This window comes from Balaenoptera physalus, assembly GCF_965194825.1.
Source record: "Balaenoptera physalus genome assembly, chromosome: 10".
In the NCBI taxonomy this organism is placed as follows: domain Eukaryota; kingdom Metazoa; phylum Chordata; class Mammalia; order Artiodactyla; family Balaenopteridae; genus Balaenoptera; species Balaenoptera physalus.
Window position 1 is genome coordinate 82649832 of NC_138889.1, and position 576716 is coordinate 83226547.

The 576716-nt window shown below is 40.6% G+C and overlaps 4 protein-coding genes, 3 long non-coding RNA genes and 2 pseudogenes across 21 annotated transcripts; 4 read left to right on the forward strand and 5 right to left on the reverse strand.

Moving 5' to 3' along the window:
* Positions 1-5168: 5168 nt before the first annotated feature.
* On the forward strand, positions 5169-182742 carry LOC309667798. Of its 4 annotated transcripts, none has more exons than XR_014267952.1 (6): positions 5169-13460; positions 27891-28149; positions 100947-101045; positions 166256-166422; positions 168265-168401; positions 170049-182742. It is a non-coding gene; the product is annotated as an uncharacterized lncRNA (long non-coding RNA). The 4 variants fall into 4 exon arrangements; XR_014267954.1 differs by having other exon boundaries at positions 5169-9301; XR_014267953.1 differs by lacking the exon at positions 27891-28149.
* LOC309667790 (xaa-Pro aminopeptidase 3 pseudogene) lies at positions 76450-81671 on the forward strand (annotated as a pseudogene). The gene is made up of 2 exons: positions 76450-77207; positions 77564-81671. The product of its transcript is annotated as a xaa-Pro aminopeptidase 3 pseudogene (transcript).
* CCDC34 (coiled-coil domain containing 34) lies at positions 150764-188046 on the reverse strand. 3 transcript variants are annotated; one of them, XM_082476686.1, is made up of 6 exons: positions 187639-188040; positions 182752-182887; positions 169186-169293; positions 153440-153598; positions 152739-152880; positions 150764-151301 (listed from the first exon to the last, which is right to left on the reverse strand). In XM_082476686.1, the coding sequence occupies exons 1-6, from the start codon at positions 187968-187970 to the stop codon at positions 151087-151089; spliced, it is 1092 nt and encodes a 363-aa protein (XP_082332812.1). In that variant the 5' UTR covers positions 187971-188040; the 3' UTR covers positions 150764-151086. The 3 variants fall into 3 exon arrangements, with proteins under 3 accessions (XP_082332812.1, XP_082332813.1, XP_082332814.1); XM_082476688.1 differs by lacking the exon at positions 150764-151301 and adding an exon at positions 151979-152164 and having other exon boundaries at positions 187639-188046; XM_082476687.1 differs by lacking the exon at positions 169186-169293 and having other exon boundaries at positions 187639-188042.
* Positions 188047-190865: 2819 nt separating this feature from the next.
* LGR4 (leucine rich repeat containing G protein-coupled receptor 4) lies at positions 190866-287790 on the reverse strand. 3 transcript variants are annotated; one of them, XM_082476599.1, is made up of 18 exons: positions 287099-287789; positions 236316-236387; positions 219293-219364; positions 217968-218039; positions 209779-209994; positions 208864-208935; positions 206904-206972; positions 205937-206008; positions 205683-205754; positions 205276-205344; positions 203227-203298; positions 202055-202120; positions 201274-201345; positions 199535-199606; positions 199155-199280; positions 198187-198302; positions 197848-197931; positions 190866-194467 (listed from the first exon to the last, which is right to left on the reverse strand). In XM_082476599.1, exons 1-18 carry the CDS (start codon positions 287281-287283, stop codon positions 193191-193193), a joined length of 2856 nt encoding a protein of 951 aa, XP_082332725.1. In that variant the 5' UTR covers positions 287284-287789; the 3' UTR covers positions 190866-193190. The 3 variants fall into 3 exon arrangements, with proteins under 3 accessions (XP_082332725.1, XP_082332727.1, XP_082332726.1); XM_082476601.1 differs by lacking the exon at positions 199535-199606 and having other exon boundaries at positions 287099-287790; XM_082476600.1 differs by lacking the exon at positions 205683-205754.
* LOC309667803 lies at positions 219372-228980 on the forward strand. Its single transcript, XR_014267966.1, has 2 exons — positions 219372-223099; positions 223211-228980. It is a non-coding gene; the product is annotated as an uncharacterized lncRNA (long non-coding RNA).
* An 11665-nt stretch (positions 287791-299455) lies between the features above and the next one.
* Positions 299456-300254, reverse strand: LOC309667779 (coiled-coil-helix-coiled-coil-helix domain-containing protein 2 pseudogene; annotated as a pseudogene). The gene has a single exon. The product of its transcript is annotated as a coiled-coil-helix-coiled-coil-helix domain-containing protein 2 pseudogene (transcript).
* A 2439-nt stretch (positions 300255-302693) lies between these two features.
* Positions 302694-312534, reverse strand: LIN7C (lin-7 homolog C, crumbs cell polarity complex component). The gene is made up of 5 exons (XM_082476750.1): positions 312444-312534; positions 308799-308917; positions 308471-308542; positions 306725-306934; positions 302694-306128 (listed from the first exon to the last, which is right to left on the reverse strand). The coding sequence occupies exons 1-5, from the start codon at positions 312478-312480 to the stop codon at positions 305973-305975; spliced, it is 594 nt and encodes a 197-aa protein (XP_082332876.1). The 5' UTR covers positions 312481-312534; the 3' UTR covers positions 302694-305972.
* Positions 312535-443642: 131108 nt separating this feature from the next.
* BDNF (brain derived neurotrophic factor) lies at positions 443643-509934 on the reverse strand. 6 transcript variants are annotated; one of them, XM_082476721.1, is made up of 3 exons: positions 487460-487590; positions 474187-474333; positions 443643-454488 (listed from the first exon to the last, which is right to left on the reverse strand). In XM_082476721.1, the coding sequence occupies exon 3, from the start codon at positions 454465-454467 to the stop codon at positions 453721-453723; it is 747 nt and encodes a 248-aa protein (XP_082332847.1). In that variant the 5' UTR covers positions 454468-454488; positions 474187-474333; positions 487460-487590; the 3' UTR covers positions 443643-453720. The 6 variants fall into 6 exon arrangements, with proteins under 6 accessions (XP_082332847.1, XP_082332846.1, XP_082332845.1 ...); XM_082476720.1 differs by lacking the exons at positions 474187-474333; positions 487460-487590 and adding an exon at positions 508118-509934; XM_082476719.1 differs by lacking the exons at positions 474187-474333; positions 487460-487590 and adding an exon at positions 488607-493410.
* A 32527-nt stretch (positions 509935-542461) lies between these two features.
* On the forward strand, positions 542462-563973 carry LOC309636491. The gene is made up of 2 exons (XR_014250025.1): positions 542462-560976; positions 561332-563973. It is a non-coding gene; the product is annotated as an uncharacterized lncRNA (long non-coding RNA).
* The last annotated feature ends 12743 nt before the right edge of the window (positions 563974-576716 follow it).

Here is a 576716-nt window from a genome sequence, read left to right on the forward strand (position 1 = left end):
AGGTTCTTATTAGTTATCCATTTTATACATATTAGTGTATATACGTCAATCCCAATCTCCCAATTCATCACACCACCATCCACACCCCCCCACTGCTTTCCCCCCTTGGTGTCCATACGTTGGTTCTCTACATCTGTGTTTCAGTTTCTGCCCTGCAAACCGGTTCATCTGTACCATTTTTCTAGGTTCCACCTATATGCGTTAATATACGATATTTGTTTTTCTTTTTCTGACTTGCTTCACTCTGTATGACAGTCTCTAGATCCATCCACATCTCTACAAATGACCCAATTTCATTCCTTTTTATGGCTGAGTAATATTCCATTGTATATACATACCACATCTTCTTTATCCATTCGTCTGTCGATGGGCATTTAGGTTGCTTCCATGACCTGGCTATTGTAAATAGTTCTGCAATGAACATTAGGGTGCATGTGTCCTTTTGAATTATGGTTTTCTCTGGGTATATGCCCAGTAGTGGGATTGCTGGGTCATATGGTAATTCTATTTTTAGTTTTTTAAGGAACCTTCATACTGTTCTCCATAGTGGCTGTATCAATTTACATTCCTGCCAACAGTGCAAGAGGGTTCCCTCTTCTCCACACCCTCTCCAGCATTTATTGTTTGTAGATTTTCTGATGATGCCCATTCTAACTGGTGTGAGGTGATACCTCATTGTAGTTTTGATTTGCATTTCTCTAATAATTAGTGATGTTGAGCAGCTTTTCGTGTGCTTCTTGGCCATCTGTATGTCTTCTTTGGAGAAATGTCTATGTAGGTATTCTGCCCATTTTTGGATTGGGTTGTTTGTATTTTTAATATTGAGCTGCATGAGCTGTTTATATATTCTGGAGATTAATCCTTTGTCCATTGATTCGTTTGCAAATGTTTTCCCCCATTCTGAGGGTTGTCTCTTCGTCTTGTTTGTAGTTTCCTTTGCTTTGCAAAACCTTTTAAGTTTCATTAGGTGCCATTTGTTTATTTTTGTTTTTATTTCCATTACTCTAGGAGGTGGATCAAAAAAAATCTTGCTATGATTTATGTCAAAGAGTGTTCTTCCTATATTTTCCTCTAAGAGTTTTATAGTGTCCATTCTTACATTTAGGTCTCGAATCCATTTTGAGTTTATTTTTGTGTTTGGTGTTAGGGAGTGTTCTAATTTCATTCTTTTACATGTAGCTGTCCAGTTTTCCCAGCACCACTTATTGAAGAGACTGTCTATTCTCCATTGTATATCCTTGCCCCCTTTGTCATAGGTTAGTTGACCATAGGTGTGTGGGTTTATCTCTGGGCTTTCTGTCCTGTTCCATTGATCTATATTTCTGTTTTTGTGCCAGTACCATATTGTCTTGATTACTGTAGCTTTGTAGTATAGTCTGAAGTCAGGGAGTCTGATTCCTCCAGCTCTGTTTTTTTCCCTCAAGACAGCTTTGGCTATTCGGGATCTTTTGTGTCTCCATACACATTTTAAGATTTTTGGTTCTAGTTCTGTAAAAAATGTCATTGGTAGTTTCATAGGGATTGCATTGAATCTGTAGATTGTTTTGGGGAGTATAGTCATTTTCACAATATTGATTCTTCCAGTCCAAGAACATGGTATATCTCTCCATCTGTTTGTGAAAACAGACATTATTAAACGCTAATAATAACAATAATAAAAGCCTACATTTGTTAAGCCCCTACTATGCAACAAGCATAATGGTGGGGAAAAGAGGCAAGGTGCCCAGAGCTAAAGGCCTTCCACAGATATCAAATAAATAGCTGCAAACAGAAATATATCATTACAAGCTCTAAGAAGTGCTGTGAAGGAGAGGTTCAGAAAGCTGTAAGTGTTTAACTAGAAACCTGACTTCATCTGGGTAAGACCTTGGTTTGTCCAGGGAACTAAATGAAGGTTGTGTCCTCAGAGCAAGTGGAGCAAAAGTCTAGAGAGGTGGGCTTGTGCTGGACAATGCTGGTCTCATTAAGCTTAGAAAGGCTTTTGGTCTTTACCCTGAGCAGTGGCAAGACGCTGAAGGATATCCATGGAATTAATCTTAAAAGAAGGCAGACAGCATGGAATTTATTTATATCCACTTCATCAGAGCTTGGGCCCCTAGAGTCCAGGGCTGTAGACTCAGACCCCCTTAAAGCTAAACAGCGTCACAGAGAGATAACAATCTATATGCCTCCGCCACCCCAGCCACCCTTTCTCAGAAGCTGTCTATGGCCTATAACAATTTGAATCCAATACATTTATTGAGTTGCCCCCACTTCTACCCCATGCCTGACCCTGTGTTGGCAGCTGGGGAGAGGCAAGTAGTCAAAATAAGACAGATATATAACCCAAATGCAAGGCAAAGTATCACAGGGGCTATAAAAGAGGTACTGAAAAAGCAGCCAAGAAGGACAGCAGAGTTCAACCGAAAGATACAGGATCTAGACACTGAGTTGAAGTTGTGACTGTGCCACTTACTAGCCATGTGACCTTAGACAGGTCACCTCTGTGAATCTAGGTTATTCAGATGCCCTGAGAGTGAGTTCTATGTACTGAAAAGACTACTAATTCTATCTTGGATTTTTAAGTTAATGGTCAGTTTATTAAAGTTACACATTTAAAAATATATTTTCTCCTTGGGTTGTTTTTTCTTTTTAGTTTGTTTATTTTATTTATTTATTTTTGGCTGCATTGGGTCTTCGTTGCTGTGCAAGGGCTTTCTCCATTTGCGTCGAGCGGGGCTGCTCTTTGTTGAGGTGCGCGGGCGTCTCATTGCGGTGACTTCTCTTGCTGCGGAGCACGGGCTCTCAGCACGTGGGCTTCAGTACTTGCAGCACACAGGCTCAGTAGTTGTGGCGCACGTGCCCAGTTGCTCTGCAGCATGTGGGATCCTCCCAGACCAGGGCTCGAACCTGCATCCCCTGCACTGGCAGGCGGATTCCCAACCACTGCGCCACCAAGGAAGCCCTCTCCTTGGGTTTTATGTTCTACTTACAAATCTTGTTTTTCTATTTATAAGTGGAGCAAATTTTAAGCATCACTTTTCTTAGTCACTTTTAATGAGTCTTTCACCAATGCTTGGTTACATTTGCAAACTTAGGTAGTGGAATTCCTTCAAACAGTTGAAACTGCATTTATAAATTCAATTTTTCATTTTAAGAATATCAGTTGTCTGACCAACAAATATTCCCAAATAGTCAATCTAATAAATTATGCTTATAAATGTGATTGACATGAATTTCCACTTAAAGATGTCTCAGTAATTTGTCAATTATACTTTTTAAATTAGAATTACAAGAATATCATTTTAATATGCCAAATTTTCTTAAACATTATAAGTATATAGGAATACCAAATGTGGCCTGACTCTTTCTTAATACAAAACTATTTATACTCTATTTTTGATTATTTTAAACATGTATATGTGTAATCTAAAACTTCCAAGGAATGAAAGACGTTTGCCCAGTAAGAAAGGCAATTGTACCCCTGTTAACTGAAATTGCCTTGCACAGAGCTATTTGGCTGGACAGGAGATTGGGCTCCCTGGGTGGTGCTTTTCACAAAAACTAAGACAACTATTAAAACTATTAAATCATCCCAAGAAATATGGGAGTTGCCATCTCAGCATTCTTGGGATTGCTTGTGATCAGAGATTTTGGTAACCTTGATATGACATCCTGAACTCTATTTTTAGAGGTTATGTCAATGAATCTATAACTTCAAAAGGGGCATGGTCACATCTTGGGACTCAAGTTATACACAACCCTGATCCTGCCTCACAAATGTCTGAAACTCCAACTCAGCCTGATCTCTTGATTAGATTACAAACTTCCTTTGGCTCCTAAGATCTCTGCAGGTCTCTTCCATCTAATGTTATAGACGTTTTAATGTCATAGAATCTAAAGCTATGTGAATGTCTTTTTTTGTCTAACTCTTAAACGAATCCTGCATTCTTGGGCTACTGAATTTTAGATATCTCAGATGATTTTGTCTGGCTTGTAATCCTAATCTATGAAGCCAATCTACTAACAACTTCAAGTGTTTGGGCCTCTGTATCCCTATACTTAGTATCACAGAGTTGCTGAGAATTAAATGAGAAAATGCACAGGAAATTACTTTGTGTACAAAGTGCGGTACAAATACTAGTGCCCACCAGAGTGGGGAGAGAGAGAGAGAGATTGAAAGAATGAATTAAGGGCACCATGAGAGCATGGAGAAAGGAGTGATTACTTCCATCTGGGCATTCAAACAGAGCTTCAAAGAAAATGGAGCATTTAGATGGACCTTGACAAATGGGTAGGATTTTAACTGACTGGCAGTAATGATGGGGAAGCCAGCAAAAGTCCATTTGGAAGTCTTTACAGAAGGTATTCAGCATAAAGCTGGCATTGAGTTTCAGGAAAAGGTCAGGGCTTCTATGGGCATGCAATAGTCTTCCACCCTTCACCCTTCTGACCCTCCTAGACTTCTCATTTCCTACATTTTAATATGGTTTTAATTCCACATCTTTATTACCTAGGACTACTCTTACCACATAGAAAGTGCTCCAAGAGAATACTGAGGACACCCAATGCTCTTTCCAGTCGGCTGGTAATATTGTCCAAATTATTAGCTCTATCCAACAATGAGGATTTTCCATGACCACAGATATAAGGACTTCTTCTGAGTGGTAAACTAGTAAAATTCAACGCAAGTGGAACTAGCCATAAGCGAGAGAGAATCACCCAAGAAACTGCAACAAATATATAATGATGCTTTGGGGTACCTTCAAACTCTGATCCAGATGATTCACGTGTCCAAGCCATTTCCATTTCTTGAGGCTCATAGCAAATTAAAAAATAATGTTAAAATAGTTTTTTAAATTACGTTATGTCTATATTAAGAATGTTACACTTTTAACACTCAAAAATACAATGCACTATAATTATGCTAGTCAAAGGTTAATTGCAGGATTTATGTCATATATTAATTCATACTCTATTTCAGGCATTGTGGTTCAGTAACGGGACATAAGTTTAAAGAGGTATACTAAACGTCTTCCTCTTGCAATCCTATCTGTGCATTTCTAGGTAATGGAAAAACAAACAAACAAAAAACAACTGTGAAGGCTTTCAGACTTTGTAAGGCCAAATGACCTCTCTGTCTCCCAAGGATGCCCCCCAACTCTGACAGGCTCTAAGCAAGGCTTTTACAGCCCAGGAATTTAATAAGTGGCAATATTATTCATTCATTTATGTGGCAAGTGTTGTCCACAAGTCGAGTAAAGATTTAAATTATTCATATTTACAACGAAGGCAATCAATAGCTGCTTTGAGTACCTTGGTGAGTGTGGAACCAACCAGCAGGCTTCCCCTTAGGGTGATCAGGCAGGAAGCTACCATCACACTGGGGGATCCCCTAAATTCCTCAGCAGGGCAGTCATTTCTCTAGGGCTATCCAATGTCTTCAGAGAACCACACTTCAATTTGCTTGCCTTGGAGACAGAGCTTAGCTGCCAAGAGTCCTTAGGCGAGCGTGGCGAGCCACCTATTCTGGACACAGATAAACTTCCCACTAAACGCCTTGTTTTCAACACCACCTCTTACTCCTGCTCCTTATACTTTTTTTTTGCTTCCTCATCTTTGCCCAGGCTCTAGAAGAAAGATGAGCCCCCTCCTCAGCTGAGATGTCTGGACTATAGTTTCCTCACTCTCCTGTGGTCAGTCTGCCTTCCACCTTCTAGTAGTGTGTTCCATCTCACCAGGAATACACATTCCCAGATATCTCATGACAAGTGCCTTCTCACCTTTCAGGTCTTAGTTCAAATATCATCTCCTTAGGAAGGAAGGACCCCCCCCCCCGCCCCCGTCTAAAGTAGCCTTCCAGGGACTTCTCTGGTGGTCCAGTGCTTAAGACTTCGCCTTCCAATGCAGGGGTGTGGGTTCAACCCCTGGTCAGGGAGCTAAGATCCCACATGCCACATGGCCAAAAAACCAAAACATGAAACAGAAGCAATATTGTAAAAAATTCGATAAGGACTTTAAAAATGGTTCACATCGGGCTTCCCTGGTGGTGCAGTGGTTAAGAATCTGCCTGCCAATGCAGGGGACATGGGTTCGAGCCCTGGTCTGGGAAGATCCCACATGCCGCGGAGCAACTAAGCCCGTACGCCACAACTACTGAAGCCCTCTCGCCTAGAGCCCACGAACGACAACTACTGAGCCCACGTGCCACAACTACTGAAGCCTGCGTGCCCTAGAGCCCGTGCTCCACAACAGGAGAAGCCACCGCAATGAGAAGCCTGCACACCACAACGAAGAGTAGCCGCCGCTCGCCACAACTAGAGAGAGCCCGCACGCAGCAACGAAGACCCAACACAGCCAAAAATAAATAAGTCAAATAAATAAATCAAAAAAATAAAAGTAATATAGAAAAGTAATAAAAATTCACCATTCAAAAAAAATGGTTCACATCAAAAAAAATCTTTATAAATAAATAAATAAAATAACCCTCCATCCTCGACCTCCTCTCCCTCGTTCTCCTGCCTTCTGGTCTTCATAGGGCATTTATCACTCTCTCTAATTATCTTGCTCACTTATTTGTCATGGCTATTGTCCCCTCACCATAATTCAAGTTCCAGGAGAGTTCACATCCTGTCAAGTTTTGCACTGTGTCATCAGATTTTAGGCCCCTGGCAAATAATAGGCATTCAATAAATATTAAATAACTAAAATCACTCATTTCTTCAACAAATAGCCATTCAACAAATATTCATTAAAAGTGTGTCAGGGTTCAGCCATAAAAAAAGAATGAAATAATGCCATTTGCAACAACATGGAGGGACCTAGAGATTGTCATACTAAGACAGAGAGAGACAAACATCATATGATATTACTTATATGTGAAATCTAAAAAAATGGTACAAATGAACTTACTTACAAAACAAAAATAGAGTCACAGATGTAGAAAACAAACTTATGGTTACCAGGGGGAAAGGGGTAGGGGGATAACTTGGGAGATTGGGATTGGCACATACACACCACTATATATAAAGTAGATAACTAATAAGAGCCTACTGTATAGCACAGGGAACTCTACTCAGTACTCTGTAATAGCCTATATGGGAAAAGAATCTAAAAAAGACTGGATATATATATACGTATAACTGATTCATTTTGCTGTACAGCAGAAACTAACACAACACCATACTCCAATAAACATTAATTTGAAAAAATAAAAATAAATAAATAAAGTAAGCATGACCTTAAATTTAAAAAAAAAATAAATGTACCAGGGGCCAGGAATTGTGCCTATAAAGGAGAATTTCGTCCATTCATGAAAAATATCGTTCTGCCTTCCTACCACTTCCTGCCTCCACCTCGTGGCCCAAAGAAAAGAAGCCCAAAGAGAGGGTGACCCTGTCACCATAGCCAACTGCAATCGGAGGCCGCCCTGGCAGCTGGCCAGACAGTGAAGGCTGAGTGTTTCCTGGGCCCAGCCTAGTAAATACTCAGCTGCAGGAAAAGCCACGGTCCAGTGAGCAATTAGAGAAAGAGGCCCAGGTGTCCCTGAAGGCGCTGGTTCCTATTGACAAGAACACACGGAGGCTGCCTAGGACACAGCCCTCCCGCTCGGCCTTGACTTTATCACAGCAAACACGTCTGACCACGAGCTTTCCTCCAGACACTTGCAGCTGGCTGGAAAACGAGCGTGATGGTAAACACGTGTTGCCACGCCTGTGACCAGACAAATCAGATCACCTGCCTCAGACCCACACAGGGGCTTGACTGTGAAATCAAGTTCTCTGAAGGTACATACGACTGGTTTGTTTTTGTAGTTTGTCAGGGATCTAAGGTTACTCAGGACGCCTCGGGGTCATGGGCAACAGAATATCTTTTATTTATTTGATTGTCCCCTGGTCATCAGCCTTAGTTCTTGTCAAGGGGCCCAAACATTCTCATTCAAAGGCTGTATTTACAAAAGAAGCGGGATGGCCATAAAACTGATGACCTTGCTGCTTCTGGAATCTCATAAAAAGTTTCCAAGCTGCTCCTCCCCAGAGCAAATAAGGGCGTTGCAGTTGCTGGTCCCCTGGCAGGGCTCCAGCTGCAGCTATTACATTCCTCCCTCATCAGCTTTCCTCTGAGGCTCCGAAGGCAGACACGCCTGGCCTGCATGTCAGGGTGCTTAACTCTGAAGGTGCTGCTGTGCTTGGAGCGCTCAGACCCAGAAGTGGGGGCAACAGAGAAAACAAAGGGGAGAAGGGAGGAAAGAGGCAACGTTGTCTGAGATGCTGTTATGTGCCAGGCACTGGGCAAAGACTTTTTCATGAATTCTCTTATCCAAGCTTTATCACTTATTCATAGGCTAGCCCTCCCTGGACGCTTTAACCCATGTGGCCACATATTGAAAATGTCTGTGGCAGATACTGCTCATTTTGTTGGGGTCCCATGGATACGGCTCATTAAAATGTATCTATTTTCCGATGGCCTGTGCAGTAGACACAACCAGGTGATACTGATGAGGTCAATGAGCGTCAATGCACACACATGTGGGTGGGGCTTCTGGGCATCTATTGTTTTACTGATAGACTCGTACTTAGTGGGGCATGTGTGTGTTGTCTTTTTTCACGCCTCCTGAGGATGTGAAGCTTAGAGGAGCGGCACCCATCTTATGCTCAAAAGGATAAACGATGGTAAAACAGAAAGAAGGAAAGAGCCTGGATGTGAATGGCGAAATGGAGATGCTTCCTCAACCCCCATCTTCCTGTGTAAGACTTCTTGTTACCGTGAGAAAATAGTCCCCTTCCTTGTGGTGGTGACAGACTTGCGAGTGGCCCTGGGGTTCCCGTCTACTCCACTTGAACGTGGGTGGGACCTGTGACTTGCTTCTAACCAATAGAATAGGGCAAAGGTGATGGGATGTCCCTCTGTGATTACATTAGGTTATATAAGGCTTCACCCTGTTAGTGGACTTGCTATAGATACTCTCCTTGCTAACTTAGTAAAGTCAACAGCCATGTTGGAAAAGCTCACATGGCCAGGAACTATGGGTGGCTTCTAGGAACTACAGAAAACCTCTATGAACTGTGGGAGACTTCTAGGAACTGTGAGTGAACTTTAGGAGCTAAGTAAGGCCTCCAGACAGCAAGAAGTCAGGGCCCTCAGTCCTACAGCTGTAAGAAAATATATTCTGTCAACAACCTGAGTGAGCTTGGAAGTGGATTCTTCCCCAGACAAGCCCCCAGATGAGAATGCAGTCCAGCTGACACCTTCATTGCAGCTTGCTGAGACCCTGAACAGAGGATTCAGCCAAGCCATGCCAGACTCTTCATCCACAGAAACCGTGAGTTAATAAATGCGTGTTGTTTAGACCACTAAGTTTGTGACACATTCTTATGCAGCGCTAAGTCACTAATACACTCCTTTACACTTCTCCTATCAGCTTTCTCTTATGTGCAGCCAAATTGATACAGTTGGGAGATACACAGATGAGCACCTAGGGAGACCTCCCAGAAGTATTGAGGGACAGGAGTTGACTCTTAGAGAAAGTAGAAGAGCAGGGGTTGTTGACAGATGAAGAAAAAGCCAGGGTCTTAGATTTTTCTCCAAAGAGAAGAGCTGAGTATTCTCATTCAAAAGGCTTTCAGCTGCTGACTATTTAGCTGCTTCCCAAAATATCATAGGTAATTAAGGACCAGAAAAAAGAATGTTTGTTAAATAACCCTTTGGGGTAAGTCTTTGACTGAACTAAAGGCAGGAAAGCAAACTATATAGTCCTCTTTTTACAGTTTTGAGTTTTGTTGGAGATACTTTTGTAATCTGAAAATAGAAACACCAGCTGGCATCCCTTGAGCACTGACTATGTACAAAGTGCTGTGTCAAAGCCCTTCAAAAGGGTACAAAGCCCTTCACCTGGATTATCTCTTTAATGCTCAGAGCCATCCTACAAACTAGGGATGATTATTATTCCCACATGACAGAAATAAAAACTGAGATTCAGAGAGGTTAAGAGGCAGGTCAGTAGGCAGTCTGCCTTCATACCCAATGTATTTAAACACTATGCTATTCATTCGGCTGTAAAAGATGGAAAATAGAGAAAAACAGTAATAAGAAGGAGGAATCCCTTTTCCATACTTTGGACACCTGGGAACAAGCACAAAGAAAATTTTTGATATATTTCCTAAAAACACAGAGATTAGATCACATATACAAATATGTATCCTGCTTCTTTGTTTTTTCGGTTAACATGCTCTAAACAGTTCCTCAGGTTATGCAAAGCTTCTTGTGAGCGCTGGCTGCCTTATATTCCATTATCTGGATGTGCTGTAATTTTCTAAGTCCTTCTCCTAATACAGCCAATTTGAGATGCTTTCCATTTAGGACTGTTGTATATACAGAAATTAGCATCTTTGTGCATAAAATTTTTCCGCATTTTAGTTTAGGGTAGACTCCTCCAAGTGATATGACCGAATCAGAGAAGATGAGTCCACTTAAGGTCACTGCCACTGGACGCCCAGCGGTTCTAGCTCAAGATGCCACTGTGAGGCTTTGGAGACAAGAGAAGGGAGATGTATCTTTTGAGAAGGAATGATCCCTCCCTTGAACATTCCTGTGGGTTCATTTCTTCAAACCGAGGGGCTGTGTACCTTTAGAAGACCAGATTTTTATTGTCATCTGGAATGTAGTGCTTCTTCCAGAAGCTATAAAATTCGAGCCTGCTATTTGGTAAACTTCCCTGGTGTTTGTGTTTCATAAGCTGTCTCACGGCCATAGCCTCAGCCCTTTTTATATGTTCCTAAATAGACACCAGGGCCTGCACACTGCCTCCTGGTGTGAGCAGACCCCTGCTATCTCCCAGCCTTCCCATTCTCCTTGGTACCCACCATAGTTCCCATTTTCCCCAGATGCTCAAAAGAAGAAATATCTCTAACCCCAGAGACACAAAAATATACTTTGTTTTTGAGGTCAAATAACTGAAACATTTTAAAATGTTCAGTGTGGTGGCTAAATGACCCAGGAAAACCAGTTTTTCATCCCATCTGCTGCAGGTACGTTTTGAATAGGGGTGATGGAGCCAGATATTGGAATGGAAAGGGACCTTTAGGCACCTAATAAGGAAACTAGCTAACGTTTGCTGAACATGGACTGTGTGCCAGCACTGGGCTAAGCGCTTTGCATAGATTGTTTCCTTTAACTTCAGCACAACCCTGTTGGGTAGACAGACTTATTGTCCACATTTTGCATTTGGGAAAATGGAGGGACAGAGAGGTAATAACTTTCCAAGGTCATAGAGCTATTCAGCCCAGTAGTTCAAGCCAGAAGAGATCTTAGAGACCACTGAGATCTTTTGTTTTATTTTTTGTTGGAGTATAGTTGATTTACAATGTTGTGTTAGTTTCTTGTGTACAGCAAAGTGATTCAGATAGATATATATTTCCATTATGGCTTATCACAGGATATTGAATATAGTTCCCTGTGCTATATGGTAGGACCTTGTTGTTTATCTATTTTATTTATAGTAGTTTGTACCTGCTACTCCGAAACTCCTAATTTATCCCTCCCCCACTCCTTTCCCCTTTGGTAACCATAAGTTTGTTTTCTGTGTCTGTGAGTCTGTTTTTTTTGTAAATAAGTTCATTTGTATCATTTTTTAGATTCCACATTTAAGTGATATCATATGGTATTTGTCTTTCTCTGTCTGGCTTACTTAGTATGAGAATCTCTAGGTCCATCCATGTTGCTTCAAATGGCATTATTTCATTCTTTTTTATTGCTGAGTTATATTCCATTGTGTATATATATGTACCACATCTTCTTTATCCATTCATCTGTCGATAAACATTTAGGTTGCTTCCATACTTGGCTATTGTAAATAGTGCTGCTATGAACATAGGGTGCATGTATCTTTTTGAGTTATAGTTTTTTCTGGTTATATGCCCAGAGGTGGGATTGCTGGATCATATGGTAGCTCTATTTTTAGTTTTTTAAGGAACTTCCATACCATTCTCCATAGTGGCTGTACCAATATACATTCCCACCAACATTGTAGGAAGGTTCCCTTTTCTCCACACCCTCTCCGGCATTTAGCATTTGTAGACTTTTTAATGATGGCCGTTCTCACTGGTATGAGGTGATACCTCATTATAGTTTTGATTGGCATTTCTCTAATAGTTAGCACTGTTGAGCATCTTTTCATGTGCCTATTGGCTATCTGTATGTCTTCTTTGGAGAAATAAGAGACCATTGGTATCCTTAACTCTGCTCTAGGGCTCCAGGGGACACTGTGTGGGCAAGGGCTGCTCAAGAAGGGAAAGCCAGAGAGAAAGGCTCCTACTCCCCCCTCCACTTTTCTCCCCCTGACTTGTGGTCGGCAGAATAATGGCACCCCCAACGATGTCGATGTTCTAAGCCCCAGAACCTGTGAATATGTTGATTTACATGGCAAAAGGGAGTTTATGGGTATGATTAAGTTAAGGACCTTGAGATGGAGAGATTACCCAAGATTATTCACATGGGCCCAGTCTAATCACATAGGGCCTTGAAAGTGAAGAATCTTTCCCAGCTGTGGTCAGAGGGAGCTGTGGTTATGGAAGGATGGTCAGAGAGGGGCCACGTTGCTAGCTTTGAAGATGCAGGAAGGGCCATGAGACAAGAACTATCACCTCTCAAAGCTGGAAAAGACCAGGAGATGGATGTTCCCCTGGAGCTTCCAGAAAGGAATGTAGCCCTGCCAACACCTTGATTTTCGCCCAGTGAGACCCCTCTGACTGCTAACCCACAGAACTGTAAGATACTCAGTTCACGTTGTCTTAAGCCACTAACTTTGTGGTGATTTGTTATGACAGCAACAAAAACTTGGTGTGCATCTGCTTCAGCCAGAGCCCCTCCGCTATTATGTTTTCGAAATCAGACTTCAGTGTGATATTTCTTTTGGGAAATAAAACAAAGGGGACATTTCCTGCTTTAAAAAAAACAAATTCCTGCCCACCACCACCACCTCTCTCTCGTTCTCTGTCTCTCACTCTGAGAAGAAAAATGCTGGTGCCCAGAGAGAGGACATGCTTTGTCCAGGGTCACACAATGACAGGGCAACTGACCCAGGGTTTATTCCACTACAGCTCTAGTGCTCAGCAATCTCCTCCTGACCAGGGCTGCAGCTGTGGGTTCTGCCAACTGATCTGGCACAAAATGTTTGATAAAATAACGTTTGTCACTCAGCCATTCAGCCAGGATGGATCGGGCACTGTACTCGGCATTGGCAATGAAGGGGTGAAAGAAACCCAGTCCCACCACTGGGAAACCCAGAGTAATGCTAATGAGATACGCAGAGTGTGAAAGAGCACAGAGCAAAGCTGGGCTGGGAAAGGCTTTCCAGAGGAAGTGACACCTAAGCTGAGGCCGGAAGGGTGAGTGGAGGTTGGTGAGGCACAGAACGGAAAGAAGAGTGTTCTGTGTGGAAGGACTGCAGTGCAAAGGTGTCGAGAGAAGAGGGGGCAGCTTCTGTGAGTTGAGCCTGTATGAATGCGGGGTTCAAAGACAAGGGGGTGGGGTGACATGAGACTGGAGAAGTTAAGTACATACCCTGGAGTGAGCACAAAGGGCCACGTGAGCTAAGTTACAAGTTCACCTGCATTACCTTCCATGAATGCCCACTATCTGATGACAATAGAAAGCCATGGGAAGTCTCCCAGAACTGATACAGGAAGATACCAAGCATAGGACCAGGACAGAGTAAGGACACAATAAATTCCTGTTGATGGGTATGATCAAGGTGCGTGTAAAGTGCCACAGGAGCAGGGAGGAAGGACTGGGGCTCTGCCTGGAGGGGAAGGGAAGGTTCACAGAGGATGAGTATAGCAAAGGGCACGTTAGGTGACTTGTTGTTTTTCTCTGCAATCTACTGTGAGCACCTGCTAACGGTCTTTGGGATCCATCACATTCCTGTAGACCTTCCTGTCTTGAAAATTCTGCTTATTCACACCTCTATCCCTGTTCTTTTAAATTTTATACTAATGATGTGCCTTCCTAGCATAATGTCTAAGTAGCTTTCTAAGGGTATGTGGTAGAAACCATTCCCTGTCTCCAATAAATTTCTTCCTTGCCAACAGAACATCAGTTTTATTCAAGAGAGCAAAGTGTCCAGACCTGAGGGGTTGAATCATAATAAGTCTAAGTCATTCATGGCTATTCCATTAACATTTTCACTTTGCCAGTCTCCCTTGCAGCTAAGGATGGACATGTGACCCAGTTCTGATTAATAATGTTCTGATCAATTAGATATAAGTGTAAGTCAGCTGGGAGGGCTTCTGAGATAACTTTGTTCCTTCATTGATAAAATGGCATAGTCATTCCAGGAAAAGGATCTTTTGCCTCTCCACAGCCCTACCCCCTACCACCTTTCTATCTTTGAATATTGTTGTGATGTCTGGGGATATGGTAGCCATCTTGCAGCCATGGGGCAACCAGAAGAATCAGTGACCTATGTATGTACAGAGGATGGAAAGGCTCCTGGCATCTTGATGACACAATTGTGCTGCAGTTCTCACTTTAGACTACTTACCTCCAGTCTTCCTGCTACATGAGATAGTCAAACATCTTAGGCTTAGGCCACTATCAGTCAGATTTTTTTGTTACTTGTAGCCAAATATATCCTAAACTATATAGTCGTTTCCCCAAAAAGGACCACTTTTCTTCTCACTGGAATCATGAGGCTCTAAGACTGTTAACAAAGTGGTAGTCTATGGCCAACTAGCCTCATGAAGAAACAAGATAACCATCCCCCAGTCCTGGAGGGAGAAAACTTTCTTCCTCCAATCCTCCCTTCCCAGTGATGACTCTTCTTTGGCTGGGAGGAGATGTCTGCTTTTCTGATTTCATGCCTTTAAAGATCACCCGTTGCTTCATTGTCATTTGCATTTGGCCAGGTCTTTGTTCAAGGTGGTCCCTCTGAAGGGTCTGGCTGGTTAGGAAAGTTGAACTTGTCAAAAATCAGAGTCAGAGTTTTTTTTTTTGGCAACTGCAAAGGTAAGCTGTCACCAGCCCTGTCAACAGTCACAGCAGAAAGAGAGCTATTTATTCATCTACGACCTTCATGAGTCACAGTCTAAACATTCTATGAACCCTCCTCTGGCAAGTCATACCCTGCCCAGTCTCTGGAGAGAGTGCTTCCCACCCAGCACCACTTCAGAACAACAGACTCTTGGATTTTGGCTGTCTAATCTTGGAGCTGCACAAGTGGTCATGTTATTAATGACTCTGAGTCATCATATAGGGCATTCCATCTGGAGTGTATGTGTGTGTAAAGCATAGGAGGAGGATGGAGGTCTACTCTGTCCCAGGCAAAATGTGAGATTTCTCGTGGCTATGCCTCTGCCTTACTGTATCACCTTTGAAATACAATCCTATCCTTGTATGACCAGGGTTCAAGTCTCTCCACCTCTTGGGGACCCCCTCTTTTAAACATCCTCTTGTTTGTCAGTGTCAATCAGGATTCAAAAAATCTAACCATACCCAGGTGGGTCTTCCCAGCCCTAAGGGTGAGGGAGATGGAAGAGAGAAATTTTGACCTTTTTAAAAATTTTACATGAGTCTTTAATTAGAATTTTTCATCTTTGTTTCAAACTTCTGCTCAATCTCAGCTTATACAGTTATTATGACTATCCCCTTTGGAGTAAGAAAATGTTCAAGCCTTGATGACACAATTCATGGAAATTTCACTCCTTACCAACTCCTCACAAGTGTGGGCATAGTTTAGTTGTTACTTCTTTCAGGAAGTCTTCCCTGATTTCATTAAGTGGTGCTCCATTTATGAGTCCCTATAACACCTTCTACTCCCCGATGAGAGTGCTTATCATACTGGCAATTGCCTATTCTCATATCAGTCACCCCCATGGAACTGCAAGGTCTGTGAAAGCAGGGTCTATCTCATATCACTACCATCTAGAACATTCCCTGACACATATTAGGCACCTCAAGTAATACGTATTGAGTGAATGAGGTAGAGGGAAGGAACCACCTTCAACAATCAGGCAGATACCAAAACTAGCCTTCAGGCCCTACACTTAGAAGAGAGGATGGGGGACAAGACTGACCACATGGCTGTTTCTGATGTTCTATCCACCTGTGTCTATGACAGTATCAACACCTTGAGGACATGGACCAAGTCTTACACTTTTCTGCCCAATAATAAGGGAGTCTAATCTTCCTTCCCATCTCTAAGTGGCCATTAGAATATTGCCTGAGGTGTTCTGTTTGCATAACCCAGAAGACCTTGAGTAAACTGTTGCAAGGACACTGGGACAGACAGGCTTCCTCCAGAGCCCTGGGATGAATGCTGCAGAACATAGGTAAACAGGCATCAATGGGGATGACTTCCCAGTGGGCAAGGACATCATTCATTGGAAGAAGAACATGTCTCAAGGTTTTGTCCTGAAATGACATTAATTGTCAGCTGACTGGTCATGCTCATGAGGAACCCTATATGGTGCTACTCAAGGGTCCTCTAGCCCAGCAGTCCCAAACCTTTTTGGCACCAGGGACCGGTTTCATGGAAGACAATTTTTCCATGGACTGTGAGGAGGGGGAAGATGATTTCAGGATGATTCAGGTGTATTATATTTATTGTGCACTTTATTTCTATTATTATTACATTGTAATATATAATGAAATAATTATACAACTCACCATAATGCGGAATAAATGGGAGCCCTGAGCTTGTTTTCACTTGCCACTCACTGATAGGGTTTTGATATGAGTCTGCAAGCAATTGATTTATTGTGGTCTCTGTGCAGTCAAACCTCTCTGCTAATGATAATCTGTATTTGCAGCCGCTCCCCAGCGCTGGCATCACCGCCTCAGCTCCACCTCAGATCATCAGGCATTAGATTCTCATAAGGAGCACGCAACCTAGATCCCTTGCATGCGAAGTTCACAGTAGGGTTTGCGCTCCTATGAGAATCTAATGCTACCGCTGATCTGACAGGAAGCGGAGCTCAGGCAGTAACGCGAGCAATGGGGAGCGGCTGTAAATACAGATGAAGCTTTGCTCGCTCACCTGCGGCTCACTTCCTGCTGTGCAGCCCTGTTCCTAACAGGCCAGGGACCAGTACTGATCCACGGCCCTGGGGTTGGGGACCCCTGCTCTATCCTAAGCACAGGAAATTTGCACCCCCTTAAAATCCTAACACTAGTAGAGGAAGCTGTCCTCAGATCAGGTAGCCAAGTTGGTAGAGGGAGAAAAGGCACACCAGCTCTTTGTTAAGAACCTCCAAGTGGGAGAAATGGCAAGAGCCAGCAAATTTTCTGGTTACTAATTAAACCACAAGGGACTTCTAGGACCTGGCCAGGGGAAAAGAAGGGATATGGATAGAGGAAACACAGGAGCCCAGAAAACATACCAAGAGAGGAAGCCAAGGAGTCAGAAATCACTGGTCCAGCCCTCCTGTTTTCTAAATATTTGACCAACACTTAGTCATCTTACATTCCTGAACTCCAGAAGTTCTTTGTCTATATGATGTAGAAAATAGGTCTTAATGTTGCAGGCTTGCTGTGGATATTAAAGGAGATTGCATGTTCACAGCCCCTGGCCCACAGTAAATGTTCAATACATGCAAATATTACTATCATCACCTAGGTAGGGACAGAACCAAAGTCAGTTTTCCTTCCTGTTCCAATGTGATCCCCCCACCTGAATGTTTTCCCCCCCACCCCAGCTGCTGTGGCCAGGGAATTTCAGGTTTTAATCTGGCTATCTTCCAATGCTGAATACACCACCTGAGCCCCATCCCCACCCTCTGTCTTTAAACTAGCACCTGGCACTCACAGGCCATGCACCTCTTTTCCATAAATTCAGGTTACATATATCTACTTGGGCTTATCTAGAACCTTCCCCGCTTGGACCTTGACCTTCTCCAGATCCAATCCAGCTTTTAAATTTTTATGTATAATCCCTATTCCTCCTGACCTCACTGGACCCTGCATCTGGACCCTCTGGCAAATGATTCCAAGCCGCCATGATGGACGCTGGCTTGGGTTTATCTGCCAGTGATCCTGGCTTCCTGCTTCCTTAATAAGAAGCTTTACCCTGGTCCTCAAGTCTCACACCCAAGGCCACAGCCAATCAGCCACTTGGCTTCCTAGTTGAACAACAGAATTCCCGGGTTCAGACACCTAGCCCGGAAATGGTGCCCAGTAAAAGTATATGGAATCCAATGGTTTCATGTCCATTTCCGCTTCATCACTGGAATGGGCTCAGACCCTACCCCTAATAAGGCGAAAACATCACAGGACATGGTCACCTGTCTTATACCAAAGGACAAGGAAGTTGCTCTTTGATAGACAAATGCAACTTCTCTGAAGAACCCAGGGAATAAACATATCCCAAACCAGTTTCAAGGTGTGACTGACACTAAATAAATTCATCTTCTTGGGGCTATGAGAAAAAGGTGAGGGAAGAAACTCATTGAACACCCACTATGTGCCAGCCATTTTCTTATGTAATCCATACAACACCCTATAACCTTGACAGTCCCATTTTGTAAATTGAAATGTAGTTGATTTACAATGTTTCAGGTATACAGCAAAGTGATTCAGTTATATATGTATGTATTATTTTTCAAATTCTTTTCCATTATAGGTTATTACAAGATACTGAATGTAGTTCCCTGTGCTGTACAGTAGGTCCTTGTTATTTACCTATTTTATATATAGTAGTGTGTATCTATTAATTCCAACTTCCCAATTTATCCCTCCCCCCACTTCTCCCCTTTGGTAACCATAAGTTTGTTTTCTATGTCTGTGAGTCTGTTTCTGTTTTATAAGTTCATGTGTGTCATTTTTTTCATATTCCACATATAAGTGGTATCACATGACATTTATCTTTATCTGACTTACTTCACTTAGTATGACAATCTCTAGGTCCATTTGACAGTCCCGTTTTTCAGGTGAGCTTTGAAACTCAGATCAGTAATTCACCCTAACAGTCACACATCAAGTGGCCAAGCCTGGACTCAAGTCCATATCGGTCTCCCAGCCCAGAGTCTCAGCACTCTTATTCCCCAATACTAGCCATAAAAATGGAAAGCTCACCTTCCAGAGGGCGCAGTTACCATAGAGAAATAATATCTCTCCTTGGCCGCCACTCCCCGCTTCTTCTTCCCACTGAGGACTCTGTTGAGATCCTGGCCAGCCAAGAAGCAACTGGTCTTCTTCTTAAAGCCCTTCCCAAGCCACACACCCCCTACCTAGAAAGACAGTATACAGTATAGCACAGTCCTTAAAAGTGATTCCAGAGCCAGGCAGCCTGGGTTCAAATCCTGGCTCCACCACTTACCAGCTGTGTGACCTTGGGCAAGGTAGGGTGTTCAGCTTTTCTGTATCTCAGTGTCCTCATCTGTAAAATGGGGGCAATAATAGTAAAATCTGTCTTGTAGGCCGCTGTAAAGATCAACGGAGTTTATACAAGTGCTGACACATAGTAAGGACTCAGTAAGTTCTAGAGACTCTTACTACAAGTTAATTTTACACTTTGATGAGGATTTTTTTTTAATTTTTTTTCAATTTCATTGAGCAAATGAAGGAATGGAGGCAGAGAACTGTTACTAAGTGGCCCACGGCCACACAGCTCATCAGAGGCAAGGCTAGGATGAGAAAGAAAGGACTCCCGATTCCTCATTCAGGGCTCTCTCTTCTCCTGCTCACTGAACCAAGAGGTAGAAGAAGCAATTAAGCTGTTGATGCAAGGTGTCATCTCCTCTCCCCGCAGTTTACCCTGTCACATGAACCACAGGGAAGTCACCACAAACATCCACTTATTTATAAACCTACGACATTAACCTCTTCACTTAAAAGCCTCTTGGAAGCTTGCTGGTTAAAAGCATTTCAGATTCTGTCAGAGGAACAAGCTCACACTGACGTCTTAGCTCCATATGCCTTTGAAAACCTGTCCAGAACCCCCCTAATCCCTCACCAAGGGACGTTTCCCTGCACTCCATTCTTCTAAGCTTTCCACCGTTGGGTGTGGGTATTCTCTGAAAGCTCTCTCTTCTGACAAATTCCCATGCTTTGAGTCATGGCAAAAACGGAGGGAAATGAAGGCTGCCAAGGGTTTCGACATTTACATAAGCTCTTTTTTTTTTTTTTTTAAATAAATTTATTTATTTATTTTTGGCTGCATTGGTTCTTCATTGCTGCGCACTGGCTTTCTCTGGTTGCAGCAAGCGGGGGCTACTCTTCGTTGTGGTGCGCGAGCTTCTCATGGCGGTGGCTTCTCTTGTTGCGGAGCACGGGCTCTAGGCGCACAGGCTTCAGTAGTTGTGGCACGTAGGCTCAGTAGTTGTGGTTCGTGGTCTCTAGAGCGCAGGCTCAGTAGTTGTGGCACATGGGCTTAGTTGCTCTGGGGCACGTGGGATCTTCCCGGACCAGGGCTCAAACCCGTGTCCCCTGCATTGGCAGGCAGATTCTTAACCGCTTCGCCACCAGGGAAGCCCTCCATAAGCTCTTAATCAGCCCTCCAGTTCATTACAGCAGGATGGATGGATTACACCAATGGTCCCCAACCTTTATGGTACCAGGGACCGGTTTCATGGAAGACAGTTTTTCCACGGGGCGGGGGGAATGGTTCAGGCTGTAATGTGAGCGATGGGGAGCTGCAGATGAGGCATCGCTCGCTCGCCCGCCGCTCACCTCCTGCTGTGCAGCCGGTTCCTAACAGGCCGCGGACCAGTACCGGTCTGCAGCCCGGGGGTTGGGGGACCCCTGGATTACACTGTTGTCCAAGCAAAGGAACGGGGTCTCGGGTCTGCTGTTTTGACTTAGAGAACACGGAGGGGTAGCTTCTCCCTGTCTAAGAGTTTTAATCTTGTGCTGCGTTTTTGTTTATTCATTCATTTGGTAAATATTTATTGGCTTCTTAACCTGGGTACTATACTTAGTGCCAGAGGTATAATAATAAGGAAAATAGATATGACCTCTGGCTTCATGGAGCTTATAGTCTAAATGGGATGACCGACACTAATCAAAATAAAGGGTACCAGAGAGTGTGTAGCAGCGGGACATGAACTTGACCACATCTGGGGTCAGGGAATACTTCCCCTGGTAAATGATGTTTCACCTGTGAGCCGAAGGTTTGGAAGTGGAACCTTCCAGGCAGTGTAGATGTAAACAGGATAGATGAAGTAGAGAGCTAGCAGGAAGTTGAAGACAGGAGATGAAGCCCGTGAAAAAGCACATCTTTATGGGAGAGCAATGGGAGGCCGCTAAGAGGTTGTAGCCACAGTATACTTCCCCTCCCAGAACTCGCCACATAAACCAGGTATTTCAACTGCTGTTTCACTTGTCTGCCTTCCGCACTGGGCAGCGCCCAAGCCACCCAGGCATTGCCACATCCACAACACCTGGCACTGGGCAGGGCTATGTCATTTGTATGAAATGAGTAGATAAGTACAAAAGTGAGCAAATACTGAGTAATCCAGTATTACTGGATGGTTCCCCATTGTGTTTTGCATGTAGCAGGCTTCATTCAATGTTGGTGAATGAATAACTGAGTGTATCGTCCGATTCCAGAATTTATTTCTTCCTTTTGGCTTTTTTTTAAATATACTTTTTATTTTTTTAATTTTTTGGCTGCATTGGGTCTTCGTTGCTGCACGTGGGCTTTTTCTAGTTGCAGTGAGCGGGGGCTACTCTTCGTTGCGGTGCGCGGGCTTCTCATTGCGGTGGCTTCTCTTATTGCGGAGCACCGGCTCTAGGCACTGGCTTCAGTAGTTGCGGCACGTGGGCTCAGTAGCTGTGACATTCAGGCTTAGTTGCTCCGCAGCATGTGGGATCTTCCCGGACCAGGGATCGAACCCATGTCCCCTGCATTGGCAGGCGGATTCTTAACCACTGCACCAGCAGGGGAGTCCCTTAGCTACTTTTTTTTTTTTTTTTTTTTTTCCTTTTCCCCCTCCTTGTTTACAAAGCCCAAAGAAAGATGACAGCAGTACAAAGATCAAGGATGAGGCAGTTGGTTTACAGGAGGGTATAGAAAACTGAGAATCCAGGATTTTCCCTCCAGCTTCATTGGGAAAGGAAAACAAACAAACAAACAGAAACAAAACAAAAGAAAACCTGAGGTCTGTCCTAGACTGTCCAGGCTTCTGAGCAGTCTGAGCCCTGTTCTCCTGGTCTGCCTGTCCCTCCCAGAGCTCAGAGCCCGAAACAGGCCAGGGGCTCCTGAGAGCACGGAAGCTGCTGTGAGCTGTGATGGTTCCCAAGCCCCAGGACGGCGGCTGTTCTGGGCACTTCAGGAAGTACTTGCTCCAAAAGGCCCTTCCAGCTATTGTTGCAAGGGCCAAGCCCGCTGGGCTGGCACTGGGACAGGCTGCCCCCTCCAGGCCAAGGGTCTCTCCAGGTCCTTGGGGGCCGGAAGGTGAAAGATGGGGTCAGCCAGCGAAGGATACTCAAACCAGGAAGGAGTCTTGGGCTTAAGTTTCTCCTTTCTTCAGGCCGTTAGTGCCAGGAGCTGGCCGCCTCTAGGTGAATTTCTGTCCATACTGGCCAAGCACATGTTGATTAAAGATAGGCCAGATGCTGCCGGTGATGTCACAGCTGGGCCAGTGAGATCTATCCAGTGCCATGAAAGGAAGGTGGGCTTTGGAGTCGAGGCTCCAGGCTTGTATGCTGGCTCTGCCGCTCCCTGTGCCCTTGGACCCTTCTCCTCTCCTCTTTCTCTTCTATAAACAAAGAACCTCTCAACCAGCTTGAGAGGTTAAGAGAATGAGCTGAGCTAAGATTGATGAACCTGTCAGGTACACAATGGCAGTGGGAAAATGCTAGTTTCCTTCCTCCTCCCAAGCAGCTGGACAAGGGCAGGTGGGTGGGGTCATGGCTGGGCAGTGTTCCTCCCTATCACAGGCTGCCGGCCCGGGCACTGAGCCCACTCCAGCCTGAATTCTCCTGACAGCTGCCCTGCTTCTCTGCTTGGCCTTGCCCATGACTCCTGTTTGAACCAAGAAAAGCTTCTGCTCTGCTCCAGCCGCAAAAAATAACAAGAATGATGCAACATGTGTCTCTCACAGCCACCAGCCACGGAGAAGGTCTAGGCTTCCAGATCTCAGCCCCAAATCCATGCCAGGGTCGTAAATCGATGCCCTCGTGTCCCCATGAATCCCGGGTAACTCTTGTGCCATTGCTCCACCTGGCAGCAGCTTGGCCACCCCCTTGTCTCGTGACCAAGGCCACCAACCGAACCGCCAAGGCACGACATTGGCCTGGGGCAGGGAAAGTTTCCAAGTACATAGTCCCTGCAACCTGACCTTTACTAATAATAATAACATCAAAGTTGATCGAGTACTATGTGCCCAGCACTGTTCTGAGATCTTTCTATTAACTCATTAATCTTCATCAACACATTTTGAAGTGGGTACTGTTTATACCCCCATGTTACCATAGGAGAAACTGAGTCTCGGGGGAGCGACATCAGCATCATGGCAACTTAAGCCGTTCTTCCTCTCCCTCCCCCTTTTTTAACAACTAATTATACATCCATCCATAAACAAAAGTGCCTTGTGGAGTTGTGAGGCTCAGTACCACACACCAAGGGACTCAGGAGTATTCTAGCCCACCTGTACATCCAAAAGTAGTCAGAAAGACCTTGAGAAGGGCTGTGGAAACTGAATCTCAGAGAGTTTACTTGCTGTCCCAAAACCACAGAATGAATGATTTGCAGGTAAAATTTGGACCCATGTCTGCAGCTGCCAAGTCTAGTGTTTTTTCCCGTCGTGACACTGACTCCCAAACCAAATACAACTGGCAACCAGGACCCTTTCAGAGCGACACTGCAAAATAGAATTTCCCCTAGCAAACCCGGCTTTTAAAACCCCAATCTAAGTTTGGTGAGCAAAGCAGAGTGTTCTTCGAAGGGAGAGAAGGCAGGAAGCGTGATGCGGTCAGCCCTCTCTGCCACGAGCTAGGAGTGTGGCCCTGGACCAGCCAGTGGCCCTCTCTGGTCTTCAGAATCCTCACCTGTAAGAGGAGATAAAATTAACCTGGCTACAGAGGAGATCCCTCCCAATGCTGGCATTCCAAGATTCCATGAAACAGCTGCCATTTATGAAGCATTTCCTCAGTGCCGGGTACTGGGCTGAGTATTTTTACATAATCACAAACTAATTACAGCTCTTTGCCAGGCTCTGCTATAAGTACTTTCCCCAGTATTGTCTCATATAATCCTCAGAACAACCCTAAGAGACAGGTATTACTGTCCCCTTCCCCTTTCAGGAAAGCGAGACTCAGAACGGTGATACAAATTCACCCAAAATCACCCTGCCAGTGAGTGATGGGATCTGAACTCACTTGTCTGACTTTAAAACCCATGCTTCTCATCATCCGACTACTTACAGCACCTCCTCCACCTCAAGCAGGGATGGATGCCAGGAAAAGGCACTGTTGTTTTTCACTTATCCAGATGGCTGTCCATCTGCAGTGGCCTTTTTTCCATTCCAGTCATCCATCACAGTGGGACTTACACGGGTCGGGGAGCCCATGCCCGCTGCCCAGAGGGGCCTTCCTGCCAGCACCTCAACCACATCTGCAGAAAGCCCTGTCCTTGAAGATAAACTAATCCGGCAGGGGGAGGGGTCCCCGTTATTTATTTAGTCCCAGCCCTAAGGCTAAACTGGTGGCCTGGCAGCTCTGAGTGTTTTTTCTGAGCTGAAAAGCCAACTCCAAGCACTGGGGTGAACAAGTTGGGAAACTTGAGAACCACACAGACATCAGGGAAAATTCCAAGGACGGTTGCCTGTGGTGAAAGGGCTATATGGCCCAGAGTTCCTTCTCCCCGGGAGAACTTGAAAGTGGCCCCTCTTTCCTCTCCTCCCTCTCCCTGCAAAACTAAGTAAACCAAGAAACTGTAGGAAACAGCTGAGGGAGCTGGTGGCCGTTTGTGTCAGGGTGGTGGGTCATTCAGAAGTTGCTGACCCTCACTCCAGGGCAGAGCTCGCTGGCCAGGCACAAATCCCACTAATCCCCTGGCCTGTGCTGCCCCAGCTGAGTGCAGAGAGGAGCAGAGACGCGATTCCTCCCAGGCAGAGCAAAGGTATCCCGCAAGACTGTCGGGGAGCTGCGGATGGAACCATCCAGAAGCCGGCAGAGTTTGAACCAAGAAGCTTCCAGTAGGAATGCCTTTCTGGGAGGTCACTCACTACCCCCACGTTTACCTCACTGCACCAACTGTTTCCCTCCCCAAAAACAATTTCTAATTCATTTAGAGCCTTCTTCACTCTGACAACTGAAATGTCAAACAAACAAACAAACAAGCAGTAATTTCTGGGACAAGACCACTTCCGCAACCAGTGTGGACATGGACAGAATTCCATTTCTTACCCATGGGAGGACTAGCCTTGACTCCCTACTGTGTGTTTTGGGCTGCACTGGTCACCGAGTATTAGCTCATTGGACTGCGACACACCTAGACCTCACCTGGTACATGTGGCCTCCAGTCACACTCGTGTCTTTCATTTCTGGGCCCCAGAGAGACAGTGGGCTTTGGAGTCACAGGATCTGATTTCAAGTCCCAACTCAGCCATTTTATTTCTTAGAGATCCTGAACAAGTCACTTACTCTTCCTGAGCCTTAGTTTTCCCATCTACAAAATGGGGCTAGTATGATCTACCTTGAAAAGGTGTTACAAGGCTCAAAAGAAATAATGTCAGTAGAAAGCATCTGACACATAGTAAGAAGTCTATAAATTTAATTCTTTCCCCCTTACTTCTCATAGCAGGCGAAGGAGATCTTAATGAAAGATGAAAGAAGGAAGGAAGGAGGGAGAAATGGAGGGAGGGAGGGAAAATGAAGAAAAGAAAAGGAGAAAACAACCTTGCAACCCATACCCCACTCCCCTCAAGAATTACTGTGATTCCACCTTCATTTCCTAATCTCATTGCCTAAGCCCTAAATCCCTACACTCTGGTCCCTGGGCTAAAAAAAATGTCGGAAGTCCTCTCCTCCCCCATATCTATCAGGGTAGCTCTTAAGTGTATGCAAGGAGAAGGCAGACAGGGGGGGACAGTTCTGACCCAGGATGTCAAGTCCTGTAAATGCTTTCAGCCCACATGCCCTTGCTTTTGCTCCAGATCTGATGTCTCTGTGACTCAAGGCTCTGCAGTGATGTCCCCCACCCACCGATGCCAGAGCAACTTTTACCAATGTCCCTCTTTGGATGACCATTTCACATTCTTTCAAAGAAATTCTTTCTTTGAAAGAAATTCATCTCCCATCTATTTCCTCCCAAACCTACCTCCCACCCCTAAAAAGGCATTAATACCACAAAGAATGACCTCTTTTAGCAAAAGTGAGGAAGAGTTCAGGCTCTGAAGTAAAGCAGTGTGAGTTTGAATCTTGACTTTGTCACTTATGTGTGAGACCTTGGCCAGGTTACCTAACCACACCAAGCAGAATCTTGTCATCCACATTATGAGGACCCTACATTGTACCTCTCACTGGGCTACCATGAGGACTCATTAAGATCATTCATTTAAAATATTTAGCATAGTATTTAGAACATAGTAAATGCACAGTATACAATTGTGTTTTTATGACCTGGCCATTAAAAATTTATAGACCATATGCATTCCTAAAATTCCAATTTTTGCAACTCCTATCCCCTGCCAAAAAAAAAAAGGACAAGGATAATAAAATTTAGAAAGGAAAATTTTCTAAGAATGTTTTTAAAGAAAAGCATGCAGATTGGTCAGGCTCAGCTCTAGACACTATACATAAATTCCCATTCAACCCTCATGTTGCCCTTTGGAGTAAACACTTCCCCCACTGGAGGGGTAAGTAGAGGAATGGTTGGGAACAGACTATCTGAATCTGAACTTTGACTTGGCCACTTAGCTGTGTGACCTGGGACAAGTGGCTTAACCACTCTGGGCCAATTTCTTTGTCCAGTAAAATGAAAATAATAATACCCATAAGGTGTTCATGAGGATTGAATGAGTTAATATATGCAAAGCAGTAAGAAAAGTGTTATGCATGTAGTAAACACTCAATACATCATGGCTACTATCACCTTTTACAGAGACTGACACAGAGATTCAAGGAGGTTAATTAGTGTATCCATGCTCACACGCTGGTAAGTGGCAGGAGCAGAATGTAAATCCAAGTCAACCTGACTCCAGAGCAAATAGAATGTTTATCCCACCACTCTTTATCACATACCTGGTAAGAAAATATTTGGGACTTTTTCTAAGGAGAAAAGACAAGGTCAACAAAAGTGGAGCCTGGGCGTTAGGGAGAGTGATGGTATTTCTGGCAGAAGTAAGAAAGACAAAAAAGGGGAACCGGTTTGGGGAGAAAGATGGTCAATTACATTATGGCATTAGAAGCTAACTTGCACATAAAACAACACTGTTTTCGACTATATTGCCACCTGGGAGCACAGCAGGCATCCCAACTAGTTTGCAAACCCCCTTGTGGGAGCGGTCCAGACACACTGCATCAATTCTGCTGGGGAGTCACGGGGGCTGGGTGTTTCTGCGGAGCTGGTTTTCCCATGCACAGCCCCTCCCTGGGGTCCAGCCCTCAGGGAAGCATTGTTCCAAAACACTAAAGCAAATATGATGTGCCTTTCTGCCAGGCCTGCTGGCTTCGGTGCACAGAACGTGAAATCCTGGTGCGTGGGGACAGCACAACGGTTAGGAAAGGCAGCAAGCAGGCCGGGGCCGGCGGGGTGGGCATTCAAAGCCTTCCGCTGACTCTCCTCAGCTGTGGGATTAGCAGTGCTTAATTTCTATTTTTTGTGTGTTTGCTTGAGCATTGAGCATCTATCGCTTCGGTGATTAGAAAAGAAGTGGTTGAGACAAAACAGAACACGGCATGTGGTCATCCCTGGGTTGGAGGATTACTGGTGATGCGTTGCTGCTTCTTTCCTTTGTGTGTTTTCTGGTTTACAGCATTTTCTGCTTTGAACACGTAATGCACGGGGATTTAAAGAGAAAGAAGAACAAACGTTATGAAAAGTCAAGCAAGAATGATTTCACGTGAGTGTGCGCTAACCACCTGGGCCTCCCTGGCTCCTGCCACACCTGCTGAAGACAGGATTAGGTCATGTCCTCCCTCAGTGAAGAGGAGAACCTGCCAAGTTGGAGTGGCTGCTCTCCCAGGGGTATCGGGCACAGGTAACTCATTCCACCCACACCGCCAAGCTGAAAGGTGAGCGCGGTTTTTTTTAATCATTGTCTCTGTTCAACTGACTAGCCTGATTATCTTTTACCAAATGGAAAAAAAAAAATGTTTCCACCTGATCAAAATTCATGTTGTGTCAATTAGCTCCATTCTTCAAACCCGGAAGGAAATGTTCACGTTCCCTAGAGAAACCTTTAAGGGCTGTTGCTTCAAATGCAGAGACATGTGAGCCCCACGGGGATATAATTTCTGCCAGGAAGAATAGACTGGGCCAAAGTCAAAGCGTTCATGTTTTGGGTTTCTTCTTTGGAAAGAAAGAAAAAGAGGAGAGAGGAAGGGGAGAAAGAAAGAAGGAAAGAAGGAAGGGAGGGAGGGAGGGAGAGAGGGAAGGAGAAGAATGGGGAGGGAAAGAAGTGAGTTAAGAAAATCAGGGTGAGTGGTGTTAACACTTAGAACGCAATGGTAATATCTAGAACAAAAAGGGCCTACAAAATGGCTCTTTCTACCTCTGATTTTTCGGATGAGAACACTAGACCCAGAAAGTTAAGTAATTCACCCATTTCAAGCAGTTATATGATGATAGAAACAAGATTAGAAGCCAAATTTCCCAATTCCGGACCTGGCCCACTTTCAGCTCCACACACCCTGCCTTCAGGTGCAGGGAGGTATGTGTGACCTACCCAGCGTATTACAAAGGCCTTGACATTTAAAGGATTAAACATTTGGATGATGCCTTGGGAGTATTCCTTCAAAGACAGTTCTCTCAAAAGAGGTGGATCAAAGAAGGCTGGTGGAAAGAGGGGTCTGTATCAGTTAGGGTGCTTTCAACTGCCAGCAGCAGAGCATCTGACTCAAACTGGCTTAAGTCATAAAGGGGATTTTGTGGAAAGTGCAACGGTCTGGCCACCTTCAGAGGAGGTCTGTTCCCGGCGGCTAAATTAAGTCACCAAAGATCCAGTTTCTCTCCATCTCCTTTGCTCTGCCTTTGGCAGCGTCCTCTTCCTGCCACAGCTCACTTCCCCTGTGGCCCTAACTCAGATACTCTCAGGATGGATCCCTTTCCTCCCCTGGACTTCAATTCCCCGATTAGTCCAACGATGGGGCTGGTCACTGAATGAGCTCTCAGAGCCCTTCCACCTCCAACAGTGTTTCTCAAAAGGTGATCCACAGATCATCTGCATTTAAAAAAAAGTCACTTAGAATGTTTTGTTAAAACGCCCAGTTCCTGGGCTTCCCTGGTGGCGCAGTGGTTGAGAATCTGCCTGCTAATGCAGGGGACACGGTTCGAGCCCTGGTCGGGGAAGATCCCACATGCCGTGGAGCAACTGGGCCCATGAGCCACAATTACTGAGCCTGCGCGTCTGGAGCCTGTGCTCCGCAACAAGAGAGGCCACGATAGTGAGAGGCCCGCGCACCGCGATGAAGAGTGGCCCCCGCTTGCCGCAACTAAAGCCCTCGCACAGAAACGAAGACTCAACACAGCCAAAAATAAAAATAATTAATTAACTTTTTTAAAAAAACGTGCAGTTCCTATGCCCTAGCCCAACCCCACTAAATCTTCATCTCCAAGAAACACAGGAATCTCTGGTTTCAACAAGCTCACCCAGAACATCCTTGTACCCATCGAAGTTGGTTAAGCTTTTATTCCCAAGGCAAGGGAGCCTAGAACAGAGAGCAAACTGGCTGGAGAGCCACATCCTGCCTGAGAGCTCAGAATGGTTGTTACATTTTTAAAGCATTGTCTAAAAAAAAAATACTCATACAAAGAAGAATATGAAACAGAGACCTTCCATGGCTCACAAAGGCGAAACTATTTACTACCTGGCTCGTTTTGGAAAAAAGTTTGCCAACCCCTGGCCTAGAATAATGAGGTCATTGGATGGTGGAAAGAAAGGCAGGGGGTGAAATTGAGCAGTTTATAGGGCTGATGAGGCCAAGAATTCCTGGGAGCAGGAGTTTTCAATGTTCCATCAGTTCCACGGAGAATTGAGCAACGAGAAAAATAAAATGTGCTCAAGCTCTGGAACTTGGTTTAAAAAATGTCTTTTCCAGGAAACCTCCTGGAGTCTCTGGTCAGGTCACTGTCGACGTCAGGGCCAGCAAGGGCTCAGTAAGGGCTCAGAAAGGATGGGGTCAGCGTGCAATCTCTTTGCTCTGAAAGCTCTCCACCAAACCATTGCAAACATTTGGGGACTAGCTGATTGTGGCGCCTTCCTGTGCCTTCCTCCAGCCACTGAGCAAACACCAAGCAGCTAAGGACACGATGCTGAGAGTGACGTCCTGGGTCGGAGAGGTAATTCCTCAGGGACTTGACCAGAAGTGATCCTAGTTCTTCTCAGACACAGGGCAAGAGCACCAGTGAGCAAGCCCATAGCTACGGGAGTCAGATGGACTAAGGTCAAGTTCTGCCTCTGAACCTACTTGCTGTAATGACTTTAGTTTTGCACTAAGATAGCCACTAGCCCCATGTAGCTATTTATATTGAAATTCATTAAAATTAAATAAAGTTTTAAATTCAGGTCCTCTGTCATACTCATCACACTAACAGTCACTAGTCAACTCACTAGCTACCTGTGACTAATGGCTATCATATCAGACCATACCAATGCAGAGCACTGCTACCACCATAGAAAGTTCTACTGGACAGCGGTGCTGTAGACAGTCTTCTGACAGTCGGTTCAAATCCATCCTCTGGCTTTCTTTCCACCACCCAATGGCCCCATTATTCTAAGCTCTATTGCCTTGGGAACATATGTTTATCAACCCAAGCCTCAATTTGCTCATTTGTAAAATGGGCATAATATCCATAGTATATCTACCTGTTGTGAGGATTACAGGTGATAGAACGAGTAGACTGATTAGCACAATACGTGGCACATAGAAAGTGCTCAATAAATGGCTCTTACTATTATCGTGTGCAAAAATCTTGCCCTCGGTTATTGCTAATACTCTCCCACCTGAGACCACTGGCCCTCTAGGCCAGTGGTCTCAAATTCTAGCATGCACAAGACTCACCTGGCGGGCTGGTTAAACCCCAGATTGCTGGGAGGGACCTACCTCCAGAGTTCCTGATTTAGTAGGTCTGGGAGCCTGTAATTTGCATTTCTAACAAGTTCCTAAATCTTGTTGATGCCACAGTTCTGGGAACCACACTTTGAGAACTGCTTCTATAGACAGCTCTTCATAAACCATTGCTGCCTCTTTTTTTCAGGGCAGGGGGCGGGGGTGGAGATGGTGGTCAGGGAGTTGTTATTTATTTGTGAATATTGTCCTTTCCTGAACATACCACACACTAAGTTATCCACCTGCCTTTGAACGGGCTAGTTGCTCTACCCCCAAGAGCTCCTTTATCTGCCAGTTTTCCAGCCCCAATTCAGACTCTGATAAATAAACCTGGCCAGCAGCTTCCCTCTGACTCTCCACCCCTGAGTCATTCATTTCCCTGTGCTACGTCTTACATTTTGCTGGTTTGTTTGCTCTGCGTAACAGTTATATGTTTCCCTGTGTGTATTTTCTAAGGTGTAGAAGGTGTTCCACTGGTGCTACCTGGGGCCAATTTCTGTGGTACATCAATCATTTTAGGTGGTACACAGAAACAAACAACACTGAACCAAATTCAATGAATTTGAATTGTTTTCAGTTCTTTCCAAACTCTGATCACATCAAGGAGAAAGTCTGGAGCTGATCTATTTCACCTCCTTGCTATTAACTCTCCAGCTCAGAGGCTGAGTCAGGTAATTCCATCATCCTCCTCATCCTCACCATCAAAACAATGGCAGCTGAAACTCATAGTGCTTTCTGTGTGCCCGGCAGTGTTCTAAGGGCTTTACATATATTTACATTAATTAATTCAGTTAATCCTCACAACCCTATGAAGTAGATAGAATCATGATTCCCAGTTTATAGGTGAAGAAACGGGCACAGAGAGGTTATGTGACTCACTCTTGGTCACACAGCTGGAAAGTGGGCAAACCAGGATTCCAACCTAGGCAGTGTATCCAGAGTGTGTGCTCTTAACCACAACACTACTAACGTAGAGTTTAACAATACTGTTTTGTTTTTACCCTTGTCTTCTATTTTGGCAAGTATAGTCTTTTTCTATTTAGCTGGTGATAAAAAGTCTGTTTTTGAACCTGAATTAATATATGATTAAAAAAAAAAAGTGGGGCAAGTGAAGCACAGATATTTGGTGCATACTAGAACTGGTTCTTAGATAGAGCAGCTGTGAGGTAGCGTGCACCTGACTGATTTTGGAGTAACCAGTCCAATCAGACCATGAGCTTCTCAGAGGCAGGATCCTATTCGGGTCAGTCAGGGTCCAGCCAAGGAACAGATGGCACACTGAAAGCCTTACAAAAAGAGCGTAAGGAAGGTGGTATTTAAAGAGATGTGGGCAGGCAGGACTAGGGAATGGCAGGAGGTAGTGACATGCCAGGGAGTAGCCACAGAGGGAGGGTGCTACCACCCTGGAAGGAACAAGGGGCAAAGATGGTATTACTAGATTATGATGAGGAGTCACCCCACAGAAGATGTAGCCAAAGGAGAACCAGCTATGAGTGAAGAGGGCCAACCTGTTTCTCCTCTAGCCTTCCAAACTCTGTCCTGCCAGCTCCTGCCATAGATGAATCCAGCTGGAGGACAGAGGGCAAAAGAGCCTGGGGATGCCATCGATAAAGGTCAACCATACAGGCACAGAGCAGAGCAGAGGAAAGCAGGAATGAGAGTTCAGCAGCTCACAGGGGGGAACCAGTGCAACGGCAAGCACAGCGTGGTACACAGAGGGCATAAGTCTAGGAAATGTACAAGACACATTTGCTGCTTTGAATTGAACTGAACCAAATGTAGAAATTGGTTTTGAGTAAAGGGTGCTGTGTGCTAAAGACAACTGGACCCTGGACCCCTAGGGTTTCACTTCCAGCGTATCTGGCCATCAGGTTTTACTGGCCTCTTGGGGCTTGAGTCACACACATGCGGGAGGAGCAGAGTTGCTGGTGCATGTAAAGGGTTTCAAGCTGTAATTGTATCCTCCACCTCCTCAGAGTGTCTAGACAAGACTGTGAGAGCTGAGAAAAAGAAAAATGACTGCAGCTTTCTGTGGCCCTCGAACAAGTGGGAATTCCTGGCGGAGGCGCCCTTCCCAGAGTACATAAGAGCAAATCCCCAGAAGCAGCAGGAGCCTAGGCCTGAGGGATGAAGATAAAAAGGGAAAAGACTCATTTAAGAGATCAATAGGAAGGGGAGTCCAGTCCTGCACTGACAGTAGGAATAGGGAGGGATCCTGCTGATGCTTTCCAGGAAGCTTTTATATGACTTATTATTAGCGATGTTAATAAGATCTCATATTTATCACACGTGCATTATGTGTTGGACACTGTGCTGAGCATCTTACATATTTTGCTGCATTTAATCTCCACAACCACCCTATAAAATGAGTAGTATTAACCCTATTTTTTTGTTAACATCTTTACTGGAGTATAATTGCTTTACAATGGTGTGTTAGTTTCTGCTGTATAACAAAGTGAGTCAGCTATACATATACAGATATCACAATATCTACTCCCTCTTGCGTCTCCCTCCCACCCTCCCTATCCCACTCCTCTAGGTGGTCACAGAGCACCGAGCTGATCTCCCTGTGCTATGTGGCTGCTTCCCACTAGCTATCTATTTTACATTTGGTAGTGTATATATTTCCATGCCACTCTCTCACTTCGTCCCAGCATACCCTTCACCCTCCCCGTGTCCTTAAGTCCATTCTCTATGTCTTTATTCCTGTCCTGCCCCTAGGTTCTTCAGAACCAACCAATTTTTTTTAAGATTCCACATATATGTGTTAGCACACGGTACTTGTTTTTCTCTTTCTGATTTACTTCACTCTGTAGGACAGACTCTAGGTCCATCCACCTCACTACAAATAACTCGATTTTGTTTCTTTTTATGGCTGAGTAATATTCCATTGTATATATATGCCACATCTTCTTTATCTATTCATCTGTCCATGGACACTTAGGTTGCTTCCATGTCCTGGCTATTGTGAATAGTGCTGCAATGAACATTGTGATACATGTCTATTTTTGAATTATGGTTTTCTCTGGGTATATGCCCAGTAGTGGGATTGCAGGGTTGTATGGTAGTTCTATTTTCAGTTTTTTAAGGAACCTCCATACTGTTCTCCATAATGGCTGTATCAATTTGCATTCTCACCGACAGTGCAAGAGGGTTCCCTTTTCTCCACACCCTCTCCAGCATTTATTATTTGTAGATTTTTTGATGGTGGCCATTCTGACTGGTGTAAGGTGATACCTCATTGTGGTTTTGATTTGCATTTCTCTAATAATTAATGATGTTGAGCATCTTTTCATGTGTTTGTTGGCAATCTGTATATCTTCTTTGGAGAAATGTCTATTTAGGTCTTCTGCCCATTTTTGGATTGGGTTGTTTGTTTTTTTGGTGTTGAGCTGCCTGAGCTGCTTGTATATTTTGGAGATTAATCCTTTGTCAGTTGCTTTGTTTGCAAATATTTTCTCCCATTCTGAGGGTTGTCATTTCGTCTTCTTTATGGTTTCCTTTGCTGTGCAAAAGCTTTGAAGTTTCATTAGGTCCCATTTGTTTATTTTTGTTTTTATTTCCATTACTCTAGGAGGTGGGTCAAAAAGGATCTTGCTGTGATTTATGTCATAGAGCGTTCTGCCTATGTATTCCACTAAGAGTTTTATAGTGTCTGGCCTTATATTTAGGTCTTTAATCCATTTTGAGTTTATTTTTGTGTATGGTGTTAGAAAGTGTTCTAATTTCCTTCTTTTACATGTAGCTGTCCAGTTTTCCCAGCACCACTTATTGAAGAGGCTGTCTTTTCTCCACTGTATATGCTTGCCTCCTTTATCAAAGATAAGGTGACCATATGTGTGTGGGTTTATCTCTGGGCTTTCTATCCTGTTCCATTGATCTATATTTCTGTTTTTGTGCCAGTACCATACTGTCTTGATTACTGTAGCTTTGTAGTATAGTCTGAAGTCAGGGAGTCTGATTCCTCCAGCTCCGTTTTTCTTTCTCAAGATTGCTTTGGCTATTCAGGGTCTTTTGTGTTTCCATACAAATTGTGAAATTTTTTGTTCTAGTTCTGTGAAAAATGCCATTGGTAGTTTGATAGAGATTGAGTTGAATCTGTAGATTGCTTTGAGTAGTATAGCCATTTTCACAATGTTTATTCTTCTAATCCAAGAACATGGTATATCTCTCCATCTGTTGGTATCATCTTTAATTTCTTTCATCAGTGTCTTATAGTTTTGTGCATACAGGTCTTTTGTCTCCTTAGGTAGGTTTATTCCTAGGTATTTTATTCTTTTTGTTGCAGTAGTAAATGGGAGTGTTTCCTTAATTTCTCTTTCAGATTTTTCATTGTTAATGTATAGGAATGCAAGAGATTTCTGTACATTAATTTTGTATCCTACTACTTTACCAAATTCACTGATTAGCTCTAGTAATTTTCTGGTAGCATCTTTAGGATTCTCTATGTATAGTATCATGTCATCTGAAAACAGTGACAGCTTTACTTCTCCTTTTCCAATTTGGATACCTTTTATTTCTTTTTCTTCTCTGATTTCCATGGCTAAAACTTCCAAAACTATGTTGAATAATAGTGGTGAGAGTGGGCAACCTTGTCTTGTTCCTGATGTTAGAGGAAATGCTTTCAGTTTTTCACCACTGAGAACGATGTTGGCTGTGGGTTTGTAATATATGGGCTTTATTATGTTGAGGTAGGTTCCCTCAATGCCTACTTTCTGGAGAGTTTTTATCATAAATGGGTGTTGAATTCTGTCAAAAGTTTTTCTGCATCAATTGAGATGATCATATGGTTTTTATCCTTCAGTTTGTTTCATTGATTAATTTGCATATACTGAAGAATTCTGGCATTCCTGGGATAAACCCCACTTGATCATGGTGTATGATCCTTTTAATGTGCTGTTGGATTCTGTTTGCTAATATTTTGTTGAGGATATTTGCATCTATGTTCATCAGTGATATTGGCCTGTAGTTTTCTTTTTTTGTGACATCTTTGTCTGGTTTTGGTATCAGAGTGATGGTGGCCTCATAGAATGAGTTTGGGAGTGTTCCTCCTTCTGCTATATTTTGGAAGAGTTTGAGAAGGATAGGTGTTAGCTCTTCTCTAATGTTTGATAGAATTCACCTGTGAAGCCATCTGGTCCTGCATTTTGTTTGTTGGAGGATTTTTAATCACAGTCTCAATTTCAATGCTTGTGATTGGTCTGTTCCTGTTTTCTGTTTCTTCCTGGTTCAGTCTCGGGAGGTTGTGCTTTTCTAAGAATTTGTCCATTTCTCCGAGGTTGTCCATTTTATTGGCACATATTTGCTTGGAGTAATCTCTCATGATCTTCTCTATTTCTGCAATGTCTGTTGTTACTTCTCCTTTTTCATTTCTAATTCTGTTGATTTGAGTCTTCTCCCTTTTTTTGTTGATGAGTCAGTCTAGCTAATGGTTTATCCATTTTGCTTATCTTCTCAAAGAACAAGCTTTTACTTTTATTGATCTTTGCTATTGTTTTCTTCATTTCTTTTTCATTTATTTCTGATCTGATCTTTATGATCTCTTTCCTTCTGCTAACTTTGGGGTTTTTTTGTTCTTCTTTCTCTATGCCTTAGGTGTAAGGTTAGGTTGTTTATTTGAGATGTTTCTTGTTTCTTGAGGTAGGATTATATTGCTATAAACTTCCCTCTTAGAACTGCTTTTGCTGCATCCCATAGGTTTTGGGTCGTCGTATTTTCATTGTCATTTGTTTCTAGGTATTTTTTTGATTTCTTCAGTGATCTCTTGGTTATTTAGTAGGGTATTATTTAGCCTCCATATGTTTACATTTTTTACAGTTTTTTTTTCCCTGTAATTGATATGTAGCCTCATAGCATTGTGGTCAGAAAAGATACTTGATACAATTTCAATTTTCTTAAATTTACTGAGGCTTGATTTGTGATCCAAGATATGATCTATCTTGGAGAATGTTCCATAAGCACTTGAGAAGATAGTGTATTCTGTTGTTTTTCTATGGAATGTCCTATAAATATCAACTAAGTCCATCTTGTCTAATGTGTCATTTAAAACTTGTGTTTCCTTATTTTTTTCATTTTGGATGATCTGTCCATTGGTGAAAGTGGGCAGTTAAAGTCCCCTACTATTATTGTGTTACTGTTGATTTCCCCTTTTATGGCTGTTAACATTTGCCTTGTGTATTGAGGTGGTCCTATGTTGGGTGCATAAATATTTACAGTTGTTATATCTTCTTCTTGGATTGATCCCTTGATCATTAGGTAGTGTCCTTCTTTGTCTCTTGTAATAGTCCTTATTTTAAAGTCTATTTTTTTCTGATATGAGAATTGCTACTCCAGCTTTCATTTGCTTTCCATTTGCATGCAATACCTTTTTCCATCCCCTCACTTTCAGTCTGTATGTGTCCCTAGGTCTGAAGTTGGTCTCTTGTAGACAGCATATGTACGGGTCTTGTTTTTGTATCCATTCAGCCAGTCTGTGTCTTTTGGTTGGAGCATTTTATCCATTTACATTTAAGGTAATTATCGATATGTATGTTCCTATGACCATTTTCTTAATTGTTTTGGGTTTGTTTTTGTAGGGTTTTTCCTTCTCTTGTGTTTCCTGCCTAGAGAAGTTCTTTTAGCATTTGTTGTAAAGCTGGGTGGTGGTGCTGAATTCCTTAGCTTTTGCTTGCCTGTAAAAGTTTAAATTTCTCCGTCAAATCTGAATGAGAGGGCTTCCGTGGTGGCACAGTGGTTGAGAATCTGCCTGCCAATGCAGGGGACATGGGTTCGAGCCCTGGTCTGGGAAGATTCCACATGCTGCGGAGCAACTAGGCCTGTGAGCCACAACTACTGAGCCTGCGCGTCTGGAGCCTGTGCTCCACAACAAGAGAGGCCGTGATAGTGAGAGGACTGCACACTGCGATGAAGAGTGGCACCCGCTTGCCGCAACTAGAGAAAGCCCTCGCACAGAAACGAAGACCCAACACAGCCAAAAATAAATAAATAAATAAATAAATAAATAAATAAATAAATAAATAATAAAAATAAAGGAATTCCTTAAAAAAAAAAAATCTGAATGAGATTCTTTTGGGTAGAGTAATCTTGGTTATAGGTTTTTCCCTTTCATCACTTTAAATATGTCCTGCCACTGCCTCTGGCTTGCAGAGTTTCTGCTGAAAGATCAGCTGTTAACCTTATGGGGGTTCCCTTGTATGTTATTTGTTGTTTTTCCCTTGCTGCTTTTCATATTTTTCTTTGTATTTAATTTTTGATAGTTTGATTATTATGTGTCTTGGTGTGTTTCTCCTTGGATTTATCCTCTGCGTGACTCTCTGCGCTTCCTGGCCTTGACTGACTATTTCTTTTCCCATGTTAGGGAAGTTTTCAACTACAATCTCTTCAAATATTTTCTCAGACCCTTTCTTTTTTTCTTCTTCTGGGACGCCTATTATTCAAATGTTGGTGCATTTAATATTGTCCCAGAGGTCTCTGAGACTGTCCTCAATTATTTTCATTCTTGTTTCTTTATTCTGCTCTGTGGTAGTTATTTCCACTGTTTTATCTTCCAGGTCACTTATCCTTTCTTCTGCCCCAGTTATTCTGCTATTGATTCCTTCTAGAGAGTTTTTAATTTCATTTATTGTGCTGTTCATCATTGTTTGTTTGCTCTTTGTTCTTCTAGGTCCTTGTTAAACGTTTCTTGTATTTTCTACATTCTATTTCCAAGATTTTGGATCATCTTTACTATCATTACTCTGAATTCTTTTTAAGGTAGACTGCCTATTTCCTCTTCATTTGTTTGGTCTGTTGGGTTTTTACCTTGCTCCTTCATCTGATGCATATTTCTCTGTCTTCTCATTTTGTTTAACTTACTGTGTTTGGGGTCTCCTTTTTGCAGCCTGCATGTTCATAGTTCCCATTGTTTTTGGTGTCTGCCCCCAGTGGGTGAGGCTGGTTCAGTGGCTTGTGTAGGCTTCCTGGTGGAGGGGACTGTTGCCTGTGTTCTGATGGATGAGGCTGGATCTTGTCTTTCTGGTGGGCAGGGCCACGTCCATTGGTGTGTTTTGGGGTGTCTGTGAACTTAGTATGTTTTTAGTTAGCCTCTCTCCTAATGGGTGGGTTTGTGTTCCTGTCTTGCTAGTTGTTTTGCATGGGGCGTCCAGCACTGGAGCTTGCTGGCCATTGGGTGGAGCTGGGTCTTAGCGTTGAGATGGAGATCTGTGGGAGAGTTCTCACACATTGATATTATATGGGGCTGGAAGGTCTCTGGTGGTCCAATGTCCTGGACTCAGCTCTCCCACCTCAGAGGCTCAAGCCTGACCCCCAGCTGGAGCACCAAGACCCTATCAGCCACATGGTTCAGAAGAAAAGGAAGAATAAAAAATAAATTTAAAAAAATTGTTTTAATAATTAAAAAAAATAAAATTATTAAAAAATAATAAAATAAAAAATGAAAACAAAAGAAGGGAGCAACCAAACCAATAATCAAATCCACCAATGATAACAAGCACTAAAAACTAAACTAAGATAAACATAAAAATCAGAAATAAATCAGTCTCAGACAGCCAACCCCATGTCTACAGTTGCTCCCAAAGTCCACTACCTCAATTTTGGGAACATTTGTTGTCTATTCAGGTATTCCATAGATGCAGGGTTCATCAAGTTGATTGTGGAGATTTAATCCACTGCTCCTGAGGCTGCACGGAGAGATTTCCCTTTCTCTTCTTTGTTCACACAGCTCCTGGGGTTCAGCTTTGATTTGGGCCCCACCTGTGCTGTGTAGGTTGCTCTCAGGCATCTGTTGCCCCCACAGACAGGAGGGGGTTAAAGCAGCAGCTGATTAGGGCTCTCTTGCTCTCTCAGGCTGGGGAGAGGGAGGGGTAAGGTAGTCCTAATTGGAATGCGGGGTGAGCCTGCTGTGGCAGAGGCCAGCATGACATTGAAACAGCCTGAGGCATGCCCTGTGTTCTCGCAAGGAAGTTGTCCCTTGGTCACGGGACACTGACAGTGGCAGGCTGCACAGGCTCCTGGGGTGGGGGTGGGGGGTAGTGACCTGTGCTTGCTCACAGGCTTCTTGGTGGTAGTGGCAGCAGCATTAGCATTTCATGCCTGTCTCTGGGGTCCAAGCTGATAACCACGGCTCACGCGCATCTCTGGAGCTTGCTTAGGTGGTGCTCTACCTTCTGTAGGCACACAGGGAAGGAATCCCCTCTCCTCGTGCACCCTGAAACAATGGTCTCTTGCCTCTTAGGCAGGTCCAGACTTTTTCCCGGACTCCCTCCCAGCTAGCTGTGGCGCACTAGCCCCCTTCAGGCTGTGTTCACGCAGCCAACCCCAGTCCTCTCCCTGGGGTCCGACCGAAGCCCGAGCCTCAGCTCCCAGCCCCCGCCCGCCCCGGCAGGTGAGCAGACAAGCCTCTCGGGCTGGTGAGTGCTGGTCGGCACCGATCCTCCGTGCGGGAATCTCTCCGCTTTGCCCTCCGCACCCCTGTTGCTGCGCTCTCCTCCGTGGCTCCAAAGCTTCCCCCTTCCACCCCTGTCTCCACCAGTGAAGGGGCTTCCTAGTGTGTGGAAACTTTTCCTCCTTCACAACTCCCTCCCAGAGGTGCAGGTCCCATTTCTATTCTTTTGTCTCTGTTTTTTCTTTTTTCTTTTGCCCTACCCAGGAACGTGGGGAATTTCTTGCCTTTTGGGAAGTCTGAGGTCTTCTGCCAGCGTTCAGTAGGTGTTCTGTAGGAGTTGTTCCACATGTAGATGTATTTTTGATGTATTTGTGGGGAGGAAGGTGATCTCCACCATCTTGAAGGTCCCCTCCAACCCTAATTTTTAAAAGAGAAAAATGATGCTTAGAAAGCCAAAGAAAACACGGTTTTAGCTACAATTGACTGAACATTTATTACGTGCCTGGCACCATCTTAGGTGCTTATATTGGGCTATGTATCAAAATGAGGCTGTGTATCCCTTGACAGGGGATCTACAAGGTCAAAACAATATTCATAATAACACTAAAATATTTATTTTCCTTTGCCAGTGTATTGATGTTTGCACTTATGGTGCAAAAGAAAAAGTGGAAAAACCTGCTGGTGCCATAGCACAAATCAAGGCAGTGCACCAAACATCACTCGTGGTCTCTGCATTCTTCCAGTGGAAAAAAAATGCCATTTCACTTCATCATGTCTTTGATGAAGCAGAATAATCATTATCTTTGTTAAAGCTCAAGGCTTGAGCACGTATCTTTTTAGATTCTGCATGAGGACATGGGACGATTACATCATTCACTTCTACACATGTCCAAGTTCCTTGTTTGTCTCAAGGAAAGACACTGGCACAAACAACTGAGTTGCAATCTGATATAAACTCTTCATGGATTACCATTTGTACTTGGAAGAACAACTGAAAAGCTATAAGCATTCAGACGTGGATAACTGGCAGACATGGTCTCAAAAATTAATTAAGTGAACCTGTTACGTAAAGGCAAACAACTGACAGTGTTTGTTGCCAATGGTAACAGTCAAGCTTTTGAGTGAAAACTGGGACTTTGGAAAACACATGTTATTTTTAACTTGCCAGCTTCCCAATCCTTACAGACTTTTCTGATGAGATCTATGGTGACATTAATGAATGTGGTATTTTGATGTTATCTAAAAAATTTGTCAGTATCTGACAAATAATTCAGATTCAATAATTCCCTGATCTGCATAATTCAGGGAACCAATATTTCTTAAATGTCCAAAGCATCATGTTACAAAATCATGCACAGGTAAAACATTGACTCAAAGTGTAAAATAGCCAATGGATTTTAAGGTAACATAGTATGAAAATTTCACTGATATGGTTTCAGATTTCAGATTACAACTTTTAAAGAACCTGACAGTAAAGTCTTGACAGTATCAAAAAACCTATTGTGTACATCTCCCTTTTCCAACTACATATCAGCATGAGGCTAAATTTTTTTCTTATATTGCAGGCAAAACCATATACGGCAACACAGTGAATACAGAATTTTGGGATTATGAGAATCTGTCTATTAAGTCACATATTAAAAAGATTTGCAAAAATGCCGCTCTTCTCAGTAACTTGTTTTGGAAAATGTGGTTATTTATCATAAAAAATGTTAATTATATAACACTGTAATTAGTTCATGATTGTTACATTTAAATAAATTAGTAGGTAAATGATTTTTAAATTTCTCAGTTGTAATTTCTAGTACAGTAAATATTAGTAGATATAACCTACATTTTATTGTTATAAATTTTATTTATATAAGCACATATATTTTTTTTTAAAGGGACGTGGTTATTTTAATTTATTTATTTATTTATTTTTGGCTGTGTTGGGTCTTCGTTTCTGTGCAAGGGCTTTCTCTAGTTGCGACAAGCTGGGGCCACTCTTCATCGCGGTGCGCGGGCCTCTCACTATCATGGCCTCTCTTGTTGTGGAGCACAGACTCCAGACACGCAGGCTCAGTAGTTGTGGCTCACGGGCCTAGTTGCTCCGCGGCATGTGGGATCTTCCCAGACCAGGGCTCGAACCCGTGTCCCCTGCATTGGCAGGCAGATTCTCAACCACTGCGCCACCAGGGAAGCCCTAACCCACATTTTAAAATAAAAAATATAAAAGCTCTCTGGGGCCCTCAATCATTTTTAAGAGTGCAAAAGTGTTCTGAAGCCAAAATGTTTGAGAACCACTATTATATCAGAACCTTCCCCATTGCAATGAGATCCTGGAGGTAAGAGCGTTTCAGAGACCTAGAAAAATGTATGAGACCCAGATAGAAAAACAGTCGTTGGCTCCAAATCTACAAAATGAAAACAATAAATGTAAAAATTAATAAACGTTTAATTAAATGTCTACAAAATGTGCCAACATGCCAGCTTCATTCACTGTTAAATTTAGTATTCATAATGATTTCATTCCATCAAATACAACTTACAAGTTCAATTTTCTCACTTCACAAATCCCCCTAAGCATGCCCAGTAATTATCAGGAGCTCATTTACTCATAAATGAGTAATGAAGTGCCAAATAATTTCTAAAACGCAAGTATAAAAATCTTGACAAAAATTCCTTAAAAAGTATGCTTTATGTGGGATATGGATGCAGCTGGTGTGTTTGATATATTGTGTGGTGTGGCCTCCAAAAGTCGGAAAATGTAGGGCTCACAGAGGTCCTGCTTTAAACAGTGTCTTGTTGCCTTTAAACTATACCTCTCCTGGAAACACTTCAGTAAAAGAAGATGTCTTCACCAGGAGAAATATTTTCCCTGACTTTGGTAGGACTGGGAAAGAGAATCACATAATGAAAATACAATAAACTGTCAGCAGAGGAACAAAATCAGAGGGGAAGGAGAGACAAGCTCTGTGGTTTGGGTCTGAGCAAAGGCACAGCTGGCCCTGCCTCTGCCTCCTGGGCAGGAGCGGTTTGCAGGCTCTCACGTCCAGGTCCTCATCATTAGGTGTGAGCAAGGCGGGGCCGACGGATTAGAAGAGCCCGGGGCATCTCACCAGGAAAAGTGCACATTTGAAAGGAAAGACTGGGGGCACTTTCTAAAGAGCAGCCAGCTTGAGACAAAAGTCACCCTGCCGTCCTCCCCACTTCTGGGAGGCCCTTGCCCTCGCTGGTACCTCAGAATTACACTCCCTTGGCAGTGATCAGTGCCCAGTATTGCAGACGCCTCTCTCAACTTCATCCCCTTAAACAACATCTTCCTCTTCTTTCTCCCATGCCCTCCGCCCCACGGACCAGAGCAAAGCTCTGTGGGTGCCTCATCCAATGTTGTGGTATCATGATTCTGAGATCATACGGTTGCCTTCCAACGGGGGTCTCCAGTGATGGGATTTCCTGCAGTGTTACAGTAACTTTATTTTCTTCCTCATCTGATTTCTCTGTAGTTTCTGCTATAAGTGCATTTTCTTTACTTTTTTTTTTTTAATTTTAAAGAATATGGGTAAAGTAACTGGTTCATAATAGGTCTTCAATAAAGAGTAATTACTATTATTTGGTCATTAATCAGCCCTAACATTTCCTGCATTGCAATCTGGAGCTCTCCACTGTCAAGACAGGACAGATTCACGTCCACTAGCTGAAGCTGCCTAGTTTAGTACAAAAATTAAGTTGAAATTTAAAAATGGAAAAACAGTGTACGGTTAGGCCGTTCAAGATGGCTGTTCTCTTGGTCTCTGTACATCCCCTGCTCGACCAGTCCCAGCATCACTCACATGACTATCTAATCCTCTTAATTATAGGGCTTAATTAGTCCCTGGTAACTGACGAGCCCACCTGACATCAATTCCCCCTATAAATGGTAGCCTCCTTCTCCCCTGAGTAGTGAAGGTTTCTGCTCTGTCCTGCTCGCCCGTCTGCTGCGTACAGTGGGGTGTCACTCCAGGACGTTTTGCTTCAGACTGGTAAGATTCCCTGTCGAGGAAGCCACTGATGCCTTTGTCGCTGCCTCCAGGCTCTTTCTTTGTTCTCAAGGCTGGGCAACTACAAGGTTTGTAGGCCTGCAGGATGCAGCCCGACAAACAGGATTATAAAACATGTCACCAACTTGAAATGTTTTGTTTAACAGATGTTCATACACATGCAAAGCCACAATACAATAAAAATGTGGCATTGACGATATAATTTCAATATTTATACAAAACAAATAATGCGTTGATCATACATTGTGTAGGCAATGTGGCCTGGTAAGGAAACCAAAGTGTAAACCTCTATGATGTACAAAGTCTTCTTCCAGTCATGTCAGTGAAGCTCTGTGATTCAATGGTATCATTTGGAGATAAGAACAAGTCTAAAATTGGCTTTCACTGCCAAACTGTCTTCCTTAAACACCTGCTCCCTTCACCAACACCAATAGATTCTGTTTGCTATTAGCGTTTATTCCTTGCATTAATGTCAGCATGTTTCCATGCAAATGTCTGGGCTTCCCCACCAGAGTCATTTACTCTGCTGCGACTTCTTATGCTTATAAAAAACGCGCAGCATACTAAGTGAATTACTGATACTTGTTGAATATCAAGTTTAAGTCCTAGCTAACAAAAACGCACTTCTCAGGCTTCCCTGGTGGCGCAGTGGTTAAGAATCCGTGTGCCAAAGCAGGTGACACGGGTTCGAGCCCTGGTCCAGGAAGATCCCACATGCCGCGGAGCAACTAAGCCCGTGTGCTCTAGAGCCCATGCTCCACAACAAGAGAAGCCACTGCAATGAGAATACTGCGCACCGCAACAAAGAGTAGCCCCTGCTCACCACAACTAGAGAAAGCCTGCACCCAACAATGAAGACCCAACACAGCCTAAAGTAAATAAATTTATTTTTTTTTAAATGCTCTTCTCTCTACTATAAATTCATAGTTTTTTCTTTAGCCTCCCAATTCATGCAAATCCTAGAGATCTCCATCTATTCTCCAAGCCTACTGTATGATACTAAATAAGGAAACTTCAACTCAGTCTTTTTTCTTTGCTTTCTGTCCAAACCCTTTTGAGCAAGGACCGCATCCCTTCCTCGGGGCCTCCCCTCCGTGGAAGGCTGGCATGGAGCTCTTGGAAGCTGCTCCTTTCACCCCTCACAAGGCAGACACTCCTTGAATTGTCATTTCAGTTGATTGAGTTGTGACTAAGGCATTAGATATACTTTCTCTGAACAGTCAACCTCTCTCTGATCACTGAAGTTCGGATGATGGTCTCTGGCAAGAATCCTCTCCCATCTGGTTCTAGTTCAAGGCTGGCCTTTGACGGCCCTCTGTCTCAGACCATGACTCTAAGTGGGCGTGGAAACTGCTTAGCTCTCTGGCAAGTTGAGTGGGTCCAAGGAGAGCTGTTTATTTTTCCAAACAAGAGTAAGGAGGGTTTGTGTGTGTGTGTGTGTGTGTCAGAATCATGTAGACTTTAGCTTAACACCAGTTTCTCCAGAAAAGGTGTCTTATTTGACATAAAGGAAGATCTGTTACCAGAAACAAAGGCCTTTTAAATCATGGCTCTGCTCTAAGGGACAATAGTGTTAAAGATAGAAGCAAGTGGTGTCTTCCTATATCCTTTGACAGTATTATAAAAAGATCCATCCCATCCTCACCATTTCCTCATCCCACTCCCTTTAGTTGAAGCCATTACTTCTTATCTAGGAAACATCAATAGCTTCCTACTTGATCTCCTTGCCTCCTTTCTTGCTCCTTGCTATCTTCCTTCTACTTCCTGCCAGAACAACTTTTTTGAGACACAAGTCTGAACACAACTGCCCCCTTGCTCAAATACCTGCAATAGCTCCCCGTTGCTTGTAGGAGGAAATACACGTTCCTTAGCAAGCACACAACGCTTTCTTTAACAGAGGGAAATAAAACAATAAACTGGTGGAATCTTTTTTTTTTAAATAAGGATTTCTTTTTTTTTTTTTTTAAGAAGTTGTGCCACACCAGGCATAAGCATGATATGAATTTGGCCCATGGTGACAGTTGAAAACTCTCACTCTAGGTTTTCAATCATGCCACTCCAAGTGCCCAGAAGGACCTCAGTGCTGCTTGCCACTCCTGCTTCTTTACCTGGCTCATTATTTAAGCTCACAGAGCTCAGTTCCAGTGCTGTCTCCTCCAAGAATCTTTTCTTGGAATGAGTCTGAGTTAGATGTCCTTCCACTGGGCTCTCAAAGTCAACTCTGGCCCTTCCAACAGCAGTGACCACACTGTCCCTTGCCTGACACTTGCTGGCTAGACTCCATCAGACCAAGACTTCCTTGCTGAAAATGAAGATCTTATTCCTCTTGTCTACTCAGGACTTCCTCATCCCTTTTCTTGAAAATAACAGTGGCTACCTCTCCCTCCTTTAACTGCTGTCTTGTTGCTCCCTAAACTGAACTGGAAACCTGACTGTTTCTATTAGGTGACTATCCTCAGGTGTGAATTAATATAGCCACATATTATACTCCAGATTGGCTTAAATACGGAACATACTTTTTTTTTTAAGGAAAGAATATCTCAAGGGCAAAGTCTTAAGGCTGAAGAGATCCTTAGATATGGTCCAGTGTCCCCACTTAAAGTTCTTCCCACCCTGACTCCCACTCATTCCAATAAAACTCATTTCCTTAGGGGCTGATCCAAAGGATGTTAGGGGGAAAAAAAGTTGTATAATTAAACAACACCAAAGTGTGAATGATTGCTATCTCATATAGAGGATAATTTATAATGTTAGAGTGAAGATTTCTTAACTCAGAAATATCTTTTGTAAGTAAAATCCCAGGAAATATGGAGACATTTTTAGGCAGCTGTAGGTTTTGTTTTGTTGTTTTTTGTGGTGGTGGTAGTGTAAATAATGAAAAAAATGTATCTGGGCATATATGTGACTAGATTTTTGTGATGTTTAGAATTTTCTCCTATGAAAGGCATGGTTACCTTGGCCTTCAGAATGTTCCAGGAACTAATTGTTACAGTAATTTATCATATAGAATTACCGATGAAAATGGAAAATTCCTCTGAGTTTTTGCAGCCTTAAACCCAACATTTGGGGTTTAAACAGCACCCTCAGCTAAAACAATTGCTCTTTCGATTCCATGAGTACTTCTCACCACCTGTAAACCACAAAACTGTTACCCAAAGTGCTGAGCTTTGCATCTCTGTGGGTGAGAAGAGGAGAAGCAGTATCTGCTCTCACCGTGTCTCAGGCTCGGGACACGTGCCAGGACAGTCAGATAGCATCTCCAGGGCTGAGCGGGATGGTGTGATGTTCCCCTGTGGGAGGTCTCCCTGGGAGACAGAGTGGTGACCTCACTGGGAAGACGAAAGCAGTTCAATAAAAAATACTTATCTTGGAAATGATCTGCCTGAATTCGAGACCAGTGAAGGGATTGTATTTCCAACACCCTTTCAAAGAGAAAAACCATATTCTGTTAATCCTGTACAGGGAAGAAATCCCACAGCGCTTCTAGACTGAGAGATGACGATTCAGGCAAAAAGGATCGCAACTCCAGCTCTACATGAGGACACAGTAAGGGAATCACCCTTAAAAGAACCAGTTATAAAGTTTTCCTTCTAAAACCAGAGCGGAGATGTGCTCCTGGGAAGGTGCAGCTCTGGGGAAGGTGCAGCCACACAAGTAACCTGCACGTTTGGCCTCTGATAGTTTTTTTCTTCCCTCTAGGATTTCTCTCATAATTTGGATGCCACCTTTAGAGACTCAGTATGTCCCATCTGTACATCCTAAATGCAGACAAAGGAACAAAGGCTGGACGTTTCAAAAGGAACTATAGCTAAAATGTAGAAACAATAGGGAGATTAGACAAGAAAATGTCAAAACAATCTAGAAGCAACACCAGGCAAAGAACAGGCTTCTGATTCCTCCAAGGTTGAGCTTTTATTCTGTTCTGTTCTGAGCCCTGTTCCTTGCCTAAAGAGCTTTCTTGGCAATTCTTAGTCTCCCACCCCTTAGATAGGACTCTTTCAGGAGATTGGGAACACCAGCTATAGTAATAGGCAGTTTGGTGGGGATTTAATATTTTATCACCATTAACACAACCTTATCACGTCTTCAAGTGATATCTGTAGAAAGTTAACCTAGCCAGACACATTGTAGTGGGCAACATCACAGAGTTATCTCTGCTCTGTCTGGCTTACAGCAGATTTGGGCCCATGGCCTTGGTCTAATTAATAAAGGGCTCTGGCTAGAAGCACCCAAGAGAGAGTGGAGTTTGACAGAAAAGCCTAAGAACCCTTAGGTTCTGAGGTCTTCTTTAGTTCCATAAGTTTCTGCTTCTGAAGCTACAGACATTTCTGCCAACAATTTAAACAACAGTTTCTCTTTTTCTGTCCTAATGAAAAATCAGACCCAAAGTCTGTATTTCAGAACCATCTATAAACATAAAAATCTTAGGAGTTCCCTAGCTCCCTCTTTGCTTTGAGAGCCAGAAACCTTGTAGTAGAATTTGCCATCCTTCCTTAGGAGTTATATACATTTTTCAGGTATAAATTTCTAAGTATAGCTTTACCCCTGGATTCACTCTATCCTGACTTTTCTCTCTTAAATTTATCTCATTCCTAATTTTTGTCCCATTTCCATTTAGATTGTTTTGTTAGACACCTCAGATTCATTTTTTCACCAACTCAGTATCTGAAAAACTATCTAAAACTTGTAAAAACAGTTACTGGATGTTCTCCCAGTGCAGTGCTCTTCTTGACAATCTATTGCCTGAGGTGTTTTACAGCTCTGTTGGGGCAGAAGTTAGCTTGTATATTTTTGTATGGTTGAGATGAAAATAATTTCTTCCCATGGAACAGATAATCTCAGAATTTAGGACTTATGGACCTACTGGATATATAGATAACCAGTTTTATATATAGTTTAGCACACTTAATCTAATATGGGATACTTAGATTCTTTGGAGTAGTTTAAACATCTTACATTTTCCTTTAGTAATTAATGAGTTAAATGCAATCTCTGATACATCTTCTTTTTTTAAGTGAAGTATAGTTGATTTACAATGTTGCATTAGTTTCAGCAAAGTGATTCAGTTATACATATATATATCTCTATTCTTTTTCAGAGTCTTTTCTTTTTCCATTATAGGTTATTAAAAGATATTGAATATAGTTCCCTGTGCCATACAGTATGTCCTTGTTTATCTATTTTATATATAGTAGTGTGTGTCTGTTAATCCCAAACTGCTAACTTTTCTCTCCTGCCCCCTTTCACCTTTGGTAATCATAAGTTTGTCTTCTATGTTTGTGAGTCTGCTTCTGTTTTGTAAATAAGTTTATTTGTATCATTTTTTTAGCTTCCACATATAAGTGATATCATATGATATTTGTCTTTCTGACTTACTTCACTTAGTATGATAATCTCTAGGTTCACCCATGTTGCTACAAATGGCAATATTTCATTCTGTTCTATGGCTGAGTGATATTCCATTGTATATATGTACCACATCTTCTTTATCTGCTGATGGATATTTAGGTTGTTGCCATATCTCGGCCATTGTAAATAGTCCTGCAATGAACATTGGGGTGCATGTATCTTTTCAAATTAGAGTTTTTGTCTTTTCCAGATATATGCTAAGGAGTAGAATTGCTGAATCATATGGTAACTCAATTTTTAGTTTTTTAGGGAACCTCCATACTATTCTCCATAGTGGCTGCACCAATTTACATCCCACCAACAGTGTAGGAGGGCTGTGTCTAGGAGAGTGTCCAGAGGTAGCTGTGGGTTCAGGAGGTCTTTAGGCAGCCTGTCTGCTGATGGGTGGGGCTGGGTCTCCACCAAGTTAGTTTTTGGCCTGAAGCATCCCAGCACTGGTGCCTACAGTTTGTTAGGTGGCAACAGGTCTTGGCACTAATGAGCCAGTATGGCAGCCACCAACAGCAGTGTTCACATGGCTGTATGTTCCCAATATGTCTACCACCATTGTCTATGTCTCTGGAGTGTACTGGAGCTGCCCCCCACCTCTCCAGGAGACCCTCCAAGACCAGCATGTAGGTCTGGCTCAGGCTCCTATCAAATTATTGCCTTTGCCCTGAGTCTCAGTGTGTGAGATTTGTGTGTGTGCCCTTTAGGAGTTAAGTTTCTATTTCCCCCAGTCCTGTGGGGCTCCTGCAGTTAAGCCTCCCGGCCTTCAAAGCTAATGCTCTGGGGGCTTATTCTCCTGGTGCTGGACCCCCAGGCCAGGTAGCCTGACATGGGGCTCAGAACTCTCATTCTTGTAGGAAAACCTCTGCGATATAATTATTTTCCAGTTTTGGGGTCACCCATCTTGGGAGTATGGGATTTGATTATATCATGAGTCCACCCCTCTTACCCATCTCATTGTGGTTCCCTCTTTATGTCTTTATTTGTAGAAGATCTTTTCTGGTAGGTTCCAGTCTCTTTCATCAATGGTTGTTCTGAAGATAGTTGTGATTTTGGTGTGCTTGTGAGGGAAGGTGAGCTCAGGGTCTCACTACTCTGCCATCTTGGCCCAGACTCTCTGATACACCCTATATTTGTATGAAAGTAATTTTTTTAATTCCTTAACATTTTACCATAATGGCAAGTAGAAAAAATAAATGGGAAACACATTGTATTAAAGTTCATAGAATTTTTCAGCATAAAAAGTAAACTTTTTAATATGTGCAAATTAGAAATAAATTATTTACAAGGAATTATCAGGGAAATCCCAGGTGGAATGCAGAATGTGACAAAAGAAATCCCACTGAACTGCAAATGCATGAAAGAAAATCAACGAAGGGGATGGGGGAAAGGTGCTGACCTAAATAACTTTGGAAATGAGAGGAGAGTGTAAGACTAAGGGAAAAGAAACTGCATATAGTACTGTACTCTAGCTGATAAAGTTGTTTCCCACTGGGATATAGGTTAACAAATCTCTAACCACTGTACATATATACTGGAATTTACAATCAAATAAATAAATAACAAATGGTAGGATCCAGGTTTCTTACTGTTGGAGAGCTTATAAGCAAAGAGACAAGGCTGGATTAGAATTGGAGACATAAATATGAATTCATATTTGGCTTCATAATAGATATAGTTACATGTGGAAATATTAAGAGTAATATAGTTACTATACACATAGATTTCCTTGCTCAGGCAGACAAGAGGGCCTCAAAGCAACAACACCCCAGTAGCAATGAGCTTACCTAGCACCCAGATCTTGGTTTCTAGTACCATTTTCCAATAAAAGGAACCAGGGCTTCTTGGAGAAATGACTCATTTTAGAACTGGGACAGGAATTATATAAGATGAGCCTGAAGCATCTAGTAGTGCTGGAAAGTAAAGAGTACTCCAAAAACTAAATAAAAGAAAATGATGGAACTATATAGGAGCCAAGTGATAGAGCTTCCAATGACCAAAGTTGGAAGAATTCGAGCAAAATAAGTAACATAATATTGGATCATAACCAAAGGTATAAAATAAATATCAGTGAGTCCATACTGTTTAAATAAACAAAAAACTGGAGAGATAAGACAAATCCTACATGTAGTAGAATTCCAAATAATGTATATATTACTCGACCCTCAAGGAAGTTGAGCATAACTCCTCATTCTTTTTTTTTTTAATTTTAATTAATTAATTTATTTATTTTTTATTTCTGGCTGTGTTGGGTCTTCATTTCTGTGCGAGGGCTTTCTCTAGTTGCGGCGAGTGGGGGCCACTCTTCATCGCGGTGCGCGGGCCTCTCACTATCGTGGCCTCTCTTGTTGCGGAGCACAGTCTCCAGGCACGCAGGCTCAGTAGTTGTGGCTCATGGGCCCAGTTGCTCCACGGCATGTGGGGTCTGCCCGGACCAGGGCTCGAACCCGTGTCCCCTGCATTGGCAGGCAGATTCTCAACCACTGCGCCACCAGGGAAGCCCCCTCCCCATTCTTTTAATGTGGACTGTGCACAGTGACCTTCTTATAAAAAGTATGGAAAGGTGGGGTGGGAGAGGGAGGAGAGGAGTAACTTTACAGTGAAGAAACCTGACAAATACCACCTCAGCCAAGGTCAACACCAACAGTGATCAATTATGTTGACAGTATGTACCTTTTATAGATGAGATAAGAATGGCACTTTACCTCTATAGTTTTCCTTTGGGGGGTGGGGGTGGGGGACAGTCTAATTATGAAAAAAATGTCAGACAAATCCCAGCTAAGGGACATTCTACAAAATACCTAACCAGTACTCTTCAAAACTATCAAGATCAGCAAGAACAAGGAAAGTCAAAGAAACTGCCACAGACCAGAGGAGCCTAAGGAGACATAACAACTAAATGTAATGTAGTTTCCTAGATGGGATCCTGGAACAGAAAAAGTACAATAAGTAAAAACTAAGGAAATCTGAATAAACTACAGAGTTAATAACACTGTATTAATATTGGTTCATTAATTGTGACAAACCATAATAATGTAAGATGTTAATAATAAGAAAAACTGGGTGTGGTATATAAAAACTCTCTGTCCTATCTTTGCAATTTTTGTAAATCTAAAATAAGATACAGTAAAATTTTAAAGTTTACTTAAATAGGTGCATCAGACAAACTAAAATAGAAATATGGTCTGCAAAAAACTGTTAATGTCATTGAAAAACAAAGGAAAACCCAAACTGTCATAGATCAGAGGAGACTAAGGAAACATGATAATTTAAAACAATGTGGGCTTCCCTGGTGGCGCAGTGGTTGAGAATCTGCCTGCCAATGCAGGGGACACGGGTTCGAGCCCTGGTCTGGGAAGATCCCACATGCCGCGGAGCAACTACGCCCGTGAGCCACAACTACTGAACCTGCGCGTCTGGAGCCTGTGCTCCGCAACAAGAGAGGCCGCGATAGTGAGAGGCCCACGCACCGCGATGAAGAATGACCCCCGCTCGCCGCAACTGGAGAAAGCCCTCGCACAGAAACGAAGACCCAACACAGCCATAAATAAATAAATAAATTTATAAAACAATGTGAAATCCTGAATTGGATCATGCGGCAAAAGAGCACAATTGTGGAAAAACCAGTAAAAACAAACAAAAAAAATTTTTTAAGTCTGTAGCTTAGTTAATAGCACGGTACAAATGCTAATTTCTTAGTTTTGACAAATGTACCATGATTAAGTAAGATGTTAGGGAAAGTTGGATGAAGGTATATGGAAACTCTGTACTATCTTTGCAAGTTTTCTGTAAATCTGCCATTACTTGGGAATTAAAAACTTAACTTCTTAAAAAAAAAAAAAATAGGTGAACCGTGAAGAATAACAGATATGTGCAGACCGGAAGCAAGGTATACTGCTTTCATTGGGCCAATAGAGATATAAAGTTGCCATCACTGGAGCTAAAATGTTTTTAAGAAGGAAATGAACACAAGAGCTTAAGGAAAACTACCCAAATCATAGTGATTTCCCTCCCACGGATGGGGAAGTATAATCATCTGGATAATAAATCTTCTTAACGTTTGTCTGAGTACTGTTCAGACCAAAGCTCGGGGTATTCTACTTTTCTTGGAACTCTCAGTGACAAAACACACCTCTCCTAACAATCTCAACAAAAGAGTTCTTTTCCAGGCATTGGGTGTTAATAGTAGAGACACAATAGTTAATGAGATCTTTCCTACAGGATTCAATCATCTGCCTTTTTCATACACAGGAGGCCTAGGAGCTATTCCCTCATGTACGTAAGAAGAACAGGTCTTATCTCACTGACCCTTTAGAAGGCCAGCCCCTACAGGATAGCTACAAATGGCCGAGACCCTGCAGGGATGAGGAAAAGCTTCTGATCCTTGCTTGGCTGAGCTACTTCTCCAAGTTTTTCCCAAGGTAGCTAGAAAGAGGTTTCCTGGAATTGTTTATGAGGTTGTCAGAAGGTCAGCCAGAGTTCTCGGTCCCAACAGTCCTCTGACCCTCCACCCTTACTAGAGTAACGATACCATATGTTGCCCCAACAGAGCTATGCACACATACGGAACACCTGGGATGTACCAACTACAGTGCTAGATGCTGGGGAGGAGGAGAAGATTCAGAAAAAACGTGACATTATTGATAACAAATATGTGATAACACAAGCCTTGATCTGCTATGATAGGTGCTACAAGCACTGGCTCATTTAATCCTTACAATAACACACGAGATAAATTATATCATGTCCATTTTATAAGTGAGGAAACTACTTCTCCCTCCAGGAAACTGAAGAGCAGCATAGCTGTTCTAAGGTAAACTAGGAAGCATCAAAGCCCAGTTCTGTTCCTTACTCGTTGTGTGACCTTGGATAACTAATGTCACCTTTTCTGTCAACTGGACAACATGTAGAGGCTAAAATCAGCACAAATTTATTGAGTACCTTGGTCTGTTAATAACATCTGCCACATGTTGGGATGTGACTCACATGTGTGCCCAGAATTTGCCAAACTATGCCAAGTACCTTACAGGCGTGAACTCATTTTATCCTCACAATGCAACAGAAGATAAGGACTTATTATTTTACTGCAGAGAAAGTGGATGTTCAAGAGGTTCAAATAACTTCTCAAAGGTCACCCAGCAAGTGGTCCAGCTGCAATTTGAGTCCTGCTCTATCTGCCCCAGCACCCTGAGTCTTAACCACTCTGCTGTCACCCACTCAACATTCCAGAAACTCTAAACAGCTCAGTTTCTTCTAGATAACATGTTTTTCATTTTAACTGCGGGCCTAACCCAGAAGATTCCCTGTAAGTGGTATAAATTTCTGGCTGAGGGAGTCTCAGTTGGATGAGATGGGTCTTTTCCTCACTGACAGCTGGTACCTTGGAAATCAGAGAACCTCCCCTGGGAAGCTAGGGGGTATTTCGAAGGAGAGGAGGTGTGGAGGTAAATGGGGGAGAGAAAAAGGAATGTAGGAGAAGCCCTGAAGGCCTAGGGTAGATTGAGAAGCAAACCTATAATTTATCCAATTAACCTTGCCTTTGGCCAAGCCCCTACCAAGAAGGCAGTGCCTTCTGGGCCTCAGAGCAATTTAGGGTTAGGACAACTATGCTGACCTCGATTACTAATAGTAGCTGCTGCGACAGCTGTGTTAAGAGGTCTCATGAAATTCTGCCCAGGCTTAGCTGGGGAAAAAAAAATGCCATGGTCCATTAGTAATTTCTGTCACAAGTTTGGGAGTTGGAAGAGCCTCACATGTGCCCAGACTTTGCCATTCCTGCTTTAGGGATGTCACCACCTAGAATTACTCTGTAGGAGGACTTAACTGGGCTCCAGGTCCAGGTAGGGAACCAAAATGTCCCAATGGCACCCTGCTCCTGCCTACCTCACAAACTAGGGAAAAACAGCATTGACAGCAAGAAAAGACCTAATTTGAATTCCTTTGGTTTTAATTATTTTGAAAAGAGAGGCAGGCTACCAAAGCCAAGACCCTTTAGGAAGAACTAAAAACCAAGGAGATTCAGGCCAGCTGGATTGGGCGGAGGGGGAGTTCCAACCAATTAGCCTTCCTTTTTGACATGGTCACCCTTCACCCAACCCTCAGGAAGCCTTAACAACACTCATGTGTCAACAGGACCCCAGGAGAGGGGAAAAAGCGTTGAGCCAAACCTCAAGAGAGGAAAATAAAAAAAGCAAAATCTGGAATTTCAACTCAAAGCTGGACCTCTGAAAGGCTTAACTGCTGTCATTATTTTTTACAGAGCCCTCACTGGGCTTTCCTGAGCACTGGGAACTTGTCCTCAGAGCTTGAGGAGCTACATCTTCCCTCTGGCCTTGTTACTGCCTTGCCAACCAGGCTGGACCCACCATCTCAAAGTCTACAGGCTTCCGCATCCAAACTCCCCAGGTGGATCAAACTTTCCATGGCTAAACTCTTAAAGGGGAAGCTGTCCTACTGTTTCCTTCAATAAGCAGTTTTCATAAGGTGATAAATGCCCTTTAAGGAGCCCAGAAACCCAAAGCAGTCCCCTGGGTTCCAGAAACCTCAGCCCAGCCCAGAAGTAGCAGGAGGCAGAGATCCAGACCCAGTCAAATTAGTCTCCAGGGGATCTGCTTGACTCAGGTTGTCAGGAGATGGGTGGGATGCCAGGGTTACTGCTAGCCTTGATCCAAGCCTCTGCCAGGTCCTGGCAGGAATGAGCCCAGTCTCCCCAGGGTGGTGGCTCTAGAGAGGGTAGGACAGGAAATTTTACCATCTGTCTTCGAGGCAAGGTAGAATTTGTTATATAGAAAGCACTTTTGCTCTATTGAGTACCTTGATGATTTGGATTCACAAAGGTGAACGTGAAGGTGAATTTGAAGCTGGAGAAAACAGAATGGCTCTACCTAACAGAATAAGAAAAATGTGGAGTTTGGGGAGCAATCCAGGACAGAAGGTGAAAGGGGCCAGGAGAGAAGTTGGCCTGAAGCTAGGGTGAAGCACCCAGTGCAAAGTCCCGGGGCCTGGGGGAGGGGTGTCCGGGAACAGGGATACCTGATGTTCAGTTTGAAGTTCTTTGCTTTTTGACAACATAAACTGTTCTTCTATGCCTCAACCATGTCTCAGAATTTCAGTAAAATCTAGTAAATACATACATGGCTTTGTGTGAGTGAGGCTTCCATGCAAATCCAGGAAAGGCTTGAGTTTCACTGCTGGGTAGGTGAGGAAAAGAGATAGCTTGTGTGCTAGCAAACTCAGATTGCAGGAGTTAGGGACCAGGGTGACAATGAATTCATTTCCTAAGAATTAACTGAATCTTCCAGTGCTTTCTCCACTTCTAAGGGCAAAGTGAATTGGATTGACAGTCTCCTTTTACCTTTTTCAATTTTCTTCTCTATATTTAAGACATAGCATGACACCACATGCTATGGTAAAGCATACGTAAGAAGTGGTAAAGAATATAAAACTTAGGACTTAAATAGATATGGGTCTAAATTCCAGCTCCACTTTACTATGTGATTCTAAGCCTCGGTTTCCTAACCTATTAAATGGGAGTAAATAATACATTCCTTCTAATGATCACTCCTTCATTCCTTGTAAAGGATCAATGAGATAAACTATGTGCGACGTTTGCCGTGGTAACTGATATACAGTAACACTCAGTGAACGGTAGTTGCTCTTGTTCCCCTGTTGGTGGCGGTGTGTTGGTGATGAGGGCGACAACAACCATGCTGGCAATGACTCTTCCTGGTTATACAGCTCCTATAGTTTACGCGAGGGGAAAAAGGACTGGTTAAACAGTTTTTAAGACAAAAGGCAGTAGATCTTGCAAATCTGTTCTACTGATCTTCCTTGGACCATGAAGCGAGCATGAAATAAACTTTAGCGTACTTGTCACTGAGATGTGAAAATTGTTTCTTATTAAAATGCCCCTGGCATGTGCTAATGCAGATACCACCCCATACCAGCCAAGTTTAGTGGGGATATTGAAAGGAAGGAGGTTGGTGAATTAGGTATGAATTTATACAAAGAGACAAGTGAATAATGACCTGTGTCCAAAGCCTTGTCAAGTCAAATGTACTATGCTTGGCTTTTCTCTCATGCTATCTAGTCTTTCCCCTGTTAGGATTCAAGTGGATAATTTTTCTCCTTGGGAGATTTTATATATATATATATATATATATATGTGTGTGTGTGTGTGTGTGTGTGTATACCTTTTCTCAATTCGCATTTAATTAATTTCTAATTTTCTACCCTCAATACCCTTTTAGGACAGAATCGGTTTTTTTAACCTTTATTGAGATATAATTGATGTTTAACATTGTGTAAGTTTGTGGTGTACAACATCATTTTGACATGCACATATTGCAAAATTATTACCACAGTAGGATTAACTAACACCTCCAACACCTCACATAATTACTATTTCTTATTTGTGGTGAGAACGTTTAAGATCTACTTTCTTAGCAACTTTCAAATATGTAATATAGCACTGTTCACTACAGACACCATGATGCACTTTAGATCCCCAGAACTTATTCATCTTCTAAATCCAAGTTTGTTAGAACTTTGACCAATGTCTCCCCATTTTCCCAACCCTTCAGCCCCTGGCAACCACCATTCCACTGTTTCTATGAGTTTGGCTTTTTTAGATTCCATATATAAGTGATATCATACAGTGTGTCTTTCTCTATCAGATTTATTTCACCACAAAATGCCCTCAAGTCATTAGCATTAGCATAATGCCCTCAAGGTCCATCCATATTGTTCAAATGGCAAGATTTCCTTCTTTCTCATATGTGTACACACACATACATACAATGGAATATTATTATATAACCTCATCTTTATCTATTCATCCATTAATGGACACTTAGGTTGTTCCCATATCTTGGCTACTGTAAATAATGCTGCAACAAGCATGGGAGTATAGATATATGTGCAAGATCCTGGTTTCATTTTCTTGAATATATACCCAAAAGTGGGATTGCTAGATCATATGGTACTTCTATTTTAATTTTTTGAGAAACCTCCATCTTGTTTCCATAGTGGTTGTACCAATTTACATTCCCACCAACAGTGTACAAGCATTCCCTTGTCTCTTCATCCTCTCTAGCACTTATTATCTCTATTTAAATTAGAGGCATTCTAGCAGATGTGAGGTGATATCTCATTGTGGTTTTGATTTGCATTTCCCTGATTATTAGTGATGTTGAGCATCTCTTTACGTACTGTTGGCAATTTGGATGTCTTCTTTGGAAAAAATGTCTATTTAGTTCCTCTTTCCATTTCTTAATCAGATTGTTTGGGTTTTTTGCTATTGAGTTGTATGAGTTTCTTATGTATTTTGAATATTAACCTCTTATCAGATCGATGTTTTGCAAATATTTTCTCCCATTCAATTGATTGCATTTTCATTTTGTTTATCATTTCTCTTGCTGTGTAGAAGCTTTTTATTTTGATATAGTCTCATTTATTTTTGCTTTTGTTGCTTGTGCTTTTGGTGTCATATCTAAAACATTGTTGCCAAGACCAATGTCAAGGAGCTTTCTCCCTATGTTTCCTTCTAGGAGTTTTATAGTTTCAGGTCTTACATTTAGATCTTTAGTCCATTTCAAGTTAATTTTTTTGAGTGGTGTAAAATAGAGATCCAAGTTCATTCCTCTACTTTCCCAACACCATTTATTAAAGAGACTATTCCTTCCCCATTGAGTATTCTTTGCTCCCTTGTCAAATATTAGTTCACTGTATCTTCAGGGGTTTATTACTAGGCTCTCAATTCTGTTCCATTGATCTATGTGTCTGTTTTTATGTCAGTTCCATACTGTTTTGATTACTATAGCTTTGCAATATAGTTTGAAATCAGTAAGTGTGATGCCTCCAGCTTTGTTCTTCTTTCTCAAGATTGCTTTGGCCATTCGAGGTCTGTTGTGGTCCCATATGAATTTTAAGATTGTTTTTTCTGATTCTATGATGAATACCATAGACAGTGATTGCACTGAATCTATAGTTGATTTGGGGTAGTATGGACATTTTAACAATACTAATTCTTCTGGGTGGGATGAGAAAGAAGTGGGCCTCTTTGGCAGAGTCTTGCACAATTGGGGAGCTGGGTGCTCACTCAAATTCTTTCCCCCTCACATACCCCAGGAGAAATCACAGCTGAGACGGGCTCTCTTGGCACTGAGCTGTGCTGCCTTGGGGGAGGGTTGACAAGTAAAGTCAAACTGGCCCTCTTACCCTCTCCAAAGCTACCAGACTCATTTGTTTGTTTGCTTGCTTGCTTGCTCGTTTTTGCTCCAGTGGTGTGCTGGAACTTTTGTGCTGGACTCCTGAGCATCCACAAAGACTCTCTCATCCATGAGGGATTGTCTAAGACAGCTCTGATTCTCCAGGGCTCCCAGACAATGGCCAGGAGGGCCTGGAGCTGGTTCACAGGCCACTATAGGGTCTACAATTGAGACTGAGGTCTGTATGACTATTACCTAATGCACAGGTGGGTGATACTTTTCCTGAGTCCCTTGGCATATGGTGCTGGATCCCACAGCCCCCATAAAGGCACTTTTGTTTGTGGATGGATGCCAAATGGTTGTTGTTGAGGGTGGAATATGAACGAAGGACATCTTGCTTGGCTATCTTGCTGATATCTAGAACCATCATTCTTGATACCTCTGGCCAATCTCCTTTCTGACACAGCCACCCTGCACTTCCTCTTTCTGGTTCAGTGGCTGCAGAGGATACTGTTGACTAGAACTTGGCACACACATTTTACCAGGTTATCTTTGTCTGGGGCCCATCATTTTGTTTTCAGTCTGCAAGATAATACCTCCCCCAAGCTGTAGAAGCCAAAAGGAATTTATTTCCTTCAAAAGAAGTTTCAGGAGATGCTATATCACTGGCTTAGACAAATCCAGTTTGATTACATTCATTGTCTCTTTGTCTCCCCTCACACAACAGTCAGGTTTTTCAGTGAAGGTTTAATGTGAAACTGAGCCCTTCCAGTTTCACTTTTCCATTGGTACAAAAGCCCTACCTTGGAAAATTAGAGTGAGATCAGATCTTTTCAGTGGGCAATAAGGAAGATGAAAATAGTCCTTTACCAGAATCAAGGCTCAAAGACATAAAAGCATACTAAAAAGGAAAGGTCCATAAACCAAAGGAAAGAAAAAAACAATTGGCTTAAAGAAATAAAACTATAAGTGACAAGCTCTTTGAGGGGGGGTTGGAAAGCCATATTTTAAGACATGATTGACATGACATTGATAAATGTTCTTTCTACTATCCAAAGTCACTTCTAGGAGATTGGTTTCTTTAAAAACAAATCTGCTGAATAGTCCATCATCACCAGGGTATTTCAGTATGTTTTTTCCAAGCTATTAATCTTACCATTTATTCTCTCTTCTTTAACTAGGGAGGAAACTCATTTTATGCAATGAGGTGAAATCTAGCTTCTGAATCTGACCTGGTTTTTGAGACACAGCTATGTTCTCTAAACTTCACTAGGTCTTAGTTTCTCCACATGTAAAATAAGGAAAATGATACCTACGTTATAGAGTTATTTTAAGGATTAAATGAGAAACATTATTTACTTATTGTTACTGTAATAAAGAATACAATTACTATATTATTACATGCAAAGTACTTTGTTAGGGACTTAGACAAATTAACATATACAATCAATCCCATGTGATACACACTAATACCAACCCCATTTTGCAAATGTGAAAACAGAGGCACCGAATAGTTACGTAACTTGCACAGGGTCACTCTCAGTAATCAAAGAGGTACAGATGTTCAAAGGGGAAATAGAATGTTTACAAAAGGTGTGGGCAGAATTAAGGGAACAAGTATAAGTGATGGATCCAGGGACTACCCAACAGAAGGTCATTATGACCTCTAGGCATGAAGGGATACGAGGAGAGAAAAGTAGCTGAAACCAGGTGAGAGCTGTACACAGAGGAGAGATGGCCACAGAGACAATGATGAAAATGCAGAAGAGCCAAGTTCTAGGCAAGGGAGACAAGGTTTCCCTGAGAGTATCCTGAAACCCTTCCCAGAGGACACACAGCAACCTCTGATGCCATAATGTGTTTCAACTCCACCCCTTTAATACGGGGACTGCTCTTCTCCAGAATCACTCTCCTAGGCACCTTCATCCAAAAGGAGATTTTTTTTTAACAAGTTACAGATGTTTTTCTTTTCCTGAGAAATGCCCTAATGCATATTATTTTTCCAAATGTTGAGTTTCATGCCATGAAATTTGTATTCCTGGCCTTGGGTTAGTATGATATAAGAAACTTGAACAACCATGACCAATGGAGGGATAATCTTTTGTTTTTTAACTTTTAACAGACATTTTTGAAATTGTTTGTAAGTCTTCTACCCTTTCAGACATTTGTCTAAACCAAAGTGCACTTTCCTGTCCAAATATATGGCGAGTTTGAGTGTATTCCCATGACATTGCCTTCATTCGCCTCTACAATCTATCAAATATTTTAAACACAGAAGACATATAAGGTGAAAGAGACTTGTTTGCAGATTATTAAATCTTCATCCATTTCCTTGCTTTAAATAGTAAACTTTGACACCTACAAAATGGGTAGCTGTGTGAGTGGGAATGAGAGCAGGCCTAGAACGTGGAGATAACATCACAGACGCAAGATGGTCTGTTTCACTGCGAAAATACAGATACTTCTATTCCAATGCAAGTTTTCACTAAGTAATTTGGATAAAACCCATGGCTCTGACCATACCTCATGACCTCATCACTGCCATCCTGAGGCCCCATCACGTCTCACTGCACTAACTTCTGTATCAAATGCCTCTTGAATACAGCCTGCCCTCACTGTACCAACTGTTGCACAGACTCTTGCTCTGTTCCTGCTGCTTGGAATGTCGGATGCTCTTGGGAATCACTCGGTCATCCTGCCTTATGCCCAAACCTGCCACTGCAAGGGAGTTAACACCCCCAAGAATGACCCTGGACCAATGGAGGCAGGAGCTGAATAGTTCAGAAGTGTATCCCCACCTGGCCTTAGAGGTCCCCAGTGGGATATAGGCCCAGGTGTCTACAGAGTTTATCAGCATCTTCCACAGCACTGGATTGACTTTGCCTTCTTTCTTGTCTAATACTCCCTAGTCCTCCACTTCTGTTCCTTGGATCACTTCCCAAAACAAACTATCTACACACAAGCCTTTGCTTTGGGCTCAGCTTTGTGGAGGAACCCAGGCTGTAACAGCCTCCTACCTCTCGCCAGCTATCTCTTTGAACCTTCTGTCATCTGTTCTCAAGCAGCTAGGGATGTCTTCTAAAATATCAATCATACCAGGTCATTCCCTTGCTCAAATACTTCTAATGGCTTCCATCACACTCAAAAGAAAATCCAAAGTCCATTCAATGATTCCCAAGATTCAGCCTGATCCCGTCTCTGGTCCCTCTCTGCTTTATTTTATTTTTCTCCCTACCACTTATACCATATGACATTATATTGTGTATTTTCTGTTTATGGACCATCTCCTCTATTGGAATGCAAGCTCCATGACAACAGGGACTTGTCTAGCTTGCTTACCACTATATCCCCAGTGCCTGGCCCAGTGCCTGACTACATAGGCATCAAAAAATATTTGTCAAATAAATAATGGGACACATGATTTCCATTATGCACATGGTTGTAATGCTAGAACTAACATTATAACAGACAAAGAGGAAAAAAAACTTGCTGTCAGCTGCTTTGTTTGAGTGACTTTGGGATATGTTTATCCAACAATGGGTGGAAAATGTGATAAAAATGGCTAAGAAGCTTTGTGCCAATGATGGTCTTGATGAGGATTGAAAAACAAAGGCCATTCCTCTTGATCAAAAGCTAGATGTAATGAAGGCTGGATTTACCTAGGGATATTTAGCTTTATAACTATAGACTTAAAGCTATAAAAACACCAGTATTATTGAAATGCCTGTGGGCAAAATTACCCTATTGTTGTGAGTCTGAATGCTCCAGCCCCAAATCCCACACTTTCTCTTTGAAAAAATGATTTTTAAGATTATTTTTTGTACTAAAAAGGCTTCTTAGGAATGAAACTGTAACACTATAGCACAGATCATACCCCTGCCCTAATGAATGAGAGAGAGAAGAGCTGAGTCTAATCTACAAGAAAGCTTTTCTTGACACATAAAAGGAAGTCTTAGAGTAAACTATGACATAGCCCTCAGAAATCACTACCATAATCTGAAAAGAAGATAGAGGCCTGAGGAGAATGTCCCCTGTTAAGGCCATACTTACTAAAATTAAGCATAAGTGACAACTCCAGAGAGACATCTCCGGAGAGCCATCATGTGTTTGGTTGGCAGGCACTATGGTACCCAGCCCTCAGGTATAGCCCCAGGTCTAACACTAACTAGCTCTGTGAGCTCGCAAAAGTCACTTTCGTCTCAAATGCTCTCAAGGTCTAAGACTATCTCATTCACTGTATATCCAGCATCCACCATAGTGCCTGGCACAAGGGAAATGCCCAATAGAGAGGTGCTGAATGAGTGTGTTTGCAGAAGTAGGTAAGGCATAACGTGTACTCTCAAAGGCCTAGTGCAACTTTAACAAGAATCGGTGTGAATTATTAACATTTCTCTTTCTTCTTGAGATACGCATTTGTATTTTTGCCAGCACTTTATTCCCTGTGTTAAATTAGCTATTTGTTTCCACAGACAACATGATTCTCATGAGGTAATTAGATTATTCTTTTTCAAATTAGAAAAGAATCATGTCCAGCCAACAGAGATTGTTGTGTGAGTAGCTAAAAACTGTTGTATACAAACTGGACATTATGACATGATTTTGGCTTGAGATTCCCATTGAAACCAAAGATATTCTGAAGGCTCTTCATGGAAGGAACATTGGCTGCTAGATCAGGAGACCTAGGCTAGTGATTTTGGACAAGTTACTTCTTCTCTCTGAGCCTCAGGATTTGCATTTGTAAAATGAAGGTATCTGAGGAAATGAATAATCTCTTCCCAGGCTAGACATGGGCTGACTACTGTGAACACCAAGGTATTTTTGGGACATATATGAGGGATGCTTCCATTTGGTCTGCCCATGGGTTCTGGAGGAAGGGAGGGAAGAGACTGCATAGCCATTATCTGTCGTTACAAAGAAAGCTACCCCAAATTTGATGGCTTAAAATAACAATGTATGATTATATTCCACAAGTCTGTGGGGTGACTGGGCTCAGCTGGGAGGTTTATCTGCTCCTTAGAGGGTAGAGTGTAGCAGTCATTCAAGTGCTGCCTTCAGCTGTGAGCTCAGCTGAGGCAGGAATGTCTAACTTGGCTCTCATACTTTAGCGTCTTTCCATTGGCCTCTCATCACTCAGTGTGGTCGATCCGGAGCTTGTTTGCAGCCTGGAGCCTGGATGCTAAGAGGAAGTGTTTCTAGAGGACATGTTCCCATGTGCAAGTGTTTACAAGCCTCTGCTTGCATCGCATTTATTGTCCCATTGGCCAAAGCAAGTCACTTGGCCAAGCCCAGAATCAAGGCGGGGGGGTGGGGACAACAGAAGAGCATGAATACCAGGAGGAATAGCCCATTGTAAGAGCAATAAGTACAAAACGGATACAGGATACAGGATACAGTTTGCCACCATTAATCACATTCCCTGCGATAATCCAGTGACTAATGAGGGAGGCTGTATGGTTTGAAGGGCTAGACAAAGAATGAAAGGAAGAGATTTTAATTTTGTCTTTGGAAGGGTCCAGCAACAAACATTGATTGAGACCCTTCAGTGTACTCAGACATGTACTGGGCAACTAGATTGTGACAATAGAGGAGAAATATAATAAAAATTTCAATATACCAAAATATAACTAGAAGGCATCTTATCTTATTGGTATTACATACCAAAAACAGTAATAACAATTATTACAAGGATTACTGCTACTATTGCTACAATTTTACTTTATAAAAATCACCGTTTTCTGTGATTTTTACATGCATTTGTTCATTTAATCCTCACAGCAATCCTATAAGAATGGTACTAACATTCCCATTTTACAGATCAGAAAACTTGGGCTTAGAGAGGTTAAGTAGCTTTCCAAGGTCGCTCAAGACATTAGAGGGTTCAAATGTGTGTACTAATTTACCCAGCCACCATTTACTGAATGCTTTCTATATGCCAAACTGAATCTCTATTCTATATTATCACCCATTCCATGTTCAACAGTAGCTTCTCAATCATATGCCCAGAGGAGTTCAAAAGAGAATGAATGAATAGATGTTGGGGAAAAAACTACAGTGAAATGAGTTTCTGCCCTTAGTCAAGAGATGAATCTCTGGGACGCAGCACCACAATGCACCACCCCACCTGTGCTGCATGAAAGGTTGCATGTGACTTACACTCTTCCTTGGAAGCTCATTGCATCTACCTCCCTGATCTGGGGCTGCTGCCCTCCTATCCCTCCTGGACAGGAGTAGGTCCTGCATGACTTTGAGAAGCTCGTGCTCCACTGACATCATCTTTCATCGTCATTTTCATCATCGACTTGGACATGTTAAGTGCTGTTGATGACTAAAGGTCAAGTCTTGGGGATAAAGAATAAGAGAAATGATGCAAACTTGGATCCTATATTCTTGCTTCAACTGTCAAATTTAGGCAATAAGAACCTTTTCCAGAATGCTGAAACTGCAAGTACTTTAAAAATATGGAAAATTTCATGATGTTCTTTAGTCTTTATTATGAAGGTATGAAAGAAGAATGTTATCTTGGTACATTCTGGGGGTGGGAGGGAGGAATTTCAATTTGTTTTGAGTGTACATTTACAGTAAAATGCACCAGCCTTATGGCCTCAAGAATTTGGATTAAATGAGATTTTCCTGGGTAAGGCACAGATTTGGCCCTTGGAGTCATGTCTGGATGAAAAGCAGGTCTTCTTTATAAGAAACAACTCAAAGAAAATGTAAGGCTGGCAAAAGGCAATCAAAAGAGACAATAAAGTATAGTAGGAATCCAGAGAAGACTTAGACTAGCTGGGTGGCCTGTCCCTAATAAACATCATTGGGAGTTGGAGAGCTGCCTCGGAGTGGGAAGTGAAGACTGAGATGCGTAATTGAATGAACAAATAGGGGAAGAGTATTAGGTTGCATCTTCCCCACATGGGGTCTTGAGGAGAAGGGATGTACTTCCAAGAAGATGGAGTAAGTGGCTGACTTTCTGGTTTCATCTGAAGAAGGCAAACAGCCCTTCTTCCTAAGAAAATGCTCTGGTCGCCCTATTACAGTGAGTAGAGTGGCCACCAGTATCAGGAATTTAAAGACCACTATTGATTTGGAATGAGAAAGAGTTACCACAGGGGAAAGAGAGACTAAGGCATTACCATCCATAAACTCCTTAAACCAAATGATTTCTGATGTGTGTTTATGTGTGTGTGTGTGTGTGTGTGTGTGTGTGTGTGTGTGTGTGTGTGTGTTTAATAGAGGGACCCTTTCTGGGTGATTGAGCAATGAGTGATGTTTTCCTTCTTTATATTTTTCTGAACTTTATAGATTTTTATAATGATCAATAATCTTTTGGCGTTGAGGAAATATGCATAATGAGACAGAGATAGATGCTGTGAGGAAAGGGCACTCAGGACAGGTAAGCTTTGGTACAGGTCAGGAGAAGGAAGAGGAGGTCTGGAAATGAAATCAGTGGCTCTGGTAGGGACAGTGTGATGTCATTACCTGAGGCCAGAGAAAAGGTCAAAGGAAAAGGGGAATTTAAAAAAAAAAAACTTTACCTGTTTCACATCTTTTTCCTAAAAATAAGCTGCATAGAAAAACAGTGTCAGAACCATTCAAAAGAAAGAAACCACAGACTTAGAAAACGAGACACAAACATATTTTTAAGCCCTCTGAGTGATAAGATAGAAGGGGTTTGATTCTGCCAGTTGTATGTACAGAACATCTCCTAATCCCTATTTCTGTGAGAAAGCCAGGTTCTTTAATATAAAGCACTGAATTTTATGAGGGGAATGTAAGTAAAGCCTTTGTCTAAATGTATGTTTTTCATTATAAATGAGAAAGCCACATATTTCAAGATAGAGAAGAAAATTTGCTCATAACATAATTTTGCATTGTGCTCTTGCCATTTACCATATATCACATAGCAGAATCATTATTCTATGTTGCGACATAGTCTGCAAAACCACCATTTAAATGACCACCTACTATTGTGTATCATAATTTATAACTTTCCTTTCAAATATGTTCAGTGTGTGAAGTAGGCAATGCGTCCAACTGGAAATGTTACCTAGACAGCTATAGACAGATTTTGTTTCTTAGTTGAAGCATTTAACTCTTGGCTTTCTATTTAATGGAAATGTCTCTAATTTTTTCCATGGGCTCATTATGTTATTAATGCCTGAAGAAAGGGCTCTCCCTAAGGACAGTCAACATACTTTCTTAGCTAGCATATTTATCAAATGTGTGAATGGCCCAGGAGGTGGCAAGCATAGCCACTATGGTAGATGACAGGTTCTGAATCCAAAAAGAATTTGATAGGCTGAAAGAACAATAAGATGCATCAAAGAAGATAGCACATTATAGGGTAAGAGTTGAAAGAACTAGGGATTTTTTTTTTTATGGTAGAGTGCATCTGTTAATCCCTTATCCTCAATTTATCCCTAGCCCCCTTCCCCTTTGGTAACCATAAGTTTGTTTTCTATGTCTGTGAGTCTATTTCTGTTTTGTAAATAAGTTCATTTGTACTATTTTTTAGATTCCACATATAAGTGATATCATATAATTGTCTTTGTCTGACTTACTTCACTTAGTATGATAACCTCTAAGTCCATCCATGTTGCTGCAAATGGCATTATTTCATTCTTTTTTATGGCTGAGTAATATTACACTGTATATATGTACCACATCTTCTTTATCCATTCATCTTTTGATGAACACTTAGGTTACTTCCATGTCTTGGCTATTGTGAATAGTGGTGCTGTGAACATTGCGGTGCCTGTATCTTTTTGAATTAGACCTTTTGTCTTTTTCCAGATATATGCCCAGGAGTGGGATTGCTGGATCGTATGGTAACTTCAGATCTAGGGATTTTTCTGAAGAGAGAAAAGAAACTTTAGAAAGGACAAGATAATGGTCTTCAAATATGGGGGCAGGAAGGGGCTTCATTAGGAAAAGGGAATTCTAAAGAGAACAGTAATCAGAGATAACCATGAATATAAGGTTCTAATAAGAAATTACTTCATTTTTAAAAAAGAAAGAAATTACTTCATAGTAAATGGAGCTGTTAAACAAGTAATCCACTGTCATTTGTTCATTTATTCCACAAATATTTACTGAGCACACCTACTACATGCTAGCACCGTGCTGGGTACTGAGGATACAGCCGTGAGCAAGGCAGTCGTGGTCCCTGCCCTCAGAGACAGGCTGAAGCAAAACAAACAATGAAACTAACAAAAAATGACAAGTTGTATGCCATAAACAATAAAAGGACAAAGATGAGTAAGAGGGACCCGCTATAAGCAAACAGCCAGGAAAAACCTTTCCATGTACGTGCCGTTTCGTGGAGGCCTAAGGAATAAGGAGCCAGTTTCATAGTCATGGAAAGAGTGTTCCAGGCAACAGCTCTGGGGCAAAAAAACGAGTTTGTGTGTCTGAAAAAACGAAAGAAGGCATTGGGGCTGGAACACAGTGAGTGAGGGGGATAACAATGAGAGAGAAGTTTGGAGAAATAGGTAGAAAGCAGAGCTTTGTGGGGAGAATAAGAAGAGTGGATTTTAATCAGAAGACAATGAGAAGCTGTTAAGAGGCTTAAACGGGGACCAACCTGACTGATTTTTGTTTTTAAAAGAGCCCTCTGGCCACGGTGTGGAGAATAGATAGGAGAGAGGCTGCAGCAGAAGCAGGGAGACCGGTGGAGGCCACTGCAGCGGTCCAGGTGAGAGAAGATGGCAGCTCAGGCTGGAAGGGTGGAAATGGAGAGAGAGGGGAGTGAGCAAAGCCAGGCCAGCATCCTAGGAGGAGACACGCTCCAGGTCCCCAGAAGAGCTCAGTCAGAGCTGGGACAACCACTCCCCAGTGAGCCTAAGAATGAATTCAGATCTCTTAAATCCTCCTTTAATTCTGCCACTCTACAAAAGACAGAGAAGAAATTCAAGAAGAGACGTCCTTATGTGAATAAAGCCCCTTGTGGGTTCAAGACATTGTTCCCATTGATTTACATGCACAGGCCCCATTTTTCTGAAAATTTTAGCCATGAAAGACACTAGGTTGGACCAAATTCCTCCAAAGAGTTAATTACTGGCCTGACCCCAGGAGGGTCAGAATAAAACAGGAGCATGTGGAAGGCATCAAGCTTACAACGTGAACATGAGCAGCCCTAATGGGAGCACTCCATCGCCAGGCACCGTCCCCATCATTCTACAAATTAGGCGGAGCCTCTGGAATCCCAGCTTTGCAGCTGCTGCACAGATGTGTGCTGAGCACGGGGATGAGAGCAGAGAAGGGAGGTTGGAGCATCAAGATTTATCCAAATCAAACCAGGACTCTTGGTAATTAAGGAAATGACCGCCATTCCTGTCCTGACCATGTAACCTGGAAGATCTTTTCGAAATGCGATCCTGCCCTCATTCTCATCCCCAAACTTAAACCCTGTTGAACACTGCTTTTGGGATGACGACCAAAATCCCTAGCATGGTCTTTAAGTAAGAGGAGCATATGTCCTGGTTTGCCCAGAATAGCTGGAGTTTATGCCTATTTGGGTCATTATCAATAGCCCTTCATGTTACGTTCACGAGTGTTTTGGTCTAGACAATAAATCACGGGGTCCCCATGCCTATAAGGTCCCATATGGTCTCTCCATTGCTGGTGTCTCCATCCTCATTTCCTGCCGTGCTCTGAGCAGCAACCACGCTGTACTTCTTTCTGTTCTTCCAATGCTCCATCATCTCTCCTGCTGTAGGAGGTTGACATAAGCTGTGCTCTACCTGGAAAGCTCCTACGCTCCACTCCCCTTCACCAAATCACTGCCCCTCCTCCTTCAGATCCTTCCTGTCTAGGCACGTTCTCCTTTAGACTATCTTTAGCTCCATGTATGTCCCTCTCCTCCACAGCACTTATCACAGTGGGTCTTATTTTATTTACATTTATTTGGGTGATTCTTTAATTAATGTTCAACTATCTCTCCTATTGGAATCAGGTCAGTGACCATGTCTTTCTGTGCTATTGAAAGTCGAATGCCAAGCAGATTTTGACTGACTGACTGAATCAATGAATAAATAATGAATGAGTTAATGAACAAGTTACTGATTACTTTCTGGCTACTCTTGCCCAAACAAAACAAAACAAGACAAATAACAAATAATTGTATGTTAATACACTAGGGAAATGGTAAGAGGTGACATGATTAAGATCTTTGTAATATATTTATTGGTCTGTGAGTGTGTGTGTGTGTGTGTGTGTGTGTTCCAAATAAGTATTGACTTCCACACTGGTCATCTCTTAAAGCTGGACCCTTGTCCCAAAGACATAGCTTAAAATTCAGTGAATTTCTGAAACTCCCCTTTGGAACTTGCCTGAAAAGTCTTAGTAATACTCTATTAAATCTCCTCAATAATGGCAAGACTCCAACCTATGGAGGGAAGTTTTGATTTCTGCAAAAGCCAACTGACATCTTGTACCAAGTCTGATGAATGAGCGTGGAGACCAAGCCAGACAGGGGTGTTTAGGTCAAAAATGAGGTAAAACTTAACGGGAACCAAATCTCTCATGTGTCTCCAAAACTGGCTCTAAAGGTAATTCCAAATGCTCTCTGAGCCCTTGCATTTGCAGCAAATGTTGAGAAAGGAGACAAGCCTCCAATGGGACTGTTTTGAAAGATAAGTTTAGTTTGGTTATTCAAAAACATTTGTGGAAAATCAACCTCCACAAACAAATTCCTCATAATGACAATCCCACCTCCCAACAAGGTGGTGCTTTTGAGTTTGTAAAGGGCTTCCCTCTAATTGATCAAGACACATCCCTTTCAACAAGTACCCACTCTAAGAGATTTTGCTATTTTCATTTTGAAGAGCAAGGCAAATGGGGTTGAGAAGGTGAGGAAATGAAATCCAAGCTCTCCTGGGGTCATGAGTCATGAAGGCTTTAATGAAATCTAACACCTCCCAGCACTAAGCATGACTGGAAAAATAAATACCAACTCCCCGAGACAGCATCACAATGTGTTCCAGCCAAGAGTAGACGTCCCTCAGAGCCCACCTGTTTGTGCTTCCTCATCTCGGATCTGCCGGGGCCTGCCCCAGGATTGAGAAACAAAACTCAGCTCTGAAATTCCATTGGCACCACCAGAATGTTCGCCTAGTGGCTTCTGGGTGGGACGGGAAGAGAAAAAGTATTTTCTGAGCCCCACCTTAAATATGCAGGAGCCAAGTGCAAGGAGCTTCAGAGCCTAGAGCACTGGATCATGTGATCTGCTTTATGGCCCTTCAAATGCATCAGGAAGAATTGAAAATGAATACGCTGGGGAGTCCTGGGAAGCTTGTGTCTTGAGGGCTCTCCATCTTACCACTCATAACCATCTGGTGTCGAATCTAGTTTCCGTTTCAGAATTTCAGTGCCATAAATTCGTCTAAACATGTTTTGCCTCCTTGCTAGCACTTATAAATTAGCTTTTGACTCCCAATCTAGAGTGTAAAGCATTTCAGCTCTTTGGAGCACTCTCTCCTCTATTGTAAGTGTGAAGGAGACACAAAGACCAAAGAAGCCATCTGAGATTCACAGAAATGCGTTCTTCGCTGTGGTGGCAACAGAAGTTCAAGGGAGTCAAAAACATGGTCTGGTCCTAGGTGGAGGCAGCCTCGCCAGAAAGACAACCAAATCTGGAGAAGTCAGAAGTTAGACCAAGATGATAAAGCAAAATCTTAGAAGTAGCATTAATCTGGGAATTGCTCAAAACACTCCAGCTAACCAAAACGCCCACAAATATCCAGTATCAGGGCCATTGACTGAAGGGAAATCTTTTTTCTGGCCTTGGGCCTTGGCAACCAATAGAATCAGGGGTGTTTCTCTCTCCCATTTGTTGGATTCATTTTTACCCTGTCCCTTAGAGAGGTCTGCTTCCTTCTGGAATCTATTATAACTGGTGTGACCACAATTTATTGGAGACACATTGGAACATAAAAGTGGTCACTATTAATAATTTCTTTCTGGGAAGTGGGTGTCAACCTGGGACCGTCCCAAGAAATCTAGGACTTGCCACCCTCCTTGTAACAGATGCATCCTCAGTGGATGCATCTGCTGTTCCATGTTTCCCAGGGAAGGAAAACAAGTAGAATGATACCCCTTTCTGAGCCAAATGAAACCAACTACCATGTGCTCAAGCTGGTGTCTAACGTACAACAGGTCGTGAAATCACAAACCACGTCACCCACCATGCTTGACAAACAAGAAAAGACTTGATATTTATCGAGACAGCCAGACGTTTGCCTCCATAAGTAAACATCCTTTTGTCCAGAGGCCCAGGGAAAGCCACCACCTTCCCTATGTAGACATCCAAACCCCCATGTCTCCACACCTGCCCCACCCCTAAACCCATCTATTTTCCAAGGGAGTGGAGCACCTTCTGTGACCATGATGATGGGAAGCATCTGTGGATAATTGGGTTTAAGGTTGTGATGACAGATTTTCTGATGTTCGTTTAGTTTAACAAGATGGTCAATGCTATAGCAGTGTTTCTCATACTTGAATGTTCATAAGACTCACAGTGTTTTGTGAAAATGCAGATTCTATTGCAGGGAGTCTGGGGCAGGACCTGAAGTACTGCCTTCTAACAGGCTCCCAGGAGATGCCGAGGCAGCTGGCCAATGGCCCACACTGAGTAGAAAGGGTCTGCAGTATTTATTGTAAAGCCTTAACTATATCTTAGATGTCTTTAGTGTTGACGTGAGGGAAAGCATGTCAATGAAATCTGTACCCACAAGGCAACATGGTGGAAGGAAAGGGGGAGAATAGAGGAGAAATAGAGGGGGAAAGAAAGAAGGAAGAGAGGGAAGAGGGAAACAGAAGAGAGAAAAAAGAAGAGAATAAAAATATACAAAATTAAGTTAGGCTAGAGAAGAAGAAATAACTGAGGGTTAAGTGGGTTCCTTTGGCATAAGTGGGAAGAAGCAGCTCGATCCTCATAGCCTATAGCACCAGCGGGCCACAGCTATAAAAATCTCAAAAATCTTTCATTTTCACAATTGTTGGCCAATTACTTACACACCTATAGGATAGTGTCCTCTAGTCCAGTGACCTCCAAACTTTCTGATCACGGCTCCCCTGAGAAATACACTTTACGCTGTGACTCACCACACACATACACACACACACACACACACACACTCATTCTACAAATACCTTACAGAATAATACTTAACCATTAATATTAGCAAAAGGATATTTCCTATTCAATTCAATGTCATACTCTAACCTATTCATCTTTCAATTGATCAAATTGCAGTCTGATAGAGGGAGACACTTGCCTAAGGTCATAGGGCTGGTTGTGAGCAAGGCGGAGACTGGGACCCAGGCTCCAACCTCACTTTCCATCTGTTTCACAGGCACTGTGCCTTGACTGGGTGCACTTGACAACACAAACTCCAGAAATGGATTTCAAGGCAAGTTAGCAAGCTGAGGTTTAGGCTATGTGTTAGGATAAGACTTTTTTATATTAACAGTTTCTCTTTTTTATTTTATGCCTCATTATCCCCAGGCCTCACCACCTAAGTAATAGTAATCTCCATAATCATTGTCTTCTAGAAGGGATGAGATAGTGCAGAAAAGTAGAAATCATCTTTAGGTCTCTTCTTGGCTTTAGTGTCTAAAAACTTAAGCCAATAAGAGAAGATTTAGAGTTTAGCCAGAAAGGATAACTATATTTGAAGAGAGATCTCCCAGCTCCCAGCCACAAGTCATGAAAAAGATATCCCAGGTTAGGGTGAGGTAGAGGGATAAGATACAAGAAAGGGTTAATGATCTAGGAAGTGTCCAGTGGAAGGGTCTGTCTCATCTTTCCAGTATAGGGTCTCAAGGAGGCATCCAAACGCTAGACACTTTGGAAGGAGACAGGAATATCCCACAACAGAATGACAGCAAGGTGTGTGCAGGCAGGAGGACCCCTTCCAGCCTTGCCCTGGGGCCCAGAGAAGCGTGCAAAAGGTGGAAAATAGCAGTGACCCAAAAGGGCAAGGCAGATAGGAAAAAGAATGTCTCAACGATAGTCAAGGTGCATGGAAAACCAGCCAAATGGCACCAGATGATGTAGGTCCCAGTGCCTTGGTACTTTGTAAGCTCACTCAGAACTTAAGTACAATGTTGAAGAAAGTGGCAGGTCCCCACATTGGCTGAGATTTTGTTTCTATTCCCTATGCAAAGTGATGGCCCAGAAAAAGTTCAATTGGTGAGCAGAAACTAAGAAAGTCTTATTTCTTGAATGCATGAGTTGATGAACCAAGTCTTTTCTTTTTTTCTATTTCTATGATGGCATGTGGATTCAGTTTTTTCAAGAAAGAAACAATAAACAACAACAGTTACTTCTGAGAAGAGGCTTTGACTTTCACTGAATAAATTTTTATATCATTTGCATTTTCTAAATATGCATAAATCTTAGCTTTGTAGTTTTTAAGTTCTTCTGGAGTTAAATAAGCAATAGAAATTATGTACTAAAATTGGAATTTAAAACAAGGATAATATTTATGGAATATATATAGTCTCAAGAATGTATGAAAAATTTCTAGAAGAATGCACGAGAAACTGTTAACACCTGTTGAGCCAATAGGTTGGTGGTAGGAAAGAGACTTATTATTAATGTACGATTTGAATGTGTTTTACCATGTTATATATTTATTTTTTTTATTTTTTAATTTTTTTAACATCTTTATTGGAGTATAATTGCTTTACAATGGTGTGTTAGTTTCTGCTGTATAACAAAGTGAATCAGCTATACATATACATATATCCCTATTATTTATTACTTTTTCAAATTAAAAACGATGTGCTCCAACATTGGCTTCTTCTTTTGCTGACCTCCCATCATACCACATCTGCACTACACAGATGGGCACTTGTGGTCCTTCATCACTTCAGAGAGCACAAGTTGGATGGTAATGATGTTACCAGTTGTTCTCCAGTTGGATGGTAATGATGTTGAGGATGAATGTCATCTAAGCCCTCTTGGTAGTTCCCACAGCACTAAGTACAAGGATGAGTATATAGTAAGCATTTAATAGCTACTCGTTGATGGACTTTTTGTCATGGCATTTATATATGTATTTGTGAAACTATTTGTTTAATGATTTGCCCCCCTCACTGAACAAATTGGGGAATTAATGACCATTTTGCTTACCATTGGATCCCTGGCACTTACCTCGGGACCTGGTATATGGTAGGTGCTCAATAAATATTTCCTGAGTTTTCCGCGTTTCCTTCCTGAAGCGCAAGTATGGCGGTAATGCCTTGATTGCTCTCAGCAACTAAGCTTGTTCCCGCAGTAGCAAGCGCCCGCAGCCTCTCTGAATGCATGTCATGTTCACAGCGAAGGTACTCCCTGTAGCCCATCCGAGAGAGGAGGATTCCAAACCGATACTTAGGCCAGCCCAGGCCCTTTACACACCCACACCTCCTCAGACCAGGGGAGGTGATGCCAGGACTATCCCAGGTGGAATATGCACTTCGTAGACACAAACTAATATCTCTGATCCACAAGGAAGCACAAGGGCAGAGTGGTACAGACCACACAGTGGTACTGCTGTCCAACCCTACATACTATATGAGCAATGATATCCCCTATACTTTCCACCAAGAAAACAATTTCCTGTACCTGTGTGGATTCCAAGAGCCTGATAGCATTCTGGTCCTTCAAAGCCTCCCCGGCAAGCAGTTACCAGCACACAAGGCCATGCTTTTTGTGCCTCAGAGAGATCCCAGTCAAGAACTTTGGGATGGCCCCCTATCTGGTACTGATGGAGCAACAGCTCTAACTGGAGGGGACGAAGCCTATACGCTGGAAGAATTTCAACATCTTGGACCGAAACTGAAAGCTGAGACACTGTGGTATGACTGGATGAGGCCCGCTCACACACAGCTCCACTGTGACTACATGCAGCGGTTGGCAGAGGTCAAAGCCAGGAGCAAGAACAAGGTTCGGGCTGTGCAGCAGCTGGTACAGCGTCTCAGGCTGATCAAATCTCCTGCAGAGACACAGAGAATGGACTTGAGGTCACGGTGATGGGGAGGGGTAAGCAGGGATGAAGTGAGAGAGTGGCATGGACGTATATACACTACCAAATGTAAAATAGCTAGCTAGTGGGAAGCAGCTGCATAGCACAGGGAGATCAGCTCGGTGCTTTGTGACCACCTAGAGGGGTGATATAGGGAGGATGGGAGGGAGATGCAAGAGGGAGGAGATATGGGGATATATGTATATGTATAGCTGATTCACTTTGTTATACAGCAGAAACTAACACACCATTGTAAAGCAATTATACTCCAATAAAGATGTTAAATATATATATATATATATATATGAATGCCCCCCAAAAAAAATCTCCTGCAGAAATTTAACGAATGCAGATTGCTAGGAAGCTGACATCACAGGCTTTCATAGAGACCATGTTTGCCAGTAAAGCCCCTGTAGAGGAAGGCTTTCTTTATGCTAAGTATGAATTTGAATGCCGGGCCCGTGGTGCAGACGTCTTAGCCTACCCACCTGTGGTTGCTGGAGGTAATGGGTCAAACACTCTGCACCACGTGAAGAACAATCAACGCATCGAGGATGGGGAAATGGTGCTGCTGGATGGAGGTTGTGAGTCTTCTTGCTATGTGAGTGACATCACTCGTACCTGGCCTGTCAATGGCAGGTTCACGGCACCTCAGGCAGAACGCTATGCAGCTGTTCTAGAAGTCCAGAGAGATTGTCTGACCCTCCACTCCCCTGGAACAAGCTTGGATAACGTCTACAGCATGATGCTAACACTGATAGGACAGAAGCTTAAAGAGTTGGGGATCATGAAGAACATTAAGAAAAATAATGCCTTCAAGGCTGCTCGAAAATACTGCCCGCATCACGTTGGCCATTACCTCGGGATGGATGTCCACGACACCCCAGACGTGCCCCGCTCCCTCCCTCTGCAGCCTGGTATGGTAATCACAGTGGAGCCAGGTATTTATATTCCGGAGGATGACAAAGATGCCCCTGAGAAGTTCCGTGGTCTTGGTGTACGAATTGAGGATGATGTAGTGGTAACTGAGGACTCGCCTCTCATCCTTTCTGCAGATTGTCCCAAAGAGATGAATGACATCGAACAGATATGCAGTAGGGCGACCTACTTCATGGCGACCCACATGCATACCAGGTTCAGGAGGGGTGGACGTTGGCCTCTGTGCACGTGTGCTTTCTGGGGGTCTCTGTGTGGACATTTATATACGTGTTCCACTGGGGAGTGCAGCAGCTATATGAGTGTATGTAATTGTGTATATGGTCTTTTCTGTTTTATGTAGCTAGAAATCTGGGAAAATGAATTTTTGGATTGTATATTACTGCAACTTTAGTAACATTAATTCTGTAGAATTAATGACTCAGACAAGTTTAGTTTTAAGATGTAAAGAAAGATCTTGGTTACATATGTCCATGCATTCCAGTTAACACATGGATAAATTCTCTCCTTCTCTCCAGGTCCTTCCCCTTCTGCACTTTTCCTGAGATCCACCTAATATCATAAGATTTTGGGGTAATGCTTATATATTTTGAGCCAATCACCAAGGTCTTTGCCTACACTGAAAACCACCCATCAGTGATTGTGGGTGGCCAGTACGTACCTTCTGTAACACCTGCCTACGTATCCAGGAGCCCACGTATCTACTGGAGCCACGTGAGCCCTCAGGGCATTGGTGTCCTACAGTCGCACCATTCAGCCACAGTCCAGATTCCAGCAACACTAGCTATTGAACAAAACATCTTTGAGCCTTTCTTACTATTTGGTTGCCTGGGACCTGGAAGGTGTTTAGATTCTTGACAAGGAAGGAAATGAAGGAAAGAAAAGTATAGCTGTGTCTGCTATAGATCCAGACCGCCATCCATCTGTTCTCAATCTGAAGATGATTCCTTTCCCAGACATCCATGCTTTCTTTATAGATTCTTAATGCATTGACCCTCAGAGCACACCCTTGAAGCTGCTTCCCTGGCCAAGGGCAGATCCTCTACTTACCCTATTAAAGTCAGAGGAATGGCATCCAGTATTCAGACAGACACCCTGGTTATCATTCTGTGATTTCCTCTAGTGCCGATAAAAACAAAATATGCAACCTACCCAGTACCTGTAAACACCCTGTGATCCTTTTCTTCCTTGGATGTTAGCACTAGAAAGACAATGGTAAAGACTCATGTTTCCCTCAACACAGCACTGGATGCAATTATATAAAACTCACTTTGCAAAGTGAACAGGGCTAGACTACTGCAGATAGGTTAGTTGGGAGCTTCTGTCATAAGGGGAAGCTTTAAGAACTACTGTGTTCACCTCCTTTAAACCTGAATATGAGCCCAAGATGTATAAAACATGCTGATTGTTAGAACATAAATTCGAAAATTTTTAAGAGAATATTTGCTTTAGGGAAGAACAGGCTAGGAGATTAATACTCCTTGCAGAAAGAGCAAAACAAATACAATATGCTAACACATATATATGGAATCTAAGGAAGAAAAAAAAAAGAGGTTATGAAGAACCTAGGGGCAAGACAGGAATAAAGACACAGACCTACTAGAGAATGGACTTGAGGATATGGGGAGGGGGAAGGGTAAGCTGGGACAAAGTGAGAGAGTGGCATGGACATATATACACTACCAAACGTAAAATAGATAGCTAGTGGGAAGCAGCCGCATAGCACAGGGAGATCAGCTCAGTGCTTTGTGACCGACCACCTAGAGGGGTGGGATAGGGAGGGCGGGAGGGAGGGAGATGCAAGAGGGAAGAGATATGGGAACATATGTATATGTATAACTGATTCACTTTGTTATAAAGCAGAAACTAACACACCATTGTAAAGCAATTATACTCCAATAAAGATGTTAAAAAATAACAACAAAACACTCCTTGCAGTGCTAGAGGTTTGCCCGTCTTGTCAGAGAAACCCAAGGTACAGAGCCCAAAGCAGACAGGCAGTGACTTCATCAGGAGACAAAGATAATGTTAGCAACCAAAGTGATACAGATTGTGTCCTGACAGCGCTCACCCGCAAATGCTCGGCTTTGCTCAGCAGCTGTGGGGATGGCTGGCTGCACAGCTGGAGTCATCATCCCTGCGCCCGCCCCCCTCACCCCCCTCCAACTTCTCAGTCCTGGGCTTGTGACTTTCTAAGAGGGGACTGAAAAGAAACCCACAACTCTGGCCTCTCACTCCCTCGGCCTCTATGGCCTCAACAACCTTTCTCTGGAATTGGGTTTCCTTTGTTCACTTACAATCCTGGAATGAGGAATTTCCTCTTCTTCCTATAAAATCATTTTCTGTAGTCTTCAACTTTCTAGCTAAAAGCTTAGGTGGCTCTTATGAACAGCAGCCTACTTGGACATGAAACAGACTTCTTCCGGCTGGATTCCTGGCAAGTTCTATAGGTGTTGCAAGTCACACGTAGGACGACCGTTGTAGAATTCTTCTGGTGATTTATAGTCCCTGATCCAGGCATATTGTCCTTTGAGTCCCCGATTAACCGCAGCAGCAGCTAATATTTGCATCAGACGATCAGGACCTTCAAGAAATGACACAGAGAACGTCTCAGAGCAGCGGTTTAGGGACTGTCTGATCTATTCAGGATTGGTTGAGCAGATAATTGTGCACAGTGCCGGAATCTTGTTCATTCTTAGCCTTACCACAGACATGCCACACATTTCCCTCCATGTTTCAGTATAATAAATACTTCATATATACACCAAGCTCTTCTAATGAAAACCTTAAATTTTAAAAACATGCTTCAAATGTTACATTGGAATTTTTCTCCCTGAATTGAAGAGATACAGCTGAAATATTAACAATAATATTAACAATAATCTAAAGGAAAGAAGTATATCTAGATGGCCTCTGCCACATACTTTTATGGTTTTACTTCAGGAATTGTTGTTTTTCTCTATAATTAAACTAGGACTGGGTTTTTTTATTTGAAACACAGCAGTAGAGATAGAATAATAGCTCTCCTCTTCCCATAGTCATACCCAAGTTAGGAAGGTGCTTCTCATGGTGACTTAAAGTTCTCTTTGTGTGTCTTCTTTCAAAATATTGTTATCTTTTTTATTAATTTTTGTAAGGTCAGAAAAGGAAAACTCCTACTATAGACATTATATCTTTAAGATCCATAAAATAAGTTAAATCCCCAGATAAAGACATTGCAACTCATTAAAATAGAAAAATTGGGCTTTGTTATGTTTTTCAAAACAGACATAACCAACATCCTCCTTAGCTTTCTTAATAATAGAAAGACTGCAAATATGATGCATGAGGGCCGCCTTTCCCTGTCCTGTGTCCATGTCACATAAGTACAGCACAGTGGCTGTCCCACCAGTTTCAGCTGTGACCTCAGAGTCCTTTGTATCACAGTGTTTCCAGTAACTGCTATCCATAAAACAAGAGCTGGGATTTGAGTGAGACTCTGTCTACCATCCCTCAACTGGCATATGATCAATGATAAGGTAACTTATTTGTGTGTGTAAAGAGGTTTCCAAGCAACCTCTTGCTTGGAAGAGGTTTTTACGGTGTGTTTTTTTTGTTTTGTTTTGTTTTGTTTTGTTTTTTAATTTTTATTTATTTATTTATTTTTGGATGTGTTGGGTCTTAGTTTCTGTGCAAGGGCTTTCTCCAGTTGCGGCGAGCGGGGGCCACTCTTCATCGCGGTGCACGGGCCTCTCACTGTCGCGGCCTCTCTTGTTGCGGAGCACAGGCTCCAGACGCGCAGGCTCAGTAGCTGTGGCTCACGGGCCTAGCCGCTCCGCGGCATGTGGGATCTTCCCGGACCGGGGCACGAACCCGTGTCCCCTGCATTGGCAGGCAGATTTCTAACCACTGCGCCACCAGGGAAGCCCCTGTTTTGTTTTTTTTAACTTTAGTTTCCTGAAGTGGGATCTGTATCCCAAAACTTAAGCTGATAGGGTTAAGTTTTAAGCCTGGACAAATATACTTCCAGCTGAAGTGTTTACTAATCCTAATATGAGAAGGTGAATACATCATTAAACCCTAATTGTAGAGCAGAATTCCACTGTCACAAAGCACATGTGTCTTCCTGGCTCCTCTCACCTCTGCCTATGTGTCACTGGGGAGCTTGGGGTAAGCAACAGTATTATGTAGATCAGGGGTCCCCGCTGAAACCAAGGCCTCTTGGGGTGTGCTTCATGAGAAGCTGAGAGAACTGCAGTCTTTGTGAGCATTTCTTAATGCTTTGTATGACTTTTGTGCAGTTATGTAAGTTCAATTTGGACAAAATGCTGTTACTTTTTAAGGCCCTATTGAGTGAAAGTAGATATGTCATTCCCCAACAAGGGAAGACCATTTGTTACTGTCATTTTAAAAATAAACTATAAAACAATGTAAAAAATTAAATAAATACTTCCTGAAGAATAAAATAATAAATGAAGGAATAAATAGACCATAGCACACCAGAGATTCATACCACTTCCCTGAGTGTCTCCAAGTGCATTTTACTCTTTCCATTTGGACTGTGTAGACAAATCATTACCCAGTGAATTTAGTTTCTTGTAAGCACTGAAAGCATAACCTCATCTGCCCCTTGAGTCACAGGCCAGGAATTCTGTCACAGGGATGAATGTCCAGGATTTCCCTGAAGACTTAGCCCTGGTGGAAACAGTAAGTTGTTTTTCCAAAACAAATAATTCCCAACAGCAACATTTATTTCATTTATTTTTATTTGAAATTTTACAGAAGGAAGCCAGAGTTACCGTTAGAGGTTCATGTTAGATTTTTTCGGTCCAAGATCTTGAGTTAAATAAATCCTCTCCAGAAAGGTTGCCAGATTGGTATGTTTTAGGATAGTTGGGGGAAAATTGCTCCGGCAATTCTATAAGAAACAAAGAACAAACAACGCTAAAGGGAACTACAATAAATAAAGGGAGTGGTTATGTCTATGTGGTAGTATTCAAGTGATATTTTATTATCTATTAATTCTAAAATTGATATATATTATTAGGATAATCATGAAAAACATTTATTTCTTCCTGCTCTCCCATTCCCAAACTGCTCCTCCTCCTAGTCTTCCCAGTTTGTTGAGTAGGACCCTGGGCCACACACTCTCTTTTTTTTTTTTTTAATTTTTTTTTTTAACATTTTTATTGGAGTATAATTGCTTTACAATGGTGTGTTAGTTTCTGCTTTATAACAAAGTGAATCAGTTATTCATATACATATATTCCCATACCTCTTCCCTCTTGCATCTCCCTCCCTTCTAGCTGGTCACAAAGCACCAAGTTGATCTCCCTGTGCTATGCAACTGCTTCCCACTAGCTATCTATTTTACATTTCGTAGTGTATGTATGTCCATATATACACTACCACTCTCTGACTTTGTCCCAGCTTACCCTTCCCCCTCCCCGTGTCCTCAAGTCCATTCTCTAGTAGGTCTGTGTCTTTATTGTCATCTTGCCCTTAGGTTCTTCATGGTCACTTTTTTTTTTTTTTTTTTTTAGATTCCATATATATGTGTTAACATACGATATTTGTTTTTCTCTTTCAGACTTACTTCACTCTGTATGACAGACTCTAAGTCCATCCACCTCACTACAAATAACTCAATTTCGTTTCTTTTTATGGCTGAGTAATATTCCATCATATACATGTGCCACATCTCCTTTATCCATTCATCTGTCGATGGACACTTAGGTTGCTTCCATGTCCTGGCTATTGTAAATAGAGCTGCAATGAACATTGTGGTACATGACTCTTTTTGAATTATGGTTTTCTCAGTGTATATGCCCAGTAATGGGATTGCTGGGTCATATGGTAGTTCTATTTTTAGTTTCTTAAGGAACCTCCATACTGTTCTCCATAGTGGCTGTATCAATTTACATTCCCACTAACAGTGTATGAGGGTTCCCTTTTCTCCACACCCTCTCCAGCATTTATTGTTTGTAGATTTTTTGATGATGGCCATTCTGACTGGTGTGAGGTGACACCTCATTGTAGTTTTGATTTGCATTTCTCTAATGATTAATGATGTTGAGCATTCTTTCATGTGTTTGTTGGCAATCTGTTTATCTTCTTTGGAGAAATGTCTATTTAGGTCTTCTGCCTATTTTTGGATTGGGTTATTTGTTTTTTTAATATTGAGCTGCTTGAGCTGATTGTAAATTTTGGAGATTAATCCTTTGTCAGTTGCTTCATTTACAAATATTTTCTCCCATTCTGAGGGTTGTCTTTTCATCTTGTTTATGGTTTCCTTTGCTGTGCAAAAGTTTTTAAATTTCATTAGCTCCCATTTGTTTATTTTTGTTTTTACATCCATTTCTCTAGGAGGTGGGTCAAAAAGGATCTTTCTGTGATGTATGTCATAGAGTGTTCTGCCTATGTTTTCCTCTAAGAGTTTGATAGTGTCTGGCCTTACATTTAGGTCTTTAATCCACTTTGAGTTTATTTTTGTGTATGGTGTTAGGAGTGTTCTAATTTCATTCTTTTACATGTAGCTGTCCAGTTTTCCCAGCACCATTTATTGAAGGGGCTGTCTTTTCTCCATTGTATATTCTTGCCTCCTTTATCAAAGATAAGGTGACTGTATGTGCGTGGGTTTATCTCTGGGCTTTCTATCCTGTTCCATTGATCTATATTTCTGTTTTTGTGCCAGTACCGTACTGTCTTAATTACTATAGCTTAGTAGTATAGTCTGAATTCCGTGAGCCTGATTCCTCCAGCTCTGTTTTTCTTTCTCAAGATTGCTTTGGCTACTCAGGGTCTTTTGTGTTTCCATACAAATTGTGAAATTTTTTTGCAAGGATTCTTCAATATACTCAAATCAATCAATATGATACACCATATTAACAAATTGAAGGAGAAAAACCATATGATCATCTCAATAGATGCAGAGAAAGCTTTCAACAAAATTCAACACCCATTTATGATAAAAACCCTCCAGAGAGTAGGCATACAGGGAACTTACCTCAACATAATAAAGGCCATATATGACAAACCCACAGCCAACATCATCCTCAGTGGTGAAAAACTGAAACCATTTTCACTAAGATGAGGAACAAGACAAGGTTGCTCACTCTCACCATTATTATTCAACATAGTTTTGGAAGTTTTAGCCACAGCAATCAGAGAAGAAAAAGAAATAAAAAGAATCCAAATCAGAAAAGAAGAAGTAAAGCTGTCACTGTTTGCAGATGCCATGATACTATACATAAAGAATCCTGAAGATGCTCCCAGAAAACTACTAGAGCTAATCAATGAATTTGGTAACATAGCAGGATACAAAATTAATGCACAGAAATCTCTTGCATTCCTATACACTAATGATGAAAAATCTGAAAGTGAAATTAAGAAAACACTCCTATTTATCATTGCAACAAAAAGAATAAAATACCTAGGAATAAACCTACCTAAGGAGATGAAAGACCTGTATGCAGAAAATTATAAGACACTGATGAAAGAAATTAAAGATGATACAAATAGATGGAGAGATATACCATGTTCTTGGATTGGAAGAATCAACATTGTGAAAATGACTATACTACCCAAAGCAATCTACAGATTCAATGCAATCCCTATCACACTACCACTGGCATTTTTCACAGAGCTAGCACACACTCTCTTAAGACCAAAACCTGGGATGATCTTAGTTTCTTCACTTTGCCTCATCTTCCACAGCCAATGGAGCACTGCTTACTGATCTTATTGTTGGTATTTGCCTTCATCAGCTCGGGCTGCTATAACAAAGTACCGTATGCTAGATGTTAAAGCAGACATTTATTTCTCAAAATTCTGGAGACTGGGAAGGCCAAGATCAAGGTATCAGCAAATTCGGTTCCTGGTGAGAACCTACTTTCTGGCTTGTGCAGCCACCGTCTTGCTGTGTCTTCACATGGCAGAGAGAGAGAAGGAGCTCTACTCTCTCTTCCTCTTCTTTTTTTTATTAATTGAAACATAGTTGATTTACAATGTTGTGTTAATTTCTGCTGTACAGCAAAGTGATTCAGATTATATATATATACATATTTTTTAGTATTTTTTTCCATTATGGCTTATCACAGGATATTGAATATAGTTCCCTGTGCTATACAGTAAGACCTTGTTGTTTCTCTTCTCCTTCTTATGAGAACACCAGTTCCCTCATGGGGACCACACCCTCATAACCTCATCTCAACCTAATTATAGCTCAAAGGCCCCACCTCCTAATACCATCACATTGGAGGTTAGGGCTTCAACATGTGAATTTGGGCAGAGGGGACATTCAGGCCCTAACACTACTTAGCAAATCATTCCAAAACTTAGTGCCTCAAAGCAGTTATTATGAATTCTCTTGGTTCTGTGGTTTAACAGGGATCAGTTGAGTAGTCCACATTGGGGGTCTCTCATGCAGTTGTAGTCATGTGTCAGCTGGATGTCCAAGATGTCTGGACGTTCACATGGTGACAGCTAATGACAGCTACCAGCTGGGAGCTCAGCTGGGGCTGTCAACCAAAGTGACTATGAGTAGATTTTCCATGTGACTGGAGCTTCTCCACGCATGGCAGCTGGATTCCAAGACAGACTGACCCAAGAGTAAGCATTCCAAACAGCCCAGGTGACAGTTACGTGACCTCTGTATTACCTGTACCTTGGTAATTAGATACAGAATCTTGATGAGATTCAGCTCCTGTCTTTTGGTAAGAATATTTCTTGGGTGGTGCTGTGTACTTCCAGTGGAAAGGATATAATTCCTGGTTGTTTGTTTTTTTTGTCTTTTTATAATAACAGTCATTGATGATCAAATGTCTAGATAAAGTAATTCATCAGGAGTTCAAATCTGCACTTTTCAAAGATCATTCTGGCTATAGCATAAGTTATCTTAAAAAAGGAATAAATGTCACATTTATGTACAGCTTCATGAGGATGGCAATCAAAGTCAAGTCATAATTATATGAAGATTTATTGGGTACTTCATGCTGGTTTGATCATTTTAATAGTCTAAAAATAAGTTCAAAGGGGAGTGGAAAAGAAAGGAATAAATTGTTTTGGCATACTCTTTCACTGATACTGATCAGTTATTTCAAAAAAGATCCTCATTTTTTTAAAAAAAATTTTTCTAATTAAAACATCAGCCCTTAAAGGTTAACAAACAATTTATTCACCCCCACAGCCAGGATGGATAACTGTAGCCTGAAACATTGGGTTTCCTCAAATGCTTACTTTTTCTTTCCTTTCTCCTCTTTTTTTCTTTTCTCTTTTCTTTCTCTACTTCCCACCTCCCTCCTCCACCCCACCTTGATTTCTCACTTTTTTTTCCTCAGGCAAGGAAATATCTTGAGCTTTTTTTTTTTTTTTTAAAAAAAAGGCAGCCAATCACAAATGTAACAAAATTATAAACACTGTGGTAAAAGCTGCTTTCCTCCAGGAGTTTCCCGAACTGAGGAGTAGGTACCCCACTGTAGTAGCCACGGTCAGATGTTTTCCCGGAAGGTCCGAAGGCATTTCAGCAAGAAATCAAACCCTATCTGCATCCCTTGAGAGGAAGCAGAGCAGAGGAGAGGATAGAACACAGGCTTTGGAGCCCGATAAACCTTGACTGCGTGGATTCCCAGCTCCACCACAAAGCGCGTCATGGCTGTTACAGTTCCAAGAGGAGATATGCTTCTCAAGCTTTAATGAGCCTTCCAAACACCTGTGGATTTTGTTAGAATGCAGAATCCGAGGCAGTAGTCTTGGAGTCAGGCCTGAGATTCTGCGTTTCTGACAAGCTCCCAAGTGATACCTATGCTCCTAGACTGTGCACCACAGGGGCCAGTGTTTCTGCCCTGAAAGAAAGGCAATCGTGCGTGTTTGCTCTGTGGAACAGGATTCCCCCCACTGGGTCCCGAGCACATCAAGTGACATTGTCACAGCCTTCGTGACCCACACTAGTGGGAAATGTCTCCCACATAACTTTGTAATAAGCAGTAACACTTACCCCTTGACCACAGGGTATGGATGGCAACTTACTCCAAGTAACGCTGTGTGTGAAGAAGACCGGGCACTGCCCTTTCGCAAAGAGAAGACAGCAAGAGGGTTTGGAAGCCCACCAAGAAGCAATACTCTTGTCTCTGTCCAAGAGAAGCCAAGATTTTACCACAGGGCTGAAGCCTGGGTGGCCCTTTGGGTTTCCAGTCTGCACACAAAAAACGACATTATGATCATTAGTCTCCACAACATGCTTTCAAGGGAGGCATTATTAGACCCATGTTATAGGTGGAGAAACTACAGACATGGGGAAGTTATTTTTCCCATCCAAGGCCACCCAAAGTGTCAGGGATGAAAATGAGGTCAAGAACCAAAAACCATGGGCAATCTGTCCTCAGCATAAGCCATGAGACATTTTCTGCAAGGAATATTTAGGCCCTCGTTAAAAAGTCTATATTAAAAGTGAGGGGTAGAAAAGCACAAAAGAGCTCTAGATAAAATATTTTGTTGTTATAATCTGTTATGATTTTGAATGTATTCGTCGCCACAAATGTTTTTCACAATCACCATTTCTCGAATGTCTTTTATTATTATGTCTGTGTGACTTTGGACATGTTATTTAATCTCTCTGTGCCTCCATTTCCTCACCTGTGGAAAACTGGGATAATAATTTCCTCCCCCGTGAAAAATTGGGATCTCGCCAAGAATGAAATGAGAGCAAGCGTGTAAGGAACTTTAGCAGAGTCTGTTTTGTGGGAGGTATCATGTAAGTGTTAGTTATTCCTACACAGATAGCGTGACACATCTCCTCAACAATAACACAAGTTTGCCTGTGGTGGGAGCCATGAGATTCACTGTTCTCTGTTCTCCATGATGCTGGAGTGGTAGTGAACTTGGAGTAGGCTTTAAAAAGTAATTTTCTGTCTGAATCCCAAAGGACAAGGGTTTCTCTATGTGACTCAATTCCCTTCCCAAGTTTCATATTGTGCAGATATACCCCTCTAACCTTCCCAGAATAAATATTTGTCATTATATACATGAGATGCCCAGTTTCTAAGAATGTTTTTGTTATCATGATTTCCTCATATTTTATAACCTTCAAAGTGATTTCACAAACGTCATCTCACTGAAAACTTATAGCAATTCTATGAAGAAGGCAAAATCTTAATGTGTCCATTTTATGGATGGGGAAACTGAGACACTCTGAAGTAAAGTAATTCCCTCCAGGTCATATTGATTAATAGTAATAATACTAGTTACTAATACTAACATTTCTGAAAACTCAATATTAGGTTAAACACATGAAAATGCTGATATTCTACCTCTTTAAAGCTACAAAATAGTAATTTCATATTGTCCTACATAAATGCTAAGTGTATCTGTCATTAATCCTCATATCAACTCTATAAGGTAAGAACAAATCCCCATTTTATTGACAAGGGGAGTGAAGATTTAGAGATAAAAACATTTGCCCAGGAATTCCCTGGCAGTCCAGTGGTTAAGACTCCACACTGCCAACACACAGGGCACGGGTTCAATCCCTGGTCTGGGAAGTAAGATCCCACATACCCTGCGGTGCAGCCAAAAGATAAATTTAAAAAAAAAAAAGACATTTGCCCAAGGTCAAACAGTGGAGCCAGGACTCAAACCCAGGCCGGTATGACTCGAAGCCCAAACTATTTTTTTTTTTTTTTTTTTTAATTTATGGCTGTGTTGGGTCTTCGTTTCTGTGCGAGGGCTTTCTCTAGTTGTGGCAAGTGGGGGCCACTCTTCATCGCGGTGCGCGGGCCTCTCACTGTCGCGGCCTCTCTTGTTGCGGGGCACAGGCTCCGGACGCGCAGGCTCAGTAGTTGTGGCTCACGGGCCTAGTTGCTCCGCGGCATGTGGGATCTTCCCAGACCAGGGCTCGAACCCGTGTCCCCTGCATTGGCAGGCAGATTCTCAACCACTGCGCCACCAGGGAGGCCCCGTCGAAGCCCAAACTATTAACAACTCCACCATATGGCCTAGGAAATGGCAGAGCTTGATGACTCTATTGATGCAATATTTTTAGTATTAAAAACATAACATGTTTATACTCACTCTCCATAACAACCACATAAGGGAGAAAAGATCACCCCCATATTGAAAATGAGAAAGCTGAGATTCAGAAAGATTTATGGCTTGGTCAAAGTCACATAGCCCTTAAGGCCCTTTTAAAATTGCCAGAGCCCAGATGCCTCTGCAGACCAATTGAATCACAGCCTCTTGAGGTGGAACACAGGTATGGATAGTTTTTGAAACTCCCCAGGTGACCCCCATGTGCAGACAAGCTTGGGAACCACTGTACTACGCTCCAACCCTTCCCACCCCGCCTACTTCCTTTTCTACTCTACGGCACCTACAGGCAGATAAAATCTGGCCTTGAGGGTTCTGCTGTTAGTTTAACCCCACGGCGGTGATCTTAACTGTGTTTTATACAGCGTGATTGCCTATTTCCCAGACACACATTCTGCAGAGAGCTCCCAGCAGCAACTAAACCAAGCCACAGCAATGGGCCAATCTGAGTATCTTCCCACTGACAACAGTCAGCTGTCACTGAGGCTAAAATGGACAACGGTTCATCGAGGGAGGCCCTCCACCCTCCTGAGTGTTTAGCTTTGGTCTCAATAGGTACCCTGAATGGGGACAGCTGAGCATCAGTGGAGTCTGGCTGGGGAGCAAGGATGAGGCTCTGGCCAGCCCTGCAGAGTGGGGCAGCCCTCCACCTTCTCCATCACTCGCATTCACCATATGCAGGGTCAGGGCTACGCTACTGGATGTAAGTGGGGGAGGCACGTATTGCCTCCCACTGGGTCCAGTCACCACCAGTTCAGAATACTTCATCTGTCCGGACTTCGCTTATTGTCAAAAATATGCTTCTTTGATTCCTGCAAGCCAAACCCATGGAAAAATAACAGAAACCAAATGCCAGGGACATGGTGCCAAGGCAAACACATGTGAGCCCTGAAATAACAGGAGATACTGTGGTCACGTCTGACCTTCTGAACTGTGCTATGGGTTGAAGCAAAAACAGCTCTTGCTGCTGCTTACGGGGTGCGTGGTAATACCAGTTTATTTGTAGTGCGAAAGAACCTGGATTTAGAGAGATTGCCTTTTGAAACTTGGACTCGGCCAAGGGGCCAGAAATAATACCATTTTGAGGAATGACTTTTTTTAAAAGAAGACCACTTCACCTCTGTAATCAACATAAGCCCAGAATCTCCTGATTTTTATCTGTCAAATGATTAATATCTAAGACTCCTAGAGCTTCTACAAATGTTTCTCTTCTCATTATAGCAATATTTTGGTGCAGGCTAACGTAGAAGCAGGAATGCAAGTTCACTTGTTGATTTCAGCAGCCTGCAAGAGATAAATGTGGAAGGGCCCAGATGGAAAAGTAAAATGATGACTCAGGGTCAAAAGTGAATACACAGAAGGCTCCTGGATTCCACACTAACCAGTTCGGGCCCCAGTAGTAAGGCCTGCTAGGGGGCTGCCAATACTTGCATTCCCAGTAGCTATATTCTGGGCACACAAAACAAGTTACTGGGAGGAATTTGCTGGACATTAACATTACCAAGAAAAGACCACAAGTTACAGAGTTCACGCAAATGAAGACTGGTTCCCATGGAAGAGATTAAAACAATCGCCAAGCTTGCCTAAAAATGAAATACACATTCTCATATAGTTTTTCGGGTAATATTCTCTTCCTTTAGTTACATCATTTGCTGCATATCCAGAAGATGTGTGTCTTAAAGAGAAAGAAAAATACATGGTAAAACTAGCTTTATTCTAATTATTGTGAGGGGAAATACCCTATAAAAGAAGTAATACTACAAATAATTTGCAGTGCTTACTATGTGTTCAGGTACACGGTAAAACTTAACTACTTTTCTTGTTAATATATTTAATCCTCACAAACAGTGATTGCCAGAAGTTCTATTTTTATTTTAATGGAGTTATATTTATCAATCTTATCATCTATTCCTTCTCTTGTTTTAGGGATCAAAAAGTCAAAACATTGTTTAAGAATTAAAAAATCCCCCAAATCATAAAAATATTTATCCTGTATTTTCTTCTACAAAGTTCCAATACTCAATTGTCATATTTAGGTTTATAATTTATTGGGATTTTTTTTTTTTTTTTTTGGCTGCATTGGGTCTTCGTTGCTGCGCACAGGTTTTCTCTAGTTGCAGTGAGCGGGGGCTACTCTTGGTTGCGGTGTGTGGGCTCCTCATTGTAATGGCTTCTCTTGTTGCAGAGCATGGCCTCTAGGTGCGTGGGCTTCAGTAGTTGTGACACACTGGCTCAGTATTTGTGGCTCACGGGCTTAGTTGCTCCGTGGCATGTGGGATCTTCCCGGACCAGGGCTCGAACCCATGTCCCCTGCATTGGCAGGCAGACTCTTAACCACCATGCCACCAGGGAAGTCCCCTATCAGGAATTTATTTTGGATGAAGATGTGAGGTAGGAATCAAATATATTTTCTTCCAAATGGATAACCAATTTTCCTAGTATCACTCATCCCCAGTACCACCATCCTTTCCACATCAGTAATGTCACATTCCTCATATGTCAAGTTTACATATCTTGTGTGGGTTGGCTTCTGGGCTTTGTTCTGTCTATTCCTGTCATGACACCACACAATCTCAATTACTACAGCTTTATAGTAAGTTTATATCTGGCAGAAGAATTCCAACACCCTCCCCACCCATCTTGTCTATTCTTTTTTGATACTGAACTTTGCCCTTTTCTTTCAATTTTAGGAACACTTGGTTAAGTTTCAGGAAAAACTCTGTTGAGGTTTTTGCTGTAATCTGCAAGTTAATTTGGGAGAATTGGTATCTTCTTGATACTGTCCTTCCATCAATGAACATGGTATGTTTCTCCATTCTGTTGCCTTTTTTTTTCTATTGACAGAAAGAGTCTTTGTCTTATCCCTGATTTTAAAGAAAAAGATTTTAACATGTCATCCTTAAAAATGTTTGCTGTAGGTTTTTAGTAGATGCCCTTATTAATTGAGCAAGTTTCCTTCTATTCCCATTTGCCTAATAGTTGGCTGACCGTTTTTAATCATGAATAGGTATTGAATTTTATCACACAGTGTTGAGACAATCACATGTTTTTCTCCTTTCATCTTCTTAATGTCAACTCATCTTTGCATTCCTATGATAAATCCAACTTTATTTTAATATGTCCATTAATATTCTAGTATTTTGCTTACTTAGGCACATGTATTTATAAATATGGCTGGTTTATAATCTTCCTTTCTTATACTCTCTTTGTCTGAGTTGGAAAATATTCCCTTCCCTTCTATTCTTTGATAAAATTGTCATCAGCATGCAGTTATCTGTTCCTTGAGTGATTAGCCAAACTCTTCTGGTCCTATGGAGGGTTAGGGGGTTAACTTTTAATAACTGATTCCGTTTCTCTAGTGGTGAAGTTCGTACTCTTGTTTCCATTTCTTCTTGAGATAGTGTTGATGTCATATTTTTTTAAGACGGTGATCATTTCTATCTTTTCAAATTTATGGGCCTATATCTTCTTTTTATCTTTATGATGTCTGTAGTTATGACTTCTTTTTCATTTCTAATATTGTTTGTGAATGCTGTCTTTCTTTTTTTAAAGTTTTGATAAATTAGTTTTATTTCAAAGCATCAATCGGAGTGGACACTGTGCTCCACCCAGATTCGCTAGCGTCCTGTCACCTCTCTTCCAGATTCAGAGTGGTTTTACTTCCGATGGCTAGCTTAAAACTCTTCTTCAGAGGACTGTCCTCAGGCTACTGGACCCACTTTGCCCACCTATGCAGAACGACAAAAATGTCTGGGAATTCACATCCACTCCAATTAACCCTTAGCCAATAACTGACAGCTATGGGGATATGGAACCCCTCCTCATACAACCAAGAGGAACAGCTCTGAAGTATAATACATACTTCAGAAGCCCACTGTGGGATCAGGCTGAAGCTCTTTTCTGTGGGACCTGGCCTGAGATTGTACCTTGCTTAGCTTCTTTTCCCCAACTGGGCTTCACTACCCCCTCACATGCTTCTCTAGTTGCATTTCTGTAGTTGATCAAGGACACACTCATCTTCATCTCTAAGTTTGTTTTGGAGGCACACAATAAGACAGCAGTTTTATTTTTTCAATTCTCTATATTGTGTTTTCTTTTCTGTGACTTTCATTAATGCATTTCATCTTTATTATTTTCTTTTTTCTGTTATTTTTGGTATAACTTATTTTCTTGAATGGATGGTTAACTCCTTCATTATTAGTCTCCTTTTTCTAATATTATCATTTAAGGCTATAAATTTTACTCTAAGTACTCCTTTAGCTACCTCCCACAAGTTTTCATACATTGCATTTTCATTATTTTTTAGGTGTAAATGTTTCCTCATTTTCATGCTTATTTCCTCTTTGTGATAATCATTAGTGCTGGTCACTGACACATCCAGTTCTCCTCTTTTGGTCAGGTCCCCATCCCAAAGTCAGCCATGGCAATAGATGTGCTTTGGCCAACATAAGATGAGTGGAAGTGATGTGTGTAATTTGGGGGCAGAAAACTTTAAAAGCCACATACTCTTCCCTCCACCACTGCAACTAGTTGCCAAGTTGCAGAAGTTCCATCAGCTTGGGTCTCAGAGGGAGGAAAACTGGGAATGGAGCTCCCAACTGACTTACACTAGAAATACACCATATATGGGAAATAAACTTCCATTGCTTTAAGATCTTGAGATATTTTAGGTCTGTGCACTATTGCAGCATAATTTACACTAATCTGACTGTTGCATCTACCATAGTCTGTAGAAATGCTTTTCCTTCTCTATTTCTAATCTTCAACTGTATAGAGTAGTTCCAGGTATTCTTTTCAAGTTTATATTTTATTGGAGGGTGGTCAGAGAATATATCCTATATATTACTAAGTCTTTAGTATTTGATGAGATTTCCTTTGTGGGCTAGCAAGCAGTTATTGAGTCATATATGTGTAGACTAGATTAAGCTAATTAATTGGGTTATTCAAACCTTCAATCTCTTTACTAATTTTTGACTTTTTCATCTATCAATTACTAAAAGATGTTTTTAAAAACCTACTACATACAGGTTTTCAAATGTTTCTTTATAAGGCAATTGATTTGTGCATTAAATATATTTGAGGCCATATTATTAAGTACATACAAGGGGTGAACTGTTTTTGTTTGATTATGAAATGAACTTCTTTATCTCTAATAATGCATTTTGTCTTAAAATCTACTTGTCAGAATGGTTGCTTCTGCCAAGGGCTCTGAAGTTATCCCTGCCTGAGATATCACTGGGTTGAGGGCACTTTTTATAATGATTTCTAAGCTGGGCAGGTGTGGCAGGCCATTCTAGGATCACACACATTGATAAATTCAAGTTCTAACCCCATGTGAGATAGGCCTCTCTTCCTTGTCATCTTGCTGTACTGAGGGTAGATTTTTTTCTAGTCTCCAGTTAGTGATGGTATAACTCTCCAACAGTTCCATCTTTAGGAAGGGGGATAAGTTCTACCTCTTCAGCTCAGGCAGGCCCACCACAGCCCCGTCTCCCATCCCTATATGTAGCCAAAACATCAGCCCATAATCTTTCTCCTTTGGTTTTCATAGCCCCCACCCTTTTTTTTTTTTTTTTTGCCCCTGGGGACTTTACTTACTGCAACTAGCACTTTTAAAAGGAGTTTTCCGTTAGGAGGATTTTAGGTTATCTAGTACCAGCAGCACCAGATGTTGTCTCAATTATATTTTATAACTGTGTGTCACTAACACTTTTGCCTATCTAAGGTCAGTGGGCTGAAAGCAAGATTTGTGATAGGATGGAGAAAAGAGCATAATGTTCCTGTTCTTTGGAGGATTTTTTATTTTACCAACTCTGAACAAGAGGATGGTAATCACTCTCACACCCTAATTTTTTTCTCTTTGTTTTATGTTTCCCTGTCCCTCTGTTTTTCCCTGGAGGCAATATCAGGAATAGGAGATTCAGGGAGCTTAGAAGGGTAATCAGTGAAAGAACACGGCTGATGGTAATAACAGAATTAATAATGAATTGACATTTATTAACATTTAAATAAGCCAGACCTGAGCAAATGCTTTACACGTGTTCTCTCATTGAAACCTGGAAACCCTATGAGCAACTGGACCTTAGGATGCTAAGCAACTTGCTCAGGTCCCCACACCTAGGAAGTGGTTGAGATCCCAACCTTAGTCATCCGAAGCTAGAGCCTGCAAAGGCCTGCACTCTCCCTCCAACATTCCAGTTTGAATGTTGAAATTGCTATTCTTTACTTAACACCCCTTCATCTCCTTCCCCCAGCACAACATCTCCTTAGCCTTTTCATCCCTTCTCATGTTAGAATGGCAAAGGAATATTACTCAAATATAGATTTCTGGAGGATAACTCCTGACTGTGCAGCAAGACCCAGCTCAGGTGACACCTCCCCCAGGAGGTGTCCGTGGTTGCCTGCAGGGTAGTTCAGTGACCCTCCCAGGGTTCCTGTAAGCACGCTGAACCACAATTATTTCATTCTATGAGTCTCTCCTACTGGTCTATGAGCTTCCTGATTGTCAAGACAGTCTCCTGTTCCTTTCTGTATCTCAAGCACGTAGCACAGGTCCTGGCACGTAGGAGACACTTGGTAAACATTTGATGAGTGAATGAATGAATGAATGAATGATTGGAAATTGTTTTTCATGGAGATCAGGACCTCAGCTAAATATATTTCCAAGGATGTAGATGTTTCTTTCTTATTCTTAAAAAAATTTATTCTCCTCATGTCTTGAAAACATGCAACAATCTCTCTAGAGATGCATATTTTTCTGATTTATATGTTAAGTCTGTTTCAGAATCGCTAAGGTGTCACAGAACAAGTATGGATGCACCTAGGGTCTATGACCTTACTCAGCGCAGTGTTGTGCTGGGCCTGGGGAGGTCTGCTGCCTCCTGGCTTCAGTCTAACTGTGAGTCTTCCGTCCAGTTCTGAGGAACATTCTGTTTTGCCCTGTGCCCAAGCATTGCTCTCCCCTGTTGTGACAGCATGACGACCAGATGGTGCTTCCTCTGTGGGTGGCCACTCTGGGAAACCCTGGGAGTTTTTGCAAACTGATGCACTTATCCTGAAAGCAGCATTTTGGCATCTTTTTATTCTCTTTGTTCCAAAATACGACTTTCACGTGGATGCCCTTCTTTAACAAATGTAACAAACCCAGGCACAGGTATAAATTCAACTGCCCATGGCTGACCCTGTAGGCAACTTCATTTCCCACTCATTAAAGGTGATGAACCATCTTGCTTTCTCAGAAATAGCATTAGATGTCTCAGTCACCCGACTCTTATTAAACCATGCCAAGCTTCATGTGCCAAAGCTTGACTGGAACTGTTCCTCGTCTGAAAAAAAGAAAAACCACATATACTCAGGAACACAGTTCTTTTTAATTGGCCCCAGATGGGATGTGTTAGTATCCCTCCTCTCGTTCCATAATAAATCCTTGTAATTAAATATCAAATACTTATTACTCTTGTGCACGCAGGAGCCAGAAGAAGCTTTTCTCAGCATAAGAAAGTGAGGGGTGAGAGCCGAGAAGATAGAGATGAGCAAAGTGGTAGATTTTTCGCACTTAGGTGAAGTAGGAAGGCTACAGTCGAGGTGAGCACAGCAGGGCTTGTCTGAGGAAACTCACTGATCTTAGGCTTCCTCTCCGTTGGTTGATGAGAAAAAAGGAAGCTGCATGGTTAAGAGCATGGGCCTCAGTCAGACAGACCTTGGCTTGAACCCTATCTCTGCCATGCAGTAGCTGTGTGATGCTAGGCAAATTGCCTAACCTCTCTGAACTTCAGTTTGCTCATGAATAAAATGAAAATAATTCTTCCTACATCACAAGGTTGTTATGAACATTAAATGAGAAATCTGTTAAGCCATAGGCACAGTACCTGCAACATAGTAAGTAACTATAATTAGTCATCCCATGCAATAAGAGCTATTGCTATTATTGTTTATGGAAAACAGAACTAGTCCCATATAGTGAGGCGATGGACGATGTGAAGTTGTGCTAGGGAGTCCACAGACCAAAACAGTTTCTCATCCATGATCTTATCATGATGCCTGTCCCTCCCCATTAAAAAACCACCACCTGAGGGCCTTTTGGAGACATGTCTTTGACTGCATTAAGAAATTACGATACCAAGGCAGGCAGACAAAGCAAGAGCTATCTTACACATTATCAAGGATTTGTTAAGGGGACCAAAACCCGTTAAACAGCCAGAGTCGCATTGGAGAAAACCAGCTGCTGAGAGACCCAGACAGAGGACAGGTAAGGTTCCATGAGGGAAAAGGACCAGAAAAAAGTAATCAATGGCCCAAGGCACAGAACAATACTGCAAAGGGGAAACCCTGGGGATCAGGTCACCCATGGAGCATAAAATTAAAAGGGTAGAATGGTGCTGAAAGGGGGGAATGGGAGAGAAGACTGGAGTCCATCTTTGCCAGTTTAAAAAATTTGCTTTAGGTGAGAACTACAGAAAAGATAAATATTTGGGAAATCAGAGCCATTTCGAAGATTCCTGTTGGATGATCTGATTGTGTAAAAATTCATGAGGAATCATGAATCCTCATCCTGCGTTTCATTTCAGGCTTAAGTCAGGCTGTATTTAAGAAAGAAATGCGGGAAATCGTAAGCCCCTGTAATGAAGTGGGCTAAAGTCCTTATAAGCAGTGACTGCCCTGCTTTACCACAGCCCATCCAATCTCTGGCGGCACAGCTCTGGACCTCGCCCCAAGTTTACTCAAGTCAGGAGTTGGAGGCTACTCTTTTGCAGGAAGAACTACTGAAGGCACAGAGAACCCCCAAGTCCCAGGCCTTAACAAGTCAGTTGCCCAACAATATGTATTGTGTTCATATTCTATTCAAGACAAAGGAATTATCCACAATGAGTAAAACTGGGCTAGTGGGCAAAAGCCACTGGGAGATGACTTGACCCAATATCAGGAAAGGCATCCTAACGGTCAGAAATGTTCTAAGGATAGACTATAAAGTAGTAAGATCCCCATCATCAAATGTGTTTCAAGCAGAGGCTGGCTTGTAGAAATTCAGATTTTTAAAGAGGAAACTGAACTCAATGAATTTAAAGTTCCCTTCCAATTTCCCAGCCCTATAAAATAGAAGGTATGGCCTCCAATTATAACAAACTTAAAGTTTAACCAAGAAGACAGAAACTGTGGAAATGATAAGAGATCCAAAGCAATATGCAATAAGCCAAACTGAAGGTCTAAAAACTCAGGACAGCAATTCCTAAAAGCAGGTCTCCTGAGAATATTCAAGACAAACCTGAAATTCCTTCACACCTGAAGAAGAGTCATCCTTTTGCATAAGCAATAATTAGACTGGGCTCCTGGTAGTGAGGATAAAGGTGAAGTACACATATGATTTAGAGCCAGGGAAATTAGTTCACAAACTCTTAGGCAGTGCCCACCAGATTCCTATGTAAATGAAGTACAGAGCACAATGCTTGCCAATAAAAAAACAATAACCTCAAATATACAGTTGCTTTGCCATCTCATGAGAAAAATCAGATCTGCTTGGATTCTGTTTTCTGTGTTTGTGCACACTACGAGTCTATTCTCAATATTTTGCTTTGCAAGAAATTAGAATTCAAAGTCATGGCTTTCCAAACAATTATTAATTCAGAAGATGGAATCTGTGACCTCACGAGTTCCCTTGGGCTTTGAAATCATTACTTATTCATTCTTTATTTCTGACAGTGTCTGAGGAGTAGAAAAAGCATCCTTCAACAGCGTGAAACAGGAGCTAGAGATAAAAATTAACTAGGGCCTTGTTACTCAGCATGGTCCGCAGACCAGCAGCCTTGGTATCATGAGCTCCTCCTCCCCTCGTCCTGACCTCCAGATCTGCTGAATCAGAATCTGCATTGTAACACGGTCCAGGTGATTTGTATGGACCTGAAAATTTGAGAAGCCCTCAACTAGGGAACAGTGATTCTGTTGCCCACCTTCTGACCTTCACCATCTGAAAGCTTGAAGAAGAAAAGGCAGCCTCTGGAAAACAAAAAGGGGAGAAAATTACTACGATTCTAATCATTAATGGAATCACTGATCAAGCCGTTTGCATTGTTTTAGCAAATTTCCTATCACTAACGTGATACAGTCATGCTTAAAGTGGGCTGGCAGAGACACTGGCTTGTTCTGACCCAAATCAGCTAATTAGTCTCAGTTAGTGATTAGACTTCAGTGGAAAAGAGAGAAAAGCCTTCAACGAGGGCCTTGACAAGGAAATGCAGCTGTTTCTCATAAACTGCAATGAATGAGCCTATAATAAGGCTTCATCCTTTATAACCTGCAACCTCTTGCCTCTCTGTCACCAGAGAGGCAACCCCTTCCCACGAGGGTTACTCCTGAGGTGCCAAGAGTTGCAAGGAGGGCACAGATGTGCCAGCGAAGGGCAGCTTTTTGAGCTTCCAGGTAAGAGAAATATACAAAACCAAATAAAGTATTTCCTAGACTCCTTCCTCAATTCTAAAACGCCACTGATTGCAGAAACGCCTTAGGCCTAACAGAAGCTTTTCAGGAGGGATTATCAAGACTTGCCTGTATAAGTCACAGACATGTCCGCATTTTTAAAATGTGAAATTGAGGAAGGCAGGATTATGGGGACACATCTTAGAGTCCAGAGAACTTGGCAGACCAGTGCTTGACAGCTTCATTGGCCGGGTTTGCTGATGGAGATTAGCAGTTCAGTCTCTACATGGGTCCCTGAAAATGTATATGAAAATACTATGTTCACTGTTTTCTGCAGGCATCTATTTTGCTGTGGACCTGAAATACAACCCAAAGAGCTGCAAGGAAGAGAAATATCAAGACTACTTTCTCCAAAGAAATCTGGATTGAAAATCAGGTAAGTCTCAGTTTTGTGCTCCTGCAAAACTTTGCCTTTCCTGACCTGGGGCCTGAGTCTGGTCACCTAAGGATCCACTCTTGATGAAGAAAGACCATCCGACCATGGGTGTGTATGTGTGGCGCTGGGGGGATGGTCAGAAGCAGAGAGAGAAGCAGAGAGAGGTCCTAAAAGGGGACAAAAATTGTCCCCCAAATACATAGTGAGTCCATGACATTCTGATTCCCTAACACGCAAAGTCAGTGTCTTTCACTCTATCGTACCTCCTCCTTCAAATTATCCTAGGTTTTCTGGCGTAACCGTCAAGCCTCTTTAAATGAGTAAGAGTCCTCTCTCTCTAGCCCTAGCCTGAGAACAGCACACCAATTAAAAACTGCAGGGAGTGCCACCAGAAAATCCAAAGTCAGAGTTCTTAACGCACGCCAAAGTTAGACAATTCACTTCCCCATCCTGCTCGCCATTGCCACATGTCATGGAATGGCAATGAATCACCTTTGGCTAAGGGAAGAGCGCTTTCTTCCTATGGCCCTCTCGAAAGTTGTTTTCTACCTTTTTTTTTTTTTTTTTTCACTTTTGAATTGATTGTGGAAAACTCTTGTGTTTATGTAGAAACTAAATTTACCAGAGAAAAAGTCAGAAGGAAGAATCCTAAATGTTAAGAGTAGAAAAATCTGTGTCACCAGAAAACGAGGTCATGTTTGCTTTTATAGGCATTTATCTGAATTTTAAAAAAGGAAAAGAAAGAAGGAAAAATCTAAGTGGCTATTTATAAAAGGCAAAAAGCTTTTTGAAGAATTCCTCATAGAGGCCTCAAGGCTTTCCAGGAGCTACATCACTGGCTGTTCCTTCCCCTGAATCCTAAAGCTCCCTCTAGTGACCAACAACATAACACTGCCTACAGGTGCAGAGAGTTAAACATTTTCTAAAGCCTCTCACTCTTAGATATCGTACCTGGAGGTTTCTATAGCGTTATTCACATACGTCTGATCATTTGCCATGAAAACTGTAGGAAGTAAGAAGTAAACGTGCTCTTTTCCCCCATTTAACAGATAAGTAAACTGAGGCTCAAATGGGGCCGAGACTTGTGCAAGGTCACATGGCTGATAATAAGGGGACCTGGCCTCCATTTCCAGTTCCCTGGGGTTCTGCTGCACGCCTCACATTCTGGGACAATTGTGTAAACTTAAAATCCATGAATGTCCTCATAGAAAGCACTCATGGAAGTATTTTCGAAGGATTTATAGAAGTATTCTTGACTTTCCGGGCTCCCTCTGAGAATCTGAGGAGAGCTATGGGCCCAAACCTACATTTTTCCATGCAACATCAGGAGATCTTTGGACCACCCAGAAGGGTGTCACCTGACCCTCTAGGACTCCAAGGATCCCGTTAAAAAGCCATCAACATCTCTTGGATATAATCTTGAGATATCAAGAACTCAAGGCATACGAACTTTGAAGTTCTTGGCTCTTTCCCTCCATTATGATGTTTTCCATGCTCATCCAGTTATCTCTTCAGCATTGTTCAGAGTATTTAAAAGTATCGAAAAAAATTAGTATATATTTGCTAACATTTAAGGAACAGCCTGTGGATGTTGCCATCAACGCATTCTAGCATTCCCACAGGTATGCCTGGGATTAGTGGCAAACTGAGATGTTTCTAGGAAAGTAGCAATTTGAAAGCATTTTTTTCAAATGTAAGAGCATACCACAGTCTCACCGGCTGGCTCTGTGGAGAGCCTAAAGCAGCAACACAGTAAATATACAAAGAGTTTCTTCTGTGAACAAAAACCAGTAGTGCCTCTAAATTTTTAGCTCTTTTCATCCTGGCATTTCCAATGGCTTTGCTAGTTCACCTAAGTCTCTTCCAGTTAAGCTCCGTAAGGGTGGGGACCATTCTCTTCTCTGAGAATCAATCATATTCTCAGCATCCAACATGGTCCCCGGTTCTAGTATACACTCAACAGATAGTTAATGAATGAATATGTGAATGGTCCTCATTGAGTCAGCCCCTCTGGGAAAGTGCTCATTTCCCTCCCTAATGAATCAGTTTCCTGATTTCCAGGCCTCTGGTTTCCTGGGACATTCACTAGAACACTCCACACAGGCCACCTCAGATTCCAGATACCTGGCTGCTCTTATGAAAAGTTCTGTTCTCTATTCTGGGATCCACACCCACAGGCTAGATTGGGCTACAAACAAACCTAAGCAATGATAACAGCTTCCTGCCTTAGCCCTCCTAGAAAGGGTATCACAGTTTTGAAGGGATGTATTAAAATTTGAGTAAAAATGCAGTGACCTAGTGGCCAGAAGAAAATTCAGCCATCAAGGCTAGTAAGAGTTCATCTGAGTTAGGAAGGCCTTTTGGATCATCTCACACATACTCCACTCCTCTGAGCTTTTATCATGTAACTTCCCTCAGCTTCTCGTCGACCCTGCCCACCTGGTGAAATGTCACCTCAAAAGTGTCTTCTCCAATGAACTTATGGTTACTGGGGGTGGAGGGAGAAGGGTGGAGGGAAGGGATAGTTAGGGAGTTTGGGATTGACATGTACACACTGCTATATTTTAAAAAGATAACAAACAAGACCTACTGTATAGCACAGGGAACTCTGTGTTATGCGGCAGCTTGGATGGGAGGGGAATCTGGGGGAGAATGGATACGTGTATATGCATGGCTGAGTCTCTTCACTGTGCACCTGAAACTATCACAGCATTGTTAATCGGCTATACTCCAATATAAAATAAAAAGTTTTAAAAAAATGTAATAAAAAAAAAGTGTCTTCCCCAGCTCTCCTGGTTAGCAACTCTCACCTGTTTCCATAGCAAAGTTCCTCCCTTTACGACTGTGCTGTGATCATAATTATATATATCCCCTCCTCTCCCATATGCATTAAGCCCAACAAGAGGGGCAGGAGTTGCTGAATTCAAGAATGGACTAGGGGTGGGAATTCCCTGGCAGTCCAGTGATTAGGACTCTGTGCTTCCACTGCTGGGGGCCCAGGTTTCATCCCTGGTCAGGGAACTAAGATCCCGCAAGCCATGCGGTGCAGCAAAAAAAAAAAAAAAGAAAGAAAGAGAAAAGAAATGGAGTAGGGGAATAAGGAGGCAAGAGAGAAGCAGAGAAATGGCAACAGAAGAAGGACTCAGCTGGCGTTGCTGGCTTTGAAGATGGAAGGGGCCACGGGCCAAGAAATGCAGGTGACCTCTAGAAGCTGAAAAGGCGAAGAAATAGATCCTCCCCTAGAGTTTTCAGAAAAGGTTTGCCCTGCCAGCACCTTGATTTTAGCCCAGTGAGATCCATGTCAGACTTCTGATGACCTCCAGAATTGTAAAATAATAAGTCTGTGTTGTTTTAAACCAAAAAAAAACCCCAAAAGAATGGACTGTTTTACTCTTCAGTTTGTTTCTTACCTTGATTCTGGCAAATCCTATTTTTTATTTATTTATTTATTTATTTATTTATTTATTTATTTATTTATTTATTTATGGCTGTGTTGGGTCTTCGTTTCTGTGCGAGGGCTTTCTCTAGTTGTGGCAAGTGGGGGCCACTCTTCATCACGGTCCGCGGGCCTCTCACTATCGCGACCTCTCTTGCTGCGGAGCGCAGGCTCCAGACGCGCAGGCTCAGTAGTTGTGGCTCACGGGCCCAGTTGCTCCGCGGCATGTGGGATCTTCCCAGACCAGGGCTCGAACCCGTGTTCCCTGCATAGGCAGGCAGATTCTCAACCACTGCACCACCAGGGAAGCCCCTAATCCTATTTTTTCAGTGGTTACTGGTAACAACCCCATGAAAGCATGGGGGCTTCTCAGTGAAGAATTATGGTCTGAGCCACAGCTAAAAGCTGGGATTTCAGGTGGCTGGGGTCTTAGTACCACTCACCAGTCTTTTTACCCACAGTGCTCCTCTTTTCCCAGGTGCCCTATTAGCTATCTTATTTAAATCAAAGTTTCCCAAATTTTTGAGCACCACCTTCAGGAATTTTGCCATATCAAAGTTAACACCTAAGCTTATATTTACTGAATCTCTTCCTTCACATTAACTGAATTTTTAAGCAGCACTTTTGCTTTATAAGTAATATCCATAAAACATTAGGTTTGTTTTTTATTAATATGCATTAAAACAAAAGCAAAACTATTAAAATTTTTAAAAACCTTTGCATTAAAATAAACTCATAACTCTTACAATCTTAAAAATGACTTTGCCTACGTACCCACAGGCGTACCCAAAATCGCCTTCGAGTATCATCAGCGGCATAGCTGCTCCACTTTGTGAAACACTTTCCGAAGCCTTCACTACCCTCCCCAGGCCTTCTACCCAGACCTACCCCTTCACCCCCAGGAGGCTCCCCCACCTCCTACGTTCTTAGAAAGAGTCCATCAGATCTGAATTCCATCAAGCATCTCCCCATACCTTCCCACTCCATACACACCCCTGAAATCACACCTGGGTGCGCTCTCATCCATCCTTCTTCCCGCTTTGCTCCCAGGTAAGGAGCTGCCCTTCTTTCTATTTAAGAAATGTCTGCTCACTTGTGTGCTGAAGCCCATCCCGATGCATTGCCTCAAGGATCTTACCCCAACAATTAACTTCTCTTTTGCTTATATCTAAATTATTTTAATTTGGAAATATATCATGCATACGAAAGCACATAAGCACATCTGTTCAGATTAAATAGTAATAAACATACAAGCATGTTTGTGCCCATCACTCAGGTTAATAGAGCACTGCTGTTAGTACCTTCAAACATGCTCTGTATCTCTATCGTATCTCCTACTCAGGAATAAGCTCTGGCCTTTCTTTATGGTTTTAATGCCTATGTATGCAGACTTAAACAACGTATTTAGTTTTGCTTAGTTTTAAGTCTTATGTAATACAATCATACTGACATATTCTGTGACTCACTTCTTGTATTCAATATTATGTTTTGAGATTTACCCATTTTGGTGTGCATAGCGCTAGCTCTTTATTTTCATTTGTTGTGTATTTCATTTCATGACTAACCTGCAAGCTTCCTTCATTTTGTTTTATTTCTGTAGAATATTCCATTACATGACTAATCCACAATTTATTTATCGTGTTACTGTTGTTGGATATCTGAGCTGTTTTCAGCTTTTTGTTATTATAAGCGATACTATTTAGACATTCTTGCAATTGTGTCCTATTGCATATTAAGGATATTTTTTTAGGGCAGTGGCTTTCAAACAATTTACTACAACTCATAATAAATACATTTTACATGTAAAATAGATAGCTAGTGGGAAGCAGCCACATAGCACAGGGAGATCAGCTCAGTGCTTTGTGACCACCTAGGGGGGTAGGATAGGGAGGGTGGGAGGGAGACGCAAGAGGGAAGAGATATGGGGATATATGTATACGTATAGCTGATTCACTTTGTTATAAAGCAGAAACTAACACACCATGGTAAAGCAATTCTATTCCAATAAAGATGCTAAAAAAAAAAAAAAAGAAATACCTTTTACAACACAACCCAAAATGATTAACAGAATGCAAAACCTTACTATTAGCAATCCAAACAAATTAACTAAACAATCCATAATCTTACTATCAGCAATGCATTCTGATTATTTCTATTCTGTCTGTTTAAGTCTATCATATTCTGCTCTAGTTTGTTTGCTTGTTTTTAAAAAGACTGGTTCACATCAAATCCTCTGGGATTGAGACATATAGTTTTTCGAGGCAGAAGCCTGGTGCGTCCCCCTTTGCCTGGCAAAGCAATAAAGCTATGCTTTTCTACTTCACCCAAAAAATAAAAGACTCATTCACCCACCAATGTGGTCTGACCTCGATCAAGAAAAATTAAACTGCCTTATGACACATACCTAGGAGTAACATTGCTGGGTTGCAAAGCATATACACGTTTTAACTTTCCTACATAATGATAAACCACACTCTCTCAATTTATAGACCAATAGGACATGTAAGTTACATTGCTCCCTGGCCTTGCTAACTTGGTGACACATGAACTTTTAAAATGCTTTCTAATTTGTTGACATTCCATGGTAGCTCACTGTGGTTTTAATTTGCATTTCCAAGGTTACTAATGAGCATATTCCCTATACTAATGGACAATTTGTGTTTCCTCTTCCATGAAATGCCTGTTTATATATTTTGGCCATTTTTCTATTAGGATACCTACACCTTATATATTTATAAAAGTCCTTTTTATTTTTGAGGTGCTGATCATTTGTTGGAAATGAGTTACAAATATCATCTCCCACTCCATAGCTTGTCTTTTGACTTTCTTTAATGTGTTTTTCGATGAACCGAAGTTATGTAATATAGTTGAATTTATCAATCTTTTCCTCTCTGATTTGCATTTTATTGTTTAATGCCTGAAGATCTCCTGTATCAGGAAATTGTATTAAACTACACAGTCTTCTAAAAGTTCTATGCTTATGCTTTCACAATTTGTCTTTCATCCACTAAAAGCTGACTTTCAGTATGGTACAAGGTGGGGAACACACTGTATTTTTTTAATCTACATGGATCCCGCCAGCAGCAGGTACTGAATGGTTGATCTTTTCTTCAGTGGTCTGCAGTGACTTCATCATGAATCAAGCTTGCGTGCATGATTGGTTTGTTTCTACACTCTCTGTTCTGATCCACAGATCTATTTATACAATGTCTTGAGCATCATAGCTTCAGTCCTAAGTCTGAGTAAAGCAAGCCCCTCCACATCTTGTTCTTCCTAAGTTTCTGGTCTATTTTGGGACTTGTTTCTCTTCCACATCATTTTGGAGTCACCTTTTCAAGTTTCTCATAAAACCTCTTTGGATTTTGATTGGAATTACATTGAACCTATCAATAAATCTGGAGATAACCTGGCATCTTTACTGCACTGAGTTTTTCTATTCAAGATTATGGTGTATCTCTCCCTTCATTTAGGCTGTCTTTAATGGTGTTCAGTAATGTTTTATCATTTCCTCCACGAAAGGGTTTACATTCCTTAGAAATTTATACTTTATGTTGACGTTATAAAAAGGCAACTAACTGATCACTGCTAGTAAGTAGAAATGCATCTGACTCTCCTACATTGATACCATATTCAGCCACTTTGCCTAACTCTCTCATTAAGTAAAATGATTTATCTGTAGAAACTTTTAGAATTATTTAAAATCAATAATGATCTTTTTTCTTTCTAGTCTTTATCATTTTTATTTCTTCTTATTTTACTCTACTGGCCTAAATATGCAGTGGATTCAGGTGCTAGCCAACCTCTCTGTTTTCTTCCTAATCTTAAAGGAAATACTTTTAACATTTCATCATAAGATGTGCTTGCTTTATGTTTTTGTAGTTGCCTTCATCAAATTAAGTTTATTTCTATAGTAAGAGTTATTATTTCAGCTGTCATTTCTCATAATTCTTACTTGTAGTTCATTTTTTCCTTGTGTGTTTTTTTTTAATGTAAGACACTATTGAAGTATAGTTGAGATCCTATAAACTGCACATATTTAAGATGTACAATGTGATAAATTTTGACATATGTACAGTTGACCCTTGAACAACACAGGGGTTCGGGTGCTGACCTTCCACTCAGTTTTCCACTCGGAAAAACACCTATAACTTGCAGTCAACTCTCCGTGTCCACTGTTCCACATCTGCAGATTTAACAAGTTGTGCATCCATGTAGGACTGTAGTATTAACAGTACTTATTGGAAAAAATCCCCCTATAAGTGGACCCATGCAGGTTCAAACCCAGTGTTGTTCAAGGGTCCACTGTATACATCTGTGAAACATCACCACAGTCAAGAGAGTGGACACATCCATTACCCCCTCAAATTTTCTCTTGGATCTTTGTGAATCCTCCCTCAAAACTTCCCTGCCAATCCTGACACCCCTGTCTCCAAGCAACCACTGCTTTTTGTCGGTAATGATTAGCTTGCATTTCCTAGAAGTGTACATAAACAAAATCGTACAGCGTGTATCCTTTTTGGTCTGGCTCCTTTAACTCAGTATAATTATGTTGTGATTCATCCATGGTGTACGTCTATAGTACGTTCTTTTTTTTATTACTGAGTAATGTTCCATCGTATGATATACCACATTTATTTATTACGCAGTGACGGACATTGAGTCATTTCCAGGTTTTGGCTATTAAATCACCTTTAGCCGCCTTCTGGGGTGCAAGTAAGTTACTAGAGAACTATTTGATTCTGTTGGTCTTGCTCTTAAGCTTTGCTACGTGAGACTAAGAAGCATTCATTCTTGGACTAATTGTGTCCCACTACTGAGGCAAAACTCTTCTGAGTACTCTCCCGGATGACTAGGCTTATGAGGCTTGAACTCTGTCTGGTGGAAGCAGGAAATACTACCGGCACTACGTGAGCCTTGGGGATTGTATCCTCTAATCATTGTAGGCAGCTCTTTCCCCAGCATCAGGTAGTTTCCTCACAGGTATGCACTGATCAGTACTTAGCTGACAACTTTAGGAGGACTCTCGGCACACCTCCAGAGTCCTCTTTCTGTGCAGCTCTCCCCTCTAGTACGCTGTCCTGCGTTGTCCATAATGATGGCTCCAGCATCCATCTTGGAACAAGAGGTGACTTTGAGGTTGGAAGCTATGCAGTAAGAGAACAGAGCAGAAAGATAGGTGCATAGGTCCCTACTGACCCATGGAGCCCTATCAGCCTAAACCATCCATCTCTCGACTCCTTTTATGAGAGAGAAGTAAATCTCTGTGTTCAATCCTCCACTATCCTGTAGGACAGGGGGAGTGTTACAAACAGCATATCTAGACCTAAGTAATACATCTGCCAACTCCGAAACCTCAGTTATTCGAAATTCTTTTCTTGCCTTTCACATTGAACAAATTCTGCTGATTTTGACCCGTAAGTATCTCCCAAGTCTTCCTTTACCTCTCATTTTATACTACCCAAGTCTAAGTTCAAGCCCTCAATGTTTTTTGCTTAGACAAACACAGTGACTATTGAAGTAAGTTTTCCAAAAGGTAAGCCCATCTTGTCTCTGAACCATTTTAAAACCTACACAAGTTCATTATCTATGGAATAAACTCTAAACCCCTTACTTAGCATTTCTTCCTTGGCCCTTCACAGTCAGATACCTACCTTCTTTTCCTTCTCTTCTACTTCAAACTTTACTGCTGACATATATGATGGATTCGTATATATTAAACATACCGAGTGGTTCCATGCCTTTATGCCTTTGTTCACATTATACATGTGGGATGCCTTTCCCCTTTTCCTCATCTATTTCTTTTTGTCCTTTAATTCCCATTTGGTATATAAGCTCATTCAGCCCCTCTTGTTTGATGCCCTGCATCCCTCTCCCACGTTTCCTCCTCTCTGCCATCTCTGTATCTTGCACATATCTCTGTCACTGTATTTATTACGCAATAATTTTTGTTTGTTTTTACCTTCCCTCCTATGCGATGAGTTCTGAAGATGGGGAAAATACCTTACTGACCTCTGTATGCCCAGCAAACAGTATAGTGAAATTCCTAGCTCGTAACATTGGTCAAAAACTAGGTACTGAAGTAATGAAAGTGTTTTATGAAAATTAGCAGAAATTAATAAGCAAAACATAATAATTATGATAACTCTCAAGAAAAGATGTTTTCTCTAAAAACTAAAGAGGTGGGTCATGGTGTTTCAATGAATTTGATACAAACAAAAATCTCCAGTAAGATGAGTATAATAAAAGCATCTACCTAGAAGTGGTGTTGAATGAATTCTGTCAGCTGTGCTCATAAAGGACTTAGCATGGTGCTTGGAACACAGTAAGCTCCCACTAGCTTGAGCTATCACGATTGTGATTATTATTAATGTGTAATTCTGTCATAGAGCACCAAAAAATATTATGAATGTTAGAGAAATCTTCATAGGGTAGGAAGACATCTAAGACACCTTTATGACTCTGTTGGGAAATGAGTTTCACAAATGTCAAAAATAGGGGCTTTCCTTCCTCCAGAGAGTTTACTGCATAGCTTCTTGAAGTAGTAGTTATTGCTTGGGAATAGAAAGTAACCATCTATTTGCATGAGACCGTTTGGTTGTTGAAATCGAAGCCCTAAAACTAGTTATGCGATCGCCTTTGTTTTTCAATCTTCATGAGGAGCCAAAACTCTGAATCGACTTTAAGAACTCAAACCATACTTCCAAGAAGATGAGCTTGGGTGTTTGCTTGTGTTTCATATAAATGTATGTATAAACAAAGCAATGTTTTAGCAGGATACGGGAGGAGTGTGAGACGGAATTTAAACAACGGACACATTTTCTAGGTTTTCTCTGGTATGAGAGATTAAAGAAATGATCATAGCTTCACACATACTACATGTTTGTGCAGTAATTATGCTTTACAGTTGGTTCTGGTTTCTCCATTAATGCCAAAGGTTCTTTTTTTGAACGTGATAAACCTTTTTGGCTCCAGCATACCAGTTCCAAACATTCCTTGGCCTTTTTATGCTTAATGATGGAGTTTTAAAAGCTATACTTTGTGTAACTCTGGTGTGTGTGTGTGTGTGTGTGTGTGTGTGTATGTTAGAGCCACAGATAGGGCTGAGGAGACAGAAGAGGAAAAGAGAAAATGGGGCTTGGAGGACTGACTATATTTTAAAAGTCAACTCATACGGCAATCATTCATAGTCAAAAAAAAGATAGATTAAAAAACGTACGAAAGAGAGGGACTTCCCTGGTGGTCCAGTGGTTAAGACTCCGTGCTCCCAATGCAGGGGGCTCGGGTTCAATCCCTGGTCAGGGAAGAAAGATCCCACATGCTGCATGGTGCAGCCAAAAAAAAAAAACGTGCAAAAGAAAAACAGTCGCAAAACATAATTTTAAGGTTCGTACTTACTAAATTTATTTAGGTGACAACAAAACCTGGTTACACACAAACATGTGGATACATGTCTAGGTCTGATTGTCTGTTATTCTCCATACTTTGCCTAGGTATGTCCATTTGATTGGCCCCGATAAGGAAAAAGTAGCAGCAATTGTTTTCATGTACTGTATGCAACAGAGTTAAAATAGAATTTGCTCAAAATTAGTTTACTCCTATTTTATTTCACTTTGATGCTTAGGTTTAGGTTACCCTAAATAGGCCCCATGAACCTGGCATTTTTTAACTCTTGTCCTTCTCCAACATTTATTAGTAAAGGCATCACGATAAATGGGAAACATTACTGATATTCTGATTTTTTGCCAGTATTTCCCTTTCTCTAGGTACCAATATCTTAATATCATCAACGCCTATTTTATATCAGGTGTTATGCTAGGTATTTTGAAACCCAGTTCACCTATTAACTAGCAAATTAGCTTCTCTACACTAATGTTTTCTTGAGCATAAAATTGGAGATAATAAAAGTACCTACATAATGGAGTTGTAAAAATTAACATGAAGTGCTTAGAATAATGCCTGGTACATGGTAAATACTCAATACATGTTCATCACTATTATTATTTACTATTATTTAAATTAATCCTCAAAACCACCTTTTGAAGCAGAAATTATAATCCCATTTTACAGATGAGGACATTGTGACTCAGAAGCTAACAAATGTGCTCAAAGTTTCTCAGCTAATAAGCCTCAGAGCTGGAATGTGAACCCATTTCTGCATGCTTTTGAAGCCCATGCTCCACATTATGCTACCTTGCCTCCTCAATCTGCTAACTTTTTATTCTTCCATTGGGCATATGGTCTTAACCCCTCTGTGCCTCAGTTTCCTCATCTGTAAAATGGGGGATAAAATAGTACCTACTTCCCACGGTTGTTAAAGTAAGCCCTCAATAAACATTGTGATACCAATGTTTGTCCTAGTGATGACATTCCTTTCTAAAACCTAAGGCTACCTTGAGACTTTCTATGCAAGTTAAGGAAAAAAACATGACTGGTTACATAGTAAAGCGGTGGCCAATTTTAACCTCATCTTTCACTCAGTGACATGATCATTACTAAACGTCCCTTTAATCCGCTTAACATTTTATTCCTAAATTTCTCTTTGAACCTCTCTTGGAAGAACCCTAACATCTTTATGTAAGAATAACAGACTCAAACCACCTGAAATAACAAAAGGAGGGATTTTTTTAAAGGGGATCTGTTTGTTCTGGAATACCATGAAAGAAGTCTGCTAATTCAGCAGATTACTAGCTTCAAAGCAGTTCATCTTGACCAACTTGGAAGCCCAAATACTCCTCATGGTCCGCATACAAATGTGAATTTAACGACTGGCCTGACAAGCGCATTATAAAAGTTGTACGAAAGAGAAAAGAGTGAAGTGAGGGGCCCAGGAAAGAGTGAGGGTTTCGTTCTGACGGGAGTCTAGTTTATGATTGCTAACTTGTTATTTCAACAGCCATAGTTAACACTTTCTGCTGTCTAGTCTGGCTTAAGTTGTTACTCCTGGTTGGATTTTATTTTATTTTTTTTCCCTGAAGCATGACGTCGTCTTCCTTTTTCTTAAATGGCTAAAAGTATTTCAAATGACATTCTAAAACCCAGGGGACCGAACAGGGCATTTTTCAAAAATAGGCTAGTCAGAACTAAAACTTCCAAAAACAAAAACTAAACTCCTATGAGAAATTAAGTATCAAATTTTTCGTCAAAGAATTGCTTATCATATGTGGCATCATCAGCTCTTGATTATACATGTTAGTGGAGGGGACAAGTGACCCAGATAATCCAAAAATCATTTATCTGGTTTTGGAATGTGGTGGTGCTTTTTGTTTTTTGTGGGGTTTTTTTGGTATTTACATTTGATCTTGGGTATCTCTGGAGTTCTTGGGATTAGAAATGGAAACAAAATAAGGAGGTCACACTGTTTGACTCAGAGAACCAGGAAAAGCCATCCAGATTCTTGACCTTGAACTTGTTCCCAGCTCTGCTTTCAGTTCTACCAGGAGTTAAGACTTCTTTGCCAGACTACCAACTTTCTCTTTTTCAGCCTGCAATATTTGTGGCTTATATCTTTCATTAAGTGAAAGAGAAAATAGTGTTTGGAAGTAGAAAAGCCTACTTTCTAGGGCCAAGAGGAGGACCGCATGATGCATGAAATAAGAAAAAAACAGGTACTGGATGATCTTAAATGGGTCACTGCACTCTGTACCCTCATTTTCCTTCCTGCACAAGCTGATTCTAATGAGGGTTAAATGCAGTGCTGGGACAAAGCCCTCAGCCTTGTCCTTGGTACATATTTAGTTCTGTATAAATGACAGCTCCATTTTATTAGCTTCAGGTTGAGGAAGCTTTACTGCTGCCAAATCACATGGTGAATTATCAATCTGTAAGAGAAGAATTAAATACAATCCTACAGGAAAAATATATTGTAAACATCTTTGCAGAATAAATGAAAAACAGCATTGCTCCACTACCCAAGTGAAACATTTAAAAGTGATACATTTAAAAAGTGCAAATGTCAAAAGGTCAAGAGGGAGGAAAACATTGTAATGCAGATAAAAACCACAGCCAGAAAACTCCTGATTTTTCTAACAAAAAGCCCTCTCTCAGTTGCTTGCAATTATTCCCTTTTATTACCCAAAATATAACAAACTTGTTTCATTTTAATTACTTGCTACGGGCAAAGCAAGCAATGTTCTGTGTCACTTTTGTTTGGTGATCCTTTCATTATACTGCTGGATTACTTATTAATGGTTTGTTTATTTAACTCCCAGGACACAAATGTCTGCATTATCTGAATGCAATACCTCTGCTCAACCCATGCTAGAACTTCTTCACAATAGCAATAAATGATGCAAGGTTTTTAAAATATCCATAAACACTAACTATAAATTGGAGGGTGTCATGCAGTAATTGTTCAACTGCATTTTCTGCTTTTGGAAGAGAAAGTAGCATTTCATTATCTAATTGTCCTAGGAGTAATGTAAGTGTTAATCATAGACAGTGGTGTTTTTCGATGATTTTATTCTGTTTCACCTCAGTAATTCTCAGGTTAGTCGGGATTTGTTAAACTTCAAGGATTTTAATTCCATACTATTAAAACTATACAACATCTGTAATACTCATTTGTAGACTCATACCAAAAAAATTAACTTCCCAAATATTAAAATTGAAATGATCACTCATTAATGATGTGATTTCACTGTGTATTGACCCTGTGTCCAACTTAGGTTGAACTTCCAAATCAACTTGAATTATTCCAAATGAAGATATTAGCTTCTTCTCAAACAATCCCAGTAGTTCTCAAAATTTAGAGTACATAACACTCCAGGAGAGTTTTTTAAAATGCGGATTCCTGGGCTCATCCATCAGACCATATTAGTATATAAATTCAGGGGTGGGGATCAAGGGTCTCTGTTTTTAACCAACACAATAGTCAATTCTCATTCAGACGGTTTGCAACACACATTTTTAGAATCACCAACTTATACTAATACATTGATTAAATGTGAAAAGGAATTTAGTTGCCATAACTATAACACAAAACTTTTTTGACTTGCTGTCTATTAATCCTAAGGATAAGTATTATACTGAAAAATGAATTTAAACACATTTAAACTTGTTCAACTTAATAATAGTGAGAAGTTAGCTGTACTTAAAGGGGCTTTTTTTTTTTTTTTTTTTACTTTGTGAGTCACAACTTCAAATATTTACTGCACGCTTATTACATACGCTCTGCACTGAAGCATATAAAAAATAAACAAAACTAGATTCCATTCAGCAGGGCTTTAAAATCTAGTTACGGAGGCAAGATACAACCATAAAGTAGTTAAGTTACTTAAAGTGAATGATTAAACGGCAAATAAGGGGAAATCAGAGGGGCACTGATAGGGACTGAAGTGAAAAAAAGGCCTTCCCATGAGTGCAGGGGCAGAGAGAGGGAGGTAACACAGACCCTGAGGTTAAAGAAAGTCAGAGGGGAACTCCCCTAGCAGTCCAGTGGTTGAGATTCCCCCTTCCACTGCAGGGGGTGCAGGTTCGATCCCTGGTTGGGGAGCTAAGATCCCACATGCCTCGCAACCAAAAAAATCAAAACATAAAACAGAAGCAATATTGTAACAAATTCAATAAAGACTTTAAAAATGGTCTACATCAAAAAAAAATCTTAAAAAAAAGTCAGAGGACTGACTATACATTGGAGTAATTATACTCTTGCACTGCCAGAAACACATGACATCTCAGCAATACGTATTTTGCTTCAGAGTTCAGAGATGCCAAACATAATTAAACCCAGATGCGTATATCAAGTCACTGCTTACTGTAAAAGGGGCAAAGCTCTAGCCCCAATTTTAAATTTTCTCCAACTGTCCAATTTTTTAATGTCAAAAATGGAAGAAAATAAAAACAACCCTCATCCATCATCAATATTTATCAGAGAATGAACAAAATTGAGGAAGAAAAGGCCAGGAAGTCTAGTGTAGAGGCACATTTTTAAGAAAAATGAAGAGAGGTTTTTATTAGTTCAAGTTTCATGCTGGAACAAAGTGCAAAAGTGGAAGGGAGACAGATATGCCCACCCCCAAGACATAGACCAGAAAAGATAAATGCAGAAGTCAGTGGGGGCAGCGTGAGAAAGCAAATGCGTGAAGCAGGCCAGTGTGGGAGGCAACAGGCAGTGTTAAGACCTGTGACTGAAACAACGCTAATGTCCATAGAAAATATCAAAAATATAATATTCATTCAAACAAAACCCTGTACACAAAGGGTCATGACAGCACTATTCATAATAGCCAAAAGATTAGAAATAGGCAAATGTCCACAACCTATGAATGGATAAACAAAATGTGGTATGCCCATACAATGGAATATTATTCAGCCAGAAAAAGGAAAGAAGCACTGATGCATGCTACAACATTGAGGAACCTTGAAAAATTATGCAACATGAAAGAAGCCAGACATAAAAGGCCATATATCATATGATTCCATTTATACGAAATATCCAGAATAGGTAAATCCGAGGAGACAGAAGGCAGATTGGCAGATGCTGGGGGCTGAGGGAAGGGGAGAATGGAGAGTGACTGCTTAACTGGAACAGTTTTACTTTGGGGTGATGATGCTTTTTGGAAACAGAGGTGGTGGTTGCACACCATTATGAATTTGGCACACTGCGAACGTATTAAATGCCACTGACTTGTTCACTTTGAAATGGTTAATTCTGTCATGTGAATTTCATCTGAATTTTTAAAGGTCTGTATACAACCACGACAACCAGCTAGGAACTGTGGCCTACCTCACAATAGGCTTCTACCTTCCAGTCCTTGCCAAGAGCTGCCATGCCGCCACAAGGTCTGCTTGGTGCTGTCAGACCTTACTGTTTGAAAGAGAATGAAAACTCAGATTTTTATATAAAAACTCACTATTTTAAATATTGGCAGCTAATTCAAAAAACTTAACCTGTGTCGGCCAATGAAAACATACCCCAGGGCTAAATGCAGTCCGTGGACCATCAATTTGTAAATTCTGGCATTGCCCACCCCAAATTAAATGAGGATATTTTTAATAGTCTATAAACTCACTATATTGTTTCATGATTTAAATTATTAGAGATGGATTAATTTAAAAAACAATTTGGTTTCCTGAATACACATATAAATATACATGGACTTTTTTGATAGAAGACACTATGACATAAAAAAGGCTGTTTTTTCTCCCCATGACGCCATGAAATGACAGTTCCCTTTCATGTATTTAATCTGAAATTACGCATTTTTTTCCTCTGTGGATGATATTTTGTTGGAATTATTTCAAACACAAGTTCTTCTCTGCTCAGCAAAAGCATTATGTTGAATGAAATGCAACCATCCATGTGCACTCTTAAACTAACTTCCTTAGCCTTGATCATTATTCAATTTGATCTTAGTTCTGTTTAAGACCTACAAATAAAGTGGAGTAAAGCCCTTATATTAAATAAATTCCAGGTACTTATAACTATGTTTAAATGCTCTCCTACCAAATGACAAGTTATCATGTTAAAATAGAAGAATAGCAAATCATACAATATTTATAAGAATAAACCAAAAAACTCAAAAGCTCTGAATTTATAAGTATGAATTTTGGGGCAGCATATATTTTAACTTTTTATGTTAAAACAATTTCAGGTTGACAAAAGAGTTGAAAACATAGCATTGAGCGTTTCCATATACCCTTCACCCATCTTTTCCTTAGATATAATCAGGGTATATTTATCCAACCATTTTAAACATTTATATAGCCATGGTACATTTACCAAAACTAAAATATTAACATTGGTACAATACCATGAACTCAACTATAGATTTTATTCAGATTTCTGTTCCAGGATCCAATCCACGATATTGCATTGCATTTAGTTTTTTCCTTAGTCTCCTCAGTCTGTGATGGTTTCTCTGTCTTTCCTTGTCTTTTATAACTTTGACTGTTTTGAGAAGTGGTCAGGTTTTTGTACCATATCCCTCCATGAAGGTTTGTCTGATGTTTTATCATGAATAGACTGCAGTTATGGGTTTGGGGGGAGAATCCCACAGAGGTGAAGTGCCCTCCCAGTTGCATCATACCAGGGAGTCCATGTTGTCAAACCGTATTATTACTGGTGATGTTAACCTTGATCACTTGGTTAAGGTGCTATCTGTCAGATGTCTTTATATTCTCTTCCTCAAAAGTAAGACACTAAGTCCAGCTCACACTCAGTGGGAGAGGAATTAAGCTCCACTTCCTGGAGGGAAGAGCATCAAAACATTTATAACTATGTGAAACCACTACAGTAATGAATAACGGTTTGGGAGGAGATAGTGTGAAACTATGCAAATATCCTGTTCCTCCTTAAAGTTTCATCTGCTGACATTAGAACTCAGCAGTAGATCTTGCCTGCAGCAATGACTACTGTGGTGTTCTAAGGGGGATTTTCTGTTTCCTTCATTCCTTCTACATTTATTAACTGGCATTCTTTTTTCTTTTTCTAGCACTTTTTTTAAACTGAAGTGTATTTGACACATAAATATTATATGTTATAGGTGTGCAATATAGTGATCACAATTTTTAAAGGTTATACTCAGTTTATAGTTATTATAAAAGATTTGCTATATTCCCTGTGTTGTCCCCATGTTTTATCCTTGTAGCTTATTTTATACCTAACAGTTTGTACCTCTTAATCCTCTACCCTTATATTGCCCTCCCAGCTTCCCTCTCCCCACTAGGAACCACTAGTTTGTTCTCTATATCTGTGAGTCTGCTTCTTTTTTGTTATATTCACTGATCTGTTGTATTTTTTAGATTCCACATATAAGTGATATCATACAGTATTTGTCTTTGTCTGACTTATTTCACTTAGCATAATGCCCTCCAAATCTATCCATGGACACTTAGGTTGCTTCCATATCTTGGCAATTATAAATAATGCTGCTGTGAACATTGGGGTGCATGTATATTTTCAAATTAGTGTTTTTGTTTTTTTCTGATATATACACAGGAGTGGAATTGCTGGGTCATATGGTAGTCCTATTTTTAATTTTTTGAGAAACCTCCATACTGTTTTCCACAGTGGCTGCACTAATTTACATTCCCACAAACAGTGTATGAGGGTTCCCTTTTCTCCACATCCTCACCAACGTTTGTTAGTTGTGTTCTTTTGAGGATGGCTATTCAGACAGGTGTGAGGTGATATCTCATTGTGGTTTTGATTTGCATTTCCCTGATGATGAGTGATGTTGAGCATCTTTTCATGTACATAAATGTTTATTCAGTTCTTCTGCCCATTTTTAAATCAGGTTGTTTGTTTTTTGATGTTGAGTTGTATGAGCTGTTTACATATGTTGGATATTAACCCCTTATTGGTCATATCTTTGCAAATATTTTCTCCCATTTGGTAGGTTGTCTTTTCATTTTGTCAATGGTTTCCTTTGCCATGCAAAAGCGTTGAAGTTTAGTTAGGTCCCATTTGTTTACTTTTGCTTTTGTTTCATTTGTTTTAGGAGATGGACCCAAAAAAATATTGTTACAGCTTATGTCAAAGTGTGTTCTGCCTATGTTTTCCTCTAAGAGTTTTATGGTTTCCAGTCTTACACTTAGGTCTTTAATCCATTTGAGCTTATTTTTGTATATAGTGTTAGAGAATGTTCTAATTTCATTCTTCTACATGTAGCTGTCCAGTTTTCCCAGCACCACTTATTGAAGAGACTGTGTTTTCTCCATTGTATATTCTTGCCTCCTTTGTCATAGATTAATTTACCGTGTGTGGGTTTATTTCTGGGCTCTCTATTCTGTTCCATTGATCTATGTGTCTGTTTTTGTGCCAGTACCATACTGTTTTGATTACTGTAACTTTGTAGTATAGTCTGAAGTCGGGGAACTTTTTCCTCCAGCTCTGTTCTTCTTTCTCAAGATTGATTTGACTATTTGGGGCCTTTGTGTTTCCATACAAATTTTAAAATTGTTTGTTCTAGTTCTGCGAAAAATGCCATTGTTATTTTGATAGGGATTGCGAAAAATGCCATTGTTATTTTGATAGGGATTGCATTGAATCTGTAGATTGCCATGGGTAGTATGGTTATTTTAACAATATTAATTCTTCTAATCCAAGAACATGGTATAGCTTTCCATATGTCTGTGTCATCTTCAATTTCTTCCATCAGTATCTTATAGTTTTCCGAGCACAGGACTTTTACCTCCTTGGGTAGGCTTGTTCCTAGGTATTTTATTCTTTTTGATGTGATGGTAAATGGGATTGTTTCCTTACTTTCTCTTTCTGATAGTTTGTTGTTAGTGTATAGAAATGCGACAGATTTCTGTATATTAATTTTTTATCCTGCAAACTTTACTGAATTCATTGATGAGCTCTAGTAGTTTTTCTGGTGGCCTCTTTAAGATTTTCTAGGTATAGTATCATGCCATCTACAAAGAGTGACAATTTTGCTTCTTCCTTTCCAGTTTGGATTCCTCATTTCTTTCTCTTGTCTGATTGCTGTGACTAGGACTTCCAAAACTATGTTGAATTAAAGTGGTGAGAGTGGGCATCTTTGTCCTGTTCCTGATCTTAGAAGGAATGCTTTCAGCTTTTCAATGTTGAGTATGATGTCAGTTGTGGGTTTCTCATATATGGCCTTTATTATGTTGAGGTATGTTCCCTCCATGCCCACTTTCTGGAGTTTTTGTCATAAAATGGATGTTGAATTTTGCAAAAGCTTTTTCTGCATCTATTGAGATGATCATATCGTTTTTATTCTTCAATTTGTTAATGTGGTGTGTCACATTGATTGATTTGCAGACATTGAAAAATCCTTGGATCCCTGGGATAAATCCCACTTGATCATGGTGTATGATCCTAACGTATTGTTGGATTTGGTTTGCTAATATTTTGTTGAGGATTTCAGCATTTGTGTTAGTCAGTTATATTGGCCTGTAATTTTCTCTCTTTTTTTTTTTTTTTTTTGATATCTTTGACTGGTTTTGCTATCAGTGTGATACAGGCTTCATAGAATATGCTCAGAAGTGTTTCTTTCTCTGCAGTTTTTGGAATAGTTTGAGAAGGATAGGTTTTAACTCTTCTCTAAATGTTTTGTAGAATTCATCTGTGAAACCATCTGGTCCTGGACTTTTGTTTGTTGGGAATTTTTAAAGTACTGATTCAATTTCATTACTGGTAATTTGTCTGTTCATATTTTCTATTTCTTCCTGATACAGTCTTGGAATATTTTACCTTTCTAAGAGTTTGTCCATTTCTTCTGGGTTATCCAGTTTATTGGCTTATAGTTATTCATAGTAGTCTCTTGCGATCCTTTGTATTTCTGAGGTGTTGGTTGTAACTTCTCCTTTTTCATTTCTGATTTTATTGGTTTGGGTCCTCTCCCATTTTTTCGTGATAATTATGGCTAAAGGTTTATCAATTTTCTTTATCTTTTCAAAGAACTGGCTTTTAGTTTCATTGATCTTTTCTGGGTTTTTTTTAAACCTCTTTCATTTATTTCTGCTCTGATCTTTATGGTTTCTTTCCTTTACTAACTTTGGGTTTTGTTTGTTCTTCTTTCTCTAGTTCCTTCAACTGTAAGTTTAGGTTGTTTGTTTGAGATTTTCTTGTTTCCTGAGCTAAGCTTGTATTGCTGTAATCTTCCCTCTTAGAACTGCTTTTGCTGCATCCCATAGGTTTTGGATCATTGTGTTTTTGTTTTCATTTGTCCTTAGGTATTTTTTTACTTCCTCTTCGATTTCTTCAGTGATCCATTTGCTGTTTAGTAACATATTGTTTAGCCTCCATGTGTTGGTGTTTTCTTGAAGTTATTTTCTTGTAGTTTATATCTCGTCTCATAGCACTGTGGTTGGAAATGATGCTTGATATAGTTTCAGTTTTCTTAAATTTACAGAGGCTTGTTTTATGGCCTAGCATGTGACCTCTCCTGGATAATGTTCCATGTGTACTGGAAAAGAATGTGTATTCTGCTGCTCTTGGATAGAATGCTCTATTATATATCAATTAAGTCTATCTGATCTAATGTGTCATTTAAGGCCAGTGTTTCCTTATTGATTTTCTGACTGGATGATCAGTCCATTGGTGTAAGTGGGGTGTTAAAGTCCCCTACTATTATTGTGTTACTTTCAATTTCTCCTTTATGTCTGTTAATACTTATTTGTAACTGAAATTCTTTTATAAGGAAGATTTGTCCCTCCCCACCCTACACATTTATTTATTTACTTAGTAATTTAATCTGTTATGTATATGAATCCATGGATATTTATTTTATTCTTTAGATCATAATCCAATGTTATTTTTATTTATTTTGTCATTCACATTGTTCCAGTCTTGGCTATCAGCAGCTCTTTTAGGTTGGCACCTGTGTCCTTTTGACATGCTCTCATCTCCTCCTCACTGCCTTACTTCCTGATAGTATATGGTGTTCCAGGCTTATCTTATATTTTTCCTGCCCCAACCCTTGAATTAAACAGCCATTTCTCCAAGGAATTCTGGCTCTTTTTATTGTAGAATGGCATTTAGAAACCAAGATCTTGGGTGTGTTCATCACTACTTGGTGCCAGTGCTTCTCAGTCCTCTCAAGGAACAGGGCTGGAAATTACATGTTTTATACTAACCATTGTAAACACACCTATCTACATTTATATCTGTACCTACCTGTTTGTATAGTAAACCCTAATTCCCACCTTCATTCCACTTATTTGTCACTTCTTTCTCTGATGGTGAAAAACCTGGCACCTGGCTCCCATTATCTACAATATATTTACTTATTGGTCCAACCCTGGCAAATATATAAAGTGTCAGAATTGCTAAACTGTACCCCTTGAGAGAAAAAAATTTTACTAGTGTTTTTGTACAGTTCTTTTTGTCTTTATCCTTACAGGATCTAGGCAAAACACTGTTTTCCATAATTATTTAGGTCAACTCCTTTCTTTCCCCTCCCCTTCAGAGAGACTCTGCCTTGTATTTGTAATATAGTTAGATTCATTTGTCACAGTCTGCATTCCATCCTGGATTCCCCTGGCATCCTGAGTTTTTTGTTTTGGGGGTTTTTTTGTTTGTTGGTTTTTTGGTTTTTCGCATGCAGTAAAAGTTATTCTTGTGGTGTATGAGTTTTGAGTTCAAAACTATGAGTTTTGAAAAATTCATAGAATTATATAACCCAACACCATAGTACCATACAGACCAGGCCCATCATCCTAAAAATACTGTTGTGCTGTGGGGACAGCATTTTGAAATCTTTATTCAGACTCATACATGTTTAACAATCAAATATGCAATTGACTAAAATAGTCATTTTTAGACTAATATTCTTTCACACTATTTTTACTTTTTTTAACTTTTTTTCAAAGTTCATGTCATACTTTAAGAAATCTCCATTATTTATCAAACTCTAAAATTCTCTCTTTAAGAGATATCAAGTCTCAATTACTAATGACATGTATGGATCAACCAAAGCACATTCTGTAGCCCAAGTCCATTTCCCAATATGCCTGGTCCATTCTCCATACAGTCATAGCAAAAACATTTCCACAGTAAGTCAAAGAAAATCAGAAAAATAAGTACAAAAATAACTTTATAAATTACAAATACAGTATTTTTTTTAATTCTCCAATGCTTTGAATTTGAAGTTTCCATGTTGCTGCTCTTCTTTTGGGCTGAGATTGGCAAAAGTTGACTATAACTCTGCTCCCTTTTCCCATAAACATTTAACAACCATTTTTCTATTTCTGAAAGTCAGAATATTTTCATTGCTTTCCTAAATTCTTTAATTTGAAAAAGGAATAAATAAGGGTGAGTCATGTAACAGAAGTAGAAGTCAGAAGCCAGACAGGTGGAAATGAGGTTAAGTCATGGTTCCTGGTTAAAATTCTGAAGGAGGCCTTTTCAGAAGCCAAGGCACAGAGAAACAGAGTGGCAAGCAGGCCTAAATTCGTGACTTGGTTAGTCAACAGACAGGGATCCAGAAAATATTCAATTTTTTAGACTGGGCAAATTGAAAGCACCAAGGAATACCTCTACTCAGCCTATTGTTCCTTTTTTTTTTTTTTTGGCCTCACCACGCAGCATGCGGGATCTTAGTTCCCCAACCAGGGATCAAACCTGTGCCCCCTGCAGTGGAAGCTAGGAGTCTTAAACACTGGACCATCAGGGAAGTCCCAGCCTATTGCTCCTTAGAAGGGTAAAGTAAAGTAGAAGATTTCTACTAGAAACCTTAAACCAGCTAAGATTTGAGCAGGGGGGAAGAGCTCTTAATCCTCAAGTATTTCACCTGTCCTCGTCACCCAAGCCAGCTTTGGTACCTGACAGTGGAACTATGCATGCTAATCTGGAGGTTCATGTAGAGGCTTGAGTGGGGATGGGTGTGGGAGTTGGTAGAGTGAACTAGGAGAAATTGTATGTAAAATTGTATGTGCCTGTGTGCCTGTGCACATTTTTCTGAGGACAGAATCAATAGATTTCAACAGATTATCAAAAGTTTCTGAGTTGTATAAAAAAGATCAAGAACTACATGGATTTAGGTTCTGGCTGGAGGGGTCGGCGTCTCCATAAATGTGTCCAATCTGATTCCTCCTGGGTTGCTGCTTCCCAGGAGCAGGTGTCCCACCTGGGAGGAACATCACAGGACCATTGCTGTTTGAGCCTCCCTGGAGTACTGGCCCCACGGTCACTCCCTGCTTCTTAAAACACTTCTGGCTCTGATTTTTATAACATTCCTTCTACAAGTGTTCTGTCTCCTGAACTGGCACCTCTTAATCACCTCATGTTTCCTGAAGGCTGATGTTGTCTAGTGATGGGTTGTCTGTCCTTTGTTTTCTTTCTACACTCTTTCCCTTGGAGGCTTTATCTATCCTTTTCTGTCAATTTCTCCAGCATGTTCTATAATTTTGTATTTCCAAAACATGCTGGGATGTTTCCATTTAGATACATCACACCTTCCTCAAATTCACTAAATGTAAAACTACAAAAAAACCTTTTGTGATTGAATAAAATTACCTTTAAAAGTCTCTCCCAATATTGATATTATATAATCCTAGCTTCTGTTAATCATAATGCCCTACTCCAAATGACTTGGGTTCAAAATCTTAGTGAATGACATCAAAGTATTATAAGAATTTTAAATCTAGAAAACGTAGAGAACAGTGAATCGAGACCCCTTAAAACACCTAATGACAGCACAGCATTGCGAGATTAATGAGACAAGTACACAGGGTCCTTGACGATGAAAGAAGGGTCCCAACCCAGCCAGAATAGAGGGTCAGAGGAGGCTTTGCTGATGTAGAGTTGAGACTTAATGGCTGCTTTCAAAACTTCAAGTTAGTTTAAAGGACAGCATTGCAGGAGAAACTAAAAGGTGAGGCATTCTAGAAAAAGGGGACAGATATAAGCAAAGGCATAAAAGATGGGAATAATATGGTTTACACTGGAAACTTTCAGAAGTTGGGAGTATAAGGAGTAAAAGTAAGGTGAAAGATGAGATTAGGGATATGGGGCCAGATGAAAAGGCGGTCCCGTATTCTGTATTAAGGGTTAAGCCCCTTGGTTGGAGAGCACACATCAGAATGGGGGAAGTGGGCAGAGAGAAAAAGCAGTGGTGGGGAGAAAGTATTTTTCACATTGCACAGGCTGAGTCCTTTTCCAATATCCTGACACTCTTCTCACAGGAGGAACATGTCCGAATAGGTTGACGATCACCACGTATAATGCTCACTGAAGGACATGTGTCATGCTGGTGAACACTGTGGAGGTGGTGGGGGGAAGGGGTGAGAAGCAATGCTGGAGGTGTGGGGACCATGGGAGGGCTGGAAGCAGAGTGGTGACATGGTCAGATTTGCATTTCCGGGAGGTCAACCGTCACTGTGGACAGGATAAACAGGAGGGGATAAGATTAGAAGCACCATGACCAGGTAGGGAGCTGGTGGGTGCAGTCATCCAAGTGAGAAGTGACTGGGACCATGGCAATAGGGATGGAGAGAAGTCAGATTTGAAAAATATTTAAGACAGTGGTTTCCAAACTTGTCTGCACGTTGGAATCACTGGGGGAGCTTCAAAAAGAGCTTGTGATTCCATTGATCTGGGATGTGGCCTGGCCTTTGGAATTTTTAAAAGATCCCCAGATGATTCTAATGTGCAGACACGTGGAGAGAATCACTGATTTAGGGAATAAAATCAGCAGCAATCGGTGACTGATTAGATGGAGTTGAGAATGTGGGAGAGGCATGTGAAGGATGGCTAAGCCCAGGTTGCTAGCACTGGACACTTGGCAGAGCTGATAGAACAGGACAGAGGCCTGATCTCTACCCTAGCCTTTTAGAATATTGTCAAGTGTGTCTCAATGCAGCAATCTATGCTCCTTTTCAAATATATTGTGACACTGATACTTGAGGAAAACCACCGCCGAGGCCACTCTTCCCACATGCTGGCCGCTCCTGCCTGAGCACGGCGGGGGCTCTACAGCAGATCAGTAACTGCAGATGTGGACTCCTCTGGTGGGCAGCTTGGAGTGAGGGACTCACTAGCCTCACTGAACTTTTCTTAGAACTGCACTGCAACTTAAGTTTTTTCCTCCCCAACTTCCTTCCTTCCCTCTCTCCTCCACAGGGGTCAGACCTACATCATGGTCTGATGGTCCTCCTGGCCTCCTCTGGTTCCCTCCCTGTTTTCCCTCATATGCTATTACTCAAATAATCTCTTGCATGACTAATTATGTCTTGGTGTCTGTTTCTCAGAGAATCCAAACTAACGTAAGGTTTTAACTTTCTTAAATTTTAATTTTTCTCTTTGATTCTTATGAATTATGGGAAACAACTCTCCATCATTTCAGCCAAAGACAACTTAAATGAGTTTCTAAGGTGCACATTGGCAAAGCTTCAAATTTAATTAGGCAAACCACCCTAGGCAGAGAAAAGCCAAAATATGCCAGGATTTTCCCTCATCAAATTCACATGGACAATTTCTGCAAAGTCTTAACAAAGAAACCAATTACATTAAAGGCTCCACATCTTGAAAAGACTGACATCGCATGAAGCATTCACGTATCCGAAAGTGCCTCTGTAACTTTCAAAGACCAAATGTTTCATAAAACAATTACCAAAAAATGGCACCACAATGCAGAAAACATCACAGTGGCAACCATGAGGAATTCCCCTTAATTATACAACTTGTTGGAAAATTTGTAGCCTCATACAATCTACTGCCAGGAAGTATAATGTTACTTGCATCAATAAATAAATATACAAAATAATATATGAAGCATCTTCCATGGGTCAAACATTGTATGAGGTACTTTACATGGTATGCTAATCTTTGCAACCATCTTATGGAGAAAAGATTATTAAGTCCATTTTTTAGAAGAATAAACTGAGGCTTAGAGAGGTGGTGACGTGTCTAGTTCCCACAGCCTAGGTAACAGAGTACATATGCAAACTCAGGTGAATTTCTGCTGCTCCCCTGAGGCAGGCTGCCTTCTGGCAGAAACTGGGCATAGCCCATCGGAAGGCTTCCTGAAGTCAGATGTTTTTATGTCACACTCTAAGAGGAAAGGGACATTGCCCTCACTACCCTTACTAGGGAATAAGCAGTGACCTAAGTCCACATTCTAAAAATACAAAAATGAACCACACAGAATAATAGAAGCTTAGAGCAGAAAGGAGCCTTCAAGATCATCTAGTCTAACATTGCACAGCTAAAGAATTTGGTGATAATTTCTTCTAGTTTATTGAGAGACAGACACCTTCTAGATTTACCTATGTGGGCACTTTGCATCTCGGCCTACACCCAGAGAGGAAAGCCCTTGGCCGAGGGAGTGGGAGTTATAAAGAGGTAGGTGCTGGGTGGTTGTTTTGGTAAATTTATTCAAACTAAGAAAACATTCCACTCCCACGCTACCCTGTGCAGTGGCCACCAAAGAGAAACAAAGATCGCTCCCATCTCCCTCTGGCCCTCAGGTGGTTCCCAGGACCCTGAAGTTGGTGGCAAGGAACCAGTTCCTCCTTTTTGCCGGGTTCCTATGCTAGTTCTATCAGCTTAGAGCATAGGAGTGAGAAAGGCAAGGGAAGTGGCGCTGTGGTTTCTGGGAAAGAAAAGGACTGTGTTCCTTCCCAACTTTTTTGTCCTGTAAGGTACAGCTTTCTCCCTACTGACAGATAATTGAATGTTTTCTCTTCTCCAGTGTTCCTACCCCCTTCCAGTTTTAAGAGGAAATTCAAGATACCACTTCCCTTTCTGAAAAATTTTCTCTCTCAGGCAGGCTGCCATTATCAACCGTAGTATGTAAATATTCACTATAAATCTACTTTGTACATTTTATTTTTTCTCAAGCCAACATATGAATTTAATTTACAATATTAATGGACACAGTAAATACTTGAATATTATTTGCTGTGTTTTCTTTTTTGGATAAAGAAAAAATTTTTAGTTTAAGTCATAAAGTATAATTTGTGAGCATAAACTACTCGAAGTTTTGTTATCCACCTGGGCCATGGGTAGCATAAGAAGAAAGTCTGAAAGTCCAACCTTTGAATTGCTAATAAGATCACCAGCAATTTATTTTTTAAATAAATAGCCCCATCTGTATTACTTCAGATGCTGAGGCCACAGATGGTCTATTTTTATCATCAAACTTCAAGGTGTACTTTCCCATGGAAGCCTAAATATTTTCTTTAGCAATGACTAAGATTTTAGAAATTTCCCTTGTAACTTTGTAGCAGTGTGTCCATGTATACGAGCGGTCTGAAAGTCACATTGATGTTCAAGAACTGTCATATCACCTATCCTTGGTCTTGGGAAGAAAGGTTGCACATGAATCACCATTGTTCTAAGCCCTTTCTTTACTCTTCAGCCACCAAAATGATTAAATGCTAAGATTTGTTTATTCGGGTCATTTATTTGAGGCTGCAGGTCAAAACTGAGTCTCAGCTTAATCACTCCCTCCTGGAAGCTTTTTCTGACCCCAACAAAGGTTAGCTTCCTCCTAAGTTGGCCTCATAACTTGTGCTTCGGTATAAGGACTGGTTTAATGGTCATCTCCACCAGAATGTAAGCTCTAACAGGTTCAAGATTAGGTCAGTGTTGTTGACCACTGCACCCCCACAATACAGCACAGTGCTAGAAATGCAATAAGTACCAGTGGAATAAGCAAATAGCAGGCTTCCCTCGTTCTATCTGAAACTTTATACAACATTTGATATTATAGAACCATCAACTCCCCCTTCAAACTTCCCTGTCTCACAGCGAGAGCATTTCCTTGCACCCTCTTCCCACCTTCCACATTGCTTTTCCAGTGGCTTCTCTCCCTCTTTATATCCTTATCTCCCTACATTTTTAAATTGAAGTATAGTTGATGCATAATGTTATTTAAATTACAGGTGTACAGTACAGTGATTCATAATTTTTAAAGGTTATATTCCATTTACAGTTATTATAAAATATATGCTATATTCCCCATGCTGTACAATTTATCCTTGTAGCTTATTTTATACCTAATAGTTTGTACCTCTTGCTCCCCTCCCCCTAAGTTGTCCTTCCCCCCTTCCCTCTTCCTACTGGTAACCACTAATTTGTTCTCTATATCTCTGAGTCACTTCTTTTTTGTTATAGTCACTAGTTTGTTGTATATTTTAGATTCCACATATAAGTGATATCATACAGTATGTGTCTTTCTTTGACTTATTTCACTTAGCATAATGCCCCCCAATTCCATCCATGTTGCTACAAATGGCAAAATTTCATTCATTTTTTATGGTTAAGTACTATTCCATTGTACATATATACCACAACTTTACCCATTCATTGCTTGATGGACACTTAGGTTGCTTCCATATCTTGGCAACTGTAAATAATGCTGCTATAAACATTGAGGTGCATGTATCTTTTCTAATTAATTTTTTTTTATATACATATATACACAGGAGTGTAATGGCTGGTCTCATTGTAGTTCTATTTTAGTTTTTTGAGAAACCTCCATACTGTTTTCCACAGTGGCTGCACCAGTTTACATTCCCACAAACAGTGTACTAGGGTTCCCTTTTCTCCACATCCTTGCCAATGTTTGTTATTTGTGTTCTTTTTGATAATAGCCATTCTGATTGATGAGAGGTGATATTTCATTGTGGTTTTGATCTGCATTTCCCTGATGATGAATGATGTTGAGCATCTTTTCATGTACATGTTAGCCATCTACATTTCCTCTTGGGAAAAATGTCTATTCCATTCTTTTGTCCTTTTTTTTTTTTTAACATTGAGTGCATATTTTGTTTTTTAATTTAATTTTTATTTTATATTGGAGTATAGTTGATTTACAATACTGTGTTAGTTTCAGGTGTACAACAAAGAGATTCAGTTATACGTATGCATATATTCATTCTTTTTCAGGTTCTTTTCCCATATAGGTTATTACAGAATACTGAGCAGAGTTCCCTGTGCTATACAGTAGGTCCTTGTTGATTATCTATATTATATATAGTAGTGTGTATATATTAATCACAAACTCCTGACTTATCCCTCCCCCTCCCCCAGGTTTCACCTTTGGTAACCATAAGTTTGTTTTTGTTATCTGTAAGTCTGTTTCTGTTTTGTAAATAAGTTCGTTTGTATTATTTTTTAAAAATTTGATTCCACATAGGAGTGATATCATATGATATATGTCTTTCTCTGTCTGACTTACTTCACTTAGTATGACAATCTCTAGGTCCATCCATGTTGCTGCAAATGACATTATTTTGTTCTTTTTTATGGCTCAGTAATATTCCATTATATATAGGTACCACATCTTCTTTATCTATTCCTCTGTTGATGGACATTTACATTGCTTCCATGTCTTTAGTATTGTAAATAGTGCTGCAATGAACATTGTGGTGCATATATCTTCTTGAATTATGTTTTTCTCCAGGTATATGCCTAGGAGTAGGATTGCTGGGTCATGTGGTATTTCTATTTTTAGTTTTTTAAGGAACCTCCATAATGTTCTCCATAGTGGTTTCACCAATTTACATTCCCACCAAAAGTGTAGGAGGGTTCCCTTTTCTCCACACTCTCTCTGGCATTTGTTATTTGTAGACTTTTTCATGAAGACCATTTGCATTTCTCTGATAATTTGTGATGTTGAACATCTTTTCATGTGCTTTTTGGACAACTTTATGTCTTCTTTGAAGAAATGTATATTTAGTTCTTCTGCCCAATTTTTTTTTAATTTTTGAATTTAATTTATTTCTTTATACAACAGCTTGTTATTAGTCATCAATTTTATATACATCAGTATATACATGTCAATCCCAATTGCCCAATTCATCACACCCCCACCCCCCGCCCACGGCTTTCCCCCCTTGGTGTCCATATGTTTGTTCTCTACATCTGTGTCTCAACTTCTGCCCTGCAAACTGGTTCATCTGTACCATTTTTCTAGGTTGCACATACATGCGTTACTATATGATATTTGTTTTTCTCTTTCTGACTTACTTCACTCTGTATGACAGTCTCTAGATCCATCCACGTCTCAACAAATGACCCAATTTCGTTCCTTTTTATGGCTAAGTAATATTCCATTGTATATATGTACCACTTCTTCTTTATCCATTCATCTGTCGATGGGCATTTTGGTTGCTTCCATGACCTGGCTATTGTAAATAGTGCTGCAATGAACATTGGGGTGCATGTGTCTCTTTGAATTATGGTTTTCTCAGGGTATATGCCCAGTAGTGCGATTGCTGGATCACATGGTAATTCTATTTTTATTTTTTTAAGAACCCTCCATACTGTTCTCCATAGTGGCTGTATCAATTTACATTCCCACCAACAATGCAAGAGGGTTCCCTTTTCTCCACACCCTCTCCAGCATTTGTTGTTTGTAGATTTTCTGATGATGCCCATTCTAACCGGTGTGAGGTGATACCTCATTGTAGTTTTGATTTGTATTTCTCTAATAATTAGTGATGCTGAGCAGCTTTTCATGTGCTTCTTGGCCATCTGTATGTGTTCTTTGGAGAAATGTCTATTTAGGTTTTCTTCCCATTTTTGGATTGGCATGTTTGTTTTTTTAATATTGAGCTGCATGAGCTGTTTATATATTTTGGAGATGAATCCTTTGTCCATTGATTCGTTTGCAAATATTTTCTCCCACTCTGAGGGTTGTATTTTCGTCTTGTTTATGGTTTCCTTTGCTGTGCAAAACCTTTTAAGTTTCATTAGGTCCCCTTTGTTTATTTTTGTTTTTATTTCCATTACTCTAGGAGGTGGATCGAAGATCTTGCTGTGATTTATGTCAAAGAGTGTTCTTCCTATGTTTTCCTCTAAGAATTTTATAGTGTCCGGTCTTACATTTAGGTCTCTAATCCATTTTGAGTTTATTTTTGTGTATGCTGCTGAGGAGTGTTCTAATTTCATTCTTTTACATGTAGCTGTCCAGTTTTCCCAGCATCACTTATTGAAGAGACTGTCTTTTCTTCATTGTATATCCTTGCCTCCTTTGTCATAGATTAATTGACCATAGGTGCGTGGGTTTACCTCTGGGCTTTCTATCTTCTTCCACTGATCTATGTTTCTGTTTTTGTTCCAGTACCATATTGTCTTGATTACTGTAGCTTTGTAGTATAGTCTGAAGTCAGGGAGTCTGATTCCTCCAGCTCTGTTTTTTTCCCTCAAGACTGCTATGGCTATTCGGGGTCTTTTGTGTCTCCATACAAATTTTAAGATTTTTTGTTCTAGTTCCTTAAAAAATGCCATCGCTAATTTGATAGGGATTGCATTGAATCTGTAGATTGCTTTGGGTAGTATAGTCATTTTCACAATATTGATTCTTCCAATCCAAGAACATGGTATATCTCTCCGTCTGTTGGAATCATCTTTAATTTCTTTCATAAGTGTCTTATAGTTTTCTGCATACAGGTCTTTGGTCTCCCTAGGTAGGTTTATTCCTAGGTATTTTATTCTTTTTGTCACAATGGTAAGTGGGAGTGTTTCCTTAATTTCTCTTTCAGATTTTTCATCATTAGTGTATAGGCATGCAAGAGATTTCTGTGCATTAATTTTGTATCCTGCAACTTTACCAAATTCATTGATTACCTCTAGTAGTTTTCTGGTGGCATTTTTAGGATTCTCTATGTATAGTATCATGTCATCTGCAAACAGTGACAGTTTTACTTCTTCTTTTCCAATTTGTATTCCTTTTGTTTCTTTTTCTTCTCTGATTGGCGTGGCTAGGACTTCCAAAACTATGTTGAATAATAGTGGTGAGAGTGGACATCCTTGTCTCGTTCCTGATCTTAGAGGAAATGCTTCCAGTTTTTCACCATTGAGAATGATGTTTGCTGTGGGTTTGTCGTATATGGCCTTTATTATGTTGAGGTAGGTTCCCTCTATGCCCACTTTCTGGAGAGTTTTTATCATAAATGGGTGTTGAATTTTGTCAAAAGCTGTTTCTGCATCTATTGAGATGATCATATGGTGTTTATTCTTCAATTTGTTATATGGTGTATCACATTGATTGATTTGCGTATATTGAAGAATCCTTGCATCTCTGGGGTAAATCCCACTTGATCATGGTGTATGATCCTTTTAATGTGTTCTTGGATTCTGTTTGCTAGTATTGTGTGTTGAGGATTTTTGCATCTGTATTCATCAGTGATATTGGTCTGTAATTTTCTTTTTTTGTAGTATCTTTGTCTGGTTTTGGTATCAGGGTGATGGTGCCCTCATAAAATGAGTTTGGGAGTGTTCCTTCCTCTGCAATTTTTTGGAAGAGTTTGAGAAGGATGGGTGTTATCTCTTCTCTATGTGTTTGATAGAATTCACCTGTGAAGCCATCTGGTCCTAGCCTTTTTTTTGTTGGAGGAATTTTAATCACAATTTCAATTTCCTTACTTGTGATTGGTCTGTTCATATTTTCTATTTCTTCCTGGTTCAGCCTTGGAAGGATATACTTTTCAAGAATTTGTCCATTTCTTCCACATTGTCCATTTTATTGGCATAGAGTTGCTTGTAGTAGTCTCTTAGGATGCTTTGTATCTCTGTGGTGTCTGTTGTAACTTTTTTCATTTCATTTCTTCATTTTATTGATTTGAGTCCTCTCCCTCTTTTTCTTCATGGGTCTGGCTAATGGTTTATCAACTTTGTTTATCTTCTCAAAGAACCAGCTTTTAGTTTTATTGATCTTTGCTCTTGTTTTCTTTGTTTCTATTTCATTTATTTCTGCTCTGATCTTTATGATTTCTTTCCTTCTGCTAACTTTGGGTTTTGTTTGTTCTTCTTTCTCTAGTTCCTTTAGGTGTAAGTTTAGATTGTTTATTTGAGATTTTTCTTGTTTCTTGAGGTAAGCTTGTATAGCTATAAACTTCCCTCTTAGAACTGCTTTTGGTGCATCCCATAGATCGTCGTGTTTTCATTGTCATTTGTCTCTAGGTATTTTTTGATTTCCTCTTTGATTTCTTCAGTGATCTCTTGGTTATTTAGTAACGTATTGTTTAGCCTACATGTGTTTGTGTTTTTTACGTTTTTTTCCCTGTAATTCATTTCTAATCTCATAGCATTGTGGTCAGAAAAGATGCTTGATATGATTTCAATTTTCTTAAATTTACTGAGGTTTGATTTGTTACCCAAGATGTCATCTATCGTGGAGAATGTTCCGTGCACACTTGAGAAGAAAGTGTAATCTGCTGTTTTTGGATGGAATGTCCTATAAATATCAATTAAATCTACCTGGTCTATTGTGTCAGTTAAAGCTTCTGTTTCCTTATTTATTTTCATTTTGGATGATCTGTCCATTGGTGTAAGTGAGGTGTTAAAGTCCCCCACTATTATTGTGTTACTGTTGATTTCCTTTTTCATAGCAGTTAACAGTTGCCTTATGTATTGAGGTGCTCCTATGTTGGGTGCATATATATTTATAATTGTTATATCTTCTTCTTGGATTGATCCCTTGATCATTATGTAGTGTCCTTCCTTGTCTCTTGTAACATTCTTTATTTTTAAATCTATTTTATCTGATATGAGTATAGCTACTCCAGGTTTCTTTTGATTTCCATTTGCATGGAATATCTTTTTCCATCCCCTCACTTTCAGTCTGTATGTGTCCCTAGGTCTGAAGTAGGTCTCTTGTAGACAGCATCTATATGGGTCTTGTTTTTGTATCCATTCGTCAAGCCTGTGTCTTTTGGTTGGAGCATTTAATCCATTCACGTTTAAGGTAATTATCGATATGTATGTTCCTATGACCATTTTCTTAATTGTTTTGGGTTTGTTTTTGTAGGTCTTTTTCTTCTCTTGTGTTTCCCACTTAGAGAAGTTCCTTTAGCATTTGTTGTAGAGCTGGTTTGGTGGTGCTGAATTCTCTTAGCTTTTGTTTGTCTGTAAAGCTTTTGATTTCTCCATCGAATCTGAATGAGATCCTTGCCGGGTAGAGTAATCTTGGTTGTAGGTTCTTCCCTTTCATCACTTTAAGTATATCATGCCACTCCCTTCTGGCTTGTAGAGTTTCTGCTGAGAAATCAGCTGTTAACCTCATGGGAGTTCCCTTGTATGTTATTTGTCATTTTTCCCTTGCTGCTTTGAATAATTTTTCTTTGTCTTTAATTTTTGCCAATTTGATTACTATGTGTCTCAGCGTGTTTCTCCTTGGGTTTATCCTGTATGGGACTCGCTGCACTTCCTGGACTTGGGTGGCTATTTCCTTTCACATGTTAGGGAAATTTTCGACTATAATCTCTTCAAATATTTTCTCTGGTCCTTTCTCTCTCTCTTGTCCTTCTGGGACCCCTATAATGTGAATGTTGTTTCATTTAATGTTGTCCCAGAGGTCTCTTTGGCTGTCTTCATTTCTTTCCATTCTTTTTTCTTTATTCTGTTCTGCAGTAGTGAACTCCACCATTCTGTCTTCCAGGTCACTTATCCATTCTTCTGCCTCAGTTATTCTGCTATTGATTCCTTCTAGTGTAGTTTTCATTTCAGTTATTGTATTGTTCATCTCTGTTTGTTTGTTCTTTAATTCTTCTAGGTCTTTGTTAAATATTTCTTGCATCTTCTCGATCTTTGCCTCCATCCTTTTTCCAAGGTCCTGGATCATCTTCACTATCATTATTCTGAATTCTTTTTCCAGAAGATTGCCTATCTCCACTTCATTTAGTTGTTTTTCTGGGGTTTTATCTTGTTCCTTCATCTGATACTTAGTCCTCTGCCTTTTCACTTTGTCTATCTTTCTGTGAATGTGGTTTTTGTTCCACAGGATGCAGGATTGTAGTTCTTCTTGCTTCTGCTGTCTGCCTTCTGGTGGATGAGACTATCTAAGAGGCCTGTGCAAGTGTCCTGATGGTAGGGCTGTAGTGTCCTTGTCTCTTGTAACAGTCTTTATTTTAAAGTCTATTTTGTCTGATATGTGTATTACTACTCCATCTTTCTTTTGATTTCCATTCTCATGGAATACATTTTCCATCCCCTCACTTTCAGTCTGTTTGTGGCTCTAGATCTGAAGTGGGTCTCTTTTAGACAGCATATATACGGGTCTTGTTTTTGTACGCATTCAGCCAGTCTGTGTCTTTTGGTTGGAGCATTTAATCCATTTACATTTAAGGTAATTATTGATATGTCTATTCTTATTGCCACTTTGTTAATTGTTTTGGCTTTGTTTCTGTTGGTCTTTTCATTCCCTTCTTTTGTTCTGTTCTCTTGTGATTTGATGACTATCTTCAGTGTTGTGTTTGGATTGTTTTTTATTTTGTGTGTTTGCAGCTATTGTAGATTTTTGTTTGCAGTTACCATGAGGTATATATATTCCATTGAATATATATACCACATCTTTATCTATTCATCGCTTGATATACACTTAGGTTTCTTCCATATCTTGGCACTTGTAAATAACGCTGCTATGAACATTGGGGTGCATGTATCTTTTCCAATTAATTTTTTTTTATATACATATATACACAGGCGTGTAATTGCTGGTCTCATTGTAGTTCTATTTTAGTTTTTTGAGAAACCTCCATACTGTTTTCCACAGTGGCTGCACCAGTTTACATTCCCACAAACAGTGTATAAGGGTTCTTTTTTCTCCAATGTTTGTTATTTGCGATTCTTTTTGATAATAGCCATTCTGCCAGATGTGAGGTGATATTTCATTGTGGTTTTGATCTACATTTCTCTGATGATGAATGAGGTTGAGCATCTTTTCATGTGCTTTCTGGCCATCTGTATGTCTTCTTTGGAGAAATGTCTATTTAGTGCTTCTGCCCATTTTTTAATCGGGTTGCTTGTTTTTTTGATGTGAAGTTGTTGAGCTGTTTCTTTATGTTGGATATTAACCCCTTATTGTTCATATCATTTGCAAATATTTTCTCCCATTCAGTAGATTTTCTTTTCGTCTTGTTGATTGTTTCCCTAGCTGTGTGAAAGCTTTTAGCTTTAATTAGATCCCATTTGTCTATTTTTGTTTTTATTTCCTTCCTTTTAGGTGATGGAATAAAAAAATATTGCTGTGATTTATGTCAAAGAGTGTTCTGCCTATTTTTTAATGGGATTGTTTCATTTCTATTTCTGATAGTTCATTGTTAGTATAGAGAAATGGAACAGATTTCTGTTTATTAATTTTGTATCCTGAAACTTCACTGAATTCATTGATGAGCTCTAGTAATTTTCTGGTGGCCTCTTTAGGATTTTCTATATATCATGCCATCTACAAACAGTGACAGTTTTACTTCTTCTTTTCCAATTTGGATTCCTTTTATTTCTTTTTCTTCTCTGATTGCTGTGGCTAGGACTTCCAAAACTATGTTGAATGAAAGTGGTGAGAGTGGGCATCTTTGTCTTGTTCCTGATCTCAGAGGAAATGCTTTCAGCTTTTCTCCATTGAGTATGATGTTAGCAGTGGGTTTGTCATATATGGCCTTTATTATGCTGAGGTATTTTCCCTCTATGCCCACTTTCTGGGGACTTTTTAGTGTAAATGGATGTTGAATTTTATCAAAAGCTTTTTTCTGTATCTATTGAGATGATCATATGGTTTTTCTTCTTCAATTTGTTAACGTGGTGTATCACTTTGATTTGTGGACACTGCAAAATCCTTGGATCCCTGGAATAAATCCCACGTGATCATGGTGTATGATCCTTTTAATATATTGTTGGATTTGGTTTGGTAATATTTTGTTGAGGATTTTAGCATTTATGTTCATCAGTTATATTGGGCTCTAATTTCTCTCTCTCTCTCTCTCTTTTTTTTTTTTTTTTTGATGTCTTTGTCTGGCTTTGGTATCAGGTTGATGCTGACCTCAGAGAATGAGTCCAGCAGTGTTCCTTCCTCTGCAGTTAATTGCAAAAATTTGAGAAGGATAGGTATTAACTCGTCTCTAAATGTTTGGTAGAATTCACCTGTGAAGCCATCTGGTCCTGGGCTTTTCTTTGTTGGGAGTTTTTAAAGTACTGATTAATTTCATTACTGGAAATTGGTCTGTTCATATTTTCTATTTCTTCCTAGTATGGTCTTGTGATATTGTACCTCTCTAAGAATGTGTCCATTTCTTCTAGGTTGTCCATTTTATTGGTGTATAGTTTTTCATTGTAGTCTCTTATGATCCTTTGTATTTCTGTGATGTTGGTTGTGACTTCTCCTTTTTCATTTCTAATTTTATTGATTTGGTTCCTCTCCAATTTTTCCTTGGCAAATCTGGCTAAGGGTTTATCAGTTTTGTTTATCTTTCCAAAGAACCAGCTTTTAGTTACATTGCCCTTTTCTGTTTTTGTTTTTGTGTCTATTTCATTTATTTCTGCTCTGATCTTTAAGATATCTTTCTATCAACTAACTTTGGCTTTTGTTTGTTCTTTCTCTAATTTCTTTAGGTGTAAGATTAGGTTGTTTATTTGAGATTTTTATTATTCCCTGAAGTAAGCTTGTATTGCTATAAAGTTCTCTCTTAGAACTTCTTTTGCTGCATCCCATGGGTTTTGGATCATCATCTTTTTGTTTTCATTTCCTCTAGGCATGTTTTAATTTCCTCTTTGATTTCCTCAGTGATCCATCTGTTGATTAGTAGCATATGGTTTAGCCTCCACGTGTTTGTGATTTTTGCACTTTTTTTCTTGTGGTTGATATCTAGTCTCATGACATTCTGGTTGATATCTAGTCTCATCTTTTTCTGGTAGGAAAAGATGCTTGATATGATTTCAGTTTTCTTAAATTTACCAAGGCTGGTTTGGCGGCCTAGCATGTGATCTATCCTGGAGAATGTTCCATGTGCACTTGAAATGAATGTGAATTTGCTGCTTTGGGATGGAATGCTCTCTATCAATTAAGTGCATCTGGTCTAATGTGTTATTTATGGTCCGTGTTTATTGATTTTCTGTCTGAATGATTGGTCCCTTGGTGTAAGTAAGGTTTTAAAGTCCCCTACTATTATTGTGTTACTGTCAATTTCTCCTTTTATTTCTGTTAATATTTGCCTTATACGTTGAGGTGCTCCTATGTTGGGTGCATATATATGTACATATACACAATTGTTATATATATGTATCTTATTTCTTGGATTGAGTCCTTAATCATGATGTAGTATCATTCTTTGTCTCTTGTAACAGCCATATTTTAAAGTCTATTTTTTCAGATATAAGTATTGCTACTCTGGATTTTTTTTTAAATTTCAGTTTGCATGGAATAGCTTTTTCCATCCCCTCACTTTCAGTCTCTGTGTGGCAGTAGATCTGATGTGAGTCTCTTGTAGGCAGCATATATACAGGTCTTGTTTTTTTATCCATTCAGCCACTCTGTCTTTTGGTTGGAGCATTTAGTCCATTTATATTTAAGGTAATATTCGATATGTCTCTTCTTATTGCCACTTTGTTAATTGTTTTGGTTTTGCTTTTGTAGGTCTTTTTTTCTCTTCTGTTCTCTTCTTTTGTGATTTGATGACTATCTTTAGTGTTTTGTTTGGGTTCCTTTTTCTTTCTTGTGTGTATATCTATTATGGATTTCTGGTTTGCAGTTACCATGAGGTTTTTGTATAACAGTATATATATACATACACATATAAATACATATATAATATATATTATTTAATATATATTAATTATATATTATAATGTTTATTATAAATTATATTGTAATTATATATTATTTAATATATATTAATTATATATAGGATTGTTTTATGTTGCTGATCTCTTAATTTCAAAGGCATTTAAAAAACCCTGCATTTGTAGTTTCCTCCCCTCACTATTACTGTTTTTGATATTATATTTCACATCTGTTTTGTTATCCCTTAACTGCTTATTGTGGATACAGATGATTTTAGTAGTTTTGTCTTAACCACCCTACTACTTTTGTGTGTGGATGATTTACTACCTTTACTGTATGTTTGTCTTTACCAGTGAGCTTTTTCATTTCATAATTTTCTTGTTTCTAGTTGTGGCCTTTTCTTTTGCACCTAGAGAAATTCCTTTAACATTTGTTGTGAAGCTGGTTTGGTGGTGCTTAACTCTTTTAGCTTTTGCTTGTCTGAAAAACTTTTGATTTCTCCCTCAAATCTGAATGAGAGCCTCACTGGGTATAACATTATTGGTTGTAGGTTTTTCCCTTCCATCACTTTAATGATACTGTGTCACTCCCTTCTGGTCTGCAGAGTTTCTGCTGAAAACTCAGCTGATAGCCTTATGGGAGTTCCCTTGTATGTTATTTGTTGCTTTTCCCTTGCTGCTTTTAATATTCTCTCTTTATCTTTAATGTTTGCCATTTTGATTACAATGTGTCTTGATGTGTTCATCTTTGGGTTCATCCTGTATGGGACTCTCTGTACATACTGGCCTTAGGTAACTTTTTCCTTTCCCAGGTTAGGGAAGTTTTCAGCTCTTATGTCTTTAAATATTTTCTCAGGCCCTTTCTCTCTCTTCTCCTTCTGGGACCCCTATAATGTGAATATTAGTGTACTTGATGTTGTCCCAGATGTCTCTTGAACTGTCCTCATTTCTTCTCATTCTTTTTTCTGTTCAGTGGCAATGATTTCCACTACTTTGTCTTCCAGCTCACTGATCCATTCTTCTGCCTCATTTAGTCTACTACTATTTTTCATTTCAGTTACTGTATTGTTCATATCTCTTTGCTTGTTCTTTGTATTTTCTAACTCTTTGTTAAAAACTTCTAACTTCTCACTCTTCATCCATTCTCCTCCCAAGTTCTTTCATCATCTTTATGATCATTACTCTGAACTTTCTCTGGTAGAGTGCCTATCTCCACTTCACTTAGTTCTTCTTGGGTTTTATCTTGTTCATTTTTTTGTTGTTGTTGTTTTTGCCTAGGCTGCACGGTTTGTGGGATCTTAGTTCCCCGACCAGGGATTGAACCCACACCCTCGGCAGTAAAAGCACAGAGTCCAAACCACTGGATCACCAGGGAATTCCCACTGTTCCTTCTTCTTGAACATGCTCCTCTGCTGCTTAATTTTGTCCAAGTTGGTATTTGTACTTTTATGTATGTGGTAGATTAATTACGTTTCTCAACCTTGGAGGTGTGGCCTTCTGTAGGAGACGTCCTATGCATCCCAGCAAGCTCCCGTTTTGTCACCCAAGCTATATGCTCTAGGTGTTTCCCCTAAGAGGGCTGCATGTTTCCTTCTATTGTGTCAGGCTATGTGGGCAATCTGGTAGGCTTGGTTGGTCCCTAGCCTGGTTAGTTTCCAGGCCCTGCCTTGTGCACATGCTGCTGGCTGCTGGTTAGTGGGGCCTGGCCACAAGGCAGCTACCTGCAGAACCCCAGTGGGCCCCAGGTCTAGTGCTGGCTCTCTGTTGGGCAGAGTCAGGGTCTAGAAGACTCCGAGGGTGTTGCCCCTTAACTGGTGGGTGAAGCCAGGTGCTGGAGTTAGTACCAGACTTTTATCAGGCACAGCCAGGTCCTGGAGTGTGGCTGCAGGGCCCAGGGTTCCCAGAGCTGGTGTCAGATAACGGGTGGAGGGAGGACTGGTTCCTGACACAGTTGGATATGAGGCCTAGAGTGTCCTGAAACTTGTGTTGACCTGCTGATCAGCAAGACAAGGGCCCAACCGTTCCCAGGGTAGGGTCTGGTTTGCTGTGGGTGGGCTGGGTCTGCAGGCTAAGGATTGTGGTTTTCTTAAGTCTTGTGTCTGCCCCATGGTGGGTGAGGCTGGTCTAGAGGTTTGTGCAGGCTTCCTGGGGGCCATGGCCGGTGCCTGCCCACTGGTGGGTGGAGCTGGGTCTTGGCCCTCTGGTGGGCAGAGCTGTGTCTAGGACTGTGTCTAGAGGTGACTGTTGGCTTGGGAGGTCTTTAGGCAGCCTGTCTGCTGATGGGTGAGGCTGTGTCCCTGCCCAGTTAGTTGTTTGGCCTGAGGTGTCCCAGCACTGGTGCTCACAGGCTGTTGGGTGGGGCCAGATCTTGGTGCTAATGAGCTAGAGGGAGGGTCCCACAATAGCAGTCACCAGCAGATGTACCCATGTGGTAGAAAGCTCCCAAATATGGCTGGCACCAGTGTTTATGTCCCAAGGGTGAGTTGCAGGGGCCCCCTGCCCCCATCTCTCGAAAAGACTCTCCAAGACCAGTAGGTAGGTCTGGTCCAGGCTCCTATCAAATTACTGCTTTTGCCCTGGGTCCCAGTGCACATGAGATTTTGTGTGCACCCTTTAAGAGTGAAGTCTCTATTTCCCACAGTCCTGTGGGGCTCCCAAAATAAGCCCTGCTGGGCTTCAAAGCCAAATGCTCTAGGGGCTCGTCTTCCTGGTACAGGACCCCCAGGCTGGGGAGCCTGATGTGGTGCTCAGAACTCTCAGTCCTGTGGGAAAACCTCTGCAGTATAATTATTCTCCAGTTTGTGGGTCACCCACCCAAAGGTATAGGACTTGATATCACAAGTCCATCATTCCTGCCCATCTTGTTGTGGTTCCTTCTTTATGTCTTCAGTTGTAGAAAATCTTTTCTGTTAGATTCTGGTCTGTTTCATAGATAGTTGTTCTGCAGACAGTTGTGATTTTGGTGTGCTCAAGGTCTTTCTACTCCACTGTCTTGGCCCCTCTCTCCCTATCCCTACGTTCTTTATGTCCTTTCTCTGTATTCCAGCCTAGTCCATTTTCTCCCTGTCAGCATACGGTAGGCATTTGATAAATGTGTTGAATGAATGAATGAATATCATGCTTCAAACTTCTCCTGGGAAATGTGATCCATCCCCATAGCTTCAATAATTAGGTCAAACTGATGAGGTCTAAATATCTATCCCTAAACTGTATTTCTCACCTGGGCAATAAACTTGCATCTCCACAAGTACCCCATGTCAATATGTTTACAACTAAAGATTTCCAATTAAATACAACAGAATGATCATACACAATTATCTCCTTTCCCTCCCCAATCTCTGCTAAAATGATGGCAAAGGAATTTCTTTAAGAAAGAAAGGGGGGAAAAAAGGTACAAATCCACAAGGGTAAAGAGGACAGAAGAGAACAGCTAACTAAAGATTTCAACAAATTTCTGGAAGGTGGAAAATGGACAGAGGTGAAAATAACTGAGTTAGGAGAGTAGGGGGGTTAGGACAGTAGGGATGTGGTGTTTTATCTCAGCACTAAGAATATTAATAAGAGTTACAATTTTTTTCTGCTTTCTAAATTGGCTCTGTTTCTCCCAGGTGCCTTTTTTCCCCTTCCGTTTCTCTTTTCCTTTTAAAGGTTTCTAAATGATAAAATAGATACTGGGTGGGGGCAGGGTGTGAAGGGGGTAAAGAAAGCTGATTCAGCCTGCAGAACCCTGGAAGGGCTCAGCATATGGAGAGCCCAGGTACCACGGAGAACAGAGCTTATGCGCTATCTGAACTGAAACACAGGTAAAGTGACAGTGTTTCATAATGAAATGTGATATACAGAGCCACCTTCTCAGATGCTACACAGGAAAACTGCAGCTGGTTTGTATTCACCAGGAAGATTAGAAGAATCTTCTCTGAGAAACTAAATAGCCTAAGGGGAAGCCTTCCAGGTATTTGGAGGTTCCCTCAACAACAAAATCCACCATCAACAAGCCCTGCTTATGCCGACATAGCTTCCATTCAGCTTTTTTAATGCCCCATTCTTAAGTATGAACAGACAGAAATTCACATTGTGAACATAAATGTTGGACGGGGACTAACAAACATTTGAGAACTGAAAAAGAGAAAATGAAGGGGGAAAAAAGGCACCCGGAAGAAACAGAGCCTATTAAGTACGAAGAAAAAAATGGCAATTGATGTACTTAGAGATGAGAAAAGATATTACAACAATAAAGTAAGTACAGGATGTTATGAAAAAGGGAATAAACAGAAAAAACAAAGAGTGCTTGGGATTTAAAATAAGATAGCCATAAAAAATTATTCAAAAATTAGAAGATAACATCAAAGAAATCTCACAAAAAGTAGTCCCTCTCACCAGGGAAAAGAAAAAAAAAAAAAGTAAGATTAGAGGGGAAAAAACACTTTATAAAAATAACTAGAGAATTGATTCAGGAAGACAATAACTGCCTAAACAAATCGCAGAAAAAGACAACAGAGAATTCTGTGGGGAGGAAATTACCAAAGAAGTGATACAAGTAAATATCCCCCTGGAAGCAGGACTGTGAGATAGCGAGAAGTGAGGCAAAGCTTTTATTACTTTTTTATTTTTACACCGTGTGCATTTACTACCATGACAAACAATTTAAAAGACAACAAACAAAAAACCCCCTCAGTTTCTTACCCCCAAATCTGTCCTTCTTTTCTGTATTCCCTTTCTCTGCTAATATTATCATCACCAGTCAGCTCTAAAACAAGTTCTACTTTGGACAGATTTTTCACACATCTCTTCTCTATCTCTACAGTCCTCATCTGATCCTGTCACCTCTCCCTGGAATAGTTCCACAATATCATTACTGCTAGTTCTGTTTTTGGCCTCTACCTCCCTGTACTGCCCCCATCCTGCTCTTGAAACTTTTTTTTTTTTTTTTTTTGGCTACACGGCATGTGGGATCTTAGTTCCCTGACCAGGGATTGAACCCGCACCCCCTACATTGGAAGTGTGGAGACTTAACCACTGGACCACCAGGGAAGTCCCCCCTTTTTTTTTTTTTGAAATACTTTTAAAAGTTTTTCATGCCTGCAATGGACCCCTGACAATGCTCTTCTTTTGCAGTCCCCTACCTCTGGGATATATAAACCTTGAGGCTTAGAGTTGGTAGGTAGGTACTATCCCTACCTACCTTATTCACCACGGCTACTTCTAAACCTCTCTACCTTCTTCAAAACTCCAAGTTCTTCTGCAGAATATTTCATCTGACCATACTAGCCAATATTGCTCTTTTTGACTATTACCTGGCTAATAAGTTACGTTGGTTCACTGAAATTCTAGCACCCGGCTCACCAACTTTCTTTCTACCACTACTTCTATCATAATCCTTGACAATTTCAACATCCATATTCAAAAAAAAAAATCCTTCCAATACTCTGGCCTCTTACTTTTTAAATTTCCTCAACTTCATTGATATACTCCATCCGGGTCACCACTGCTGTGGTCATACTCTGGATCTTGTTGTCACCACCTTCTAACTACAAGCTCCTTCCTCTCCAGTTTCCCTCAAGCACCCCCGGACCCAACATTCTCCAACAGCACTGGAAACGCTCATCAACTGAAAACTCTTCCTCACCACCCATCACTCAGCCCTTGTTAAATACCGTGTTTCAGTGCTATGATCACCCCCTTGAAATCATTTTGCTCCTTTGTCTCTCCATCCTACTTGCCCTGCTTGTCCGACCCGAATTAAGCCTTACTCTGCTCCTAAACCCAAGTAGCTAAACTTTCCTCCAGAAATGGAGAAAACCATGACAGAATCCTGCTAATTGGTCCCTTTTTGGACCAAAAGTATCAAACGGCAAATAACATTGCCCATCGGTCAGTCCCACTAATTTCCCTGGTAAATATGTCTTCCGCTCTCCAAAATGCTCACTTCTCTGCAACCTTTTCCCCTTCCTACTTGCAACAACATATGCCATCCCTTGGCTGACGGCCTTGCCTCCCTTTCAGGCCTCATTGAAAAACCAGAAGCTATCAGACAAGAACTGCCCATATCTTCCTCCTACCACCAATGCTATTAACTCAAGGTACATCTGAACCTACATACTATGCATTCTCTCCTGAAAAAATGGAAGAAATTTCCTTGCTCCCACATAAGCCATCATTTTTTTTTTTTTTTTTGCTATTTAAGAATTGCACTGCTAAAACTGTCCTTGATTTCTCCTAAATCTTCAAGTACCCTCTTTCACCTAGATCATCAACATCAGCAGGGACACCTGTTTATTATCACCTATTGTAAGCAAAACAAACAGAAAATGTCCTTGACCTATGCCCTCTTCCAGCTCCCACCTCACTTATCTTCTTGTCACTCTAAAACTTCTCCCAAGAGTTGTCTTCAGATATGGTCTCCACTTTGTTACCTCCCATTCTCTCTTCAACTTACTTTGCACTTTCATACTAGTTTTTCATATCATATATGTATTACATAGGAGGGAAATAGAACATGGTTGTTAAGCTTGGACTTTGAACTTAGTTCTTATCCCTATTCTGTGACTCACTTTTTTGTATATAAGCAGCATAGCTTCCCAGTGCCTCAGTTTCCTCAACTATAAGATGGGGATGATAAAAGTATCTCATAGGGTTGTTGTGAGGATTAATGAGTTAGCACATATAAAAGCACACAGAATACTGCCAGGCATATAGAAAGTATTCAATACATGTTTGCTACTGAGGTCAACAATGACCTTCCTTCATCTTACCATATGCCGATGACCTTCCTTCATATCTTACCGTACCTTCATCTTCCACAAGGAAGGCTCTTCCCTGGTCCTCCTCATCCCTCAGGTAGCACTGGACAGACTGCACAATCCCCCGCTTCTAGCACTTCTACTCGTGGCTTCTGTGCCATCACACTCTACTGGGTCTCCTTCTACTTCATGGCTGCTCCTTCTCAGCATCCTTGCTAGCTGCTCCATTTCTAAATATCTGAATACTCAGCCCTCTTGTTACTATCTGAACTCTTCCTAGGTAACCTGATCCAGTCCCATGCTTTTAAATACCACCTACATACTGATGTTGCTTAAATTTGTATCTCCAATCCTGGCTCTCCCCTGAGCATCAGACAAATATCTAACTGCCATTTCTACCGGGATATTAAGTTGTACCACGAATCTAACAGACCTAGGACAGAATTCTGAAGGACTCCCCTCTTTCCAGTCTCAGCCTATACATCTGCTCCTATCACACTTTCTAATTCTGTGATAGTTATCACCATTCACCCAGTGGATCAGACCTAAAAACTAGAAGTCATATCTGATTTTTCCTCCTTCCCTCAACCAGACACCCAACTGTTAGCAGTCCTGTTTGCCTCACCTCCAAAATACATCCCAAATCCACCTCTACTTCTTATCACGTCGCTGCTGCCACGTTAATACAAACTGTCACAATTTCTTTCCTGGATACTGCAAATCCTCCCAATGAGTCTCCCTGCTTTGATTCTTTGTCCCCAGCAAGCCAGTTTCCTCACACAGCCAGAGTAATCTCAAAGTATAAAACAGATCACATCAATTCCCTGCTTAAAAACTTTGAAGGGCTTCCCAATACAATCATGATACAATCTGAACTACTGAACTCAGGATTATATATGATCTGGCCCTGCCTGACTCTCCAACCTTCACTCCTACTATTTTCCCCTTTGCTTTCTCCGCTCCAGCCACACCAACCTTTCTTCAAACACATCAGATTCATTTCTGCATTGGGGCCTTTGTACTGGCTGTTTCCTCTGACCGGATATGTCTTTCTCCAGATTTTAGCAAGGCAAGGCTAGTTCAGCAGCACGCTACCACTTCAGAGATGCCCATCCACCTGAAAGAGAGGACCCACTTCTCCACCCAGTCACTATTTATCCCAATAGTACCCTGTTTTATTTTCTTTATAGCACCTAGAGCCACATAAATTATTTGTTTACACGTTTAATATCTGTTTCCTATCACTGTCATGTAAGATCCCATGTGGGCAGCAGGGACCCTCTCTTATTCACAGATGAATATCCAGCATCTAGAATACTCACTCGCACATAGTAGGTATTCAGTAAACATTGATTCAATTTGAAGAAAATGAAAACAACAGTATTCACTTTTTGCCCTTAGCACAGGGGTAAATGAAGATCCACTCCAAGTACTGACAAGTTAACTTATTTTTGATATATCACCAGTCAAGATTGGTATGTTAAACAAAGTTAGTTTTTATGTAAATCAATTATCACTAAAGAAAGAATATTGGTACATCTTATCAGAATTATCACCATACAAAAAAGAAACAAACTTGCATTTTTTGGTACTTCCATGTATTATTTTACATCCCCACAATAAGTTTCTAAATTAGATAAGGTATTGAACATTGAAAAAAATGAGGCACCTTCCAGATAAGTAGACATAAAGCTAGGTCTATAATACCTGTGTTCTTTCTTTCAGATCATGAATTTGTTGACATTATAGGTTGCCTAGATATTTTAGAGCAGTTCCAATCAAGTAGCAGTAGAGTCAAAGAGATATTTTTAAAACCTCAATAGAAATTTCAAACAGTTAATATAGTTTACAATGCCTATATTACCAAGTATCTTGACTTTAAGAAAAATTGATTCAGGTTAAAAACACTAATCTCCTAGTAACAGGTGTATTGATTGGTTTGAAGAAGTCTTTGATGAATAAAAATGGAATTTTAGTAATAAATGTTTGGTAGTCAAAATCTTTTAAGAATGCACCATTGGGGTAGTAAAACAGGGTATCACAAGCCCACAGGATCAAGCCCAAATTCTGCAGTATACAGAACCTTTTTACTCCGACCCCTGCTTCTCTCCCAGCTACTTCTCACCACATGTTCATGATGGTTATGGTCAGCCTCATAACCATCTAGAAAATTCCTGCTTATCTTTCACCAACTCAAATGTCACCTCCTCTTTGTAACCTTTCTTAACCCCTTCTCAGGCTGAGCTATCTCTTATCTATGTTCCCAGATGAACTCTGGGCGTGATTTTAAGTATAATGTATTACAGCATTTATTCTATGTTTTCCTGGCTAGGCTGTAAATGTTTACTGAATTAAAGAAATATATCATTCAAATTCCTAAATTAATATGCAAAACATGTCTCACAGAGTAAATGTTCAACTAACATTGGTCAAACTAATTAATTACTGATTGAATGAAAAGTCTTATTAGGATTACGGTTATAGCTAAAAGTTGCCTAGATGACTTAATCTGTGTGAAATTGAAGATTTTTTAGATATAACAACTATATCTAAAACGCCCAGGAACATAAGCCTATACATGCTGTTTTTTACATACAAGTTTATTGCTACCCTGGCAAATTCTACATTCTCTCTACATAGGAGAATTTGCTCGTGTAGAATGATCACCTGTAAATTTCACCACATCTAAGAGGTTCCAAGAAGGATGGTCAGGCCACAAAAATCTCACCAATATTTTGACCCAACAAACTCTGACTCCTCCCAAACTGTTCTCTGCTTAGAAGTGAAAAAAATAAAATAAAACCAAATGAAGATGCCTGAATTGAGTGCTCAGTCCTTATGGGGCTCACAGACCCCCATGAGCAGGAAAAAAAAATGAATTTTTCTAGATTTCTGACAATATGAATATTCTTCAAAGATCCCATTGCTGTTTCCTGCAGTTGATCAACACCATTGCAGGTTAATCACTAGAAACTTGACAGCTGACTAACCTAGCAGAAACATGAAATACAGTCCAAATAGGAGTCACTTTTAAATGAATTTACTGAACTTTATATTGCCCCAACAAATTTTCATTTCTTGATAGCCCATTAAAAACAGATACAGACTTTTAAAACTTAATACAAAGCGTTCAGTGCTACTTTAGTAATCCGTTGATACACTATCCTTAACATGTATTTATTAAGATTTTTGATTTCAACTTCAGTAAAATATCACTCAACATTTAACATTAAAAAATAATGCATTGATATTTCTAATTTCAAAATTAACAACGTAACTAATTATAATGTATAACTATTTGTACAAAGTATAGCAAAGTATAGCAAAATATTAGTGTCTCAAGATTATTACATACCAATCTAAGATTGAGCCCAAAACAGGGTTTTTAAATTTTCCTTTCAAAACCCAAACTTCATTTCTCTGTTACCAAACATGACTTCAGTTAGCGATTTACAAATATTTACACAGGGAAAGATATACCAAAAGCCATCAACAAAGACTGTTCTTGATTACTCTGGGATTCTAACCCATTTAGATTCTTCTAAGAATTATCTTGAGCATGCAGTTTAGAAATGCTTGTTTGAACGACTTAATCTTACTATGTTCATAAACATAAATACACAACATATAGTATGAAAGAACACATGAAAAATTGTTGCTTTTATTAATATTAGAGGGTAGTTTTAATACAAGCTAAATACAAACACAATTGTTAGATTCAGTCACTTATCCTGCAAAACAATATGCCAAGATCAACCTTGAAGCATTTATAAAAATGAAAATGTATAAAATATCTTCCTCAATTAACTCTAAGGACTCTGTATACAAATGCAAAAATTTGAACATATCAATAATACATCAAATGTTGAGCTACTAATTGAGCAGTAAAAAACAATTTCTGATTTTAAAATTAAATAGCTCCAGGTAAAAGCATGTAATTTCCCACGTCTACTATCTTTGTATTCTGCACAGAGTTCCAAGGCAAAGATTGCTTCTGGCTTTATGCATTACCAGAGAGGATGACCTGTTTGGCTGGCTTATCACAGGCCTTTTAGTCTTCTTTCCTGATAGATCCTTCACTTCTTTGGGAGGAGGCACAGGAACTGGTTTCCATGGAATTGGGTTATAAAAGGCTGGTTCTGGATAAGAATTTCCACTGTAAAAACCTAAAATTATTAAAAATTCAGAACAAAACAAGAAGAAAACTTTTTGAGATCAAAGAAACTACATATTTTAAAATTCATAGAAAAATGTTAAAATATTAAAAGGGCAAAAATATCATTGATAAACCAATCTGACTCATTTAAAACTTGAACTCTCAAATATTTTCAAACACAGTAAGTATTGAAGTAAAAATTAAAATATAAATAATTCTAAGCATTCAAAGAACATTAATGTTCAAATCTATATAAATAAAAACTCATAAAAGTTCTCCTAAGAATTAATTTTAGAACCCTTAAATTGAACAAAATCTTCATTTTAACTCAGTCTGGGAAACCGCTGATTGTGTACATGTTTCCCCTAGTCGGACACTAAAGTTTGCAGAAAAACATGTATGTTGTATATATAGCTAAAGTGATCAAGATTCTTGTTTAGAACCACTGAAATTCTAAATCACTGTCACTTAATCACATTTCACAATATCACTGTAATTTTGATAATTAAGAGCAGTAGAGCATTTGCAAAGATGTTTATTAGAATAAAACTTATTTAAATGCAAAAAAGTAAAATAATACATTATTTCACCAATTAACTTCTAGTCAATATGTATATTCCACCTAAGTTTTAACTTTACTATCCAATCATTTGGTTAAAACCACTGCTTATTACTCTTATTTCAAACAAGAGAACAAAAAACCAGAGCAGACCCTGCTCGGTAGCTGTAATGGTTGACCTCTGTGACATGCAGGAGAGGCCTAAATCCTGACAGCAGGAATGTGTCATTCAGACATTGGCAACCCACTTTGACTGCATAGATATGTCAACACACACTTCACCACGATGGTCAAAACAAAGTCTGGAATATGTCCTATTGTGTGAACAAAACAGAATGGGAGTATTTTTAATAATAAATCACTTAAACAAGTGAAGGCAGCTGTCAGCAAGGCATGAGCTTCCAACATGAAGTACAAAGAAAAACATGCATTGCCATTTATAATCAGACCAAGCCTAAAGGCCAACCAGGTCTGTGTCTGGTTCATGTGCTGTCTAGTATTCCACCCTGCAAAAAGAATGTGCCAAAGACACTGGAAGCTCTGCCTCAGAGAGGGTTAGAAAAGGGGAAGAAAATGACCCCTTCAGTATATCCTGATTAAGGCTTTAAAATCCAAGGAATGTACGAAAATTTTACTTGTTTCTTAACGTTAGAAATCATTACTTTGCAGTTTTGCCACTATTGCCTTTAAAATGTATCTGGTTTTAGAGAATGACAACAAATTTGTAGTATCTCCACAGGAACACAGTATGTTATAATCTTCCAGAAAATAGTAATTTGAAAGAAAAATGATTTTTACACATTTCTATTTCTGTCAAAAGGAAACATAATATATAATATTCACTCCTGCAAGCCATATTTATGTAACCCACATAACATAAAAACCAACCTGTGAGTTTTCCATTGGCATAACCATAGCTCTTTGCAGCTGGACGAGGTTTATTTTTTGCATTTTCCAACCATTCCTTAAACTTTTTTTCTGCTATTTCCTTTTTTTCCTGTAATTCAGCCTGCCGTTGTTTTTCTTTTTCCTTAAAATGACAAGACCAAAGAATCTCCAGGGATATTCTGTAACTAAAAATTCTATTCAAATTCTACTGACTCTTTTCCCCAGTAGCTCCCCATCCCAATGGCTTTCTGATCAGAAATACTGAATCATAACTCTATAGAGAGCAAAATTTAACGTGATCAGGGATGTGATATGAAGGTGGCTGCCTCTAAACAATAAGACATTAAACCCAAGAAGAAAAAAGCAATTTGCTGTTTTAAAATAGAATAGCAATTTATAATAATGTAATAAAACTTTCCATAAAAGTGCACTGAATAATATTTAAAAGCATAAACAACAATAAAAAGTTTGAACTTGACTGCAGAAATATCAATAGGCTTATTAATACTTCTCAACCTAAGAAAACCACAAATGCATAATCATTTCTGAAGCTTAATCACAGTATAACAAGTAGGGGTAGCTACATGTATTTATATTATGATAAGATAGTGCCAATTTTCTATTAGAAACTCTATACAATATAGTTGGCACATGTCAACACGAAAGTCATGTATTCTAACTGATCACTTTAGTGAAAATACCTTTTCTTTCTTCTTCTTCTCACATTCTTCAGCATTTTTTTTCTTTAACCATTCTTCATATTTTTCTTTTGCTTTTTCTTGTAAATGTTCTTTCTCCAGTTCCTTTGCTGCTTTTTCCTCCCTTTCTTTATTAATTTTTTGTTCCCTTTCTTTTCTTTTCTTAAATAAAAATGAAGGAATTTTAGTTGGAATATCTGTAATCATCCTCATACAAGGAAGAAGTGTTATACGCAGTAATTTTCTAAACTTCAGTTATTTCTTAAGATAGGTGGTAAAACAGTGGTTGACACAGTGTGGCTTATGAAAATATGTAACATACCTGCACTTACCTGATCAATTTTAGTCTACCAGCTTGAGTATACATTTCATGATGGCCATAACAAAGGTCTTGCTTGACACAGTACACTCAGAGCCTGGGACAGTGTTAAGTAAATAGTAGGTGTTCTATAAAGATTTGCTGAGTAAATTACTGGACAGAAATTATGACCTATTAGACTGTCCTGAATCTTAATGTTTTTTGATGGATGTTTACTCCCACTCTAAAATAGGAGCCACATATGTACACATTCCCCAGACAATTTGCCAATACAAATACTTGGATAAATTTTCACCATCAAAGAGTTACAGAGCACAAATTTTGGCCCATTAAGTACTGCTATAAGGGCATATACAGACAAATCTCTGGCTATGTAATTCTTATAAGCCTTACACAGACCAAAGATTGGTAAACTATGGCCTGCAGGCCAAATATGGTCCATCAACCACCTGTATTTGTAAATAAAGTTTTACTGAAATGTGGCCACACATTTATTTGCATATTTATTGTCTATGCTGCTTTTGCACCACAACAGCAAAGTTAAATAGTTGCAACAGAGATTGTATGGTCCACAAAGCCTAAAATTTTATCTAGCCCCTTGAAGAAAAAACTTGACACAGACTATAAGTCAATGTTTCTTCCTTTTCTCACTCAAAAGATAATCTACCAACACAGCTAAATTCTAAATAACCAATGACATGGCTAGCTCTCTTTATCAAAGGTTTAGAAAATAATCTGCAAACATGAAGTATATGCAATACAAATGCCATATACATCACCCTTCATCGAGCAAAGAAATATGAGCCAAGAAATTCTTCCCTTAAAAGCATCCTGTAGAATACTTTAATACAAGCAATTCAAATAAGACCCAAGTAACGAACATCAGTTACATACAACATATGTCCAGTGCTGTGCAGGAAAGGCGGGTCCTAAAAATCAAAGCACGGGAATTCCCTGGTGGTCCAATGGTTAGGACTCTGTGCTTTAACTGCCGAGGGCACAGGTTCAATCCCTCGTCAGGGAACTAAGATCCCACAAGCCTCGAGGCGAGGCCAAAAAAATAAAAAAATTAAAGCCCCTGTCATTCCCCAAGTTGCTATATTTCCTTATTGTTGGTCTGCCAATAGCTGCAAAAGGAAATCCTTTCTTGCTGAGAACTCAATATCCATTGAAATAATGCTGGAATTTAACTATTGGGTTAAATCCCACAAAGAAGTTAAGTAATCTGCCCAAGGTCACACAGATGGTAAATGACAGATCACTACGTATCTCTTATATACATATGAGAGAATGCTGAAAACAATTTTTTGCCAATAAATTCAATTTAAATAAAATGTCAAAATTCCTTAAAAATATACCACTTTCCAAAACCGATTCAAGAAGAAATAGAGTAACTGAATGAGCCTCTACTTGTAAAAACAATTCAGAATTTAAAACTTTCCCACAAAGAAAACTCTCGCCTCCAATTGCTTCACTTGTAGAGTCTATCACATTTCTAAGGAAGCAACAGTACCAATTACTACACGAATTGTTTTAAAAAACAGAGAAAAAGAACACTTCCAAGCTCATTTTAGGAGCCCACTATTTCTCTAAAGTCCAAACCAAATATGAAAATTATATGATAATATTAGGAATAAGTCAAGATAACTGCTCTCACCAGAAACATGAAATACTTAGGGATACATTTTAAAAAGACGTATAATACCCCTGTACACTGAAAACAAAAAAAAAGAAGAAAAAAACTGAGATAAATATGGCCTAAATAAATAGAAAAAAACATCATGTTTATAGATTTATAATTTGATATTATTAAGATAGCAATTTTCTCCAGAATGATCTATGTATTTAATGCAATCCCAATAGTATCAGGCACTATTCAAGCAAGCATGATTAGGGAAATTGATAAGCTAATTCTAAATAGAAAGGGTGCAGAGCGGCTAAAACAATTCTGAAATAGAAGAAAAAAGCTGGAAGACTTACACTATTTGATTAGAAGACTTTTAAATTCAAGAATTACTATATAAAGCTATAGTAAGCAGATAGTGTAGTACTGGCATAGGATATAGATCAATTGAACAGAATACAGTCCAGAAATAGACCCAGACATATTTGGTCAATGGATTTGAAATAAAAATGTGAGGGTAACTGAGTAGGGAAAATATTATCTTTCAACACAGTGTTGGAACAACTGTATATCCATACTCCAAAAAAATGAACCTTGACCCTTAACACATAACCAACATTAAAATTAACTCAAAATGCAAATAGGTAAAAGCTGAAATTATAAAACTTCTAGAAAAAAACAATGGAGAATATTTTTACAACCTTGGCATAGGCAAACGTTTCTTTAATAGAACACAAAACCCACAAACTATAAAAGAAAAAACAGAAATATGGAACTTAACCAAAATTTTAAATTTCTGCTCTTTAAATATATCATAAACAAATTAAAAGGAGGAAATATTTATAATACATGTTACAGGACTTAAAGGAATATAAAAAGAATTCTTACAACTTACTATTAAGACACACAAAATGGGAAAAATTTAAACACTAAACTAAACAAACAAACAAACAAAAAAACAAGAGATGTAGAAATGGTCAATAGTGCTAAGGATTGAATTCTGTCCCACCAAAATTCATATATTGAAGCCCTGATCCTCAATGTAACTTTTTTTTCTTTTTTTTAAATTGGAGTATAGGTGGTTTACAATGTTGTGTTTAGTTTCAGGTGTACAGCAAAGTGATTCAGTTATACACAGACATATTCATTACTTTTCAGATTCTTTTCTCATATAGGTTATCACAGAACATTGAGTAGAGTTCCCTGTGCTATACAGTAGGTCCTTGTTGTATATAGTAGTGTGCGTATGTTAATCACAAGGTTCCTGATTTATCACCCCACCCCCCATGTTTCACCTTTGGTAACCATAACTTTGTTTTCAATATGTGTAAGTCTGTTTCTGCTTTGTAAATAAGTTCATTTGTATCATTTTTAAAAAATTTGATACCACATATGAATGACATCGTATGATATTTCTCTTTCTCTGACTTACTTCCCTAAGTACGATAATCTCTTGGTCCATCCATGTTGCTGCAAATGGCATTTTGTTCTTTTTTATGGCTGAGTAATATTCCATTGTAAGTATGTACCAACTCTTCTTTATCCATTCCTCTGTCAATGGACACTAGGTTGCTTCCATGTCTTGTCTACTGTAAACAGTGCTGCAATGAACATTGGGATACACCTATCTTTTTGAATTATGGTTTTCTCCAGATATATGCCCAGGAGTGGGATTGCTGGATCATATGGTAGTTCTAGTTTTAGTTTTTTAAGGAACCTCTATAATGTTCTCCATACTGGTTCTACCAATTTACATTCCCACCAACAGTGTAGGAGAGTTCCCTTTTCTCCACACCCTATCCAGCATTTATTCTTTGTAGACTTTTTGATGATGGCCATTCTGACCGGTGTGAGGTGATACCTCATTGTAGTTTTGATTTGCATTTCAATGATAATTGGTTATGTTGAGCATCTTTCCATGTGCTTTTTGGCCATCTGTATGTCTTCTTTGGAGAAATGTCTATTTAGATCTTCTGCGTACCTTTTTTTCTTTTTTCAATTTTATTTTATTTACTTTTTTATACAGTAGGTTCTTATTAGTCATCAATTTTATACACATCAGTGTATACATGTCAACCCCAATCGCCCAATTCATCACACCACCATCCCCACACCCCCACGGCTTTCCCCCCTTGGTGTCCGTACGTTTGTTCTCTACATCTGTGTCTCAACTTCTGCCCTGCAAACCAGTTCATCTGTACCATTTTTCTAGGTTCCACATACATGCGTTAATATACGATATTTGTTTTTCTTTCTGACTTACTTCACTCTGTATGACAGTCTCTAGATCCATCCATGTCTCAACAATGACCCAATTTCGTTCCTTTTTATGGCTGAGTAATATTCCATTGTATTTATGTACCACATCTTCTTTATCCATTCGTCTGTCAATGCTCATTTAGGTTGCTTCCATGACCTGGCTATTGTAAATAGTGCTGCAAAGAACATTGGGGTGTATGTGTCTTTTTGAATTATGGTTTTCTCTGGGTATATGCCCAGTAGCGGGATTGCTGGATCATATGGTAATTCTATCTTTAGTTTTTTAAGGAAACTCCATACTGTTCTCCATAGTGGCTGTATCAATTTACATTCCCACCAACAGTGCAAGAGGGTTCCCTTTTCTCCACACCCTCTCCAGCATTTGTTGTTTGTAGAGTTTCTGATGATGCCCATTCTAACTGGTGTGAGGTGATACCTCATTGTAGTTTTGATTTGCATTTCTCTAATAATTAGTGATGTTGAGCAGCTTTTCATATGCTTCCTGGCCATCTGTATGTGTTCTTTGGAGAAATGTCTATTTAGGTCTTCTGACCATTTTTGGATTGGGTTGTTTGTTTCTTTAATATTGAGCTGCATGAGCTGTTTATATATTTTGGAGATTGATCCTTTGTCCGTTGATTCGTTTGCAAATATTTTCTCCCATTCTGACAGTTGTCTTGTTTATGGTTTCCTTTGCTGTGCAAAAGCTTTGAAGTTTCATTACGTCCCATTTGTTTATTTTTGTTTTTATTTCCATTACTCTAGGAGGTGGATCAAAAAAGATCTTGCTGCGATTTATGTCAAAGAGTGTTCTTCCTACATTTTCCTCTAAGAGTGTTATAGTGTCCGGTCTTACATTTACGTCACTAATCCATTTTGAGTTTATTGTTGTGTTTGGTGTTAGGGAGTGTTCTAATTTCATTCTTTCTCATGTAGCTGTCCAGTTTTCACAGCACCACTTATTGAAGAGACTGTCTTTTCTCCATTGTATATCCTTGCTTCCTTTGTCATAGATTAGTTGACCATAGGTGCGTGGGTTTATCTCTGGGCTTTCTATCTTGTTCCATTGATCTATGTTTCTGTTTTTGTGCCAGTACCATATTGTCTTGAGTACTGTAGCTTTGTAGTATAGTCTGAAGTCAGGGAGTCTGATTCCTCCAGTTCCGTTTTTTTCCCCTCAAGACTGCATTGGCTTTTCGGGGTCTTTTGTGCCTCCATACAAATTTTAAGATTTTTTGTTCTAGTTCCTTAAAAAATGTCATCGCTAATTTGATAGGGATTGCACTGAATCTGTAGATTGCTTTGGGTAGTATAGTCATTTTCACAATATTGATTCTTCCAATCCAAGAACATGGTATATCTCTCCACCTGTTGGTATCATCTTTAATTTCTTTCATCAGTGTCTTATAGTTTTCTACATACAGGTCTTTGGTCTCCCTAGGTAGGTTTATTCCTAGGTATTTTATTCTTTTTGTTGCAGTGGTAAAAGGGAGTGTTTCCTTAATTTCTCTTTCAGATTTTTCATCATTAGTGTATAGGAATGCAAGAGATTTCTGTGCATGAATTTTGTATCCTGCAACTTTACCAAATTCATTGATTAGCTCTGGCAGTTTTCTGGTGGCATTTTTAGGATTCTCCATGTACAGTATCATGGCATCTGCAAACAGTGACAGTTTTACTTCTACACTTCCAATTTGTATTCTTTTTATTTCTTTTTCTTCTCTGATTGCCGTGGCTAGGACTTCCAAAATTATGTTGAATAACAGTGGTGAGAGTGGGCATCCTTGTCTTGTTCCTGATCTTAGAGGAAATGCTTTCAGTTTTTCACCATTGAGAATGATGTTTGCTGTGGGTTTGTCGTATACGGCCTTTATTATGTTGAGGTAGGTTCCCTCTATGCCCACCTTCTGAAGTTTTTATCATAAATGGGTGTTGAATTTTGTCAAAAGCTTTTTCTGCATCTATTGAGATGATCATATGGGTTTTATTCTTCAACTTGTTAATATGGTGTATCACATTGATTGATTTTCATACACCGAAGAATCCTTGCATCCCTGGGATAAATCCCACTTGATCATGGTGTATGATCCTTTTAATGTGTTGTTGGATTCTGTTTGCTAGTATGTTGCTGAAGATTTCTGCATCTATATTCATCTGTGATATTGGTCTGTAACTTTCTTTCTTTGTAGTATCTTTGTCTGGTTTTGGTATCAGGGTGATGGTGGCCTCATAGAATGAGTTTGGGAGTGTTCCTTCCTCTGCAATTTTTTGGAAGAGTTTGAGAAGGATGGGTGTTAGCTCTTCTCTAAATGTTTGATAGAATTCACCTGTGAAGCCATCTGGTCCTGGACTTTTGCTTGTTGGAAGATTTTTAATCACAGTTTCAATTTCATTCCTTGTGATTGGTCTGTTCATATTTTCAATTTCTTCCTGATTAGTCTTGGAAGGTTATACCTTTCTAAGAATTTGTCCATTTCTTCCAGGTTGTCCATTTTATTGGCATAGAGTTGCTTGTAGTAGTCTCTTAGGATGCTTTGTATTTCTGCGGTGTCTGCTGTAACTTCTCCTTTTTCATTTCTAATTTTATTGATTTGAGTCCTCTCCCTCTTTTTCTTGATGAGTCTGGCTAATTGTTTATCAATTTTGTTTATCTTCTCAAAGAACCAGCTTTTAGTTTTATTGATCTTTGCTCTTGTTTTCTTTGTTTCTATTTCATTTATTTCTGCTCTGATCTTTATGATTTCTTTCCTTCCGCTAACTTTGGGTTTTGTTTGTTCTTCTTTCTCTAGTTCCTTTAGGTGTAAGGTTAGATTGTTTATTTGAGATTCTTCTTGTTTCTTGAGGTAGGCTTGCATAGCTATAAAGTTCCCTCTTAGAACTGCTTTTGCTGCATCCCATAGGTTTTGGATCGTCGTGTTTTCATTGTCATTTGTCTCTAGGTATTTTTTGATTTCCTCTTTGATTTCTTCAGTGATCTCTTGGTTATTTAGTAACGTATTGTTTAGCCTCCATGTGTTTGTGTTTTTTAAGTTTTTTCCCCTGTGATTCATTTCTAATCTCATAGCGTTGTGGTCAGAAAAGATGCTTGATATAATTTCAATTTTCTTAAATTTACTGAGGCTTGATTTGTGACCCAGGATGTGAACTATCCTGGAGAATGTTCCATGCGCACTTGAGAAGAACGTGTAAACTGCTGTTTTTGGATGGAATGTCCTATAAATATCAATTAAATCTACCTGGTCTATTATGTCATTTAAAGCTTCTGTTTCCTGATGTATTTTCATTTTGGATGATCTGTCCATTGGTGTAAGTGAGGTGTTAAAGTCCCCCACTATTATTGTGTTACTGTCGATTTCCTTTTTCATAGCAGTTAGCAGTTGCCTTATGTATTGAGGTGCTCCTATGTTGGGTGCATATATATTTATAATTGTTATATCTTCTTCTTGGATTGATCCATTGATCATTATGTAGTGGCCTTCCTTGTCTGTTCTAACATTCTTGATTTTAAAGTCTATTTTATCTCATATGAGTATAGCTACTCCAGCTTTCTTTTGATTTCCATTTGCATGGGATACCATTTTCCATCCCCTCACATTCACTGTGTGTCCCTAGGGCTAAAGTGGGTCTCTTGTAGACAGCATATATATGGGTCTTGTTTTTGTATACATTCAGCCTGTCTGTGTCTTTTGGTTGGAGCATTTAATCCATTTACATTTAAGGTAATTATCGATATGTCTGTTCTTACTGACATTTTGTTAACTGTTTAGGATTTGTTTTTGTAGGTCTTTTTTCTTCCCTTCCTCTTCTCTTGTGATTTGATGTTTATCTTTTAGCATTGTGACTGGGTTGCTTTTTCTTTTTCATGTGTGTATCTATTGTAGATATTTGGTTTGTGGTTCCCAAAAGGTTTTGACATAGCAGTCTATATATGTACAAGACTGTGTTAATTTGCTGGTCTCTTAATTTCCAATGCATTATCAATATCCTGCATTTGTACTCTCTTCTCATGACTGCTGGTTTTAATATCATATTTGTGTGTGGATGATTTCCTACCTTTGCTTTATGTTTGTCTTAACAGGTGAGCTTTCCCATTCATAATTATCTTGATTCTAGTTGTGGTCTTTTCTGCCTACAGAAATTCTTTTAGCATTTGTTTCAAAGCTGGTTTGGTGGTGCTGAATTCTCTTAGGTTTTGTTTGTCTGTAAAGCTTTTGATTTCTCCGTCAAATTTGAATGAGAGTCTGCTGGGTAGAGTATTCTTGGTAGTAGGTTTGTCCCTTTCGTCACTTTAAATATATCAGCCACTCCCTTCTGGCCTGCAGATTTTCTGCTGAAAAATCAGCAGATACCTTATGGGGATTCCCTTGTATGTTATTTGTTTCTCTTCCCTGTTGTTTTTAATAGTTTTTCTTTGTCTTTAATTTTTGTCAGTTTGATTAGTATGTGTCTCATCATGTTCCTCCTTAGGTTTATCTTGTATGGGACTCTCTGTGCTTCCCAGACTTGAGTGTTTCCTTTCTAATGTTAAGGTTGTTTTCAGCTATAATCTCTTCAAATATTTTCTCAGGCTCTTTCTCTCTTCTCCTTCTGGGACCCTATAGTGCTAATGTTGGTGCATTTAATGTTGTCCCAGAGGTCTCCAAGACTGTCCTCATTTCTTTTCATTCTTTTTTTTTATTTTGTTCTGCAGCAGTGATTTCCAACATTCTGTCTTCCAGCTCACTTATTCATTCTTCTGCCTCAATTCTTGTGCTATTGATTCCTTCTAGTGTATTTTTCATTCCAGTTATTGTATTGTTCATCTGTTTGTTTATTCTTTAGATCTTCTCTTTGTTAAACATCTTTTATATCTCTCAATCTGTGCCTCCATTCTTTTTAGAAATTTTGGATCATCTTTACTATCATTACTCTAAATTCTTTTTCAGGTAGTTTGCCTATCTCCACTTGTTTCAGTTGTTCTTGTGGGTTTTTATCTTGTTCCTTCGTCTGGAACATATTTCTCTGCCATCTCATTTTGTCTAACTTTCTGTGTTTGTGGTCTTCTTTCCACTGGCTGCAGGATCATAGCTCCTCTTGCTTCTGGTGTCTGCCCTCTGGTAGGTGAGGTTGGTCCTGGGGCTTGTGCAGGCTTCCTGGTGGGACTGGTCCCTACCCACTGGTGTGTGGAGCTGGGTCTTCTCCTTCTGGTGGGCAGACCATGTCAAAGGGTGTGTTTAGAGGTGGCTGTAAGCTCAGTACGGCTTTAGGCAGCCTGTCTGCTGATGGGTGGGGCTGTGTTTCTATCCTGCTGGTTGTTTGGCCTAAGGCATTCCCGCACTGGAGCCTGTAGGCTGCTGGGTAGCACCAGGTCTTGGTGCCAAAATGGCAACCTCTGGGAGAGCTCAAGCCAATCAATATTCTCTGGGTCCTCTGCCACCAGTGTCCTTGCCCCCCCCCATAGTGATCCAGAGCCAATCCCAACCTCCCCAGGAGACCCTCCAAGACTCATAGGTAGGTCCAGCCCAAGCTCCTATGGAATTACTGCTTTGTGCTGGGTCCCAGTGTACATGAAACCTTGTGTGTGCCCTCCAAGAGTGGAATCTCTGTTTCCCTCAGTCCTGTGGAGCTCCTGCACTCAAGCCCCACTGGTCTTCAAAGCCAAGTGCTCTGGGATTCCTCCTCCTGATGCCAGACCCTCAGCCTGGGGAGCCTGAAGTGGGGCTCAGGACTTTCACTCTTGTGGGAGAACCTCTTCGATATAATTATTTTCCAGTCTCTGGGTCGCCCACCTGGCGGGTATGGGATTTGATTATGTTATGAAAGCGCCTCTCCTACCATCTCATTGCGGCTTCTTCTTTGTCTTTGAATGTAAACTATCTTTTTAGGTAGGTTCCAGTCTTCTTTGTCGATGGCTGTTCAGCAGTTTGTTGTGATTATGGTGTTTTCATGAGAGGAGGTGAGCTCAAGGCCTTCTACTCCACCATCTTTTCCAGAATCAAGGGGCTGCTTTTAGTTTGGATGCTTACTGTCTCTTTCCTCAGCATGGGCTGGCTGTTATCCCCTTGATATGGGGTGTGCAGGTGCAGCAGCCCTTGTGCACTCCCAAGACAGTGTGGGCAGCGCTTGGCAACTTCTTGCAGATCTCGTAGTGGTGGCCCGTGCCTGCCTATGAAGCCCATGATTGCAGTGGTGACTTGAGCCCACCCCCAGAGCTTCTGTAGGCAGTGTCCCGTTGCCTGGGAGCACTTACAGGGAAAGAAGCACTTATGGTGGTCCTGCCCCTCTCCTCATGTGCCCCTAATAGTGGCACCTTGCTTTTCTGGCAGGCGCCAGCTTCTTCTGAGTACACCCTCAGTTGCCACAAGCTAGCCTCTGCAGACTGTCTCTGCACAACCAACCCCAGTCCTTTCCCTGGGTCTGACCTCTGAGCATCCAGTCCCCACCTGCATCAACAGAGGAGCATCTCAGTCTGGAGAACGCAAGGTGGTGGTGCCGACCTTCTGTGCATGTTACTCTCCATTTTGCCTTCTGCAAACCGGTTGCTGTGCTCTCCTCCTAGGCTCTGAAGCTCCCCCTCCATCCAGGCTGACCCCCCACCGGTGAAGGGACTCCCAGGGTGCGGGAACCTTTTCTCCTTCACAGCTCCCTCCCTGTGGTGCAGGCCCGTCCCGATTCCTTTCTATTTCCTTTTGTCCTACCCAGTACTTGGAGGTTTTCTTGTCTTTTCAGAAGTTTGAGGTCTTCTGCTGGCGTTCAGTAGATGTTCTATGTGAATCGTTCCACTTGCAGATGTGTTCTGAATGTTTTTGTGGGAGTAGGTGAGCTCCCTGTCCTACTCCTCCACCATCTTGATCCCCCAGCCTGTAACTGTATTTTGAGATAGGACTTTTAAAGAGGTAATCAAGTTCATAAAGGTGGGGCCCTAATCCAAAAGGACTGGTGTCCTTACAAAAGGAAGAAGAGACATCATGGATGGGCATGCACACAGAAAAGGCCATGTGAGGGTATGGAGAGAAGGCAGTCATCTGCAATCCAAAGAGAGAGGCTGCAAGAGAAACCAAACCTTGCAGACACCTTCATTTTGGACTGTCAGCCTACAGATCTGTAAGAAAATAAATTTCTGTTGTTTAAGCCACTCAATCTGTGGTATTCAGTATTTTGTCACGACAGCCCTAGTAGACAAAGAGAATAAGCTTATGAAAAGATGGCAAATATCATTAGATCTCAGGAAAATGGAAATTAAAACAACAATGATATACTACTACACACTTAATAGAATGACGTTAAAAAGACTGAGAATCTGGCAAGGATGTGGTGCACTAGGAACTTTCAGACAATAGTGGCAGGAATGTAGAAATGGCACAAGCACTTTATAAGAAATTGCCGAACTGTTTTTTAAAGTTAAACACACACTTACCATACAACCCAGCAATTCAGTCCCTAGGCATTTAACCAAGAGCAATGAAAACAAGTATCCACAAAAAGACTTGTACATAAGTGGTCACAGAATTTTATTCATAATATCCCAAAACTGGAAGCAACCCAATTATCCATCAGCTAGTGAATGGATAGACAATTTGTGGTATTCCACAGAATAGACTATCACTCAGCAATAAAAAGGAACAATCTTAATACATGAAATATCGGCAATTTTTAAAAACAAAAGAAGCCCGACACAAAGGAATATATATTGAATGATTCTACCTATAGGAAATTCTAGAAAAGGCAAATCTAGTCTACAGGAACAGAAAGCAGACTTATCCTTCCTTGGAGCTGGGGTTAGTTGGTGGGAAGCAGGGGCTGAATGCAAGGGAGCACAAGGTAACTATTTGGAGTGAAGGAAATGTTCTCTACCTTGACTGTAATGCCGGTTTCACAGGTACATAAGCTTGTCAAACCTCATCAAACTTAAAATAGGTGTGTTTTATTGTATGTAAATTATTGCTCAATGAAGTTGATTTTAAAACATCAGACAGGCCCTCTGCAGCATTTAAACTACAGAAGAGAGGATAAAATGCCTTTAGTTAGCAAAAGGAGACCAGAGCAGACATTCAGAGAGAAGTACTGAGAGAGAGTAGCCAGCCACTAAGTGGCTTCAGATTTTCTGGCACTGCAGTTCTGTACCACACAGAGAATAACAATAAATCTTCTTTTTTTTTTTTTTTAAGATGATGGTGCCCTGAGAGAACCTTTGTTTCTTCAAACTAAAGGAAACTAACAAACCAACTGACTACTCAAAGTTTCTGAATTTCTATTTTGGTTCCTTCAATAGTATCTGGCACATAATAAACGTGCTGAATGCATGAATGATGCACTGATGACAGTGTTATCAATCATACACTTTGCTGATTGGAATTAATGTTTTACATTAAAAAAGCAGTTCCATGGTTTAAAAAAACTTTAAAAATAAACTTATTTTTAATTCTCAAACAATGAAGGCAAATGTCCTTTTGCAAAATATGTGGTAACACACTGTAAAAAACAAATCTAAAAAATGAATTAGCATGGCAACACAAACGTCAGAGTACCAGCTGAGATAAGCCATTTATTTGAAAAGGATTTAACAATTTATAGCACAATATAAGAAATTAGCTTTGCTAATGGATACATAAATTCTTTTTGTCTGATTTTTTGATAGAACACAGTGAAAATGACTTAGAGAAAATAATGCCACAGATATATCTAAAATGTGAATGAAGCTGGAAGCAGCAGAGGACCACACACCATGAAATGTAAACAGAGGAGAAAAAAGCTAGATGCCAGACAGGAAGAGAAGAACCAGAAGAGCAGTCTTTACAAATAGAGGTAAGTATAACCAAGACTGAAATAAGAAATCTGATAGTTCTTAAGGCAAAAAAAAAAAAAAAAAATTAGAGTGATCAATTATTCCTTAGTATGCACAGGAATTCTGCAGAATAAGTAAATTTCTCAAGGTTCAGTTTTCAACTCTTCTCAACCTTATGGAATCTTGCTTTCGATAATTAGTGATTTATGTCAGGGCAAGCCACTTCCCTCCAAAAGAAAGAAATAATTTTTCTCAAATAATTGGATTAGATCTACTGCCACTAATTAAAACAGAGAATATATCATCTCTACATTCTTAGACAAACAACAACTATGTTTGATTAGCATGGTAAAATGAGCTTAATGGAGTCAGAAGATAAGAGAAGCTTTTAGAGGAGAGAGCATACTATTCAATACATGCAAAACTTTTATTTTCTAGCTATAAACTTCAAAAAAGTATCACTCAAAGCTTGGTTGTAGTCACACAGGCTTATTTTGATTTTGGCATTTATTCACAAAGAACTCTTTCTTGTATTATGGGATGTAGCAAACTTAAAAAAAATAATTTACTTCTGAAGTAAAGAACAAATATATTTATGGTTACAACATACACATGCCTAGCCAATTTCCTTCTTATAATACTTGGATGAAGAAAGCTATGTCATCTTCAAGTTACTGGAATTATTTACTAGGTACTATTATTAATACCACTAGGCATTACATTCAATAATAGTTAGGACCCAAAAGTTAGAAGTAAAACTTTTGTCTTACAACTTAAACAAACATTTGACTGAATTCATAAAATTGGATATTAATAATAAAAGTACCATTCTAAATGTGTAAAAAAATCACAACAGAAAACAAAGTGACAAGATAAATATTTTTAAAATTTCTAATTTGAGGTTTAATACAAGACTGTATTAAAACTGAAAGGAAAATGATACGTTTATTCATTCACTCATTTATTCCAAAAACAAATGCTTACTATATTACAAAGCATTATGTTAGTTAGATCTTGTAATCGATAAAAAGTAATATAAAAAATAACTCTTAAAAAAAACACAAATATCAAAAAAATCCTATCCTTAAGAGTCTTAAAATTACAAGGGGGGCTTCCCTGGTGGTGCAGTGGTTGAGAATCCACCTGCCAATGCAGGGGACATGGGTTCGAGCCCTGGTCCGGGAAGATCCCACATGCCGCGGAGCAACTAAGCCCGTGCGCCACAACTACTGAGCCTGCGCTCTAGAGTCCGCGAGCCACAACTACTGAAGCCCGCATGCCTAGAGCCCATGCTCCACAACAAGAGAAGCCACCACAATGAGAAGCCCACGCACCACAACAAAGAGTAGCCCCTGTGAGCCACAACTAGAAAAAAGCCTGAGTGCAGCAACGAAGACCCAACGCAGCCAAAAATAAATAAATTTATTAAAAAAACAAAAAATTTACAAGGGAAGTAAAGACATGTGCATAATACAACTAGCAACAAAATATATCATATACTGCACTGTATTTTGTATAAAGTGATATAAATTAAACAAAGACTCAGAGAAGAAAAGAATTTCCAGCATGTGATCAGCTTCATGTAGGAAATACTTTGAGTTGGATAATAAAAGGAAAGGTAGGGTGGAAAATGTGATGACATCCCATACTGAGGAGATACCATATAAAAAAAAAAAGGAAGTGTTCTCAAAACTTCTCATGAACATATATTCCTAGGGGCTGGGGAGCACAGTCCAAAGCCCAAGATTTCTTTGAAATCTACTGTGTATTTTAAAAATAATATAAAATTTATGTTCTACTCTATTAAATATCTGTGCTTGCTTTAACATAAAACTAACATTTTTCCTCTCAAAATTTTCCAGCAACACTAATACTCCAAGAAGATGGGCCATGCTTATCCTGAGTGTGCTCCCCAAAGATGCCAGTCAGAAGCCGACAGTATGGAATGACGGGCAGCACAGGTGGAAGGAGATGTGGCTCGGAGAGCAGAGAGTAGAAGGTATTTAACCAGCCAGGCTAGAACAGTTCAAATGTTATTCAGAGGACAGTGGGGAATCATGAAAGATATATTTTGAACTGAGGATGACACTTGACTTTTTGGCAAGATTAGTCTGGCAAGGACAAAGAAGATGAAATCATATTTTGGGGCATTTTTAAGCATCAGGTACTGATCTAGCTGCTGGGTAACTGAACAAAAAGGCAGAAATCCCTGCCCTTATGGGGCTTACATTTCAGTATGGGGAAATAAACAATAAATAAGTTGAAAAATGTAATGAGACCTGACAGGAAGAGATCACAAACAGGAGAGTGGTGACTGTAAAGGAAAGGTGAGGATGATTAGAAACAAAAGAATTCTGATTATGCCTAGGTGATTGAGATGATAGTAGTACTAACTAATATCAGAAATCAAGGAGTCAGAATGATGGTTCTATCAGAGGAGAATGGATAAAAATGGGTTGTTTTAGATTTGCAGGTCAAGAGGTGCCTACCGACCTAACAGATGAAAATCCAAGGTTCTGGGAGGTCAGGTCTGGAGACACAAACTTCATGACTACTTGCAGTCAGATACGAGTGGAAGCCACATGAGGGAAAAGGGAGAGAAGCAGAGAGCAAAGGGCAAAAGATCTGATAAATGTCCCTGAGGGGAGAAAAAAAAAAATCAGGTCAGAGAAGAAAGAAAGAATCTAAGAGAAAATGAGAAAACATAGGTAATGACAAGGAGTAACAGGACGAAGACTTTGCAAAGGAGACGTCAGTATGTGTGCACACTTTTTTCTCCTTACCTGTTCATTCTTTTTCTGAACCCATTCCTTGTGCTTTTCTTCAGCAATTATCTTTCTCTTTTCACGTTTTTCCACTTCTTTCTTTTTCTCTAGCTGTTGATTTAATTCCTGTGAATTTTATTCAAGCAAAAGGCAACATTTAATAGAAGTACTCAACCTCACATATTTTTTTTAAAAAGTCTGAGGTTAACCAAATGAAACAAGAATATAGTTTCCTTTATAGAAAATATACCATTAGTGACAATAACTAACTTACTTAAGCAACTAGTCTATGGTGAAAGGAAGGCATTGGTAAAAAGTGTAAGTCATTTTTTAGAAATGCAAATAATTGCTTGGCAGCAAAACACTAGTTTCTTAGACTAAACTTCAGCTAAATTACCCTCATTGAAATCAACTTTCCCACACATAAATTTTGGCATCACTGTACACTACTGGCAGAAACTCAAGAAAATTGCAACTTTTTTACAGTTATAAAAAGCTTCTAGGTTCTTGATGAAGATAAAGGGTAGGAATTAAATAATCCCTAAATTAAACTTTTAATTCAGAGTTACACCAAAGAAGAAATGTACGGAAAAAAAGGATCCAGATTTTTCTTTGCTGATTTTATAGCTGCTGGAGTGTAAAACAAAACCACATTCATATCCTAGATTATTTAACTGCCTTGCTGTCACTCGAATCTACACGTTTGGGCATTTCCTCAGGAGAAAGAATGTGGAAAGTATGGCCAAATAAAACTACAAGCTGAATGCCACCACTCTGTCACTCATCAGTTAAATTACTGCATTAGTTGAGAATGCTGTTCAAACTAGACTCCTAGGACTCTACTACCATAATTACTGGTTATTTTTTTTCTCTCTCCTTAGATACCAGAAATCGGATACTTTTATATGTCTTCCACTGGACCTCACTCCTCATCCCCATGCCTCCCTTTCCCAAGGACCTACCTACCTCAGCATGGGTGGCAGTGAGAAAGACAATTTTTCAACTCTCAGAGAATTCCACTGTGTTAAATGAAATGAAGATAAAACTTGACACCAAGAACATATCTTGTGTACTTGAGAACAACTGGTCTAAGAATACCTGTCTTCTGTGATCTCTCATCCTAAAATTCTGCTGCATCAGAAATAGCTTCCCTCACTCATTCAGAGTCTTCCAACTTTTAAACACTATATTCCCCCATCCCCCCAAAGTAAAATATCCATCTTGGTTTTAAAAGGACTCTTCATTACCTCTGCAGCTGCTCTCCCTTGATTATTCACTTAATACTTTTTTTTTTTTTAAATGGAGCACTTACTATAAAGATAGCAAGAACTGAGATGCAGGGATGAAATTCTAGAAGTCTCTGATGTAATCTAATTCCGTATACACAAAATAATGAAGTGCTGCATTGCGAGATACTGTGTAGAATAAGAGCTCAGAAAAGATAACGGAAAGGAAGGTAAGATGAAAGGAGAAAGAGTATGGTCCAGGGTAGTAAAAATGAGCACCATGAGAGGAACAGTGAGGAGATAGCTTGACTAGAACGGGGAGGGGAGGTGACTAGAAAGTCAGACTGTGGTACCAACTAGATGGAAGAAGGTCTTTTGAGACAGGCAGAGTAAATTAAACACTATGAAGCAGGAATACATGGCAAAAGGGATGATTTAAAACTCTTAATGATAAAGGTTGAAAACTGCATTTGAAGGGATCAGAACTATTACGAGGGAGACGGACTAGGAGGTTGCCACAGCACATGAGTTGGAAGGGGACAAAAGTCTGGACTTGTGTCACAAAACAAGGGGGACTATGTGCATGTGCATGACAGACTAGATATAGATTTGACAACCACATTTTCCAAAATAGTCCTAAATTTGATCATCAAGAAAAGTAATTATTTAAATATACAACTAAAGATAGGACTGGTTACATTTATGTACCCTTTAAGATTCTTCATATAATTAAACTCAAAAGTCAGAAAAAAAATCAGACATTGTATTCCTATTTTATGGTTCACGAATTTTAGTTAATGCTGACATAAGAGTTAAAGATGAAGGAAGGGTCAAAAGCAGCTAGAAAATGCTACCACTGACCCAAACAGTGCTCTAATCTCAGGATGTCTGTTCAAGTAATTTGCAACCTCAGAATATACATCACATTCTGAGAAACAACCCTCCCTTCCAAGGCTGGCCCCTCTCAGAATTTCCCACCCTAAATGCCTCCATCTTTTTGCCACCAAGGCCAGCCTCTTCCAGACAGCTGGAGTCTTCTCTCACAAGGCCCCTGTGTCATCTTCTGGTACACCACTGAATTTCAACAGAATTATATATCTTCCCACAGAGTAAACACTTGATTATAGAAAACCAAAATCCAAAGAGGATCCTAAACATGCATTTTTAATTTCAATAGCTTTTGCTGACTTCCAAAGAAAGTTTTACCACTAAAGGTAACAATCAGAAAAACTCAATATCTGAGTTCCACCAACTTTATATCCTGCCCTATTCCTTCTTTAAGGGCTGATGAATGAAAAGGCCAAAGCATGATGGTGAAAAAAAAAAAGCACCTGGATTATTCACAAATTAGATAATTTTTTTTGATAATTTTTATAATTTAGAATAGACGATACTAAAATGTTAAAGCAAATGTTAAAAATTAAAATTAGCTAAAGGCCATAGAGAATTTAAGGCAGTCTGCTAAAGAATTTTTTTAAATAATAAAAATTTAAGTAAAATTTACATGCCCTACAAAACCAATATGCTAGCTTTTCACAATACTAATGTTCAATATTTACCACATTTTATCACCTCAACATAGTTACAAATGTAAAAAAAAATTGTAAGCATAATTTTGATGAGTTAAAATAATTTTTAACTCAATCTTACAGGGATATCTGAAACAAATCTAAATGTTGCTGAAATCAAATTTATGACGGGGGATGATCTTTTTAATGACCCAATTACCTTTAAATTTTCCTTCAAGATTTCAAGGAAGAATATAAGAAAGCCAGGGTAAATTTAAAATTAAATACTAAGTCTGACCCCTTTATTTCTAAACTGCATCTTGGTATTGTAGAAAAAAACACTTATTAAATTGGAAGTCAAAAAAACTAGGATCCAGTCCCAGCTTTGCCACTAACTGAAAAAACCTTGGCAAAGCTACTCTCTGGCCCTCATGTTTTAATAGGGATCGGAGATGAATTGTTCCTTGTGGTTAAAAATCTGTGCTTTTAATGATATGATTTATAAATAAATTAGAGAATACAGTAAATAAGGACAGAAAATAAGGAAAACATGACTTAGAAAATAAAACAAAGGGAAAGGCATGAAAAAAATGTGAATACCGCAATAGCTCAAAATAAGTTTATACCAAAGTGAGTAGTTTACCCATATGTTATGATATCCCTGGCATAACTGATATGGTTAAGACTCATGCTAAACTATTTTAACTGCTTCAGAGTTAAGTAATAAAAGATATAAGAAATGTCCAATTACTAAATATATGAAAAGGTTTAAATCATTCAATTATACTCTGCTAACTGTTTAATCATTGAGGTGGGGACTTTATATTCATTATTTTAATCTGTTCTCAAAATAAATCTTCAGTAGTTATTATCATCTCCTTTAACACGTAACTACAACTAACTTTTACTAAGTGCTTCCTATATAATAGGCCACATCCTGCTGTTCACTTAGTCCCCAGAACACTATGAGGTGAATGTTATTCTCCCCTTTCACTGATAATCCAGGCAGAGAGAGGTTAAAGATCCAAGGTCTCAGTTTTGAATCCAGGATGTATGACTCAAGAATTTATGCTTTTAACCTCTCTACTACTGCCTCTCTAACATCTGGCTTATAGATGAAGAGACTGAGGCTCAGAGAAGTTAAGTAACTTTTCCAAGATCACAGATTTAGAACAGCAAGACTAGAATTTGAGCCTAGTTCCATGTTACTCCAAAGCCCAGGGTTCCTTATAATTTAGTGTAATTTAACTAACTTTATGGTAATGCTGACTCTAAAAATGACTTGAAGTGACCCTCCTTTTCTTAGTGTAACAAGTGACTTCTAGTGAGGCTGGAGATAAAGCTAAATACCATAAACTGAGCTCCACAATACCACTGATTCACTAGATCAGTGTTTTCCAAACTGTGAGTCTAAAACCAATGTCTGGGTTATGACTAGCCTTTAAAAAAAAAAAAGAAAAGAAAAGAAAAATTAGAATAGAATAGAATATTGCCAGGTTCTGCACAAAATTAAGATATTTCAGATACATATGTAAGCAGGCATTACATATATATGTATGCATTTGTGTGTGACATGAAGCAAAGTAGATTTCTCACTGTGAACAAATATTTTGAAAGTTACTAAACTAAATAATGGAATTAGTAATGTTAAAACTTGAGGTTGAAGTAAGAGAAGTAAGAGTCTGGGGTCTCAACAACACACTAATTCTGAAAATAAATGTAAAAGTATTTAGAAGGCTATGACCAAAGAGAGTGGCCAAGACGATGGAGGAGAGAGACCCTGAGCTCACCTCCTCTCAAAAGCACAACCAAAAAATCACAACTATCTACAGAACAACAATCAATCAATGAAAAAGACTGGAACCTACCAGAAAAGATCTTCTACCACTAGAGACATAAAGAAGGAACCACAATGACGGGTAGGAGGGACAGACTCACATTACCCGCAAGGGTGGGCAACCCACAAAGTAGAGAATAAATACACTGCAGAGGCTCTCCCACAGGAATGAGAGTTCTGAGCCCCAGGTGAGGCTCCCCAGCCCTGGGGTCCAGCACTGGGAATACGAGTCCCCAGAGCATTTGGCTTTGAAGGTCAGCGGGGCTTAACTGCAGGAAACCCACAGAATTGGGGGAAAAGAGATTTCAAACTTAAAGGGTGCATACAAAATATTATGCATACTGGGACCCAGGGCAAAAGCAGTAATTTGATAGGAGCCTGGGCCAGACCTACCTACTAGTTTTGGAGAGTCTCCTAGGGAGGCATGAGGTGGCTGCGACACACCCTGGGGATGTGGACACTGGTGACGTGCACATTTGAGGGCATTCAGCTGTGTGAGCTGATGGAGGCTGCCATCTTGGCTCACTATCACCGAGACCTGGACCCACCCAAAACCCTGTAGGTGCCAGTGCTGGGATGCCTCTGGCCAAACAACTAACTGAACAGAGACACAGCCTCACCTACCAACAGACAGGCTGCCTAAAGACTTCCTGAACAAACAGCCACCTCCAGACAAGGCCCTAAACACAGCTTTCCCTATCAGAGGGCCAAGACCCAGCTTTACCCACGAGTGGGCAGGCACTGGCCCTTCCCACCAGGAAGCCTGCACAAGCCTCCGGACCACCTCATCCACCAGGGGGCAGACCAGAAGCAAGAAAACTACAATACCACAGCTCGCACACCGAGTCCAGCAACAGCAGGCCAGGCCCTACTCTGGGACCGCCTGGGCCCTGGCCCTGCCCACTAGAAGGCTAACACAACCTTTGGGACACCCTGGGATACCCAGGGATATCACAGTTGGGATCACAGTTGGGATACCCAACTGTGTCAGGAACCAGCCCCCCAACACCAGATTTAAAACAAGCTCTGGGATCCCTAGGCCCCGAAGCCAGGCTCCAGGACCCAGCTCTGCCAGTAGTCCTGCACTAACCCCAGGATTTGGCTTCACCTGCCAGTAGGTGGGCAACACTCCAGAGTCTTCAGGATCCTGACTCCAGCCACCAGTGAGCCAGCACTACCCCCAGGACCCCTTAAGGTTCTGCAACAGCTGCCTCACGACCAGGCCCCACTAAACAACAGCCAGCAGAGTTCACATAAGGCAGTGCCTGGCAACCAAATAGACTAGTGGCCAACCAAGCCTACTAGACCACCCACACAGTCAGCCTGCCAGAACAGAAGGACCCATGAAGGCATATAGCTTGGGTGACGAGACAGAAGTGCACTGCCGGAACACATAGGACGTCTCCTATAGAAGACTACTTCTGCAAGGTCGAGAAAGGTAACTACCCTGCCACATACGTAAAAATACAAATACCAACACAGACAGCAAATGAATATGTTCCAGATGAAGGAACAAGATAAAACCCCAAAAGAACTAAGTGAAGTGGAGATAGGCAATCTACCTGAGAAAGAGTTCAGAGTAATGATCATAAAGATGAGGAAAGAACTTGAGAGGAGAATGGATGCCAGAGCGAGAAGTTAGAAGTTTTTAACAAAGAGTTAGAAAATATAAAGAACAGCCCAAAAGAGATGAATACAATAACTGAAATGAAAAATACCCTAGAAGGAATCAATAGTAGACTAAATGAGGCAGAAGAACGGATCAGTGAGCTGGAAGATAGAGTAGTAGAAATCACTGCCACTGAAGAGAAAACAGAATGGAAACAAATGAGGACAGTATATGAGACATCTGGGACAACATCAAGCATACAAATACTTGCATTATAGGGGTGACAGAAGGATAAGAGAGAGAGAAAGGGCCAGAGAAAATATTGAAAGACGTAATAGCTGAAAACTCCCCTGACCTGGGAAAGGAGAATGTTACCCAAGGCCAGGAAGCACAGAGTGTCCCACACAGGATGAACCTAAAGACGAACACACCAAGACACACTGTAACCAAAATGACAAAAATTAAAGATAAAGAGAGAATATTAAAAGCAGCTAGGGAAAAGCAACAAATAACATACAAGGGAACTCCCTTAAGGCTATCCACTGAGTTTTCAGCAGAAATTCTGCAGGCCAGAAGGGAGTGGCATGATATATTTAAAGTGATGAAAGGGAAAAACCTACAACCAAGAATGCTCTACCCAGCGAGGCTCTCATTCAGATTAGATGGAGAAATCAAAAACTTTTCAGACAAGCAAAAGCTAAAAGAATTCAGCACCACCAAACCAGTGTTACAACAAATGTAAAAGAAACTTCTCTAGGCGAAAAAAAAAGGCCACAACTAGAAACAAGAAAATTACAAAATGAAAAAGCTCCCTGGTAAAGGCAAACATACAGTAAAGGTAGGAAAATATCCACACACAAACATGATATCAAAACCAGCAATCGTGAGAAGAAATTACAAATGCAAGATATTGGAAATGCATTTGAAATTAAGAGACCAGCAACTTAAACCTTGTGTATACATACAGAATGCTATATCAAAGCCTCATGGGAACCACTAACAAAAAATCTACAACAGATACACACACAAAATAGAAAAAGTAACCAAACACACCTCTAAAGATAGTCATCAAATCAGGAGAAGAGAACAAAAGAGAAAGGGAAGAAAAAAACCTACAAAAACAAATCCTAAACAATTAACAAGATGGCAAGAAGAACATACGTATTGATAATTACATTAAATGCAGATGAACTAAATGCTCCAACCAAAAGACACAGACTGGCTGAATGCATACAAAAACAAGACCCATATATGTGCTGTCTACAAGAGACCCACTTCAGATCTAGGGACACACACAGACTAAAAGTGAGGGGATGGAAAAAGGTATTCCATGCAAACGGAAATCAAAAGAAAGCTGTAGTAGCAAAACTCCTATCAGACAAAATAGACTTTAAGATAAAGACTGTTACAAGAGACAAGGACACTACATAATGATCAAGGGATCAATCCACGAAGAAGATATAACAATGGTAAATATATATGCACCCAACACAGGAGCACCACAATATATAAGGCAACTGGTAACAGCCATAAAAGGAGAAATCGACAGGAACACAATAATAGTGGGGGACTTTAAAATCCCACTTACATCACTGGACAGATCATCCAGACAGAAAATCAGTAAGGAAACACGGGCCTTAAATGACACTTTAGACCGGATAGACTTAATTGATATTTATAGAACATTCCATCGAGAGCAGCAGACTACATATTCTTCTCAAGTGCACATGGAACATTCTCCAGGACAGATCACATGCTGGGCCACAAAGCAAACCTTGGTAAATTTAAGAAAGCTGAAATCATATCAATCATCTTTTCTGACCACAACACTATGAGATGAGAAATCAATTGCAAGAACAAAAAGTGTAGAAAACACAAACATGTGGAGGCTAAGCAATATGTTACTCAATATAAATCACTGAAGAAATTAAAGAGGAAATAAAAAAAAAAAACCTAGAGACAAACAAAAATGAAAACACAATGATCCAAAAGCTTTGAGATGTAACAAAAGCAGTTCTAAGAGGAAAGTTTATGTCAATACAATCTTATCTCAGGAAACAAGAAAATCTCAAATAAACAACCTAACCTTACACCTAAAGCAACTAGAGAAAGAAGAACAAACAAAACCCAAAGTTAGTAGAAGGAAAGAAATCATAAAGATCAGAGCATAAATAAATGAAATAGACACAAAGAAAACAATAGAAAAGATCAATGAAAGTAAAAACTGGTTCTCTGAAAAGATAAACAAAATTGATAAACCTTTAGCCAGACTCATCAAGAAAAAAAGGGAGAGGGCTGAAATTAATAAAATTAGAAATGAAAATGAGAAGCTACAACTGACACCACAGAAATACAAAGGATCATAAGAGACTACTACAAGCAACTATATGTCAATAAATGGACAACCTAGAAGAAATGGACAAACTCTTAGAAAGGTACAATCTTCCAAGACTGAACCAGAAGAAATAGAAAATATGAACAGACCAATCACAAGTACTGAAACTGAAACTGTGATTAAAAAATTCCCAACAAACAGAAGTCCGGACCAGATGACTTCACAGGTGAATTTTATAAAACATTTAGAGAAGAGTTAACACCTATCCTTCTGAAGCTATTCCAAAAAAAACTGGAGAGAAAGGAACACTCCCAAACTCATTCTATGAGGCCACCATCACCCTGATACCAAAACCAGACAATGATACCACAAAAAAAGAAAATTACAGGCCAGTATCACTGATGAACATAGATGCAAAAATCCTCAACAAAATACTAGCAAACAGAATCCAACAACACATTAAAAGGATCACACACCATGATCAAGTGGAATTTATCCCAGGGATGCAAGGATTCTTCAATATCCACAAATCAATCAGTGTGATACACCACATTAACAAATTGAAGACTAACAACCGTATCACCATCTCAATAGATGCAGAAAAAACATTTGACAAAATTCTACACCCATTTATGATAAAAACTCTTCAGAAAGTGGGCTTAGAGGGAACCTACCTCAACAAACTAAAGGCCATATATGATAAACCCACAGCTAACATCATACTCAATGGTGAAAAGCTGAAAGCATTTCTTCTAGGATTTAGGAACAAGACAAGGATGTCCACGTCACCACTTTTATTCAGCATAGTTCTGGAAGTCCCAGCCACAGCAATCAGAGAAGAAAAAGAAATAAGAGGAATCCAAATTGGAAAAGAAGAAGTGAAACGGTCACTGTTTGCAGATGACATGATACTACGCATAGAAAATCCTAATGATGCTATCAGAAAACTACTAGAGCTCATCAATGAATTCAGTAAATTGCAGGATACAAAATTAATACACAGAAATCTGCTGCATGTCTATACACTAACAATGAAAGAGCAGAAAGAGAAATTAAGGAAACAATTTCATTTACCATCACATCAAAAAGAGTAAAATACCCAGGAATAAACCTACCTAAGGAGCCAAAAGACCTGTACTCAGAAAACTATAAGACCTTGATGAAAGAAACCGAAGACGACACACACAGATGGAAAGATATACCATGTTCCTGGATTGGAAGAATCAATATTGTCTAAATGACTACACTACCCAAGGCAATCTACAGATTCAGTGTAATCCCTATCAAATTACCAATGGCATTTTTCATAGAACTAGAACAAAAGAATCTTAAAATTTGTAAGGAAATACAAAAGACCCCAAATAGCCAAAAGACCCCAATAGCAGTCCTGAGAAAGAAAAATAGTGCAAGAGGAAATCTGGTTCCCTGACTTAAGGCTATACTACAAAGCTACAGTAATCAAAACAGTATGGTATTGGTGCAAAAACCAGAAATATAGTTCAATGGAACAGGATAGAAAGCCCAGAAATAAACCCATGCACCTATGGTCAATCAATCTTTGACAAAACAGGCAAGAATATACAATGGAGAAAAGACAGTCTCTTCAATAAGTGGTGCTGGGAAAACTGGACAGCTACATGTAAATGAATAATATTAGACTATTCTCTAACACCATATACAAAAATGAACTCAAAATGGATTAAAGCCCAAAATGTAAAGCCAGATACTATAAAACTCTTAGAGGAAAACATAGGCAGAACACTCGTTGACATAAACTGCAGCAATATTTTTTTGGATCTGTCTTTTATAGTAATGGAAATAAAAGCAAAAACAAATAAATGGGACCTAATTAAACTTAAAAGCTTATATAAACAGCAAAGGAAACCACAAACAAAATGAAAAGACAACCTATGGAATGGGAGAAAACATTTGCAAATGATACAACGAACAAGGGATTAATTTCCAAAATATACAAAAAGCTCATACAGCTTAATATCAAAAAAAAACAAACAACAGAATCAAAAAATAGGCAGAAAATGTAAATAGACATTTCTCCAAAGACATACAGATGGCCCACAGGCACATGAAAAGATGCTCAACATCGCTAATTACAGAGAAATGCAAATCAAAACTACAATAAAGTATCATCTCACGCTGGTCAGAATGGCCATCATCAAATAATCTACAAATAATAAATGGTGGAGAGGGTGAGGAGGAAAGGGAACCCTCCTACACTGTTGGTGGGAATATAAATTGGTGTACCCACTATGGAGAACAGTATGGAGGTTCCTTAAAAAATTAAAAATTGAGTTACCCTATGATCCAACAATTCCACTCCTGGGTATATATCCAGAACAGATGAAAACTCTAATTTGAAAAGATACATGCATCCCAATGTTCACAGCACCACTATTTCAAACAGCCAAGACATAGAAGCAACCTAAATGTTCATCAACAGATGAATGGATAAAAAAGATGTGGGATATACACACACACACACACACACACACACACACACACAATGGACTATTGCTCAGCCATAAAAATGAATGAAATAATGCCATTTGTAGCAACATGGATGGACCTAGAAATTATCAGACTGAAGTAAGTCAGACTGAGAAAGACAAATATCATATGGTATCACTTATACGTGGAATCTACAAAAATGATACAAATGAATGTATTTACAAAGCAGAAATAGACTCACAGACATAGAAAACAAACTTACGGTTACCAAAGGGGAAAGATGGGGGAGGGAAAAATTAGGAGCTTGGGATTAACAGATACACACTACTGTATATAAAATACATAAGCAACAAGGATTTACTGTATAGCACAGGTAACTATATTCAGTATCTTGTAATAACCTATAATGGAAAAGAATCTGAAAATGTGTATATATATGTGTGCATATGTATATATAAAACTGAATCAGCTTGCTATACATCTGAAACTAATACAACATTGTAAATCAACCATAATTCAATAAAAAAGAGAAAGAAAAAGACTGTGACTAGCAATGATATCAACAACAATACCAATAAAAACACCAGCCATCTTTATAATTTGTCTCATTTAATCCTCTAAACCAGGGGTCCCCCAACCCCTGGGCTGTGGACTAGTACTGGTCCGCGGCCTGTTAGGAACCGGGCGCAACAGCAGGAGGTGAGTGGTGGGCGAGTGAGCAAAGCTTCATCTGCCGCTCTCTATCGCTCGCATTACCGCCTGCACCATCCCCCCCTCCCCAAATCCGTGGAAAAACTGTCTTCCATGAAACTGGCCCCTGGTGCCAAAAAGGCTGGGGACCGCTGCTCTAAAAAACCCTGTGACCAGATAGCATTATTTTATCCTTACTGTAGAGATGAGGAAATGGAAGTGTATAAGTTTAAATAAGCCTGCCTGACATCAAACCATAAGGTCTTTCTCAAGTCCTGTGCCCTTCTAAGTAGAAACAAGTACTACTGTGTACTTTTCCAGGAATAAATTTGTATTCAGAATACAAAGTACACTGCAATAGGGAAATTGCAGAATGTACTGGTTTCTACAATCATTTGAATCATGCCAAGACTGCCTACCTGGCTAGAAAGCCATCACAGAAAGAACAACTAGTTTCAAAACTGAAATGGAAAATTTACTCCAAGAAGATCATGGAGGGCAAAGTTTCAATTCCAAGGATTTTACAGTAACAGGGATAGTAATAGATTAGAGTAAACTTAAATATGCAACAATAGTGAACTGGTTAACTATATTCTATTATATATTCAATACATTCTAAATATATTTTAATAATCTTAGCCATTTTTAAGTGATGCTATAAAAATATTTAACAATACAGAAACATATTAATAATGCAATAAGCAGAAAAAAGCAGGTTACAAAAGAGTGATCCTATTTATTAAAAACAAGACATATCCCTCACCACTCAAATCTACCTGGTTTCTGTGTCTGGAGAGAGAGAATTCAGTTGGTCTAGATACTGGAGGATGTCAAACTATCCAAATCTATTTGGTTGCTAGGTTCTAAACAGCAAATGATAAGAGTTCAAAGAATGACGGATTCATGTGAAAATGTATCTCAAACTATTTTTTGAGTTTGGACAGAGTTCAGAGAGAATCACAAATACAAAAATGTCCACAAGTGAGGCAGGGAGGCAAAGAGAAACTGAAAAAACCTGAAAGCCCAGAAGATTCCCATCTCCCAGCACAAACTCACTCTGGGGCACATGCTCTGAGTGATATGGGGGTAGATTTCCAGCCTCTACTTCAATTTTTATTTCTCTTAAAAATTTTACCAAGTATATGCAGCTGACTTTAGTTAAATGTACATATGGTGACACTATATGAATATACATTTGCACATATGTTTTTAAAAATTTACATAGAAGAAAATGTGGAAGGCTATATGCCATAATATTAAGAATAGTTATGGGGACTTCCCTGGTGGCGCAGTGGCTGGGAGTCTGCCTGCCAATGCAGGGGACACGGGTTTGAGCCCTGGTCCGGGAAGATCCCACATGCCGCGGAGCAACTAAGCCCGTGCGCCACAACTACTGAGCCTGCGCTCTAGAGCCCGCGTGTCACAACTACTGAAGCCCGCGCGCCTAGAACCCATGCTCCATCCGCAACAAGAGAAGCCACTGCAATAAGAAGCCTGCGCACCACAACAAAGAGTAGCCCCCGCTTACCACAACTAGAAAAAGCCCAAGTGCAGCAATGAAGATTCATTGCAGCCAAAAATAAATAAATAAATTTATTTAAAGAAAAAAAACAAAAACAAACCATAGTTATCTTCAGGGGACAATTTTCATTTTCCCCTGAAAATATTATAAATAAAATAAAATATCATAGAGATTTTCATTTTCCTAATTATGCTTAGCTGTATTTTCCAAATGTTCTTATAATGAACATGTATTATTTCTCCAGTAAGTTATTAATATCAATACAGCAAACTGATACAAGAAAATGCAAAAAGTCTGTTGTGAGGGATAATAACACTAACATTTTAATTTCGACAGCAGCTCTACTTTGTGAGCTCATGGATTAAATAGAAAGAATACTGTCTAGTTTTACCTCTAGAGCCTTCTGTTGCAGACGGTCACGTTCTACTTTTTCTTTGCCAACAAACCACACTTCCCACGGTGTCAGGCTGCTTTCTGGTAACTGCACCTGTTTCTGTTCTTCTTGGTTATCTTCGGATCCAACCACACTATTGCAAAAGAGAGGATACTACAGCACTTGTACTCAAAAACTCTTTGGCTTCACAGTCAAAATCACTTAGCTGTACAATGAAAGCAGAACTCCACGACATATTTACAATACTGTGATTTTTATATATAAATATGCTGAATTAATCATATATAAATATACACTTGAAAAACCATGAACAGAAAGTCCAATGTTTGAATTAGTTTATCCTTCAGACTGCCTTTGAATTCTCTCATCTTCTAAAATCACACCCAGTCCATTTGCCTCAATTACAACAATTTTTTTTATTCTTAAAAATCTTATATCTGGACTACTAATTACAACACATGATTCTAACCAGATCCTGAAGCAGACTTTTCCCTTTTCCTCCTTTAAATATTTCACGAAGGGAAGAATACATACCTACACAGCGAGGATGGTAAAGCTAATGTGGTAACAATTAAGGTTTTGGTGTGAAGGGTAGACAGAGTTCTTTACACTCTCAACTTTTCTGTAAGTTTGAAATTGTTTTGAAATAAAAAGGTATCACAAATATATGGTCCTTGTATTCTTTCATGTTTTGGGGGACTCCCTTTTGCCAGTTCTCGGGTAGGGTGTCCACAGCTCCCCAGAGTTGGGTTACCTCCTACCATAGTCTCCACCACGAACCTCTGTCTGTCTGTCTCTTCTGGGTATGTGGAAAAGTAAGCACTCACTCAAGCTCAAAAGAAGAGGGGAGGAGAAGTACTGCGAGTACATATGTACATAAAGAACACAGTGCCTTGGCCAGATACACAAGCCCCATAAAACAGGAAAAGCTGAACCATGAGCGCCCATGGAAAGAAAGCTTGTTCAGGACCCGAGGCAGCTCCAAACACTATGTTATTATAGACTCAGCCCCTCTTTGTCTCTAACATTCCTGCTTCAGGCAACCAATTGCCTCACCCACTGCCATGCTCAGCTTTTTCTGCCTTGTAGCTTCCATTTACTGGTTTTTTTCTGCTATTTCTTCATTCATCCATGTCATTATGGAATTTGTATTCTAGTGGGAAAGGGACACTGTTGATGTGTCGTTTATTTCCCGTATATCGTTCCTTCTCAGTCTTGCAGACCACCTCATCCTCCCATAGCTTCAACTGTCACTAAGTGTTGATGAGGCCTGGATCAGGCATTCCTCAGCTCCAATCTTTCATTTTCAACCATTTGAGAGACAGCTCCACTTAAATACCAAACTCAGTCAGTCTAAAGCAAGTCTAATCATCTACCACCCACTCACCACCCTCCCCGGCAAGAAGAATCTCACTCCTTCTCTTATAATCCTACCTCGGTGAAGAGTGCCAACATCCACCCAGTCAGCCAAGCCAGAAGCCAGATCTCTGACTCCTGCTCCCCGTCCACATCTGGTACCTCTAGGTCCCACACCCATATAATCACCTCATCCCGTCTATTTTACTTCTTTCAGTTTTCTCAAGCCATTCTTCTCTTCTACAACCTCACAACTGCTGTCTGGTCATAACCGGCCTTCCTCTCTCCATTTCAAACTATTCTCCACTGTTGCCAGATTCATCCTTCAAATGCATCCTTCCGACACGTCACTCCCCGTCTCAAAATTCTTCAGTGCTCCTCTGCCCACAGGATGAAATCCACACTCCATAGCCTGACACCCATGAATCGGCCCTGCCTATCTTCCAGCCTCTTCTTCCACCAATAGCTGACCTGGACTCTACATTTCAGTCTTATTGAACTTAGGCACGTTGATGAATATGCCACGCCCTTGTGCTCTGCAGCTTTGCTTAAAATTCTGAAATTCTTTTCCTCCACCTCCACACACGGCCAAAGTAAGAGTTTAGATTTGGGAGTAAAACATTTCGGTGAATCTCTACCTGCTGCTTCCTAGCTATGTACATGTTTTAACCTCTTTAAGCCTCTGTTCCTCATCTGTTAAGTGGAGAAAATAGTAGTGGCTACCTCACAGGTACTGTGGCATGAACAATCCACACTAAAGCACGTAGCTCAGTTCTGGGCACTCAGGAAGCATTTGGAACGTGTCAGTTAGTAGTACTAGGAGGAGTACAGCTAATGCCTACTCTCCCTTTAAGATTTAACTCAGGTTTTAATCTTTATTGCCTCATTCTGCAAAAAATCTGGACTTGGTGCCTTAGGCTTTCTGTCACTTGTCCATCTCTGCCAGAAACCATGAATTCCTAACAGACGGAAAACATGTCTTAACTCATTTTTTATTTCAAGAGTCTAGCTTAGGGCCTAGAATATAGTAGCCTCCTAAGAAATGTTTGTTGAAAGAAGAAATCAGTGAGATCAGTGTTTTCTTTTTAAAATGACACTTTAAATATTACATTTCTTGCCTCATCAGTTTAAACAAATATATTCAAAATGTGTGGCATATATACTACAGCTCTACTCATAATCAAGAGAGGCTTGATAAGCAGCTGTTTATGACCAAGACGTTTATTAAGGCACGGGTTTCCTAATGGGTTTCCAGGATAAAGCTGAACAAACAGCAGGCCCAATGCATATTATAAAAGACTCCAGGAAAATATTTCTCATGATCTTGTCTGAAGTCACCTGTGAGCTTTACCTCAGTGCTATCCAACACACTTGAAGGTCAGTGCATCCTCTAAGCACAGCTCTATACACCTAAAATACCTGCAGCTCAACCCCATCATGTGCAGCTGATGCCTGAGTCTATCCCAAAAAAGCCTCACCCTATTAGTTTTGCCACACTCAGATCCCTGCGGCAGGTGAAGGATGGAAAAAAAAAAAAAAAGGCATAAAATTCCACGCTCTGGTCCACAAGAGGATGCTCACCGCCCAGAACTGTGGCTGGACTACGGCTCAGGCACCTGCTCTCCTCATCCCATCACCCCCAAACTGCCAGGGCACCAACTAAAGGTGAGAGGTAGGGAGGAGGAATAAGGAAATGTTCTAAACACTTCTCTTTCCTGAAAAGAAGTGCTGGGTTTTCTGAAGCATTTGAAAACAATCACCACAACTATCTGTTCTCTAGGAGGTGGGAAATAGGCATTCCTTCAGCATATGTTTATTGAACACCTAATAAGCATCTGACACTTGCCACACACAGGCCTGACAATTCCTGCATTCTCTCCAGACCACACCTTACCTACCGCCTTGATTCAGAGGGGATGAACTGTGATAAGGAAGACAGCTATGGCCCTGGGGTGTTACCAGCTCATTCGGGCTTTGGCTGAGGTTTGACATAAATATGACTGGCTCCTCTTGTAGTGAGCTCCATTTGGTCAGGGCTTTGGCTCTTGGAAGCTAATGCAAGGTCTCAGTAGCTGAGCTGTAGTTTTGATGGCCATCATTCCTTGGGTTGCTAAATTGTCTACATTGCTTAATCCTGCTGATTAGGCTTAGAAGGTATTTTCCAAAGCCTTAACATTTATTTTGAAAATCACTGAGACCAACTCAATCCTGAAGAATCTGTACAAAGGCCCGCATGAAAATGGACTCCTGAAACTGTTTCTTATTGTTACAACCAGTCTGGACAAGTGAATTGCTTGGTTACTCTTACTGATCTCCATTCCTACCAAAGTACTAATGTTTACTTTTCATTCTTAAGAGACTCACTGTTGTAACTGTGTATGTGAGTCACTTCATATGGTTCCATATTCCATTTACTCATTCTTTGTATGCATGTCTTAGAGCAAAGGGGTTTAACTGGTTGCTTACACATAAAGCATGGGTTCTTTGGTCTGTATTTCTTAGATCTCCTGTATTGTGCCTTGTGCAGCTTGACAATCAGAAACTTGTAAATGCTTCCTTTAGATGACATAATGAGACTACCTCAGAATGGACCTGCATCACTAAGTCTGTCCCAGAAAAAGATATTCCCGCAGGGATAGGCCCATTGCTCCTATTTCTTTATACCCAACAATAGGCACGTAGCATAGGGAAGAGAAAACATGATCAATATACCTTGGGACTAGGCCCAGCTTTGCTAATAACTAGGTGTATGCTTTTGAATTAGACTTTTTATTTGTATTCTGAGCCAGTTTTGTTACCTGTAAAATGAGTGGCTGGATGTAGGCTTTAATTCCATGAGAGTAGAGACAATGCCTATCTTGTTTATGGGCCCCATATGGCACAGACTAAATGTTTGCCTAATGAACTTTAGAAATAAATAAATTAAGATGGCTTTAATAATCCCTTTGATTCTAACATTCTCTGATTCAATGACTTCTTTTCTACTGTTAAGTGCTCAGAGCAGACCCAACATTGTCTCTGGATGCTGAAGTGGACATTGCTAGCCTCCAAGCTTCAGCTCTTAATCTATGACATAAAAAGTATACTGCTTACTACAACATACTTCACTGACAATCAGATTTTTTTCAAAATAGCTCCAGGTATCACTAAGGTGCAGTAAACCACATTTTGGCGTTAAGGGTTTGGACAAGAGTTCTAGTGTCCGCAGTCTGTTTTCTGAGTTTTCATAAATCTCCTGAAATTGTAGCTAAATTTTATGTTTACGACTAGGTGCGTTTCTCTGGGGAGCGAGACTGCAGGAATCATCACATTCTCAGGAAAAAGGATTAAGAACGATGATAAATCTGTGGTCACGTGTAAGAACCGGCCCAGACTCTATGCGCCAAAAGGAGCAGCACCTGTAGATGCAGGTGCCCGTGCAGCCTTTGAGCGGGAAGACAAGAGGGTGTTTGGCCGCCAGAGGAAAGTACTTAGAAGGGTCTAAGGAATCTTGAGAGGGGCTGAATCGGCCGGCGGCCTCGCGTTTACCTGGAGCATCCCTGTAACTCCATTCCTCTCAGGCTCTCCACCTTGGCCTCTGAGTCACGAGCATCTTCGTCCACATCTACCTCCTCCTCCCCGTCACCGTCGTCGTCGTCAAACGGGAAGCTCTGGTGGCCGAGGGGAGACAACAGCGACATGGTGGAACAGCCGCAGCTCAGCGGCGGCGACAGCGAGCGCACCTCCACCGCCTCTAGCCCCTGCCCCCGGGCGCCCGCCATGAGGACGGAGAAGGAGCCCGAGGAGGGCCGAGGCCTGGACCTGCAGTCGGCCAAGAACCGGGAGTCGGGAAGGGGCCCCCACCGCCCTACAGCCCACATGGAGCCCGCCAAGTTCAAACCGGCAGGGCGGCGGCGGCGGCGGGGACGTGCTCTCCCAGCAAGACCCGCGCGCGGCGGCGCGGCCAATCCGGGCGGGCGCTGACTTCGCGTTGCCATGGCGACGCGTAGAGGCCGCCTGGGCTTTGTCCAGCCCTGTGGACGGTGGCTTCCTGCGTTCTGCAGTCTCTTGGCCGCCTGGACCTGCGCTGCTTCTTCTGACTTAACCCCGCGCTCCGCTCACGGATAAGGTCCCGCTCCCGGCTGACAGCTTGGAGGGCCCGTCCCTTGTTTGCTGTGGTTCATTTGGTACAGGAAATGTGCTATCACTGAGTAAGGCAGATTCTTTTGGGGGGAAAAAGCAGAAGCCAAAACTAACCCCGTATCATTGCAAGGTCAGGGTTACAAGGATCAGCCGTAATTTCTCTCAGCACACGGCCACACACGGCTGTATTTTAGGGGGTGGGGGGCGAACTTTATCCAAGTTTACAGGTGTATCTAAGAATGCACTTTTGGTACAATCTTTCATTGTTTTTGGTAGCCCTTCGTCTGCCTAGCATCTTACAGGAACTCGTTTGTTTAGTGCATGTGAATATCGGGGCCTTTCTGAAGGCTCTAGTGTACTACGGTCTGTGCTAAGCACTGGAGATATATAAAATACAAGCCTTGCCGTTACAAGCTCCTCATTCTTTTGTGGTGAAGAGTCATACCGTTAAAATATTCTGTTATATGCATTTTGTGAGGAATGAAAAAATTTTGTGGGACTTCGGAAGGAGCACTCTTCTCAGGGATTGGGGATGGGGATGAAGGTAGTAAGGAAGAGGTGATAGGTACTAAAAAGCTGGTTCCTTCCTGCATGCTGACAAAACTGTACACTTCTAAATAAATGGGCTTTATCCAGCTCATAATGCATATTGCTGTAGAAATATCACACAATGAAAACTGACAATGGCTAAAACAGCACACAGGATTTGTCATTGACCAAAGAGTGATATGAAATCTTAGATGAAATTTAGATCTGCAAAATTTGACACCAAAGAATTAGATACAATAGAAATAATAGTAACCAAGGGCAATCCAGAAGACAGAAGCTATGGTTAATAAAATATGACATGGTTAAAACTATTTAAATGGAATGTAAATTTTGTTAAAATTTTCAGTAAAAACAATGAAAATGGAGGAAAACTAGAGCAATTTAAATGAGTGATAGAATTGATGGAGGAATAAAATGGCTTGAGTTTTCATTCTCTATCCCAATTACTCAATATTGGTGTATCTGGTTAAAAGCTTTTAGGAGAGCATCTCTCGAATCAATAAAAACAGCATCACCCTGGGCCACTTTAGGGCTTCATAAGGGGGTACACTTGAGAAGCTATTCCCAACAAACATCACCCCACATTACTGAAGCATAGTAGGAGAAAAAAAAAAACCCCAAGTTTTAGTATGTAAGGGACCTGTATTTGAATCCATGGTTTTCCTCTTAATTTGCTAGTTTTCCCTAAACAAGCTGTTTGGCCTTTCCAAGTTCTGACTTACTCCTTTGTAAAATAGGGAAATAATCTATCTCCCAGTCATATTTTATTAATTCTCAAAGCTTCTAGCACAGGACCAGACAAGAGAAAATGGTAAATGGTAACTTGTATCATTCAAACTCCAAAACTTTCCCACTGTAACCTCTTGCTATGGGATCTAAAATGTTTTAAACAAATTATGCCCTTGACGCCTCAGAATCATCATCATGACCAACTACTGCATTATGCTGTAACAATCCTGGAGCTAAGAGGCTAAGAGCCGCTGGTGCTGGTGCTGGTGCTTGAACATAATCAAGTCCTGTGGTCTCCTTTCTTACAGCGCCTTTTCATTACTGGGACAGAAACCATCATCAAGTTTGGGTGCATTATAGAAAATGTATAAATAAGCTCAAAAGAGGGCCTCTCCCCTTAAGTTTCAGGGTATTAACTTAGTAACTTCTTACTACTCATTTATTTTCACTTTCATGCTATATTTGAGATAATTCCTATTTTTTGCTGGCTTTGTAAACTTGTGTAAGTGAAGAGTGACCCTTGCTTGAAAATCTCTTTGTTTCAAAAATAACATCATTATCAGTGAGTCCTATGGCAATATATTACCCAATTTAAAAAAATGTATCCCTGGACATATTGAAATATTTTCAGATGAAACAATTTGTTTTAGGTTTGCTTCAAAATAATCCAGGGAGCAGAGGGATTAGAGAAGGTGAGTGAATGGGATGAAGGGGAAACAAGATTTACCATGTGCTGTTGACAGCTGCCAAAGCTGGATGTTGGGTATGGGCAGTGAGGGCCTAGGGCATGGGAGGAGGGGCAATCATAGTATTCTACTTTTGGTTATGGAAATTCCAAACATATACTGAAGTTTAAAACAAACAAAAACAAAAAACATCTCAAATTAAGGGGAACTGGGTGCTGGTTTGGGTTCTAATTTGCTGTATGTGTCAGGTATTCACTTAAATTTCATTAGGCCCTCTATTTTCTCATCTGTAAAATGAGGGCTTGATGACTGTGAATACTGAATTATTTCTAAGCACAACAGACCCTTCTTATCTACAGGGGATGTGTCCCAAGACCCCCAGTGGACGCCTGAAACTGTAGATAGTACCAAACCCTATGTATACTATGTTTTTTTTCCCATACATACAGTTTAATTTATAAATTAGGCACAGTAGGCGAATATCTGAATTGCCAGCATCACTATTCTCATGCTTTGGGGCCATTATTAAGTAAAATAAGGGTTACTTGAACACAAGCACTGAGATAGAGACAGCTCCTAAGTGACTAACAGGCAGGATACACTGCACAAAGGGATGATTCGTTTCAGAGTAGAACAGCGCAAGATTTCATCACACTACTCAGAAGGGTGTGCAATTTAAAACTTATGAATTTTTTATTTCTAGAATTTTTCATTTAATATTCTTGGACTGCGGCTGACTACAGGCAACTAAAACTATGGAAAGTGAAACCTCAGATAAGGGAAGAAAGGGAGGACTACTGCATTTGAGCAATTGACTATATCTGGAATCATGCAGTTTTTTAAATAATTTGCTTTTAAATAAGATCCAATTGATGGTATCCTCTTAAATTTCACAGTTTGTTTTCCATGAGTATGGTTCAGACTTAAGATAGAATAAAACCTCACTTCTAAATTTCAGCAAAGTGTCCTCTCAACATTTCTTCTAATACTCTTAAAAATATTTTACTTCAATTTGCTTAGTTTAACACTAAGCAAATTCATTAATATACCTAGTATAAATTAAGGCAAAATAGATTGCTTTCCAGAAACTTTAATAATTCAACACACTGCATACAATATTCTATTTCCTACCATATGTATAGCACAGTTTACCACATATTTTAGATATCTGCTATTCTATTTTTTAAAGGAATGCAATGAAAGTATTCAGGAACATGACTTTTGAAAAAAAAAAAAAACTTTTAGACTTTTTTACCAAGTTATGATTTAATATTTATCAGATGTGTAAATATACAAACATGATAGCAATTTTAAAAACTTGTGAATAGTTGGCCTTACAAAATTACAACACACTGTAAATAAATCCCTCCCACATTTTATACAAACTACATGATTTTGATATACAAAGATTCTGTTTTTATTACACTGACAATATACAACCAAGACTATTTACAATGCAAAAAGTATATAAACCACAATTTAACATTCTGCTACTGGCAGCCACTATAGTGTAGGAGGTAGCTTTAATTAAACGAAATGAACAGAAGCCACATTTCCCAACTTGTGTTCTAAAAATAATTTACATAAGATAAAAATTCATTATATGCACATTATATACAGTTTAATTTTTAAACTGCAATCTAGCTTAATGTTTTTTAGTATCTCCTGAACAACTAATATGGCAGTGGGTTTGCTACTGATTTAGCATATTGTTCAAAGAACATATTGAACATTTATAACTTTAAGACTCCACATAGTGAACATGTCAAAAGTCCATAGGTGAGAATCAAGTAAAATTTTTGATTTTTAAAGACATAGGCCTAAGCTTTATGCCTTTTTTTTTTTTCCTTAGTGACATATTTGGCTTGTCTCACAAGAACACAGTTTCTGAGCTGTTGCACAGGCTCTTGTAAATCAAAGTAAGGGGGAAAATGTATGGCAGCTTCCATGTAATAGTATAGGTTCAGGAGAATCCAGCTCACTAAGAAATCAATGTAAGTGCTTTGTGTCATAATTACTCCCAATTTCTTCCAACTAAATGAAATCACTTGCCACAATTTACTTTCTGTATAATTTAAACTATAGGTAGATCACATACCAACAAAACTGGAAAATACTGATAGCTCCAAGGATATTAGGATGTGTTTTATCAGTGAGAACATTACACGGAGCCATCGAATCCCTCAGATACTATTAAAGTTCCACGTAAATAGTTTAGCCAAATCTCCTAATTCACACAGCAATGAGCCCTTTACTTTTTCCTAATAGTGTGATCACAAAACACTGAAGAAAAAATTACTGTGATCAAAACAAAGCAGTGTATAATGACTGAAAACAAATGTGTTTGGTTATTCTTTTAAAATCTAACAGTTGTTAATATTGTTTTAAAAACATCTTCAGGTTTTAGATTTAAATCTCTTAAACAAAATCGATGATTCTATTATGTCAGAGATGGATTAGAAAATGCAAGACGATGAGGCCTACATGCACCCTCATAGTCCTATCTGGGAAACAGTCCCTTTTTTTGGCCCTGCAGTAAGTTGTCCTGAGATTAATGATGAAACATTAGGTAAAATTAGCAAGACTTTTTCTTCGGTTATACAAAATCACCATTTAAAATATTCTTAAAAAAATATTAACAGCTGTTCTTTATCTTGTGCTTAATTCAGAAATAGGTATAAATTTGCTTCTTATGGATCAGAAAAACCTAACGCTATATTGCTATGACATACATGGAATCTTTTTCAAGTTATACATTTGTTTCAAATAGACTACACATTGCTTGGACACTGCATTTTTTCATCCATTGATAGTTTAGGCACTTGTTCCTTGCAAAGGTCTGGTTTAAGAAATAAACTGCCGCCTTTCTCCTTCTTCTAAGTGACACCAGGCAGTGATCACAGAAGTGCTTCCCAGATGAGAGATCAGACTAGGGTTCATTCTATAAACACTGTAATTTGGGTTGATGGGGGAAACAGTCACAAACACACCGATTCAGTCTTTAACTCTTGGGAGATTGTAAGCATAGCGCACCAAAGGGAATCCTCGACTCTGATAGAAGCAGGCTCGTCCACAGGCCTGCACCTGGTCAGAACTGTCCGAGACAAAGGAATCTTCTTCATCTGCGTAATCAGAGTGGGCAGACTGCGTGCCACAGTCGGACCAATAGCCGTCCGGTCTTTGGCAAGAACCCACTGCCAAGGCAGGACAGCTGTGTGATTTTATTAAGTGTTTGCAGGACACTGGCTTTGTCAACAGAAAGGATTCACAGCAGTCACACACAGTCAGGTTACCCTGCAAGTGTGAGTACATGCCGCAGTCGTAGTAGAAATCCTGTTCCACACAACCAGCTTGGCTGCTGATGGAAACCGACACGGATCCGCTTTTCTTGGTAATATGTCGCTTCAGTAACTTCCAGTCTTCTTTAAACTTTGGGTTGAAGAAGACATACAGGACTGGATTCAGGCAAGCAGGCAATGGGAAAAATATCAGAGTAACAGACTTCATTATTTCGGGGCTGATAGAGATGGCAGTGATCAATGGCGCAAACGAGAAAAACGCTACAGGGCAGAAAAAGATGCAGTTGGTGAAAATGAGCCAAGCAACATGCTTAATCATGCTAGAATGGGAGTTCTCTGAAAGGTCTTCTTTTTCCAAGTTGCAGTAGAGTTTAGTGTAGATGATGGCCATTAATAAAAATGCTAGTGAGTTTAACAGCACTAAGGTTACGGTAAATCCCAATGATGGGGTCTCTCCTGTGGGAAATGGCAAGCACAGGGGTGATGCAGAATATTCCCCTCTGTGGAAAAGGGGAAAAGAGCCTGCTACTGCAGCACCCAGAAGAGCAAAAAGGGCAGCAATCCGGAACTGTCTGAGATGATTGCTTTTCCCATTTTTCATTATATCTTTTGCAGATAAGCTTCTTTCGATGGCTGCTAACATTAATAAAAATATGGCACTTTCTGAGGAGAAAACGGCAAGAAACCCAGCTATTTTGCAGCCACTGCCAATCTCCCACCAAATGCCAAACTCGGCAAATCGGCCCCAGGACACAGCATCCAGAAAAGTTAAGATGCCGGTATAGGCTCCCATGAATAAGTTAGATACAGAAATCAAGCCTATGAACAATTTGGAGGAAGGCAGTGATGTACAAGATGCAAATGTTGTTAAAATGACAAGCAGGTTGAAAAACAATGCAACCAAGAAAATGAACCACACAGTAAGACGGATCATCCAACTTCCCAGTAAATGTTCACAGGGCTTAAAAGCACCTAAAATGAAAGAGAGAAAAGACAATTTATAAAAGACCATATTCCATATGATATGGCTTGAGAGAGAAACTAGAATAATCTACTACCAAATTGAACTGATCCAAACTGAAAAGATTACCATTTCTTAGATATTTTAGTCATTGGACTGGGCTATTTAAAAATTTATTTTAATATGTTGTTTTAATATATATTTATTTCATTTCTTTTATTAACTATTTGGCAAACCATACAATGATATTTAAAAGAAAATTTTCACTTTTTCTTATACCTAAGTTAATATACATAGCACAGTGTCTAGTACCTGAAAGGTACTTCATAAACTGAGGGCTCGCAATCAGATATACTAGAGTTTGAGTTTAGGGTTCATAACTTGCTGCTCTTACTTGAGAGGGCAACTTAAACCTCTAAGAATTTCATTTTCTCACTTGTGGATAATAACACCTATTTCACAGCGTTGTGTAGCTTAAGTAAAATTGCATACACAAGGTACTTAAGCGGGCTACTGGGTACATAGTTGGACTTCAGTAAATGTCAGGTCCTTTTCTTCTTCCTTCCTAGTTCCTAATATACTTTATACTAATTATATATTATATGTATGTATAATACATATATTTTTTACACATTTCTTATAGCTTTCAAAAGCAATCTGATGAAGCAGGTTAAGATAGGTATAATTATCCCCATTTTTCATCCAGAGAAACTGAGATTTCAAAGTGTTTGGTTGACTTGACAGAGGTCATTCAGACAGTATAAGAGCCAAATCACACCAATGTTAACTAGTAATGTAAAACTATGTCCAATAAAACCCTGCATAACAAACTAGGATTGCAAGAACTAATTTAGTAGCTGAGTTGTATGTTCTAGCAACTGACTGGCATGCTAGTTATGTCCCAAATGACAACTGTTTTATTTAAAAGTTAGTGAAAACAGGGAGATCAGCTCGGTGCTTTGTGTCCACCTAGAGGGGTGGGATAGGGAGGGTGGGAGGGAGACGCAAGAGGGAGGAGATATGGGGATATATGTTTATGTATAGCTGATTCACTTTGTTATACAGCAGAAACTAACACACCATTTGTAAAGCAATTATACTCCAATACAGATGGTAAAAAAATAATAATAATATTAAAAAAATAAAAGTTAGTGAAGAAAAACAAAATTTTGTCTACAGAGCATAAGAAAACTATGTACTGCAATTGCCCAAAAGACACGTTCTAATTTATGTTTCTGGATTGTCCTGAAGTTTGACACATCCCGTAAAGCAACTTAATCATTGAGATAATCACAGACCTAACAAGCCAGCTCTGCACCATTTGTATCGATCTGACTCAAGAAACTTAAAAAAAAATTTTTTTCTAATTAATTTTTTTATTCCCCCCTCAGGGAAGTGTTAAGAGGAACCTTTCACCTTTATCTCTGTATCTGAACTCCACCTTCTGCAAGGAACTAGGAGTAGCTAATCCGACCTGGGAGAACAGGACACCCTTTGGAAAGTGTCTGATTAGTGGGTGGAATTACTTTCCCTCAAAAGCCTGGGAAGCCGGCTCCACCCAGTCTGTCTTTGGAAACGTGCTGCTTCCTCCAGTTTTAAAAGAAGGTTCCTGCTCTCCTCCACTTCCTGCTTCTGTGTCAGCACATGGCTGTCTCTGTGCTACTACATACTACAAGTGAGCGGAGTGGAGGAAGCAGACCTGCACTTCACTCCTATTGCCACCTGGGGAGATGAGCTCAGACCAACTCTCCTCCTGGTTGACCCCCAAGGTGTAAAATCAGTGTGGAAGAAATGGAATCTCTGCATATTCAAGTTTAGACTCCCCTTTAATAAAGACGTTCCAGGCTTCCCTGGTGGCGCAGTGGTTGAGAGTCTGCCTGCCAATGCAGGGGACACGGGTTCGAGCCCTGGTCCGGGAGGATCCCACATGATGCGGAGCAAATGGGCCCGTGAGCCACAATTTCTGAGCCTGCGCATCTGGAGCCTGTGCTCCGCAACAAGAGAGGCCGCGATAGTGAGAGGCCCGCGCACTGCGATGAAGAGTGGCCCGCGCTTGCCACAACTGGAGAAAGCCCTCACACAGAAACGAAGATCCAACACAGCAATCAATCAATCAATCAATCAATCAATAAAAATTAAAAAAAAAAAAAAGACGTTCCCTTCCTTATGTACATTCTCCAACACAAGAACCCCAGCAGGGCAAGTGACCCCTTAACTCCTACCAATCAATACAGAAACTAAAGAACTGCATAGACATAAATGATTCTTGTTAATCCCATTCACTCAGCTGATCACTTTAAGATTATTCTCTGCACCAGGCACTGTGCTAAGTATTAAAAGAACACATACACAGCCTCTGAAGAAGCTCACAATTCAGTAGTAATCATTAAAGAATCCATAATATTTATGATTCTGAGTTATAAAATTAATGTCCAGATCATCCTGTGTGACCATATTAAAGAGGAATCTACTTCATAGTACACAATTTAGCCATTATGTAAATTTTTCTTTAACAGTAAAATTCTAAATCCATCTTCTTTGATAGATTAGGCAGAATACAGGCCTGACCAAATATGTGGTGTCAATTTAATAACTTTCCCAAGTCCACTGAAGTTCAACGAAATAAAACAGAAAGAAAAATAATGGCAACCCGCTCGCCACAACTAGAGCAAGCCCGCGCGCAGCAACGAAGACCCAACGCAGCCAAAAATAAATAAATAAATAAATTTATTTATTTATTTTTGGCTGCGTTGGGTCTTCGTTGCTGCGCGCGGGCTTGCTCTAGTTGTGGCGAGCGGGGGCCACTCTTCATCACGGTACGCAGGCCTCTCACTATCGCGGCCTCTCTTGTTGCGGAGCACAGGCTCCAGACGCGCAGGCTCAGTAGTTGTGTCTCACGGGCCTAGTTGCTCCGCGGCATGTGGGATCTTCCCAGACCAGGGCTCGAACCCGTGTCCCCTGCATTGGCAGGCAGATTCTCAACCACTGCGCCACCAGGGAAGCCCAATAAATAAATAATTTTTAAAAAAGTAATGGCAAGGTTTCATTACCAAAAAAAAGGGTAACACTAAAAATCCTTACAGAACAGTAACCTCTAGAACTAGACCTAGGGTAAAAGTTGCATGAAGAAAGAGCCTCCCCATCCTTAACGTGCCTAACTCTCGTCTGGGGAGCTCGTTAACACAAAGATTCTGAGTCAGTGGGTCTGGGCCTGAGATTCTGCAAGAGATGCCTAAGCTCCTTGCATACAGACCACACGTTGAGTCAGGCCTTATGAAACCATCGAGTTGCACTCCTGTTACAGAAACCACATCTCTCCCTGGAAGTTTTAGGTATATTTGCCTAATGTTTGTTTAAAGCGAGAAACTGCAGTCCAATGTGTTGGGCTTACCTGTCGAGGGTGTACAGTGGATAATGATTTGACTGTGCTCCTCATTTTCAGCACTGCTGGTGACAACTGCTAGGTCAGTGGGACCTGAATATATAACACAAACTGTTTAATTCAAGGTTCAGGCAGTTCAAAAGACCCATCTTTTCCTGCAGTCTTCTCTCTTGTACATGATGTAAGTTCAGCTTGCACCAGGCTTAATAACATATTAAAGATGTCAGGAACACAGTACACAGAAGCCATTTTTCTCCACAGATTTCACATTGATCCTTTGCAAACTGATTACAATAACAGAGACTTTGATTAATGCTGTGTTCTATTTTCAAAAGTTCATGCACTTGCCTTTATCCTTTGCCACACTGTGATCTTGGAGGCTGTTATCTTCTGTGTTTGAATGTGCATAAGAGTCACAACCCCAAAATGCACAGCACTGATAAGCATATGGTACAGATAAAGACCTGGAAAAAAATGGCAAAATCTATACTGAAATACCAACTTCACAGACATGCTTTTGTTCTGTAAAAAGTAAATACTTTAAGCTGGTCATTATCCTCTCTGGACTTAGTTTCCTCATCTGTTAAAAAGCTCTGGTATCAGATGACACCATGAGTTTCTCCATTTATATAAGGTATGCTTTTAAAAACAATCTGAATCAAGCCATCTTTAAAATTTAATAGCAATACTGCAATTTAAAGTGAAATCTTATCAGACTCCTTTTATAAATGAATTAACCACACCCAATTTATCATATGAAACTGGTAGTTTCATTTAAAATTAATGTCCCAGGTCATTTGTGACTTTACAACATTAAATGAATTCACTTTGTTCATATAAGTATAATGAAAATATTTATTCGCTTCTCCCATAATAATATTCCCAAACCCTCTCTCTGCTATATCTAGTGAGGTCCCCTCTCTACTATATCTAGTGAGGTCCCCTCTCTAACTCTAATGTCTCTGTGAAGTATTATCACATTGTATCAATTTTCTGTAGGTTCACATGTGCTTTCTGCCATCTTGTTGCAAATGACAAATCCCACTATATACAAAACCATTCTGATGAAGGGCTAGATTCTCTCTTTGACAGCAACATGGTCTGCAATTCTTGTTCTCAACAACTATGGACTAATGCTCATGTTCTATTTTTTTCCAAGTTTGTGAGGACTGAGGTTGAAAATACTCTTAAATGACAGGTTCCCAGAAAATCTGGGAACCACAGCAAAAAAAAAAAAAAAAAAAAACCCCAGGACACTCTATAATCTGGAGCCTTACCAAAACTTCCACAAAAAAGAAAAATAAGCAAAAACACACCTGAGATTAACAAAGTCTTTTGCTGCTAAGGCTTCTTTCAGCTTGAAGTTGCCCACAAGTTTCAGTTGATTTAGTCCATTTAGGCCTTCCGTTGGAAATGAAGTTAATTCATTGAAACTTATATCTCTAAAATGTGAATAAGACTTCAAATTAACTCCTAAGACACAAATCTGTACATGCGTTAACATCACAAGTATCAGAGCTCTAAGAGGAAGTTTAGGTGTGCGAAAACCATTTCAGAAGCTGCCACTACATCATAGCAGGTTAGCATTTGTACAAGGGAACACTAAAAAGAGAAAATGATTTGGGTAGGACAATGCTGAAACACAAGTTTCTGCAGACTGGTCACTACTTTCACGATATTGCTGCATGGAACTTACAGGTTGGTTATTGACCCAAGCTTGGCAAAAGCTCTGTCGTGAATTTCATGGATCAGGTTTCTACTCAGATCTCTGCAATTATAAAAATCAATTGTTACTCTTTTGAAATACATTCCAAATGCAGACTACACTTTAGAATCTGCTGTAGTCACAATATCCCTGATAAGATAACAAAGATCTTCAATCTTGTTCAACAACATTTTTAATGTTTATGTTAAAGTCCTTCCCTTCACAGCCAAATATTTCTTGGAACGTGTTCCAGGGAGCAGTAATTCTAGCTGGCATCTGTTTCAAACAGTTGTGAATTTTCTCCACCTTATCATTCTGATACTAGTTCAAAAATATAAATGATATGATATAACTTCTGGTACTATTAACTAGGTGAGGAAAAGCACAGCTCCTGACAAAGCTGAAAATAAAAACAGGCTTCAGGTTATTTGCCTTCTCAAAGGTTAGTGATAAGGTCGTGAGGGAAGACAAATAATCAATATGCAAACAAGAGCATTCCAGAAGGGCTTCAGATATCATTCTTTCGCCAAGCAGGAAATAAAAACCGTATCAACACCAGAGCCATATACTATATTCAGGAACACACCCTGAGGAATTCTGATATTACAGAATTAATAAAACAGAGAAATAATCTGCAACCACACTTACACGGAGCCTTAATGGAAATTTAAAGATAGGTTAAATTCATTCCATGACACATCTCCTGGATAACAGGAAAATTCGACAGACTTGGTTCCAAATCATGAAAAGGCCAGCTAGCTTTTCATTGTTGTCACTTATCAGCGCTCTAGAAGTGATGGCAGCTGGGAGCCAGTCCCCTTCCCCACTACTGCCCAGACCCACAGGAAGCCTGTTAGCAACAAGGAGAGGTCCAGCAACCCAACTACCAATAAAGTATTTTTCTAGTAGACGCATGTTTAATTTCTTAATGGGGATCTACTGGAAAACATGATTTTAGTATATGTAATTTCACTTCACTGCCAATGTTTCAAATTCTTTTCTGTATTAAAAAAAAATTGTTCCCTATTTAGTGTATTGCGTCTTGTGCACTGCAGGAAGGCCGAGACATGGTTTGTCTTAGTCATCTCTGTATTCCCAAGTGCTTAATAGAGTACCGGGCACAAATATGCACTCAAATACAAATCACTTTTTAAATGAGTGCTTCTACTGCATATTAGCTGTGTTTGCCATGATAGGTACCCCAGTGCAGGGGTCAGCAAACTTTTTCTGTAGAGGGCCAGATAGTAAATATCCTTCACCTCTGGGGGTCACACGGTCTCTACTGCAACTATTTGACTATGCCGTAGTATGGTGAAAGCAGCTTTAGGCAATTCTTAAACAAATAGGCAGGGCTGTGTTCTAATAAAACTTAATTTACAGAAACAGGAGGCACGCTGGATCTGACCCACAGGCTATAGTTTGCCCACCCAGCCCCTAACGAACTGGCAAACTTCATTATTATGACTTGAAAACACACAAGATGCGTTTCTCAAGCTATACACATTATACTTTTTCACTCACAAATGGGCAATCTCATAAATTAGCTAAGGTGAAAAAATGCTGAAAGGAAATTATTTATGAAGTACCATGTGGTAAAGTTTGAAAAACAATATTCATGCATAATAAATCCTATATTTAAGTATATCTACTAACATGGGAATTATAAGGATACATTAATTTACAGTTTAACAAAAATTTTATTTGTCTTTAATAATCACAGAGGAACTTACAGAATCCTTAGGGATGTCAGGCCTTGAAAAGTATCTTCCTTTATTTGGTGGATCTGATTACGTTGCAAAGAACTAAAAAAAGAATAAGAATTAAAGATGAAAGAAAGAGAGAAAAAAAGAGAGAAAATATTTTCTATTTTGAAAAATAACATTTCTTAATTAAACTTTTTCTAAGTTTAAACATTCATTCATGAGTAACATTAATTGATCTTGTTGAAAGTAAAACAAACTGTTGTTTCCTCGTCTAGAAGATGAAAGGGCTAGACTAATTGGTATTTCATCCAAAATTACACTGAGAGTTAAGGTACACTATCTAAATTCTTCACCAATTCCACACAGGCGTGAGAGCAGGAAGACAACATAGTGAGAAAGGACCCAAGACAATGCAACCATACCAAGTACCACAGAAGGAAGGTCAGAGGAAGGAGGAGATAAAACGTGGGAGTATAAGTTCCTCCCTTTCCTGACCTCTCAGTCAACTCCCACCAGAGCTGTCCTTTATAGCTACACTGTAGATATCCACATCTGGACCAGTTTTTTGTTTGGTTGGTTTTTCATATACACCGCCCTCCTCCCATACCATCTCATAGAATGCCTGACAGGTGCCAAATAAATGCTGGTCGCATGAACACACTTGGTACCATTGGATATTTATTCATAGGAACATCTGATTATGTGAATTTCTAAGATCTTAATATGAAAGCCATTTATTTACAATAGGAAAGGCTCAATGAATTAACCATAGACCATAGCAAAAAGAGTAAGTCAAAGACCAACTTACATTTCTTCCAGAGCATGGCAACCATTAAAGCTGGGAAGGTCTTTTATATCGTTATAAGATAAGTCCCTTAAAATAATGGAAATTAACAAATTAATTTTATCTTATCAGAATACTACATTATGAAAGCTGTACTCAGAAGCATTGAAAGCAGTGCTAAGATCTGTAATAAAGAGATACGGCTGAACAAGAAAAGCAACTTTTTTTTTTTTTACCTAAGACTCATAAGCTTTCTAGAGCACCTACCTCAGTGACAGAACAGGCTTAAGACTGGCAAACTTCAAGTACATAATGTTGGGTATAGACAATATAAAATATATTTTAAAACATTAAGAATATACAATAAATATGGAAAATACAGTGCAGAAAATATATAAAAATTATGTCCAAATGGTAGAGTTATGAGTTTTTTAATTTATATTTTTATAATATCATTTATACCATAAATAATTTCTATGTTGTTATTGAATTTAAAAGCTGTAAGAGGAGTGTTATATGTAATCACATTTTAAAAAATATTTATAGTAAATAAAAAATTGGGACTAGTTAACTCTGTTAATCCCATGCAGTGTTTCCTCAATGTTATCATTGTGTTTGATACTCCATGACACCATTTAATTACTTGCTTGATCAGTCAGTCATTTATTTTGTTACTATCTCTTGCCACGGAATACTGTTAACAACTTAGTAACTTAATTGTTTGTTCTTGTGACAATTTTACATCCTTTATTTACTTTTAATTTCCAGGGCAGCTTGGAGATTTTGGAAAGCTCCATGCTTAATTGGTTCCTGATCCAAGAAAAGATTGGGGCTCTCACTTGGGTTATGGATGAAAGAGCAGCATACAGAGAGCTAACTCCCCTGGGGCAACTAGAATAAGGGTGAGGAGTCAGGATGAAAAAAGAAATCAAGGAAGAGCCTAGTTTGGTTTTACTTTGTTCAAAGTAAAGTCACAAGATGTGCGATATACACATAGCTGTAAAATCAAATTCAGATAAACATTACCTACCCAGGGGGATACTAAAATTCCTGCTCATTTCCATGAAGGGAACCAATAAGAAATAATTATACCTTAATGTCACCTAATGAAAAGAGTTCATTAAAAATAAAACTCAACATGTGTGAAGTACATAAAACAAAGAAAGGCAGGAGAAGGGAAGAAGAATCCAACTTACAAAGTCCTAAGCATCTTTTGTTCTTGGCACAAATTACTGGATATGCTGCTTATCTTTGTACCGGTCAAGGTCCTATGGAAAAACATGGTCTAAGAAATGATTCAAGTTGAGATGGTAAACAAAATGCTGTTCTCATATAGAAAAATACATGTTCACATACTTGCATATGGACTGGAGTCTATGTATCCCACTGCCTAACTACTCCCTAAAGTAAGGCACGTGGGAAGAAGAATGAACCCTCGATACCCATATTATTTTCATAGTAACGCAGAAGAGCTTGTGACACGAGAAGTTAATATTGTCCAGGTGATAAGCCTGAGTTCTCATGTGGACCAACAGAAAAAAATGAATCCATAGTCACAACCTGACCACAGTCACCTGCAAGTTCTGTCACCCCCTCACACCCAAAACATCTGAAACCAGGATAGCATCCTGCCCCCCCAAACCATGTTTCTATCTTTTCTTTCAATCAACCTGACTCAATGTTCTGAAATTTTCTTTTAATCCCTGTATGATCAGGCCACTCAAGATGGCTGTTCTCTTGCTCTCTGTATAGCCCCTGCCTGACCAGGACCTGCTTTACCTACACCCTACTCACATGACTGGCATTCCTTGCCCCAGACCCCAGCTAGTGATAGTTCTTATCAAAGGGTGGTTAGGGGCATGCCCCTCTGCTGGTTTCCCTGGTAACTAATGAGCCAACCTGATGTCAATTCCTATAACTGGCAATCTCCCCTTCCCCACCCCCCGCCCCAGGAGCGAAGACTGCCGCCATGTCCTGCCTGCTGTGTGCCAGCGGAGTGTTGCTTCAGGACCTTGCCTCATACATGTAAGTTCCCCCATCCATTAAACCACTGCTGTCTCTGTTACTGACTCTGGGCTCTTTCTTCGGTCTTGAAGCTGGACAAGTGCAGGTCTTGTAGACCTGAGGGGTGCAGCCCAGCAATCCCCTCCCTTTCTACCTCCCCATCTGCAGTCAATCACCAGTTCCTGTTCTTTCTTCTTCTGTAGGTCTCAGCATCTGACCCTCTCCATTTTTACTGCTACTATGCAGATCAAGGATGAAATGATGCAGAGAGGGGTAGAGGAATCTCAGGCCACACGGAGGAGCTCCAGTGATGGATTGAAGACACAGAACTCGCATGGTTAAATGTGTTCATTTAGCCAAGTGGAGTATTCCCATGGCCTCCTCACCATTCTACCTCTAGTCTCTCTCTTCTTACCCTCCTCACGCCTCCTCCTCCAACATTTTCAACACCTCCAAACTGCCGTAAGAGTCGAGTTTAAACTCCTTAGCTCAATGCTTCCCAACTTTTCTTACATCTTGGCATACATGAACGTTGTAACTTCTGCAGTACCCTGTGGTAAGGCTCCTTGTGGCAGAGACCCTAACCACGTCAGGCCCCACGTGGCTTCTGGAGGGCTGAGGTCATCAAGATCTTAGATGCACCTGCAACCCATTCACAGACCACCCACTGAGAAGCTTTACCATAACCAAATGTTCAATACTCAAGGTTTGTCATTTTAAAATTACAAGCCCAACAATTTTCCAGATTTCTCCACATCATTCCCCATTTGATTATAAACATTCAATTTTAGCTATATTTGATCATCTGTATGCCATACCTGAGTATATTTTCAGTGTTCCCGGTTTTACTAAATCCTGCCTTTCTAAATAAAAGACCAGGTCTGGGAAACCTGACAGTATCCAATTTTGAAACATTTCACCTCTTCCATAAAGCCTTTTCTGATAGTCTACATCGATTGCTCCACTTCTGAACTCCTAAAGCACTGCTTCTCATTTGATACTTACTTACTGCCTTATATTTTCAGTGACCTTTTCAGAACTTACCTCTCACATACTAGGCTATATACTCTGAGTTGACTGACTCCAAACCCAATATACCCATCTCTACGCATGATATTCACAAACCAAGATTGTAGAAATCAACATTAACTCATCATCATCACCAAAAAGCCCTGGCAACCTATTAGCAGGCCAGTGTGGTGTTATCTTTACACAGCCCTTCTTCAAAGGGCCACACTTACAGACTCTCCAGATGGACAGTTCCAGTCAGATTGGGGAACCGCTGTACCATGCTTGCACCACGAATGACTCTTTAAGAAATTGGGAGATAAAAAGTAATTTAAAATAAAAAATTTTCATAGATAATATTTTCATTTTATTTGTTAAACAGCTTACAATTACAGTACCATTATACCTAAAAAGAAGATTAGTTTCATCTCTTGATTGGACCTGAAAGTGTGATAATTTTGACCAAGCGTTCACATAAATAAGAGCCATCATAAATTTTCAAAATTGTCTTTTGGATTTCCACCCAAGAAAAATAAAATAAAAGATTCTGTTTTCTGGAGCTACAATGATAAATTCTAGTTTTCCATTAAAGCAACTGTGTAAATATTCAGGTTTGTTTTTAAATTTCTATAATACTTACAAGGAATGCAGATCAGATAAATTGTGAAATGCTGAGTTCCCCACAAAAGACAGAGGATTATCATACAAATGTCTGTAAAAATAGCCAAAAAAGCAAAGTTTTCATATGTTCACAAGCACTCCAACACTAAATCTATGTTCACAAAGCTCATATATCTAACAGCCTGAATTTTCATTCTTTATCCAGATGTTTGGCATTGTACAGACATTGCTTTACATGATTACATATTAAAAAAAAATTTCAAAACTACTTACATAGTTCTTAAGAGTGGATTACCATCAAATGCTCCATCAGGAATAACAGAAATAGAATTACTGTGAAATAACCTACAAAGATAGAAGAAAAATATTTTGAAATGCTTATCCCCTTGTGAAATAAGTTAAAACCTGAATATCTACTACTGTTCAGTAGGATGTAAAATATAACTGATAACAACTACATGAAAATTTCAAAAATGTGGGGAAACTGAATTTTTAATTCCATCTCATCTTTTTCAGGACCATACCTAATTCTTTTTAAACCCACTGCTTAACCTACTACCACTGCCAGGTCCCTTATATACATTTAGCTTGCTTCATCCTCAAAGAACTTTAGACTGCAAAAATCATAGGTATTCTAACCCCAAAATCTCTCTCACTTTCACCTGCATTTAGTTTTTAAGCAATGCATCTCAGAATATTAGCTATCAATTCATGACACACGATCTCTGTTATGCCATGTGCATTCTTATCTCTGACCTTGACAAATCCAACATCTAAAATGCTCCCTCATCTCTTTCATTTATCTAAATATTTCCATCCTTTCAAGTCCAGTCAAATTCCTTCTCTTTGGTGATGTCTTTTCCAATGACCCCAAGCCTCAATGAGGTCTTTTTCTGGAATGATTTATTTATCCTATCCATTCAGCACTTATTTCCACCTAGAAATTGCTCTCTGTCTGTCTTACATGGTCAGCCTCCCCGGTGGGACTAAGACCACAGCTCCTACAAAGCAGAGACCATACCTTATGGCTTGTTTCACTGGAATCCAGCCCTATACAGTAATCTATGCTCAAAATTGTCAGTGCTAGCCAACATAATCCAATCTGTATGATCGTGTGTGTGTGTGTGTGTGTATTATGATACATGTAATGGAACAAAGATGTTCTAAAATCTCACTGTTGGAACATTGAATGGTGAGTTCTAGGGATATTAAGGCACAGATAGAGCAAAGCAATACTCACAGCTCTTTTAGGCTGGGAAGGGCTTTAATAGCCTGAGGAAATTCCCCCAAATTATTATAGTTCAAGTCCCTAGAAAAAAATTGGAAAAATACGTAAGAATATTGAAGGATGGTCACAATTTATAGATATTTTGGTACAAATTTTTTTTTTTTAATTTTTAAATCACATCCTCTGGATGGTAATCTTTCTTTGACAACCAATTGCCAGTCCATTTAATTAAATTTACACCTTTTCTTAGATTACTGAATAGAAAAAAGAATCTTAATTCTTCTATGATGTTTTAAGTCAACAACTTTAAAAGTGCAAAGAATTCTCAGAATCACATATTACTGGTGCTTTAAATAAACAAATCACCTGAATGGCAGTTGTCCATAAAATAGAATTTACTGACTATCATTTGTAAATGACAATAGCCTGAAACTGAGGTTTCTATTTTAGGTTTAGAGTGGCTTCCTGAAATTCTGGTATGAGGGCAGCTGACCTCAGCCCTAACATCAGCAGGATGACCTAAGTATGAATAAGGAGAAGGACCAGGACGGTTTCATACAACTATGGTCCTCAAGTAGGTTACAAATTGTTGAAAAAGTTCCATTAATTAGGAGAGAGAAAAGCCATAGTGATCTGTACTTTTAAAAGTCTTAATTCTGAGTGTATTTTATTTTATTTATTTATTTTTTGGCCATGCCACAAGGCATGTGGGATCTTAGTTCCCCAACCAGGTATCGAACCCTCATCCCTTGCACTGGAAGCACGGAGTCTTAACCACTGGACAGTCAGGGAAGTCCCTCTGAGTGTATTTAAACTTTAATTTCTTTTAACCTAAAGAGAATGTTAGCATATGATCAGCGATTGATTTCAGAATGAGAGTAAATAAAATCAAAAGGCCAGCACCTTAGAGACCAATGTTGTTTTCCTTTTCTACATAGAAAAAAATGGTAAATAAAAATTTAACTGGGAAGGAAAGGTTTAATTTTAATATAATTAGAATAATACATTGGAATAATACAAGGTTTAGGATCAGAAGACCCGCCCAGTCTTTTGTTCCACTGGTATTTACATACTTAGAATAGAAGAACTGGGTTTGGCAGTATCTTCTTCAAGAGCTTCAACTTTCAAATAGCCACTGATGCTTACTATCTTTTAGTGGTTTAAACAGGAAAGTGAATTAATAGAGTACTAAAAGATTTTAAGTCTTCTCATTGACTGACAGTTAACAGAAAAATTCAATTAAACAAACTATTATAAACCCTAAGCATTCCAATCAGATGTTACTCACCCATCTAACTGGGACATTGTCTGAATCATTTACTATACCACAATGGCAAATATTATAAGTCTCTGAATAAAGGCAACCAGTACAAACCAAAACAACAAAAATAAAGATCCTACTTTTGATTACACACAGCTGCACTATGTCTTTTGCTCATATCATGGTACAACGGACAGTTTTGAAACAGCCAGAATTCTCAAACACTTTAACAATAGAAACAACAACAAAAGTATCCTAAGCAAAATGGAAACCTTCATCGCATTTAGCATATAAAAGCAGAGATGGTATTCAAACCCACTGTTAACAATTAGCAAGGCAACTGAGATGAGGGAGAAAACAAAGAAACAAAACAACTTTTCCAGTATTAATTTTATAAGGTCCAAAGTTCCAAAACTGCCTATCATACTAACAAAAACCAAAGTTTTTGAAAAGGTGTACAGCTTGGCAGACTGAGCTGGTTTTACCATGTCCTTTTGTAAGAAATATCAATCTTGTGCGCCATTTTTAACCAGAAACCTAGATTAGTTTTCATGACTGTGTTATCTGAAGGCAAGACTTTAGTCATGTATTAAAGCAAATTAATAATGAGCTGAACTTAAGACCGTTGCTTTTTTCCTTTTTCTGCAATGAAATGCAAAATTGCACTGTCAACTTCCCAAATGTGATCATCCAAAATACGAATAAACTTACAAGGTCTCCAGGTTATCGAGTCCATCGAAACAGCGTTGACCCAGGCTTTTAATTTTATTGTTATGAAGATGCCTATGGAAAAAAGCATCAAAATGACTTTTGCCTCACCCAGAAGCAACTATTATAATGTTTTACATGTCTAAATTGGTAGAGCTTAAAGGAATGGTGCAGCTAAACATTGCAACACTTGACTAATGGAAAACAAATAGCGTTGGGTAGATATCTCTTGATAAACACTGCACAGACTCGGATTCACTGAACATAGGAGGCCAGTGGAAAAGGAACATATCTCTAGTGGAAAAGGGGTGCACACATGGAAGATTCTTGAGTATTTACCCATATCCAAACAAAAGTTTTGATGAGCTTTTAATTATATGAAGCGAAACTTTGATGAGTTCTCCTAGGGGGAGGTGGGGGAAATGTCAGCTTACATCAGTGAGAATCGGTAACAGATTTTACAAGAAATGCCACTTTATAATGTCCAAGTTTTTGAAACAACGGTAAATCACATACTCTTTGAATAGACAGTAAAAACATGAAAGATCACTGAAACTCATTTTCTATGGGCGTCTCCAAAAGGATTCTGCCTCTTTTAACACTGAATGCGTTGCTGGAATACAAGTAAAAGCTGTACCAGTGTTTGCTGAATGACCCACTTTCTTCTCCTGACTACAAATGGCCATTTATTTTTGAGAGATTCAACTGTTATCATCGAACGTTAATTTTTAAAAAATTATCCTGTTTTGTATTTTTAAAAGTCAGCACATGTAATTTTGTAAAAAAGGCAGATCCCCCAAACACCAGCTCTCCAAGAACATACTCAGTGAGGTACTTTCATAACAATTTGTCACAAGAACTGTGCTGTTGCCCCCAAATTAACACAAATATATAGTATTAAAAGGGGTGGATACTTACAGAACCACCAGGCTGGACAGGTTAGTAAATGCAAAATCCGGGATGCTGGAGATTTTGTTGAGAGCCAAGGTCAGCGCCTGCAGGGTCGGCAGATTGCTGAGGGGATGCACTGGCACCTCTGTCAAACTGTTGTCATCCAGCCACAGATGCCGTAACTGAGTGAGCCCCTCAAAACTGTCCTCAGGCACTGCGGTGATATGGTTGGCATCTAGACGCCTGACAGAAAAAAACAACCACCTTCAATAACGGATTCTAGCGGAATGAGTCAAGGCAAGTCACACAACTCTCAGGGTTCCAAAAAAAAAAAGGAGTTATAAAAATGATCAAAGACACAGCATCCCTTATTTCTTTAATTTCACTAGAAGTTTTCCTAAAATCTAACAATGTTTCCAAGACCAGCATATGGAACTCAGTTGTCTCCCTTCCTTCATAACAAAGGGATGCGTACAAATCTGAATCCTTCAAGAATCCTTGGCTAAGCACAACTGTACGGCAGAATGATATATTAAAGAAAGAAAGAAACCCTCAAAGCTCAAGCTCGAATTTCATGTTTCAGAATGTACTTATCAAAAATATAGAAAAACAGGGACTTCCTTGGTGGCGCAGTGGTTAAGAATCCGCCTGCCAATGCAGGGGACACGGGTTCAATCCCTGGCCCGGGAAGATCCCACATACCGCGGAGCAACTAAGCCCGTGCACCACGACTACTGAAGCCTGCGCTCTAGAGCCCGTGCTCTGCAACAAGAGAAGCCATGACAATAAGAAGCCCGCACATCGCAACGAAGAGTAGCTCCCCCTGGCTGCAACTAGAGAAAGCCTGCCCGCAGCAGCGAAGACCCAACACAGCCAAAAATAAATAGATAAATAAATAAATTTATTTAAAATATATATATATGTATATAGAAAAACAACAAGAAGAAACTAAGCTGACCAAATAATCTATTTTACTTACAGTTTTACAACTAATACTTGATATTAAATTTAATTGCTATTCTGACTTGGTACCAAAGGGGAAAGAGTAAGAACATATTTACAATTTTTTTCTACAGCAACAAACCATTTCAATAGATTCTCAACAATCCTTATTACCACCAGGCAAGTTAAAAATATAAGTGTCACGTACTGGCAAAGCAACCCTCTCTTCTTCTCTTAGGCCTAAGTACATTTGAAAAATTAGTTTGTCAAAATTAACAGATATTAAGAAAAAGGCAAACTGTCCCGAGGAAAAACTTAAACAGCTCCTTCGATCAACGTTACTGTGGCTTTAGAGTTTCTTTGATTTTCCCCAAAATTTTGGAATTAAGGACACCTTACTAATAGGATTACCCATACTTAAAAATTAAATCCCCATCTGAAAATCTGAGAAACCAAGTCCTAAATGTTAGTGTTGACAAAACCAGGCGTAATTGTTGGAAGAACTGCCTTTCGCCAAAATGACAAGTTAGTATTAATATGATGAGGAACTGTATGCACCAGGCAAATCACAACTTTCTTCGCAAATACCTTGTTGATATAACCTCACTATTTAAATCCGTATCTCACAGGCTTGGATCTCTTGGTGAAAATTAGGGAACACTAGAAAACAGCTGCAAGGTCAAAACGGCAGCCCATTTTTTTAAAGAAATCAACTTTGGCAGCCTTCAAGTTCAGGAAATTCTGACTTCAGAGTGGTTTTTGTGCCTCCTGTTTCCCTGTGCTGCTCCAGCTTCAGATCCTGCCATAAGTGTCCCTTTCCCCTCCATGCAAGTGCTGAGCCCCCGCTCCCAACTGACTGCCCCAGCCCCAAATGCAGTCTCCTTTCCAGAGGCAGATTGGCCGAGGTCAAAGACCCTTGGTCCCGTTAAGGATCTGATGGAAGTCTTCTGTTTGATAGGATAACTTGAAGAGCACTAAAAAGTGGGGAGATTCAGAAACTGAGCAGCTGCCTTAAGAATCCACTTAGAAACAAACAGTTTTAGGTTTGTTTATTCCTTGTACTTTCTAGAACCTACCTACCCCTGAGAAGAGACAGGCATCCTTTATATAACAGACTGGCAAAGTACTGGCTACAGAGCTGCTTAGCAGATTTTCTTTAACGAGTAGATGGCAGTGTGTTCAAGCACACACACATACACACATACACACGCACACGCTTCACAGTCTCAAGGAACTTCTACTTAGGGAGAGACAGACATTTTGTTGGGCAGAGGGAGTTAAGGACATTTATTTCACATTCACACACCTGGACATTTTCTATAAATAATGTGGAGCTGAAATATAATCATACAATTAACCATATAATGTAACTAAATCATGCAATTAAATTCTACACGTAGCTAATCTATCTGCAATTCATTCAACACATGTAAACTGAGCATCTTGTTAGGCACAAAAGGTAAAAATGGTGAACACAACAGGAATGAGGAGACGGACCCACAATATAATTAACAGACTGAAAAACGATTGCAGAGCGCTTAAAAAGTGCTATGAAGTAAATAAGCAGGGTACTGAGATCTGGATTAGCAGGGGCTGAGGGGGAGGGTAGCTTCTTACAATGTATTGGTCAGGAAAAGCATCTCTAAGAAGGTGCCATTAAACTGAGATCCAGAGCAAGTGGCAAACGAAGCTGGGCAAGGACTGTTTGAGGCAACGGAAACCGTGAGGGCAGAGACTCAGTAGCAGAAACCAACTGGGTGTGGTCCCAGCAACTCCCAGAAGGTCCGAGTGACTAGAACACAGGAGGAAGAGAGTGGACGGTCCAGGGAGACACAGATGCGGATGCAAATGGGGACCAGATGATGCAGAGCCCCATTAGGCCAGGTGAGGATTTAGATTGTATTTTAAGCACAAATTGAAATCCCTCCCCAGTTTCTCAGTGTCACAACAGTTTAAAAGTTTAAATTGCTCATGTTATAAGAATGAGGATAATGCTCATTCACACTCAACAAAATAATGAGCAGCGCTTCCCACACACACACACACACACACACAACACTCCACTGACATTAAGTCCTCTCTATATGTGTTTCATTAAGATGTACATCCAGGATAAGGTGAATATGTACTCGGGATGTAATGCACAACATGATAGATATAATTAACACCGCTGAATGTTACATATAAATGCTGTTAAGAGAATAAATCCTGAGCTCTCATCAAAAGGAAAAAACATTTTTTTTTCTATTTCTTTAAGTATCTGTATGAGATGACGTATTTTCACTAAATTTATTGTGGTAATTATTTCGTGATGTACATAAGTCAAATCATTATGCTGTACACCTTAAACTTATACAGTACTATATGTCAATCATATTTCAATAAAATGGGAAGAAAAAAAAGATGTGGCAAAAAAGTATAATAAGAAAAGTTGTCTAGACTTATTTATTTATTTATTTATCTATCTATCTATCTGTCTTGGTTGTGTTGGGTCTTCGTTGCTGCGCACAGGCTTTCTCTAGTTGCAGCGAGCGGGGGCTACTCTGCGTTGTGGTGCACAGGCTTCTCATTGCGGTGGTTTCTCTTGCTGCAGAGCCCGGGCTCTAGGCACGCGGCCTTCAGTAGTTGTGGCACGTGGGCTCAGTAGTCGTGGCTCACGGGCTCTAGAGTGCAGGCTCAGTAGTTGCGGCGCACGGGCTCAGTTGCTCTGCGGCATGTGGGATCCTCCCGGACCAGGGATCGAACCCGTGTCCCCTGCATTGGCAGGCGGACTTTTAACCACTGTGCCACCAGAGAAGTCCCTTCTAGACCTTTTTAACATAAGTCCAGTATTATATACACCATTTAGGCTCCTGCAGAATTCTGTGCTACACCCCACCAAAGAAAAGGGGTGGTCTTAACTTAGCAAGATAACCACGTGAGTTCTGAGCTAAGATAGTAATGAAACCACCTTCTATGCAACATAATAATACAACAATAAATGCACAGACACAATTTCCTCTGTTAAAAATTTCCCCAAATTGTAAAGTCAGCCATACGTAAGAGATCAAAAGGAAGAAATCTGGGAAAATGGAACCCTTAAATAAAAAGTTAATGAGAAAAAGGATTTGTGGTGACTCAAATGGTTAATCCTTATGCCTCAATCCACATGTGGGTGTTGGTGGCACACCCATAAATGTAATGAGTTTGCACTTACACTGAGATCAATGTTTCACAGAGAAATGGTCTTAGAAAGCGTGGGTTTGTACCAAGGACCTACACTATTAAGATGCATCCTAACTAACAGACCAAAAACCAAAATACTGTAACTGATTCTTTCAATAGGGGCAGTAAATGGCATTAGATATCTCACAACGTGAAGAGATTATGTGGCTTAAGTTATTTTACCATTTCAACTTCGTTTGGCAAGAGATAACTATTACTTTAAGTGCACTTGAGTTGTTAAACAGTTAACAATGTATTAACTAAATTCCCTTACTATTTTCGTCTTTAAAATGTGCTTCTTTTCCCTATTCTCAAAAGCCTGTTTTATATCTTACTGAGACTCACATACTTTTTTCTCTTGCCGTAAGCGAAATTACAATAACAATTTTAAATGCAGCTATTTACTGATGAATGTCTATGTTATCATAAACACTTGTTCTGTGTAATCAAAAGCTCTCCCTTTTTCTCTCTACTCCTCACTTACCAATAATGTAGATGTCATAGTATTATATTCTGTTACCAGTTTCAAGTTCAAACTACTTAATTCTGTTACGGTAGAAAACCTAGGAAATTTAGTCTTTGAAATCCTTTAATAGTCAATATAAGTGTGAACAACTATAAAGAAAAAAATTCTACTGGAGCAAATTCTGACATGTCATTTTAATATCCTGCTCAGGCAACGCTTTAGCCATTTTCATGGCTTCGTGGAAGGTTGTTAGGTTAGCTTTTTATTAATATCTACAATTCACTTTCAGATTTTATAGCCATCGTCACCCACTTGCAGCAAACCACTTCTGGTCAATTTCAAGCCCTAATGAACTTTGCTCCTTCTGAGCACTATTTCAAAACCACAAGGAAATCTTTCATGTAATTCAGGTCTGAAGATCAGATTTGCAAACTGACTCAAGTGTTGATAACACTGTTTTACACCAGGACAGAATTTCAATTGTATCTAACTTGACCACTGCACCCACTATGCTAACAAACCCATGAACATTTCCTTCTTAAATAAAACAGGCCTGGCACATAGCTCCTTATATTTCTGATACATATAAAAAAATCCCAATGCCTTTATTAAAAAAGTAGTTTGACTCCTCTCCTTAACCCTACCTCCCTCCCATCCCAATTTGGGAGATAATTTAAACAATGCACTGCACTCAGTGAGTGATGAGCACAGTATGCTTGTTTAAAACATTATTTTAGAGGAAGAAACCTATGATTTTTGTGAAAATACTTTATTTTTTTAAACTTTTTATTTTATATTGGAGTACAGTTGATTAACACTGTTGTGTTAGTTTCAGGTGTACAGCAAAGTGATTCAGTTATACATATACATGTATCTATCATTTCTCAAATTTTTTTCCCATCTAAATGATCAAAAATACCATGTGCACTTTAGAGTACTTATGGACCACAAATTAGAAAAAAATCTATTTGTATATTTTCTTGGTAATTTTTCTAATGTTCAAAGATTTTAGCTTTCTCTTTTTCAGCCTTCCAACTAGACAAAATGATTATATTCATCATTAAGTCTTGGGAAATAAGAACAATCCTGTATGAAGGTTTTGAAAGAAAACAAATTCTGAAGAAGCAAAAGAAAAAGAGAACTATTTAAAATGTCTAATGAATTCAGATCCAAGGGAGGTAAGATGGCTCCTTCTGTGTACATCCGTCCAAGGTTAGAAATGGTGCAGAGGCAGCAAAATCACGGAACTCATTCCAACCTATTCCCTGAAATAGTCTATTTGGAATCCTATTCAATTAGTGATGGCAAATAATGAATCCTTATGTTCCATAACTCGGCATTTGGTGAAATGAGCTACTTAACAAATATCTACCTTAAATTAAACTTATATTGAAACCAGAACTTAAATGGCCAATATCCCAGATACTCCTTTTTATGATAGTAGATACACTTTAAAGTTTAACCTTTACAGCACATGCTATGCTTTACTAGTACATATTTTCATTTTCATATTACTGCCCATTAACTACCAGACTATCTAATCTAAAATCAAAGGTAATCTATAATTTACAATTTCCAGTGATGTGCTTTTGGAGCAGTTATAAATGGTTTTATATCAGCGAGTGGAAGGGACAAGCCCATCAGTCACTTTCACCTATGTCTTCTCTAGCTCATGTGCATCTCTACAAATGCTCACCTTTACAGTTATTTCAAAGGGCAATAAAAAAAAATTTATGGGACAGATTAGTACACAAATATGTGATGTGGTTATACCCTAATTTTATAATTAAAATTATAAACACCTAAGTGTGATAACTATTACAGTTTTTCATTCAGTGATTCTCAGAACTTCTGTATCCATGAGGATGATCTGGGGAAATTTTTTAAAATACAGCTTCTTGGACCCTACCTTTAAAGAGACAGTATCATGACTCCTAGGGTATGGCCTAAGAATCTGTATTCTAGCAATATCCCCCTAGTGATTTTGTTGAGGGTGGGCCAAGTGCCACACTTTGAGAAACTAGGCCCTAGTCCCACTGTATTTAGTGTTAGGACATGAATGCAATGCAAATTTGTGTTCATCACTGTAGTAGAATAAGAAACTAATGAAATTGCTTGTTTTAAAGAATACTTTTTCATTACTTTCAGATGATTCCTTCACCTAGTTAGGCAAATTGAGTAATCTAGTAATCAAAAGAAAGAACAGATAAAACAGTCATCATTATTAATATTAATAGATTCTACAAATGTTTATTGAGCACTTACTACGTCAGATATTGTTAAAAGTGCTTTTCATGCATTAAAGTACATGGTAGGTAATAAGCAAACTACTGCACAGAGAATTTTAAATAACGTGCCCCAAACCAGCTATCAGCTAACAAGGGGCAGAGTGGGGATGCAAAACCAGACAGGCCTGTTTCAGAATTCTAATTAATCTGAATTTATCTGAACTTCCTTTGAGAGCAACGTAAACATTCTGACAGATAAATATGCAAAGGGCTTCTCCTAATCTTGGTGAAAGATTACAATAACCACATGCTTCAGTTCAGTGCTTCTCAACCTTTTCTAAAACCGAGCCCCTGAAGACAGAGAAGCTGGATCTTCTAACCCAGGGATGGGGAGACCTGACAACACTAGTCCACAACACGCAGTCTAGTCATGAACAAATACCTGTTTATGTAACATAAAAATGGTTGTTTCTTTAGAATCTTCTGTGGGTTTGCATGGTTCCTGTGATACTACTGCTGCTTACCTGATCCCCCCACTCTAGGGGAAAGTGAGGTGTGCATAGCTAAACCATGGAGGCAATGACCCCCGTTCTCCAGGTTCATATACATATTAACACATACATACGTTTATATGGGAAAGAATTCAAACAAGAATAAAGTGAAGTGCTATGCAAAAAAGCTTTTGAAAATAGTGGCTAAACATGATAAAAACCAAGAGCTGAAATCTCTTTTGTAATTTAAGTATAGTTGATTTACAATGTTGTGTTAGTTTCTGGTGTACAACAAAGTGATTCAGTTTTACACACACACACACATATATATATATATTTCATTTTCTTTTCCATTATGGTTTATTATAGGATACTGAACATAGTTCCCTGTGCTATACAGTAGGACCTTGCTGTTTAAGAGCTGAAATTTTGAACATTCCACATCAAACCAAACTTTCCTCAAAAAAAAACCTGAGAAAAAGACAGCACAGGCGATTAAGTCAGCACTCCTGGTGAGTGTTCAACATCCACAGATGAGGACCCATGATTAATTTGCTCTGATGATCATTACCACCCGAAACAGAAACCTCTCTGTGGCTGTTTCTTGAGCGTCATGGCACAAGACTCTAGAACTTCTGTACACGCATAACTCTGAATCCAAAGAGGGTGTAATCACCTGCTACATGCAAGCTTGTAGCTTTCTCCCAGCCTTGGAGACAGGATATTTCAATGGACATTTCAGTAACAGCAACTAGCCATCCCCATTTTTATCCCAGATGAGAGGATACATCTCTTCTTTCCCTAGGATTCCAGTTCTTTACCTACTTAGTAGCCAGAGTGGTCTCCTAATGATTCAAGAATGCAGAAAACCAAAAAGTTACTTACAAAGACTGCAAAGCACTCAGTCCTCGAATGGCTTCACTGGGTACTGTTTTCAACTGGTTGTTCTGGAGAGTTCTGGAAGGAAATTTTTGGTTAGTGAATAAGAAGCAATTATGACCATTTTTTCTTAGAAGAATTTAGAACCATTTCTTTCCAAAAAAATCTTTCCAATAGCAAAAAAAGGAGGAGGAGTCGAGGTGGAAAGCACCCAAGATAAGAGAGTTGCCACAGAGCAAGAGGCATTTGTTGTAAAGGCAGAAATGAAACCTAGGCCACTGTCCCAAGCCATCTCCTAACACAGACCTGATGGGTCAGCCAGGATTGTTTCATTCTCAGGAATTAAGGCACCCTAATTAATATTCATCACCCAAGGTACCATTAGTGTTAACTGGGAGGTATAACAAGTTAACTGGGAGGTATAGCAAGCAAACCCACTAGAATCCCTAATGCCTTTTCAAATTGAAATAAAGCACAGCCCAGAAACACGTACATTAGAGAAAGACAATTTTGTCAAGAGAACAGCAGACCCTGACTTCTTAGGGGGCAGTGGCCACGTCCCCAGTGAATGCAGGGCCAGGGCAGAAATAAAGCTTTAATTATCTAATACTCTCCGACCTGGAGAATGGAGGTACAGATCAGTAATGAACATGAAGTCTTTACTAGTTTTGCCTAATGTCCTTCCTGGTCATATTAATGAAATGACTGCCTGACAAGAATCATCACCACCGAATGGAATGGAAAAGGGCCCGTCTAACTCACTGAACCAGAGAGGTCTAGTGACTTACAGATGGTCACCCAGCGAGGCAGTGGCGAGGTGGGGCCGGCAGTCAGTTCACCGGCTCCCCAGTGTGCCAGTTCCTCACCACTACCAGGAATTTATTTCCTGATCTCTCGCAGGCCCTGTAAATCATAGGCATCTCAATTCCCTTTAGCTCTAAAATGATTTTACATTTGGAGATCTTGGAAGCCTTTTTCCCTTTAGGGTCAGCTCATGCAAAGTTCTTAGAGCTATAAACGAGGTAGAAACAAAACCTTACCAGTGAAGTTTAAATACGATTTTGACTCAATGCATTAGCCACACAAAAAGCCTAACATTCAATTGTAATGCACCAGAGGTCAGAGCGCCTGTTATTTAGACGTTAACTTTTGTTATCTAGACCCAAGGTTGCCTAAATCAGCCTCTAGCCTCCCACACTACCCATTGGCCACTCCTTAAATCTTTTAATCCTGAACTAAAAGAAACTGTGCTTAACCTAGCTCTGAGCATGTTGACTACGCAGAAAGAAAATACACAGCCAGCTGTGAAACTCTAAAATTGCATTACTTACAGAACTTTGAGTTCTTTCAACCCCGACAAGGCCTTTGGGTGGATAAAAGAAAGGTCGTTGCCAGCCAGTCGTCTAGGAGAAAAAAAAAGTAGCAAGAGAAAAATAGTAATTCAGACTCTTAAAATTCATAACTCACAATAACCCAATCTGCTATTGAAGCTCTACATTAAACATCTCTCTAGTCTATCCGACATTAAACATGGACTTAAACCTCTGCTAAAGCGATCCCAAGGTTCTTCCAATGAGATAAATGCCTCTAGAATTTTTTTTTTAACTTCAATACAATAATTTAAACAGGCACATTTTTATTCTGGTGAGGTCAAGCAAGCCAAAACATATTAGACCAAATTAAGTTTGCTATTCATGGTCACTCTCAGTCGCTTGCGGTGTTTTCCAGGTGCCTCATAAATACAGAGCACTGGGCAGCAGGCAGGAGTTTTATACAGATCAGAGCACACCAGTCTGTCAAGGAGGAATGAATGCCTTCGGGAGACAAGGAGAGCCTGTTATCTCTCCATAACCAAGGGCAGCATATTCCGTGCAAAAGAGAGGCAAAAAGTGAAAGTCACTATAAGCATGACTTTCCAAACAAAGGCATGATTTTTTTAAAAGATAAATGTTTTCCTAAAGACATTTCAAAGTGGCAAATTTAAGTGTGAGTAAGAGTGGAGTAAGAAAAGGATAAGAAGTCCTTGGGTCCTTTTGTAAGAGAGGAGCACGCAATTCATCCTGAGCCCCACGTTTTCTCCCATTTTCCCAAACACTGAGACATGGGAGGAAAAGTTGGACAGAGAACTTTAGGGAGAAGAAGCAGGAAGCAGGGCAGCAACTCGTATGAGTGACTTGTAAACAGGTGAACGGGAGGCAGGTTTTCAAGTACAGTTGACCCTTGAATAACAGCGGGTTTGGGCGGCATGGGTTCACATCCACGCAGATCTTTTCCAATAGTAAATACTGTACCACACAGTCCGAGGTTGGCGGAATCCGTGGGTGTGGAAGAACCTTGGATAAGGGGTGGGAGTGGGGGTGATGATACATTATCAGTGGATTAACCCCCATGTTATTCAAGGGTCAATTGTATTGACTTAAAAATGATAGTTGCGTGCCCCGATGATTAAACATAGGACTGTTCCAGCTTCGTGGTTCCATCAGGGGAACTCTCCCAAGCAATGAGATTCTGTATGCGTGATTTTTTTTTTTAAATGCTTTCTCCCGATCAGGTCTTAGGATCATAGTCATCAAGTCATATTAAATCCTCCTCGAATGGGTCTAATTTCCATTGTCCTTTCTCTTCTTTCTGTAAGCACCCTGCCCTCCTGAGCCTTATTTGGCAATTCATTCATTCACTAAAAAGTTTCATTCACTGATTAACAAATATGAGCACCTATTCAGCTCCAGGCAGAGGACATCCTTTCCTTAGACTTCAAGTCCCCCCACTTCAATCTGTTCTTCTTAGACACCCTGATTTTAGGGACATAAGGAGGGCTCCTTTACCCTTCCTAAAACTTGAAGTCACAGAGATCTGAAACTCTATTTTTTAGATGCATTATTTTCTCTTGAAGTTTTTGTCCCAGTTAAAATGCAAATAGCCCTGGAAAGGATAATACTTGATCTTTACTAAGCATTAACACAGAAATGTGTACTGAAGGTGTGTGTGTGTGTGTATGTGTGTGTGTGTGTGTGCTGCAGGGAATGGGAAAGTGAAAGAGGACTCAGAAACCAAGAGTGAGTGTGTAGAATTATTTCTTCAATTGCAAGGACAACCATGCTGGATTCTCAGGCAACACTACAGGTTTAATTTAACACAGGGTTCATGCCCCTAAACTAAATTCTCCCTAGAAAGCCCTCTCACCGTGCACGACTTTGTTTCTCACAAGGCACCTTAGCACCTAAGCTCTAAACTGCATGCCCTTCAAGGGCATCCCTCAACCCAGGCTCACAACAGCTTACTCTGCACCATCAGCCTCATGGCCTTTCACCTCATGGGGTCCACCATACGTAAAACGAGGGACCGCAGAAGATGGTGTTAAGACTTTTCAACACTTCTATTTAAAACTATTCCTCCTCAGCAAATCCTCTGGGCTCTAGACTAGCCAGCTTGACCACTATGTCCTTAAATGCTTCACCTCACAACCTCATCTTCACCCCTTAAATCCCCGACTCCAGTGTGACTTCCCTAAAAAATGTCAGTTCTTACCAACATGCCTTATGTGTGAATTCTTGGAAGGCATAACTAAACAGGCTACCTTCTACTGGCTGTTTCTAGCACATTAGTTTTATAGGCCAAGTACAAAAGCTTCCAAGAACAGAGCATGCATCCCACAATTCTGTCACCACCTACCAGTGTGTCAACCCATTAGTCAGAAATTGCATTCTCAGCATTTCCTCCTTGAAGACAGATAGCATCCTATAGTCTACCTTAGTGCAGGCTTAGTACAAGCCCTCTCGAGGGGCTATCTACACCCCAGACTGACTAATTACATTCAACTGATAATGCTCATAGCTGTTATGCAGTGTTTAAAAGGTCACATTTTATAAGATCAAATTGGACCATTAGGACTAGAAGGGACAATAGCCTCCTTCCCCCCAGGGCAGCAAGTAGTCACGTGACTCTGTTATCTGCAAGACCAGCCTTAAGAAGCTCAAGCCCACCAAAAAATGAACACTGTCAACAGACCAAGGCTGTCACAGGATTCTTGTGCTTTCGTCTCTTACTTTTGAATGTCTCCCTATCTATGGGCTGTCCTTGAGGAGTTCAGTCTATTGTACTAGGGCTCATGAAAAGAGGATTTTACAAGGTGACAAAGGAAGTGGCAAAGCACAGAACACCTGATTACCTTTACTTGTCAACAGAAAACAGTGCTGAGCCACATTAGCCAAAACATTTACTTCCTTTTCCTAATGAGCTGCCTCTTTATAAGCCTGGGAAAGCTAAAGGAGCCTAACTTCCAAAAGCATCCTTTCTTTCTACACTACTTCCAGTTCAGAGAAATGACCAAATGAGCTGTGCACGTGACTTATCCTGAAACCCAGGCTTGCTCTCTGGAGAAGCCAACACTGCTAGGATGCGGGCAGGGGGCGGTGATAATGCTGAGCGAGGGGGGGGCTCACACCACTCTGATTACTTCGTTCCTTAGGAGAGTAAACAGATCAGGTGGAGCCTTCAGGAATGTATCTACCCATGTTTACCTAGCTCCTGGGTTAATGAATAATAAACACGGCAGCCTCTGCAGCTTCAGCAATTGCACCCTCCCAAGCCTCTTTATATTTTGCTGATTTTATGACCCAGTACTTCTTATAGTAGACCCCGGGGATGCTTCATGTCTAAAAACTCAGATCCAGGAGAGAGCAAAGTGAATAAAGAACAGGGTTAGGGACAAAGTCCCAAAATCTCTGGGAGAAAAAACCCTACCATGTCATGTGCCCAGAGCAGTTGCAGGCACTGAGCTAGGTGGTTTACATTCTTTCCTTTTAATCATCTCCTGACAGTGGCCTCACTCCTGAGTCCCTGAGAGGTTAGGTGACTTGGCAGAAGTCACACAGCAGGTAGGCAGAGGAGCCAGCTTTCCAGTTCTCGCCTGACTGGCTCCAGCGCTTATCCGCGTCCTTCGGCAACTCCATGCCTCTGGTGTGTCACCAAGAGGCTGGGAAATAATTCCCAGAAGGTGAAACAAAGGGGACCTGGGCAAGTTAATAGCCTGGTTTGAGGAGCAACAGCTCTCACCCAGCAGATCAGTGCTCACAGCAGGGACTACGGCATTAAGAGCTCAGAACTGCAATTATGGAGGAATTTCCCCACAGCCAAAGGTGACCAGCGGGAAACGGGGGAAGATGGGATCCCTGGGTGGCGGGTGGCATGCCCTAAATTCACTCTGACTCTATTTAGGGTACAGAGCAGTCTCCACTGTGCTTTTTTAGCAACTCCCAAAGAAAAAGAGATGGCTGATCCCGAGGAAGAATTTGTCACCCATGGCCCTCTACTAGCAAAGGGGAGCTCCTTCCCCTTCTAGGCCTGCATTTGTCTGCGCTACACCCAACAGTTTTCTCAGCGTCTCACTTCATGAGGACCTACTGGCTGGCTCCAGAAAACGTTTTTAATGTGGTAAATAATGATATTTATATCTTTTACTATTCTTCCAATGACTGTGAAGCCCTAAAGAAAAAACTCATTAGGGTGAGAACAGAAGAGTGAAAAGTGGTACCATCTTCTGCCTGCTAAAGGTGGGCGGTCCCAGGCATCACTGCCCACCCCTCTGCGTCCCGTAGCTCTTCAGTCTCCAAAGCCCATAGGGAGCCTCGTGCGAAGTCTCCATCCATCCACTCTTTTACTCTTCCTCCTGCCACCTGAGTCTAGACCCTCATTTTCTTCTTCCTGGATTATTGCCATGAACCTCCACAAGACTCCTGCCTCAAACCACTTCATTATAACACTGTGAGATCTCAATCTTAAAAAGCACAACTCTGAGCATTTTCCCAAAGGCATTTTTTCCCCCACTGAATTAGCTAGACCTTCAGTATGATCCTCTCTTCCCTTTTCACCTTATTCCCGAAAGTTCCTTGTGCCCTACGTTTTAGGACACCCTGCTTTCCCACCTCGGACTCTTTGCTCACTCATGGCACTGCCTTTGTCTGAAATACCTCCAACTCCAGTCTCTGCCAGCTGAAACCTTATTCATCATCATTGCAAACTGCATGCTACCAACAATGTGGAACTATTATGATATACCCTTTCTTGGATTCCACAGGTTATCTCAGACGCAGCTCTCTCGTCGGGTGCATCTTATTTTGCCTCTGGTTACTATGAACTTGTTGCAACTCCTTCAACTGTATTATAGGTGCCTTATGGGCAGTGACTAGGTCGTATTCATTTTGGATCCTCTTGCGTGGGACCTTAGATGAAACAGACACTCAGTATTTGCTGTAATGCCTCAACTAAACCCCAGTATAAGACTCTGGATTCAAAAAAGGTAACACTGCTATTTAAGGTGTGGGGAAAGCTGACTTTGCTTTTCTGCATGTTTTCTCCTCTTGTTTCATTGCTACTCCCCCACTCCCCTATGCTCTCCTAACGGGACAGAACTACTTGGGCTTGATTTGAAAGTGCTATGGCAACAGTTTTCTTTCTTAACCTGTTCTGGTAGTATATTTTCTTAAGGAAGTGGGATGGACCTTGAACATGAGAACACCATCTCCCGGTCAACAGTGTTATCTCAACACACGCTTGGTCGTGCACACAATCACACAGAATTAAAACAAGTCGAGCAGGACTTCAAATGGGGACACAGTCTATCTCAAGGCAACTCCTATTTATTCTGCTTGTTAAAACAGTCCCAGAAGCAGAGATGGAGAGGGTAGAGACAGAGAAAGGGTGGAGGAGAGGGAAACTGATCCATTAGGCTTCCACACTCCCTTCGGATTTGGAACCGTTTCAGGAAACAGGATACAAGTGTCTCAGCGTATAATGTCTTTATGAGTCTGTTTTGTGTGCATTTTTATTCATAAGGACCATGGATTCACATTAGGGGCTCCTTCTAGGGGAGGCTAGAGTTTTCAATTATATCCTCGATTCTTAATGCATATGCTACATGATATTTTCTATCTGCCATCCCTCCCAGAAGAAGGAAAGCAGGAACAGCGCTGGTTAAATGGACACTGGTCCGTGGTCACCTGTGCCAGAGGGTTCCTACCTTCGTGAGATGCGCTGAATAGACTGGGATTTCTTCACTTGGGAAGCAATTTAAAGCAACAAGAGAGGCGAGTGTGAAATAGACAGTATGCCAATTGGTGTCATGTCTCTGAGAAGTGCCTGGATCTAGGTTTCTTCTGGTCTATGACAGAAATGTCCCCGTAGCCATTTGGCTGGAATTCCAGCCAAGAATCAGTGGGGTAAGGACTATACTATCCACACTGACTAGACACATGGGCTGGCTAGGGGGAGGGCGGAGGAGGGGTCAGAAGCTTCCAGCAGCTGTTGTGAGGAGCCATGGGGAGGAGCGAGCAGAGGAAGGCAAAGCAACTGCAGCAGGAAGGCCCAGGCCCCAGCACGCGCTGCACGCAAACAATAGAGAGATTTGCTTGTGGCAATTTCTCCGTCCCCTGGTGGAGAGGACCTGGACCATAGGTGACAGAGCCACAGCCTCCCAGCCGCTCACATGCCCACCGCCACTCTGCAGAGGTGGTTACCGGATGGCCTGGCCTTGTGGCAAGTCCTGCCAGAAGAACGACAGTGAGCACCACCCTTCCCTTCTGGGCCCCGTTTATCTACCCCTTGGCCACGGCTTCTCGCCTCCCTCACCATTTCTTTCCACACCTACACCCTACACCCAAGAGATCCTCATTCAACGCCATGCATACGACCTCTCCCAGATGGGACCCACACACATCCGGGCTGCCCCTCCTGCGGTGCCATTAAATTCTCTCGAGTGGGTGCACCAGCACGGTGCCACGCTCTGGGCCAAGTTCCACAGATGCAACCACGAGCCCTGACTCTGCCTTCAGAGATGGCGCGTCCAGTTCAAAACTGAACTGGGCCAGGAAGGCCACGCACGGGAAAGCGTCCAACAGGAGGTGAGTGACGCTCTCCTATGAAATATAATTTGACATCAGCAGGACCCAAAATGTTTGCAACAGTTTTAAAAGTAAAATTTAAAAAAACTGATAATGTGTACCTCTAATAAGTCCTTCATCATCTATTTATTTATATCTTAAGGCCCTACTATGGGCTCAGAACTCTGCTGGCTCCTGTGAAAAATTGAGAACTCAGGAAGTGTACTCTTCCCATTTAGGGATATTTGGTATCAGTACATCTTAACAAAAACTAACATTTGTGTAACAGTTTTCATTGTCATTACCCCACCATGTTGCAGTGGGCCTGCTCCTGTTATTTTTTTTTTAAACAGATGAGGAAAGTGAGCCTCTGTTTCCTCTGTGCCTTGTCTAAGATCCTACAGCATAGCTAAAGAATGTAAATCTTAGAAATAAAATAAGGTGATCAAAACAAAATAATGGAAACTCTAGAAACAAAACCATGTTGTGACTGACTTCCAAAGGACCAAAGGATGTGGCTCTTTTCTTGGTAATGCCGAGGGCCAACCACTGACTAGCATCCTTGACAGGTCTCCTTGGACATTCTTCCCACCAAGGTTAAATAAACTTCATCCGCCACAGTAGAGCAGAGAGTCCTGAATCAACTAACAATGTTTTACCCTATTTCTTCACATACCAGGGAAGAGTTTTATACTTTCATATAACTTTCATGGAAGAATATGTAAAAATTAAATATATTTTTTGAACATGCATGTATTAAGAACCCTTATTATTCCCAAGGTTTTTTAATGTAGTCTTCCTTTGCAGAGAGGGGAAAATTATTTCATATATATATCATATTACATAGTTCTGTCTAAATGCACAAAAATGAAAGTAGTAATGCTTAACAAAAAATAAGCTTGTCCTTGCTAAAACTCAGTCTACAGGCCATCTAGAACTCTTCCACATACTAAAAGAGCTTTATTCAATTCAAGAAACTTAAGTTCCACCGGCACCCGACTGCCCTTTTGTGTCTCTCACTTCCTCTTAGAGTAAGTAACCCATAGAAGACTTTATTTTATAGGTAAATCAATAAAAACCCCGGCAATAGTTACATTTCCTGAGCAAAGTTTATCCTGACAACCTAGTCATTTATCTTCTGGCACTAAACACATGTAATATCTAGCCATATGAGGAAACATGTTACAGCTTAAAAAAAAAAAAAAAATTACAGCTAACATCAACCAACAAATATTGACCTTCTACTACAAGCCAAACACCATAGGTATGGCAAAGTTAAGTACTGAGTTTTCCCAAGACATTTCTCATTTCTTTTCTTTTAAATAAGGATAATTCATTAAACATAAGACATCAATGGAATTTAGTTTTTATATAGGCTGATAATAAACTCAAAATAAGAAGAGATCCTTTGTCTTAACCCTTCCCTCAATTTCAAATTCAAAAATGTGGTCACTGTCACCAAAGGTCATGCAGGAGGTGTGTGACAATAAGTGCTGCTCTTAGAGGAAAGTCCATGGAGTTGAATAGACAGGTGCATACTGACACGCTTAGAGCACAAAATAACAAGGCACTCAGTCCAGCATTAAATGGTGAGGGGCAGAGAAAGTACAAGAGGAATTTGGATAAGGACCAGGGAAGGCTTCTTATGGCAGAAAGGGCTCAAAATAGACTGAATAAAATGGGTAAGCTGTGAATTGTATAGAGAGGAACTATGGTACATTACTGTTGGTTGCCTACCACATACCCACTCAAGACTTCCTGGCAGAGCCTGGGTTTATTCAAATATGACTTAGCTCCATGAGTAAATTCTGATTGGTCTTAACCAATCATGCTGAGAAAAGAAATTACATACATATACTAAGAGAAAAGTCGGGAAGTATAAACAACAAAATATTAACCGTGGGTATTGCTCAGTGCAAGATAATAGGTGATTACTTTTCCTCCCTTCTCCTTATCTTTCTATGCATCCAGACTTTAAAAATTGAGTATCCATTAATTTTAGGATCATTTCCTTACAAAGGCAAGTGCATCAATGATACAAATATTTCTAGCAGCTCTAACGTAATCTTTGACGTATACATAAAGTCCAGCAGGGGAAAATGATGAACAAATTCTGAGTTAAAATTCTACTAAAGCATAAAACAATTGTGTTAAATAAGCATGACTTGACTAAGAGTGGACAATACATGAAAGAAATGACTTAGCCTATTTCCTTACTGGAAAATTCAATCATGCCAGTAGAATATTAAAGACATTTTCACTTACTTGTAGTCAGTACTACTTTTAGTCAAAGAACAAATAATTAGCTTTGATTAAAATAGGTAAATGAGCCAGCAAACTGTGGTTTCATTAGCCTCTCTACACTTTCTGAATCCCACCTGAAACACTTGAACAACGAACTGTTGATTCTCCTGCTTGATTTCCCCTAGTTGCTTATGAAACACTAACTTATCAAACCCCAATTCTGAGTATATCACATGTTTCACTGCCTCTACTTCTAAGCTGCTAAGCACTATAGGACAAAGTTACAGAGCCTGTTGGTTCCACTGTAAATTTATATTATCTAGGCTTTAACCTTCCTATTCTTCAGTGATCCTTTGTTCATTTCAGGTTGACCCAAGTAAACAAACATTTCCTACAGTTGTCTACTCACTAGGTTCCAGTGAGCCATGATAACTACGGTTTCTTTCTCTCAGGCGTGTCTTCCTTCCCCCTTCTGCTTCCTTTGGGGGACTTCTTCTCTATTCCAGGTGGTCCTAGTGAGGATGAGCCCAGGACCCAGGATGGACCATACCAACCCAAACAGAAGAGAGTGACTGGTTCAAGGATAGGCACATGAAGCCAGCCTGGCCAACGAAAGTTCTCCTAGGACTTTTCTGCTGAAAGCAGCATGGAAGACTTTAGATATTCATCTTGGATCTCAAGATGCAAAGATGTACGTGGGGGCTGCTGAAGGTTATTTCTCCCACTATAGAACAAAGAACAAAGCCAAAACACAAAAGTAGAGACAACTGAAGCTGAGAAATGGAAAGCATGAGAAAACTCTCTCAACTGTGAAACCTCGAGATCCAGGACAATCTGAAGCCAATTCCACCTCTAGACTTCCTAGATCTACATGAAACAATAAATCTTCTATGCCTCAGCTGGGTTTTTGTCTCTTACACCCTGTGGACTCCTGTCAGATACTGGACATATTCCAAACTTTATCTTCTCTCCCCAAACCAGAAACTACCTACTAGCAGACCCCAAATGCCTGCTTCATGATGAACTTCTTTATCCCAAAGTTACTCTCACAACCCTCAGTAGAAATGACTCTTAAAAAAAACACAACTTAAATTCAAGGCCTTTTCTCATAATCTGGCTGTGGGCACCTTTCTCTAGCATGTCAATGTTGAGCCTTCATTTCTTGTGAAAAACCTCCCCTCCTGCAGCTCCCCGGGCACAGTTCTGCCCTAGTTCTCCTGCTCCTCTGGCACTCGGTCTTCTTCCCACACCCTGATTCAAGTGTTTCCCAACAAGTTGTCTTTGGCCTCCTTCCTTTTCCTTCTACCCTCTCTCCCTTGGCAAGCTCTTTCAACCTAATGTTTCCAGTAATCCCCTCAAAATAAAAGACTCTAAAATCTATACCCATGAAACTCCATTCTATAATCCACACCCATAAATCTCTAGTCTCAATTCCACACCTGTATTTCCAGACACCCCTACCCACCTCTCACCTAAATTCAAGATGTATGTTCAAAAACTGCATATGCTGTCTTCTCTTCTGAAACAGTTTCTCTTTCTGCATGGTCTTTCATTTTGTCAAAGCACCACCAGACTCCTGGTAATCTAAAAATGAAGTGTTATCAATGACACCCCCTGTCATCCCAGCTGAGATGTCCTCTTGCTTCTATTCCCATAACATCTTTGGCTGAGTTCCCTCCTCCCTCTCACTGCCTCTCATCTACCCTAGTTCAGAGTCTCACAAGTCTCACCTGGACTATTGCCATTATCATCTTCATCTGTCTCCTACCCTTTCTCAATCCCAAGCATCCTAACCTCTGCTATGAGATTATAACTGATGGAAGGTCACATCTGATCAAGTCATTTCCTAGCTCAAAAAACTTCCATAGCCACTCAAAACTTGACACCCCTCCATGAGTCTGCCAAGAAAGGTCCTCAGCCTGGCCCTGAACTCCTTTCAAGGTTTCTTTCCCATAATTTCCTTTCAGGAATTCAGCCCTAAACTCAGACCAAATACCACAGCTTTCTTCCTCCCTATCCCAGTCTGTCGCCATATCTTTGCTCATCCTCCTTTTTCCACATCTCCTCATGAATAGCTCCTACTATCCCTCGAGGCTCTCCAGAAATGCCAGCTCTTTGATGAAGCCTTCCTTAATCTTTTTTGCTTGAAGTTATTTCCCTTCTGCTTTGAACTCCTGTAACTCTACAACACCATTCACTCATCTCTCTCGAAGGCAAGAATCCCAGTTTAATTCAACACTGCACATAGTGCTTTACCTAACACAAGTTTGGTGAATCAATGGATTGTCTAATAAGTCTTTCCTCATCCTTTCCACATCTACCAGGCCCATTACTAAAATGCTGTGTGACCTTGGGAAAGTTACTCAACCTCTCTGAGGAAAAACTCAGCTTCCTCATCAGCAAAATGGGAATAAATATAGCTTACAGAATTTTATGAGTTAAAACAAAACAATGGTTGTTCTAGGAGGGCCTATCTGGTACATAGTAGGGCCAATTAGTACAAGGTCCCTCCATTTCTCTTTTCATCCTTATAACCTAATCTGAGAGCTCTCCACATGACACACAGGGAATGGTATGAATCAGAGCATTGATACTCCTCTGTGAGATGATTATGTACTTCCCAACAGCAAGTGTAGGGATCATCGCTACCAAGTCATCCTATCAGAGCACTAAAAAGTGGGACCAGAGAATGCTTCAAAGAATGTAATATTTTTAACTGTCAGATATCACTGGAGCAACTGAGGAACTCTTTTGCCTTTTGGGGGAAATTACTGCACTTGATAAAACTTATCTGAGAAGCTTTCATCAAGGGAGTAAATGTTAAGCAAGTCAAACGTTAGTTTGGAAGCAAAGGGAATTCCTTGTAAGTACTGGAAGAGAACAATCGTCAGCTATTTTCTAGAACTCTAAACAACCCAGTAAGGCTATTTGAGACTACTTATGCATCTCAGAGATATGAAAGGTGACAGGATATAGTGGACATGGCACTGAACTAGGTAGGTCTAATTCTGGCTCAGATACATACTACTGCGGCACTTGGAACAAGTCACTCATCTACTGCTGAGCCTTGATATTCTCATCTATAAGATGGTGTGGCTAGACCAGAAAACCTCATTCTAGGAAGACCTCCTTGTTAACAAGTGTTTTGTTCAATGAACTTATTACTAAGGGAAATGTTGGGCAGCCAACCACCTTTGATGGTTAGCTGTGAGCATACTTAGAATTGTAGATGACAGTAAATAGATGTCCTCTTAAGCTTCCTTCCAATCCTGTGCCTCTTGAGGCAGTATCACAGCTTAGAAATTAAGAGGAAAGACTTGAATCAGATCGACATGTATTCAGATCCTGGCTCTGCTATTTACTATATGACCCAGGGAGTTTTTCACCTCTCTAAAACTTCCATGTCCTCATCTATAAATCAGGGTGATGATAAATTCTATCTACCTCATTGGGACAGGGGTCTTGTGAGCATTAAACCAGATAGTATGCACTAAGTTTTTGGTACATAATAAACTCTCAATAAATGTTGGCTGCCATTATTATTTCTATTGAACCCTAAAATAATTTCCCTTTGCCAGGCTTGACCAATTTTAATTATATGCAGTAACTCAAATAGAGACCACAAAACATAGTTTTAGAAATTCAAAATGGATTAGCAAGACAGCAAACAGGTGCAACTTGTGGTTCTAAATTGTATCCTGAACCAGAATTTTTTTTTTTTTTGCTATAAAGAATATTAGTGGAACAGCTATCAAATCTGAATAAGAATTACAGACCAGATAATACATATCAATGCTAGTTTTCTGAGTTTGACAATAGTACTGCAATTATTTAAGCAAACGTCCTTGTGTTTTTGGAATAAACAATGCACTGTTTAGCGGTAAAGGAAAATTATGATTACACCTTACTTTCAAATGGTTCAGAAAAAAATCTACACACATTGAATACTGTGTGCATGTATGTGTGTGTATACAGTCTTATATGTAAGTATTGGCTAAATTAAAGTATTTAAAATTTTTAGTTTTGACCCACTCTGTGTCTCCCTGTTCAAATTACTTACTAGTCCTCTTTTGTAAAGTAATGCCTCTACTTAGAATTAATTGTCCTACGTACCAAAAAAACGAGTACTCAGAGACCTAATTTTCACTTTAGCATTGCAAAGAGTTCTAAAGTCAAAGTACATTTTGACATGGATAGAACTAGCCCAGTCTTATAGTATGTATTAAACAATAACTGTGCAAGTGCCAAAGCTGGCAACGGTTTCCACTGCTGTTGCAACATCTAAGCTCAAAGTAACATCCATGGATTTCTCAGTGGGAGCCTACAGAAAAGTAGTTGGATATTCCTTCTGCTGTTTCTAATTAAATCAATTTCACAACTCCACATTTCAGCCATTCCCTAAATGGCTACCAATGCCCTGACAGGTCCCAAGGAGAGCCAAAAATAGTTGCAGCGGCATCACATCAGACAACCAATCCTGTGGATGCTAAATTAATATTTTCCAAAAATTCTGCCTTTCCTTTCACGTCGCTAACAGAAACCTATATCGGCCCACTCCAATTCCCATCTCCAGGCAAAACAACCTCTCCCCCAAATACTTCAAGAAAGACTGCAGTGTTTAAGGGGATTAGTGAAATTTACATTACTCATGTCAGTGTAGCACTTCATGGTCACAAAGCACTTTTACGTAAATAATCCCCTCTTCCCTTTACAATACTACTGTGAAGAGTCCCATTTTAAAGAGTAGGAAACTGAGGTGAGAAAATCAAGAGACTGTCCCAAGATTTTAGACATTTTATGGATTGAATTCAGGGCCAGAGCCTATGTTTTTAGATACCCAGAGAAAGAAGGGGGAAAAAACATCAGTGAATGGCATCTAGTCATTCAGGACAAAGAATCCTAGTCGCCTCCCTCTAGCTCACCCTTATACCCAATTCAACTCCTTCAGGATAAAGCCTAGACTCCTTAGCTTAAAAAAGTCCCCTGATGATCTGGCGACATCTCCTAACATTTCTCTACCTTTCAGTATTTCACATTTCTCTGTATTTCAACTGGAATAACTAACAACTTCCTAACACTTCCTAAGTGTCCTAACACTTCGGAAATGTCTACCTCCATGCCTTTGCACATGCTATAAGGGTCTTCCTGGAGCGCCCTTACTACCCATCTTCACCTGGCTAATTCCCATGTGTCCTTCAAGACTCAGCTGAAGCTATTCTGCAAAGCTTTTCCCAAATCCTCCAGTCTCAAGTAAACAGGTTATTTCAGGCTTCTGCTGACCCAGCATTCACTTGTTGGACAGTCTTTACCACGTCACACCAAGTGTTGGTTCCACCTATCCCTCTGGACCCATGTTATCCAACTGAACTTTCTGCAATGATGGAAACTTTCTATATCCACACTGTCCATCACAATAGCCACTAGCCACAGGTGGTTACTGAGCACGTGAAAGATGGCTAATTCAACTAAAGAACTGGGTTTTTAATTTAATTTTAATTTTTGTAAATCTAGATTTAAATAACCAACTGTGGCTACAGCACAGCTCTAGACTAACTGTCAGCTCCAAGGACAAACACCATACTTACTTGTCTCGGTATCCCTGGCACCCACCACAGGACCTGGCACAGAGCAGGATTCAGTGTTTGTCGAAAGAATAAGTGAATGTGTAAGTATCTATAAACACTTATTAAGTTGGGAAGTGATTCCACCTAATATTCCCAGCATTCTGGATTATCATATAAAATTCGGCCAAACCAGTCACATCTTGTAAAGCGCACCTTATTAACTATCATGGGGAAAAAAAAAAATCCTCAGTAAATCACTCATTTCTGCTCAGGGCACTTTAGCTTCACAATCACGCTTAAATGACTTCCAGATGACTTCTGGACAAAGGGTGACGCTGTTTATGAAATATTACAATACTCATGCAGCATCATTTTGGAATGTCGAACTCAACTGCAGTGTTTTATAAAGAAAAAACATGGGCTTCTTACCCTGATTCTATTAACATAGAAAAGAAATTCCCTTGAATGCCTTAAGTATTCCCAGCATATTAAAGACTATTCTGAAGAATTCTGTAAAATTAACCATCAACTCTCCGACTGAATTCATTTTTGAAATCCCATACAGTATTTGGAGAAGCTGTACAGACTTGATTTGATGGGCTTCCTCACTGCCATAAGCAGAATGCAGAGAGAACATGACCTCCTACAAAGAACTAGCAGTCAAATCCAATTTGGTTCCAATTAAAACTCTCGGTTGACAGAATTCATGAGCTTGACATATGCTCGGTCATTTGAGATTTTAAGAAATCCAAGATGCGAACTTCACAAAGCAGAGATTAACCAGGGCGGATCTGCATCCAGGCACCCACTACCAAATCCCTCCGAGTGCCCTGGCTGGCAACCAAAGGCATCGACAAACTGGTCGGCACACACCGCCCACCCAGAGCAAGGAGGGCTTCTCCATTTCCCACCACCGCCCACCCAGAGCATCGAGGGCTTCTCCATTTCCCACCTGGTGCGTCTCACTTTCCTGGTGGTGATACAACGGCTGAACAACTGCTCATTAATGGCCTTTCGCTGAATAATTACTTCTGTAAAGGGAGACTAATCCTAAAGTCTAAAACTGTATGTGAAATAAAAAGAAATAGGTGAAGCATCCTAGAGCTTGATTGGGAGGGTGGGAAGTGAGGGATTCAAATACATAGTTCACTGCTTTTTCATTGAATTTAAATGTTTAATTAAAACTGAAGAGCCATGTCTTACAAAAGAATTAATGTTCACTCAAGGAAAAAAAAAGGCAAAAATAAAGTAAAACATAACATTTAAACCTTGTACCAATGGCAACAGTTGGTATATAGGCTGCAGCTTTGTTTCCCCTTTAGGCACTTTTAAAATAGTGAAATAAATACCAGCCAGCATTTACATAACACTCACTCTGCTTCATGCACTGTCCTAAGTATTTAACATCTATTTAATTCATTCTGTCTTATCTGCACCTTAAAGACAAAGAAACTGAACAGAGGGAGGTTAAGTAACTTGACCCAGTTCACAAGCTTGGAAGTGGCAAATAATCTCTGTCCAATTTTTTCTGTGGGAACATTATGTTCAACTAAGCAGTGTGGGAAGGAAAACTTCTCCTTAACTTCACTAAATCCTTAACTGCTGTTTCAATACTCTGTCAGAAGAGGCGAGCACAACCTGCTTGGCTTATATTTGATTCCTGTTCCCCATGTGCGGGGAGGGGCCGAGTTAAGATAGGAGACAGTCACTGACTTGGATCTAATACTCAACAGCTGGCTGTAGGGCACAATCCGTAATATGAATTTAGATTCCTTCAGGGCCATAGCCCTTTGATGTTCTTACCATCAAACTGTCACCTTCTTGCCTCTACATATTACATAACCCACTGGCTTAGCCATTTTTAAAAGCCTCCATTTAACTTGAGTCAACTCTGCTTTTATTTTTTTAACCTGGATTCTTAAAATCTATCGTTCCCAATTCCTATAAAATCTAAAAGTGCTTATTTTGATGATGAACTTCAAATAAGTGTGGAGAGCAAAACAAAATGGAGGTTGTAACAGGTGGAAAGAAATTTTCCCCCATGTAAACTGTTAAATTGGAAATTTTAAACTGTTAAATTTCCGATTTTGGAAACTGTTAAATTGGCAGTGAGATGCCACAGCCAAGTTCGGAAACAGCCTTAATGTTAAAGGTGTTCTCAGAGACCCGTAAGATGCTCCACGCCCTCATCCCAACCCCCAAGACCACCTGCCAATGTCCAAGGAGACAGTTTTCTGCTCATTCACGTAGAGGCTGTCTGCCGCATCATGACCCTGAAATACTTTGGATTATTCTTCATGGTTCTGTTATCCACACAGCAAGTCCTGTGGCAACCACGGTAATTACACTGCAGCCTTGTTATCTTGGGATAACACTGTAATTAACCTGTGTCACTGCAGCATTCATGGTCATAATAATTGTGGCAAAAAAGTCCTATGGAAGTAGCATTTTTCATTCTGGCTTTCAAAAATAACTTCAGCAATCATACTTCTTAAAAACTCAAATTTGTTTTGCCCCAAAACATATGATTTCCTCTGTACAAAGGCCACTGAACCAAGCTCTCTGAGTGCCCCCTGAGAAACGGTAGACTATCTCTGTCATAAGAGCTCCCAAAGAGAACAGGAGAAACAAACAAATAACCAAAAAACATTTCTCGAAAGAATACTTACAGCTCCTCTAGAAAAGGGAAGTTCTTAAATGCATCTTCTGGTAAGTGAGTAATGTTGTTCATGCTGATATCCCTGGAAAACAAAGTTAAGAAGATTGTTAACTAAGTGATATTAGACTTAAAGCACTTAAGTCAACAGAAAAATAATTAGGTGCTGAAATTGTGTAAAGAAGCAAGAAAAATGAGCATAGAAGACAGACATAGGAATAGTCATAATTTAGCTTCAGAATGCAATGCTCAGAAAACAGAAAAGTTAAATCTTTTATTATAAATTACGTCCCATCATTTATAACATACCCAGATCCTGGGTTTTCACCCTTTAAGTATTCTTGGAAAAAAATGTCTCCAAAGACCTACAATAAGTGAGCCGATGTGGCTTTTCATTGCTCTGGTATTCAAAGTGCTGTACCTGATAAAAATAAACAAATGAATACCCAGAACTTGATAAAAGAGATCTGCAGGTACGGATGGCTTCTTAAGCCACTGTCTGGGATAATAAAACAGGTCCTAACTGTACCCCAGTCGTATTTTCTGCAAAACCTATAAAAGTCCTCCAGGTAATAGCTGTAAGTAGATTTCATTTTTAGCCTATGAACAGATGCAGGCTGCAAACAAGTGCATACATGACAGGTATGCGGTCCATTTCCAGTTTTTCCTTAAAGAGGCAGCAGCAAGGAGGGTACTCACTCGACGATATCACTTGACAATTAACTAGTTCAAGCAGCTGAAAAAAATTCTTTATTAACCATTTCCTTCTTCCCTGGCAGCTGCCTTTTGAACTGGCTTTCCCCTTCCACACTCTACTTAATCTGGACACTGTGAAAGGCAGCTGAAGGCAGCCTCACCAGGGACAGCCCCCGCAGGCTCTGGGTTGCCTGACTTACCCAGATGCCTCTGCCTCTTATTTGCTGTTAAATTATCTGGCTCAGCCCAGAGGTCTCTCCTTTCTAGAAACCACCATGAAAATTCACACGTGTGACTTTCCCACAACTGGATTAGACATAATAGTCTAAGGAGGTGGCAGAGACATCAAGCACACAAAAACCAGCCGACAACAATACCACTGTTCTTTTCACTACTTTGGTCAGGTAAAAATTTCCTTTAAAGGACACCTTGAGTATCAAGGTAGGTGAGTCCCTTCTCCCCATCTTTCCTCTCACGGACATTTAGAAATGGTACTTGCATCTCTTCTTACTAGCCTTTCCCAAGGCAGGTTTGGAAAACTTCTTGGTTTGGGAATAATAAGAATGGCAGTTGCAAAAACAGCAGGAGCAGCTAACATGTTGAGAGTACTGATCATGGGATAAGACTGCGTATCAAATCTCACTTTACGATTGGGGAAACCAAGGCTTACTGGGGCAAAGTAACCTCCCTGAGGCCACCAACAAGTGGTGTAACAGGAAATGTGAGCTCCACAGTCCAAGATCTTAACTCCAAACTCTGAGTCTTCTAAAATATCATTTGAATCCTACTACTTTGCTCCAGTAAGTAGTTAAGACATAAAGCAAACCCTGAGTCCTACCAAGGTTAAAAAGAGGGACGGATACTGCCTCCAAGACCTTGGCACAATCATCAGTGAATCTCAGGGAGAGCGCTTCTGCTTGATGATTAAAAACAAGAGCTATAAATAGCTTTAGCCATTGAAGAAACAAAGTTCTGAAAATTCTCTGGAGACGAATCCCAAGACCATACGGATTCACATGCATTCCAAAATTGTCTATCATTAAAAACAACTCAAATTCTACTAAAGATAACTTACAAGAAAAACAAAATTAATATACTTCTCAAGGAATTATTATTTTTAAATGCAGGCCCTGATACTAATTTAATCAGCTATCATTATCCCTGGAGAAGGCGGAGGGGGAACCCTTCATTTTTCATAAACACTGGAGCAAGGTGAGAGAGAAATAGCACCCAAATAGGGGTCAGATGGAATATTGTTTCATCCTGGGCCTCAGTTTGCTCATCTGTAAAATGGGGGAGTTGAACTGATTGACTGGGGGGCTTCCTGGCCTGACATTATATACTTCTGTGATTCACTTTTTTCTTCTTTTTTTTGGTAGTTTTCATGGAGGGGCTCATCCTCTCTGATGAAGATATATGAGGTTCATTTGATGGAAAAGGCATGTTTCTGAAAAATTTACCATAACACAAAATTTAAAGACTACTAGTTTGCCATTATAAAACTACTGAGTCTCTCCCACTGGAGCACATTTGCCCTTAACCAATAAATTCACTCTTAAGAATGCAACAAAACTTTTACTCACGTTGAAAAGTAAAATAATAATGAGTAAGCAGTGATTCTGTAAAACATCACACAATTTTGGTGTTCTTTTGTCATTCCAATAAAAGGAGAAAGGACAACCATAATTTATTACTTTACAAAAGGAGGCACTCCATACTGTTTCCTCTTAAGTTTGGCACACCTGAATTCAGGTGAGTATCACAGCAACAGAAAAACTGACTGACTGCCTCATCAGAAAAAGACACATAATTATGAGAGAATTTATACCACACTCTTCCCTGCATTCCAGTTTTTAAAAATGCATACATCTATATAACTCTCTCATTTTTTTCCCCTTCAGAGTAACAAGACATAACAGGTAGCTTTGCTGTGAGCTATAAATGCGATTAGTGGGACTCCATATTTACAAACTAATATGTGTTAAACACGTGGTGAGGTTTTGTTTCAAAGCTTCAGGTTCAGAAACAACACTTGTTTCCAAATTGATCTGAATTTCACAGCCTCAGAGTTCTATCTTTCTAGGTGTGTTCCATCATATTTTCTAGGCCTCAGTTACAAAGCATTTGTGAATAAGGAAGAGAAAAAAGTAAATAAATAAAAGAAAGGGAGGGGGGACCTGGAAGATGTTATCTCCAGAGAAGCTCTGGAAACATGTAGTTAGAGTATAAGGTGGGTGGGTACTCATTTAAAATAATGAGGACTAATGGTGATAAACAACCTACAGACAGCCTTAAGAGTATATTCCAGACCTGACATCACCAATACCGACAAGAGAGCTTGAGGCTGGAAAGGATGCTGGGGGTGACGAGTTAACTGTAACCATTTACAAATGGAAGTCCTAAGCCAATAATTACAAATATATTGGGCTCATATGCCTATAAATTACTAAAATACATAAGTAAAAGAAAGTGGTCTAGAAAATTTTCAGCTAGAAGGTAACACCTCTGGGTCAGTGCCTTGACATTCCTTATGAGCACCACAATCTTGCCAGGAATATCTGTAATTAAACCGAGAGATCTACCATCCTGCGTTCCTACAAAGAAAATAAGTGTACCATAGAAAACAAAATAATCTTACAAGGTCAGAGCACCACCAACTCATAAACACCTCTGAAGAGTAATTTCAAGAGAACTGACGGCCTTACTTGAAGCCAGCCCAGCATGGATGGAAGGGCGCAGGCTTGGGAGACCAAGGCTTACCTATCAATTCACCAGCACTAGCTCTGTGATCTTGGGCAAGTTGTTCATCTTTTCTGAGTCCTAGCTTCTTCATTTGGATAAATGGAGGAAGTAGTAACTAAACCTTGCAGAATGCTGTGAAGATCAGAAAAAGTCGTCACATATAAGAAGCTAAATAAGTAACAGGTGTTATCTCATCATCCTCCGTGTTTTGGCTGCTCCTGGAAGCTGTGTGAATCTAGTGGACAGAGAGCCAGCAGGCCAAGAATCTCACCGCCTTTGGTGGCCTTCCTTCCCAGAAAAGAAACCACTTTTACACAAGGGAAACACTCAATGGTGCAGAAGGTCTAGAACCTGGAGTTGTTCCTAACTACAAAACTGGATTCTAAACTCCAGAACTCCAGGAGTCGAAGCTGTTAAGATAGAAGAGCTCTTTGAGATCAAGTACTTTGTTTTAAAAGAAAAAAGTTGAAGCCCAGTTGTTGACAGAGAAGGGAGGGAGGGAGGAAATTACATTCTTACTGGAAACTGTTAGAAGGACCGGAAAGACAAGAGCCATTTTCAAAAAGATCAGGAGGACCTCCAGCGGGGTAAGTGATGAAGCAGGGGACAGAACCTAGAGCTTTTGCTTAGTAGGGGGAAAATGCCTGAATGTATCTTTTCTATACATACTGGTTCCCTAACAGATTTCTTTATAGTTGGGCCTTTCAAGGTACACCAACTGGTACAGGGCACACGCCTGCATATCACACCCAATGCAATATTCCCCAATTTTTACAACAGAGATCAAAAATGCAAACGCACATCACCCCACGAGGAAAATAAAGGTGAATGCTCCAACACCAGCAGTCACTGATTTCAAAATTAACAGTGAAATGGTGCAATTGTTTAATTGAAACTGCTAAATCTCCCCAGTGCTTAAACTCTCATCTTTTTTTTCCCTCATAAAATTCATTAATATTAAAGTATCTACAGAGTAGAGAGGAACATCATGTTTCAACAAGGTACCTTTTAAAATCCCTGTAAAATGCTCCCAAAGCGAGCCTAACCTGTTTGCTGATGGCCCAGCGTGTACCACCGTGGACTCTGCCACCACATGCTTGCTGGTCTGGGCCTTTTGCCATGGAATTATTTAATTTTAATATACTGTGATTGACCCATGTTATCTAACTTTGAATAAACCTTCCTATTTGTGTTAGATAAAACTGCACTGCTGCTGCCATAATGTTAATAGTAAGTCAAATATTACCCGGCAGTCTGAGAATTTGATAAATTATGTTTAATAAATTACAAACAGGTTCTAGAGAAAACATCATTCTCTAATATATTCTCCAGAAAGTGGTGGTGATGTCCTTAAACTCAACAGACACATGCTGATAATGATTAAGAACTAATACTATTCCAATGACTTTCCTAGGGTCTTGTCATCCACCAAAAATTTTCAGGCCGCTCTCCAGTTAACAGATGTCTACTGTCTGAACAAAAACAAAAAACTAAACCTAAATTTGAAAAATGGCCTGGGTAGAACACATTGGAAGGGAATGTCTCTCTCACGCACAAGTAGTGTAGATAACACATACACCACCAAAGTTCTAGACAAAGCTTACATAGAGTTTAATTTCTTTTCTGACAGGGTTCCATACCTTTGGGCAAGTGATCTCTTTTGCTCCCTACTTTTATAATAACAAAGCAACCTATGTTCACTGTTTTTAAAGAACTGAAATACAGGGAAACGCATCCACAATATCAATACCCAGAAATAACCACTGTCCTATTTCATGGGTGTCATTCCAGGTTCTTTTTCTCTGGATGGTATGTATTTTTGCCAACATGAAATGCTATCGTTCTGAACATATGTATCTCCTGACACCTAAGATTCTTCATTTGCAAAATGGAAAAAAAATTCTCTGAAAATATATTTTAATGAAAGCATAAGTACTTAATATATCTCAATGCTATTTTTGGCAGGTCATACATCATGGGAGGGGAGCTTCACACCTGGAAGTCACCGTGCCAAAAGGAAAAGAGGTTAGTTAAGTCTCTTTTCCAGAGACAAGGAGATATACTGTCACCCATTTAACAAATATGTACAAAGCACCCAATTATCCACATAGGTGCAAAGCACTGTGCTAGGATGGCGAAGTTTTATATCAAAAGATATATTCACAGTTCTCTTTTTTACTTTCTTTCAATTAAAATCCATCACTCTACTCTATTCTTAACTTATTACCGCTTGAGACACTGTTGCAATGTGTAATTAAGTTTAACCTTTCTAAAATGCATTCTTGCATTCTGGAAGCAATAAGAACAGCTACATATGTGTAAAGACACTGCTCTTTAGTTACACTGCAGAAATGGGGCCAAAATGGTATGGATGCCATTTTAGTCAGATTTTGCTCTAGAGATATTTTTCTGACCTTACGTGTTTTTGCACTGCTAGAATCCAACTAGATGGCATGATGGACACCCTTCTGATGCCATGTGAAATATCTCTACTCCCATTTTAGGCAGCAGGATAAATTGGCTCCATACTATCTGGCATCTTCCCTGGTGTTTCAAGCACAAAGGCTCAGCGCTTCCCTGCGGACAGATCCAAAACTTGATTCTCCAAGCCCTGCAATCCTTAAGAGGAGAACTGCTACAACAACCATACTGTCACTTAAAAGATAAATGTTAATCACTGCCAAGAAGAGTTACCACCGTGTAAAGTCATTATCTGTTTAAGGTATTTGAATATCCTAGTATATAGTCTTCAAATCTTAAAAAATAATAAAAATACAGTAAAAAGTTTTGGCTACAGGAGATATAGAGAAGAATGTTTAATTCATTTTATGATCTTCTATTTTCATGGATTAAAACCCCTGTTTTAGAACCTTTTAGCATTTTTCCATTAAAGACTTCCAAAGCTCTATTGCCACTGTTATGAAAATGAAAAAATACAAAACAAACTGGAAGAAAACATTTGCAAAACGCTATGGGATAAAGGATTTGTATCTATAACACAGAAAGAACTCTCAAAACTCAATAATAAACCTGATTTTTAAATGGACAAAAATATTTGAATAGGTGCTTCACCAAAGATGATCACACAAATGGCGAAAAGCACATAAAAAGATGTTCAACGTTAGTCATTAGGGAAATGCAAATCAAATCACAATGAGATAGCACTCAGCTATTAGAATGGCTAAAATGAAAAAAAAAATCTGACAATAACAAGTGCTAGTGAGGATATAGAAGAACTGGAACTTTCATACACTGCTAGTGGTACAACCACTCTGGAAAACAGTTTGGCAGTTTCTTATAAAATTAAACATATAATTATGACTATGACCCAGCAATGCTAAGTATAAATGGATGGGTTAGGAGAAAGGTTGGCTACAAAGGGAAAGTTTGGCCCACTGGAAATGCTCTATATATCTTGATTTTGACTGGTGGTTACATGATTGTATACCTTTATCAAAACTCTTAGAACTGTATACTAAAAATATGTATTTTACTGTATGTATCAATAAGTTAAACGTCAATTCTTGTGTTGGCCTTTTATAAATAAGTATATATATGATACTACCTCTTCACGTTTCTCCCACAGGAAAAAATAATTCATCCTGTGGCTAGAAATCCTCTTTTCCAGGACTTGCCCAAAACCAAATAACGTGATGCACAGCACTGGCTTGGCTTCAGAGTCAGGAAACCTGCAGGGTTTTTGCGTTTTGTTTTGTTTTGTTTTGTTGCCTTTTTTGCTGTTTTTTGGTTGTTTTTCCAGCCTCTGCTATCCACTTGCAGGACACTGGGCCAAGTCTCTTCATTCTCTCTTTACTGAGCACCTATTAGGTTTGCAACTGACTGTATGCTGGGTCCCAGATAGATAAAGACAAATAAGACAGAGTGTTTATCCTAAGGGCGTTCTGCAATAACAAAGCAGTAAGTAAGTACTGTGATCCGCGTGGCAGAGCAAGGGAAGATGGTCAACCTAACGTGGGACAAGAGAGAGACTTCCAAAGGCAGGGCAGTGGTGCCAAGTTGGAAAGGGCAGATATTACTTTATAGAGAGCTGCTATTTCAATCTCTGGTCTCACTCGTTGTGTCGGCACTATTTCCCAGCAGAGATGCAATTGGCTTTTGTGTGGGCCAGTTCTTCGTTATGCAAGACAGTCTTGCTCACTATTGGGTGCCTGGCATCCCTGGTGCCCCGGTGCACTAATTAGTGCAACCGAAAACATTCCCCAAACGCTTCCAACCTTCCCACAGGAAGCTGGCAGCACAGAGAGGGATATGAAATCTATTCAGCAGGTGACAAACGGCATCTTTTAAAAAGAAATATAAGGAATGGTTAATATCAAAGTTAAGCACATCACACAGAAAAAGAATAAATACTGTTTCATGACAGTTATTTAGATTTCATATATATATATATTGGGTCATGATGTAAAACGTAGTCATTACTGGATTCATAGGAAAAAAAAAAATTGAAAGCCTCTGAATCAGATAACTTGTTTGTTTGGGTAGAGGGTGCCTTCCAGGCAGTGGGAATATCATGTTAAATGAGATAAAACCAGAGTGGTCAAAGAGATAAAACTACACAGGAATTGGGGTATTACAAGCACAATGGATATAACTGGCAAGAGAAGCTACCAAGGCAAGCAGAATGTATGTCCCCAAAGGCCTTTGTGTGTGACCTCTAGAAATCACAACTTTATTCTAAAAGCATGGAAAGCTGCCAGAGGAAGTTTAAGCATGTCACGTTTGCTGCAGAAAGATCATTTTAGCAGCCATCTACTGCCATGGGATGAAAGGAAAGGACGTTATTAGGAAGAAGAAATCCCAGCTCCTCTGGAACTCAACCTCCTCTACTGAAAAGTATTCTGTACTTGCTAACTTCGAAGGTCCTTTCCAAATCTATCATTATGACTCCTCCTTTGGCATTCCTGCTCTTGCACATTCCATGCATAATTAGTAGAAAATAAGAAACCCTGCGATTCACTTTTTTCCTATACGTGCAGGCACGTTTGCTTGTGTTAGCCAGTGTGTGAGTGAGGACAGACTTAAACATACCCACTTCAGAATTACAAGGGTTCAGCAATTAAGAAAGATGCATGACTTCATTTCCAAAGGTAATATTTTATGCTGTAATTGTTTATGGTCTCGGTGAAGCAATACAGCCTAGGAGACACTGAAGGGTGTGTTCTCCAAGGAGATGCTAAACCAACAAGGTAGAAAAGAGAGAGAGCGAAACACCAATGTGTAAACCTCACACCACCACGAAAGGCACGTGTCACTTAAATTACACATCCTCAGAAGGGTAACTTAAAAAATAAAGCTAGTTAGGCTAATGCAATAGTATTTTCTAATATTGAAAGAAGTTCCAATGTTTTCGGGGCTTTTTTTGTTTTTTGTCTTTTTCAACAGAGCCTGTTTTCAAGTGTGAGACGTGTTCTGAAGGGGAAAATATAAAATACTCTAAATCCGGAGCACTGTTTACTAAATGGCAAAGAACAATGAATACCAAAGACAAAAAAGAACATTCCTTTCTATAGTTTGATCTAGGACCCCTAGCATCTGGCATCCCATGGAACAGACAGGGGTTAAACTATAATATTCCTTGTTTTCTTGCTACTGAACGGGTGTTCTCAGGCATTCTTTGGGTGTCAACAGCTGTTCTGGTAACCCTAACGATGACAAAACAGTGCTCATTACCAGCCAAGACACACAGACAAAATGCAATTTCAATAGTCCATTTAACATCAACAAGAAGGATTGTAAGGATTGTCGTCTGGGCTGATTGGAAACACTCAGTTACTTCATCCCAGCAGACAAAATGCACTATTCACAAAGAAATCAATCCCACAGCATTTATTATGGTAAATATTCTAACTAACTAAACGGTTGATGTTTTATTATAGCTACACTTATTAACACCACTGATAGGAAAACATTACCTCATGGTCCTTGCCTTCAGACATGCACACCCACCCACGAAAACTGCTGTTTAGACGCTCATTTTTTTAAACTTCAGCTCACAACCAATTAATGGGCAGTGAAATCATTTTAATGGTTAATAGCCAACTTTTTTTTTCAATTGAAATAAAAAGGAATAGAGAATAAAATAGAAAAATATCAGAATGCATCAAATGTAATAAAGGTAAGTATTGTCTCACGAAATTTTGTTTCTGCACTTGTGGGCTTCTGTCTTCCTGATGGCAAAGTCTCAAGTTCATATATATCGTGTAGTTTTAAGTTCATATGTATGGTCTGTGTAATATAGCAAGAACCATGAGTTCAAGGACTTGGCTATTCAAGCCAAATCTTTTTATTCCTCCTGCCAAATGGATTCAAAGCTACAGCTGCTTCCCCAGCACCACCAGGTTGGCAGAATGGATTTAGTAACCTTTAAAGTACTTCCTTCAAGTACACCCCAGTACTTTCATATTTTAGTGACATCGGTTTTCTAAAACTGACAGTAGCAGTATGAGAGAATGTCACAATGAGCTACCCTGAACTTTCTTTATTAAAAAGAGAGAGAGAGAGGGAGGGAGGGAGAGGAAGAGACATACAGGCACACATTTAAAAGACTTTTTTACAGTATTACTTTTCAACTGTTTAGACAGAACTGTGGATAAATCAGCTGAGTTAGCTAAATTTCTACTTGGCTACCCTGGGCTCTATCGAGATTTCTAGAAATATATGATAACAGCGTGACAAATTTCCACTTACATAAAATGCATAAAATGTTTATAAATAACCTGACAAAACCATCCTTCAATAATGTAGTGATTTGAAGGTTAAAAACAAAAAAGACCCCCTCACCAAAATATCTACACTCCAGTAAATCCTTTCTAATGCCCCAAATCCAAAAGCGGCCTCCCAATAAACACTGTTTGCACATCCAATAATCATCCCAGGCAAGAGGAGCTTCAATTTCCAAGACACTGAGGCACTGACCTCATTATGTTGAGGCAAGAGGAAAATTCCAAATGATGAGGCAGTCTATACCCTGAAGGCCAGCTGCCAACCGTCAAGGCCTGAACCCAGGGGCAGACTCTGGGGTTTCACCATCCCTGTAATGCATGCTTTGTGGGGCAATTGCTTCCCTTCAAGCCAGGAGGCATGCAATACACGCACACCACACACACCCTCCCCCTTCTCTGCTCTGATGGCCATTTTTTAAAAGGCTTATAAAGTGTATTCTATCCATAGAGGAATGACTCAAAATTGTAACTGGGATGACTCAATCATTTCTGTTGACTATTAGACAACACACATTGATAATGCCAGTTGATAAAAAGTCATTCAAGATATTCCCTTGGGAATGACTTACAACTCATTAAAGTCAATATAGAAGAAGCTAGGCAATCAAATCTGAGATGATCCTGGATCTTTGGGAGCAAAGATTCTCAAATCTGGTTTTCTAATACTTCTGGGCAGCTCTGTTTGTGATAAGTCCTCACGTTCTAAGAAGTTCAGGTCACAAAAAACTTCACTTTCCTTTTAATTTTTGCAATCATTATGGGTCATATGGTCCTTTGTTTTTTACCCTGGACAGAAAACAATAGGCTACCCTGAAATCTGTTTAATAAAAAGAAAGAGAGAGACACACATACACACTAGGAACTCCAAAACACAATACTCTGTAATGACCTATATGGGAAAATGACTATATGGGCAAAGAATCTAAAAAAGAGTAGATACATGTATATGTATAGCTGATTCACTTTGTTGTACACCTGAAACTCACACAACATTGTAAATCAACTATACTCCAACAAAAAATTAAAAAATAAAGGCACAATGGATAGTTAAAAAAAAAAAGTTATTGCTTTAGAATGTCCATCCAGGAAAAACTCTCAATTCCTCAGTTGACTTGATGTTTTGTTGAAGCAGTTTTGTTATTAAATTGGAAAGCCAAGAAGAAATAATGTCTTAGAAAATAAATTCCTATAAGGAGGAGGATCTTTAATCCCCCCAACCTCCAGTGAAACCAGGTACACATTTCTGATCCATTTGTGCATGGGTGCATGCACGCGCGCACACACACACACACACACACACATACGTACACTCTCCCTCCCACCCCACCCCCCGCCCCCATAAAGAGCTTAACTACAATTAAAGAATGTTTCAGATTAGGAGGCCAATTCAGATACCAATAAGGAGGACGACAACTCACTCCAGTCTGCCTTGGACAATCCCAGTTTACATCTATTGTCTCAGCATAATTATTAATAGTCCTCCTTTTCACTTTCAAAGGGGTGGTCATTTGGATGATAAATTAAATCATCATCCCACTAACAGCTACAGGTATGACTGAATAGTGTTGAATGAGTTGCGATGGGAAGAAGTGGAAATCTTGGTTTGGATTACCTTGGGGAGGGCTTAAATAAAAGGCTAATTCCTCATGCGTATAATATTATGATGATAATAATAATATGGAAAATATCTTATGAGCATCTGTAGTGTTTGTAAATATCACTTTGATCAATTTCCTGCTCCTCCACCTAGACCTTATGTCCCATTAGGGCAGGGTCTGTGTTTTGCTCAGGAATGTATCCCAAGCCTCTCTAGCTCAATGTGTGGCCACAGTTTAATGAATGACATGCCAGACACTACATTAAATGCTTTAACAGTCATGTAACAAGTACTTACTTAGCATTTCCCAAAAAAGAGAAAATGTTTAAAAAGGCTTAATTTCCCAACCATCTAAAGATCGTCAACGGCCTGGCTGCAGGAGAAAAGAAAGGAGAGGCATACAAAATACCTTCATCTTGACAACTGACACCTGATCTGCGTCTGGGACAGACATCAAGAACACATTGCTTATGAAGAGCAAAGAGCATTAATGACAGATTTCCTCCCAGAGTCTACTGCTATAACCAAGTAATAACCTTACATGCAAACACATTTGGGGAAAAGCAAGAAAGAGAGCAAAGCTTTCATTTCAATACAGGTTCCTGGATTTAAAAATAGCTTGGGAGGAATGATGTAAAATTGGATTTCAGTAAAACTAATTTTTCTTCCTCAAAAATTCAAAATACAGGCTTTGTCCTATAAATAGCATCTCAAAGAACCACTGAACTAGAAAGCAGAGTGATTAAAAGTTTCTCCCAGAAGCCTGACCAAGAGCCCTGGGTTTGAACACAGCTCTGCTCGCTCACTGGCTGTATAACCCTGTATAACCCTGTTATAACCCTGTATAACCCTTAATTTCTCTGTGCCTCAGTTTCTTCAAGTGCAAATGGGGATAACACTTCTGACTTCAGAACATCTCCGTGAGCATTAGAGGATGTAACCTCCAGCCAGTGCCCAGCACAGTTACCTAGCCCACAGCAAACACTCAAAGTCAACTATTATTATTTTTACTATTATCATCATCCCCCATCACCACCTAATCTAATCATCTCATTTTAATAATGAGGCAAGAGACCCAGAGGGGTTAAATATTTAATTAATCAAAGAACCAAGATCAGAGTCAAAAAGATAAATCCCAGTTCAGGGTTCTTTCTACTACCTTAAACTAGAGCATGTGGCAGTAATATTTTAGCAGTATGCTTTGGGACTGGGGAAAATAACTTCCCCAGAAACAACGTGTTCAATGGTGCTTAGATTCTGAAGTTAATGGGTAAGAGCTGGTTGAGCCCCTCAACTGTAGCTCAACTAATGAGCCAGTACTACAATCAAAACACGGAAAGAAACAAACCAATGCTACCTGTACTTAACCCAGTAAATGCATGAAAAGTCTCTTTTTACTCATTAAGGATGTTGGTCCTTGAAGAAGTCTTATGTTTAAAATGAGGCCAAACTGTAAAATGGAATTCTGGACACCTTTAAAAGGTGTTGATGTATTGATGGATTGATATGCTCAGTTTTATGTAAAGAACTCACAGCTTTTTTTTGTTGTTCAACATATCTTTAGGGGCTTCCCTGGTGGCGCAGTGGTTGAGAGTCTGCCTGCCGGTGCAGGGGACATGGGTTCGAGCCCTGGTCTGGGAGGATCCCACATGCCGCGAAGCAACTGGGCCCGTGAGCCACAATTACTGAGCCTGTGCGTCTGGAGCCTGTGCTCCGCAACCAGAGAGGCCGCGATAATGAGAGGCCCGCGCACAGCTATGAAGAGTGGCCCCCACTTGCCACAACTGGAGAAAGCCCTCGCACAGAAACGAAGACCCAACACAGCCATAAATAAATAAATTAATTAATTAATTAATTTTAAAAAATAGCTAAACTTAAAAAAAAAATCTGGTAACTTTAAAAAAAACAAAACAAAAAACATATCTTTATTGGCTTGATGATTAAAACATTCCCTCTGATCTTAGGGGGCGGGAAAAAAGGAGCGGTATGCAAACCAGGTAAAAAGGTAGAGGGCAGGGCCTCTGATGCTAAAGGAACAGCATGTGTGAAGGACAGAGAGGTTCAGGAAACAGCAAATAGGCTGGTCTGGCTGGGATGTGGAGTTCACAGGTCAGGGGCAAACCCAGAAGGATCACATAGGCTCAGATTACAGACCACACTGCATGTCCGTATAATAAAGAATTTGAGGACAGAAACAAGAAGCTATGGAAAAATTTTTAAGGAACATAAAGAAGGCTGCTTTACAAAGAAATTCTGGTGTATGGGCACGACGTTTACCTTCTCTACACCTTTACAACTACCTTGATTGAAATGACACACTGGCACCCTGCTCCTGGCCCACGCTGAATGAGGTCAGAAGCAGCAGCGCCATGAAACGATTGCTATGGATACTGTAAGAATGAGATGAGGTTATGATTCATGAAGCCACACAGTGTTCCCTTCAGCAGAGCCCTTGGGAGAAACTTCTCTCTGACCTCAGTTCCAAGAACAGCTGTGTTTCTCCTGCACAGTGTGCCTTTTTATCTTATAGACAACGTGGAATCACAGCAGTGGATTCTCTCTCCCTCTTCCCATCAGCTACTAAGATTTTCTGAGCCAAAATTGTAACCCCCTCTTTCACAAATGTATATACATTAGATGGGCAGCTTCAGGAATTCCTGTCTTCAGTTGATCTTCTCTGGTCCTAATCTGGGGGGAGGGGATAGTCCCAGTCTTCTAGCCAGTTATTTTGTATTTAAGCATTTTGGTAAAAGCTATCTTGAATTCTTTTTGGAATAAGCCCATTTGGGTGGTTTTATAAAAAGGGTGATCATGAAAGCGAGAAGGTTGAGAGGGAGAGAGACAACAGCACAACGGCCAGAGAGGAAAAGGAAGAAAAGAGCCCCCTCAGAGGCAGAACCAGAAGAACGTAGCGATTAGAGGTTGGGGAAGAGGTAAAGTCGAACCTCGAAGATGACACCGTGGTTTTTCGCCCACAGATCTGGGAGGGGGACGCTGCCATCAGTGAGGGACATGACAGGAGGGCAGAGTGTGTTGGCTCTGTCAGGTCATGAGTTGTTATGTGTTGGATGGTAACAAATGCCAGCCCAGAATTGAGGCACACTGTCAGGGAGGGGTGAAGTCACGGGAGAATGAAAACTCCAAAGTGGGTGGCATCGCCCAGAGAGGACATGCAGAGATAGAAAGAAAATGGCTGAGAAACAAAGGTTTAGAAATAACTCAATTGGAGGAACAGAAAGAGGAAGGGAATGATCAGGAAGGGGAGGGAAGAATCTGAAGGGAAAGCTTCTGAGAGATCAAGTAAATACGCTGTCCAATGCCACCACGGTAATCAGGAAATAGATTAGCCACAGGATTTGGTAATTAGATCACTTGTCCATAGGCTTATCAGAGCATGAATCTCATAAATACTAACCATGACTAGAATTTTTTCTTTCTTATTTTGGCTCTGGGAATAGAACAAAGAAAGGGAGAGAATTTCCTGAGGTAACTGGGCAAGATTTAAAAGAGAAAAGGAAAAGAAACACAAGGTTTAAAGAGGATGTGTGTAAACATGTGAGAAAGAGACCGCCTGAGGTGGAACTGACTGGGCTAGGATGCTGATAGATGAGGAAAGGGGACCTACAATGTGACGATTCCCCCTGCTGGGACGGAAGGGGAGGGAGGGCGGGCTCCCTAAGCAGAGAGCGGGTGGGGCTCCTGGCTGACCACACCTCCTAAGGGTGCGGCGGTGTAGACAGAACCCCAGATGTCTGTGAATACTTGGCATCTATTCCTTCATTCTCGAAGTCCAGGAGCACTGATTCCAGCCTCACTCTCACACTGAATGTATTCCTTTCACTCCTACAGCACATCACAACTACATTTTTTTCCCTAATGTGTTTTCCCAGCTCTTTCTCAGCTACAGTAATTAATTCAAATACACCACCACTTAAGTGCCAATCAAAGCTCCATCCAGATCTAAGAAGAACAATGGTGTGCTTATATGCAGTCTATTAATTTAAATTACCAGTTGAGTCACTACATGCCAACAATTAAGCAATGACACACACACAGATTATACTCTACATGAATATAGCTGAACCAGAGATTTCAGACAATGAGTTGTCCCGGATGGCCAAGTTTTCCAGATAACTGAGTGAGGGTTTGCCCCTGGGGGTGGCAGGGCGGGCGGGGGAGGAGGGGTGGTGGCACCAGCATCCAAATAACTTTTTTTTTTTTTTACTTATTTATTTATTTATTTATTATCTCCTTAGAACTCTATTCACTCTCCAACAAGGCCCTACCTGACCTGCCCCTGGGCTCCTCCCCAACCTCATCCCAAACCATTCATTCCCCTGCCCCCAGCTCACCCAAGCTCCTTTCTGTTTACCACTCTGAGGCGCTTCCCCAGCTCCCCTCAGGGCAGGTTCATGCTCACCTTCTGGGTTCATCTCAAACGTCAACCCTTAGCCCCATGACAGTGGCTTCCAGTATACTCTCTCTCCATCCACTTTATTTCCTCTTTCTAGCTCTCATCATTCCAATTATCTTATTTGTTACCTTTTCATTTTTCTAAATTAATTAATTAATTAATTTTTGGTTTTTAATTTTTGGCTGCGTTGGGTCTTCGTTCTAGCATCATCTGGGAATCTCATAGATAGGTACAGTCTTGGGTTCTACTCCAGACCTACTAATCAGACACTCTAGGGGTGTTAACAAGCTCTCTGGATGATTCTGATGCACTTGCAAATGTGAGAGCCACTGCAGTACATTATATTATGCTGCTTCCTTAAGTATTAATGGTCTTCCCCAGCAGAAAAGAACATTTACAAGGGCAAAGATCTAGTCTGTCTTTCTTGTTCACCACCAATCTTCTAACTCCTAGTCCACGACCTAACGCACTAGTTACTTTAGGAAAGGAGGCATCTCATGCCATAATGAAACTGCGGGCTACTGAACTAAAACTACTCAAACGTTTTGAATGTTTAAATGCCTATCGTTATTCAATACCCCGAAGACACCGCTAAACTCAGGTACCTTTTTCTTCTGCTTTTCTTACTTCTTGACGCTTAGGTCACTATATTTCCCCCCATATTTCTTAGTACTCAGGATAGAATGATTATCTCTTTGTAGAGCTGACAAAACCAAGGCAAGGTGACCAATCCTTAGAGCACTCTGGCCACACTGTAGAATCACATCTGTCTCAGGCGGTCAAACACAATTGGTAAACACTGGCTTTGCAGCAAGGCTGCCTGGGTTCAAATCCAGGCTCCACCACGTATTAGCTGTATGAACTTCAACAAATTGGTCAACTTCTGTTCTTCAGCTTCCTCATCTAAAAAATAATGAATAATGGCACCTACCTCAGAAGGTTGCTGGGAGAAGTAAATAAGGTAACACACGTAAATTGCTGAGATCGCTCCCGTCATACAGAAAGTACTCCATACACACTGGCTATTATACATCACAGCCTGCCGGTTACTAGCCCTCAGACTTTGGGTAAATTCTTGGCCATGGTAGTTCAGGACCAAAATAGGGGTCTCTATAGCAGAGCACTGCCACTCTCTAGTAGGCAAAAAATTAAAAAACATTCCACATACCAGGAGCACCGATCCTACTTAAGATGGGCTACCTTTACAGTTCCCTGAATACCTCTCCCACATAGACTCTTCCACCTCCATACTCGCTCTCCCCAACCCCCATCTTTGACCTTGTGTTCAAAGTGCTCAGAAACAAAACAAGTACAGCCATCCCTTGGTATCCTCCGGGATTGGTTCCAGGAACTGTGGTGGATACCTAAATCCTCGGATGCTCAAGTCCCAGAGTCAGGCCCCTCTGCATCCGCGGATTCAACCAACTGCAATTGTAAACATGGTACATGGTCTGTGGTTGGCTGAATCTATGGATGCGGGACCCGCGGATACAGAGGGCCAACTGTATTTGCTTTAAAAATCAGAAATTTTCTGGAAGACAACTGCAATTGACTGCAACTGCACAGAGGTGGTAAAGCGACAGGTGAGGGAGTGCGGGAAACTGGCTGATCTACTCTAGACAACAGTGTCCCCCCGGTGAAGGTCCAAAGGCAAAATTCAAGAAGAAGGATCCTGCAAAAGCAGCCCATGTCTGCTCTTCGGATGGTATAAACAGAGAAAAATGAAAAAAACCAGAAATCATGGAAGAGTAGCTGGCATGCATCAAAGTAGTTTCAGATACCCACAGAGCTTACCAAGGCAGCAAGTATCTTAGTCACTGGGAATATCCAAGAGCATCATTCAGTGCAGCACTGACAAGCCAGCATTCTTGCTTAAGAACTTGCAGAGGCTCCCTGTTGCTCATGGTGCCAAATTTAAACTTCCCTCTCCCCGCTCAAGGTTGGGATTCTCTATCAGCTAACACCACCTTCACCTCCTTTTTCTTTCCATGCTTCACCTACACGCACCTGCTCTATGTCCTCCTCCCTCAGAGCCCCGTACCCCATCCCCTCCCCGCCACCGAGGACTAAGCCTTCTCACTTTTGTTCACGTGAGACAGTGCTCCTCAAAACGTGGGGACAGAGTGTAGTCTGTCAGCAAGACACATTGAGACCACAGAGATATTCAAAGTTCACCTTGGAGCAACCTGACAAAGTAATTTTATGCCTTAAATCAAATAATAAAAACTTTACAGGTTTGTATCTTTCCATTTTACTTTTTTTCATTTTAGTTTTCTAAAAATTAATCATTATTATATTTTACAAAAGTATCGAGCCACACTGGATTGGAAATTTAAAAGAACAAAGCTGGCCCATCACCACAGATACGTTAAGAAACACTGCACTAGACCCCTCACCATGGGACACGCTTCTATTCTCTCCTCCCACAGCCTAATCTAATTTTTTTCAAGGTTGCCTATAAAATACCCTCCCTGAACAATACCACTCAATGTGAACCTTCTTTTCAAAGTTTGTACCCATCATCATTTCAGCTGCTGGAAATTGTGTAAGGAACTGAACAGAAAGGTAAAACTAACCATTTGCAAATTCCTTGCTCTAAGGAGCCCTGTTTTATTTGCTTTACGCTTCTCTGCACCCACTGCAGAGCACAGAGGCAGCACGGTGTAGTGGTTCAACTTCTGGACCAAAACCACAGACTCCAAAATGGAACCCAATGCCCAAGGGCCATCACCAAACGCTGGCCATGTGGCCTAAGACAAGTCCCTTAACTCTTCTCTATTTCCGGTTTCTCTTCTGGGATGTGAGGCTGGCATGGTATGCAAAGCCTTCCCAACTCTAAAATTAAATGATGTCTGTTTGTTCTTAGAAAGGCTCTCAGGTTCCTCATGGGCAAATGGGAAAGCATCTGCCTGCCACAGGGCTGGGGAGGTAGGAAAGCATTTCGAAAACTACAGCGGCCTCTGTGAACTTGAGGATTACTATTATTACGCTGCATATACTAGGTGCCCAAGCAGAATGCATGAACTAAATAAGGAAACTTCATGTAGCCTGCCTGCAAAACTGAAGGCTGGGATGGTGACGGGCCTCGAAACTCTGACTAGGGGGGCCACAGAAAATACAGGCTACCTAGTCTAGAGAAGATGAGCTGGAAAGGAGGAACGGAAGAGCTCTCGTGGAGATCAGAGAAAATGTAGATGAGCAAAGTAGGTACAATGAACAGATGTTATAGATGGGAGAGGAAGAAGGAAAGAAACGATTTCCAACTGTCTTATATAGGCTTAGTGTTTACACTTGTGTCCCCTTGTAATATTCATAACAACTCTGGCCTTACATACCCAAAGTAAGATAAAATTTGGAGTAGAAGCCTTCGGTCTTTCCATTATACTGAAACGGCAAGGCAGAATATATCGCAAAATATAACATAAAAGGACATTCTTAATGCTTTAGAGATGTTCAGTAAGAGAAGCCGCTGCCTTGTCGCCGGAGATCTTGGGCACTGGCTAGAAGACCATTTGTCAAAGACACAAGAGAGGATGCCTACTATGAATTCAACTCCCAGAATTCTGGTACCTAAAATCAGTAGAGCTTCCAACCCTACCCCCTAAATCACACACGACTGGGGAGACCAAAGCAGGGTTGCCAATTTTTTTTTTTTGACGTGAGAACATCTATAAAACATCTATTTTAAGGGTGTGGGGGGCATTTAATATCAAAATAAGCCATAAGGACATAATCTTAGAATAAAAGATGGTCCTTTAAGATGACTAAAAGACTTATTTAAAAATCACAACATTACCCCTAGTCTTCATTTTTCACCCTGCAATTCGTCACACAGGCAGTTGGGAACCAACACCGTTACATCAGACGACCTTTCTGACTACTTACAATTTTTAAGTAGTTTTTAAAGGATCAATTTTTAAAGGATCAAATTCTAATAACAGTATTATCTTTTCTAGATAACATTTTTTGACCAAATACCACTTCCACTAAACAACACTACTTTCAGTGATAAAAAGAGCTGGCACTTAGTGCCAGGCACTGTAACAAATGATTAGCATGCTTTATTCTCACAACAATCCATTACTATTCCCATTTTCCAGAACTGGCAATGGAACTGCCCAAAAGTATCAAGCCAGGATTCGAGCTCCCAGACAGCTTGTCTCCAAAACCCTGTCTCCATAATCACTATACCATAAGCCTTAAAACACATGCACACCAGGAAACTAACACAATATTGTAAATCAACTATACTTCAATTAAAAAAATTTTTTTAAAACACACACACACAACTGTCAGGCACTAACAAATTATTTTAAGAAATGTTCTGAAACCATTTACTTTTCCAGGAAATTTATCCTATAAGAATGGGAGTGTCCTTTGGTTTGGTGGAAAGTGAAGCCACTTACATAATTAAAACATTTATTGTGTAGTTTTTCCACCATAGTTTTCCATCATATATGTGGAGAGAGAAAAAAAAAAAAAAAGAAGGAAAATAAATCATGAGAGCAGTAAAGATGTTTCCTAAGAGCCCTACAATTTTCGTAATTATAGTTCACAACATGGTAGTGAAAATCGCTAGTGGAGTGTTTGCCCTTGTCACAGGTGTTAACTTAATATTGCTTGTTCATAATGTTATCATGCAAATCATATTCCTATACGTAACTCCAGGCCTACATATCATGTGTTTGCAAATCCTGTATCTGCATGATGGGCCTCCTGCTTGGCTGGGCACTGCAACCAGAAAAATGGGTGGGGTGGGGTGTTGAAAGGAGGTTGAGGGGGTGAAAGATGGGTGACACTAAAAAACCTGGCGCACATCATGTCTGTTCGGTTTGGTTACTAACTAGTTTTAATTTCAAATAATCCCCCCCAACACTTTATTTTGGTTCTTCTGTTGTTTCCACCCAATATTTAGACAGCAACACGAGCCATAGAAAGTTGGGATGGGTCTAAAATTTGGGGAATGGCAAGGCTGAAACGCTTGGCCCAGAGTGCAAACTACCACTTATGTGGCTGCGCCAGGACAACCAATGTAAACATGTAAGTTAGTCCAAATATACACACTCTCATTTTTATTTTAAAACTGATTCTGCATCTTAGTAATTTCTTTCTTAAAAATAACCAAAGAACCTTATTGTCTTGGCCAATTTTTTTTTAATAAGTTGCTATTTTGAAAAGAAATCATAATTAGCCAAGCACAGTGGATAGATAGACCCACGACACGCTGCTATTTTCTAGTGTTGAAGAAAGTTTCAAAGTGGTACCTCGTAGCACTCACTCAAACCAATGTATCTCCATAATGTGCACTTTTTACAAAGTGCTTTACAAATAGTGAGTTAAAATTCGAAAAGAGTGGCTATTTTTACTGAATACCACCTGGTCAGGTATTTCCTATAAGAATAGGGACTAAATCTGTCCTTCTAATCCTTGTCATGCCAGGCATGGAAAGAAGATGGTTCTAATTCTAAAGTCTTTATAGTTTTACCTGAATCTCATTTAAAGGACTAGAGTCGTGTGTGTGTGTGTGTGTGTGTGTGTGTGTGTTTATGCTAAAACAAGCCACAGAGATGATCTAGTCGAAGCTGCCTCCAACCCCAATCCCATCCCTAGAACTTGTATTGATGAACAAATCTAAGCCCCAACATGGGACATTTTCTTTTTTCAAAGCTACACAACCAAAATCAAGACCAGAATCTTTTCCTATATTCCTCCCAAATTAGTAATTAATGTGTATTACATACAAATATCAAAATCTAAAAACACACAAGAAGATAGCAAAACAAATGCCAAGTCTAGAAAGAATATCTATTTTCCTTACCTAAGATCTGAAGAATGTACAACGATGGTTCTCAACCAGGCTTGATTTTTGTCGCCAGGAGACATTTAGCAATGAGTGGAGATAGTTTTAGTTGTCACAACTGGAGAAACGGGGGTTCATCTAGGGAATAGAGGCTAAGGATGCTGTTAAACCTCCAACAATGCATAGGATAGGCTCTGAGATGGTTAATTTTATGTGTCTGCTTGACTGGGCCACAGGGTGACCAGATATTTGGATAAACATTATCCTGGATGTGTCTGTCAGGGTATTTCTGGATGAGATTAACATCTGAATCAGGAGAGTGAGTAAAGCAGATTGTCCTCCCCAAGGTGGGTGGGCCTCACTGTATCTGCTGAAGGGCTGAATAGAATAAAAAGGTAGAATGAGGGGGAATTCACTCTCCCTGCCTGTCTTCAACCTGAGACATCAGTCTTCTCCTGCCTCAGACTCAGACTTGGACTGAGACTACACTACTGCTCTCTTTTTTATTTATTTATTTATTTATTTATTTATTTATTTATTTATGGCTGTGTTGGGTCTTCGTTTCTGTGCGAGGGCTTTCTCTAGTTGTGGCAAGCGGGGGCCACTCTTCATCGCGGTGCACGGGCCTCTCACTATCGCGGCCTCTCTTGTTGCGGAGCACAGGCTCCAGACGCGCAGGCTCAGTAATTGTGGCTCACGGGCCTAGTTGCTCCGCGGCATGTGGGATCTTCCCAGACCAGGGCTCAAACCCGTGTCCCCTGCATTGGCAGGCGGATTCTCAACCACTGCGCCACCAGGGAAGCCCACTACTGCTCTCTTGGGTCTCAGGCCTTCAAACCGTCAGCTCTCCTGATTGTCAGGCCTTTGGATTCACATGGAAACTATGCCATTGTCTCCCCTGGGTCTCAAGCTCACCAACTGCAGACTTGGGACCTCTCAACTTCCATAAATGCATAAGCCAATTCCTTATCATAAATCTCATATATATATCCTACAGAGTTCCATTTCTCAGAAGAACCCAGCCCCACAGCAAAGAATTACCCAGCGTAAAATGTCAATGCTGAGATTAAAAAACCATGATGGACAAGAATACTGACATTGTCTAATGGAGATATTATTTATATATAACATAAAATTTACCATTTTAACCATTTTTAAGTGTACAGTTCAGTGGCACTAAGTATATTCATACTGTCATGCAACGTCCATCAACCACCATCCAACCACAGAACTTTTTTCATCTTGCAAAACTGAAACTCTGTACCCATTAAATCATAATTCCCCATTCCTCACTCCCGCCAGACCCTGGCAGCCATCATTCTACATTCTGTCTCTATGAATCTTACTACTCTAAGTACCTCAAATAGAATGGAATCATACAGTATTTATCTTTTTGCAACTGGTTTCTTTCAGTTAGTATAATGCCTTTAAAAGTTTATTCATGATGTAGCATGTGTCAGGATTCCCTTCTTTTTCAAGGCTTAATGATATTCCATTGTACCCATATACCACATTTTGCTTATCCATTCATTGACCAGAAGACACTTGGGTGATTTCTACTTTTTGACTATTGTGAATAATGTAAGTGTATGTGTTCAAATATCTCTTCAAGAGCCTGCTTCAAGTCTTTTGGGTATATAACTAGGAGTGGAATTGCTGGATCATATGGTAATTGAAATTTTGAGGAACTGTCATACTGTTTTCCACATGGCTGAACCATTTTTCATTCCTTCAGGTGCATTTTGAATTGACAAGGTTCTCAACATCTGCAGTTTTCGTCTGTCCACCTCTCTCTGCTCTACTTCCCTCCCCATATCCTGGCCCTTTCATGAAGCAGGTAATGAGCCAATACTTTAAAAACTGGAGCACCCTGAAAGAAATCCTAGGGAATGATGTTTTAATATGAATAATCATTCTCTAATGTTCCTTGAGGTACAATTTCTATCATGCATCTTAACCAGGGTGAGGGGGCGTGCAGAGGCATGGAGAACGTGGGAAGGAATACACTTGCATGCCTAGGAGATCCTTCTCCAAACCCATTCTGAAAGCCACCTCTGTCTCCAGTCTGTGAAACCTGATAGAAATAATTCCCACATCATCTTGAGTTTTCTATGTGGCACCTTCTTTGAGAAAAAGGGTCTTCCTGTTTTTGAGACCTCTTATTTACAGACACCTTATGGAAGAAGATTCTGGTGTTACACAGTACAGTACTATTGAGCAGTCTTTTGATCCAAGATCAGTCATTTCCATGAGTTAATTCCTGGAGAAATATAGTTTTACATACTTAGGCACAAGACAAGAGTAGGTCCAAGATGCTCAGTTAGTCTGAATTCCAATTATTTTGTAACTTTGTTCCCACAGAGACCCTTAGGCTTGTCCTGATTTCTGACTAAAATGTATGGTCAACAGGCCTACATGGAACAGTTCGGAAGGATAAGAAAGTGATATCTCACATGTCTAGAGTGCCTGAAAGCAGTGGTTCTCCAAGTGTGCTCTCACGACCAGCAGCAGCAGCTAACCAGGGGATGTATTAGAAATGCAAATTATTGGGCTCCACCCCAGGTCTGCTGAATCAAAAACTTTAGGGGTGGAGCCCAGCTATCTGAGTTTTACTTACCCTCTTGGCGATTCAAATACACATTTAAGTGGCACATTTGAGAACCACTGCCTAGATCTTACTTTTACATTCCTGATATTATTTGAACTTCACAACAACCTTGTGAGGCAGACAAAGCTGGGATACTGGTCCCTTTTTAAAAAAGGGGAAACTGAGGCCCAGAGCAGTCACCTGACTTACCTCAAGTGATATAGCTAAGGAAATGGAGGGTTAGAACAAATTAGTTTTTTATCAAGTCATGAATTACATTACAGGTAATGTAATTATTGATAGTATCATACATGTGAAGGGCTAGAAAAAAACTGGGGGTCACATAGCCAAGTAGTCTCATTATACAGATGAGGCAACTAGAACCCAGAGCAGGTTTTACATCTGAATAAGACCACACAGCATCACAAGGGAAAGCTCCTTCTCCATCAAGCCATTCCATCTGAGCAGTGAGCCTCTAATAGTTAACTAGCTCCTCAAATCATGAGTCACTTTTTACTTCCCTGAGGTTCATGTGATAAGTATTTAGTTTGGGACCAACTAGGTATTTCACAAAAATAAGCAGCACTGATGACTAAATAGACTGTTCTCATCATTAAACAAAAAGTCACCTTTGATAAGACAACAGGATAAGAAGGTTAAGAATATAGGACGAGAGACATTGAAGGAACGGTCAGTGGACCTTTATCCGACCAGGGAAAGAAACGAATAAACGATGGAGAGAAAGTAAAAGGATCCAGGGACTTGAGGACATGATGAGGTTGAAAAATCTGAGTAGTGACAGTCATGGAGAAACTGAGCTAAATATTTTCATAATAATAGGTTATGGTCAACAGGTATTTAGCAGCTTGGGGTGTTGGCAAGGTCCAGGCTGCAGCCATGGCAGGAAATGGCTGCAGTGGAGGTGATCAGGGCTCACTCACCAGCGTGATAAAAAGAAATGAAATGAGAGGCAAGGGTGTTGGAAGGCATACCCATGTGGGATAAATAAATGACAGGGCTTACAGTAGCACAGAGTTGGCAGAAATGAGAAGACCATGAGCTTAGCACCTAACTCTTTAGAGGGAGCCAAGAGAGAAGCCAGCCGATGACAGTACTAGGGAGGGATCAGAACTGAAGGTCATGCACCACAGAAGAAGCAGAGGTCGTAATGACCTCCGGGCAGAATTGGGGCCAGGCAAGAACGTCAATGCTACTCTCTAAATGGTGTGGGAAGATGAACAGCATCTAACCAAAAGGCTGTAGGGAAGCAGTGTCCTCAGGAGAGAACCAGCAAAGAGGCTGAGAATGTAGGAAAGTGTTTCAACCTGAGAAGGAGAGTTAGAAAGAACATGGGGCAAAGGTTTAAGATGGAAAAGAGGAATGGGGAACCAAGTGAGGGGAGAAGAGATACACAACCCACCTCCAACACCACGTCTTCTGGGAAGTCTACCATCACAGCAAAATTACTCTCCCGTGGGGATGAAAATGCTATCCCAAGACCCCAGTGAGCCCCAAACCGAACTTCAATATTAAAAAGCTTGTCCAAATGAAACAATCCCATGTAGCTACACAACTAGGTTACCTACCTTGCCATAAAATTGTATTTTATTTTGTGGTACAATTTGGGGGACCTCGCCCTTCCATTTTAATGTATTGAAATGATATCTACAGAGTTCTTTAAAACCACCTATGAGGTAATCATCTTCAAAACAGACCTGCAAAAGTGGGAAGTGAGCTAAGTGTTATTAGCACTATGTTGCCAATAAAGCCCAGAAGTTAAGTGACTTTCCCAGGGTTACAGAGCAAGACAGAGCCAGGCCTGAGAAGACTCTTAAATGAATTATGACAACAGTTCTTAAAGAACAAGTCCATATTCCAGGATGTTCCCAGATGGTCTACAAAGCAGGGAAGAGTCACACTGGTTCTGTCCTAGGACAAGGATTAAGAAAGCATAGCAGAGGGAAGCCATTTATTCTCATTAAATTATCCCTTACAACTCAACCCTCTGCTACTAGAAAACCTTTTAAGAAAAAACCAAATTGGGTAAGAAGTTACTGAACTCTTGCCCCCTGGCTTCAGATTTAGGTATGAGGTGACTCCTCAAGCCTAAAAAGGGAAAGGGAATTAGCACAGATCAAACATATATTACTGAACCGAACTTGGGTCTACTGGCCTGCCATGCAGCAAAGCCAATCTACTGACACCAGGTTGTGATGAAGGAAAATACAGCGTTTATTGTAGGGTGCCACGCCAGGAGAACAGGCAGCTTGGGGCTCAAAAGACTTGAACTCCCCATTGGCTTTTGGAGGAGGGTGTTTAAAGGCAACATTTGGGGTGAGGGTTGCAGCTTCTGAACTTTCTTCTGATTGGCTGGTGGTGAGGTAACAGGGTGATGTTTTGGGAATCTTAACCATCAACCTTCTGGTTCCAACCACTCTGGGGTCTAAGTGCTGGCGGTCAGCATGTAGTCACCATCGTCCACCTGAGTGGGGGTCTAGTTTCTGCAGAACAGCTCAAAGCTATGTGTCAGATTGTTATGTGTATCCCCTGAGGAGGAACTAGGCCTCTGTTTTATTGCTGAACTATTGTTCAAGCTGTCATTACTTTTCTTGTTTAATCTCTTTTCCTTTGCTTCTGCACTCCCTCACTTCCCTGATTAGTAACTGCTTGAGTTTGCTCTTTGGAACTCAGGGAAGACCTAGGAGACTAAAGCCTTTTTCTACAAACAAGAAACAGGGGACAAGGAGGGGCTTTTGTATCTAGGAAGGCCCCGCAGGGTCCTGCTCAGTTTCAATCCTCCCTTTTCTTTGATACTCCTCAATTCTTAGGGGAACAAGGCCGGGACAAGAAAGGGCACAAAGTTTTGGACAGAGAAGTTAATCTTAAACTCAGCAGGGGGACTCAGTTTTAGGGGGGCTCAGTTTCACATTTCCTATGGGCCAGGCACTGGGCTAGACACATAAGAGGCTCAGTTCATTTAACTCTCACAACTACTCTGAGAGACAGGTATTATTAACTCCAACAGGAGGAATAAACTGAGGCTCAGCAAGGTTAAGAAACTTGCCCAAGTAGACTGGACACGGTGCCTTGTCCACTGCACCAGGATCCTCAACAGATAAAAATGAAGACCTGAAGTCTCACTGAAGGAAAGCACAGCTGACCCTGGTGCCCCAAGCCCCACCTCTTGCCCCATCATCTAAGAGTGTATGTATGGGAGGAGGGTGGATCCTGAGAGCTGATCTCTGTGCCCCTCCCCCAGCTCTACCCCATTATTACATGTCAGTTTAATACCAAGGCTCATGGGAGATTCCTCCCAAGTTACATTCCTATTACAGCAAGCCTGAGAGGCCGGAAGTCTGCACTAATGAGTAGGTGGTCTCTGAGACTCATTTGCCCCACCTAAGTAGCCTATGTATCAAAATAGCTTGAGATCCAGGCGACACCACTCCATCTTCCACTAATTACTCTGCAACTTTAACAAGCGGGGGGTGGGGGTGGGGGCTGAGGTGGGGGTGGGGCAGGAGTGAGGAGTTATTAAAATTAAAATAGGGAAAAGTTGAAAGCAGCTTACAAATATACATATTAACAAATATCTTAAATGTTGGAATCTCATACCTACAAAGCTGTTTAAAAATGAGTACATATATGTATTACACACACACACACACACACACACACACACACAAACACACATAGATGTGATTTTTAAAAAGAGAACTGTGGAACAGCTAGAACATGAAGATCACCCTTTCATGATAAATTCCAGGGCATATTCATAACAGGAGTCAGACAGATTTTGTTTTCCACCACATAGTTCTATAAAAATAAACTGTCATCACAACATCCTTGTGGTAGTAAAAGGCCATATTTGCCTGCAGTTAAATCTAACAGCAGCTGCTCTATGGAAAAAGACGGCCCAATAATTGGCTTCTTTCACCTCTGTTAATCACGAACAAAAGTGTCATTCAGTTTCAAAATGGACAAAATGCTCCAATGGATGGTCAGCTAGCTGAGCCAATGGGGTGGAATAACAATAACCCTGTAGCATTTTCCTTTTTCCTTTTGTTTGGTCTTTCAAAGCCCTTAATTAAGACCTGCACAAAGCACCCCTACAGGCCTTTTTCAATGAGGCATTACACGCCTGTTTTCTTGTATTTAAAGAAAAAAAATAGCAGGGATTTTCTGAGACACATTAAACAGAATACACAATTTCCATTTATTTGCAACTGAAATACTGTTAAAATTTTAGAGCTTAAATATTATCATCAGTAACAAAGCAAGTTCTTTGCATGGCAGGCTTGGGGAGTGGGGCTGAAGGAGGGGTTGTTTAGAAGGGGGTGGGTAGAAAGCAGAAGCAGAAGTCCTGTGCAACCATTTCTCCAGAAATACAACTGTTAGCAGACCTCATTTAGAAAGATCTCGATTGGGCTCCTAAACCTTTCCTTAGCGTCACATATACACACTGAAAGAAACAGCAAAACTCAAGAGGTATTCTTAAAGCGAACAGCTAGACAAGAGACAAAAAATTGGAATTGAAACTGCTTCTTACAAACTCCTTAAAAATCACAGAGAAAAAGATAAAACATTTTTACAGTTAAGCAATCTCTATAAGAACTTTGTGCAGTTCTATAATTCATCTCTGCCTCTTTTTTTTTTTTCCCTATCTTAGCTTTAAACAAAGCTTCACATATTATAGTGGATAAGAATCAGAATGTCTAGCTTTTTAAAATCTCCATAGCCTAATTAACTTTTCATTATTCAATTTTCTTTTTGCACAACCTAAAAAAGGCCGTTGTGTTCATTTTTAAACGCTCTGAAATATAATCTTTCCAGGTTGGAGACTGTTCTGAAAATACCTTGTCCTGCCCATAATTTGTTCCTCCCTCCCCCTCTCACAAATATCCTGAGTGACAGCTTAATGTGACAGCTTTCTTGCCACAATTCACTGAAGGGGAGTGGCAGGTAGGGTTCTTGGAGAACAAATACCTAACAAAGCCATCATTCTGGGGAGTTACTTCCAAACTGTCAATCCAATCCATCAAGTAGAATGTGCTCCACTATTCTCTTGTAAATGTGCTTATTTCAAACAGGGCAGAACTCGGGCAGCTGCCCCGCAGAAGACTAAATGACCCAGCTCAAATGTCACCTCTGCTGCGAAGCCTCCCAGCTCCCCAAGGCAGAGCAAGTTCCCTTCCTCTCTGCTCCCACAGCCCTTTGTTCATCCCTCCTGATGGCACTCCCACGCTGTATTTTATTTGTGTTTATGTCTGTCTTCTTCACCCAACCAGATCACCCGTGGACACTTGTGAGCCAGCGTGGGAGAGAGGAGGAGGGCACAAGCTCTGGAGTAAGACTGCTGGGTTCAAATCCTGGTTAGAGATTATTAACATATGACCTTGAACATGTTACTTAAGCATTCTGTGCCTCAGTGTTCTGAGCTTAAAATGGGGATAAAGAATACCTTTCTTATACATTTCCTGTGATGATCAAGTGAACTTGCAGATGTGAAGCTCTCCACACAATGCCTGGCACACGTAGGAGCTTGATCAATGTTAAAACAGGAAACATCATCCTTATCATCCCTCCTCCCCCCATGAAGACAGGAGCATGGCTGGAAGAAGAGGCACACACTCGATGTTCATGGAATAAACTTTTGCTAAGCATATTAATTTACTAATAAAATGTCAATTTCCAAAGGCAATCTTTCCAGGTCTTTCAATGTATTCAACATTTAAGAGTGTGTTACGTGCAAGGCACAAATATAGGCAAGGGAAGAGCTAAAGCGATGCTAAGTGAGACTTGATTCCTGCCCTCATGGAGCTTATAAGTAATTCTGAGCATGAGTCATCTGGAAATATATGTCTGTGGTATTAATGGCTGAAGTTATGCTTTCACAATATATTTGCCTGTTACGAGTTTTCTCAACAGTGCATATATTACATCATAAAGTATTTCAGAGACTTATGTACAACAATGTGTCTCATTTTGCTAAGGAAACAGCAAGTAAGAGAGTTTAAGGATGTTATATTTCAGATACTTCAATGAAGTCTAATTCTTACGAATCCTCATGCTAATACTAATATAGCACGTGCACTGGATCCAGGGCCACAGCTTGTCCTATGACAAGAGTCATTGCTGGAGCCCTGGAAGAGTCAAAACTACTTAGGAATGAAATTTAAAGATTTGGGTCATGAACAAATATGTACCAAATTATTGTTTCCATTACACTCTTTTCAAAGACTTTACTGTTAAGTATAGAATCACTTGTTTAAATGTTGCAATTCTAGGAAGAGCTACTTTAACGAAATCATTGCTAATTAAAAAACATTGTTAAATTAAAATAAATCATGCAGTGTTTTAGTTGTTCTCTAGTTGAAAAGAAGGTTATGGAAACAAAATGATTTTGCTACACATTTGCCCACGACAGTTTCTTTTGTCATAAAACACTAACTTCATGAGAGTGAATAAATTCATGAAAGCTACCAATAAATATTTGCCTTTGACAACGTCAGGCAGATTTACTGCATCCCATTCTCTTTAGAGGAGAGTAATAACTAAGGAATAGAATTAACTCCATAAACCAGATATTGGAGCAGGCCCCCTGCAGGCAGGCAGGGGCACTGCCTCTTCCCTCTTCTGTCACCAGGTTAGAGCACCAGTGAACATCTCTCACTCTCTCATGGATATTGCAAATTCAAACAAAACAAAACACCATGATAAATTTTGGTGCTTTTCTTATTTTTCCATGGAGGTATGCAAATGGAGGGGGGAAACTCACCTAGTTGACAATATCTGACGATCAGTTACCTAAACTCTAATAATAAATCAAACTGTGTCGAGTCTTATTTTCTTCATCTAAGAGCAAGCGGTGTCCAGCATCTTAACACTGTCCAGATATTTACTGTCTGTCTGTACAATAATCAATGCCTACTTAAATATAATGAATCCTTAAAGCATCCCTGAGAGTTTAAAATGAATAGTATTGAATTTATTATATTCTCAGGATAATGAAAGTTTAGTAGAAATCTATCTCGATCATTGTATGAAATTTTGAAAATATTTATGAGCAAAATTCTGTTACTTGAGATGCTACTTACAGAAATCAAACGGCAAATGTCTATACTATTTTAAACTCTCAAAGTATTCTAGAACACATATTGCGAGAGGGCTTCAATTTTCTGCCATGCTTCCTGACCAATTCTTTAACAACTGTAACGGCTTTATTAGCTATTCAGTAAGTATTCCTTTGATTTACTCCTTATGTTAGCAAAATGAGTTGGTTCTCCTAACAACAGATCATTTAAGGCAAAAATGTCTCGTAAGCATGAAAATTGAAATTGTTTATGGATACAAAAAACACCTCCGTTAAAAACATCTTTAACTAATGAGATAAAAGTGATATTCTATTTTCTAAGAGTGTACCCTGACCCAAAACAGACTGGCCTACAAGTATTTTTATTGTAGAATAGCCAATGACCCTATGAAGCCACTGTTATTCTAGACATTTTCTGAGAGAAATGGAGCAGTTAATATTGTTTAAGGAAATGGGAAGGGATAGAATTTTGAAGCTGGGTGACAGGGGCCTGGGGAGGAAAGTTCTGAAACTATGCTGCCCCCACCAAAATGACACTGAACAGTTTAGGTCTTATAAAGCGTCTATAGGAGGCATGGGCATATTACTCTACTTGAAACAAAGCCCTGGGTAGAATTAATACTTTCAGTTTCTCCTGGTGGAATATTTTCAATTCCTCGGAGCAAAGAGACACTTTCAATTCCACAAACTTCCACGTGCGAGATGAAACAGAACTTCCTGCAATGCTGTGGCTGTGAAATTAAAAAAAAAAAACAATACTCTCATGGAAACTTTTTCTCGCATCTCCATGCCATGCTTTAGGGCTCTAGATGCAACCAAACTTCTCTTAAAAACTAAACAAACTGAAACAAAGACATCTCTTTGCCAGCCCCTCATAAGCCTCTCAGTTTCATCCCGCAGGTCTGAGCCTCATCTTGACAGTTACATAATGATCTCTATACTTTGACTATGACAACATGCGACTGCCTTACAAAAACACTTCTTAAAAGTACTCAAGTAAAAGTACTTGCTTTTAAGAGTCTAAGCTTATTTTCGAAGTTGGCATAATTGTTCACTTAAAATTAGGAGATAGTAACTTGAAAAAGAGAGACTGTACGAGAATTATTTAGTACCATCTAGTCGTGAACTTCTCTGCCTGCAACTTCAGACAAATGCATCGCACCACTGCTCTGATGAAGAGCATCCACTGGGCACATCACGCAAGAACTGAGGCCTAAGTCACTATGTCAAAGGTATAAATTATGGTCCAAAGACAGCTCCAGGCACTGCTGAGCTTGGAATTGCTTGCTGAGCAACCGTGTTGTTCCAAACAAACTCAATGCTTAAGAGGCTAAAGGGCAGTGGAGGCAATTATTGGAAGGAAATTTCTCACTAGGCCAGAAAGGAATAATTAAGCCTTTGCATGCTAAATCACATCACTGGGGTTAACAATGAAGTAATCAAGTGTAAATGGTGACAAAGCCCATCTATAGGACTCATGAAAGGAAATTAAGGTTGTGGGTAATCTAAACTATTGTTGCTTAAATACCACAAAAATTAGTCCTGAAAACTTCATTCATTTATCCTCTCTTTATACAAATGTGTGTGCTTATGGTGGGAGGCAAGAAATTGGTTAATCCAGCAATTAAGGCAAATATACTGAATCATCCGAAGTAAAACACCACTCAGCTACTAATTCACAGGCAGAGATCCAACACAATGCCCCATACTACTTAGACTGGACCAAGTGCTCAGTAATGAAGAAGACGCATGTGGGATTTATTCAAATATATGGCTAAAACCATTTAAGTGATAAACCTAACGCACACTTTATATATTACACTTTCTATGCCGCAGGGCATAGAAGAGAATTCACACACACACACACACACACACACACAGAGCTAGGTGGGATGTGGGGAGACAAATTTGGGGAGAAACATGGAGGATACACACATCATCTCCAACAACTGCTCAGTAGCAGTTAAAACTGGTTTAGGGGGGACTTCCCTGGCAGTGCAGCGGTTAAGAATCTGCCTGCCAATGCAGGGGACACGGGTTCGAGCCCTGGTCCGGGAAGATCCCACATGCCGCGGAGCAACTAAGCCCATGCGCCACAACTACTGAGCCTGCGCTCTAGAGCCCGTGAGCCACAACTACTGAAGCCCGCGCGCCTAGAGCCCGTGCTCTGCAACAAGAGAAGCTACCGCAATGAGAAGCCCATGCACCACAAAAAAGAGTATAGCCCCTGCTCACCGCAACTAGAGAAAGCCTGCGCAGCAACGAAGATCCAACACAGGCAAAAATAAATAAATAAATAAATTAAATTAAATTAAAAAAAACTGGTTTAGCAATTCCCTGGCGGTCCAGTGGTTAGGACTGTGCTTCCACTGCAGGGGGCACAGGCTCAATCCCTGGTTAGGGAACTAAGATCCGGCATGCTGCGCAGCGTGGCCAAAAAAATTAAAAAATAAAAATAAAACTGGTTAAGCTCTAAAGGGAGCAAAATAATGTGGGCCTGACAGTTAAAAGGTCTAGATTTGACTTGGGCTTTGCAACCTCAGGTTATTATCTTACCTCAGAAATAGAGTTTCCTCGTCATATTTCAGGAGTGAGGCCAAGAGTAAGATTTCTACTAAGATTTCTCAAGACTCTAAACTGATCTGGTGTAGTAGTTGCTGTTGTTGGAAATAATTTAAGACTCAGCAAAAGTTGCAAAAACGGTGCAGAGTTCCTATGCATCCTTCACCCAGCTTTCCCAATGGCAACATCCGACATGACCAGAATACATTAGCTAAACCAGGAAATTTACTTTGGTACAACATTATTATCTTAAACTACAGACCCTACTCAGATTCCACAACTTTTTATATGCACTCCTTTTTTTTTAAACCACACGTACGAATTCATATGATCACCACTGCAGTCAGGATAAGGAACTGCTCCCTCACCACAAAAAAAAACAAAAACATGGGCATATTACTCTACTTGAAACAAAGCCCTGGATAGAATGAATACTTTCAATTCCTCCTGGCAGAGTATTTTCAATTCCTTGCAGAAAATAGACACTTTCAATTCCACAAACTTGGAAAATGAAATAGAACCTCCCGTAATGTTGTGGTTGTGAAATAAACAAATACTCTCAAGGAAAACTCTGCTCTCACCTCTATTCCTCGCTTTAGGGCGCTAGGTGCAACTACCACTTTGTCAAAAACTAAACGAAATAAAACAGACTTTTCTTTGCCATCACTGCCCCATCACTCCCTCCTGCTACCTCTTTAGAGTCTCACTGTCCTCCTATCTCTAACCCTAGCAACCACTAACCTGTTCTCCATCACTATAATTCTGTCATGTCTAGAGTGTTTTAAATGGAATCACCAGCACATGTAACCTCTTGAGATTGGCTTTTTCACCCAGCGTAATACCCTTGAGAGTTACCCATGCTGCTGCATGTATCAATAGTTGGTTATCTTACTGCCGTGTAGCAGGCCACTGTACTGATATACCAGTTTATTATGGCATGTGGATTTTCAACTTCTTATGTTTTAACTAAATTATAATTATGAGGTGGGGAGGAACTTTTAAAACCTTGCTTTGCCATTGCTTAAGATGGGTTCATACTTCAAGAGATACTGATTCTCTTAATTGGTAATATCCTTAATCACTCCAAGATTCAAGGCTTCCCTGACAACCCTACTTAAATAGTGAGCCCCCTTCATCCTGCTTTATTTTTCTCCACAGTACTTAGTATTACCTGATCTTATATGTTTATTGTATTTATTTTTTTACTGTCTACCACCACCCCTACTGCACCCCATGCCAGGTAAGTTACATGAGGGCAGGGACGCTGTCAGATATCATCAGATGGGACTTCCCTGGTGGCGCAGTCATTAAAGAATCTGCCTGTCAAAGTAGGGAACAGGGGGTTGATCCGTGGTCCGGGAAGATCCCACATTCCTTGGAGCAACTAAGCCCGTGCGCCACAACTACTGAGCCTGCGCTCTAGAGCCCGCGAGCCACAACTACTGAGCCTGCGCACCACAACAACTGAAAGCCCATGCGCCTAGAGCCCATGCTCCACAACAAGAGAAGCCACTGCAATGAGAAGGCTGGGCACCACAATGAAGAGTAGTCCCCACTTGCCACAACTAGAGAGAAAAGCCCGCACACAACAACAAAAACCCAACACAGCCCAAAAAATTAATTAATTAATTAATTAAATTATTTTTTAAAAAGATATCATCAGTTATCTGTGTCCCCAGCACCAAGAACAGTTCTTAATACTTAATAAATGTGTTGAACAAATTAACGTTTAAAATAATGACCTATTATCTCAATAAGTATTACTTTAGAGTTGAAAGACTACTGATTCCATGAACCATTATACCAATATTAGTAGCTCTCAGAAAATAGCTTGAACTGATAAAATTATTTGCACAAAACCTTTTTATTCACCTCTACAAATTAACTACCTCCTATTATACAATTTCAATAAAGTACTGGGTCCTGAAAGACTGAACAATAGACAAGGAAGAAGCATAGGAAATCTTACCATCTGACAAGCATAAGCCATAAGCAACACAAGTCAAAAGTCTCATCAAATATTAAAGGTTTACATAATCAAAGAAAGGACCATCTACTCTGATAATGTGCTTCCTCCTGCTTTGTTTTGTCAACATACTCTGGAGGGCTACCAATGGTGCTGGGCAACTCATACAACTAAATGTAACTGGATTTCTTCCATGTTAAATGGAGAATGTGAGCCAGATCAACTGTCTTCCACCAGTTCTTAAAAGAAGTGAACTTTTGGGGCTTCCCTGGTGGCACAGTGGTTGAGAATCCGCCTGCCAATGCAGGGGACACGGGTTCGAGTCCTGGTCTGGGAGGATCCCACATGCCGCGGAGCAACTAAGCCCGTGAGCCACAGCTACTGAGCCTGCGCGTCTGGAGCCTGTGCTCCGCAACAAGAGAGGCCACGATAGTGAGAGGCCCGCGCACTGCGATGAAGAGTGGCCCCCACTTGCCGCAACTAGAGAAAGCCCTCGCACAGAAACGAAGACCCAACACAGCCAAAAATATAAATAAATAAATAAATAAAAGAAGTGAACTTTTAAGAAAGGAGAGAAAGTCGGAAAAATATTAGCAAAAATTTGGTTATGATTTATGTAGTTGAAATGCTGAACAAATAATAAATAGATATCAGGTCTCTTAACATGTACCTGTAAATATATGTATGTATATTTAAATATACATATATGTGTGTATTTATATATAAATATATGTATTTATATACTTATTGGGGACATATGTTTGTAAGTATAGCCTCTTTGATGCGTGGTCCATACCACACACAAAACTTTTAGTACCACTGCACCAGAGACCTTTAAGATTTAGAAGGGTCCAAATCTACATTCTAAGGAGCTGAGAACACTTCAAGCAGAGGACAAACAGATTTAACCTCTCCAAAACTAATTCCTCATCTATAAAACAAGCAGTTCATGATATCCACCATACACAAGATAGATAAATGCCTGAATCTAGGAAGAGCACTAAAGGACACTGTCATACAACCCACTCAACCAAGGAACCCTGGTCTGAAAAAACAAGATCCAACACCCCATCCACAAAACCTCATTTATTACCTGTGTGCCCTCACCCCCTGGGGTTTCTCCATCTCTAAAATGGAGAATAAAAGCATGTGCTTTAGAGGGCTGATGGGAGTATTAAATAGATAATGCATGCAAAGGCGCTTCACCTAGTACCTGGTACTCAATGACATTTATGATTTTTAGCATCTATGTTCATAACAAGATGATGATGATGGTTTATCTGAATGGCAAGACAGACCATGAAGAAGCTCTTCATGATAAAGAATGCAACTTAAGTGAAATAAAACAGCAAAATGCTTCCAGAAGAAGACAACCTGTAGAGTTACCAGGTAAATGACTCTCCATGATGGGGCTGGTACATTCAAAATCAAAACTGTGGTCACAGATTCAGTCATGAACAGCCCTGCTGCTAAAGGAAAGAGCACATAGATTGAAACAGGAACCCATCCAGTCTGTAAAATATTAACAGCTTAATAAACATCAGCTCACCATCCAAAAACACAGTATTCAAGTCAACTGAAGAGTACCAGCTAAATTAATACCAAGTTGACTCCATGAAATGCCTTGGGGGGAAAAAAAGGCTCATGGGTGATTCACTTTTATGCTGACTTCCCTATAAAAACATCTTCAACAAGAGAGGCAGGAAATTCCAGTGAGTGAAAGGGGGCAACTATATGGAAACCATCATACTGCACACTTTGCTTTTTAATTTACTTCAGTGTTTTGGTTTAAAGAAGCACATTCAGAAATTTGCTCCTTAAGAAACAAAAAAGTGAGTATGCTAACGGATTTGATCCTCATATACCATCCAATGGAATTCCAGAAAAGAAAAAGCAAGCTAAAAGGCACACAACTGATATTTACTTTCCTGACACGGAAAAACACTATTAACGTAGAAAATGATGTGAAAGCTTTCAAGGAGATCAAGTCATAGAGACCTTTTTAAAAAATTCTGCTAGAAATAAAAGATAACTTAATTTTACCCAGTAAATTGATTTTTGAACATAAGTTACTCCTAAATCAAGTCACAGTACCCCACTGTATGTACACATGTACTGATACATGTGTATGCTTTTTCGGGATGCTTTATTTTCAATTCTGATTTTTTTTCCCTGTAGTAACCTGTAGCTTCTCACCATTTCATTTGTCACTTTTTTTTTTTTTTTTTGTCACTTTAACCTTATCCTCTTCTGACACTGTCAACTCTCCATGCTAACTACAGAATGGACAAACAAATACAGAACACCAACTACCACCCACTAACTGGGATGTCATCACAAGTTACCTAAACCTTTCCAATCTTTGTTTGCTTAGCTATAAAATGGAAACCATGCCATGTGTAACATGCCAAACACACAAGTAGGCCTAGCAATTCCTCACCAAATTTCCATTTTTTTGAATCAGACTTTCCAAACACAAATACACTAACAATTCAAAGTTTTTTCACTGTCAGCAAAATGCCCCACATTGGTATCACTTCTACACGAGTCCTTCAGGCATCATGGTTAACTGCCAGGTATCAAAAAGAAGGCTGGACTTCCCTGGTGGCACCGTGGTTAAGAATCCACCTGTCAATGCAGGGGACACGGGTTTGAGCCCTGGTCCAGGAAGATCCCACATGCCGCGTAACAACTAAGCCCATGCGCCACAACTACTGAGCCTGTGCACCGCAACTCCTGAAGCCTGCGCGCCTAGAGCCCGTGCTCCACAACCAGAGAAGCCACCACAATGAGAAGCCCGTGCACTGCAAGGAAGACCCAAAGCAGCCAAAAATAAATTATAAATAAACAAATTTTTTTAAAAAGGCTAAGAATTCTACTCCTGTAAAAGCACAGACATTTAAACAATCAATTTTTAACAGCTTCTGCGAATACCACATATATACTATGTTAACAATATATTGAGGCTATAAGTAATTAGTGATATCAAGCCTCTAAGACACTAAAATCTAGACCAATGTTTTCTTATTAATATATACTTACCATATAGCCCAGGATCTCACTTCTAGGTATTTACACAAGTGAAATGAAAAGCTATGTCCATACAAAAACTTCTACATGAATATTTATAATGGTCTTATTTGTTAACTGCCAAGAACTGGACACAAGGCAGATGTCCCTCAACTGGGGAATAGATAAACAAATTGTGGTACCTCCATATAATGCTATACTCCTCAGCAATAAAAAGGAATATTACATACTGACCTACACAACAACATGGTAGAATCTCAAAAGCATTATGATAAGTAAAAGAAGCTAGGCGGGCTTCCTTGGTGGCGCAGTGGTTGAGAGTCTGCCTGCCAGTGCAGGGGACACGGGCTCGAGCCCTGGTCTGGGAGGATCCCACGTGCCGCGGAGCAACTGGGCCCGTGAGCCACAACTACTGAGCCTGCGCGTCTGGAGCCTGTGCTCCGCAGCAAGAGAGGCCACGATGGTGAGAGGCCCGCGCACCGCGATGAGGAGTGGCCCCCGCTTGCCGCAAATGGAGAAAGCCCTCGCACAGAAACGAAGACCCAACGCAGCCATAAATAAATAAAAATAAATAAATAAAATTAAAAAAAAAAAAAAAAAAGAAGCTAGGCACAAGACTACAGTCTGTTACTTCCCATTTATGTGATAATCTGGTAAATGCAAAACAATATAAGAGACCCAAGGTAGAACATAGATCATCAGTTGCCAGGGACCAAGGGTGGGGAGAGAGGCTGACTACAAAGGGCACAGGGGGCAGTGATGGAAATGTTCTAGATCTTGACAATGGTGGTGGTTACACTCCTACACACACTTCAAAACTGTACGCTTAAAAGGGTGAATTTTTAAGATTGAGAGGTTTAGGGGAGTTCTCCCTATGAATCAGTAGTTATAAAGGTCAGTTAAGTAGTCAAAGAAGGAAGATGGAGCATTGGAGATTATACGACTTATTTTAGAATACACATATGGAGTCACTAACAGAAAGTGAGGGGCTCAAATAGGCTCATTCGTGAACAACTGTATAACCAAAACTTTTAAAAATGTAACTGTCCAAATTTAAAGGAAATCTACTATAATCAAGAACTACAAAAGGAGTTACTCTTATAAGAAGATGTGAGAGGCAGTAATGTCTATTAGCATGTTGTTTTACAGCGAATGTTCAGTAATGATACCAAGAACCATCAGAAATACCTTCTAGATGAGATGTATATATACATTTAAATATTTGGCTATATCTGGGACAAAACAGGAGCTCACTTCCTTTTTAAACAATCATCTACTCCTGTCAAAACCAGCCCACATGTCTGAGAAACAACAGAACTAGAAATTCAGGCTAGGGTAACTTAAGGGTTGGAAAGGACCCTGATGAAATGTCTGTCATTATTTCCTCCACCAAAGTCATGAATCTTCTTATCTTTGGTGTCATAGGGTTGTTTTTTTTTCCTTCTCCTTCTGGAATGCCACCTCAGCCAGGGTGGTGCCAAGGGCAAATTCCTTTAACGCAGAAAAAGACCTGAAGAAAAACAGCAGTTGATTTACCCCTCTATTCCACGTCCTTGGCCCTCTCCTGCCACACCTGCTGACAAGCCTCCACACTGTGAATTCAGATGCCACAAAGCAAAGCCGTTAATGCTAGCTGAACTGAAACCAAGTACCCAGTAGAAGCTGGTGCTACGCAACAGAAGCCTTAAAGGTCAATGTGGCAGGGCTTGGCTAGCATGAGAATGATCAACTGACTTCCTTCTGCAGACTGACAGGAAGATAAACATAAAGGCAGACAGTCCTCAAGGTAGGTTCTATCGGGAATCAAGCATCCTTGTTCCCAACTTGTGTATCCATCAAACACATGCCACATATCAGACCTGGGAGAACAGCCTCGAAACGTCCTGCAAACACACACACACACACACACACACACACACACACACACACACACACACACAAATTCCCTTTGGTGAAATAACTGATCAAGCAGGAAACCCCACCATGGAAGCAGGTCATACAAACTTAATTCAAATTGATATTAGAAACTGGCTTATCCAAAACACGAGATTTCCTTTCCACAGTATGTAATAGGGCTTTGGAAAACACAGTCTGATTGCTAACAGCAGAGACTGTGGTTAGCACACAAACTTGCCAACCTACCATGAAGGATGAAGCCCTCTGCTGCATGCCCTCACAGCCCCAGACTGTTTGCAAAGGGCAGGAATGAAATATTCCATATGTTTTCTTTGTCAGTGACATGGCTATTGAAAGCAAGGCCATGGTAGTCTCCCTGCTGAGGGACTGGGTCAAGCTATTCATGTGTAACCGGGCAGATGTCAAGATGGTAATGGGAAAAACATCTCAAACATTTTTTTTTTTTTTTTAAAGAAAGAGACCCAGGGTAGAAAATGCACAACTGTATCTGAAACACTCAACCAATCTAAATAGGTCGTGAGCACTCTTGCATATGTTAGCTGCTACTCTGAATTTACAATTCATTTTCAAATCAGAGCTGAATCAAAACCCAGAAGAGTTTTTAAGGGTTCTGAGAAAGGTTTAACTGTGCTTACCAAGAATGTCATATAACTTTTGAGAAATATGAAAGATTTTAAAGAAAGGATTTTAGTTCTAAAGTTACTTCAAGGATAATAAGCTTTTCTTTATCCACAAAACACAAGCATTGGTCTCAAATGTGAAGAAAATACACAGGTATCCAATAACCAGTAAAATATCATTTTAAAGTACTTGAAACAAAAAGTTCTCCCATAATCTGAATATTGCTAGAAACAAGGTGATATGAAGAAATAAGAACTCAGCTAAATTGTCAAACCTGAGCTAATCTTATCCATCCCCAACATGGAAAGTGACGAGAAACCGCTGGGCACTCACTGGCATGAGGCTTCTTAAAGAGTTAAGCGTTGTTTCATGAAAATCCTCAGGGTTCCAAAGTCTGGAAGTAGAAAATTATTATCTAAAGCTCACACTGACACTGTCTAAGGTCACGTGCCCGTTTGCTGTGAGGAGAAACAATGCGTTCCCCTATTAGGAGAGCGTCCTTCAACTTGACCAGCCGTCTCAGGTAAGTAATGCCCAGTCAGAGACCAAGGCAAGAAAGCATGATTTCCTCCAAGCTCTCTCCTCTAGAGAAACTGTAACTCCCCACCACTAGGCTTTTCCTGTTAGAAAGCACCACCCGTAAGAAGGAATCTTGATAAAAACATATGCACTACTCTTTCTCCACCAGGATCTTTATGGTTTTCTGAATGAAAAGTCTACCAGATGAAGAGCCTTTTTTCCATTAGCACAAGGGCTCACTGTGAAGTCTCCAACAGCCTATAAACCTGATATACATTCAAAGAACCAGAGAAATAGGGTATAGAATTTTAAATCTAAGTCACTTAAAGGGATAATACACATAGACAATTGCTTAGTCACTCCCCAAAGAAATGACAACATAATGTAATGGGTCCTTGCTGTCACTCAAACAGGTCATGCTGAAGTTTCCTACATGTGACCCTTGAAGATAAAGTCAAGTGACCTCTTCTTGCAGATGGAAAAGACAATGTCCAAAGGGATTAAGTGATACCTTCAAGCACACAGATTTAGGACCTCAGGGGTCTTGATTCCTTGTGCCGCACTCTCAAAAATAAAACAACTTCTGAAGTCCTGTTCATAAAAATAGGCACATGAAAAGAAGACTGGAGAGTAGAGAGTGACATAAAAAGCTGGATTATGCGACCACCACGGACTCAAAATGACCTTGGAGAGAACAGAAGGCCAACTAGAAAACATTTTCTTTCTTACAAAGATTAGAAAACATTAAGATTTTAAAACAAACCCCACTAATCAAATGAGATGAAGTAGCAGTAGCACAGAATGGATGAAAACTGGGATTATGATAAACTGCTAAGTATCAGTTAGCAAATCCACGTGTAATCTTTTAAAACATGATACTAAAATGTTAAATGCATTGAACACTCCTTTCTTAACTCTGATCAAATTGTATGAGAATTCTGTACATGCTTGATGTGAGATAAGGAGAGCCTGAAGAGGACCCAAGGGGCAATTATCAGGTTCGGAAAATGCAAAAGCTGGATTTAGCACCTAAAACAGAGAAGCATGTGAACAGTCTTCAAGAACATTAAGAAACCTAAAGGTTAATCGACAGTGTTTGCCTTCTCTCCCCTCACCTCCAGAAGAGTAGCTAGACTTCGGGATAGAGTTCTTAAGGTGTAAGGTATTCAAGAGAGAGAATAGTGCTGATTGTCTGGAGATTCTCAGGCAGAAAAAGAAGCTCCCTGAGATGGCTTCCACACACACGGGAAGGGTGACAATATAGATCACAGTGGTGGCAACCACAGGTCTCCTCTCTCCTGAGAAAATCTAGTCTGCCAAGCCCTTCTTGTATTATCCATATTAGTCGTATGTTTTCTCTAAGAGCCTCTTAGCATGAAGCTTACCCTGTAGGGAAATGGGAAAAACCAGAAGTTAAACAGCATCATAGCCCAGTCCCCAGAGTTTTAGAGAGATGACTGCCAACTTGGAAGCATACCTCCTACCCTGCACTTCCCAACAAGAAACGTGAATAAGAGTGAGGCTTCTAATGGCCATCTATCTACCTCCCTAGGCAAACAGCTCTAATCAAGCTCTTCAGGGGAGTCTGGATGTCACCACTTGCACTCAGTTATGCTGCGGCTTATACTGAGAGCTCCACATGGGCAGTCAGAGCCCGGGCGGAGTGGGCAAGTGGGATCCCAAGCAATCCTAGGTGCATTCCTCAGCCATGCTTCCCACAGAGCCAAGGGAAAGGCGCCATCTCCCTGCCAAAGTTAGGTCACTCTACTCGGGAGGGGAAATTCCCCCAGAGAAAACTTTAAAAATGTATAGGGAACAGGGAAAATCTAACTCATGATTTTTCTGGATACCACGCTCTGAAATCTGATTTGAAGAGTAAAAATAGTCTGTTGCCAGTGTGCACTGAGATTTTCATTCTTGTAATGGTCAATTTTATATTTAAAACTTCGTTAAAAAAAAAAGGGGGGGGCTGCATTCTCCTAGTGTAAAAATAGAGGGGAAAAAAAAAAACTAGCTCAAGGGGCTTACATAACTTTTTACTTATCTTGACTCAGAATACTTAAATACAAATCAAATATGAAGGATAAAGGGTCATTAAATATCCTGTAATATATTAAATATGCTTTCCCCACACATGTTTTCTCACTAGCACAAACAACAGACCAGCCCGGGATCTAAACGTATACCCAGTCTTGGCCCAGCTGCCTCCCAAAATATCTATGGTTTACATTTCCTTACAAGGATATTCTTATATTCTTAATGGGCCAACATGTTGCCACAGAGGGTTGGTTCAGTGCTTTTCCCATAAGATCTTTCATTACAGAAAAGCTAAGAGAACTACCAAAATATGTATTTTTTAAATGTTCATTTCTGAAGCCTACACTCTTAGATGGGCATTCCTGAACCCCAGTCACTTGCATCTAAAATAAGAGATGCAAAATGCAAAATGACAATTCTTGCTGTAGACTTACTGCAGGGGCAGAGGGGGACCTGGCTAGTGTGCTTTTTTGACTATTAAAATATGTAACAGTATCAAAACACGCTTTAGAGACTAAAAACAACCACCCATTCAGAGTTTTAACTGCCTGTACATGACACAGAATACTTCTGTACACTATAAGAAACTTACTAAAAATAGTCCCAGCCATATACAAAGTTTAATAACAAATATCTGTCTATGGGTGGGTGAATCCAGAGTATACTACTACATAATTACATCTTGCCATTTAAAGGGGGTATTTGAGTAGTAACTTGCTCAAGTCTTTAGAAAGTTGAGATGTTACTAAATGTATATGAACTATAAAATCATTTCTAAACTCAATTTTGAACTCACCCAATTTCAGACGGTAGAGCCGATACCCGGCCTACAGTTTGTTCATCAAGTGTTTGAGACACAAAAGAAATGTCTAGAAAGGCAGACAAATTAGTCATTGTGTAAGAGTACTGATTTGCTAAATGCCCTAGTTTTTTTTCTTCACTGATAGAATTTAAAACTAAAGCATTTTATTATCCTCAACGAATCTTTCAAAAAACTACACTTCACTGAACAAAATTAGGGACAAAGTTATCCATGTTCTTGTATATACAGGAAAACAAGCTTTGGGCGTTGCCAAACACTTGAAGGCTTCAGGAGGCAGTTAAAGAGCAAGCTAGATAATACATTTCTAAAGACAAAACCATGAACTCTCTTAAAAAAACTGAAAAGCAGAGCTGTCTGATCAAGTTACATCAGTTACGTTTGTCAGAGTTTAAGGCACATCGGGCAGGGTTTAACTTGTAACCCAGGTATACTGATAAATATTGTGCTTTTATGGAAACTTCTATCTTTTTTATAGAGAAAAAGTGGGAAACGGTCTTAGAAAAATTTCAATGAGTCACTAAAGGATTCTTACAACTTCACTTGCTTGATAGTCTACACAGATTCAGAGAGATTCAAAGCAATGAGAGCCATTAGTCACCAATATCCATTATTTCTTGACAAGAAAAATGGAAATAAAAGGATAAGCACAACCAAGGAGACCAAAGACCAAAATCCAAACTTGCAGGCTGTCAGTGCTTTCCGCCATTATAAAGATGACTAAAATAAGAATTTGAGAGATAACCTGACAGAGGCCAAGAAAACGCCCAAACTTGCCTGGATCCACCTACTAGTACAGAACTTTGATCTTCCCTAAGAGATTAAGTTGTCAAATGTTACCTTAAGATTCTAACGTAAGAGCCAAGTGCCTGGACATTAAATGCTTGTGATACCATAACTGCTATTAGCATTTAGCTGGACTGAAAATCATAAAATATTAGTGGTTACCACAAGCCTTCAGGAGCCTCGAATGAGAATCCCTAGTTTAAATCCTGGGTAGAGCTCAGACCACACCCAGCACATTGCTGCCTTCTGAGGCAGGTTCCCCAGTCCATGGATACATTCCAGTAGAGGTGGACAATTGGGGAAGTTTCCTGGGTCGGGGAGGGATTTCAGGATTGAGACACCTATACTATACTTAACACAACAGAGAGGATCGGACAAACGTATGGAAAAAAAATCAAATTAAATAGAAAGAAAACTTTTGGCAGTAAGAGTTGTTTACTTCCTTGTTCTCAGGTGAAGAAGCCAAGGCCCTGAAGGGTTAAGTGTGTCACCACCTCAAGGTCACTCGTGTGATTTATTGACAGATCTGGAAACCAGCTCTCCATATTCCCAGCAGAATGCTCTTTCCTCTCGTGTTTAAAGAGAACCCAGCAGTTCACTAGTCTGTAAAATAAACGACCTGTACTTAAAGATGTTCATATATTGGACTTGTTTAGAACAAAGTTCCCTGGTAACACAAATACTCCTCTAGAAAGACACACCACAGAAAATAAGCTAACAGTGAAATTTACAGACAGTAACTTAGACATCAAAATATCAAAACTCGACCATCAAAAAAGGTATAAACATTTAGCCACTGATTACTGACCTGCCAGGGAATACAACTGACATTGGAGGAAACATAAGAAAATACTTTCAAATAATACTATTAAAAGAAAGGTGCTTGGAGTCGTGAAAAAAAGTACACCTTAGGGAAGAATCTGAGATGATGCTTCCCAAAGAAGAAAAAGCAACAGATTATTTTTTAAAACCCTTCAAAGCCCCTCAGGTAACCATCAGTTCTATATAGAAAGCTTGCTAACCTGCCCATGTACAAGAAACACACACTGTGAAGGCTGCAGAGATTATGACTAATTATATGGAAGTGAGGACGTTGAGTAACTTTTTGTACAGTATCCAAATTACTGAAACAGAGTGATTTTATTTTCCAAGTGTGAAGCCATACCAACAGGAAACAAGCGGGGCTATTCTACCCCAGCAAAGAGCCTTAGCTAGTCATGCATTCTGTAACAAGTCTCCATGGCAAATTTCCTAACACACACTTCTAAACACAAAGAACTCCTCCTCCAAGTGAGTGGCAATAAATAGGCTTGTGCAACTTCAACTAGACGGATATTCAGATACTTCTGGGATCTTTTCACGAGAGCAGCCAGCCGATCGCTATCGTCACCTTGCCATCCTAAAACTGTGTAAGAATTATAAAATCTTATATAGAATGTCTGGAAGCTACAAGCAGCCTTAAATAGAATCTAGTGAATCCAATGACTTCATTTTTCAAATGAAGAAACTGTCACCAAAAAAAAAAAAGGTAGAATGACTCGCCCAAGGCCACACAATTACTCAGGGGCATGGTGAAGACTACGACCAAGGGCTCAGACCTACCACCCTCTCCACAAAGCCACAGAAACAGCCTTTATAATCCTAAAACTATGCACCAGACATAACCTAGGATGTGGAAATTTGTGACCCCCGTCTACAAGTCTCAAATTTTGTGACAGTAACACACAAACCAGAGGACACACGTTCTCTATCCCCTCCCCACCACCACGACTTCATCCCTTTCTCTCTCAATCAAGAATCTTGGAACGCAGGTGATTAAGAGGGACCTTATTAGCTCTAATAGAGGAATAAACTTGAACCCTTCTGATGAAAAATACACTTCAGAATTTTAATACTAGTCAGAGTACTTCCTTTAAAACACCTCAGGGTGAAATGTGACAAGCCAGTGCACTGTGACACAGGATCGGGAACTGCCGCTGCAAAATATAAATAAGCACTACAGGTGCAGCAAACGCTGTGAACAGGGGAATCCCATCAACAACACTGAGGATTACATCTGACTCTGCCCCCAGACTCAGATAAAGCAGCTTTCAGCAGGAAATAGACATTGTTAGGCTGAACAAGTTTAAACGAGCCTAAAGGAGAAAAAGCAGGTATCCTCTCTCTGGGGCCTTCTCAGATCTGGACAAAAAGCTAAATGCTGAGAATGCAGAGTTTGGCAATCCTGCGTGGGAATGAGGGCTGAATTCCAAGCCCCAATCCTGCCCCTCAGTGTGGCCTTAAGTCCTTATTTATTCACTGAAACATTAAGTGCTTCCTTTGTACCGGACTCTGGACTCAAGTTGAGTAAAATAAAATCCCTGCTCTGTCAACGAGGAGTCCCATTGTGGGATGGTACACACCTGAGTGAGGTGAAGGTAAGACACCATTGGGGAATGACAAGAAAATAACTTCGATTAATAGTCTCATCTTTTTGACTTCTATTTTTGTGATGATCATTTTATGTATAACTAAATAGGCCTTGGTGTCCATGCTCCAGAAATTAGAAATCAGTGAATCAAAGTTTGGGAACCATGGATCCAGTTCCTTGTTGTGTACCTGTGTTTCACCAAAACTGTGATGGGACAGCAAATCAGAAGTACTTGCAAAGAGACCTTGGGTGATTCCAAGGTGTCTTATAAGATCAACTGGAGTGGGCAGATCACAGCACCCGCCCCTCTTCAACGTGGCTTTTGAGATCACTGGTTTCCCAAAATGCAAATATATTGCCCTTGAAATGCCCTTTACAAGGGCTCATCATATAACATATACTTTTAAGGGTGAAATGAAGAGTGTTCAAGTGAAATAAGAAGTTATCAGGAGGTACAACTACTCTACAGGTCACGAAGGGAAAAAGAAAATATAACACATTTGTCCACCACCACAGCTCAGAAAGTGCTATGATGATGCTAGTTTAGGCAATCTGATCTGGACTGGTGCCAATTATTTATCTGTTTCCCAAGCCATGAACAGTCACTTATGTAGGGCTCAAGGTTGAGAATATAGCATTTCACTACCTTTGGTGAATTCTAAAGAAAGATGCCTGATGCTCTATAGCAAGGAGCGTGCTCTCATAAAAATAAAAATTTCTTTGTGGTTTTTAGGTACTAATGGAAAACAGCCCTCTTCCTTATAGGGCAAGTCTACACATTAAAACTCAAGGAATCTGCTAAACAAGGTCTTTTCAACTGGTCAAAATAGTGAAAGTATGCTTTTCTCTCTGGGACCTGAAAGAGGTTTCAGGGAAAGCCACCTCTCCTGAATGAATTCCCTAAAAGTATGAAGAGGTCTTGGGGAAAAAATACAGCCCCTTCCCCTCTACCCAGTCTTCTTTCCCTTACTTCTCCCCACTCCCACCCAAACTTTCCCACGTAAGGTACCTTTGTGGGCAAATTGCTCCTCACTGCAAAGTTAACTTTTTTTTTTTTACTGAAAAGTTAAATTTCACCATACTGAAGGAAAATGACTTCAAATGTGTAACTAAAACCTGAGACAAGGGGAAAAAAAAAAAAGGGAAGGGGGCTGGTGTCAAAGAATGAGACAGGTCCAAGGCAACTGGCCACAAGACTCAAAACAATCCCACTGGCAGAGGGCAAGCAGAACACCTCCCACCAGCCACCTGGAAACAGCACCGCTCTGGCCTGCACAGAAAGGATCTCTTCACGGGGTCTGTTATTCCTTTCACACTGTCTATTTCTAAGAGGTCCCTCTCAGCAGCTGTAAGGTAAAAGGAAATTCCTTTTACCCAAGGCCTCTCAGAATCCCTTCCTCTCTCAAACAGTTCTTTCACTGCCCTTGATTTAATCTGGCCACACAGCACAGCAAGGCAGGACAGAAGCATACAGCAAACCCTGCACGCAATTACCCCATTCTTTCTCTACTGGTGCCATCTGCCAACACCACAGCCAACACCTATTTCAGAGTCTTCGTTTCTAAAGCGAATGTCTAAAGCTCTCCGTCCCGGTTGGTGGAGTGGGGTTTTGGAAGTCAGAACCATCTGAGTGACTTTCCCAACCTCAGGCAGCTCAAAAGAAAAGTTCTACAGGTTAAGGAACAGCAGAAAACTGCTACCTTTTGGGACAGGCAGAGCTTATGCTCTGGAACTTTCATTTTCTTCCAATATCCTGTACTTCAGGTCAGCATTCCTTCTTTAAAAGGCCTTGTTGGTTAAAAGTATTTCACCCAGAGAAACCTGCAATTTCCCCCCCTCCCTTCTCCGTTGTTTTCGCCCAGTTTCCCTGCGAGCTCCAGAACCCCAGGCGTTTGCTGCTGAGTCCGGAGTGGAACTGGACTGAGGTGCCAGGTCGCTCCACCCCCCTCCCCCCACCCCGGACAGGGCCAAATGGGAAGGCCATTCGCCCCGACTGCGGTACAGGTGTTTTCTTCTCCCCACATGCTGGAACCCAAGGAGGCTCCAGGTGCTTCCCCACGAAAATTGCCTCGGTCTCAGACTCAGGCCAAGTTCTAGCTGCCCTCAACCCTGCCGCCTGCAAAACTCTTGCCAGCTGAGCAGGGGCCCGCGGGAGAAGAGAAAGTCGCGTGAAAAGGCTGCCAGGGGCAAGCGTTTCCAGATTCCTCCTTCCTCCTCGGCCCCACATGCACTTGGGAGTTGGGGGAGGGGGGTGGTGATCGTGCCCGAAAAGTCTGGGAAAAAGAGCTACACGGGTCTCGGACCCGGACTGGCAAAGCATGTAAAGCTCGCGGCGCTGGAGCGGGTGCCAAGGAGGTGACGGCGCCCCCCTCCTCGGGACACTGGGGATGGAGTGGGATCTGCCACTGGCTCCGCCCCCCGGAACCCCCTCCGGCGCCCCCTCCGACCGCACTCACAGCGCTTGGGTGAAGGCGCTGAGCCCCTCGGGCACGGCCGTCAGCCCCTTCCCGGAGCAGTCCACCCGACGGTCGCCGTCGCAGCTGCAGGGCGCCGCGCAGAGAGGCGGCGCCGCGCCGCTGGGCTCGGCCGAGCCGCGCAGCCCCAGGGCGAGGAAGCAGAGCAGCCCCAGCGGGCCCGGCATTGCTGCGGCCGCCTCCAGCGCCGGCCTCTCCCGCGGCGCCGCTCCTTCGGCGCGCCTCTGGCGCCCTCCGACGCCCCCCGCCGCCCCGGGCGGCAGGCCTGCGGGCTGGGCCGGGGGCTCTCCTCTCTGCAGTCGCGGGGGCTCGGCCCCTTCAACAGCCCGCGGCAGCAGCAGCGCAGGGACGCGGCGCTCCGGAGTTTCGCCCTACCCGCTGCTCCATGGAAGCGCAGAAGCAGCCCCGTTCCTCCGGCGGCTCAGGCCAGCCTGGCGGGCCGGGCGCAGCTGCAGGGGCCGGACTCTGCCATCGCACCCGCCTCCCGGTCCCCGGCCTCCCGCCGCAGCCGCTCTTCAAGGTTGCGAAGCGCAGCCTTCAGCCATGCCGGCCCCTCGCCACAGTCCCCCGCCCGGCTCTCGCACAAACACCCGGGCTCTTTCTCGCTCTCTCGCGGCCGCGGCTCAATCTCCTCCCGTCCTTTTCCCTTCTAGGGTTGCACGCTCGGGTTCCCAAGCCCCCAGCCGCTGGGTTATGCAAATCACTTAGGTACATGCAAAACTAACCCGTCTCCTGGAGCGCCATTGGCCGGGGGAGGTCTCGAGCTCATTACTATGCAAAGAGAGGAGCCGCCATTGGCCGAGAGTGGGACCAGAGGGGCGTGTTAATCGGGCGTGAGTGACAAGGTGGTGGTGATGGTGGTGGTTCGCGGCAAAAATCCCTGCCTTGGCTCGATTTGCGTGGCAGGTTGTGGATCGAAGGTGGAAGCATCCGAAGACTTAGAATCTGGGTTTTCCCTCCCCCACTCGTCGTCTTCTCTCTGCAGAAATTGGATCTCCTAAATTGGATGACCTGAAAAGTAGAACTTGCCTCCAGCATTCAGTTAAGTTTCAAATGACTCTCCACTGTTCCAAATGGCGAGGACTTTGGGAGCTGTGCAAATGGAAGATTTTGAAGAGGAGAGTAAAAGTTTCTCTTAATCTGACATAAATATTTGAGCTTTAGCTATATACTAAATTAAAACAGTGTACCCCCCCCACCCCCCAAGCGCCTCTCACTTCAACTGACATCTTTATACGTACCTTGATATGCACTTGATAGCTAAGTCTTAGCAATTAGCTATCCTCCATACGGAGTTTTGGTGACCGCAACTCAGATCGCTTTCTCATCTACTTTAAAATCCTAGAACACAGGAATCTTGTTAGGGTCAAAGGAGGTGATGTTTCTGAACACTGGACAATTTCTCCAGACAGCTTTTGCTGTCATTTGAGTTCTAGGTAACTACCCTTGAGAAGCCCGCAGCAACTTTAGTGTTAGGTAATTATCAGCATTCCTTCCTCTTCTGGACTTTTGTGGCTTAATAGACCCCACGTTATTGTTATTGTTTGTACCAAATACTGCTTTATGGGCACCTCCTTTCTTGCTTTCCACTGTGCCTTTGGGTTATTTTACTCTATTTTGAAGACATTGCCATGAATACTTTAGATTAAGGCAGGCAGGGTTAAAAATGTCACTGTCATCAAGTTGATTACTCATGTCATGTAAGTAAAATTAAAGAAAATGGAAATAAGTTGATGCAGACCCAAGGAGTTTAAAATGAAAAATTTCCATCATCTTTACATTCAGGAGTTTATTTTAAAAATAATGCCCAGTTGGGCACATGACTAACATACAATAAATTTATCCACACGCTTGAGAGTCAAATAAATACAGATATGCCTTGACTTTAAGTTTTAGGAATGACCTATTTCCTCTAATTGTAGGTTGGAAAGAGAAATTTAAGGTAGGTGGACAACCCTACCTTTTATAGACAAGAAATCTGAAGCTTGCAGATACTGTGCTCTGCCCAAAATCATCACAGAACAACTCCTGGGCTCCTGGTTCCTTGTATGTTGCTCTTGGAGCCTTCCTTAAATTGGTTTCCATTGTCTAAATCACTTCCATTATTTTCTAGCAACTCTCATGAGCAAGTGAAGAGAAAATTGTTTTCATCTCTTTATTTGATTCCTTTAACATCTCTCTTTTGTAACAACACTGGAAGATGACAGAATTTCTCTTGCCAAGGTATCAGTATCTTCTGCTGTTTTTTTTTTTCATAACAATTATATATTATACTGATTGATTTTAATTTGGCCAAATAATTCCTTTCCTTTCTTTTAAAGTAGTGGTTTTTAAACTTTAGTTAGCATAAGAATCACATGCAAAGCTTGATTAAAACTGCAAAGTGTCTTAAAAGCCTTAGAGCCTCGAAATCAGCATTTTGATACATGTCAAGTGAAAGTGAGACAGGTGATCCTTGAACCACACTCCGGGAACTTTATTCTTTGCTTCCAAGGAATAAGATCTTAGGGCTGGCAACTTAGATGAAAGAAGAGATTTGGATTGTGGAAAAAGGAGAGATGTAGATTTTATTGCAGAATAAATTCCTATTATCTAGGAGATGAAGAAGGTAAGGAGGATTCAAATTTGCAGCTTGTCCAAGATGACAAAATATCAGGAACAAAGGACTCGGGTAGAGAAAAAAAGAGGTAAGATATGCTAAAGTTTTAGTATTTCTGATAGTTGCTACATTGTATATGTTTTGCTTTAAAGATAAACTGGCCAATTAGTCTTCACTTCTTGGATAAGATGCCCCAAGAAAGAAAAAAAAAAAAAAACACACTGATTTTTAAGATACTATCCCAGACAATTAGAGAAAAATGATCAGCTCTTACATAACCCTTAAGGACCCAGAAAGATATCTGGATGAACCAAAATTTGATGGCAAACAAGTAATAAACTTAACAGAGACTCTGCCTCCAGACTGGTTCCTCCTTCTAGTTTTTCATGGCCATGGATGAGTAAATGGATAGCATCCACAGGCCAGATAAGAGGAAGCAGAGCCTAGCTACAGTGCCTCTGCATTGCAGGGTACTTTTGGGCAACAAAGGAGGCACACCCTTCCAGTGATGCTCACCTTGGGGCTTTTGTGCAAAGGGCACAGGGCATGTTGACTCGTGGACAAGCTGGATTTTGTCCAACTCACCCCCTCACTCAGACATTCTTATAAATATAGAGCCTACACAAGTGTATGCAGAAGCCGTACCTGCAAGCTGCTCCATTAAGGAAACAAAAACTGGGAGATTGTGGGGGGATCTTCGGTAGTGCTGTAATAACTGGATTATAAGTCCTCGAATGTACAGAATTTCACCTTTTATAAAGTAACTCCAACTTAACAATAGAACAAAAATCTGAGTTCACAGCAATCAGCTTAAGAAATAGAATGTTACAAATGTAGTTGAAGTTCCGTTTATACCCCTCCCCAGTCATATTCCTTTCCTTCTTTCTCTCTCTGGGAAGTAAGACCTTTCCTAAACTTCATAATTAATGCCCGTGCATATTTTCATGCTTTTTGTACGGGTGCATCCCTAAACAATATATATTATTGTTTTGCATATATAAAGAATATCAATCTGTATTCTTTTGCAACTTGGTTTCTTCATTCAGCCTGTGAGCTTTATCCATGTTCATAAAATATGTGCTATTGTTAATTCATTTCCCTTACTACCTAGTATTCCATTTAAAGAATATACTCAGTATTTATTTATCCATTCTATTAATATGAGACTTATTTGTATTTTTTTCTAATAATGCTATCATGAATATTCTTGTACATGTCTCCCTTATATATGCCAAGAGATTCTCTAAAAGGTATTTCCTTTATACATGTGTGTGTGTGTCTAGGAGTGGAATCGCCAGGTCATAGACTATGTGCACTCACTGCTATTGGATGTCAAATTGCTTTCAAAAGCGACTGTACTTATTTGTGCTTCCTTCAGCAGAAAATAAGAAACCCCATTACCCTACATCCTACCAATACCAATATTGTGAGACTTAAATATTTGTGAATCTGATGCACGTGGAATGAAATCAAAGTGTAGTTGAAATTTGAATTTCCCTGATTACAATTGCATCTTCTCATGTATTTACTGGGCATTTAGTGTGCTCTTCTATGCATTGCCTATTCATTTCCTCTGCCTGTTTGTTTTCTGTTGGGTTGTTTGTATTTGTTTTTGTTTAGGGCCAGATAGTAAAATTTGGAGCTTTGTGGACCACATGGTCTCTGTCGTAACTATTCAACTCTGCCATTGTAGCAAGAAATAAATGATACATAAACAAATAGATGTGGCTGTGTTCCAATAAAACTTATTTGGCAAAAACACATGTTGGACTAGTTCTGGCCCGTGGGCCATATAGTTTCCCACCCCTGTTTTATAGGTGCTAATCCTTTATTGAAATCTAATTATTTTTGAAAACCATTTGTAGGATTATGTAAAATTCAGAAGGACATGCCTCAAAGGTAACCATCTTTCCTTACATGTTGACATCAAGCGCTTTTAAACTTCTGGTCTCCATGGTAAGCTCATACTGAAGATTATATTGCAGAATGAGCCCCAAAGAATCTGTTGCAAGCTTAAACATGCCCCTCTTTCTAGAATGAATGGTGTAGAAGTTATCCTGGGCACTTAGGGTTTATCATACCTCCCATCCAAAAGACACCCCAAATATTTGACCTGATGCAATCGCATGACCGGTGAATAATAGCTGTTGACTTTCTGAAAGCATCCATGCCAAACCTGCCACCTCAAGTTAGAAGCCAGATACATATACTAAAAATACATATGTATCTATACATATACATACATATATATGGGTATTTGTATGTACATATACATACATAAACATTTCAAAACATAATAGGTTCAGGAAATAAAGAAAGAATATCAAGTCTAATCCCTACCCATCAGACATCTGATAGGTATCTACTCTAACAACTGAGTCCTCAAGATAAACGCTCTTGTTTCTGTGGTCTGATGCCTCCACATTTGCATCTGGGGCTTTGGGCTGGAGGAGCTCCCACACTGGGCCCAGAGGCTTGCAGTCTTAGTGTTTCACTCACTTGTCCTTTTCTTCTGAGTCTCAGTGTCTCTACAGTGGTCCTATTTTGCACAGGAGATAGCATCTATTTATTAGGGATAATTTAACATAACAATGATTATTTTGAAGCACACAAAAAACTAACAATATGAAGTTGTTGAAAAATTAAAAATATCTTTTTAAGCTACACAAGTGGTCAAATTTGGGCTTCTGGGCCCTCTTTCCTCTGCCATCTGTGTAGAACTGATGGACCTTTGGGATGTGAGGACTGGCAGTGAGGCTTCTGGTGTGACTGACTGAAGGCCATTCTTGAAGCCAGCCCTTTTCAAAACATGACCCAAAATTTCTTAGTTTCCTGACCTGGTCAAATATCCTGTGGTCAGATGTCCTTTTCAGTACTTCTGAAGACCCATACTGACCCCAAACTTCAAAACATTAGGACAAATACCAGAAATATTTTCCTATACATAATATTCCTAATACATATTCCTAATCCTTTCTAAATCTGATTTTATTTTCCCAGTCTTTCCATTTCAAATCTAACCCAAGAAGAGAATGAGACTCAAGGGAACAATTTCTGAATTACAGAACCGCACATGGATCCCAAGGTCTGAATGCATAAACTACTGGTGAGAAACAGAATGAGGCAAAAAATTAAATGAGCGTTAAAGCAACCAGGTGTTGTAATAGAAAAGTAAAGGGAGAAAAATCAGAATAGAAAACTGGGAAGATTATCACCTAGTCATGCTGAGAATTTGTTAGGGCCAAAGTATTAACACAGAGTTCAGTCATAGAATTTGGTTCCTTTTCACTCCCTCAGAATTCTAAATAGAACTTTAAACATTTTGGAAAGAACTTAGCATGAGACAATTATTCCAAAGAACTACATGCAAAGTCTGTGCATCCCATAAAAGATGTGTACAGAAAACCAGCACTTGGGGTGGGGGTCTGCAGTAGGGTTGAGGGTAGTTCTGCTGCTGAAGTGTCCTGGAAAGCTCTCTTTGTCTACAAGAACATATGTGGAAAGAAATCTAGAAAAGCAGGCAATAAGAGATTTTAGACTCAAGGAGAAACTGTGGGAGGATGTGGAGAGAATACTTTACATTCTGTAGGTTGTCTTTCTTTTCCTGACCTGGACACCTAATGCTGTCTCAAAAAAGACCTCTTGGGTAAACACCTCTTAGGTGATTCTCTTTCTTTTTGTCTAATGACAGCTGCCACGACTCTTCGAAATAAGAGGAGTGGCAATCAGAATGAAAATTTTAACAATCCCAAGGTTTTTAAAAATGTCTTTAAAATCATTTCAAACATAAAAAATTCTGAGGCAATGCTCTAAAAATTCAGGCAAACTACCAACCATCTGTAATTTTCAAGATTACCTTGGAGAAGGGCAAAGCAAGGAAAGGTCTGGAGACTGGATCAATGGTGCTGGATGTTAAGGTGATGCCAAAAGTGCTTTCTTGGGGTCTGGTTGACAAAATCCGGTACTATTTATTAAACTCTTTTTTTTTTTTTTGCCTCAGGTTAGTGTTAAAATATATGAATTCAATTCATAGAACATTATGAGGAAAGTTTAAAAAAAATTCAATATGAAAGAGAAAATGGAGGACCTTGAGATATCAGGGAAACACATTATAGTAACTTTGCCAGTTTGCTCCTTTTATTCCAAAATAACACAAACTTGTCAAGCTTTTTAACATTTTTTTTTTTTGGATTTTTTTTTTCAAGGAATAGTTACCATGCACCTAGGCCTCAGAACTTACTCTGTTGGGGACTGAACAATTTAGATTTATGTAGGTCAGTCCACAGGTAAATCACCTGGAGAAGATTTTTTTTTTTTTAATATTTATTTATTTATTTGGCTGTGCCAGGTCTTAGCTGCGCCGTGCGGGATCTTCTTTTTAGTTGTGGCACACAGGCTCTTAGTTGCGGCATGTGGGATCTAGTTCCCTGACCAGGGAGCGAACCCTGGACCCCTGCATTGGGAGCAAGGAGTCTCAACTGCTGGACCACCAGGGAAGTCCCTGGAGAAGATTTTAAACATAGAAATTCCACCTCCATTGATTCTGATATAGTAGGTCTGAGATGGGGCCTGGGATTCTCCATATTTAAAAAGTTCCTGATTCTGATGTAATCAGCAGGATTGTTGGTCAGTTAGTCTCCCTACAGGCAGAGATCTGAGAGGTGCCTTTTGTTGTCAGCCTCAGAATATAAGGCATGATTTGGAGTCTCCTGTCAGGCAGCTTACAATTCAATTTAACTTACAGAATTAAGAAATTTAGGCTTAAAAAGGACCTTAAGTCTTGTTCAATCATCTGCCTAAGGCTTAAGAATGTTCAACAGCATCTCTGCTTCTTTTGGATACAGCTACCATCAGCACATTCACACTCCCATTGGTAGTGGCGGTTCTGGCTGTTAGAGAGTTCTGTCTTATGCTGTGCCAAACTTTCTTCTTGATACTTCTGAAATCCTCAGAAACAGAAGGAACTTTGGAGATCATAGGTTAAATCTCATTTACCAGAGAGAAATCAGACCCACAGAGGATAACTAAATTACCAAAGGCAACATACCGAGCCACTGGCAGAACTAGAGCGAATATCTAGGTCAGTTGCTCTTTCCACTGTATACTTGGTTTAATATGTATTTTTAATTTTCATGGAAAAGAGAACATTTTTTTAAAAACAACAAATTTAGTGTCATAGAAAGCAAGTTAATCTCAGTGCCTCGGTTTTTGATTTATTTAAAGGAACTTACCGTGTCCCCTCTGAAACGACTTTTCTCTTCATCAAACATCCTGTTTGAATTTGGGTGAAGATAACTGAAAGACGTAAAGCCAAAAATAATTTCCAGTCAACTGAAGTTGTTCATACTTAGTAGAAGGGCCAAAACAATACTAAATCAGTCATCCTCCCCTCCCTCCCCAAAACCTATATGCTGAATGGTAGATATTCATGTAATTCGGTAATTTATATAGGTTTGTTTTGTTTTCTTTTAGAATGTGTTTGGAAAGTTTTCTTTCCACTTTTACAAAGCTTTGAACTTCATAAAATACACTGAAGTATTAATTTGGGGCTTTAAAGAAAAGATTGGTTACATTTTAAAACTTAGGCCTGATCTTTAATTATCAAGAACTACTAGAAAATTCTAAAGTAGAATCAACAGCGCTTTGGTGCCACCTGGTGGTAAAATATAAAAAGGTAGGAGAAAAAGGTTATACACAGTTTAAGAAATCTGTGAGGTTCTAGTTACAGAAGAAGGTGGGGATAAAAGGTGTGTGTGCATGTTATTGACTCCTTCCTTAATCAGCTTTAAAAGAAAAATATTCATATTATAAAATGACACATTTAGATTAAAAAATTCCAATTCTGCCAACATTTGCAAATTTTAAGAATTGTTTAAGTGGTGGTTTAAAAATTTGTGTTTTAATTCTGTTTCCAGCCACTCTGTTTACAAAATTATTTACAAGTTTATATTTTTATCTGGCTACAAGGACACCACAATTTCTAGGTTTTAACTTCCATCTCAGTTGCTACTCCTAACTGCTTCCCCCCTTGGAAGCAGTCACACCATGGGAGATTGGTAAATCTGGGAAGAAGGAAGAGGCATTTGTGTCTCACCTCTGCCCTTCTAGGGATGGGGTCTAGGGAGTGAGCAAGCTCTGCCCCTGAGGAACGGGGACGATGGGAACTCAGTCATGGTCCAGTTGAAGAGGATCAATATGGCTAATTTAAGGAAGCACATTTTCTTCTTAAGCCTAAGGTATGTATGCCTGCCCCATCTTTAACAGAAAAGTGAGCTCCAGGGGGCAAGGGCTTCGTTTTTGTTCTCTACTGCACCCCTACCCTCTAAAACGTGACTGGCACAGAGTAGATAATCAATAAATACTCGGAGTATGAATGAATAAATAATAAAGGTGGTATTTTGGTCCCCATCTGCCAACTCATTTATTTCCTGCCATATTCAGAAACATAGTGGGGAAGAGAAACTATTTACTGGGCCCTGTCCAAAACCCAACTCCCCAGATAGTCACATAGATGACTTCTTCAATTCACACCATTCAGGTTTCTGTTCAAATGTCATGTCCTCGGAGAGGCCTTTCCTGTCCTCACGCTCTAAAATAGCATCCTTGTGTTCTTTCATATCGTCCTCTCAACAAGTGTGGATTGTCTGCCATGTGCCAGGCACTGTTCTCAGCTCTGGACATATGGCAGGAAACAAAACAGAGGCCTGCCTGTCCTCAAGAAGTTTATGATCTTGGAGGGGGGAGTGGGCTGACAAAATAGACAAATACCTATCAGCAGAGGGTGAAGGAGATTTCAGGCTGAGGGAACAGCAAGTGTAAAGGCCTGTCATGTTGGAGAAAGGGGAAGCGTGGGGCTAGAGAGGGGAAAGAGTGTGAGGAGGGCTGCAGAGGCAGGCAGAAGCTGGCCATACAGGGCTGGGGGGGGTCATGGTGAGGTGCTTAGATTAGTATTCCAGCTGGGGTGGGGAGCCAGTGGAAATGGTAAGGACAACTAATAGAAAGGGATCATCAGCACAGAGTAAACCCTTAAAAGACAGTGCTAGTACTCAGTCACTGCAAGCATTATGGGACGTGCAGTTGGTGCTGTATGGAGGCTCCAAAGAAAATCACAAGGGTAGCTGCTCAGATATGGTAGGCCCGTGTCCCTGAGTCCATCTCAGACAGCCCAGAATGTGAAGGGACCGTGGCGTCACTGGTTGTGAACCTTGATGAGTGACTTAATGTCCCTGAGTCTTATTTTCCCTTTGGCTCTCAGCCTTCTTACCCTGCTGGACTTCCTAACACTCATTACCACCTAAAAGTACATTGTTTTCTTGTTCCTCTGACTCTCCTGCTTTTGTGCATGTGTGACACAGGACTCTAGCTCAAAAAAGAAAACATCTAAACCAAAAACACCGGGACTTCCCTGGTGGTCCAGTGGTTAAGACTCTGCGCTTCCAATGCAGGGGGTCGGGGTTCGATCCCTGGTCAGGGAACTAGATCCCACATGCCGCAACTAAAAAAAAGATGCTTTGTGCCGTAACTAAAGATCCCGCATGCCACAAATAAAGATCCCACATGCCACAACTAAAGATCCCACATGCCGCAACGAAGATCACACATGCTGCAACTAAAACCCAGAGCAGCCAAATAAACAAAAGAAACCCCACCAAAAACACTGAGAAAGCTAAGAAATGAGGAAAAAAAGATACATATGTATGTATGTATAACTGAATCACTTTGCTGTACACCTGAAACTAACACAACATTGTACTTCAACTATACTTCAATTAAAAAAAGAAAAAAAACTATTGGGAATTCCCTGGCGGTCCAGCGGTTGGGACTCAGCATTTTCACTGCCGTGGCCCCGGGTTCAATCCCTGGTTGGGGAACTAAGATCTTGCAAGCTGCATGGTGCGGCCAGAAAAACCAAACCAAACCAAACCAAAATAAAAAACTATTATATATAGGATGGATAAACAACAAGGTCTACTGTATAGCACAGGGATCTCTATATATCCTGTGAGAAACCATAATGGAAAAGAATATGGAGAACAATGTGTAGAACTGAATCACTTTCCTGTACAGCAGAAATGAACATTGTACAATAAATCAACTATACTTCAATAAATTTTTTAAAAAATGAATGAGAGGAGGGGACTTCCTGGTGGTGCAGTGGTTAAGACTCCATGCTTCCACTGCAGGGGGCACAGGTTCAATCCCCGGTTGGGGAACTAAGATTCCGCATGCCACGTGGCACAGCCAGAAAAAAAAAAAAAAAAGAGGAAAATACTAGTTAAAAGTGCAGTGTGGCACTGGCGGAAAAGTATGGGTTTTGAAAACAAATTTGAGATTTAATCTTGGCTGTGTTAATCACTAACAGTGTGATTCTGGAAAAACTATTTGGTTTCTCTGATTCTGTGAAAGTTATGTGCCCCTATCTTGATGTACACCATCATTGTTATTGTTTTTATATGGTTCCAATGTAAGTTCTTGATCTACCTGTGGAATTATGAAAAGGAAGCCAATTCAACAGGGTATATGACAAGTCACCATACTGTGCTAGGCGACGGGGGAACAAATGTGAACAGAACAGTTGGGATCCTTCTTGCTGTGATCAGAACTTAAAAATTCTAATGGGAAGGCACAATCACGCACGTAATATAAACAAGGAAACAGGGTGTGGCCATATTAATAGAGGATGAGGAACCTACCTGTAGATGGAACAGATGGAGGCGTCACAGAGGTGGCGACTCCAGCTCACACCTGAATGAGGAGCAGCCACCCAGGGGAAGAACCAGCGGGCAAGCCTTCCAGTGAGGGGGATTTGGAGTGGAGTAGAGCAAATGGGGCACTAGGATGAGATGAGGCTTGAGAGGAAGTAGGGAATGGATTACGCAGAACCTTTTAAGTCATGGCAAGGGATCTGGACTTTATCCTAAGCACAAGGGGAAGTTTTAAGGAGGGAACAGCACAATCAGTTGTGGCTGAATTAATGCTTTGCATCAGGCACGCACAAGGAGCCAGCACAAACCTTTACAGGGTGAAATAACCCTGACCAGAGACAAATGCTCATCGCGTTCCCAGCAGAGCAAGGGCCGCTGCAGAAACGCCTCTCCTCAGTGCTGAATATTCTGCCACTGCCAACTCCTGGGAAGTCCTTGAGTTGAGAACGATACAGCTCATTTAGTAACTGGCAGCCTAAAAAGAAAAAGCCGAGTTCTGAGGGGCTGACGAGCCCAGGGAGCCGCTGGAGGCATGGCTCAATTACACAGATGCACAGGTGTTACGAGAAAGCATTTCAACCACAGCAAACAAAGAACCCCTCCCTTCATCCCCCGAGGCCAGGACTCCATCGTTTCTTAACCAAAATCATTTCTACTGAGACCCTTTTATTGCACAGAGGAGGAGCCACATTTAATTTTGTTTCAGCACCCATTTTCAATAGTGATGCCACCGGAACGCGGATTCTTATGCATTTGTTTTCTAGGGCTGCCATAATGAAGTACCACAAACTGGGTGGCTTAAAGAAATTTATCATTCCAGTTTTGGAGGCTCGAAGTCCCAGATCAAGGTGTCCGTAGGCTTGGTTCCTTCTGAGGGCTGAGGGAGAGAATCTGTTCATGCCTCTCCCTGTTTCTGGTGGTTTGCTGTTAATCTTTGACATTTCTTGGCTTGTAGAACTATCACCCCAATCTCTGCCTTCATCTTCCCATGGTGTTCTCCCTGTGTGTGTGTGTGCGTGTGTGTCCAAATTTACCTTTTTTTTTTTTTTTGGAAATAAAATCACTTTATTCTAATTAATTCACAAACAAAAGCATGTTTAAGAGGCCACACAAACATCCGCCTAGCCCCAAACTCAATATCATCTCAGTGAGCTTCCATATGGTGAGAATACCCTCTTCCACTGCAATCCTGAAGCACAAAAGCTATTAATGATTGAGGAGCAGTTTAACTGGTGGCTTCACACTTTATATCCTCACTATCAATTATATTTTTAATGCTAAATCAACGTGGTCATGAGAGATGATTTTCCATGCCTTCAACTGGAACTTCTTGATTAAGCTAACCCGTTCGCCAATCTGCACTGTTTCAGCACCTCACTGAAACCTTCACAAAACTTAAGGTCACCCTGGTTCTGGGCACACTCCAAAAACTGTTTCACCTCAAAAGAGCACGGGCCATTCTGCTGCTGCTGTGCCAGCTGGGTTCCCTGAGGCTCCTGGTAAGTGATGTCAGGCCTTGAGGGCTCAGCATTACTTCCTCCACCGAAGCCACCAGTGATGGCATGACCCAGAGTGTGGCCGACGGCAGAACCCACAGCCACGCCGGCTGCAGTGGTTGCCATCTGGGCCATCAGACCTGGCTGCCGGGGAGCAGCAGCAGGGGAGCCAACAGCAGATGGTGGAGCCACTGCTGGTGGCTGAGCTGCGGGCGCTGGCCTGGGCGCAGTTCTCATCTGAGGTGCCCGGCTGGCCGGAGGGGCTACGCGGGAAGTGCGGCTTCGGCTTCCACGAGGCATCTTAAATGCGTGGCGCAGCGGAGTCCTCAAGCGCGAGACTCATACCTTTTTTTTTTATAAGGACAGCAGCCGTACTAGAGTAGGCCCACCCTAATCATCTCACTTTAACTTAATCATCTCTAAAGACCCTATCTCCAAATAAAGTCACATTCTGAGGGGTTAAGACTCCAACATATCTTTTGGGGGTGGGGGAGACAGACACACAATTCAACCCACAATACCTTAAAACACAAAGTCAAAAGTTAGCACCTAAACTCTGGGTTCAATGTACATCAAATAAGAGATACCAAAAATAAAAATTTTCCCTTGGCTATTTCATGCTTTCAGATTGCACTTCTTTGCCAAATAAAAAACAAAACTAAAATTAAACGTTTGGGTTTTTGTTACTCTCTGATGAAATGCAATAACTGCCGTGTAAAGGGACCTTATCTGCAGCCAATGGCTAAATTTTTTAATCCAATTGTTTAGAACAACTCTGGAGAGACAAACAAATTAGAATTCTTCCAAGCCTTCTCTCCTAAAGAAAACCTTTTAAAAGGACCAAATCTTGACTGTGTCCAAAATATGCTTCTGTAGCTGATGAGAATTAGGAGAGCTCTTACACATAACTTGCTGTTGGTGTGAAGTGCTTGTCCTTTTTTTTAAAAAGAAGTTTAAATCAAAATAAAGTTGACAAATGGGCTCTGTATGAATTTACTTTTGCTCTATATATAAAGTCCTAAAGATTTCATGCAGGTTTTCTGCCACCAAAGAAATAAATGTACAAAAAACTGCCACCAAAGAAATACATGTACAAAAATTTTCATATTAAAACCAGAATAATCAATGATAATGAATATAACAAAACCAGAATTTAAAGATTTAGAGAATGGGTATTCTGGTTTACTGAAATTTTGAAGAAACTGAGGGCTAACGATAAATGTATTTCGTTGTACCCCTGGTTGCTTGTATAATTTTATGCCTTTAAAAAATTCACTATGGTGAATTATGCCTTGTATTGTCTGAAGCCCATTCCAGCAATCCATTCTCTCTAGGACATATCCTCCCTACAAATTGCTTTTCTGATTGAACAAGTCCCTTATTGGGACTTATTTTCTTACGATTTTCACTCTGAATGTGACCTCAAACCTACATCCCTCAAACTCCACTATTTTTAGAATTCCAGGAGTTTCTCTGATCAGAGTGAAATCTGAAAATTCCTAAGAATCTTATTTCTTATTTTCAAGCATAATTTAAAGGTTGGTTATCTGTTTTCTAGGTATCAAAAATAAGAACTTGCTAATTTTAATTATTTGGCCACAATGTCTTCCTTTAGCTAATAAGGTCCTGAAGCTATTATACTTGAAAATAACAGCAAACACAAACAAACAGCACTTACTATGCAGGCACCTTTCTAAGGGATTTACAGATCATGATATGACACGTATAGGCGTCCTTACTACACACGACAGATGAAGGAACTAAGGCACAGAGAGGTAACTTGTGTAAGATTACACAGTCATGGGAGCTTCCCTGGTGGCGCAGTGGTTGAGAATCTGCCTGCTAATGCAGGGGACACAGGTTCGAGCCCTGGACTGGGAAGATCCCACATGCCGCGGAGCAACTAGGCCCGTGAGCCACAATTACTGAGCCTGCGCGTCTGGAGCCTGTGCTCCGCAACGGGAGAGGCCGCGATAATGAGAGGCCCGCACACCACGATGAAGAGTGGCCCCCACGTGCCACAACTAGAGAAAGCCCTTGCACAGAAATGAAGACCCAACACAGCCACAAATAAATAAATAAATGTTAAAAAAAAAAGAGTATCCCAATAATCACTATTAAAAAAAATAATAATAATAATACAAGAGAATCTTTTCTGTAGTTACATTTTACGAAAGGCAAAGCAAAATATGGGAATTTGAAGTTTCATTCCAGTAACAACTAGAGTATGCTTTTACCTCATTTAAAAGTTATTTTATACATTTCTTTCAGAAGAACATTGATTGTGTAGTTGCATCAAAATTTTTCAAATCCAAAGAACAAGAATATAACTAATATAAATTTATTTTAAATAAGCCTTTGAATCAGAATTAAATTGATAAATAAAGCCATCCACTGAAAAAGCGTTAAATCCATTTTGGCTATTATATTCCTTTACTTCAAACTTAAAGTAGAAGTATACTGTTTACTAATGTTTTTATTTATTTTTTTTGTTTTTGTTTTTTAAATTTATTTTTATAATGGGTTTAGCTGATTTTCTTTTTTTTTTTAATGTTTTTAAACTATGTTTTAAAACAATGTTTTTAAACATAGTTTTAAAAACTATGTCTAGATACAAATTAGTTTGGAAGTTCTTGAAAGTTAACGTGGAAGCAATTTGGGCTTTTCCACTATTTCATCATTATAGAACTACAACAACCTTCGAAGAAACACTGTTAGTAACATTTTGGACAATAAAAACTATAAACCAGATTGTTAGTAGAGGAACAACAAAAATATAAGTTAGAAAATTCATAAACATACATTTATTCAGGAAATACAATTACTAGAGTCCTTAATATTTCAATGATCATTCCACATAATAAAATACTCACAACACATATTCTTTTAAGTCTACACCAAGTCATGCTGACATTCTTTTCAGATAATCCATAGCCATTTCTTCTATTAAATGCTATAATATCCATTTGTATTGTAAACAAAGTATTGAGCCAAACTATTTAAGTACTTGAGCAAAGTAACTTTCAAAAATTTAGAAGAGGAAGACAATGTTTTGTTTCGTTTTTTTTAAAAAACACATCTGAATTATCAAACCCCAAAGAACTAGGCCACTATAACCTAGTGTTATACTAATGGATAAAGCGGCCATATGAAGACAGCACATAATTATCAATGAAAATATTTCTCATCTGCAACTTTTAAACATGCTTCTCAAATAATAAACATTTAGTTTTGGAAGTTTTAAAGGCAAAGGGGGCAGAAAGATGACAGACATTAAAAGTTTACATTTAAACTACTGATAGATTTTATTTAAAAAAAGAAAGAAAAAGGGAGGCTGTAGTTACCACCCAAACAAGGAATGCCAAGTACCTTTATTTCCTAAAGAAATTACTAAGAAATATAACCAATCATTACATTTGCAGCTATTTAGTAGTAGCTGTAAACTGAATTATTCTGATACTTCCAAAAGTGTACTTAGAGCATTTTATAAAGGGGAAAACAAGTGGTTCTCAACCCTCGGTGTCCTTTAGAACCAGCTGGAAAGCTCTGAAAAACTAAGCATCTGGCCCCACCTCAGAGATTCTGATGGAGTTGGTATCAGATGGGACTCAAGTGTCATTATTTTTTAAAGGCCTGCAGGGTGTTCTAATATGCAGCTAAGGCTGAGAATCACTGAGTCAACTCATTTTGAAATACCAAGAAAATAAATGGAAATTGGGAAGGGAAGATAATTTATATTTATAATTTACAAATCAAACACCTACTATATACTATGTACCTAGTTATGTTCATGAATCATACATTTATAAGATGAAAATTCCCTTCATTTCCTCACTATACTAGACCACTACCGTACATCTTTGCCACTGAATGACTGCATTTTTCTATGGTCAGGATTTAAAATTCTGGGATACACTATGAAAACTGCATTAAAGAAAATAAACTACTGCTACTCATGCTCAACGGGAGCAAGCAAAACTACTGTATTTGGCTCTTTTAAGCTATCCATATTTTAAGAATTACAAATAAGTGCCAACCCACACAAAGAACAGATTGTGGATTACTGCAGAAGAAACAAAAAATAGCTTACTCAACTTACTAAGTTTCAACACCAAAAAAGGTTTAACTTGGCTGAAAGTTCTGAAACAGCTGAGATACTAAACCAGGAAGCTATAATTTATAATGAAATGTTGACACACCCTTAAAAGCTACTGCAGCTGTAGTAATACTAAGATTTCTTCAGGGTTTAGTTACCCTGTAATGCAAGAATACAAGCATAACAATAATATTACTGTTTTTATATGCACCGATACCTCTCTTTAATATATAAAGCTCTACAGCAAATACCTCTAATAATTTTACAATTAAATTAAGTCCGTAACTCTTCTACACTACTTTGGTCTCAACATTTTTAAAACATCAATTAATTTTGGAAATATACAATTTAATAACATGATCCTATCAATAACAAGCACATTTTGTAGTGGACTAAAGACACATTCAACCATGCAATCCAGTGTTCAATACCTAAAAGATAAATAACAATGCTGACTTTTATTCTGAAAATCATCGGAAACTGGAATAATCTTTTAAGACTCACAGTGCTCACAAACATGCAGAAAAACATACACATTTCTATTCTTCCTGAAGGAATGTCACAAAATGCCCACTCTTTACACAGGGTTGATAATTATTCTAAATTCCCTATGTATTTCAATCCATTATTTTCTTTCTAGCACCTGTCACTTAAAATTTTTAAAAGCCTGACAAATGTTCCTGTAAGTTGTGTCTGAAAATGAACCTTACCTCTTTAATTTCTGCCTTTAAAAAGACCTCGGTCACAGTCATCCACTAATAGCTGCCTTTCAGTAAAACAGTGACATCCAGTGGACAAATCAAAGTATCTCAGAATTCCCATCATTATAGCTGAATCATAAAGATCACATCTCTAAATCCAACTAGTGAATGAGTTCTTACTCATTTTGACAAAGCGTCTGCAGATTCTTATGAATGTATCACCTCATGATTTCTATATATCTTAAATATATCCTTCTATCTTTTTCCTATTTAATATCAAGTCTTTAAATTGAGCTACTTAGGAGTGTGTAACTCTTGAGCCTAGTGAGGTTAAAGGTATTACTTTTTCTTCTTTGCTATTTCCCACCACAAACTAACTGGCTCATCTCTACAAATGGACGGATGAAAATATAAGAAATATATTTAAATAAAAATGAATAGCATTAAAAAATTTGCAAAAGATGAAACCTAAACCTCTTTTTGCATTTGTAATTTATGATATATTGTTGACTATAAATAGAAAGATGTAATCAGTAATGCTAACAATCAAATTACATTCTCTTGCCTCACTGCTCAAATATTATGAAAGAATACATATTTTAGCAATGATTGTATCAGTGTTAAAAACTTTTATAAATCAGTATAAATGAATATTCATTATATATTATGTTTAAATAAAAGTAAAAAACTTCCACTGTGCTGAGTTATAATTTACCATTGATAATATATATTATGTGTGTGTTCCAAATACAAAACGCAGCAGTGATGTTAACATTGACAGTGTAATAAACTGCTGTAGCTGAGACTGTTATGTTTAATTTCTTGGAAAACCATAAAGAAATGTTACAGGTGGAAAAAAAAAGCAAAGAAAAGAATGGAGAACTGTTATTTTTAAATAAGCAGCCAAATAAAGAAAACTTTTTTTCCCTAAAAAAAGGTTAAGAATGTAAAAGTACATTTTAATATTAAAAAAGCATTTTTAAAAATCTATAACAACTTTATGACAAAATCTGCATTTGTTGAAAAAGGCCTGTAAAAACAGCAGGACAGAATTGCCCTCATCACCTTTTTACTTTTTCTTGTCAGAAAAAAGTGTATGCATCTCTGGAACCGTAAATGATGTTAAAATAGGCATTTATAAAATGGCAAGGAGGATTTCACGGGAAGTTTTTTTTTTTTTTTACAATCATTGGCATTGCGGCCATCAGTAGGTCACAAGTAAAACTTCTCTACCTAAAAGCAAAATGGAGTGTAAAGTTTTAGGTCTGTTGCCTGCGTTTTGCTGATCTCATTTTTTCAAAGCGTGACTCCATTTCTTCCAAGACCTTGGGTGTGTACCGTACTACTAATTTAACCTTTCCTTGAGCTGCTTTCAGCAGTTCTACAGCTTTTTCATGATGTTCTCCTTCAACGCTCTAGGAAAAGAAAAACCACACAGACACAAACACAGTTAATATCTAGGTTTTGTAAGTAACTCAAAATGAAAAATGTTTAAAATATACACAAGTAAAAAAATTTTAATGTTATATTTCAAACTATAAACCTATGAAATAATCCTGCTTTATCATTTTAATAAGTGTAAAATCCTCTGCTAAATCATATTCTGTTTGTAGTTTAGGAACTGGTTTTTTAGGTTCCAGATAATTAGCATATCAATCTACATGCTCTATTATTTCACTAGGTCAGAAGTAAATCAGGCAATTGCCATTCTATAAGACTAAACTGAGGGTAGACTTTCAATTTAATGTATTGCCTTAACTACTAAGGAGCTTAGTTACTTCATAAAAATCACACTAAGCATTGCTAATTTACATTGGAAAGAAGCAAAACACACACAAAGTGCTTCAAAAAGTATCACTCTACTAAACAGTAGTGCCTAAGATTCCCCCAAGGGATTTCTAAACTACAAAGCTTCTTTGGTTTTTCCCTACATCTTCTGTTTCTATAACTCAAGTACACCCCCAAGTGGTCACAACACATTGCTACAAGTAGAAATAAAATGCATCCCTACCACTCCATTAACAGAAAGGAGTTGATCTCCTCGCTTGAGGCCCCCATGTCTATCAGCAATTCCACCTGGAATTATTCGAGATATATAGATTGGAGAGTTTTGCTCTTTGCCTCCCATAATATTGAATCCAAGGCCTTCTTCTGTTTTTGGTAGCTCAACAACTCGAGGATGAGAATGTCCTTCGCTGGCAGCAAATGCAGCAACAGTAGCCTGAAAGAAAATTTTACGTATTTAAAAAAACAGGACATTTGTTCACTTCATTCTTTTGTCCCTTTTTAAAAACCACTTTTGAAGTAAATATTTTTGATGTCTGAATGCCCACAAATGCACTGACAGTGAAGGTAAGCTAAGCAGATGGTGTTTTAAGGAGGATGAGTGAAAAGCCTACCCTGGGATTATGCAGGAAGTGTTAAGGTCGTTGAGGCCACTCCTAGGCCTTCCAGTGCCCAGAACTTCTGTGCAGCGCTTGGCCAGCAGGCTTGCTAGGAAGATGAACAACGTGCGCACTAAAGAGGAGAGCCCCTCCCCTCGCATGCCAGCAGCCCTGCGCTCCAGGGCTGGGAAGCCTGGCTCCTCCAGGGGCTTCTGGGCAGGGCGCAGCCCACCTACGCAACCTGTACAGAGGCAGCTGTCCTTGTATGCAGTCATTCTGGCGGCTGTACTATTTGCACTGTATACTAACTCATCAAGAAATAACTCAATATTGAAAAAAAGAGGGGTATACAGAGTCAATGTGAATTGTGAAACAGAGCCACATCTTTAAAACTTTCAAATTTAGACTAATCTAGACTAATTTTAACACAGAGTTGAGATTCTGGGTTTCATTTTGCTTTTAAAGATAATGAAGTAATCTGGTACTATTTTTTTGTGTGTTGGATCAGGGTACGTGAGCAAACATGGGAAGGAAGAGGGAAAGAAAATCAAGATTTGTTGAATACCACGATATTCTAAGCTCTGAAAGAGGCCTCATTTTACAGATAATGGAACTAAGGCTCAGATATTCAGGAAGCTGTGAAAGTCAGGAATTAAACCCAAGTTTTAATCGTTTTTTCCTACTCTGTCAAATAATACCCACATGTTTAAGTGTTTGTACTCAACAGAGAATCCAATACTGCCTTTTGTGAACCAGTAACTATCAATGAAAAGTTACCTGTTAATGACTAGTTCTAGTGTAAGTCACCTACTGACGATATTAACTTATTCTAACCACATATCATGGACACTGAGGTCAATGCTTGAATTATTTGAGGAAAATACTGGCACAGAAAAGCACATAAAACCTACCACCTGCAGCTCTGAAGAGGTAACCTCCTATTTGCAGAGTTAAGGTTAAGGAGAAAGTGAAGGGCAACTTGGGGGGCATACCCCAGATCTACCATTTACTATTTGTGTGGTTTGAGGTAAGTAACCTAATCTGATGCTTCCCCACCAATAAAGTGAGGCTAATAATTCACACCTCAGAATTTTGATGAATATTTACATAATGATATATACATAACATATAGCAACTATGTATATATGTATTATTTGTGTGCAAGTATATTTTTAATGCATCATCTAAACTGCATAAAATATCTTTTGTAAAACCAATTTAAAAAGTCCTATTTCTCAGGAATGAGAAGTTTAGTGTACCTTGAAAGACACTATTAGTTTTCAAAATAAGCCTATTATGAATCTAATAATTGCACATTTTAAACCTTTAATTTATGAAGAATCTTCTCCCTTCTAGTAAATGAAAAAATGCACCTTTGCAGTCGCATTAGCTCTCACTTCAGGACTGCTACTGATGTCCACAGTCTCGTAGACATGTTCATATACCTGCAAAACCCAAAGTTATTATTACGATTTTAAATCTCAGAATATATGTTTGAGTTCTTTGTGAAGTTACTGAATGTGTTAAAATTTTAGACAAAGTTATGCATCTTTGTAAAATGTTTTTCCATTAGAAATTCCAAAAACAAGAGAGGCAGGTTCTAAAGTTCACTTTTTTAAGAAACTCTGAACCCAAATTTCAGAATATTACCATACCCTAATTAACTCAAATTTTTAGTAAATTTTAATCCCATTTACTCACCTCTCTTACAGCATTGCAGAATTCACTTTGAAGGACTCTTTGTAAAGCTTGCAGTTTCTGCGGTGGTACCTCTCCACTCCTTTGCAGTTTTTCCAACAATTCAATTGCTCTACAAATATCTATAGTTAAACAAACACACACTAATAGATAATTTTCTCAGAATATTCTCTATTATTTCTTTCTTTCTTTCTTTTTTGGCCATGCCATGCAGCATGCAGGCTCTCAGTTCCCCGACCAGGAACCGAACCCGTGCCCCCTGCAGTGGAAGTATGGAGTCTTAACCACTGGACTGCCAGGGAAGTCCCAGAATACTCTCTAAATGCTTGTGTAACACCACAGCATTTAGGATTCATTCCTTAACAACTAACAAGAAACATGTATAACACAGAGAAAAAAGGCATGAGTATGAACTTGTGTGTGGTGTGTTTGTGTGTGTGTTCATGTATGGAGGATGGGAATGTAAAGTCTGAGAAGAATGTTAAATTTTACTGTAGATTAGGAAGAAATACTGATGTTGCACAAGCATAAAATCTGGAAAACAGCATCTTTGAGAGACACAGGAAAATCAAATATAAAGTACTAAATGTCATAGGAAAGGACTGGAGCTCAAATGTCATAGACACATGAACACTGTACTGCTTCAGAAAAGCTGACAGTATTATCAGAAGCTATTTAGTCAATAAAAATTTACCTACCATCATTAGTAACCAAAGCACTGAACAGTACAAAACACTGTGTGCTAGTGAAATCACTGTTTATTTCCCAAAAGGAAACGTAATATATATGTAGATAGGAAAACTCTTCAATAATAGGTGCAGTTACTGGCAGGAACACATTTAAAACAATGATGAAGTGAGTAAAATTAACTGGTCTGTTTTCAACTTAGGATCATTAACACAGTGTATTTGGGATACACAGTGTATGGGATTCTACACATCTATACAAATACATTATGCATGTTAGGCAATTCTCATTGAGAAGTGTGAGGGTAAGTATTTTATGAATTAAGAAATTTTACAAGATTCAGTCATGTTCCAACACTGTCTATCTCTCGTTGGATTTTTGTTTTTAACTTCTTTTGTACCACAGGGGGCTAGAGTACCTATTACTCTAAACTGTTTTGTATTTTGTAAACATGTATTTGACTGAGCTTGTCTTAATTAAAACACTGTGAATCTGCTCTCAGTAACAGCTGTGTGATCTTGGGCAAGTTACTTAACCTCCCCGTGTCTGTTTTCCACTGTAAAATGGAAATAGCAGTATCTCCTTTATAAGAATGACTTGAAGACTAAAACAAAAAACACACGGTAAGGGTCTGGCATATAGTGAGCATAAATGTTATGTTACATCAGCACCAATTAATCATAAGAAACAAGGGATTCTACACATCTATACAAAGACATTAAGCATGTTAGGCAGTTCTCGTTGGGAAGTGTGAGGGTAAGTATTTTATGAATTAAGAACTTTTACAAGATTCAGTCATGTTCCAACACTGTCTATCTCTCATTGGATTTTTGTTTTTAACTTTTTTTGTACCCAGGGGGCTAGAGTACCTATTATTCTAAATTCCTTGCCTCCTTTTGTCTTAAGTGGAAGAAGTTCTGAATTTTATATTATACTAAAGGACTGGAACTTTTTTCTTTATAGAATTAGTATGGCCTTCTTTGTGTTTGCATCTGGAAACCTAGGAATAAATTGTAGTGAAGAAAGAAGTAGATTCTTCAATTTCAGGTAATAAAAGCTTAAACTGATGTTAATCCAATGGAATGGAAAAAGACTTTCCCCATTCTGATCTCCCACCACCAGAATGGCTGGTGAATGAGGAGTGCTGGTTCATCAAATACTCTGACTTAAAAAATTACAATACGTAAGCTCTATAAAAATTTCCAACTAACAAAAAACTGAAGAAGTAAAATACTCTTTACTGAAGCAACACTGTACCCAATATGTGCTCAAATGGGTTCCACTGAATCTTGTTTTGACGACTTTGAAGGCATTCAGGATCTTGATCATATGCACTATTTTTGTACTATAGGATTCCTGGAAGAGTTTCTTAATAGAGTCTGTTAAACAGAATGCTAAATATTAAGAATCACAGTTGATGTAATCTAACTTTCTTATTCTGCTGAATGGCATCAACTAGCAGTTCATCCTACTAAGGTTCTGAGCATTCTACTGTGGAACTAAAATGAACTCTGAAAGAGGAGAAAACAAAGCCATGACTACCAAAGCTAAATGCCAGGGGTGAAGTTTCATATTTTGTACTGCACTTAAAAATACAAAAGACCGCCAACATGATAGAATCCTACAACTGGCTTTCAAAGAAAAACACCTACTCCTGTTAACACCAAACAAATTTGTTCCCATCTACAAAGCACACTCTCATTGTGCTCAGGGAGAAGATGTCACAGTCTTAGGCCTAACTTAGCAAGTCTTCCCAGAGTAGCTACTCCTCTGTCAAAAATGATACTTTAATTAATGGTCTGGTGGGCTGGAGAAAAACAACATCACTTGTAAAGAGACTTACAAATAGTGAACACCATAAGGAATAAACAATGTTAAGCGTGCACTGGTTTGTGTGAAGGCACGAGGAAAGACTCCACATACAATTCTAAAAATGTATTCCTTAGAGCAGAAGTTAATATTCAGACTGTAAATGCAAATGCTAATATTTGCAAGATGTTTTCAGTCTCCATGCTATACTTTGTTTACTTCTAGTACTCCAAATGTTTAGTTTGTACTTTTTGACTCTTACCGATGACTTCTAATACTGGTGTGTCAAAAGTATGCTTGAAATTATTTGAAATAAAGCATTTGGGGAAGAGTGGAATGCTGAAAATCTGCAACAGGACCCTTTAAGGCTCATAGCCTTGTACCTCCACTGGCTTTTCCGTTTCTAATTACTCAGCAGAACGGGGTTTTATTTTCCTTGACAGCCTGCTCTAAAAAGCAAGCCACCAGCCAGTTAGCAATCGTAGTATTTGTAAACAAGAAATAAGGCTGCACTTTCGAGTATTTTACAATCTATCACTATTCCGCCGAGTTATGTAACCTTCTTCCCAAGACCGCATCAGTAGGATTGTTTTTAAAGCACCTTCTCCGTACCCGGGAGGGGCACCACAGCCAGGAAATACCCCCAATACGAATACAAGTGAGGTTGTGGTGGAAGTAATGATGCGTTTTGTGCACAAATAAGGGGGGTTCTGTGGGAACGCGCTGTGTGTCCGGGCTGTGTGGGTGAAGGCGGGGACACTGGGTTGTGCACGCACCAACACCGGCAGTGCGTGTAGCCTGTCCGAACTGGGCGTGTGATGTCTGCTCAGCTTGACACGTCTCTGAACGCTGCGTCTGCCGTGCCCACCCAGGGAGCGCGTGTGCAGCGTGTGTCCGCGAATGCAGACAGGTGGTGGTGAACTGTGCTGTGCTCCCCAACGGTCCGTGTGAACACAGGACGGGTCTGAGGATCAGTCAAGAGCAGCAAGCGCCCTCCCCGGCGCCGGGCGCAGCAACGTCGGCGGCCACCGGCGCCAGCGCGAGGGACAACCTGGTTCCGGGTCTCGGAGCTTGGCTGCCCCACGCCCCCCGGGGATAAGGCACTCCCCCACCCCCTCCGCCCACGTCGGTCCCTGCCTCGGCCCCACTCACCCCTCTCCAGTCGCACAGGCTCCCCCAGCGCCGCCATCTTCTCCCTTTGCTTGCAGACCCACAGGAAATGACGACACAGGGGCTGAGGTGGAGGGGCGGGGCCTAGCGGGAGCCGGGAGCCCGGAACAGGGGTCGGCCAGTATCGCGAGAGCGGGCGCGGTGGATCGGAGGGTCGTGGCCGTCTCTAGAGTAGAGGGTGTCTGTGTGCCGGGCTTTCGAGTTCGGCGTTTTGCTGCACCTGCAGCGGTCGTAAAGTTCTCAAATCCCCCGGCCAACTACGATTGAAAAGAGTCCCTTTCCCGACTCTTGCCCCCTGCCTGGGGATTCAAGCCTTATCCCACTCGCTTGGGAACTCGGCTCCACGTGCTAGAGTCTGGATTCTTGTTCTACCTTGACCGTTCGTGGCTCTGTGAGCCTGCACTGCTCACTTATCCTCTTTCGGCCTCAGTTTCCCCCTCTGTCCGACAAAGAGTCCTGTCTCGGAGTTCTTTACATTCTTAAACAATGAGATTCGATGACAGGTGTGTAAATGAACTATAAAGTCTCCATTTGTGGCTGCATTGCATTAATTAATTTAACAATCCAAGGCGCGAATCTTCCCTAGAAATCTGTTTGAGAATAAGGATGGAAAGTGCAAAAAGCATGAAACATACCTGGGTGAGCGAGAGAACAAGGCACTTTGGTGCACCCCAAAGCAACAATTTAAAAAAGCTGATCCAAAATCTTACGTAAATGAAATATTGGGAAGCAAATAATATTCTTAATACATTATAGATTCTTAGGGCCACTTTTGAAATTTTCATGAACCAAGAAAAATTTTAGACCTTAGTTTAAGTGAAATATTAATTTGCCCAGTATTCAGATTCCACTAACATTTATTCGAGCGCTAGTCTATGCTGACAAACAACTTTTCAACACTTCATGACAGGATTGTTTTAACAACCTCCTGGTTGCCCCCGATCCACCCTTTCCATTCAACTATAATGTTTTCTTCCAATCCATCCGAATGCCACCATTATACTCCTTTTTCCCCCTTGAACCCTGATCCCATCATCAAAGGTTTCTGTACAAAAACTTTCAATGGCTTCTCCTCTTGTTTCCTGTTTCTAAAGCCTTGCATACTCTGAGCCTAACTCATCCATCTAACCTCATTTCTCATTATCCCTCCAATGCAATAACCACTCCAATAGAGGCAGAATATTCAAAACCATGTTTCTTCTTGCTTCCAAGTCTTCACTTATGTCATTATTACGTGGAATGCCCTTCCGCATTTCCTCTGGTTCTGCAAGCTATATACATCCTCAAACTGAACCCATCTTCCAGGGCTGCAGAAGACATGCCACTTCTACTAAGCTTCCCTTTCTCCATCCTCTTCCCCTTCTTTGGTCCCTAATGGCCCTTATATCCTGCAAAAGCATTCATGTACTTATCTCTTATTCATTGTTGTCATTTGTTGCCACAGATATTCAAGAAATATTTATTAAACGCTTAATGTCTTCCAGGCACCTTGCTAGGCACTGAGAATAATACCACGTGGAGAAAGACAAACGCAGACGTTCCAGCTGTTTCTTCAAGTATTTTCTTTTCCTCCATCCTCCAGCTCCTCTCCTTTGATAACTCCACTTACACGTATATTCCTCTGCCTGACATCGTCTACAGCTCACTGATGCTCTGTTCGTTTTGGTTTTTCAAGCTTCTCTCTGTTTCCTTTTTTCAACCTCTAATATTCTCTTAATCCCATCTAGTTCATTTTTCATGTCAGATATTGTTTTTATCTCTAGCAGTTTGATTTAGGGGTGTGTGGGGGTGTTCCTACATTTTCTGTGTTCTCACTTAACATGCTCAATCTTTCCTCTAGCTTCCTGGACATATAGAATAAGATTATAATGACAATTTTAGTGTCTTTGTCTACTAGGTCTATCATCTGTGCTATTTCTGGCACTGCTTCTATTGATTGATTTTTCTCTTCATTATGGCTCATAGTTTCCTGCTTCTTGCATGATTGGTAACTAACTAACTAACTAAATAAAGCTAAGCATTGTGAAATTGACTTTTTTGGGTGCTGGATATTTTTGTATTCCTATAAATATCTTTTGAGATTTGTTTTGAAATGCAGACAGAACACTTGAAAATAATTTTGTTTTTTGAGGCTTGATTTTAAGCTCTGTTAAGTGGAACCAGTTCAGTCTTTTGTGAAGGGCTAATTGTGTCCCACCACTGAGGAAATACCCTTCTAAGTTCTTTACCTCGTGCCCCATGAATTATGTGGTTCTACTCTGATTGGCAGGGATAGGAGCTATTCTTATGAACTGGGATGGTGGATTGTTTGCTTTGTTCCTTTTGAGTGATTCTTTCCCTATCCTTGGTAATTTTTTAATACACATAATAATCATGAGATTTCACAATTCCAGGGATAATTAGAAGATCCTCAAAGTTTGCAGAGGGAATAAAAAGAATGAAAAGTCATATTCTAAGGAGTGGGACTCAGAACATTTACAAATCATTAATGATTTGAAGCGTAGGTAAGGAAGAAAAAGTATTAGGAGCTACTTCTGAGCAGGGAAAATATGATTCAATTAATTAAGAACCCATTTATATTCAACGTACAAAGTAAATGAAAGAATCAGTTAATTTGTAAGGAGAGATCTCCTAAAATGTCCCTTCCTAATTCATGTATCTTGGAGAATTAGAGTTAGGAGAGATCTAGAGAGTTCCAGCTCCTTCACTTTACGGGAAGAGAAGACTGATATTGCTGTCCCGCATCTCAAAGGAGGCAATTGTGAGCACAAATGAGGCAGACCTGCTTTTGCTTTTATGCCTCTGCCAGGTTATTAAATCACTCAGCTTCTTAATCGAGAATTGCTCTTCCTGTGGAAGAACTCCTCTTCACCTGTTGCTTCCTCGCATTACTTCCTGCTTCGGAGATGGAGAGGAACACTCAAATTAGAATAGGAAGCCTGAGTCTAGACAAATCCCAGAGAAAGCTAAATTATGCAAATGTCATCTTTGTATAAGAAATGAAAGTCCTAAGTAGGATGCAGGTATGAAAACTTTCTTAACTCAAGGCATTGCAAATAGAATGTACTAAGACAGCATCAATTAAGAGAAAACTGGAGTGGGTGGGGAAAATTGGGGGTAGAAGGCTGTCTAGTGAAGCTAGGAAAGTGGAAAGTAATATGAGGAAGTCAGACACTCCAGGTGGAATGTTTTACTATTTCATTGCCTGTTGAACCACATACAAATAGGCACTACTATATAGAATAGATATTTAAAAGAGTTATATCTTATTACAGAGTAAAACATTACTCTTACGCAAAGGGACCTATTCAGGCTTCTATTAGTACAATTAAAGTCTCAGTTTTCTTTCTTTTTCCAACCGAGTTTCTATAATATACTCCTCAGAAAAGTAAAAGTTTTGATAAATGGCTTTCTTTATTTGAAGTGAATGATCTTGTCAAATCTGAAGTAGCCTGCATTTTAAATAAATTAAACAATATGTGAAAACACTTGGTCTAATCAACTAAACACCACAATATGGGGAAATCTCTACAAGAACACCTTTTGAGGGGAATTTTTCTTGGTCACAGATCTCAGCTCAGAACACAAAACCCCATCTCAGAATACCAGAAATCTAAGGTAAACCCTACTTGTTAGAATGAGTTGCAGGTTATGTTAAAGTGTAAGGGTTTACTTTTTTAATGTCAGTTGTTTCATCATCACTCTACACTACATGTAAAGGCACAGATTGATGTATTTTTCTGGCATCTTCCTGACGCACCCTTCCCCTAAATAAATCTGTTTGCCAGGATCTTGTCGCTTAAATTAGCCATCTCAAACTCTTGGTCCTGCCAACACAGGCAATTGTGCCAATGTTCTCAGCATTTACTGGCACACGAGCTGTTGCCTTTTCTTTGGCTTTCTATGTGTACCTAAGGCCATCATCCCTCCTTCACAAGACAGCAGTCTGGCTTATGTGTCACTGAGACAGACTTCAGAATTGTTTGGACTCACTCTGGTTCTCTCCAGGGTGTTCATCCTGCGCGATGTATTTTCAGCTATACAATATATTGTTCAGAATTTGTCGTGCACATATTTGCAGATTGGCAGAGCCACCTGCCAAAGATGAGAACCTTTTAAGTTGTTGTCAAACGTCATAAAATGTGTTCCGTGATTAATTCTGTGGGCACAGATTGGTTTTTGCACAGAGTCCAAAATTTGGGATATGTCACAGTGACTAAATGGCACTGGCATGCTGAATGAATTTGGAATTTGTTTTGTCAAGTGTGGGAGCAAGCACACAGATGGGCTTTGATCCAGTGGTGCTGCTTGGAATTCTCATTATAGCAATGATGTCACTTGTCACGTGGAGTGGGAGATAATGCTGCCAAATCATGGACAAAGCAAGGCAAATAACAAAGTACAGAGGCCAGGAGAGAGGGTTTATGTAGCACAGGAAGCTTTCACTATTAGCTGACCTCTGCTTAAATGACATAAACATTGTGTCAGGGCTGCCAAAAACACACTTAGTTGAAATACAAGCAGACAAGTAAAATTCCAACTGAAAGGGCTTTTTAAAAAGGGCCCATATAACCTAAGTCTTCACTTCCCAGAAAAGACCAAGTAAAACAAACATGCCCTTGCTTTTTAGATAAGGCTGTGAAAAAAATCTTTGAGCTGCAAGCAAATTCAACCAAACCAAACCCAAGGCACTTTGCTTTATAAGAAAAGCTTTGTGGATTCAAAAGGTCAGCAACCATGCTGGGAAATGGAAAACAAACAAACAAAAATCTATGGTGGCAAAGAAATACAGCATATTCTCACTAAGTATGCACATCAGAATTCTCTTCAGGGCTTTAAAAGAATACATTTATTGTGCAGCTAAAGCAGTACTCAGAGGGAAATTTATAGCTATAAAAGCCTATGTTAAAAAAGAGGAAAGACTTGAAATCAATAACCTAAACTTTTATCTTAAGAAACTCAAGAAACAAGAGCAAACTAAAGCCAAAATAAGTAGAAGGAAAGAAAAAGTAAAGATTAGACAAGAAGTAGAATATATATAGTAGTATACATAAGTAGTATATATATACATAAGTAGGATATATATATTTCTGATATATACATACATGAAAAAAATCAATGAAATCAAAATTTGGTTCCTTGTGAAGATCAACAAAGTTGACAGACCTTTAGCTAGACTGATCAGGAAAAAATGACAGAAGATTCAAATTACTAAAATCAGGAATAAAAGAGGGGACATTACTGCCAACCTTACAGAAATAAAAAGGAGTATAAGGGAATACTATGAAAAACTATACAAATACATATAAACTCACTATATATTATATATAACTAATATATATATTCATGCCATCTAATTTATCTAATTTGTTGATACATATAACAGTGTGTATGAGTATGTATGTGTGTATATGTATATATATATATACATATTTTTTTCATGCCAGAGGCCCATCATATAAATTTTGATTCAGAAAGTCTCAAGTATGACAGGAACATTTGTATTTTCGGAAAACTATGATGGTTTTTGTAATGTGCTCTCTTTGCTGAGACCTACTGACCTAGTGCATAGCACTTATTCAAAAATATTGTTGAATTACAATTAAATATTTATGTATTAGTTAATATTAGGTGCAGATGCATATAAACACAAAACTTCGAAATATCCATGCATCTAAAGTAAGTAAAAGAAATTCAGAGATAGGTAATTTGGGGCAAGTATTTTATTTTGAATGACAAAGGGCCCAGTTACAAAATCTCAACTCTATCCCTTGGGGAAAAGAGGAAAAAGAATGCTGGGATAAGCCTCTAGAATATTTGCCATACCATACCACAACTTCTAAAACTTAACTCTAAACTTCGTTCCTGGAGCATTCTAGGTCAATAGATTTATTTTCTCCCATTAGAAAGTTTCAATCAATTAATTCAAAAGAATTTACTTAGCAAGTGCTATGGGAAAGAGGAGAAATGCCAGATGTGTTCCTCCCCTCAAGGAACTTTCAAGCAATTTGGACAATGAAATCTGTACAAATGAACCAATCCAGAATGCTTTCTACCAGCACTTACCAAAGTGCTATGTTTTACAGTTTGGCCCACTACTGTATATTTACATTTAAACTTTGAAAAAGCATTCAGTCTGCAAATGGACTCAAACTAAAATATTCATTGAAATGAACCACATTACTATGTTAAGGTAAATTGAGTCTGAAAAATTAACATTTATTCAACCACAAACCATTCCAAAATATGAAGATTAAAAAAAAAAAAAAAACCACCCCAAACTCTCCAGAATCCATTGTTCTTAATGCTTCTTATAACTCAGCAGGCATGGACAGAACTTTGCAAAACAGCATTAGAATAATTAGCTTCTTAATCTTTCAACTAATGTGGTCATCAAATGGCTAGTCAGAAGACAGAGACTATAGCCTTATCACATCAATTATGCAAATATGTCCCGATTACCCACTCTAGTAAATCACCATGCTGGGTCCTAGAGATACCCGGAAGATATCTTGCTCTCAAAGAGCTCACAAATCCAGTGGAAGGGGATAAGGAGACAGACATCTAAGCAACCCCAGAAACAAAAGAGGGATGTGCTAAATGTTATTATTTCTGTTCTTACTGCTTTTGTTGCAGGGGTTTTAATTGAGTAGTGTTGTGTAGTAAAGAGTGGGGTGAAGTGCTTTCTCACGGGGGGTAACTAGAGAAAATTTTAAAGAGCAGGGGTTCTCAGTCAGGGGCGATTTTGGAGCCCAGAGAACGTTTGACAGTGTCTGGAGATATTTTTAATTGTCACGACTGCAGATGGTGGGATGGGGTGAGGATTGCTACTGGCATCTAGTGGGTAGAGGCTGGGATGCTGCTTTAGCATCTTACAATGTGCAGGACAGCCCCCTCAATAAAGAATTATCCAGCACAAAATGTGAATGGTGTGAGATTGAGAAACTCAGCTTTAGCAAGAAGGAAACATTTGTTCAGGAATGATGAGGATGTTGACAAGTGGGTAAGTGGAGAATGGGAATGCCAGAGAGAGGGCTTTATGAGCAAAGCCATGCAGGAAAAAAAATGTATGCCCTGTTTAGGAAATGAGGAGGGCTTCAGCGGGGTGTAGGTGCCTACCTGGGCTTGGGGAGTGTGTGGAAGAAAATGAGGGTTAACATTTAGGCTGAGGTGGGGACTTCCCTGGTGGTCCAGTGGTTAGGACTTCATGCTTCCACTGCATGGGGCACAGGTTTGATCCCTGGTCGGGGAACTTAGACCCCACAAGCCACGCGGCCAAAAAAAAAAAGAAAAGAAAATTTAGGCTGAGGTGGATTGTGGAGGCTCCTGAATGCTTGGGTTTCTTCTTTGGGCTAGAGCGAGCCATTAGAGGATTTTAAAAGCTGAAGAACTACAATTAGAACTGTTATTTTAGAAGTATAATCAGAGGGATAAGCTTAGACTCTCATAGCAGATAGTAAGAAAATTCCTTTGAGAGAGTAACCTTTGTTTGAGTGTTGTCTGTTGTTAAGCTCTGATTCTTTGAAAGTACCAAAACTTCAAGAAGAAAGGAGAGATTCTGCATAATTAGACCAGGGTGAGATGGTGTGAGGTGATATGGGATGAGTCGTGAGATGGGGAGGGGCAAAAGGATAAGGGAGAGGTGCACTGCTGAATTTTATGCTGTGAGATCCTTCCTCATGGCCTCTAAAGCTGAGTAATATTTACAAAAATCACAACATGCTTGTTGTATTTGGATTTCCCATGGAAGGTGACTATATTTGGATTGAATGGGGGTTGGAAGAGCAGGATGGTGAGAATGGGGCAATGATGGCTAGAAATGGGGCAAAGGATTTGGATGCTTCTGTAATAAGCAGTTTTGTCTCCCATTCCTTCCTTTTGGGTTCTACAGTCCTGCTGTTCATGCTCCCCAAATAGTCCATGCTTACCTGCCCTTCTTTCTGCCTGGCTTGCTTTTCTTCTCCGTCTAATAAATTTCTGCTCACCCTTTAAGCTTACTTCTAATGGTCCATTCTCTATACTGCACTTTATACAAGTTACCAATATTGTATTGTGTTTACTAAATTGTTTGTTTTCTCCAATCAGATAGTGAACGCTTAGGTTCACTAGGCGGGTAAGAATGGTATTTCATTCTTCTCTGACTCTCCAGCAGGTAGCAAAGTATCTGGCATGTTACCCATGCTCAGCGATGATTCAATGAGTGAAGCGTGGGTGAGGCCAGTGAGTGGCAGAAAGATCGTAGCGCTGGGCCTACCTTGCCTTTGCATGGCTGTTGTTAAAGCTATACTTTTCCTTCTCATTAATTTTCTGTTTTAAACCTCATCTTCCAACTTAAATATTTCCTTCCCATGGATGATATTCTATTAGGAAGAAAAAAACCCCCAGAGTATGGCGTTAAGCCTGAGTGAATGGGCTAAAATCATGTTTCAATATGCTTTTTCGAATGCTTCCATGTTATTAATTTAACATCGACCTGCTTATTAAGATCCCATTTTTAAGGAAACAACTGTAAAAATCATTAAGAGCATTTCAACAGATCTTAGCCACTGAGTCATCTTGCTGGTTCTCAATGAGCTTGAGCTGAACATCCCTCATTCAGAGTAGCAGGTAAAATTTTATTTTTCTAATCATTAGTAAACATTTATCCGTGTGCTGATTTTTATGTATTTTTGTTGTTGTTGATGTGAAGAAGGTTCTATATAGGAACAGCTGCACATATGGGACAGTGCCCAGGTATGGTTTAAAGATGCCTTTTCCAAAACATCTTTCCCACACTGGTGGTATGCAAGGTCTCTGGTCTCAACAACTAATAAGTATTTCCTTTGAGTTAAAGTATGAAGCCTCTAGTCACATGCCGTCCTTTTGGATTAGAGCATAATGCTTCTGGCATCAAAAACCTATATTTGGAATGTGAATTTGGAATAGAATTCTGGACCTAGAGGCGGGGGAGATGTCTCTTTGGTTTTCATTGCTTCTACCAGATCAAGTTCTCTTCTCTCTTAAAGAACTTTGGTGTGAAGCTTGTGGCATCATTACCAGCTATCCCTCATTATTGCGGTCATCTGCTGACCTGGGGACACTCCCCACATTCCTTGAAGATTTAAGCTTGGAACACACCCTCACTCATTCCAATAACATGCCTGTGATAGTTCTTAGCAATTTCAATCTCCATGTAGATGATCATTTCAATACTCTGGTCTCTGACTTCCATGACCTCTTCTCCTCTAATGATCTCCTTCTCTCTCAATCTCAACCACTCATCCCCCCCAGAATGGGCCATTCATCCCCTACCCTCGACCTTTTCCTTATCAGTAACTGCTACCTCCCATATCTTAATCTTAATCTCAAGCATTCCACTCTAGGACCCCCACCTCATATCCTTCCAGTTCTCTGTCCCTTCCACCCTGACTTGAAAATACTTTGACCAGATAATTCATATGTCCTACCATCTTTTCACTGTCCCCATTTCCCACATGTCCTAACTTACCTCTTCATCCAATCTATCTATAGATAGATTTTATATTCTATCCTAATAATCACTCACATTACACACCTAAGTCCCTGGCACCTCTCTTATTTCTTTGTCCTTCTTTGGCAAAACTCCAATCCTCGTCATTTGCAACTCTCTTCCTAGTCTGCACCTGTTTTCTGGTTGCTGAACTTGGATGGAGGAAAACGCCCAATTTTACCCATGGTCTCACTTTAAACTCATGAACCACTAAACTCAAGTTGGCCCAGCAATTCTAATTCATTTCCCTAGTCTATTCACTCTTACTTCATAAACAAGATTTCAAACCTCTCTTCAAACTTTCAACACTTTCTCTTTCTTCATCATTCTCAGCTAACAACCATAATTTCTTTTTCACTGAGAAAATGGAAACAATCAGAAGCGACCTTCCATATGCTGCTTCCAGCACTTCTACCAACCTAGTTGCATCTATGCCCATGTTCCATCTTCCATTCGGTTACCCTGAGCAACTGTCCATGTTCCGATTTAAGGCACGCCCCTCCCTTTGTACACCAGGTCCCAGGACCCCACATCTACTCAAGGAGAATACTCTGGTAATTTTTCTCTAGAAATGTTGGAGAGGCTCCCTCTTCTTCATTATCAATTTATTTCCATCAGTATATAAACATGCTGTATTTCTCATATGAAAATAGTCTCCCTTGATCCCATGTTTCCCTCCAGCCACCTGCCCATTTCTCTTATCCCCTCTATAGCAAAACTCCTTCAAAGAATTGCCCATACTTGCAGTCTCCATTTCTATTTCCCTCACTTTCTCTCTCTTTTTTTTAAAATAAATTTATTTATTTATTTTTAATTTTGGCTGAGTCTTGAGTCTTCTCTGACCTCATTGGACACCTTTCAGTCGTCTTTAATGGTTCATCTTTATCTCCCTGGACTCTTAATTTTGCAGGGTCCCCAGAATTCCATCCTTAGACTTTTTCTGTTCTTTGTCTACTCTCACTGCCTAGATGGTCTCATCCAGGCTTATAACTACATACTAACCATACCAGCACTGTCCAGTAGAAATAGAATGTGAGCTACAAATGAGTTTTAGATGTAATTTTGAATTTTCTATAGCCTAATTTAAAAAAGAAACAGGTTAGATTATTTTTAATAATATACTTTATTTAGCTAAATATAGACAATATTTTAACATATCAATATGTAATCAATCTTAAATTATTAATGAGATGTTTTCCATTCTTATTTTCATACTAAGCCTTTGAAATCCAGTGTGCATTCTACACTTAGAGCATATCTCAATTTGGACGAGCCACATTTTTTTATGGACTTAGTTTTTTTTTTTTTTGATTGAAATACAGTTAATTTACAATGTTGTGTTAGTTTCAAGTATACAGCAAAGTGATTCAGTTATATATATGTGTGTGAGTGTGTGTGCGCACGCGTGTGTGTTCTTTTTCAGATTCTTTTCCATTATAGGCTGTTACAAGGTATTGAGTTACAAGGTCATTACAAGGTATTGACCTTGTTGTTTACCTGTTTTATATATAGTAGTGTGTATATGTTGATCCCAAACTCCTAATTTCTCTCTCCCCGCACTGCTATCCCCTGGACGAGCCACATTTTAAGGGCCCAGTAGCCACCATGGCTACTGTATTGGACAACATGGCTCTCAATGCTGAATATTGGCTTTTACTGAGGAAGATGAGGAGTTACTGGAAAGTTTGGAGGAGGGAAATAACTTCTTTTTAGAAGATCACTCCGGCTGCTGTGTTAAAAATAGACTAAGCGGGAGCCAGGAGGAAGCAGAGAGACCAGGTAAGAGGCTAATGCAGGTGAAAAAGAGAGAGACACTAGGGAAGTTATATTATAGGAAATATAAAAAGTGGTTATATTGAAGGTAGAACAAATAGGACTTCTGGATGGATGGTACAGAAAGAAAGGAGTTTAGGGTGACTCCGGGGTTTTTGATCTGAGCCACTGGAAGAATTGGAAGAACAGAGATGCCTTTTTAATTAATTTATTTATTTGTTTATTTATGGCTGCGTTGGGTCTTCACTGCTGTGCATGGGCTTGGAAGAACAGAGGTGGCTTTATTTATTTATTTGTTTGTTTGTTTATGGCTGCATTGGGTCTTTGCTGCTGTGCACGGGCTTTCTCTAGTTGCAGCAAGTGGAGGCTACTCTTTGTTGCGGTGCACGGGCTTCTCATTGTGGTGGCTTCTCTTGTTGCAGAGCACGGGCTCTAGGCACGCAGGCTCAGTAGTTGTGGCACACGGGCTTAGTTGCTCTGCGGCATGTGGGATCCTCCCGGACCAGGGCTCGAACCCGTATCCCCTGCATTGGAAGGTGGATTCTTAACCACTGCGCCACCAGGGAAGCCCCAGAGATGCCTTTAAGCAAGGTGGGGAAAACTGAAGATGAGCAGGTTTGGAGAAGGCTCAATGTTGGTTTTGCTAAGTGTGAGTTTTCTATCAGACAAATAAAAAAAAGAAGAAGATAGTTTCAGATAGTGATGTATGTCATGAAGAAAAGAGAATAGCTGTTGAGTGACTCTGGGGGTCCTCTTTAGATGGGCTTATCAGTGAGAGCATCTCTGAATAAGGGGCATTTGAACTGAGTCTGGAACGATGAAGTGAGGCCAGCCAAGCAAAAATCTGGAGGAAAAGCATTTCAGGCAGAGGGCACTACAAAAACAGAAGTCCTGAGGCAGGAATGTCTGAGAAAGAGAAAAATAGCCAATGTGTCTGAAGTGAGTACAATGGAAAGATGGGGGGTGGGCAGCCATCCAGCACCTTTTCAGTTGTGGTGAAGGAGCTGGGATTCTGTTTTATGTGCACTGGGAAGCTTCTGGGAGGTTTTAAGCTAGAAGTGGCATGATCTGATTGACATTTTACCATGAAAACTCTGGCTCCTAAGTGGTGAATGGATTTATATTATATTACATTAGTTATTATTGTTATTCTTATTATAGGGGACAAAGGTAGAAGCAGGGAGAGCGGTTAGAAGCTTTTCCAGTAACTGACCAAGACTTTATGGCTCTTCCCATGGCATTGCTCTACGTGTCTGGTGCTAGGTCTTTTCTTTTTTGGGGTGCTAAGTCTTTTCATGCGTTCAAGGGATTTCTCGCGGTAGAAAACACATATTCCTCACCTCTCTATCCTTGGTTATGCCCAGCGCTATGTCCTACCCACAGTAGGGGACTCAATGCATGTTGCTGAGTGAATTATAAGGCTCTACTCATCAAGGATCAAGAGTAAGTTTTTCACATCTTTATCTTTCTTATATATGGCATTTTGTCTGTCCCTTAATGGAAGCTCAGTAAATGTTGTCACGGTGGGGCAATGCCTCCTTTCAGATAACCGATTTACTGAGAGGGATCCTTGGAGAGCGAGAGGGAGTAGGGAGGGTTTGGGCCTTGCTGGGGTGCGGGGCAGGGAGAAGTCAGGGAAGGGGGAGCATGTCGAAAGAAGGGAGGTGGGTAGAGACACTGAGCATGCCAAGGACAGATCTGGCCTCGTCTTTAATTTGGCCTAGGGCTGGCTTGCTTCCCTGGATGGTGATGTGATCCCTCTGTATGGGAATGGCTGAAATGGTTTGATCACCACGGTACCATAATCCATCATCCAAATCCTTCATTAAGGAGGGCTTTCTGTTTGGCCTTGTTCAAAATCAAGCCTAGAGGAATCTGCCATCCAGCATCAACATTTTCTCTGTTGACACTGATGCTGCAAGTCCCAGCAAACGCAGGACGACAGGCTGAATGCAAGCTTTCTGGCACTCCTCATTTCCTGGCTGGGACAGATGTCCTCTGACCTAATATCAGCCTGGCAGAGGGTTGAATGCTGGACTGAGTCTGCTTTGCTGAATGTACTGGGCTTGAGTTTGATTCTGTCCCATAGATGTCTGCAGACAGGAGGGATGACATTTGGCACCAAGATAGAAACCCAGGTGTCTGGCTGGCTTTCACTCTCAAAAGCCTTGTTCTTTTCCTTTAAGTCTCTGCAGCTATTTGGAATCCATCTCTCATCACCCAGAAGTTTCAGTGCCTTTAGATTAGGGATCTACACCCACAACTGATGATCCACTGGACTCCCATCCTTGGTATCTGAACAGAGCCAACAGGGCTGGTTACAAATTCATTGTTAATTACCGTGTGTAATCACATTAGATCCAGGTTTGGAGACACCCTACTTTGTTATTGTTTTGGATCTGAAATGTGTATAAAATTCTTTTTAAAAGCGTGTCATTTTTGTTTTCTAATTAGGATATTGGGGTTTGGAATGGCACCATTGTGCTGTTATTTAATCACGCTTTTTCTGGGGAGGGAGGAAGGAAAAGATTTTCCTTTTTCTCTCAACAATTACTCTCATTTCTGCATTAAGAGGGTGGAAACTTGGTTCCTCCCTCATGCCCTTTAGGCAAAGAGTCGATGGCTCAGATTCACAAAGGTTGTTGATTTTGACTTTGGGTTGCCCTACTCTGTTTTTCCCCTTCTCTCATGCTACCTAACACAATAGGTAAGTTCTTCTAGCCAACACTCCGTAAGGGTGGGGTAAGAAAGGCAGTCCATTTAAGGTTTTTTTAAGCTTTGGGTAATCTGCCTTTACATTTACTAAAACCAGCTGGGTTGGTGGCATATTCTCCTTTGTCTTTACATCTGAGCTGAACTTAAAGTTTAAATGGTGCCGGAATGAATCACATTGCTTGCATTCTTGTAAGTAACTGCAAAACATCCCAGGCTCACAGGAACCCATGGAGGATGGCATACACGGGGATGTCACTGCTGCCATATTAGTCACTCCCTGCTTTGCTAAAAACTTGCATTTCTTATATACTGCCCCATTCCCATAGAGAACTGAGGTCATTCTAATATCATTCTTGCCCATCACCTCCCTCCTTTGAGAGGGAGTCAACATTTCCCCTTTCCCACTGCACCCCATTCACACTTTCTTGCTTTACAACCTGAGCCTCAGTTTCCTCATAAGTATAATGGGGATAATAAGAAATAACTGCCTTGCCACATGCCACAGAGTTATTGAGGATCAAATGAGATAATGGCTATGAAAGTGCTTCATTTCTACAAATGTATTATCGTTTGCTTGCTGTTTTTTGTTAGCTAGTGTTGGGGAGGAAGACATTTTCCCCTACCCTTCTAGGTTCTTCTGGCTGGTCTAAGAATTAAATTGACATGAAACAGATTAACAGGAGAAAATCAGATAAAAGTTTAATAACATGTATACACGGGGAGAGACCCAGGAGAACGAGTAACTCACCAAAATGGCTGAAGCTCTCACCTTAAATACCATATTCAGCTAAAGACAAAGGAGCATGTTGAGGTTAGTGGTTTGGGACTTCAAAGGGGAGGAAGGCAATTGACATGGAGATGGAAAAGCAGATGTTTGGTAAACAAATGTTTGCTGGGATAGGCAGAGATGATGGGACACGGAGAGGGATTTTAACAAGCAGACTTTGCTGGGTTGCTTTCTGTCTATATATCTAGTACATACTATACTGATCTATGGTGATAGCTCCCTGCCTGGGACAGGTCCTCTATGTACATTCTTTAGGCAGTTAGGGGAAAAGTCAAAGTTTCTTCCTGAGCCTTTTGGGTCTTGATTGTTTTCAGTTTGAAATAATCCACATGCCAAAGAGACATCTTTTTTTAAAGTTTTTTCTTTTTATAAATTTATTTATTTATTTATGGCTGCATTGGGTCTTCGTTGCTGCGCGTGGGCTTTCTCTAGTTGAGGCGAGCGGGGGCTACTCTTCCTTGCGGCGCGCGGGCTTCTCATTGCAGTGGCTTCTCTTGTTGGGGAGCACAGGCTCTAGGTGCACGGGCTTCAGTATTTGTGGCACGCGGCCTCAGTAGCTGTGGCTCGTGGGCTCTAGAGCGCAGGCTCAGTAGCTGTGGCGCATGGGCTTAGTTGTTCCACGGCATGTGGGATCATTCCGGACCAGGGATCATACCCATGTCCCCTGCACCGGCAGGCAGATCCCTAATCACTGTGCCACCAGGGAAGTCCCCAAAGAGACATTTTGAGGTAGCAAATGTTGCTTGCGTGCACTAGCTACATGGTGTAGCCTGCCTTATGTTTCAAAGGTGGAAGTTCTGTTGGTCCTGGTAAGTTGAGGACCATTTCAAAGCCCCAAGAAAAGGACTGGAAAAGAAAGCATATAAGAAAAATTTCTTCTTGGGTAGTTCATTCATTTCCTACGCATGTTATTTATATTCTTTTCACTGGGGCATAGGTTGAATGTGGCTGCCAGGGCTGTGAAATAAAAGGCGGCATCACAAGTCCTTTGGGAATCAATCAACCACTCAGAATTGGATTTCCTCTTGATTTTCAATAAATGGAGAACAACAGAATGTGATTTGTTCTAATTATATAACAACAGGATTCTAAGCAATGCTTTACAAATAGCTGCTTTTATGTCATAATAATGAGCTTTGAGGGGAAGCATTCTGAGACCTTGTAGCATATTCTTTGTTTTCTCTATTTTATCCCCTTGAGGAAGACGGATAAACTGAGGCGCGAAGATGAGTGTAAACTCTCCAAAGCCGTGGAATTGTCATCTCAGCTGTGACAGCTGCTCACCTCCTTTGTTTTCGGTTTACACATTTTAAATGTTTTCTACAAGCTTTATAAAAAATAACTGAATAAGTCTATGTTTACAATTTTCACACTGCCTTTTAATTTATTTTTGGTTAGCGTTCACTCTAGGTTTCTGAGGGCTTAAAGCTAGCTGCTAAAAGCTGCTTTCTCTGTCCCCAAAGAATATTTAAACCACTCTGCCAAATAAGATCTGCTAGGTGAAGCCCATTTTGACACAGGAAAAAGCAAAAGGAAGTAATATTTATCAGTGTCTACTCCATGTGGGGTCTCACGCTAGGCTCTTTACACAGGTCATTTTATTTAATCCTCACATCAACTCCACAAATTATATAAAATTATTTTCATTTTATTGACAAGTACACCGAGGCTAGTAAGTTGCATCATCAGGATTTATCTACCTATGAAATATTTTAGTCCCTAGATGTTCTGGTCTACAGCATTTACATTTTTGAAACATTTATCATCTTTCCAAAATTATAGTCACATCTCCCCACCTTGACAGACCCCACTGTCTTTGATTTTAAAAGAAAGTATCCCCTCCATCTACAAAGTAGTAGTTATAGTCTAAAAGTTAAATATAAATCTGCAAAAATGCCCATACAAATAATTTATTAATAATTTTTCATCAAATATAAAGATGAAATATTCGTGGTCCTGCATGTATCATTTTATGAAGATTTAGGCATTCTAATTATGACTTACATCAAATACCTCAGATTGCATTATATACTTTTCACAGAGTACGCAAATGTACTTATCATTGTTCTTTGAATTAAAAGATTCTCTGGGTACAAAGTTTTCCTGGTGGCTGGGAAACTGCCAGAATGCACACTGATGAAAGTGCACTGAGGAAGTACAGAGACCATCCTGCAGTCTGCAGCTTTCATCACTGAAGCTCCATCAGTGCATGTATCTGCCTCTTCACAGGTGGGAAGGTTATATCATCTTTGCCCAAGGTAAGCCCTTAGAGTTAGTGTTACCTTTTTCAGCCAAATCTGAGCTACTTAAAATAACCACTTGGAGCACAGTATGCTCACCCCCTAGTGGAAACTTGCGAATGATATCAGCACCAAGAAGCTAAAGGGCAGAAGAGCAGACGGCCTGCCACCTTTTCAACTGTTGTTGTTTTTCCTATTGTTTTCCTTGTTTTTCCTGAAGAAAACTATAATTTGTTGCACAAATACTATGTGCGTGGCTTTCCAAATGACATCATGTGATTTATATCTCATAATAACTCTGCAAGGAAGATATAATTATCCCCAGTTTTTCCACAAGAAGTGGTTAAGTATCTCACTCAAAGTCATGTGGAGGCCCAGATTCAAACCTAGGTCAGTAGTATTTTCCTGCTATATCAATAGTTCCTCCCTGGGGAACAATTCCCAGGATTTTCTTCATAGAAGAGCTGTCAAATACAATAGAACAAGTACCTCAAAAAAATAATAGAAAACAACAAGGACCTACTGTATAGCACAGGGAACTGTATTCAAAATCTTGTAATAATCTATAATGCAAAAGAATCTGAAAAAGAATATATGTGTGTGTGTGTGTATATAGACATACACATGTATGAATCACTTTGCTGTACACATGAAACATTGTAAATCAACTATACTTCAATTTAAAAAATAGTAATAGGAAAATGAAAAATGTTTATAGAAACCATTTCTAGTACATTGTTGGGCTTTTTAAAGTTCTGGGTTAGTATTAGATAGGCCTTTTACTAATTCATTTTATTTCCTTCTGTCTGCCACCAGCTGTAGCTACCGTATAAAAGCCAGTCACTTAGAGTTAGAGGTATAACTCTGGAATATGGTGCTAGACTGCCTTTGTCCTCAAACAGCTTGGGATAATCTCTGGAAAGCCACAGATTGAGAAATGCAGTGTCATAGAGGGTTAAGTAGTTGGACTTAGATACTTAGTAGTTATGTGATTTTGGGTAGGTTATGTTGACTTTCACCCTCAGGTTTTTTAAAATTAATTTTTATTGGAGTATAGTTGATTTACAATGTTGCGTTAGTTTCTGCTGTACAGCAAAGTGAGTCAGTTATACATATACATATATCTACTCTTTTTTAGATTCTATTCCCATATAGGTCATTACAGAGTATTGAGTAGAGTTCCCTGTGCTATACAGTAGGCTCTTATCAGTTATCTATTTTATATATATGGTAATGTGTATATGTCAATCCCAATCTCCCAGTTTATCCCTCTACCCCCTTTTTCCCCTTGGTAATCATAAGTTTGTTTTCTACATCTGTGACTCTATTTCTGTTTTGTAAATAGGTTCATTTGTACCATTTATTTTTTAGATTCCACATATAAGCATTATCATATGATATTTGTCTTTCTCTGTCTGACTTACTTCACTCAGTATGATTATCTCTAGGTCTGTCCATGTCGCTGCAAATGGCATTATTTCGTTCTTTTTTATGGCTGAGTAATATTCTATTGTATATATGTACCACATCTTCTTTATCCATTCCTCTGTTGATGGACATTTAGGTTGCTACCATGTCCTGGCTATTGTAAATAGTGCTGAAATGAATATTGGAGTACATGTATCTTTTCGAATTATGGTTTTCTCTGGATATATGCCCAGGAGTGGGATTGCTGGATCATATGGTGTTCTATTTTTAGTTTTTTAAGGCACCTCTATACTACTCTCCATAGTGGCTGTACCAATTTACATTCCCACCAGCAGTGTAGGAGGGTTCCCTTTTCTCCGCACCCTCTTCATCATTTATTGTGTGTAGATTTTTTGATGATGGCCATTCTGACTGGTGTGAGATGATACCTCGTTGTAGTTTTGATTTTCATTTCTCTGATAACTAGTGATGTTGAGCACCTTTTCATGTGCCTCTTGGTCATCTGTATATCTTTTTTGGAGAAATGTCTATTTATTTTATTATTATGATTTTTTAAAATTAATAGCTACTCTATTTATTTATTTATTTATTTATTTTTAGCTGTGTTGGGTCTTCGTTTTCGTGCGAGGGCTTTCTCTAGTTGCGGCAAGCGGGGGCCACACTTCATCGTGGTGCGGGGGCCACTCTTCATCGCGGTGCGCGGGCCTCTCACTATCACGGCCCCTCCCGTTGCAGGGCACAGGCTCCAGACGTGCAGGCTCAGCAGTTGTGGCTCACGGGTCCAGTTGCTCCACGGCATGCGGGATCTTCCCAGACCAGGGCTCGAACCCGTGTCCCCTGCATTAGCAGGCAGATTCTCAACCACTGCGCCACCAGGGAAGCCCGAGAAATGTCTATTTAGATCTTCGGCCCATTTTTTGATTGGGTTGTTTGTTTTTTTGATATTGAGCTGCATGAGCTTTTTGTATTTTGGATATTAACCCCTTGTCAGTCGCACACCCACTTTTGCTAGTTGTAAAATGGAGATAACAGTACCAATCTTGTGGGGATCATTATAGTGAAAATTAAATTTTGAGTCCTTAGTACAGAGGCCACCACATAATAAATACTCCAAATATGATCATTAATATCACTCATAGTTATTATTAATTTTTTAATCAGTACCATAGCCCAAGGAATGCTCAATTCATTGTAATTACAATTCATATTATTACCCATCATTGTATACTCACACATCACTTAGCAGATAAGAAGTGCTACTTGACTCTCCATTACTTGGTGTATGATTTTGTGGTGGTTTGGATGTTGTATAGTTAAGGAATTATTATACTGATGAGCTTGAAAACGGCCAGAGCATTCTCTGTCATAGGGATTAGGATCACATCTGAACGGTGAGCTCATTTGTTATGTCAATCACTCAGTAAGGATGGTATTCCAGTAAGTGACAGAAAGGAACAAAATGAAAAGTTTCTCCTGGATGAAATGTACTAGCTCAACAGGAGATAGCTTCATTGTGATGAGCAGTAAGATGGCACGCACACATGGAGGCATTGTGCTTAGAGATCAAAGGAAGCTGCTAAAGGTATATTTGAGGTGGGTTGGATTCTTTTGGGCAAGAGCAGAGTTTCCCAGTATGCATTCTGCAGACTTCCTGTCTTATGTGGCTTAAGTTTCCATGGTCAAGTAAGAATGGGAAATATACCACGTTATATTCCTTTCCCACATTAGGAAGTCACAATGCATATGAGACATTTAAAGCTCTAAAAATACTGTAGGAATCAACCCTTCTTCTATCTACGCCTGATCATGAGTGATTTCCTCATTTTCCCCATGAAAATGTTTTTAAAAAGATTTGGGGGAGCATACATATGTAAAATTGGGAGATGAGTAAAATAATAACATGTCTACTTACAGTATTTAATTTATAAATTTAGATGACATAGGTATTCATAACAACATATTACAGAAAAGTATTTACTCAGAAATATTGCTTTTGCGAACTCAAATTTTATGAGTTTTTTTTTTCTGCCCACACAGAAGAACCCCCAAGGGAAAGTAAGGGACTGGGGATACAGACTTGGCCCCTCTTACTCTGTCAACTCTCTCTCCTTGGGGTCTCAGCACTGACTACCCACTGCAATCTTCCTGGAGGCTTAAAAACTACATGATGCCACCTGAAAACACTTAAGTCAGAATCTCTGGGACTGGATCCCAGGCATTAGTGATTTGCAGTCTTCTTTAGGGTTGAAAGGGTTAAAACCTCTTAAAGGTCATCCCCTTATGTCATCCTTCTGAAAATTTGAAGAGTAGTGACCTATTGGAAGGAGTTGCGTCTGAACTGAGAAAGCATCTGTATAATGTGCAATGTTTAAGTATCTCCTCCCCACTGCCAGGTCACTCCTAATATCCCCATTATAGAGTTAGATGCACAAAGCCCTGGCATAGCCCCAGTAAAGAAGCTGCATGCTTCCGATCGGATAGGATATTATTGGTAATGGGCAGTCTCATTTCTGAATTGAATTTGAGTGCTGGGAAATCATATTGGCTAACATTTCAGTCCTTTGTTTGTATTTGTATATTTAACAACAAACGCTTGCTCTTGGGGCTACACAGTTCTCATCTCTTTCCATTTCCCCTCACCGGGGCAAGGTTCCTCTATGTATTATTTCCTCTGATGGGAAAGAGAATCTGCAGTGACCCTTCTTCTTAGTCATAGGCTGCCTCCTCATGGATTGTAAAGAGGGCAAAAGAGAGAGTAGGAAGTAAAGCCTAGAATCCTTCTCCTATGGAGGTGGCCTGTTCAGAAGGCAGTCAATTTTAGAGATAAAAACCAAGAATACCAGTGGGGAGCAATAATAATAATACCTTACAAATGTAGGATGTGTCATAACTTTTAAAACACTTGGGCATTCATCACTTTTTCCTTTGAACATTTCAAAGAGATTGATGGAACAAATATCAGTAGCCTTATTTTAGGACGAAGAAACAACAGAGACATTGTGAAGATGAATCAGTTCCCCATGAGAACAAGAACAAGAACAGAGGTAGGACTAGTACCTGGATCTTCAGGTAGTACTCACCTTGAGCAGCTTTAAAGATCATATGGTAAACCAGTGGTCCTCAGATCTGGCTACTCACTAGAACAGCCTGGGAAGATTATAAAATAATACAATTACCCCAACTCACCTATGGGAATCTAACTCAAAAGACCTGGAGCTCAGAGTATCTGTAATTTAAAATAATTTCCCTGTAGTTATTCTCAATTCTGAATAAACTTTAGAATCACCTGGAGGTCTTAAAAAAAAAATCCCCTTGTCCAGATTGTACCCCAGATCAATTAAATCAGAATTTCTAGTGTTGGCACCCAGGCATCAGGGTTTGTAAATATTCCCAAGTGATTTCAATGGGCAACCAAGCCTGGGAAACAGTACTCTAGACCAGAATTCTCCAAGCTCTTTTTTCCTGAATTTCATCACAGCAAGTAGGGAAAGACGAGTGTAGAATTGAGAGTGAAAAGACCAGCCTTCAAGTCCTGTGTCTGCCTTTTGGGAAAGTCACTTCATCTCTCTTTTCTCAGTTTTCTATTTTATCAAATGAGGAAAATGATAGTACTTACCCCGCAGAGATACTATGAGAGTAGATGAGACAATGCATATGAAATCACAAAGTACCATCCACTTATTGGCTATTCCTACCATTTCCCAAAGAGCTCTCTTAAAGAAGATGTGGTTTTTTCCCCCCAGATGTTCCCTTTGTGTCTGAAGGTCCCACCCTCGACCTCACACAGAGTTAGACCTCTAGGGCATGGAGCAGCACTCCAAAAGTTTCCACTAATAAAAGAAGGTTTGGAAACTGGAGGGATGTCCTCAAGGCTTCTTTTCACTGTTGCCATTGGCATGTTCAGCCCTCTGCCCACTGGAGTCATGAATTTGCCAGTTTGCTAAATGTTTACTCAGAAGGACAATTTTGTTTTCATAATACAGGAACACTGTAGCTATTACTAGTCACCTTCCGCATTCCTCCATCTAGCTCTTTGAGTTCCCCTGAATGTGCCCCCAAACACCTCTTGTTTAGTCCCATTCAGCAAATTAGGGAAGGTTCTAGTATGTGTTTATTATCCAGTAAATGCTGAGTTCACTGTAACCCTGGCCCACTGGAGAACAAATAAACCCATACCATAAACACCCACTCCCTGGCCTAACAATTTGTACTGGTTAGAACAGAATCTTCTAATATTAGGAATGATAGCGTGAGGATCATTTCATAATCGCAAACAGGCAAAAGCAATCATGAAATTATGGATGACTCATTGTCAAAGGAACTCTTGAATCATCTTGGTCAACCCCCTAGGTTCATCAGATGGGGAAACTTCTGCACCAAATTCACACTGTGCTATTAGTCTTCTCTCTAATTGATTGTTATTACCAGCTTTATCTTGACCACGTCAAATGTATTTTTAAACCTCCCACAATTCCCTCCTCAGTAGGTAAAATATTTTGTGTGTGTGAGTACCTTTCTCTTATTTCTTACCTATTTACTCGCTTTTTTCTCAAACTAGACAGTGAGTTGAAGACACAGGTTATTTCTTATTTCTCTTAAATAAAGTAGTACCTGACACATTGTAGGGTGCTAGTACACATATGTTAAATGTAGGATTAATTCTATATTCTTTCCCATTGAAGGGGGGTTGTTTTCTAACAAGCCAAGGAAACTTAAGATTTGCTTTGTATATCACTTTCTCTAACATTCCATGAGTACAGAAATTTTGCCATGATATGTCTACATATATATTTCAGAGAGAAAGGGGAAGAGAGGAGGGGGACAGGAGGTAAAGGGAGGGAAGAGGAGAGAAGAGTAGACGAGAAGAGGAGAAATCACAAGAGGAGAGCAGCAAGAGGGGGAGAGAGAATACTATATGCTAGATACTATTCTAGGTTTGGGGATACAACGATGAACAAAACAGCCAAAAATACTTGCTTTTGTGAAGCTCCCATTTGTGTGTGTGTGTGTGTTTTGGGGGAAGAGACATTAATAACAAAAGAGTAAATAAGCACAATATAACACTGTTAGATGGTGATAAATGTTATAGAGAAAAACAAGGTAGGCTAAGGGAATAGAGAGCACTGGATGGAGAGTCTACTGAAATTTTAAATGAGTGAACAAGGAAGGCTTTGGCAAGAAGATGATGTTTGAGCAGACTTAAAGGAGCTGAGGTAGGGAGGTTTCAGGCTATGTGGTGAAGAACATTCCAAGTGGAAGGAATAGAAATTATAAGGTCCCTCAGGTGGGAGAGAACCTGGAATGTTCCCAGAATGGCATGGAGGCTAGCGGACTGGGTGTGGTACAGGTGCAGGTGAGAACATAGGAGGAGAGAACATACGGGTGGCTGAGTGGGGTAAGATGGGTGGTAAGGGTGGGCGAGCTTTGGAGGGACCTTTAATGCCATTGGAAAGACCATCATTTCCTCTGACTGACATGGGAAGCCACTGGGGAATTGGATCTGACTGATGTTTAAAAGTGTCATTCTGGCTGCCGTGATGAGAATAGTGGATGGGAAGGTACGAGTGGAAGTGAGAAAACCAGTTAGGAAGTTATGACAATGGGACAGGTGGCTCAGAGCAGGGTGATGGAGGAGGGGGTAGTAGAGGAGGACAAAGTCTAGATACATTTTGAAGGTTGAGCTAATGGGATTTGCTCTCAGATTGATTGTGTCATGAGGAGAATTAAAAATTACTCCAAGTTGTTTGATCTGAACAGCTGAGAGGATGGATTGGTGGAGTTGCCAGTAATTGAGAGGAAGACACCTAAAGGAGAGGATTTATGGTGAAGAGGAAGATGATATGTCTGTCTGTCTGTCTGTATCTATCTGTCTGTCTATCTATCTATCTATCTATCTATCTATCTATCTAATAAGCTCAATATTATATATGAGATCAAAACAGAGAGGATAAGTAATATGCTGAAGGTCTCATAGCTAATATGCAGTACTTTGGGGTTTAAAGTATTTTCGACTTCAAAACCCCTATTCTCCCTACCCAACTAGGACATTTTCATATAAGTGTTATCACTTTTAATCCTCACAACAACTTTATCTCCATTTGTCAGTTAGAAAAACTGAAGTTCAGAGAGTTCATATAACTGGCTTAAGTCATGTTAAGCGAGAGAGCAGAGATTCAAACTTGGTTTCTTTCTTTCTTTCTTTTTTTATTTACTTATGTTTGGTATTTTTTTAAATTGAAGTCTAGTTGATTTACAATGCTGTGCCAATCTCTGCTGTACAACAGTGACTCAGTTATACACATAGAGACATTCTTTTTCATATTCTTTTCCATGATGTTTTATCCCAGGAGATTGGATACAGTTCCCTGTGCTATACAGTAGGACCTTGTTGTTTATCCATTCTAAATGTAATAGTTTGCATCTACCAACCCCAAACTCCCAGTCCATCCCTCTCCCTCCTCCCCTCCCCCTTGGCAACCACAAGTCTGTCAAACTTGGTTTCTAACTCTCACACCTATATTTTTTCTATGACACTACCCTCCTGATTATGTATACCTTACAGGATGGTGGTAGAAATTAAATGTATGTACCCAGCACATACAATGTCTGGCACATAGTATGTTTTAAATAAATGATAACTATTACTGCTTAATGTAGATTTCATTTGTATATATTGTGTTTCCCGCCTAAGGGAACTGCTTTAAGTTTATTAAAATATGAGGCTTAAAGTAAATCCTTTGTAGCCTCAAACACACCAGAAATATTTATTAATAGTTACTGAGTGAATCACAAAAGGAGCAACTGAGTATATTACAAACAACATACCATGGACACTTCCACAATGCATATTGGTGTTTCCTAGTAGAAGAGACATAAAGGTAGGAGCATGTATGCCTGAAGAAAATACATGGGGTTATCAGAGTTTCTTTTAGTAAAAAATATCAAGAGCCTTGCAGAAGAGGCCACCACTCTGCTGCAGAGATAGCTTTGTCTGTTCGTTGCTCAACAACTCTTGCCTATTATAACTCTGTGATTAACTCTGCACTGGACCATCTAGAGTTTTCACATTTGAATCACTTTGTTTCTCTCTCAAATGAGGTGATGGATTCATTAATTTACCAATATCTTGTCTGCGTTCAAATTAAATCTGATGTACCCTAAGACCAGGTCTGAGTATTTTTCTACCACACAGAATTTTCCACAGAAGTTTAAAAAATAAATATCATTAAATGCTTGTCTAAGAAAAGTCTCAAATCAATAACCTAGGTTTCCATTAAAAAAAACAAAACTAGAAAAACAGGAATAAACTAAACCCAAAGAAAGCAGAAAGAAGGAAATAATAAAGGTAAGAACAGAGATCAGTGAAATTGACAACAGAAAACAATAGAGAAAAACAATAAAAAAAAAAGGCTGATTCTTTGAGATTAATGACATTGATAAGCCTTTAGCGAGACTAACAAAGAAAAAAAGAGATACGACACAAATTGCCAATATCAGGAATGAAAGAGGGGTTATCACTACAGATCCCACAGACATTAAAAAGATATTAAGGGGATACTAAAAACAACTCTATTGACACAAATTTGAAAACTTAGATGAAATAGAACAATTCCTTGATAACAATACACTACCAAAACTCACTCAAGATGTAATAGATAAGTCAAATAATTCTATAACAGTTAAAGAAATTGACTTTGTAGTTAAAAGTTTTAAAAAAAAAAAGCAATCTTCAGGCACAGATGGTTGCACTGGCAAATTCTACCAAATATTTAAAGAAGAATTACAGCCAATGCTATACAATCTCTTCCAGAAATTAGAAGAGGAGAGAACACTCCCAACGCAATTTATAGGCCAGCATTACCCAGATACCAAACCTAGACAAAGACAGCACTACAACAAAACAAAAAGAACACTAACAGGCCAAATATGCCTCATGACTATAAATGCAATAATACTCAGTAAAATACAATATTAAGAAATTAAATCTTTCAATATATAAAAATAATAATCCACTATTACCAAGTGGAGATTAAAACTGGGAATGTGAGACTGGTTCAATATTAAACAATTAGTCAGTGTAATCCACCATTCAGATTGTAAACAATCTAAAAAAGAAAAATCACATGATCATATCATATGCAGAAACAGTATTTGACAAAATTCAACATCCATTCATAAGAAAGACTCTGAGCAGACTAGGAATAGAAGGAAAGTTTCTTAACCTGATAAAAGGCATCTACAAAAACACCTAGCTAACATCATACTTAACGGTGAAAGACTGAATGCTTTTCCCCTAATCATATGAACAATGGAAGGATATCCACGTTCAACACTCAACATTGTATTGGATGTCCTAGCCAGTATAAGGTAAGAAAAAGAAATAAAGGCAAGCATATTTTTAGATGATATGATTGTCCATTTAGGAAATTCCAAGGAATCCACAAAAGAACTCCTAAACTAGTAAGTGAATTTAATTAGATTGCAGGATACAAAGTCAACACACAAGAATCAAATGTATTTCTTTATAGTAGCAATTAACAAAATTTAAAAAATTACATTAGCTCGAGGGGCTTCCCTGGCAGTCCAGTGGTTGACTCCACACTTCCACTGCAGGGGGCATGGGTTCAATCCCTGGTTGGGGAACTAAGATCCCGCATGCTGCATGGTGCAGAAAAAAAAAAAATTACATTAGCTCCAAAAATTTAAATACTTAGATATAAATCTAACAAAACATGAACAGGGTTTGTATGAGCAATACTACAAAACCCTGACAAAATAAATTAAAGAAGATCTAAATTAATGGTGAGATATACTACTTTATGGATTGAAAGAATAGGCATAGCAAAGATGTAACTCTCCCCAAATTGACGTATAGATTTAAGGGCAATTCCAGCCAAATCTCAGCATTATTTTTATAGATGCAGATAAGCTGATCCTGAAAGGTATATGGAAAGGCAAAGGAACTATAATAACTAAAATGATTTTGAAAAATTGTAATTAAGTTGGAGAAATCACACTGTCAGATTTTAAGATTTACTATAAAGCCACAGAAATCAATTCAGTGTGACACTGGCAAAATGACAGACACATAGATCAATGAAACAAAATAGAGAACACAAATATGCCCATGTGATTTTCCACAAAGTTGTGAAAGTAGTTCAATGGAGGAAGGATGGCCTTTCAACAAATGGTGTTGAAACAAATGGATAGCCATATGCAAAAAATCAACTTTGATCTTAACTTCAAACTCTGTACAAAAATTAACTCACATGGGTCATAGATCTACATGTAAAACATAGAAATATGAAATTTTAAAGAAAAAAAAGGAGAAAAACTTTGTGACTTGGGGTTAGACAAAGAATTCTTAGATGTGATACCAAGAGCACAATCTGTAAAAGACAAATGAATTAGATTTGAGCAAAACGAAAAACTTTTGCTTCAAAGGCACTATTTTGAGAATGAAAAGACACGCTATAGACTGGGAGAAAATATTTGCAATCACATATCCAACAAAAGACTTGTATCTAGAATCTAAAAAGAACTCTCATAACTCAACCATAAGAAAACAAACCACTCAATTAAAAAAAAAATACTGTGTTCATGAATTAGAATACTCAACAGAGTAAAGATTTAACTATTCTCAAACTTATCTGTAGATTTAACTCAATTCAAATAAAAATTCCAACAGGAGTTTTTGAAAGTATATAAAAACTCATTCTAAAATTTGTATGGAAAAACAAAGGAACTAAAATATCCCAAGCAATTTGGGCAAAAAGATGGCAAACAAGCACATAAAAATATTTATTTGCCATTTGAGAAATGAAGATTAAAACCACAGTGAGATACTATGGCACATCTATTAGAATAGCTAACATAAAAAATACTGATAAGTGCTGGTGAGGATGTGGAGAAACTGGAACTCACAGACGTTCCCAGTATCAAAATGATATAGCTACTCTGGATAGCAGTTTGGAAATTTCTTATAAAGTTAAACATATATTTACCATATGACCCAGCAATCCCATTCATAGGTATTTGCCCTAGGGAAATGAAAACTTATCTTCATATCAAAACCTGAACATGAACATTTATAGCAGCTCTATTCATAATTGCTAAGAATTGAAAACACCCAAAAGTCCTTCAGTAGGTGAATGTATAAATAAACTGCGCTATATCCATATAATGGAATACTATTCATCAACAAAAGGAATATTGTGCAAATACAAATACAAATTGTATTTGTACACAAAACAATTTGGATGAATCTAAAAAAGCATTATACCTATTGAAAGAAGCCAGTTTCAAGAAGTTGTATAACGTATAATTCCATTCCTATGCTATTCTCTAAAAGACAGGACTGCAGTGACAGGAAAAAGATCAGTTACCTGTAGGAATCAGGAGTAAAGAGAAGGTATGACTACAAAGGGATAATATAGGGAATTTTGGGTGGGGGGCAGCCAGGATAGGGAACTGTTCTGTCTGTTCTTTTACTGTGGAGATAGTTACATGGATCTATCCATGTGTTAAAATTCATAGAACTGTATTTTTAAAAGTCAGTTACATTGTATATTAATTTTAAAATAAAATAAAATAAAATAGTTACTTAAGAAATTTTTGGTGCTGAAGGACTAAAGGATTTGGACTTTAAAATTTGGTTGCATTTATTCCCTGAATTGTTTATATTCATTTATCCCCTACAGAGAGAGTGTCGATCAGTTTATATTCATATACGTATTAATGAAGCTGGAATAGCTTTGGGATGGAATATAGTGATTTAGTTCTATATATGTTGGCCTTAAGGAATTTGTGGGATGTTTCTGGTGGAGATATTTGTCATGTACATATCTGAAACTCAGCAGAGAGGTGAGGATGGGAAATTCCATTTAGGAAGAAACATTTAGGAAGTTTGCCATGTGGATGAGACCACCCAGGGAGAATTCATGAAGTGAGATAAGGACTAAGCATGGAACCCAGGGACATTGATATCTGAGGGAAAATGAGAGAAAAAACTCATAAAGGAGATTGAAATGGGAGTAGGAGGAGAAATAAGGCATCAGAGTACAGAAAGGCTCATGCAGGTCAAGAGAGTTGAGTAAGAAAAGAAGAGTCAGCAATCTTCAAAGGAAACCGTCCTACATTGTTGGTGGGAATGTAAAATTGGTACAGCCACCATGGAAAAAATTATGGAGGTTCCTTAAAAAACTAAAAATAGAGTTACTATATGATCCAGCAATCTCACTCCTGGGCATATATCCAGAAAAGACAAAAACCCTTATTCAAAAGGATACAGGCACTCCAGTGTTCATAGCAGCACTATTTACAATAGCCAAGACATGGAAACAACCTAAATGTCCATTGACAGACGAGTGGATAAAGAAGATGTGGTGTGTGTGTGGGGGGGTGTGTATGTGTGTATACACACAATGGAATATTACTCAGCCATAGGAAAGAATGAAATAATGCCATTTGCAGCAACATGGATGGATCTAGAGATTATCATATTAAGTGAAGTAAATCAGAGAAAGATAAATATCATATGATATCACTTATATGTGGAATCGAAAAAAATGATACAAATGAACTTATTTACAAAACAGAAATAGACTCACAGACTTTGAAAACAAATTTACAGTTACCAAAGGGGAAAGGGGGGAGGAGGGATAAATTAGGAATTTGGGATTAACATATACACATTACTATATATAAAATAAACAAGGACCTACTATATAGCACAGGGAACTATATTCAATATCTTGTAGTAACTTATAATGGAAAAGAATCTGAAAAAGAATATGTATACAACTGAATCACTTTGCTGTACACCTGAAACATTGTAAATCAACTATACTTCAATTTTTAAAAAACCACATAAAATCTTTATATTTATACATGAAAAAAAAAAAAGAGTCAGCACTCTCCAATGGCATGGAGAAGTTGAGTTGGATGAGGTTTGAAAAGTCACCATTGTGTTTGACAACTAGGAGATCACTGTAATGTTGTAAAAGCACTTTTAGGGTAGGAGCCAGAGAGACATAGCTTTAGGAGTGAATGAAAGGTAAGAAAGCATCTTCGTAAAGTTTTGGCTTGGCTGAATTTGAATTCTTGAATAAGGTTTTGTTGTGAAGATTACTCTCATCTCAAATCGCCAAGCCAAGCTAAATGAGAATTTCAGTGAAGCTTTGCATTTCTGGCAAAACTTGAAGCCAAGTAATAATTATATGTGTTTAGGGTTTAGACATAATCTTTTTTTTTTCTAAGACTCAAAATTAGTAAGTCAATTCAACACTGCTAATTGAGCACTGACAGTGTTGCAGACAATGAAAGACATATAAAGATGTACCAGAAATTAGAACTGAGTTTATTTAACTTAACCTCTTCATTTGGAAGATGAAGAAACTGAGACTCAGAAATGAAGTAACTTGGCCAAGATTGTGCTTAATCTGCTTCCCTCCTCTCCCACTATATCATATTTTGCTAGTTCCTATATCTTTCCCCTTACATAAAGCTCTTCTCTACAACAAGCACAGTACACATAGAGTAGATACTCATAGCCTATGTTTGGTCCCTTTCTGAATGGATTTGTATAGTTGGGTGAACCAGAAATTTATGGGAAAAGGGGAATTACTGTTCCTGGAGTAAATAGGCAACAAATTCAACCTGTACAGGGTATGGGTGTGGTCTTGATGGATTTGTAGACTTGGTATAAACAGAAAGAAGAGGTCCAGGCACACCTCAGAGATATTGCAGGTTCTGTTTCCAGATCACTGCAATAAAGTGACTATCACAGTAAAGCAAGTACATGAATTTTTTGGTTTCCTGGTGCATATAAAAGTTATGTTTATACTATACTGTAGTCTACTAAGTGTGCAACAGCATTATGTCTAAAAAATTTACATACCTTAATTAAAAAATACTTTTTTGCTAAAAAAATGCTCACCATCATCTGAAAAATGCAAGGTTACCATAAACCTTCCATTTGTAAAAAATGCAATATCTGTTAAGTGCAATAAAGCAAAATGCAGTAGGAGGAGGTATGCCTATACAAGGATACAGACTGCTTTTTGAAAGCAAAACAAGACATTTGGCAGAAAAATATTGTGATTGATAGGTACACATGAACAGATATTTGATTCCCTAACTGGACACTATCCTTCTAGAATTCTTTGCTAAATCAATGAAAGTTTCTGTGGTTTACTCTAACGAGAGAGACTGTTCCCTTAACATAATTCCAAATAGTGTTTTGGAGGAACAATTTGGCTAGAGTTTGGCTAGACAATACCTAGAAGATACCTTGATAACCATCAATGAGAGACTATGTTCAGAAGTGTAGTGAATAAGCATGCTGGTGTTCAAGTTAAATGGCGGATCTCAGCTTGAGTTCATTTGTTACCTACCTGTTTTGTAACCTTAAATAAGTGTCTTGACCTCTCTAAGCCTCAGTTTCCTCCACTGTAAAATAGGTAATGTGGGAATACTGAAAAGACACATAGGATGGCCTTCCTATAGCACCAGGTTTCTTAAATGATCTACTTAATAAATGTTAGGTTTCACTTTTATTATTAATCAGGAGTGTAGCTCTATTCAGTAGGAAATGGCCAAAGACAATACAAGCCAACATTTTTGGACACAAATAGTTCCTGTCTTTTGTAAATTGATTTTTATGTGGCTTAAACTGGCCTGGCTAGGCCTCTCACCGGGAATTGTAGAGATATTTAGAGTTGAATACAAAGGCCTGAGCTCAAATTGGATAAATGATGAGAGAATACTAAAGATATAAATGGAAAGGCACACTCTACTCGGGGGCTGGGGGTTGGGTATAGGCATTATTTGTCAGGTGACATCAATGTCCCCAGCAGACTGGGTCAGTGGGAAGGGGGAGACTGGGTGTCATTTACTGCTGTCAAAGGGGCCTGCAAGCAGAGAACAGGGTGACGCTGCTCAAATTTCTTTAGGATGATGAGAGGATTATAATGTTCTAAGAGATTAAGAAAGTTTAGAAAGAGGAAGTAGTCGGATCTCATTTTCCTGCCCCTGAGAATTTAAGGCGTTGGATGCCACGCTTCCAGTGCTTTTTATTCATCCATTCCTTTAAAAAAATTCTTTGAAAATTAAGATGACAAAATAGAGGTGAAAGTGCTCACCTCATTTGTTTGTTGTAGATTTACTCTTGGACTCCAAAGTAAGGAGGTGATGGGGCGGGGAGAGCAATTTATATTCTTTTCATCAATCATCGCTGTAACTTAGATGTTTAATGTATGTGTGCTTGCATACGGATGCACACAGACAAAAGATATTCTATAAAACTCATTTATAAGGACTCATAGTTGCATCACTCAAAAAAGTTTCTGTTCCAGTCATGTTTTTAAAAAAATTTTTATATGGGATTGTAAAAAATTGTGTGTCAGCACACAGTTATCTCTTCCCTGTAAGTAAAATTCCGGGGTAGATCAGGAGCTCATTAACTGGATTGAGCCCCAGTGGTCCTCAACCCTAGCTGGACTGTAAAATCAGCTCTATCACTTAAAAAATATATATATGTGCCTGGCCTGGGCTCCACTCCAGAACATTTAAATTAGATTCTCCAGAAGTAATTTCCTTTAATTTACTCAAAGAATCTAAGATTCTAAAAAACTGAATTGGCACAATCTTTCTAGCTCTTACAGCAAAATTCTTGGTGTAATGACTCTTCTGTGAATAACTTAGAATATTAAAGTTTTGTAAACTCTGACCCAGTGTATCAATCCTGAGGAATAGAGCAGAAGGAACTGCATGCAAAAATTTATCAACCATGAGTCACTGGAACAATGTTTTTTATAGTAAAAATTGGAAACAATCTAAATGTGCAACAACAGGAGTTTTTTTTTTTTAATTATGGTACAACCATTTAAGGGACTACTTTACAGCCATTACAAATAATGTTGTAAGAGAAATACTTAACGCATACAACATGCCTGTGATTCCATTAAGAGAAAGAAAGATGTTATATGATAATTTGTACGGTGAGATGTACTTTGTAAAAAAAATCTGTATGAATAGGAGAAAAAGAGTGGAGGAATATATTCTAAAATAGTAACATTTATAAGATGATAGGATGGAAAATGAGATGATTTTTATATTCTGTCCTAGGCCTAATGTTATTTTCTAGATTTTCTATATCATGCATAGATTATTTTTATAATGAAAAAAATATTAAGATTATTTTTATGATGAGAAAAATGTTATTAAAATAAACACAGCTATAGAAACCTAAAGGAGAGTTATATTAAAACATTACTCTGTGGAGCCACTCACTTCGTGTTTAAAGTAATTGACACTTTCATTTTGTATATATTACCTATGTGGATAGATTCCATAGGTAAAATAACCTTACAGAAACAACTTTGAATTTTCTCTGAAGGCAACCATAGGCAGGTCCTTATACAATGTATGACTTTGATTTAGGAAGGAGAGTCTGGAACAACTGGCTTAATTTGGCAAAGACGGAGGGAGATGGGAGTTTATGCTCCGTGATTGGTTTTTGCAGTTGTTCTGAATAGGCTGCTTTCTTCCTTAATGATTTATAATTAGGAACAGCTGCTATGAGCTTTGCACGAGGTTTCTTCCTCCTTTCAACCTCCCACCCCTGGAAGTTAAAAAATCTACCTCTGTAGTTAAGAAATGAGTGGAAGAGGGGGCTTCGGGGCTTCCCTGGTGGCGCAGTGGTTGAGAGTCTGCCTGCCAATGAAGGGGATACAGGTTCGAGTCCTGGTCTGGGAGGATCCCACATGCCTTGGGGCAACTGGGCCCGTGAGCCACAACTACTGAGCCTGCGTGTCTGGAGCCTGTGCTCCGCAACAAGAAAGGCCGCGATAGTGAGAGGCCCGCGCACCGCGATGAAGAGTGGCCCCCGCTTGCCACAGCTAGAGAAAGCCCTCGCACAGAAACGAAGACCCAACACAGCCATAAATAAATAAATTTAATACTTGCTACTCTAACTAGCTCCTCTGACATCTCTCTGTATTCACTATTAAAAAAAAACAAAAAAAGAAATGGGTGGAATAGATAAGGAGGAGGGCTGGCAAATTTGTATACTTCTGCTTCAAAACACGAAAGTGAGGTGTCCTGTGGGAGAACAGGACGTGGTATAGCATTAACCTATAAAATGTCCTTCAACATCAGATTGGGAGAACACAATAATGTTAATTGACTGGGCAATTGATGCAAACAATCATAAAAGTGAGCAGACTCCCTTCTCCCAAACCAACTGGACTTCAGGTCAGCTAAGAAGCCAAGGGTGAGTTCAAGGCTGCACTGTCTGAGGACATATCATTGTCCTGTGTGAGAAAAGGAAACGAAGAGTGGTTGACCTTAGTAACTTTGTAGGCTAAAAGGAAAAAAGAAGAAAATATTCTCACTCCTTTGTATATAGCCTTCTTAGTTGTTTTGTGTATGTTGAGATAAGCTTATTCCCAAACTGATGGAACCAGAAAGCCCAAACGACCCCTCTCTCGAAGGAAAGGGTGTATCTAGAAGGGGTGGGCCTCTGGTGATACCTTGAGGAGTCAATGATGACTTCCCAAGCCTAACCTCCCCACAGCCACTGCCACTCCACGAGTGGAGACTGGGTGAGCTTTGGAGAGGGCAGAACTTGACTGCTGAAGATGAGTCTCGGAGATCATCTACCTAATCATGTAATCTCACAGATGACGAAGTTCGCACCAGTTTAGCCAAGAGTGCCCAGCGTGGGAACAGTGGAATTCAGACTTTGCTAAGCCCATGTTCTCCAAGTGATTTCTTTCTCCCATACAGAAAGTGGGAAGAAGACAGTGTCTGTCCCCCCAAATTCAAGGGCTGATGGGAGGAGATCTCATAGAATATTCACTGTAAAAAAGGAGAAAGTGGCCGGGGAAAGGATAGAGGGGAGCAGACAAAGTAATTGCCAAGCTCAGGTATGAGGTCTGCCTGGGGTGATGGTAGCTCAGATGCGGAGTATGGACCAACTATGAGAACATAAGGGAAGAGTTTACCACATTTAGATATAGACCAGCTTCCTCTGTTCTTTGTTAAATTAAATGAGATTAAAAGCCCTTAGCACCATTCCTAGCATTTGGTAAATCCTCAGTACACAGGCGCTTTTACTGCCCATAGACTGGACATATATAGGCTACTAGTGAGAAAGTCCCTACACCTGAATAAGCCTTAATGAATCTGCCATGACCCCATTGCTAGGCCGATTTTATGTTTTTGCTGGGCTGCCACAGGGTTAAAGGCATATTAAAATATGTATTAAAGATATAACACTAACATGTTTTTAGAACATATTAATACCTGTCTTTAAAAACATGTTGCTTTCTTTCTCGTCCTCTCTCAACAAATGTACATATATATACACACTCTAATCTCCCTGTATATGCACAAGATATGTTAGCATTATCTAGAAATAAATACACATACACTAAGCTATCATCAAGTTTATATGTACTTAAAGGCACATGAGTTTTAACTAGGTATATCTCTCTATAATGTACCATATGTCTATATGTAGATCTATATATTATTCTATCACCCATCATGAATTTTTCTGGCTCCTACAGGAAATGGCCCATGTATTTTATGACCCATGCAAGGACAAAAGATTTTGCATATTTAAATTGTATCAGTACATAGTCTATGAATAAAAATGACATAACTTAAAATATAGCCTTTGACATTTATGTAATGCCTTCATTTTTTCTGAACAAAAACTGATCTACACATTCATTTTGTGGAAATAAGTTTTATAAATGTGATGAATGAGATTTTTTTTCCCGTTAGTCCTTAAAATGACAATGTAAGGAAATGGGATTTCTTTTGCCTGGAGATGAAACTACCCAAGGGGTATAATATTTCCAGAATGGATATTATAGAAGTGGTGGGAAGCTGCTGTATCTCATTTCCAATGAGGCCATGAGAAACTGATTGTAGCAGGAAGTTGTAGTTTAAGCTTTAAAATGACTTTCCTGTGAGGTAGCATGGAAGGAATTTATGTATTCTCTCTTTTTTTCATGTTTCAAAGAAAACATGAAAAATTAATTAAATTAATTAATTAACTGAGGTTAATTAACCTCAGTTATCTGAGATTAATTAAGTTAGTCTATTCCACAGCCCATTCTAAGAAGAAATGTCTCCTTCATTCTCTCAGTAATCTCTGTTGAGGTGGTGGGTGCATCTAGGTGGCTAGTTTTATGTCACCATGACCCTGGTACTATTTTCCTTTCCCCCAGGAACACCAACTGATTGGACCAGAAATGGGAATTGTAACCAAGGAAAACCAATCAGAAAGCTGGTCTGAGACATCATGTGGCCTGACATTAAAATATGGGCTGAACCTATCCTATTTACTTTCTCAAATTACTAGAATATTTGCAAATGAAGCAACAAGGGATAAATCTCCAAAATATACAAACAGCTCATGCAACTCAATATCAAAAAAAAAAAAAAAATCGAAACACGGGCAGAAGATCTAAATAGACATTTCTCCAAAGAAGACATACAGATGGCCAAAAAGCACATGCAAAATGCTCAATATTGCTATTTATTAGAGAAATACAAATCAAAACTACAATGCGGTATCACCTCACACCAGTCAGAATGGCCATCATCAAAAAGTCTACAAACCCTAAATGCTGGAGAGGGTGTGGAGAAAAGGGAACCCTCCTACACTGTTAGTGGGAATCTAAATTGGTACAGCCACTATGGAGAACAGTATAGAGGTGCCTTAAAAAACTAAAAATAGAACACCATTATGATCCAGCAGTCCCACTCCTGGGCATATATCCAGAGAAAACCATAATTTGAAAAGATGCATGCACCCCAATGTTCATTGCAGCACTATTTACAATAGCCAAGACATAGAATCAGCCTAAATGTCCATCGACAGAGGAATGGGTAAAGAAGATGTGGTACATATATACAATGGAATATTACTCAGCCATAAAAAAGAATGAAATAATGCCATTTGTAGCAATATGGATGGACCTAGAGATTATCATACTAAGTGAAGTCAGACAGAGAAATATAAATATCATATGATATCACTTGTGTAATCTCAAAAAATGATACAAATGAACATATTTACAAAACAGAAACAGACTCACAGACTTCAAAAACAAATTTATGGTTACCAAAGGGGAAAGGTGGGTGGGAGAGGAATAAATTAGGAGTTTGGGATTAACATATACACACTACTATATATAAAACAGATAATCAAAAAGGACCTACTGTACAGCACAGGGAACTCTACTCAATATTCTGTAATAACCTATATGGGAAAAGAATCTGAAAAAGAATTGATATGTGTATATGTATAACTGAATCACTTTGCTGTACACCTAAAACTAACACAACATTGTAAATCAACTATACTCCAATATAAAAGAAAAAGAAAAAAAAATAGTAGAAAATATACATTTTAACAATGGCAGCTGAAATTGAAAAGAAGCCATTAAATAGAAGAGAGTTGTGACCAGCCATCTACTTAAAAAAATAAAAAATAAAAAGCAGACGATGAGGAAGCAGAGGAAATGATGGCTGCAGAAAGGAGACTGAATAGATGCAGGAGAGAGAAAGCTAGTAAGAGTGTTCATGTGACTAATTAGAGAGCTTCCTAATTCACGATGGTTTTCCAGACTATGTGTCAAGCACCCTATCCCCTTTCTTCTGAAGGAACTTGAGTTCTGTATCAATTCGATGACTTTGGCCACAAGAAATAGAAAACCCAGCTGAAAGTGATTTAAACTAGGAGCTATTTATTATCTCACATTACACGACATCTGGAGACAGGATGATTTTAGGGATGGTTCTGTGATGTCATCAGAGACACAGTTCATTCTGTCTTTGCTATTTGCTAAACTCAACATCTTGGCTTTTGGCTAAGGCTTGTTCCATCATGCATGCCAGATACTTTTAATAGCATCATTTATCAACCTTATTTTCTCAGAGATATAGTCCCCAGAACCTCCTAACCTGCACCAGTGTGGACTGATTTCTCCCTAGGTTTCCTGCTCAGCTGCCATTCTGAGGTCCCTGTCTCCACCATTATCCTGGAGTTCCCTGGGTCTGTTTGTTGTGTTGAATGCCCTCCTTCTCAGATTTCTTGTCTTCAATTTTCTTGCTTTATTCCCTTGGTGGAATAAATCCTCTAGTAGCTTTCTGAGACAGGGTACATGGGAAATATATTTTTTGAGACCTTGAACAGTTGAAAATATCTTTATTGTATCCTAATGTTTGATTGATAGTTTGGCTGGGTATAGATTATACTTTGGAAGTAATTTTCACTGAGAGTTTTGAAGGCTCTACAACCTCCCAGCTTCCCATGTTACTGTAGAGAAGTCCAATGTCATTTTGATTCTTGTTCTTTAATATGTATTATGATATTCCTCCACCTCTATAATAGACTCTCTTTGTCCTCAGTGTTTTGAAATTTCATGATGATGTGCCTTAATGCCCTAGTGTGGACCTATTTTTATTCTTTGACACCTAGTAGGACCCTTCAATCTGGAAACTTACAACCTCCAGTACTGGAATTTTTAAAAAATTATTCTTTCATTTTATCTTCCCCTATTGTTTTTCTTTTTCTTTTCTAGAATTCTATTATTTGGGTGTTGTACATTTTGTCCTCTACTATTACCCCCCTCATCCACCTTATTTCACCTTTTGCTCTATTTTTAGGAAGGTTTCCTCAGCTTTAACATCTAGTCCTTTTATTGAAAATTTTTCTCTCTCTTATTTTTAATTTTCAAGAGGTATTTTCTGTTCTTTGAATCTCTCCCTCATCTCTTTTGTAAAAAAATTAAAAAATAGCATCTTGTTCTTTCCTTGAAGTTTTTTTCTCCCTGTATCATAGCTGTCTCTTCCAAACTGTTTTTCCATATTTGTCTTGGACTCTGTTCTTCATGTTAGAGACTTCCTCTGATGATCCTTTACAGTCTAAGCTTCCTTAAGAGTGGGCCACTAAAAAGCTAGTTGAAATTTTTTGCACATGACTGGGTCTTGTTAACTGCGAGCTTGAGTGCTATGTGATCTGGCTGGGAAGACTTACTGGAGGAATCCTTGATAACATGATCTTTAATTTTTTTCTCTTAGCTAGAAAGATAACCCAGGGAAGAATCCTCCAGTCTCCTGCCTGAAGGTTTTAATCCTGGCTACCAGCATTTTGGGGGCCCTGTTTGTGGAAGAGTCCTGAGGCTCTTAACAATGAGTATGTAGAATTTCACTTAGTCTCCTTGGTACACCCTTATCCTCAACTTTGCTTGGTGTTCCTAAGCAAGAGGTCCTCTGTCCCCTCCTGGAAAATGACTCTTCAGTGTAGGGAGAGGTAATTTATAGATGCACAGAGGGGATTTGTAGATGTCTTTTTTTTTTCTTTAACAGATTTTTAAAAATTCTTTTGTTTTTAACCTGGCCCTTATCCTGTGACCAGAATTTCCATTTTCTGATATTTTTGAGCATTCTTGTGAAATTAATTTTTTTTTCTCAACTTTCTCCACTGATGGCTTAGAATTCAACTTTCTTAGGTCTGCAATAGGTTCCTACTTTAAAATTTTTAGCATTTATAATATTGTTGGTCTTCTTTCTCCTATTTTCTTGTTCTTACAGATTTACCCTTTAAAGGAAATTTCTTTACTGTCTTTTTAGTGGGGCTTTGGAAGGAACTAGTGGTGAATATATGTATTCAATCTGCCAACTTTATTGTGAAGCTCGTTGGACAGCTCTTCTTAAGACTGGAGACATTTTTCCCAGAAGCTTCCCCATTAGGCTTACTCTCCTTTTATTGGCCAGGATGGGGCTACCTGCTAATACCTAAATCAGTCACTGGCAAGCAGAATGATGTCACTTGGATTGGCTTATACAAACTGCAATTCATTCCTGGTGGGTGAGGAGGAGTCCCTTCCCTGGGCCCTTTCTATGGAGCATGAAAAACAAGAGTGCTATTCAAAATACTCAGCATCAGATACAGCCTGGCACCAACCAATCAGAATGGAGACGCTGCCTAATCAGAGCAAATGAAACCCTATAAATACCCAAGTGGAATCTGATTCTGCCAACAAGGAAAAATCTGAGAAAGGATTTGTGTAGGTCCTCAAGGGTGGCTGCAAAAGCCTCTGTTCCTGGCACCTACAGCAGTTGTAGAAAAGAAAGTATTGATACAAAACTGCTTTGGAGAAAGGACCAAATCACCTCATAAGGATCATCCCAGGCTATAAATTGTCAACCCAAAGAGAACTGCTCCATTTAATAATTTTTCCTTAGAGCAATCTACCAACCTGAACTGAACACCATTGCCAGGAGCCAGAATAAGTACAAATTACAGAGCTGAAGCACTTTCCAATTCTGGTAAAACAGGAGGCTTTATGTACAAGGTTGCTCCAAGACTTTAAGAATGAACTTTGGGAGAAAGGTTCTGACTCAAAGGTGTTTACAACTAATTGGCTTTATCTCACTTGCCAGCTCTTGATTGATGATGTCTGTCTAAAGGACTAGCCTGGGTAGAACTCTGGGACCTGACGGGGATCAGCTGGAAAGAGCGCTATGCTCATTTAGCGATGTGAGTGTGGATATTGTTATGACGAGTGGCAGCACATGGCTGTGCATTTTCTCTCTTCTTTCAGACCATTCCCATGTGAGCCAAGGCTCCGTGGGATCACCAAAGCTGGAGACTTCCAGGTTGCAAACTGTACCTAAGACAAGGAGATGACCCTTCTTCTTGGATGACATTCTCACTCAAGGAAGAGGTGTATCTTGGAGGAAAAGATCTTAGGGGTTTTGCTCTCATCAGGGTCAAAAGAGAAGGAAGTTTTGTTGAGATTCATCTTGAGAAGAAAGCTAGAAGACAGAAGTTCAAGGGAGTTTCAGTTACTCTGAAATGAGACATGGATGAAGAAGTATAAAATGCCTCCAGAGCTCTGTGACTAACAATGCCAAATTGACTATATTTATTTCCTGGAGGTAATTAGCAGTCAAACAACTTGTGTGTTTGGGGTCATCAAATATGATTGTGAGTAGGGAGAGCAACTAGCCCTGGAGCAACGTAATTCCAAGGATGGAGTGGGTGGTGGCAGTTATCACAGGAGAGGAAATTGGTTGAATCTCTGGCCCCTCTGGTAAAGAGAATGTGAAGAAAGGCTGAGAGGGATCTTTGGGCTGAGTAATAGAAAGGCCCTCATGGAGGTTCCAAATATAGTGCCTTGTACTATTCAATGCACTTCCTCACTGCTATCTCATGTAATTCTCTGACTACTCTTTGGGTGAGGTACAGTTGATATTTTTAGCTCTGTTTTCCTAATAAGTAAATTAATTTTCAAAGAAGATAAAGTCACCCAAAGTACACAGCTCAATAGAATTTGGTCCAAGACCAGAGACAAGTTCCCCCTACAGCTCAGGAGTATCTCACTATGTTGTAATGCCACTGGAACCTAAAACAGCACTTCCTAGTCTGGAAGATGTCTAGGAGTATATTAGGTGAAGGTGGGAGTGTAAGGAAGAGTGTTCCAAGCAGAAGGGATAGCGCTTGCAAAGCCCTGAGAAAGGAGGAAGATGGTGCTTCCTGAGAACCAAAAGCAAGGCTAGAGCAAGGAAAGCAACATGGACACTGGTGTGAGGTGAGGCTAAATATGTAGCAGGGGATGGATCAGGAAGGGCACTGAGGGCTAGTTTCCAGTTCTTCAGCTGGATCTGCCTACCTCCATCAGCAGATTCCCCACTAAATAGCATCAGCACTATCTCTTCTTAGGACTTTTGTTTCAGCAAATGGTACCAACTTTGAGCCCCTGGTGGCAGGGTCAGGGAAGGGCATGGGATTACTGTAAATACATAAACCCATTTGCACACCAAACCTAGTCTGAATAAATAGCATGTTCTGCACTTTTACATACTACTATTTTTCAAATGAATAAAGATGTTGAAATGAATAAAACTCAAATTCCTTTCAAAGGACTCCTGAATTCTTAGGAGCTTTGGGCTAGTATGTATATAAACCCTAAGTCTCTGGCCTCATCAGCCTATAACAACAGATACAGTTGCAAGTCCTTTTGCTCTACAAATTGTTATGGCTTGAAAATTGCCCCACTCAAAATATCATCTGGCTATTTCTGAGTGTTTGTGTGGGAACGGAATAGGTCTCTTGGGCTTCTCATCTTGTCTCTACACTGTTTTCCCTGCTCTGCTTCCCTCTTGGCTCACTGCAATTCTAAGCCCATCTGTGTTCATTCCCACCTTCCATGACCCCACCACTACCTTGATGCCTTGCCATCACTCAGTCTCCCCTGCTATCTTTGCTCATCCCCACTGGTCATGTCAGCATAGCTACTGTTGGGTGCAAAGGCTCAAGTAGTTTGCCCTCTGCTTGTATGGGAAGTCTGGCATACCCTGCTGAGGTTGGAGGGTGGTCCTGGGGTGGACCTCTCCTCCAGCTATCATCATCTGCACCTCTGCATCTACAGCTGCAGCTGATGTAACTAGCGCCAGCACAGATGCTCATGGAAAGCAAAGACTTGTGCTTCCTCCTCTCTCCCAGCCTCCCTTGTACCAGGGCAGCTTACTCTCAGCAGTGGAACTTCTCTGAGTGTCTCCACGTGTAGTATTGCAGTCCAGCTGGCCCCACAGAAAGATAGGAAGCTTTTTTTTTTTTTTTTTAATAATTTGGTTTTTTCAAAGCCCTTTAGGTTTTTTTTAATTTTTTTTCTTGTGATTCATTTATTTATTTATTTATTTATTTTTGGCTGTGTTGGGTCTTCGTTTCTGCGCGAGGGCTTTCTCTAGTTGTGGCAAGTGGGGGCCACTCTTCATCGCGGTGCGCGGGCCTCTCACTATCGCGGCCTCTCTTGTTGCGGAGCACAGGCTCCAGACGCGCAGGCTCAGTAATTGTGGCTCACGGGCGCAGTTGCTCCGTGGCATGTGGGATCTTCCCAGACCAGGGCTCGAACCCGTGTCCCCTGCATTGGCAGGCAGACTCTCAACCACTGCGCCACCAGGGAAGCCCCCAAGATAGGAAGCTTTTTGTTGCTATAGTCCAGGCAACAGCAAACTATGACTCAGGGGCCAAATCCATTGTCTGTCTGTTTTTGTAAATAAAACTGTCCTGGAATACAGCCACATTCCTTTATTTACATATTGTTTATAACTGCTTTCACACTGCAGTGGAAAAATGGAAAGGTTGTGACAGAGGCAGTATGGCCTGCAAAGCCAAACATATTTATGATCTGAATATTTACAGATGAAGTTTGCCAACTCTTTATCTAGTCATTAGGTGTGCCATATTTTCTGCCTGGAGAGTAACTTCTGCCCAGTGGAACCATCATTCCCTTCAGTGGAAAATCATATTCTTCCTTGCTAAGGTATGGTCTTGTGTCATGAACTCCACTTAACAACCACACTCTGAAAATATAGGGATAATTTTTCTTAAAGCTGTGCTTTTCAGTCTTATCTATGGTAACCCTGTTATTTGTACTTTTTGCATGAATCAGCAATAGTATTAACACAATCATGTTAATAGTTTTGCTACCTATCATCTGTCTTACTGTCTATCCATCGATATATCATATATCTACATAAACATAATTTGAATTACGTATACATATCTGCATAACACAACATTTTCATACAAAAATGTGCTGTAACTTTATTCACTGAGCACTAAATCAGAGATATTATTATTTTAAATGGTTACATTATTAATTTATTTAACATTATTTATTGTATATTTAGGTAGATCACAATTTTAACCTTCTCTGTGCAAATTTACACTCTCTCCAGAAGACTTCATTTTTGCTCCAGCAAAAGTCCCTTGGAAAGCTCCCACTGGCCCATCTATGATCATGTGACCATCAATGGAGCAAAAGTACTATGTATAGGGAATAGCATATTCTAATTGACCACGCTGGGGTCAAAGGCCAACACTGGAGTTTGAGTGTGGAGTCAGCCCCACACAATACGAACCAAAAAAGAGAGGTCCCTCAGACAAGATAAGTCCTCTGTAGGCAGATACAAATGTATGTTTTCCTGAGGCATATAAAGAGCTAGATCTGAAGATCCCAAGGCTATGGCAGCCCTTTTCTCTCTCAGCTTAGGCTTTTAACTATGTTATAGGACTACTGTCACTGTACCAAACCAACTGTAATGGGAGGATACATTTCCAGCCACACCTGTTACTCTGTAGTTGTAGGAAAATGAAATATTCAATCAACAAATAGTTACTGACCATTTTCAAGAAACCAGGCTGAGTGTTAAGGATGGAATGGGGAAGAAGACTAGTTCTTACTCTCTTGGAACTTGAAGTGTCTTAAAGGAGCTAGACTGAGAGAATTACAGCATGGCAGAATGATGTGATAGAGAAAATATGTGATGCTCTGGGAGCATGCTGCTAAGGTGCTTAACTGACTCTGATTTACGCAGAAGTAATATTTTGACTTATATTCAAAAAGATCAGGCATACCCAGATGAAGAAACAGGAAAAGTGTTCCATGGAGGGGAAACAGCACTTTGCAAAGGCCTGGAGGAGAGAAAAAGTTTAGAGAACCGCTCATTATTTCGTATGCCTGGACCACAGAATATTAAGGGGCATATGGTGAGAAACAGGACTGGAGAAATAAGTGGGGACCAATTCATGAAAAGACTTGTTAAATCACGTTAAGGATTCAGAGTTTATCCTGAGAGAAACAGGGTTATAGGGAATGGTTTTAAAATGGAAGGTGGGTGATATGATCAGATTTATACTTTTAAAAAGGTTACTCTAGTTGCAATGACAAGAATGAAATCAGGGTGAGAAAGCAAAACTGGAGGCAGAAAGAGCAGGTAAGAGGCTATTCCAGTAATTAGGGCAAGAGGTGATGGTGGCCTGAACTGAAGCAGCAACAGTGACAATGAAGAGAGGTCACTAATTTGAGAACTACTGAGGAGGTAGTTTATCAGGTGTTTTAATGTCTCTTCTCTGAGATCTAGCCCCCAAGCTCTGGGTACCATATTTTTGATAAAGGATCTTCTGCCATGTTTCTGGAGTCTCCCTATTCCTGGGACTTTGTCTGAGCCTTCTCCTAACTGTCATCGGAACACTAGAGTACTGTTCTCCTACTTTTGCCCGATTGCTAGGGCCGTGCTACCTCTTGATGACCCTCTACAAAGGAGCCATATATGGAAGACACTACTTATTTGGATTTGCATTGTCTTCTGAGATCATGGACTGAAATCTCTGTGTGATTTCATGATTTCTCTCTCAGGCTGAGCTTCCTGCTAGCAGTTGTGTATTTCAAGGAATGAATCTAGTTCCAAATCCTTCTTTTCAGTTTTCATGGTTATTTTGTCAGAACTTAAGATGTGCTGAGCCAATTCCAAGATACAACAAACATAAAGAAAGGTAGGTGGTGTCTTATGGCTTCGTGATATTAAAAATGCCAATTCTGTGCTTTTTATTCACTTATCTCAACTGTTTGAGAATTTTTTGATGGAATGAGAAGTGATAACTCTCTCCTGCTCTCCCCTCTAGAGTTCGTTTTCTTTTCACTCTATATTCCTATATGCTGATGACTCCAAAATTTATAGTTTCTGCCCTGAAATCCACCAGGTATTCACTGCCCACTGAATTCCTCCAGCTGCATGTCCCCCAAACACTTAAAGTCCAATCTATTTAAAAATTGAACCATTTGCATTATTGCTTCTTTCCCTTCTCTTCCTCCCATATTCTTTGTGCTGATGACTGGTCTCATCAATCACCCCCAACAAACAAGCAAAAGACGTGAGAGTCATCCTGGAGATATACAATCTTCCCGTATCCTTACTCTACAGTCTATCAGGATTCTGTCTCTTAAAAACATTTTAAAAATTCCTTATCTCCTCTACATTCTTACTTCCTTAGTTTAGTCTTTTTATGTCTCACAATGACTAGTCATTTACTGGCTTCTCCCTTTGCTTCTAGTCTTGTTATGACTTAATCCTTTAAGAAAAGAACCAAATGACCATCATCTTCCTATCCTCTGATAGGAACTGATGTGAGATGAGCATATGGAGGTTGCTTGTTGAATATACATTCACCTCTGAGTAAAGAGAACAGTCAGGGCCACATGTGTCTTTTCCTTCCAATACTCCCTTTGAAGTAAGGTCTTCTCTTATCTATATTTTCCTTCTGGGTTTTAGAAAATTCCTCCTGTGCTATGGAAGACCTCAAATGAGGTTTCTATTAAGACTTTGAGAAAATTTGAAGCTCTTTTTATTTTTTATTTTTATTATTTATTTATTTATTTATATTATTTTTGGCTGTGTTTGGTCTTCGTTGCTGTGCGTGGGGGCTTTCTCTAGTTGCGGCGAGGGGGTGCTACTCTTTGTCATGGTGCTCAGGCTTCTCATTGCAGTGGCTTCTCTTGTTGCAGAGCACAGGCCCTAGGCATGCGGGCCTCAGTAGTTGCAGCACGCAGGCCCTAGAGCGTGTGGACTTCAGTAGTTGAAGTGCATGGGCTCATTTGTTGTGGCGCGGGGCTCTAGGGTGCAAGGGCTTCAGTAGTTGTTGCACGTGGGCTCAGTAGTTGTGGCTTGCGGGCTCTAGAACACAGGCTCAGTAGTTGTGGCGCACAGGCTTAGTTGCTCCACAGCATGTGGGATCTTCCCGGATCAGGGATCGAACCTGTGTCCCCTGCATTGGCAGGCGGATTCTTAACCACTGTGCCACCAGGGAAGCCCTGAAGCTCTTTTTAAATAAATAAAAAGTTTAGCTTTTTCACAGGCACTGCTATGGCTTACTATGGGGGGTGGGAAGGCCTTCTGCTGGGGTGAGAATACAAGTCAGGCTCCTGAATTTTCATAGCAGAATGTCAGCCTTGCCACCTGACAGTCTAAAACATATGCCTAAAGCATATGGATCTCTTTTCAATCAACGCAATGTCTTCACTTCCTCTAAAGAGCTCAATCTTGGCCTGACTGATATTCAGCCCTGTCAAAAAGCTTAACTGAGAAGAGTGATATTTGAGAGATATTTGGAGCTAACCATTCAGTCTCTACGTTTTAACCTTAAACCAAGTTAAAAATTTGTTTGGACTGCAGCTCTAATTCCATTAGAAATGTCATCACTGGATAACATTTAAGTAATATGCTATCTGGTTTTATGCAAGAATGGTAAATACATGTCGACTATGAGCAACAACCTCTAAAGTATTTTCCCATCACCTTACTAAATGTATCATCAAGAAAAAAATGTTTCTAAAGAAGTGGAATACTTTTTATATTGGGTAATGAGAGCTATACTGGTTCTGTTCAAGACAAAGTTTTGATCTTTGAGCCACCCCCTTCTTCTGGGAGTAACAGTTGTAAAACAATAATAATAAAAATGTAAAGGACAGTAACACTCTAAAGAACAAAATAAATATTTCTTTGGATCAGAAAGAGAACAGAAATGCAAAGCAATAAGTGAGGCTGTTACTGAGGGTATGCTGGACTCTGGCACCGTAAAAAGGTAGAGGCAACTAGAATTCAGCTTCCATGGGGTGACAGGGTATTAATGCGTCAAGCAAGTGGGGATCAGATCTGGGATCACTCTTTAAAGTTAGGGTATGGGATGGGGTACCATTCCATGAAAGGAAGCTTAAAAAAGAAAACCATTTGCCTACCACCACATGAACATCCAGAAAAGTAAGATACAGACACAGTTTTGAAGCCAGGATGTTAGCCAAGAAGACTTCTGCCTCAGTGACTAGAGCTCTAATGTCACAATTCCTGCCACCTTAGCCCATACCTGTCCCATTAGCCTATCCCTATGGGGCAAGATATCTGATGTAACAGTGTCAGATCTAGCTCTAGCTTGGGAGCTTACCAGGGTTGGGTGGGGGTAAATGAAAAACCACCAGAAAGGAAAGGAAGGATAGAGGGTAGCTGGAGGAAGAAACCCCTAAATAATTGACAAAGCTTCCTCCTACTTAGGATAAATCTGAAAATCTAAATTCCATAATTCATGAAGAAAAAATGCTAAGAAAAGACAGCAACCAAAATATTGATAATTTATAATCTATTAATAAATCATTCTTTTCCAGATGAAGTAAAAATAATTGAACAATCTGAAAAAAATCTTATGGTAAGATATTTATAGACTTTCACCAACAAGATAAAGAAAGGAAAACATCTATAATGAAGAATAAGAAACTATGGAACAAACATGCATAAATGAAACAATAACAGGCAGATCTAGATACAACCTATTAGAAATTCTGGAAATAAGATTGCATAATCTTTAGAGAGGACACAATCAAAGAGATAATTAGTAAGGCCAAAAAGTAGAACTGAGAAATCTGTGAAAAAAGCAGTTTGAAGAAATGGAGGATAGATTGAGGAGGTAAAACTTAGGTCTAGTAGAAGCTCCAAAAAAATTAGAATAAAGAGTGGAGAAGAATAGTTGAAGAGACACTGGCTAAGCATTTTGTGTTGAAGACACAAATCCTCAGATTAAAAACATAATCCATGTTCTAAGAAGGATACATAAAAATAAATGCATGCTTAGATGTGTCATAATGAAATTTAAAATGCATAAAAAATATTAAAATCTATTAGAGAGAAAAATCATATTCTTAAAGGAATGGCCATTAGGCAGGCAGCTGACTTCCCACTGGCAACTACAGATACTAGGTGACAATGGAGCAATATTTACAAATTGCTGAGGGAAAAATCATTCTCAGTTTAGAATTTTATGCCTGGCTAAACAACCTGAGAGTAAAATATTAACATCAGTTCTGGGACCTGAACACAATAAGGCTTTCCTGCACACACCTAGGTCAATTAATCTTTGACAAAGGAGGCAAGAATATACAATAGAGAAAAGACAATCTTTTCAGCAAGTGGTGTTAGGAAAGCTGGATAGCAGCATGTAAATCAATGAAATCAGAACACACCCTCACACCATACACAAAAATAAACTCAAATTGGCTTAAAGACTTAAATATAAGGTATGACACCATAAAACTTCTAGAAGAGAATATAGGCAAAACATTCTCTGACATAAATTGTGCCAATGTTTTCTTAGGTAAGTCTCCCAGGGCAATGGAAATAAAAGCAAAAATAAACAAATGGGACCTAATCAAACTTACAAGCTTTTGTATAGCAAAGGAAACAATAAACAAAATGAAAAGACAACCTATGGACTGGGAGAAAATATTTGCAAATGATACAACTGACAAGGGCTTAATTTCCAAAATATACAAACAGCTCATAGAACTCCACAACAAAAAAAGACCCAATAAAAAAATGGGCAGAAGACCTAAACAGACATTTCTCCAAAGAAGACATACGGATGGCCAACAGGCACATGAAAAGATGTTCAACATTGCTAATAATTAGAGAAATGCAAATCAAAACTACAATGAGGTATCACCTCACACCAGTTAGAATGGCCATCATCAAAAAATCTATAAACAATAAATGCTGGAGAGGGTGTGGAAAAAAGGGAACCCTCCTACACTGTTGGTGGGAATATAAATTGGTGCAGCCACTATGGACAACAGTATGGAGGTTCCTCAGAAAACTAAAAATAGGGCTTCCCTGGTGGCACAGTGGTTGAGAATCTGCCTGCCAATGCAGGGGACACGGGTTTGAGCCCTGGTCTGGGAAGATCCCACATGCCGCAGAGCAACTGGGCCCGTGAGCCACAACTACTGAGCCTGCGCGTCTGGAGCCTGTGCTCCGCAACAACAGAGGCCGCGATAGTGAGAGGCCCGCGCACCGCGATGAAGAGTGGCCCCCGCTTGCCGCAACTAGAGAAAGCCCTTGCACAGAAATGAAGACCCAACACAGCCAAAAATAAATAAATAAATAAATAAAAAATTTAAAAAAAATAAAGGAATTCCTTTAAAAAAAAAAAAGTAAAATAAATATCCTTCTAAAAAAAAAAAAGGAAAACTAAAAATAGAGTTGCCATAGGATCATGCAATCCCACTCCTGTGCATATATCTGGACAAAACTCTAATTCGAAAAGATACATGCACTCCAACGTTTACTGCAGCAACATTTACAATAGCCAAGACATGGAAACAACCTAAATGTCCATTGACAGATGAATGGATAAAGAAAATGTGGTACATATATACAATGGAATACTATTCAACCATAAAAAATGAAATAATGCCATTTGCAGCAATATGGATGCAACTAGAGATTATCATATTAAGTAAGTTAGAAAGAGAAAGACAAATATATGATATCACTTACACGTGGAGTCTAAAATATGATGCAAATGAACTTATCTACAAAACAGAAACAGACTCACAGACATAGAGAACAGACTTGTGGTTACCAAGGGGGAGGCAGGGTGGGGGAGGGATGGAGTGGGAGTTTGGGGTTAGCAGATGGAAACTATTACATAGAGAATGGGTGAACAATAAGGTCCCACTGTATAGCACAGGGAACTATATTCAATATCCTGTGATAAACCATAATGGAAAATATAAAAAAAGAATGTATGTATACGTATAACTGAGTCACTTTGCTGTAAAGTAGAAATTAACACAACATTGTAAATCAACTATACTTCAATAAAATAAAGTTTTTTAAAAGTAAAACTTTCCTGGAAAGAAGAAAAGTTTTTTTTCAGTATGTCTTCTCACGGCATCATTCCCTTGGACACATGCTGAGTTAAGATAAATGTGGTATGCTACATGTTAAGAGACAATAATCTGCCTTATTTACTGTGAAATTCTTGATTGGTGGGAGTCCATCTGGACTGAGGTTGCTGTAAGTGGGTATACAAGCCTTGGGCCTGTGTGACAGGAACGATATAAGATTGATGAGAAACCAAGGAACTGGCTTCTCTGTGCCAAGTTAAACCAAACACATGTTGAAGTTAATCCCTATTTGTTGCACACATCCTGTTTAGGTAAGGGGAGAAGCAAGAAGCTGTGTACATATATACAGCTTCAGGGTCTACCCAGTGGGAAGAATACTGTTTTTCCTGACTTATCTTATAAATCTAAATAAATGTAATAATATATTCAATCTTACTGTGCTGTGTGAGTTTGATTGCCAATCCTAACTTGTGAATCACTGATAGTGGTGATTTACTCTCATTAAAGAGAATAAAAAACATTTTTCTACATACAAAGGTAAACAGAATTTTTCACTCACATGCCATCATTGAAAGAACTATGAAGGATATAATTTAGCAAGAAGAAAATTGAACTCAGAGAAAGACTGTGATGCAAGATACAAAAGCAAGCAGAGAAACTGAAAAGAGTAAGTGGAGAAGTATCCAAAAAAGTGAAATTAAATCTCTAAACAACAGTAATAGAAAACGAAGTAGAGGGACTTCCCTGGTGGTCCAGTGGGTAAGACTCTGTACTCCCAATGCAGGGGACCTAGGTTCGATCCCTGGTTGGGGAACTAGATCCCTCATGCATGCTGCAACTAAGAGTCTGCAGGCTGCAACTAAGAGTCCGCATGCCACAACTGAAGATACTGCATGCCACAGCTAAGACCTGGTGTGGCCTAAATAAATAAGTAAATATTTTAAAAAGAAAGAAAGAAAGAAAACGAAGTGGAGTCTTCACTGGACTCTTAATGTTTTAATATTTCTGTCCTGTTCGAGAGGATTATAAAGATACCCATGCTGGATGACTTCACACTCTTCTTGAAACACAAACTATCTATTTTTAAAATTTAAGAACAACCATTAAGGGGATAGAAATACTCTCTACAACTTTGAAATTCATTGAGAAAAAGAGAATATAGAAAATTTAGGTAGTTCATCAGAAGTTAGGAAAGGAGATAAATAGAAGCAAAATGAAAGGGTTAGAGTTAGGTTAACCAGTGCATTTCCCTTTTTGCCATGGCTGTCAGGAAGCCCAGATAAATTTTTTTCTCAACTATTTCATCCTGTGTTCCTAATATGGTTTGTCTTTCCTTTTCATAAGATAACTTTTAATCTTTATTACCTTCACTTTAAATATCTATATATTCAAGTTAAGTTTCTTTTTGTATTAAAATCATGGAATTTTAGATCTGGAAAGGTTCTTAGAGAATTTTTAGTCCAGGGATAAAAAGCAAAGCAAATACACTACTATGATCTTATCTCGTGTGTAAGGCTGACATTACTAATTAAATACAGTGCTCCTTCTCACTAAGCCTAATCATGGTCTTAGAGTACTTCTCAGAACTTTTTCCTATTTCATTTTGTTGGCTCAAGAGGTGAAACCTATCTACCAATCCAGATAGAGTCCAATTATGTCTTTGATAGAGAAAGAGACTGAGACATGGAAAGGTGAGGCAATTTGCCCAAAGTCACACAAAAACTGAGACAAGAACTAAGCCTACCAAGCCCAGTGTTTCCTCTTCTATATCTGAGTCAATAAATTTATTGACTGAGTCAATAAACCCTAGAGATGTCCTCCAATCAAGGAAACTTCTAGAATCCCTGAGAATGCTGCTATTACTCTCCTGAAACCTGATTTTTAACTTTATTTTTTTAAACATCAGCTGTAGTTTCCAGTTCTGGACATGACAGAGGAAACGCATTCCATTTTACTCCTCCCACTAATCACAAAAAATAAACCGTGGACAAAAATATGTAAGCCTGAAAAATGTGGAAGAGATAGTAGATTGCCTAGGGACCTCAGGACTCAGGGAATTTCCTGGAAGTGAATCCCTGGTGGTTTTTTTTCTTGCCTCCTATTTGTCCTGTCCTTGGAACTTGAGAAGCCTACAACTTGGAAATGGGTGCAGACCAAAAAAAAAAAGCCCCAAATGCAGCCTGGGCTTTCCAGCCAAAGAGCTGGAAAAAGTTCTTTGTTAAAAGTATGGATGACCTGGGGGTCAGAAACCTTTACCCATATCTGCCTGCTCTTAAGGTGCATACCGTGAACAAGTCATGCCCTCCTCCACCCTGATGGGCACTGCAGGGTAGAGTCCATGGGCAGGACCCTGTTGTCCAGACCCCTTGCAGTGAGGAGGTGCTGGCCTTCCCCTGCAGAACTGTGGGTGGAATTCTGACTTGCACACCTCTATTAGTCTGCTCGGGCTGCCATAACAGAATACGACAGACTGGGTGGCTTAAGCAACAGAAATTTATTTTCTCTCAGAACTGTGAGAAAGTTCACTGTGAGAAGTCCAAGTTCATGATGCCAGCAGGGCTGGTTTCTGGTGAGGTCTCTATTCCTGCCTTGCAAAAAGCTGCCTTCTCACTGTGTCTTCACACGACTTTTCTTCCATGCATGTGGAGAGAGATATGTGTCTCTTCGTCCTCTTAAAAGGACACTAGTCCTATCGGATTAAGGCCCCACCTTTACGACATCACTCAACCTTTGTTACCTCCTTCAAGGCCCTATCTCCAAATACAATCACTGGGGGTTAGGGGTTCAACAGGTGGGTTGTGGGGAGGCATGACTGTTATGTCAGTCCATAACAAATGCTGTTCTTCAGTAATAAGGAGGTGCTCCTCTCTGGTGGAGCCCGTGCATGGAACCCGAACCTCCATTCCTGCCTTGCACTAACGAGGAAACAAAATTGATGTTTCCTTTTATCAAAAATAAAAAATTTTTTTTGTAAGATACCTGCTAAAAAGGATGAAAAAGCAAGCCACAGACTGAGAGAAAATATTTTCCAATCATTTATCTGATAATGAACTTGTATGCAGAATACAAAAAGGACTCTCTTAACAGTAAGAAAACAAACAATCCAATTAGAATATGGGCAAAAAACTTTCATGGACACCTGTCTAAAGAGGACATACTGATGGTAAATAAACATATGAAAAAGTGTTCAACATCATAAGGCTTCAGGGAAATGCAAATTAAAGCTATATGTGCTATTGATATTATTACACACATATTAGAATAACAAAAATAAATAATACCAGTAGTGCCAAGTGCTGAGGAGGAGTGTAGAATGGTATAGCCCCTTTAGGAAAAGATTGGCAGTTTCCTATCAAATTAAACATACACAATCATGTGACCCAGCAAATGAAAAGTTATATTCACACAAAAACCTGTATATAAACGTCCACTGCAGCTTTCTCTGTAATAGTCAGAAACTGGAAACAACCCAAATGTCCCACAGCAGGTGAATGGATAAACAAACTGTGTTACATCTCATACTATGGAATAATACTCAGCAATAAAATGGAATTAACTATTGATACATGTAACAATTTAGATGAATTTCAAAGGAATTATGCTGAGTGAAAGAAGCCAATCTCAAAGGGTAACATATGGCATGTTTCCATTTATATAATATTCTTAAAAAGATAAAATCATAATGGTGAAACAGTTATTGCCAGGAGTTAGGTATGGGGATAGGATATGACTATTAAGGCATAACCCAAGGGAGTTCCTTTGTGGTGATAGAACAGATCTATATCCTTAATGTGTTGATGGTTATATCAATTATAGAACTACACACACACACACACACACACACACACACACACTCATGCAAAAACTGGTAAAATCCAAATAAGGTCTTTTCCTAAGAGAATAGTATTGTATCCAGGTCGATTTCTTGTTTTTGACAATGCACTGTAGTTATATAAGGTATTATCAGTAGGGGAAACTGGGTGAGGGTACATGAGAATTCTCTGTACTGTTTCTAGAATATCTTGTGACTCTAAACCTATTTCAAAATAAGAAGCTATAATTTAAAAAATCAATTGTAACAAATTTTTGAAAATATTCCGGTCTCAGTACTGGAAAACCACTGCTCTTATCTGCTACCCCACACTAGTAAAGATCTACTGGGAAAGTGCCTATAGGCACATATAAGTAGGCACAAATAAGGGGCACTCCCAGCTACTCAACATTCTTTTTGTCTCCTTAGACACTAGGAGAACAAAACACAAAAGAGGAAATGGTTACTTGAGACAATTATGGCAATTGAGGTGGTATGGTTTTAATAGATTTTATCCTAACTCTCAGGATAAATCCCACTTGCTTGTTGTAGAGTTATCTCATAATGTATTATGAATTCTTCTTGCTAGGTTTTCACATCTATATTCATACAACACCTTATTCTAGGTGTTTTCCCCTCAATATTCTTTTGCTAAAATGCTATGCTTCAGAAAGCTCTTTCCTATCATTTTAGTGAGTTGAGAGCTAAACTGAAGGGAAAGCAACATGTCTAAAATAAGCTTTTGTAAAAGTTGGAGTCAATATGCTTTTTACTATTTTTCTTACCCTAATATCTCATTAGTGTTATCACATTCCTGAGATACCTAAAATAGTTAAAGTATAAAAGCACAAGTATTGGGAGACCTTAGGAGACTGCATTGTGAAGCTCTCAAAAAATGTTAACTGGGAAATACATAAAACAACTCTATTTGTCAGGGCAAAGGTCATGGGAAATACATCTGTTTGCATTTGTAGAGTATACTGTCATAGCAAAAAGCAACGTGCAAGTTACATCATCTGCTAAGCATGTATATCACAAATTGCTTGAAAGCAGTCACCATAATATTCTGGGTCCCACCAAAATGTTATGATTAAACAGCCACAACAAAGGCTGTGCCCAGAAGGTCCCGCTTTTGTTCTGAGCTGGGTTTATTTGAAGAAAATGGAATGTGATTGTAATAAGAAGCCTGGGTTGGCTCTGTCTCTTCAACTCATTAGGCTGCTGTAACGTGCAAGAGACAGTAGGGAGGAGGGGGACAGGCTGGGGAAGGCTTGTAAGTTCCACACAACACCCTGCGGCTTGACAAGGGAAGAGGGTATGACAGGTGCAGAGGAGATAGATGAAGTCCTCCATCAGATGACTCCCGAGGGGTTGGAGCCCTAGACTTCAGGGCAGAAGTCTCCGGGTGGGGGTGGGTTACACTCCATCATAGTCAGAAATTCCAGTGATACATTGTTCAAGAGGAAAATCAGACAAGGCAATTACAGGAAAGAGCAGGAAGCCACCTCTGTCTTCCAATCAGATTTTCAATATTTAACCATCACTTCCTAAGAACAGTTGGGCTCAGTGAGTTATGCAGTATCCATAAGGCTGTCCAAGGAGATTAGCTCTTAATGGATTTTTGCATCACAAATGAATAGGGCTTTATATTCATCTCTCTTTCCTGTGGTTACTTCTGTCTAATTTTCATTTTTACCTGTGACTTTGGCTTTATTATAAGAAATGTGAAAAATATGAACAATCCTCTTTTATGACCATGGTGCACAAGTGTCCAAACTGGTTGACCCTATATTAATTAAATATGCTTGTTTGGGTATTTTGTTCTCACTTGAATGCAGGGCTTCAAATAAGTACAAGTCATATGCAGTCAAATCCAAATGTGCTCTTTTCCTTGGAAGAATAAAAACTGGCACTGGCCTGCTAAGAGCTGAAGGTGACAAAGTGGAAATGGGTGTAGCTGAGATGCAGCAAATAAAAAGTGGGAATACAAGCACATAGTAACAGAGAGTAGAATGGTGGTTACCGGGGACTGGTGGGTGGGGACTTGGGGAGATGTTTGTCAAAGGGTACAAACTTGTTGTTAGAAGATAAATCAGTTCTGGAGATCTAATGCACAGCATAGTAATTATAGCCAGCAATATTGTATTATATACTTCAGAGTTGCTAAGAGGCTAGACCTTAAATGTTCTCAACACCTAATGCTATGGTGGTAAAAAGTGTAGTCATATTGCAACATAAATGTATCAAATCAACTCGTTGTACACCTTAAATTTACACAATGTTATATGTCAGTTATATCTAAATTAAAATCATTGGTTATTTGACATTAAAAAAAGAAAAACAGTAAGAGCCTGGGGCATTTTTCAAAGCACTGGAGTCAGTGGTGGCTGGGAATTGGCTACTGCCCTGTGAGTGGGTTTGATGCTATAGTGAGGTCATTCCCATGGAGCACATTACTATCAGGCTGTAGGGGTGGGGCTGGCGAGCTTTTCTCCTGAGGAGGGAGAATGCTCACTTGTTAAGGGACTGCCTGCACTTTGGCTTTTTCCAGGCACAATTTAAGTATTAGATTTCCAGATCATATTTGGCATTAAGGATGTCATAACAAACTCCACTTTCTAAGGCTTCTGTTCATTAAATATAATTCAAGGGAAGTAGTGGCTTATCTTGATCTGCACATATTCTCACGCCTTTATTTATCCTTTTCAGTTTTCTTTAGATATGATTGACCTGTAACATTGTATAATTTTAAGGTGTACAATGTATTGATTTGGTAATGTATATATTGTAAAATGATTGCTGCTGTAGTTTAGTGAAAACCTTTATCATATCACATAATTACCATTTCTTTTCTGTCGTGAGAACATTTAAGATCTACTCTCTTAGCAACTTTCAAGCCCACAAATCAGTATTATTAAGTATAATCACCATGCTGTACATTAGATCCCTGGAGCTTACTCATCTTATAACTGGCAGTTTGTACTCTGGACCAATATCTCCCCATTTCCCCAGCATCCAGCTCCTGGTAACCACCACTCTGCTCTGAGTTTCTATGATTCTGGCTTTTTTAGATTCCACATATAAGTGATACCATACAGTATTTAGTATTTGCCTTTCTCTATCTGACCTATTTCACTTAGCGTAATGCCCTCCAAGTCCATCCATGGACACTTAGGTTTCTTCCATATCTTGGCAACTGTAAATAATGCTGCTAGGAACACTGGGGTGCATGTATTACTTCAAATTAGTGTTTTTGTTTTTTTCAGATATATAACCCAGGAGTGGAATTGCTGGATCGTAGGGTAATTCTATTTTTAGTTTTAGCATAATGCCCCCCAGTTGCATCCATGTTGTCACAAATGGCAGTATCTCCTTCTTTCTCATGGCTAAATAGTATTCCATTGTACGTACATACACCACATCTCCTTTATCCATTCATCTGTTGATAGAAACTTACTTTATTTCCATACTGTGAACAATGCTGCAAGAAACATGGCAGTTCACGCCTTTATTAAGGCTGTGCCAAGGAAAAGGCAAGAACCCTATATAAGGAGGAGTCTCTTCCCTCTCTCCCTCCCTCCCTGCGCTGAACGTTTTGAGTGCCAGCAACATGGCCGATAGGTACTGTGCTAGAATCTGGGGAAAACACAGCTAACAAGATGCAGCCTCTGTCCAAGGGATGATTTTTATAATCTAGTGTGAAACACAGAAAAGTAAACAGGCAATTGCAACCCCACGTAATAAGTGGAACAACATCTTATGAGGATAATGAAAACAACAATAAGGATTTATATATATATTTTTAACATCTTTATTGCAGTAGAATTGCTTTACAATGTTGTGTTAGTTTCTGCTGTATAACAAAATGAATCAGCTACATGTATACATGTATCCCCATATTCCCTCCCTCTTGCGTCTCCCTCCCATCCTCCCTATCCCACCCCTCTAGCTGGTCACAAAGCACCGAGCTGATCTCCCTGTGCTATGAGGCTGCTTCCCACTAGCTATCTATTTTACGTTTGGCAGTGTATATATGTTCATGCCACTCTCTCACTTCGTCCCAGCTTACCCTTCCCCCTCCCCGTGTCCTCAAGTCCATTCTCTAGTAGGTCTGTGTCTTTATTCCCATCTTGCCACTAGGTTCTTCATAACCTTTTTTTTTTTTTTTAGATTCCATATATATGTGTTAGCATACGGTATTCGTTTTTCTCTTTCTGACTTACTTCACTCTGTAGGACAGTCTCTAGGTCCATCCACCTCACTACAAATAACTCAGTTTGTTTCCTTTTTATGGCTGAGTAACATTCCATTGTATATATGTGCCACGTCTTCTTTATCCATTCATCTGTTGATGGACACTTAGGTTGCTTCCATGTCCTGACTATTGTAAATAGAGCTGCAATGAACATTTTGGTACATGACTCTTTTTGAATTATGGTTTTCTCAGGGTATATGGCCAGTAGTGGGATTGCTGGGTCGTATGGTAGTTCTATTTTTAGTTTTTTAAGAAACGTCCATACTATTCTCCATAGTGGCTGTATCAATGTACATTCCCACCAACAGTGCAAGAGGGTTACCTTTTCTCCACACCCTCTCCAGCATTTATTGTTTGTAGATTTTTTGATAATGGCCATTCTGACTGGTGTGAGATGATATCTCATTGGAGTTTTGATTTGTATTTCTCTAATGGTTAATGATGTTGAGCATACTTTCATGTGTTTGTTGGCAATCTGTATATCTTCTTTGGAGAAATGTCTATTTAGGTCTTCTGCCCATTTTTGGATTGGGTTGTGTGTTTTTTTAACATTGAGCTGCATGAGCTGCTTGTAAATTTTAGGAGATTAATCCTTTGTCAGTTGCTTCATTTGCAAATATTTTCTCCCATTCTGTGGGTTGTCTTTTCGTCTTGTTTATGGTTTCCTTTGCTGTGCAAAAGCTTTGAAGTTTCATTAGGTCCCATTTGTTTATTTGTGCTTTTATTTCCATTTCTCTAGGAGTTGGGTCAGAAAGGATCTTGCTGTGATGTATGTCATAGAGTGTTCTGCCTATGTTTTCCTCTAAGAGTTTGATGGTGTTTGGCCTTACATTTAGGTGTTTAATCCATTTTGAGTTTATTTTTGTGTATGGTGTTAGGGACTGTTCTAATTTCATTCTTTTACATGTAGCTGTCCAGTTTTCCCAGCACCACTTATTGAAGAGGCTGTCTTTTCTCCATTGTATATTCTTGCCTCCTTTACCAAGATAAGGTGACCATATGTGTGTGGGTTTATCTCTGGACTTATATATATATAAGTATATCCTGTTCCATTGATCTATATTTCTGTTTCTGAGCCAGAACCATACTGTCTTCATTACTGAAGCTTTGTAGTTAGTCTGAAGGCAGGGAGCCTGATTCCTCCAGCTCCGTTTTTCATTCTCAAGATTGCTTTGGCTATTCAGGTTCTTTTGTGTTTCCATAAAAATTGTGAAATTTTTTGTTCTAGTTCTGTGAAAAATGCCATTGGTAGTTTGATAGGGATTGCATTGAATCTGTAGATTGCTCTGGGGAGTATAGTCATTTTCACAATGTTGATTCTTCCAATCCAAGAACATGGTATATCTCTCCATCTCTTTGTATCATCTTTAATTTCTTTCATCAGTATCATAGTTTTCTGCATACAGGTCTTTTGTCTCCTTAGGTAGGTTTATTCCTAGATATTTTATTCTTTTTGTTGCAGTGGTAACTGGGAGTGTTTCCTTAATTTCTCTTTCAGATTTTTCATCATTAGTGTATAGGAATGCAAGAGATTTCTGTGCATTAATTTTGTATCCTGCTACTTTACCAAATTCATTGATTAGCTCTAGTAGTTTTCTGGTAGCATCTTTAGGATTCTCTATGTATAGTATCATGTCATCTGCAAACAGTGACAGCTTTACTTCTTCTGTTCCAATTTGGATTCCTTTTATTTCTTTTTCTTCTCTGATTGCTGTGGCTAAAACTTCCAAAACGATGTTGAATAATAGTGGTGACAGTGGGCAACCTTGTCTTGTTCCTGATCTTGGTGGAAATGGTTTCAGTTTTTCACCATTGAGGACGATGTTGGCTGTGGGTTTTTCATATATGGCCTTTATTATGTTGAGGAAAGTTCCCTGTATGCCTACTTTCTGGAGGATTTTTATCATAAATGGGTGTTGAATTTTGTAGAAAGCTTTCTCTGCATCTATTGAGATGATCATATGGTTTTTCTCCTTCAATTTGTTAATATGGTGTATCACGTTGATTGATTTGCATATATTGAAGAATCCTTGCATTCCTGGGATAAACCCCACTTGATCATGGTGTATGATCCTTTTAATGTGCTGTTGGATTCTGTTTGCTAGTATTTTGTTGAGGATTTTTGCATCTGTGTTCATCAGTGATATTGGCCTGTAGTTTTCTTTCTTTGTGGCATCTTTGTCTGGTTTTGGTATCAGAGTGATGGTGGCCTCGTAGAATGAGTTTGGGAGTGTTCCTCCCTCTGCTATATTTTGGAAGAGTTTGAGAAGGATAGGTGTTACCTCTTCTCTGAATGTTTGATAGCATTCACCTGTGAAGCCATCTGGTCCTGCATTTTGTTTGTTGGAGGATTTTTAATCACAGTCTCAATTTCAATGCTTGTGATTGGTCTGTTCATATTTTCTATTTCTTCCTGGTTCAGTCTCAGAAGATTGTGCTTTTCTAAGAATTTGTCCATTTCTTCCAGGTTGTCCATTTTATTGGCATATTGTTGCTTGTAGTAATCTCTCATGATCCTTTGTATTTCTGCAGTGCCAGTTGTTACTTCTCCTTTTTCATTTCTAATTCTATTGATTTGAGTCTTCTCCCTTTTTTTCTTGATGAGTGTGGCTAATGGTTTATCAATTTTGTTTATCTTCTCAAAGAACCAGCTTTTAGTTTTATTGATCTTTGTTATCATTTCCTTCATTTCTTTTTCATTTATTTCTGATCTGATCTTTATGATTTCTTTCCTGTCGCTAACTTTGGGATTTTTTTGTTCTTCTTTCTCTAATTGCTTTAGGTGTAAGGTTAGGTTGTTTATTTGAGATGTTTCTTGTTTCTTAAGGTAGGATTGTATTGCTATAAACTTCCCTCTTAGAACTGCTTTTGCTGCATCCCATAGGTTTTGGGTCATCGTGTTTTCATTGTCATTTGTTTCTAGGTATTTTTTGATTTCCTCTTTGATTTCTTCAGTGATCTCTTGGTTATTTAGTAACGTATTGTTTAGCCTCCATGTGTTCGTGTTTTTTACGTTTTTTTCCCTGTAATTCATTTATAATCTCATAGCGTTGTGGTCGGAAAAGACACTTGATACAATTTCAATTTTCTTAAATTTACCAAGGCTTGATTTGTGACCCAAGATATGATCTATCCTACAGAATGTTCCATGAGCACTTGAGAAGAAAGTGTATTCTGTTGTTTTTGGATTGAATGTCCTTTAAATATCAATTAAGTCCAACTTGTTTAATGTATCATTTAAAGCTTGTGTTTCCTTATTGATTTTCATTTTGGATTATCGGTCCATTGGTGAAAGTGGGGTGTTAAAGTCCCCTACTATGATTGTGTTACTGTTGATTTCCCCTTTTATGGCTGTTAGCATTTGCCTTATGTATTGAGGTGCTCCTATGTTGGGTGCATAAATATTTACAATTGTTATATCTTCTTCTTGGATTGATCCCTTGATCATTATGTAGTGTCCTTCTTTGTCTCTTGTAATAGTCTTTGTTTTAAAGTCTATTTTGTCTGCTATGAGAATTGCTACTCCAGCTTTCTTTTGATTTCCATTTGCATGGAATATCTTTTTCCATCCCCTAACTTTCAGTCTGTATATGTCCTTAGGTCTGAATTGGGTCTCTTTAAGACAGCATATATATGGGTCTTGTTTTTGTATCCATTCAGCTAGTCTATGCCTTTTGTTGGGAGCATTTAATCTATTTACATTTAAGGTAATTATCGATATGTATGTTCCTATTACCATTTTTTAAATTGTTTTGAGTTTGTTATTGTAGGTCTTTTCCTTCTCTTGTGTTTCCTGCCTAGAAAGTTCCTTTAACATTTTTTGTAAAGCTGGTTTGGTGGTGCTGAATTCTCTTAGCTTTTGCTTGTCTGTAAAGGTTTTAATTTCTCCATTGGAACTGAATGAAATCCTTGCTAGGTAGAGTAATCTTGGTTGTAGGTTTTTCCCTTTCATTGCTTTAAATATGTACTGCCACTCCCTCTTGGCTTGCAGAGTTTCTGCTGGAAGATCAGCTGTTAACCCTTAGGGGATTCCCTTGTATATAATTTGTTGCATTTCTCTTGCTGCTTTTAATATTTTTTCTTTGTATTTAATTTTTGATAGTTTGATTAATATGTGTCTTGGCGTGTTTCTCCTTGGATTTATCCTGTATGGGACTCTCTGCACTTCCTGGACTTGATTGACTATTTCCTTTCCCATTAGGGTAGCTTTCAACTATAATCTCTTCAAATATTTTCTTTTTCTCTTCTTTTTCTGGGACCCGTATAATTCAAATGTTGGTGCATTTAGTGTTGTCCCAGTGGTCTCTGAGAGTGCCCTAAATTCTTTTCATTCTTTTTCTTTATTCTGCTCTGCAGTAGTTATTTCCACTATTTTATCTTCCAGGTCACTTATCCGTTCTTCTGCCTCAGTTATTCTGCTATTGATTCCTTCTAGGGAATTTTAAATTTCATTCATTGTGTTGTTCATCATTGTTTGTTTGCTCTTTAGTTCCTCTAGGTCCTTGTTAAACATTTCTTGTATTTTCTCCATTCTGTTTCCAAGATTTTGGTTCACCTTTACTATCATTGCTCTGAATTCTTTTTCAGGTAGACTGCCTACTTCCTCTTCATTTGTTTGGTCTGGTGGGTTTTTACCTTGCTCCTTCATCTGCTGTGTGTTTCTCTGTCTTCTCATTTTGTTTAACTTACTGTGTTTGGGGTCTCCTTTTTGCAGCCTGCAGGTTTGTAGTTCCCGTTGTTTTTTGTGTCTGTCCCCAGTGGGTGAGGTTGGTTCAGTGGCTTGTGTAGGCTTCCTGGTGGAGGGGACTAGTGCCGGTGTTGTGGTGGGTGGGGCTGGATCTTGTCTTTCTGGTGGGCAGGGCCACATCTGGTGGTGTGTTTTGGGGTGTCTGTGAACTTAGTATGATTTTAGGCAGCTTCTCTGCTAATGGGTGGGGTTGTGTTCCTGTCTTGCTAGTTGTTTGGCATGGGGCATTCAGCACTGGAGCTTGTTGGCCGTTCGGTGGAGGTGGGTCTTATCATTGAGATGGAGATCTCTGGGAGAGCTCTTGCCAATTGATATTATGTGGGGCTGGGAGGTCTCTAGCGGTCCAATGTCCTGAACTCAGCTCTCCCACCTCAGAGGCTCTGGCCTGACGCCAGGCCTGAGCACCAAGAGCATGTCAGCCACACAGCTCAGAAGAAAAGGAATAGAAAAAGAAAGAAAGAAAAATAATAATTATCAATGAAAGAAATTAATATAAAAAAATAATTTAAAAAAAAAGAGCAACCAAACCAATAAACAAATCCACTAATGATAACAAGCGCTAAAAACTAAACTAAGATAAACAGAAATATCAGAAATATCAGAAACAAATCGCAGACAGCAAACCCCAAATCTACAATTCCTCCTAAAGTCCACCACCTCAATTTTGGGATGATTCGTTGTCTACTCAGGTATTCCACAGATGCAGGGTACATCAAGTTGATTGTGGAGATTTAATCCGCTGCTCCTGAGGCTGCTGGGAGAGATTTCCCTTCCTCTTCTTTGTTCGCACAGCTCCCGGGGTTCAGCTTTGGATTTGGCTCCGCCTCTGCATGTAGGTCACCTGAGAGCGTCTGTTCTTCACTCAGACAGGACGGGGTTAAAGGAGCAGCTGCTTCGGGGGCTCTGGCTCACTCAGGCCGGGGGGAGGGAGGGGTACGGAGGAGGCGGGGCGAGCCTGCGGTGGCAGAAGCTGGCGTGACATTGCACCAGCCCCAGGCAGGCCGTGCGTTCTCCCGGGGAAGTTGTCCCCGGATCACGGGACCCTGGCCGTGGCGGGCTGCACAGGCTCCCGGGAGGGGCGATGTGGAGAGTGACCTGGGCTCGCACACAGGCTTCTTGGTGGCGGCAGCAGCAGCCTTAGCGTCTCATGCCCGTCTCTGGGGTCCGCGCTGATAGCCGCAGCTCGCGCCCGTCTCTGGAGCTCCTTTAAGCGGCGCTCTGAATCCCCTCTCCTCGCGCACCAGGAAACAAAGAGGCAAGAAAAAGTCTCTTGCCTCTTCACCAGGAAACAAAGAGGCAAGAAAAAGTCTCTTGCCTCTTCGGCAGCTGCAGAGCTTTTCCCAGGCTCCCTCCAGGCTAGCTGTGGTGCGCTAACCCCTTCAGGCTGTGTTCACACAGCCAACCCCAGTCCTCTTCCTGGAATCCGACCTCCTGAGCCTCAGCTCCCAGCCCCGCCCACCCCGGCAGGTGAGCAGACAAGCCTCTCCAGCTGGTGAGTGCTGGTCGGCGCCGATCCTCTGTGCGGGAATCTCCCCGCTTTGCCCTCCGCACCCGTGGCTGTGCTCTCCTCCGTGGCTCCGAAGCTTCCCCCCTCCGCCACCCGCAGTCTCCGCCTGCGAAGGGGCTTCCTAGTGTGTGGAAACCTTTCCTCCTTCACAGCTCCCTCCCACTGGTGCAGGTCCTGTCCCTATTCTTTTGTCTCTGTTTTTTCTTTTTTCTTTTGCCCTACCCAGGAACGTGGGGAGCTTCTTGCCTTTTGGGAAGTCTGAGGTCTTCTGCCAGTGTTCAGTAGGTGTTCTGTAGGAGCTGTTCCACTTGTAGAAGTATTTTTGATGTATTTGTGGGGAGGTAGGTGATCTCCACGTCTTACTCTTCTGCCATCTTGAAGGTCCCCTCCCCATGGATTTATATTCAAGTCATTCTCATAACTATCCTTAGAGCCAGGTACTAATATTATTCCTATTTTACTAGTGAAAAGCTTGAGGCTTAGTCAGTTTTGCAAGTTCATGCACTTAGCAAGTGTAAAGCTGAAACTTGGATCTCAGCCTACGGAATTTGGATTCTGAGAAGTTGTAGAATGCAAGCACTTTGACTCTAATTGGTTGTGCAGGAAAACAAGGTGATGGGAATGTGCAGCTCACACAGTCTTGGAAGATCCAGTGGGTGGTCAGGGAAGACTTCTTAGAGGAAGTTACAGCTAATCTGAGAACTGAAGAAAGATTAATAGTGGAAAGAATAAGACCTGAAGAATAAGATAAATTTGGGTCTGAAACTTGGCTATTCCTACTTCTAGTTTGGGTGAAATTTTGGACTTCTCAGCCTCAACTGCCTTATCTGCTAAGAAAATGAGGCTGATATTATCCTCATTTGAGAGTTGTTAGAATAAAAAAAGACAGCATGTGTGAAAGTTCTAGCATTGGGTTTGGCATTAGGAAGACATTTGGTAAGTGTTTCTTTTCTACCCTATGCCAAGCAATAATATTCTGCATATCACTGTGTGCTAGGGAACATGTGATCTGCATTAACCCCAAAGCCATGGAATAATTTAGATAGTTTAAAATGAGAGTTTAGATTATTTCTTCTAATTTTGATTAGCACTAACCTTATTATTTCCTTGGTTATTTTGGGTGTTTCATTATCTACTTGCTTAACAACTCATTTGGCTATTCTGGATATATTTGAAGATAAACATTCATGGAGGAAAAAAAATGTTTGGCTATTTCTCAGAAATAACAGAACCTGAAAGAAACATTTATCAAAACAACTCAAAAACAAAACAAAACAAAACACCCTCTGTGATTGGTTGAGATAAAAAGAAGACATGAATCTAAAACATAATCAACTTGCTAATTGATTCTCAAGTTCATGGCCATTTGTAACACTAAAAAGAAATTGTGTATTTTATGATAGAATCACTTCCAGATGTAAGAAACTCCTCTTCTCCACACCATTTAATAAAACATTCGGTACTGTTGAAACAAACTGATGCAATTGGTTTAGGACAAATGGATGTACTGCAGATACCTCCAGATGGAAAATCCCAAGCAAGATTCATGATATTTCTCATTAAACCTCTTTTCCTCTTGTCATATCAGTTAGTGACATCACTATTCTCTTAATTACTCAGGCTAAGAACTTTGAGTGATCTCTGTCTCCTCCTTGTGTTAAATCAGCTGTTAAGAGTGGTAGGCAAATTGGCAGGCCCAAGACTCCCACCCTCTGATGTAACACTTTCTTTATAATACCTCTCCGTTGAGTGTGGGTAGGACCTGTGAATAGATGGGTGTCACTCCAGTGATTAGATTACATTATATGGCAAAGGTAAAGGGATTTTGCAGATGTAGTTAAGGCTCCTAATCAGTTAATTGTGAGTTAATCAAAAGGGGATTATCATGGGTGGGCCTGACCTTCAGCCTGGAGGAAGCAGCTGAGATTCTTTTGCTGGCCTTAAAGAAGTGAGCTGCAGTGTCAAGAGGAGGGATCCAGTGGCAAGGATCTGAGAGTGACCTCTAGTAGTTGAGAGGTGTTCCCCAGTGATAGTTGCCAAGAAACGGGAACACAGTCGTATAACCACAAAGAAATGAATTCTGCCAATTCTTATCTTATTCTTCAATCCAGATAAGCTTAGAAGTAGGCTCTTTCCCAATCAAACCTCCAGGTAAGAACATAGATCAAGTGACACTTTGACTGCAGCCTTGTGAGACCCTGAGCAGAGACCTAGCTAAGCTGTGCCCAGAATCATGGCCCATACAAACTGAGATCATACGTATATGTTGCTTTAAGTGACTAAGTTTGCGTTAATTTGTTATACAGCATAGAAAATGAATACATAAGTTCTCCTAATTCTCCCTTTCCAGTGTCTTTATTGATCCCCTTTTCTGTATTATTGCCCTCATTCAGGCCCTCAGGCCCCTCCCCTCAACTAATAACTTTCTAACTAGTCTTCCCACTATTCATTTCTCACTTTTCCAGGAAATTTATTGCCACTATGTTTTATCTTCCAGAAACAGAGCTTTGATCATGTCTCCCTCTCAGAAACTGATCCTTGCTCCCATTTTCTCCACAATCAAGGATGTACGGCTTAGTCATTTTTGTTATGGGTTTTGGATTTAGAGAGCTATGGATTTGAATCTAAATTCTAACACTTAACTAGCTGTGTGAACTTAGGTATGTTAATTTAAGCCTCAGTTTGTAAAGTGGAGATCATAACTGGATCTTTCTCATAGGGTTACTGTAAGAATTAAACGAGATAATGCATATTAAGTTTCTGCTACAGAGGGTGTGCTCAATAAATCGCAACTATTATTGTGGTTACTATAGAATTAAATTCAAGCTCCTTATTCTGGTATTTAAAACCATCCATGATCTTCAATAGCTTTCCCAGCCACATCTCCTTCTATACCTTTCCACAAATTACACTCATCAGCACACCTGTTTAATCAATGAACTTGAAGTTCTTGGTTTCACGGTATGTAATCCATTTTTTTGGTCCACTGTTTATTTTCTTCCTTCAGATTAGAGTTTTTATTCCTGCCATTCTACACCTATCAAAATTCCACAAATAATTTGAGGCTCAGCCTTTATGAGACCTCACCTCTAACCAGGGGAAGACTTTAGCGGGCACCCACTGCTATCACTTACTGGATACTTAATGCCTGTGTCTATTCTGATTTGTCATAGGTCTGTCTGATTGGTGGTTTAAGTTGTTATGTTTTTAGTAGCAACCCTGCCTATAATCCTTCCCTTTCTTTGGTCTCTCAACTCAATATTATTATTTCCTCTCTTTGTGTTCCTGTAGAAATTTGCTTGAACCTATGTTTAGTATTTCAAACTATGTTTTGAACTTCAACCTGCTCACATGATTGTCTTTCTCACTATATAAAAAGAAGGAATCATCTTTAGATTCCCAGTTCACTGCGCATATGATACATGCTCAAATCCTTGTTGGATGATGAAGAATTAGTTTCACTGACCTACTGTCAGTCTTCAGAAGGATGATATCTACTAATGGTTGACTGGCTTCAGCAGCATGTTATTTGGCTTAAATAATTAAATATTCTATACAAGAATGCATCATTGTAAACTATGTATGATTTATAAAGCCCAATAAAATCTATAAAGATGTGGATGGCCAATTTATTTAAATGAGCATATCTCTATCTTCATATCAATGTTCCTTTGTCAGAATAATTTCAGAACTTCAGTGCTGTAACAAATCTTTATGTCAAGCAATTGCATTTATGATCCTGGAAAAAAATCTGAGACACCACTTGGTCTATGGATCTGGAGATTTGAATCCATGTAAAGTAGTAACTCTGTCTTCCCTTTCTCTCTTCTAGCCCGTCTTTTGGTACATACTCTCTTTGCCTGGCTTCCTCTTCCCTTTCCAGTTGAGGACGATTCTTGCTGGGAAATGTAGACTTCAAATAGAAATCAAGTAGCACTGCCTTCTCTTTTTCATCTGGTAACGTTGCATAATAGTCCCCAAAGAGCACGTATATTCTGTTCCACATCTTCGTCCCACAAAATGTAGCTGAAGAAGTCTTGTCTTTAGAAATATAACTTCATTTTCTCCTGAGCTCTATCCTTTCAAAACTTAGAGGTTTGTGATACCCTTTGGTGTTCATTCTTAGTCATATCCTCCTTTATTCCACCTTCTATTCATTTTAAATCTGAGCTAGCTAGTTTCTTTCACGAATGTCTCACTTCTTTCTTAGAATTTTAGAGTCCATAAGATATACGTACAATGTGTGTGTGCATTTTAAAAAATGCTTACTATTTACCAAATACAGTGCTAGGTATTTTACATGAATTTTTAAGTTAATTCTCCCAAGAAAACTATGTGGCATATATAATTACTATCTCTGGTTTTTTTTGTTTTTAACAAGCTCAGAGGTTAAGTAATTTTCCCAGGCACTTTGTGTTTTTCCTTACTATCCTCACGTTGCAAAGGACAGCCGAGATTTAGAGAGGTTAAACATTTTGCTCAATGTCACACAACTAGCAAGTGGCACACCTGGGATTCAAACCTATATTTTTCTTGAGTCTGTAGTCAGAGCTCTTACCCCCATGCTATAACACCCTCCTTTCCTTTGAAGCTTTGACATCTGCTTTCTTAAAATCTTCAGCACACATCGGCCTCTGCCCTGTATTCTCTTTCCTTACTACAAATTCCAAGACGACATGGTAACCATTCAGTTCTTCCTTGTTAGAGAGAAGCTGGTCCAGAATAGCAGTCTCTTTGCTGTAGTTTCTGTTATTTCAGAGATGATACTGTCAGTGAGGTAAGTAAAACAATTTTTTATCACTTAACTTTGAGCTATAAAAGAATCCTAGTAGATGTCAAGAGAGTTGAGATTCCTCATCAACATAAAGCTTGCCTCTGTGCAAGTTTTGTCATGGAGGCAGACCATTATTTTGGCATATGATAGTTCCCTAAGATTGTGCAGGAAATCAGATGCACAGATATTAAATAGCAGACTTGGACATTATAATGGAGGAGTACTCTGTTTCCAGAATAATAAAAAAATTCTTAATTATTCCACAACTTTTAGAAAAAAAAGTTCATGGTGGTTCTGCTTCTTTACATATTTTAATATATTTTTTTCCTTTACAACTAAGCATCAACTCGACAGCTTAATCCCAATGGGCTCAATTGATAGCAAAGAATTGCTATTTTTCAAACAACTTATGGCCTCAATCTTTTTTAGTTGTACTAAGCTTATGAGAAATATACTACTTATTAGTAGCATTGATACTAATTATTCTCAACAACTTCAGTTTCATTTTCTAGAACTTATTTTTAAATATCTCTTGGCATCCTTCTGTAAAAATACTAATTGTGATCCGACTATATGAGTTAGCTCCTTCTCCCACACTACAGATGCAAACTGATTCCCAATCACACACACCTGTCACAGATTCAGTTCCCTCTTATGACGGTACAGTATTAATCATTAATATATTTCCAAGCATGGGTCCTTGCATCTGCTCTAGTGAAGAGGTACAGCTCATTTAGTATTGTTAACATCAATGGCAGAGTTACCATATAATATATTGCCTCCACTAGGAAATATCTGAGAGTAAAAGGAAGCACTATTAATAATTATTTGGGAGTAACAGGTACCCATCAAGATTGTTGGGCAAACTGGAACTATTGTCACCCTAATTATTTGTGATTATATGGTTTCTCTAAGAAAAGTTTTTTTTCTATTGTGATTCATTTATTTTTCTCAATGTGTTTAAATCTCTCTTGGACTTTACTAATTTTTGGAAATGAGTGATTCAAGAAATATGTTAAGGACCAGACTTTTTGAAATGCTCTTTAAAAGCAAACAAATACCATCCCAAGGGCCTCAGACTTTCAAAGACAAGGAACATTTGATACTTCACAACTTACTGGACAGAGACACTTTTTAAAATAAGGAATTGATTACAGTGTCAGAAGGAGTTAATTACTTCTTTCTTCATTCATGAGTAATTACCAGCTTCTTTACATGAGGTCTTTAGGTTCTTTTGGGAAGCCTCTGTAACTTGGTCCAGTGTGGACTGTAATTTAAGGTTCTGTTATAAAAACACACATCCAAAATTGACTAAGTAGTTAAGCCTCTTTTATGTAGCAATTTCTAAATTTCCAAGTTTAGGATAATTATTTATATTTACATATATAATCATAGAATATCTAAATTGATATGTACCCTCCAAACCATCTTAATCCAGTGGGTCTCCAACACAGCTACATAGCTGAATATTTGGGGAGCTTAAAAATTACTTTTGTCTTTCCTATTTCCAGAAATTCTGATTTAACTGGTCTGGGATGGGACCCAGGCATAGGCATTAAAAAAAAAAAATGCCTCAGGTGATTTTAATGAGCAGTCAGGACCAAGAACCTCTGATTTCATTCAACTCTTTCATTTTCCATCTGAGAAAATGGAGGCCCTCTTACTGCAGCTGTCACTGTGGGTTAACAATCCAAATATCCCTGTGAATTGCGAAATGTTTTTAAAAGGGCTCTGTGAATGTGACATCACCTTCTTTACTTAGAACTGATCATAATTTTTATGGCTTCCAACAGATGTCTTGGTTTCTTGAATTATCCTTTCACGTCACGGGGCTTCTAAGGCACTTGCTGCCAAAGAGCCGGAAGGTATGTCTCTTTTTTTTCATTCTCCAGGTAGTAGAGCATATTTTAGCTTTTTATTTCTTGCCAGTCCTTTTGCTTCAATTTCTTCCTTTATCTTTTTTGTCCACTGAAGTTTGTCTTCTAACACTTTAGATCATGTGGATTGTATCCCTGAAGATCTCAAAACTTCAAAAGTATTTTTCTTTTACCTTTATGCCTGAGTGATGGTTTAGCTCAGGGGTCAGCAAACTATAACCCATGGGCCAAACCCAGTCGGCTGACTGTTTCTGTAAATAAAGTTTTACTGGCACACAACCCCCTCCATTCATTTATATATTGTCTATGACTGCTTCCAGACACAATAGCAGAGTTGTGACAGAGATTGTACGAACCATAAAGCTGAAGATATTTATTACTGGTCCTTTACTGAAAATGTTTCCTGACCCCTGGTTTTGCTAGTTTTAAAATCCTTGGACTGCAAGACATTTGTAGGCATTGTTCCCCTATCTTCTAATGTTAAACGATGCTGGGGGGATGTCAGAGGTCAACTTCGTTCCCACCCGCCCTTCCTTTACCCACATTAATGATTTGCCCTTTTTGTCTGGTTGCCCAAGAGATTCTATATCTTTGAAACCTAGTAACTTCTAGGCTATATCTTGGCATCAATTTGCTTGACGTTTATTTTCTTGGAACACTGTACATTTGATTCTTTTTATTTTTTGAATGCTATTTTGATTGTATACAGAATTGAACATCTGCAATCCAAAGAGACCAGTTATGAACATTTTCATTGAACTTTGACTGGCTTTTATGGTTCTTTTTTCATATTTATTTCATTTTGCTCATATTTTTTTAGCCCTGTCTTCAGTACACCTTACAGTAGTCACAGCCATATCTATTCATTCCTTCCCTGACTCTTGCCTTCTGCTTTAAGATAGTCTTACTAAATTCTTGGGGTATATGGCAATATGCTTGATGATAAGTTTATCTGTCTGATGGCAACTTTTTTTTGGTGAATGTTCTTCATCTGCCATTTTTTTCCTGTTTCTTTCCTCCTTTTTCTTGTAATATCTTTACGTTGTGTACAGATTCCTTTTTTAAAAGTAATTAATTAATTAATTAATTAATTATTTTTGGCTGTGTTGGGTCTTCATTTCTGTGCGAGGGCTTTCTCTAGTTGTGGCAAGTGGGGGCCACTCTTCATCGCGGTGCGCGGGCCTCTCACTATCGCGGCCTCTCTTGTTGTGGAGCACAGGCTCCAGACACACAGGCTCAGTAGTTGTGGCTCACGGGCCTAGTTGCTCCGCGGCATGTGGGATCTTCCCAGACCAGGGCTCGAACCCATGTCCCCTGCACTGGCAGGCGGATTCTCAACCACTGTGCCACCAGGGAAGCCCCAGATTCCTTTTTAATTACAAGTTATCTTTGAATGAGATAAATTCTTTCTGGACTAGCTATTTGCGGGAGGTTCACAGAGACAGAACAATGCTGTATTTCTGGGCTATAAAGAATTCTTTCTAGTTCATAGTTGTGGTAGAGACTGTTAACTGAATTCTCCAACATCCATTTCTCTCTTCTATAATAACAGAAACCAGATTCAATTCATTGTCATTGTGCTCAGCTAAAACCCTAAAATTCCCAGCTTTCTTTGTGACTTGTTATGGCCATGTGACTAAACTCTATCCAGCAATACGTAAAGCAAAAGTTCTGAGTGTGGCTTCTAGGTAAGCTCCTTAAAAGTGGGAGTAGAATAAGGCCTTCTTCCTTATCCCTGCAGTCAGGAATATGGATGTAATGACTGGTGTTCCAGAAGCCATCTTAAACCGTGAGGTAACCTTGAAGATGGAAGCCATGTACAGAGGGAAGCAGAGCAGGCAGTTAGGAGCTGCATTCCCTGGTGACACCATGAAGCTGTTGTACAAATCCTATTTTTGAAATTCTTTTAAATGAGAGAGAAATAATCACCTATTATGTTAAAGCTTTTGGGGGCTTTTCCTGTTATATAGCTGAGCATAATCTTAACTGATACAGTAATAAAACTTATCAGGCAGGTTTGCGTGAATGATTGTGTGTATGTGGCCGTGCAAGAGAGTTGCTTTTCCCTTTGTTTTTTCACTGCTAGCAAAAGCTGGCAGCTGGCAGTTTACGTCTTCTCCACTGTCTCAGCTTCCTATTAAGAGGTCACATCTGTGTGGTTCTGCTTTCAGCCCCAGCTTCCCTACTTCTCTGAGCTGACAAATGAGGACCAAAGAAGCGTCCATCACAAGTCTGCATGTTACATGATCGTTGTTTAAAGGAACTGGTGGCTTCTGTCCTTGGGGTCTCCCATTTCTTAGGAGAACCAGTACTCTGAGGTTTTGCCTGAACTCTCAGGCAGGTCCTGGCATTGTCTTCTCACCGGCATCCCTGGTGGTACCTGCATTTAGCATCCCCTTCCTTACATATCGTGGTTCAGATTTCTAGCTGTTTCCTAGTTTTGTCAAAGTTGGAGCTTGCATTCCTGTTTTACTTCTGTTCGTTGTTGCAGGGTGACTTTGGAGAAGAGAAGGGACACCAATGTCATTTACTCCGCCATTTAAAAACCAGAAGTCTCCTTGTGAAGAGTGGCCCCCGCTTGCCACAACTAGAGAAAGCCCTCGCACAGAAACGAAGACCCAACACAGCCATAAATAAATAAATAAATTAAAAAAAAAAAAGACTTTAAAGGAATTTTAAACTTACAGAAGAGTTGCAAAGACAGTACAGAGTTCCCTCATATCCCTCACTGCACATCCCTTATGATAACCGTCTTACATGACCGCAGTATAGTGATCAAGAACAGGGTATTATCACAGGTGCAATACTGGCAGCTAAACTACAGGCCCTATTTGAACTTCATCATTTTTTCCACTAATGTCCTTTTTTGTACCAGGATCCTAAGGATGATCCCACATTGTATTTTGTTTTTACTTCTCCTTAGTCTCTTCTAGTCTGTAACAGTTCCTCTGTCTTTCCTTGTCTTTTCTGACTTTGACATTTTTGAGAAGTACTGGTCAGTGACTTTGTAGAATGTCACTCAATTTGAATTTGTCTGCTATTTTTCCATGATTAGATTGAGGTTATGCAATTTTTTGGCAAGAATACTACAAAAATGCTCTTGTATCTTTCTCAGTGCATCCTATCAAGGGGTTCAATGATGTCGACATGTCTTATTGCTGGTGACATTTTTTACCTTGATTACTTGGTTAAGTTGATGTCTGACCAGTTCCTTCATTGAAAGTTATTACAGTTCCCTTTGTAATTGATAAGTATCTTGGGAGAGATATTTTCAGGTATCTATTCCTTCTCAAACTTTTGCCCAGTAATTTTAGCATCCATCAGTGTGTCTTCTCTGCAGCAATTACTGTGATGTTTGTCTAATGGTGACTCTAATATTTTCCTCTTTCCTTCTATGTTTATCAACTAGAAGCTACTGTGAGAAAGAGCTATTGCATTCCCCCTTTTATTTGATTATTTATTATATCTGTATGGACACATGGATATTTATTTTATTCTATGGATTAAAATCTAATAATATCATTATTTATTTTGTCATTCAAATTATTCCAACTTTGGTCATTGGGAACTCTTTGAGGTTGCCTCCTGTTTTCTTCCACATACTGTCATCTTATTTTCAACATTTTCTTACTTTCTGCCACCACAATAAGTTCCAGGATCATCTTGTGTTTACCTTGACCCTGTTTTGAAATCAACCACTTCTCCTAGGAGTTCCCTTCTTTGGAGAATGGTGTTTAGAGACCAATATCTGGGCAATGAGTGTGTTCATTATTACTGGGCTATTATTGCTACGAGGCCCTCTCTGCAGACACAGCTAGAAAATATTATACATATGTATACGAACCCCCATATACACATATATCTATATTTCTTTATTTATCTGCTTGCATTTATATATAGCAAAACCTGTGAGTCTATGCTGATACCTCTGATTCCAGTCCAAAACCACAGGGTTAATTCTAACATCCCCTCTTTCCTTATTTATAAATGTTTTTCTCAACAATAAGAAACCCAGCTCTCACCTAAGTGTCTATCGACAGATGAATGGATAAAGAAGATGTGGCACATATATACAACAGAATATTACTCAGCCATAAAAAGAAACTAAATTGAGTTATTTGTAGTGAGGTGGATAGACCTAGAGTCTGTCATACAGAGTGAAGTAAGTCAGAAAGAGAAAAATAAATACCGTATGCTAACACATATATATGGAATCTGAAAAAAAAAAAAAAGGTTCTGAAGAATCTAGGGGCAGGACAGGAATAAAGACGCAGACGTAGAGAATGGACTTGAGGATATGGGGAGGGGGAGGGGTGAGATGTGACAGGGTGAGAGAGTGTCATGCACATATATACACTACCAAATGTAAAATAGCTAGCTAGTGGGAAGCAGCCACATAGCACAGGGAGACCAGCTCGGTGCTTTGTGACCACCTAGAGGAGTGGGATAGGGAGGGTGGGAGGGAGGGAGATGCAAGAGGGAGGAGATGTGGGGATATATGTATATGTATACCTGATTCACTTTGTTATATAGCAGAAGCTAACACAACATTGTAAAGCAATTATACTCCAATAAAGATGTTAAACAAAAAAAAAAAAAGGAAAAAAAAGAAACCCAGCTCTCATTACCCACAATTTATCTACTTATTTGTTCAATTCTAGTGTATACATAGTTGTTTCAGAATTTCTAACCCATACTCTTGTGAGAAACACTTTTACTAACTAGATTACAGCATTTATGCACAGTTTTTTTTTTTAATTTAAGGTAAATTACTTAGTCTCCACGATTAAATTTCTAACATTTTCCAAATAACTGGTAGAAAGTATTATACAGCATATAGATGCAACTCAAAACATACCTTTTTAAAAAATTGCTTTCTGGCAGAGAGAGATTATTGTTTGACATATGTTAGGATCAAGTTATAAATTTCTACCTTACTTATGTTTGTCAGTTGCAGTTTGACTTTCTTTATGGTGCTGTTGTTATGTAAAATGTTTTATATTTTTTATGTAGAATAATTTATCAACTTTACTTTTTTATTGCCTCTGGATTTTGAATCATCTTTAGAAAGGCTTTCCCTACACTGAGGTTAAAGAGGGACTTACCTATGGTTTCTTCTAGTGCTTGTATGATTTCATTATTTTACATTTAGAGACCTAATCCACTTGGAGTTTATTAATATGAATGATATGAGATATGGATTTAATTTTGCCCATGGTTTCAAATGGCTACCCAGTTGTCCTAGCACCATTTATTAAAAAGTGTCCATCTTTACCCCAGTGACTGGAGATGCTGCCTTTATCACATACTCTTCATATTTTGGGATCTAATCCTGTTCTTTTTCACTTTTCTATTTGGCTATGCATGCACCAATTCCAAACTATTTTAATTATGGAAGTTTATATCATTTTAACATACAGTAAGGCTAATTTTCCCTGTAATTTTTCCTTATTCAGTGTTTCTTAGCAATTCTTGCTTGTTGTTTTTTTTTTTTAACATCTTTATTGGAGTATAATTGCTTTACAATGGTGTGGTAGTTTCTGCTTTATAACAAAGTGAATCAGGTATACATATACATATATCCCCATATCTCCTCCCTCTTGCATCTCCCTCCCACCCTCTCTATCCCACCCCTCTAGATGGTCACAAAGCACCAAGCTTGGTGTCAACTTGTCTAACTCTATAAAGTAGTTTGTTGGTATTTACATTGGAACTGCATTAAAATTTATAAATTAACTCAAAAAGAACTGACATCTTTATAATGTTGTTACCTTAAGACAGAACAGGAGATGTCTTTTCATTTATTCAAATCTTTTTTTAGTCTTTCAGGAGTTTTTTTTACAATTTTCCATGGAGTTTTTGGTTGATCTAGAAATGTGGAAAGACTATTCTAGACCATAAGTGTTCAGGAGAAAGGAAAAATAAGAGACTAGAAAATGTATCATAATCTTTTAAATCCACCTACATTGTCTCATTGATCCCTACAACTACCTGTAAAATAAGCATCAGTAGCCACATTTTACAAATGGTTACAATGAGCTTCAGGTAATAAAGTTAGAAAGTGGAGGGAGAGTATAAATTCATTTGTCTGGGTCTCTCCCCTTCACATAGTATTTGCAAAAACATGCCAGGTGATGGAACATCTAGGGTAGGAAACATTGATAATGGAGTGTGGAATCTTCAGGAGGTTAGAATGATGGCTAGCCTCGATCTCACATCGGAAGCCAATGCCAAAACCTCGTATTCAGTTCCATGCACTTCACTTTTATAGAGACATTGCTAGGCTTGGATAGCAAAAGATTTCAACCCTCATGCTAAAACCAATTGATTAATCATAGTGGCCTAGAGTGCTGTGTTGATGATGTATTGAGATGGATTATGAAGCTTCATCTGGGCACAGTGGCAAAGTGTGTGGGGATCAATTAGCAATGTCTTCCATGAGTATGAAGACAGGAAGGAGGGCATGCCGACAACCTATTAGCCAACCTTGGACTGTGCAATATGTCCAAAAGAAAAGACATCTGTTTTGGAACTTATAAGCATGTCACAGGATGGGATGTTTAAAATTCCAGGGCTGGGAGGGGGGAAAGTGTTGCTAGCTACATTTAAACACCAGAGGGTCAACCCAAATTCCATAAAATGAAGAACTTTGAAATAATTTGAGTTGGATGAATATGGGAAAAATGGCCTGGAAATGTTCATGTAGTAGCTGACTTATTGTGACATAGACATTGAGAGTTCAGGCTTTGGAAATGACAAGGTTGCAGGTTAGTTGTATCTAAGATATTAGACAAATCAAATTACCTCATTATATACACTCTTAAACCCATATAGCATGGTGTAGGGTTTATTGGTGCTGTAATTTTACATTTATTTATGTGATCCTTTGTTCAAAATATGTCTCCCTCACCACATGGGCTCCCCAATGATGGCGGTGGCTATTTGTTTTGCTCACGGTACCTGGAACAGAATAAATTCTCAATGGATGTTGGCTGAATAAATGAATGAACGCATACAGGCTTGTCACTCTTCAGTTGTTCCCTTCTGGGAGCCACTATCAATTTGGTACTCAGATCACCAATAACATTTGCTCTAAGGTGTCATCTTATGTTGACCAATAGAAGGGGTCCCAAGAGACACATAAGTCACGGAAGTTACACTCATGCTTTGTGTCACTGAAGCCAGTTTCATTCATGGATTCAGGGAGGGGTGAGGCAGGGGAAAAGCGAGGTTGGGAACAAAGGGGAGGGATAGGTGGTGGTCTCTTGATAGTTGTTCCCACAGACTTTGTACCTCGCTTTTGTAAGCCTCATCACACTTATTACTTATTGACTATTGTCTTGTTCAATGTCTTATTTTCCTGTTATACAATATCTCCCATGGGGGTAAAGACTATGTCTTTACTTATTGCTATATCTCAAACACCTAGAATAGTGTCTAGTACATAGTAGGTACCCAATAAATATTTGTCAAATGAGTAAATGAATAAAATGTGACCTAGAATCTTTGTGCCCAATGAAGTAGTATGTGAAATGTAAGACACATAATACACAGTCTTTGCCTTCAAGTAGCCTACAGCCTAGGTGGATACTTAGGAACACACAAAACTCTTAATACATACATAAAAAGGCTTTGCAGCAGGAATGAATAAAGTTTAAACCTTGCCCCCAGAGAATTGCCTGTGATCAGCACTTCAGTGGCCAATAAAAATTACTCTGATACTTTATGGTGATTGCAATAAAATATACATGTCCCTACCTTTTCTCATTTCATCTTCTAGTAGTAAAGGAACACAGGGCTGAAATTAGTCCAGGATATAGTCTCTTAACCTCTCTAGGGTTCAGTTTCCTCATCTGTGAAATGTGAGTGGGGTTGGACATTGGAATGATGACTGATAAGAAACTTTCTCATAAAATTCTTAGAAAATCTAAGTTGCAAGGTAAATATACGAAGGGGGTAGGTAAGCAAGCATCTTCAGCCCAAAGATGTTTCAAAAAATACATCATCACAAAGCAGCCAAAAAAATGGACCATATCTCATATTGAACTATGCATGAACTTAAAACATGTAAAAGGACTATTAAATTTTTTTTCATACAGTACAAAATAAATCCCTGAGAAACTAAAGAACAATGTCTTGGCTAAAGAAAGGATTATTTGATATTAGTTGAACTGTAAATATTCAGGAATTTAATACTGATTACAGTTGAATACAAAGAGGACATAAGGAATGGCACAGGCTGCTATCAGTCCAGAGACAGTGTTGTACTTGGAGCCATGAGAATTACGTGTGAGCGGTCAGGGTGCTGAAAAAATGGAACTGAAATTGGCTGTCAAGAATGCATGAATGATTAATATGTAAGCGCAGTGATGTGGATCGGAATATATTGCACATTCGATTGAGTGGAAAAAGTCTGTGTGTGGGGTGTGAGGGGGGAGGTTTCCTAGTACCTACATATGTATGTGGGATTGTTTTAATATCTTGCATTAATAGACACTAGCCAGATTCATTAAGAGGTTGTCACCAAGACTCATCAATTTTTCTTACATTATATTTCTTGTATCCATGTTTCTTTTTCATTTCCTCTGCCTTTTCCGTAGTTTAAACCCAACATTTCATGTCTTGGCTATTGCAATGGTCTCCCAATTAATCAACATGCCAGCCTTCACCAAATCAAATTGACCACACCTAAAACCACCAAGTCAGTATTTCTAAAGCATCCCTTTAATTATGTCACTCTTCTATCTCAATCTCATATTCTCCTTCTCCCTACTCCCACAAAATTGCCCAGAATAGTGGGCTTCAAACTATCTTCTAAGGACCATTCATAGTATGCTCCATAATTAATAGTGTTGATTTTTACTCATCCATTGTCTTTCCAGCATCTAGCACAATGCCTGGGACAGGATAAATGTCCAGTAATAATTAGTAAAATAAATGAATAAATGAACGAATAATGAAGTGACTCACTGGTTGCTGGGAAATGGAATTAAAGAATACCAAGAGACTGGATTCTGGGCCCCCTACTTCCTCTCAAATCAGCAGCTCCATTATTATCTACTAATTATGTTGGTGTTCCCAAGTTAAATTTTGTTTGAAAAAGAGTCCGGATGCTCTAAGCGTTTGTTTGAAAATCAATGAACTAGGTAAAGACATCTTATCTCTTATATCTGACACTCAAAATCCCAAATTAATCTTCTAAAATTAAACGTAGAGGATATCATCATTTCTTGCTCAGCAACCCTCCCCCAAACCCCATGGCTCTATGGCTGCCACGTTTGTTCCTATATAATCCTATCCCTGAGAAACAGGTTTTGACTCAAGTCTGGCCAATTATAATGTTTGGACATCCAGGCCAGAGTTGATTTGTGTGGGGGTGGGCACCTGACCCCAGCTGGGCTCTTCATTATCCTTTCCTGGGGTTTCAAACATTTTTTAAAAATCAGAAACTAAACAATAACAATCTGTCCATTTCTGTGGTGAAAACTGTGAGAAATGCTTCATGATCGGGTTTCCCAATATCTGAAGAAAGTGAATTTGGAGTGGAAGAGATAGAAGCAAAGATGCAGAGAGAAGGGGAGATGAGAGACAGAGAGAGAGGATCCTGGTGGCCTTTGAGCCCTTGGTTCTATATGTTTCTTAGGCTGTCAAAGGTTGGGTTCTATGTAGTCAGACCCTGAGATGGAGTTTGGGGTGCAGGGTATTTATTAGGAAGCAACACTCATAGAAAGGAGGGGCGGAAGCAGGATTGGGTAGAGGGAGAAATTGAACTGCAGCGCAGGTCTAGGAAAGCTTTGGCCGACCCCACAGAGAGCTCTGCAGCATACACAGCCCATTGGAATTGTCCTGCATGGGCCAAGGTAGTCTGGTCTTTATACTCCCACAGTGACCAGTCACTGAAAGTGGTCTGCCCAGGGAAGGATGTGTTCTTGGGTGACACAGCTCTGTAGCTGAGGCAAACCCTGAAGGAGTTGACAGCTGAAGGCTCTCTACTGACCACACAGCCAGCATCTGGGGCAACACACCCTTCTTTGAGAGGGATCTGGGCTGCACATCTCCTGCCCACCAGAGGCCCACCTTCGGCCTACCTTCCTTCTGTTTAATGTTCAACTCTTTCGATTATGGGATGCACTCCAATATGCTTTCAATACATTTCGATTTTTGCCAAATCAAGGTCAAGTTACGTTTTTACCACTTGCCACCAAGAAAGTCCTAATATCGTCCAGCCAGATCGTTCCCCAGAATGCCCTCTCTAGTCCTCTGGCCTTGAAATGCCTGTATTTTTCTTCTCTACCCACTCACTCGTGCAACGAAAGTTTCCTGAGCATCCACTATGTACCAGGCAGGAATCTAACTCCTCCCTTTCCCAAAGCTCGAGCTGCTGCCTCATGGCCTTTAGAAAGCTTCTCGACAGATGGCCCCTCAGCTAGTTTGCCTTCCTTTGAACATCAATTGCATGCATTGCCTTGACCATTCACTCAGCACTACTTTGCCTCTCCCTGGACCACTGGCCTCTGGGGGAACTGTTGTTGTGACACTGTTCTATGAAATAATGGGCCTCGGTGAGGAATGGGATGAGAAACTGCCCATGAGACTTGTCTCAACCTCTGTTCATTACATTTCAGTGTTCTTTGAGACTCTCAGGGGAAATTTCTTTCCTATCTCAATCTCAGTAGCATGTGTGCTTCTGAATAACTGCTTGGTTTTTATCCCACCACCCTGTGAACTGTGTAACTGGCTAAATTTCTCTTTTCACACTGGTTGCTAGAGAGCTCAAGGCAAATCTGTTATACCCTCTTAGCAAACGAGTAACATTCAAATGTCCATGTCACTAACTGTTGCCTCCAGGTAACTGAGGCTGAGGACTTGTTTTATTTGTTTAGTTGGGGTTTCTTAAAGATAGAATCTGAATGCCTTCAGGCCAGGCATACAACCTCTTGGTTGTCACAAACGCACCCACTGTTGACGTATATACCACTTGTCACTTCACACGAGTATGCTACCTGCTGGCTCCCCGAAAGTATTTGATTTTATGATTCTTCATCTGTGGTGTGCATTTAAAAAAATTAATAGAATGTTTTATTGAATCTACCATATCCAAAATATCATTTCAACTTGCAATCAATGTTTTAAGAAATATTAATGAGGTTTTTGTTTGTTTGTTTTTTTCAAAGGCTTTGCAATCCTGTGTGTGTCTTTTTCTTTCATTGTGGTAAAATTTACCATTTTAACCATTTTAAACGTAGAGTTCAGTGGCATTAGTACATTCATGTTGTTGTGCAGCAATCACGACCATCCATCTCTAGAACTTTTTCATCTTCCCAACCTGAAGCTCTATGCCCGTTATGCCTCCCCTCAGCCTGTGGCAACCACCATTCTACTCTCTGTACCTACGAATTTGACTAAATACCTCATGTAAGTGGAATCATACAGTATTTATCCCTTTGTGTCTGGCTTATTTCACTCAGCATAATGTCTTCAAGGTTCATCCAACTGTAGCATGTGTCAAAATTTCCTTTCTTTAAGGCCGAATAATATTCCGTTGTATGCATATATCACATTTGTTTATTCATTCATCTATGACCTGCATTTTTATATTAGCCTCATTTTATGTTGTTATGGTTGCTTTTTCTAGATAAACTGCCTTTAATCCTTTTCTGAACAGAGTGCAGCATAGCTACATTCATATTTTTCATCCTCAATAAGACCATAAGCTCCTTAAAGGCAGTGCCTAGCACAGGCTTGTCACAAAGGAGATGTTTGATACACGTATTCCAGGCACACATCACACTGGCGTCTAACCTGGGGATGAGGTGACTATGGAGGGGAAGGCAGAGGAGGGCCTGAATCTTAGCTTGGGTGATGTGGGAACGAAACCAAGGGCAGCTTTTGGCCATCTTGTCTATGTGTTTCATGATCCTGCATTCACTCTGCTTCCTCCAATAGCTTTCCATGATGGTCTTAGGAATAGCATTAACATATATTACCTTAAAAATACAGTCCCTCGGGTAACTGCAGGTGATTTGTTCCAGGACGCCCCTCGGATACCAAAATCCAAGGATGTTCAAATCTGCTGCTTTAAAGGCTGCTTTAATGCTCAGACCTTTCCGAATATTCAAAGTCACTGAGAAATGCTTTTAAACTTTAAAAAAATAGAGATACAATTCCATGCTTTGGGGGAAAGCCTTTAATCACCAACCTAAAAAAAGAAGCTTTGTAAAGAACCTATATAGAGAGCCAGGTTGTGCCAGGAAGCAACGTTATACAGGGTCGCTGGCTTCTCCATGGTATGGTTAAAGCATGTTAAAAGTCTCCCGACCTGGGCTTCCATGGTGGCACAGTGGTTGAGAGTCTGCCTGCCAATGCAGGGGACACGGGTTCGAGCCCTGGTCTGGGAGGATCCCACATGCCGCGGAGCAACTGGGCCCGTGAGCCGCAACTACTGAGCCTGCGCGTCTGGAGCCTGTGCTCCGCAAGAGAAGCCGCGACAGTGAGAGGCCCGCGCACCGCGATGAAGAGTGGCCCCCACTTGCCGCAACTAGAGAAAGCCCTCGCACAGAAAAAGAAGACCCAACCCAGCCAAAAATATAAATAAATAAATTAATAAATTAAAAAAAAAAAAAAAGTCTCCCGACCCCAGCTGAAGCAGGCCTGGCGAATTCTCCCACGCACGGCCACACTTTTGATTGAAGGTATTAACTCCAGAAAGCTCTCATGAAAAGATTGCCAGGGTGGAGTGAGGCTGGGATAGAGATTCCCTTAGAATCCATTAGAATCTAGAGGAGTTGGAAGCTGGTTCAGAGGCATCCTATCCAACTAGTAGAGGCCAAGGGGACCCCTCACTGCCCGTCCCTGATCAGGTGGGCTTCGATCCTGTGCAGGAGCTGCTGCAGGATGGGAGCAGCCCACTCTTGGTTTAGACAGCCCTGTAGTTGGAAGGGTCTTTACTTTATTCAAAGCATCATTCTCTAGAATTATCTCCTTTGGTTAATCATTTGCCTTAACATACTGTGAATGAAAAATATTGCCTGCCAGATCAGTAAACAAAGGATGTTGCAGCCATCGAGCCATCCCGTTACAGCCACCCCAATGGTGAGCCCTGAGGGAGCTCAGGATAGAAACAGGATGCCCGCCATCAAGTCTTCAGCCACTGCAGCCACCCCCAAAAATGCACCCTGAGGAGATGAGAAAGCACAGGATACTGGCCCCAGATAGCTGAGGTGCATATCCAAGGAATGATTTCAGTGAGCCCAGACTCTTGCATCTCTCCATACATAGAAAAGTGCTAAATTCCTTAACTTGAGGTATCTGGTTCTTTAATTAACAATAATCTTTTGATGTTCTGACTACCTGGTCTTTGTTGCAGAAACTCCTATGTATCCTGGCTCCTCCCTGACCTCTTCAGAGCAGTTCCTCAGAGCTATCTGAGAGGCTATGTCCCGGGCTTAAGTCCTCAGTTTTGTCTGCCAAATAAAACCTAATTCTCAACTTTCAGGTTGCGCATTTGTTTTCAGTCAACAATACGTATGTCTAATCCTAGATGTATACACTCAGCTGGTCCTCACTTGGCTAGGAATTAGCCCTTGAGGGATCTGAAAATGGGATAGGGTGATTTTCATGACACAGGAGGAGTTTAGGCTACTGGAAGAGGCAGGTGGAAATGAGATTGGGCAGGGGTGACCTGCAGGAGTGAGGTGGGCAGCAGCTCTGCAGGGGCGTGGGCAGCCGGCTAGCAGCAGGAGGGACTTGAATGATACCTGGAAACAAGCTGAAGAAGAGTCCAGTGGACTGACCCTGCTTTCCCTGGGATCTCCCCCAGCCTGGTGCCTCGGGCACCAGAATTCACTGGGCACTGGGCTAGAAGGTAGGAAACCTTAATCTGGTCCCAGCCTATCTTTACTAGTTCTGTTACCTTGGGAAGATCATTTAAGCTCATCATACCTCAGTTTCTCATTTGCAAAACTGGTTTAATAATACCTAATCTTTCTACTTTGTAGGAATGTCTCAAGGATCAAATGGGATAATGCACACAAATTTTAGTAAGGATGAAGGGCTTTAAAGCACATATATGGGGTAATATAAACTGTCTCTGCTTTGATTTTACTTTCCTGCCTTTAGTTTTCTTTGCATTACAATCTTCTGTATAATGTTAACTTGTTTGTACATTTTAAGGTACATCTTATCCTTTTTGAAAGATGATGTGGAATAAATATAAACATCCACAAAATAACTATTTAATGGATTGTTATGATTACTATTGTCTTGGGGAAATATACTAGGGGAATGACATATGGAATATATTATATAGGGAATATATTATACAGAGAATATGTTATGCATAGAACATATGATATATAGACTATATTGTACAGAGAATATATTAAGAGAGAGAATACATTATAGAGTATACTATATCATATTATATTATTGGTCTAGGCTTTTCTGTAAACAATTATAAAGCGCTACTTTCTCTACTAAATAAGAAACTTCTATTGAAACCCGTGCCTCACCCAGTTCTGTAAAAAGGGAAACTCACCGGGAGTGCTGCAGAGTTGATGTCCCCAGGATGTGCATTCTCTCCCAAATCAGTACCAGGAGAGCCGTCTGCCTTGCTCCTGAGGTGAGGCCTGGCTGTGAGCGGGGTGCAGCCCACTGTGTGGCTTCCTTTTATTGTCTCTGTTTTACAATTGCCACCTGTAGAGTCCTCAGCAAACCTGATTGGCCTTCTCCATTCCTAACCACACCTGTGTGAGGTGAGGCAGGCCTGCTGCTACTGGGCAGGTGGTTAAATGAGGCCCTGCGAGACTTGTGTGGTGGGAGATACAGGCTGGAGGCAAACAGACTTGACTGAAGGCGGGTTCCACCAAGCATCCGGGGCCACACTACTTGTTCGGTCTTGGGCAATTTAAACTCTCTGAGTCCCAGTTTCCTCATCTATAAAGTGGGGAAAACAATAGCAGCTACAAAACCGAGTTGTAACAATAATAAAGGTATTAAACTGTGGAGCCCTAAGCTTAAAGCTTGACCCATATTATTGTTGTTAATAAACTACTATCCACCACACCCTTTCATCTGAGTGAAGCTGCAACCCAAGCCTGGCTCAAGAGAAAATATTTTGTGTTACGGGAAAAGAGGAATTAAAATGAAATTTTCTCTATAATATTTGGAGTCTGTTTTCTGAACCTAGAAATTAAGTATTCTTGTGACCGTAGTAGGTAAATGACAACACTATTACATCACACTGAACCAAAAAGGTGGCCATGTCCTCTTGTGTCTGACTTTAAAAAGCTGTGAGAACTAAGCCAGCTAGTTGTCAATCAGTATTCAGGTGTAGCTTGGGAATATGATTCACGTGTAGGCTCTGAACCCGACAGTCAGTAAGCTGAGCTTCAACAAGAACTTTATTAAAGAGAAACACCCCTCCCCCGCCCTCCACCGACATAGGGATTGCACCTTGCACTTGGTCTTTGCCCTTTTTATGTGCACATTGTCACATTTATAATTTTACTCAACACGGCTGGATGAAACTGGTCCTCTCTCAACTTACAAAGACCCACTTTACAGGAAATGTAAGAGAAAGGCCAGAGTGTGATTTAAGGAGTGCTACCAAATGCATCCGCCTAGAACTGTCACTCTCCTGGCTATGCCACAGTTCCTGGAATTGCACCTGAGACCCAAACCTTTGGGTCCACCAGTATCTCCAAAGACTTTGAGACAAGTGCAAATATCATACACTGTTCACGATACACGGTAACAGCTATTTGCATGCATATCTGGCCCACCCATTGCAAGGCCCTCCATGAACTTTGCCCCACTCGCCCCTCCCACCTCTTCCTGCCCTACTCTGCCCCAGCTCGCTCTGCTCCAGCCAGCCAGGCCTTCCTGTTCACGGCAAGCAAAGCTCGTCTTGCCTCAGGATACTTGCACTTGCGATCACTTCTGCTTAGAACTTTCTTTGCTGGCTGACTCCTCCATCAGGTCTCAGCCCAAATGCCACCTTCTTAGCAAAGTATTTCCTTATTGCCACTCTGAAGCGGCACACCTCAGCTTTTTTCTGTAACACTCCTGTTTTTATTGCCTTCATAGCACTTACCACTGTGTCTCAATGCTTTTAACTTCTAGGGGTGACTGAGTGACAACATGGAGAGGTCAATGCCATTGAAAGAAAGTACTACTTATCAATATATTTCCCAAGAGAAAGGGGCCCACCACGCCGCATATATCTACAGAGGAAGCATTCACTTTTGCTCAAGAAGCAGAAGCAGGAGCGAGGGGAAGGCCCAAGCCTTTATTGGGGTTTCTTTGGGAAGGGCAGGGCAGGACAGAGCAAATGGCTTAGGACTGGCTAGTTTGAATAATTCTGGCACGGTTTGGGCTATAGGTCTGGTCTCTAGCTGCTGGTCCCTGGGATGATTCAGGGCAGGGGAAATATTGACTTGCTGTGTGAGACTTAGTTAAGAAGGGTGCTTGGAGAGTATAGACTCAGGATCAGTCGGTTTGTGTATGAAAGGCATGCTCCAGGTTGAGCCCTTTGCAATCTCTAAGAATTGGTTAGCCCTGAGAGGGGCAGCCTCTCCCCGCTGCCAGGAAGATTTCTAAGATATTACAACATCATAAGATGAGGTATTAATTTCCAGTTATAAAATAAATAAGTCCTGGGGATGTTAGGTACAGCATGGTGACTATAGCTAATAATACTGTAATGCATATTTGAAAGTTGCTAAGAGAGTGGATCTTAAATATTTTCCCCCAAGGAAAAAAAATTTTGTAACTATATATGGTGACAGATGGTAACTAGACTTATTGTGGTGATCACTTTGCAATATATACATATATCAAATCGTTGTGTTGTACCCCTGAAACTACTATGACGTTAAGTCAATTATACCTTAATAAAAAATTATTCAATTTTAAAAAGAAAATTATAAGATACAGAAAATAAAAACATCATTAATACATACTTCCTGAAATAATCTCATTTATTGATTTTTTTTTTTTTTTTTGCCTACTCCAATAGAAGATAAGCCCCACGAAGGCTGGGACATTGTTCTTATTGTTCTTTACTATATTGCTAATGCTTAGTTAAATGCCTGGCATGTGGTAGGTGTAAATAATAAATTACAAATAAATATCTGTTGCATGAATGAACACATATGAGCTTCTAGAATCAGGAACTGTGTGGTCTTTACATTTGTATCTCTCTATCCCACCCCATCCTTACACTTCACCCAGCACAGCACAGAATACATAGTAACTATCATAAGTAAAAAGGGTTGTTGAATTCAGTTGAACAGAGAATGGTAATATACCATTTTAATTTGTGTAGTTTCAAATAGTTTTAGCAAATTTATTCATGTGTCACAGGTAAGGTGGATGGAATGGCACAAAAAAATCATGAATTTTGGTAGATACGGTATTTGGAAGAAATAAGATAAAATAGATTCAAGACATATGCCCCCTTTAGTCAGGGATTAGCAATAGCATCTTCAAATATCAAGGACAACACATCACAGGTCATAATGACCCCCTCATCTCTGCATTCAGGAGGTATTTAAACTAACCGTTTAAAATACAAATGCAATACACCAAGACATTAAAAGCATTTATCTCTAGACAGCAGGATTATGAGTATCTTTGTAGTTTTCTGCATTTTCCATATTTTCTACAATAAACATGCATGACTTTTTAAATGAGAACAAAAATCATTCACAAAGAAATTAACATTTCAGTTATATTTTATTCTGGCGTCTACCCTAGAATATGCCAACAGATTAATAGAACTAACAAAGGAGCCAAATTCTGCAGTGTTTTTTCTAGATCCTTCTTTATTTATGAATATCTCAGAATAAATGTGAATTCCTAAACTATCCTTCATGAAATCTATTCAGAGTTTCAATGAACCCCAGCTAACGAGAGCAGAGCACGTTACCATGTCATGCAAGAACAGAAAATAGCCTGGTAAATTCTCTATGTCCCCCTACTGATGTCAGCCCTGCCAACGTTCCTTACTGACGTCCTCAAAACTGACATTACCCTTTCATTGATGTCACTGAATCAGGAAGCTGAAAAGCTGTTGCAAAGTGACTGTTTCTATTGCAAAGGTTTAAAACTTCAGAGATTGAAAGGTTAAAGTTAAAAATATGTATTTTAATTTGAACAACAGATGGCCTTGGAGTGACTACAAGGCTGAATTAACTCTCGAGGTTCTATGGCTGTTTGTGAAAGGAAAAAAAAAAAAGACAACCAAAACCCTTAAAAAGCCCACACTAGAACACGCAGCTCAAGCACTGGTGACATCAGCAGAATCTCTCTGTTGAATTAGAGTCCCGAATTTGGCTGCAGAGCCATCTGTTAGCCTCCAGATAGAATAATCTTCTATGAAATTATACTGCATCATTTCACTAATGAACCTTTCCAATTTTTAGGGCTTCGGCCTCACAGCTAGCTCACCTCCTGCCATGGCTCCCTGAGCCCCTAAGATACACAGAGGGATCCTCCGTGCTAAAGTCTACCGTGGAGCTGTCCTTTAGAAAGATGCCTCCAGTCCTAGATCGAGTTCTATGGAAACAGAATGAGATGGGAAGTTGCATGGAGAAGGTTTATTAGGACATGCCCTTGTAAGGAAATGAGGAAGGTAGGATGGGGCAGAGGGGAAAGCTGATCTACAAGGTGGTTCCAACTCAAGCCTCAGTCATCCTATGGGGAGCTCTGCTGCCAGGAAGGCCTCTCAGATTATCCCAAATGGAATCAAGGAAGCCAGTCATTGTATCCACGCATCAGCTGTCATTGGACACAGGCTGCTCCCTATGAGAGAGCATCCCCTTGGCTGATAAAGTTCCCTGTGGCTGAGACAATTTCCAGTCAGAGACTCAGCCAGTATTCCCAATAGCTGAAGGATGAGCACCTTGACCCTGATAGGGGGTCTGAATAAAGCACTCCAGTCTTTATTCCACCCCCATTCACCCAGATCCTTCAGTGACAGTGGCACCCATATCCTTGAAAGTCTTCAACTCCTGTCTTCCCTCTCAGCCTTGACCAAACTTCTTTCCAGCATCATAGTATCCTAGGGACAAACCTCAGTTACCCAGACTATTAAGGTATTGATTCAATCGTTTATTCTTTGAACACTACCAATCGTATGCTGAGGATGAGTCCCCTCTTTCAGGGAATTGCGGGGAGTAAGAAGTGTTAGACGAAAAAGGAACAGCATGTGTGGGGGCCTGTAGGCAAGAGGGAGCATTGATGAGTTCAGAGAACTGAAAATGGATCAGAACCCAAGAAGGAAGATGGTGGGAGCAGAGCAGAAGGAGATTGTGAAGGGCACTGTCTCCCACACGACCGAGCTTGGGATTTGTCTTGACGTCATTCCATCGTCCTTCCATTGCTTTGGCAAAACACTTAGGTGTCATTCTTGACTCATCTCTTGCACTCAGACCACACATTTAATCTGTCATCAAAACCTATGAGTTCCAAAAAAAGGACAACAATATTTATTTATTTACTTACTTACTTAAGTATTTTTCCAACCCCTTCTCATCACTCCCATTACTCCCACTCTGGTCCAAGCTTCATCATTTCTTGCCTGGATTACTGAAATAGCTTTCTCATTGATCTCTCTGTTTTTGCCCTTGCCCCTTGGTAGTCCATTCTCAAGAAGCAGCCAGACAGATCTTGCAAATATATCAATTCAGATTTTCTAATGCAGAGTAAAAGCCGAAGTTCTTAGTATGACCTACAAGACCCGAGCTACCCGATCTCCCCTGCCCCATTACAACTCTAATGTAGTCCCCTCTCTCGCTCTGCTCCTGGGCTTGCTGGTCTTCAACAAGCCAGACATGCTCCCACCTTGAGACATTCCTTTTTCCTTCTTCCTTGGATGATGCCACCCAAACATGGAAAGAACTAGCTCCCTCATGTCTTCCATGTCTTCACTTAAATTCACTCTCCTAGTAAATCTTTCCCTGGCCACCCTATCTACAGTTTTAATCTTCAACCTCAGTACTTCATAGCGTCTTTTCTTATTTGATTTTTGTAATCAGCACTCTCTATTCATTGCCTCTTTCCCTTCCACCCCCCAACAAGACTGTGAGCTTCCTAAAAGCAGGACTTTTTGTGTAATTTGTTCACTATCACATGTCTCTGGCAGATGGTAGGTGCCTCAATAATTATTGGATAAATGGATAGGGAGGCTTTGAAGATTTTTCTGGATGGTTGAGTAGCCAGATAGCAGGTGTAGCTTACTAGGCAATAAATCCTTTTATTTTAAAATTTGCACATGTTTAGTGGATAGCTTTCTAAAACATATTACACTATTATCTGCATTTTTGAATAAACATAATTAGTTCTGTGTGCTAAGTAGGGATGCTTTCAGAAGCTCTTGAGGTATTTGCCCCAGTGCTAAATGGTCTCTGCTTATTGTGTCTTGTGCCTGTGTTTTACACAATAGCTTTCCTCCTGTTTCTTGACTTAATAGTAGGCTTCAGCTGTCAATGTGCCTAAGACTTCTCCAACATACCAAACTAGACAAGAGCCAAAGACATTAGCCCAGCAAAACTAACAACAACCAGAGTGTCAAAAGCTTCCCCAGTCAAGAAGAAAGCATAGAGCACTGGGAGACAAAAGATCTATCTAGATTCTAGCATAGTTACTAATAAGCTAAGTGATATGGGGAAGGGAGCGAGCTGATCATTATGGAGATGTTATTTTATTTGATTCACACAATAACTGGATGATGGTTGTATCATTACCAGCTTACCAACAAAAAAAAAAACAGCAAAAACCCAGACTATGGGAAATTAATCTGTTCAAGATTAGATGGCTTGCCAATAATAGACCCAGGAATGATTCCAGGTCCCCCGATTCCAAATACTATGCTCTCTTCACCATACTGAGGTAGATCACTACTTATTTCTTCATAAGAGATGGCTTAAATCAGAGCAATAGCAATCAAAAAGCATCTCATATACCATGGGTTGATTGCCTACAAGAATACTGGTTAAGAGAAGGGGTAAGTGTCAAGCAGACTCAGATTAATTTCTTGTTCCAACAAGCCATTTAAACGTTCTGAACCTCAGTTTCCTTATTTGTAAACTGAGGATAATAATACTAATAGTAATAATAATAATACCCACAGCAAAGGGCTGTTGTGATCTCTTCTAGAATAATGCATGAAAAGCATTTTCCTTAGTACTTGGCCTATAATAAGCACTCAGTAAATGATTGCTTTATTATTATTATTGCCAAAGTAAATCCCTCCCCTTGACACCAGGTATAATCCAGCGAGCTTTTGGACCATTTGTACAGGTGACCTCAAAGGCTTAAGGGTAGAGAGTGAAACATAAGTCAGCTGTGCAGCACCAGAGTTAACAGAAAGGTGATGTCATCCTGGCATGACTATAAACATGTACAGAGTATCAAAACGTGGGGAGAAGCCAGCCATCTTACTCAGGAGGGATGAAGCCCTAGAGTCCACTGACCTGGGCACCTTGCTTTCACCGGAAAGCTTCCAGCCTGGGCTTCCATCAGGGTGGGTCGGAGCTGTCTCTTTTTCAGGCAGGACATTATGTGGATTGTATTACATGGCTGTAAACTGATCAGTGCCTATTCCTATGCCGTCAAGCATCTGAGTTCAAACAATTGGACTATTTTAATAAGATTAGCAGCTTGTCCCCCTCTTACACTTTTCTCTCTGCAGGATACCTATCAGTGTCCTTCAGAGAAATCCTTAGGAAAGTAGTAGGATTTCAGGATGCTCCACATCTTCCATCCTGAGGCAGATGCAGCTAAAAAAGCCCTCCATGTCTGCTGCCCAGAACCACCTATGCCCTCAAAAAATATGCCAGAGAAAGCCCAAGTCAAGGGAGTGGTAATGCGGACAAGAGGCTTACTAGAATGAGTCTGTATTCTTGAATACTAAACCTCACAACAGGTGTGTATGCAACTCACCCATGGACTGAGAGCCAAGCTCTGCCTCCAAAGGCTAGAGTGTAACAGATGGCCACATGCCCAATTACGTGAGGCAGAGTTTCATACTTATGTAAGTGTTAAGGGGTTGCTATGAGGGTTGTGGAATCACACAGACCTGCCTCTCAAATCTCAGTTCCCTTACTTACTAATTTTGAGAACTTGATGAAGTGAGTTGACATCTCAAATCTTATTAGTTTCCCCCTCTTTAAAATGGGATAATGATACCTACCTGTGGCAAATGGAACTAAGCCTACTTGCTTACTCACAAATATTGGATCCTCCAAGGATTATTATTATTATTAGGTTCTTTCTGGTAGAGAGTAGGAGCCTGTAATAGTCACAGGTAGATGAGGGCTGTGGGTTTCCTCCTCCAAAATCTCTCTATCAGGGGCTACTTTGCAATGAAAGCAAATCTCAGGCCAAATTCTGCCACAGATCAGTAGGCATGAAACAGTCATAGAACCCATTCTGTAGGTGTTACAAAGTCTCCGCTGTCTGTGATTCTCTTTAGGTGACTGACACTTTTTAGAGGTAGAATTCTGCTTGAATTTCGAGTAGGAGCCAGGTAACAATAACTACTCTTCAGAATCCTAAACCCAGGGGTTCCTTTTTGAAGCAGTTGGGCTACTGGGTGACTAGATTTTTATATTCTATTTTAGTAATGGAGAGAGTGTGTCTGTATCATACTTTCAGCCAGTGCAGCATCTGCAACACTCCTCATTTCACCTCATTTCAATGAAAAATGATTTCTAACATCTGTTATGCTAATTTATAAACTTTTGGTGTTGACTACAGATCATGATAGTTAAAGGACTAAAGTAGTTTAGTAGTAACTGCCTCTGGAATGTGGGGTTCTAATAGGGTCTTTCAAAGGCTAACAAGCCATTCTTGAAGTGTGTTTTCCTGATTAGAGACCTTTGAATATTAATCACCCTAAAGTGGTTTTAATTAGGGTAATTAATTAGCTACCCTAAGGTATAGATTGAAATTAATTACCCCCCCCCACACACACACACACACTACTATCTACACTGATACATTTAAAAGTTAAAGACTACATAGACTATCTTATAGAATTAAACAATATATGTTAGGGACTTAGTGCCCACCATGTACTAAATGATAGCTATTAACATTATATAAATTTATATTTCTAATAATAACATTACCAGAACCTGGACCAATTAAGGCCTTCCAACTTGGTGGTTGACTTAGTTGTAGAGCAAAGGCCAGTGGTGAGTGACTCTGAATTAAGGAATGAATGATACCCTCTTGGTAGCCGCCAGAAATGCATTGATGGTGGGGGGGGGAGGGGAAGTTTTACAAGGGATTGAAATTCTTGGGTGAGTAGGTGAGAGTGGGTATAGAGAACTTTAGATATTAATGTTCATGTGATATTAGTAGATATCACTAGGCACTAAACTGCATAAGGACAGGAAATTCTTCCATTCCCTGCCCCGTCCCGTCCCGTCCTCCCCCACCCCTGCTATATCTCAGTGCTAAGAACAGTGTCTGGTATATTCTAGTTGCTCAAGAGATAGGTGTTGAATGAATGAATAAATTAATTTTTAAAATCCAGTTTGGTTCTCTTGAGAATGTTCAGGGCTTAGTGCTGTGCTAGGTATAAAGTAGATGCTTAATAGATGTTTACTAATTAAAATGAATGACAAGGGCTTCCCTGGTGGCGCAGTGGTTAAGAATCCGCCTGCCAATGCAAGGGACATGGGTTCGAGCCCTGGTCTGGGAGGATCCCACATGCCGCGGAGCAACTAGGCCCGTGCGCCACAACTACTGAGCCTGCGCGTCTGCAGCCTGTGCTCCGCAACGGGAGAGGCCGCAACAGTGAGAGGCCCGCGCACCGCGATGAAGAGTGGCCCCCGCTCGCCGCAACTGGAGAAAGCCCTCGCACAGAAACGAAAACCCAACACAGCCATAAATAAATAAATAAATAAATAAATTTAAAAAAATAAAAAAAAATAAAATAAAATGAATGACAAAATGAATGAATGAGCAGTCGAATGAACAAATGGAAGAATTCCCTAAAGGATGTTGGCAAAGAAGATCAGAACAATGCTTCATGGAAATCCAGATATTCTGTATTTATAGCAACTTAAATGACCATATTTTAGATAAGATGGTGTGAGTATAGTGGTATTATAACAAAATGAATGTCCCTACTTGAAAAACACAGGTGAACAGATCCATATTAACCTGAAGAAAGAGCTCTGGTGTAGTCGATGGAAGGTTCCCTTCCAAGCTCATCATCATTTTTGTTTAGGGATTGTCATTTTCCTTTCTTTATGGTATTTTTTGGTGAACAGAAGTTCTTAATTTTAATGATCAAATTTATCAATCCCTTTTTGGTTTGCACATTTTGTATCTTGTTTAAGAAGTCCTTCCCTACTTCAAGTTTAAAAATACATTCTTTTTATATTGTTTACTAAAGGTTTTAAAATTTTGCTTTTCTCATGTTACCAACCCATCAGGAGTTGACGTTTTGTGTATAGTGTATAATTTTATTTTCCTCTTATACCATCATTATTCGTTCACTCATTATCTAGACACAACTTTATTCAGTAGTCCAATAACTGCATTTTATTATTTTGAACTAAGTTTTCAACTAGAGTTTTTTGGGGGGGATTGCATAAGAACGTTACAGGCATAACTTGTTTTATTGCACTTTACTTCATTACGTGCACTTAGCAGATACTGCATATTTTACAAAGTGAAGGTGTGTGGAAACTCTTTGTCAAGCAAGTCTATCGGCGCCATTTTTCCAACAGCATTTGCTCACTTTGTGTCTGTGTCAAATTTTGGTAATCCTTGCAACAACTCAAATGTTTTTATTATTATTACATTTGTTTGGTAATCTGTGATCGGTGATCTTTGATGTTACTATTGCAAAAAGATTATGACTTGTTGAAGGCTCAGATGATAGTGTTTTTTAGCAATAAAGTATTTTTAAATTAAGGTACAGTAGGTACATTTTTAAACATAATGCTATTGCACATTTAACAGACTACTGTATAACGTAAACGTAACTTTTATATGCACTAGGAAACTAAAAAATTTGTGTGACTCTCTTTATTGTAATATTTGCTTTACTGTGGTGGTCTGGAACTGAACCCACAATATGTCCAAGGTATGTCTGTAATTTCATCCCCCAAACTAATGTAAGTGGGAGCCTGTGGTTAGGAATTTGGGGTGAAGTGTCCTCCCCTCCCCCAGCTCCATTTAGAGTCAAGTCTGAGACAGGCCAACAGTTTCTTCTTGTTTCAAGTTTACTTATTATCTAATGAGGATGTCAACCTTTGGGGTATAGGGTGTCTTCTTTATTTGAGAATTTCTGCTTTACTTTCTCATTCTGCTTTGTCCCCTTCCAACTTTTCACCTCATATGGGGCCCAATAAAACTAAGGCTTTGAGCTACCAGGAATAAGCAATTTCAGTACTAGATTATTTCTTTTTACTGTCAATTCTAGACTCAAGGATTTTGAAAATTCCCTTTAATTTCCTGACAGCTCATCCATGCATTAAAATATATTTTAACAATTTAATTCAAAGTTTTAGGTGTTCTGTACCATGAAGGAGTTTCCAAGGACCTAGTCTCTCAGGAGTCTCTATGATTTTTTGTGTTTGAATCTTTGATCCAGGTGGAATTAATTTTTTAAATATTTAAGAGTGTGGTAGGGATCTGCTTTATTTTTTCTAAAGTCATCCACTTAACCCAATTATTTATCGAATAATTCACAAGATGGCAGTTTTAGAATGCAAAGAGTCAACATGCTATAGGAAAAAGAGCACTAATATAAACATGAATAAGACATAGCCCCTGTCTTGGAAGATCTTACAGCCCAATGAACAAACGACTTCTATTATTACCATTTGCCAATCTGCATTGGATATGATCAACTTCTTGTATCACCAGGGCAATATGTGCTAGAGATACCTCCATCTCTTTCTAGCTCAAAATATCTACAGACATACATATACTGCCGAGAGTATAATGGAGGATATATTAACAATTTTTTTCATGTTCATTGTTGTGTTATATACATAGTAGATGAGTTTCTGAAAAGTTGTATTTAAATCATGTTTTGAATTTCCTTGACAAGTTTTCTATTTAAGGGAATTTTACTTTGAAATATTTTCAAAAATCATTTTGAAGAGTAAATGACGATTCCCTAATTTTTATATGATGCAAATAGAAATTTTCATTTACTGGGTTTCTTAATGCAAGATATACTTGCATAATTCAGGTCTTTTCTAAAAGAGGAAGAAAAATATAAGGAGACTAGAATTTTAAAAGCAAATCAATGTGTATTTTAAAAAATGCTGTTGTTGGAATAGACTTAAAGATATTTCTTAAGGATCATTTACATGAATTCAATTTGCTTGCCTCTACACGCAAGGCAACATTTTGGGTGATTTTTTTTTTCAAAAGCTAATTTTTAAGCTTTGTAGGGAGGATGCCAAATGGTATTTTAAAAACACACATTTAAAAAAAGAAGAACGTGCAGTTTTGCCTGGAGTGCAGATGGAGCCTGTGTCAATTGAAGGCATTCTGCCTAAGGACACAGAGAAAATCACTTTTTCATAAAGACCATAAACTCCACTCTTATGTTTCTGTTCATCTTAATTTGTGGAAGGTGGGAAGGAATTAAATAGGGGCCTTAAGGGTTCAGCTGTCTTAACAATCTCATTGCTCAAGTTTTATATCAATTATGCTGTAAAAATTACTTGACCTTCAAATTAGTAATGAAGGAATATGATAATTTTGGGGTATTTCTTTTCGCTTCTCTTACTGACTTGTTTCACTTGTGTACAGATAGGGCCTAATTCAATTTTATATTTATATCTGATATATATCTTCTATGTCTCCTCACCTTGGCCCCTACAGCACACAGTACATTAATAATAATAAAAATGATGATAGTAACTCTCATTGTCAAGTATTACCTTGTGCCAGGCATCGTACTAAGGAATGCAGAGTCATCATTTCATTTAAACTGCAAAAGAGAAGTGAGGAACCAGGGAGTATTTGAGAGGTAAGGGGCAGAGGCAGGATCTGAGCATGCGCATTGGCTTTAAATCCTTTCCCTTTACTACTCTGAGGATATTCTTTTTAAAAGCGTGTATGTGAAACTGCTAGTGAGAAGATGAGGTAAATCTTCATTTATGGACAGAAATATGTCTATTACATATTGTTATATGCAAAACTCAGGGTATAATACAGTGCATGCATTAGGACCCCAGTTTTATAAAAATAAATTTGTGTATGTGCAAAAATGGCTGGAAAGATAGACCCCTAAATGTTAATAACAGTTACCAGTACTTTTGGATATTCTTTACATTTTTGAATTTCATTTTTTAGTCACAGTTCTTTATTGCAAGCAACAATTCTGGAAAAAATAAGCAGCAACACATGGCTGTAAGTGGGATCTTTGGTTTTAATTCCATGTGTTACTGCATCACAACATACAGATTATAATCCATCCTTTTGATTATAAAGTCAATTCTCATATTATCATATAGTTGTAAAATTAACTCTCCCTGGTGATAATTTCTCATTAACTTTCTGTTTTTAAAAATGAACTCATTTTTGTCTGCCTTTTGTATCATTTTCTTTACTGTGGTTGTATCAAGCTACCGAAATCTCTGCACAAAAAGGCCCATTCCAAAAAAAGGGAATTTACTGGCTCACATGCCTGGAGTGTAGATGTCTCAGTGTCTTCAGGTACTGGACCTGCATCTCTGTGATTCAATGGCCTCTGCTCTCCTCCCTGTGACAGGCCTGTTATTCTCACTCTGGTTCCTCACCCTTGTATAAAAAGCCTGCAGCTATTCCAAGCTTCACATCCTTATCCCACTCTCTTAAGAGGGAGAACGACCATCACCTGTGATAGCGTCTAAGGAACCAGCTTCTTTCCCAGGGAAGCCCCAGCACATGTCTCCCTGATTCTTACTGGCTCAAATAGGGTCACCTGTATATTCCCGAGACAGTTACTAAAACCAGGAGCTGGAGATAACTTGGAGCTGAGGTGTGGGCAGCTCTCCAAAGGAAAATGTAGATACTTTGGTGGAAGAAGAGGAAAATAGAGGCTGGGGAGGCCACCAGCAATGCGCTATCCCATTCTCGTTGGCTTCCAGACGCTGGCCCTTCATAGCCATAGCCTCTCAACTTCTTGCTCCCCCGGTACACACGTTCAACCCTTCCTTACTTCATGTAGCAACAGCTTTATTTCACTTACCTACTCAATAATTTTGCTCATTAAAGTTTTCATCTTCACATCAAGAATGTAACGTAACTTGCCTTTGGCCGCTACATCCAATTCAAACTCTGATATCCATTTACATTTTCTCTCCCCAACCATTCCCTAACACTTGATAAATCCTCCTAAATAAAGTTCCCCTTTGAAATCATCAATGGTTCCCGGCTGCATAACAGGTAAGGTTCATTCACTTAATCCTGTCATTTAAAAATTTCAACAATCTGGCCTCATCTACAATTTAACTTTTTCTTTTGCCCTTCCCCTTAACTATTTCCAGAAAATGATTTCCAGTATTCCTTCTTTCCTCTACACCTTTGAAAACACTGTTGCCTTCCATCTGGAAATCCTTCTTTTCATAGATCTGGGTTCTTAAGTAGCATTCCATTCTATGTACTTCTGCATACTTATGTCTTTTACTGTGTATTATAACTCTTCACTAAAATACAAACAATGACCATACTTATATAAATGCATATTTAGTTGATTAATCCATTCATTGATCATGGCAATAGAAGGTCTTGCATGAGTAGGTACCCACCTATCTCTCAGCCTCACGTTACCCTCCTATTTCTTGCTTGCTACACCCTGCCGCACAACAAATGACTAATGCTGTTTCATTTTACAAAGTCTACACACATATCCTCCTCCCCAATACGTTCTTTCCCCACCTCTTGACCTGGATAAATCCTCCTCATCTTTGGCTGTTTCCTTGCATGTCACATCTTTAGGAAATCCTTCTCTGACTCCCCAAAGTAGGTTTGGTGCCCCTGTTACATGGTTTTATAGGACCCCTTACTCTTCTTTAAGATACTTGTTTCAGTTGCAATTATTCATTTGCTTATCTCTTTAACGCCTATTTCTCCTCACATACTCCAAGTGCCTAGGACAGTGACTAATGCTAGTGGATGCTTTATTCTTTGTTGAATAAATAATGGTGGGTACTTTTCCCCCATAATAGTGCTTTTTTTAAAAAAAAACTAAACATCACTGGCTAACAGGCACTGCTTAACCTAACATTCGTTTTATCTATTGAAAAAACAATGCACCCAAATAATTTCATTAGATTTAGAAGTCTTCCAGGAAAGAGACATAAACTACCAACCCTAGAACTTTGAAAGTAACTTTACTTCCAGCCTCTGGATTCCTTTCTCCTGTCCTTGAAAATCTCATTCACCTAACAGGTGAGTAATTCCTTTCATACCACATTTAAGAAGAAACTCTCATTTGCTACTTTGTGTCCTGTTCTGTCTTTTTCTCAAGGACAACACATAAGATAATAGATTATAAATTTTACATGAGCACATCTTCATCATGGCGAGGCTTTTCCAATCAGTAGGATATAGATATAGATAAACTGGGCCATTCTCTTAGCTTCATATGGGATCTAATAAAATGCTATTTTTAAATCAAATATCAAAAATCCAATTAACCACTTAAGTAGACTCCAAAACTCTTTCAGTTTAGTCATTCTTTTTGAATACTTCAAACCCTACTTAGTCAAAGTCTTATACTATTTAAACAGAGTCTTCAGAGTTTCAGAATGAATTTTGGAGAAACTAATTACAGGTATTTTCTTATTGATCCTACAATATCTCTCTATGAAGGCTATAGAGACATTTGCTGCTCTTCTAACTTGAAAAAAATGAGGGGGTGGGAATGATATCAGTGACCCCATTCTTTTTGCAACAATGGAAATATTCTAAATCTTCACTGTCCAAAATGGTAGCACTAGCCATGTGTGACTATTGAGTACTCAAAATGTGGCTAGCTCAACTAAGAAACTGAATTTTTAATTAAATTTAAATTTGAATAGTTGCACGTGGCTAGTGGCTAGTGTATTTCACAGCAGAGCTTTATTTGCTGTGATGGATGAATGGGATTATGGATTTGTAAAAGAGGAGTCAAGAAGTGACTGTTGCCCACTCTCACCACTTCTATTCAACACAGTATTGGAAGTCCTAGCCACAGCAATCAGACAAGAAAAAGAAATAAAATGTATCCAAATTGGAAGGGAAGAGGTAAAATTGTCATTATATGCAGATGACATGATACTATATATAGAAACCCCTAAAGACTCACACAAAAAACTACTGGAACTGATAAACGAATTCAGCAAGGTAGCAGGATACAAGACTAACACAGAGCAATCTGTTGCATTTCTTTACACTAACAATGAAATATCAGAAAGGGAAAGTAAAAACAGATCCCTTTTAAAATCACATTAAAAAAATAAAATACTTAGGAATAAACCTGACCAAGGGGGTGAAAGTCTTATATGCTGAGAACTATAAAACATTAATAAAGGAAACTGAAGAGATTCAAAGAAATAGAAAGATATACCATGTTCTTGGATTGGAAGAATTAAAATAATGTTAAAATGGCCACACTACCCAAAGCAATCTACAGATTTAATGCAATCCCTATCAAATTACCTATGACACTTTACACAGAACTAGAACAAATAATCCTAAAATTTACAGACCCAGAATTGCCAGAGCAATCCTGAGGAAAAAGAACAAAGCTGGAGGCATAACTCTCCTAACACATAAGACAAAAGATTATAAGTTTTACATGAGCACATCTTCATATGTGCTACAGTAATCAAAACAGCACGGTATTGGCACAAATCTAAAGTAATCAAAACAGCATGGTATTGGCACAGAAACAGACATATGGATCAATGGAACAGAATAGAAAGCCCAGAAATAAACTCACACACCTACGGTCAATTAATCTTTGACAAAGGAGGCAAGAATATACAATAGAGAAAGGATAGTCTCTTCAGCAAGTGGTGTTGGAAAAGTTAGACAGCTGCATGTAAATCACTAAAGTTAGAACATACCCTCACACCACACCAAAAAAACTCAAAATGGCTTAAAGACTTAAATATAAGACATGACGCCATAAAACTCCTAGAAGAAAACATAGGCAAAACATTCTCTGCCATAAATTGTACCAATGTTTTCTTAGGTCAGTCTCCCAAAGCAATAGAAATAAAAGCAAAAATAAACAAATGAGACCTCATCAAACTTACAAGCTTTTGCACAGCAAAAGAAACCATAAACAAAACAAAAACACAACTTACAGACTAGGAGAAAATATTTGCAAATGATGAGACCAACAAGGGCTTAATTTCCAAAATGTACAAACAGCTCACACAACTCAACAACCAAAAAACAAACAACCCGGGACTTCCCTGGTGGCACAGTGGTTAAGAATCTTCCTGCCAATGCAGGGGACACAGGTTTGAGCCCTGGTCCGGGAAGATCCCACATGCTGCAGAGCAACTAAGCTTGTGCGCTACAATTACTGAGCCTGCGCTCTAGAGCCCAGGAGCCAAAACTACTGAGCCTGTGTGCCACAACTACTGAAGCCCGCACGCCTAGAGCCCGTGCTCCGCAACAAGAGAAGCCACCGCAATGAGAAGCCTGCGCACCGCAACCAAGAGTGGCCCCGCTCGCCGCAACTAGAGAAAGCCCGCGCGCAGCAACAAAGACCCAATGCAGCCAAAAATTAAAACAAAACAAAAAACAAACAACCCAATCAAAAAATGGGCAGAAGACTTAAATAGACATTTCTCCAAAGCAGACATACAGATGGCCAATAAGCACATGGAAAATTGCTCAATGGCTCTAATGATTAGAGAAATGCAAATCAAAACTACAATGAGGTACCATCTCACAGCAGTCAGAATGGCCTTCATTAAACAGTCTACAAATAACAAATGCTGGAGAGGGTGTGGAGAAAAGAGAACCCTCCTACACTGTTGGTGGGAATGTAAGTTGACGCAGCCACTATGGAAATAGTATGGATGTTCCTCAGAAAACTAAAAATAGAATTACCATATGATCCAGCAATCGCACTCCTGGGCATATATCCAGACAAAACTCTAATTTGAAAAGACACATGCACCCCAACGTTCATAGCAGCACTATTTACAATAGCCAAGACATGCAAGTAACCTAAATGTCTATCAACAGGTGACTAGATAAAGAAGATGTGGTGTATACACACACACATACACACACACACACACACACACACACACACACACACACACACTAGAATACTATTCAGCCATAAAAAAGAATGAAATTATGCCATTTGCAGCAACACAGATGGACCTAGAGGTTATCATACTAAGTGAAGTAAGTCAGAAAGAGAAAGACAAATACCATATGATATCACTTATATGTGGAACCTAAAATATGACACAAATGAACTTATCTATGAAATAGAAACAGACTCACAGACATAGAGAACAGACTTGTGGTTGCCAAGGAGGAGGGGGTTGAAGGAGGGTTGGATTGGGAGTTTGGGATTAGCAGATGCAAACTATTACATAGAAAATGGATAAACAACAAGGTCCTACTGTATAGCACAGGGAACTATATTCAACATCCTATAATAAACCATAATGGAAAAGAATATGAAAAAGAATGCATATATATGTATAACTGAATCACTTTGCTGTACCCCAGAAACTAACACAACATTGTAAATCAACTCTACTTCAATAAAATAAATTTTAAAAAAAAGAAGTGACTGATAATTCTGGTCCTCTTTCCCTTTTATTTCTTATGTAGGTGAAGGAACTATTCTAAAGCAGAAACTTGTTTCTAATAGGATGCCCTGGCTACATGGGACATTCCATGCTGTAAAAATTACACAACACTTCATCTGAAACACTGAAAGATAGACCTCCACAAAAATAATTCATTAAGCATGTTTAAACAGATATGTTCAGTTTCTTCTCTCTTGTAAGGCTCAGATGCAGGAATGTTTAAAGGGTTCCGAATCATACCAATAATATGAGCGTGTATTGTGGCTGAGTGTTTGTGGAAATATTGCACATCCACCTAACTCATCACCTGTTAAGTCACATCTTTGTTTAATTTTCAAGAATGAAGTGATTCATAGTCATTTCATTCATGGGAATTGGTGCCAGTTCATTTCTGGGAGTTCAATCACCAGCTTCTGGAATTGAGAGACAAGCATCTAATTATAAACATATTATATACAGAGATTTCTGTCTTGTTTCCCCTAGGCAAAGTCTCAGTAATATCATATTTCATCTAATAAATCAATATCCAGAAGAATATTTGTTGATGTCATTTCTGTTATTCCCTGCAGATTTGATATGGAAAAATAGTCTGGTCATGTTCAAAGCAGCAGATTAGCATGGGCAGTGTCTTTCTGTCTGTTGTATCCCCCAATCCTCTGCAGCCACATTTGAGGTGTAGTTTTACCCTAGCATAAGGGAAAGGCCTTTGTGAAAGGCAGAGGAAACTGGAAATTGATTCACTTAAAGCACTGATTTCATCGTGTCCGTGTTTAAGTTGTGGCTGCTGTTTGCTCTCCTCAAAGACAAGGCTGAAGTCTCAGCCTGCATTCAGAGCTCTCTGTAATCAAGCAAGCCAGCCTTACAAGGTGAACCACACCGTAGAGGCCCATCTCTCTCACATTTAAAAATATTATCTGTATGAATTTTGATGAAAATTAACATCCAGGGCATCCTTGAAGGCAAACAGAGAAAGAGAATATTTCATTGAAAAGCAACATGCAGGGCTTCCCTGGTGGCTCAGTGGTTGAGAATCTGCCTGCCAATGCAGGGGACACGGGTTCGAGCCCTGGTCTGGGAGGATCCCACATGCCGCGGAGCAACTGGGCCCGTGAGCCACAACTACTGAGCCTGCGCGTCTGGAGCCTGTGCTCCGCAACAAGAGAGGCCGCGGCAGTGAGAGGCCCGCGCACCGCGATGAAGAGTGGCCCCCGCTTGCCACAACTAGAGAAAGCCCTCGCACAGAAACAGAGACCCAACACAGCCAAAAATAAATAAATAAATAAATTAATTAAAAAAAAAAAAAGCAACATGCAGCATTCTGAAAAAGAAGAGAGGTTTCTGGTCTGGAGCAGACCATTGTTAGGAGCACAAAGCCTTTTCCATTCATGCTGCAGCTGTTTTCCAGGCTCCAGTTCCAATAACTCACCATGTACTTATTGATCACCTACTCTGGCCACAAAATTGGGCTCAGTGGTATAGGAGGATTCATTTTCAGCCTTGTTAATTATTTAAGCTATGCATTTCTAAAAATAAATTTTTATGAAAAAAAATTTCAAACACACAGAAAAGCTGAGAGACTTATACAATCATCCTCCAAATATCCATCACCCAGAGTCAACAATTAGCAAACATTTGCCATGCTTGCAACATTTACCCTTTCCTGTTATAGCTATTGTTGCTAAATATTTTTAAGCAAATCCCACATTTCATGTCATTGCCTAACTCACTTGTACATATCTTCAAAAAATATTAGCATCTCCTTCCATAAGCTCAGTGCCACGATCACACCCAAGAAAATTAAGAATATTTCCTTTGCATCTTCCAATAACCAGTCCACATTCAGATTTCCTCACTTATTCAAAAAAGTTTTTAAAAAAATTTTTTTGCTCAAATTAGGAAACAAACAACACCCAAACACTAAGTTAACTCAATCCAAAGCAAGTTCTACTTCCTATCTCTCTATGTATCTATTTATTATTATATTATGTTATATTAAAATATATATATAATTGAGATATTCAGGAAATCAGGTCAGCTGGCCTACAGTCCCTATACTCCCAAATTCTAAGTTTTTCTGTCTACTTCTTCATGGTATCATTTATTTTGATTCTTTATCCCTCTATTTTCAATAAACCAAAAGGTAGATCTAAAGACCTAACTCGATTTATGTTCAATGTTTTCTGGCAAGCATGCTTCAGAAGTTGTGCCGTGTGCTACACATTCTGCCACATCAGGCAGTGCACAGTGTTGGTTATCCCGCTCTCTGAGCATCTTCCCTCTCCCCGCAAAAATTAAGGGTGACCTTGGGTAAATCATTTGACCCTGCAGAGCCTCGGTTTTCTCATAGATGATGGAGATAATCATATTGCATAGTTTTAAAGTTTGTTGTAAGGATTAAATTATGAAATCTTTGTAAATATAACATGGTGCCTGGTACATGGGAACACTTAGATGTTAACTATTATTGTGATTAAGGCATGTAAAGTGTTTAGTACAGTACCCTGGTCTGCGAGGTACTTGATAACATTAGCTACTATTATTGTCATTATACATTATTTTGGCTGAACAGATCAGAGAGATTTCCTTTGGTGGACCCTATTTGAAGGATGTAATGAAAGGAGCATAGACACTGACACACTGAGGCTCTGAGAAATCTAAGTATCTTTTTAGGACTAGACTAGAAGATTCAATATGGCAGGAATTTACAAATTCTTATAATCATAGTATGTAGCCCAGTGCATGGCCCTCAATAATGGGTGAGTTAAAGAACCTGCACAAAACTCAACCTCAGACCCTTATTCTGGTCCCTTATTGCACAATCCCCTCCCCATGCCCCCTGTAATACCCATAGTACAACAAAAACTTTCCCCTTATTGCCAGCTCTAGACATTTGCCCCTGCTACCCCCACTGCATAGATACCCTGAGCCCTTTGCTTTTACCATTGTCAAATGGACCAGTCCTTCCATGTCTATTTCGCACTTGTCTCCTCTTGGAAGACCTGAGATGATTTCACCCGATATCACTCTTTTGCTTTCCTCATCATGCATGTCACTTACTGTTTGCCCACACAACATGCTGCTTATATTTTACAAATATGTAGATTGTCTTGATTCCCTCCACTTCCATCCTATTTCCTGCAATTAAATTCTGAACTCTGATGGCCAACATGACGTTTTCTTGCTTTCCAACTTCTTCTCTTCTCCAACACACATCCCCAACCCAAACACCTGGCCCAGGAATAGAAACATGGTGGAACTTTATATAAATACTCTCTACTAATTATGCACTTCCTCATTATACCTTTCCAATGCACTTAGAAACTCAAAGACAAAGTCATCAATACACTGCCAGGATGAGGTTGGTTGTGGCTCTGTGCTCAAAAGCACCCTGTGCCTACCTTCCCCATCACTTACCATACTGCATGACAATGGTCTGGTTATATACCTGTGTCCCCATCACACTGACACGGTGACAGAAACATAGACTATGGAAGTTCATCTCTGTTGCCCCAGGAACAAGTGCAGGGCTTGGCACATAACAGATGCTCAATCAATCAATGATGAATTTAAGAAATAGTGGGTTGCCCAATTTGACAAATTCACTTTTGCCCAAAAAAGAATTTTAACTGATTTTTGGACTGATTTAGTCAACAAATTAAGATGTTTGAATCAGTTACATATGTAGGCCCAATCCTCATGAAAATATGAAACTTATTCTTAGGAAGCAGATAAAATTAGACCTAAAATTGAATGGGAAAAAAAATTGAAGGAAGGCATTGACTACTAATGGCTTCATTGTTCTACTTGGGAACATTATGGAGCTTTCAAGATTTTAAACCTAAAGAAAAACTCGAGCAGTAGAATTTCAGACAGGGAGAGAGCTATTTTGAACAGTGAGATCTCCTGGTACTGCTTAATTAACACTAAAGAGAAAGTTCTCCCTTCTGGAAGCTCCAGTATTGCTCCTACCTCCCCACCCAGCAGCCAAAACAAGGCAGCATCAGATCCTAATAAGGTCAGAGGAAGAGTCCCCTCTGCTTGTGTGATGGGTTTCTTCCACTATTTGGGGTAGAGATCATCATCCAGGCTGAGGCATGTCCAGGCCATGTGTCACACACCTTCCTTTGAATCTGGAGCCCAGGTACATAAATCAGACACCCCCTTGTTGGCATTCAAGAGAAGCGTTCAGTGTTTTAAACACTGACATATTCTGAATTAGTGGCCCAGCCAAACGTAAGGTAAAAAGTTTGTTATCCAATTATCGTCAACCTATGAGCCAAAAAAGATGTCCTTTCTTGTGTTTTATTCCACGTGACCATTGTCTGGTTTGAAAAAAACCCCAAAAACAAAAAAACCAACTCTTCAAGAGCTGGGCAAATTGGCATTGATTAATTTAACCTAATTTAGTTAAAAGTTAATTCTTCCCTGCTGCGAGCCACAGCTGATTTGTTTAGAGAATTATTACCATCCATTGTTCATTGAGTTTTATCTTTCTGAATTTCCACTGATGTGGCGTGATGTGTTACTAAGAAAAATATTATGATTTTAATTGCATTTTGGCATCTTAAAAGAATATTTCATACTGCTGAACATCTGCAGTCAACAGATGTTAAAACACAACTCCCTCGATGACTAAAATTTGGCAAAATGTGTAATAGTTGGAACAGCTTAAAATTCTAAATATACTTCTAGGAACATGATACAGGCAGATGAAGTACTACTGGAATGTGTTTTATATTAAATATTAAAGTATTATATTATGTACCGTCCCTCTGGGAAATGACAGGTCTTAGGGAAAGAACAAGAAGAGCCAGGAGACATTTCAATGCTGCCACACCAGAGACATGCTATAATGGGGTTGTATCTCTCCTCAGAGTCAGCTGCAGTGGGGATGGTTTTAAAGTGCTGCTATTAACTGTGGTTTACTCTGAAGGCTAGCAGAAGCAGACAAGTTTGTCCCTCTGCTTTTGGTACCCCTCTTCTCTGATTCAGAGCAGGTGGGGGAGGGAGGATGGCCCAATTAATGTTTGACCTACTATTGATCAATTCCCCAGCTGGCCCTGTGTGCTCTCCATCATGGCTAGCATGGCTTCAAGAAATCCAGAGATAATCATGAATTTCATTTCAATCACAACTTTCAACAATCTACTCCCACTGACCCCTTATGTCAGTTGCTAACTCAAGGGCTTAGCTGAGATTGCTTCCTTTTTTCTTGTTGAAATAAGCTTCAATGAAAAGCCCATTTCCACAGCAAGCATCCAGAAGGCTGTAGCAGAAAGAATAAGAAGCCCACATTTTCTATCATCTCTGAATGGTTAAGTTCACAGTCACAGGAAATGTATTTGAGATTCTGGTTACTATATGAGGGCTTTCAAGAGACTCATCTCTGCCTGATTCATAACGTCATTCTGTTCCCTGCCTTCCAATAGCTTAAAGCCCTATTGAAGAGATATGATTCAAACATGTAAAATAATAGAACTGTAGAAGTATTGTAATGTTAATTTCATGTGTCAACTTGGCTAGGCTATAGTGTCCAGCTGTTTGATCAAACATCAGTCCAGTCTGTATGTTGCTGTAAAGGTAATTTTTTTAGATGTGGGTTTTTGACTCAAGACTGCAACTGAAGTCTTATCTGAATTTGCAACCTATCCTACAGATTTTGGACTTGCCAGTCCCCACAATTGTGTGAGTCAACTCCTTATAATAAGTCTCTCTCACTCTCCCCCCAGAAAAACAGATATAGATTACATTATATGTTATCATATATTATATACATAATATGTTACATAATATTATATATATATTACATACATACATATACAGACCACAGACCATGTAGTACTGTAATATTTACTACTGAAAAGTATCCACTGTGGACCCATGCAGTTGAAACCTAAGTTGTCCAAAGGTCAACTATATATATATATATGTCAATAACACACAAACACACACACACACATAAAATCTCCTATTGGTTCTGTTTCTCTGGAGACTCCTGACTCATCAAGGTATGTATAGGTAATATCTGTGTTCAGAGAAGTTGACTACAGCCAGGAGGAGGTAGAATAAGCTTCAATGAGAAATAAATTAGATTATAAGTGTGATGGAAATGGTTCATTAAGAAGGGAAATCGGCGGTGGTGCCGTTTGTGGCAACATGGTGGGCCTGGAGATTATCGTGCTGGGTGGGGTAGGTCAGACAGAGAAAAACAAATATCATATGATATCGCTCATATGTGGAATCGAATTTTAAAAAATGATAAAACGGAACTTATTCACAAAACAGAAACAGACTTACAGATATCCCAAACAACCTTATGGTTACCAAAGGGGAAACGTGGCAGGGGGGAGGGATAATCAGGAGCTTGGGGTGAACATATATATACACTACTATATATAAGATAGATAACCAACAAGGACCTAGTGTATAGCACAGGGAACTCTATTCAATATTCTGTGATAACCTATATGAGAAAAAAATCTAAAAAAGAATGAACATATGTATATGTTTAACTGAATCACTCTGCTGTACAGCAGCAACTAATGCAACATTGTAAATCAATTATACTCCAATAAAATTTTAAAAAGGGGGTGGGGGGAAACCAGCTTGTACAAAGACCTAGAGTTTGGACCTGTGCCCTTGAGAGGATCAATGGAGAGCCATAGCCTGATAGTTGGGAGGCTGTGCCCTGGAGAGCAGTGGGTACTAAGACTGGATGGGTTGGTGGGCCCCAAGGGCTGATGTGTGAAAGGTGCCTCTTCCGCTTCTTCCATGCAGGGGCTTAGATGGAATGACTGCATTTTTCAAAATGGGGTGGTCTTTTCTGTAGCACCCTGACAGCAGCGTCCACTCTCTACAGCCGATCCCGGCCATCAGCACATCCTCTTTCCTTCCTATCCACTCCTAGAGGCATTTTCTCTTCTTAAGTGGAAAGCCCTCTAGAGAAACTGTAAAAGAATCTCATCGAGGAAATCTGGGGAATGAGTGTGAAGGTAAATTCACAACTTGAAGAACACTGAGGGGAATACTTGAGTCAGGAGATGGAGGAAGAGGTAGTAGAGAGAGGGTTCCTTTCTGAGAGAGCAGAGGAATTTAGAGTCCTGGAGAACCAGAAATTCAGGACCCAGGAGAGTGAGCATTCCTGTTGGTGCAAATGTCACAGACCATTTGAGCAAATGGCGCTTTCAAGTGATGTGTAAACAAATGAATAGGACCTGTGTCTCAGGGTCAGAAATGAAGCTTATACAATTGACTCTGTCCCCTTAGAGAGGTTGCCACCAGCCTGAGAGGGTGGGATGACTTAACAAACACTAACAATGGGTTTATTAGAAAAATACTTGGCATTGTGGGGAGCAAAAGGGAAAAATCAAAACGATCCATAATCCTATTACTTGGAAATGACATGACATAAGAAGTGAAGTTCTCTCCTCTGAATCTCCAGCCCCGTTTCTTGTAGTGAACATGAATCTTATTTTACAAAACTCAGATGTGCAAGAAAAAGCACTTTATTTCTTTTACATAAATTAAATCCAATTCTGAGCCTACAGTCACTCTCCTCATCCTATCAGGTTATTAGGAATTTGATGTCAGCCATTACTGTCACCCTCATGGGGTGGGCAAGGGTCCCAGGGTTTTACATAGCACCAAGTCCTGGGGAGGTCTCTTTAGCCGTTGGATTTCGTCTATGATATTTACAGCTGAGGCATCCATGGTCTCAGACCACATGATCTCTTCCAGTGCTGGCTCCTCTGCGGCCTCTTTCAAAGCCAGGAAAATCTTTGGTGAGGCTTTAGAATTCCCAGCCCCCTAGGCCAGGCCATCTGAGGTCTTCCTCCTTCAGGGAGTACCCCAGGACTCACAGATTTCCATCCCATTTCCATTTCAAAGGCCTTCCCTTCTTTTTGCTGTTCCTCCAGGATGCCAAAGGTAATATCCTCAATGGGTTTATATTTTATAAAATTCCGGACCAAGATCAGAAGTGTCTTGCAGACAATTTTGTCTTCTGGCCCTGGGACAAAAATCTCCCTCGTGGCAAGAGGCCACAAAAAGGCCTGACCATCTGCTTACAGCGCAGGAAAGGAAGAAACACAGGGTGGGACAAACACAAGTGAATATTCCAAAAACCAAACCACCACACACTGTTGACAGTTTGGTATCTTTCCAGAATTTTCTTGTGCTTATGAAGCAAAATATCTATCTACACATAAGGGTTTTTTTTTTTTTTTTTTAAACAAAAAGGGGATCAGACTATACATATGCAGTCACAACTTCCTTTTTTCATTTAGTACAGCATGGATATCTTCAATGACACTGGGTATTGCTCCAATGATGGATATTCAAGTTGCTTCTATTATTTCGTTCTTATAAATAATGCTGTATTATGCACATATATGCATGTCTTTGTTTTATTATTTTTCTGCCATTGCTTCCTAGGAATGAACAGACTGGATTGACCAAATGGTCAATCTATGGTCAAACTATGGGCTCTAGTTTGCTCTGGTGAGTTATTTGCCACAAGCTGGTTTTAGAGAAAGAGCCCCAGAAATGAATTCCTCAGGTTCCTAATTTTTGTAAGTTTGATAAAGGTGGTGCAGTTGGTGCAAAAATTATTCCAAATAGCTCCTTAGCTTGCCTCCGTGACTAGGATCTCAACATTTGTGTTTAGGCAACGAGAACCTGGGCTTTATCACAAATCTGCTAAGTGACACAGGCAAGTCACTTCCCACTCTAGGTCTTAGGTGTATTGTTTGCAAAATGGGAATGAGACAAACAGATGATCTCCTAGGGACTTCCTGCAGTGATATCATATGTATCTTATGTTCTCTGAGTCTATAAACACACGGTCCTAGGGCAGTAACGGACCATCTGTGGGTATACGGCTGTATGGACCCTACTCTGCCTCTTCAGTCTCTTACTTGATATTTTAGCAATATTAAATTTGTATTAGCTTATGTTTCCCCAGAAGTAGACCCTGGCACAAGGATTCAAGTTTAAGGAGTTTATACTTGGGAAGTTCAGGAAATACCTCTAAAGGGGTAGGGAAATTATGCAGTGGAGGAAAGTGGCCGATATAGGGTGTGCTACCAAACCAGCTGTCACTGTGGGTGTCTGGAGCTTAATCCTGAAAGGAAGTGCTGGGAAATGGTGTCAAACACATGCCTTCGAGTTCTCTTACCTGAAGGGTAAGGGAGCTGGGGCGTTTATACACCACTTCACACCAACACACCCTAACATGCTGATTCATTAGCAGCACACCTAGCCCACCTTGCACAGCAGCGCTGCCTCCCTTGGGTGAGAGAAAAGCCATCAAGAGTGCAAGAAGAGTTCTCTGGAACACTACCTCGGGATATGGGCACGGCACCAACAGTGTCTGCTGCATAACTCTTCTGTGCCTTTGCTCGTGTTCTCCTTTCTTTTTCTGATTAGCTTACAACCCTGAGGCTTCCTAGGTTTGCGTCCTTCCTCTGCTACTTACTGCCTGTGTGACTTTGGGCAAGTTACTTAAGCTTTCTGTGCTTTACTTTCCTCATTTGTGTGACAGGCAGAGTGATAATCCTCATCTCATAAAACAGTTCTTAGGATTAAATGGTAATGGATGGAAAACACTTAGAGCAGTGCCTACCACATAATGTTTCTTCAATAAGTGCCAGTTATCATTTTTATTACCCTTCAAAATCCTCTTCAAGGGAAAGTTCCTTGAAGAAATTAGCCCTGAGACCCCAGACGGGGTTAAGGGCTCAGGCCTCTTCTTAACACATTATGGTGGCATTTTCCATATACGAGTTTGTCTTCTCCTATGGACAGAGAGCTCTAGGAGAACACCACGGTAGCTTCCCCAGGCCTGCATCCCCTGCAGCTAGAGCAGGGCTTAGCCTGCCTTTCTGTAAACAGATAATAAACAGAGATTCTGATTTTACTTATTCACAGATAAACTCTTTGCTTTAAGAATCACTCTTGGTGGGGCTTCCCTGGTGGCGCAGTGGTTGAGAATCTGCCTGTCAATGCAGGGGACACAGGTTCGAGCCCTGGTCTGGGAAGATCCCACATGCCGCGGAGCAACTAGGCCCGTGAGCCACAACTACCAAGCCTGTGCATCTGGAGCCTGTGCTCCGCAACAAGAGAGGCCGCGATAGTGAGAGGCCCGCGCACCACGATGAAGAGTGGCCCCCGCTCGCCACAACTAGAGAAAGCCCTCGCACAGAAACGAAGACCCAACACAGCCATAAATAAATAAATTAATTAAAAAAAAAGAATCACTCTGGGTAAAATGAAAATTTCACTAAATTGTAGTAGTATGCTTCCTTTATCCTAACACACACATTCCCACCAGTGCCCCCTGGAAAACACACACACACACACACACACACACACACAAACACGCACTGACATGCAAAACACTTTTAATGTTTCTGAAATCAGGTTGAGTAAGTCTTAACACTGAAATGTTTTATCACACCATCTGCCTTTCTTTCAGAAAATCAGCTGTTATTAAATAAATGGTGGGCTCTCCCGTTAAAATTGACGATATTTGTTTTAGGCTTCAAAGCGAAAGCTAACTTGGAAACTTCAGTTCTTCTTCCAGAAGAAAGCAGTTTCTGGAGGGCCTCGGCCAGGCTGTGGCTCTCACACCCCCATCCTTCCCCCAGCACAGCCCCAGGAGCTGATCCGCGGAGCTCACTGAGTTTCAGTCTCACCCTGGACAAGGAGGGGCAGGGCAGACTGGGCGGGGGAGGTCCTAAGAGCGGAACAAGCCTTGTTGGAGGCATGTCGAACAGCAGCCTGAGGGTCAAGATGGAGAAGCCACATCAGATGTCAGGACGAAGGAGCAAGCAACACGGCGGACAGGGGACAAAGTTCAGGAATGCAGAGTAGTAAGGAAGGGGAGAATAAGAAGCCAGTGTCGAGGGGCAGACCCACCCAGGAGGTCATCCTGTGTGAGGTAACAGCTGCATGGCGTGCGAGTGACTTAGCCTGGGGTGGACACCCCCGGACCAAGACCCAGGGCACAGGGGGCACTGGCAGTAGAGGGCCTGGCCCCAGGCACCCAGTGGGTGAAACTGTTTGGTGTGGGGGAGAGGAGGGCATCAATGAACCGAGGGCTTGGGAAGGTTTAGTCAGGTGCTGAATGTTGCCTCATTCCATTTTGGTTGAAGAGAAAAATGGCTAGAAAAATTTAGCAAATTGGCTTCTAATATCACCAAACCAGAAAAAGAACTTTGTCGAAAAAAACATCAAAAGAAAACCCAAGTGGGGTGAGAGATAAATTAGGAATTTGGGATTAACAGATACACACTACCATATATAAAATAGATAACCAACAAGGTCCTACTGTATAGCACAGGGAACTATAGTCAATATCTTGTAATAACCTATAAGGGAAAAGAATCTAAAAAAGAATATATATATATATATCATATATATCATATATATCATATACATATATGTATAACTGGATCATTTTAGCTGTATACCTGAAACACTGTAAATCAACTATACTTCAAAAACACTAAAAAAAGCAAACTCAAATTTCAATCCTGGCTAAAAGGATCTGGGCAAGCAATTCAGACAAGTAATTTCTGTGCACTTAAGTTTTCATCTTGAAATGCAAATAATATCCCTGGGCTGTTTTGAGGAATCACTGAAGTAATAAGATAATGATAGAGATGACTTATTGAATTCTTAATACGTACCAGACCCAGTACCAGGGGTTTTCATATACTTTGCCTTATTTCCTACCATAATCCTACAAGATAGATACACTATCATTCTTGTTTTACAGATGCAAATTGAGTCTCAGTATGGCTAAGTAATTTGTGTCGCGTCCCATAGCTAGACATTATATATAACCACCATGCATGGAGTACAGTAGATGTTTAACACATGTGAGTTCTCACCTTTCATTCTGCCTGCAATGCTAGCCATAGATGATTTTAAAATCATCTGCTTATTAAAGATAAAATCCTTGGAAGAGTGTTCCCCCTCTGCTGGGCTAGGGTTTGTTTAACGATCACCACGTTCTTTGTGAATTTGATAACTTCTTAATCTACAGAGGTCACGACCTTATTGTAACGTGTTGAATTCCTCTGCCACCAGGGTCTCTCAAGGGACCTCCATCTGCATTTGCTTGCGGCTGACTCTCAGTGACATTTCCTCCTCCACCTGATTGCCAAGATGATTTGTTTCTCATCTGAGTTTGAGCAGCCTGAGAGAGAATGTCAAAATCCATCAACCCCCTGACAAGCTTTGTACATCCAATCCCTCAGGTTTGTGTAAAGGATAATTTCAATTACCCAATTCTTGTGGGAGTGGTGAGGTCACCCAGAAGAGAGCCTGGAGGTTGGAACACTTCCTGGAGAGTGCAATCTCATGCATGGGGGAACCTGAGTTCCATGGCATTTGAGTCCCCGTGCTGGAAGATGGGAGCTGAGGAGGTGTCATCCCCCTGGGACTTCTGAAAGCTGCATGTGGGACACAGGAGCCCTTGATCCAATGTGGGTAACCAAGAGCCCCTCTAGGGAGCCCCAGGAACAATCCCTGTGTCTAGTCTTCCTTCCTCCCTCAGTTTGGACTTCTGTTTGGGGGAAGCCAATGATGCCTGGGGGCTTTGAACTGGTTTCTGAGGTGAGACTCAGCCTGGGATATCAGGTTCCTTCTCTCAAGACAAGCCGGCAGCCACGGGCTGAGTGCAGCCTGTTGTGGATTTGCCTTATAATGTATTTGTTGAAAAAAATTGAATTAGTTGCGACATTTAAAATGAGAGACTGCATATGAAACTCCACATTTCTGGCATATCTTGAAAAATCACATCTGATGATCCCAGGCTGGCATTTCCACAGTGAGAGTAGGCTGGATCTAAGGAAGCCCCTTCAGATGGGACAGGCTCTCTCCTACATGCCTTGGTCAGGTCCCCACGTGGCCCTACACACCCTTAGGTTATTTGCCTGGTCCCCTGGGCATCTGGGTTTTGAAAGAGCAAAGGAAAGTAACAATGGGGTTACAAGAGAGTCAGTTTATAACAGGAAAAGTAAAAGGCGCTTTTTAACTATTGCCTTCATATATTGTTATCCCAGTTTTGCAGAAACAGAAACTGGAGATCGGAGAAGTTAATTAACATGTTCAACGTTACGTGGTTGGTAAGTGGTAGAACTGTAATTTGAGGTTGTGTGACCACAAAATCCCACTCTGCCTTTCTACTGCAATGACCTCGCCGGGAATCTTCTTCCCACTATGAATAAGATACCTGCACATTCCTGAATCCCCAGGGCACCTGTCAGGCTTCTCAGAGTTAATATTATACAGATCACCATCCTACCAGGAAAATCCAAGTGGAGTCTTGCTTGCCTCCTGACCCGGCTGGGACCCTCTCTGCCCTCTGAATCCCTAATGAGGATGTGTGTAGTGATATTCAAATAGGAGAGGAGAAGCTGCTTTGTAAATCACTGAGGTTACCATTTGCATTAAGGTTAAGAGGTTAAGGTTAAGAAGCTGGATGACTCCCAATCCCACGACTCAGCAGCCATCTGCACTTCACATCACTGGCCTGAATTTTCAGCCTCATTAAATTCTTTCAGGTCATCTGGTCCCAAACTCTGTGGTTGCCTGAGTGTATATTTATGTCCCAGGAGTGACTGTCATTTCGAACCTATGCTTTACTGAAGCCCACCTCCCCTACCAGCCTTAATTGCTCTTGCAGTACTTCTGGTATTATTTTTAAAAGTCTTCCCTCTCTTAATTATATCCAAGAGCCCACAGGGGCTGCTGTGCGTGTATCAGACATTTGTCCTTTGGGTTTCTACATGGCATCCGCCTCGTTCTGTCAAAGCTCCTGGGGAGCTACTTGTGCTGGACACCACGGTCTTCCACCTGACACCACGGCCAAGAGGTGTCAAGGTCATATAGGGTTCTGTGCAGTGGTGGTAGAAAAAATGCCTCTTCTCATGTTTGGTGTTCTGGTGAGGCTACCAAACTGCCAGTAGCCTCAATTCTTAAAGAGTCTGAGCTTGGTTGGCTTTTATCCCAGCATCCCTCTGTCTCCCTATATACCCTTAACACTGTCTATAGGATCCAGAGGAGATACCCTGGGGAACTAGGTTGGGAGATATAACACTGAGCTGGGGTCTGCCCCTCTCCTTTGCTGACTAAGACTGTATTACTGCACCAAGACTGTCCGCCTAATGCCGTCTTCCCTTAGACTGAGGTTTATTTTCTTATGCAAACCCTTACTATTATCTTGCCCACACTAGGCATGCCTGGATGTCAGTGATGAATGTAACTCAGAGTTCAGTTGGAACCCCTGAAATCTTAGGTGGCGGTGTTTTATATTATCTCATGTCCTTAAAGCCCAAATCATCTGAAATAGGCTTATCACACAGCCTCAGTCCAGACAGAGGTTGGCTTAAGTGTTCCTCTGGGTGCTTGGGTACGCAGTTTCACTGTCCTCTTTCCTAAAGAAGAAATCCTCATGACTCAAAGGAGATTTGGGGTTTGGACTCCCGCACCGTGTGGGCTGAGTAACAGGGCTACAGGGCCCCAGTTGTTGCTGTAGTAGGTGGGACTCCTTGATCGAGCTGAGGTGACACGGAGGACGTGGACATGGAACCCAAGGACAGGGTCAGAGCTGGGCCTTAGGAGGCGACTGGGGCAGGAGACCCTCTCACTACTGCCTTCCTCTGCGGACTGGTTTCACCCTCTCTCTATCCACAGACAGTCATCATTCTCAGCTCACAGGAAGGCGTATGGCCATCCCAGAGCTCTCACGTTTACATGTAATAGCTCTAGAAATAAGCAAAACTTGTCATGTCTTTCCCAATCCCACTTTCAAATTTCCAGAGAGGAGGACCTGACTCTTTCCACTTAGATCCGTGTTCACCTCTGATCTAACCAGCTCTGTCCAACCCACGTGTTTGTGTCTATGTATCAAAGGCAGTCCACCCAGAAGGTCAGTGTGAGCTGGACAACTATAAACACATCCATTCTACTTGATCATGTTTTTTCCATCTCTTACATTCACTTTTATCTTCCTGGAATGGCATTAAGGAGGGGAGGGATGGTACGTAAGAGAAGCAGTGAGGTCTAGCAAATAATCTTGGTAGCTAGTAGTTACAGAACATTTCCTATACACCAGATACCATACTGAGTGTGTCACAGGAATTATCTCACCTAATACATAAAACAAGATCTTACTGGTGGTTACTATCAGCCTTATTTTGTGATGAAGGTACCAGGCTTAGGGAGCGAGCGGGACCAAGATCTCTGTGGAGAGCAGGGCTCATACCAAACCTTATGCTTCTAGTCATTTTATTTACTGCCAGGCACACCTGGGTTCAGATCTTGACGTTGCCACTAGCTATGTGATTTTGGACTAATTTCTCTGAGTCTCAGTTTCCTCATCTGTAAATGGACATAAAAATACCTTTCCAATTTAAAATATTTAAGCAACTAAAGACCATCATTCTTTTCCTCCATGTACCTGGGCTTCCCTGCCTCATCCAAGCACACCTGTTCTCTCTTATTCAACCTGATGGTAACCAAAACCTCCAGAGCTTTACAGCCACCTCCCCGTTCTCCATGAAACCTCAGATGAAAAACAGTGACAAGACTATTTACAATAGCCAAGACATGGAAACAATGTAAATGTCCATTGACAGATGAATGGATAAAGAAGATGTGGTATACATACATATATTATATATATATAATATATGTGTATATATATACAATGGAATATTACTCAGCCATCAAAAAGAATGAGATAATGTCATTTTCAAGCAACATGGATGGACCTAGAGATTATCATACTAAGCGAAGTAAGTCAGAAAGAGAAAGACAAATACCATGTGATATCACTTATATGTGGAGTCAAAAATACGACACAAATCAACATATCTACAAAACAAAAACAGACTCACAGATATAGGAAACAGACTTGTGGTTGCCAAGGAGGAGGGGAGGTAGGGGAGGTAAGGACTGGGAGTATGGGATTAGCAGAGACAAACTATTATATATAGGATGGATAAACAATAAAGTCCTACTGTATAGCACAGGGAACTATATTCAATATCCTGTGACAAACCATAATGGAAAAAAATATGAAAAAAAGAATATATATACATATATATATATATATATATATATATATATAACTGAGTCACTTTGCTGTACAGAAGAAATTAACACAACACTGTAAATCAACTATACTTCAATAAAAGTAAAAAAAAGAAAGTGACAAGAAAGCAGTATTTGGAGTCAGAAGATATGGATTTGAATCTTGTGTCAGTATTATACTAATTTCTTGACTTAAGGCGGGTCTTTTTACAGTGCTGAATCACAGTTTCCCCATCTGTTAAATTAGGAGAATAGAATTCTACACAGATATGGAAGTGGTGGCAGTGATGGTTTGTGTCTGTTCTAAGAATTAAATGAAGAAATGCATGTGAAATGTTCTGGAAACTCTAAGCACCACACGCTTGGAAGAGATGATTATTAAGGCAGAAAAATCCTAGAATGACCTTTTGGCCTGTTGCCTGGTTGCCAGGATGTTTTAGGCAGGCCATTGTTTGCCCAATACTTTCACGCTCTTAATTTGTAGCTGGATGTGTTTGCACGTCTTACCTCTTAGGTAGCACAAGTCTTGAGTTTAGGGTGTGTCTTTCAAGTTTCTTTACAGAACTTAGACATGATTCTAAGTGCTAGCTATACAGATGGAATTCAGGCTTTCTATGCATCTGTCTTTCATGTTTTTGTTGCCGTGTTTTTCAATAGCCTAGAGACTTAACAATGAGGATGAAAGCCTTTGAAAAATCTCAAAAAGCCCTGTTCAAACGCAAAGGTATTAAATATGCAGGAGGTGCTATTATTACTAATACCATGCAAATTTATGAATAGTAATGGACATAATAACTCTACAAGCAAAAATGCTTTTATTTCTGTTTTGTTCTTTGCATTTGGCAAAAACATCCTATATAGGTCAAATTTATACATTTCCATATCCCGTGTGCCTTAAAGCACATAGTGAGATATCAAAAGAAGACAGAAATGTATAACAACACAGAATCATTAAATTTTAGAGCTTAAAATCATTATGTTCAGCCCCAACAATTTACAGATGAGAAGACTACATCTAAGAGACATGAAATGACTTACCTAAGGTCACACAGTGAAAGGTAACCTTGTTAAGTCATTATTCTTCCTTGGATGTCCTTGGAAGACATCCTTTGGATGTCTTCAGTATATTGACATTTCCTTGGAAAGAAAACAATTTTTAAAGTGAAATCTTTTCTTCCAAGGGCCAGTGCCATGTATCTTAGATTCACCAATGGAGATGGTAGAAATGAGGCAGTGGAGGGAACCCAGAAAAGCCTGTAGGCTCACCACTTGTTTCTCAGTTCACCACAAATACACCATTCAAATAGCCAATCACATTCTAGCCAACAGGCATCTAACCAGGTAACTTTCTTCCTATTAAATATTGAGTCACTTCATTCAAGTAATGATTTCTTGAGTATCTACTTCATGCCAACTGTGTGCTAGGCTCTTTAAGGAAATAAATTTTACTCACAGACAAAAATTGGGAACATTTCTAGAACAGAGGCAATATAGCACAATGGCTGAGAGCATGGGCCATGGAGCTGAATGAGCTACTTACTAGTTATGTGACCCAGAGCGGGATCCTTAAGCTCTTTGCATCTCAGGTTCCTCATGTGTAAAGTGGGGCTTAGCTGCTATGAGGTTCCCGAGTTTAATACATAGTAAGTGCTTACAGTGCCTGACATACAGTAAGTGCTATATTAAGTGTTATTTCACATATACTATCTCATTGAGTCTCCTGGCAACTCTATGAAGTAGGTACCATCCACCTTTTATAGAGTAGTAAACTGAAGCTTAGAGGTCAAGTAAGCCCTCCAAGGTCAAGTAACCCAGAAACTGGGGGCAGAGCCAGGATTCAAACCCAAGTCTGTCTAACAGCTGGGCCTTATCTCATACCCACTGTGCTGTGTGCTGCCCTGAGAAGCAAATCTTGCTCTCAAGAAAGCTGTGTTCAGCTCATACAACTCAACAACAACAAAAAAACAAACAACCCAATTGAAAAATGCGCAGAAGGTCTAAATAGATATTTCTCCAAAGAAGACATACAGATGGCCAACAGGCACATGAGAAAATGTTCAACATTGCTAATTATTAGAGAAATGCAAATCAAAACTACAATGAGGTACTACCTCACAGCAGGTACCATCATCAAAAAGTCTACAAATAACAGATGCTGAAGAGGGTGTGGAGAAAAGGGAACCCTCCTACACTGTTGGTGGAAATGTAAATTGGTGCAGCCACTATGGAAAACAGTATGGAGGCTCCTCAAAAAACTAAAAATAGAGTTGCCATATGATCCAGCAATCCCTCTCCTGGGCATATATCCAGACAAAACTCTAATTCAAAAAGATACATGCACCCCTATGTTCATAGCAGTACCATTTACAATAGCCAAGACGTGGAAGCAACCTAAATGTTCATCAACAGATGAATGGATAAAGAAGATGGAATATTACTCGGCCATAAAAAAGAATGAAATAATGCCATTTGTAGCAACATGGATGCAACTAGAGATGATCATACCAAGTGAAGTAAGTCAGACAGAGAAAGACAAATACCATATGATATCACTTACATGTGGAATTTAAAATATGACACAAATGAACTTATCTACAAAACAGAAACAGACTCACAGTCATAGTGAACAGACCTGTGGTTTCCAAGGGGGAGGAGAGGTGGGGACGGGATGGAGTGGGAGTTTGGGATTAGCAGATGCAAACTATTATATATAGAATGGATAAACAACAAGGTCTTATTGTATAGCACAGGGAACTTTATTCAATATACTGTAATAAACCATAATGGAAAAGAATATGAAAAAGGATGTATATGTATATATGACTGTATCACTTTGCTGCACAGTAGGAATTAACATAACATTATAAATCAATTATATTTCAATAAAATAAATTTTTTAAAGAAGAAAGCAAGCTGTGTTCTAGTAGTATAATGGCATGACTGAAAACGCTAAGGGTCCATTGAGGGCTAGAATTAAAGTGGGATGGAGATTTCAGGACAGAGCCTGTGGGAGACGGTTTCTAGCTTGGGAAATCAGGAGCAGCATCAAGGAGGACGTGGCATTGGAGTTGAGTCTTGAAGGATTTATTTATCCAGAGACAGGAGTGAGAAAGGACAAGCAAAGGGCCAGGGGTGGGAAGGGCGATGTATTGATGGGAAACAGGCAGTGGGTGTTTCAGGAAAAGTGGATCCTGAGGGCTGTGCAGGAGAGCAGGGAGGCATGGGACCTGAAACCCCAGGTGAGTCCAGATCACCAGGGGCCGCAAGTGTGAAGCTAAAAAGTGTGCTTCTAAAATTGAAGGTCCCTAAAATGGCTCTTAAAAGGACCAAATGAAAAAAAGAACAAAAACAAAAAAATAAGGCCCAAGACTTTGAGACACAGTTATTATTTATCAGTAAGAATTGGCAAAATATGGGCTTATTTATCTAGTTAGCTCTCTTCTGAAAAAATCACATCAGTTTACAGAAAAAAAAAGCTTTTTTTAACCACAAAGGGAGCTGATTCTGCAAACAAACACTTGTTCACGTGAAGAGCTTTCTTTCTGAAACGTGGTACAATTTCCATATTTAAATGAAGATGCTATCGTGGGTATTTTCCCTTGACTGGATAAAATATACCTAGAACTTAAATTTTATTTGTGAATTCTTTCCCTTCCTCCTTTCCTCCTTTTCTCCCTCCCTTCCTTCTGCTTGCACTGGAGATTGGCTCACTCCTTTGCCCTAGACAATTGGTATCTTCTCCATCTTTAATTTTGATCTCTCCTTCATGTTTTGAATGTTGTCTTATGTTTAAATTTCACATTCATTGTGACATGAAGTCTCAGCCACTAGCACACCCAACATCCCTGGCATGACCAAGCTGAAAGGGACAGTCAAGAGGATGTAGTCTAACATCAGATTACAGCTGAGAAGACTAAGGCCCAGAGACAGAGCATGTCTTTCTCAAGAACATGGTGCCAGTTCAAGGCGGAGCTGGGCCCTGAGCTTGTCCTCTGTTTCCCATCCAGCGCTCATTTCAGTGCATCATGTGAGCACATGTGTAAGCAGGGCTCGGGGGAGAATTTAGTTTCCTAGAAGTGGTTATTTCACAGAGTTTCAACAGACTTCTCATGCACCTTTTCAAGACTTAGAAACCATGGAGTATTTAGAGCTGGAGGGAATTTTAAGATCATCAAATCCAGCATCCTCCTTTTGCAGAGGAGATGACCAAGGTTGAGAGAAGTGAAGGGGGACTCGCCCAGATCATGCAGCTGGAGAGGGGCAGAGCAAGGTCAGGGATTCCAATCTGCTGACTCTCAGACCCATGTTTTCTCTCTGTACATGCTCACCCTTATTTTTCAGAGTCTCCACTTCAAGAATCCACATCATTACACTCACATACACTGGAATGAATTCTGCGGCACAAGGCCTGGAAGAGCTTCAAGTGGAATGTATCCAAACCAGGAGGAAGCTGTTCCTTTGGTTTTCCTCTGATGGTCAGTTCAGGTTGGTGTGTGGTGGTGATGGAGGTGTGGAAAGCTGGCCAATTCTGCTTTAGCAAGTTCTTCATCCTTTCCTACCCGAAAATGTATCACAGTTATGGACGTCTTCGTGAAACCAGAACCCAAACAAGAGAAAGTGGAATTGGGAACTGGTGAATTAATGCCCAACACAGTCAAAGCCAAGATTTCATATTTGCACAGCACATCTGCCTCCACCTGGTCCTCACACTCATGAAGGGAACACGTGGCGAAGGCTCAATGGCTAGACTGAGTTGTGGGTATGGTATGCACATATGTGTCCACACGTGTGGGAAAGCACTGTGTAAACTATAAAACACATTGTATGAAAAAATGAAAAGAAATCCATAACTCTCTCTCATACCCCATTCTCACTCCTTTGTTATGGATTAGACCCAAAGAAGAATGTCAGTCCAAAGCTCTAGCAACCACCCATCGTTTTCAACCTTGCCTGCCCAGTAAAATCACCTGGGAGCTTTGAAAACAATATAGATGCCTGAGTTCCACCCCCAAAGATTCTGATTCACTTGATCTGGGATGGTGTCTAGACTTCATGGTTTTTTACAAAACTCCCCAGATGTCTAACCTGCAACCAGGATGGAGAATCACTCAGCTGAACTATCCAATAGCTTTCCCTGACTGCTGGGACCCACTCCTTGTTCTGCTGCTAATTTTTTGTAGTCACTTGGGGCTAAATGCACTTAAAACGTGGTGTTATACTGCGTCATTCAATTTCATAGACACTTGTTGAGTGCTTGATGGCTATATGGACTGCAGTGGGTGCATAGATGAATGAAAATGCCCATGGCCCTAGAAGAGCATAGGGTAAAACAAGGGGCTCAGTCACCTAGACACATAACTACTGCCTGGGGAGGTAGCAATTACTTTTTCCTGGGAAAATCCTGAAGGCCTCATAAAATTGAACCTTGAAGATTCTATAACATGTGGGAACAATTTTTATTTTCTTAGTAGATGATTCCTTTGTAGGAAGAGGCCTGATTAATGGAAAGGTTGCTTTGATAAGTCCACCATCATGTCCAAAAGTGCCTTGGGCCAGTGCCTGGGTTTGGAAGATGGAAGCTTCCCTGTGTAACAGAGAGTGGGAGCTGGGGAGCAGGGCTGAATGCCGTGTAGAGAAGAGGTCAAAGGAACACTTGGCAACTTTTTCAACAAAAACGGAGGCTCAGGAGGCCATTTTTAATAAGATTTTTTTCAGATGAAATGATAGGTATTACGGAACGTAAACCCCACCTTTCATATTTACTAAGAAACATTCAGTAAAATACACATTGTTCACCAATGATTTGGTAAGAATGAATTCTGTATGGAAAATACAAAGAAGTGCTGAATCCAACTCTGAGATGGGCTGAGTAAAATCAGAGGATGCATATGGGTAGAGCAACATCTTATGGGTAGGGCTGCTGGATTTAGCAAATGAAATTCCAAGACACACCGAGTTCAATTTGAATTTAAATAAACACAAATAATATTTTAAGTGTGTCCCATGCAGTATTTCTACATACTTATATTAAACATTATTCGTTGTTCATTTGAAATTCAAATTTAACTGGGAATCCTGTATTTTATCTGGCAGTGGGTTATGCTTGGGTGGGGTTTTTACAATCAGGGAATCAGGAAGTGAACAAAGGCATGGCGGAGAGAGAGTGCAAAGTGTACTTGGAGAATAGGGAGGGGTAGGTTGGGAGTGGTCTGAGAAACACAGTAGGAAAATAATCTACAACCACATCCTAGAAGGCTATGAATGCCAGTCTGATTGATTTATGTTCTGTCAACAATGGAAATCCCTTTAATATGTCAAAGGAAGGAAAATCATATTGTCTGTTCATCCATCAATCCATCCATCCATCCATCATTCTACATCAATGTATCTGTATCAATAGCACGTTGGAAAGCACATGTCCTCTGAATTTATATAAGGTTCTGCTATGTGCTCACTGAGAGATGTTTGGCAAATCACCCAGCCTCTCTCAGCCTCCGTTCCTTGAGAAATGGGCATAATTAGGTCTGCATCCTGCACTTCTCATCAGGATTATCACACTGTCATACAATTGCTGAGCGGACAAGGCCATCTTGAATGACTTCTTGAGAACTTTTTTAAAGGTTCCAATACTGTGTGTACCAAGTGATACCCTTGTTACCCTAAAACATTCCACTCAGTCTGTCTGTTTCATCCTTTTGCAAAAGCACTGGACTTTATCCCTGTGTCCTTACCAGTGAGTAAGGACAGCATCCCTGTCTCCTGCCAAGTCAGTTGATGGGCGTTGCCATTTGTATAATGTGTTACAAAGCATTTTCACATGATTTCCATCGAATCTTCAGGGAGATCCTTCTGCTATCATGAGAGGATAGATTGTGGTGGGGGTAACAGATTGGAGGTAGAGAACCCACCAGAAGACTATCACGAGAGTCCAGGCAAGAAGTAACAAAGACCTGAACTAGAGTAGTGGAAAGGGTGAGCTGAAAATGGAAGGAACGGATGAGAAAAAATGGCACACAAATAAAAACAAAGGGACGTTCTGACACAGGTATTTGGTCTCTCTAACATTGCTTCCATTTCCTCTAGGGGCATGTCCCGGATAAGGGTGAAATCGGATATTCTTTGGCAGTTTCAGATGACACCACCCCTAACTTTCCACTGGATGAGAGAAGGCTCAAAATAGCCTCTGGTCCCACAGGCTAGTGATTCCAGGGACTCAGATTCCTGCTCTGAAAAACACGGGGAAGAAGCCAGGCACTTGCCCACTTTTACCCTCTCACCAGCTGACCCTGCTGCCTGCTGACACAGAGCATTCGCCAGTTCCAATGAGCCCCGTGGCCTGGCTAAGCTGGGCATCTCCTGCACTGCTGCTCAAAGAAGCCCTCCAGGAAGGGGCCAAGAGACATAGAGATGTTTTTCCTACTAAGTGTCAATCAAACTGACTGCTTGGCAGTTTGAGGTAGGGGTGGGGGGAGACAGAAAAATTAGAAGGGGCAAAAGACAAAGCCAAATGTTAACCTAATGGTCACTCTGAAAACAGAGAAGACATTCCAAACAATCAAATCTTCTTTTTGCTTGAACTTTATAAAGTCCTTTGGAGTCCAGCAGAATAAGACAAGCCTTAGTGAAATGACATGTGCAGGTTTGTCTCTGGCTCAGAGCACCTGCTCAGAGGTGGGACAGGTGATGACCTGCCTGCCTTCTGGCCGGTGGAGCTTTGTTCTCTGCACTGCTGTCACTTGACCCTCACCTACAGGCTAAGCCCTCCTATAGAGTTTGTGCCTCTTCTGTTCTTGATCACAGTGAATCTGAAGGAGTTTGAGGACCCTAGTACAGGATTCAGTGTTTAACTGAGCTATCTGGGCATCCCATCTTGACTCTGAATGTTGATTTTCATATCTAGAATTGTTCTTTTTTCCAATGGTAAGTCTTCTACTCTATTTGATTTCCCCTAGGTCTAGGGTCTAGTTGGTTAATCCCCAGACATTAAACTACAATGCCCAAGTACTAGCCACTGGGTTAGGACCAGAATTCTCTGATATTTCTGACTCATGCTTACCCATAGGAAGAGGAGTCTAGGGTAATGGTTCTATCCTGGCTGGTCAACAGAACCACTGGGGAATTTTAATACAGATGCCTGGGTCCCACTCCCAGAGATTCTGATTTAACTCATCTGGGGTGGGGCCTGGGCATACGTATTTTTAAAACATTCCCTATGTGATTCAGATGTATAGATCATGATCAAGAGCCACTGGTCTGGTGATTAAGATTGGGGGCCTTGGCATTTGCAACAATGTGGATGGACCATGAGGGTATTATGCTGAGTGAAATAAGTCAGACAGAGAAAGACAAATACTGTATGAACTCATTTACATGTAGAATCTAAAAAAGCTGAACCTTAAGTCGTACCAATGTTTTCTTAGGTCAGTCTCCCAAGGCAATAGAAACAAAAACAAAAATAAACAAATGGGACCTAATCAAACTTACAAGCTTTTGCACAGCAAAAGAAACCATAAACAAAACAAAAAGACACCTATAGAATGGGAGAAAACATTTGCAAATGATGCAACCAACAAGGGCTTAATTTCCAAAACATACAAACAGCTCGTACAACTCAACAACAAAAAAACAAACAACCCAATCAAAAAATGGGCAGAAGACCTAAAGAGACATTTCTCCAAAGAAGACATACGGATGGCCAACAGGCACATGAAAAGTTGCTCAACAGCTCTAATTAGTAGAGAAATGCAAATTAAAACTACAATGAGGTACCACCTCACAGCAGTCAGAATGGCCTTCATTAAACGGTCTACAAATAACAAATGCTGGAGAGGGTGTGGAGAAAAGAGAACCCTCCCACACCGTTGGTGGGAATGTAAGTTGATGCAGCCACTATGGAAACAGTATGGAGGTTACTCAGAAAACTAAAAATAGAATTACCATATGATCCAGCAATCCCACTCCTGGGCATATATTCAGATGAAATTATAATTCAAAAAGATACATGTACCCCTATGTTCACAGCAGCACCATTTACAATAGCCAGGACATGGAAGCAACCTAAATGTCCATCGACAGATGAATGGATAAAGAAGATGTGGTACATATATACAATGGAATACTACTTAGCCATAAAAGAGAATGAAATAATACCATTTGCAGCAACATGGATGCAAGTAGAGATTATCATACTAAGTGAAGTAAGTCAGAAAGAGAAAGACAAATACCATATGATATCTCTTATATGTGGAATCCAAAATAATACAAATGAACCTATCTAGGAAACAGAAACAGACTCTGTTTCGGACATAGAGAACAGACTTGTGGTTGCCAAGGGGGAGGGGGTTGGGGGAGGGATGGAGTGGGAGGTTGGGGTTAGCAGATGTAAACTATTATATATAGGATGGATAAACAACAGGGTCCTACTGTCTAGCACAGGGAACTATATTCAATATCCTATGATAACCCATAATAGAAAAGAATATTAAAAAGAATATATATATATCTAACTTTCTCTCTCTATATATAACTGAATCACTTTGCTGTACAGCAGAAATTAGCACAACATTGTAAATCAACTATACTTCAATAAAAAAATAAAAATAAAAAAAGTGAACTTACAGAAAAAGAGACTAGAATGATGGCAATCAGGGGCTGGGAGTGGGGCAAATGGGGAGACTTTGGTCAAAGGATACAAACTTCAGCTATAAGACGAATATGTTCTGGGCACTCTAATGTACAGCATGGTGCTTATAGTTAACAATACTGTATTGTACACTTGAAAGTTACTAAGAGAATAGATCTTTAATGGTCTCACCACAAAAAAGAACAGTAATTATGTGATGTGATGCAGGTGTTAGTTAACATTATGGTGGTAATCATTTTGCAATATATGTGTATCAAAGCAACACATTGTACTTAAACTTACACAACGTTATATGTCAATTATATCTTAATAAAGCTGGGGTGGGGGGAGAAAAATGCCAGGGTTATAGCGAGCATGCCAAGAGATTATTAACAGAGGCAACAGCAAACTTATGAAGAATTGTAGGTAACATACGAACAATGAAAGGAAATGAAACAATGCTGATTTAAAAACAATTGGGGGTCTTGAGATTTTATAGATGTGGCTTCAAATCTGACTTTATCATTTATTAACTGTGTGACCTTGGGGCAAATTATTTAGGCTGTCTGTTGTCAGTTTCCTTGTCTCTAAAGTTAAATGTAGCACACAGTTGACGTGTATTTTAAATAGCATGCAAAGGATCTAGCATGGCATCTGGTACAAAATAGGGATGTAATATTATTGCCTATGTCAAACTCTTCCCCATGTTCAATCAGTTCCCAGGGTAATCATTCCTTACTGGGCTTCTCACAGTGGATCATCATTCTGAAGCCCATGGAATTCACTCTCATGTTCACATGTCTGTAGAACATGCTTTGCCCTTTCACACCCAAGTTCTGCTCCAACCTGATGGGCACATCCAGTCTTCAGCACCTTGACTTTGCTGCCAGATCGATCCCATCACCTATAGGATCTGTTCTTGAGAAACTGGGGGAATCAGGACAGCAAACTGAGTGCATCTCCTGGGTCAGTTCTATTCCACTGGCAGTTACTACACAGAGCACAGCCTTAAAGATGATTCTGAGACTGCAACTAAGCTCAGCTAGGACTTGTTAGCAGTGTCTGCCCTACATGGAAGAGTAGGGGAGAGATGGCACACGTGCTGCTCTGCTCCTGATGCCAACCCAGCAGGGCCAGGACCACTGCACTTTCTCTCCTCCACGAAGCCCAAACACAAAACAACTTTGTACGTTTTTGACCTAGGGAGGATTGGGCATTCCTGAGTTTAGCAAGTGGTTCCAGAACACTCTGCCTGTCTACCCAATCCTGGCTGCTCACAGGAAGCCCTTCTGAGCTGCTACGAGGTAGACTGGGTGACAGCTGCCTCATTTCCAGGTATTGGAGACAGCTGACACAAAGCTCTAGAACCCCTGCCCTCAGATTGCCCAGCAGAGAGCAGAGTTGCGTCCACTTTTGGAAGGGCCGGCACACAATATGATCCTCTTGGCACGTTAACCCTTAAAAGAGCAAGCCAGTGTTCTCTCGAAAGCTAAAAACTATAAGCACCACTAGCACTCTACCTTCTTGATGGAGGCCCAACTCTTCTTAGATACGTAGCTCTCTCCATTTTTTTGTTTCCATATTTTCCCAATGCCCTCACACTGTTTCTATTTTGCAGGGGTTAACAGAGTGGCCCCAGATCCAGGCTGCCTGGACTCACTAGTGATCACTCACTAGTGATCTTTGGCAACTTAATTGAACTCTCTGTGCCCTAGTGTCCTCATCTCTAAAATGGGAGTCCTAATCCTACCACCTAGTCTGTGGACTCTTGTGAGAATTAAGTGAGCACGTCTGCACGGTGTGCCTCGAACACCGCCTGCTCACAGTATGCACTAGTCGTTCTTACTGCGTGAAGGGCTGCATGGCATGCAGCTCAGCCATCAGGTGAGGTGGGATCTTCCTGATGGGCCACAGCTATTTTTAGAAGTATGGCTGTGGCGCCTTGTTTTTCTTTCTGACTCTGTGAGTTCATCCATTTCACCCTGGCTTCAGTCTTTTCCATTCAGCTGGGATGGACACTTAAAGGATAATGGGTTTCATTTGGATTGTACAATCTAGAAAGATGCCTTTGATTGTAGTGTATCTCCTTCTCCATTTGCCTAAGTGTGTGTATTGGCCAGAGTTTAAGTGCCAAGGAGTATATTGCTAGGGGATACACAAGAGTTGACTCCCTGAGTCTTCCAGAAAAGACAAGTGGCCTTGGATGCTTAATGAAACACAGATGAAATAGGATCCTCTCTAGGAGTCAGAGAATATTAGAGAACAGTCTCTGATATCTGCTCTAGGTGAGCCCAGCTCATCCGCAGTCAACAGAGTAAGAGTTTGACACTTTTCCATGGGACCATCATTTTTCTAAGTGCTCTATGTGTATTGACCCATTTGCTTTTCACAAAATCCTATGAGGTAAGTGGTAGTATTTTTACCTGTCCTTTATAAATGAGGAAATTGGAGCACAGAGAAGTTAAGTAACTTGCCCACAGACACACAGCTCTAATGTCAGAGCTGAAATTCAGACCCCCAACCCTCAGGCTCCAAAATCTATGGTCCTGTGCTCTGAGGAGTGAGAAGTTGGATCCCAGAATAAATAGAGTCCTGAGGTCGCCAGGAAGGGAAAATCAGCATGAACGGGGAGCAGACAGAGATGGCACTAGAAAGAAAATATAGGTTTTCAGAGATTCAGGCCCAAAGGATTCTGGTCCAGGAATAAGCCAAAGTTGGGTAGCTGGAAGGAGGAATTCCAGACTCTGCTTAACCAGCGAGGTTTGTCTCCTAAGCTAGCCAAAGTTCTACTCAGAATGACCTTCCCTGAAGGTTTGCTGTGAAGAAGTCTATTGGGTGTGGTGTTGCCATGATTCGTCATGTGACACCATTGTCTTCAAGGCCATTGTCTCCAGAAAGAGGCTCTACCTAGAGTGCTGGGGGTAGCAGAGAAGCAGGTTGAGAGCTGCATGACCCCGGTGAAGTTATAAACCCAAAGGAACTGAGAGGTAAGTCCCTTCTGTTTTGGAGGGTTCTATAAACAGTGACTTTACAGGATGCAAATCCTGCAGTTTGATCCAGGGTTTCCTGACCTCACCTCAGCAAAACATACCAGATCTCTCTTTGTCGGGCACCATTTCTGTCATGGAGTGACATAAAACCTAGGCAAATATCATTGTCTGGCTTTGAAAGCAAGTATAGAGCCAGGCAGAAAATGTTTGCACCTTCAAGAATATTTGGGCTCCTCTTCCAAGGCATTTTCTGCCTGATTGTCAGACAGTTGGTAACATTTTCATTTTATATATGAAGTGAAAAGCTTCCTTGGGGCATTTCCCCCCTTCCTCAACTCCCATTCTGACACAAGTACCTCCTGATTTCAATCTTGTGATAAGTGCCAAGCAGTAAGGGTGGAGGGACCCAGGAGAGGGACAGTGAACTCTCACAATGTTCCCCAACCTTTAAGAGCTTCAGAAACCTCTTTAACCTCTTTTACCACAAATGATGAAGTAGGAAGAATGGAATGATAGACTCTTAGGGCTGGAATATACCTCCAAGACCATCCAGTTCAGTCTTTTCCTACAATAGATGAGGGCTTGGAGGTCCAGAGACCAGAAATGGCTTTGGTCATCCTAGTTAAAGACTGAACTACCAGGACTCCTGGTTCCTAAGGGAGGCTTGTCAGAATTCAGGTTTCCATGTTGTCCAATAGATGGGTAACATATTTGGACACCCTCCACCCCAGCTCCTAAACAGAGAATCTTCAAATGCAGTTTGCAGTGTCTAAAATGTGCAGGAATATGCACACACAGATACACACACACTCACACAGATGGGGTGGAGGTGCAAATAGATTATTTTCCCATCCTCCTTTCCAGAAATAGTTCCTGCGATCAGGAAAAGGTTTGCCACCGAGGCTGGAGAAGCCCTTTGCATTTGTAATCTGGTCTTTCTGGAGGGGTGAACCCAGGACTCCTCAGCTGGACGTTAACAGCTGATTAATTCAGGAAGCTTATTTAATTTGTGACTAATATAGCTCTGTTTCACAAAGAGGGGGCCATGTTGGCAGATGCAGAAACCAGCTCCCCAGGTGGAATAATCTTTTTCTTATTAATTTGCTGCATGTTGCTTCTCATCTCTCGCAGTCATTCCAAATGTGTTACAAACAACTACATGCTCTGGGTCCTGAATCCACTACTGCTATAGCTTTGAAAAAAAAAAAAAAAAGAAAAAACATATTGACTATCAACTGCAGCGAGCTTTCCCAGCACACATTTTCGTGCTTGCTTTTTAACTCATTGCAGTCTCCCATCACTGAGCATTGCTCCACCTGGGGGCACCCACTGCTCTTGTGTTTTTTAGGAAATGAACATCTGGATGGTTTGAATGATGTTTTCAGCGTCCTGGAAAGAGGTGGTGGCATGGCTGGGATTGGAACTCACAGATCCAATTTCTTGGGCTGTGCTGTCTTCCTATTGTCTAGAAGAATATGTGGCAGGCTGTCTACTCCCCTTAGCCCAGGGATTCATGAGGATCACCTGGAGGGCTTGTTAAAAACACTGATTGCGGGCCCCTCCCCCAGAGCGTCTGATTCGGTAGGTCTAGGGTGGGGCCTGAGAATGTACATTTCTAACAAGCTCCTGGAGACGCTGTTGCTGCTGACTGGAGGGCACACCTTGAGGACCGCTGCTTAGTCCAATCAGAGGCGTGTACGGGTAGTACAATCTCCAAGTAAACGCTATTGGTACCTTTTGGAGAAGGTCTCTGATGTTTGGAGCGTTTCTATTTTGTTTTGTGTCTTTTTCCTCTTCCCCCCTTGATATGCACCAAATTCGAGTTTGGAAACTATTATGATTATTTTTTAATGTTCAGGCTCAATGGAGAATGTAGACTAAATTAATTTGAATGTGTACCTCAGTACTTGATATGGATTTTTCCAAAATGTGAGCACTTAAGCTAGACGAAAATATTTCCCCTGGGTTCAGCCATTCTACGCAGACCAGCTCCTGGTTTCTAAGGAACCATTTGAACAGCATACAGTACCAAAGTGCAGTGCTGCAGAAGCATCCTTGTGATGATTTCTAAATGCAGAACATACACCCCAAGCTCAGTCTTTCAACCAACACTTTTTCTTGCCACTTACAGGCTCATGATTATTAATACCCTGTCATTAACTACAGTGTTCTGTGTGGGGTATTTTAGGGCAGAAGGGCTTATTTTTGCAAAGGAAAAGTACTTTTGTTTTGCCACATATAAAAAATCAGCAGCTCGCACTTAAATATACAATGAATGCACAAGTCCTATTTGTTTATTTTGCATGTGTGTTAGGGCTGGGATAAGATTTAATGAATTGGAAGACTAGCTTTTACGAGTCCATGCTACTGACATCACCAAGCATACAGGGTGGTTGTTTTTCAGAAAAGCAAATGTCAGGTCGGGGAGCTCCTGATCTAGTATTTTGTGCCTAGCAACTAATTCCAGGGATTGAGGTAAAGGCCTATGGAAATCCTGTAGTGAGTGTGACATAAATGGCTCTTTTTCTTAATGAGGAATATCATGGGTAAGGCCACAATATTTTTCTACTATTTAAATATATTCTTCAGGCAATTTACTGCATCAACTCACATATCAAAACGCAAGGAGGTTGCCTTTTTTTTTCCTACAAAGAATTAAAGGGTGGCTAGAATTAAAGGAATAGGGGATAGAGGTGTGGGCCGGGTATTTATTAGCTGGAATGTACCTAAAGCCTGGCTGGTTTGGAGTGGCTGCACCTACTCTAGCCACTGAGTTTGGCTCTTAGGTGGGGACCAACCACCAGTCAGCTTATTGTAACCAACAACAGGCAGATTCCCAATTAATTTCTCCCCCCCAAACCAACCACCCAACCTTTACAAACAAGTTAAAACAACCCGCAGCTAAAAAAAGAAAAAAAAAGCCCAGATTCCATCACTAGTTTTGCTGTTCAACATTTTAAGGTTGGATCAAATCTGTGGGTCACTCTTTCCAAGCTAAATAATTTATCTACCTACATTATGTAGATAAATTGTTTCTTATCCCAATTATCAACATCCTTTACTTAACAATGGCTTACCAAAACATGCAGCCACTTCCACTTTAACTGTCTTATAGAACAGGCTTAATGTGAGAACATGGAGGAGACATGTATGTTTTAGTTAGGCCTAAGCCCTAACGCTGCTGGGGTGCTGGCTGAGCTGAGGCCAGGCATGAAGGCTTCTGTTGCAGTTCATAAGGTGTCTGACATTTTATCCAGAGTCTAGTAACCTCTTAAATGAATCAGGGACTATTTAACACCGATCCATTCTACGAATTAGTTCAGATTCTCACTCAGAACTGTGACAGTATTCACAGAATTAGTATAGCTAATAAAAAGACTTCATAGCCACTGCTAATGACCACAGAGGCTTATCAATAAGGTGAAAAACAATAGCAATGATCTGGGTTATTTCCAGGCATCTTCATAATGAAAGAGGTTTAACTGCTTACCCAATGACTAGAGTACAAATTGACTACTCCTGTTAAGTTCAAGTTGGTTAATTTAGATGTCTCCATCTTTTGTTTGCTTGTTTCTCAGACCTCTTCTGATGAAAACTTCCCGTCATGTTTACCAAACTCCTTTAACTTTAAGGAGTTTGAATGTCACACATTGAATTCTCACTTCTTTTTACTCAAGATTCAAAAACCTTTTCGTCTTCCTCAACTGTGAAGATTGGTTAAGCCTGAAGTTTCCTAAAGTTCTAATTCATTGCTGGGCTCATTGTCTTCGCTGGCCGTCGGGACTTCTCCTAGGGTTTAGAGTACTTTGCAAACTCACTGGACAGATTAGGATGGAGGAATTCCTCTCATTCGATCTGCCCTCCCTTCCATACCCACAAATCTATGTTTGTTATGACTTTCTTGATCCTTATTTATAAGACAATACAAGAGGAAACCATGTGTGTGTATGTTTGAAATAGAAATGATACATTGCACAGATATAGTTCACCACGTTCTGGGATGGGTTGTCAGTGTTCAAATGGGGAGTCTAATGAGTAGGAACAGATGCTTTTTTTCCTTAATGGCCCTTTCTCTCATTTAAAATCCTTCCATTTATTTCCCTAAGATTTAGCGATAACTTCAAACACTTTAACTAAATTACCCAGCAGCTTGGCAGCCATGAAAGAGGCAAATCTTTTTAGAAATCCTAGCAATCTGTTAGATCGTGGGTACTGTGCTATAAAATCTGCGTGTTCCACGTACAAAAATTAAATCAGTGCAACGGATACGAGCACATAATGCAAATGGCACCATTTCCAAACGGAGGGTACATGACCTGCCTCTAAATATTGAATTTCTATGTTTTTTTCAGTCATTGACTTTCTAAATTTGGGCCAATTTATCCTCATTATCCCTAAGTAAACCTACTTTGATTTTTTTTTTAACAGTTATTTTATAATCAAATAGAGCCAGCCAACCCTAATTCATGGATCCTGATGTTGCTAGGATACATGGCTTGGTATTTGATGAAAGTATATCACTTCAAAGGGGAAAACTTGCAAGTGTCCTAGAAAATGACACTCCCGTTTTCCACTGTGGAAGACAGGCCCAATCCTAGAGCTTCTTGAAAGCTCACAGACTGCAGGATTGGTCTCCCATGCTCTGAAATAAGCATCCTCTCTGGAGGGCTGTGCAATTGCTAAAACCAGTCAGGTTGGTCTTAAAGCAAGGAACACACGTATTTATAATAAAACACGTTGTCATGTTTGTTTTACAGTGAAGAGAAAAAAACCCAGAACCCCCAGATTTTATGTACTTTGAAAATATATTTAAAAACATTAAAAATTCTATATTTAAAACATATATTATATGTTAATTAGTACACTTAAATAGAACTTGTATTTACAATAGGCTTCTGATGCGATTAAGTTTTAATGCCAATTTTTTCAAGAACATAGTTATATAAATATACTAAAATACAATAAATATTTTTTGTTTGTTTGTTTTACATGGTGAATAATATCTTTACCATAGAGAGAACAAGGCCACAGACATTTACATTGTCAATGGGAATCACCATAAAAAAGCAACAGACCTGCTGCCATGCATGAAACACTTCTGCCACAAAGAGACCACAGCAAGACTTTAAAAAAACAAAACCAAACAAAACGGAACAAAAATGAACAGCAACAGAGAAAGATTTTAACAAAATCAACCTGAAGTCAACGTAAACCACCAAGCATGTGACTGTGATGTAGCTTATTGAATAAGAGACTGCCACTGACCACACGATTGCTGAACGCCTCCTACTCGGCCACTTAAGAGATCCGGCCTTTGCAGTACACTCTGAGACTGTGATGGGGACGTTTTTTTGTTTTTTTTAGAATTTTGTCCCTCGAAAGGAGGCTGTGAAAACTTATCAGACAGCAGATATTCCGAGTATTCATTACATGTGAAAGATAATTACAAAGATAGTAGTTTCAAACAGCACAAAACAAACCTATACTACATAAGTTATTCCTTCTTTTAAAGACGGGTATTCAGGATGGTACCGTAAAAGATAGCCTCGTTCTAAATGAAAGACTGAACAAGTAGACATTATTTGCTGATGGTATCTTCATTCCCTGGGTCATGGCGGACAGCCTCTTTTGCTTATCCCTCACCCTACTAAGATGCAGCACATTTCTTGAGGCTTTCTGATACTCAAGGACCCGGTCCAGGACATTTTCAGGTTTACACGATGGGCTACATGGGCCTTAGCACTAATTTCCACTGGGATCCATTTTACCCAGGACCACTATTTCAGGCTCCCAACTCGACTTCTCCTAACCCAAGATGGCAGAGGTAAGGCAGGGACCCTCTCCATGAACAGACAGGATGGTCAGGAGGTGGCTGCAGCCTTTACCGGGGAGCAAAACTTTGTCAGCTCTGTCCTGGCCTCTTCCACCGAGCAAGGCGCCTTCAAGCCTTTGGTGTCCTGGATGGGCAGACACCATCCCAAAGTCTTGTCTCTGGACAAGATTTTCTATTGGTAGCCATGGTCATCCAACCTGAGTTTTGGGGCCTTTTCCTGTTCCCTTCCCCTTTACCAAAAGTTCTCAAAAGACAAAACCCTGGTTTCCTCAAGTGTAATTTCAAAGCAATAAGTGCTCATGTAGCAAACATCTCCCATCTCATCGAATCCATTTCATGATCACAATGCCACCGTGTAGTTCCAAAAATGTTCCACGCTAATCCAGCTTTATGCAAAATTGCTCAGAGGTGGAGGGTGTAAATCGGCTTGAGCGCGGTCCTCCAGCGAGAACCTCTTAGCACGGTTAGATAATGTAGGCACTTAAAGCGTGAGGTCCAAGCAACTTGACACGTGTCATTCCAGAGCCACCCCTGAAGGGCCCTTCAGAGGCCTCCCTTCTGGAATGTCTCAAGTACCCTTCCCACCCTACCTAGACCTCAGCATGGCCACTCAGAAATTCCTCCTGCACCACCTGGAAATGATAGGTCAGCTCCACACGGCCTCCAGATGGCTGTTCAGTCTCATTTCACTGGCAGTGTGGACTCCTGCTCTGATCTAGGTGTTTCTGGGTCTGTACAGAACTCTACCTTTTGCTTGCAAGACAGTTATATGCCTTACCATGATTTTTTTTTTAAGCCTTACAATGATTGACCCAAATGTTTACCCCTCATCTAAAAGAATTTTTATTTTTTGAATTATTTTTTGTTTTTCTCTCATCAAAAAAAAAAGAAAGAAAGAAAGAAAGAAATCACTGTTCTCCATGCTTATATGAGTGCCACAATGTGACAAAACATGTCTACTCATTTGCAGCAGTTGTAAAATATTTCAGAGCGCGCAACTGATTTTTCTCCCTTAGAGAAAACAAAACAAGGAGGGGACCAGAGGGGGTGGGGGGGAAAGAATGTGCTCAGAGTAAATGGAGATCTTTCCGACCAAAGAATCTTCCCCCGACCAAGGCCCAGAGGGTGAGCAAGCGCCTAAGAGGTGCGTCATGGGAAGTGGAGTGAGCACATCATTCGTTTGCCTTAATTTTTATTCACTTTCCAGTCATCTGATTGATACTGCCGACATCTCTGCAACATACAAACGAATCTTTTATCAACCAGACTCTAGATGGAAGGAATTCTTTCCCCATTCCTACACCCTGTGGGAACTAAAAAAACAAAACAAAACAAAACAAAACAAAAAAAAAACACAAAACAAACAAAAATATACCCCTCCCATCCCCCATCCCCTAAGCCAGTAAAGCGATGACAACAGCACCTTGACATTGTTTTAATTCCAACGCTATCAGAAGTTAAAAGCAGTAAAACAGATAGAGTACTAACAAGAACGAAGATACTTACTGTCTAAAATGTAAACGGAATGTTTTGGTTCAAATTTTTGTTAGGCTTTTTTTTTTCTTTCTTTCTTTTTTTTGTTTGTTTTCTGAAAGAGGACAGTTTGTTATCAATTCACAATTAAAGCAGCATGCAATTTATTAGTAGTATTTTTTAAACTTTTTTTTTTTTTAACGTTTTTCAATTCTTGGCAACGGCAACAAACCACAACATTATCGAGGAATGTAATGCAGACTTTTTACAGTTGTGCGCAAAAAATGACTGTTTCCCTTCTGGTCATGGAAATGTCCAATAAATAGATCGTAGAACCACTGTACTGTATAAACCTCATTTATACATGCAGTTCATAAAATTATTTTTTTCTTAACTGAATAATTTACCCTGTTATGTATATATACAAATAGATCATTTTTGTCTCAATATAATCTATACAACATAAAGCCACTATCTTCCCCTCTTAATGGTCAATGTACATACACAGGAAGTGTCTATCCGTATGAACCGCCAGCCAATGCGCTTTTTGCTATCCATGGTGAGGGCCCGAACGTACGACTGGGTAGTTCGGCACTGGGAGTTCCAATGCCTCTTGTCTATGCCCCTGCAGCCCTCCTTTGTGTAACCCATGGGATTGCACTTGGTCTCGTAGAAGTACTGCTTCAGTTGGCCTTTCGAGACGGGGACTTTTTCGAGGACTGTGACTGTCCCGCCTGACATGTCCACTGCAGTCTTTTTATCCGCCGCCGTCACCCACTCGCTGATGCTGTCGCACACGCTCAGCTCCCCGCGGCGGGCGGGGTCCGAGTGGCGCCGGACCCTCATGGACATGTTCGCAGCATCCAGGTAATTTTTGTATTCCTCGAGCAGGAAGAGGAGAGGCGGTTCCAAAGGCACTTGACTGCTGAGCATCACCCGGGACGTGTACATGTCCGCGTCCTTACTGTTTTCCTCACTGGGTCGAACTTTCTGGTCCTCGTCCAAGAGCTCTTCGATCACGTGTTCAACAGTGTCAGCCAACGACGACGTCAGGCCTCTTGAACCCGCCTTGGGCCCATTCACGCTCTCCAGAGTCCCATGGGTCCGCATACCTGGGTAGGCCAAGCTGCCTTGTCCTCGGACGTTGGCTTCTTTCATGGGGGCAGCCTTCATGCAACTGAAGTATGAAATAACCATAGTAAGGAAAAGGATGGTCATCACTCTTCTCACCTGGTGGAACTGTAGGGAGAAAGCAGAAACAGGACACAAGACTGTTTAGGGCTTTCTTTTGCTGGGATACAAAGCAGCCGTCTGATTGTAATTCCAGGCCATTCTGCAGGGTCAAGGTTTCTGCTGTATTGGTGATAAACTCCAGCTGTACCAGACACAGGTTAATGTCAGTAGTGTGCTCGATGGGCTTTAATATAAACCAGAGCCGTGTAGCCTTGGCCCCAAGGTTTAGCATGTAAACCCGAGATTAGATGGCTCCTGAGCAAGTGAAAAAAAACTGTGGCTTCGAGTTTGCCTCTTTCCTCCCACTTGAGCAGCTTTGTAAGTTTAATTTTTAATGATCTCTGCTCAGGCTGTCACAGGAAACACAACAGCAGAAATGTTACCAAGCAACAACTGCGAGGGTAATAGTAATCTTTTTTTCCCTCAAGTCAGCAACGTGACCCTATGGCAGGAACGTGTGACAGGACAAGTAGTGGTTTGTGGGGTCTGAGGGGGGCCTTTCTAGCTAGGGGCTATCCAGGCATGAACAACAAAACAAGTCAGGGAGCTACAAGGAGCCTCCCCATTGACTCTCTTTCCTCCCATGGAGATAATCCATTAGAAGAAAGGAGGGAGTTCCTTGGTCGTCTAGCGGTTAGGATTCAGCACTTTCACTGCTCTGGCCTGGGTTTGATCCCTGGTCGGGGAACTGAGATCCGGCAAGCCATGCAGTGCGGCCAAAAACAAACAAACACACAAAGAAAAACAAAGGAGAAAGATCATTTCATCAGATCATCCAGTTCTACCGATAAGAAAACCAGTGGTCATGGAGGACTTGCCTCCCGTCATGAAGAAAGTTTCTATTAGAACTTGGGGCTCCCAAGTCCAGCTTCAATGTTTTTCTACTACACCTTGGGTGGTCGCAACGAAAATAAGTTTTGCTCGTTCCCAAAGAGAAATCATTTTCTACATGTTGATTTTAATGACGTGTCTCTGCCTGGGGCTGATATCATGAAAGCAACGTGTCTGCTTAAGAGAGAACTGAAGAAGGTGACATCAAAAAGCTCGAAGGCAATTTCAAGTGCCTGCCACATGCGCATCCACGTGTATCTCCACTAACTCCCTAAGCCCCTCACCCCTCGGCTTTCCTGGCTCTTGTGGAGACCCATCTAAGAGAGCTCAGCCTCTCTTTTCATTGGAATGTGACCTATGTGCACGTGTGTGCGCGAGCTCTGAGTCGATCGTACCTTTAAAAAGCCGGGTGGCATTGTGCACATTTTGGTACAGGCAGCTGAGCTGGCGCTTCTTTCTGGGCTTTTGAAGTTTTCTGGGAAGTCCCTTAACAGCACACTACAAAATTAATCTTTTCCTGTTCGCCAGAGAGTAGCTATACTCTAAATTTGGCTCTCCATCTACAAGCATGCTCTGGGAAGCCAATTAGAATGAGTGAAGAGCGAGGTGAAAACATACCTACAGACACAAGGTTCCCGTCGGATGGTGAAGGACTTCAGGATCACTTACCTGAGGCATCACGTCCCTGAGTAGCAATGAGAAGCATTCATTCCCCCGCCTGAGCCCAACACTCTAACTTTATTCCTACTTCTGAGTTCTGGAGCAAGGACTTACAAAAAGACACGCACGTGCCACAGCTGTTACGCTGTGCCAATCGGTAGGAAAGGGGACTGCTTTTCCAAGTGCCATGAAGTGTCCTTGCCAGGAGGGTAACCTACCTCCGGTCGGTAGGTCATACTGCAGAAAGAGCTGAAACTCTGGGAGCGAGAACCCAATGTTTCCGTCCTCCACTTTTATCAGAGATCACATTTTCTACTACTACAAGACTTCATTACCGTCCCCAAACACCAACCAACTTCCTTGCAGATTCACTCTTGCTTCTGCATGAGTAGCAAGCATGCTCAGAACTGCCTGGAGTACACAGTCTCAGATTAGGAGGACACACGGGTTTGAATAAAACACAGATATCCCGTCTGCTAATACCTGAACTTCTGTGAAGGTTCTGGATTCCACACCATCAAAGAAATGGATCCTCCAAGGAGATTTCTATTCCTGGCAGCTGTATTTACACCACTGAATGAAAATCCTTTCTCCTAGTGTTCCCAGACCAAATTAAAACAACCCAAGGGGCACCTCAAATGCAGGCAGATGAAAAAAGGCAAATTTAGAATATTTTACTCCTCCCCTCTATCACACTGGTAGACATTTGCTGTGATTAGCTATCTTTTAATACCATATTTCATGAAATCTAAGATACTATCCTTCTAAAGTACACCATTTTAGGTACCACTAGGATATAAAAAACGCAGCCCGTTAAACTATTGCTTTCTTTATCACTTAGAATGGAAAAGAGTTCTTTTAGACTTATTTGGACATATTTTGTCATAGATAACTTCTGTGCATATGTAAAAAAGAAAATTAAGCAAAATAAATTGGTTAAGGCAATGACAACTATGTTGCAACTGCTACATAGCCAACGACAATAAAATGACATCAACTGTAAGACACAACCCAATTTCAGAGATGTTAAAAAAATGAATAAGAAAATGTGCATCTTAGAATTAATGAAAAAGTTTATTTACTAAGTGCCCACACTCACTGCTTAAAATGGCCCAAGGTACTGAGGCATCTTAAACTACAGAGTTGGAAGATTATTTTATTATCACTATCATAGTAATGAGTCTTTTAATGATCCTTTTTTCTATACTTGGCTTAAAGAAGTTGACCCTGTAAAGTTACTGCTTTTCACTTGTCACATTTATCTTTTTATTAATAACTTTTTGGTTATAAAAGTAGTTAGCACTTTAAGTATCATTTTCTCATCAGTTCCACAAGCAAATTTTTCAAAGGAACAAATGGCATCTGAGTAAATATTACTTGGCTTTCATCCTGAAGCCCAAACATGGGCATCCCTCAAAGCAGAACATCTGCAGACATTCAGTAATTAAACTACCTGGTGATACAGCCCAAGCCCCAGCCGCGGCCCCACCCAGCTGAGTGACTTTCTACAGTGCTAACTGCCTACTGGCTTATAAGGCCAATACTTTCTGTTAGAACAATGTCACTTCCTAACTTTTCTGTTTCTGACAATGGTTTCTTGATACTTTGGACCACCCAGGCTGCAGGATAGAAATCTTGGAATCAATTCTGCCAATATATTTCTTGTAGAGCTTTTAAATCCAGTCAGTGAAGAAGTCCTGCTCATTTTTCCTTTAAAATATTTCTCCTGTCCATCCTGTTTCTCCCTTCTACTGCCACTGTCTCGGCTCAGCCCTTGCTATCTCATTTGGACTATAATGCCCCCAGCGCCGCCCACCTCCCCGCCCCCCCCCCCCCCCACAATGTACATGACATCCTTTCTGCTCCATTTAACTCTGATGACCTGACTAACTTCTCATCTTATGCTCCTATACAAAGACTTGCAATGCTTTTTTATTCCACCAGATCAAATCTAACCTCTTTTACCCGGTATTCAACACCCTTCAAAATCTGGCGTCACCTTACTTAGCTAACTTTCTCATGTTAACTCAGTGCTCCATCACCTCTCCTCTGATCAGGCCAGAGTCCTTGGAGCCCCATATATATTAGTGCCGGGAAGTGACTTGTTCCTTTCTTCTGGAAAATTCTTTTTTCTCTATCTGACTAAATCTTGCTTATCCTTCATGACCCAGTTCAACCATCAAATCACACATGCCACCTTCTCTAAACTACTCCAGCGCACACTGCCCTCCTTCGCCTCTAAAATTCCACATGACATCTCATTTAGTACTTCATTCCCTACTCACTGGTTAATTGGTAACAGTGTTTGCTAATTATGGTCAGTCTTCAATTGGATGATAAGCTCTCTGGATCATGGGTGATTCCCCCATAATGCTTAACACAGAATAATGTAGTAGTGGACTCAGTCAAAACTTCCCTGGTGGCGCAGTGGTTGAGAGTCTACCTGCTAATGCAGGGGACACAGGTTCGAGCCCTGGCCTGGGAAGATCCCACATGCCGCGGAGCAACTGGGCCCGTGAGCCACAACTACTGAGCCTGCGCGTCTGGAGCCTGTGCTCCGCAACAAGTAGAGGCCGCGGCAGTGAGAGGCCCGCGCACCGCGATGAAGAGTGGCCCCCGCTTGCCACAACTAGAGAAAGCCCTCGCACAGAAACGAAGACCCAACACAGCCAAAAATAAATAAATAAATAATAATTTTTAAAAAAACAAAAAACTTACTGATGGGTTTATTAAACCATGAGAAAACAGTGCTGATATCGTTTTCACAGGAAGCCTTTCCATATGGCAAGCACCAGTGAACTCACTGAAATTAGGTCAAGTACAGGCTGTACTAAACCCAAATTATAAGCTCTAAAGTATTTGATAGATGGTAATTATCAGCCATGAGGAATCTCTTGAGTTTCTCTAATAGGGTAAAACTTACCTTGAGTAATAATTTTTTAAAAGCACGTAACACTACAACACACTAACTGCCCCTACTACTTCCTTTGTTGCTCTGTTTCTAATAGAAGACTTGGAAAGGGGGCAGTAATAATAATTATAGCAAAATTCGGAACTTTCAGTCTTTTAATGTTCTTTGTCCTATTTACCTCGTCAATGAGTAATTTTATATACTGTATTAGGAAATCATAAAAGGTTAAGAACTTCCATGACAATTTTCTTATATGACAATTTCTTCAGGTGAGTATCACACAAGAGATAAAGAGGCTATGCAAAATTGCTAAGTAGCTTGTTAGTCTATATATCTATTTATACATTACAAAATTCACTGCTGTTAATTCTGTTCCAAGCCTTGCAACAATCAACTCAACCACATGTATAAAATGCTAGGAAGGTTGTTTTTAGCCCCATTCTCAAAAAATTAAATATAGTGCACAGAGCTAAAAAGAAAATCAACGAAGTAGAAATAAGGTTTACTTTTAAGCATGACTCACAAGTCTTAAACATTCAACCAAATGAATATCCATGACAGCAGGCTGTAGTAATAACTTACATTTGTCTAAAAGACTACAGAACATTCACAAGCATCGTCTAATTTGATTGCCACAAGGAGACAGGACAGGTATTATTATCCACATTATACAGATGAGACAATTACTGTTCAGATATCATAAAGCTAAAAGGTTCCCTGTCTCACTGTCCACATTTTTACCATCAGGACATGTTCTAAATATATATTTTTTTAATTTAAAATATTTAACCAGAGGGAGGAGAGAAGTGATGCTATGAACGGTGGTCAAAGAAGCAGTTTATAAAGTATGGACACAGTTTTCTGCAGTTGCGTGTATCTTAGAGCCCAACTTTCTAAAGGCAGCACCATTAAGATGATATTCCGACCTTCAAGACCCTTCAACTTTATGGCTTGATTGCTTCAGCAGATGGAATTTCAGACAATTCAGTCCTCCTCTAAAAGAAAGCTTTGCAAAAATTTAGGCATGTTAGAGCCAAGTTTCCATGGCCAGAGCTCAGAAGGGGAACCAAACAATAATATGGATAATTTGGGCATACAGGGGGAAAAATACAAAGCTTTGTTTGTTCCCAGTCCCTTTGGGTTTTGTCTATGAGAATGTAGTCAAAGGAAACACAGTTTAAAGATATAGTTGCTCATGTTAGACGGTCCTATAAGCAACAAGGATAATGGTAATGTTGGCAAAATTACCAATTAATATTTAATTCCTAACATACATGATGCAACTCTATTAAGAGCCCAATTTAATGAAATCTTGCAAGTCTAGGCTTATTTTTGTTCGTTCATTCATCAGCCATGGATCTGTTTTCAAGCCTTACAGTCTAGGAGGGAGGTAGGACATATACGTAAAGTAATTAAAATATAAAGGTAGAAATGACCCAGAAAAGTATAGGTACAATTCTATAAAGAGAAAGAGGCTACTTCCACTTAGAGAAAGAAGAATGCTTTGTGAAGAAGATAGCAAAGGATAGAAAGGATTTTAATGTATCCAGAAAAGACCCCAGTGGATGGAGGGCAGCTTGGTTAAAGGCACGGAGTACATTTCTGAAGAGTTCTAGAGTAGTGAGGAATAAGAGTGAATGATTGTTAGGTTTTGAAAGGCTCTGAGGGTGATGCTAAAGAATCTGGACCCTGCTGTAGAGGCACGGAAGAATCAACGAGAGTTTCTGAGTGGGAGGAATGCTTCAAGAAGCCCAGTTTATCACAATGTGTAGGAGAACCTGAAAGAATGATACATTGGAGGAGACAAGTCAATTAATTGATTTTATTCTTGGCGGCTGTTGAGCTTTGAAAGTAAATATTAAGGAGTTACGTAAGTGTAGAGTTGGGGTTAAGGGGTCTGGACATAATTTTTAACTTATTCTATGTATGTATATATGTATGTGCGTATGTATGTATTTTTAGGCTTAATTAAGTTGCCAAAAGCAAAGGGTTTAGAGAGAAGTGTGCAGAGCTGGGTGGTAACCATGAACCATGTCTGTCTGGGCCAAAGGAACAGAATGGAGGGAGGTAGAGGGAAGGCGGGCATATAAACTCTCATTCCAATTATGATTACACTGAACTTGGATTCTACTGCTCAGCACTTTTAATTCAAAGATCTCCAAACGCTTTGCAAATATTAAGTAATTAAGACTCATAGGACCCTAGAGGTGCAGGTAACTATAATTATCCCCATTTCATACAGGAGGAAAGAGGACCAAAGTTTTTAATCAACTCATCTACTTCCCCTGGTTCCCCTGAAAGAACAAGGTCAGAACCTCAGATTCCAAAGGAAAACTAGGCCTTCACCTACAGGGACTAGTTTCTTCCATCCCTCTGCATTATTTTTGTATTGTTTTCCCATTAGGTATATATTGTTTAGCCAAGAAGACTTAAAAGAGAAACACCTCACATCCCTCAAAGAAAATAATGGGTAGTTGGAATCCACAAATACAACGGAGGGAAAAAAAGCTCATGATCATTACAGATGCTCACCTACTTACCTGAATGACCAATCAACTGAAACTAATAAATATTTTAGTAAATGATATCTGATAATGCCTATGTTCCAGAGCTTTGAAGGAAGTTCCTTTAAAAATGTAGTTTTTAACCATAACATAGTTTATGTCCAAGAGTATCTGATTACACTTCTTATAAAACACAGCCCTTCATACTACTCTCTGATCCCTGAGTACGTTCATGGTGTTGAGTGACACTTGGAGACATTACTTAGCCTCACTAAGAACGCCAGAGAAATTGCTGGTTCTTAGTTCAAACCTGGAGTGACACATACATGTAAGTACCACGAAAAAAAGGTGTATTTCCCTGAATCATAAATTTGATAGATAAAATTACATACATCTTTGATAGAAAGCCCTATAGCTCTGGCCCTCTATTCACTCCTTCTATTCCCCATCGCATTTCTGAAAAAGGATTTTTTCTATTGGTTGGAGACCTACCTTATCCAGGAGTAAAACCAGACCGTAATCTCCATTAGGAGAGGGACTGGGCATTCTCTGAATTACCACAATTTGTACAGTACCTTGCACAAACTAGGCTCCCACACACATTAAATGACTCAGTTCCCCTCTGTACTGGTAATATTTGCCTAGTATTTAGGGAGGTGCAATTAAAGTAAGAGCAGTAAGTCTTAAAGTGAGCTATAATGATGGAATGAATTTCGGAATAAGAGATAGGAAATGCCTGGCACAAGGACCAGGCCTGGGCAAAGAACACACTTCACCTGGCATTCCAACCCCAAGCACAGCTGCCACCCTGCAAAGGTCTACAAGTGCTTCCATCATTACTGCTCTAGGAAACCTGCTGTTCTACCGGAACCAAGGCAGCATCCCAGAAAGCCAGAGGCACCCAGAGCTCGCAGTCTTATCCATGCTCTGCCCCCTTCCTCCGCCTCCTCTACACAGAGAAATACTGCCCCAACAATGTACATCTCTAGTGCCTCCTAAAGAAGTCTCAAGCATACACAGGTCACTTGCCCATCAGATAAGGAGACTGTCTAAAAATGCTTTTTAAATTATTGTTTTCAACTGCCAGTTGTTAGATTACAAGAACGAAATGGCAGTTAACATTCAATTAAAAAGCCTAACCTCTTTAATTAGGATTCTGTTTTCTTTAGAATTTCAGGTGGAATTTGTCATAATGAGCTAAAGTTCATATTTAACAATGTTCTGACTATTAAATTGCCAAAAAGCAAGGTATTATTTATTAAATTTCCACACAGGGTAGACAGTAACATTAATTAAGAAGTCACTGTCTACCTGGTTCTGTGATGTTTCAGTGACCCACTGTGTAAGGAAGGGCCTGAAAAAATTACCAAGTATCCATCACATTTAATGCTAGGTGTTGATCTCTACAAGTCCTGTGAAATCATGGGGAAAATTTTCCTGTAAAGGGAAAATGACTCTGGAAATAGTAAATAAGGAGATATAAACATCATTGTAACACAGGCATTTAAGTTACATTTAAACATATGGACTTCGAATTTATAGAAAAAATTTAAGTACAAAATTCATTTCATGCAACCTAAACCTCCAACTTCAGATAATTTTTTGAGTGTTACATCTATAAATTAAGTGTACTAATGCAATTCCAATTTGTTACTAAGAATACTACAGCAGAAGGAGAAACTTGTGGGGCCTGAAGTAAGTTTTAGGAAACATAGGTATGGGATAAATGTCCATGGGCGGAAATTAAATGAAGCCTTGCTTTTCAAGGTGGGATCCATGGACCAGTAGCATTGGCAAAACCTGGGAGCTAATAAGAAAAGCAGCATCTCAGCTTCCCCTCCTCCAAACCATCACAGCATCCACTCAATCAGAATCTGCATTTCAACAAGACTCATAAACTTCAAGGTGATTCATGTACTTATTAAAGCTGAGAAGCACTGGACTAAGTGATAAAACCAAATGGCGATTAACATTCAATTAAAAAGCGGTGTCTACGTAAGGCACGGAACGGCAGGGTTAACATTAACTTAAATAACCTCCTTGGTTCAACTGTTTTATTGGGACATTTATTACGTGGCAAAATAGTTCTGCTTTTGTAATGTTAAGTGAAATCTGGGTTCCCTTTATGTCAACTGGCTTTTCCACTGTTGTGTTCATACCATAAAGTGCAGGATACCTATAAACGTGACAGGCTGAATGAGAATTTATAGAGTACTACTGATCTAAATCTGGACTTCCACTCAATCACTCAATTTTATCTCAATGCTACAAGGCAAGTGCAAGCATAACTGGCCTCCCTGATCATTAGAACCCTAACATCACTCACTTGATCAGAATGATACTGGAAATGATGTGATCAGTTAGAGCAGCTAGTAGATTTCCAGGCACATTAATATTACTTTCAGCCAGATGTCTCTGATCCTCCTGAGTCCTTTCTGTTGTGAAATGGTGAAACAGACAGGCAGAAAGAACTGACTCATCCACTCAATGGAGATTTCTTATTTCTATGCTTGTCCTAAAACTAACAGATCCAGCTACCTCCTACCAAGTGCTATGAAATTAAAACAGAAAACAAAAAACTCACAAAATAAAACAACAACGGGGAATTCCCTGGTGGTCCAGCAGTTAGGACTCCACGCTTTCACTGCTGAGGACCTGGGTTCAATCCCTGGTCGGGGAACTAAGATCCTGCAAGCCCCACGGCAGGGCCAAAAAAACCAAAACCAAAAACAAAACAAACCAAACAAAAAACAACAACAGCAGCAAACAACCAAACCCTAAAGTATATTAGCGTACGTATCAAGCATCAAAATCCCCTCTCCAACCCAAATCTGTCTCTATTTCAATAAGGTACCCAGCAGCAACCCGATTTCTCAGTTGAGTTCCAACACCTGGGATCATTTGCTTCAAGACTGAAGCACCCAAAATGGTTTTAAAAAAATGTTAGATCTCCAAAGAAAAGTAAAAACTTTGAGTTGAACAACATTATCAGGGAGTCGATGGGGTAGGGTAATTACATAAACAGAACTGCTAGAGACTGGTCCACTCTTTAGGCTTTTTACAAAGGACTAAAAAAGATGGCTAGTTTCCAAACCCCAAGAAGTCACCAAGTTCACCAGTACAAATGCAAGTGACTCACACTGGGAACCCTGATATCGCGGCTGTTACATCATTGGCAAATGGGTGGGTGAGACGGGGCTGAGATGCCACAAAACCCTATTTTCCCAGGCAGTATCCACCTTGAGCCCCACACAGTACAGATGTCAACAAAGCTAAGGGACTGCCTCTTCACATCGCAAACAAGGTGCGCCTACTAACAGGGGCTGTTGTGAAAGCACACGGTCTTCCAAGTTCCTGGATCCAGGAAGGAGCACGCTCTGTCTAAAAAAAAATGCAAGGGTGACACAACTGCATTCTTTGTCCCTAAGGGGAGAACATGCACTAATTCAAACCAGAGGATAAAGAAAATCCACCTTTAAGAAGTCTGCCACAATGTGGAGACTGGGAATATGCCAGAACAATTACAATCGGAAAAAAAAAAAAGGCAAAGGAAGAAAGTTAAGACCCGTCTGTCCTATTTCAGTCTCTTTTTTCAGAACCGGCAATGTCAAACCGACAGGTTGCTTTCAGAGTGTTGCTGGACACTCTTGAGTTCCTACCAGGAGGTGCCGTGGGGATTCTGACAGCTGTTGAGCCAACACCCACCAGACACCGTCCCCATACAAACACACTCTTAATGGACCCCAGAGCTGCGCTAGAGGCATGCCTTTCTCAGTGTTTCCACAGATGGTGCTCCTGAAAATTTCCATAGCCAATGTATGCCTGTGGTTAATTAGTTATCTGAGCAATTTCCATAAAGAAAGAATATCTGTACATAATTACACCCATCTGAGGTCCAAACTGGAAGGCTTCAATGTCATTAAGTCAGAAGGGGGAAAAAGAGAATGGGATGGATAATTCTCACCTGATGAAGAGACCTCTCTCTAGATTAGACCCTATCCTCGGAAGTTAACACAGAACTTTAATCTTTAAAAAAGCAAGAGAGGTGAAAACAGTGGGGGAAGAACCTGAAAGGAGGATAAGTTGCCTCTAGAATCAAAAGAATAACATTCCTTTAAAAGCTACTACCAAGAAATCCTAGGGGAAAGATAAAATTAGCAAGAGAAGGCTAGCAGCTCTGTTGCTCACCTTTATGAGACCATTTTCAAGAATCGGTTTGTTAAATTCCACTGAAGCACAAACGCACACGCCACAGCCCTTCTTCTGGGATGCACAGTCATACCATACAGAAGCGTGTGGGTAGAGGCCAAACATGTGTGGACACGCAACCCTTTCTGTAGCAACACAGTGTTCTGCGCGTTCTCTAGGATTAACCTTCTCCACACATGGAGAAAACTGGTGGTTCCACACATCGAGTTGTCCTTCAGGTTATTTTTGCATCCAACTCTATAATTTCTTTTAATTGCTTATTGTAAAACACAGGAAAGTGCTCATTATTTGTAGCTTAATGCAGGAGCAAAAATAATCGCGTTCCCCCGCCCACTGCCCTACCCCAGCCCCCAACTCTTCTGGGTGTCACCGTTCATCTGAACAGCACAAGGAAGCCAGTTTCTGGGCCCTGTACATAATAAGCCAGGTGGACCCTATTCCAGAAACTGGCTGTGCTCCAGAGCTACTATAAAATACAAGGAAAATATTAACATCTCAGATGACAAAAGATCCATATGGCTGGTCCGAAAATACCTGCATCATAGAATGTACCTATATGGAAACATTCAATTCTGTGGTTGCGTGAGTATCAGGACTGTGAGAATGTCTGTTTGTCTCCAACCCTTTTCACTCAACATTGATTCCTACAGAAGACATGCAAACTCGAACATCAGTACATTTAATCTAAGCAAGGGGATGCGGGCTGTGTTTCTACGTAGTACCATAAATAAATACAGTATTGGTAGTGGTGTATATGGGGGGGGAGTTTTGGAAGATGCTCTAGGAAGCTGGTTAAATAAGTAATATCAAACTTCTCTTCACATTAAAAAGTGATTTAAAATAACAGCTAACATTTATTAGCTATGAGGTAAATAATCTTATTGACAGTTTACAGCTGGGAAAACTGAGGCTCAGAGAGATTTTGTAAATCGCCTAAGACCATATGCCTGGCATGTGGTGGAAATGGAATTTGAACCTGGGCTAGCTTGCATGCTTCTTTCCATATGGGGTCAGATGTGAATGTGGTGTCATATTTTGAGGGAGGTCTATTGCACCCACTTATTTATTTAAGCAAAGCCCCATGTGATCATTCCTGATAAGTAGTTTGTTTACAGGCTAATTCCACAGAGGTTGAACATAATCTTAATGTTTTTTCTCCACTACCCTCTTCCCAATACTGAATTATTCCCTCAAGGTACCAACCATACATGCATACTTAATGGGGCAGAGTGTCAAAACTTTGCAGGAAGGTTATTTGTTTGAAATGGCAGGACATTTTCCCCTGAGAAGATTTCTTCGGGTACTGGAACAGAACCACATGCTTTTCAGACCAGGAGCTACAACTGCCAAATATACGTGTCAACTCCACTTGAGTAAGAAGAGAGTAAGTCCCCTACATATGAACCTTCAAGTTGCAAACTTTCAAAGATGCAAACGTCCATTCGCATGTCCAATCACGTAAGTTAGTTGATGTGTCTGGCGTACATTGTCATATGCATGCATCCTCTACAAGTGGTTGTCCTTTTGTGCACTTTACAGCACTGTTGCTGTGCAACACGAGGAGCTTACTAATGAAGACCTGATGGAATTGGAGGCCCAGAGAAAGGACGAAGAAAGACAAGAGGAAGAAGTAACTGAAGAACCGAAGAGATTCACGATGCAGGAAATGGCAAGGGGATTTTCTTTATCTGAGGAGGCACTGTTAGTTTTTGAGGCACAGGACCCGAAAGTAGAACAGTACACGAAGGTTGCAGCAGCCATTCAGAATGCAATCCAGTGCTACCGTGTCGTCTATGATGAGGAAAAAAGAGCTACTACCCAGACATTACTGGATCGTTTTTTCAAGAGGGTAGATAGAATTGAATCCAGCAAGGAACCAGAACCTGTGCCATCAACGTCAGGCGTGAGTGAAACTGCAGCTTGCCCTCCGTCTCCTATTGCTGACGATCCCTCAGCTCTACCATCTCCCACCTCCTCTCCCTCCTCCAGTCAGTAATTCTTCCTGCCTGTTCGCTCGATGGCAGCCCCTGTATGCCAGCTGTTGTACTGTACTACTGTACTTTTCAAGGTACAGTACTGTAAAATTAAAAATGTTTTATTTTTTGTGTTTGTTTTCTATGTATTATTTGTGTAAAAAGTATTAAAACCTATTACAGTACAGTACTATATAGCTGATTGTGTTAGTTGGGTACCTAGGCTAACTTTGTTAGACATACGAACAAATTGGACATATGAACGCACTCTCAGAACAGAACTCTTGAGTACGTAGGGGACTTACTGTAATTTCAATCAAGACCCAAGTGCCCATGTGTCTTAAAAAAAAAAAAAAAAACTTCTGACATAAAAACCTTTCTTTTCAGTATCTCAACCTAATCCCCTCCAAGTCTGGAGCCTGGTAGCCTAGGTTACTCCACTTCTGACCCATGAGGTTTGTCCTGTTACTCAAGAATAGAGCTGAGGGGCTGAGACGGGAGTGCAAAGAAAAGTATGGCAAGACAGTGTCAGATATATTCTTGGAGAGCAGTTCAGACACCTAGTTCGGACCACAAAGACAGGAGAACAGATGGCCCAGCACGGACAGAGCAGCAGACTCAGACTGTGCAAATAGAAGCCATCGAGTCAAAAAAGCCAAAGGAACAAGGGTGATGGAGCACAGATCTCACGCATGTTCTCTGCCGCCAAACTGATACCCAGAGGCCCTCCGCGTGAACGACTATGGCAAAATGGACCCCACAGCTACACGGAGTTGATGCAGGACATAACCCTGGGATGACATCCTGAATGTGTGTGGTGGGTTAGATGATAGCATAAAAGAACACCACGCTTCTGGCCATAGTCAGCCCTCGGCAGAGAGCAGCCTTCAAGAAGCAGCTGCAAGGAGCCTGAGAACAAAACTGGAAATGCCTGTTGTGAAGCCTTGACAGGTATTAACAAAAGAAAATGTGTATCTGCATTTGTCAGTGGTGTGTCAGCTAGCTTCTGGCAGTCCACCCTTATGCCCAGGAATTATTTTGTGTTTCTCGTGTAGGGCAGATACAGTCCTCAATTAACTCCCCAAGTGCAACTACTCCACATAGGAGAGAGGAGTGGCTTTCCCCTTTAAAGCGGCCCCGTCAAAAATTCTGTGAAAGAGAAGCATGTTCGTTTGGATTGAAGGACCATTCTGCCAGGCTCATTCAGCACACTTCTCTGGGCAATGGGATTCAAGTGAGTTCTTTCTGAACGGGGCACACTGTCCTCAGAGGAAAATACGATGGAGAATCCATCTTACCAGTGGGAATGGCAGAGTCGTGTGAGGATGGTGTGGAATATATGGCCTTCAACATGTGGAGATGTTATCTAGGCTATAAATCTTATGTTTTCACAGGATGCCCTATTTGTAACACGCAGGAAACTACCTGACAACTTTAATGGAGAAGTCTAGCAATATTGCAACATTGTATCCCATAGTTTTACTTTACCTTATAAAGCACTAATTATTTAATTACAAATCTTGGGGGAAGTGCAAAATTCTCAAAAGAGCATCCCCTTGGGTATGAAAGCTCCAAATGCAGCATGACTTCCTCTGTGATTTGGGATCTCTCTCTTGAATTCAGTCCCTAGAAATAAGGTTAGCAGCTGGGAAACAAGCATTGAAAGCCTGGTACGCAGGGCGCTGCAGTGGAACAATTTCCTTTTCTATTCCAGTAAACACTGTTGTGTACTTTAGACCCAGTATTGCTAGTTGGGTGAATAATGAATGCGTGCTCAACTTTCCACTGCAGGAAATTCTGCAAGTGTCAATGTGGGTCCATTCCATGTGTGTCACTAGAGCTGGCGTAAGCCCACGGCCATGGTGAGGCATTATTTCCATTGGAACTGATGCCTGCACCAGCTCTCGGAACTGGGCAGTATTCCCACTGCAAACCAGGGGACACGGAAGAGACTGAGACCTCACTTAGAAGGTTGCCTGTTTCTCATCTTTCAGACTGACATGCACTCTGTTGGTGAGGCTGTAGTGAAACAGGCATTCTCATTTACTGATGGTGGGTGTACAAACAGTTCAAGACCTTTTTGCAGGACAATAAGGCAATACCTATCAAAATTTTAAATGAATTTTCCTGCTAATCCAGCAATTCTGCTTCTGAGAATAAATGTACAGTAATAGGTAGGTGCATACGTACAAAATGATGCATACACAAGGTTATTAATTGCAACAAGGCATAGAATAGCAAAAATACTAGGAGTCCCATTTCTAGCTAAAGGAAAGTATATAAACTATAGTGCATATTTACAATGAATTCGTGCAACTGTAAACAAGTTAGCTCCCATATACTGAAATGGAAAGCTCCCTGAAATATACTGGTAAGTGATAAAAGCAAGATACAAATCAGCAGATGTATACATATACACACTATCTTTTGTTTTAAAACTGGGGGAATATAATAATATTCATATTTACCTGTATTTCCATAAAACACACTGTATTCACATAAGACGAATACAAACGACCACCCACAGATGGTATGTGTCGGGTGGGGGTACAGGTGGGCATGGCACAGGTGGGGCAGGAATTCTCAATGTAGACTTTTTTTTAATATACATCTTTATTGGAGTATAATTGCTTTACAATGGTGTGTTAGTTTCTGCGGTACAACAAAGTGAATCGGCTATATGTATACATGTATCCCCATATCTCCTCCCTCTTAAGCCTCCCTCCCACCCTCCCTATCCCACCCCTCTAGGTGGTCACAAAGCACAGAGCTGATCTCCCTGTGCTATGCCGCTGCTTCCCACTAGCTATCTATTTTACATTTGCTAGTGTATACATGTCAATGCTACTCTCTCACTTCGTCCCAGCTTTCCCTTCCCCCTCTGTGTCCTCAAGTCTGTTCTCTATGTCTGTATCTTTATTCCTGCCCTGCCACTAGGTTCATCAGTACCATTGTTTTTAGATTCCATATATGTGCATTAGCATATGGTATTAGTTTTTCTCTTTCTGACTTACTTCACTCTGTATGACAGACCCTAGGTCCATCCACCTCATTACAAATAACTCAATTTTGTTCCTTTTTATGGCTGAGTAATATTCCATTGTATATACGTACCACATCTTCTTTATCCATTCATCTGTCGATGGACACTTAGGTTGCTTCCATGTCCTGGCTATTGTAAATAGTGCTGCAACGAACATTGTGGTACATGACTCTTTTTGAATTATGGTTTTCTCAGGGTATATGCCCTGTAGTGGGATTTCTGGGTCATATGGCAGTTCTATTTTTAGTTTTTTAAGGAACCTCCATACTGCTCTCCATAGTGGCTGTATCAAATTACATTCCCACCAACAGTGCAAGAGGGTTCCCTTTTCTCCACACCCTCTCCAGCATTTATTGTTTGTAGATTTTTTGATGATGGCCATTCTGACCGGTGTGAGATGGTATCTCATTGTTGTTTTGATTTGCATTTCTCTAATGATTAGTGGTGTTGAGCTCAACGGAGACTTTCTAATACTATTTTGATTTTTGAATCATATAAATAAATTATCAAAAACTTAAATTAAAAATAACCAATCAAAAAAATGTTTAACCTAGTGGCTTTGCTTTTGGCACCAAAGAATCTCCCACACTGCTCTGATGCAACAGACACTCAAGAGATTTAACCAGTTCTAGGTCCTGGTGGTGACTAACACCAGAAGTCTTGAGGGGAACCATCTCAATTTCTGGGACATTTCTCTGGAAACCAATCTAATGTGGGACAGTTGGATATAAAGGACTGTCTCTGGGGCTGGGGACTGAAGACCTGAGTTCTGGTCCGCCTTTCCCACCTGCTATTTAGTTGACCCTATAAAATGGCTGATAACTGGCCATTTTTTACCAACAAATTGGGCAAATTCCTGGGTGAACCTTCATGGGTGAGCCAATTCAAGGACTCCGCTGCCTCAGCTCTGTGACAGAAGGAGGATTAGAGTTCTCAGCCTGCCTGTCACAGCGTCATGCCAAGGGTCACCAACACACAGAAAAGGGCTCTATAAACTCTAAAGGGCAACCCTATAAACAACCTTTGTAAAGCACAACACCAAGCTGAGGGGTGACCATGACCAAACACAGAAGGAGAACGAGACCCATTCCCAAAAGTCTCTGAGACACTTAGATGGTGGGGAGGAAAGAAAACTTCCAAAAGATGGCATCTAAATGTAAACAGAACACAAGAGCAGGATGACAAAGAAAGACTGAAGATTAAGACATGTGGTTAAATGACTCCATATGTGGTCATCTGCAATTGAATATACTGCAAATTCTAGAAGGCTTAACAGGGAAATTAGGGAAACATATGTGGAGCAAACTTAAAGGGTACAGACCTGAATACAGATGCAAGATCAATGTCAAATGAATGATCCAAAAGGATGGCCCTTATCCTTGCGATCAGTGCAGTTGTTGGAGCCATGTGCCTGTCATACATAGGTAGGCCTCCAACCTTCCACCAAAATAAAATGCAAACTTCAAACACTTTTGAAAATGCTCCCTAGGGGACCACCTTTTACCCCAAATTTAGAAATGGTATGAAAAACACTCTCTAAAATGGCAAAAAAAAAAGAAAAAAACCTTCTCAAAAAGCAAAAAAAAGAAAGAAGAAAACCTTCTCTTCTCCATATGTATGATCATCTGGAAAGCAGATCTCCCTTTAAACGAATGGTCAAAGCTGGACCACAATGTTAAACTCATCATGAAAACCCAAAGGTTGCTTCTCTCACCTTCTTGAAGTGAAACATTCCAAGAGGTAGGAAATAACCACAGGAGGAAGTTCACTGCTGGTGCCCTAACTTGGTACTGCTATCTAGGCACCTGGTCTGGAAACCAGAAGTCTCTTTGGAACTCAGAAGAAAGCGAAGAACTCCTTTCTACTTTGGTTAAGGAAGGTCCTTGTGAAAGGTGCCTGGTTCCAATTGGGTCTAAGTGGCCTAAACCGTACAATGCATTCTGAGACCACCACTTAATGACTTTGATGGACCTTGCTAAGAATTTCCCAGGCCACTTTGGGTCAAATGCAATGTCCTCTCACTTTCAGCTTCATGTTTCAGTTGACCATGCTTCCTTACAGAAATTTCCCTAGGAGGCTTACTATCCTATATTATTTCTAGTCAGAGTCTCCTCTTGCACAAGAGGCTTAAACTAACTCTGATTAAGAATCAGAATGTGCTCTATTTTAGTTAAGGATTCATTTATTCATTCAGCACAGGTTATTAAGAACTTACCAAGTTTAGATGTGCTTTGCTTTAGGAAAATCATTTTCAAGGAAGCTTCACGTAAAGCAGGAATAATTAACCTGGTAAATCTTAATAGATTCTTCAAGTGGCTGAATCCTGAGTTTAAATCCTCACTGATTTTCAAATACAACAAGAAAATCAATTATGGAGGTGGGCACACTCCCAGCTGTCAATAGCTTTCAAGGGAAGTGTTTCAATGTGGCTCCAAATGGTCAATATCACATGGTTAATCATTTAGTTGGAGATTCACAGATCAAAAACAATTCTTAAAAAAATGTTTACAGGAACACAGGGACAATGAGTTAACACCTCCAAGGTGTATGTCAGTGTCAAGGATACAAGCTCATGTTTCATCAGCAGAGCTCTGGTCACTGGATTGAAGTTGAAGGTCATAACCGGCTATGTTTCTGTCATTTCCTCATGTGAAGAAAAGTAAGTTATAGCCCATGTTTATTCAACGAGGAAAAAAAACCGCACAAATGTTTTTAAAGCTACATTTTGGCCTCTTCTCCCACCAGAGCTGCAAAGGTTGCCCATCTTCCTGTGGCTGGGTTATCTGTGAAGGCCTTGTTTGGATATCAACTTGTCAAACATTGCTTAGAATGACTATGACTTAGTGTTCTCCTAAAATTGACTTTTTAACTTTTTGTTCACTTAATAGACATACTCTGAGCACAGATACTGGGGACACCAAAATGAATGAGAGAATCCCTGCCTTTGGAACTTCACTGTTAAAGGGGGCGGGGGATGTAGAACAGTTTAGACACGTGAGCAAACAATTACAGTTCAATGTAGAACACGCTGTAAGCATCCTAAGCAGGATAATCTAGAGTGTTTTTCTAGACTAAGACATTACATCCACAGCTCCTAGCAGAGAACCTGATACAGAGAAGCCACCCAATAATGTTTTAATAGTTGTGCAATTATTGCTTATATAATTAACTATTAAATTGTTAGACAGAGACCATGGATGACCCAGGAATCCAGATAGGGCAGGTTTCTCTTGGGCAGGAGTCTTTCTAGAGGAAGTCGAATTCGAGCTGGGCCTTAAAGAATGAGTAGGACTTAGATGGATGAAAGGAAGAGAAAGTCAATGAGTAAACAAATTAGCCTCCAAAGATTACAACAAAAGAGTTCTGGTCTTGTCACCGTTGGTACAAAGTGAAGCAGATTTAGGCGTGGAGCATGCTGATAGTTTTTAATTGTCTTGACAATAAGTCATAAAAGGTACTCTTTTAGGGCTGTAAAGCGCCAGTAATAACAACAGTGGCTGAAATTCATTAAGCATTTACTATGCCAAGCACTGTTCTGAGGACTTTACATGTATTAACACACTTAATGCCTACCACGACCCTGTTAGGAGGTTGAGGCACAGAGACTGGAAGCAGTTTGTACAAGGGCCTAGACCCTGTAAGTAAGTGGTGGCCTTGGAGTCCAATTCGATGCGTGGGCCCGGGAATGCTGTCCCAGGCCTTCTGCTGTCACACGGAAGCCTGCAGTTAGGAAATATCCTTCAAGTCAGAAGAATATCTTCAACAGGCCTCCCACCTCAAAGCTTCTGAACTTCTGATTATTTACAAGGCTGCAAACCCCTTCTAACCATGCTCAAATCCAAGTATTTGGATGATGAAGTAAATGATGTCTTTTTAAATTTATTTGGTTTCTTGGGCTTCCCTGGTGGCGCAGTGGTTGAGAATCTGCCTGCCAATGCAGGGAACACGGGTTCAAGCCCTGGTCTGGGAAGATCCCACATGCCACGCGGCAACTGGGCCCGTGAGCCACAACTGCTGAGCCTACGTGTCTGGAGCCTGTGCTCCACAACAAGACAGGCTGCGACGGAGAGAGGCCCATGCGCCACGATGAAGAGTGGCCCCCACTCACCGCAAATAGAGAAAGCCCTCGCACAGAAATGAAGACCCAACACAGCCAAAAATAAATAAATAAAGTAAAAAAAAAAAAAAAATTTATTTGGTTTCTAGTTCAGCAACTCTTAAACCTCCTGTACATCTGAACCACCTGTGGAAGTTTCTAAACATAACATATGGCCAGGCTCTGGCCCAAACCCACGAATCTCAGGGATTAGGACCTGATAGCTGTATTTTTTTTTTAAGTTTCGAAGGTAATTCTGATGATCACCATCTTTAAGAACCACTGCTCCATAGTATGCTTTCCAACAGTTCACTTACAGGACCCTCGGCTTTAAGCAAAATTATAACTAAGAAGCTCAAGGAACAAGACATATCCTTTTTCTCTTTTTTCAAGAATTTTTTTTTCTTTAAAAAAAGGAAACTAAATTTAAAAACTCCTTAGAGTATACATTTTTTATCTTCCCATCATCATCTTCTTCCTTGGCACACAGAAGGTTGCCAATCTCTTCTCTAGAGAGTGGACACTAGGCCAGGGTGACGACACTGGTCTCCATCTGTGCCGGGCACCCATATTAATGCATCAAGGGTGAAATACGGTTTCTAACCTGAATTCTGCAGTTCATGGTGTAGACAGCCAGCATGATGGTCAGAGGGCTGGATTAGGAGAAGTCATGGAGCTGTAATCCTTGCTCTGGTTCTATAGCTGTACATCTTGGATCAAGTTATTTAACTACTCTAAGCTTCAGTTTCCTCAACTGTTATATAGGAATAATGTCTGCCCAATTTTTTCAAAGAGTTATTTATAGGATCAAGTGGAATGAGACGTGTATGCATTTTCTTAATGTACGGAGCACTATACCTTTGGACAAGGTTATTACCGAGGTATGCAATCTTACCTACATATGACAATAAAATCATGTAGGAATGTTAGTGATGACAAACCAACTGATTTTTGGTCCCAGTACCAATTGTCTACTGGGGCACTGCACTAGGGCAAGTCGTCAAAACCTCTGATATTGGGGCTTCCCTGGTGGCGCAGTGGTTAAGAATCCGCCTGCCAATGCAGGGGACACGGGTTCAAGCCCTGGCCCGGGAAGATCCCACATGCCGCGGAGCAACTAAGCCCGTGCGCCACAACTACTGAGCCTGCACTCAAGAGCCCGCAAGCCACAACTACTGAAGCCTGCGTGCCTAGAGCCCGTGCTCCGCAACAAGAGAAGCCACCGCAATGAGAAGCCCACGCACCGCAATGAAGAGTAGCTCCCCATCACCGCAACTAGAGAAAGCCCGTGCACAGCAATGACGATGCAACACAGCCAAAAATAAAAACAAACAAATAAATAAATTTATATATATATATATATATAAAAAAAATCTCCGATACTGCTTGGAACAGTGATGGCGAGGTTCCCCTAAATTCTTAGATGAGACTAACTCTGAAGAACAATCAGATGCTCTGGAATAACAGACACTTCAAAGTTTTAAGAAAATCATTGCCAGGGATGTGAAAACCAGAAAAATATACTGGTATTTTAGGAAGAACATTTTAAAATAAATTTTATTAATGGTGATAAATTTCAATGATTAATAAAATCTTGAAGGTAAGGTCACCTTGCGTTGCTTCTCAGCCATTACATGTCTATGATTATTTCTAAAAATTATGCAGTGGGGAAAATTTCACATACCCATATCTATGTTACCAAGTTACCATCCGTGAATAATTTAAACAAGGGGATGAACACAACTCTAGATGCAAGAGAATGGCCACAGGAATGGGCAGGAGGACAGTCATTTTCATGAAGGAAGGAAGGAAGATTTAAGACTTTGGGATTTCTACTTATTGATTTTTCTCTAGAACAACAGTTTTCCAACTGGGTTTTGCAGACAAGAGTGTCAAGAGGCTTCTTGCAAGGGGCTAAATCGAGGTCAAGGAGACAGGACGCTGATGTTCCCACCTGCAGTTCAGCTAACTCAGCCCTGCTTATTTTTGTTTTACACATTGGGGTTTTAAGTAAGATTGTATTACAGGAAAAAAAAAAAAAAAAGTCCTGCAATGTACTTATTTACATTTATACCACTAATTTGGAGGTTAGAGGACCTGTGTCTAACCCTCTGATTTTGTCTCAAAGAACAAAGAATGAATGGAATAATCCTGGCACTATTTATTTATGGCTTATTCTTTTTTAATTTATGGATTTATGGTTTATTCTGATTGCCCTGCTCAGGAGTGAAGGAGAAGGTTAGAAACGTGGCTATAGGTTTGGTATTAGAAGGAAAATGGGATCTATTACCACTTTCTGATCCTGTGATTTTTTTTTTTTTTGAGATTCACAAGAGAATATGTGAAAATTTGCTTCCTTGTTCAGTATATCAAGAAGCTAAACATTTCTGAGTTGATGGTGCCAAACTGTGCTCTAGTTCCACATATTTACATGATCCACAAACACTACATACGGATTCTTATTTATTCCATGTATTTGAGCAAAAACACCTCCTGACTTCACAGTGAAAGGAGACTACCCAATGGATTGAAAAGTGGTTTTAGGAAACTCTTAAAAAAAATTACCATTTAAGCATGTTATTGACTAACGTTTAAAGGCAATATAGTATTTACTACTTTGATTTTTCCTTCTTTTTCTTACTCAGCATAATCATGAAACCAGCTTCTAGGAAATGGAAGCAGTTTCACATTTTTAGTTTCTTTAGGGGGGAAACACAGGGTTTATAAACACTGCCAAATAAAAGACACATTCCTGAATACTAAAAGGTCCAAACATGTCCTTGTAAGTACGGAAAAAATCCATCATCGCATCAGTGGAAATGAACAGCATCTTTAGTCCAGAAGTTCTCCTTCTACTGTGGCTTCTACCAGCATCATTACAAGAGTTCCTCTTGAGGGCTTCCCTGGTGGCGCAGTGGTTAAGAATCCGCCTGCCAATGCAGGGAACATGGGTTCAAGCCCTGGTCCGGGAAGATCCCACATGCCGCGGAGCAACTAAGCCCATGTGCCACAACTACTGAGCCTGCACTCTAGAGCCCGCAAGCCACAACTACTGAAGCCCACGCGCCTAGAGCCCGTGCTCTGCAACAAGAGAAGCCACCGCAATGAGAAGCCCGCGCACCGCAACAAAGAGTAGCCCCCACTCGCCACAACTAGAGAAAGCCCGCGCGCAGCAACGAAGACCCAACGCAGCCAAAAATAAATAAATAAATAAATAAATAAAATTAATTTAAAAAAAGAGTTCCTCTTGAAATATCCTCAAATAATAGCAAAATGTTTAAGACACTAACAAGCATTTTTGTTGCCTTAATTTGAACATGAAATGATACCTGATTGTTCTATATTAAAAAAAAGATCAATCTCTTAAAAGTGACATAAATTATTCCAAAATATTACAATCCATAACTGAAAATACAGGATGGGCAGGAAGTTCTGAAATGACTCAGAGAATTTGTTCAATAGGTTTTTAAAATACTCTTTTGAAGTGAGTATATGAAGAGGTAATGGAAGACTTACGTGGCAGAATCAATGGAGTTCCTTATCAAGGGGCACCTGAAGATGGATGGATCCATCTAGCCCAGTGCCTGGCACCCACTGGGCACTCAATTAACACTTGATGAATTAATAAATAAAAGAATCATTCCCTGCGTGTAATACTTTTACTTTTTTTTAAAGAAAAGCTTTGAAACAGGAGAAAACATACATGCAGCCACATGAACTATATATAAAATATGTGATGCTCTAAAGGGGATGTAAACAGTAAACTGCTTGCGTTGATGACTGACAATATGAATATTTGAAAGCAGTATGAGAGACCATGAAGAATAAATATTCATGAGTACTAGGAGTGGGCCATGCAACCTAGGGTCTAAACTTGCATTTTAATGACATCTCCATGTTGGTTAATCTCCAACTGATCTACAGAAGAGCAAAATAAGTTATAAAAAAAAAAAGTTAACTCCATCCATGTTGAAGCCTGAAGGGGAGGGGTCCACTGCTTTGACAGTTTACATTTAAAAAAAGAAACTCTTTGGAAAGCTAAGGATTCTGCAGTTCCCAAAAGGGGAAGGTGAATGTTGAGGGTTTTTTTCAGTTCAGTTGCTGAACTCTCTAAAAAATCTAATGTCAAAAGCTAATTTCTTAAGCAATTTGGGCATGTGAATCTGATCAGGACTCTTTTTTTTTTTTTTTTTAGGACTCTTTCTAAACATTCCATTCTGTCTGATCCAAAGGAAAAATAATTACTTTTGTAAGCATGAAAAAAGTAAAAGCCCAGCACTTTGCAAAGAAATGGGAAGGATTTCTGATGCTCAATTCATGATACGGCCCCTATCTCAGGTAGAGGATCCAAAGACAGAAATATATGATCGTCATTAGGATTGTATATGAACTCAAAATAAGGAGCATACTTATGATATGATCAATATATTTGAAAACCTAAGGAGTACAAAGGTACTTCAGAATATACCTAACTCTGACCTCCCATGTTAATAGCTGTCCTTTCTGAATGGGTTTCAGCCTCTGCTTAAACATCTGTAACAGGAAACTGATCATATTCCAAAGAAGCTTCTTTTTTTCTTTGTTAGATCATAATTCCCTCAACACAGTGCTTTGTATGCAGTGAGCCTGCAATATTTGCTTAATTAAATGGAACTGAAAGTTCTTCTAGATACTACACACAGTGCCTAAATTATATCACTGGTCCAAGACCTGTTCTTTGGGGCAACATAAAAAAAACCCTCTCCCTCCTCCATGTGCCAGTTCTTGACACTCGTGAAGACTGTCCTCTAAATTAGGACATCAAAAACATGTCACACATGCTGCCACTGTAATCCCCCAGCCGTGGCGGGCAGAAACAGTCAGAACATTCTTTCTCATTGAGCCTGGACAGCTCCAGATTTCTTCTTAACCCAGCCTTCCAGGTACCTACCATCATGTGATTTAGACTACCTGAGGGAGAAAGAGTACATTCACCATTCCAGCCTAAGTTTTCTTGTTCCCCAGCCACCCATTCCAAGTTCCCTCAGCCATTCCTCACTTGCCAGTGGTTTCCAACTTCCTGTGCATCATGATTGATCACAATGATCTCAATATACACCAATTTGTCGATGCTGTACCTAAAGCAACCTATTTCAGTTCCTTAAACTGAAGACATTCCATACATAGTCTACTTTAGAAATGGGGGGAAATTATTAGTTTCTCCATTTGCGTGTTAGGCTTCTACTAGTACAGACCAAAACTGCAATAGCTTCGTCCAAAGCCCCCCACCGCACACCAACACACACACACCACTGGCTCCCATTGAACCTGCGGTTATTTAAAACATCTGAGTTTCCTTTGTACATTCTAAGTCAGCCCCCAAAACCTAGTCCCAACTCCATATTCTCTCTATTTATACAGTTGACTTTTAACCTAACCACAGTATTTTACATTTAAGTAAATGTAAATGATCCAGGTTCTATCATCCAACAGAATGTCTGCTGGGTTTATGTTTCAAAACGATAAGCCCATCATCTGTGACTCCAGATACATTATCAGCCAGTGTGTGAATGCGGGATGTGCTTTCCCCATGTTGCGTAAGACAGAACACCTTCACCAGTCTGCTCTAGGAATGTGGCCTGGAACTCCACCAAGCATCTCTGCCCACAGCATGAAGCAAATTTCTCGGCCTTCAGATTCTGCATGATGTAAAAGAAATTTACCTGTGTTTAAAAACACTCCCCATGATTCAAGAAACAGATGAACACGTGAAAAGATAGAAAAACTTGTTTCGATTTGAGCACAGGTTCTGTTTTCAAAAGCAGAAAGCAAGTATCAGAAAAGGCAGCAAATGCTGACGGTAACAGCTCCAAACCAAGAGCGATTAGACTAATCCCATGTGGCAAAAATTTTATTCAAGGAGTTTCCTTCTATCTCTCTCTCTCCCTCTCCCACCCCACCCCCATCTCTCTCTATATATGCGTAAGCTATAGATATATAGCTTGTTTTTTTCAGTAATTTTTTTCCTGAAAAGTAAAGTTTTCTGCATCTGATTGCTTCTATGCATGACACAGACAATATAATGACTTTCTTTGGTTAACTGCTTACCAGAAATTGGAACAAACTTAACATACACCGTTTTCCATTCCCTGAAGCACATGGCCACCAGTACCCCAAAACTGAAAACATTTAAACGAAAATCCACCAGTAGCTTTATAGTTGCTACTGTCTAAATTAGCTTTAACATTTCATATGTTCCAAACGTGGCAACTTTACGAGTGAGCCAAACTGTACATAAGAAATTTTAGAATTAAGCCAACCAAAGGACAGTTATAATACATACTAGAAAAACAAAAATATTATTACATTTATTTCTTCTAATTTCTGCCTCTCTGCCAGCAAAACAAATACACATTTTTCTATAATTATAAAGTTTCTTCATTGCCCACATTGCTAGTCAGAATCTGAGGCAACTATTAATCAATCTATTTGTTCATTCAACAATATTTGCCTAAGTGTCTCTTCTGCTACCAGAATCATTTTGGATACTATTGTGGAAGCATGCAAAAATGAATGAAATGCAGATTTTGTCATCAAAGAATTTTAAGCTAATTTGTAATTATTGGCTCCTGGCTCCATTACCGGTTTTGATGCTGGCTCAGACGTACATCTTTATTTATTCTAAGGTTGAGGCAACTCTTAAAATTGCCTTCTCCTTGTCCTTTCCCCATCCCTTACTTTTTTGGTGTTTAAAGTCTTGCCACATACATGACCCTTTATTTTACTCTTAATTCTTCTCAAATCATTAAAGTTAAAATGAGAGCACAGATCAAAGACATTCTTAAGGTCTCTCTACTTTATTTATTTGGTGTTATTATATCTCAGAAAGGGCAATGGATTGCCTGTAGCAAGTAAATAAAATCAGAACCTTTGTACTCAATGCTTCAGCATATATCCTTGAAAATAATAAATGTTAAAAAGGAGGCCAGCCCTTATTCCCGGCAGGTTATTCTACATTTGGCTAATATTAAAATGTTAAAAGGACTTAGTGTAGGTATTGAGGTATGGGTATGGATCTGCCTGTTTTAAAATCTCATCTACAATCCCAAGTGCATCCTAAGCCATCCCCTCCCTGCCCCCCCGCACACACACTCACCAAATCCGAATAGGGTGGCAAGGCAATCCTAGTAACTTGTAGCCTTAGAAAATGGCTCATATGGCAAATAAGCTGTTTGGCTGGTAAAGCTGGTGATTTTGTTCTCTAGGTGGCGCTATTACTTCAACTTTTGATGAGTTGCTTAAATTCCTTGAAACTGTCCGTTTATTTTTTCCATTTCCATCACATAAATCTTAATTTTATACATACTAGTTGTAATTAAATGAAAGATTGCCTTCTAGTTTGATTTTAATAAGCCACTTAAAGTTAAGTGATTTTTCTACCATATGCTTTTACACATTTCCTAGTTATGCTGTCTCAGATTGAAAGAATCTTCTTTTGCCTGCCTCATCCCTTTAAAATAAAGGGGCATGTCAAAAACACAGAGGGTCGTCATAAACCTTCAGTCAGACCAAAGGAACCAAGATGAAAGCACATTTAAGAGCTATTAGGTTCTGTGAGCTTTCAAAATCAAGACATTACTACCGTGACAACCAATGAAAAGTTCTTTCAAGTGAACCTCTGGGGAAAACTGCATAACATTCGTTATTCTCTGGGCTCTTTGGAAATAAACTTTTATTTTATTATGGCTGTCACTGAAGCTTGTGAATTGACTTTGCTTACCCCCAGTCACTCTCCTGACCTACACCCAGCCCCCAATTCATCTAATGGAACCATGCTCAAACTTTAGTAACGTATAGATGAGATATCAAGGCAATGAGTCACTTCTTAGCATCCAGTATTACTGGGTCAGATTTGTTTCACCAAGAGTATAAGTGTCGGGCTTCCCTGGTGGCGCAGTGGTTGAGAATCTGCCTGCCAATGCAGGGGACACGGGTTCGAGCCCTGGTCTGGGAAGATCCCACATGCCGCGGAGCAACTGGGCCCGTGAGCCATAACTACTGAGCCTGCGCGTCTGGAGCCTGTGCTCCGCAACAAGAGAGGCCGCGATAGTGAGAGGCCCGCGCACCGCGATGAAGAGTGGCCCCCGCTTGCCGCAACTAGAGAAAGCCCTCGCACAGAAACGAAGACCCAACACAGCCAAAAATAAATAAATTAATTTAAAAAAAAAAAGAGTGTAAGTGTCGCAGAGTTTGTACATGAATTTGAGTACTTTCATTTAAACATTTCTTATTCATGTTTTTCTTACAGAAATAAGAATACCTTCCAGTTCACTTAGAAAACATGCCCATTTACCACTCCCTCACCACAAAAAGTTTTCCAAAGTCCATATATTAGTGAGCTCCATTGTTTCGTGTCTATCATCAATAATAATTCCATATATTTAATAAATGGGTCCATGACTTTTCTAAGGCTTTAGTATAAGTATTCTGGAAAGTCAGAGATGCATTTAAAGTATAAAATGATTTAGGATTAAGTAATTCTATGCCTTAAGTGGAAGTTTAAGGAGACTTTGAGGACACTTGTCTAAGCATAAAAATACCAATGCCGGGCTTCCCTGGTGGCGCAGTGGTTGAGAATCTGCCTGCCAATGCAGGGGACACGGGTTCAAGACGTGGTCTGGGAAGATCCCACATGCCGCGGAGCAACTAGGCCTGTGAGCCACAACTACTGAGCCTGCACGTCTGGAGCCTGTGCTCTGCAACAAGAGAGGCCGCGATAGTGAGAGGCCCGCACACCGCGATGAAGAGTGGTCCCCGCTTGCCACAACTAGAGAAAGCCCTCGCACAGAAACAAAGACCCAACACAGCCAATACACAAATTAATTAATTAAAAATATATATATACCAATGCCTTCCTCTGTTTCCTAGGGTTAAACCCCACATACAAATGACATACGGATTTCATTTGCCAACATCAATTATTGTTTGACATTACTCCATCCTAAACAGAGTAAATGGATGCAGAGTGTAACCACGAAGTTCACTCATTCACTTTTTGAATGCCCATCTGGGCACGTTATTCACCCTAACAAAGAAAATTTATCACAATGCAACTTAACGTTCAAATGACTTCCTCCTCCATTGAACAACAGCCAGCTGTTTTAAACCTAGAATTCCCCGGAATTCTCTCCTCCGTTCCTCTATTAAAATGCAATTCACAGCTTGAGATTACAGAGGCTGCCAGTAGCTGAAAGGCTGCACTAGACGGTTGAGAGTCCTTCAATTAAGCAGCAATTTTGCAATTAGTGAAAACCGAGTGCTCCGTAACAATTGTTTGACAACAAGTTGAGACAAGTTAGCAATTACCCTATTAAAGGGATATAGTCACATGCTTTGGGCTAGGCTAGGTTAGCCGCCTCACACAAATCTTCTACACAGGGAGATGAAAGTTGAAAATTATGTTTCAACCATTAAAATAAATTCAGTATTATGGACATCTGAAATAGCAGTGCTTCTCATTTTAAAAGGTACTCAGAGTTGAGCTTTCATATATTCAATACTTCTCCACGCTGTTTTCATTCAAGCAGTCTAAAACCGTTCTTCTGTCTACTCTGAGACTAACCTCCAAAACCTAAAATGTTAATCAACTACTAGTATATGACCTTTCCATTGTGTACATCTTCAATATTCTTTAAGCTCAGTAGAAGATTAAGTCTATGGTTGAGACCCAAAGCTACTGGCTGTTACATTCCCCAAATTCACTACCGGCATGTAGGGGCTGTAGATGGATGTGTGTGATCCGGGTTGGGGGGTGGCGGAGGTGTTGGATATTTACAGAAGGTTCTAAAGACAAATGTACAAAAACATAAACAAGCTCTTTGCTGTACTATCAGGTGGGTGTGCTCAGCTTGCTGTGTGTGTTTAAGTTACAAACCAGAGCTATTTATGTTGAAAAGAAATGAGATTATCAATCATCTGCCTTTTGACTACTGAAAAGCTGGGACTCGTAACCATTCCAGGAAGAAGAGAATAACTTACATTCTAATGGTGCCCCTATTAAACAGGAAACTCAAGGATTTTGAGCCAGGATTTTAGAAATTTGCATTATCTACAGGACTTCCCTCTCTCCTGGTGAATCAAAATGAACCAGCAATATTCCAGCACCTTCCCACCCCTCTGTGGCCATTTTGAGATTTAGGCAATTAACTTACATAGTATAAATGAATCATTTGAGGAGATCATTGCATTTTAGGCAAATGATCACTTTCTTAGTTCCTTCTGTTTGCAAGTAAAAGTTACACTTGTTGAAAAGACATCCTAAAACAGACTTCCTCAATGCTTTATTTTCTGGATATTCAAATGTTGACCTGCTATAAATCTCAAAAGACCTTAAATATCATCTTAAAATAAACAAGATTTCCAGTTACTAATTCAGCTCTGAATAGGCAATGAAAGTCTCCAAAGGTATGTGAAAAATTACTGTTATTTTCCTTTTAAAAAAATGTGATGTCTAAGAGTGTCTGCAATGTTCTAATGCTTCAAAACATGTACGTAAGTCTTGTTTATCTGGAAATCATTTCTTTCTGCTTATTTCATAAATAGAAAACGTTCTGTAATGACTTAAAATAGCTCTACATAGTGCTTCTCCTGTCATAATACTTAGTACCGGTCTATATTTACCAACATTTATCACATTTTGCAAAATAAAGTGGAAAAAAAAAAAAAAAGACAACGACTTTATGGCCCTGGAATTCCAGTAAGGGTGACCAATGTGTTTTAAATTCCAGTAAAGGTATGGTTACATTTCAACAAGTGTCTCTTTCCTTTCTCTTACCTCCGCTGTAAGTCCAGCAGTAAACTTACAGAAGAAGAATCTTAAGCAAGGTATTTGCAAAATCAAGGAACAGGAGTTAGAGACTGTTTTAAAGGGGTGTGGTTCCCAGGGTCTAAACTTTGTGATCTATTACTTATAATAATAATAATTTAAAGTGCTACATGCCATAATCTCAGAAACCTTCAACCTAAAAATAATGTAAACATCGAGGGGTCCCATGTTTAGATGAATTAAATCTGTAATTATACCTCAATAAATTAAAATGCAAAAAATATAAGTATATACAAATATACTTTTAAGCCTCTGACTTTATAACGAACATATATAATATAGATTTTTTTTTTTGGATAAAATTAAAGGAGAAGGGGTATTTTCCCAAAAGTCAAGCCAATTTGAAGGTCTCATTTAATAACATTATATCCTATTAAAAATCAATATGCAGTCTTATATGCAGTGAAAAATCAACGTTCCCAATTACATATGGCTTTGTTTTAAAAGATAACTGTACTAGAATTAATAAACACTCAGAAATATGCTTTTCTTTGCTTCTGGCCAAGAACATTCCTGCATTCTTGTCAGAAAACGTTCGCTGTTTACTGCTGACGTAGAGATGTAAGCATTAAGATCCCTGAAGGACACTAAAATGAGATCCAGGAATCCCTAACACACCACTAGCCGTAGCCTGTCAAAGCTCCCCCAGCTCAAGGAAAACTTTTTGCATTGGAGCCAAAGAGGCGCGACGAGTCGAAATTCATGCGAGTCGGGAGTCAGCAGCGTCATTCAACAAGTCCCTCCTACCAGCTACTGAAGGGATTCCGCAAAGCCGTCTCTTACCACTTCCCCACCCCCAGCAGCTGCTCGGGGCAGCTTGGCCGGCAGAGGGCACCCTCTACCTTCCCTAGCGCCTTTCTCCCCACCCCTCCCACCTCCTTCGGGCCCCTCCAATCCGAGTCCCTCCGCCCCGCTCCACCCGCAACACACAAACACAGCATCCTCCGACAGTGAATCTAGCTCACCCCAGCAGCCCCAAGGCTTCCCTTCCCTAGGGGTGCCACCGGTCTGCAATTCCCCTTCTCTGCCCGTCGAGCAAAACGCCTCCAACCCTCAGCTATTTCTTTCTAGGCACGGCTCACTCACCCATTTCCTCTTCTCGGCTTTGCATCCCCAGAGACCTACCTGAGTCACAACCTGTCCCCCCCAATACACACACACATCCCTCCCAGCCCCCGAAAGTCAAAACTTTTTACTTTCCTGGAAGGTGCCTCAAGGGAGGGGCACGGGATGGAGAGAGGTGTGGGCACAACTAGCCCCGGAGTCCCGCAGCCCCTTTCACGTCCGAGCTGCAGCAGTGTATCAAGTTTCCCGAGATAAACTGGTACTGGACCTGGATAAGTCCGCTTTGATCTCAACTCCTGGGGAGCAGGTGACAATGTGCAGCCCGGCTGGAGCCCCGGACGGGGATGCGGGCTGAGGGAGCAAGGGGCCCCCCGAAATCTGTGCGGGGACCGCCCAGCCCATGGGAAAGATTCCTATCTCAGCCCCAAGCCCGTCACCTCAGTCGGGGCCCCCGACAGCTGGCGCCCTAAATCGCTCTCACGACCTCTCCTCTGCTGGGGAAGGGTTTCGGGGGACCCCGGGGCGCCGTCTTCTCCCATGGCGCAGCTCTGCGTCTCCTCTTGGCTTTCTCTTCCCCACTTCAGGGCTTCCCGGCGTCCCTCTCCCTCGGGGGGCCGGGCTGCCCCTCTGGATCGTGGGGTGGGAGGAGAAAGCTCCGCAGGAGCAACTCGAAGTCCCCCCTTCTCGGGACTCGTGCAAGGGAGGAAAGGAGGAGTTCTGGCCTCTTCCAATAACTTCGGCCCCCCCCCCCGCCCCCAAGCCAACTTTCGCCGGCGGACCGGCGGCTCCCGCGCCAAGACCCACGCCCGATGCTCGCCTACCTCGGGGTTCACACAAAGCTCACGGGTGCCCGGCGGCGGAGTCACATCGTTGGCCCGCTCCTGGCCCCTGCGCCCAGCCCCGGTCCCCGTCGCGGAGACGCTCGCCGCCGGCCCCACAGCAGCGGGTGGCAGCTGCAGTTCAAGCGTCTCATCAAAGCTTCGCAACGAGGAGGTGGGGGGCGCGCCGGGCCGGTTCCTCGGCCCCGCCCCGGAGCCCGCGGCGCAACGGGGTGCGCGGGACGGCGAGCGGGCGGGTGCGCCCCGGCGCGGCGGCGACGGGGACCCAGAGCTCCAGCCTGCGCCTCGAGCTCGGGTCAGACATTATTTAGCTCTTCGGTTGAGCTTCGATTGGTCAAACGGCGCCGCCCCCCGCCCTCCCCCCTCCGAGCTCGCCCGCGCCACCGAGACCCGTGCGGGGCGGCCGCTTAAAGGAGACGCCGCGCCTTTCCCTCGCCCCCGCTCGGCCCCCGGGACTCCCCGAGCTTCCGGAGCTCCCCGGGCCCGCGCGCCCCGTTCCTCCAGTCGCTGGGGGCCCGCGACGTGGCCCCGCAAGCCCCGCGCCCGTCCCTGGGGCGACTCAACAGGACGCGCGCGCCACGCCCGCGGCTCTGAGAGGCGACCTAGCCCCCGCCCCGGGGAACTCCGCGTCCCGCGCCCTCCGCGTAAACCCAGGCTGTGCGCGCCGGGGCGGGAGCTAGCGAGCGCGAATCCGGAGCCCCCAGGGTCTTGCGCCCCTCCTCGGCAACTCCCTCCGCCCCATCCCGGCACCCAACTTCTGTGGGAGAGGGCGTGCGTTTCCCGGCCCATGGACACACCTTCCCACACCTTCCCGCACCTTCCCGCACGACGGAGCTTGAAAACGCCAGCACACAATGAAATCGCATGGAGCATGGGGGCTACTGGTTTACTCCGCTACCTTAAACACGCCGCGGCTTAAACAGAGTTCGTGCACTGACCTCTCCGGAGTTTGCCTAATAGGAATTCAATCAAGATAATAACGGCATTTTTTATTAATGAACGCCCCCAGATAACGTTACACCAAGTTACTTGCTCCAGCCAGGAAGCCGAGGCAATGACAGACCTCACTCAAGCCACACGCTTTCTAGCCGACCAAAGAAAAACGGCAAGAGAAAGAAAAGAAACCCACCTTATTAGTCACTACTTGTCAAAGTAAACATCAAGGCAGCTGCTCTGGGGAAGACTTCGGCCCCGAAACTCCCAGACTCTATTCTTTTTTCACGTTCCCTTTGGTTAAAAAGAAGTGGTAGGGGGGAGTCTTTGGTGCCCGGTATGTACTCCTTCTGTTCTGCAGCAAAGAAGTTAAATTATTGATAGTGGAAATTGCATGGCGGAGGTAATACTCGCACCCCCTGAGCGAAGAGCTCCATTTGATCTCGGCAGAGGCAGAGAGATTTCATGCTAGCTCGCCTGGGGGAGCGGCTGCGCGAGCAGCACTCTCCGGGTGAATGGGAAAGTGGGTGGGAGTCCACGAGAGGGCTCCACGGTGCCTTGACGTGCGCTGTCATATGATACCTCCGCTGCCTCGAAATAGACACTCTAGTGCACGAATTACCAGAATCAAAATTCAGCGCATTTAAAATGATACATCTTTTATTAGAAGGGTTCCGTTAAAGGGCGTTGCATGGTTCTGCAGATGTTTTCACTTCCCTCCCTAGCAAACTTACACACATAAAACAACCCTTTAAATAAAGAACCTGGGCAGCAAAGATAAATAAAAAGCCTCTGCTTTAACGTGTGTGTGCGTGTGTGTCTGTGTGTGTGTGTGTGTGTGTGTGTGTCTAGGGGGTGGGCAGTTGGCTCAATTAATCCTCACCTCGCGCCCCTCCCCCCGCAGCAGAAGAGCAGTCTTTAGGATTCTTAGTTGCAGGTAGCCGAGACCCTTGGAAAGAATTTAAGTGGCTAGGGTCCAGAGGACCATTTTCATTTTGCCATTGGACGAACGTTTTCAACCGTCTACCTAGGTTCCTGCTTTAAAGCTGAATTTTCTTCCCATTAGTTCGACCGATTCGTAAGCACTAGGACAGACCTTGAAATTTAGAATAAGGAACGGAACAAGACCCCAGCATTTAACTTGGAGTCCTTGGACCTCCTCCGAGCATAAAAAACCACCTGGGTTGCCTATTAAAATGAAGATTTCTCCTCCTGAAATTGTGATTTAGTAAGGGCGGGGCAGCGTCCAGAAATTAGCATTTTAACGAGCACCTCTAGCGATTGGGAAGCAGAAAATCTGAGGTTACACTTTGAGAAACACTCTTTCTTAAGAGATGCATAAATGAGTGTCATAGCAATCTCCCATCCCCCCAAATTTGGTAGGCAGTTTTATGTGTATGTGCATTTTTTCTGTAATCTCAAAGGGGTTTGACCTAATAATTGCTAAGACTCACTGCTTTAAAAATTTCTCTAAACAGTCCAACATTAATTTGGGGAAAGGGAAAGATTTATAAACAGTTTCCTTTCCTGGACCCTCCTGTGGTTATCAAGAATGTGCTGTTGAACTGAGTGTATAATATCATTATACACTCAGTTCAGTTTACCTAAGGGTTTACAGTTAAAAAAATGAGTGCACTTACTTATATTAGCTGTTTTAGAGCTCCTGAAGACCAGTCACAGAAATTATTATTCCTATTTTATAAATGAAAACCTGAGGCTCAGTGCCACAAAATAATTTGCCCAAGTTCACACAGTTAAATGCCAGAGATAAGACTTTAATAAATCAGGAACTCTAGCTAGAAATATCCCTGCCTCTCTCCACCCCCAATAAAGGGAAGCTGTCTGTTTCTTAGAAGTGTTATCAGGATGTGTGATCTTTCAGAGCCTCTTTGCAAACTGTTGGACTGAATAGTCAAATTATTCAAATACATGCATATTCTTAGAGTGTCACACATTTAGCTTTGCACCTCTATCAACTTGAGGGTATACATGACCAATACAAACTACCCTACAGCACAGATGGTGAAGTATATTGTGGAATATTTAATGTAAGTGAAATAGACTGGCTAGTTGGAAGCAATGAAGGACAGAGGCCAAGAAGCCCAGCCTGGCCACCTCAAAGAACCTCTGAATTGATTCCCAGGGCTGTAGGCTGAATGCAGACACAATTTCTTTTAATATGGCAAAACAATTTGAGAGGCTAGATTATAAATTTAAAAAAACAAAACTTGTACTGATTTATAAAGTACTGGAGGAGCCCTACCCTAAGATTTTTTTTTTTTTAATAATTTTATGCTAACTTCAAACCAGTGCTTACTTTCCAACTTTAAATTTGCTTGAAAATGAATTATTTCCCCAGGTTTTTAAGCTCATTTGTAATTTAGTTCCTTCCTGAAAAATACCAAGAATCTTAGCGTATCAAGAATCTTAGGATTCTCAGTGCTGCTGAGTGAGAAGTTATAGCAAATCTATATGCTAAATTCACGACGCCACGTCAGCATTTCTGCTGAAGGAAGGAGTGTCCTTATTTCTGAGACTCTGATTGTATCTATGGCCAGTCTTCTTACTCCTACTCTCCCTTGATGTTATACAGATGGATATATCTTTACTTTCCAGTGTGTGGTGCAGTTTTACTGAGGAAAAGACAGACAAATCAGAAATGTCAGGAATATTTAGAAATAAAAGAAGATCAAATGCCAATTCAGATAAACCCTCTAATGAATCAGACCTCTGGACACTTCTGAGCATTTCCAAACTTTCTGATTTGTGATTATGGTGTTACCAAAACAATAAAACCCCATACTTAAACCCTTGCCTATTTGCCTTAAAAATACATCTTACATTTAAAAATGACACCAAGGTAAACTAAAGTTGTACCAGTGTCTTGAATGGAATTCTGAATAATTTTTTTATTTGTTTAATTCAGGTAGCATATAGAGATAGTGTTAGAGGTCTAAGATCAAACTTTTTACAAAATCATTTTCCTATTGTGATCACAGGTGATGCTGAAAATATAGAGCACGTATTCCTGACTCTTCTTAAAGATTGGTCTCTGACATGACTGCTGTGTTAGGAGCAAAGATTCCAAGTTTGTGATCTGAATATTTCCTCAATCACCAAAAGGAAGAAAAACTTCACTGCTTGAAAAGAAAATGCTCCCTGGGGCTTCCCTGGTGGCGCAGTGGTTGAGAATCTGCCTGCCAATGCAGGGGACACGGGTTCGAGCCCTGGTCTGGGAAGATCCCACATGCCGTGGAGCAACTAGGCCCGTGAGCCACAACTACTGAGCCTGCGCGTCTGGAGCCTGTGCTCCGCAACAAGAGAGGCCGCGATAGTGAGAGGCCCGCGCACCGCGATGAAGAGTGGCCCCCGCTTGCCACAACTAGAGAAAACCCTCGCACAGAAACGAAGACCCAACACAGCCATAAATAAATAAAATTAAAAAAAAGAAAAAAGAAAATGCTCCCTATTTCACTTACAAAATTAATTTTGAATTAGTCAAAATCCCTATTTATTTTTGGTTATGGTCTAATACTATCCTAACACAATGTTCTAGAAGGACAAAGGTCAGGGAGAAATTCCCATCTATTCTTGTCAGGAAATGTGAACTAATCCTCATTACCCAAGTGGGAACAGAGGCAGTAAGCTCAGATTTGACATTGACATATTTTTTCTATTAATAATTTTAATTGGCTGAGGTCAATTCTACTATCACTATAAGCATTTTATGTTTATGTTTACTTAAGTTTCCTAGTTACTCCTGCCTTCAGTCTTCCTTGCAAAAAAAAAAGGTGTTCAGAATCAAATGAATGGACCTCAAAAACTGCTGAAAATTGCAGTAATTAGCATAGGGAAAATAATAAGTAAACAGAAAACTCTCCTGCTGAGCAGAGTGGCAAAGACGTCAAATTCATGATTTCAAAGCCCCAATCTAATGCCAAACTGTCACTCACAATCCTCCAAATTATTGAGTAAGGCCCGTCCTGAGAAAAATCTTAAGGGAGGAATAAAATCCCAATTCATTAGATGGTACCTTAATATGAGGTGTACTTCTTGTCTGTAAGCTTTTCATAAACCATAAGAATAGCTGTGTGCCATACTCAAATGTGTCCAAATTGGTTAACACCTGTTACAGGAATTATGCAACCAGGCATGGCCATTAGTGGCAAACCAAAGAAAGGAACCATAGTAAGAAAATATTAGAAGGGCCAAGATTAGGAGAGTAGCACAAGAAGGTCAAAAACTGATCCCATCTGGGAATAATATTTAGTTGGATCAAAAAAAAAAAAAAAAAAGCATAAAAACCATTATGAAACAACTAACTCCCAGACATATGCGAGTCATCAACTTGTAGCCCTCCGAGTTACCAGATTTTCCCTGAGAACATTTAAAAAATAATAGTAAGGAATAAATTGGTTTACTTGTTATAATGTTTCTGTAAGCATAGTCAGAAGGGATGTGATTGAGGGCTTAGGACAAAAGTTAGAACTGACAATGGTAGCTGACTCTTTGCTGGTTTTGCTGGGAGAAGAGCCAGGAGATATAGCAAGTTTAAACCAAAGGGTTTCAGGACATTGAATCAGATTGTAAGGAGCAGATTATATTTTTGAGAACCAACTATTTAGGCTGTGTGATGATTGGGGTGAGAGATTTCCTACTGCTATATTTTGTATTCTTCATGGAGAAAGTTAGCAACATATGCAAAAAGATAATTTAGAAAAAAATAATTACTGAACTTCCTAAAGTCATGTTTTAAAAATCACACTAAGAATTTGGCCTATTTTTCCATGATTCTGAATCTACATAGTGCTTATGGTAAATTTTTTTTGGAGGAAGGACCCAAGCAGTTTGTGATGCCTTGTCCGAGTCCTCTGGATAGCCCAGGCCTGGTGGGAATAAAGTCCTCAATGGCACACATGTGGCAGCAAGGATTAGGCTTTAGATTTGTCTCACATGTGGAATCATTTGGAAACCTCTAACACTCTTGACCTTCCTCAACTTCAGTTAACTACCTTCACTTCTTAGTTCCGTTCATTCGGTTGATAAAAACTTGCTGAGTACCTACTGCCAGCCAGTGCTCTATGGACCAGAATCCAGGCAGCTGAGTAAAACACATTTCAGCCCTTTAACTGCTCAAATTCTAGACATAATGTTTGCCTTTTAATCCATTGGGCCACTTGTGAGTTAGTTAAAAGTAGGAAATTATGCTTTGTTTGGTTTTGTTTTCCCTTGTCATGGGTTTAGTGTATAGAAGGATGACCATCAGCGTGACCCTAGTGGCCAAGGGGTAGCAGTGATGGACAAGAAACTTGTTCCCAAAGCTGGAGGGACAGGGACTTCCCTGGTGGTCCAGTGGTAAAGAATCTGCCTTCCAATGCAGGGGACATGGGTTCGATCCCTGGTCAGGGAACTAAGATCCCACATGCCGTGGGGCAACTAAGCCCCCGTGCCACAACTACTGAGCTCGCGCTCCTCAGCTAGAGAGCCCATGTGCCGCAAACTACAGAGCCCATGAGCTCTGGAACCCGCACGTCACAACTACAGAGCCCACGCACCCTGAAGCTCGCGTGTCACAACTAGAGAGAGGAAACCTGCATGCCACAACTAGAGAAAAGCCGGCACACCACAATGAAAGATCCCGTGTGCCTCAATTAAGACTCAACGCAGCCAAAAATAAAATAAATAAATAATTAACTAATTAAAAAAAAAAAGCTGGAGGGGCAGCTAGCAGCTGGGGAGGGCCCCCCATGGTTGATCAGTGCCCTAGCCATCTTTGGTTAGCAGTGTTTTACAGAAGGTAGACAAAGGATAAGGGATCAGGGGTGGAGGCAGCGGTAGGGAGAAAATGAGACATAGTTCAGGAAAATAATTTTTCTAAACATGATTAGGTAGACTTATAAAAAGATAGATCCAGAAGGGATCTTATGAGATTATCTCATCTTCCTCACTACACATAGGCCTATCACCGCAGACCAGGGAAATAGACTACACATCCTTCTTCTGAGGACCTAAGAATCCAGCCATTCTGGAGCTTGGAAGTTCCCACTTGTAACACATTTTTGTTCTTGTTGCAATTTATATTTTATTTCATCTCATCCAACCTTAGTGAAGATGGAGAACAGCTGCTTCCTAACTTTCTTGTGCTATTAAGTCACCCCTCAGCCTTTTCTCGTAGCGAGAAATCAGATCTCACAAACTTTCTTCATAAACTCCAACTTCCAATCCATTAATCATGTCCCTTGGTCCACCCTGGATCTCCTCCAAGATCTCCATATTCTTCTGAAAATATGGAGGCCCGTATTAGACATGTCTGTGAAATTATCCAGGGCTCAGGAAACACTGGAGTCATGAATTATCTGAACACAGCTGTTGGGAAAAACTAAAGGGAAGATTCAATCAGAATGACAAATCCTTCCCTTGCAACTTGGAGACAGAAGTGATTGTTTCATAAAAGATGAGACCTTATGTCAAAGCTATATATTCTATCCTTAGTTTTCAGATGAAGCATTTTTCAAAAGAAACAGATCTTTATTAAGACATTTTGTTTTTACTTCTCAACAAAATTGTTTAAGAACAAGTAATTTTTCTGTTCTCCACTTAATGTCCCAGTTGTGCACCTTTACCTGATAAATTAGGATAGTGCTTTCATCTTCTCAAGTAATTTCTCTCAGAAGGTAAGGTCTACACAACACTACATGACTTTTGAAGTTTGAACTTTCTCCTAAATTGAACCATTTCTTTTCATTTTGTCTGCATTCAAAACCTAATTAGAATACAGTACAACTAAGTTGAAGTCCATAAAAGAGAATCATGTTAACCTACGTGATTCCTAGAATCAAGTTTAACTGATGATTTCACTTGTCAGGAATATCTCAATTATGATTTCACAATCCAATGTGACCAAATATTTTGGGCCTTCTAATTCTTGATAGCCCGGCTGAAGAGCATTGCATCAGCAGAAATATCATTCCTACTACTCACAGTTGTCTGTTTAGGGCATGTTGAAGGAATTCAATGGTAACTGCAAAGTCAATCCAGCAATCCCAAGAAGAAATTAAACCGGACATGGAATGAAATCAACACTCTAAAAAGAAACTGAGTAGAAAAAGGGAACATTTACTTCCCCTTCATAATATCATTTTGAGAAACTGTCAAGGGACTCTGTGATCAAAAGATTACTAAGAGTGTTTGTTGTTAAGTAGGAACTTCTGAAACCTTAGTCTACCAAGAAGGGTAACAAGAAGTGCAAAATCTAGTTGAACCTAAGGAAGGGTGATGTTGATACAGATGGATAGGACAAATATAATAGTTCGTAAAACGTGAGGGCAGAGAGATATGGTAGAATGGGAAATGAATGGGGGAAAGCAGAGCCACACATTTAAATCCCAAGACCCATTAATTAATTAATTTTCATTTTAGTTATTGTTACATATGTACTCAGGGAAATTCATTTTTCTCTGCTTGGACAGTAGTCATGACCTGGGAGAGAGGCTGATGTGTGTGAGGTGGGGGAAAATAGGGCTAGATATCCAATTTTGGAAGTCAGATTTTGAGTCCGTAATACAAATTAAATATATTTCTGGGATGCAAATTCAGCCCACGGTCAGCTTTCCTTAAGACAGGCTCCATACTAATTTAGAAAAATGAAGACCCAACACTTCCTTTCTTACCAAATTTTATGCTTCTCCCAAACGCAGTAAAGTGTTTAGCATTGAGGAGCTTATATTTCATAGACATATTTTCCAGGAGGATTTGGGAAGAATGAGCCAATGCTATCATATATTCTGGTCTTTTTAGCAAAAAAAAAAAAAAAAAAAAAAAATTCCCAGGATAAATAACTGAAGTTAACTTGCATTGCTCATTGCTTTATGTCTATACTGAATGCTAACTTGAATTACCATTCTCACATAATAAACATATTTTTATGATATTATAACCAGATTGTGGATGTAGATCATCTTAGAACTACTTTGCAAGCCAAATTTCCATTTCCTTCCATTTTATCTGTACACAAAAACTAATTAAAGTGAGTAAAAATAAGTTGAATTCCATAAAAAAGGATCATGCTAACCTAAATGATGCCAATTTATCTCAAAAAAATATGTCAAAGTTTGACATATTCTTGACTATTTGCTTGACTAACATTTTTTCTAATTTTACTTTTTGTTACTGTGTTTTTGATAAGTCAGATTGTTATTTATTGATATGATTTTGCCCTCCATTCCTAGGAAGAGTTTATAAAATGTCTAATTTACCCTTCAATGAATTGATAAGAGTACAACTTCAGAATAGTATTTAATAATAGAAATTAATCTCAAAAGCAGAATTATATGTATAGATGTCATATGAAGAACAAAGGAACAGTCTTAAAGAGTTTCTTTGGAAAATGACAAGAGTTAAAAAATCTAAAGTTTAAATTAGTAAACATTTCCTAACAGTTTTAAGACAAGGGATTTTAAGAAATTTTAGAATTTCTTCCTTATTTCTTGATTGTTTTAAGAAAAATAAATCAATTTTTTGTTTTCCTAGGGTGAGAGGGGAGGAAGCTACAAGAATAATAAATAAAGCTGTTGTGAAATCTCAGATAAAAATCTAGAACCAACTGGAAACACTGGGAATAACATAGGAATGAATGAAAACTTGAGGTTTCAATTCATCTTGTCTTAGCGTCTCAATAATTGTAAATTAACTGTGGAGTGTTGAAGAAATTTAAAATACTATAATTAGTTTTGTGCTACCAATTTGAAATTAATAATGTCATATTGGAATGCTATTAACATTTTGTTAAGTATGTTTATATTTACGAAATTAATCTGAGTTATATACAAAAAAGCTTTACTTTGAAAATCAAGATAATTAAAATCTTGCACAGACTATTCATTGTTTTCTTTTTTAAAAATTTTTATTTATTATTTTTTTGGCTGTGTTGGGTCTTTGTTTCTGCGTGCGGGCTTTCTCTAGTTGCAGCGAGCAGGGGCTACTCTTCCTTGCAGTGCGCAGGCTTCTCATTGTGGTGGCATCTCTTGTTGCGGAGCATGGGTTCTAGAGTGCGTGGGCTTCAGTAGATGCAGCACGTGGGCTCAGTAGTTGTGACTCCTGGGCTCTAGAGCACAGGCTCAGTAGTTGTGGCGCACGGGCTTAGTTGCTCCGCGGTATGTGGGATCTTCCCGGACCAGGGCTCGAACCCATGTCCCCTGCACTGGCAGGCAGATTCTTAACCACTGCACCACCAGGGAAGCCCCATTGTTTTCTTATGTTTTGATTATTGGGAAATAGAAGAAATGTCATTGTCACATGATATGATTGTAAGGCCCTCAGTAGTCAAGAGAATTGGGGTTCTAGTTTAAACTATCACTCTGGCCGTGTGACCTGTGCAAATCACTTCACTAGCCCAAGACTGTTCACATCAATACTATCAGTTTCACAGAAATATTTGTTGAATAAGTGGAGCAATCTTAACTACTGTACACCTCAGTTGCCTGATCAATGAAACCAGGGCAGTGTGCTATAAGCTGTGGTTGCCAAGCCTAGCAGCACATTCAGACCTTAGCTCAAAGGAACGAATGATTCAGGTGATTTCAGTGTCCTAGGGAAACCTGTGAACTAGATCGTCTTTAAAGCTTTTTTTCTATCTAAATTTGGACTGCTTGCAGGGACTGTATATCATTTGGTAAACTAAACCTGGAACTCATGAAATTATTTCCCCTAAAGTTAAGAGCCTTGAGCCAAGGTAAGGATTCATACTCTTCTATATATTACATAGTTATCTCTGATGAGGTTTTAGGTAGACTTTTTCATACACCAAAATGTCCTTTAAGGTCATCCTTTCCCCCTGGGCTGGTTTCTGAGCTCTGGGACATATCAACTGCATTGTGAGTTCAGGCCATCCTTCCTTGCATAGATCAGGATGGTGGCAGGATGAGATCTTCCCATTGATCTCCACATCCTTGATTCCTTATATGACTTTAGCAGCTCTGCAGAGACCACTGACTTGTACTATCTTGGACTACCAGTATGCAGCCAATCTCTCATTTAAAACCACATCTTTCTAAGAGTTGTTTTCCAGGAGGAAGATGGAAGAAATTTATTAGGAAGATGCGCAAGTAGATGTATAACTCCCTTACCCAGACTATCCCCCGCCTTAGTTTCTAGAGCTGTTATTCTGAGTTCTGAGTCGGTGCAAAGATGCAAAGGACCCAGACACAAATACTTGGCATTCTCCCAAATGAGATGCTACTTCCAGAGAAGTTCCAAGTTTGGAGTAGGGCTTTGGGAGGAAGAACATTAAATTGCACAAGGAAAGCCAATAAACATTTTAGTCCCCAGCAGGGACTGTAAGCCTTGTAATTACGTTTAGGATTGTGCTTGCCCATCCTCTTCTTTTCCATCTCTGTAAACAACATGTTAGCTTTGGAGGTTTGTCATCCACTGTGTTTTTGGAGAGGGCGTTCCTCATCACAGCATCTGCAGTGCTACAGCCAGTAACAGTTTGAAAAGGCAAATTTATGAAAAGGCTTCTAAACACACTAACTCCTAATCTAAACAATTTATAACGTTTCTTACTCAATAACTCTCAGAAGTCAACCAACTTGGAACTGCCCTAAACAAGTTAAGAAAGGAGTCAGACATCATCCATGGGGTTAATAAACTAAAGTCAGTGGAAGGAAGAACGTGCAGGTGAAGAGTTCCAGATAGTAATCTTTCTCTTCAGTGACTATATACTTATTTCTGGACAATTCTCTCTCTTGCTAGTGTTTTAAACATGACAACAATTATAATAAGAACAGCTAAGATTGTGTAGAGACTTACAGATTAGTTTACTGATTAAAAGAAAGGGCTTGGACCTGGGTTTAGTCAAGCTTTGCCACTTATTGGCTCTGCTAATTTAGGATAGTTAATTAATTAACTGATGCCTCAGTTTCCTTATCTTTAAAATAGGAATACTAATAATCTCTGCCTAGAAAGATCGTTGTGGGGATTCAGTTAACTATGGAAATGTAGAATGCTCACCACAGTGAACTCAGTAAAGTTTGATTTGATTATTAATTTATCTGATCTTCCCCAAACACTTTAAGTAATATCACTCTTTCCACATTATGATTGTGAACATGGCGCTTCAAAATTGATAGGTGACAATTAGTGGTTTGAAAGTTTTTCATTAGTTAGAAAAGATTCAATATAATTCTAAATCAGCATTTGTGGCCACTGATTTTGAAATTCTCAGCCATCTCAAAGGGTTGTGTTGAAGATCTCTTAACAAAATGTATGTGCAAACCTGATAATGGGGAACCCAAATCAAATCTGGGTGGTAGCTATTAGATAGGGAAGTGTGGTTTTATAATGGACTTTGGAACCAGAGAAAATTAGGTTTGAATTTTAGCTTTTCCGTTTAAGATTCGCTGTATAATTTGGGGTAAATAAACTCTCTGAGCTCCAGTTTCCTTATTTATACAATTAGAATATAACCTATCTCAGAGAATTGCTTTGAGGGTGAAATAATAAATGTCAAATGCAAAGCAAACAACTTAGCCCTGGATAAATGCAAAATGAATGTTATCCCATCCCATCATAATTTGCATATACTTTCCCATTGTATAGTAATGACAGAAATGAAGTCTTTATAACTTGTTGAGGTTAATGAAGTCACACCAGGTATCTGAGGTAATGCTCACTGGGTTAATGAACAGAGTCTGGACTTTTTCTCCTTTTCAGTGGAGCGATGGATTCTAGGGTAGTGGGGTAGCCCGTGTGGTACTGAGGATAAACTTCGGATTAATAGCAAGCTCAGCCGACAGAAACATGTCTACTACACCTTAGCCATCTCATCAGTTGGTTCTTTATCCACTTGGCAACTTGTCAAATGGCAAAAGTGAATTTTAAAAGTTTTCTCCAAATGCCAGGATGGAAAACTCAATGGCTCATACTGAAAGGCAGAGAGAGACTAAACTAACATTTCTGAATCTATGCCATGTTAATCAGTGTCCCCTTCTCCAAGTGTTCTTTTGTCAGATATGTTTGGGAAATGCTACACAGTAGTATTTGCAGACTTGGTCACCGATAGAAATCACAGTCACATTCATATCACATGTCCGTTGCTACAGATATCTTGAAATACATTGATGCTTATCACTACTGCAAAATTATAGTATTCACCTTGCTGTTAGATCTTATTTAGTGCCTTAAGAAAGCACATATATTACTGTATCACACAATCTACTTTTTAAATATTTTTAAAACTATATTTCAAGGTAATTGGCTTCCTTTGTAATCATATGCTTTTAAGTCTTATTCATTTAGAAACATTATTCTGAGAAGGGTTTATAGGCTTGACCAGACTGCCAAAAGAGTGGAGTCCACAGCACAGAAGTGGTTACCAAGCCCATGTTAATCCAACGTATGTCAAGGAGAGACAATAACAAGGCCATTCTTAAACATTGGTTGTGGAAGTTGCTGGGGGAGACAGAAGCCCTTACTGGAGGAGGAAGGTAAAAGCAGAAGAAATCATTGTTTCCTACCAACATAACCAGAACAATAATGAGCACGGATGGTAGAGATCAGACTCAGTAGACAAACGGCCTTGAAGAATACTCTCAAGAGTGGACACGTCTATTCAAGACCCCCCATATGATACTAACCCTATTTTGGTTTCCCTTTTTATTTCTCTGCTCAATTTTTTTCACATTCCCTCTCTTTTTTCTATTCACTTGCCCTGTAATGTCCTATCCCAAAGGCTTTAGATATTTATGGAGCCTTTTTACAATCACCCAACTTAGCTATTTTTTCCCCACAGTCACCTTATTACCTAGAGATAGTAGGTCGTTGCTATTTTCCTTGAAGATGGAGGTAAGACAAATCAGTTCCAACTCTTTCTGGTGCTGATGGGTATGGGATTTAGCATATTCTGAAGGAATCCTGGATTCCATTACATCATAGCACGCACTCTGGGCACAAAGATCTCAGAGCATTTCCTTCTGCTGTTTCGGGCAATTGATTGGGTTTCCCTTTCCCAGTGTGAGAAGGTTTTTGAGTGCATTTAACATTCACTCAGAGGTTGAAAACATTGGCAAAATACTTTCTACCTCCTGGGGTGATCCAGAAAATGTTCATAAATGGTCAAAATGCCTCACACAGACCACAGGTTTCTTCTAGCTTCAGACTGAACTGTTAAATTCGGAGGTCACACACTGCTAAACTGCTGATTTTTAGAGACTCGACTTTAAAGTTTTTTATTTTTAAATTAATACTTTGAAATATATTTTGCCATTTGTCTAAAATAGAATTCAAGAATGATGTATGTCATCCCGAGTGCATCTGAAGTTATTTTAAATATGGCATCTTTATAAAAGTCAATAGCTGCCTCCTCAAAGGGCAATCATGTCCAGTGTGGGCAGCTGTGCCAATTGTTTTTGAACTACTGCAGCAGTCTAGCCAATCCCAAGGAGTGTAGCCTTTCTACATCCACATTTTTCTTAATTATCTCCACCAGGCTGAGTTAGCTGAGGACAAATCTATAGCATTTCCTGGATGTCAAGATGCCCACACACCTTCTGCAATCTTTGGGCTACCAGCTCCCTTTCATGTTTCTCCTGGTTGGTCCATCTAATTATCTATTATCATGTGTATATAATGCATGTCATGAGGCCCAGACAATTTCAGGGTATAATATCTTTGATTTTAAAACGAAATGACCTGAAAAATGAGAACTTCTGCTTGTACAAAGAAAATAAGCATTTAATTTGATAGTGAGTCTCTCATCATCCAATCCCTTTAAAAAGTAATCTGTAGAAGTTTGAGATCATTGTTCAAATTAAAACTTTCCAAGTCATCTTTTCTCAGAAAATGATTGGTTCAATATCTGGATCCTTTCTGTGCTGGGTTCAAATAAGTTGCTTTGATTTTTCATAATGTACTTCTTAACAAACAAGTTAAAAATTGGTGGCACCCCAAATTGTAAATCATCAAAGGTTAGGGTGACTTAAGCCCAAGAAATAAGTTATCTATCATATCACTCAAACTTGGAGCTAAAATGGAATTTAGAGTTGATCCTAAGACTATCCTCCTTGTTTTATGTGTGAGGAAATACGGATCAAAGGGGACTAATTGATTTTTCCAGCTACTGACAATTAGTTGGCAGCAAAGCTTGAACTCAGACATTTAATCTGTTTCACTGAGTTCTCTTGGAAAAGGTAAGAATCCAGAAGTCTGTCTTCTTCTAGGGAACAGAGCAAATTAAAGGACAAGTCAGGTCTCTAAGCTGTAAGTTCCACCAAGATAAGTACCTTCTAGTCTTAAACATTGCTGAATCTCCAGACTTCAGCACAGTTCCTGGCACATAGTAGATTGTCAATTAATGCTTACAGAATAAAATTATGAATATTAGAGTCTCTATAGAAAGTATACCTCTTGGGCAAGTGGAAAATGGCCTGTCAAGCTCATGATCCCCATAAGTATCAGAATATCTACCAAGATAAGCAAGATCCCAGGCATCTAAGACTGGGATGAATATAGCTGATGCACTTTGTTGTATAGCAGAAACTGACACAGCAGTGTAAAGCAATTACACTCCAATAAAGATATTGGAAAAAAAAAAAAAGACTGGGATGAAATTCCAGAGGGTTAGAAGAAAACAAACCAACATGAATTCATGCATCAGATAGGGGCTGGGCTAAGTGACCCCTGAGAAATTTCCCAGGCCCCAGATTCTACAGCTCGCAAGTAAAAATTCTTCTTGCCTTTGGCTCTTCCTATTCTCTGTGTTGGTTGTTTGGGGAATTAGTGACTATACCTTAGATGGTATGTCAACCCTAGGAAGATCCCTGCCTTCTTTGAGCCTCCGATTATGGGAGAGTGAAAGAATGGCTTAGGAAGAGAAGGTCATAGACTGGTAAAAACTTTTCATTAGGACTACAGACTTGTGGGAACTATTTGTAGATAACTTTTTTTTCTTTTAAATTAAAGAAATCAAAACAGGAAGAAATAATGCCTACAGTCCCCTCAGATGTCTGAGTAGGGTTTGAGGCAGCATGATCTGGAGAGCTGAAAATATTCTCCTTGAAATTTGAAGAAAGATTCTGGGTCAGTCTTCACCTCTTACTGGCAATGTGGTCTTGGGAAACTCTGAACCTGAGTTTCCTCATCTGCGAAAGGTGGTTGATAATTCCTACCCTACCCTCCTGGCTGAGGAGATCAGATAAGGAAATCTGTGAAGAACTTTCAGAGCACTATGTGTATATAAAGTATTATTACTAGGAAATACAAATAAAGTCTGCATTATACAGAATTCTTCATAGGACTCCTTTAGAATGTTAGGAAAAAGGGGAAAAGCCCATCTGAACTTTAAAAAAACTCAGAACGAACACTCCAAAGGTTGCCAAATGACAATGGAGGCAGGGATAAAAATTTGACATTTTGATCTCTGCACCCTGGTGTTTCGGCGTATTAGTCTTTAGGGACCATGTGTATCTTTCTCAAGATACACTGGTTAAAGCAGTAGCTTTAACTTCCAAAGTAAAAGAAGATTTTAATATTTTTGAAATTATAGTCACTCACTGGCCAAAGAGGAGAGAAATTTTTTGTTTTATTGTTTAAGAATTTAATCTTTCTCCCCTTAAAAGCAACACCCTCCCTCCCCATTTCCGTAGGATTCAATAATGGTAAGCTCTCACTAAATGTTAATATTTATTTTATTTATTAAATGCCACACACTGTTCTTTACATGGATTATGGCATGTAAATTAAAGAGACTCACCGCTTGTTAAATTCACTAGAAACACACAGAGACAAACATGCCTATACACACACACACACACACACACACACACACACAGAGCAGGAGCAGATCAGCAGAGAAAGACACCAGCCAAAGAAAGATAATTTGAGATACTTCTGAGGTAGCAGTTGTAAAATTGAAATAGGCAACTCATTAAATTATCCATAGAGTGAAAAGAAAGCTACAAAAATAGATATTTTTCTGGCAAGTCAGTGCTTTTCAGAACAAATTTAGTTTTAAGCAGAATCTTAAAATCAGATTCTATCAGTTCATATTCACTAGAGTCATTTAAATGGTTAGATTAGTTTTTCTTAATTAAAGGCAAGGATTAGCTTTACCGGCCTTTGATAGGAGTATACGCCATAAAAAGTATGTTCAGTTAGACATCATTTTAACTGACATTTTGTAAGCAGTTTGATCAAATGAATGTTATTTGAGCAACTGGAGCCTCATCCCCAAATCACAGAATTAGAAATAAAATCCTTTGTAAATCATGCCTCAATGCTGATTTTTCTTTTTTTCCCCCTCATTTCTCTTTGTTGGTTTTTGTGGCTGATTATCTATTTTGTGGTCATCCAGGCCTTGCCTCTCACATTGCCTGATAATGGAATGTTGTTTCTTACTAAGCTTCCCCTAGAGGACAGGCCAGGAAAAGGAAAGAAACTAAAATCACTAGCTTCTCCTCTTATTAAGAATATAGATTACAGATTCGATAGGGAAAGAGTCTGGTAAGTGAACGAAGAAGCATATGTATTTTGATTTTAGATCTTTTAAAGGTATTCTTTCCAATTTACATTGATTGGCAATTTTACAAATAAGATTTTGTAAACCATCAAGAAGCTTGCTTTTAAAATCCCATTTACTGCCTTACCATATAAATTAGACGATATTTAAAAATAACTAGCATTCTGGTTCAATCAAATGAAAATGCTGTATGCAGAGAATGACATAGTGATACCTCCCTCTTATGGAGTGTCTTCTTCCCAGTTTGCAAGGCTCTTTCAAACATTCTCTTCTATCCTCCAAAAATTGCTGTGTTGTAGGTCTTACTATCAGTGACACTGAAAAAGCTATAGGCAAAATGAATATATTTTCATCTGAATCAATACTGATATAGTCCATTGGGGGAGCTAGACCAAGCTAAAATCTCACACACAGAAATATTAATATGCAAGACTAGGGGGTACAAAAGTAGGCTAGGTTACTGTTCATTTTTTTAAGGTTAAAAATATCCCCCTCCTCTTTCTTCCCCTCTCCTCTTTAACACCTGCTAATCTTCTGTCTGGTTTCAAACAGGACAGTTGAAATTTCTTGCCTTCCCGCTGAAGGGCTCTATGTAAATACACATAAACAGTGAAAATCAGGTGCACTATTCTTAAAGTGATACTCATTCTTACGACACCAGGCGAAACCATTTCATCTACAAGTCAAGGATGTGTATAGGTGCGCGTGTGACAGAGGATGACGTGACACTTTTGAGGTTTGTTTTAGTTGTTAAAGATCTCGAGGTTACAAGAGTTAGTTAAGCATTTTCCCTCCTTGTCTCCCGAAGACTCGAAATCTACCCAATTTTCTCCATTCGACTGTCAAGATAAATTGGCATGTCGACTAAAAGGATAATATTCCCTTAACGGTGCATTCATTTAAAGCCCTAGCAGCTGTATTAGGCAGCAGCGGGTACTCGCTAGCAAGGCATCTCGAGGAGAGAGGGAACTCTGCGATTTAGAGTGACAGATGATTTTTTTCTCATCCATCAAACCGCCTCAAAATGTCACAATATTTACACCTCTTCCTTGGTGAATCCAGAGACAGGCAGACAGGGAAAAAAAAAAAAAAAAATGCCGACCGGCTGCCGCTTGATTTGGGGAAAAGGAGGCGTTGCACCTTTAAATTCTGCCCCTCCATTCCCCGTTCCCCCCACCTTCTCGGGATTTTGCAATAAATCTCCCAGTTCTGCGTTCAGCCCTGCAGATCCGTATTTAAAACAGCACCATCTGGGAAGGGTGGGTGGCGACGGTGATGCGGACTCCTTGGAGTTCCTTTGCAGCACGCTTGGAATTGCATCAGACTGATCAGAAATCCCCCCGCCCCCAAGCCCAGCCCCTCCCGCCTCGCTCCCCTCCCAGGCCCTCCCCTCCCCTCCCCTCCCTGCGCGTAGATCTGACTGAGAAAATGACTGGATCTCGGAACAATCTGTGCCCCATTCGCTGCAGCCTTGCTCCGTAAACCCTGCCCAGCGCTCCCTTTGTGTGCCGAGCAGCCTATCACCGTCATCTGATCCTAGTGCCTGGTTTTTATTTTTTTCCTTCTAAATCTCCACAATATCCTCGCATTGCCTATGAATCCATCCTTTTCACCTGAGCAGAGTTGGAATTCTTTCTTTTTTCGTTCGCTAGAACAGTCAAGTGAGTTTCGGAAATAGGTTTTCCCCCTACGCTCCCCCCTACCCCCATCCAAGCCTTGCCTCTTAATTAAGAAGGGCTGATCCAGGAAGGAGGAGTCCAGAACGCTCAAGCCCTGGGGCGAAGACTACCACGGGGCTTGGCCAGGAGGCCGGAACAAAGGGCCCAGGAAGGGGGTGGGTTGAGGGTTGTAGGAGTGTGGAGAGGACCGTGGCCCCCGCGCAGGGGTGCGCAAGTCCCTGGACTCCCAGTGGAGAGGCAGGACAACGCTGCCGCGCGCTCCGCCCGTTCGCTGTCCCCCCGGGGCGGAGGCGGGGAGGTGGAACGGAAGGCTGGGAGGCTCTGAGCAGCTTCGATCACCCCCGCCCCCCGGCCCACCCGGGCGGCTGCGGCGGCGGCCCGGCGGCGAGCCGGCCGCCCTCCACACGCGCCTCCGGGAGCAACCTCGCGGTGGCTGGGCGGTCTGTGCGCCCAGCTGATTGGTGGCTCGGTCCAGCCGCCGCGCGGGGCTACGAGTGTTCTCCTCCACCTCCTCCAGCCGCCCAGGCCCCCTCCCCCGGCCCGCTCCCTGGCTCTTCGGCCCGTAAAGGACCTTCTCCTCCCAAGTAGAGGCCCCCTTTTCCTTAGTTACCCCGACTGACTCGGACCTGGGCTCAGAGAGGCATCCAGCCTGGCGGGGGAGCGGAGCTCGGTCTCGGCGGCTCCCCTTCCCCTGAGAAAGCGGGAGCCCTCTAAGCCAGCACCCGAAACTCGTAGGGAGAGAGGAAAGAAGGGGAGAGGGGAAAAAAAAAAGAAAGAAATTAAGAAAAAAAATAAAACAACCAGAAAGAAACATCCAGCCAGGCGCGAGGGCGACGGTGGGGAAGAGAGAATAAGGAAGGGACGGAGGCAGGAGGAGGGGGCGGGGTGGAAGGAGGTGGGGGCGGGAAGGAGGGAGGGGGAGAGAGAGGGAGGGAGGGATACAGAGAGAATGAATCCTTTACCTAGAAGAGCTGAAATTACCTTGATTCATTTTGTGTTGGAGATTTGGCGTTACCTCCTACCCTCTCCCCAACCTCCACCTCCTCTTTCCTCACCGCACACCACCTCCACCGCCTAATTCTAAATGGTACAAAGTCAAAATTTAGGAAATCGAATGTTGTGTAAAAGCTTCATAATTAGTAATGAACCTACTGTACACACACACACACACACACACACACACACACACACACACACCCTGGCAAAGAAAACGGAAAAGAAGCAGATGAAGGGGAGAAAAAGAGAGAGAAATCTTACATTTGAATCAGACATTTGCAGGTCCAAGTTAACTAAACTCAATATATCCGCAGGAAAACTGAGCTTCCCCACCCCCCTTCTCGCTTTACCCCAAGGCTCTCACCTAGGGCAATTCAAACTGGGCAAATACCAGGAAACAACCCCCCTCTCACACTCTCCTTCTACTTCCTCCCCTCCACCGCGCGTCCTCTCGGGAAGATCGAGTATCAAAATAGCTCAGAATTTGGGGTTGCAGGGGGTCCCCGCCCCGGTGCTTACCTTCTTTGCGGCTTACACCACCCCGGTGGCTAGATCCTGGAGATAAACACTTGCATTTCCCAAAGTTAACCCAGTATACCAACCCGGAGCTTGCCAAGAGTCTATTCCAGCCTACACCGCTAGGAAGCCAACTTCAGCGAGCTCAACGAGGGGACCAAACTGGGGCTCGCTTTCCAAACGCTCCGCTCCAAAATCTGACTCCCTCTCCAGCCCCGATTCAGTGTGAGCCGAACCTCCGAAAAGACGCTTCTTAAGGGCGACACAGGGCCGGCTTACTGCGGGGCCGAGACGGCTACCTGGGGTACCACCACCTAGGACAAATCCGTTGGCTCTGTCCAAGGTGCTGAATGGGCTCGTATCTCCCGGATTACACACCCGGCGCAGCGGGAGGAAAAGGATAAAAAATCTCTAATTAAGTGATATTTGATATTGCTCTAGACGGTTTCTTCCACTTCCTTACGTTTTGTCACGTGCAGATGGCTTTGCCAAAGCCATCCTGTTAATAGTTGATCACATGTTGATGAGACCCCTTTCTTCTATGAGAGGCTTACCCATTTCATTACCGGTGATATGCCCTTCTGACTTATTTCTCTCCCACCAACCCCACCCCCATCTGCACCCAAACTCCCAGTCTCTATCCCATCCTTACCCCTACTCCACCCCCTAACCCCAATCTCTAATAGCATGATTGTTTTTAGATGGAACTTAACCTCCTTGAGAATGTCAATTACATGCCCACATATAAATCATAGAATATGCTCATACACCACACACATAGAGGCAGAGAATGGAATGCAAGAAGGCTGGGAGAGAAGCATCAGCTTTGAACAGCCAATATAACACACACACACACCCCCAACTCCAAGTTTGTTCCACGCAGTTCCACATTGCCGTGTTAAATCTCAAATGATTCCAATTAAAGTTGCACTGTGTAAAAACCCGATTCTCCTGCCCTGAGTAGCTGCTATTCTTTGGCGTGTGAAGTGCTAGGAAGAGCTGTGATATGCCCGTTGTTAAGCAACATGTCAAGATTTTTCAATTATAATGCAGGGTTTATTGCTACTCACCATCGTGCCTTTGCTGTCCTGGAGACTCAAGTGTCTTAAAATCCCGTCTCCCCAACAGATGCTGGAAGGTAATGTGTCTTGTTTGAAGTCATCATGTGAGAAGTTCGGCTTTGCTCAGTGGATCGCCCACCACTTGGTGTGACTTATGAATCTAATAACCCTTTGCAATATCCGCAAGCTTAAACTGTCAACCACCTTGGCGACTACAGAAGACAAAGCAACTGTCATCGATGTTGGAAAACCTATAGATTTACGCAAACGCCCTCACTCCCAGAGACACGTTTCCTTTTGAGTTCTTACGTGATTCTAATGAATGAGCGAGGTTACCAATGACTGCCCAAGTGCCCTGCTATATAGCGGTGGTTCCTGGGGCTGCCTTCCAACCGCCGGTCACTGGGTCCTGGCACAGAAAGTTCCCGGGGAGTTTCAGGGTACCCTCATAAAAATAACCCAGCCTGCACACTTGCCCACTGCTCAGGTCACACCTGGGGCTCTGGCAAAGCTGAGCTCGACTCGGGAGATTTCCCTGTCGCCAGGTAAGAAAAACCTTCGCTTAGTCAGGCTAGGGCGGGAAGACCGCTGGGGAACTTGTTGCTTGTCAGAGCCAGCAGGCTACCGCTTTAATAATAATACCAGAAAAGCGCAGGGGGAGGTGGGGAGGGGGGGCGGCAACGACGACGACTATCCGTGCTGTTTACGTGACCAACTCACTGTGACTCCCTTGGTAAAAAGGAAACTTCTTAGAAAAGTTCGTGCCCCTCCCCCTTCCCCCATGACTAAGGGTCACCAGCTGATGAGGTCTTGAGTGATGATCAAATGTGTGTGGGGGGCGATGGGGGGTAGACGGGGAGGGGGTGTGGGTGAGTGACTTGTCCTTGGGAACAACTACTTGCGTCGAAGCGCGCATCAGCCCGGCAACTTTCCCTTTCCCTCTTAGGGACTGATGACTAGGCGAGAGGCACTCGGGCGAGCCACTAGTTGCCCACAGGAACCTATGTAAAACCGAGCTCTCGGGCGGCCGAGTTGAATGAAGTTATGACTGCGTTTGCTCTAATGGGTTATGGCTTCTCAAATGTGAGTTAACAGCCCCGGTGCGCAGCTAGGTCGGCATGGCGCGCCGCGGAGCGTGGAGCCGCGGGCAAAGGCAGGGAGGGGTGCCTCTGCAGCGGCTCGGCGCTCCGCGTCCGCTCGTTGCTTCTTCCCCTGAGCCGCTTCCGCAGCATCCGGGGGCTCCCGGGCCACCAGGGTGCCCGGGTGAGCGCGGCAGGGAAGCAGAGCCGCGCGCCGGAGGAGCGGGGGCTGGGAGGGAGAGCCGCGGGAGGGGGCTCTCCCAGGAGGCCCCGCGGTGAGCACCCGCGCTTCCCCACCAGTGGCTGCGCAGGCGGGGAGGTCACGTGCCGGCGGAAAGTAACTTGGAAGGGAGAGAATGAACTTCAAGGAGAAGAAAAAAGCACGAGACAACAAACCACCTCCCCACCCCCTCACCCGCACCTCCCTCGTCCCCCGGGTGTAAAATAAAGGTAAAGGAGGGAGAGGTGGGAGAGGGGCGCCGCTCCCTGCTGGAGACCTGGAGAGAGCTCGAGAAATCGCAGGCGACCGGCTGTGTAACCCGGTCGTTGGCAACGTCCCCCCAGCCTAGGGAGGCGCTAACCCAAAGTAGCTTTCCGCTGAAGCCGCCCTTTGCCTACCCCCACCCGGCGCCTCCACAGCCGAGCGGAGGAACGGAAGACGAATGTAAACCAGTTGTTATGGAGATGCCGGTCGCTCTGAGGAGCGCAAGTGCCCTGGAAAGTCCCCAGACGCATTTCAGGTTTCGTCGTTTTGGCACCAACAGCAAGATTTTACTCTCCACCCAGAGTTCCCACGAAGGGGAGCCCACCAACGGCGTCACAGGCCTTGGCCGCGGCGCTACTGTCTGCAGGGATGAGGCAGAGAGATGCTGCAGAAGATGGTGGACAGCCCTTAAGTTTCAGACCATCCAGCCCTTTCCAATTTCCAGTTTCTTTATGCCGATCAAAAGTGCTGTATCTGAATGACAATCGTGCTTCCTTAGGTGTGTAAACCTCAGTTACACGATAGGATGATTAGAAGCAAGAGAATATTGGCATTTAGTGGCTGCTTCAAGGTCCTGCTCCCCTCCCCCTCCTATTCCAGAAATGCCTTCCTTATGGGAAACAGGCTTTACTTCCTAATTCTGTATATGGACTTCTGTTCATTGGAATCTCCATTGGTACCGGGTTATCATTACTGTAAGTCCAGTGTTGAGTTGATATCGCTCTAGAGATGTTTCCAGAGCCAACCTAGCTTATCCTAGGCTCCAGCCAAAATACATGTAGTATTCAAATGATTATCAGACCTCATTAGGGACACTTCTAGACTTGCCAGGCTCCTAGAGACCTGAGATAGGTCATCATAAAAGGATGCCAGACACCTCCACAGTCACCAACACAACAGTTCCCTCCAACTAAAAGGACTGCTCAGATTGTCCACAAATTGCCACTTTTTGTCGATCCATGAATTAGCCAGCAGATGCTGCCCTAAGACTGGAACAGCTGGCACATACCATCCTCAGAGGTCTTGGGGTACAGGTTTTGTGGACAAAACTGGTTTCCTGAGGATGCAATTCATAATGCTGTAATTAAGTATTCAGTGTCTCCAGTACAGATCTGAACTCTTGAAATAACACAGGGAGATGATTACTCTATGGACATAATTACCCCCCACCGCCATCTATGTGATATATTTATATGGCTTTTTCCTTAGTAGTTGTGGTCTGTATAGAGACTATTAGTTACCTCTCTGATGGATCCTTATTCTGAAAATTAATGTCATGTTTTAGAGTGGGGTACCCTAAATTGTTAGCTCGGGTGCCTGGGGATTCAAAACATGAACAATTGATTAGTTTGAAATGATTTAGACAATACATGATTGTGCTGAAAATATTTCCCAAGGAATATTTTTGACCACTGTCCTTCTTTCTTGGAATCATTACTAAAACCTACAACTCACGGACCAAGATGAGGGACAAGAGTTGTCATATAACGAGAGTTGCTATAGAGAGTTGAGGAGAGGAGTGAAGAGATGGTGTCTGACATACATATATTTTCCTCTCTTGATTTCTCAGTGATCTGAAGAAGAATTCTCTTCTCTTGGTTTGTTATCAGCTTTCCAGCTTTTAATCTCCATCCACTCACTTACATATTTTCTTTTTTTCCATCTGCAGAAATCCAGTTTCTAATATAAGCGAAGGTTGCAGTCATTTAATTTGTTAAGATAGATGCCAAGCACTGGACCTGCCACAGTTTTAATCTCAGGAGCACTTATTCCAGAGGCCATCTCATTTTCTCCACAAGAACCTAGTCAGCTATGATATGAATATCACACCTGTCTAGGTTCATCTGACCCCATTCATTTTTAGTAATGGTAAGAATATTTCAAACTGAACAGTAAACAAAGCTCGTTCCTTAAAGATTACCATTTAACAATGTAGCCAAATTTAAAGCAAAGTGTATTAATACAACCTAGACGGAAGGATTTTGGCTTTCAAACCACCAGTACTGTTCTTTATTGGTGAATTGTTTGATGTTCACATGCAGTTTTCTACCAAAGCCATAGTCATAAAGTTTATCCTCTGCCTGTACCTTTATGAACAAGGGGTACAAAAATTAATAAGAAGGGGCTTATGAAGACTAGGAGGCACAAAAATATCATTAAGTAGATGTGTCAAGAGTCTCAGAATTAATGGGAGAGAGGAAACAAAACAGGAGTCTACAAAATCAGAAATGAAAAAGGACTCCTTTTGTTTAGGGAACTAACAGATGCTTGGAATATCTCTTGAGACAGTCTCCTCTCTCTTAATTTCTAAAAGGAAATTCAGCAAGTTACATTGAAAAGAATGGTTTGGGTACTCCCTCCCCCATATCAAGGCAGAATGGATGAGATAGTACCTCATTCTTTCCTCCCAACTTTTTTCCCCAAATCTATTTGTTTGTACTTAACTGCCAAGCTCTCCATCTCACCTTGTGTTGGATAGATTATTTCCTTCCTTCCCCCTTACTTTTATTTCCTCTCCTTCCCCTTCAGTACTTGCTCTATGCCAGACACTCTGATAGGAGCCAATGATCCATATATTAAGAATTCCCTACCCTAAAGAATCTCAGAGTCTAATAGACCCAAGATCTAATCTATGAAGAGTCATTGAGTCAGGTGAAGATGATACAGTTGAAGAGCACATGCTTAATTATTGCCAAGAGGTCAACAGTTACCTTCTCCGAACTAAGGATCAGTTGTTATAATCAATGAAGAAAAGTGTTCACAGAAGGGCTTCAGAGGGTGACAAAATTGCTGTCTTGGAGGCTTAGGAAAAAAACAAAACAAAACAAAACAGGTAGCAAAAGAGTTCTGCTTATGATATAAGAAGGGATTCTGACCAGGTAGGAAGAAAGATTGGCTCTCTTAGTCATTTCCTGATCTATAATGGTTCTCCACAGGCAAGAGAAGGAGAAGCAAAGAATCACGATGCACAAATTGGAAAGCTTTCTGCAAACAAGAATAGGCAACAATTGCCAAGAACCTGGTGTTGAGCTCATATCTAAAAAGAACTCAAGGAATCTTCCATCTACAAACCTAGTTTAGTTAGAAAGGAAACAATCAGAGCATCAAAAAGAAGCAAGCAAGAGAAAGGCTTCGAAAAGTTATGATTTAGTTGCAATAACCTCTGTGCATTCCTGAGTCTGACAAATAGCATGAGACAGAAGATCTGGATATGACTTAACTCAATTTCAGGAAAACCAGACAACCCTATAATGAGGCTGAAGCAAGACCACATGGAATATTGAGGAAGAACTGAATGACTCTGTCTAAACCATCTTACAGACAAGAAATGAATAAAAGGAAGTCTGGGTGGCAAGTAGAGAAGTGATGTTGTTAATACAAAAAGTTGATAGGGGATTAAGACAGGTCAAGAACATGTCAGGTCAGGGCTTGTGAGCAAAATATACTGAGCTAAATGTAAGATCATATTACAAAGTGAATAAAAAGAGAAAGCAAATCCCCAGGGTGTCACATAACTTGGGATCATGGAAAGGCAAGTGAAAACTAGTAAAAGTGTCTATATTGTGATAGGGCCTAACAAGGTATGTTTCAGATCAAATCTGCCTAGAACATCTGGAGGGAAACTTTCACAGGTGCAAAACCATGCTTCTCATAATTAACGTGCACATGAATCTCCTGGGCAGTTTGTTAAAAGTGGATTCTGAGTCTAGGATGGGGACCAAGATTTGGCATTTTTAACAAATTCCCAGGTTGGACTGTTCTTCGTGAATGCTGCTTCAGCCTATGGTATTGTCTGCATTATGGCTTCATTGAACACTAGCTAATCTCTTTATTAACTGAAGTGAATGCCAAATAACAAAAAATAATTCAAGGAAGAGACCTGTTCCTTTCACCCTAATGTTACACGAATCACAAACTCTAGCTTACTTTTCAACCCATTAATTCCAGAAAGTTCCTGAATACAATGGGCATCAACCTCTCATCAGTAACACTGCCATAGTTTGAATGTTTGTCATTTCATATGTATTGGAATAAAAGAAAAGAGAATGAGCTTGGAATATATTGGGCACATTGCAAAACTGAAAAGGAGTCAGAGAAAATTATTCTAGTCATGTAAAGAGGATTGGTTAGGTCATATTATGAGTCCTGAGCTCATTCTGGGTTTCTTTCTATAAATAGGATATTTTGGAACTAGAGAAGGCATAGCAGAAGGCAACCAGAATGACAGAGGGATTTGGGGAATTTGCTTCTGCTGAAAGGTTAAAGAAACTGGGTCTGTTTTCTTTTGTAAGGAGAGGAAAGATGGTACCTCACTGAGGTGCTATCATTCTGAAACTAGTGGAAGTAATAGGATGCGACAAGAGTACCTTATGGAAACAAGAGTAGAAGGATTCTGGCAAGGAATGAAGGCCAGAAGAATGGCTCTAGCTTTTCTAAAGGCCTTCAGTTAGCAGTGTTCCTATTGGCAAAATTCCACTAGTCACAAAAGGAGTGGTAAACACTGGATTTAGATCAGGAAATAAGTGAGAGATACAAAATGAGATGGCAAGGAGGCATCTTATCTCTTTCTTCATTGAGAACATTTTCAGACGGGCATTGATTAATCCTATAGAAGCCCTGCACTCATAGCACATGATGAACTTTACTAACACTCCCCAGGCTCAAGGACTTTGCTTCTGTAACATATTTCTGCTTCCTCTTCATCCCCAAATGGTTCCATAAGTTCAGCAAAAAATGTAAATAATCAATTACAATATGCAGGACTCTTCCTCTAAGTTACTTTTTTTTTTTTTTTTGCATCAATCCTGGAAAACATTCTCTTTTTCAGTTGATAGAAAAGCATTGTCCAGGACTTTGCATATGAGATCCTAACATCTTCATCTGATCCCTGAAGTTCAGAGATGGAAGTACTTGCAAGCCACTCTGGTCAGTCCCATCATTTTAATTCATTCATTCATTCATTCATTCATTTATTTATTTTTGGCTGTGTTGGGCCTTCGTTGCTGCACACGGGCTTTCTCTAGTTGCAGGGTAAGTGGGGGCTTATCTTCGTTGCGGTGCGAGGGCTTCTCCTTGCGGTAGCTTCTCTTGTTGCGGAGCAGGGCTCTAGGCACGTGGGCTTCAGCAGTTGTGGCTCACAGGCTCTAGAGTGCAGGCTCAGTAGTTTTGGCGCACGGGCTTAGTTGCTCCGCGGCATGTGGGATCTTCCCAGACCAGGGCTCAAACCCGTGTCCCCTGCATTGACAGGCAGATTCTCAACCACTGCACCACCAGGGAAGTCCTCCCATCATTTTGTAGCAGGGGAATATAGAGCTCATTGAGTTGATAATCATGCAGTTTTGTCTATTTGGTACTGGAATATATACACTTAACAGAAACTTTGAAAATTCCCCAATGAACTATTCGGAAAATATTAGTCATGCAATGAGTTAACTCAGAACTCTAGTCCTCTGTCTTTTCAATAAGACAACCCACGTGGGGGGAATTGCTCTAGGTCCACTGCTTTAAGTGATCTCGAGCCGCTGTGAATGGTCAGTAGTTCAGGTAATCAGGTGGGAGAAGGAGGCAGTTCTCCCTAGCTTCTCCTTGGAAATATATGATGCTATTATCTCTCTCTCTCTCTCTTTTTTTTTTTAACATCGTTATTGGAGTATAATTGCTTTACAATGGTGTGTTAGTTTCTGCTTTATAACAAAGTGAATCAGCTATACATATATATATATAGCCCCATATCTCCTCCTTCTTGTGTCTCCCTCCCACCCTCTCTATCCCACCCCGCTAGGTGGTCATTCTCTCTTTTTTAAAAATAAATTTATTGATTGATTTATTTATTTTTGGCTGCGTTGGGTCTTTGTTGCTGCGCGCGGGCTTTCTCTGGTTGCGGCGAGCAGGGGCTCCTCTTCGTTGCGGTGCTCGGGCTTCTCATTGTGGTGACTTCTCTTGTTGCGGAGCACAGGCTCTAGGTGCACGGGCTCCAATAGTTGTGGCATGAGGGCTCAGTAGTTGTGGCTTGTGGGCTCTAGAGCACAAGCTCAGTAGTTGTGGCTCACGAGCTTAGTTGCTCGGCGGCATGTGGGATCTTCCCAGACCAGGGCTTGAACCCGTGTCCCCTGCATTGGCAGGCGGATTCTTAACCACTGTGCCACCAGGGAAGTCCCTAATTATTGTTTTTAATTGTAGCTTACTTTCTGTTAGAATATTGTGACAAGCCAGTCTCAATTAACTATACTGTCCCCTCCCTCCCCCTGCCCCCCCAACACACAGTGGCTGGTATATAATTGAAGCTTAATATAATTTTGTTACATGAATTGAAATTAAACTGATCCTTTTACCTCTGGGAAGACTAGTTTTCTAACCTCATGTAACATAGAAACCTAGATTGGAATGCAAAGTGAGACCGGGAGGAGAACATGGAATACCAATTGTCCTACCTTCCAGGAAGGCTTAAACCACATCTGGAGTCTCCCCTTCCCCCTTCTCCATCCTAGAAGGTAGCAGATGCATCCTAGAAGAAGCCTCGACAGAACATAGGCCAACTCCTTTCTACAATGGAGGTTATTCTTGAAACCCAAGAACTACAAATCAAAGATGGGGTATACACTGCAAATTAGGGGGGACTAATGCGATGACTCAGAGTCCCAGAATGGGTCTGAGTTTGCAAATCACTGAGGAGATGTTCCCAAAGTCTTGACAGATCTATGTTAAGGCAGAAACAAGGACATCTTATTCTCCAATATTACTGTGATTCAGAATCTAAATAGTGACCTGAACGCCAGAAATGTCAGCCAAGAAATAGAAAAAAGAATGAGCAGGCCAGAGATCTGGGTCTCAATAAAATAATTGTGAAAAGCCTGGAATTTCAAGAGAAAAAGAGGAATCTCTGGCCCCCATACTGGGCCTTTCTTGGTTCCTCTGCCTCTGTTTCCTGCCCCCTGTAAGGCAGGACACAAGTCTTGGAAAAGGGCTGCACTGGAAAGAACTCTCATTCCTACTCTATTACTCACTGTATTGTCTGACTTTGGCAAATCATTTTCTCTCTCTGGGCCTCAGTTTTTCTACTTATATAATGGCATTAGATTTGACATTTGTTATGTCAAACTGAATTACATTTGAGCTGAGTTACATCTCCTCAAATTCATCTTTTGAAGTCCTGATCCTTAGTACCTCAGATGTAACCATATTTGGAGATTGGGTCTTTAAAGTTGTGATTAAAGTAAATGAGGATGTTAGGATGGAACTCTAATCCAATACGACTGATGTTTTTATAAGAAGAAAGAGACAACAGGGATGCATGTGTACCGAGGAAAGACCATGTAAGGACAAAGCAAGAGGGTGGCCATGTGCACTCCAAGGAGAGAGACCTCAGAGGAAACCAACCCTGCTGGCACCTTGGTTTTGGCCTTCCAGCTTCCAGAACTGTGAGAAAATAACTTTCTGTTGTTAATGCCACACAGTTTGTGCTATTTTGTTATGGCAGCCCTAGAAAACGAATACATATTTCAAACTGCCAAATTATCTGCCTTCCTAGTTCTGTGAAAGTTCCTTCAACAGGTTTAGTATTGGGATCGATTGAAGATGACTGCAAATGCTTTGACACTTCTGCCATCAAGAGGTGGGATCTATGTGCTCCTCCCCCAAATCCTGGTAGGCTCTGTGACTGCCTTGACTAATAGGATATAGCAAAATCCTATATGTGTGGCCCCATTCTCAGCATCACCTCAGGGTATAATTTGGACGCTTCTTCTCCACCACCAGGAAAAAAGGAATGCTTGGAGAAGGGAATATGCCATCTCTTTAAGGAGATTTCCCAGAAGTTGGACACACTGCTTTTGCTTATGCTTCATTGGCTAAACTTTCATCATGTGGCCAAATCTATCTGATACATCATAGGCTGGCAAATGAAGACTTGATTCAGGATATCTAGGTGCCTGTTTAAAATTTAGGAATTCTATTACCTAGGAAGAATAGAGGATTACTGAGGAAAAGAAGTAGTCTTTGTGACGGTTACCATTTATTGAGCATTTATTGTTTCAAGTAAGGAATGATGCTAGGCAATTAGAATAGTCACCAGCCCTATGTGCTTAAGATTCTTATTCCCATTTACTAGAGGGGAAAGGGGAAACCTAGAAGTGACTTGCATGGAGGCGTGCAGCTAGTTAGTGCCTGAGGCAAGGTTGAAACCAGGTCTGTGTGACTTCAAGGTCTGTGCTCTTTTCACTCAAGCAACCCGGTTCTAGTCCTGGATTGACCAGTTACTCACTGTGTGACCTCGAGCCAGTCATCTCTCCAAGCAAAGGCAGATTTATTGTGAAGCTAGTGGACTCTTGGAGAGAGATAGGGGTTTCTTGGAGCTGTGTGTGCTGGAGGTGGCATGGTGGGGTGGTAGGAAGTATCTCTATGTAAGCAATTCTGGCAAATTGACAATAAGACCCAAGAAAAAAGGGGTTCCACTCCTAAGCCTTCAACAATTTGTTGTGATCTCTTTTCTTATTCAAATATATTCACCCTTGGGCACAACGTTGTGTTCGTAACATTGTATTCTTTCTTAAAGAGAGCCCCCAAATTGTATATCCTTTAGGTCCCACCAAACATGGATCCATCCCTGTCCCCAGATCAAAATCCAGGAAAGCCCAAGAGAATGAATTCCAGAGAAGTTTTGAATGAATGTTTGGGTCTGAGAAATGGCAGAGCAGAGACTGATCAAGAGGGCAAACCCACTGGGAAGTTAGGTGGGGTTTTGAAAGTACAGCAAGGCAGGCCTTTCCCAGGAACTTCTCCCACATTCCTCCAGAGAAGGAACTCTTTCCCACTGGCATATTCCCATGGTCCTATCTGTCCTTTAGCCCATAGCACACTCTGCCTTCTGAGAGAATTACTTGTGTCCATGTCTGTCCCTCCACCCAGAGCAGCAGCTTTTAGAAAGCAGAAACTAGGTTTCCTTTACCCCTATAAATTCCTAGGACCCCAGCAAGAGATCTGGCACAGAGGAGGAGTTAATAAATAGTTGTTGAATTAAATTGAATTGAGGAAACTGCGGACTCAGGGACACAAAAAGGAACAAAAAAAAGCAAAGTTACTCATTTCTTTATTGTGTGATGTTCATCTGGCCTCAGTTTCCTTCTGTGAAATGACGGCCTTAGACCTATTGATCTCCAGGAGGGCAATTCTGAACCTGACAGCAGTGAACTAATTAACATCTCTGCACTCTCTATTCTCAGAGTGTAGGCTTTATACCTTGAATTGAGGTGAAATCCAATCTGGAGGGCTCATGTTCATTAAAAAGGCCTACGGAATTGCTTGAAAGTGTCAGAAGCTGGCCTGCCCAAGTTCCAGCAGGGATAATTGCATTCTGACAACTTCAAGTTCCCCTGCACTGTTCAATTGGATAAGGTAGGCTTTGCTTCCCATCTCAAATTATTTTGCACTGCTGTCTTTGGGTGTTAAACAGAGATGTCACCTCATTTGTAAGCCATTTTGCTCTTTCTTTTGAAGAACTATGTAGTTTTGCTGAGGTTTAACAATACTTTTGACCCATTAAGACATTGTATGACTTCAGGTAATTACCATGGATGAAAGGTGTGCCTACATACTCTATAGGGCTATTTTACAACCTTATTATTTGTTAAAGAACGACACTGAGACATGAAAATTCCTTCACAGTGACTGATCCATGTGTTTATGGGAGGAGAATGAAATGCGAAGAGAATTTGAACTTCCCTTCTGATAGAGGCATGGACTTGCCTCTAAAAATTGCCAGGGGTCACATGTGTTACCTCGTTAATAAAACAACTGTAGATTCCAGTGCGTTATACATTTGTGTCTTAAACACCCTGAACATAACCTGAATACCTTCTAATCTAATAAAGGAAAGAGAACGTGTGAAAGGTACTGGAAACTGCAGTGGCTCCATAAATATTGCTATGATCATGATTACATTTATTGGTTTATTTTCTGGCTTCATCATGGAATGCAGAAACAGGGGAAGTAATGTGCCATGGCTTGCCCTCATATTCAGTTCCATCAAGATACATCTGCAAAATCATTTGTTTAATATTAAGGAGGTAACTTAACCCATTTTATGAAGCTTTATTTTATTAGCAGCTGCTGTAATAGGTTTGCATCTGATCATCTTTCTTTGGTTATAATAATAACATCCTTATCCTCTTAATGATGAAATTTTCTCTACCTCTTTGGTGTCTGTGCTAATTGCTATCTATTGTAATATTTAAATTCAGGATTAGAAGAGTTTCTTTCTTCATCTGTAGCTCTTAAAAAAGTCAAGTTGTGAACACAGTGACACCAAATCAAACCCTAACTCGAGGCCTATAATAATCTTACTTAACAGCTCAATGACTCCACTGTTATAAATAGATGGTTCATCCCTTCCATCGCCAAATGTTTACTGAGCACTTCCTTTGGCTAAGTATGGGTAATGAAAAGATCACTGTACCAGATGTGACCCTGTTACCCGTCTCCTCCTTGACATGGATAGTATATATCTTGGAAGAACTAACAATTTCACAAAATGTATCTGGAGTTCAGATGAATGAAGATGGGGCATGGAAAGAGGAAAGGGGTGCTGATCATGAATTACAAAGTAAAGTCCCCGTAGGAGGTCTTCTTAACTCTGTTTGGACTTTTTCTGGAATCTCTTTTTAGAAAAATGCACCCATTTTCCGAGTTTTGCTTGCGATTTTAGAGTATTTACAAACCCACAGAAGTTTCTCCTTGTGACCCAGCTCCATAATAGTATATTCGGGTGAAACTGAGAAAACATTTAAGTTGCTACCCAAAGCATGCCATGTGTTGCCTGTAAGATTTCCCACATGATTATTGACCTTGCCTTGGAGTTTCTTGCATTGTTCAGCATGTCACCCAAGATGGGAAGCTTCCTGCTAAAAGGCCAGATTGTCTTTATGACCTTAAATTTACCATCATTATTATAATCAGTCAAAATTCTCCTAATTTTGTGACCATTTTATTGATGGTTAGAACATCTTTGGATTATATATACTTTTTTAGTGATTATGGTCTGGTTTAGTTAAAGGACTATCAATATTACCCTTTAATTTAGGAGACTGCAGTCAGAAGTGTGACATGGTATTAATATTTATACAACTTCTAGGCCAGACCTGTTCACCTGTGTTTTATTTTCCTACTGTCATGACTTTAGCAAAAAGAAGCAGGCAAAAATGCTCATGGATGATCATGAACTCAGGGTCGGTAACTGTGGAAGGGTTCTAGGGGCGCCTGTGTCCTACAACCAAGGCAAACCAAGGCAAAATCAAAATCTCTCTTATCATGGGTTTATGATTGAGATGTGTGTGCGTGTGCCTCTGTGTGTGTGTGTGTGTGTGTGTGTGTGTGTGAGTGAACACTCTGATCTCTTCAAGGAGGGAGAGAGGGAATTTGACTGTCTATAGAGGGACTTCTTCCAACTGGTAAATGCTCAATAAATGTGTTGGTTGGGTGACAAAAGTACCAGATATGTATAAGGAAGACACTTGGTTTATTGCAAATAGTCTTGAAAGTCACTAATCTTCCATTTAATTTAATTAATGAATATACACTGTCTACACAGGCCATAAATTGTGCTGTGCTCTCTGAGTGATTGAAAGATGCATGATATCTTTCTCTGAAGATATTTACTGCTAGTGAAGGTTGGGAAGCACATGGACAGCCACTATACCTTCTTGCTCCCACATCAGACATTTCTAATCGATCATGGTGCTCTTTCTGTCTGAATCTGGATTTGGTCTCAAAATCCTTTTATTTTTATTTATTTATTTGCCAAGCCACATGGCATGTGGGATGCAGGATCTTAGTTCCCCGACCAGAGATCGAACCCACTCTCCCTGCAGTGGAAGCACGGAGTCTTAACCACTGGATCACCAGGGAAGTCCCTCAAAATCTTCTTAAATTCAATGCTCTAGGCAGCTCTTTCCAATCAATCTGAGTTGGAACAAGCAATAAAATCCATTTTCCATCCTGACTCTAGGGGAGGGACAGATATATACACAGATGCTTATGTTATCAGGTAGATCACATCATTGATAAAAATAGATATTCCTTAAGTGTTTACTATATGCTGGATCAAATTCTCAACAATAGATTGTAGTGGTAATGTCCTGAAGATGAAAACTACTTAAGGAAATCCTACTGGGACCTTCTTTTGAAAAGCAAAAAAAATCACTTTGAAAGAAAATCATCATCCTCTGATTGATTTGTTTGACAAGATCAACTGTGTATAGAATTTTTTGTGTGTACCACATGCATATGAAGGGAAATAGGGTGCAATTTCAATTGAACTCCTTCACTGGAGGATGAGATGAAGCAGAACAAGTAGGAAGGAGTGGTTTTTCAAGGAAAAACAATTCAGAGTAGGAAGACAAAATTAAAACACTCAGTGAGAGTGAATGGAAAGAATATGGAAACTAAAATTACAGTACGAATCTCTTCTCCCCTCCATTTGACATAGAAAAAAATATTCATTTTTCTTTCCTTTCCTGATGGAAGAAAAAACCAAAACCTGATTCCTGTTAGATGGGCTTTTGTAGGAAAGTCTACTCAATATGTTAACAAAGCATAGACTATTTTTTAAAGTAAGACATTCAATTTAACTAGGTGCTATAGACTGAATGCTGGTGTCTTCCCAAAATTTATGTGTTGAAACCTAATCCACAGTGTGAAATTTGGAGGTGAGGCCTTTGGGATGTGATTATCTCATGAAGGTGGAGTCCTCATGAATGGGACTAGTGCCCTTCTAACAGAGGCTCCAGAGGGCTCCCTCAACCCTTTCCTCCATCTGAGGATACAGTGAAAAGAAGGCTGTCCATGAACTAGGAAGTGGGTTCTCACAACACACCAAATATGCTACAGCCTTGATCTTGGACTTCCCAGCCTCCATAACTGTAGTAAAATTCTGTGTTTATAAGCCACCCAATCTATGCTGTGCTGTTCTAGCAGCTGGAACAAACTAAGACATGAGGACTTTCCTTAGTACCCATAAGAGATTTTTAAAAGATGAGGGTACGCACACAGTACAAAGAGAAATATTACATTAGCAAAAGAGTCCTGGGTATATGTTAAAATTTTGTTAAAAAATAAAATAGACATGCATATAACAAAGCAGAAAATTTTGGACCCCATGGGGCTGTCCCACAATAACTTTATGTTCTAGTGCATTCTTTCTTTGGAGGGAATTCTTGGCTTAAAACAAATTTGGATCAGTCACTGATCACCTATCATGTGCCACATAATAATAATAGTTATTTGAGTGCTTCCTGAATGCCAGGGACTGCTCAGAGAGTTTATATGTCTTAACACTTAATCTTTAACAGTCCTGTGGGATAGATACTGTTATGTTCTCATTTTACAGATGATGAAACTGAGGCAGCGAAAGGCTAAGTAATTTGGTCAAAGTCATGCAATTAGTGAGTAATAGAGCTAGAATGAGAGCCCTCATAGCCCGGTCCCTGTGCCTGCATTCCTAACTGGAATGCTTTACAGCCTCAGATGGGAAATTGAGGCCACAAACTGGTGCTCTGTGTTTCCTGGGATTGTTTCACTTTGAAACATTACTATTAGGACTATTTGCCTTCATAATTACATTTATCCTTTTAAGACTATATGTAAGTAGAAATGCAAGGATGACCAAGACTTGGTATTTGCTCCCAAATCCATGATCTCATTCATTCATTCATTTTCAATAAAAATTAATTTTGGAGTTCTCTCTCTTGGTTTTCTTATTTCAGTGGCTACTCCTTGGTCTCAGTTTGCTGAATTTTTTCTCCACCCCCAGACTTCTAAATTATGGGGTTCAGTTCCTGGTTTTAGCTTTTGGTGTTTTTCTCTGTTTACAATCAGTTTTCAGTTGACTAAGTCTCATGACTTTAAATACCTTTTATATAATTTGACTCTAAAATGTATACTTCCATCTCAGACCCCTCCATTTAACGCTAGCCTGATATATCCTACTGCCTACTTGATAGACACTTCGATATCTAATAAGCAGCTCAAATTTAACATGCCCCAACCTGCACTACAGATCCTGCCCTCACCTCCAAAATCTGCTTCTCCCATGAATGGTCTTCCCACACTGTCAATGGCAATTTTATTTTCCTAGTTGCTCAAGGTAAGAATCTCTCTTCCTCTCACATCCCATTTCCAATCCATCAGCAAATCCTTTCAGCTCTTTATCACTGAAATATAACCAGAATCTGACAAATTCCTGCCACTCTCCCATATTCTCTTTGTTCATGCCATCATTACCTCTCACCTGGGTTTTTTCATCGGCCTTTAATCCGCCTACCTGCTCCCACCCTGGCCCATTTCAGTGGTGTGTCTCTAGTATCCATCCCTCAGCATAGCACTCAGAGAGAGATCATTGTAGAATCAAAGTCAGGTCATGTTGCCCTTCTGATCAAACTCTCCAGGGGCTTCCAACTTCATCTGGCACAACAACTGATATTCTTACAGACTTATTATGACTCGGTCCTTAAAGAACTTGTAAGGCCTTACATTTTCTTCTTCCTCCTCAAGGCTCCCACTACTTCTCTGACTCTATCTCCTTCCACTCTCCCCCTCATTCATTTTGTTCCAACTACGCTGGTTTCCTTACAGTTCTTTAAACACAGCAAACACAGTCCCTCTTCGGTACCTTTGGACTTGCTGTTCCTTTGCCTGGATGCTCTTGTTTTAGACAACCACATGACTCACTCTCTGACTCTTTCAGTTCTTTGGTGAAAGGACACTTTGTCAGAGAGGTTTTTGACCACCTCAAGCAATATGTACCATATCCTCACTGCCTGTACTTCCCTGACATTTCCTGTCACATTATTCTGTTTCATTTATTTATTTCTTCTAAAGCATTTATCAGTGATTGGCACTTTATATCTTTATTTGTTTATTGTTTGAATTGCTCCATCAGAAAGCTAGCTTGATGAGAGCGGAGACTTCCTCTGTTTTGCTTCCTGTTGTATTTCAAGCTCTTGGAACAGTATCTTGCACATAGGTGGTGCTCAATAAACACTTGTGGAATGACTGACTGACTGAATAAATGAATGAATAAGAATCTACTGTGAACCAGACACTGGGCTCAGCACCATGGGTTTAGCAGTGAGCAAGACAGACATGGTTCCTGCCTTCGTGACTCATGCTCTATATTACTTATCAGCATTCTTATCTTCCCTAGAATGTAGCCCAAATTTCTTTTACAGTCAGTTGAAAATGGAGAATGAAGAAAAGTGGAGAAAAATACAGTGGTATGGTCAGATGATGGCTAAGGAAAGGGAAGGGTAAAGGTTTTAATGTACCATGTGTTACAAGGGGTTTAATATTCCTGTACTCTATTACTGTCATCAGTACTGGAGTTTGGTGAGGAAGGCTTCAGATACAGCCTCTTCTGAAATTTGCCCTGTGGACGCTTCTTACTATGCTCCATCAAGGAAAGGAAGAAAGAAGTCAAGCCAAACTGCCATGACAGTTGCTTATCACATAGGCATTACTCACAAATGCTTTCTTTACCCCATATCATTCTTAGGGTACATTCTGCATGGAAAATTCACACCTTGCTCTTTGCTTTGTTTCACTGAATATCTACCTGCTCTTTCTGGTTTGTTCATGTTTCCAGTGTTTCACGTATAGCAAACCCCAGGGGCAACACATGCTGCCTGAATTCTCAGGAATAAGTTGGAAATTTGGAAAATTATCCTCCATGTCTCCATAGAAAATTCTTGGGCCCTCCCCTGCCCCTTTCCTGTCTGACTTTTTAAAAAGCTGATTTATTTAGGGACAGTGGCTTTTCCTTAGTTCTCCAGTCACTTCAAGGTGTGAAGAGACCATTGTAGGAGCCTTGCCCAGTAGAGGAGCAGAAGTAAACTTCAGAATTCTTTAAGACTCATTGACATTTCAGGCATGGCTTAGAACAGTAATTGATTACTTTGCTGCTGTGGAAATGGGCCTTTTTGCATTCAGCTGTGTGGTTCAAGGGGTCAGAAGATAGAACCACAGTTTTTTTAGCTAGTGGGAGTTCCCTGCAGTTACAAAATACTGAAGTTAATTTTGCTTCTGGAGATTAAATTAGGCATGGAGGACAGTCATAATTTGTCTGGGGATTTATGGGTACAGATCAAAATAACAACAGATATTGGAACATGGGAAATGTTCTGGCTCAGTGGGAGATTTTTCACCTGATTTCTATCAAGTAACATTTTTGCTAGATATGGAGGACTTTTCTTTTTGAACCACCATTGTCCTTTTAAGTTGTCTGGGCTAATGAGTGTTTTGGTCACTGAAGGAGAGTCACAAAGTGGGTTGGATAGGAATGAACAAAATCTTAGGGAACAAATGTGGATCACTTTTGTACCATCACTGGGTGATCATTGGGCACACGCAGGCTATCAGTGGGTGATCCCCAGCAGATGATGATAAGAAAACTAATATACGTGCTCAGGTTAGCTGGTGCCCATGGATCACAGGAGTGGAGAGTGAATCACCTGAGGGCACCGACCCAGTTCTCTGCTGGTGGTGCCTTTGGGCTGATGGTACTTTGGTCGAGTTCAGCCATCTCTCCTTATTCTGTTCTAACCCAGTCTGTCTCAATCATCATCTCTCTTCTTAGTCCTAGAATCTTTACTTGGTCTGGAGAGTAAAGACCAAGAGAGATCATTTGTACTTACAAATCTTTTTCTGACTTACACTTGTTTCACAGTTCTTGAAACTCAAGAGCCAAACACTTTTCTACTTTTCTCCCCTGGTTCCATGCTGACACCCTTGTTTTAGAAAAGGGTTAACTCCTGTGTAGTTGCCAGTGCTGAAGGGTCACAGAGTTCATGTGAAGAAATGAAATGAGGGATGAAGGTGAAAGTGGAGTGGGAAGGTAGTGGATAACAGTTCAAAATGTTCTCTTGCCCGAATACCATTTAATTTGCTGGTAAGACTCTCTCTGACAAACACTGGGCCAAACCTTTTATCAGGCATCTTATTTAACTTTCATAACCACCTATGGAGAAGGTATTATTTTCTGATTTAATAGATGAGACAAAGGAAGCCCAGAGAGGTTAAGTAACATATCCAAGATCATGCAACAAATAACTGACAAAACTGGCTACAAAGTCAGGGCTTTCTAATTCCCAAACCCATTTGCTTAAACACTCATTCACCACCTCTATCACCAGCCTGGAGAGATGCAATTTGAGCAAACAATGCTGCGCCTTCTCCTTTATCTCATTTCTCTATTTCTAATATGAGGGTAAACTGAGGGTTTATCTACATTGGTGCTGCAGGGCGAACATTCCTTTTGGCTCAGGCATGGGCTGTGTGGTAAAGGGTACACAGGTTGCTGGAATGTTAAGAGGCCCAGCTTCTTATTGCTACCTGAGCCCGGGCAGAGGTGTCAGCTTTTCGTTTATCTCCTGGGGGTGTCTCCTACAGCATCCCCAGGGACCCTGAGGCACCCACCCAGCCTAAGTGCTGTCCTTCCTTAGGAGGCCGTGGAAAACAGTGAGCAATTGTTTTTTTCCCTTTCACTCACAACTCTCTCTCTTTTCACCTGGGCCTCCTTCTAGTAAACTCTATTCTTCCATTTTCCTCTGGATGGCTACTCTGGCCCCATGCCATCTCCACAGGAAAACAAGGAGCCCTCCTCTCTGGGATAAGTGATTTCTCATTCCCCACTGGAGCTCCCTCAGTAGATAAGGATTTTTGGCATGTTTTCAAGGATGTTGCAGCTGAATTATCCACCTCTGTGCTTTCTTGCATTTGCTTTCATGACATTTCTTCCATTCTCCATTGTTCCTTGTAACTTTTGTTGATGACAAAAGATACCCTCCATTTACATTTAAAAAGGGTAGTGGCTCCGTTGTAAAGCCAGAACAATACCTACTGAAGCTCAGCTTCAGTCCCACTTACTCAATTGAAGAGTCGTTTAATATTTTAATAAAATAAAGACCTCTTTTAGTACCTGCTGCTGGGTCTGTGAAATTTATGATGCGTCTTTTATATTCATTTCCACGTTTAAGTTCTAATATTTTCCCTCTCTCCCCTGAGCAGCTTAATACACTGCAGGGAACACTTTCCCTTGATCATGAAAACAGTATTTTTAAAGGTAAGTGGGGCTTTTAGTTTAAGTATAACCAAGGGACTCATTAAGGAATGTGTTCAATGTCCCAGTACCTGGATTCTTGCTTCTAAACTACTGCTATATATACTTGAGTTTAAAATATTGTTATCCGATCATTTCTGGGGGGTGAGTGGAGGGATAAACCATTTGTGTTAAGGTTAATGAAAAGTCAGTAATACCTTCAAGCTGATCCCTGCAGAGGTTCAAATGATGATATTATCTTGGTGAAGTTAGATGGTCTTCAAGGCTTACAGCTTCTGAAACCATTACCCAGAGAGAAGTATTATTCTCTCAAAGGCAGTTTCATATTAATTAGGTGTCTTAAGATTGCTGTATAAATTGCCATTGTCAGTCTATCAGTTCATGAGAAGAAATGTAATAATCCTTTCAACTGGAACACTTGTATGGCAAGAACCAGCACATTCTTTCTCTGTACAAAGACCTACCTATGAAACCAAATTATAATCAGATAATTGTATGGGAGCACAGAATCAGAATAAAGGAGATTAAATTGATTCCAGTGTCAGGCTAAGATTGCCTGACACAATGGTGGTTCTCCACTCAGGCTATATCTCTGAGACCAGTGGAGTTTACGAAATTTTCAACATCTCAGACCTAAAATTAGGGTCAGGCATTTGTATTTTTTTCTTAAAAACTCTACATGTGATTTTCTTGGTCGGTCAGGGTTGAGACCATCAATCTGATACACAGCTGTCTCCACAACAGGAATGATTTGGCGATGGTGTCGTATTACCCAAAGTCCACTGGGCAAGACTCTATCTCTCCTGGATGGTGGTTAGAATCACAACACCAAGATTTGCCTTGGTTATTTCCCTTTGCCTGGTGTTACCAGGATGAACAATTCTCTTCTTAGATAAGTTTTTGCATTTAGTCAAATGTTCGCTCTGACCAGAGTCCTTTCAATTTTAGATAGCTTTGCCCATCTCTGCTCTGATCCAGTGCGCCCTGATCATACAATTAAATCTTCTGTGCACACGCAATCTTGTCTCCTCCCCTGGAAGTTTTGAGGGCCCCATGTTATTTTAATTCCATGTTCCACTTTTTCAACCAAGAAAAGCAAATTAGCAGAGAAAGGAAGATTTTTTTTTCCCAGTTATGTAAGTTTATGCAGAGAGAAGCTATCCCATGGAAATATGTATTTGCAGCCATAAGGACCACAACCAGAGGCTAGCATCCCTTTCCCCAGATTGTAGCCAGAACGATCTTCCTTAAACATGAATTTGATCATGGCGAACCCCTTCAGTGAATGTCCTAGGCTTTCATGCTTAAATCTAAACTCTGAAATCAGCTTCCAAAGCCTTCCACGGTCTACACACTGCTTGTTTCTCTAGCTACATCACTCTCCCACACTCCACAATCACGCTTCAGCCGTTTCTGGATTTTGTTTGATTCCTCAAATGTGCTGACCTCTTCCTTTTTCTCTGCCTAGGACACGTCATCCTCTTCTTCCCAGTTAGCTCTTCCTCTTCTTTTGTCCTCAACCTCAATGTCACTTCCTCTGCGAGACCTACCCTGATTTCCTCATCCAGTTTAGAAATGTTAGCTATGAACTCTCATGGCACCCTGGATTTCCATGAGTATAACTCATATCATGTTTTTAAAAATAGCTCAATGACTTGCCATGGCTTTTAGGATGAAGTGCAAATTTGGGTTAATCCTTAACCAACCAGCCAGCCTTCCACTTGAGATCTTACTCCTTTACCCTGTGGCCCACCCTTTCTCAAAGATCTTTTATTTCAGCCACCTTGGGTACTTCTTAGCCATTTATAACTGCCTTCATCACCAGTCAACCTACTATAAAATATCTTGGCCTTTTATATTGGATTCATATTATAATCACAACAGAATATATATTCTTTGCAAGTCACCATAGACAAAGTAGAGAGGTGGATATTTCCAAGGTGGATTTAGTTCAAAAATTTTAAGACATTCCCTTTCTTTACTCCTTCTGAGTTTAATTTCTAGAGACAGACACTCTCATAGTTGATCAAAAATTGCTACTACCCCTGACTCTGTCTTTCCAGAATTAAAGAAGGGAGAGAGAACTCTTTTGTAAGCATGAGGCCCCAGTGAAGCACATTTCCCAGCCTTAACTGGGAGGAAGCTAACATATCGATGTGTCTGCTTTAGACATAGCCCAGATTTTCCAGTACTGTTAGCATTTCACGTAATCTAATATTTTTCAATATCGGCATTTGTGTTATATGTTTTCTTAAATGGGAATTCATTTTTAACACTTTTAAAAATGTTAATAAAACACAAACATTTCCAAAAACATCCCCTGTCAAGCTATATAACTGTGTATAACCAGATTTCTCTGGTTTGGTAAATACTGTTGCCATATACTTAGAAGCTTCATTTTTCGCTAGCAGCTGTGTAAAGGGAACAATGTCCCTTCAGCCTCCCTCTAATCCTGGGTGTCCATTCTCTCTTCCCATATACCCCACTTTTTAGAAAGACCTGGATTCAATCATGGTTCACTCCCATACTTGCTGTGCTGTTTGGATTCTCAGTTTCCTCTTTAAGGGCTAATACAATGCAATAGGGGAAACTAACTGAGATGATGCATGTAAAATGTTCGGCATGGTTCTGGCATAGATCAAGATGAAAAAGATGAGAGTCGTGTTGATTTCCCTTCACACTGAATTCTTCATTTAGAACACGTCTTCAAGCCTCCATGCTATTGCGTACACTGTTCCTTCCACCAGGAAGCCTTTCCAAACCCTGTCAGAGTTAGTCCCTCCTTTCTCTGGGTATATCCACAGCCCCTGTGTTCATATCACTCTCATAAAGCTTCTCCCTCTGGGTTGGAAATCATTTACTTGCCCCCAAAGCTGTGAGCCCCTCTAGGGGATAGGCACTGCTTTCTCATTTTTGTGTCCCTAGGGATAAAAGTTGTACCTACCTCAGAGGTTGTTGTGAGGATTAAGTACCTGCAGAACTCCTAAAAAAGAGGAGTGCTCAATGAGCATTAGCTACTGTTATTATTTTTATGATTATTATTAATTTCCAGCACAAAGATTTGTTCAGAGCAAGTACTCTATACGAGCTGAATGAATGAAAAAATGAGTAGATGAAGATATGAACACTTTTTTTCTCATTATGGTAGCTGAGCATCTTAGAAACAAAGAGTGCCATTGCCCTCTGTTATTTTGGCCTGCCCAGCATTCATCTCCTTTTTATGGTAACAGCAACTCTGTTTTCTTTTGAGGAGCCATCCTTGTCTGTGCATGTGGTTCAGAGGGTATTAAATCACCCCCTCAGCTCCAGACTGAGTAAGAAATCCAGATCTGATCATTCAGCATACTCTGTTCCCAGTTCGCTGTGACATTGTTCTTGGAGTATTGGTACATTACCCAACTTTGTCCAATGAGAGTCAGAAGTAGGACTTTTGTTAGCTCTATGGGAAAAGAAGTGGTATTTGCCCTGGGGTTGCTAATTCACTCAGATATAAGCCTGGTGCTGCTGGTGACCATCTTTACTGCTGGTGGGAGAGAATCAGCCCCACTCAGGGAGGGGGTGGGCCTTCCGCCTGGCTGTCATTGAGTAGGTGACATGTCACATGTCACACAGAGCAAAGCAGAACCAAAAGACAGAGACAGATTCTCAGTGATATCTCCTGAGCACTTGGATTCAGCCAAGCCTGACTCCAGATCTACTCCTGAACCTTTTACATCAGTGTGTAACTTAGTTATACACTGATGTAAAAGGTTCAGGGGTAGAGCTGGGGGATCCCCAAGACTGGGGATCCCTACGACTCTTTCAGGTGTCTGCAAATTTAAAACTACTTTCATAATAGTAAGATGTTATTTGTCTTTTTCACTCTCATTCCCTCAGGAGTGTGCAGTGGAGTTTCAGGGGCTAAGTTATATGTGATAGTGCAGTGGATTGAATGTAGAAGCAGATACAAGAATGTAGCTGTCTTGCATTAAGTCAGGCATTGAAGAGATTTATAAAAATATGAAATGATATGACTCTTTTCTATTTGGGGGGTATATAGGTATTTTTCAATATTTTTCCCATTTTTCAATAAAAATATGCTGTTTTATAAACATATAATGGGTTTATAATTATTTAAAAAATGAATACATTAATACATATTTAAAAATGGTTCTCAGTATTAATTTCTAATATGGTAAATATTGATAGATATAACCCATATAAACAAAACCTCTTGGGGAATCATCAATAATTAAGTGTAAGAGGATTCTGGAACCAAAATATTTGGGAACCACTGAGTTACACAAACAAGTAAGTTCCATTTTTTTGCTAAGGACATTTTTAGTTGGGTCTCTGTCACTTTCAAATGAAAGAGTCTTGATACTGTGTATAATTTCATAGGAAAATAATATTGCCCTGAGAAGTTGGGGGATACTCTATGGCTAATAGTTTTAAGCTTTTTGTTTTATGGACAGAAAAAAATCTCTTTCTTCTCCTTCCATAATTCAAAAATGAGGAGAAGACTTGCAATAAATGAAAGAAGCCAGAGAATGTTAGAGTGTGTTGTAACGTAAACCCCATACAGGAAAGAAGTCTGTCTCCTATAGCACACAGATCTGTGAAATCTGTCCTTACGGGACCACTGGGGCCTGTTCCAGACTACTGGGGTTATTGGCTATGATTTCAGGTCAGCAGGACAAATCAATTGTAGGTTAAAGGGCAAAGAGTTCTTTTGTCTTTCTAATCCATCAAGACAAGTTTTTAAAGCCTGAACTCTCACAATCACCTTCTTCTAATAGGGTTTGTTACTTGGTTTTTTTGGTTTGCATCAATATTAGGCTCAGTTTAAAACTTCTTATGTCAAGAAGCTGCTTTGAAAGTATCTGAAGGTTCAGCTGAATGCTGATTTGGGGCAGGACTGATCAACCTGCAGACAAGCCAGTTTTGGAAAAGGCCGATAACAAACACTACGTTTTTTTCTCTTGAAATGCAAACACTCAAGGACACATGGCAAAGATGAATAGATTTAGTTATTCAAGAAACACTTAAGCAGAATGTCATACTGAGAGTAACTATGGGGGCAAGGAAGGCCTCTGAGGAGGTGACATTTGCACTGATCTTTGCTGTAGGAGGATGAGGTAAAAGAAAGTTACTGGTGGACCACAGAGTAAATACAGAAGTCTCTGAAGTGCAAAAGAACTGATCCATTTGAGGATTAGGAGGCGTTTCCGTTGTGTAGTGGTTGGCACGTTCGCCTCACATTTGAGGATTAGAAGGGAGGCCAGTGAGGCTGGAGCAGAGTGACTGAGTAAACCCCATAAGAAAGGGAAGCAGGCAGGGGGCAGATCATACCAGCCATGGCATTACGGTGGTTCACTGAAGGGTTTCAAACAAAGGAGAAGGGGAGACAAAATGTAAAAAGTAAGGATGTTGTTCTCTCCTTGGCTTTCCACCCCAAGGAAACTAGAGCATTAGGGGAACCTGTGTGTACTCTGAGCTGCTCCAGCTGCCAGGTCTGTTCATGATGTTCTTTTTACCCAGAGGCTGTTCCTCTCCTATGCAACCTTCAGAGAGCCCCTCAAATACCATAGCTCCTCAACGAAGCTATGAAGTTGGGCTGTTTGGTGCTGTGGAAAGCATACAAACACTGGTATCTAGGAAATCTGGTTTTGTGTCCTGGCTCAGTCATTTCTAAAATCACTGTGGGTCTTGCATAAGATTGTTAACCTTTCCGAGACCCTTGTTTCCTTTCAACCTGAAGAGTTGCTGTGAGGATCAAATGAGGTGGCATTTGTAAAGGGCATGTTGCACATTGGGTGCTCCATAAATGCTAGTTTTCTTCTGCCTTGAAGGGCAAGATGGCAGTGGTTAAGAGCATGGGCTGTGAATCTGAAAGGTTTGGGTTTGCATCCCACCCTGCTATAAGCTTCCTGACTGATCCTGGGCGTTATTTCACCTTCTCACAGGTATACTCATTTGTATAGGGGGCTAATAAAATCAGAGTACTAAAATCATAGGATTGCTGTGAGGGTTAAATGAGATAATCTACTGAAAGAATTTGGCTCAGTGCCTGACAAATAATAGGCACTCAAAAAATACTGGCGGTTATAAACGAGCAGTACCCAGAGTGGGTGCTTTGTGAAACACATGTAGAGTGATCTATGAATACTTTCTGAATGAATACATGTGGATGGGTGTTGGTGAATTCTGGTGTGGAGCATGGGCAGCTGGGTAAGTCCAGGGAAGAGAGGAATGGGGAACTGACGTAGACATTCATGGGGATCTGGGCATACAGGAGTAAACGCCAGAAGCAGACACAGGAGGCAAGATAGGCTTCAGAAGTTGAGGGGGAAAAACTTTGCCTTCTTCATAATTTTGGTACAACGAACACAAACTGAATCTCCTAAGCTATAAACAACAAGAATAAACTTCTTAAAAAACACAACCGAATTTTTTAATGTCATGTTTCTTTTTTGATGATAGTTGGAGAGATCCAGAGTCCAGATGTGATGGCTCTCCCAGAATGCATGCGCTTTGTCTCTGCTGGTGTAGTAAAAAGCTTGCCAGCCCCACTCAGGGAGGGGATGGGCCTCCAGCCTGGCTGTCCTTGAGTAGCTCACATGTCACAAGCACTCGAAGCCACCCCCATAATCAAGGGGTGCAACTGGCCCACAGTCATTGAGCAAGGAATCTTGGGGAAATGCCAAGAAAGGAGGCTCCCACATCAATATTGATCACTGATGATGTGATGACTCTTTTCCTTGCTACAAGCTCACTCTCCAAAGGTAAGCCCCTGAGTTCTAGAATATTCCCAAAGGAGTGACGCATGCTCAACCCCTGGCACAGTGGCCTTCACACTGGACACTCCACTCAGTTTACTGGAGTTATATTTGGTTGCAGAAAGGTTGAAAATTCTAAGGAAGAGCGTTGACAAAGAGTCAGAGTCCTGAAAGTCAGAGCTTTCCCAGAGGAACAACTTTACACAACTCCATTCATATCCCAGTCTACATAAGTTGTGCAGTGCACAGGCTGAATGGCTGTTTTGGGTAGCATTAGAATTTCCAAACTGAAAATGTCCCAATTCCAAAATACATAGATGAGGGACTTCCCTGGTGGCGCAGTGGTTAAGAATCCGCCTGCCAATGCAGGGGACACGGGTTCGAGCCCTGGTTCAGGAAGATCCCACATGCCTTAGAGCAACTAAGCCTGTGGCACACAACTACCGAGCCTGCGCTCTAGAGCCCGCGAGCCACAACTACTGGAGCCCGCGAGCCACAACTACTGAAGCCCACGTGCCTAGAGCCCGTGCTCTGCAACAAGAGAAGCCACCGCAATGAGAAGCCCGTGCACCACAACGAAGAGTAGCCCCCGCTCGCCGCAACTAGAGAAAGCCTGAACGCAGCAACGAAGACCGAACGCAGCGACCTCCCCCCGCCAAAAAAAAAAAACAAACATAGATGAATATCGAGCCCTTATTCTGTGCCAGATACTTTCTCATGGAGGATATTTTATTAAATCCAGTCAAAAATTTCAGGAGCCATTCTTGAGTTCCCTCTTTCCCTCGCCTTACGCGCAACTCCACAGCAAGTCCACAGCTTGACTCACAAAGTATAATGTGCATCTGATCACTGTTCAGTTCTTCCTCTGCTACCACCTGAGGCCAAGCCCCCCTCGTCCCTCACCCGGAGGGTCTCGGCAGCCCCTAACTTCCTCTCCTGTCCTGTCCAGCAGCCAGGGTGCTCTTTGGGAATATTCTAGACTCAGGCGCTAACCTTCGTGCTACTCACCTACTGAAAACACTGCAGGTGCTGCCCATCGCTCTTCAGACAAGATGCAAGCTGCCTGCAGTGACCTACAGGCTCTGTGTGACGTGGACCCGCTGCCTATTTCTCTGTCTCCACTTCCTCGTTCTCCCTTGACTCACACTCTGCTCGGGCCACGCTGGCCGTTTCTGTCCCTGAAAGTCTTCAAATCTATTTCTTCCTCGGGATCTTTGCACTTGTTGTTCTCTCTTATAGGAGTGCTATTCTCCTAGATCAAATGCTTTCTTCCCTTCCCTATCTTTTTTTTTTTTTTAATTTCTTGGTTGCACCCCGTGGCATGCAGGATCTTAATTCCCTGACCACGGATCGAACCTCGCTCCCTTCAGTGGAAGCACGGAGTCTTAACTACTGGACCGCCAGGGAAGTCCCCCTTATCATTTTTTAACCAAATATCACCTCCTCAGAGATGCCTTCCCTGACTGCTGTATCTGAAATATCTTTCCCTGTGAAACCCAGTCACTCACTATCACTTTAACATGCTTTCCTTTTCTTCAAAGTACTGAATGTTAGTATTCCTCTGTAGCTTTACTTAGTGTCTATCTCCCCTGACAGAATGTAAGCTTCATGAGGACAGGGACTTTGTCTTGTTCACAGCTTCTCCTTCTATACCTAGAACAGTCCCTAGCATGCAGTACGTACTCAATAAATGTTTGTTGAATAAATGCTCAATGAATTTAATCCTTAGAGCAGGTTTCTCAAAGTGTGGCCCATTAGCATCAGCATCTACTAGGAAATTGTTAGAGTTGCAAATTCTCAGTTTCTAACCTGGACCTACTAAGCCAAAACACTGGCAGTGGGGCCCAGCAAGCAATGCTTTAAGAAGCTCAGTAGGGAATTCTTAAGCATACTCAAGTTTGAGAACCACTGCCTTAAAACAAATGTGTGAAATACTATTAAGCCTGCTGTACAGATTTTAAAAAATGTAAATTTTAGAGAGGTAACATAGTTCAGACAACTTAAGGAAGAATTAACATTTATTACCAAATGTCACATTGTAAGCACTTAATAAATAGTATTAATTATAGTATTTACAATAGTATTGTTACCTACTATGTAATAGGTGCTATATTTAATCTTCACAGTTATTCTATTCAGTGGGTATTAATGCTTCCATTGTTAAGCTTATTAAAGCTCAGACAGTTAAGTAATTCACCCAAGATCACCCAATAAGAAAGAGGCAGAAAGATCTGCTTGCTTGCTTCTTTCCTTTTTTTCAGAGAGATCTAGCTAAGGACAGATCACTGATGTGGCAGCAGATATGCAAGGAAAACACATTTGGCATTTTCTGAAATAAATGCCAAGTTTTCACAATTGGAAATGATGAGTGGTGGGTCTTGACATCAAGGGAGTCCTCAGAAAGGGAAGTAGATGTCCTTTCAGCCTACTGGCTTCAACTCAGAGACACTGGCCCAAGCTGACCTTGATGAACCCCATCTTCTACCTCAGAAACAGGGGTTGCGGGGTGCTTTGGATGTGGGCTGGCAAAAGCCTGGCTTGGGCACCAGGAAGCATGAATAATTGTGGGCTCAGCAAATCACATGGGCCCCACTGCCTTCATGGAAGAGAACTGACATTTGATGGTGATGGAGAAGATGAGGATGGAAATATATAAATGTATATACTTCTGAAGTCGAGTCACAGTTGTTCTTGGAACTGCACGGCCTGAACACATACAGACAAAACCCCAAACAGCAAACTCCTAAAATTATGTTACAGCAATCTGGTTAATTTAACCAGGAATATTGATGGGGAGATTACGTCAACTGACCTTACCACTTCTTCCTTACTCCTTTCTCTGTTTTGGGTTTTCATAGCAACATCAATCCATTCCCCGATTTTCAGTTCTTTTCTAATACGGAGGCAAGCATCAATGGGATGGATATTCTTTTAAGTCTCTAATGGAGGTAAGACCAGTGTTGTATTAATTTCCACTTAAAGTTGGTATCCTTATAGATGTGCATTTATGTATGCATGGAGGACCTTCCAAGGATCCAAGACACTCTTGTTTTGCTTGTAGGTTGCCCAGACTCTAAGGGCAAAGTGACATGGGACAAGTGGACTTACAGAAAGCAAAGCCACCGTGCTGGAAGTTATCAGAGAAAAGGGACACTGTCTGAATCACATGCATCCCCAGGCCTTTACTCAACATCTAGCACAGAGTAGACATCTAACAAATCTGTATGGAATGAGTATTTGGATAATGGATCCACAATAGGAACTCAACAAATATTCTTCGGTTGGATAAAAGAAGGAAGAATGGAAGGACTCTTACTGTATCTGTGATATTGATTAGGAAAGTACTACCAAGAGCCTCAGTGAATGTCGAGTGAAGATTTGAATAAATGCTTGGCACATAGTAGGCAGACAAAGAATGACACCAGAATGGACAAGCAGTCATCTTTCCTGTCACACAAATGAGATCTGCAAAGTGTAATAGAAAGACACTGGCCTACTCCCGACAGCAGGGTACTTATGCTTGGAATCGTTCTTTTTTGTAAGTCTGTGTATTCCATTGCGTTACCAGAAACTTGGGCTTTTCATTTGAGTCACAATAGCTTTGTGTCTTTTCTCACCACTTCTTGGAGGCACACAGACGCTCACTTGCGCAAGCTCACACATTAAGGCGAGGGTACAGTCCAGGCTTCTGACACGTCCATGCTCATTAGAGCCATCAAAAAAGTAATTTTCCCCCAAATGCCTGAAGAGTGGCTTTGTTTACACACATAGATCCACTGTGTCAGCTCACATGGCAGAGTTCTGACACATTTGGTGCTGTCGGAGACTGTGACATCAGGCATTTTTCTGGACATCTTCCTCTACTGCCCCGATACCAAGCTCATGTCACCAACACTGCTGAGCTCTCAAAAAAAACTATTGCGGAAAAGCTCTTTTGGAAAATAATATTTCATTTGCGACTGGTGTTTCCAGTAACATCAAGGTTATATTCTCAGCTTGATTTCAGTTGTCTTTGGGTCAGGAGAATAGATGTCACTGGGGATCTGAAACCCCCTCCCGCTATGGAAGGAGGCACTCTTGGTTAAGAGTCTTAATTCTTAATCCCTGGGCCACGTTAATTAAGCTCCTTGTGCGTCAGTTTCTTCATCTGTGAAAGGGGTTAATATTGATACCTATGCTATAGGATTTTTGTGAGTCTAAAGAATCATAGTCAGGAAAGCATTTGGAACAGTTCTTTGGAAGTCAACCTTGGGAAACCCCACAGAGATTGTGGGGTCCCCTATCTTGCAAAGTGGCCTTGGTAGTAGGGAAGGAAGGGTGATGCGGGGATGGCCCGGGGCGGAGGAGCTCTGCATCTCTGTGCTGTTTCAGTCTGTTCAGCACATTTACTTACCTAATAGTTTGGGGCTCCATGTCAGATTTCAGGTAGTAAAACCTTTCAACTGTTGCTTAAAATGAAAAAAAAAAAAAAGCTGAAAACTTGGAAACCATGGATCTAGCATAATCTTCCATTTTACAAATGAAAAGACTGAGGACTCACGATCTCTTGATCTCCACACCAGTGCTTGCTCTACTGTCCAGCTCAGCCCCCTCCCCTCCCCTATCAGAGCTGACTGTCCTCATCCTATGGTAACGACCCAAATCCACTGGATAGACTGAAGAGAGGCATAAATCAACTCTCCTTCTCTAGTTAAAAATGATGCCTGGTTCAATAGTTCATCCAAGGCTATATAGTTACAAAGTTGTTTAGACTATAATGTGGGTTTCTTTTATTCATTATTCAGCACAATTTATGGAACAATTACTACCATTCAGTCACTTTCAGTACTACTTCTATTGGACCCTCCAGGACCTTCTGCCCAGGAGAGGATTGTAGCCATAGGCATGAAAATTCTCATAATGCTGCAAGGTTCGTTTCCAAGGTTTTGCTCCCTCTCCTTCCTCCTTAGGAGCCAAAACGACTTAAAAAGCCGTTAAGTCTTTCATAAAAAAATCCCTCATAACCTATGTTATGAGGAGACCAGAATCTACCTTCAGCTGGTACCTTTGAATTCTTGGTGTGGCTTTTTCTCGTTTATAAAATGAAGATGAAGATGCAGATGCCCATCTCACGAGGCTGTTGGGAGGGTTGAATGAGAGAACTAGTGCAAAGCCCCAGGGCCACAGTCAGGCTTCAAAAAAGAGATTCAGCCAATTGGATCTTCCTTCTTCTGCTGTAGTGCATTTATGCCCCTCTCTTTCCCCAGATTCCTTTCAGGATCCACACAGACAGTTTGGGTATACTAAATTCTTGTTTCTGAACTGTTTTCCTCTGTCCCAAATGAAAATCTCTGTTTGAGTCCCAGCCCCTCAAGGTCCAGTCCTGAGATTGGCATGGTGGCTGTGTATGTTTTTGATTGTCTTTTTTGGAGACAAAAGTGAACCTCATGAAGTAAGTAGAGCAGGTGACATTACTCCCATTCTTCAGACCATAAACCCGAGTATCAGGGAAGTGAAGTGACTTGCCCAAGATCATGTAGCTCATGGTATCCAAGCTGGAATATGAATCCAGATTTATCTGACTCACGTCCACTGCTCCAGTGGCAGCCTCTGGTCACCTCTGGTGGAAACCTTCCTCTAACCTCTCCCAGCATGATGAGTTGTATTTTTATAGAAGATAATCCTTTTTTTCTTCTTCAATTGAAGTATAGTTGATAAATACTATATGATATCACTTATATGTGGAATATAAAAAATAATCCAAGTGAATGTAAATATAAAATAGAAACAGACATAGGAAACAAATTTAGGATTACCAAGGGGGAGGGGGAGGGAGAGGGGAGGGGGAGGGGGAGGGGAGGGGGGAGGGGGAGGGGGAGGGATAAATTAGGAGTATGGGATTAACAGATACAAACTACTATACGTGAAATAGATAAGCAACAAGAGTTTACTGTAGAGCATAGGGAATTATATTCAATACCTTACAATAACCTATAGAAGACAATCTTCTCCCTCCCAATGGGTGGTAAAAATACTGGTGAGGGAAGTCATTCCACCTCTCGGCAGCTGCCTCAAACGAAGGCCTGGAAATGTGTGGCAGGCAGAGGGAGGGGGTTGGAGTGACACTGGGCTCCTCACCCACTGAGAGTGGAGGAGGTGGGAGACATCGAACAAGTCAAGCATAAAGGAGGAGCGAGACTTTCCAGGCACTTCCCTATATAAACACAGCCCTGACAGAGGAAAGGTTGCCTACAAGGGCATGCTTGACGTTTTCTTGAGTTTTCTAGGGGAAGGGCTGAGTCACCACGGAAACACCATCCCTTTCCCTCCCCCAGGCCATAGGCAACAAGAGGTGTGACTCTAAAATAATGGGACTGATGCTTTGCATTCCTGAGCTTCTCACACATTCAGAGGAGGGTTGCCCCTCCTGTCCTGCAATTTGCCCAAACGCTCCTCACCCAGGTGTTTGAGGTCTCAGACTACTATTTTAATCTCATCCCACCAGTAACCTGGAGTCAGACACCTTGATCTTTAACTTACAGGCAACTTATTTTATCTCCGACCTATTTGGAGACTCATGTAACATTTCATCTGCAATTAATAGAAGACCCAACTTAAAGTGGCTTAAATGTTTAAAAAAAAAAAGTGTTGTCTTAAGTAAAGAGAGAGAGGGAGGGAAATGGGTGAAGTGTTGATTAACTCAGGGGCTCAAATTTAGTAGCTTCTCTCTATCTTTCTCTTCGATCATCTTTAGAGGGTTATTTTCATTTTTAGAGTCATATGATTATGGTCGCAAGAAGACTACCACAGCCCCAGGCTTCACATTCTTAAACAGATGCGCCCAAAGGCAGAAAGTTTTTTTGTCGTTTTTTTAAATCAGAGAAAAAAGTCTTTCCAAAAGTCCTCTGGCAGACATCCCTGCCTCTTTTCTTTTCTGGTCAAATTGCATCTTGCCTTTAGCTCAAACAAGCCAACGGGAATGGAATTACTACCACCAGGTTGGACTAATGAAGACTCATTCCCTGGAGCTTGAGAGGAACACTTCCAGCAAGACAATTCTGTCCAGGGGGAATACCCCCAAACTAAATCAGGCTTGGAGGCAAGGAAGGAGGAGGGAGAAAAGGCTGTAGGATAGGTGACCAGGAGTGTCTTCTACAATATTACCTAATATTACCCAAGACTGCTGTGAAGATTAAATGAGACACGTGAAAAACATTGTGCATGATTTCTGGCAGAGAATAAGTTCAATGTTACATTCTCTGCCCTTATTTTTATCCCATCCTGCTTGCTATTCCTCAAATTGGCTCACAGCTTTAACCCATATTCTCTGTGTTTAGAATGCCCCCTTCCTGGCACAATGCTACTGTCTTACTCTGTTCTGGTTGCTATAATAGAATACCATAGGCTGGGTGGTTTATAGCAACAGTTTATTTTTCAGTTCTGGAGACAGGGAAGTCCAAGATCGAGGTGCCAGCAGATTTGGTGTCTGGTGAGGGCCTGCTTCCTGCTTCCCAGTCTTCTTGCTGTGTCTTCACTTGGTGAAAGGAAGAAGGGAGCTCTCTGGGGCTCTTTTATAAGGGCACTAATCCCATTTCTGAGGGTTCCACCCTTAAGACTTAATCACCTCCCAAAGGTCTCACCTAGATGTACTATCACTTTACGGAGTAGGTTTCAACATGAATTTTTAAATTTAGTCTATAGCAGCTACCAATACCCCATGGCACATCTCAGATGTCAAATGTACAATGAAGTCTTCCTTGAATTCTCAATCCTCCAAGGTGTATTTGTTTTTTATTTATGGTTTTATTGCACTTTGCCTTGTATTTGTGTACTTTCTGAAATCTCCCCTAGAGTGTGAGCTTCCTGATGCTTAGACTAAGTCTTATTAATCCCTAAATCCTCTGTATAACCTCTCAGCTGGCCTAACACATAGTAAGTACTCAGGAAATATCTGTGCAATTGAACTGAATGCATTTTGTTCAAAGCTGCTGCCCTAGCTTCGCACTCCTTGAACTCCAACTCCAAGCTCCAAGCCAGAGCTTGTGGCACGTTCTTTTTTTTTTAACTGTGGTAAAATATACATAACATAAAATTTATCGTCTAAACCAGTTTTAGGTATACAGTCTAGTAGTACTAAGTATAGTCATATTCTTGTGGAGCCATCACCACCGTTCATCTCCAGAACTGTTTTATCCTCCTAAACTGAAACTCTGTACCCATTTAACAATAACTCCCCATTCCACCATACCCCCTTCTATTTTCTGGCAACCACCACTCTATTTTATGTCTGTATGAATTTACTCTAGATACCTCATATAAGTGGACCCATATAATATTTATCCTTTTGTGTCTGGTTTATTTCATTTAGCATATGGCTTCAAGGTTCACCTATGTTGTAGCATGTGTCAGAATTTCATTCCTTTTAAGACTAATATTCCATCATATATATATATATGTATATATACACACACCACACTTTGTTTATCCATTCATCCGTTGATGGACATTTGGTTTGCTTTCACCTTTTGGCTATTATGAATAATGCTGCTATGAACACTGGTGTACAAGTATCTGCTCAAGTCCCTGCTTTGAATTCTTTTGGGCATATACCCAGAAGTGGAATTGCTGGATCATATAATAATTACATGTTTAATTTTGGGAGGAAAAATTGTTTTCCACAGTGCCTACACCATTGGCACATTATTTTGACTTGTACCAGTGCCACAGCTCCTGGTTTTTTGGGATTATCAGCTCTAGCCTCAAAAAGGAAATTGATGAATCTGATTTATAATCACAGATTGCCAGAAAAATTTGATTGGTCCTGGTGGGTCAGGTGCTCATCCTGAATGAAACTGGGATTGGGAGGCTGTGGGAAACTTATGTAGAAAAAACATGGCTGCCGAGAGTAGATAATGGTGGTCCTTGAAGAAAGGGGGTTCATGTGGTTTCTGCAGATCACCAACAAGTGTTTACAACAAAAGAGTTTAACACTCAGTTTGGCTGCTTGTGGTCACATTTTATTCTATTTTATTATTTATTTATTTATTTTTAAAATTTTTATTGGAGTATAGTTGATTTACAGTGTTGTGTTAGTTTCTGCTGTACAGCAAAGTGAATGAGTTATACATATACATATATCCACTCTTTTTTAGATTCTTTTCCCATATAAGTCATTACAGGGTACTGAGTAGAGTTCCCTGCGCTATACAGTAGGTCCTTATTAGTTATCTATCTGATATATAGTAGTGTGTATATGTCAATCCCAATCTCCCAATTTATCCTCCCCTTTCCCCCCTAGTAACCGTAAGTTTGTTTTTTATATTTGTGACTCTATTTCTGTTTTGTAAATAAGTTCATTTGTACCGGTTTTTTAGATTCCACATATAAGCAATATCATGTGGTATTTATCTTTCTCCATCTGACTTACTTCACTCAGTATGACAATCTCTAGGTCCATCCATGTCACTGCAAATGGCATTGTTTCATACTTTTTTATGGCCGAGTAATAATCCATTGTATATATGTACCACAACTTCTTTACTCATTCCTCTATCAATGGACATGTAGTCACATTTTAAACCTATGATTTCTTCTTGGCTGTCCAAGGTGGGGGTCTCCGATTCTCTAACGAGAAATCCTGCCAAGAAATTGGGTGAAGGGAAACCTTAGACCAAGTGTCCCCTCTCATGTTTCTTCTCAGTCAAAATATTTCATATGTTCCAGATGCCATTCTCTTAGGATAAGTGACCAGAGTCCACACTGGGCAGGAGGACTAGCCCTTGGCAATATTACAGACTGATGACAGATGACAACAACTTTGTAAATGTGTTTTGCCAGCACTAAAGGTGAAAAAAACCCACAAAAGGAGAAGAAGGAAAGGTCTTTAACATTTTGGCCAATGAAGTCTTGTCATCCATCAGAACCTGGAACTCTGCCACCCACCCACTTGGCCACTGCTGGACCAGAAATGATGAACACAAGTCACTGTGGTTTTTCTGGGTTTTCAAAAATAGAAGAAAAGAGATTTGGCTAGAATGTGGCATGTTTGCGTTTCCAAAATACATCTGCTTATACAGGGAAATGAAGAGCCCAGGGCATGCGACTGTAGATATCACTACAGGGGTCCCTCAGATCTAAAGGTTATCAGTCCCCATAGAGCAGAGAAGATAATTTTGCTCAGCCTCATCACCTTTTCTGATTATAAGTATAGTAGATTCTTGATCTTAAAAAAAAAAACTTTACAGAAATGAATGGCTTAGAAAATAAGAATTCTCCATAATCTTACTACACAGCTATAACCACTGAAAGTCTTTGGTTTACATTCTCCCACAATTTTTTCTATACATATATGCTAACTAAAGGCATACATTTTCTTCATATAATTGTTTTTACCTAAATAGATTAATACAGTAACACAGCTCTGCAATTCTGTTTTTCATAACAATATAACTTAGACATCTTTCCCTGTCAGTACTTGAAACTCTCATTCTTTATAGGCTGCACAATTTTCCATTGTACTGATGTACTTTAATGCACTTATTCACTCCCTATTTACTGCTATTCAGGGAGTGAGGAAAATATTTAATATTATTATTTTTCCTCATTCTCTCTCCTTGCTTCCCACACCTATAATATTTTATTGGGCAAAGGTGACTTTGGGATCAAAAGTCATAAGGGGCTTCTGTCCGCTCCAGTGGCTGTGTGATTGTTTTAAAATTAGTATCTCTCTTGGTTATTCATTGTGATGCTCAATTATGTGGTTATTTATTCTCAACTTAAAGACATCACTCTTCAACTCTAAATTAAAATGGTAAAGAATGCTCACAACCCTACAGAAATCTCAGAAGGGTCTCAGAGCTGTAGGTCTGGGGAGAATCAGGCAATAGGGTCAGAGAGCTCTTCTGTAGTTTCTTCTGTATTTCGATTTTTCCTCCTTGTTTGGTTTCCATGGGAATTGGTGATGTGCACGGTGTGTGTGAGTGTGCACACACACGTGTGTATGTGGTATGCATAAATATATGTCTGGGCAAAAAGACCTAGATAAGGATAAACTCCCCAGAGCAAGGCCCAAGGAGGCAGACAGGTGGAATTTTGGGGTTACTGAGCAGTAGGTAAAATGACCCTCGTAAATTAGGACAAATCTCAGGACAGAGCTTGGATGCTATTTCTATGGTTTTCTTGAATTTGGAAAATTGATTCCTTTGTTAGTGCAATGATGCTTGGGGCACCTCTGATTAATTAAATACTTCTGAGCCTTTTTGTGATGAATATTGTGACTTCTAAGTAACATATCATCGAATAAACCAGGAGATCCTGGAGAAATCTCTGACAGTCTTTATTATTCACACCTTGCTTGAACTACAAATGTTGGAAAAGAGCTTTGGTTTAAGATAGATGCTGGTTGCCAGGGGGAGATGAAGATGCGAGGTGTGATTGGAGAGGGGTGGGTGAGGATAAAGGATGAATTCAAGGCATCTTGCTATTGCTTTCAAAATACTGTTGTCTGTAGTTATAGAAATGCTAGTCTGTGTTACTTAAGAAGGGCAGCTTTAAAGAAGCTTCTATTCTTCAAGTGCTAATTTAAGCACAGCGTGGTTTCCCAAGTATAAATACAGATTTAGTGTGTACTCTACCCTGCTCAATACACGATCGTGTAGCTGCAAAAGCCACCTTGTCGTCAGTCTCACATTGCTGGGTGCAGGCAAGAATGGTCAGCTTTATAGTTTTGAGTTTCTTTGGGGACAGGGATTGTTTTCTAAAGACCAAAGAGACCATTACACCCTTTGTGATAATAAATACAATTCTTTAAATAAACTGTCCTTTCAGTGCATAAAGCCCCCTCAATCCATGATTTTATGTGTTCCTCTCTAGAAAGCCCTGGGGGGAAGGCATTGATTATTATCCCCTTTTTTTGCAGATTGAGAAAGTAAGATCAGGAACAGTAAGCAGGAGCCAGGTACATGGGGATTAGAAACAGGGACTCTGGAGCCAGACAGAACTGGGTTCAAATCCAAGCTTCACCCTTTATACCGATGTGGTCTTGGGTAAGTGACTGAGTTTCTCTGCCCTTTATAATGTGAGGATAGTAATTTCTACTCTGTAGGGATTATTATGAGATGAAGTAAAATACGGCATATTAAGCATTCAGTATAGCGCTTGGCACCTAGGAAGCCCTCGGCAAACGTAGAAACTCTTAATAACATTTGCAAGGACACAAAGATGGTAAGTCGCAAGACAGGACTAGCGTTCAAGTTTGACTCTCACCTGAGTGTGTTTTTTACTACACCATATAGCATGTTCAAAGGATCTCTAGGGGAAGTGAATTCTATCTTGCTGGAACCATCTAGAGTCACTCTGTTGTGGAAGTTGCCCATCTGAAACGGACTGATTCTGCCAACGTGGGGCTATTTTAGGAAAGAAAGAATGCAAATTGAGTGAACACATCCTGAGCCCCTACTAAGTGGCAGGCGGGTTTACTGTGCCATCTCGTATCATCAGCGCACCCTTGTTCATTACAAAGACCAGGAGCAGGACCCAAGGTCACGTAGCTGGTATAAGGCAGAGGCAACAAGACCCAGAGCTGTCCAGTACCAAAGCCATCTTTCCACTGCTCCAACCAAGGGCCACCAAAGAGGCACCTTCACGTTTTAGGGGAGATAGATTTGGGACTGAGAAGGTGTGGGCTGTATTTGGTTTGCCTGTCTGCTCGAGACTTCTTCCTCAGTCTGATTCCCTGGACTATTTCGGGGTTGCCATGTCACTTCAGTCCCCCCTCGGAGAGCCCTGAAGAATGTGCAAAAGAAAAAAGAAACCCAAGAAATCTATTATTGGCACTCGCTCTCAATTTGCTATTATGACGTCCATCCTGCAAAGAAGTGTTTATAGCCTTATAAGGTTCCCAGCATCAATTTAACTGTGTTATCTCCCAGTAGATGATACAGAATGCAATCTCAGTAGCAGACGGCGGAGAGAAGTGGGAGAGTTTCTTGGCTGGGGAATGAGAGAGAAATGAAAAAGGGCCTACTATGCTGAGTCACTAAGGCAAAGCAGCTTACTATGGACCACATTCAGGCCTGAGCCAAGACGCAGGAGCGAGTCACATACTGGCTGGTGGGGCTGAGATGTTCCTCTTTGGGAATGCATCTTCTGAGAAGCTGCAGCCAGAAAAAAGGGGGAAAAACGCCAACATCCTGAACATTTTAAGTTCATCAGTTATATTTTTACATAGTTAAATCAAGCAGAAAAACAGAAAAAAGAAAGTCATGTTTCCACCAGCTTTCCTCCAACCTCCCCCAACACAGCCGGATGCCTTAACTCTCCTCCCCTTATCATCACAATAATCCAGCTAGCATTCCTGAGTGCTGTTCATAGGCCAGGCACTGGGCTCAGAGTAGCAAATGCCTATCTCACTGAGCCCTTGCAATAATCCCATGGGATAGGTACGTTTATCATTCTCATTTCTGAAATGAGGAAACTGATGCCTAGAGAGGTTGAGTTACTTGATCACATTTCAGAGCTAGAGAGTTACCGAGCCAGAGTCAGAATCTGATTCTTTCTGACCCCAGAGATGGAAGTGTTAATTGCTATCTATTACTACCTCATCACTTCCTAAAGCTAAAAGGTACGAGAAATCTTTCAGTTCTGGGGTCCCAAACCTGGCTTATTATCAGGATAATTTGATACACTTAAAGCAAAACTAAAAAAAAAAAAAAAAAAAAGAAAGAAAGAAAGAAAGAAAGAGAGAAAGAAAAGAAAGAAAGAAAGAGAAACAAAACAATACAAAAATAAACCTTGTAGATTCTTGGACTCACTCTGGAAGATTCAGAAGGTTTGTGTTGGATCCTGGAAATTTATATTTGAGTTCTCCCACAGATGATTCTAATGAAGACCCAAGTTGGAAGCCATGATTTCATCTATTCCATTCATTTCCAAAGCAGCAGCTTAGGATAATAGTAACTTGCCCATGGAAGTACATCAGGTTGGTGGTACACAAGAATCTGATTCCTGGTCCTCTCTCCATATTACCATGTCTACCAGCTGATTAATGAAGCAGTGATATATATGGTCAAGTCAGTAATTCTGTGAACTAGACTGGACATGCTTCTGACGAAGGGGGACACAGTGAGATCGGGGATATAAACGAGAACCACTTTCATTAGGGAAGGTTCTTGGAAGGTGGTAGAACTATAGGCAACAGTGTTCAATAAACATGCCAGGCCCTTAGTTATCAATAAGTAGAATATGGAGAGTTAGGAAAGCATGGATCAAATCCCAAGTATTTTCAGAAAAAGGGAGAAGAACAAGAGCATAGACCTGGGAATGGGGATGCTCTATCAAGGCATGAAAACATGAGAAGCCCACCAATCTGAGGAGCCCAACAGTTACAGATGAGGAAGTTCTAGGAGATGAGCGCCACAGGAAGATGGAAATCAGATTAAGAAGAGTATTATTTAAGTACACCACCTGCAATGAGCATTTGCCATTTTGTTTGCTTTCTAGAATCTGAAGCTCCTTTCCATATTTGGGGGGTTTGCCTCTATAAGTGGGTGGAAGTGAAAGAGGCTAGATAGATTCTTGCTCTCCTCATCTCTGGGAGCTGTTGCATAGACATGGTAGGTGATGAGATACTGCAACCAGATTTACATCTAATCAACTGACTCATTTAGAATTCACTTGGGTGATTGAAGTATGGTGTCCAGGGTCCAGTGGTGGCAGAAGTAGTAAGGCAGAGGCTGTGACCAGTGTCTAAGCAGACTGTCTCTGGGATGTGACTGTGGCTGTGAATGTGGCCACTCAGCTTCCCTAGCTCCTGCCCCTTGCCCGAACCAGGCTCCCCAGCCTTCCTGCTGAGCCTGGGAGCCGCTCAATGCCCAACCAACAAATTTCATTGCTGCTTCACTTAGCTACAGTCAGTTTGAATCCTTCACAATCAAGAACCTTGACCCACGTGCCTCCCCACGCTGAAGCCTACTGCCTCTCTGCTAGAATTGCTCAACAGTTTTTTGTTTGACCAGTTCCAACCTTTTCTCCAGCAACAATCCATTGAAGAAGACACTTTTAAACGCTTCATCTTATTTAATATACATTTGTGAGGTAACGATCATCATCACTCCGCTAGTAAAAGATGTGGAAACCTGGGCTAATATAAATAAGTAAGAACACCTGGGTTCACATCTGTGCTCTGCTACTCATCTCTGTGACTTTGGGAGAATCTTTTTACCTCTGTTCATGTGCTTGTCTTTGAAAAGAAGGCAGTGACCACCTATCTTCTTGATGTAATAAAATGTATCTTAAGTAAATTTGTTATCAACATTGTGACTTTATCCCTCAAAAATTCTCTTGCATTTTAGTTCACTTTAACAGTTGTATTTCAAAGGAGTAAAAAGTTAGAGCCTAACATCCTCCACCAATCCTAAATGACATCCAAACCAAAATGTAAAAATTGGATAATTTTGAACAAAATTGGTTTTCAACTACATTTTGATTCCAGTCTGTCAATGGTTTGTTTTGTTGTCCCTGATGGAACATTTGTCTGAGATATGGCTGTTTTATAGGAACACTGGGCTAAAGGCACCTTTCCTGAGGAACATGAGCCAGTACTGTCTCCAATGGATTGAGCATTTTCCCTAAAATGTGTCTGGGAATGAAAAGAAAACTTTCTCTCTCTCTCTCTCTCTTTTTTTTTTTTTTAAGAAAACTTTCTCTTAATTGAAGACTCATGAGGCCTGGACTACTGGAAACAATAAAGCCATCACTTAGGACACATGTGAATGGTATAGGCTCCGAAAGCTCCCTGTAATAAATGCCAAGGGCTTAATAGTGTTGAACTCTGCCCTTGAAGCTGCGTGGGAGGAAATGCATTTTTGGGCATGGAGGCCTTTTCTGAAGAAATGACTCCGCTGTATGTCTAGCTGGTCCTATGGTGCCCATTTTCATTCAGAACCTAAGGGGACTGATACTAAATTGTCCCGAGAAAGATGGGTAAATATGGCCTTTTCTTCTTTCCTCCATGTCCACAGCTGGGAACAACTGGATTTTCTGAGGTTAACCATTTATCGGAAGCTCTTTTCAGTTATACCGCCACCCCACTTCCTTTCCCATGCACTTGGTATCACAGGCCCTTCTGAGTACCATCTGTGAGCCTAAAATACAATTTTTATCTGTATCCATACCTGTCCTTCCTTCCTTCTCCCTCCCCGCAACTCTCCAAGTCCCTCCCACCATGACATCTCAGAGGAAAAGACATAATTCGTCTTATCTAGGGTTGACCTCTGCACATGGCATTGACCCTATTCTTTCTTACATAGTCTATCTTCATTCTCTTTCTCCCTCCCTTTCCTAACTCTTTAATGCATCCCTTTACTTTGGCTCTGTCTCCCCTGAGTAAGTGCACTGTTTCTCCTTTTTTAAAAAACCCCTCTCTTTACCCTGTCTTCTCCTCCACCTACTATCACTGGAATTTTCTCTTTGCAGTTAAACAACTAGAAAGAGTTATCTCCATTCCCCCTTTTATTCCCTCACTTCATTCAGCTTCTTATAACCTTTCCCTCTGGCTCCTACTCCCATCACTCCACTGAAACGGCTCTTGCTCGGTTTATAAATCACCAGTTCAGTGGACCTTTTCAGTTCTTATTGACCTAAGGATGGAAACATTTGAGTGTGATGACCTCTCTCTCCTCCTTGAAACTTTCTTCTGTTTTCATTTCCTTGACACTTCTCCTCATTTTCCTCCAACTTCTATGGTATTTCCTTCCAACGCCCTTCACTGTCTTCTTTTCGTCTGCTAACCCTTTAAATATTGGAGTTGACCAAACGTGACAAATGACAGCTACTTACTAGTCATTGCCTCTAAATTTCATTTAGTTCTTAGGCAGAGATCTATTGATTTTAGGGAAGGTAAGCTTCTACCGCAAATCTGGAGCATACATTATTTGGTTTAATATGGGAATATTAATCCCACTTTCATTCACTAGTGATTTGCTTTTTAGCCAGCTATATAGTCAGTGAGACATAAGGACAAAACAGGACTTCTGAGAAGAGTTATTTTTCCATATGAAAGACAGAATTTCACAAAATGGAACCTTTTGTCCCTACTTCATATTTCTGCCTTGAACATGGTTGAGTGAGGTCATGGAGTTTAGGCTTTGGAAACCACCTTGAGACCATGAGGCAACAAGTATGAAGATGGAAAATCAATATGTGGAAAATGGCAGGATAGAGAAGAGAAAGAGTCTGGGACCTTGATGACATCACTAAACTCAGACTAAAATCAGAACCATCTACCTCCATGAGTCTTTTTTTTTTTTTTAATAAATTTATTTATTTTGGGGCGTGTTGGGTCTTTGTTGCTGCGCGCGGGCTTTCTCTAGTTGCGGCGAGCGGGGGCTACTCTTCGCTGCGGTGTGCGGGCTTCTCATTGTGGTGGCTTCTCTTGTTGCAGAGCATGGGCTCTAGGCGTGTGGGCTTCAGTAGGTGTGGCTCGTGGGCTCTAGAGCGCAGGCTCAGTAGTTGTGGCTCACGGGCTTAGTTGCTCCGCGGCATGTGGGATCTTCCCGGACCAGGGATCGAACCCATGTCCCCTGCATTGGCAGGCGGATTCTTAACCACTGCCCCACCAGGGAAGCCCCTCCATGATTCTTATTATGTAAGATCGTTAATAAGTTGTCACTGTTAGTTGGATTTTTGGCTATTTGCAGCTGGATGCATTCTAATACTGCAATCCTAGTATTGCAGGGCTTTGGTTTGCTTTGGTTCTCTTCTCTTCTTCCTGTATGTTCTCTTTTAGAACAATCTTATAACATTCATGGCTTCAAGTATTCCTTGTACCCTGGTGTCTTTCTGTCTTAGTATATTTAGGCTGCTACAACAAAAATACCATAGACTGGGTAGCTTAAACAACAGACATTTATTTCTCATAGTTCTGGAGGCCAGGAAGCCCAAGATCAAGGCACCTGCAGATTCAGTGTCTAGTGAGGACTTGCTTTCTGTCTTATAGATGGTCATCTTTTTGCTGTGTTCTCACATGGCAGAAAAGATAGACAGAAAGCAAGCTGTCTTGTGACTCTTATGGGGCACTAATCCCATTTATGAGGGCTCCACCCTCATGACCTCACCAAATGCTAATTACCTCCCTGAAGGCCCCTCTTCCTAATACCATCATCTAATACCATTGAAAGTTGGGGTTTTGACATATGAATTCCAGGAGAACACAAATATCAGTCCATAACACTCTCAAATGTACATTTCCAGCCAACTTCTGTATAAAGGAATGTATTGAGGATTTGCTATGTATCAGGCACTGTTCTAGGTGCTTTACATATTTTTGTTAATCTTCACAGTAATCCTATGAGGAATATCTCATTATCACCATTTTATAGACGAGGAGAATGAACCAAAGATAGTTAACTAACTTTCCCCGAATTCACAGAACTATTACAGGTCAAAACTATGATTTGAACTCCATGATTCTGATTCTAGAACCCGAGTTCTTAACCATTATACTCTGCTTCCCATTGCCAGAGAACTCAAATGTTAAAAAGTGTTTCTTTTTTGTAGAGGTTTAATCTGCTTCTTATTTATTTCACCTGGTTGGTCATTGTGTGCTTATTCAGAATGTTTCCTCTGTCTTCCTCTTCTCAGCCCCTCAGATATTGGAAGAATCTCTCTTGTCCTCTCTTCACTTCTCCAGGTTAAAGAGCCCCAGTGACTAGAACACTGTCTCATATAATAGGGTTTCCAGACCTCACACCAACCTGTCCATCACCCTTTAATCTAGACACATTCTTGTTTGATTGTATCCCTTTTAAAAAGGGATGTTCCTCACTGGACCTAACACTATACACATGTTCAGGGGCCAATAGGATGACCTCATGTCAGAAATTCCAAATAATGACATTTACTAATTATTAACCGTTTACTATGTGCCAAAGTCCATGCTAAGTATTTCATAGGCCCCAAAGCACCTCAAATTTTCTGCTGAAGTACCCTGAAGACAGAGAAAGGGAGTGTGTATTCCTAAGGAGCTAGGGGCATAGACCATGCAGCAGCTGTCTGTGTCTTGAAAGTTCCTTCCCACTTTGAGCTTTAAACATGGCAGCAGATTTTTCTTTCTACTCAATAACAGATCCCTCTTTGGCTTACTATAAATATAGGTTGTAAATGATTTGCCATTGAGTAAAAGAGAAACACTGGGAAGATGCCTTGTATTTATGCCATGGCCTCCCATACTCCCAAGCGTACTGCCAAATACTCCTAGGAATTTGCCAACCTAATCTGAGAAGTGTAACCATACATTATCTTTATTACTTACAACAACCAGTCAGGGGAAGCATATTTTGGGACAGCTCAAGAAACAGTGGCTCAGCTATAACTGGCCCAACTTCTCAAAGACAGTAGGCTGAACCTGGCTTTGAATCTAGACCTGCCTAAGTCCTTTCCACTATACCCTGGGCTACCTTTGGAGAGTATGTATGAAGGCACATCTGAGAAATGGCATGTGAGAATCTCCTGTATAGCAGATGAAGATTCCACTCCAGAACACTCTTAAGCCAGCCTGATTCACAAATACAAGCATTCTTCTTTTATTTGCTCAGCCTAAGTTGATGTATGGCCCTGCTGGCTCTCGTACACCTTGGAGCGCATTTCCCAGGACCTGTTTCAAGGACTCTGTTTGGTGAGAAATTTAATTTTGGACCCCAACGCTGGCCCCAATGTTTAGCTCTGTTACCTTTTCTTCCTGCTATGTGTTTTAGCTAGTCTAGGGAGTTTTGAATCTTAGTTTGGTGAACAAACCTGCATCCATATCTGGATGATAGGAATTGCTATCCTAATTTCTCCAGGGAGTTTTCTAGAGGCCATCTTAGACTATTGAGCTAGAAGTACTATTCCTATTGAAGCACCATTAAAAACAACTGTGTGTGTGTGTCTGTGTGTCTGTGTGTGTTTCAAAATTCAAAACTGCGTATTTCTAGCTAAGCAGGCTTTGAAATTCACTGCTCATCTTTCTCAACATTGTCAATGAGGAAGTGTTCTTCTTGGTGGTTCTGAGAATCGATCAGAATAAAACTGGGATGTAAGATGCCAGAGGATGGATGGAGCAAAAGATCCAAGCCCTCAAGGCCTGTCTGTACCTTCCTTAAAGCTCCACAAAGAGAGAATCTCTTATGACAAAGATGTGGAGGCTGCCCTTCTGTGTTCTTAAGGACCCTCTGCAACCCCTCTCCTCTCAAGCATCCTTCCTGGGCTGCTCCTGCTGCCTTCTGCACTTCTCCTTCACTGTTCCTTGCTTCACCACCAGCACAGGGCCTGGGTCCCTGCCTCTGTTTTGTGACTTCAGCTCCTATCCTGCCATCAAAGCCCAGAGCATGAGCAATGTAGAATGTGCCAGCTAGACATGTTTATCTTAAATGCAGCTTCACTAGAGTTCACACTCACCTTGAAACAAATGGGAAAAGTGAGGCCCAGAGAGAAAAAGTGATAGGACAGAGAGAGGACCAAATGACAGGGCTGAAATTAGATTGCAGGCTCCCTGTTGGTGACTAAACAAGCTAAACCAGCAAAACTTGTCTATGCTCTCAAGGCCAAAGCAGGATTCCTACTCCTTGCACTGATCCAGAAGCACTGATGGGGTCCACTGTCAGGATGGAGAGAGGACGCCATGGATAAATGCCTCTCTCCTTAGGGTTAATGTACAGAAACCATGACAATGGATGCCCCCACATCTTGCATAATGCAGTTTTCATAGCCCTGGGCACGGCCACGGCAGCTACCCTTGATGACTGAGGTAGCTGGGAACTGATTGGGCCCTGCTGCTGTCTGCTGTCATAGATCAGACAACAGAACAGGTCCAGGGCAACGCTAGAGGCCTGACCTTCCCATGCTCCCAAAGCTAGCAGCGCCGAGCCTAGATGGGCCCCTCATCTCCCTCCATCCCTCGGTGGTGCACCAGCTGCTTTGGCTTCGCTTGCTCATTGGCAAGGACCTCCACAACTGTGCATTCTCCAACGTATTTTGGTCTCTGATAGATGTCTGATGGCGCTAAAGGGAACACCACCAGGAAAGGTCTCCTACTAAAGAACAGGATCAGGTAGTGGTTTAGCATTCATCCTCTGAGGTCAAACTTCCTGAGTTCAAATACCACTTCACTCATAGCTGCAGAATCTTGGGTAAATTGTCGACCCTTTGTAATCTTCAGCTCTCTCATTTATAAAATGGAGATAATAACTGACCACCGGGGGTTCTGGTGAGGAAGGACCAAATAAAATGACACACACAAATCAGCTGGTAGGTAGCAAATTCTCAGTAAATGTTAGCCATTGGAAATCAACCAATCATTTCCCAGGTGGTGTAATGTGGGAATGGGAAATATATTTAGGCCCATGTGATTTTGCATATGGCGTAACAGACAAGCACTGGACTAGAAAGCTGTTCTATTGTTGCCTTGATGTCTCACCTTGGGAAAATCTTTCTCTTCTCAGGCCTCAGTTTTCCCTTCTGTAAAATGAGGGCTCATCAAGGTCCTTCCGTGACTTACATTTTATGTCCTCAGTTTTCTGTCATAGCAAGCCACTGGGAATAAGACTTGAAGAGTTAGTTAGATATACACACTGCTCAGTGCCAAGAGCGTCCTAATTTCTTAGCTTCTTTCTTGAACAAACCACATGGTAGTGGGGCCAGGGAGGGCTTATATTTGAGGCATGGGAGACATAAGAACATTCAATTCAAGAACAGACATTTGGGGGGAAAAGTGTGTGTGTGCATGTATTTTAAATGAGAAGCCCAAAAGAGAGATGTGAGATGGAAATGGCTTTATTCTTTGATCAGAAGGTTGTGTCACAGAGTTATGACTACTTCACAGATAATGTAAGCTCCAGAGGTGAGCTTTCAGGAAACGGATCACATAGGTGCTATTTTTACTGTCTCCTTTCTTCCCTTGCTGGCCAGTGTCTCAGGTGAGCCTTGCTCATGGACAGGTGAGGCATTTCCTTGAGGTGTTGAATGTGCTGATGTGGCTTCATAGTCTGTTTGCTCCGTGAAAAGAGAGGTGGAAGAACCCAAACATAGCCAAGCCTGATGAAATGGAAAGCGAACTCAGGAAAACTTAGTGCTTTATTGTCAAATTCAAATGTGGAAAGTCTAGGCTCTCAACTGTCATTTGGGTTTATGGTGGGCGTCCTTTGTATCAGGGAATCTAGCCAGCTTGTTTCCTTTCTCTGTCATCTGAAGTAGCTTAGACATCTCCACACTAGATAAGAGAGCCATCAAATGCCCACCTGGCCAATGAGAAGAGGAGGAACCCAAGATCTGCCAGGAGCCAGTACAGCACTGCACACAAGATTCCTTGACTTTCCTATTTCCTCTCATTAATCTTCACAACATCCCATGAGATGAGTATTATAGTCCCCATTTCACAGTTCAGGAAATTAAGGTTCAGAGAGATGAAGGAGCTTGCCAAAGTTGAAGCAGCTAAGAAGTGACAAAGCTGGTATTTGGACTGAGATTCATCTGATTCTAGAGCCTTTGCTGTTTCTAGAAAACCACACTTCCAGGTCAGCCTCACCTTCTCAGCCAACAGTGGGGAAAGATTTAACTCTCAGTCAACTCCTTACCACTCCTCATTCATTACTTGTTTTCCAGCTTCATTGTCTCCCTTGGTCTATATTGGAAGATCATTCTAGAAAAGACTAAATTCAGTCAGAATATATTGAGTATGTATCACGTGACACATACTAAGCCAGGTCCTAATGGACTAAACTTAAGTTTCTGACAATTCAAGGCAAAGGAAGAGTATGGATCAATAAACATTATAAAACATGAAAGAAACAAGTCCAAGATGAAGTATTATATTTTATAACACTATACATCTATATCTCACAACTCCTCCTCAGACCTCTTTCTCTGATAGTTCAAATGCTACCTCAGAATTCTTCCCAAGTTTTCCTCAGGAAGTGATCACCAATTAAACTGGAATCTCTTTGTCACCTCTGTGTTACAGGGAAGCTATTCATTTTGGCTTGAGGAAGCAACAAAATTGTCTTGGAAGAGGCTGTATTTGAGAACAGGATTGAGAAATGAGCAGTATTTTAGTGAGTAGGGACTACTCATCCTAGGGGAATAAGATGAGCAAATTCATGGAGGCCAGGAGGGTAAAAGAAATTTAGGAATGATGAGTAATCTGGCATGTGTGTGTGTGTGTGTGTGTGTGTGTGTGTGTGTGTGTGTCTGTGTGTGTGTGTGTGTTGGTGGAGGATGGGAATTAGTCGTTGGAAAAAAAGACTGGGAAGTTAGGTTGGATTAGACCATAGAGAGACTTGAAAAATCACGTTAAGGTAACTGTACTTTCTTTCGTGAGCCATAAGGCATCATGTTCAGGTGTGTTTTTGAACAACACTTTTGGCAGTAGGGTATGGAAGAGGTGAGAGGGATGGGGGAGACTAGACTGGTTAGCCAAGGAAGATTCACTGTGGAGGGGATATTTGACCTGAGATCTGGATGACCTGAGGGAACCAGCCATACAAAGATCTGGGGAATGAAAGCCCCGGAGATGGGAATCTGCTTTCAGTGCTTCTGGCGCAGAAAGTAACCAGTGTGGCTGGAGGCTTGCCAGTGAAGGGGAGATGATGCAGATAAGTCAGTAGAAGTAAGAGGGCGCAAGAGTTTTAAGCAGGGAGGTGCCTTTAAGGCTTTACACTTTGAAAAGATCCCTTTGACTGCTACATGGAGAATAGTTTGGAAAGCACTTAGGAAGCTATTTCAATAGTCCAGGCCTGAGTTGATGGTGGCCTAACCCAACACGGTAGCCAAAGGAATGAAGAGAAGCATACAGATTCAGGTTATATGTTGGAAGTAGAAGGGATTGGAGGTGGTTCAAGATTAAAGATGGCAAATGGGGGGGAAAAGGGAGGAATCAAGAATGATTTATAAGTTTGGGGGTTGAGAAACTGGGTAGATAAAAAGAAAGGTAAAGAAGAAAGCATGGGAGGGTATAATTACTATCTCTATATTTTGCTTTTCCTTGGAAGGGTTTAACACTTGGTACAGTGGGAAAGCACTGTGTCACCATCCTTGCTTTACAGTTGGATGCTGTGGTTTACTCAGAGCTCAACAGCTACTGCATCAAAGGGCACAGAAGGACTTGCTCAGAGTTTAAGAATGACCTTGTCCTCTCCTCATACAATGCTAGGGGAGGGTACCTGGTTTTAGTATTTCTGAAGAGCTACTTGGCAAACTGTATCAAGAGTCATAAAAGCGTTCATACCCAATTGGCTAAGCAATTCTAATTCTAGTAATAGATCCTAAGGCAATTCTCAGAGAAAAACATAATCGTATGGACATATGTTAATGTCAACATTACTTATAATATGATAACGAATGGAAACAACCTAAATGTCTGACAATAGATGATTGCTTAAAAAAATTGATACATTCATATAAAGTTATATTAGATAACCATTACAAAGCTAAGATTTTAGTGGAATAATGAATGATCTGAGAAAAATATAAAAGTGAAGTATAAAACTCTAAAACGAGCATTCTGTAAACAACTATATAGTTGGTAAAAGGGAGAAAATGCATTGTCTTAGCAGCTGGTATTAAAATTTCTCTGGATTAAACATTTGCAAACATTTGGAAGTTGTGCTTTGATAAATTGCTTGGATGGGTATAAGACCCTCCCCTGCCAGGGTATATTCAATAATAAAGGATAATCCCTAGACTTTCCCGCTTTCTAAAGAAATGCATCCTATTGACCGTAGGTGTTTTGCTTTGCTGAGCATAAGACAAAGAAAATACACCAGTCTGGATGGAACAGTGTCGTTTTGCAAAAGTGAGAAAGGGCAGTTAGGAAGTCACGGTATTGTGTGGTAAAGAGGGAAGGAGAAAGAGAAAGAACATCCGAGTTGGGGGGCGGGCAGCACGGTGAAAAGGGGACTCTGGCGAGATGTGTAAGTGGTATCGTCAGCTTGTTTGCTGTAGGCTTTTTGTTGTACATCCTCTCTTCCTTGTCCTTTAAGGTATCTTCAGTAAATTAACAATTTTTCACTAATCAGAGGGGACAACTGTTGTTTATATCTGTCCCGAATCTATTTCATCTTCTGCTAACAACACCTTGGTTTTCCTCTGGGGAAACACCCATCCTTCCTAGTCCGTGTGGCTTGGATGTTACTGATTCACCCACCCACTCCCCAAATCCAGGGGTGGGGACGTGACCCAGACCAGGCTAATGAGAGCAGCCCACATCCTTTCCTCCCCAGGTGATAGATTCAGGCATGGACTTGGGATCCTATGGAATGGAACTGGGGATTTCTCCTCGGGACTCTCGGAAGAGTGCAGTGCTCTCTCTCTCCCTGAATTTTGGAAGGGAAAGTGTGAGTTTACAGCCAGAATGGTGAGGATAGCAACGTAAATTTTTTGTTGCCCTTCTTTTTTTTTTTTTAAATTTTATAGCTACTTTATTTATTTATTTATTTATTTATTTTTGGCTGTGTTGGGTCTTCGGTTCGTGCGAGGGCTTTCTCTAGTTGTGGCAAGTGGGGACCACTGTTCATCGCGGTGCGGGGACCGCTCTTCATCGCGGTGCGCGGGCCTTTCACTATCGCGGCCTCTCCCGTTGCGGGGCACAGGCTCCAGATGCGCAAGCTCAGTAGTTGTGGCTCACGGGCCCAGCTGCTCCGTGGCATGTGGGATCTTCCCAGACCAGGGCTCGAACCCGTGTCCCCTGCATTAGTAGGAAGATTCTCAACCACTGCGCCACCAGGGAAGCCCCCTGTTGCCCTTCTTGCTACCACGAATAGAGCTAATCTAGGGGAAGACAGAGCTGAGAGACAGACTGAAGCTGGGATACTGCTCTTCCAGATGCTGGAGTTATCACTGTTTTTGGAGTGTGCATGTATGTGTGTGTGTTTCTTAAAAATAGTTATGAAATGTTTCAGATTTACCAACATGTATAGAATTAGTATAATAAGAGCCCGGATACTCATCACCCAACCTCGTATATAAAACAGGACTATCATAGTTAAAGCATTCTTTTAACTTCTTCTTGATCACAGCCCTCTCTCACCCTCCTGAACTTGGGGTTGATTTCTTCCAATCCCTCTTTTTCCCTTTTTAGATACACATGTATTCTTGAGCTATGTTTGTGTATATCCTTAAACAATTATATAAACAAGTGGTATCATAGTATATGCGTTCATTTGCAACTTGCTTTGTTTCATTCAGCATATTTGTGGAAATTGTCTTATGTTCCAACGTACAGTTTTAGTTCGCTCATTTTCTCTGCTGCATGGTATTTCATTGGATGGTCACATCATGGTTTATTTATCCCTTCCCCTTCAGGCAGACATTTAGGTTGCTACCCTGAAATTTTCTATGATCTAATAAATTCATTTTCCTGCCTAAGCCAGTTTGAGTTTTCTGTCACTGGAAAGGATTCTCACAAATGCACAAAAAGCTTTTGGGCAACCTATTGCTAGCTCAATAAGGGGAAGAGGGAACAGCTGATGCCTGGGTTACAATTATGAATCTTGAAAAAAGAACTGGAATGAAATACACAGAAATGCCTGATGGTGAAACTATGGATAATCTTCTAAAATTTGTTGTAAACTTTTCTCTGTTTTCCACAACAAATATATACTTTTATTATAATCAGAAAAAAATCCTATTACAAATAAAGATTAGGAGATAGGCATTGCGAAGGCCTAAAAATGACACAAAGTCATTAACAGTGTACAAGGAAGAGACGATTTACAACATGCAGGCCATAGCAGGCAACATGAAAATACCATTTGGATATTTCTCCAAACTTTTTTTCTCTGTGCCACTTGACTCCCTGAGGGATGAAAGCCCTTTTTTATCAGAAAGGTCTGGACCTTGGAAATGGGGTTCTCTTTGCTTAGAGGGCCTTTTTTTTTTTGGCCTGATTGTGTGTTTCTTTGGGATCAGCAGAGGAGGGGACCAGTGGCAAACTGGTGCTCCTTGTTTTTCTGCCTCCTTCAGAGTCTCAGAGTTCCCCCCTCAGAAATGGATAGCTTCTGAGCCCCCAGCTGGAACCCAGCCCTGTGAGTCACCCCACTTAATAGCCCTAAAGCAAGGAAAAAATAACAACGAAATACTATCAGTCTTTATATAGGATGCCTTGGAAGATGGTGTTGGAATGGAAGAGGCAATGAGAAATCATTCCCCAAATTAGGGCTAAGGCAGTTCAGATTTAGAATCTGCTAGCAAAATGTATAGAATTAGGACCAAAGAAAGGACCTTAAAAGTGATCTAATCCAGCCCCCACACTCTACAGATTCAAGCAGTGACTGAAAGAGAATCAAGGTGATTTGCCCAAGGTCACACACTTCGTTGATGGTACGGCTTGGATTTGACTCTATGTGTCTAGATCTTTTTGCTCTATTATCTTAGCTGAAGATAGGCTATTGCTTTTGCTATCAGCTGTGCTGAAATCACTAGAATTCACATTAAATTATTCCAGGTTGTTTTCCCTTTTCTGGAGCAGGATACCCTCAAAGGCAGCGAACACAGATAAATGTCCCTGTTTGTAACAAGAACAACAGGTGCCAATCTGGAGCTGCAGCATCATTGGACTGGGAAGAAGGTAGACGGTGAGAACACCAACTGCGATTTTTAGGACAAGAGTGGGTGGGATTCCATGGACTGATATTTAGTAACTCTAACATCAAACTCCTTAAAACAAGAATACAATTATGCACATGAAAATAAAAAAAGTAGACTCTAGAAATTTCAAGTTGTGGGAGCTTTTTTTCTCTGATAGGTAGCAAAAAGTTAGGCAGACATCAGGGAGTTAGTGAGAAACATTGCTAACTGAGGATGGAAGACATTTACAAGCTGAGTCCCAGGACCAATACATACTTAGTTCATCTCCTAAACTGCTGCATCTTTGGGCAAGGGGCATTGACCCTCAAAGTGATAACTTGGGGTCCTGAAAAGTGTTCCATCATCTAAGCTTCTAAGGCTCCATTAGGGTAGCTATGTGTTATTGTTAAGGTAGAGAGGTAAATTTTTATTAAAAGTTTAAACTTTTTTTTTAAAAACAAAAATGTGTTTGGAATTTCCCCCAAGATTACCAGACTATCAAATTAACTAGGCATCCCATTCCTTTACCTCATCCTTTTAGGTAATTTGTATCCTCCTCTACCCAAAACGGTAGAAGTCAAAATCATGTAAACAGCTGAAAAAAGGGGCAGCTTTAGATGTTATTGCCAATAGATTTAGAAAAATGGATCTGTATAGGTAGAAATTCTCTAATGAGCAAATGCACTCACCATCCTACACCATTTTCTCAGAAGCATAAATGTTCATTTATCCACTTAGGCAAAATTTTACATGAGTCACTGAGAACATAAACTAGGGAGAGAGAATGGCTAGGAATGTAAAGCAGAAGCACGAACAAATATTTCAACTATGAAATGGAGATGATTTCTTCAGAAGTTCATTCAAAAGGAACAGGGGGACTATCCAACAGGGAGCAAGTGGCAGGACTCTCAACAGGTCCAGGGAGGCGGTAAGTCAGGGGTGATGCCGCGATGAAGGACACAGTTGGGAAGAAGAATGGGTGACTTAGGAGATACTTGAGTCTTAAAAGCATTTTGGCTGAAGTGATATCAAAAGGCTAATCTACACTTTTTAAAAAAGATGTTTGCTGCTTGTTGTAAAAAGCTCTAAACTCAGCATCTGTTCAGCAAACATTTGTTGAGCACCTGCCAAGTTCTAGGGTCTCAAAGAGATGGCAAATGCATTTCATTTTTAGTGCCAATTCTGAGCAATTAGAACTGGCTGCCTGGGGCATTTGGCTAAAGAGGATTTTAAGGCTAGGAATGGGCTCAGCTGGAAAGAGTGCCTTGATCAACTAGTGATGCCTGCCACAGCTATAGCAGTAGGCAGTGGCAGCATGAGTGTTGGAAATGTGATATTGCTGTTCTAATTACCACTGAATAACCAAAGATACAAGAGATCATCTGGCCGGGAAACCCTTCTGATTTGTCTGTCACCAGTGAGAAAAAGATGATTTGGACCTAGTCCCTTCTCAATGTGTTAAAAACACAAAAAACGAGAAGGAGAGGATTCTTGGTACCAGCAATAGTGTGTATAAGACACGGATACATGTAAAAGCCTGGTGTGTTGGAGATTGATGAGTAAATTAGTGGGGCTGGAGTATATGATGAATGGGGAAAAATAGGAGGAAATGAAACTGCAGAGGTAATTTGAGCCCAGATTATGAAGGACCTTGTAACACTCCATATTAAGTTTAGATGTTTTCTTGTAAGCAGTGGGGATATTTGAAAGTGTTTGACCAGTTCTGCTTTTGGAAGTTTCTCTCAGAAATGTGGAAGGTAAGCTGAAGCTAGAGGAGAAAACTCATAAGACAAAAGCAAGTCACAGAAAATAATACGTCTTTCATACAAAGGACACATAAAATAATGTGTCCTCGTATTAAAAAATAATCTGACGCAGCCATAAATGTCAAAAGAATAGGCTTATGAATAATGAAATAAAAACTAATATGAATTATTTACTATATGTTAGAAATTGTGCAAAATGCTTTTCATGGATGAATTCATTTCAGAAGTATTTACTGAGTAGCTGCTATGGGTCTGGCCCTGTTCTAGGTGCTGAATAAAATGGAGAAAATCTCAGGTTTCACGGAACATATACCCCAGAGAAAATAGACCAAAAAGAAAAAGGATGCATAAATTATCAGGGAATAACACATGCTTTGAAGAAATATGAAGCAAAATAGGGAGGTTATACTGGGGATACTATTTTAGAAGGCATTAGAGAAGACAAATCTCTTCAATAAGGTGGACCTGAGAAAAACTGTGTAGATATTCAAGAGAAGACTATTTGAGGCAGAAGAAATGGTAAGGGGAAAGTTTTGAAGCAGAAGTGCACTTGGTGTCTTGGAGAATTAGAAGACCAGTGAGGCTGGACCAGGAGGGAGAGGGAGTAGGAATTAAGATTTGAGAAATGGCAGGGCGCCAGGTCTTATGGGGCCTTGTAGACCATGATAAGGACATGCACAGTCTCATTTACTTTTCAAAACAACCTTAGAAGTGGTCATATTATTATTCTCATCTTACAGAAGAGGAAAGAGTCAAAGAAGTACTTGTCCCAGGACACATGGCTAGAAAACAATAGATCTGATTTAAGATATAGTTAGTTTGACCCCAGAGCCTATGCTTGAAATCACTGCTTCCCACTGATATCCTTTTTGCACACGAAACCACCCTCTACATCAAGTGCCTTAGCACTTATTAAATTTTTGCCCATCCTTCATTACTCATCTCCTGAGCCAGCCTTTTGGTGAAGCCTTCTCTGATCACTCCAGCCAGTTGTGTACCCCAGACCTCTGAGGTCTCATAGTATTGAGTAATGACCAGCCACATACACTTGTCAATCAAGGTCTAGTTCAGTGGCCATTTGTAGACATGTTTTAGGACCTCTCCCCCAAATCACCAGTGATTATAAGTTCCTGGAAATATTTTTCAGCAAATGTGACATAGGGAAAGAACTTTAGACTTTGTAATCAGACCTGAACTTCCAATCTGAACTGTATTGTCCTTAACGGTGACTCCATATAAATAGTCACTTAATTTCTCAGAGCCTCATTCTTCTCAATGGAAGTGTTGCCGTAAAGGTAGATGTGGTCTCTTATGCGACTCATTAATTCTCTCTGCCCAGCTGGCTTGCCCTGCAGTGTTCTCCACCTCATTGGTCAGTACCCCATTCAGTTGCTCAGTACCAAACCCAGGAAACATTCTTGAGAACTACCTCTTCCCCCACTTCCACATCTAATCAGTCTCAAAACTACATCAATTATACTTCCTCTATGTTTTTCAAAACCAGCTATTTCTTTCCATCATACTCAAGTACCATTTTTAAGGCACTCTCATCTCTCATGTGATGTTTTCTAAGATTCTATTAACTGGTCATCCTCTCTTGCCCACCTCTGACCATCCTGCATGCAACAGTCAGTGATCTTTCTAAAACACAAAGTTGAGCAGGTCATTGATCTTCCAAACCTTCCAGTGGTTTCTGGTTGCTCCAATCTTTAAAATACTTTCCAAACCTCTCTTACTTAACCTTCGATATGCCTTTTTTCATCTCACACCACTCTTTCCCTCACTGTTATGGACTGAATGTTTGCATCCCCCGCAATTCATGAGTTGAAACCTACCCCCCCAACGTGGTAGTATTTGGAGGTGGGGTCTTTGGGCAGTGAGCAGGTCGTGAGGGCAGAGCTCTCATAAATGAGATTAGTGTCCTTGTAAAAGAGATTGCACTGAGCTCCCTTGAACCTTCCTCCATGTGAGAGCACAGCAAGGAGACAGTCATCTATGAACCAGGAAGTGGGGTCTCACCAGACACTGACTTTGCCAGCACCGTTATCTTGGACTTCCTGGTCTCCAGAACTGAGAAAAATACTTTTGTTGTTTATTAAGGCACCCAGTCTATGGTACTTTGTTATAGTAGCCTGAACTGACTAAGACCATGATTATGTTTCATGGTCTTCTTTATGTTTCAGTTACACCAACTTTCTCCCTGCTTTTTGAATATCTCGAGGCTTTCAGGGGGACAGATGCTGTCCCATCAGCCTGGAAAGCTCCACCCCACCCTGTATTCTTCTGGGTATCTCTTACTATCTTTTAGGACTCAGCTGAAACCATCACTTCCTCAGAGAAACTTCTGCCTTTACAAATCAGACAAGGCTCCTTTATAACCTCTTCCACGGCACTGGCACTGCACTTCTGTCCTAACATCACATATGAAATCAAATAATCACTGGAACAATTATACACTGATGTCTAGCTTTCCCACTAGACTGTAAACTCAGCAGAAACAGACCTTTGTTTGACTCGTTCATCCTTGTATCTCCAACTTTTAGCAGAGGGTCTGGTATATATAAGAGGCTCCTATAAGGTAATTATTCTCAACCAATGAGACCCAGTGCACCCTTCTTATAATAAATATTTTGTAAAACACCTTTTCCTACCCTGGGATAAAATTCATAGACAACATAATTTGCTTTATACTCATAGTTACAAAAAAAAATTCAGTTGTAATGTTGTGAGACAAGGGATAATTGAAGGGAAATAATAAAATGATATGTATTTCAGAATGTACGTGCTTGAGCCCAAGGATTCCAGACAACATCATGCAAGAGTCAGATACTTACATCTATACATAGAATCTCCAGAAACGTGACACAGGTAAGCTGATACGGGTGTTGCTTTTAAATACCATGATTGATGTCACCTTCCATGATGTAATTTTTTTAAAATGGTGAACGACTCTTAGTGGAACTACTTTTAAAAATTACAATTTACTCTTGATTTACATGGAAATTGATTCCTAAAAAATTCAGTGTATTTTTAAAGCCTTGCAAATAAATAGAGTTTGGGTATATGCAAAATGGAGTGAAATTTTAGGCTCAGATCTAGCTATGTATCTATGTATCTATCTACGTATTTGTGTACATATATGTATACACACACACACACACACACACACACACACACTCACACACACAGGTTTCTTTCTCACCTATATGAATACTGGGTGGGACATTAGAAAATCAAATGGGACGTGAAGGGTTTTTCACTGGTCAGGTCTGTCCCACACATTTCAGCATATCTAGCATCCTTGATTCCCATTTAATAAATGCCAGTATTGCTCTCTCTTATCACTGCAACACCAAAACTATCCCCACAACTTCCTAAAACTTTACCCTGGGGGCAGGACTGCCTCTCTTAAGAAGTATTGATATATTGGGACTTCCTTGGTGGCGCAGTGCATAAGACTCCGTGCTCCCAATGCAGGGGGCCTGGGTTCGATACCTGGTCAGGCAACTAGATCCCACATGCATGCTGCAACTAAGAGTTCGCATGCCACAAGTAAGGAGTCCGCATGTCGCAACTAAGGAGCTGGCGAGCCGCAACTAAGGAGCCGGTGAGCCACAACTAAGGAGCCCGCCTGCTGCAACTAAGACCCGGTGCAACCAAATAAATAAATTAAAAAAAAAAGAACTATTGATATAAAGCATGATTTCTATATCACCCAATGGTTTACATTTTTAAAAAAATTTTGCAGGTAATAGGAGTGTTGGGCTGCACCCCACAGGTCTACAAGGGCTACACTTACCCAGTTTTAAGACCAAGGAAAGAGCCCAGAGTCAGCAACAGAGACATCAGTGGTTTAATGGATGGGGGAGCTTACATGTCTGAAGCAAAATTCCTGGAGTGACACCCCACCGTGTGCAGAGAACAGGGTGGGGGGATGGTGGGCAGGACATGGTGGCAGCCTTCACTCCCAGGGGGAAGGGGAGGTTGCCAGTTATAGGGGGCAATTGAAGTCAGGTGGGCTTATTAGTTGCCAGGGAAACCAGCAGAGGGGCACGCCCCTCACTGCCCCTTTGATAAGAAGATCACTAGCTGGGATCTGGGGCAAGTACGCAGGAAGGTCAGTCATGTGAGTAGGGTGTAGGTGAAGCAGGCATTGGTTGAGCAGGGGATGTACAGAGGGCAAGAGAACAGCCATCTTGAGTGGCCTGACCATACACTCCTCCTCTACATACCCTGCATGAGCCTCACAATCTTGGTCTGCCCCTCTTCCTTGGTATCCTTGGGGCAGGTATGCAGGGACACTGAAACCAGATACCACAAATACAATACAGACAGCGGCAGAACCAAGCTGCTGACCGGGTCAATGGAGAGGGAGTCAATAGCAGCAGTGCCCTGCCCAGTTATACAGAAGGTAAGGCCACCCCCGGTTTTCACAAACCCAGGGCCACCCCCGTGGGGAGGGGAAGGCTCCAGCTCTAAAAGAAACATTCTGGCGGCCTAGGCAGGAGTCAGCAGTCACAGTACAGGTCTGCCACCTCATGTTATGTTGAGTGTCACTGGGGGTAGACCCATTAGCTCTTTCTAAACAAAAAACAGTTAATCCCACTAGTTGGACTTTTGTGTCCAAAAGCCAGCCTATTCCATTCCACACAGCACGGCCCGTGTCCCTCGGTGCTAGGCCTCCTTTATATTTGCCTAGTTTTCCATGTTGGGGGAAAACTAATCAGATCTCGTGAACAGACTCAGAGGTATGTTAATAGGGAAGCACGTTATAGGCTATACATTTGATCACTTATACCCAATTGTCCTACAGGCATTGTACGTGTGCTTTTCGCAGCAGACTTAAACCAAGCAGTGTCACACTTCATGAGTAGTTATTTGGTGACAACTTCACTAGATAATTTTCTTTCCATCCAGAACATCAGGGCAAAAGTATGGCTTAACACAATAACTTTCATAAATACAGACCTCAGTTAACAGAACTAGAATTTAACATCCACTAAAACATAGTCTTTTTATCTGTCTGAAATTACCCTCATCTCCACCAAATACAGGCAAATCAAAACTAATTTGTTGGTAAAATAAGTCTGGTCAATTGACCACATAGGCTCCTTCAAACTGGCTGTGGTGGAACTCTTCAGAAGGCATCAGACTGAATTCCCAAAAGGCCTCTCAAGGCCAGGAAAGCCATGCCAAAGGCCTGCCACAAGGCTTCACCTTGGTGGGTTTCTCTCTTCTAGAGGTCCCCAAAGTATCAAGATTCCTGTGCCTGCCAGGAGACAGTCTTTCCCACTTACCTGATAAGGCTGCTCAGAACCCAAGAGTCTCCAGTTTCTGGAGGGACCAGGCAGAGAGAAAAGAAAAACACTTTAATTCTACCCACAGGGGCAGTTTACCCAGTTGTTGTAAGTCATAACTAACTTGAGGGGAAGGGCTTCCCCTTATCTGGAAAACATAGATCAAAACCAGCAACATTCCAGATAAAACCCATAAACATTATAATGATATTCACCAGTTCACTCGGTAACCAATCGTCTTGTTAACTTGTTATGAAGCCATCAGTTTTTCCCTTAGGATTCTTTAATTTCTTACCCAGTGCCCCGGTATAATCTGAGATTTATCAGAGACCAATACTTGTCAAAACGAAGATTCCTATGAATCTTCTTGAAGATGAAGCATTTTTGCAAAAGCATCAGAGGATATAAATGACAAAAGTCTTAAAAAGGCACCATTAAACACCTGATTACAATGTAATCGATAACTAATACTTGATTACAATAACTAGAACTATGACTGATTATAATCTTAACCCTTAAAAATCTTGATCTCTGGCAAAAACCAAGAAGCAGGTAATTGTGAACTGTTTGTCATACCAGCATTTCCTGATTGCAAAACTCATGCTTTAGTCTTCCTCTCCTATGTAGGCAAAGGTAGGTAAGCTGAGACCTCCCCGGCAATTAATGTTCCAATATTTTATCCTATTTGAGATGACCCAGAGAGTCAATGAATTCTCTTCATTTAACTTAGTTTAGTTTCAAGTGACCAAAATCTGGAGAGACTATTATAGCTAGCCATTCCCCAAACATATTATTCCTATAGAGTTTACCCAAAAGCTCTTATCTCATTTACCTTTACTTACAGTTTCATTGTATCAAGTTATTTTCCTTGCTGACAAGTTTGCAACAGATACAGTAAGGTCTTATTTGATCTCTAGTAGGTCTAGGTACAACAGCAGTATTATATGTAACACTGATGAGTCTAAAGACATGTCTATATTAATCAAACCAACAAGCTTGAGCTAGCTTCAATACCAGATATCGATTCAGTACTGAATGTTTCCCAGATCACGTGAAGCTGAAATTCATTCGGGCCAGACATACGTATATCTATATGGACACAGAGACCTCACAGTTTTCCTGCTAGAGTTAAAAAAGTCTTTTCTTTTTTTTTTTCCTTTACCCTTAGAAATCACAGAAGATTAAAGTTCTAGAGAGCCCAGGTAGATCATTTATATCTAAAAGGCACAAGAGAAATACCAATTCTTTCTAGAGAGCTAGCTTAACTGATCACAAAAGGCTCACTCTGGTACCATAGCAGAGCCACTGGGGCCGTTGTTCTCCAGATCTCTTGGCTGGACCTGTCATCAAGAACAGCCACCATATGGGCTTCCCTGGTGGCACAGTGGTTGAGAATCTGCCTGCCAATGCAGGGGACACGGGTTCGAGCCCTGCTCTGGGAAGATCCCACATGCCGCGGAGCAACTAGGCCTGTGAGCCACAACTACTGAGCCTGCGCGTCTGGAGCCTGTGCTCTGCAACAAGAGAGGCCGCGACAGTGAGAGGCCCACGCACCGCGATGAAGAGTGGCCCCCGCTTGCCACAACTAGAGAAAGCCCTCGCACAGAAACGAAGACCCAACACAGCCAAAAATAAATAAATAAAAAAAAAAAAAAAAAAAAAAAAAGAACAGCCACCATAGGGTCCCATAGGGCCAGCCACCCTGCGATTTCCCCCACAACTTTCGGGTTCACCCCTGGAACTCTGGGGCCTCACCTTAGGGTGTGGCCACCCCGGGATTACCCCTGCAGTTTGGGGGATCACACCTGGAACTGGGGGGCCCCACATGTTAGTGGGCGGCCCCCACAACTTTCCATTCCCCACCTTGTGCTTCCCAACATCTCAGCACTCACGGAAGTTTCCTGGGTCTCCTGGCTGGCTCTGCCAGTTGTTGGGCTGCACCCCGCAGGCCTACAAGGCCTGCACTTGTCCAGCTTTAAGATCCAAGAACGAGCCAGGAGTCAGCAACAGAGACAGCAGGGGTTGAATGCAGCGGTCCCCAACCTTTCTGGCACCAGGGACCGGTTTCGTGGAAGACAGTTTTTCCACGGGGCGGGGTGAGGGTGGTATATGATGGTTCAGGCGGTAATGCGAGCAATGGGAAGCAGCAGATGAAGTTTCGCTCGCTTGCCTGCCGCTTCCCTCGGGCTGTGTGGCCCGGTTCCTCTCAGGTTGGGGACCCCTGGTTTAATGGATGGGGGAGCTTACACGTCTGAAGCAAGGTCCTGGAGCGACACCCCACCGTGTGCAGCGGACAGGGTGGGAGGATGGTGGGCAGGACATGGCGGCCGTCTTCACTCCCGGGGGAGGGGGAGGTTGCCAGTTATAGGACCCATTGCTGTCAGGTTGGCTCATTAGTTACCAGGGAAACCAGCAGAGAGGCCCACCCCTCACCCGTCCCTTTGATAATAACAATCACCAGCTGGGGCCTGGGGCAGGCATGTAGGAAGGTCAGCGATGTGAGTAGGGTGTAGGTGAAGCAGGCACTAGTTGAGCAGGGGATTTACAGAGAGCAAGAGAGCAGCCATCTTGAGTGGCCTGACCATAGGAAGAGTTTTAAACAATCTCATGAATTAATGGGATATGAAAAGGGAAAATTTTGCTAAGACGGTTGATGTCCGTGGTGCTGGCACAATGAATAGACTTCTTTGCTAAGCCTGATTAGGTTCGGGCAGCTGCTGTCTTTACCAGGTGCAACATAGGTAGATATGTTTATTTTCTCATGTTCTGCAAACGGGAATTAAGTATCCCCTAGCTGCTTAGACTACAGTTAAGCTGCAGGATCCAAAGGGAAATATAACATAGTCCCCATAAGGCAGTTACCCCAGGAAGGGACAAAGTATTGAAAAAGAAATGGGATGTATTCAGCAGTCTGGCAGTTAGCATAGCTCGTAAAAAATGACTTTCCCTTAAAAACCGTTTTACGGTGTTGTGCTTTTATTAAAAAATCTTAGTTTTTCTCCTGAGAGAATCATTCTGCTGGAGTAGCAAACAGAAACAAAGCACGGTGGGTGACATCCAAGAAAATGACGTTGGAGCCATAATGTACGTATCCTACACAATAAACACTGTCACTTCATGTAAACTGGAGAGAGTTGGGTAAGAAACTTGCTATTATGGAAATTGCTCTAACACTTCTCAGTGCTACAGATGTAGCCTCAAAAAAAAAAAAAAAATCACAACCGTAATGAGATGGAAACAGATTGCTGGATTCAGCAGGAAGGTTGACAGGCAGTGAACATTTCTGTTAAGAAAACATTCCCACCAAACTCTTTTCACCTCTGGGTTTGATACTGTTTCCCCACTGGGGGATGCTGCTAAGGGATGCAGTGTCTGAGCGACAGCGTGGCTCTGTCATAGTAGCTGCTAGTTATAAATCCAGGGTCTGAAGTCAAGAACCATCATTCACTCATCCACCCCACAAATATTCACTGAGCACCTACTATGATCCAGGCACTGTTTTTACCTGCTAAGTTACAACAGTAAAAATGGTAAGTAGAGTTCTGCTCACGGGCATCTCCGTGACACAAAATAAATACATAAATAGGTCAATATCTATGTCAATATCTATAGTGATAGGTACTAAGAAAAGAATAAAGCAGAGTGATGTACAATGGGTGATTGGAAGTAGGGACGGGGAGCTATTTGTCCAGGGTGGTCAGAGAAGGTTCCCCCTGAATTGTCAGGGGCCATTGCTGTCTGAGGTGGTGACCCTGGGAACAACAGTATTTACTTAACCAGTGCCCTCACCTCAAAGTGTTTGGACCCAGTGAGGTGGATCTTTTAATGCTGGATCCTTTGATTCCTAATAGAATTGGAGAGGATGCAGGAGATCCCTCTGTTTCCTCCTTAACTAAATAGGAGCATCCTAGACTCCTAGGAGACAACATAATGTAGTGCAAAAAAGTGGGGGTTGCAAAATCAAAGACCTGGGTACTAGTTCTGATGTCCCCTGATAATGGGCTGAGCGGCCCTAAGCAAGTCCTCCATCCTGCTGGGTTTGCTTGTCTGTGAAATGAGGTCAGACTGTAAATTCCGTGAGGGAGGGCCCAATGGCGGAGCTGTTCGTGGCTGTCTCTCCAGCTCCCTGAACACAGTGCCTAGGATTGGTGAGGGCTCATAAATAGCTAATACTGTTGCATTTATTATTAGCTGATAGGCAAGATTCCTTCCCATCCCAACAATATAGCACCTTAGCTCAATCTCTTTATAACAACGACAGCGACAACAACGAATCCGTTTTTGACTTTGCTACAACTGGAGCTACTCCACGGAGTCTAGTCACTTCTTTCTGGGTCTCATATCCCCCTATCCATAAAGTGAAGAACTTCATCTCAGCAATTTATCCTGGCTCTAGAATTGTGGATTTTTAATTAAATTTTACAAATAAAATTGTATTTCAAATACACTAGGGGGACCCCGTGGTGAATTTTAAAATAATCATGTAGTGGAATTCTTTCCCAAAGCAAAATGTATCATTTTTTGATACTATTCCTCTAGGTTGGGTCTTATTGCATGAAAGTGGACTTTTTTAGAGGGATGTATACCAAAGTTTTAAAACCGTGCTATCCTTAGCTTCCATTGAGTTGTCAGGGTCATTTCTGGGCTGGAACATAAAATCCCACGCTCTTAGGGAGAGGTGTGAGCACGGGAACTCGATACTCTACTGGAAGGTGTATTCTGTCCTGGGAATGGACATTTTCTTTCTCTCTTTTCTATTGCTTGCTTGCTTGCTTGCTTCCTCCCTCTCTCCCGCCCTCCCTCCCTTCCTCCCTCACCCCCTCCGTCCCTCCTTCTTTTCCTCTCTCTCCTTCCTCCCTTCCTCTCTTCCTTCCTTCCTTCCTTTTGGAAATCTTGGCAACATTACCAGTAAATAGTTTCTGTGTAGGTAAGACCCAGGAAGTACACCTTTTTCCAGGTATGGAACCAGGAGCAGAGAGCAGTAATTTTAAGAGATCTCTTTCTTAAAAAAAAAAAAAAAAAGAGAGAGAGTGTGAGAGAGACTAGTAAAGGAAATGAAATAATAGGAATAAAGGAGGAGAAGCTAATGTTTATTGAGCGCATACTATGTGCCAGGCACAACTCTATGAGGCAGGTGCTACTATTACGCCCACTTCATGGATAAGGAAACTGTGGCAGCTCAAATTAAAATCCACTGAGGGAATTCCCTGGCGGACCAGTTGTTAGGACTTTGTGCTTCCACTGCAGGGGGCAGGGGTTCTATCCCTGGTCGGGGAACTAAGATCCCATAAGCTGCGCAGTGTGGTCAGAAAAAATTAAAAATAAAAATAAAACCCATGGAAATGGACCACTTCACACAGGTTTAAAGAAGAGCAAATGAGAAAAACAAGGAGGAATGGAAGCGAGGATGGGAGGGTTTAATCTGGAGATTAGTTGTTGGGTCCGTGGTATGAATTGGAAAGAGCCCAAACCCGAAGTCAGGAAACCTGAGTTCTAGTTCTTCTTCTCTACTGACACATCTGTCAAATGGAGAGATTAGACTCACCTGGAGGGAGAAGTGAAGATTAAAGCAAGATTTTGTATATGAGGGACCAGCACAGCGACTCCAGAGCTCAGCAAGAACTAGCTGCCTTCCATTCCCCCAAACAAACCTTTGCCTGTTTTTTTGTCCTTTTCTGCCTTACCGCTGTTTCTCCCCATGCTCTACCCCAAACCTTCTCCAACTGGGAACCGTAGAATCACGGGGAAGGCCGCCATTCATTCATTTAAGTCAGAGATCTCAAAATGGTGTTCCACAGATTGGATCTGGTCTGCAGACGTGTTTTGTCTGGCCAATATGTTTTTTTTTTTAAGTTTGAGTTAGTTGCCAGCACCTAACATTGGCAGAGGAGGGGGCTTCACAAAAAATTTTAGAGTTTTGACTTTTCTTCAAAGATCAGAATATTGGGCCACACTGGGCTTCCTCCTCATCAGTCCTTGGCTGGTCTTGGGCAGGAGGGATCTCCAGTCAACCAGTCTCCATCACTCCCCATTGCCTTATACTTGTTGGCATTTCAGGTCTGGCCTCTGTAGACATTTAAACTTGTGACCCTCTGCTTTAGGCTACAACTGTCCTTTTTCTTGGGCTTCTTTGAAAATGAAAATGCATTTGGGAGGGGAATCACATACGTAAAAATTTGACAGGATGGATTCAACATTGAAGTCAAAGACAGCATTCTTTCTCCAGGGATAGGGTGGGAGGTCTAAAATTGGATGGATTGGGGCAGGAAGGCATGGACCTGACATATAGTAGGTACTCAGAAAATTTTTGTTGAATAGATGAAAGCAAGAGTGGAACGTTATGAGAGGGGCCTAAAGTCAAGCTTTTTCTTGAAGCACAGGCTCCAGCCATCACCAAGATGCACTCTTTGGGCATCAGGACAGACTTAGCTGATGAAGTCCAGCACAGTCCATCCCTGGGCCCCTTTACTTTTGGGGGACA

Bases quoted from the DNA above. Each gene is read 5' to 3' on its own strand.
- LGR4 (XM_082476599.1), bottom strand. From the start codon at position 287,283: ATGCCGGGCCCGCTGGGGCTGCTCTGCTTCCTCGCCCTGGGGCTGCGC. The intron at 208,936-209,778 runs GTAAGTATCCAC...TTTTTTCCATAG, and splicing joins CTGTCCAGCCTGGTGGTTCT to GCATCTTCATAACAATAAAA. The intron at 205,755-205,936 runs GTAAGTAGTTTT...CTATTTTTACAG, and splicing joins AATCCACTCTTAAGAACTAT to ACATTTGTATGATAATCCTC.
- CCDC34 (XM_082476686.1), bottom strand. From the start codon at position 187,970: ATGTGGGCTGTAGGGCGGTGGGGGCCCCTTCCCGACTCCCGGTTCTTG. The intron at 153,599-169,185 runs GTAAGGAGAAAA...TTTTTATTTAAG, and splicing joins TTCAGAAAAAGAATGAACAG to AAAAGAAAAGAAAGGGAACA. The intron at 152,881-153,439 runs GTATTTTCACTA...TGTCATTTTAAG, and splicing joins AGAAGAAGAAGAAAGAAAAG to GAAAAAGAAAAACAACGGCA.
- BDNF (XM_082476718.1), bottom strand. From the start codon at position 465,702: ATGTTTGGCCTCTACCCACACGCTTCTGTATGGTATGACTGTGCATCC. The intron at 454,489-465,576 runs GTGAGCAACAGA...TTCTCCCTACAG, and splicing joins TTGAAAATGGTCTCATAAAG to TTCCACCAGGTGAGAAGAGT.
- LIN7C (XM_082476750.1), bottom strand. From the start codon at position 312,480: ATGGCGGCGCTGGGGGAGCCTGTGCGACTGGAGAGGG. The intron at 308,543-308,798 runs GTGAGTAAATGG...TGGGTTTTGCAG, and splicing joins TCTGCAATGCTGTAAGAGAG to GTATATGAACATGTCTACGA. The intron at 306,129-306,724 runs GTAGGGATGCAT...TTCTTTTCCTAG, and splicing joins TCCTTTCTGTTAATGGAGTG to AGCGTTGAAGGAGAACATCA.